This window comes from Homo sapiens, chromosome 4, assembly GCF_000001405.40.
Source record: "Homo sapiens chromosome 4, GRCh38.p14 Primary Assembly".
Classification (NCBI taxonomy): Eukaryota; Metazoa; Chordata; class Mammalia; order Primates; family Hominidae; genus Homo; species Homo sapiens.
The window spans coordinates 24,779,789-25,306,936 of record NC_000004.12 but is presented as its reverse complement, the minus strand read 5'-3'; the positions used below and the strand labels follow the sequence as shown (position 1 = coordinate 25,306,936).

The window sequence follows — 527,148 nt, the reverse complement described above, 5'->3', positions numbered from 1 at the left end:
CAGAGCGACAAAGTCCACATGAAGACAGAGGTGGGCAGAGATTGGAGTTATCTGCCGCAAGCCAAGGTACGCCTGAGGTCTCCAGAAGCTAAAGGCTTCTAGAAGCTTCTAGAGTTCCTCTAGACACTGAGGCAAGAAAGAGGCAAGAGGTGGTTTTAGCTGAAGGTGTGGCTTCCAGCCTCAGCCTGCTCATACAGGAGGCTCTGGGCACTGCAGTATTGCCTTCTTTGAGGCTGGGGCTTTTATACGCCTTTATCAGTCAGTCACAGGCTGTGAGCCTCCCTGTCACAATCCCAGATGTAAGTAGAAGTCCTGCATGGGACTTTAGAGAAGCCCCTTAAAAGAATTGACTAGGTCTATCTCCTTGTTCTTTCCCCTCTCCTCCTCCCTGCAGCATGGATGCAGATCTGAGGACTGAAGCTCTAGCAGCCACCTTGGATCATAAGGTCACCTGGAGATAGAGGCCAAAAAGATAGGAGGACCTGGACTACCTAATTCGGCTTCTTTGACATGAGAATAAACCCTTGTCCAGCCGGGCGTGGTGGCTCACGCCTGTAATCCCAGAACTTTGGGAGGCCAAGGTGGGTGGATCACCTGCCTAGTTAGAAGTTTGAGACCAGCCTAGCCAACATGGTGAAACTCTGTCTCTAATAAAAATACAAAAATTATCTGGGTGTGGTGGCAGGCACCTGTAATCCCAGCTTCTAGGGAGGCTGAGGCAGGAAAATCGCTTGAACCGGGAGGTGGAGTTTGCAGTGAGCCGAGTTTGCACCGTTGCACTCCAGCCTGGGTGACAAAGCAAGACTCCATTTCAAAAAAAAAAAAAAACAACAACAAAAAAGGCTGGGCACAGTGGCTCACACCTGTAATCCCAGCACTTTGTGAGGCTGAGGATCACGAGTTCAGGAGATCGAGACCATCCTGGCTAACACCGTGAAACCCCATCTCTACTAAAAATACAAAAAATTAGCCAGGCGCGGTGGCGGGCGCCTGTAGTCCCAGCTACTTGGGAGGCTGAGGCAGGAGAATGGCGTGAACCCGGGAGGTGGAGCTTGCAGTGAGCTGAGATCGTGCCACTGCACTCCAGCCTGGGCGAAAGAGCGAGACTCCATCTCAAAAAAAAAAGAATAAACCCTTGTCTGTTTAAGTCACTTGTATTTTGTGTTTTCTGTTACGTGCAACCCAGTATAGGCTTGGTTTTTTTTTTTAAGGCCAAAAAAGGTGTGATTTGTAAATAAAATTATATACACTGTATACTCTCCAAATGATTACTTTCCTCCCTTAAAAAGGGAAGAATTATACCACTACACAGTATATCCACGTAACAAAACTGCACTTGTGCCCCCTAAATCTATAAAATTAGAAAAAGAAATATAATATGAAACACATACGTAATTTCAATTTTTTCAGAAGCCACATTTTTAAAAATACAGGTAAAAATTTTTTAAGATACCAATAATGGAAGAATTAGAACTTGGATAATAACTATATTATTTTTTGAAAATTCTACCAATGTGTCTGGTGTTTTAAATACAGAAACCACTTCATCCATGTATAAATTCACAGGAGCTGTGATTGCACTCATCTCAATGAGGCAGTAGGATCAGAGAAGGTTGCCTTGTGGGGCGGTGGTAAAGAATGTTGGCTCTCAAGTCACCTTGTCTTCATTCTTTGTTTTTTGTGTTTTTTTTTTTGTCTTGGTTCTAATCGCAGCTCCACCACTCCTTAGCTTAGGCAAGTTACTTATTCTTTCTGTGCCTCAGTTTCTTACTCTGTAACATAAGGATGATAACCATAGTAGCTACCCTTTTAAGGTACTGTTGGGAGGATTAAGGGTAATAATTCATATAAAGTACTTCCCACAGAGCCTGGAACATAATAAGCAATTAATAAAGTGTAGTCATTATAATGGCTCAGGATTAGAGTTGAGCCAGAATTTGAACTGAAATCTATCCAAGTCTGAGGCTGCTGCTCCTTTTGCGGTCTCAGTAGATGCATTATAATGACCCTTTCTATATGGGATGGAGTGTGCTGCCTGCTCCGTCTCCTCTGTTCCACCTCTCACCGCTGCTTGCTTGGTTAACACCTATTCATCTCCCAGGAGAGGGAAGACTTCTCGGAGCCCCAGGATTGGGTTAGATGCTCCTGGGCTGTGCTCCTGCAGCATCCTGAATGTACACTCCTGGTATGAATTATCACTCCACATTATAATTGCCTAATTGCTGGCTTGCGCTCCCCTCTATGCTGTAAGCCCTTGGACAGCAATGTTGTGTATTTTTCTTATATCAACAGTACTGGCTAGTGGCTCACAGTAATCCCAGTACTTTGGGATGCCGAAGCAGGAAGATTGCTTAAGCCCAGGAGTTCGAGACCAGCCTGGGCAACAAAGTGAGACGTCACTCATCTCTACCAAAAATGAAAAAAAAAAAAAAATTAGCTGGGTGTGGTGATGTGTGCCTGTGGTCCCAGCTACATGGGAGGCTGAAGTGGCAAGGTCACTCGAGCCTAGGAGGTTGAGGCTGCAGTGAGCCGTGTTCATGCCACTCCAGCCTGTGAAACAGAGCAAGATCCTGTCTCAGAAAAAAAAAATTACTGGCACATAATATTTACTATCTATGTATTGATTAAATTACTACTATAATCGGATTTTTTAAATCTGATAATACTTGAGCTGGAAGGGACCACTTAGACTTCTAGTGTTTCTACCAAGGTCACCTGGTGGGATTTTGGAAATGTGTGGAGGTGTTTTTGGCTTTCACAAGAATTGCGGGACAGTTCTGGTATTTGGAGGGCAGCTGGGTGCTAAGTGACCTGTAATGGTTAGGACAGTTCCATCTAACGTCCCACATACTTTTATTGTCTGCACAAACATTTACGTAGATCAAAAAGCTGTTAAAATTACTTCAGCCTAGACTCTAACTTTGATTTACGCTGTACAAAAGCAAATTATTTTTGTACAGTTTTAATATATCTGAATATTTCAGGAACGCAACTACTGTGTATATGAAGGTGAAATGACACTGTGTTTTATCCAGAATGCTCACTATCGTGGAAAAATCACATAGGCAATAGCACCAGGGCCCATGGTATCTGAATTCCCAGTACAATCTGCCTGTATCATCTGCATCTGTAGCCACTACATTCATGATCATTTTGTCTGTCAGCAATTTTTGCATCATAAGCCATTCCAAAGCAAAACAACAATCATTCTCTCCCATGCATCGGTGGGTTTGCTGGGGGTTGGCTGGTTTTGGCTGGGCTCAGCTGGGCAGTCCTGCCTCAAGTGTGGTTAGCTGGGCTTGGCCCCTTGCTTGTGATGGGTCCAGGTCTGTTCTAAGTGTCTCATTGTGGGACCCAGGCAGATGGGGCCGCAGATTCCTGGGAGAGGCTCTTCTCATGACAGTGGCAGAGGCACAAGAAAGCGAGCCTCCCTGCACCACACATTTCAAGCTTGCTTTCAGTCTTGTCTGCTGTTAGCCCAAGCGGCCAAAGCAGGCCCCATCGCCAAGCCCGAAGTCAACAGGTGGAAAAGTAAAAGCACACGCCTGCCATGGAGGCGGAGGGAAGAGAGTAAATATGTTTGAGCAAAAATCTAACCTACCTCGGTGATTTGACCTGATTATCTTAATTTAGCCCTGATCTCAAAATGTCATATACAGGCCGGGTGCAGTGGCTCATGCCTGTAACCCCAGCACTTTGGGAGGCCGAGGCGGGAGGATCATGACGTCAGGAGATCGAGACCATCCTGGCTAACACGGTGAAACCCCTTCTCTACTAAAAATATATATATAAAAAAAAATTAGCCGGGCATTGTGGCGGGCACCTGTAGTCCCAGCTACTCGGGAGTCTGAGGCAGGAGAATGGCGTGAACCCAGGAGGCGGAGCTTGCAGTGAGCCGAGATCGCACCACTGCACTCCAGCCTGGGCGACAGAGCGAGACTCCTTCTCAAAAAAAAAAAAAAAAAAAGTCATATACAAAGAGAAAAAAAAAACCATTTTGCCTTACATATCTCCAGTACTAATGCACTCTGATAAGAAAGTCCATGCCTCTGATGATTTCATTATAACTTAACCACGTGGTCATGACTATTTACATACAAAATACATATAGTCACGTGTCACCTAATAACAGGACTACATGCGGAGAAATGCATTACTAGGCGATTTCATCACTGTGTGAACATCGTAGAATGGACTTACACAAACCTCAGTGGTATAGCCTACTACACACCTAGGCTACAGGCGATAGCCTCTTGCTCCTAGACTACAAACCTGTGCAGCGTGTTACTGTACTGAATATTAAAGGCAACTGGAACCCAGTGGGAAGTATTTGTGTATCTAGGCATATCTAAACATAGAAAAGGCAAAGTAAAAAGTGCCGTAAAAAAGATAAAAAATGCTACACCAGTCTAGGCACTTACCACAAATGGAGCTTGCAGGACTGGAAGTTGCTCTGGGCGAGTGAGTGAGTGAGTGACTGGTGAGTGAATGTGAAGGCCAAGGACGTTACTGTACACTACTGCAGACTTTGTAAATGCTGTACACTTAGGCTATACCAAATTTTACTTTTTAAAAAGTAATTGCATCCCAGCACTTTGGGAGGCTGAGGCGGGAGGACTGCTTTGAGCCCAGGTGTTCAAGGCCAGCCTGGGCAATATGGCGAGACTTCATCTCCACTAAGATTTTTTTTAAAAATTAGCTGGGCATGCCGGCAGGCACTTGTAGTCCCACTGTGGGGGCGGTGGGGTGGGATTGGGGGGTAATGGGGAGGAGGGGTGGGATGAGGTGGGAAGATTGCTTTAGCTCAGGAGGTCAAGGTTGCAGTGAGCTGTGATTGCACCACTGCACCTCAGCCTAAGTGATAGAGCGAGATCTTGTCTCAAAAAAAATGGAAAATAGAAATTGCACCGCAACAGCGCAATGGCTACAATGTCACTAGAGATTTTTCAGCTCTGTAATCTTATGGGGCCACCATCGTATATATGGTCAGTCACTGAGTAAAACATCATTATGCAGTTCATGACTATATTTTATTATAAATAACTGTCCTTTTATTTTTAATATATGTATTTTATTGGAAATTAGGTGTTTAGATAAATTGTATAATTTATTAATTTCATTTCAAGAAAGTCAAGAGGTTTGCCAAGTATTTTTATGAAAAGGGGGCTGTGAAACCATACGTGTGAGACTCGCAGAGGTAATCCAACAGAGTTCAGCATAGCAAGGGGCAGGAGAGCTGAGCCAGAGGGCCTCCCTTGGAGTCCTGCCCTCCCGTTTACAAAGTATGTCACTTCAGGCAAGGTGTTTCATATCCCTGAGGCTTTCTCAAGTGTGCTATGTGGTAATAATATAAAACTCTTCCTGGCTGCAATAAGAATTAAATAAGATCACATGTGTGACATTCAGGACGCTGGCAGGACACAGATGACACATTCAAGTGGGTTAATGGAGGGGCATTTCATAGAGGGACAATTTGCCAGGTTGTGGGCCAAGTTAAAATAAACCACTCAAGAGAACATGCATTATCTTAAGGCTAGGCTATTACAGCAGAGAGCCATTTCTACCCCTAGGTCTACAAGGTCAAAGTGACATGGAAGTTTCTGGAACTTTCATAGAACCCAAAAAGAATAAGTATATGGAAAACGCAGGTCTACAACAGCTGTGGCCTTCGGTAGAGGGCTTCAGCCAACCACGACAAGCCCACCGGGCAGAAGCTGGCGAGATAAATGCTTCAATCTCACTCTCCTCCTTCAGCTTACACATCTTTCTTCTGTGTGTCTCCTATTGGCAAAGAGCAACCAGAAGTGAGAGGTGTCCATAAAAGTGCCATCCATGAAAGTCAGCCTCCCAGAGCACAAGGCAGGAGGGAAGGGTGGAGAGTAGATCTGGAGGAGAAAACAGGAGATGTCCAGTGTAGCATGGACAACAGTTAGCACCCAGTAAAGTGAGATATACCAAGATACGGCCAGGAGTGGTGGCTCACACCTGTAATCCCAGCACTTTGGGAGGCCGAGACGGGTGGATCACAAGGTCAGGAGATTGAGACCATCCTGGCTAACACGGTGAAACCCCGTCTCTACTAAAAAATAGAAAACATTAGCCGGGCGTGGTGGTGGGCGCCTGTAGTCCCAGCTACTCGGGAGTCTGAGGCAGGAGAATGGCGTGAACCCAGGAGGAAGAGCTTGCAGTGAGCCGAGATCATGCCACTGCACTCCAGCCTGGGTGACAGAGCGAGACTCCGTCTCAAAAAAAAAAAAAAAAAAAAAAGATATACCAAGATACGTGTGGTAGCACTGTGAAATAAATAAGCAAGCACACACACAGACATGTACACAGATGATACATATGCATGCACAGGAAATTTAAATAACCTGCCCCAAATTATAAGGAGAACAGCCACTAGAATTGAGTTAATCTCTTCATTCAAAGTCAAAGATTTTTCCACTTCATTCCTGTAAGGATTACATTAAACTTCTGCATAACCATGACAACTTGTCCCGAGCCTCAGACTTTTGAAACTTAAAGGTAATAACATTTGTCCTCAAGACATATTAAGGGGATACTGTCCCACTGAAGGAGCAGGACTTTAGCCAGAAATTCAGGGAATGAAGCATTTCCAACTCCTCACAGACAACATGGATAGCAAGTGTAGCTAGATGATAAATTGCTTAGAAGTCATACTAGTGCAGTTACTTCCCTGGTTTAAACAAGTACTTGGGTTTAAATGCAGTTCCTGGTTACCTTTAAGTACTGCAATTTAAAACAAACACTTGAAGGCTACAGTAGCTTTCTAGATTGTTCCCAAAGCCACACTGAGATCAAAGGCAGTGTTGTTCTCCCAGACTGGCGTTCAGGCAGAAGCACCTGGTTAAACCAGTTCCATCGGCTATGGGATCGGCCCAGCCCAAGATGTTTATACAACTTTCTGACTCTTGGGGGAAGGCAAGTCTACTTGATTTTTCTGCTGCTTCTGTGAGTCTCAGAAGTTTCCGAAGCTTTACCTGTCAGGTAGGAATTGTGTAACCAGAGCTTCTGGGGCAGGCAGCGTTCTGGGAGTCAAAGGAAAAATAAACACATCTCTTCGCTTATAGAGATTAGCGGCTTCTTTTTGATATCACATGCTTTCAATTTCCAGATCTTAAAAAACCCACAAGACAACATGCAAGAGCACCAGCTACTGACTGCCAGGTTAGCATTTCACCCGCTAGACCCAGGCGCCAGGATTCTGAACAAATACATTTGGAAATGCCACTTGGTCTATCCTGGAGTCAGCTTTGGATAAGTCTCTAACTAGGGACCTCAGGTGCCTTTTCCTGTCAAGCCCAGAGTAACCCCTTATATGCCATGGAACAGAAAACTTTAATAGCTTTATGATTCCAAATTTGTCACCGTGCTCCAAGAAAGATGTCATAAAATCTAGAAATTTGCATGCACACATATTCACTTTATGCAATAATCCAAACCCATAAACATGGGTGCATGCCTTATTTCGTCATCTAAAACCAAAGATCCAAAAGTGCCGTGAACACACAGACTCTGCTCAGTGGAGATGAAGACCGCTCATGCCACATTTTTCACAAAACAACCCTCATTTAATCCTTGGTACAAACGTCACGAGCTATTTGCTCATGTCTTTTATACGTGGAGAAAGAGCAGATTTGGGAGATTGCAAGATCTGCTCAAAGACATGAAACTAACAAAGGGCAGAACCAAGATTTAAACTCAGGTCCCTATCCCAAAACCCAAACTCAAAACAGAATGGTACATACTTTCTATCCACTTACTGAAGATAGACAACATTTAGAACATAAAGTAAGTAAGTTTACAGTATTTTTAAGTGACAAAAGTTAAATCGATTGTCATTGCTTAGTGGTAGAATAAAAACTTTAAAGCTTAAGGATTTATTTTCTTGAAGAACTCTTTATATGGCTTCTGAAGTAGGTTAAAAATTAGTAAACAAAATGATGCTGATTAATAATGCAGTTTGCTTAGATAAATGCATTTTTATTATATATTTTTAATGTTCAAGCAATAGGCTCACAATATTTAGGAATCTTCTTATGAGGAACACTGGGTAAAAGCAAAATAGCTCACATTAGTGAATGAGAACTCACAGATTAGAAGTCAAATACCACCTCGTTGCGTGTTATGTATTTTGTTCCCTGGAGATTTTTTCCTTAATTAGTATCAATCATGACAATATTCTTTTGATATTGTGAAAAGATTAGTACGTTTGCTTGATGAAAATCAAAAGAGCATGGTACTGGCATAAAAACAGATGCACAGACCAATGAAACCGGATAGAGAGCCCAGAGAGAAAGCCACACATTTGTGGTCAATGGATTTTTGGCAAAGATGCCAGGAACACACTGTAGGAAAAGGACAGTCTCTTCGATAAATGGCACTGGGAAAACTGGATATCCAATGAAGAAGAATGAAAGTAGACTCTCATCTCACACTATATGCCAAAAAAAACAACTCCAAATGGAGAAAGACTTAAAATACAAGTTCTGAAACTATAAAACTACAGAAGGAAAACATAAGGGAAAAGTTCCATGACACTAGTCAAGGCAATAAGTTTTTGGGTGTGACCCCAAACACACAGGCGACAAAAGCAAAAATAGATAAAAAGGATTCCATCAAACTAAAAAGCTTTTCAGAGCAAAGGAAACAATCAACAGAGCGAAGAGACAACCTGCAGAATGGGAGAATATATTTACAAGCAATTCATCTGATAAGGTATGAATAGCCAAAATATATCAGGAACTCAAATAACTCAATAACAAGTAAACAATCTGATTTTAAAATGGCAAAGGATCTGAATCGACATTTCTGAAAAGAAGACATACGTGGCCAATAGGTGTATGAAAAAATGCTCAACATGACTAATCAACAGAGAAATGCAAATTAGAACCACAAGTGATGGAAAGATGTGGGGAAAAGGGAACCCACGTACACCGTTGGTGAGAATGTAAATTAGTACAGCCACTATGGAAAACAGTATAGGAATTCCTCCAAAACTTAAAAATAGAACTACCATATGATCTAGCAATCCCACTGCTGGGCATATATCTAAAGGAAATGAAATCAGTATGTCAAAGAGATATCTGCACTCCCATGTTAATTGCAGCACTATTCATAATAGCCAAGGTATGGAATCAGCCCGTGTGTCCATCAGTGGAAGATGAATAAAGAAAATGTGGCATAATACACAGTGGAATGCCATTCAGTCTCAAGAAAGAAGAAAATCCTGTCATTTGTGATGTGAGTGAACCTGGAGAACATCATGTTAACTGAAATATGTCAGGCACAAAAAGACAAATACAGCATAATACCACTATATGTGGAATGTAAAAAAATAATTGATCTCATAAAAATGAAGAGAAAAACAGTAGTTAGCAGTGGCTGCGGGTGGGAGGATTGGGGAGATGTTGGTCAAAGGACACAAAATTTCAGTTAGATGGAATAAGTTCAAAAGATCTACTGCACATCTTGTAACTGCAGTTTATATACTATCTTGTTTGGTTTTTGTTTGTTTGTTTCTTTTATTCTGTTTTGAAACAGGGTCTTGCTCTGTCACCCAGGCTGGAGTACGGTGGTGTGATCCTAGCCCACTGCAGCCCCGACCTCCTTGACTCAAGTGATCCTCCCACCTCAGCCTCCTGAGTAGCTGGGACTGTAGGCATGTGCCACTGCGCGCAGCTAACTTTTGTATTTTAAAAAATGTTTTGGAGACGAGGTTTCACCATGTTCCCCAGGCTGGTCTCAAACTCCTGGGCTCAAGCTATCTGCCCATCTGGACTCTTAAAGTGCTAGAATTACAGGTACAAGCCACTACACCCAGCAATACTGTATTGTATCCTTGAAAATTGCTCAGCCAGGCACAGTGGCTCACACCTATGATCCCAGCACTTTGGGAGGCTGGGGTGGGAGGATTACTTGAAGCCAGCAGTTCAAGACCAGTCTGAACAACATAGCAATATCCCATCTTTATTTCTAAAAAGTTAAAAATTAGCTGGGCATGGTGACGTGCACCTGTAGTCGCAGGTACCCAGGAGGCTGAAGTAAAAGTATCCCTTGATCCCAGAAGGTCAAGTTTGTAGTGAACCAGGATCTCACCACTGCACTCCAGCCTGGGCTACAGAGTGAGACCCTGTCTTTGAAAAAAAAAAAAAGAAAAGATGAAAAAGAATATTGCTAAGGGAGTAGATATTAAGTGTTCTCACCAGATACACACACACACACACACACACACACACACACACAAAAGTGAGCTAATGCATATGGTAAAAGCTTAGTGGCTGGGCGCGGTGGCTTATGCCTGTAATCCCAGCACTTTGGGAGGCCAAGGCGGGTGGATCACCTGAGGTCAGGACCAGCCTGACCAATATGCCAAAACCCCATCTCTACTAAAAACACAAAAATTAGCCGGGTGTGGTGGTGCGCACCTGTAATCCCAGCTACTCAGGAGGCTGAAGCAGGAGAATTGTTTGAACCCAGGAGGCAGAGGTTGCAGTGAGCCAAGATCACGCCACTGTACTCTAGCCTGGGCTACAGAGCAAGACTCCATCTCAATAAATAAATAAATAAATAAATAAAACATTTAGCCATTTCACAACATGTACATATACCAAAACATCATATTGTACACCATAAGTATATACAATTTTAACTTGTCAATTAAAAAGAGAAAATCAAAACACCATCATCATTTAAAAAGAGCTGAATAAAAACTCATTGGTGAAGCTGGGACAAGAATTAAGTTTTCAAAGAAGTGCAGGAAAGATCTAACAGTACTACACGGACAAGAATATTTTATGATTGTGAACAGAGTTCCTGCTGCCACAGCTCTCTGGATCCTTTGGGACTTCTTCTCTACCATGATGAATTATTCAATCAAAATTAAAGATCTCTTATCTAACTCCTGATGTAAAGGCGATATTAAGTTTATAGCACCATCAATGAAATACTTTGCCAGAAATATTTAACCTGTACCTATTTAAGCTTTTAGATATCACTTCCAGTTTATAGACTATAGATTACAGGATCAAGTTGAACATCAAGAGGAGATACTTATACAAATCCAGAACCAAGAATATTCCAAATGTTAATGTCAGAGGAAAGCAAAGGAACTGTTCTAGATTAAAAGATAAAACAAGGCCGGGCCCGGTGGCTCATGCCTGTAATCTCAGCACTTTGGAAGGCTGAGGTGGGTGGATCATTTGAGTTCAGGAGTTCGAGACCAGCCTGGCCAACATGGTGAAACCCTATCTCTACTAAAAACACAAAAAAAATTAGCCGGACCTGGTGGCACGTGCCTGTAATCCCAGCTATTCGGCAGGCTGAGGCATGAGAATCGCTTGAACCCAGGAGGCTTGAACCTGGGAGATAGAGGTTGCAGTGAGCTGAGATCACGCCACTGCTCTCCAGCTTCAGCGACAGAGCGAGACTCCATCTCAAAAATAAGAAAAAAAGAAAAAGATAAAATAAAATGCAATGTATAAAACTTCATTGGATCCCAACACACACACACACACACACACAAAAATCTAGCTGTAAAATATATATTTGGTGAATAATTGAAGAAATTTTAATATGGTCTATATAGTGGAGTGGGAATTTTTTGTTAATTTTCTTTTTTTTTTTCTGCTTTTTTTTTTAGACGGAGTCTTGCTCTGTCGCCAGGCTGGAGTGCAGTGGCAGGATCTCTGCTCACTGCAACCTCCGCCTCCCAGGTTCAAGCGATTCTCCTGCCTCAACCTCCAGGGTAGCTGGGACTATAGGCCAGTGCCACCATGCCCAGCTAATTTTTGTATTTTTAGTAGAGACGAGGTTTCACCATGTTGGCCAGGATGGTCTCAATCTCTTGACCTCGTGATCCACCTGCCTCAGCCTTCTGAAGTGCTGGGATTACAGGCGTGAGCCACTGCGTCCAGCGTGTTAATTTTCTTAGTAGAGATGATGTTGTAGTAAGTGGAGAATGACATTCTCTTTCTCTTCCAACATGGCCTTTCCATGAGACTAATTTGGACTTCCTCATAGCACAGTGGGCTCTAGGTAACTAGACTTCACACATGGCTGCTGACTTCCCAGGGTGACAATGGAGGCTCCGTGGTTTCTTAAAGGGTAAGGTTAAAGCAAGCTGCAAGGCCAGCCCAAGTAGAAGGGGAGTGGAGGTAGATCCCACTTCATGATGAATGGAACAACTCATGCTTACAAAAAGGGAAGGAATTGATAGTGGCCATCTTTGGAGACTATCCACTCCCCAGCCCCAAGGACCTGATTAAACATATCAAGAGGTGGAATGAAAGCTTTGCCCTCCACAATACATGAGAAATCCAGACACTGAAAATATGTTTCTATTATAAATAAGAAAAATGTAGAGAGTTCACATTAAAAACAGTCAACAAGCATTTGGTGTATAGAACATTTAAGTTCTTTTCCTTGTATGCAAGGAATTTATCATCTAAGAAGCAAAGGTAGAAATATGCAGGTATAAAACATGTAAGAGCAAGGATTAGGATATTATTCCCTAGAAAATATCTGACTTTAGAGCTATTACCATTTTCAGCTTCCTCTCCCTCACTTTGAACAGTATTTGAAGAGTGAATCCCAGAAATGAAGCTGTATTTTATTGATTTTTGCTCTCCTACCAATGTTTTGAGAATCCGGCACACAATGAGCACCCAATGTTTGTTGAATTCAATGAGTGAATTGTATCTATCATACAAACTGTTATCCATTCAGGACTGAGAATTTTAGGAAATACACAAGGGCTGCAGCAAATTAATATATCTGTCATAATTGAGAAATGAGCTGTTCTGGTTCACAACTCTGTAGAATAGAACCATGAGCCTGGTCATAAGAAAGAACTTGATCTCAGTAGTCAAAATAGGTACTGCAGATCCAGGTTGAAAAGTTCCTACACTTAAGTAAAAGCTTCTCACACTCACTTTAGGAAGGGTTTATAGGTGGGTTGAAGACTCAATAGTTTCAAGATCCTTATCCTATCTCAATCTTCCACTGGGGATATGACTAAGAAGGGGTACTGGCTAATGCATACATAGGTGCTTACAACCTTTATATAATACTTTGGGTGGTGTTATGGCTGAATCATGTCCTCCCCAAATTCATATTTTGAAGCCCTAATCCCCAGTGTGACAGTAATTGGAGATAGGGCCTTTAAAATTAAAGGAGGTCATAAGGGTGGAGCCCTAATTCAATATGACTGGGGTCCTTATAAGAAGAGAAAGAGACAGCAGGGATGTGCATGCAGAGAAAAGACCCCCTGAGGATACGTACAGACGGCAGCTGTCTCCAAGTCCAATTCTACCAACACCTTGATCTTGGACTTCCAGCCTCCAGAACCATGAGAAAATAAATTTCTGTTGTTTAAGCCATGCAGGCTGTGGTATTTTGTTATGGCAGTCCTCACAACCTAATAAAGGTGGCAAACAAAACATTCAGGTAAATGTACTCTCTCATATTATACAAGCTTTTTTAAACAGTAAAATAATTGAAACTTGGAAAATAACAGAATATAAAAACATTTACCTACCACTCAGATTTTAACAAATGTGGACATCTTGTCATATTTGCTTCAGATATTTTTTTAACTTTAAGAAATAAATTTGTTTTTGTTTTTTTTTGAGATGGAGTCTCGCTCTGTTGCCCAGGCTGGAGTGCAGTGGTGCAATCTTGGCTCATTGCCATCTCCACCTCCCAGTTCAAGTGATTCTCCTGTCTTAGCATCCCGAGTATCTGGGATTACAGGCATATGCCACCACACCTGGCCAATTTTTGTATTTTAAGTAGAAACAGGTTTTCACCATGTTGACCAAGCTGGACATTTGTGGGTTTTTTGTTTTGTTTTGTTTTGTTTTTGAGAAGGGGACTTCCTGTGTCACCCAGGCTGGAGTTCAGTGGCACAATTACAGCTCACTGAAACCTCTGCCTCTGCCTCCCAGGCTCAGACGATTCTCCCATATCAGCCTCCTGAGTAGCTCAGGCCACAGGTGCATGCCACCATGCCCAGCTAATTTTTTGTATTTTTGGTAGAAACGGGGTTTCATCATGTTGTCCAGGCTGGTCTTGAACTCCTGGGCTCAAGAGATCTGCCCGCCTCCCTCCCAAAGTGCTGGGATTACAGGCATGAGCCACTGCATATAGCCCAGAAATAAAATTTTATGCTTTTATACTTAAAACTTTATATTTTGGTACCCTTTGGGTCTGCTTCCATACTGTCCTAGCCCAGAGGTAACCACAATTCTGAAGAAGGAGACCATTCCTGTCCACATATTCATATACTTACATATATGCCTATGTCAAAAAGCAACATATAGTACTGCTTTGTATTTACAAAAAGGATACGGTTAAATACTTGTGCAAATTTTTCCTTCAACACTGTGTTGAGGTTTATGTACACAATTTGATACATGTAGCTATAGTTCATTTATTTTCACTGTTCTATAGTCTTCCATAGTATGAGCATACCACAATTTACTTATCCATTTTCCTGCTGTCAGATCTTTAGGTTGTTCTCAATTTTTCAGTGTTATAAACACCACAGCATTGAACAACCTTGCATATGTCTGCTTGCATGCATTAGTACCACAAGGTATTTGCACCTTCAGTTTTACCAGATAATTGCTCTCCAGAATGAGGCTGAGGTAGGTAGATCATTTGAGTTCAGGAGTTTGAGAACAGCCTGGGCAACATGATGAAACCCCGTCTCTATTAAAAATACATAAAACTTAGCCAGGTGTACTGGTGTGTGCCTTTAGCCCTAGCTACTTTGGGGGCTGAGGAAGGAGGATCACTTGAACCTGCGAGGTCGAGGCTTCAGTGAGCCGAGATTGCACCACTGCACTCCAGCTTGGGTGACAAATTGAGACTCTACCTCAAAAAAACAAAAACAAAAACAAACAAACAAACAAACAACAACAAAAAACAACGAAATGACTGTACCAATTTTTCCCAAATCTGATCCATTTGAAATGGTAAATCATTTTTTATTATTGTATGAAGGATAATCCACATACAACGAGCTGTACAATTTGATGGTCTTTCACGAATGTCTTCACTTGTGAAACCAGAACCATGATCAAGATAAAAAATATCTCCAGGGGCCAAGATGGCTGACTAGAAACAGCTGTAGTCTGGGCCTGCCGCTGAGAAGAACAAAAATGGCAACTGAGGTATCCAGGTTCTTTCATTGGGACTGGCTAGGAGGTTGGTGCGACCCATGGAGAGCGGGTAAAAGCAGGGTGGTGACAGCCCACCTGGGAGCCACACGGGGTAAGGGGAGCTCCCACCCGTCTAAACCCAAAGAATGGACTTAGAGGCATGAAGAACAGCAAAAGTGAGACTTTTAATAACAGTCTTGCAAGATTGGGTGTCTGGTGAGCAGGCACATCCACGGCAGTCACAACAGGTAATTTATCTCCTAGCACGCAAGTCCCTCCCCCAGTTCCTCATTGGTTGAGTACTATGGGGTTACAATCTTCCCAGTTGTCGCCTAAGTTTCATTATCCCTCTTATAAGGTTATACCCCGTCCCCTTCTCCACTTCAGTTTTGATTTCGCAATAATGAAACTTTCTTCTCTCTCGTGGGTTGACCCCTCCTCTACATTCTGTTCTCTTATTGTGACCTTCTAGGCGCATGAGCCATGCGGTTTGTCACATTTGCAGACTGGCTGCCATACTTAGATTTATCATGCCTTGAAAATGGACCATTTCAAATATTTTCTCACAGAGAAACCACACTTTTTCTATGGATCTGTGCAACCCGCAGATCAGGAGGTCCCTCTTGTGAGCCCATGCCTTGGGACCTTGGTTCCCAAGCACAGAGCTGTGCAGATTCTCAGTGGCCACTCAGCTGGAGACTGCTGAAGACTACTGAGCTACTGAGTTCCGGGGTGCAGGGAGGCGGGGAGCCATTATCACTGCAGCTGCCTTTGGCCTAAGACAACTGAGCTCCCCGGGGGAGGGGCAGCAGTCATCACTGCAGCTCTAGTCTGTAGTTTGGATCCAGGAGGAATTTTCCACAGTGCAGCACAGTGGCTGTGGCTGATTGTGGCCAGACTGCCTCCTCACTAGGCGGGGCCTCCCTGCGGGAATTTCAGCAATTCCAGCCAGGGGTTTATGGACAAAACTCTAATCTCCCTGGGACGAAGCCCTGTAGGGAGGGATGGTCGCGGTCTCTGTGGATCAGCAGACTTAGTCTTTCCACCAGCTGGCTCTGAGAAGTCCAGGCAGTCCAGATGAGTGGGATTCCCCACAGCACAGTGCACCATCTCCGCTAAGGGGCAGCCAGAGTGCTTCGTTAAGCAGATCCCTGATCCTGTGCCTCCTAATTAGGTGAGACCTCCCAACAGAGGTTGCCAGACACCTTATACAAGACCGTTCCTGCTAGTATTAAGTTGGTGCCCCTCTGGGACAGAGCTCCCAGAGAAAGGAGCAGGCAGCCATCTTTGCTCTTCTGCAGCCTCCACTGGTGACACCTTCAGGTCCAGGAGGGACCCAGGAAAATAGGGTTGGGAGTGGACCCCCAGCAAATCGCAGCAGCCCTATGGAAGAAGGGCCTGACTGTTAAAAGAGAAACAAGCAAACAGAAAACAACAACAACAACAGCATCAACAAAAAAGTCCCCACAAAAACCCCATCCCAAGTTCAGCAGCCTCAAAGATTGAAGCTAGATTAACTCTCAAAGATGAGAATCAACGAAAAATTGCTGAAAACTGAAAAAGCCAGAGTGCCTCTTCTCCTTCAAATGGTTGCAACACCTTTCTACCAAGGGCACAGATTTGGGCAGAGGCTGAGATGGATGAATTTGACAGAAGCAGGCTTCAGAAGGTGGGTAATAACAAACTTCACTGAGCTAAAAGAACATGTTCTAACTCAATGCAAAGAAGCTAAGGAACATGATAAAACAATACAGGAGTTGTTACCAGAATAACCAGTGTAGAGAGGAGCATAAATAACCTGATGGAGCTGAAAAACAACACAAGAACTTCACAATGCAACCACAAATATCAATAGCCGAATAGACCAAGTGGAGGAAAGAATTTCAGAGCTTGAAGACTATCTTGCTGAAATGAGACAGGCAGATGAAATTAGGAAAAAAAAAAAAAAAGAATGAAAAGGAACAAACGAAATCTCTGAGAACTATGGGATTATAGAAAAAGACCAAACCTACAACTGATTGGGGTACCTGAAAGAGACAGGGAGAAGAGAACCAAGTTGGAAAACATACTTTAGGATATCATCCAGGAGAACTTCCCCAACCTAGCAAGACGGGCCAACGTTCCAATTCAGGAAATCCAGAGAATTCCTGTAATATACCCCGTGAGAAGATCAACCCCAAGACACATATTTATTTACCTCCAAGGTCAAAATGAAGGAAAAAATGTTAAGGGCAGCCAAAGAGAAAGGCCAGATCACCTACAGAAAGAAGGCCATCAACCTAACAGTGGACCTCTCAGCAGAAACACTACAAGCCAGAAGAGATTGGGGCTCAATATTCCACATTCTTAAAGGAAAGAATTTCCAACCCAGAATTTCATGTCTGCCCAAATTAAGCTTCCTAAGTGAAAGAGAAAATCCTTTTCAGACAACCAAATCCTGAGGCAATTCATCACCTCCAGGCCTGCCTTGCAAGAGCTCTTGAAGGAAGCACTAAATATGGAAAGGAAAAACCATTAATGGCCACTACAAAAACACACTGAAGTACAAAAACCAATGACACTATGAAGCAACTACATCAGCAAGTATGCAAAATAGCCAGCTAGCATCACGATGACAGGATAAACTTCACACATAACAATATTAACCTTAAATATAAATGGGCTAAATGCCCCAATTAAAAGACACAAAATGTCAAGCTGAATAAAGAGTCAAGACCCATCAGGTCCTGTATTCAAGAGACCCATCTCATGTGCAAAGACACACATAGGCTCAAAATAAAGAGATGAAGGAAAATTTACGAAGCAAATGGAAAGCAGAAAAATGCAAGAATTGCAATCCTGGTTTCTGACACAACAGACTTTAAACTAACAAAGAAAAAAAAATTAAGAAGGGCATTACATAATGGTAAAGGGTTCAATTCAACAAGAAGAGCTAACTATCCTAAATATATATTCACCCAACACAGGAGTACCCAGATTCATAAAACAAGTTCATAGAGACCTACCAAGAGACTTAGACTCCCACACAATAATAGTGGGAGAATTTAACACCCCGCTGTCAATATTAAACAGATCATTGAGACAGAAAATTAACAAAGATACTCAGGACTTGGACTCAGCTGTAGATCAAGTGGACCTGATAGATATCTACAGAACTCTCCACCCAAAACAACAGAATATACATTCTTCTCAGTGCCACATGGCACTTACTCTCAAATCCATGACATAATTGGAAGTAAAACACTCCTCAGCAAATGCATAAGAACTGAAATCATAACAGTCTCTCAGACCATAGCACAATCAAATTAGAACTCAAGATTAAGAAACTCACCCAAAACCACACAACTACATGGAAACTAAACAACCTGCTCCTGAATGTCTACTGGGTAAATAATGAAATTAAGGCAGAAATCAAGAAGTTCTTTGAAACCAAGGATAACAAAAAGACAACGTACCAGAATCTCTGGGATGCAGCTAAAGCAGTGTTAAGAGGGAAAGGTATAGCACTAAATGTCCACAACAAAAAGCTAGAAAGATCTCAAATTGACACTGTAACATCACAACTAAAAGAACTAAAGAACCAAGAGCAAAAAAACCCTAAAGCTAGAAGAAGACAAGAAATAACCAAGATCAGACTGGAACTGAAGGAGATGGAGACATGAAAAATCCTTAAAAAAAATCAACTAATCCAGGAGCTGGTTTTTTGAAAAAATTTATAAAATAGACTACTAGCTAGACTAATAAACAAGAAAAGAGAGGAGAATCAAACAGACACAATAAAAAAATGATAAAGTAGATATCATAACTGATCCCACAGAAATGCAAGCAACCATTAGAGAAAACTATAAACACCTCTATGCAAATAAACTAGAAAATTTAGAAGAAATGGATAAATTCCTGTATATATACACCCTCCCATGACTGAATCAGAAAGAAGTTGAATTCCTGAATAGAACAGTAACAAGTTCTGAAATTGAGGCAGTAAGAAATAGCCAACCAACAAAAAAAAGTCTAGGACCAGATGGATTTACAGCTGAATCCTACCAGAAGTATAAAGAGAAGCTGGTACCATTTCTTCTGAAATTATTCCAAACTATAAAAGGAGACTATCCTCCCTAACTCATTTTATGAGGCCAGCATCATTCTGATACCAAAACCTGGCAGAGATAAAACAAAAAAAGAAACTTCAGGCCAATATTCCTGATGAACATCAATGCAAAAATCATCAATAAAATACTGGCAAACTAAATCCAGCAGCAAATCAAAAAGCTTATCCACCACAATCAAGTCAGCTTCATCCCCAGGATGCAAGGCTGGTTCAATGTATGCAAATCAATAAGCATAATTCATCACATAAACAGAACTAAAAACAAAAACCACAAGATTATCTCAATAGATGCAGAAAAGGCCTTCAGTAAAATTCAGCATCCTTTCATGTTAAAAACTCTCAATAAACTAGGTATTGATGGAACACACCTCAAGATAATAAGAGCCATTTATGACAAACCCACAGCAATATCATACTGAATGGGCAAAAGCTGGAAGCATTCCCCTTGAAAACTGGCATAAGACAAGGATGCTCTCTCTCACCACTCCTATTCAACATAGTATTGGAATTTCTGGTCAGGGCGATCAGGCAAGAGGAAAAAACAGAGGATTCAAATAGGAAGAGAGAAAGTTAAACTGCCTCTGTTTGCAGATGACATGATCCTATACCTAGAAAACCCCATTGTCTTGGCCCAAAAGCTTCTTAAGCTGATAAATAACTTCAGCAAAGTCTCAGGATACAAAATCAATATGCAAAAGTCACAAGCATTCCTGTCCAAAAACCATAGACAAGCAGAGAGCCAAATCATGAATGAACTCCCATTCACAATTGCTACAAAGAGAATAAAATACCTAGGAATACAGCTAACCAGGGAAGTGAAGGACCTCTTCAAGGAGAACAACAAACCACTGCTCAAGGAAGTCAGAGAGGACACAAACAAATGGAGAAATATTCCAAGTTAATGGAGAAGAAGAATCAATATTGTGAAAATGGCCATACTGCCCAAATTAATTCATAGATTCAATGCTATTCCCATTCAACTACCTCAGACCTTCTTCACAGAATTAGAAAAAACTACTTTGAAATTCATATAGAACAACAACAAAAAAAGCCCGTGTAGCAAAAACAATCTTAAGCAAAAAGAACAATACATATTACCCAACTTCAAACTCTACTACAAGGCTACAGTAACCAAAACAGCATGGTACTGGTACAAAAACAGACACATAGGGCAATGAAACAGAATAGAGATCTCAGAAATAAGACTGCACATCTACAACCATCTGATCTTCAACAAACCTGGCAAAAACAAGCAATAAGGAAAGAATTCCCTATTTAATCAATGGTTCTGGGAGAACTGGCTAGCCATATGCAGAAAATTGAAACTGGACCCCTTTCTTACACCTTCTATAAAAATTAACTCAAGATGGATTAAAAACTTAAAGGTAAAACCCCAAACTGTAAAAACCCTAGAAGAAAATCTAGGCAATACCCATTCAGGACATAGGCATGGGCAAAGATTTCATTACAAAAAGGTCAAAAGCAATTGCAACAAAAGCAAAAATTGACAAATGGGATCTAATTAAACTAAAGAGCTTCTGCACAGCAAAAGAAACTATTATTGGTGAGAAAGACAACCTACAGAATGGGAGAAAATTTTTGCAACTACACAAAGGTCTAATATCCATAGTCTAAAAGAACTTAAACAAATACACAAGAAAAAAACAAACAACCCTGTTAAAAAGTAGACAAAGGACATGAACAGACACTTCTCAAAAGAAGACATTTATGCAGCCAACAAACATGAAAAAAAGCTCAACATCACTGACCATTAGATAAATGCAAATCAAAACTACAGTGAGGCTGGGCACAGTGGCTCATGCGTATAATCCCAGCACTTTGGGAGGCCAAAGCAGGTGGATCACTTGAGGTCAGGAGTTCAAGACCAGCCTGGCCAACGTGCTGAAACCTGTCTCTACTAAAAATACAAAAATTAGCCAGGCATGGTGGTGTGTACCTATAGTCCCAGCTACTTGGGAAGCTAAGGCAGCAGAATCGCTTGAACCCAGGAGGCAGAGATTGCAGTGAGGGGAGATCACACCACTGCATTCCAGCTTGGGCAACAGAGTGAGACTCCTTCACTCACACACACAAAAAACTACAATGAGATAACATCTCATGCCAGTCAGAATGGTGATTATTAAAAAGTCAAGAAACAACAGATACTGGTGAGGGTGTGGAGAAATAGGAACACTTTTACACTGTTGGTGGGAATGTAAATTAGTTCAACCATTGTGGAAAACAGCGTGGGGATTCCTCAAAGATCTAGAACCAGAAATACCATTTGACCCAGAAATCCCATTGCCGGGTATATACCCAAGGAATACAAATCATTCTTTTTTTTTTTTTTTTGAGATGGAGTCTCGCTCTGTCGCCCAGGCTGGAGTGCAGTGGCGTGATCTCGGCTCACTGCAACCTCCACCTCATGGGTTCAAGCAGTTCTTCTGCCTCAGCCTCCCTAGTAGCTGGGACTACAGGCGCCCACCACCAAGCCCGGCTAATTTTTTGTATTTTTTTTGGTAGAGAAGGGGTTTCACCTTGTTAGCCAGGATGGTCTCCATCTCCTGACCTCGCAATCCCCCCGCCTCGGCCTCCCAAAGTGCTGGGATTACAGGCGTGAGCTACCGCGCCCGGCCAGAATACAAATCATTCTATTATGAAGACACATGCATATGTATGTTCATTGCAGCACTATTCACAATAACAAAGACATGGAATTATTATTATTATTGTCAACCCGAATGTCCATCAATGATAGACTGGATAAAGAAAATGTGGTAAATGTATACCGTGGAATTCTATGCAACCTTAAAAAGGAATGAAATCATGTCCTTTGCAGGGACATGGATGGAGCTTGAAGCCATTATCCTCAGCAAACTATGCAGGAACAGAAAAACAAATACCACATGTTCTCACTTACAAGTAGAAGCTGAACAGTGAGAACACAGGGACACAGGGAGGGGAACTACACACACTGGGGCCTGTTGCAGGGATGGTATGGGGGAAGGGACAGCATCCGGATAAATAGCTAATGCATATGAGGCTTAATACCTAGGTGATGGGTTGATAGATGGAGCACACCATCATGTCACACGTTTACCTATGTAATAAATCTGCATGTCTTATACATAGATCCTGGATCATAAAATAAAAATATTTCCATCATCTCCCAAAGTTTCCTTATGCCTGCATGCAATCTAACCCTCCTTCAATGTCCATACCCACTTTTTTCTTTAACAATAGATTAGTTTTCATTTTAGAGAATTTTATATAAGTGGAATTCATACAGTATGTTCTGTGTCTGGCTTCTCCAGTTACCGTAATGATTTTGAAATTCATCCATGTCACTGTGTATTAGTAGTTCATATCTTTTTATTGTATGGATATGCTGCATTTTGCTTATCCATTCACCTGTTGGTGGACACCTGGGTTATTTTTAGTTCGGAGTATTACAAAACAGCCTGCTATGAACATTTTCATGTGGACATTTGCTTTTATTTATCTTGGGCAAGTACAAAGATGTGGAATGACCGGATGGTATAAGTGTATGTTTAACTTTACTCATGGTTTTTATTTGCATTTTCCTAATGACTAACAATGTTGAATATCTTTTCATGTGCTTATTGGACATTCATTTCTACATCTTTTTTTGTGAAGTGTCTTTTTAAATCTTTTGGTTCTTAATTGGGAATATTCTTTTATTATTGTTAATTAATTTTTTTGAGACAAAGTCTTGCTCGGTCATCCAGGCTGGAGTACAGTGATATGATCTTAGCTCACTGCAACCTCTGCCTCCCAGATATAAGGGATTCTCATGCCTCAGCCTCCCAAGTAGCTGGGATTACATGCATGTGCCACCAGCCCGGCTAATTCTATTTTTAGTAGAGTTTTGCCATGTTGGCCAGGCTGGTCTTGAGCTCCTGGCCTCAAGTGATTCGTTCGCCTTGGCCTCCCAAAGTGCTGGGATTACAGGCATGAGCCACTGCGCCCGGCCTGGGAATATTCTTGAGTTGTAAGATCACTTCATACATTCTGGAATTCTGGATACAGGTACTTTACTAGATATGTTTGGCAAACATTTTCTCTCAGTTTGTAGCTAGAAATGTCAGTTTCTTAAAAGTGTCTTTTGAAAAGAAGTTTTTAATTTTCATGAAGCCCAAATTCCTTTTTTTTTTTTTTTAATGGTTTATGCCATTTGTAGTCTAAGAAATCTTTGCAAACCCAGAACCATTAGATTTTCTGCTGTTTTCTTCTGAAGTTTAGCTTTTATTAACTCTTTTAAGTCTATGAGGTACAGGTGATGATTCATCTTTGATTTCTTTGCCTATCTCCCTCTACGGCACCATTTGTTGAAATGACTATCCTTTCCCATTGAATTGCCTTGGCACCTTTGTTAAAAAATCAGTTTACCACGTGTTGGGTTTATTTCTGGATTTTCTATTCTGTTTCATTGATCTATGTGTTTATCTATACACCAATGCTACAATGTCTGTAGCTTTATAAGTTTTGAGATCAGGTAGCATAAGTTCTCCAACTTCGTTCTTCTTGTCCAGTTGTTTTGGGCAGAACATTTCCATATACGTTATAGAATTAGCTGTCAATTTTTACAAAAAAAATCAGATAGGATTTTGAGTTGAATCTATAAGTTTGGGAGAATCAATGTCTTAATATTATCAATACCTAAGCATCGTACAGCCTTCCACTTATCAGAATCTTTCATTTTTTCCAGTGCTCTCTTATGGTTTAGTGTAGAGGTCTTGCTCATCTTCATGGGACTTATTTCTAGGAATCCAATGTGTTTTGATGCTGCTATAAATGATCTCTTTTAAAATTTTCAGACTAACGTTGCTCATATGTAAACCTTGCAAAATTCACTTATTAAGGCTAATAGGTTTCTGTAGATATTTTTGAATTTCCAATATGCATAATTATGCCATCTGTAAATAATCACAATTTTATTTCTTCCTTTGACTTCTCTTTCTTGCCTTACTGCACTGGTTAGGCTCTAGAGTATAACACTTGAATAAAAACAGCAAAAGCAGGTGTCCTCATCACATCACTGATCTCAGGGGGAAAGTGCAAAGCCAGAATAATGGTTCCCAAAGATGTCTCTATCTGGGGAATTTAAAAGTTGCAAATGGAATTAAGGTTGTATATCGACCAACCTTAAAAATGGGGCAATTATTCTAGATTATCTGGGAGGGCCCAATGTAATCACAAAGGCCCTTAAAAGTGGAAGAAGAAGGCAGAAGAGTCCGTTTAAGAGCAATGCAATAAGAAAAGGATTCAACGCACTACCTCCAACTTTGAAGATGGAGGAGGAGAAACAGAGCCGAGGAATGTGAGTGGCCTTAAAAAGCTGGAAAGGGTGAGAAAATGGATTCTCCCTGAAGGCTTCCAGAAAGGAATGCAGCCCTACTGGCACCTTGATTTCAGCCCAATGAAACCTGCATCAAGACATCTACCTACGGGCTGTAAGATAATAAATCTGTTGTTTTGAGCCAGTTAAGTTTATTATAACTTATTAGAGCAGCAATAGAGAACGAACACCCAAAGCTTTAGATTTTTCAACACTAAGTACGATGTTTGCTGTTGGGTGGTTGCAGATATGTTGTCTATTTGCACTTGTGTTCCTTCTAGTTTACTTATTTTGTAGAGATGGGGGTCTTCCTATGTTGCCTAGACTGGTCTTGAACTCCTGGGCTCAAGGGATCCTCCTGTCTTGGTCTCCCAAAGTGCTGGGATTACAGGTGTGAGCCACCACACCTGGCCTTATTTTTATTTTTTGAGACAGGTCTATGTCGCCTGAGCTGGAGTGCAGTGGTGTGACCATAGCAGCCTTGAACTCCTGAGCTCAAGTGATCCTCCTGCCTCAGCCTCCTTAGTAGCTGGGACTATGGGCATGCACAACCACACCTAAGTAATTTTTACATTTTTTTTGTAGAGATGGGGGGCTTGCCATGTTGCCCAGGCTGCTCTCCAACTCCTGGCCTCAAGGGATCCTCCCACCTCGGCCTCCCAAAGTGCTGAGATTACAGGCATGAACTACCATGCCCGATCAGAGTTTTTTCAATTTTTTTGTTCTTTCTTAGCTTCCATGGCTTCTTAAATTCCTTCAGCATGTTTTAAAACATTAGATTACTGTTTTCCTTTGCTTTAGAGAGATGTTTCTGGGATATCTTCATTTCTGTGGGTATGTTATGCAGATTGTAAACCTTTTTTTCTTCAAGCATATTGTAAGATGTAGTCTTACATCTTGTAAGATGTTTAAATCAGATGGATTTTTCTATATGTTTCCTCCTGTATTTTTAGAAGATTCCTGTGTAGGAGGTGAGGGTGGGCTAGGACAGTTTCTGAGCTTCGTGGCTCTAGGGCTCTCTCTTCTGTCGTTATTAGAGTATTAGATAAGATGGTTTTGTGTGTTCCTACCTCTTCAGTACTTTCTGAATTCGGTCTCATTCATTTGGTCCCCTCTTCTCTCATTATCTGAACCACTCTCCTTTACCCCTGGGGTCCTTCCCTCGTCTGTGCATGTTCTATTCCCAGTACTTTTTCTTGGTATAGCCCTATGTCCTCTCACTGGTTATTTTTGAAAACTACGAAGACCAGATTGCCTTAGTACCCTCACACCTTTCTGCAGGCCTTTTTGCTAGCTACCAGGTGAATGCTGGGCAGCCTTCTCCTAATTTTGATTGTGGTTTTTGGTTCTACCAATTGAAACTCCCACCGCTATTGGGGATCCTTCTTGTGGGGGCTTGGTACATGGTGGCAAATTCTGGGTTCTTTGGCTCTTAGGACCATCACAAATCCCCCTTCCCTTCTCTCTGCTTGATCCTCCGAAGCTGCTATTGCCACGTGATCTTGTTGGTATTGATTTTATTTATTTTAAGAGATGAGGTCTCACTATGTTGCCCAGGCTAGTCTCAAACTATCCGAGCTCAAGGGATCCTCCCGCCTTGGCCTCCAAAAGTGCTGGAATTACAGGCATGAGCCACCATGCCTGGCCATGTATTGATGGTTTTAACCCAAACTATTCATATTCTGGAATTCAAAAAGATAACCTTTCACCTAGCTTTAGTGAAGAAATGTTACGGTATGCCTCCTATTTAAAAGTGATTGGTATTTTTCTTTTTACATCATAATGTCTGGGATAGGAGAGACGAAGCTAGAGTAACAATTACATTCAAAACTGCAGTGACTCAACATGGAACTTCTTTCTTGCTCATGTCACCATCAAGTGCAGTCAGGAGGCTCTCCTGGTGGCTTTCCCCAGCAGTGCCTCCTGTGCCCTGGCTGCTTCCATTTTGCAAATTCTTCGTTCATAGCTGAATGGAAAGACAAGAGAGTGGTCAATCGTGACAGTTTTACTGCCAGGCCTGGAAGTTGCATATATCACTTGTCTCCACATCTCACTGGCCAGAACTCAGTCACAAGGCCCCAAACTAATTGCATGAGAGACTTGGAAACATAGCACAGCACTAAGAATCTCTGCTACAACTCTGTACAGTTGCCCAAGCAAGTTGGTGAAAGAAGGCAGACTATAAAACCTAGGATGCTGCCTGTCTATTCAAACAGCTGTACAAGGATTTAAGATGTAATTTGATCAAAGAACGTGGCACCGTCATTTTTAAAAAAGGTTTTAATTCCATATAGTACAGTACTTCAATTTTTTTGTTTGTTTGTTTGTTTGTTTGTTTGAGACAGAATCTACTCTGTCACCCAGGCTGGAAGGCAGTGGTGTGATCTCGGCTCACTGCAACCTCCACCCTCCCTCCTGGGTTCAATAATTCTTGTGCCTCAGCCTCTTGAGTAGCTGGGATTACAGGTGTGTGTCACCACGCCTGGGCAATTTTTGTATTTTTAGTAGAGATGGGGTTTTGCCATGTTGGCCAGGCTGGTCTCGAACTCCTGACCTCAGGTGATCTGCCCACCTCGGCTGCCCAAAGTATTTCAAATTTTTGAAAAGTTTTGTGAATCAAATTATCTTCAAGTATGCAAAAACCATGTCTCCACAAACAGTCTTCAATTGCTGACAAATTTTGGGGTGATAAGGTGGTGGCATATTTAATTAAGTACAATTAAGATGTCTTTAATTATAAAGGTTTCAGTTAAATATCTTTTGGAATTATAAAGAATTAGGCTAGGCGTGGTGGCTCACGCCTGTAATCCCACCACTTTGGGAGACCGAGGCAGGCAAATCATTTGAGGTCAGGAGTTCAAGACCAGCCTGGCTAACATAGTGAAACTCCATCTCTACTAAAAATACAAAAATTAGCCGGGCATGGTGGCACACGCCTGTAGTCCCAGCTACTCGGGAGGCTGAGGCAGGAGAATCGCTTGAACCTGGGAGATGAAGGTTGTGGTGAGCTGAGATCATGCCACTGCACTCCAGCTTGGGCAACACAGTGAGACTCCGTCTCAAAAAAAAAAAAAAAAAAAAAGAATTAAACTATACCTTTAATATATGAAGAAAATGATAGTTTGGCATCATTTATAGTAAATGTGTTCATAAACATTCTAAATATTCCAAACACGTACATACAGAAGAACATAATCTTAAGACAATGATTTTTATTACCTTTAGTCTACCACATTTGTCACTATAAATATACTTATTGAAAAAAAACCATACTATTTAAATAAGAATTCAGTTCATGAAAGTTTACAAAATACAACCAATGTACTCTGACTTGTGGTTATATCTTAACTATCTCAACTGTACTTTTCTGGTATGGCCAGACCTTTTGCAAATATTACCATGGTATTTTAATTTTATGATATAAAACAGTAGCAATTTATTAAGTTTTCCATTATAAAAATTAATATGGCAATTCTCAAAATACTGAAAAAACTGTTTTATGAAAGCAGTACCCACATCACTGCAACGTATTTCCTTTCTCTTAGAAAACATCTTCAAAAGGCACATTTTAATTACTAGTGTTTATATCTAAAGATAGTAGTTTGAGTTTTGAATTTCCAGTCAATTTTCCATTATCTCAAAATTGAGCTAATGGAGGGTTGGAAGAGGTAGGAGAACGCAGGTTTCCAATGAACTCCCTCAGGGCAGCAGAATCCTCATTCATCTCGTCCATGAAGACCAAAAGGAAGATATAAGGGAAAAAGGAATGGCAGATCTGTTTTGCATCCTAATTTAACCTTCTACACAAAATACTTCATTAAAAGCAAATAAACAAACACAAGATAGTAAGCTTAGAAAACAAAAGGCCTAGACCACAAATTACCCAGTTAAGCCCAAGTGGTGACATTGGTTTTAAGCCTCAAGAAAATGAAACTTCTGCTTCTGTAAAATCACATCTTCATCAATTGAATTTAAATCACTTAGTGCATTAACAATGTTACAAATTCCAATAATGTCAGACATATGGATGATATTCAAAATAAAGTACAAAAATACATTTCAAAATCAAATATAAATGACTTTATGGTTATCTGCCATGCTCCCCTTTAATTTGGCCTGATAGTCTACATTTGACTGTAATTATAATAACATCTGTAATTTCAAGTACAATAGTACAATCATAATAATTTTGAAGAACGTATGACCTAGGACCCCAAAATGCAATCCAATATACAATTTGGAGTATGGTTTACTTTTTAGTGAAGTTTAATACTAATTGAAGTACTAAATTGAACAAGGCCAGTACTCTGAAGTACTAATCTCAAGTATTTGATCCCATGTAAGAAACAGAAGGGAATTTTTAAGGCAATTTTGGTATTCCAAAATATTGGGGATCTACCTTAATTTTCTATTATTCCCCTCAAGTCTCAATTGAATATTTCCATTTTTTAAAAAAAGGGGAAATTTCTTAGGTTTTTTCCTCACTACAACAAAGTAATTCACCAAAAATATTCTCAAGTACAAAAACCAAAATGGTCCTCTATTACTTAGCCAAGATATAATTTTCTGGTCCCTAATAATGGTCACTTTAGGAGTACTTATTCAAATTCTAAAATAGCAGCTTTTGAAATTAAGGCAACATTGCTTTATTCTTACCTGTTTTTCTATTAGCTAACTATTTTATTAAAGTTCGTAAGAGCAATTTCAGACGTAGGCATCCTCAAAGGCCTTTTGTAATGTAAGAAGAATTAGCATGAACATTCTTCTCAATATTAAAAGTTATTGTATTCTACTTGGAATTCTAGAGTAATTACAGTCATTCCAGCATGTGTAAAATTACCTTTTAAACTAACAACAACATAAAATACAAATTTTCTACAAAAATACAATATAGGAGATATAGCACTTCTTCCCTGAAATAGAAATTTAATATTTGGACAAAAAACTGTAAACTTTTGGTTACATTCAAAATACAACCTTTTAAAGACTTAAATTGAGGTTTTAGCAACTGGAGCTCCTAACAGCAGATTTATATTACTATGATGTTTTAAAAACATGATAATTCTAAACAGTTTGTTTCTCTTACTCTGACATTTACTACCAGGAGGAAAAAAATGGCTTCCTGCAATTGACAGTCTGGGTAAAGGAATTGCTCAGGTGGACAATCCGACCCTGACTTCCACCTTGACTGCGTTCCACAATCACACAAGGTATCTGTACTAGCTGGAAAGGACTCTTCCCGTCTCTCAATGCCTGAGTAAGGTTTAAGATCTGTGGGAAGAAGAGAGATTTTTACCAATTTAAAAAGATAAAAAGCTTCACTTCACTGACATTTTTTAAACCATTTATTCATTATAATTTTTATTTCATCCATTTATGAGCAACAGAGACTGTGAAGATAAGTACCTGTTATAAATATGTATTATATGAATGTATGTTTACACACACACGCGCACACACACACGCGCACACACACACACACACAATTAGCATTAAATAACTTTTGCCAGATGGTAAGTTTAAAATATTCTAGAATATCCTGCCTATGTCCAGGAGCAATGGAATCAAAGAACGGTAAGTGAAGAGGTCTACATACATATTCAATTTAACATAAAAACTCAACAAATACTGGTTTAAACAGTCTGGTTTTAACTAAATACTTGCCTTATCCATTCATTCAACAAATTTATTGTATGCCTACTATGTGCGAGGTTCTGCTGTAAGTGCTAGGGATACAATAGTTAAAAAAACAAGCAAACTTGCTGCCTTCGTAGAGCTTACACTTTAGCAGGGAGAAGAGTCAATAAACATGAATATGTAAATTATGCCATGTATTAGAAGGTGAAATTGCTATGGGAAAGCATGAAGCAGGGCAAATAGGTTAGAGAATTTGGGAAGGCAGTCATTTCAAATAAAGGTACATTTAAGAGTTTACTCTTAAGAAAAATAAAATTAGGGAAAGTAAAATATATTACATATCATGTTCAAAGATACTCTGGGAATTTCTACTTGGGCATGCAAATAAGGTTATGAAACACAATACATAGATTATTCTGGTCTCTGTTCAGGTCAAATAAAATTATAGCAGTTCATCTTCTTTTTTCCCTGCATATTAGGAAAAATGTCCTTTCTTGTATATTTTAGAAATACAGATTTCTCCTTCAGGTATTTGAAAATATCTAATATATACATCCTATGCATTTCACTGGTTCTTGTAAAGACTAGTCAATAGTGATAAGCATAAATGTTTCCACATAAAGCCATACTAATAAATAAACTTCATAATACTTTAAATAGTATAAACTAGATGGTTGGTTGATTGATTGATTGATTGACTGATTGATTGTAGAGATGGGGTCTTGCTATGTTGCCAGGGCTGATCTTGAACTCCTGGCTCATGCAATCCTCCTGCCTTGGCCTCTTAAAGTGCTGAGATTACAGGTGTGAGCCACCACAGCTGGCCAAACTAGATGATTTTAGTTTGTAGAATATTTGGAGCATTTAACACATCAGGAAAATAGATCTTTACTAGTAACAGTGTTATAGGTTATGTTTATGTTTTAGGATCACTTTTAAGTTCTTCCCTTAACATTTTCTTTTTTTTTGTTTTGTTTTGTTTTGTTTTTGAGACAGGGTCTTGCTCTGTCACCCAGGCTGGAGTGCAGAGTGCAATCACAGTGCACTGCAGCCTCTGCCTCCTGGGCTCAAGCGATCCTCCCACCCCAGACTCCAGAGTAGCTGGGCCTAGAGGCACACGCCACCTCAGCTAGTTTTTGTACTTTGTGGAGAGACAGGGTTTCGCTTTGTTGCCCAGACTGGTCTTGAACTCCTAGGCTCGAGAGATCCACCTGTCTCAGCCTCCCAAAGTGCTGGGATTATAGGCATGAGCCACCACACCCAGCCTTCCCTTAAAATTTCCTAAATTGACTACATTTGGATAACAAGAAAAAAAGAATTTATGAAATTTGAGTTTATTATAAGCATTGTTCCTACCATGAATATAAAAGTGTGCACTAGCACAGCTAAGGAAGGAAATGTTTTGGTTAGTTTCCTCTTTGGGTTTTAAGAATTCTATTCTAAAAATGTTAGCCTAAATATACCAATTTAAGTAACAGTTAATATTTTCCTGACTCTAAGAACAGTATGTGACTCTTGCAGAGAATATGGAAAACAGAAACGTTGACCAGGTGTGGTGGCTCATGCCTGTAATCCCAGCACTTTGGGAGGCCAAGGCGGGTGGATCACTTGAGGCCAGGAGTTTGAGACCAGCCTGACCAACATGATGAAACCCCATCTCTACACAAAAATACAAAAAATAAAAATTAGCTGGGTGTGGTGGCACATGCCTGTAATCCCAGCTATCAGGGAGGCTGGGGCACAAGGATCGCTTGAACCTGGGTGGCAGAGGTTGCAGTGAGCTGAGATCGCGCCACTGCATTCCAGCGTGGGTGACAGAGGGAGACTCTGTCTCCAAAAAAAAAAGTATAGGAAAACGGAAGTTGCTCTACAAATTATTAATTTTCAAATAGTTACAGAAATTGCATAAATTATTAAATCCTGAAATTAACCTATTAATATTTCTTCGGGAATTCAGAAGACACTTGATAATCCTGCATTTATTTACTAAGGAAACACTTACTGAGCACTCACGGTGTTGGGGAGAAGAGGGGACCAAATGAGGGAAAAGCCATGTAAGCCCTTAAAGAACTCAAATTCTAGAAGCAGCCACATGAACAAGTAATTGCAATACTTGTGTGTGATGGAAAGGACCTCTGCCCTGACTTTAAAATCTGATCCCCTCTCCCCAACATACCACCTAGTTTTTCATTTCTCAAAGAATAACAAATCTATTACTATCTGTTTAAATCAGAGTGGATTATTTAAAAAAATAGAATGGAGCAAATTCTGCAGGCCAGGGGAGACACTAGACTTCTCCACCCATGCCATAATGACAGCTTGACGGGGATGTGACAGCTGTGGTCCAGGCAGGTGGTATAAACTTGTGGGCTTCTACATACTGACTTTGCTTTCCTTTAGATTAGTTCGCTGGTCTTTAAATTTCCGTGGGCCTGAGAATTACTGCACTATATACATCAAACCACATATATTCTACTTTTTCGTAGATTTTAAGCTATCTCTCTATAGCAATGTACCCCATATGTTGATTTAAAAACCAAATTTCTGAGTAAAATGTGACACCAGCATATTCCCAGGGAGTGCTGCAAAAATCAGAACAGGAGGAGTTTAGGAAGACTGACGTGGATGTTGGAAGAAAAACTGTTTCCTAGATACAGAGGGCAAGGCATCGAGGGGAAAGAATCGCGTGCGCAAGAGCACCACTGGGAAAGGGGAAGGAAGAGCAGTTCAGATTTGCCAAGCCCAGGGAGAGGGGCAAAACGGCAAGAGATAAAGGTAGATGCACTGTTTGGAGCCCGACTGTGTTGTCGACTGTGCTGAAAGCCTGGACTTGAGCCTGTACACATGGACAAATTATAGGAATTTTAAATAACAGAAGACATACTCAGATTTGTTTTTAGAGATTGTTCTTGTTTCAGCGTGGAAGAGGAATGGGAGAAGAGGGAAGGTCAACTTAGAATGTCGGTAAATCCAGAGGAGAGATGATAAGGGCCCCGGGCAGAGGCAATGCCTAAATGTTGCCGATTGGCCAGGCTGGCAGGCGCCCTTATTTCACAGATACATGTTATTAAAGCCCTTTGAGCCAAAGTCATTCCACCTAAAACGTAGACTACTCTGTGGAGGTGTTTTGAGGATAAACAATAATAAGCATCATTAAAGTGTCCAGTAAGGGGTCAAGTACCAGGAGGTACTAAAGGGTTAGTTTCACTTTCTTTAATGTCAATTATTATTGAATCTGTAAATGAGTTTCTGGTATATAAATCTCTGAAGGTAAGTTCATTATGTTTTCAGAAAAAGTTTTAGTTATTATTTCTGCATTTTTTCAGGTCACATGGAAAATATATTTCACATTGCTTATAAGTAAATATATTCTCAGTTTCAGTGTTCCAAATTAGAATATAAGATGAATTTTACCTACCCTGATTATGACCTATTGCTATTTAATATAAAATTCAAAACATTGTTTATCTTTAACGTTCATAAACATTATTACCAGCTCTGAATTAAAAAAAAAAAACTTTCATATTGTTTCAGTCCACATCTTTATGTGAAGAATTAGAGCACGCCATTGATATATGTGTAAAACTAACGGCTTACTACAAACTAGGGCAAAAGACTTGGCTGTAGAAAGCACAAACCATTAAGTTAATAAGCAAAATTGGAAGGGAGAGGGATTTAAATGATATTTATAACTGACAGAAATAACACAAGTATTTTGACTTGAGGAATTTGCTGAAGTAATTATTCTGTTGTTTGGAATATAGGTAAATTTTTTTTTTTTTTTAGAGACAAGGTCTTTCTCTGTTGCCCAGGCTGGAGTGTAGTGGTGTGATCACAGCTCATTACAACCTTGAACTCCTGGGCTCAAGCAATCCACCCACCTTGGCCTCCCAAACTGGGATTACAGGTGTGAGCCAACACGCCTGGCCCAATACCTGATTTTTTAGATCTTTTTTTCCCTTCTTCTTAAGAGATGAGGTCTTGGTCTGTTGCCAAGGCTGCAGTGCAGTGGCTATGCACAGGTGTCATCACAGTGTACTACAGCCTCGAACTCTTGGGCTTAAACAATCCTCCTGCCTCAGCCTCCCAAGTAGCTGGGACAACAGCCATGAGCCACCACACCTGGCCTTAGACCAACTTTTTTTTAAAAAGTAAAAACAGCCAAAACCAGAGAGCTACATAGTCATGTACATGGTCAGGACATATTATCTTTTTTGGCTATCGGAAAGCTCAAAATCAAATTAAAATTAAAAAACAAAACAAAATCAAGTGACAACGTATAATAACCAAAGTATCATCATTTTATTTCTTTCTCTCCTAAGTTGTTGACCCTGTCATCTTCATATTTTATTATATTCATTTTTATAATGCCTTTTTCTTTTGTACATGAGATAAGATATGAGTAAATAAACCTAAAATAGGAGACAGCCACAGACACATCTTTGTAACAGGCCTCAGAACTGGAACACTCCCACACCTTCTTAGACAGGCTTTTTTTTTTTTAAGACAAGGTCTTGCTCTGCTGCCCAGGCTGGAGTGCAGTGGCGCAATCTCAGCTCACTGCAGTCTCCCCCACCTCTGGGGCTCAAGTGATCCTCCTGCCTCAGGCTCCTGGCAGCTGGAACTACAAACACATGCCACCATGCGTGGCTAATTTTTGTATTTTTTTGTAGAGATGGGGTTTCGCCATTTGCCCAGGCTGATCTTGAACTCCTGAGCTCAAGCAATCTGCCCTCCTCTGCCTCTCAAAATGGTGGGATTACAAGCATGAGCCACTGCACTCAGACAGGTATTTTTTAAAAATTTAAATTCCTCAGGTGTTAACTTTAAACCACAATTAAAGCTGACAAAATTATTTAACAGCTTTTATTTACTTCTTTATTTTAAATCAGATTCCTAAAATAAAAATAAACCTTTAGGGATAAGAAAGTTCCAGAAGATGAAGCATATTGATATGTCAAGTCAATTTATTTCAAACACAAAGGTCAAATCAAGGCATATTTATCTATGCCTAAAAATTTAGCTCAAATAAGTTTTGGGATGGCAAAACTCTGCAACATGATTATAATCATTGATCACCTAATCCTTCCATTGATGCCTCAATTACCAGAAAAAGCCTCTTAGTGAGGCTCCTTGGCTGTCATCTCCTCGTCTACTAAGCAAATCTGTACCCTACTGTCCAGCCCAGCCTTCTGCAGTAGTCCTTAACTTTTTTGAGGGATATAAATATTTTTGCTGAGATATAAATCCTATCTTCTCTCACACCCAAAATGCACATATTAACATTTCATACACAATTTCAAGGAGTTCATAGAAGAAACCCAGAATAAGATCTCCTTTTCGAAAACTTCTGTCTCATCACAGCCCTTCTTTAATGCTTAATTTCTAACTGCTCCAATCCTTTCCTTGTGGAATCTACAGTCTGGTGTTTAAGGCCCTCTATACTCTGGCTCCATTCTATTTCTCGAGCCTTCACTTAACTACTTAAAACTCATGACTGCATTAAGCACTGCATAAATGTGATGGAGCAGAGAGATGCGTGAGCTAATAATCTAAAATCACCTGTCCCTTTTCACCGAGCCCTGGCCTTCTCTGCAGAGCAAAACTCCATGACAGCAGAAGCTTGGTTTTGCTTACTGCTTTATCTCCAGTGACTAGTTGCCAGCACTAGTTCTGTCAATAAACATTTGGTGAATGAATGAATGATTCTCTGTGTAATTATATGGACTTGTACTTCTTTGCTACAGGTATTGTGGCAAACAGCTACCTTAAATGTATATTTTAGGAAGAGAATGTTAATTTATAAGACGCTAAAAGACAATGTTTACAGTATAATTTATTTATATTTCAAGCTTTCCTTTTGGAATAGAAATACCATTCATAGAGTCCAAGAAGCAGAAGTCATCTAACAGTGAGCCCAGCCTGCAGTGAGCCCAGCCTGCAGATCCACATCAGCAGACTTAATGCCTTGTACTTCTAACCTTTAACTAAAGGTGAGGAGGGGCTGGGCACGGTGGCACACACCTGTAATCCTAGCACTTTGGGAGGCCAAGGCGGCTGGATCACAAGGTCAGGAGTTCAAGACCAGCCTGGCCGACATGGTGAAATCCCATCTCTACTAAAGATACAAAAAAATTAGCTGGGTGTGGTGATGCACACCTGTAATCCCAACTACTTGGGAGGCTGAGGCAGGAGAATCGCTTGAACCTGGGAGACAGAGGTTGAAGTGAGCTGAGATCGCACCATTGCACTCCAGCCTGGGCGACAGGGCAAGAGTCTGTCTCAAAAAAAGAAAAGAAAAAAAGAAAAAAAACCAAAAAAACAAGAGGAAAGGGGGGTCAGGGAGAGGACTGAGTTACAATTAGTTTTTTCATGTCACAATTGATACTCAATCTTGGTGACATGGTTATTTAGTGACTGCTCTAGCAAAAGCCACATTCCGCGAAAAAAGAAAAAAAGTAATCTATTGACAACAGAACTTGGTACTGAAATGTCTAAGTGAGTGAATCTGAGAGGGAAAAAGGTAGTGATGCCCAAGAAAATAGCTATCAAAATGGGGACAAACAATTCATAGCAGGGGAAACACTGAGCTAAATAAACAGTATACAACAAGGTCAAAAATACCTAAGTTAGGCTGGGCGCGGTGGCTCACGCCTGTGATGCCAGCACTTTGGGAGGCTGAGGCGGGCAGATCACGAGGTCAGGAGATCGAGACCATCCTGGCTAACATGGTGAAACCCCGTCTCTACTAAAAATATAGAAAAAAATCAGCCGGGTGTGGTGGTGGGCGCCTGTAGTCCCAGCTACTCGGGAGGCTGAGGCAGGAGAATGGCATGAACCTGGGAGGCGGAGCTTGCAGTGAGCCGAGATCGTTCCACTGCACTCCAGCCTGGGCTACAGAGCGAGACTCTGTCTCAAAAAAAACAAAAACAAAAAAAACCCACCTAATTTATAAGATAATAGAGGGAAGAAACTATTTGAATCAACTTCATTTCTTTTTTTTTTTTTGAGATGGAGTTTTGCTCTTGTTGCTCAGGCTGGAGTGCAGTGGCGTGATCTCAGCTCACTGCAACCTCTGCCTCCCGAGTTCAAGCGATTCTCCTGCTGCAGCCTCCCAAGTAGCTGTGATTACAGGTGCCCGCCACCACACCCAGCTAATTTTTTTGTATTTTTAGTAGAGATGGGGTTTCACCATGTTGGCCAGGCTGGTCTCGAACTCCTGACCTCAGGTGATTCACCCGCCTTGGCCTCCCAAAGCACTGGGATTACAGGCGTGAGCCACTGCAGTCGGCCGAATCAACTTCATTTCTAATAATCTGGGCTATTTTGGTTCAGCATAAGAGGTAGTATTAAAAATTCCATCTCCAGATCACAGTGGGGAAAACAGTTGACTACTGTTTCAAAGAGATTTTTTTCCTTATGAACAAATAAAAAGGTAACTTACCTGACCCCTCATCACAGACATCTGACTTTCAAAAGTGGCTTTGTCAAATCCTTTGTCAGTCTATTATAGAAAGGAAAAAAACAATTCCCAAAATAAAGACTTTGATATAAATATTTGAAAACAGATGAACTCTTCAACTCAGCAAATAAGGCCATTAAAAAGCTTTCCTAATTGATAAAATAAAACAAAAATAGTATTTTTACCTGAGGTATTTTTGTATACTCCCAGAATGACACGAATAGACTTATTTATTTGGACCTGAACTTGTTCCAGAAAGGATTTAACATGACTTTCCAGCCAATGAATTTAGGCTTTTTAAGAGAACTAAAACATAGCAGGTCACCAAATATGTATTATAATTTATAGAGTCTTCTTGTAAAAATTCAACTTTTGAAGAAAACAGCAAATTAAGTTTTAATGTAGTCTCACTTCAAAGAATGCTCACAGTAAGTATAGCTTTATGAATCTATGCTCCTGTAAATAAAACTGCTAATTCCTCTCTGTCCTGTCAGGTTTTATGGCAAGCAGCAATACAAGAAATAGAAAATTGCAAATCAGCTCTATTAAGCAGTCTCTTCTATTTTAAGATTTCATTTTCTGCAATAATCAAACTAAGCATTAACTTACCTTAAAAAGTTCATAGAGATCTTCACATAAATCTTGCACAAAGTTCATGTCAGAAATATATGGTAGAATCAAATTTCTTATTTCTTCAGAAAAGGGAACTTTTGCTTGAGGAAGCCAAGCCCAGTGAAATGGATCTAATAGAAAAAAGCATTCTCCTAATCAGTGGTAGGAAATGGTTTATTTAGACTTACATTTTTCCCGGTTCTTTCCTACAACTCCTAGGTTCTCCCCAAAAAAGGACAGGATAAGAACTTAATCAGAGTACAACTACCCACTGCAATCCAAATTACTCAGATTTGGACAGTCAATTCAGGTAGTAAACTAGTAATGTCTCTGAGTTTTAGACAGTAAAGAGTAAGAGTTTAGATAATGAATCTATCTCAAATAGCTCTAAATGTACCTCAGTCTATCTGGTTCCTCAGTTCAGAAACTGATGAATACCTATACTTTGTACACAGCCCCAGATTGTTTTTATTATTATATATTTTTAAGATAATGGGTCTCACTGTGTCACCCAGGCTGGAGTGCAGTGGCAAGATTACAGCTCACTGCAGCCTTGAACTTCTGGACTCAAGGGATTCTCCCACTTCAGCTTCAAAAGTAGCTGGAACTACAGATGCATATCACCGCACCCGGGCACAGATTGAATACCACAGCTGAGGTCTGCCTAGCCTCCACAGCTACAAATCATCAGAAATTGACCACTTACTTGTACACAGAAGATGTTCTAAACTTTGAAATCATTAGGAGGTAAATGGGTGAGTCATTTTAAGAGACAAAAGATCCATGACTCTAAGCTATCTCTAATTCTCCCTCAAGAAGACCATTAAATCTAAACTACGCCAGGACTAGAGAGATTTGTACAGGTATAATCTTCTAGAGAGGGTGCATATTCAGATTCCTGCAAGAGTGTAAGGTTTTTGACATGATCATCCACAGAGCTACTGTGAGCATATCCAATGAGAATCCCCAGCTTTGGTGGATCCTACCACTTTGAAAGCCCTGAAGAAGAAATCTGCCTTTGGAGTCATTCCTCCTCAGTCACTCAGGCTAGGGTGCAGTGGCACAATCATAGTTCGCTATAGCCTCAATCTCCTGGGCTCAAGCAATTCTCTCGCCTCAGCCTCCCAAGTAGCTAGGACTACAGGAGTGCGCCTCAGCGCCTGGCTCTCACTTCTTGATCTATCTCATTGCACACAGTAGGAAGGTCACTTTTCATTCTAAAGAAAGCATTTCCCCTGGCTCACATCTCCTTGTAGATATGTCCAATTTTCTTTTTAGTTTTCCCTGAATAATTTCATAGAAGAAAGGCCCTTATTTTTCATCTGCCTCTACATTTAATCCCAACACTCAACTTCTAGTACTACTATCTAAACACTCTCTCCTAAGGCCACCAGTCACCAGACCCAAGGGTCTGTCCAAAGGCTCACTTGCAGTTGTCATGCTACCTAATCTCTCTGTAGCATGTAGCACTGTTTTCTATCATCTCCTTTATGAAATTCTCTCCTCTATGGTGTTGGAGATACCACTCTAAGTTTACCTTCTGTCTTGTAAGCTACTCCTTCTCTCTTTTGCTAGTTTTTCCTCCCCTCTTTCAATGTCACTGTTACCCCTGATTCCACACTTAGTCCTTTCTCTTCTCTATTTATTTAAGCATTCATAAAACATTCACTGAATACTTATGTACCTGGCATTGTGCTAGGCAATAGTGTTTGTTCTCTGTGATTTTCCTCAGTAATAGCAAACACTACCATGACTTCCATCAACAAGATGACAGTTTAAAAGCTATTTCCTCTCTCTCATATCCCAGAAAACCAAAAAAAAGAAAGAAAAAGAAAAAGAAATAAAAACTATATCCCCACTACCAATTCCTTTTCAAGCTCCAACCTTTAATCCCCAACTGCATGTTTGGTAAAATTTCCTAGATGTACCCTTTAAACCCTTTACAAATGCAATTTGCATAAAGGTTCCAAACCATTAGGAGAAAATAATAAAATGGAACCAAGACATTTCAAATCAGTTCAATAAAAGACAGGACAAGCAAAAAAGAACAAATTACAATTCACGTTTAATAGGAAAAAAATAAGAGGGCAGGAAAAGCTTAAGCGTATCAGTAGTTTATTGAGACTTAAACTACAAAGTGCACCTATTAAAAGACTCAGACTGGGTTAAAAAAACAGCTAAGTATTCTTCATAAGTCACATATCTAAAACAAAATGATAAAAGTTAAAAATAAAAGTAGATTAGCTGAGTGTGATGGCGTGTGCCTGTAGTCTCAGCTACTTGAGAGGCTGAGGCAGGAGGATTGCTTGAGCCAGGAGTTTGAGGCTGCAGTAAGCTATGAGCATGCTACTGCAATCCAGCCTAGATGACAGAGGGGGACCTTGTCATTCATTCACACATGCATAAATGTAGAGAATAATACCAGGTATATGCTAACAAAATGAACGGAGGTATAACAATGTTACAGAAAACCAAATAAGAAAAGCAAAGGCCACTGAGGTATACACAAAGTGGGACATATTTCACACTGATTAAAAAAAAAAAAGAAGCCACCAGGAAGATAAACCACTGGACCTCTACACACGTGAAATACAAAGCAAAAAATGCATAGAAATTGAAGAAAAAACTGACAAAATCACAATCACAGTGATCATTAATTTCCTCTGAAAATTAACAGATTAAATAGTCAGAAAATAAGTAAAGGATATGATATGACTAACAACCTTCAGGTTAGCAGACAGAATTTTGTCCTCATTCTTTTCAAATACTATCCTCTAAATAGGCCATATATAGGATCATACAGAAATTACTAACAAATTGCAAAACAGAATTTACACAGGCCATATTCACAGATCACAATGCAATAATGCTGGAAAATAACAATGAACAGTTTCTTAGAAATAGTAATAATGGACAATTAAAATAAGCTGACGTAGAAATTTTAAGATCAAACAAAATACTTCTAAATTATTCCTGTCAAAAAGAAAGTCAGAAAATATGAGTATGTAAAGCAGAGCCATAGAGTACCACCTGTGCAACCCGTGATTTAGCCAAAATGATACCCAGAGGAAAGTATGAGGCCTAATATGCATTTATAGGAAAGCGATATAGCATGAACATAATAGGAGAAAAGAATAATGATGGAAAACATAAATCTATAAAAGAAAAAGCAAACAAACTAAAAGCCTGATCTATAAAATAAAAAGGCAATTATCTGGGGAAAAAGAGCATAAATAATTAAATAAATAGAAGGACCGATGCTTAACAATAGACAAATCTTTGGCAAGCCTAATGAGTAAAAGGCTCACTAATAAATTGAAGGAATTTAAAAGAGACATATCATGGATACAAATTTTTTTTTTTTTTTTTTTTTTTGGTGAGACAGAGATTTACTCTTGTTGCCCAGGCTGGAGTGCAATGGCGCGATCTCGGCTCACAGCATCCTCTGCCTCCCAGGTTCAAGCGATTCTCCTGCCTCGGCCTCCCGAGTAGCTGGGATTACAGGCATGTGTCACCACACCCGGCTAATTTTGTATTTTTAGTAGAGATGGAGTTTCACCATGTTGCCCAGGCTGATCTCAAACTCCTGACCTCAGGTAATCCACCCACCTCAGCCTCCCAAAGTGCTGGGATTACAGGCGTGAGCCACTGCACCCAGCCAGATTTTTTAAACATACTATATATTTTTTATTTTATTTTTGAGACAGGGCCTTACACTCTTGTCACCCAGGCTGGAGTACAGTGGTGCCATCTTGGCTCACTGCAACCTCCACCTCCCAAGCTCAAGTAATCCTCTCACCTCAGTCTCCCAAGTAGCTAGGACTACAGGCATCGGCCACCACACCTGGCTCATTTTTGTATTTTTTGTAGAGATGGGGTTTCGCCATGTTGCCCAGGCTGGTCTTGGACTCCTGAGCTCAAGTGATCTGCTAGCCTCAGCCCCCAAAGTGCTGGGATTACAGGTGTGAGCCACCATGCCTGGCCCATATATTTTAAACACATACAAATATCAGAAAACAACTATAATAAACTCCCATGTTAACTCAATCATTACCAATTTTTTTTTGCAAAACTGGCTTTATTTATCCCTCCTGGTCCACACCACCAATATTTTAAGGCAAATTACAGAAATCATTTCATTTAACTCCCTAAATACTCAATACGCACAGAGGGAATTTTTTTAATTATAAGAGAATTCTAATAAAATGCTATACTCATAAATTTAAAACTCAAGAAATCATGGAAAATTTTAAGCAAAATAAAAGTGCCTAAAACTGGTTCAAGAAGATGTAGAAAACGTAATCATTTACCACAAAAGAGACTGGGAAAGCAATTAAAGCACTACTCCCTAAAAATGAGGTCAGGTGGAGGGCAGGCCTAAATTGTTTTAGAAGTGAATACAACGAAAAACGTAAAATATAGTTCTACCAAATATTAAAATAATTTCAATGTTATATATTTTTTAAAAACTGGAACACTACTAAACTCATTTTCCAAGGATAACACAAAACCTAAAAATCAAAACCAGTCATCCCAGAATAAGCAAAAAATTCATAGCAAGACCCTGTAGTATACATTTGCATCCCTAATGCCTAAAACTGAGCCTTAATGAATAATCATATTTCATCTACTTTTTCCTCCGCTATGGTATCTGTAAATTTTTTTCCCTTCTCATTCTGGAAAAAAGGTAATTATAGACTCTACAGAAGGTTCTAAATACTCACATGCTCTCCATTCATCAGGATGTTTAAAAGGAAATGCTAGACCATTATCAATTGCAGCTATTTTAATAAGGAATTCTTCATCATCAATCCATTTTGATTCCTATAGAGTAGAAAAATGATATGTTGATAAAAGAACCTATATAAATATTCCCAAAGGATAAATTATTTATAATAATTATTGAGGTTTAAGAACATATTCTCTCGGATGAGCCTATAAAAATAATGTTACCAGAAAAAGTACAAATTCACACAGGAATGGAAGAGACTGTCTGAAAAAACAGTGTATTTCCTAACCACTATTTTTTAAAATTTCATATTATACCATTACTCAGTAATGGTTTCAAGTTTTTTCTCTTTAAAAGGCTTGAAAATATTGTGACTTTAAAAAGTGATGTTCTAGATAATTTACTGCTAGATTCATTGCTTAAATGTATGATGTAAAATATTACTAATTTTTTTAAACACCTTAATAATCACCTTATTAAGACCTAGTCTTTCTTAGGGTCCCAAAGAAATAAATCAAACACAAAATGTTTCTAAATGAAACTCCTTCAAAGACCATAATTAAATATAAGATCTAGTAGAAGGAACCTCAAGATATTCTTGAATGTAGGTGTTATTTTTTGGCTGTGTCCCCACCCAAAATCTCATCTTGAATTGTAATCCCCTGTAATCCTTATGTGTCAAGGGTGGGACCAGGTGGAGGTAATCGGATCATGGGGGCAGTTTCTGCCATGCTGTTCTCGTGACAGTGAGTGAGTTCTCATGAGATTTGATGGTTTTGCAAGCGTCTGGCATTTCTCCTACACTCATTCTCCTGCCACCCTGTGAAGAGGTGCCTTCTGCCATGATTGTAAGTTTCCTGAGGCCTCCCCAGCCATGCAGAATTGTGAGTCTCTTTTCTTTATAAATGACCCAGCCTTGGGTATTTCGTCATAGCAGTGTGAGAATGTACTAATACAGTAGGCCGTTCCTAACTTCTGTATTCTTCCATAACAGAAATAAAGATCTCAGGAGAAAGAGGGTTTTCATGTTAAAGAGTATTTCTGCGGAAGGTAATTTATCAAGCTCAACTATCTTTAGAGGTAATTATTGTGAATATCTGTTTTATTTTACCACGGTGGTTCACACGGCTCTGATGTTAACTTCGTATTTTTGGAATTGCTTTACTTAGAAATTAAAACAGAATAAAGTTAAAAGTGTGTGTTTTTTAAAGAAAAAAAAAGGGTATTCTGATTAAAGATAGATGGCCATTACTAAGTGGCCTAGATACAATAACAAAAAGTAAAACAGAAAATTTTTAATTTAAAAGCACTACAGTGAAGGCTGATGTGAGGTACGCCAACTTTATTTCTTTTAGTTTATATCAAATGTCTTACACCTCATTGAAAGTGCACAAAATACTTAGAGCAAAAGAATTTTCAGCAAAATCTAACAGCTCAAGATATACAAATAAAATAATTTGGGGAGCTTATGTTATTTAATTATCTTTAATTTTTTTATTTTTTTGAGACAGGGTCTTGCTCTGTCACCCAAGCTAGAGTGCAGAGGCACAACCACAACTCACTGCAGCATTGACTTCCTGTGCCCAAGCAATCCTCCCACCTCAGCCTCCCGAATAGCTGGGACCACAGGTGCCTGCCACCATGTCCGGCTAATTTATTTCATTTTACTTTTTCTACTATCTTTAAGTCTTTTATCCTTAAGTGGCGCTTTAAAAAGATTTTTTTTTAATTCTTTGTAGACACAGGGTCTCAGACTCCTGGACTCAATCAATCCTCCCACCTTGGCGTCCCAAAGTGCTGTGATTACAGGCATGAGCCACTGTGCCCAGCCCAGGAGCTTATACATATGAGCATTTATGTTTGTATTTTAAGCCCATTTCTGCTACAACTGCCATTTATTATTATTTCTACTATTCTTTCCTATTTACAACTTTATTAAGGTATAATTTATACACAATTAACTTCCTATATTAACAAGTACAATGTGATGAGCCTTGACATATGTGAAACTTCCACGCCAAAGTTTCCTTGTGTCCCTCTGCAGTCCAGCTACTGGTCTGTTTTCTGTCACTAGAAACTAGTTTGCATTTTCTAATTTTTAAATATAAATATACAATATGTTCCCTTTATGTGTAGCTTCTTTCACTCAGCATAATTTTAAGTTTCATCCACGCTATTGTATCGTTTGTTCCTTTTTATTGCTAAGTGCTACGAATATGTATTTTTAAATATCCTTGATAAACATTTAAAAGCACAAACTTTTAAAAATGATGCAACAGCTTTAAGTCATTACTTGAGAACATAAATTATAAATATTGAAGAAATATTTTTAATCACTTAAAACTTTCCCAAATGTACAAACTGTTTTAAACTTGTAAAAGTATTTTATAAAAAAAATCTTATGTAAATATCTAAAACTTCAACTTGGTACTCAAAGTCGATAGCAATTACTCTAAAATCTATAACTCTCATATCAGTGTTGAGGCTCTATGCAGTCTATTATATATGTTAAAACCAGCTTCTTATAAATAGCAAAAGTATTTAATACTTTTTTTAAGTTCAGTGGACAAGATTCACAGGTTAAGCACACATGTTCCATTTATTAGGTAATATTGTATTATCTAATACTGAATGAAAGGACTCAGAAGAAAGTGAATTAGTAAAATACAAACATGGTGAACAAAAATCCCAGAAGCCTTTATTACATAAAAGCAAAATATGGGGATTCCATATATTTCTCAAACTCTAAAAAAGTACTAGGCAGGTATTATTCTTCTATTCTAATATGAAATAAAAAATAAAGCTGCCCAACAATTAATAAAAGAAAAAACAGAACTGGCTGGGTGTGGTGGCACATGACTGTAATCCCAGCACTTTGGGAGGCCAAGGCGGATGGATTGCTTGAGGCCAGAAGTTCGAGACCAGCCTGGCCAACACGGCAAAATCCCACCCCTAAAAAAAAAAAAAAAAAAAAATCAAGAATCAAGAAATGCAACGTAAACAAGTGACAAAAATAAAAAGTGTGAGAAAAACAGAGACAGTAGATTTAAAAACCAAGGATTAAGTGAAAGAAGGAGGAAATGGTGAAGAATAACTTAAAGGAATCTTTTACAGAAATTGAATATATATATATATAATATTCACAAGTTATACACAATTATATACACGTGTGTGTGTGTATGTGTGTGTGTGTGTGTGTGTGTATATATATATATATATATATATATATATATAAAATTGTAAATTTCCTTACCTTATGGTCAATTTCCTTTTCACATTTCTGCTTTTCGTATCTGACTAACCAATTATCATTGCCCCTGTCTTTCAAAACAAACAAGAAAATCTGTTACTTCATTTCTATGGACATCATGGCTTAATATCAATGAGAAAACTCTAGTGATCTCCTGATTTTTGAGACTTTCACTGGTTATCTGTAGCATATTAAAGGTCACAATTTAACACAAAGAAACTAAAAAAAAAAAAACAAACATAAATGTGAGCTAACATTTATTGAATATTTTCTCTGGGCCGACATTGTTTTAAGTGCTTAGTATGTAATAATTCATGTAATCCTCAAAACTACCCTGTGAGGTGATACAATTATTAAATCAAGGTTATTAAAATCAAAGAGCTTTTCTTCACTTTAGGAAGAAAAAGCATTAACCCCCTATTTCTAGGCAAATTTCTAAGCAGGCTCACCTCATGTCAGCATAGAAGTAGTCTAGACTATAAACATATATATGTAAATTAAGAAAGTGAATCTGGAAAATTATTTGATTCGTTTCCAAAAACTAAATAAGAAAACATTTTGAACCAGTGGTTCTCAAACTTCAGAATGCATCAGAATTACCTGGAGGGTACCTTAAAACCCAGCCTGCCAGTACCCACTTGCAATTTCTGTTCCAAAAGGTCCAGCGTAGTGTCTGAGAAGATGCATGTTTAACAAATTCTCACGTAATGCTGACCCTGACAGTCCAGGGACCCACAATGGGGAGCCCCTGCTTTGGATAATCTACATCAAGCTTATCCAACCCGTGGCCTGCAGGCCGCATGCTGCCCAGGATGGCTTTGAATGTGGCCCAACAAAAATTTGTAAACTTTCTTGAAACATTATGAGATTTTTTTTTTATACTTTTTTTTTTTAAGCTCATCAGCTGTCATTAGTGTTACTGTTTTTATGTGTGGCCCAAGACAATTCTTCTTCCAGTGTGGCCCAGGGAAGCCAAAAGACTGGACATCCCTGGTCTACGTCATTGCTCCTTTATAGCACAGGAAAAATTAAGAGTTTAGTGTATTTATAGACTACACTAAGAGTTACATAATGTCAAAATAAGCACCTAACATAATTTATACAATGAAGCCTTAATTACTCACATTATGCAGATAACATTTCCAATATCTGACTTTGCCCTGCCCCTAGGAAATTCCTCCCTAGGGGACAGGAACTGATCTAGGAGCCTGCTATGAGTCAGAATCTATCCCACACAGGATGAATTCTGCCCAGGAGAGTCAATACTACATCTGTTTGCCAAGACAGACAGAGAAAGTGGCTTCAAGACTTCTGCAACAAAAGTTTACCGCTTTGATTTGGATAACAAGAATATAGTTTGAAAATGAACAAGATTTACGTGAACAAATGAGAGAACTTCAATACCTGTATTTCTGATGATGTAATCCAAAATAACTAATCTTTCAAATTGTGACTGAAATTGTTTTCTAATATTCTCAGGCAAAGGGTCAGCTTCAAATTTCCTAAGCCAATATTCAGCCTCCTTGTAACCTTCAACAAATAACTGAAAGGAACCAATCTATAATTTTAAGAACTATAGTTAGAAAAGAAAGTACAAGAACAAGGGGATTAATATTTATATTTCTCAGCAGTACTGTCAAAAAATATGTCATGTAAACACAATAAGAAAACTTAACACTAATTTAGATAAGCCACATTTATCAAGAAAACCATTTTTATACACTAATTTTAAATAATCACATAAAGAATACATAGCAAATAAAAAATGCTTACCCCTAGACTTTCAAGGAGCATAGCAGCTATTTTGGGAAAATTTAAAAAAAGAATAAACACATGTCTTCAAGGTGACACTCTGAAAAAGAATGCCGTTTTTCTAAAAATATTCATTAAGGTGAATTTAATTATGGAGGCCAAATTTTAAACCTATCCTGCTTATTCAGTAACAGTGCAATTTTATCTGAACTTTTCCAGATTCTTTTTATGACATAAAATACAATAAATAATTTTTTTTCATTTTTTTTTTTTAGTTGTTAAGACTCTTTCTTTGAATTCTAAATAAATTATTTTATTTTAAAAATAGGATGAGGCCAGGTGTGGTGGCTCACACCTGTAATCCCAGCACTTTGGGAGGCTGAGGTGGGTGGATCACTTGAGGCCAGGAGTTTGAGACCAGCCTGGCCAACATGGTAAAAACCCTGTCTCTATTTAAAATACAAAAAATTAGCCATGTGTGGTGGCACATGCCTGTAGTCCCAGCTACTCAGAAGGCTGAGGCAGGAGAATCGCTTGAACTCGGGAGGCAGAGGTTACAGTGAGCCAAGATTGCACCACTGCACTCCAACCTAGGCGACACAGCGAGACTGTCTCAAAAAAAAAAAAAAGGACAGATTCCTTAACCACACAGATTAAATACCCAGTCTTAAATTTTAAAGAACAAATCTATTAATCATAATATTGATAGCGGTTTTAAAAAAGTCCTTTCCTTGAAGATATGACCATTTAAGAAGGCATTTTTGTTACTAAGATTACTAGTTAATAGTAAACAATTTGTTGGAGAAGGAAATAAAAATTTAAGTAGCATGTGACAAACAGGTAACAGGTAACCCTAGTTTGCTTCAAAAATACAAACAAATCACCACAAAGAAAATCTGCTTTTTATTCTAACACTTAATGTTTTTGTTGCTGGCATGAAATTTTCATGATTTCCTACAAGTGTTCTTTAAAATACTTATAACTAAGACCTAGTAGTCATAAATATGGAAATAACATCCTCCTTTAGTCACACTTATTTCAGCATGTCTAAGGAAGAACAAGCCTTTTAAAAACTTTCAAACTTCCTGCCCACTTTGAGTAAAATTTATCTTAAAAGTTAGGTTAATGATGAATTCCTACTGAAATTCTTTTTATCTAGATAAATGTAGGGAAGCAAGAAAATCATAAGCCAAATACATTTCTAAAAAATAAGTCTTAAAGCTTTTTCTAGAATGCCTTTCCCATTAACCCTCTCTACCCTTGTTTAGCTGGCTGCTCATCATCCCTCAGGTTTACTTAAAGGTGATAAGAAAAAAGAAAACCTAATGTGTAGTAAGTAAACATAGCTGCTGCCATTTACTTAACCTTTACTATGTACCAAGTCCTTGACATGAATTTCTTAGTTTTCTCCTCACAACAACCTAAGAGGTAGTTTTTGTCATTCTCATTTTATAGAAACTGGAGCTTAGAGTAAGGAACTTGGCCAGGCACAGCGGCTAACACCTGTAATCCCAGCACTTTGGGAGGCCAAAGCGAGAGGATTGCTTCAGCCCAGGAATTCAAGACCAGCCTAGGCAACATGGTGAGACTCTATCTCTACAAAAAAAATTTTTTTTAATTAGTCAGGTGTGGTGGTGTGCACCTGTGGTCCCAGCTACTCAGAAGCCTGAGGCAGGAAGATTATCTGAGCCCACGAGGTCGAGGCTGCAGTAAGCCCTGTTCACAACACTGTACTCCAGCTGGGGCAACAGAGTGAGACCCTCTATCAAAAAAAAAGAAAGAGAAAGAGCAAGTAAAGAACTTACCCGAGGTAAGTTCTGGAATCAGACCTAATCCCAGCAAACTAGCAGAGAGGCTGGGATTAGGTCTGATTCCAGACCTGTGGTTTTACCCATTACTTTATAAGCCTTTCATGCAACCTCTTCCTGGAAACACCTCCCATCCCTCTAAACTGGGTTAGGCATCCATCTATCCTCTTAGAGCTCCCTGAACTTACCGTCATCTCAACAGCTTTATATTACACTAAAATTACCTGTTTACTATAAGCTCCTGGAAGATGAAAAATCTGTGCTATAATATCCACAGCTAATAGCACAATGCCTGGCTCCTAGAGCTCAGGATGTATGTGCCCAAATGCCCTCTAAATACAGCTTATCAGAGAAACTTACCTTAGGAGGGAGTCCTATCCTATGAAACTTTCTACCCACTTTTGGCACTTTTTCTAAAGCATACTTTTTGCCTCTTGATTTTGCACGGTCAATCGCATTATAGTTAAATGTCTCACTGACAAGCCAAACCACCTAGAAACATACAATTCAGAAAAATGGTTAGAATTTGCATTATAGTATCTCTTTTCATATACACCATGAAACTCACTCTAATGATGAAAATTAGCAAAGTTTAATCCTGTAATAAAGGCCCCAGAGAATCTAAAACAGAAAAGCCAGGGAATTTTGCAAAGCCTTGTTAAATGAAGGGCACATATTTCTTTCTGAGAGTGGTATAAAAGCCTTTTAGAGGCCTAAATTTGCCAGTGGTCAAAGTAACAGTATTGAACTGTAGACTTAGGAATAAACATTTTAAGGAAGAAGGCTTCAAGTAAAAATTTAGAAAGGATGCCAGGTTAGCTGGGTGCAGTGGCTCATGCCTGTAATCCCAACACTCTGGGGGGCTGTGGCAGGTAGACTGCTTGAGCTCAGGAGTTTGAGACCAGCCTGGGCAACATGGAGAAATTCCATCTCTACTAAAAATACAAAAGCTGGCTAGGTGTGGTGGTGATGCCTGTATTACAAGCTACTCAGGAGGCTGAGGTGGGAGGATCACCTGAGCCCAGCAGGACAAGGCTGCAGTGAGCCATGATTGCATCCCTATACTCCAGCCTGGGCACGAGACCCTGTCTCAAAAAAAAGAAAAGAACAGAAAGGATGTGGGTGCCAGGCGCATGATGGTATGTGCCTATAGTCCCAGCTACTCAGGAGGCTGAGGTGGGAGGATCACCTGAGCCCAGCAGGATGAGGCTGCACCTGAGCCCAGCAGGATGAGGCTGCAGTGAGCCATGATAAAGAGAAAAGATGTGGGTGCCAGGCACATGATGGTATGTGCCTGTAGTCCCAGCTACTCAGGAGGCTGAGGCAGGAGGACTGCATAAGCAGAGAAATTTAAGGCCAGTCTGGGCAACACAGCAACACCCTGTCTCTTAAAAAAACAAAACAAGAGAAAAGAAAAAAATTTTGTATAAAGGCTGAAAGGACAATACAAGTCTTTAAGCACATTGGTTATCTCTGCCTTCAATAGGATCTCTGGATCCCCTGATATTTTCCTGCCTTCTGAATGCTAGTTCTTTATCCTCTTTTTGTTAGCATCGTCAGATCTCACAGAGACAAGACACATTCCTTTAAGTACTTTGTGGATCTACACTACAATCAATTTACTAGTTACCAGTCACTCATGACTCTTGGACTACTACCAAAAAAGGGGCTCCACTTTAGGTTCTATCATTAGGAATAATTACTGAAATATTCAGATATAAGCAGGTTGTAAATTAAAAGTCCATGGTTAAAAATAAAGTCTGGCTTACCTTTGTTTTAGGTACAATGCTCAGATGAAGCTTGTTGTCCACAAGATAGGCACCCGCTTCGGAAAGGTACCCCTGATTAGGAATCAGGCAGCCTCGGCCAAAGCAGCAAGGGCAGCAGACCTTATGGACATATTTGGTCCATTTTGGATTGAGTTGACCATAAGGCTCTTCTGATTTGGGTTTAAACACACCAATAATTTTCTAGAGCAAAAAAGTAAAAATCTTATTAGACTTTTTACATATATAGATAATCATCCATAAAATGCATTCTAATAAATTGTTCTCTACTGCTTCCTACCACAGATGTAGGCATAAATCCCCAAACTATTAAGAGGATTTATAAACCTCAACTATTAAGAGATTTAGTTCCAATCACATTTTCATATTCATTCTTATTCAACAATCTAAAATCAAGACCAGTTTTCAAACTGTGCTCTGACAAACCCTGGGAAGGTGGGGGCAAGGCTCCAAGACCCCATGCCACTTAACCAGATTAACTCTAATTTCACCTGTTTTATATTGCTGGACTTCCAAGTTAAGAAACAGTTTCACTGGGCCGGGCACGGTGGCTCACACCTGTAATCCAGCACTTTGGGAGGCCGAGGCGGGCGGATCATGAGGTCAGGAGATCGAGACCATCCTGGCTAACATGGTGAAACCCCATCTCTACTAAAAATACAAAAAATTAGCCGGGCGTGGTGGAGGGCACCTGTAGTCTCAGCTACTCAGGAGGCTGAGGCTGGAGAATGGCATGAACCCAGGAGGCAGAGCTTGCAGTGAGCGGAGATCGCACCACTGCACTCCAGCCTGGGTGACAGAGCGAGACTCTGTCTCAAAAAAAAAAAAAAGGAAAGACTTTCACTGATTTTTAAATGTTTCAAAACCACCATTCTAGGTCAAACAGTGTTATTATTCACTATCTATTAAATATCCACATTACATGTTTGCTGTTTACTTTCCCCACATTAATGTACATTCTAATAAGGCAAGGACTTGGTTTGTTAGGGCTGCATTTCCAGTAGTCAGAACAGTATCTGATGAACAGTGGACATCCAAGTATTTGTTAAATTAACTAATCCAATGACAAAAACTACCTCTAAAATACAAATATAATGATAAGATACAGTGTACATCCATGCTGTCAGATTCTCGTACCCTAATTCTTTTCCAGCTATTTTTTCAGGAACCAATTTAAAGTAAACTCTTGGCCAGGCGCTGTGGCTCACACCTGTAATCCCAGCACTTTGGGAGGTGAGCAGATCACTTGAGGTCAGGAGACCAGCCTGGTCAACATGGGGAAATCCCGTCTCTACTCAAAATACAACAATTAGCTCGGCGTGGTGGCGAGCGCCTGTAATCCCGGCTACTCAGGAGGCTGTGGCAGGATAATCGCTTGAACCCGGGAGGTGGAGGTTGCAGTGAGCCGAGACTGTGCTACTGCACTCCAGCCTGGGCGACAGAGTGAGAATCCATCTTAACAAATAAATTGATTAAATTCTCTCGTATTAAAAAATCTTTTTTTGCTCATGAATGTCTAAAAGTCTCTGTACTCTTATTGTTTGATACAATATACTCATATTCAATTTAGAAGCTGAATTATCCTTAGACAAGAACAAATCTTATTATAATTTTAAGTATATAATTGCTTTATAACACAATAAATATAATGCAATAAGGTCTGAGTCACTAGTAAAAAAGTCAACAAGATCAAATTAAGAAATCAAGCTTAGAATAAAGATTGAGAGATTGACAGTACCTTCAAATACATTTTAATCTTAAAAAAGGGACTATGCTTTAAAATCATTTTAAAAATAGAACTTCTATCTTTGCCAAAAAAATTGGGTGAAATTATAAACGTTATTCCCCTGGAGAAAAGAACTGCTCATTATGCATCATTCAGAAAGCTTTTAGAAAAAATAACATATTTTTGAAAAATTCTAGACTAAGTGGAGCAAAGTGCCACATCAACTTCTCTTTTCCACTTTAGAATCATCCTGTGGTTCATTTCACTTTCACATTCCAATACTTTCAAGCTTCAGATTGCTAAGCCTCCTTCCCCTGGTAAAATGCCAGAAAAGGTATTCACATACCTTTGAAAAAAAATCAAGTACTTTGGAAATGACATTAAACAACTTTTGAAGGTTTAACCTTCCACCGTGTTTGGCTATTAAGGTTATAGACTTCCATAAGATAAGGACTTGTGAATATATATACTCAAAAAGGCTACAGCTGAATGTGGGTATTCAATAAATGCTTGAAACCAAGTATAAAATAACAAAATAGCAAACTGTGACTTGAACTGATTAGCTCTGTTTCTAAGCACTAGAGTGCTTTAGTAAAAGCAAAACATTGAGGCTGGGCACAGTGGCTCACACCTGTAATCTCAACACTTTGGGAGCCAAAGCCGAGGTTTGCTTGAGCCCAGGAGTTCAAGACCAGCCAGGGCAATATAGGGAGACCACCGTCTCTACAAATAATTACAAAAATTAGCCCAGTGTGGTGGCACGCAACTATGGTCCCACCTACTTGGGAGGCTGAGATGGGAGGATTGCCTGAGCCCAGGTGGTCAAGGTTACAGTGAGCTATGATTGCACCACTGCACTCCAGCCTGGGTAAGAGAGGGCGACCCCGGGCGTCTCAAAAAACAAACAAAAACTGACCTTTGTTTTGGAAAAGAGGTTACAATCAGACTTAATAGGAAAATATCTTTAGAAACTCACAATGATTTCATATTTAAATTAGTATTTACCAAAGTTTCCATTACATATAATAGGTCTGTGAAATTCTCACCCTCTTAGGATCCTTCACAAAGTAACTTCCACTTGAACCTTGAGAGATTCTTTCTGGAAAAATTCCAACTTCTATTGCTTGCTCTGCTCTCAGCATAATATCGGCAAATTCTGGGTCATCCAAGAATGCATTCATCTCTGAAGTACCAATAGTTACTGCATTAAGAAGAAATACCAGCTATGAGAATGCTCATGATATGGACCTGTAATATCGATTAGCTTGCCGGTATCAGGATATAAGGTACAGAAAAATGTAATCAAGATTTGTATAGACTGCTCTAATCCTCCTTCCCCCCACTGCCTAACAACCCCCACTTCTCTTAAATTTCCAAATAATAACATGGGGGCGGGGGCGGGCACAGTGGCTCACGCCTGTAATCCCAGCACTTTAGGAGGCTGAGGCGAGTGGATCACCTGAGGTCAGGAGAGTTCAAGACCAGCCTGGCCAACATGGCAAAACCCCGTGTCTACTAAAAATACAAAAAATTAGCCAGATGTGGTGGTGGGCACCTGTAATTCCAGCTACTCGGAAGGCTGAGGCAGGAGAATCACTTGAATCTGGGAGGTGGAGGTTGCAGTGAGCAGAGATTGCGCCACTGCACTCCAGCCTGGGCAATAAGAGCGAGACACCGTCCAAATAATAATAATAACAACAACAACAACAACAACATGGGAGGAAGTTAACTGTTCATTAAAAATAATACTAATACCTCTCATTTCTTTGAACTTCGGTCCTGCAATGATTCTATCATCCATCCTACTTCATCCTCTAGTTCCCCAATCATATCTCGGATTTTGTCAATACCAGTAACTGCAACCTCACCACACTTTCAATTTCAAGCACCTCCTGTCTTCCCAGTTCAGTCCCTCTGGCACTCCGAGTCCAAATATTCTTCTGCCCTACTAGAACCTACAAAGGACTGCTCCCCCACGTCACTGGAATTCTCTCCCTTCATGTCCTTGCTTCCCTCCTCCTTGGCCAGCTTAAATTATGCTGGGTCTTCACAAAATCAACTCTTTCTTTCTCCCTTCATCATGGTCACCTGCAAAACTCCCAGTCCTGGTTAAACCCAACTGTCTACCAACTCCATGCCTGCACCAGGGCAGCGGAATTAAAGAAATGCACATGAGCCAATTTCTCTCCTCAAATTCCCAACACCTCCTCTTCCATCCTCTCTCTCAGGAGAGGATCTAGCTTCCTATTTCATTAAGAAATAAGCAGCAATCACAAAATACTACGACCAGCCCCCAGCACTGCATTTATTACCAACTACTTAACTTTGGAATGGCCCAGGTTCCATTCACAGTCCTCTTCTCTCCGTTACCAACACTGGTGACTCCCAAATTTCTAATTCAAGCCTGGACTTCTGCCCTAAACTCGACAACTGTATTCAACATCTCCACTTGGATGCGTAATAGACATCTCAAACTTCACTACCCAAAACTTCATTCTTCACCTTTACGCCTCCCAAAGGCTTCATCCCTACGTTTCCCATATTGCAGTTGCTGGCACCTCCAAATCTTCCAGTTGCTTAGGCCAAAAACCTTATAATCATCCATGATCTCACACGCTTACCCTCTACATCCAATCAGCAGGTTGTATTGGCTCTACCTTAAATAAATACCCAGAATCCAACCACCTCTTGCCATCTCCATTCCTTCCACATGATTCAGGTTACCATCGGCTCTCACCTCGATTATTCTAAGAGCCTCCTAACTGGTCTCCCTCTCTCACCCAGTCCCTCTCTATACCTAACAGAGAAGCTAGTAATACTTTTTCTTTGTAACTTTTAAGTTCAAGGGTACAAGTGCAGGTTACATAGGTAAACTTCTATCTTGGGGGTTTGTTGTACAGATTATTTCATCACCTAGGTATTAAACTGGTAAGAACAGATACTACACTTGATCTTAGCCAAAAGACAGAGAAGCAATCACTCAGGTATTAAGCAATCACCCAGGTAATCACTAGGTATTAAACCTAGTACCCATTAGTTACTGTTCCTGACTCTCCCTCCTCCTACCCTCCACCTTCTGAAAGGCCCTGGTATATGTTGTTCCCCTCTATGTGTCTGTGTGTTCTCATCATTTAGCTCCCACTTATTAGTGAGAACACGTGGTTGTTTGGTTTTCTGTTCCTGTGTTAGTTCACTGAGGCTAATGGCCTCCTGCTCCATTCATGTCCTTGCAAAGGACATGATCTCGTTCTTTTTTATGGCTCTTAAAACATTCTCCCTCTCCCTCTCCCCTCTCCCCTCTCCCTCTTCTTTGCACGGTCTCCCTCTGATGCGGAGCCGAGGTTGGACTGTACTGCCGCCATCTCGGCTCACTGCAACCTCCCTGCCTGATTCTCCCGCCTCAGCCTGCCAAGTGCCTGGGATTGCAGGCGCGCGCTGCCACGCCTGACTGGTTTTCGTATTTTTTGGTGGAGACGGGGTTTCGCCGTGTTGGCCGGGCTGGTCTCCAGTTCCTGACCGTGAGTGATCTGCCAGCCTCGGCCTCCCGAGGTGCCGGGATTGCAAACGGAGTCTCGCTCACTCAGTGCTCAGTGTTGCCCAGGCTGGAGTGCAGTGGCGTGATCTCGGCTCACTACAACCTCCACCTCCCAGCCACTTGCCTTGGCCTCCCAAAGTGCCGAGATTGCAGTCTCTGCCCGACCGCCACCCCGTCTAGGAAGTGAGGAGCGTCTCTGCCTGGCCGCCCATCGTCTGGGATGTGGGGAGGGCCTCTGCCCCGCCGCCCCGTCTGAGATGTGAAGAGTGCCTCTGCCCGGCCGCCACCCCGTCTGGGAACCCAGGAGTGTCTGCCCTGCCGCCACCCCATCTGGGAGGTGAGGAGTGTCTCTGACCGGCCGCCACATCTGAGAAGTGAGGAGCCCCTCCGCCCAGCAGCCGCCCCATCTGGGAAGTGAGGAGCCCCTCCGCCCGGCAGCCGCCCCATCTGGGAAGTGAGGAGCCCCTCCGCCCGGCAGCCACCCCGTCCGGGAGGCGGGGGGCAGCCCCCGCCCGGCCAGCCGCCCCATCCGGGAGGCGGGGGGCAGCCCCCGCCCGGCCAGCCGCCCTGTCCGGGGGGTGGAGGGGCGCCTCTGCCCGGCCACCCCGTCTGGGAAGTGATGAGCCCCTCTGCCTGGCCGCCACCCTGTCTGGGAGGTGTACCCAACAGCTCACTGAGAACAGGCCATGATGACGATGGCGGTTTTGTCGAATAGATAAGGGGGAAATGTGGGGAAAAGAAAGAGAGATCAGATTGTTACTGTGTCTGTGTAGAAAGAAGTAGACATAGGAGACTCCATTTTGTTCTGTACTAAGAAAAATTCTTCTGCCTTGGGATGCTGTTAATCTATAACCTTACCCCCAACCCGGCGCTCTCTGAAACATGTGCTGTGTCCACTAAGGGTTAAATGGATTAAGGGCGGTGCAAGATGTGCTTTGTTAAACAGATGCTTGAAGGCAGCATACTCGTTAAGAGTCATCACCACTCCCTAATCTCAAGTACCCAGAGACACAAACACTGCGGAAGGCGGCAGGGCCCTCTGCCTATAAAACCAGAGACCTTTGTTCACATGTTTATCTGCTGACCTTCCCTCCACTATTGTCCTATGACCCTGCCAAATCCCCCTCTCCGAGAAACACCCAAGAATGATCAATAAATACTAAAAAAATTAAAAAAATAAAAATAAAAATAAAAGATTTTCCTAATTATTAGCTCTGACTCATTTGAGGCTGAATTCTTACTATGCTATCTAAATCAAAATTTTAATGTACATGTTAACAATGCATAATAACAAAAAAACTCAAAACAGAATACAGCTTTTATATTATTGAACTTTATGTACAAAATCATTTGATTTCAAATAAACATTTAATGTAAAAAAAAAAAAACCATACATCATGTCACTCTTTTGGACCAAGCAGTCCATTTATTTCCCATCTCACAATAAGTCCACATCATTATGACCCCCAAGACCCTTACCCAATCTCTAACCTCCACTTTACTTTTCTATTTAGCACTTACCACCTACTCTACTGTGTATTTATTTTGGGTGCTCCAAGAAACCAGGAAACTCCAAGACAAGAGAAACTCCAAAACGAGAACTTATTTCACTGCTGTAACCCCAGAACTTACAGAATTTATTATGTTCCTGGAACATAATAAGCACTTAATAAACACTTGCTGAATGACCTTGCCTTTACCACACCTAAGGGTTATTACTGGTCCTTTAAAATGCAGAAACTAAAAATGGAGAACTAAAAATAAGAGAACTCATTATATAACCTTTTTTATTTAGCACAATTGAAGTATGTATGAAGTAAGTATGTATGAAGTATGTAACTTATCAAGTTTTCATTTCAGATAAATAAATCAAAATAAACTCTTTCTCTCTTGAGGATTAGAACTGTAAACCTAAACCTACCCATCTTTACCATATCTTACTCACTAACCAGAATATTTTCCAGAAAAAAATAGATGTTCACTGGCTGGGGTGCAGTGGCTCACGCCTGTAATCCCAGCATGTTGGGAGACTGAGGCAGGAGGGTCACTTGTGTCCAGGAGTTCAAGACCAGCCTGGGCAACATAGTGAGACCCTATCTCCACAAAAAATAAAAAATTAGCTGGGTATAGTGGCATGTACCTGTAGTCCCAGCTACTCAAGAGGCTAAGGTGGGAGGATCACTTGTGCCCAGGAGTTCAAGGCAGCAGTGAGCCGTGATCATGCCACTGCACTCAGCCTGAGTGTCAGAATAAGACCCTGTCTCAAAAAAAAAAAGAAACTTGAGGTGTTCACAAATTTGGTGCATTGAACCCAGCCTCAGGGCTTTTGGCGCTATTCACCCTTCAGGTCTTGAACTGGATGCCACTTTCTCTAAGTCTTCCCTGGCCCCTACATCTAGGGCATGGCTCCATGCCTCAATGCACAACTTTCCCCATCCAAGCACATATATACAGTCTGTTAGGACCGTTTGTTTGACTGTTTCCTCCATTAGGCTATAAAGCTGTAAGAGGATAGGGCAGGTGAACAGGCATCCATCTAATACAGGTCACTATTGTTTCTCCAAAGCCTTCATTTCCACTGCACCCAGTAGGCACTCAAAATATTTGATGAATGATGCATGTCTGCAATGGATGGAAAACAATGTATTATATGCACTGGTTGAGAAATACTCTCCAACACACCGCCACTCACGGACTTTCAAAAGCTCACTTATGGAAAATGGTCAAAACACATGGAACATCTACTCTGCTAAAACCTTCCTCTAAACTAAACCAGATTATCAGTATGTTGAACCTAGATAAGACAATACAGATAGTGAGAGGTGACAGCATGCTGGCAGCCCTTGCTCACTCACCACACCTCCTTGGCCTAGGTGCCCACTCTGGCCGTGCCTGAGGAGCTCTTCAGCCTGCCACTGCACTGGGGGAGCCCCTTTCTGGGCTGGCGAAGGCCAAAGCCAGCTCCCTCAGCTTGTGGGGAGGTGTGGAGGGACAGGTGCGGGTGGGAACTGGAGCTGCATGCGGCGCTTGCAGGCCAGCGCAAGTTCCAGGTGGGCATGGGCTGGGCAGGCCCCACACTGGGAGCAGCCGGCCTGCCCCGCCAGGCCCCAGGCAGTGAGGGGCTTAGCACCCGCGCCAGCAGCTGCAGAGGGTGCTGCTGGGTCCCCCTGGGCCAGCGCTGCGCTCAATTTCTCGCAGGGCCTTAGCTGCCTCCCCACAGGGCAGGGCTCGGGACCTGCAGCCGGCCATGCCTGAGCCTCCCCCCGCCGCCGTGGGCTCCTGTGCAGCCCGAGCCTCCCCAACAAGCACCACCCTCTGCTCCATGGTGCCTGGTCCCATCAACTGCCCAAGGGCTGAGGAGTGTGGGCACAAGGCGTGGGACTGGCAGGCAGCTCCACCTGTGGCCCCAGTGTGGGATCCACTGGGTGAAGCCAGCTGGGCTCTTGAGTCTAGTGGGGACTTAGAGAACCTTTATGTCTAGCTAAGGGATTGTAAATACACCAATCAGCACTCTGTATCTAGCTCAAGGTTTGTAAATGCACCAATCAGTGCTCTGTATCTAGCTAATCTAGTGGGGACATGGAGAACTTTTGTGTCTAGCTCAGGGATTGTAAACGCACCAATCAGCACCCTGTCAAAACGGACCAATCAGCTCTCTGTAAAACAGACCAATCGGCGCTCTGTAAAATGGACCAATCAGCAGGATGTGGGTGGGGCCAGATAAGGGAACAAAAGCAGGCTGCCCGAACCAGCAGTGGCAACCCACTCAGGTCCCCTTCCACACTGTGGAAGCTTTGTTCTTTCGCTCTTTGCAATAAATCTTGCTGCTGCTCACTCTTTGGGTCCACACTGCCTTTCTGAGCTGTAACACTCACCGCGAAGGTCTGCAGCTTCACTCCTGAAGCCAGCGAGACCACGAACCCACCAGAAGAAAGAAACTCCGAACACATCCGAACATCAGAAGGAACAAACTCCGGACACACTGCGTTTAAGAACTGTAACACTCATTGGGAGGGTCCGTGGCTTCATTCTTGAAGTCAGTGAGACCAAGAACCCACCAATTCCGGACACATTTTGATGACCCAGATGGGACTATCGCCTATTGCCAAGCAGTGAGACTCGCCAAGCAGTGAGACAACTGCCCATTGCTAAACAAAGGGACTATCGCCTATCGCCAAGTGGTGAGACTATCACCGAGCAGTGAGACCATCGCCTATCGCTGAGCAGTGAGACTGTCACCTATCACCAAGCAGTGAGTGCCATCGGACCCCTTTCACTTGCTATTCTGTCCTATTTTTCCTTAGAACGGGGGCTAAATACCGGGCACCTGTCGGCCAGTTAAAAGCGACTAGCATGGCCACTGGACTAAAGACACGGGTCTCAGGCTTTCTGGGAAAGGGCTCTCTAACAACCCCAGACTCTTCAGAGTTGGGAGCGTTGGTTTGCCTAGAACCAGCTTCCACTTTTCCTGTACTTTTGGGCTGAGCCGAGGGTCGACAGAGAGGAAAGCCATGCAGCTCCGCAGGTACCAACAACTTGGTTGACCCTGCGGCCATGAGCGGAACTCTCCAAGGCATGTCACCCAAGCGAGATTTGCCCATCTATCCTATCTATCCTGACCCTTACCCCCTGGGTCCTAGTGCCTGCCAGACAAACTTCCTCTCGCCTCTCTTCTCCGAGGTTAGTCCCGCTTCTAAAAATTGCTACCTGTCTCTGGTGCTCTTCTAGTTTCTCCTATAAAATGACTTCTAGTATAAACTGTTACCTTCTTTAGGCACCCAGGCTCACCAATCAGAAAGACATAATTTTTGCCCGAAGCCCCATCGTAGTGGGGACTACCTGGAACTTTAGGATCCCTCCTCAGACTAATAGGCCTAACAAAAGCTATTCCTGAAGCTAGGATATGGGGAGCCTCAGAAATTGTATCCTTCCTATTCATATAAGTGAGGACAAAAGGTGTCACTCTTCCAACCCTGGAGATCCCTTCCCTCCCTCAGGGTATGGCTCTCCACTTCATTTTTGGGGCATAACATCTTTATAGGACAGGGGTAAAGTCCCAATACTAACAGGAGAATGCTTAGGACTCTTAACAGGTTTTTGAGAATGCGTCGGTAAGGGTCGGTAAGGGTCACTAAGCACAACTATTCCAATCAGCAGGGTCCAGGGACCGTTGCGGGTTCTTGGGCAGGGGTTGTTTCTGCTGCTGCGTCAGTGAGCGCAACTATTCCGATCAGCAGGGTCCAGGGACCGTTGCGGGTTCTTGGGCAGGGGGAGAAACAAAACAAACCAAAACTGCAGGCGGTTTTGTCTTTCAGATGGGAAACACTCAGGCATCAACAGACTCACCCTTGAAATGCATCCTAAGCCATTGGGACCAATTTGACCCATAAACCCTGAAAAAGAGGCGGCTCATTTTTTTCTGCACTATGGCTTGGCCCCAATATTCTCTCTCTGATGGGGAAAAATGGCCACCTGAGGGAAGTATAAATTACAATACTATCTAGCAGCTTGACCTTTTCTGTAAGAGGGAAAGCAAATGAAGTGAAATACCTTATGTCCAAGCTTTCTTTTCATTGAGGGAGAATACACAACTATGCAAAGCTTACAACTTACATCCCACAGGAGGACTTCTCAGCTTACCCCCATATCCTAGCCTCCCTATAGCTCCCCTTCCTATTAATGATAATCCTCCTCTAATCTCCCCTGCCCAGAAGGAAATAAGCAAAAAAATCTCCAAAGGACCACAAACCCCCGGGCTATTGGTTATGTCCCCTTCAAGCTGTAGGGGGAGGGGAATTTGGCCCAACCTGGGTACATGTCCCCTTCTCCCTCTCTGATTTAAAGCAGATCAAGGCAGACCTGGGGAAGTTTTCAGATGATCCTGATAGGTACATAGATGTCCTAAAGGGTCTAGGGCAAACCTTCGACCTTGCTTGGAGAGATGTCATGCTACTCTTAGATCAAATCCTGGCCTTTAATGAGAAGAATGTGACTTTAGATGCAGCCCAAGAGTTTGGAGATACCTGGTGTCTTAGTCAAGTAAATGATAGAATGACAGCCGAAGAAAGGGACAAATTCCCTACCAGTCAGCAAGCCATCCCCAGTATGGATCCCCACTGGGACCTTGACCAGATCATGGGGACTGGAGTCGTAAACATCTGTCGACCTGTGTTCTAGAAAGACTGAGAATTAGAAAAAAGCCCATGAATTATTCAATGATGTCCACCATAACTCAGGGAAAGGAAGAAAATCCTTCTGCCTTCCTCGAGCGGCTACGAGAGGCCTTAAGAAAATATACTCCCCAGTCACCTGAATCACTCGAGGGTCAATTGATTCTAAAAGATAATTATTACCCAATCAGCCACAGATATCAGGAGAAAGCTCCAAAAGCAAGGCCTGGGCCCTGAACAAAATCTAGAGGCATTATTAAACCTGGCAACCTCGGTGTTCTATAATAGGGACCAAAAGGAACGGGCCCAAAAGGAAAAGCAAGATCAGAGAAAGGCCGCAGCCTTAGTCATGGCCCTCAGACAAACAAACCTTGGTGGTTCAGAGAGGACAGAAAATGGAGCAGGCCAATCACCCGGTAGGGCTTGTTATCAGTGTGGTTTACTAGGATGCTTTAAAAAAGATTGTCCAATGAGAAACAAGCTGCCCCCTCATCCATGTCCACTATGCCGAAGCAATCACTGGAAGGTGCACTGCCCCAGAGGACGAAGGTTCCCTGGGTCAGAAGCCCCCAACCAGATGATCCAACAACAGGACTGAGGGTGCCCGGGGCAAGCGCCAGCTCATGTCATCACCCTCACTGAGCCCTGGGTATGTTTAACTATTGAGGGCCAGGAAATTGACTTCATCCTGGACACGGGCGCGGCCTTCTCAGTGTTAATCTCCTGTCCTGGACGACTGTCCTCAAGGTCCACTACCATCTGAGGAATCCTGGGACAGCCTGTAACCAGGTATTTCTCCCACCTCCTCAGTTGTAATTGGGAGACTTTGCTCTTTTCACATGCATTTCTTGTTATGCCTGAAAGTCCCACACCCTTATTAGGGAGGGATATATTAGCCAAGGCTGGAGCTGTTATCTGCATGAATATAGGGAACAAGTTACCCATTTGTTGTCCCCTACTTGAGGAGGGAATCAACCCTGAAGTCTGGGCATTGGAAGGACACTTTCGAAGGGCAAAAAATGCCCAGCCAGTCCAAATCAGGTTAAAAGATCCCACCACTTTTCCTTACCAAAGGCAATATCTGGTAAGGCCTAAAACTCATAAAGGATTACAGAATATTGTTAAACATTTGAAAGCTCAAGGCTTAGTAAGGAAATGCAGCAGTCCCTGCAACACCCCAATTCTGGGAGTACAAAAACTGAATGGTCAGTGGAGACTAGTGCAAGATCTTAGACTCATCAATGAGGCAGTAATTCCTCTATATCCAGTGGTACCCAACCCCAATACCCTGCTCTCTCAAATACCGGAGGAAGCAGAATGGTTCACGGTTCTGGACCTCAAGTATGCCTTCTTCTGTATTCCCCTGCACTCTGACTCCCAGTTCCTCTTTGCCTTTGAGGATCCCACAGACCACAAGTCCCAACTTACGTGGAAGGTCTTGCCCCAGGGGTTTAGGGATAGCCCTCATCTGTTTAGTCAGGCACTGGCCCAAGGTCTAGGCCACTTCTCAAGTCCAGGCACTCTGGTCCTTCAATATGTGGATGATTTACTTTTGGCTGCCAGTTTGGAAGCCTCATGCCAGCAGGCTACTCTAGATCTCTTGAACTTTCTAGCTAATCAAGGGTACAAGGTGTCTAGGTCGAAGGCCCAGCTTTGCCTACAGCAGGTCAAATATCTAGGCCTAATCTTAGCCAGAGGGACCAGGGCCCTCAGCAAGGAACGAATACAGCCTATACTGGCTTATCCTCACCCTAAGACATTAAAACAGTTAAGTGGGTTCCTTGGAATTACCGGCTTTTGCTGACTATGCATCCCTGGATACAGCGAGATAGCCAGGCCCCTCTATACTCTAAACAAGGAAACCCAGAGGGCAAATACTCATCTAGTAGAATGGGAACCAGAGGCAGAAACAGCCTTCAAAACCTTAAAGCAGGCCCTAGTACAAGCTCCAGCTTTAAGCCTTCCCACAGGACAAAACTTCTCTTTATACGTCACAGAGGGAGCCGAGATAGCTCTTGGAGTCCTTACTCAGACTCCTGGGACAACCCCACAACCAGTGGCATACCTAAGTAAGGAAACTGATGTAGTAGCAAAAGGCTGGCCTCACTGTTTAAGTGTAGTTGCAGCAGTGGCCGTCTTGGTGTCAGAAACTATCAAAATCATACAAGGAAAGGATCTCACTGTCTGGACTACTCATGATGTAAATGGCATACTAGGTGCCAAAGGAAGTTTATGGCTATCAGACAACCGCCTACTTAGATACCAGGTGCTACTCCTTGAGGGACCAGTGCTTCAAATACGCACATGCATGGCCCTCAACCCTGCCACTTTTCTCCCAGAGGATGGGGAACCAATCGAGCATGACTGCCAACAAATTATAGTCCAGATTTATGCCACCCAAGATGATCTCTTAGAAGTCCCCTTAACTAATCCTGACCTTAACCTATATACCGATGGAAGTTCATTTGTGGAGAATGGGATACGAAGGGCAGGTTACACCATAGTTAGTGATGTAACCATACTTGAAAGTAAGCCTCTTCCCCCAGGGACCAGTGTCCAGTTAGCAGAACTAGTGGCACTTACCAGAGCCTTAGAACTGGGAAAGGGAAAAAGAATAAATGTGTATACAGATAGCATGTATGCTTATCTAATCCTACATGCCCATGCTGCAATGTGGAAAGAAAGGGAGTTCCTAACCTCCGGGGGAACCCCCACTAAATACCACAAGGAAATTATAGAGTTATTGCATGCAGTGCAAAAAACCCAAGGGGGTGGCAGTCTTACACTGCCAAAGCCATCAAAAAGGGGAAGAAGAGGGGAGAACAGCAGCATAAGTGGCTGGCAGAGGCAGGGAAAGACCAGTAGGAAGGAAAGAGACAGGAAGTCAAAGAAAGAGACAGAGAGGAAGAGACAGAGAGACAGAAACAGAGAGACAAAGAGAAGGAGACAGAGAGAGGAAGAAACAGAGAGTCAAAGAGAAAGTGACAAAGAGAAGGAGTCAGAAAGAAAGAGGGACAGACACAAAGTCAGAGAGTCAGAAAGAGAGGAAGAGACAAAGAAATCAAAGAGAAAGAAAGAGAGATGGAAGTAGTAAAGAAAAACAGCATACCCTATTCCTTTAAAAGCCAGGGTAAATTTCTGTCTACCCAGCCAAGGCATATTCTTGTTATGTGGAACATCGACCAATATCTGCCTCCCCACTAACTGGACTGGCACCTGCACCTTAGTCTTTCTAAGTCCCAACATTACCATTGCCCCAGGAAATCAGACCCTATCAGTACCCCTCAAAGCTCAACTCCATTAGTGCAGAGCCATACAATTAATACCCCTACTTATAGGGTTAGGAATGGCTACTGCTACAGGAACCAGAATAGCCAGTTTATCTACTTCATTATTCTACTACCACACACTCTCAAAGGATTTTTCAGACAGTTTGCAAGAAATAACAAAATCTATCCTTACTCTACAATCCCAAATAGACTCTTTGGCAGCAGTGAATCTCCAAAACCGCCAAGGCCTAGACCTCTTCGCTGCTGAGAAAGGACTCTGCACCTTCTTAGGGGAAGAGTGTTATTTTTACACTAACCAGTACGAGATGCCACCTGGTGTTTACAGGAAAAGGCTTCTGAAATCAGACAATGCCTTTCAAACTCTTATACCAACCTCTGGAGTTGGGCAACATGACTTCTCCCCTTTCTAGGTCCTGTGGCAGCCATCTTGCTGTTACTTGCCTTTGGACCCTGTATTTTTAACCTTCTTGTCAAATTTGTTTCCTCTAGCATCGAGGCCATCAAGCTACAAATGGTCTTACAAATGGAACCCCAAATGAGTTCAACTAACAAATTCTACTGAGGACCCCTGGACCAACCTGCTGGCACTTTTACTGGCCTAGAGAGCTCCCCTCTGGAGGACACTAAAACTGCAGGGCCACTTCATTGCCCCTATCCAGCAGGAAGTAGCTAGAGCAGTCATTGGCCAAATTCCCAACAGCAGTTGGGGTGTCCTGTTTAGAGGGGGGATTGAGAGGTGACAGTGTGCTGGTAGCCCTTGCAGCCCTCGCTCACTCTCGGCGCCTCCTCGGCCTCGGCGCCCACTCTGGCCGCACTTGAGGAGCCCTTCAGCCCGCCACTGCACTGTGGGAGCCCCTTTCTGGACTAGCTGAGGCCAGAGCCAGCTCCCTCAGCTTGTGGGGAGGTGTGGAGGGACAGGTGTGGGCGGGAACTGGGGTTGCGTGTGGCACTTGCGGGCCAGCGCGAGTTCCGGGTGGGCATGGGCTTGGCAGGTTCCGCAGTCGGAGCGGCTGGCCGGCCCCACCGGCCCCGGGCAGTGAAGGGCTTAGCACCTAGGCCAGCAGCTGCAGAGGGTGCTGCTGGGTCCCCCTGGGCCGGCACCGTGCTCGCTTTCTCACTGGGCCTTAGCTGCCTCCCCGTAGGGCAGGGCTCAGGACCTACAGCCGGCCATGCCTGAGCCTCCCCCTGCTGCTGTGGGATCCTGCACAGCCCGAGCCTCCCCAACAAGCGCCACCCCCTGCTCCATGGTGCCCCGTCCCATCGACCACCCAAGGGCTGAGGAGTGTGGGCGCAAGGCACGGGACTGGCAGGCAGCTCCACCTGTGGCCCCAGTGTGGGATCCACTGGGTGAAGCCAGCTGGACTCCTGAGTCTAGTGGGGACTTAGAGAACCTTTATGTCTAGCTAAGGGATTGTAAATACACCAATCAGCACTCTGTATCTAGCTCAAGGTTTGTAAATGCACCAATCAGTGCTCTGTATCTAGCTAATCTAGTGGGGACTTGGAGAACTTTTGTGTCTAGCTCAGGGATTGTAAACGCACCAATCAGCACCCTGTCAAAATGGACCAATCAGCTCTCTGTAAAACAGACCAATCAGTGCTCTGTAAAATGGACCAATCAGCAGGATGTGGGTGGGGCCAGATAAGGGAATAAAAGCAGGCTGCCCGAACCAGCAGTGGCAACCTGCTCAGGTCCCCTTCCACACTGTGGAAGCTTTGTTCTTTCGCTCTTTGCAATAAATCTTGCTGCTGCTCACTCTTTGGGTCCACACTGCCTTTATGAGCTGTAACACTCACCGCAAAGGTCTGCAGCTTCACTCCTGAAGCCAGCGAGACCAGGAACCCACCAGGAGGAATGAACAACTCCAGACGCGCCAGCTTAAGAGCCATAACTCTCACCGTGAAGGTCGCAGCTTCACTCCTGAGCCAGCGAGACCACGAACCCACCAGAAGGAAGAAACTCCGAACACATCCGAACATCAGAAGGAACAAACTCCGAACACACCGCCTTTAAGAACTGTAACACTAACCGCGAGGGTCCATGGCTTCATTCTTGAAGTCAGTGAGACCAAGAACCCACCAATTCCGGACACAATAGCACCAGTAGTTAAAACCATTTCTGCTGAAATGGACTTTAGGGAAGTTATAAGAACTACCTTTATGAAATTAATCACTTTAATCACAGATATTGTTCAGCATACAGCATTCACCAAGAGACTGTGACAGGCTACCCTTTGTCTGTTCTGTTTTGGTTCAAATAACCAGTTTATTTTAACTGTATAGACCACATGATTGTGTTTCTCTCAAGTTAGCTGCTCAGTAATTTCAAAAATCAAATCTGTGGGTTGCCTGCATCAAGCATCTGAGGTACATCTTGTGTAATCTTACTCCAGGCTCCATCTTCTCATCTTTCTTCCTTTTAAATGATTTTCTTATTCTGTTCACATATTTATAAACCACCATGAATCATTAAATGACTTACAAATTCACATTTTCTTTTACTTTGGCAGCTCTTTGTGAATTCTAACACTGTTTTCTAACTGTTAGGCTCTCTAACAGGAGCTAAGCGCTCCTGATTTGTATTAACTGGGACCTTGGAGAAGTCACTTCACTTCTTTGTGCTTTTTCTTTTTTTCTTTTGAGACAGGGTCTTTTTCTGTAACCCAGGCTGGAGTATAGTGGTGCAATTATAGCTCACTGGACTCAGTGTAACCTGAAACTCATGGACTCAAGCAATCCTCCTGCCTCGGTCTCCTGAGTAGCTTGGACTACAGGTGTGCACCAAAGAGGCCTCCCAAAGTGTTAGGATTACAGGCGTAAGCCACCATGCCCAGCCTCTCCCTATACTTTCTTAAAATGAGAACAAGGCCAGGCATGGTGGCCTTGTAATCTCAGTGCTCTGGGAAGCCGAGGCGGGAGGATCATCTGAGGTCAGGAGTTCGAGACCAGCCTGACCAACATGGTGAAACCCCGTTTCTACTAAAAATACAAAATTAGCCAGGCATGTGCCTGTAATCCCAGCTACTTGGGAGGGTGAGGCAGGAGAATCGCTTGAACCTGGGGAGTGGAGGTTGCAGTTAGCCGAGATTACGCCATTACAATCCAGCCTGGGTGACAGGAATGAAACTCTGTTCCCCCACTGCCACCCCTACAGCCACCCACTGCCAAAAACAAAAAAAAAAAACAAAAATAGTACTCACATCACAGGGTTGGTTATGAATTAATATATATGAAGCATACAGAACTATGCCTAGCGCATATTAACTGCTATGTAGGCATTAGCTGTCATTACTACCGAATTCACTGATTAAAATAACTAGAACAAGGAATGCACTAATCCTTCCACTTTGACACTGATCCAACAACACTATGGTTTATGCTGTTTGTAGGCTTTGTTAAATGCCTTGTTGAAGATAACAGACATATGACATTCTTCCACTGGCTAAAGTACATAAACCTCTTGCTTATATAAGTAAGAGTTAAGCATCATAAATGATGTTCATATTAATCTAAAGGCAAGAATTTCTTGGAACTAGTGAGGTAGTTTCATGGAAATCGGATGGTAAAGGACAAATGAAGTTAATGGAGTCATTTAAAAAATAACTAAACTTAAAAAGTATTAAATTACTCAATCATGAACATTTTAGTCTTTAAAAATTTTTTAAACAGTTTTCACAGAAACTATTTTAAAGTCCTATTAAAGGTAAAAACCTCCAAAATAACCACAGACACAATTATTTTATAACACTTGTGGACCCATGGCAAAACGGAAAAGGGGCAGAAGATGAAGAAAGAACCAGGCTTCCTCCTGATTTATTACTTCCTGGATATTTGACTTCGGGCAAACCATTTACCTCTGAAGACCTGAGCTACCAGTCATTACCAGTTTATTAATTCTGAATCCTCATAATGAGAATAATGGCGAATAACAACTAACTTGCTGTGCTGTTGTGAAAATAATTAATTTTTTTTTTGAGACAAAGTCTCACTCTGTCACCCAGGCTGGAGTGCAGTGGAGCCATCTCTGCTCACTGCAACCTACACCTCTCGGGTTCAGAAGCGATTCTCCTGCCTCAGCCTCCCAAGTAGCTGGAATTGCAGGCGCCCGCCACCATGCCTGGCTAATTTTTCTATTTTTAGTAGAGGCAGGGTTTCACCATGTTGGCCAGGCTGGTCTGAAAACTCCTGACCTCAAATGATCCACCCACCTAGGCCTTCCAAAATGCTGGGATTACAGGCATGAGCCATGGCACCCAACAGAGAATAAAATTTATTTATTTATTTATTTATTTATTTATTTATTTATTTATTTATTTATTTTTGAGACAGAGTCTTGCTCTGTCTCAAGACAGAACCAGGCTGGAGTGCAGTGGAGAATAAAATATTTTTTTAAAAAAGATCTTAGCAAATTGTAAACTGTGATACAGGTAAGATATTACCTTTAAAAAAGGTAGGAATTCTAAGAATCCATTTGTATTCTAACACTATACTCTATCCTCACTTTGAATTTTTGTTGTTGTTGTTGTTTATTTTTTATAGAGATGGGGATCTCGCTATGTTGCCCAGGTGGGTCTCGAACTTCCAGCCTCAAGCTATTCTCCTGCCTAGACCTCCCAAAATGCTGGGATGGGATTACAGGCCTGCCATCTCGTTGACCTCTCGCTTTGATTTTTTTCTAGCCTTAATACTGTTTGTTTATAAAACACCTCACTTTCACAGAACAAGTGCATTTTGAAGGCTTTAGGCTCTTTTAAAAACCCAGGTACACAAGGTAGCTTACACAAGGTAAGGGACAGAAAAAGGCAAGCTAGCTATTTTACAGACTAAATTCTAAGTAACATATACCCAAATTGCCAATGTAGCTAGGCAAATGCAGACCCGTTTGTGATCTGGTTTCAGCTTCACGTTGTTTGGTTAAACGTCAATGCATCCATCAGGTAACATTATAACGGGAGCAGACGTTGGTTAAAGCTTAAACAATCAGACAAACTGCTCCCCTTGGGATTCTCTGATTTATTTACTCTAGAATATGCCTGAATGTAGCCTCTAGCTAGAACTTGAGTGACCGATTCTATCCAAAATTCTTTAAACTGTAAAGGACACATTAGTGTACCACTAACAGTACATTTAAAATCTAACAATTCCAAAAAAAACTAAGCAGTGTTAAAGAAACTTCCATTTTCTGTGGTTTTTAAGTTGTCATGTGTGAAGCGATAAACCAACCGGGTGCACAACATCTCATTTAATCCATCCTCACAACCAGCAGGGAGGTGTACCATCGCCTTTTTACAAACAAGTCTGTCTCACCTCTAGCTGAGAGTCTTACAAGTCTCTTGCTATTTCCATCACATTTGTCTAACTCCATTCAACACGCCAGAAAAACTCACTTTATTAATAAATATCCAGGCCTGCACAGCATACCTAAATTTAACCTTCAACATCATTTCAACTGCCCTGTTTCGCCTGAGGTTATCAGTCCGCTTAATAGCGAAAAGAGGTTTTTCGTTTTGGTTTTCTTATGTATTAGAAGTAAATCAAGAAAGAGAAACTAAACTGTAAGAGGGCAGGAACAGACTTTCAACTGCTTTTGCCCCCTGTGGCTAACTTCATAATAACAACATTTAATAGAAAAAGGTTTTGAAACGTGCCCCAGTGGCAACTGGATATTCTGGCTGTCCATCTCTCTCCTGTCATCCACTTTGCAAATTCACCACTCCGGGAACTTTCCTGAGAGTTCAAGGTTCTTAATTCAAAAGTCAAGTCCAAACTTGAGCAAGGACTTACGTCATTTTACAGCGTTAACCTCTCCCCAGTGTCGGTTTCTAGAAGTTTTGACTCACTTTGCGGGGAGGTCTAAAGAATCGGTTTAATGACAACCACTGGCCTTAGGAGAGGGAGCTCCCGGAGAAAGAGCGAGCAAGCTAGGTGCCCGCGGTGCGGCTGCGGCTGGCGCCGGTCCGAGCTCGGGAGCTGCTGCCCAGCGAGCGGGGAAAGCCCGTCCACCTCGGCCAGCGCGCGCGGGAGACAGGACCGAGCCGGGCGACAGGGGCAGCCGCCCGGAGGGGCGCGGGGAGTGGGGCAGGGCCGGGTCGCACCTGAAACCGCGGGGCGGCTCCGGTCCAGCTCGGCGGACGAACTCCGGGAGACCCCCACGTCCCCGGGCGGGAGGGGCAGCTCCTCGTCGCCGGCCTCGCCCTCCTCCCCGGCAGCGTCCAGCAGCCTCACGGCGCTGCCTGGGGCGCCTCTCCGCGGGTGGGCCCAGGCGATCCGCGGTAGCAGCGGCTCCCGCTCCCCATCCTCCTCCTCCTCCGGGCTCCCGCCGTCCGCGGACGCCAACCGGTCGGGCTCGGAGGGATCCTCCATGGACTCCCTCTGCTCCCTCCGCGCTGAGACCAGATCAGAGCAGCCAGGTGCCAGAGACTGGGCTCTGCATGGCGCGGAACGGGAGCGACCGGGTAGAACGGACGCCACCTCACCAGCGCACGGGCACGCTTGGCGCCCGCCCAGCGGTTGTCCCGCCTCGCCGCCGGCCGCGCCCCACCTCGCGCCTCCGCCAGGCACCACCCCCGCGCCTGCGCAGAAGGGTCGTGGCGGCGGCGGCGGCGGCAGCGGGGCACGTGGGAGTGAACAGGGGGCGGGGCTTTTGAGGGGTCAGGTGGGGTGGGGCCGCCACCTGCTTCCGTGAGCGCGGGGAGAAGCTGGGCACAGCTCGCTTTACTCCCAGTGGAGGGCGGGAAGGTGAGTAATTTTCAAAGAGGTGCCCTCCTGCAACCAAAAGCGGCTTCTCCCTGACAGAATTCTCTCTCAGAGTTTACCATAATCTGTAACTATAGATTTAATTGTATGACATTTCTTTCCTCCAGTAGACGTCCAGGAGGGCAGGGACCTTGTCTTTGTTCAGATATTCTTGATAGTGGCAGTTTGTATGTTTTCTTTTTCTGACTAATCTAGCTAGAAGTTTATCAATTTTTAAATCTTTTCAAAATGTCATGTTTTGGTTCCATTGATTTTCTGTTTTCTGGTCCATTGCCTTATTTTGCTCTTTATTGCTCACTTGAGTTTTGATTTCCTCTTCTTTTTCTAGTTGCTTAGAGTAGAAGATGATTGATTCTGGATCTTTCTGCTTTTCCAATGCTAGTATTTTAAGGCTATAAATTGCCCTCTAAGCACTGCTTTAGCTGAATTCTCCTTTTTTTTTTTCTTGGTGGTTGTTATTTTTGAGACAGGGTCTCACTTTGTTATCCAGGCTGGAGTGCAGTGACACAATCATAGCTCACTGCAGTCTCAACCTCCTAAGCTCAAGGGATCTTCTCAGCTTTAAACTGTAGAAGACACAGTAGCTGGAACTGCAGGTGTGCACGACCACATCCTGTTAATTTTTAAATTTAAATTTTTTGTAGAGATGGGATCTCACTGTTGCCCAGATTGGTCTTGAGCTCCTGGTCTCAAGCAGTCGTCCTGCTTCAGCATCCCAAAATTCTGGGATTACAAGCATAAGCCACCTTGCCTGGCCTGCTACTGTGCTTTTGTTTTCCTTCAGCTGAAAATAGTTTTTAATTTCCTTTATGATTTCCTCTTTGACCCTGTAAAGGAAAATAAAAATCTCAGAACCACCCCCCACCCCCAACTTGTTATGTCAAAGGGAGAGTTAAGCCTGGAGACTGAAGTCACTCAACACTACAATGCTTTTCCCAAATGGATAGCTGTTACTTCCCATAGTTGTATTAAAACTTTATATGTTAGCCAGACCCTCCTCAAAATGCAAAAAAAAGCCTTATGCATCTCAGTCTCAGGATGACTGTCCTCAACAAATTAATCATAGTAAATTCTTTACTGGCCCTTAAACCTTTCAAGATGTATATCCTTCCATAAAACAAGGACGTGTCAATTGTATAACTTTAAGTCTGCAACCTAAATCAAACTGGTACAACTAAAGTCTGTTAAATTTCACATGGATAAATTCAGTTACAAGCTTATCTTCCCAGATGCAGAACAAGGATAAGATCAATCATTCCTTCACCTGAGATATCTGTATAATTAACTTCCTTTACTCCATTTTCTTTGAATATTCACCTTATCTTATGCATAGCATAGAGTTACTGGGCACTACCTAAAGTCTAGCAAAAATGTAACCATTTGCTTCACCACCTACAACCCTCTTCCCTGATGCCTTCTCCGCTTTAAAGAAAGAATAGCTGTAATTACAGGTGCCTGCCACCATGCACGGCTAATTTTTGTATTTTTTAGTAGAGATAGGGTTTCACCACATTGGCCAGGCTGGTCTCGAACTCCTGACCTCAGATGATCCACCCGCCTCGGCCTCCCAAAGTGCTGGGATTACAGGTGTGAGGTACTGCACCTGGCCTGTAAATGCCTTTTAATTGGAGTTTGGGGTCCATTTACATTTAATGTAATAATGATGTGGTTGGATTTAGATCTATTATTTTGCAATTTGGGTTTTATTTGCTTTAACCTTTTCGGTTCCTCTGTTCCTCCTTTCCTGCCTTCGTTTGGATTAATTCAATAATTCTGATTATTTCATTTTCATTCCACCATTGACTTTCTGTTATACTTATTTTTTTTCTTTTTTTGAGATGGAGTTTCACTCTTGCTGCCCAGGTAGGAGTGCAGTGGTGCAATCTTGGCTCACTGCAACCTCTGTCTCCTGGGTTCAAGCTATTCTCCTGCCTCAGCCTTCTGAGTAACTGGGACTACAGGCACATGCCACCATGCCCAGCTAATTTTTGTATTTTTAGTAGAGACGAGGTTTCACCATGTTGGCCAAGATGTTCTTGATCTCCTGACCTTGTGATCCACCCACCTGAGCCTCCCAAAGTGCTAGGATTACAGGCATGAGCCACCACGCCTGGCCTCTGTTATACTTCTTTACATTAATTTTTAGTGCTTACACTAGGGTTTTCAATACTCATCCTTAAATTATCTCAGTGTACTAAGAGCCAATATTGTACTATTTGACATAAGAGGTAAGAACTTAGTGTCATTCCATTTATGCCCCATCGTTTATGTTATTGCTGTCATGTATACTAGACCTAAATATTTAAATACAGTGAATAATTTTTGCCTTAATTGCTTTTTTAGAGAAATTACCCACATAGTTACAACTTCCGGTGTTCTTCCTTCCTTTTTGTAGATCAGAGTTTCTATCTAGTATCATTTCCCTTTCCTCTGAAGAATTAAAAACAAATTTTATAATGCAGATTTGCTGATTAATATGGCTTGGCTGTGTCTCCACCAAATCTCATCTTCAATTCCCACGTGTTGTGGGAGGTGGGAGGTGGGAGGTGATTGAGTCATGGGGGCAGATCTTTCCAATACTGTTTTCATGATGGTAAGTGAGTCTCATGAGATCTGATGGTTTGAAAAACAGGAGTTTCCCTGCCCAAGCTCTCCTTGCCCGCTCCCATCCACGTTAGATGTGACTTTCTCCTCTTTGCCTTCCCCCATAATTGCAAGGCCTCCCCAGCCATGTGAAATTGTAAGTCCAGTAAACCTCTTTCTTTTGTAAATTGCCCAGTCTCAGGTATGTCCTCATCTGCAGCATGAAAACAGACTAATACACTGGTGATAAATTTAAGTTTTAATTTATTAGAAATTGTCTTTATTTTACCATCATTTTCAAATGCTATGTCCTCTGGATACAGACTTCTGGGTTGATATTGCTATCCTTACCCATCTAAGTTCAACTGTAAATATGTCATTCTATTGTCCTCTTGCCTTCATTGTTTTTGAATCATAACCCTTCACTTACACACCCGACTTGTGCTATGTCATTTTCTCTAGCTGCCTTTAAGATTTTCTCTGGTTCTTTGGTTCTTTGATTTTCAATAGTTTGACCATGATGTTTTTGGTATGATTTTCTTTACAAATATCTTGCTTAGGTTTTGCTTTACTTCTTGAATCTGTAGATTTATGTTTTCCACAAAATTTGGAGAAATGTCATTCTTTTTTTTTTTAGAAGCAGTTTATTACCTTAAAGCATTTAGCAAACCTAATGTCTGACCTAATTTCAACCAAATGTCTTTATTTTACCAATAATCTTCAAAACTCTTGATTTCCCAAAGCCTACTAAAGTCATGCTGTCACAGGCCATTAGACAGCATGAGCAGGGCAGGAAAGGGCTCTTCTCCCACCCACCAGGAATGTTGGGTGATGGCTCAGCAGTTATCACATTGCCTCTCTAAAAGTCATACATTGGCACCTAGGGTCAGGGAGACGCCATTTCCTGATGGTCCACACCTATTGCACTAAAGTGTTAATTGAATGCAGATGCCAGGGAGATGCAACTTCCCAGGCAAATGCATTAAGAGACAAAACGGCAGAGTATGACCTTTCCGTGGCACTCCATGGGAAAAGGGAAGAAAGCCTTGGGTGGGCATGTGTACAACTTCCTAAACACACTGCATGTGCTCACCTCCCAAGGATAGGGAGGGCACTGTGCATGCGGGCAGCTCACCCTAAGGAAAGAATCATGGGAAAAGAGCCAGCCTATAAAGTCCTAGGATCAAGGTTCAACACTGCACTTGACCTTCACGTGCCCACGTGCCTGCTTGAGTCTCTTCCAAGCATACTTTCATTTCTTTCCTGTTCTAAAGCCTTTTTAAATAAGCTTCCACTCCTGCTCTGAAACTTACCTTGGTCTCTTTTTCTGCCTTATGCCCCTCAGTGGAATTGTTTCTCCTGAGGAGGCAAGGATCGAGGTTGGTGCTGACTAGTGCAGATTCGCTGCTGGTAACTTGGATACCTTCCACCAGTAACAACATCAACTGAAAGGCATTACAGTTTTTATTTTTCTGACAAAATATTTGATTTAAGCACTTGTTATTTTTAAAACATTAATTAGAGCTCTTTCATATATAAACATTACACACATAACACACATATAACTACACAGACAGACAGAAGATCCAGTAGTTGTAGGATTTTTCATTTGCCAGTTTTTGTTTCTTAATTGGATTACTGGCTTCAAGGTGGAGCCCTTGGAGGAACAGGGCTAGGAAAACGTGCAGTTTCTAGGGCCTAATAAGCATACAGAGCTGGAAGGCAAAACAGATCCCCAAAACTTCAGGGTCCCTTTTTCATACTAGATCCTGAATCCCCAAAAAAGAAATGCTACGGAACAAGACAGAGCGTGATTTTACCATGCATTTCATTGCAAAGCAACCCAAAGACAGTTAGCCTGTTCTGTGATCTCAGTCATTATTTCTTCAAATATTTCTTTTCTGCTCTATTCTCTTTTCCTTCTGAGATTTCTATTACATGGATGTTAGACTCTTTGATATTGTTCCAAAGGGCAGTAGAACTCTACCTATGTTTTCATTTTTCTCAATAATTGTTCTCTCTGTTCTTCAGGTTTGGGATAATTTGTCTTTATCTGTTTTAAATTCATCAATCTTTTGACTATTTCCAAAAAGTTGTTAAGCCCACTCAGTTTGTTTTTAATTTCAGACCTGTACTTTTCAGTTCTACAATTTCTATTTAGTTCCTTTTTAGAGCTTCTACTTCTCTGCTGAAATTTTCCATCTGTAACTCATTATGACATATATTTTTAAAGTCCTTGAAAAAAATGTATATATATAACTTTTAAATGTCTCTGCTAATTCTTACATCTGGGTCCTCTTATAGTCAGTTTCTATTTACTGCTTTTTCTCTTGGTTATACGTCAAACTTTCCTGTTTCTTTGCAATATCTGTTAATTTTTTATTGTATACTGAATATTGTGGATAATATATTATAGAGCCTCTAAATTCTGTTATAGTCCTCTCACGAATGCTGATTGTTCTAGAAGGTAAATAACTTGGCTGGAGTCAAACTCCACCTGAAATTTCTGGTCATTTCTTTCAGCAATCCAACTGCTGCTTTTTGCTGAGCTGCTTGAAGCCTCGCCATGTATACACAGTTCAGGAGTCAACCAAGGATTTGGGCAGAGTATATATGCATGTTTTGGAGTTCTCTTCCTCTCTGACTTCTTTGTTTTCAAGACATCTGTCCTCCATTTTTAGCTGTTCTGAGAGTCCCAGAGTCCATTCCCTAACTTCTGAAGCCCTTAAGAAACTGTAGCTTTCTAATTGAGTTCCAGCTGCCTTGCACAGTGAATATTCAGAAGTGCTCTTAGGTGAAAAGGTGTATGAACATAAATCTTACTCATTATATTTCCATGTTTTGAAGAATAGCCATGACTTCCATTCCTATCTGCTTGCTTTTGGTTGCTTTTCAATGTCTTCAAATAATTGTTTTTTGTATTTTGTCCAAAGTTTATCATTTTTGTTATAAGATTAGTTCAATATAGTTTTCTATGGTGTGTTTGATTGGAAATGCATTTTTAGTGAAATGAATAATGCTATATTTTCTCAGTACGTCATCTGTTAGTAGAGAAATATTACTTATAGGTAAATGAGACAAGATTCATCATCAGCTCTATTTGTAGTTTTAGTTTTTACAAATGGAAACACTGAGAAAACCTATTCAAATTAATAGATGGATATGGGAAACATTTTGTAATAGCAATGTCACTCAAGTCTTAGACCTTTTTCCAAGATATATGCTAAAAAAAAAATCAATCACATAATACTCTAGCATCAAACACCTTATGATTTATTATCAGACTCCTTATTTAGGTCCTCCAACATTTGAATTATTCAGTTTCTCAATTTCTGGGGAGTACACCAAAAAGCATTTTAAAAGACTTACCAAATTGTTAATAATTATACTGCAACTCTTTCATTTCAAGCCACCTTTTAACTTGGAGTTGAGAACATAGAAATATTAACATTTCTATAGATCTTTTGCCAATAAAATATTTTTTGTTAAAATGGTTTTATCTTGAAATTTAAGTTTATTTTTGTCAAAGCCCTGGAACTGCTGATTTGGCTCATTCAATGTATGTAAAACATCTAACTTAAAAGTTAATCAGGGCTGGGCATGGTGACTCATGACTATAATCCCAGCTCTTTGGGAGGCCAAGGCCAGAGGATTGCTGGAAGCCGGAGTTTTAAAGACCAGCCTGAGCAACATAGTGAGACCCCAGCTCTACAAAAAAACCCAATATTTAAAAGTTAGCTGGGTATGGTGTCGTACACCTGTAGTCCTAGCTTATGGAGGGACTGAGGTGGGAGGCTTGAGCCCAGGAGTTAGAGGTTACAGTTAACTGTGATCATGCCAGTGCACTCCAGCCTGGGCAAGAGTGAGACCCTGTCTCTAGAAAAAAACAAAAAGTTAATTGGAAAAGCCAGGTTTCATTATCAAATCCATCAGCCAAAGAAGACTTTTTTCAATTCACATAAACATGCTAAAATGTATTATTGTATCGACATCTCGGTTTTAAATTCTAAGGCTCTACCACCTTCAGTATACCTTACTGATACTTTCTTCACTTGGTTCTTATGGGATACTCCGAAAGTACTGGGATTACAGGCAAAGGAATATTTCTTCAACCAGAAAAGAAAGAAAACACTGCTGCTACTTTAGGGAACCTTTGTTAAGGAGGCTTTGCCAACACCTATATTTCAAATACAGCCTTTGTTGGGAGCCTTGGCTTTGTTTACACTTTGGGGCAAAAAGCCATTGGAAGATTCAGAACAGGTGTTCTGATGCCAATTCATGCACTGCTATTCAATTCTGGCACTAACCACCCAGAGTTAGTACAGAACCCACAAGTTAAGCATTTAGTCCTCCACAAGTTTATCCTCATTTCAGATGCCAGCCATGCTTCTGGGGTCCCCTGGCCACCTCCCCTTATGAACAACTAGATACAAATTCAGGCGTCAAACCTGACCCCCTCAGATTTGACAATTTGGTAGAATGATTCATAGAATGCAGCAAAGATCTCAAGGTTCCTGCCTTCATGAAGATTTCGATGAGATGGGATTTACAGACCAATGAACAGGTGATTCCAATACAGTAAGATAAATGCTATGTAGAGGAAGTATGGGCTGCTAAGAGGGCATAGAAGAGGGACCAAGATTTGGGAGGATCGGGAAAGAGAGTTAATACAGACGAAACAAGGGTAGGGGAAGGACTTGACTGAAGTCAAACTCCACCTGAAATTTTGGATCATTTCTTTCAGAAATTCAGCTGTTGCTTTTTGCTGGTCAAATAAATGGTCAGGGTAGGCTTCAAGGGGCAGATGACATGTAAGTGGAGACTTAAAGGATGAGAAAGAGCAGTTTATACAAAAAAAAAAAAAAAAAAGAAGGAAGAGTGCTCCTGGCAGACGGGACCAAAGGCTCTGAAGAGTGCTCCCTGAAGCTCTCTGGTGACCACAGATGGAGGAGTGCCTGTGACCAGAGGGGGGAAGCATAAGCTTCAAGAGGTGGTCCAGGGCCTCACTGTGTTTTATTTCTCAACCTGAAATAATCCAGAGGATTAAAATCCAGTTTTGTTTTTGTTTTTGTTTTTTGAGATGAAGTCTCACTCTTGCCCAGGCTGGAGTGCGGTGGCACAATCTGGGCTCACTGCAACCTCCGCCTCCCAGGTTCAAGTGATTCTCTTGCCTCAGCCTCCCAAGCAGCTGGGATTACAGGCACGAGCCACCACGCCAGGCTAATTTTTGTATATTTAGTAGAGATGGGGTTTCACCATGTTGGCCAGGCTTGTCTTGAACTCCTGGCCTCAAGTGATCTGCCTGCCTTGGCCTCCTAAACTGCTGGGATTACAGGCATGAGCCACTGCACTCAGCCTAGAATCCAGTTTTGAAGAGGTTATTCAAATGCAAAGCTGAGAATAGTCATTCGAGTAACACACACTCCAAGAGATTGGGTCAGTGCTTTCAAGTTAAAAGTTAAGGTCTTGCTTACATAGGCAGGAAACAAAGACATTTAGTAGGATTATAATACTTTCTATAAAAGGCATGTTTATGACCTACAACAATTTCATTAGTTACAGTTTGTTTTCTTTTTCCTATGTCTTGTTTTCATTTCCTTTCCAATTTAAAAGAGAATATTTAATATTCTATCTGAAGACAACCTAATAGTCATGAAGTTTTTATGTGAGAGAAAAAATGGGAAGTTAATTTATAATGAAGATTAACAGTTGATATGATTTGGCTGTGTCCCCACCCAAATCCCATCTGAATTGTAGCTCCCACAATTCCCCTATGTCCTGGGAGGGACCCAGTGGGAGGTAATTGAATCATGGGGGCAAGTCTTTCCCATGCTGTTCTGTGATAATGAATAAGTCTCATGAGATCTGATGGTTTTATAAAGAGGAGTTCTCCTGCACAAGTTCTCCCTCTCTTTGCCTGCCACCATCCATGTAAGACATGACTTTGCTTCTCCTCGCCTTCTGCCATGATTGTGAGGCCTCCTCAGCCATATGAAACTGTGAGTCAATTAAACCTCTTTCCTTTCTAAATTATCCAGGCTCAGGTATGTCTTTATCAGCAGGGTCTTCCCTGGCACCCTTTAGTAATTTACATTTTACAACACAATGTAGGTGAGGAATAAGGCTAATCCACAATCAGAGAAACAAAAGTTATAGCTGCCTAGGTTATAAGTGCCTGTAATGTGACTCAGACCCCATAATCACATTCCTTTAAGGCTCAAAATAATTTAAGCCTCCAACAGTTTAAATTTTCTATTACTTGTTTTCACATCTTTAATACTGTTCTTGTGTCAAGATTTTCAGCCTTTTGGCTACAGATCCTGACCACCCCTCTATCCGCTAGCTAGAACCTATAGGGTGAAGAATGGCACAAAATGATGATGTTAGAGATCTTCGGGATTTACAGAGCTGGAATGTATGGGTCAACAGAGTTTGGATTTAACTGGAAATTCAGTGGGACTTTTTTTTTTTTTTTTTTGAAACAAGGTCTCACTTTGTTGCTCAATCTGGAGTGCAGTGGCACAATCAGAGTTTCTTGCCACCTTAAATTCTTGGGCTCAAGGGATCGTCCCACCTCAGCCTCCTTTGTAGTGAGGCAGGAAATTAAATAAACATAAAATTAAGAAGAGAAAAACAAGCTTTCTATATTAGGCTGACTCATCCCAAAGGCAGTAACAGGCAAAGACTGAACCCAGGCGAAGTCTTGATAACATTCTCAAAGAAGCCAGGGCTCAAAGGGATGTGCTCTGGAGACTCTCCCAGCACTCCCTCAACATAAGGATAAGAAAAAGTGAATTTCTCCCTCAAATCCCACCCCCTTCCGCGTGATTGTACCCTGCTTTGCAAGTGTTATGAGTTTACAGATTTCTGTTTTCTGTAGCTAGTAACTTCAAGTATTCTGTTTTATCTAAGCAGCACAGTGAAGGTTATAAGACACGCCTGAGCAGGCCTGGGCTGTGGCTGTCTGGGTGCCATAGCAAAGTTATGAGATAAACCAGTGCAAGGCTCTTTTGAGCAAGTCTGGATAACAGCCATCTGGGCTGCATAGCAACAGTCACCTGTCACAATTTGATTAACTGCCTTTGTTTTGCCTCTGTATCCTTGCTTTTGTGCCACTATGCTTTATACCACTGTAAGCTTGTTTCAAGCTAGCCCACCGCCTTTTAGAAGTGTGTAAAAAAGTCAAGTGCTGTCTTTGTTCTGGGCCCAGTTTTCGGATGTTAATCTGCTGGTTCTGAGTGCACTCAATAAATCCTCCTATCTCACCCCCACGGTCTCTCTAGTCCTCCTTCATTCCTGCAACAGTAGCTGGGACTCCTGGCATGTGCCACCATGCCGTGCTTTTTTTTTTCTTTTTTTTTTTTTTTTTTTGGTAGAGACTATGTCTCCGTATGTTGCCCAGGCTGGTCTCGAACTCCTGAGCTCAAACAATCTTTCTGTCTCAGCCTCCCAAAGTGGTGGGATTATAGGCATGAACCACCATGTCTGTCCAATTTTAACTTAATTTTAGATCCATATATGTTCATGTAAAATCCCTGGAGCCTAGGAATGTTATCTTATCTGGAAAAAGGATCTCTGCAGATGTTATTAGGTTTAGAATCTTGAGATGAGATCATCTTGGATTAACATGGTATGCCCTAGATCCAATGACAAGTGTCCTTATAAAAGAGAGGTAGAGGGGGATTTGAGACACATAGAAGAGGAGAAGACGCACACAGAGATGGATGTGAAGATGCAGTGCAGATTAGAGCGATATGGCCACAAGCCAAGGAAGCCAAAGAGAGCCAGCAGCCACAGGAAACTCATTACCATAGTCAAACACTTGAAGAGAGTCTTGACATAAGTACAGAAGTGGGGTATTAGGCTACATGGGGGAAGAACATTCCAAACACATGGTTGCCTTTAAATCCCTTGTATATTGGAATGGTGGAGGTTCTACTTCTGCATATATTTTTGCACTGCTTAATTTTTTTAACCAAAAAAAAAAAATCACATCAAAATTATTTATTTATTTATTTTTGAGATAGGGTCTCACTCTGTCACCTAGGTTGGAGTCCACTATCAATCAAAGCTCACTGCAATCTCAATTTCCCAGGCTCAAGAGAGCTTCTCGCCTCAGCCTCGCTAGTAGCTGGGACTACAGAAATGCACCATCATTCCTGGCTTATTTTTTATTTTTTAGAGATGGGATCTCACTATGTTGTCTAGGCTGGTCTCAAACTCTTGGGCTTAAGCAATCCTCCTGCCTTGGCCTCCCAAAGTGCAGGGATTACAGGTGTGAGCTACCATGTCCAGCCTAAAAATAATATTAGTAAAAGGTTTTTATAGCATTGGGGGAAAAAAAGAAATAATAACTACTTAACTATGCTGGAAGTCTTAATTATATGTGGTTGATATTTTTCCTGGGCTCAAGCTATCCTCCCACCTCAGCCTCCTGAGTAGCTGGGACTATTAATGTGCATCATCATATCTGACTAATTTTTTAAAAAAATTTTAAAAACTGTTTTAAAGAGATGGGGGTATTGCTATGTTGCCTAGGCCAGTCTCAAACTCCTGATCTCTAGCAATCTTCCTGCCTCAGCCTCCCACAGTGCTGGGATTACAAACATGCACCACTGTATCTGGACAGATGTGGTTGATTTTTTAAGGCTGTGATTCAACTTGTATACAATCAGTAAGCAGGGAGAGCAGAGAGAACACTAGCCTTTGAGTAAATCTGATAATACCTCCTTGGATGATGTCTTTATTTGCTTTGTTCAGCTAGCTGCAGTGGACTTTTGATCTTAGGAATCTACTGTTGCCTTGCACTTGAAGAAACTGTAGAGGTCCTCTGGATGAGCCTGCCAATCTTTATATCTGCCCTATTTTTAATATTTACATGTATGTGTTGTGATTTAAATACAGATACATTTAGAAAAATCTTAATACCTGGTTTTCTGTCATTTCCAGAATTTATTTTACACTAATACTGGATCTTGCTTTAAGCAGTATCCTTAGGTGCAAATAAAATGCTTGTGAAACAAATGCTGCTTGAATGTAGCAATAATGAAGGCTACAGTTTCTGAGAGCTAGACTCTGTTCTGTGTGCTTTAAGTTTACTAGCATGTACACCCTCACAACAACCCATTTAGACAGGGGTACCTATTTTCCCCTTGATATGATTTAGCTGTGTCCCCACCCAAATCTAATCTTGAATTGTGGTTCCCATAATCCCCATGTGTCATGGGAGGGATCTGGTGGGAGGTAATTTAATCAAGGGGGCAGTTACCCTCATGCTGTTCTTGTGATAGTGAGTGAGTTCTCATGAGATCTGATGGTTTTATAAGGGGCTTTTCCCCCTTTGCTCAGCACTTCTCCTTGCTGCCACCCTGTGAAGAAGGACATGTTTGCTTCCCCTTCCACCATGATTGTAAGTTTCCTGAGGCCTCCCCAGCTATGCTGAACTGTGAGTCAATTAAACCTCTTTCCTTTATAAATTTCCCAGTCTTGGGTATGTCTTTATTAGCAGTGGGAGAATGGACTAATACACCCCTCTTTACAAAGAGAGAAACTAAAGCACATAAAAGTTAAGTAATTTGTCCCCGATCAATCTGATATAAGAGGCAAAGGTAATGTTGCAACACAGATGGTCTGGCTCCATTCTCTTAGCCATTCTAATAGGCAGCTACCCTTCACTTAGGAAACTAGTGGAAGGTTGTTTTTCAATCACAACTCTGATCACTGTCAGTAACTTCTAATGTTATTCCATTGCTCACAAAAAAAAACCCAAAAATCTAAAAATTTACAGTCTAGACTCTAATCTCTAATTTAACCCTATGTTTCACTTATTTCCAACTAAGGCCACCCTAAATGCCCTATTTCCAGAACAAGTTATTTCAGGCCCCTGTGTCTTTGTTCTTGCTCTCAGGATACCTTACCTTCTTCTCCACTTGACTAACATCTACCTAGCCTTTAAATCCTAGTTTAATGTCAATTTCTTTGGAATGCAGTCCCCAGTTTCCTAAGCAGATCTTGTCTCTGTGCTGTGTGCTCTGCAAACTCTTGTTCTGACCTTTAATTGAACACTCTCCCACTGAAGTTTAGTTATCTCCCTATCAGAAGGTGTCTTGAAACTGTGATCCCCTTGTAAAGAGGAATCTGATGTTCTCCTCTCTGTATTTCTCTCTCATTCCCTTCAGTCCCTAAGGGAGTAACCAGAACATATTGTGTGTTTGACAAAAGTTTTGTAACTAAATGAATGAGCAAATGAATAATGAGTAAAATTGTACTTAAAGGAGTTCTGTAAATAAATTTTATTGTGAAAGCCATCCACCTCCAACTTTTCTTTGGTAATGTTGACATTTGCTGGCCAAATATCACCAAGACAAGTTGTGTTGGAAGTGCCCAAGACAACCACAAGGTTGTTCACTAGAAGGACTCACAGGGCTCAGATATAGTCATATTCACATCTATGACTTACTATGGTGAAAGAATACAAAGAAAAGCAGCAAAGGGAAAAGGCACATGAAGCTAAGTCCAGGGAAACCAGGAGTCTTCTCCCATTTGAGTCACACAGGACACTCTTAGTTCCCCACCTACAATTTGTAACAACACATGTGAAATGTTGTCTACCAAGGATGTTCATCACGGACTCAGTACCCAGGGTTTTTATTGCGGATGGTAACGTAGACACACTTTACCTAGCAGGTACCAAAATTCCAGGCCTCCAGAAGCAAGGCAAGTGTTTAGCATAAACCATAAGGTCTGCACAGTTTAGGCACAGTTTGCCATTTTTATCAGGAACGGTGGGAACCCTCCTAAAATCCAAGTTCACAACTCCAGCCAAGGACAACCCTTCCAAGCTGGTCTTTCTAAGGATAGCAGTCTCAGGTCTGCTGTGTTAACTTTTCTTTGCAACACAACATATCAATAAGACCAAGCTGAGTTATTGCTTACCATGGTAAGGAAGACCACCATCTTGTTAAAACTTGGCAGCATCCCAGAGAAGAAAGGGCAAAATCAGAATTCATTGATATTGGGAGTTTTGTTCAGGTAGGTCTTTCAATGTGAGGCCTAGATTAGGATTGAATCAGGATTGGTGGAAACAGCAAGGCAAGGATTTTTGAGACAAGGGATTCAAAGAATTTTAGCACTCAAACTATCTTCATTTTTTTCTTTTCTTTTCTTTTGTTTTAGAGACAGGGTCTCACTATGTTGCCCAGACTGATCTTGAACTCCTGGGCTCAATAAATCCTCCTGCTGTGGCCTCCCAAAGTGCTGAGTTTACAGGCATGAGCCACTGTGCCTGGCCTTCTGATGCTTTTTATTGAAGAGTTGGTAGGTCTTTCAGAAAGTTTCTGTAATGAACATTAAGTGATTTGACTAGAAAAGAGTCTACTAGAATAGTAAAGTTATACCAGTGAAGACAATGAAATAGTAAAGTTAAGTTCATGCAATTAGACATGGGAAACTAGGTAGGTTCTTTTTTCAGCAAATATACATTTTTAAAAAAATCAAACATCTTAATCAGAAAGTACAGTTGACCTTTGAAGAACATGGGTTTGAAATGCGTGAGTTCACTTACATGTGGATTTTTTTCTACCTCTGCCACACGGAGACAGCAAGATCAACCCCTCCTGTTTCTCCTCCTTCTCAGCCAACTCAGTGTGAAGACAAGGAGGATGAAGGTTTTTATGATGATCCACTTACACTTAAGAGATTAGTAAATATATTTTATCTTCCTTATGATTCTTCTAAATAACACTTTCTTTTCTCTAGCTTACTGCATTGTAAGAATACAGTAATATATATAGTATTGAATATACTGAATACAGTAATACATATAAAATACATATACATATAGTATATGATACATAACATACCAAATATTTTCTAATTGACTGTTATCGGTAAGGCTTCTGGTCAACAGTAGGCTGTTAGTTATTTGAGTTTTTGGAGAGTCAAAAATTATACTCAGATTTGCGGCTGTGAGGAAGGCTGGCACCCTTAAACCCCACTTTGTTCAAGGGTCAACTATACATACTTTGCTAGTGAAAGCTGAAGTTAATTTATACCTGAAGTTTCTTTTCTTTTCTTTTCTTTTTTTTGGAGATGGAGTTTCAGTCTTGTTGTCCAGGCTGGAGTGCAATAGCACAATTTTGGCTCACTGCAACTTCCACCTCCCAGGTTCAAGCGATTCTCCTGCCTCAGCCTCCCGAGTAGCTGGGATTACAGGCACCTGCCACTACGCCTAGTTAATTTATACCTGAAGTTTCTAAGAAAAAGGAATACCAGTCAACTCAATGTACTCCCTGGTCATGGGGAAATAAGATTGTTTTCTTCCAGATATTTGATCTCCAATCTACCATCATTATAATCTGGGAATGACCTTCAAGAACAAGGTGAATGTGTTCTTCTGATATGAAAAATGATTTGCAGGAAGAAGCGAAATTACGAACAACAGCACCAAGCATTTACAGAGACCCTACAACACAACAAACACACACTTTACTTATATTGCCTCCATCTTTACCCTCATCTTTCTCAGATGAGGAAGCTGAGATTCAGAGGAGCTAAATAACTCATTCATCTTCCCATAGCTAGTAAACAGAAGAATTGGGATTTGAACCCAGGTGTCTTTAACTCCAGAGCCCATGATTACTTTTCTTTTACATAGTTATATCCCATCAACTCAGAGCACTTTGATTTTCATACATACCCACAGGTGCTGCATTGCTTGGACGATATTCAAAGTGATATGAGTTTTCTCCACCTTCCATTTGTCCTCTGCACAAAAAATTCACCTGTCCTCTGTTTGATTGGCTTATTAATCTATCATACTGTGAGAAAGGTTACCAAAATGCTAAAGCAGAGGATTTTCTTTCCACTGGACTAAACATGTATCTACCACCTATTGTGTATCAGGGACTTTGCCAGGCAAAATCCTGGTCTGTGATGAGAACAGGTTCATGGGATGCGAGGCTATGGTGGTGATTAAAAATGTATGTACTTAATTATAATGCATTGGTATTATACAGCTTGTGCTGTTTTATATTATTTTTAAGAAAGTTTTTAAATTTTATAACTATATAATTATATAATTCAATTTTTGTTTGTTTTTCATTTTAACAGAAAACTAAAATATCCAAGGCTAATTTAATTTCATATGCTGGACAAATTCAGGAACTAGAGTGCAGGAACTGAGGTTTAACAAGTTATATAGGCTGGACACAGTGGCTCACGCCTGTAATTCCAGCACTTTGAGAGGCTGAGGTGGGAGATCACTTGAGCTGAGGAGTTTGAGACCAGCCTGGGCAACAGGGTGAAACCCTGTATCTACAAAGAAAAAAAAAAATTAGCTGGATGCACTGGTGCATACCTGTAGTCCCAGCTACTCGAGGGGCTGAGATGGGAGGATGGCTTGAGTCCAGGGAGGTTGAGGCTGCAGTGAGCTGTGATTGTACCACCGCACTCCAGCCTAGGCAACAGAGTGAGATCCTGTCTCAGAAACAATGTGTACCACTCTGCGGCTGGGCTTGTATGAGAGGAGAGAGTGGGTGATGGCAGTTGCTGAAAAAAAAGAAAAATAAGCCAAATCCCTAAACCTGTGGCAGAGAGAAAGAATGGAGTGAACACATCTGGGCCTGCAGAGAGGCCTGTGGCTCAACCCTTGAAACCTATATTAGTTTCCTAGGGCTGCCATAAAAATTACCACAAACTGAGTGGCTTAAAGCATCAGAAATTTATGCCCTCACAGTTGGAAATCAAGGTGTTGGCAGGACCATGCTCCCTCTGAAGGCTCTGGGGGAAAATCCTTCCTCGCTTGATGTGGTTTGCTCTGTGTCCCCACCCAAATCTCATCTTGAATTGTAATCCCCACATGTAGAGGGAGGGATCTGGTGGGAGGTGAAAGGATCATGGGGGCATTTTCTTCCATGCTGTTCTCATGACAGTGAGTGAGATCTGATGGTTTAAAGTGTTTTACAGTTCCCCCACTCTCTCTCTCCTTCTGCCTGTGAAAAACGTGCTTGCTTCCCCTTTACCTTCCACCATGATTGTAAGTTTCCTGAGGCCTCCCCAGCCATGCAGAATTGTGAATCAATTAAACCTCTTTTCTTGGCCAGGCATGGTGACTCACACCTATAATCCCAGCACTTTGGGAGGCCGAGGTGGGCAGATCACTTGAGGTCAGGAGTTCAAGATCAGTCAGGCCAACATGGTGAAACTGTCTCTACTAAAAATACAAAAAAAAAAATTAGCTGGGCATGGTGATGGGTGCCTGTAACTCCAGCTACTTGGGAGGCTGAGGCGAGAGAATCACTTGAACCTGGAAGATGGAGGTTGCAGTGAGCAAAGATTGCGCCACTGCACTCCAGCCTGGGCAACAGAGCAAGACTCCATCTCCAAAAAAAAAAATCCTCCTTTCTTTATAAATTACACAGTCTCAGGGTGTATCTTTACAGGAGTGTGAGAACAAACTAATACAGAAAATTGGCACCAGGATAGTGGGGTACTGCTATAAAGATAATCTAAAAATGTGGAAGCAACTTTGGAACTGGGTAACCAGCAGAGATTAGAACAGTTTGGAGGACTCAGAAGAAGACAGGAAGATGAGGGATGAGGGAATATTTGGAACTTTCTAGAGATTTGTTGAATGGTTTTGACCAAAATGCTGACAGTGATATGGACAGTGAAGTCCAGGCTGAGGTGGTCTCAGATGGAGATAAAAAACTTGTTGGGAACTGAAGTAAAGGTCACTCTTGCTATGCTTTAGCAAAGAGACTGGTGGCATTTTGCCCTTGCACTAAAGATCTGTGGAAATTTGAACTTGAGAGAGATTATTTAGGGTATCTGGTGGAAGAAATTTCTAAAAAGCAAAAGAGTTCAAGAAGTAACCTGGCTTTTTCTAAAAGCATGCAGAAATGTCATATGTATTCACAAAGAGATGGTTTGAAATTGGAACTTATGTTTGAAAGGGAAGCAGAACATTAAGGTTTGGAAAATTTGCAGCCTGACCTTGTGGTAGGAAAGAAAAACCTATTTTTGGCTGGGTCTGGATGGATCACCTGAGGTCAGGAGTTCGAGACCAGCCTGACCAACACGGAGAAACCCCATCTCTATTAAAAATACAAAACTAGCTGGGCGTGATGGCACATGCCTGTAATCCCAGCTACTTGGGAGGCTGAGGCAGGAGAATCACTTGAATCTGGGAGGTGGAGGTTGCGTGAGCCAAGATCACACCATTGCACTCCAGCCTGGGCAACAAGAGTGAAACTCTCTATCTCCAAAAAAAAAAAAAAAAGAAAAAGAAAAACCCATTTTCTGGGGAAGAATTCAAGCTGGCTGAATAAATTTGCATAAGTAATGAGGAACCAAATGTTAATCTCCAAGACAATGGGGAAAATATCTCCAGGGCATTTCAGACCTCTTAGCAGCAGCCCCTCCCATCACAAACCCAGAGGCCTAGGAAAGAAAAAATAGTTTCACAGGCCAGGCCCAGGGCCCTGCTGCTCTGTGCAGCCTCAGGACTTGGTGCCCTGTGTTCCAGCCACTTCAGCTCCAGCCGTGGCTAAAAGGGGCCAAAGTACAGCTTGAGCCATGGCTTCAGAGGGTCCAAGCCCCAAGCTTTGGCAGTTTCCCCATGGTGTTGGGCCTGCAGGTGCACAGAAGACCAGATTTGAGGTTTGAGAACCTCTGCCTAGATTACAGAGGATGTATGGAAATGCCTGAATGTCTAGGCAAAAGTCTGCTGCAGGAATGGAGCTCTCACGGAGAGCCTCTCCTAGGGCAATGCAGAGGGGAAATGTGAGGTTGGAGCCCCCACAGAGTCCCCATTAGGGCACTGTCAAGTGGAGCTGTGAGAAGAGGGCCACCATCCTTCAGACCCCAGAATGGTAGATCCACTGACATCTTGTATCATGCACCTGGAAAAGCTTCAGGCACTCAATGCCAGCCTGGGGGCTGTACCCTGCAGAGCCACAGGGGCAGAGCTGCCCAAGACTTTGGGAGCCCAGCTCTTGTATCAGCATGCTCTGGGTGTGAGACATGGAGTCAAAAAAGATTATTTTGGAGCTTTAAGATTTAATGAGTGCCCAGCCAGGTTTTGGACTTGTATGGAGCCTGTGGCCCCTTTGTTTTGGCCAATTTCTCCCATTTGGAATGGGAACATTTACCCAATGCCTGTACCTGCATCGTATCTTGGAAGTAGCCAACTTGCTTTTGATTTTACTGGCTGCTAGGGGGAAGGGACTTGCTTTGTGTCAAATTAGACTTTGGACTTGGACTTTTGGGTTAATGCTGGAATGAGTTAAGGCTTTGGGGGACTGTTAGGAAGGCATGATTATGTTTTGAAATGTGAGAAGGACATGAGATTTGGGAGAAGCCAGGGACAGAGTGATATGCTTTGGCTCTGTGTCCCCACCCAAATCTCATCTTGAATTGTTATCCCCACATGTTGAGGGAGAGACCCGGTAAGAGGTGATTGGATTATGGGGACTGTTTCCCCAATGCTGTTCTCATGATACTGAATGAGTTCTCATGAGATATGATGGTTTGAAAGTGTTTGGCAGATCCCTTCTACCTCCTCCTGCCCTGTGAAGAAGGTGCCTGATTCCCCTTCACCTTCCATCATGATTCTAAGTTTCCTGAGGCCTCCCAGCCATGCAGAACTGAGTCAATTAAACCTCCTTTCTTTATAAGTTACCCACTCTCAGGTAGTGTCTTTACAGCAGCATGAGAATGGTCTAATACATTGCCTCTTCCCAGCTTCTGGTGGCTCCCAGTAATCCTTGGTGTTCCCTGGCTTGTAGATAATCCGTCCAATCTCTGCTCTGTTGTTACATGGTCTTCTCTCTGTGTATCTCTGCGTGTCTTCTCCTCTTCTTATAAGGAAATCAGTCATTGGATTTAGCTCCCACCTTAGTACGGTATGACCTCATCTTGAGTAATTACATCTGCACAGACCCTATTTCCAAATAAAGTCAAGTTCTTGGGTTTCCAGGGGACATGAATTTGAGGGGGAAGCTATTCAACCCATTATAAAAACTTAGTGCAGTAACATACACCTGTTATTATCAGATAGACAGTCTCATCAAAAGCCTCAGTGTGTCATTAGTATAACTTTCCTAGAATCTGTGACTATCACAGAAAGAGAACCACTGAGCAAACCTAAGAAGTGGTCACAACAAAGAGTGAGCACAAGAAAAATCACTTCCTGAATGTGACCAGATTTATGCTGTTTCGTGGATGAAAAGACCATGATTCCAAATTCTGACAACAAAAGCTCTTTGTTGAATGGAAATCTTCCATAAAATCTGCCTATGAAGTACTGGATACTGAATGTAGTTCCATGAACTCTGCAGAACATCTTGGATGTGCTCAGAGCTTCATCAGCAGGGTCCGTCCCTTCCCTACTGGGTGTGTGACAGGCCTACTCTGAGACAGGATAGGGAGAGAACAAGGTGTACATGTTTCTAAACATCCCAGACCTAAGAAGATGCACCAGCTACACTAACAACATGACAGTTTTCTTCTGCTAAGCTTTCTTATCAAGCTGGCTTCAGGATAAAAGAAAACTTAATTTGTCCAAGGAAGCTCTGGCTGTGGAAACTGTCACTCTTGGCTTTGAGGAAACACTCCATAGTGGCTGCAGAGTAGTTTCTGCTCCTTGAATTAGACTTTTGGACTCTGACAGAGGTTAAAAACCAACCTTACGTGATGATACTATTTTTAACTTCTAATCTCAGAGTTGGTATTATTGGGCAATGGATTAGATTAGATGCAAAAGAACATCAGAAGTACAGTCATAATCATTCCTGTTTGATAAGAAATTTTCAAATGGCATATTAATCTATTAATTGTCAACATGTACAGAACATTCCTAATGACTTCATCTATATGGATCCATACATTCCTCCACTTTTAACCCTATTGATTCTACTTCTGAAATATCTCTTGAATCATCTGCTTTTCTTTCTCCCTACCACTACCACCATAGTCCAAGCCATCATCATATCTGTCCTGACCACCACAACTGTCTCTCAACTAAATCTCACTTCCACTCTAGTCCTGCAAATAGTTAGGATACCATGGGCAGCAAATGCAGAAATCTTGATTCCAGTTGGTTTAAAGGAAATTTATTATCTCACATAGGAGGAAGGCTAGCAATAGGGCAAGTTTGGGAGCTGGCTGACTCAGCAGTTCATCATTGTCACCAGAGTCCCAGGTTCTTTCTATCTTTTAGCTCATCTATGCTTAGCTTGTCATCTTTAGTCTCAGGCTGCTACCCTCATGGGTGAAAGATGGCTGCAGCTGTTTTCAGCAGCTTCACACCCAGTCATGGCCACATCCAGATGCAGGAAGAGACTGTCTCCTAGTGCGTTCCTATGAATAAGGATACTTTCCCCAGAAGTCTCCCACAATAGATATTCCTCTCAAAGCTCACTGGCCAAAACAGGTTCGCATGCCCACTACTAAACCAATCAATTACTAACAAAGAGAATGAGACCATCTGTACTGACTTGGACCAATCAGGAATTATCCCCAGTGTTGGGAATATGATCCTATTTCTATGAGTTATCTGGAGAAAAGATGGACACCTTAACAAAACTATAATTTTGCCTGTGAGAGCTAAGGGAGGAAAAGATATTGGACAAGCAACTAAAGGTGTCATCAAGACCCTCTGCCACAAATCTCTTTTCTGTTGAGCAAGCTTGTCCAACCTGCAGCCTGCACACATCCCAGAATGCCTTTGAATGCAACCCAACACAAATTCATAAACTTTCTTAAAACATTATTAGGTGTTTTTTGTGGCTTTTATTTTTTTTAGCTCATCAGCTATCATTAGTGTATTTTATATGTGGCCCAAGACAATTCTTCCAATGTGGCCCAGGGAAGCCAAAATATTGGACACCCTTGCTACAGAGCAACCAGAATACTTTTCTCAACTTGCATTTCCAATTATGTTCTTCCTCACCTAAAAACTTCAATGGCTTCCTATGGTACATAGAATGTAATCCTGAAATCCTATTTGGGTTTACAAGGCCTTGTGGGCTCTGCACACTGCTCTCCTCATTAATTATAAGCCACTCCTTCTGGCTTCCTCTCCATCTTAGGGCTTGTGTGTATGCCTGAACTTGGACTGTACAGAAACAGAACCAATAGGATATATTAGGTTGGTGCAAAAGTAATTGCAAAAGCCTCAGTTACTTTTACACCAACCTATAAAAGATTTATTTCAAGGAACTGGCTTATGTGATTGTGGGGGCGGGCAAGTTCAAAATTTGTAGGGCAGGCTGGAAACTCAGGCAGGAGTTGATGCTGCAGTCTTGAGGCAGAATGCCCTCCCTGAGAAACCTGTTTTTGCTCTTTTGGCCTTTCAATAGACTGGATGAGGCCCACCTACATTGTGGAAGGTAATACCCTTTACTTAAAATTAACCGATTGTAGATGCTAACCACATCTACAAAATATCTTCACAGCAACACTCGGATTAGTGTTTGATTAGACTGGACACTATAGACTAATCAAGGTGTGATGCTATTATATATATATATATGTTTTCATCCATGGTTCCTGGCTTACAACTCCCATAGCCATTGTAACAGCCTTGTTATAATGTTGGTTGTGTTAGTATGTTAGGCCTTAGATCAGGCCTCAGAAAACAAAATTTGTCTCTCTGATCTTCTCCTGCCCTCCTTTCACATGCCCCAAGGCAGGATTCTAATCATTCCCCTCCTTCCCCTGTCCTATACTCCCAACTTCATCCGGCCCTATAACCTGGAGGAAGGAATCCTGCCATCATGTAGTTTCCATAATGACCCAAGAGGACTGGTTTTCGAGAACTTCTAGATAGCTAAACACATGAGGGTTCCTAGGGGGTGGGGGTTGCAAGGCATGGAAGCTCCATGCACCTTGACCATACCTCACCCTATTTGTCTCTTCATCTGTATTCTTTGAAAAATCCTTTATGATAAGCTGATAAATGTGTTTCCCTGAATTCTGTGAGCTTTTCCAGCAAACTAATTGAACCCAAAAGGAGGGTTGTGGTAATCCCAAATTGAAGCCAGTCATCAGACATTCCACAGGCCCAGACTTGTTACTGGTGGGGGAGGGGCAGTTTTGGGGACTGAGCCCCCAACCTTGGGATCTGATGCTATCTCTTGGTAGATAGTGCTGGAATTGAATTAGAGGACCCCCAGCTGCTGTCTGCTGCTTGGTGTGTGGGTAAAACTCCCCATATTTGGTCACAGAAATCTTCTGTGTTGATTGTTGTTGTGTTGGTGTGAGAGTAGAGGATGAGCATGGTTTGCAAGATATCCCCCTCAAAAAATATCCCCCTCAAAGCTCACTGGCCAAAACCGGTTCACATGCCCACCACTAAACCCTCAATTACTAATAAAGAGAATGAGACCATCTGTATTGATTTGGACCAATCAGGATTTATCCCCAGAGTTGGGAATATGATCCCATTTCTCTGAGTTACCTGGAGGAGACATGGATACCTTAAAACTATAATTTTGCCTGTAAGAGCTAAGGGAGGAAAAGATATTGGACAAGCAACTAAAGGTGTCACTAATTCTCTGCCACAAATTTGTTTTCCGTAGAGCAAGCTTGTCCAATTGTAAACACAAATTGACACATAAAGCTAATGAAGGAAATAAAAATAGTTCACCAGAAAATATGGCTCCCTGGTATAATGAGTATTTTAAAGTAAAAACCCTTAAAGATCAACAAGCTCTGGAAGAAACTTTCCCCTATCTACGTAAAGATAGGACTGTCCCACCAAGGAGAACAATTGCTCCTGTTCCCTTCCTTGTTATCTTAAGATCCATTACAGGAAAGAAGATCAAGAATGTAACCACACCTGAACAGACCTTATTCAAGGTATTGACTGTCTCAAAGTTTCATATACATTCCAAAGAGAACTATTTACAAGTTAATTTCTGTTCTCCTATCCAGTCATTCTCCCTACAAACCATTTATTGCCCCTCAGTGAAATTCCACTTCTCCCCATCCCATAATCCATTTCACCAGGATCCAGGCCCCTATTCTTTCTGTAAACTCAAGATGGTACATAAGCTTCTGTACCTCACTGGGAGGTTGAGTCTTCATTCTGAAGTCTCCTGTGTTAAATAAATTTGTATGCCTTTTCTCCTATTAATCAATCTGCCTCATGTCAGTTGATTTTTCAGCTAACCTTTAGGCAGCCAAGGGCTTTGGTCCTGTAAACCAAAAATAAAATTCTAAGTACCCCCAACAGGCTGAATGGACCCCTCCTCCTAGTCAAGGGAATTCCAAAGAAACCTGAAAAACTAGTTCAGCCCATGATGGGAAGAGGGGTTGAATACGCCTCATTATACTGTCCTCCCTTTGGAATTCAGGCTCATCTGACCAGCATTAATATTAAAACAGAGATCTTAAGACTGAAAAAACAGACTCTTTTTAGCAATAAGACACCAAATTCCAACCTGACTCTAGTATAGCATCACATCACTGATGGCAGGTCTTGAAAGAAATTAAAGTATTTTACCTCAAAATATATATTTTTTTCTTTTCCTTTCTTTTTTTTTTTTGCTCGTCACCCAGGCTGGAGTGCAATGGCGTGATCTTGGCTCACTGCAACCCCCACCTCCCAGGCTCAAGCGATTGTCCTGCCTCAGCCTCCCAAGTAGCTGGGATTACAGGCGCCTGCCACCATGCCTGGCTAATTTTTGTATTTTTAGTAGAGACAGGGTTTCACCATGTTGCCCAGGCTGGTCTTGAACTCCTGACCTCAGGCAATCTGCCTGCCTCGGCCTCCCAAAGTGCTGGGGATTATAGGTATGAGCAACCGTGCCTGGCCTCTTTTTCTTTTCTTTTTTTGAGGAAAGGTCTCACTCTGTCACTCAGGCTGGAGTGCAGTGGCATAGACCATGGCTCACAGAAGCCTCAACCTCTGGGCTCATATGATCCTCCCACCTCAGCTTCCCAAGTAGCTGGGACTATAGGTGTACGCACTACCATGCCTGGTTAATTTTTGTGTATTTTTTTGTAGAGACAGGGTCTCACCATGTTGCCCAGGCTGGTCTCCAACTCCTGGGCTCAAGCAATCTGCCCAACTCAGCCTCCCAAAGTGCTGGGATTACAGGTGTGAGTCACTGCAACAAGTTCCCAAATATATTTCTTTGACATATTTTGAAACGGCCCTGCAAAGCTGTCTCTTGTGGGGGAAATTTACATCCTGTAGAGACTCCTCTTCCTTTTCCAGGTCTTCTTCTGATCCTGAAGAGATTAGCTGGGAGTCTAGCACCTTTCAAAGGTCTAAGTAGGAAACATTTGCCATCTATTGCCTCTAAGGGCAGCCACTTATGAGACTTCATCTACATAATAATCTTGGTCTCCACAACCCCTTGTCTTAACCCAGACACTCATTTCTGTTTATTACACGTCTTTAGATAATAACTTAACTCTTTCAACTAATTGGCAGTCAGAAAACTTTTGAATCCACATGTGACCTGTAAGCCCCCACTGGAGTTGACCCACCTTTCTGAACTGAACCAATGTATACCTTACATGTAGTGATTGAGGTCTTATGTCTCCTTGAAACATATAAAACCAAGCTGTACCACAACCACCCCGGGCACAGGTTCTCAGGACCTCCTGGGGCTGTGTCATTGGTCATGGTCTCCACATCTGGCTCAGAACAAATCTCTTCAAATATTTTATAGAGTTTGGCTTTTTCATCAACAGCCCCACACTATCACATGGATTCTTCTTCTTTTCTTCTGTCCAGCCAGAAGATACCCAGCCACTCAATGTGGTAGACCAACATTTCCTCATCCAGGTCTTAATGTCCCCTAGGAAGACCTCTGGAAGGGTCTCCTGCCCCATCCAGATTAGGTACCCTCTTTTGGCTCCAAAGAAAACTCTCTACCTCCAACATATGCTAACATTACACAATTTTGTAATAACCTGTTTACCTATCTGTACTGCCAACTACAACATAAGCCAGAAGAACCAAAAAACCATGCTTAGTGCACTGTTATGCTCCCATTAGCCAGCACAGAACTAGTCACATAGTAGACACTCAGTAAATATTTACCAAATGAATGTATCTCATCCAACTCCATTTTCTAGTTGAAGTAATGGTTTAGAGATGATAAGCCCCTTATCCATGACTACATCAAAAATAGTAGTTAAGCTGGGTTAGAACTCGCAACTCCTGCCTGTAAATGTGGGCTCTTCTCCACTTTGCTACTCCTCTTTGTGCTGGAAGGTTAAGAATATCCAGATGTGATGAGGTTTATTTTTTAGAGGTAGGTGAGTGTGTGTGTGTGTGTGTATGTGTGTGTGTGTGTGTTTATGCTCAGCCCTTTTGTATTAAAAAAGAGAGGCACACTCAGGTTCCTGCAAGTAATAGGATTTTTGGGGGGAGTTTCCTTGTTTTCTTTTTAGACACACACGTTAAGGATGATAGAAAGCTCATGTGACAAGAATTGCCATCTAGCCAGGCCCGAAGGAAACCTGACCAGGAACTAGGTTTTCTCCTTGTTCCTGAGCAGCAAAATGTCACCAGTTCCCTGCCATCCTGAGGACTCAGCTCTGCCCTATTGCTTCTGTTCTTGTTGCTGCTATCTACCAGTGACCCACCTTCTGTGCATGCCTTCCTGATGGCTACTGCTTAACAGGAAGATGAGCTTGCACATGCCTTCTCTTTGCAAATTTTTATCATCTCTTATTGCTACCCAACTGATTTTCTCTTCTATATTTTCTAATCCTAATTTCTGACGACGCTACTCTGGTTGGCTCCTTTGGCTACATTCTTTTCTGTTTGGGTATGGTTTTTTTTTTTTTTATGTCTGGCCACTCCATAGGTTAGCCCAAGGGCTGGCTGCTTTTGCAGACAATTAGCTATGATGTGGGAGGACAAAGGCAGGTCATGTGGAATATAACATGTTTTTTCCATGGAGATTGTAGGGGAGGCATTTTTTTCTTTCCTTGTGATTGAGAGTGAGGCAGATAACATCATTGACCTGTCCAATACAGCAAAAAACAAAAAAACACCTCAAACCACAGTTTTTGGATAACAGTCCAATGCATTCTCTCATGGCAAGGTATAGTAGTATCTTTAAAAGGCTCAAATACTTTCATTCCGAGCATGTGTGGGTCCCAATTTTCTTTTTCAGGTTAAGGGGCTGGGGAAAAACCATGCTAGGGGTGGTGTAAAGAAAATGGAAAGTAAAATAACTCAGATTGTAACATTATTTGACTTAGACAATAACAAGAGAATTTAAATGGAGCTAGATCTCAAAGTGATTTCTATGAAAACAGACAACTAAGTTTTATTTTTCTTTCTTTTTTAAAAAAGATTTTAATCTAATCTGATAGAGTAGGAGAAAATAACTCAATGTTCTGAAAATAAATTTCCCAGAGGAGGCCATTAAGGCAGCCCTTTTGTTTCCTGTCATACTCTGAATCAGCTACAAGGACAAACTCTATTTGTTTGAGTACATTAATTTTGCTCAATGGCCTTTCTATAAAATGAGCATCAAATTGATGGGACTGGACCTCAGTAAAGAAGAAGTTCCAATTTTCTCTGGATGGATTGTTCTGGATGTGCAGTGGAAAATTATTATTAACAGCAATTCATGTTTACTATCCAGTGAGAACAAGAGAAAGATGGAGTTTAGAAACACAGCTGTATCTGACTAAGCACTGAGCACCATAGGACAAATTACTAGGGAATGATGAGCTGATCTTTGTCTTCTGTGTGGCTAGTCTACTTGGGCCATATATGGTATGCTGGACCACAGATTTTCTCTGACTGTGTCTTGGTTCAGTAATTTCAGGGAAGCAAGATAGGTTTTTAATATGATCTAGTCATTTGGGTTGTCTTGTTGCAGGTACCATATGGTGCTGATGTGTCGGATGCCTCCATGTGTTGATTTCAATCATTCAACTGGACACATGGTGAGAGGCTGAACAGACATGCTTCCTTCCCTCATGGAGTTTATATTGCAATTGAATCTGGTTCCGAGACCTTCTGATTCTGATTCAGCCTTCTAAGTTCAAACCAAAGCAGAGGTATTCAATGGCTGTTAATTTTCCTTCCCAGGTTAAGGGGTTGGGAGTAAAGCATGCTGAAATAATGTATGAAGAAGGAAATTAAAAGAAGTAAAATAGGCCAGGCACAGGGGCTCATGCTTGTAATCCCAGCACTTCGGGAGGCTGAGTTGGGAGATCACTTAAGGTCAGGAGTTCAAGACCAACCTGGTCAACATGGTGAAACCCCATCTCTACTAAAAATAAAAATATTAGCCGGATGTAGTGGCACACACCTGTGGTCCCAGCTACTCGGGAGGCTGAGGCAGGAGAATCACTTGAACCCTGGAGGCGGAGGTTGCTGTGAGCCAAGATCACGCCACTGCATTGCAGCCTGGGGACAGAGTGAGACTCTGTCTCAAAAAGAAAAAAAGGAAGCAAAATAACTTCATCTTCCTGGGGCTCAGTCAGAACCCAGCAAGTTCCTGCAGACAGTGGGGTATGGAGAGCTGCTATAATTCACATTTCTCGTAAATGTATAAGACTTTGCCATTTGCATTCTATGTGCTAAGCTCATTCCTGATTCTATTTATCTTCTCTTCCATGGAAATAAACAAAGACCTACTCAAACGAGAGCAGGCAAAAGCTCCTTATTTACAGCTTGTTATAGCAAGGGAGTCAGCCACCATCACTTGTATTTGGCAGAGACTCAAAGGCAGGCAGAGGGGTGGGAAAGTTTCATAGTAACAAAAAGGGAAGGCTTCAGGTACACCCTAATGGGAGGCTGTTGGCAGGAGAAGTTGGAGGCAGCTAACCAGAAAGAGGGCATCCTATGTGATTGATTCGGGTATAATATTTGGCTTTCTCTGGTTGGCCTTGAGTTGGAAGCAGGGATTAAAATTAGGGAAGCTGGCAGTTATTAATCAAGTCTTGGCCATTTTGGGCCAATGGCTAGAGGGGTTATTGTTTAGCTTCCTGGGCTGTTGGCTAGAGATAATGGGTTGGTTACTACAGATTGTGGGTCAGGAAGTTCTACTTAAAAAAAAAAAATATATATATATATGTGTGTGTGTGTGTGTGTGTGTGTATGTGTGTGTGTGTGTATATATGTGTGTGTGTGTACATGTATATATATAAAGAGAAAGACAGAGAGGGTCTCACTCTGTCACCCAGGCTGGAATGCAGTAGCTCAATCACAGCTCACTGCAGCCTAGACCTCCTGGGCTCAAGTGGTCCTCCCACCTCAGCATCCCAAGTAGCTGGAACTATAGGTATGCACCACCATGCACAGCCAATTTTTTTGTATTTTTTATAGAGACGGTGTCTCACTATGTTGTCCAGGCTGGTCTCAAACTCTTGGCTCAAGCGATTTGCCCACCTCAGGCTCCCATAGTGCTGTGATTATGGGCATGAGCCACTGTGTCTGGCTTCAGAGTTCTACTTTGGTAGATGGTCTGGCATCTGACTTATCATTTTACCTAGATTGCTTCATGTATTTTAACTTTCAAATCCTTTATCTTACACATATCTATTCATAGCCATCAATTCTGCAACCTCCATAGTACATTTTCTAAAAATTTTTAATTATAAAAAGAATACATGTTCATCAAATTAAAAGTTTTAAAGATAGAGCTAAACAAAAGGAAAAATAATTTCATAAACTCCCACCAACCACATTTCTGCTGACAATTTGCTCTATGTTCTTTCTATGCATATATGTCAATACAATCCCATAGCACTTTGTACATTCGTAACTCTTCTATAAATAGTTGTCGTGTGTGCTTCCTCCCCTCCCCCCATTGGAGATTTGCAGAGATAGAGAGTGTTTTTCATTTAACCCTTACTCTCCAAACCTTACATGGTGTGTTAAACCTGGTAGCATGTTTAATAAGCATTAAGTACAATTGGGAAATAGGGAAATTTCATGTGGTTAAACCCAGCGGATGGATGGATAAATGGATGAATGGACGGATGGATAAATTGTAATACCTTTAACCATTGTCAATTCTATTCCATGTAACTAATGATTTAAACATCAAACTTTTGAATGAACATGTTGTGGCCTCTTGACAGCAATGGAGAAAATTCTGACTTCTGCTCTTAGCTTAGTTATTTCTCACATTTGTCTATGACTGATAGTTAGCCAATTACTAAATAACAGTGTCAATCCCTTTCATCCATACGTGCATTCAACATTTTTATAAAACTGCAATCTCCCTGTCACGAGTAGATAGATCATTTTCATTTTTCAATTATTTGAGCTTCAGTTTAGGACTTTGGTTAATGGTTTTGCAAGACATTGATTGGAGAGGTCCTTTTCTTTCCTGATTAAAAGCATGTATGATGTCGTCTCTCTAGCTATGTTTTATTTGTATCTAGTAATTGTGAATCTAAATATATGACTATGGTGATCTGTCACATACTATATTATGTGAATTTTTCAGGAAGCAAAATAATTCTAAAAAAATCATTTCAGAAGATTGTCATTAGTCAGACTAAGGATAATGGAAGTAAATCTTATGTAAAATAAATTGTTTTCAATAAAACATTATAATAGAAAATCACTGTTGCCAACTCCTATTCAATATTCCTCCTATTATAGTATCTGTGTATCATATCTAGAGAGGAGTTTCTACATAAATTGTTTCTACGGCCATTGTCCTTGGGGCTTAGTCTTTAAAAAACTACAGTTGGTAGTAGCATGGAGGAGAAGAGTACAAAGTCAGCCGTCCTGAGCTCCCCCTCATTCTAGCTCTGTCTCTTACAGGTTTTGTGATCTCGGATATGTTATCTTCTCTGCTGGAGTCTTACTTACCTGTTCTGTAAAATGGGGATCAAATGTTATCTTGTAGAAGATAGTCATTCATTGTTTCATTCAACGTACACTTACTTATGTGTCCAAGCCCTGTGGTAGGCAGAGCTATTGGGTGATAGCACAACTCCATGCACAATATGTTTCTATTGTTTTTTATGCTCTGGGTATGAGTAGGATGGAGGCAGGCAAGGGGCTTCCTCAAATCTTCTGTTGTAGTGAAATTGGCAACTTCAAGATATAAGCCAGTTCCTGGTAACAACATGCTGTAGTTTCAGGTATGAGTATTGGGGCTCAAATCTTTGGTAATTTGATTTTGGGAAACTCTGAACTGTTCCCTTTCAATTCTCTCCTGGGCAAAATGTAAATAATGGTTTCTGCTTCACTTACTGTCCAGAATTCTCTAGGTGGTTATATCTGTTAGCAGTTTACATGCGTTACCAGAATCAAATGAGATCATCAAAAGGCATTATCTCTGCCCATGACCTTTGTAAACTGTAAATATATAATTGGTGATTAAAATTCTTACTTTTTTATTTTTTAACTCAGGTTGGTTTGAGGAAAGCAATGTTTTTCAGTTTTTTGGTTAAACTTTCCCGGAGGAGTTTGAAACTCTTCCCTGCACCTACCTTAGAGTTTATCCACAGCATCGCATGTTTATTGACATCAACTAGGAAGAATTTCAAAAATCCCAAGGTGTCTTGCCCTAAGCAATAATCTCTGGGGGTGCAGCTGTTAAAAAACTCCCCAGGTGATCCGAATGTGCAGCCAGGGCAGAGAAACACAGCCTCAAGAAATGATTTTCCAGTTTAACACCTGAAGTCCAGCCAGAAAAACTCCTAAGCATTACAACTGTTCCAGGTGGGCAGGTAGTGGTTTATCCAACCTCCCTCTCACTTTCAGGAAGGTGGAGGCTGCAGCCATTCTGGGTGCTTGGACAGGTGGATAGAGGATCTGCCTCTGCCATTACAAAATGCCATTGCCAGCATTTAATATTTTCAATAATAGTAATAAAATCACTTTTTATAATTGAAGTGCTTCACAGATTCCAGAGCGCTTTCAAATGCATCAACTCATTGAAATAAATTTACTTCGCCCCCACCAATAAAAAGAAACAAGTGCTTTTTTATAGGAATTTTAGGAAGCATAGAAAAGCTGAAAGAAGACATCAAAAAATCTTCCAAATCCCATTACTTAAAGACAATCATATTTTGTAAATTTTCTTCTAGTTTTTTTAACAAATTAGTTAAAATTTTTATCATAAAATTATGCATGTTTATTGTAAAAAAAAGTTAAATACCGAATTTGTAAAGCAAAAAATGAAAGTCCCTATCCTCCCTCCAACCCCTCACCTATCCTAACTCCTACCCCCACCTTATTAAAGTACACTCTTCAGAGTCAGACGTTGTTAACGGTCTTTGTTTTTCCAATTTAGATGATTTTTTATTTTTTATTTTTCATTTTTTTTAAAGTTTCCATAGGTTATTGAGGAACAGATGGTGTTTGGCTATGTGAGTAAGTTCTTTAGTGGTGATTTGTGAGATTTTGGTGCACCCATCACCCGAGCAGTATACGCTGCACCCTATTTGTAGTCTTTTATCCCTCACCCCCTTTCTACCCTTTCCCCCTGAGTCTTCAAAGTCCATTGTGTCATTCTTATGCCTTTGCATCCTCATAGCTTAGCTCCCACTTATGAGTGAGAACATACAATGTTGGTTTTCTATCCCTGAGTTACTTGACTTAGAATAATAGTCTCCAGTCTCATCCAGGTCACCGTGAATGCCGTTAATTCATTCCTTTTTGTGGCTAAGTAGTAGTCCATCATATATACATACCACAGTTTCTTTATCTGCTCATTGATTGATGGGCATTTGGGTTGGTGCTATGGTTTTGCAATTGCGAATTGTGCTGCTATAAACATGCGTGTGCAAATATCTTTTTCGTATAATGACTTCTTTTCCTCTGATAGATACCCAGTAGTGGGATTGCTGGATCAAATGGTAGTTTTACTTTTAGTTCTTTAAGGAATCTCCACAGTGTTTTCCATAGTGGCTATACTAGTTTACATTCCCACCAGCCATGTAGAAGTGTTCCCTGATCACCACATCCATGCCAACATCTACTATTTTTCGATTTTTAGATTATGGCCATTCTTGCAGGAGTAAAGTGGTATCACATTGTGGTTTTGATTTGCATTTCCCTGATCATTAGTGATGTTGGGCATTTTTTTATGTTTGTTGGCCATTTGTATATCTTCTTTTGGGAATTGTCTATTCATGTCCTTAGCCCACTTTTTGATGGGATCATTTTTTTTTTCTTGCTAATTTGTTTGAGCTCCTTATAGATTCTGGATATTAGTCCTTTGTCAGACATATAGATTGTGAAGGTTTTTTCCCACTCTGTGGGTTGTCTCTTTACTCTGCTGACTGTTCTTTTTGCCATGAGAAAGCTCCTTAGTTTAATTAAGTCCCAGCAATTATCTTTGGTTTTATTGCATTTGCTTTTAGGTTCTTGGTTATGAAATCCTTGCCTAAGCCAATGTCTAGAAGGGTTTTGCCAATGATATCTTCTAGAATTTTTGTAGTTTCAGGTCTTAGATTAAGTCCTTAATCCATCTTGAGTTGATTTTTGTATAAGGTGAGAGATGAGGATCCAGTTTCATTCTCCTGTATGTGGCTAGCCAATTATCCCAGCACCATTTGTTGAAAAGGATGTCCTTTCCCCACTTTATGTTTTTGTTTGCTTTGTCAAAGATCAATTGGCTGTAAGTATTTGGGTTTATTTCTGAGTTCTCTTTTCTGTTCCATTGGTCTATGTGCCTGTTTTTATACCAGTACCATGCTGTTTTGGTGACTATGGCCTTATAGCATAGTTTGAAATCAGGTAATGTGATGCCTCCAGATTTGTTCTTTTTGCTTAGTATTGCTTTGGATATGTGGGCTCTTTTTTGGTTCCATATGAATTTTAGAATTGTTTTCTCTAATTCTGTGAAGAATGATGGTGGTATTTTGATGGGAATTGTGTTGAATTTGTAGATTGCTTTTAGCAGTATGGTCATTTTCACAATATTGATTCTACCTATCCATGAGCTCCTCCTCAACATAGTATTGGAAGTCCTGGCCTGAGCAATCAGACAAGAGAATGAAATACAGGGCATCCAAATTGGTAAAGAAGAAGTCAAACTGTCGCTGTTTGCTGATGATATGATTGTTTACCTAGAAAACCCTAAGGACTCCTCCAGAAAGCTCCTATAACTGATAAAAGAATTCAGGAAAGTTTTCTGGATACAAAATTAATATACACAAATCAGTAGCTCTTCTATACACCAACAGCGACCAAACTGAGAATCAAATCAATAATGCAACCCCTTTTACGATAGCTGCAAAAAAAAAGATACTTAGGAATATACCTAACCAAGGAGGTGAAAGACCTCTACAAGGAAAAGCTACAAAACACAGCTGAAAAAAATCACAGACAACACATACTAATGGTCTTTACATACAAACACTTTCTGGCCTTTCCTTTCTCTGTGCATAAGTTTAAAAAGCTTTGTTTTTCGTGGTTGTATTCTTAAAGTACATGCAACTTTTATTCAGTTTTACCTCAGTGAAAATTATATCATAAGCTTTCTTAAGTATGACTTTTAATGGCTGCTTAATATCCTATTGAATATATGTATTTTAATTTGCTTAATTATGTACTGTTGAATAATTAGTTTTTTTCTAGCTTTTTACTATTATAAAACCTGCAGTAACTGTCTTGCACATACAGCCTTTTCTGTTCTATTTAGGCAAATTCTTTCTTTCTTTCTTTTTTTTGAATAGAGAAAGGGTTCTCACTATGTTGTCCAAGTTGGTCTTGAACTCTTGGCCTCAGATGATTCTCCCACCTTGGCCTCCCAAAGTGCTGGAATTACAGGAGTGAGCCACCGTGCCTGGCCTCTTTCCACAATTTCTCTAGATATAGCCACACTCCGGGAGAGCATTCCTGGGTTGCGTTAATGATTCTTTCCATGACCCTGGGAAGTTGGCTATGCAGGAAGTTGGCTAACACAGAGGAAGGAGCATGGGTTTTGAGGGTCAGACAAACTTATATTCAAATCCTAGCTTTGGCCGAGTGTGATGGCTCACACCTGTAATCCCAGCACTTGGGAAGGCTGAGACAGGTGGATCACTTGAGGTCAAGAGTTCAAGACCAGCTTGGCCAACATGTGAAACCCTATCTCTACCAAAAATACAAAAATTAACTGGGTGTGGTGGTTGCACACCTGAAATCCCAGCTACCTGGGAGGCTGAGGCATGAGAATCGCTTGAAGCTGGGAGGCGAAGGTTGCAGTGAGCTGAAATCACACCACTGCACTCCAGCCTGGGTGACAGAGCAAGACTCTGTCTCAAAAAAGAAAAAAAAAATCCTAACTTTGCCATTGATTAGCTGTGTGACTTTGGAAAATAACTTAACCTCTCTGACTCTCATATTGTGCATTTGTGATACAGAGATAATAATGCCTACTTAATGGTGCTACTATATTATGAAGATTATTTTGTAAAGCACTTATGGAGATAACTTCCCTGAATTAACACAGAGTAAAAGATATTTCCTGTACTTCCTTGAAAACAACAATGTTGTGGGGACCTTTAAAAAAATTGAAGTGTGGCTTATATACTGTAAGGTGCACATGTTTTAAACACATAACTTGACGATTTTTAAGCATATGTCTAAACCCAAGTAACTACAATTCAGATCAAGAAATAGAACATTTTCATCACCCAGAAGATTCCCTTATGCCTCCCACTTCCCCATCAGTAACCATTTTCCTTCTCAGAGGTAAGTGCTGATGTCTACCAAAATGGATTAGTTTTTTGTCTTAAGCTTTATTATTTTTTCTTTTATTTCTTTAAATAAAGTCTCTTATAAATTTATTTCCCCAACAATTTTGTCATTAGGATAGCATTGGCTTTCACCTAGATAACAAGATTTTTCAGCACAAATATAAAGTTTTCTGTAAGTAGCATCCAGTAGTTAGTCCTACGCTGAATCCAAAACCTCTTATTTTGCATGTCATTCTTTCCCAGTCTTCAGTTGCACAGCGGAAGAGGAAAAGGGTGGAAGAGCAGAGGAAGAGAGGGTGCTATTTTATCAGGGACAATGAGAATTCAACATGGCTGGGGAGGCCTCAGGAAACTTACAATCATGGCAGAAGGCGAAGGGGAAGAAAGGCACCTTCTTCACAAGGCTGCAGGAGGGAGAATCATCTTAACCTTTATTTAAAGGAATCAGACAGTATATACTTTTGTGTTTCTGGTATCTTTTGCTCAATAATTATGTCTGTAAGATTTATCCATGCTGTTGTGAGTTTTAATAGTTTGTCCTTTTATATTGTGTCATATTTCAAGCTCTGAACATCCCAACATTTGTTTATCTTTCTGCTATTGATGGACATTTGAGCTGTTTCCAGTTTGGATCTATTATGAACACTTTGGCACATATCTCTAGTGGACACAGAACACTCATTTTTTTTGGTATATATACCTAGGAGTAAAATTGCTGGGTCATGGGGTAGGTGAATATTTAGCTTTGGTAGATATTTCCATTATCGTCTACGAAGACAGATTTTGAAAAGCTAAAGTTGGTCAGGCGCGGTGGCTCACACCTGTAATCCCAGCATTTTGGGAGGCCAAGGCGGGTGGATTACCTGAGGTCAGGAGTTCAAGAGCAGCCTGGCCTAGTTGGTGAAACCCTGTCTCTACTAAAAATATTTTTAAAAATTATCCAGGCATGGTGGTGGGCACCTGTAATCCCAGATATTCGGGAGGCTGAGGTAGGAGAATCGTTTGAACCCGGGAGACGGAGGTTGCAGTTGTGAGCCAAGATCATGCCACTTGCACTCCAGCCTGGGCGACACAGTGAGACTGTCTCAAAAAAAAAAAAAAAAGTCACTTAATTATTTATTCGATAAATGGTAAACGCTACTATGCATCACGTACAGTCCTAAGTCCTGAGTTGGAGAAGTTCCAGGGTTAGTCAATTGAGAGAATCAAAGACATTAGGGACCACTTTTTCTTTTTACCCTCTTTAGAGTGTTTTAGGGCACTGAACTTCATCTCCTCATTCCTACCCTCCTGGTCTTAAGATGGTCTCTGCAGTTTCTCGTATTATATTAATATCATTACAAGATCTCATCCACATACAAAAAGCAGGTGAGGAGAAGGGGAATGGTTCTCCTTGTTTGTGCATTTTATTTTATTTTTTAATAAAAAAAAAAACTTTCTCATAACTCTCCAGCAAGCTTTCCCTCTGGCCCCATTGGCTGGGTTAGGTGATATGCTCATGCCATAGCAGAAAAGTCTGGATGAAGAGTTTCCAATGACTGGGTGTGGTGGCTCATGCCTGTGATAGCAGCACTTTGGGAGGCTGAGGGAGGAGGATTGCTTGAGCCTAGGAGGTCAAGGTTGTAGTGAGCCGAGATAGTGCCACCGCACTCCAGCCTGGGGCAACAAAGCAAGACCCTGTTTCAAAAATTTAAAAAAGTTTCCAGCATTTTCCTTCTTTTTGAGTTTCCAGCATTTTCAACTTCTTTAATGAGAAGCATGTTCAGCCAGCAAAGAAGAAGAAGAAAAATGGTTATAGACAAGCAACCAACAGTATCTGCCATAGCTATTTTATAGCTGTTTAAACTTGGGTAAGTAACTTACTCACTTTCTGGCTTTTCCATCAGAAAAATGGGAACAATAACAATTGCTTTAAAGATCAGGATCAGTATTAAGTGAAAAAAAAAAAACATGTGATGTGATAGGTATCAAATAAATACTAATAGCCTCCCTTTATACTATTCTTACTCCTCTGGTGCTCAACATTTGTGATTTCATCAATTGTCCAAATAAAACACCAGTTGAGAAAACTGAAGAGAAGAAACTAAGAGAATGTATTTAATGTCGTGATGTGTGTATGTAATTTATAAATTATATGGCTGGAGAAATTGCAGTTTATTATTTCAGGATGCAAAATAGACTGGAAATCTGAATCAGTTACAGGAGATGTATTGCAGTTAAATGAATTGTTTTGCTTCACAAATACATGAAAAAATATAGTCGTGTGAAGGATATTGGATACCAAATGGACTTTATTTTTAACTGTTTGTTTTAATAGCTCATGAAAATACGGCGGTGCTTTTATGGCTGCAATGAATTTTAGGAATAGGAGACTTCACTGAAGCTTTCTAGCACTAAATCTTTTTAGTGGAGACCTAAGAGACTTAGTATGCTGGTGTCTCTCCATGCATCCTGGTGGCCAGTTCCTCCTCTGCTCTTATTCATGCTTTTCTAAAAACTGGAGGCTGTGAGGATGGGTGGAAGGGGTGATAATTTCAAGAGCTGGTGCCTAGGAAAGTCGTATCATCCCTCATGAGCTTCATTTGCTTTTCTTAAGTTGATTCTCATTTTTTTTTTTTTTTTTTTTTTTTGAGACAGAGTCTGTCTCTTGTCACCCAGGCTGGAGTGCAGTGGTGCAATTGTGGCTTACTCAGCCTCGACCTCTTAGGCTCAAGAGATCCTCCTGCTTCAGCCTCCTATGTAGCTGGGACTACAGGCCTATGTCATGTTACCTGACTATTTTATTTCTTTTTTGTAGAGACAGCGTCTTGCTATGTTGCTCATGCTAGTCTCAAACTCCTGGCCTCAAGAGATCCTCCTGCCTCAGCCTCCCAAAGGGGTTACAGGTGTGAGCCACCACACCTGGCCAATTCTCATTTCTTAAATACAAGCCTTTTCCTCTTCCTGTGTAGGGTATATGATGGCTTCTTTGGAATTGACTTTAAAAGCGGGAAGATTTGGGAGGCCAAGGCAGGAGGATCACTTGAGCCCAGGAGTTAGAAGTCGTAGTAAGATATGATTGTACCACTGCACTTCAGCCTGGGTGACAGGGTGATACCCTGTAAAAAAAAAAAAAAAAAAAAAAAAAAGATAAAAGAAAAAAGACAGGAAGACTTTGTGGGTATATAAGATTCTTTTATTTTAATATTAGAAATTCAGCTTAACTTCTTATCCATAAAAAGGGAATTGATGGCCAGGCATGGTGGCTCATGCCTGTAATCCCTGCACTTTGGGAGCCTGAGGTGGGTGGATCATGAGATCAGGAGTTCAAGACCAGCCTGGCCAAGATGGTGAAACCCCATCTCTACTAAAAATACAAAAATGAGCTGGGCGTGATGGCAGGTGCCTATAATCCCAGCTACTCAAGAGGCTAAGGCAGAGAATTGCTTGAACCTGGGAGGCGGAGTTTGCAGTGAGCCGAGATGGCACCACTGCACTCCAGCCTGGGCGACAGAGCAAGACTCCATCTCAAAAAAAAAAAAAAAAAAAAAAAAAAAAGGAATTGGTTAGCTCACACAACTGAAAATCTAGGTCATATTTGACTTCAGACGTGGCTAGATCCAGGAGCTCAAAAGTGTCAAAGAATTGGTTTGCCTGTTTCCTGTCTTGCCTGCTTTCCTCTACAGTGGCTTCATTCTCAGACAAGCCAGTCTCTAGAGGTAACAAAATACCTGCCAGTAGTTTGTCCTCTCGGCAAACTCAGAAAAAAAAATACCTTCTTTCTCCAATAGTTCCACAAAAAGGTATCTACTCTGGAGGGCAAGGCTAAGGACAGGGCTGATTCTGAGCCAGAGGGCACCAGTACAGGTAGAGCAGCAGTTTCTAGTTGGCATCGAATTGGGCAGTGCTTATGCTTTATCTCTTGTTAACAATTTTGAAGTAAGAAGTGGCAAATGACTTATCCTTTTGGGCTTTTGGTAACTTTCATTTCATTTCATTCACCTTCATCTTCATTTTTCCCTTACCTCTTTCTTTTGCCCTTCTAAAATATCAGTAAGTGGGTGGGTGAGATTTGATCCTAATTGGGGTAAAATGAGGGTGATATAGTCATAGTGGTGGTGATTGTGCCTTTGGAAAGTGGGGCCTGGTTATACCAGTCCTAGTTTTCCACCACAAATTCCCTTGTCCCCTTTAGTTGTCTTAAAAGAGCATGGACAATAGAGCTAGAGCTCCTGGTCTTAAAATCAGGCATTTCAGCTCTGCCCTTATGAGCTGTGTGACTTTGAGCTATTGCTTAACCTCTCTGTGTCTCTGTTTTTTTACCCGTAAAATGAAGATAGCAACAGGGAATTGTTGAGAGGATTAAACAAATTAATATATATAAAATACTTATGTGATAGACTGGATTTTTAATTACCTATATATAATCAGCTGTGGGAAGAATGTACCTCCCCATCCCATTTGAAGTTAGACTTAGTCTTTCTTTGTAAGGCAGTATCTCACTCTGTCACCCAGGCTGGGGTGCAGTGGCACAATCATAGCTCACTGCAGCCTCAACCATCTGGGATCAAGAGATACTCCCATCTCAGTTCCCTTGAGTAGCTGAGACTACAGGTGCATTGCCACCACACCAGGCTAATTTTTCAATTTTTTGTAGTGATGGGGTCCCACTGTATTGCCCAGGCTGGTCTTCAACTCCTGGCCTCAAGCAATTCACCTACCTCAGCCTCCCAAATTGCTGGGATTACAGGTGTGAGTCACTGTGCCTGGCCTTAGAAATTTCTTAAAGGAAGATTTACAAATGGCCAATAAGCACATGAAGATACTCAACCTCAGTAGCCATTAGAGAAATGCAAACCAAAATCACAGTGAGATACCACATCATACTTACTAGTATAGTTATAATAAAAAAGCCAGCCAGATAGGCCGGGCGCTGTGGCTCATACCTGTAATCCCAGCACTTTGGGAGGCTGAGGCAGGCAGATCATTTGAGGTCAGGAGTTTGAGACCAGCCTGACTAACATGGTGAAACCCCATCTCTACTAAAATACAAAAATTAGCCAGGTGTGGTGGCAGGCATCTGTAATTCCAGCTACTCGGGAGGCTGAGTCAAGAGAATCGCTTGAACCCAGGAGGCAGAGGTTGCAGTGAGCTGAGATCATGCCACTGCACTACAGCCTGGGTGACAGAGTAAGACTCTGTCTCAAAAAAAAAAAAAAAAAGCCAGATAATAACAAGTATTGATCAGTATGTGAAAAAATTAGAACCCTTGGTGCAATGGCTCACACCTATAATCCCTGCACTTTGGGAGACTGAGGTAGGAGGACTGCTTGAACTCAGGAGTTTGAGACCAGCCCAGGCAACATAGTAAGACTCCCATCTTTATATTTAAAAAAAATGAATGAATAATTAAAAAAAACAGAACCCTTATACACTGTTGAGAGGATATAAAATGGTGCAGCTGCTCTGAAAAACTGTTCAACAGTTACTATAAAAACTCTCTGGAAAACTGTGTGGCAGTTACTCTGAAAGTTAAATATAGGTTTACCAAATGACCCATCAATTTCACTCCTAGATATAGACCCAAGACAACTGAAGTGATATAAATTGGTATAATATTTCTGGGATGTAATCCTATTTGACCCATAAATTCTACCTCTGGTAATATATTTTAAGGAAGTATATATTTTCTTTTTTTTTTCCCAGGCTATTCTCAAACTCCTGGGCTCAAGTGATCCTCCTACCTCATCCTCCCAAGTAGTTGGAAGTAAAAGCAGGCACCACTGCACACAGCTCTAATAAAATATATTCAGACAAGAATGCAAAATATATGTATAAGATGTTCATTGACGTATTGTGTAATAAATTTGGAAATAACTTCAAAGATCTATCAATAAGAGATAAGTTATGACACAGTTTGTATTAGGCAGTGGAATACCTAGCACTTATTTAAAAGGATTTCGTTGATAGCTGGGTGTAGTGGCTCACACCTGAAATACCAGCACTTTGGGAGGCCAAGGCAGGTGAATCTCCTGAGCTCAGAAGTTTGAGACCAGCCTGAGCAACATGGCAAAACCCAGTGTCTACCGAAAATACAAAAAATGAGCCGGGCGTGATGGCACACACCTGTGGTCCCAGCTACTTGGGAAGCTGAAGTGGGACGATCTCTTGAGCCTGGAAAGTGGAGGTTGCAAGGAGCTGAGATCACTTCACTGCACTCCAACCTGGGTTACAGAGTGAGACCCTGTCTCAAAAAAAAAAAAAAAAGAAGAAGAAGAAGAAGAAGAAGATAAGGCCAGGAGCAGTGGCTCACACCTGTAATCCCAGCACTTCGGGAGGCTGAGATGGGCAGATCACTTGAGGGTAGGAGTTCGAGACCAGCCTGGCCAATATGGTGAAACCCCATCTCTACTAAAAATACAAAAATTAGCTGGGCATGGTGACTGGTGCCTGTAATCCCAGATACTTAGGAGGCTGAGGTAGGAGGATCACTTGAACCCGGGAGGCAGAGGTTGCAGTGAGCCAAGATCGTGCTACTGCACTCCAGCCTGGGCAACAGAGTGAGACTATGTCTCCAAAAAAAAAAAAAAAAAAAGAGGATTTTGTGTTACTGGGCTGATGATCCTTTTACCCTGTAATATTTATCTTGTTTGGAGATGGAATGAACAGACTAGGACAAACATCTGCTTTTCTTATTCACTCACCTCTGGGCCCAGTTCCTAGAAGATACCACATATTTGAAGCAACAAAGGAGAATGTGCAATGTTTGCAAATTCTTTTTCTACAGTTCCTGGTTGTTGAAGGCTATGTTGAGTTGCTTTCTATGTTTCTATTTGACAGCTGGGGGTGAAAGATGCCCTTCAGTGTCCCAAATGAGAGAAGAGAATTTTAATTGGGAGTGGCCAAGGTTCACAATTTCAGCCTGGAGGAAAGTAAATTAAAGAGGTAAGGGCAGCTCCCACCTTGGAAAGACAATCTCCGCAGGCCTGCAGAAACAGACCTGCAGAATACCAGAGGCCCCTTGTCTACTCCCAGATCACTGAGAGAGTTTCCCTAACTTGAGGCTCAGCAACATTTGGTATCCTACATTTAGGCAGAGGGTTGCAAACAGTAGGGGCAAATGCTTGAACTCTGCTTAGCACTGAGTGGTCTTTGCTGCTTTTGGTCCTGAAATTTCTACCATGTTCCAATGAATCTAAGTACAATCTAGTCTTGGGGTCAGGTGGGGTAGCCAGCCTAAATTTTGGGATTTTTGTTGTTGTTGTTGTTTGTTTGTTTTGAGACAGTTTAGCTCTTGTTGCCCAGGCTGGAGTGCAGTGGCGCGATCTTGGCTCACTGCAACCTCCACCTCCCAGGTTCAAACGATTCTCCTGCCTTGGCCTTCCAAAGTGCTGGGATTACAGGTGTGAGCCACCATGCCCGGCCTTTAATAGTTCTTAAAGTATCTATTTATTGAAAGGAGAGATGTCCATGATGTTAAGTAGAAAACGAAAGCTGACTACGTTAGGGCATAGATATGTTCATATGCTGGACCATGTTCACATGTGTATCAAAACATCACATTGTACATCTGAAATATATGCAATTTTAAAAGCTGAAAAAGAGTATATATTGTGATTTCTATTTTTTATATTAAAAGCATACAAGTTGTTTGTATAGAGAAAACATTCTGATGGACATATATCCAGCATGGTAACAGTGGCTATCACTGGGTGTGTTTTGGAGGCGATCCTTTTTTTCTTTTGTATTATTCACTAGCATTTTATTTCTATTTTGCAATGAGCATGTATTTTATAAACAGTAGAAATAAAACTATTTTTTAAAAGATGCCAATGTGAGAGGGTCAGGTAGATATTATTGGCCTCAATAGGTAGACTTTGGAGCCTGACAGATCAACAGTGACATGCAGCAAAGCACATAACACAGGGTGGTTCCTGATTGCAGGGCAGAGGGCGCTACTTTCTGCCTGACTTTTATCTCTCACCAGACGTTTGTGGTCATGTCTCCTCCTGCATTATATGGAAGTTAAAGGAATGTCAGAACCTGGTCTGCTAAATGGAGGATTGCTATGGGCTGAATTGTATCCTGCCCTTTCAAATTCATATGGTGAAGTCCTAACCTACAGTACTTCAGAATGTGGCCCTATTTGGAGATAGGGGCTTTATAGAGGTGCTTAAGTTAAGATGAGTTTATGAGGGTAGCCCCTAATCCAATCTGACTGGTGTCCTCTAAGGGAAATTTGGATACACAAAGAGATGCCAGGGATTAACCTACCCAGAGGAAAGGCCACGTGAGGACACAGCAAGAAGGTGGCCGTCTGCAAGCCGAGAGAGGCCTCAGAAGAAGCCAAACCTGCTGATACCTTGGACTTCCCAGCCTCCAGATTTGTGAGAAATAAACTACTGTTGTTTTAAGTCACCCAGTCTATGATATTTTGTTATAACAGCCCTAGCAAACTAATACAAGGATATTCATCATTCTATGTTTTTGTGCATTGAAATGCATAAATATTTCAGCCTCAATATTTTCACAGATGCTGTCTTTTTTGTTTTCATTCAGAGTAGCTTTCTTCAACAAATATTTCATAAGAACAACTTCATAATATAAATTGTCTCTATTTATGATTCCACATAATTATGGGCTTCCACAATTTCGTTTTATTCCAGTACAGAACATAAATTTATCTAATTAAAAATAGGTGCTTCAGCAAATGACTTATCCTGCAAGTTGAAATATTCTAAAATGCAATTACAGAATTTCAACATTAATATTGTATACTATTTGAGGGCTTATTGTTTAATTTGTTCAGTACTCACTGTGCTTATGAAAGGATAAATTTCAAGTTTCTCTGTTTGCAAATGATTTTTCCAATAACCGCATTTTGGTATTTCATTTGACAAATACTTTGATTAAAACTTTTTATAAGCATATGAAAACGTGCTCAATTTTATTATTCATCAGAAAAATACCAATTAAAACTCCAATGAGATACCACTACACACTAGAATGGGGAATCGTAAAGATTGACACTACCAAGTGTTGGCAAAGATAAGTTGCAACTGGAATTCTCAGACGTCGCTGGTAGGAACGCAAAATGGTATAGTACCTAGCGGCATGGCATTACATTATAAAGTTAGATTCATTACCACATGATCCAGAAATTCTACTTCCAGATTTCTACCAAGAGAAATAAAAACATATGTCCAACAAAAACATGAACATGATAGTGGGGTGTGGTGGTGGACACCTGTAATCCCAGCTACTCAGGAGGCTGATGCAGGAGAATCGCTTGGACCTAGGAGGTGGAGGTTGCAGTGAGCTGAGATCGCGCCACTACACTCCAGCCTGGGTGACAGAGTGGGACTCCATCTCAGAAAAAAACCCAAAAAACAAAAACCCACAAAACAACGTGTACATGAATGTTTATAGCAGCATTATTCATAACAGTCCCAACTGGAAACAACACAAATGTCCATCACTATTAGATGGATAAACAAAGTGTGATATATTCATACCACAGAAAACTATTCAGCAATACAAAGAAAGGACATAATACAGACAATAACATGGATACATCCTAAAAATATTATGTTAAGAGAAAGAGGTCAATCACAAAAGATTCCATACTATGTGAATCTACTCATGTGAAATTCTCTATCATGTAAAACCATAGGGACAGAGAGAGAATCAATGGTTGCCTGGCGCCAGGGTTAGGGGAGATAAGTGAATATATACAGGTATGAGAAAACTTTCTGGGGTGAAGAATTGCTCCATTTTTTGATTTGGTTAAATGATTAGACACAATAACCAAAATTTACCAACCCGGACGCTTAAAATTAGTATAAATAGGCCGGGCACAGTGGCTCACACCTGTAATCCCAGCACTTTGGGAGGCTGAGGCGGGTGGATCATGAAGTCAGGAGTTCAAGACTAGCCTGGCCAACATGGTGAAACCCCATCTCTACTAAGAATACAAAAATTAGCTGGGCACAGTGGCAGACACTTGTAATCCCACCTACTCGGGAGGCTAAGGCCAGAGAAGGGCTTGAACCGAGGAGGCAGAGGTTGCAGTGAGCCGAGGTCACGCCATTGCACTCTAGCCTAGGCAATACAGTGAGACTCTGTCTCAAAAAAAAATTAGTATAAATATTACCTTGATAAACAAAAAGGAGAAAGCAGTTTCCAACCAATTTTGAACAAATACAACCAAAATTAAGAGGACTAGTTTGTACAAAGTTCAGTACAATGGTTGAATATCTATATTGGTTTATAAAATAGATATTCAAAGGCTTAAACATTTTTAAACATCAGACTGATGACAGGTAGCAGACAGAAAACACATAATGCCATATTGAAGTATGTTTTTATATTCAATGTCAGCATTGTCACAAGATTTTGTAATCTAGTTATTCTGTGCATATGTAAAAATATTTGGCAATTACATTTTTTTTTTTTTGGGACATAGTCTTGCTCTGTTCCCCAGGCCGGAGTGCAATGGCGTGATCTCAGCTCACTGCAACCTCTGCCTCCTGGATTCAAGCGATTCTCCTGCCTCAGCCTCCTGAGTAGTTGGGATTACAGGCAGCTGCCACCACGCCCAGCTAATTTTTCTATTTTTAGTAGAGGCGGGGTTTCACCATGTTGGTCAGGCTGGTCTTGAACTCCTGACCTCAGGTGATCCACCCGCCTTAGCCTCCCAAAGTGCTGGGATTACAGGTGTTAGCCACCGTGCCCAGCCCGGCAATTACAGTTTCTTTTTGATAATTACAAGAATTATTTTTTGAGAGTTTGAATGCAGTTATAAATTATGTGCAGTTATAAATTATCCAAATGCAAGTAAATCTCTTTAGTAAGAACACTACTTTTTTCAAAATTTGTATGTATATTATCACCACAAAAATTCATCAGTTTTCTTTAGCATTGAAATTTTTATTTTTTTAAGCTGGAGTCTTACTCTATCACCCAGGCTGGAGTGCAGTGGCATGATCTCGACTCACTGCAGCCTCCACATCCCAGGTTCAAGCGATTCTCCTGCCTCAGCCTCCTGAGTAGCTGAGATTACAGACACACACCACTACTCTCAGCTATTTTTTTTTTTTTTTTTGTATTTTTAGTAAAGACGGGCAGGCTGGTTTTGAGCTCCTGACCTCAGGGGATCCACCCACCTCGGCCTCCCAAAGTGCAGGGATTACATGCGTGAGCTGCCAGGCCTGGCTTGAAAATTTTAATTTATTATAGAATAACAGTCATAATAATTTCATACATTAAACCTTCAAGAGAATAAACTTCAAAAGCTTTACTTTGATCCTACGCACTGGGTGGAAAAAATTAAATAACTATTGGACTGAACTGGTTTTCTATTTGAAGCTGTTGGCAATGATATACAATTAGCACCACTCAACTGTAAAGTTTTTCTTCATCATGTATACTGCTATCACTTTTTCTATACACACAAGAAAAAATGAGGGAAAACGAGCAAAAATATGAATGTTGTTTGATCTAAAAGTCATGTGTCATACAGTGACAGATAAATCCACCTTTTGCAGCTACACATGTTAATGGTCAACTTTAGGCACAGACTTAAAATAACTTCTAGTTTTAAAAACAGATGCTGATGTTTCTTCAAAAATTTGTATTTATGACCAGGCATGATGGCTCACACCTGTAATCCCTGCACTTTGGGAGGCCAAGGCGGAGTGATCACTTAACTCAGGAGTTTGAGACCAGCCTGAAAAAAAAAGAAAAAAAAAATAGCCAGGCACAGTGGCACACACCTGTGGTCCCAGCTACATGGGAGACTAACGCAGGAGGATCACTTGGGCCTGGGAGGTCAAGGCTGCAGTGAGCTGTGTTCATACCACTGCACTCCAGACTGGGTGACAAGAGTGACACCTTGCCTCAAAACAAAAACAAAAACAAAACCCGAAATACTTTTGTATTTATTCATATTATCAGTGATATAATTACAGCCCTCATGATGATGTAAATGTTGACACGTTATGTGCAAGTATCCTATCATCATTAACTTCCTTAGTTAACAGATACTCATTACTTAATTTTTCATTAAATACACACTTTGTAATTCTCAAAGGGGTCAGGAAAAGGAATGGATTATTGGTCATTCTTCAGAATTAAGGGGAGAGTCGTCTTTGCTAGCTATGCGTCTCATGACTACTAGATGAGATCATGAAAGAAGCCAGAAGTACAATGTGGAGGTCTTCCAAACCCATCCCAGTTTATCCTTTTAGTAAGGTAAAGTTTTAGTGAGGTGAAATGCAAAGATTTTAAGTGTATTCCTCATAGAGTTTTAACAAAGGTATATGCCCATGTAACCCATATTCATATAAAGTGTAGAATGTTCTCGTTACTCCAGAAAGTTCCTTCACTTCCCCTTCCAGTTAATTTCTACCCGTACAGGTGACCTGTGTTTTTGCTTTTGTTTTTTCGAGATAGGGTTTCACTCTGTTCCCAGGCTGGAGTACAGTGGCATGATCTCGGCTCACTGCAATCTCAACCTCCCAAATCTCAGGTGATCCTCCTGCCTTAGCCCCCCAAGTAGCTGGGATTACAGGTGCATGTCACCATGCCCGGCTAGTTTTTGTATTTTTAGTAGAGACAGGGTTTACCCATGTTGCCCAGGCTGGTCTTGAACTCCTGGGCTCAAACGATCCACCTGCCTTGGCTTTCCAAAGTACTGGGATTATAGACATGAGTCACTGTGCCCGGCCTATAGGTGACTCGTGTTCTGATTTCTATTGCCACGCATTTGTTTTGCTTGTTTAAAAACTGTATAAAAATGGAATTATACAATATAAATTCTTGTGAGTTGGGTTTCTTTATCTCAACAATATGAAGTAAGATTCAACTACAATATTGCATGTATCAATACAGTAGTTTGTCCTATTTTCTTTTTCTTTTTTTGAGACAGAGTCTCGCTCTGTCACCCAGGCTGGAGTGCAGTGGCATGATCTCGGCTCACTGCAACCTCCACCTCCCAGGTTCAAGTGATTCTCCTGCCTCAGCCTCCTGAGTAGCTGGGATTACAGGCCCATGCCATCATGGCCAGCTAATTTTTGTATTTTTAGTAGAGACGGGGTTTCACCATGTTGGTCAGGCTGCTCTCGAACTCCTGACCTCATGATCTGCCCGCCTTGGCCTCCCAAAGTGCTAGGATTACAGGCGTAAGTCACTGCACCCAGCCTTTCTTTTTCTTTTTTGACATGGAGTCTCACTCTGTTGCCCAGGCTGCAGTGGCATGATCTCGGCTCACTGCAGCCTCTGCCTCCTGGGTTCAAGCAATTCTCCTGCTTCAGCCCCCCAAGTAGCTGGAATTACAGGCATGCACCACTACACCTGGCTAATTTTTGTATTTTTTTTTCAGTAGAGACGGGGTTTCACTGTGTTGGCCAGGCTGGTCTTGAACTCCTGTCCTCAAGTGATCTGCCCACTTCGGCCTCCCAAAGTGCTGGGATTACAGGCATGAGCCACTGCGCCTGGGCCTCTTTTTCTAATTTTTAAACTGCCGAGTGGTATTCTGTTCCATGCATCTATCACAATTTATTTATCCATTTTCCTACTGATGGATGTTTTTCTTCAGTGGTTAATGCTTTCTGTGTCCTGTCTAAAAAGAGTCATTTTCTTAAAAGTGTTGTTGGATGAGCATAAATTTTAAATTTTGATGGAGTCTAGGGTATCAATTTTTTTTTTTTTACAGTTAGTGCTTTTGTGTTCTTTCTAAGAAATCTTTGCTTATCCCAAGGTTGCAAAGACATTGTTCTATGTTATTTTCTACAAGCATTATAGTTCTAGCTTTTATACTTAGAAGAATGATCTATCTCAAATCACTGTTTATGAGTAATGTGAGGTAAGAATTGGAATGGTTAATTTTTATGTACATTAGGCAACTTTTTTGAGCCTAATTTACCCCCTCTACAAAGTGATTAAAGGCTAACTCAGAGTAGAATTGAATAAAATACATAAGTTATTAATATTAGCATTTAGCACAGAGTAGGTGTAGAGTAATGTAGTTCAGTAAAGATCATCTTATATTTTTGTGGATCTCTTGAATGTCCTACAAATAGTCCTGCCCATTTTGTCGTGGTCCTTTTAATGTGTAACACCCTCAATTAACATGAACACAAGTAATCAAAACTGGCACTTTATGTAAATTCCAATAACTCTTTGAGCAAGTATGATCTTCATTTTGAAGATGATTAAACCGGCTGAGAAAACATAAATAACTTGCCCAAGGAAACAGCTGGTAAGTGGTAAGTGGTATTCCAAATTAGTTCCAAGTTCAAAGCTCACATCATATTTACCACATTCCTTTGATTTTGAGACAGCATCTTACTCTGTCACCCAGGCTAGAGTGCGGTGTGTCATCATAGCTCACTGCAGCCTCAACTGCCTGGGCTCAAGCGATCCTCCCACCTCCACCTCTGGAGTATCTGGGACTACAGGCATGCACCACGACACCTGGCTAATGCCTTTGACCTCTTCATTGGGCCTGACATTCGTGTTAACACGGTCCTTTGGAGTCATCTGGACGTGTTGTGACTAGCACTTAGAGATAACCCTCATTTTCAGCCTGTTTGAAACATTGTTTTCCTGGTGCATCTTCTACCACTATCACGATGCTCTGTCAGCAGTCTGCAAATAAGCCTCGCGTATTTTCCCCGCACCTTAGTCTTCTCCCTTTGGTCACACTCCCCTCTGCTATCCATCCATGATTCACACCCAGGGAAGTACAGCCCTCCAGGGAGGGGGTATTTTGGACCTGCTGCACTTAGTGGACAGGGTTCAGGGATTCTGAACATCATACCGTGCAAGCAGCAGACCCACAAAAGGAGTCCTTCAGCCTAGTAGGCCAATAGTACACCTCCCCCCAATCCCCCCATGTTTGGCTAAATCCTAACTGTCTTTAGGGACCCATTTTCCTCTGTGAGGCTTTCTCTGCCCAGCGAGGCTCCAAGTCATCTCTGCCTCTTGAATGACTATCTGCTAACACCATCTCTGCTGCTCCTATAGAGATTTCAGTCCTATGTTCCCTGGTTTCCTTCTCTTCTGGGTGCCTTCCTGTTGAAACACATTGAATGCACTCTGGCTTCAGAAAGCAAGTCTGCTACTCCCCTATCTAGCACTTCATGAGCACAATGCTTCATTTGCTCAGTCATTCAGTCAAAAAATGATTTAAAAAGGCCTCAATCAGTAGAGCTGTAGGAATTTATTCAGGGGTTGTAGGCAGAGAGACGTGAACAGTGGCCTTTCTACAGAATGAGTATAAATATGTACGCTATTGATGCCTGTGAGAGACCTGGGGGCAGGGACAGATGCAGGGGAAGGCTTCAGCCATGGCTGACCCTTGCCTAGAACTCAAGGCAGCAACAGAGATATGAGAGAGCCGAAACCACCTGTCAGCACTCAATTCTGCACTGGCAGTCCCTGTGATTCATGCACCAGGCCATTAATTCAGTAAGAAGCCGCTCAATGGGCAGATGAACAAAAACAGGAGGCCCTTCTGAGAGTCATAAATTCACTCTCCTAACAGCTTTATATACTTGAAAGTGAAGGGTATTCCAGGAGCATGTGAAAACGACTCAGAGACTCAGTTTCTAACAGAAAACCAGGAAATTCTATTCTACTGCTAACAAATTGAGGACTTACTTTGTCAAGGTGGCTAGGTTGGTACAGAGATGAAAAGCCAGGGCTTAATCTTTCAGGAGTTCAAAAACTGGTAAGAGTTCTCCCATTCTACTTTTTCCTCCTTCACCTCCATATCTAATCCTAAGAACTATTCCCTTAATACCCTTGTATTAGTCCGTTTTCACACTGCTATAAAGAACTTTCCGAGACTGGGTAATTTATAAAGGAAAGAGCTTTAATTGACTCACAGTTTCCTATGGCTGGGGAGGCCTCAGGAAACTTACAATCATGGCAGAAGGGGAAGTAGGCACATCTTACATGGCAACTGGCGAGAGAGGGTGTGTCAGTGCAGGAGAAACTACCATTTATAAAACCATCAGACCTCATGAGAATCCACTCACTATCACAAGCACAGCACGGGGGAAACCCCCCCCCCCCCATAATCCACTCACTACCCACCAGATCTCCCCCTAAACACCCGGGGATTACAATTCAAGATGGGATTTGGGTGAGGACACAAAACCTAACCATATCAACCCTCTCCAGACTCTCTCCTCTTCTTCACCCCTCTGCAGCTGCCAGGCTTTCCTAATGTCTGCATGGATGGTCTCAACACTCCTTACCTGGTTTCTCTCACTACCCCTGCCACATATTCTGTTTCACCATCACACACCGGCAGATTCATGTTTCCAAAAAAGCAATCTGATCCTATCACTCAGTAACTGATATAAAGCCCTTTACTGATGCTCTGTTGTTTTAAGGAGAAAATTCAAACCCCTTACCAAAGCCCTTCCCCTTCATGGCTCTGTTTGCCTATCCGGCCTTTCCTCAATTTAAGTCTCCAGTCCAGACAAAGTGACTCTCTGGCTGGTTCCCAGACATCTCTGCTCCTGCTGCTGCTTCCTCCCACCATGTGTCCCAGTCCCTACTTCTGCTAACTGTGCTTTCAAGATGCAGCCTGGGCGCTATCTCCTCCTCTTCCCACTCTTGGCCCTGAGTGAAGGTTGCCTCCTACGTGTGCTTCCACCACCCCTACCCATTCTCACTTGTCACATGCACCATATTTGACTCCTTGCTCTTCTCTCCTAGGTGACTTTGATTTTTTCAACTGAACTTCAAGAACTAGATCTGATTCATTGTTGACTGCTCAGCATCTAGTAGAGCACCTGGCACCTGCTAGGTACATTATAAGTGTTTGCTGAATGTATTTGAATGAGTGCCTATGCAAGGTCATAATAAATAAGACAAGAATGGCTTATTCAGAGATGACTGTAATGCACATTTATCTCTCCATGGTCCCTGGGTTGCTTCTAATACTGCGCTTGGAAAAGTTGTGATGGATAATTGAATGCCTCATTGTTCTTGAATGATGTATGGGAGTGGTATGATCTTAGAAAAGAGACAAGGTTTGTTATCTTTGGGGAAATCAAAATACACATCTCCAATATAATTCTGTCTCACAAATGATACAAACATTCATGTTCAAAGTAATATACACATCAAAGACCTATAATGTTGTAGGTTGAATACTTTGGTTAAGTACTTGAGTTTAAAACATCATGTTTATCTTATTATTTTTTTAAAATGTTTTTACTTTTCTTTTTTTTAAACAGAGATGGGGTTTCACCATGTTGGCCAGGCTGGTCTTGAACTCCTGGCCTGGGATCTGCCTGCCTTGGCTTCCCAAAGTGCTGGGATTACAGGTGTGAGTCAGTATGCCTGACTGAAACATCATGATTTTATTAAGCGAACTGCCTTGATTTTGAAACAGTTTTACTTATTTGGTGGCTGCAGACATCTTTTGGTATGTGGCTGCCACTCTCTATCTTTGTCTTCACATGACCTTCTCCTCTTCTGCTCTCATAAGGATACGCCATTGGATTTAGGTAATGACCTAGGTAATCCAGAATGATCTCATCTTGTGATACTTAATTACATCCACAAAGACTCTTTTTTCAAATAGAGTCACATTCATAGGCTCTAGAGATTAGGGGTGACCATATTTTTGTGGGGGAGGGGTAGCACAATTCACTCCGTTATCAAAAATACATTTATAAAAGCCATTGGGATGCAATTCCAGGAGTTTTCAATGATCATTTTATCTTACTTATAAATTACTATTTTGAAGTGCTCCAGAGGGGTCTTACTTCCTCAATTTGGAAGGGGCTGCTACTGGATGAGCATTGAGTATTAATACTGCATGGGGACGCCACCTACTGGTTGCTAAGATTCACAACTGGTAGACCTTGGAGGTCACACTGAGAGTAGAATAACATGTATGAGCACAGTTAATAAACTTGATTACATGAAACCACATTTATTATTAGCACATTGAAAATATAGAATGGCTATTCAAATACAGCTCCCTTCCCTCTCTGAGCCTCAGTTTCTTTACCTGCAAAGGTGAAGATTTCCTCACTCATTCCTTCATTTATTAAAACACAATTATTTGGGCATCCATCAGGTGATAGTGGCTGGGGCTGCAATAAGCCTCTTACAGATTATTCCTTTTCATAGGTTTGTTGTATGGATTAAATGTAATAATTCAAATAAAGGGTCTGGTGCAGTAATTATTGTTAACCTTAAATTATATTTGATCCAAATATCTAATTAGAGTGGCCTGCCTTGACACTGGGTCTTACTTGTTGAAGATCTCTAGCTCTATTGTTTTTTCTTTTTTAAAAAACTAAAAACAAATTTTTTTTAGAGACGAAGGCTCACTATATTGCCTAGGCTGTACTTGAACTCCTGGGCACAAGGGATCTTCCTGTCTCAGACTCCCAAGCAGCTGAGACTATAGGTTTCAGCTTTTTCTTTTCTTTTTTTTTTTTTTTGAATACTTGTTAGCTCTTACTCTCTTCTCTTCCCTCTGGCCTGCAGAAGTTACACAGCACCTCATCTAGTTCAGTTAACTCTTTGGATGTGAACCAATTATCGAGTACCATGAATTTCAAAGCAAAAGGAGAGAATGGGTCTGGTAATAACCTTTCCTTTTCCTCCTTCCACCCCATTCTAAATTCCCCTTAGTTAGTGCCATCTAGAAGAGGCCCTTCAATCTGTCAACACTATTTAATATCTTTTACACATTGGATAATATACTAAATGTTGAATATACAAAAACAATGAACTCTAGTCCTTGAGGCGAAGGTCTTCCAAATGCAAGTCCTAAAAATGGACCAGGCAGAACTCAGTGTCTCCAAGAGTGCAAGAAGGATGTTTTTCATTGAATGGTTGAAGCAGTGTTTGGAGAAACACAGATCTCATGATTTTTATAAATTCAAATGCAACACAGAGTCACATGGGCATAGAATTTTCCTGGATGTCTGAATAATCTGCCAACCAGCTTTTTGCCTCCTTCTGTGTTTTTACTTCACCTGGATATCTCCTAACATCCTGAGACGGAAATGTTTCTAAGCTATAAAGAATGTCTTGGAATGTCTTTTTCAAAAGTACATTTTTCAACATTCAAGGAATTTCAAGAAATGTACTATTTGCCTAAGGGTAGATGATTTAAAAGGTCTCTTTTGTGATGCCTTCAAATAAGTTGGTGATTGGAAAGCTGATACATGAGTAGAAGGCATTATTATTCTACATTGATGTTTCAGAGGAGGAAGGCAGTTAGGGGAATATTTTCCTCCCTAACATTTTATCCCTGCTGAAATAAGTCAAAATGCCCAATGTTCTTTGTATTCAAAGGTGACACAGGTACCAGCATGACTGTCAGCTGCTGTCAATCCTTGGCTTTTGGAAGCAATGTCACGGCGCTTTAACTTGCTTTTCAGTTTGCTCAGCATGTCTTTGAAGCATCACCTTTACTCATCTCTTCCAAGGCTCACTGTTAACCACATTGCACTATTTCAGCAGGAAATCAGCTAAATACTTAAAAGCTAGTGGGCCAGCCTCCTTCTTGTTGTGATATAAGCCTGTTTTTCAAAGAGCAGTCCTCAGAGAGACAGCGTCAACATGCCCTGGGTGCATGTGACACTGCAGATTCCTGGACCTTGTCCCCAGACCAACAGATTCAGAAACTCTGGGAAAAGATCAGGAAATGTGCATTTTAAACAAATGCCCCTGGTGATTCCTCTGCAATGATGGTTAAGACCTTTGAGTTGAGGGCTTTTGCAGTCACCAACTATAGTTTTGTTGAGCCTGTGTATTCATTTACACATGGGGACATCAACAGTCTGCAGAAGCCAGTTCCCAGAAATACACCTGAGTATCTGCACAAAAGGGAGGTCTGTTCACATGATTCAAATCTTCCCAGAAGACTCTCTGATCCTTACATATATTATGGCTTATATTTGGAAAATGTCCCGCTTGCAATCAAGTATACCTTTCTAAATGGCTACGTAGATCCTGAATAAAGAGAACACATCAAATTCAAAACGCTAACATATGTTGAAAGAAGAGGAGCTTGAGTAGTGAGAATAGAATTCTAACCTTCAACAGAAAGGGGGAGAATATCCTTAGGTTGGCTGATACACAGGCAAGAACTATTTCTGGTATATGTTGAGAAAATAAAAATAAGTACAACATGTTGAGCATCCTTTTTAAACAGGCAGACGCCCAGCCATGCCCAGGGCAGGTTACACTTCCTTTTCTGGCTGCCTAGATACAGTGCCACTGGCTCAGGGCTCCATTTCCATCTGCATTGATTCTACAACCACAGATAGCACTTCTGCCCGGTAATTAAAATTTTTTTTTTTTTTCTGAGACAGGGTCTTGCTCTGTCACCCAGGCTGGGGTGCAGTGGCGCGATGTCGGCCCACTGCAACCTCCATCTCCTAGGTTCAAGTGATTCTGCCGCCTCAGCCTTCCTAACAGGTGCCCACCAACACACCCAGCTAATTTTTTTGAATTTTTATTAGAGATGGGGTTTCGCCATACTGGCCAGGCTGGTCTCAAACTCCTGACCTCAGGTGATCCGCCCATCTTGTCCTCCCAAAGTACTGGGATTACAGGTGTGAGCCACTGCACCTGGCCAATGTTTTTTTTAACTTTTGATTTTTGAGAAATTTATAGTTTTGCAGGAAATTGCTATCTATATGTATTCCATATACCCTGCACCTAGCTGCCCCAATAGTAACATCTGGCACAACTACAGTACAGGAACAAAGCCAGGAAATTGCTTATTGGTACAATCTACAGAGTGTATTCAGATTTGATCATTTTTATATACTGTGTGTGTGTGTGTGTGTGTGTGTGCAGCTCTGTGCAATTGTATCACATGTATAGATTAATATAGCCACTACACAACTGAGCTACAGAATTGTTCCATTACCACAAGGCTCCCTTCACAGCCATACCTCGCCCCTTCCACCCATCCCTAACCCCAGCAATGGCTAATCTGTTCTTCATCTCTGTGATATTCCACAATTATTTTGAATAGCATTTTAAAGCCTTGAGGCAACTTCCAAACGTGTTGAGCTTCCTGCCTGGACTGTCCAAGTTGTCTCTCTCAAGGTACCAATACTGTTTTGTTAGTGTTCTAGTTACAAAGCTGCATAAATTTTTTAGTGGTCTGACTATAATCCTGATATTCCTGAAAGCAGTCTTTTTAATGTTCGCTTTTGCTGAGTGTGTGTTTTTCAGTAACATCTATTTTGCATCACTGCAGAAATATTTGTACAGTGGCTGAAACAACAGAGGTTCATTTATTTCACTCACAGAAGAGTCAAAGGAAGATGTTCTGTCTGGCAAGCATTTTTTTTTGCAGTATTCTTGTCATAAACTTTCAAACCAGCTGGGTGCAGTGGCTCACACCTGTAATCCCAGCACTTTAGGAGGCTGAAGCGGATGGATTGCTTGAGCTCAGGAGTTCAAGACCAGCCTGGGCAACATGACAAAACCCTGTCTCTACTAAAAATACAAAAAATTAGCCGGGCGTGGTGGCTTGCACCTATAGTCCCAGCTACTTGTGGGGCTGAGGCAGGAGGATGGCTTGAACCCAGGTGGTCGAGGCTTCAGTGAGCCAAGATGATGCCACTGCACTCCAGCCTGGTGACAAAGTGAGACCCTGTCTCAAAAACAAACAAAAAAACCCACAAAAATAAGACATAAACTTTCAAACATGTTCTTTGTTATCATCAACTTTAAACCTAAACCTAATATCACTTTTAAAAATTACACAGTACAATCTGTATTATTTCATTTTAACAGATTACCATCAGTCATCATTAAAGAGCATTTCCAAACCATTTAGATTTTAAGACATTTCTAGATGTGATGATGACTGCATTTTATAGAACGTGTCTGTCTCATTACCACCACCACACATGGCTTTCTCCATTCTTAGAGATTCCTTTTATGCAGAGGCTACTCTCCTGGCTCTCTCCAGCCCATCTCTTACTCCCGTCCTTTCCCCCAACCAGTCCTTTTTTCTTCCTTCTTTTTGGGGAAGGCAGGGTGAGACTGCCCTGGACCACAACTGATAATGGATAAATCTGGCTAATTCTGAATGCTATAGAGGAAGCTCATTTGGCAATGTCTCTTAGCCTTTAACAGTGATAAAGATGATATCTTGGCCTCTATCTGCGTTATCGTTTGTCTTATTTCTTAATTGGTTCAAAATCTGGATGGGGAAAGCAATTTTTATTTACTGGGGTCCACTCAAAGTTCCCAAGAAAACACACACACACACACAAACACACACACACAGTTTTGTGATGATACAATTCAAAGGATAAAGGTGGCTTTTGTTTGTTTTACTAATGCAATGGTAGGGAGCAGGTGGAAACGAAGGGATGTTGAAGCAGCTAAAGAAGTTTTTTAAAAAAATCTAAGCAGAGTGCAAAGAATGACGTGAGTGCTCAATGTGGATTCTGTTTTTAGGATAGGATAGTGCCTCTCAAACTGTGATCACGCCAAAGAAATACCTGGGGATGTTGAAATTCCTATTATGATCACTAGATCTAGAGTGGGGCCCAACTTCCATGTTTCCAATAAGCTCCAGGTGATGCTGATGCCTCCGGTCCACAGACAGCACCTAGAGCTACAAGGCTGTAAGACATCATGAATCACTACCTTTTGCAGGCAGTAATCACTCGTCAACCTATTTATTTATTATTATTTTCTGTGAGGAGGAGGAAGAGAGGAAGGAAGAAGGGAAAAGTAGAGAAAAGGAGAGAAAAAAAGGAAGGGAAAAAGGAAGGGGAGCTCGACCTATTTATCTTGAAGCAAATTTATGCAAATAGTTATTTTGCTCAATCAAATATTTAGAATGCTCCAGTTTCCTAAATGCACATCGATCTGGATAGCATTTCATACCTGCCTATGTCACTCATCTGCCCCCACTTCTCATGCTCACCCCCCAATTTTCAGCAAGCTTTTACTTCTTTCACAACCCATCCCAAAATGTAATGGCTTAAAATGACTACCATTTATTTTGGTCACAGTTCTATGGGTTACAGTTTGAACAGGGCTCAACTGGGCCATTCTATTGGTCTTGACTGGGCTTGCGTGTGAATCTATAGGCAGCTGCAGAGAGCTGGATTGCCATGTCTCTGGCAGTGCCGGCTGTTGACTGGGATGTTGGAGAGGACTGGGCCACGTGTTTCACAGCATCCACCTGGCTAGAGTAGGCTTGTTCACATGGTGACAGAAATGTTCCAAGCGCAGTCAGCCCTCCGTATCCATGCGCTCCGCATCTCTGGTTTTAACCAACTGCAGATAGAAAATACTCAGGAAAAAATTGAGACTGTACTGAACCCATATAGATTTTTCTCTTGTCATTATTTCTTGTCATAATTTAGTATAACAACTATCTACACAGCATTTACATTGTATTAAGTAACATAAGTAATCTAGAAATGATTTGAAGGATACAAAAGGATGCGCATAGGTTATATGGAAACACTGCAGCATTTTATATAAGAGACTAGAGTGTCCACTGATTTTGGGAGGTCCTGGAACCAATCCCCCATGGATACAGAGGGATGACTGCACATCCTTGGGGTCAGCCCAGATGTGCAAGCCCTTTGAATGCCTCTACCTGAATCACATTTGCTACCACCCATCCCGCTGGTCACAGCCAGTTGCATGACCAAGTCCAGAGTGAGACAGGATTGCCTAAGGGCGTGGATGCTGGGAGCAGGAAGCATTCGTGGCTGCTTTTGTAATCAGACTATTTGAGTTGAAAATGGCCTTTAAGACCTGTCACAGAAAGGCCTATCAGGCTTCTTTTTATCACCACACTGTTCCTCCTACACTTTCCTCCTCCTGGAACCCTTTTTCTATCTGTCTTTGGACAGAGCCCTAGTCCACTTTTTTTTTTGAGACAGGGGAGTGCTCTTTTGCCCAGGTTCTGGAGTGCAGTGGCGCGATCATGGCTCACTGCAGCCTTGAACTCCTGGGCTACAGTGATCCTCCTAGCTCAGCCTCCGGAGTAGCTGGGACTACAGGGATGTGTCAACACGCCTGGCTAATCTTTTATTTTTTGTAGAGATGGAGTTTCACTATGTTGCCCAGGCTGGTCTTGAACTCCTGGGCTTAAGTGATTCTCCTGCCTCAGCCTTGCAAAGTGGTGGGTTTACAGATGTGGGCCACCATGCCTGGCCACTATTATTTATTTATGCTAGTTACTTTATATATTTTTAATTCCATGTCAAGTGGGTTTTCTTATTGACTCCTTATAGATCAGGAAAGTGAAGCACAGAAAGGTGAAGTAACTTGTCCAAGATCACACAGCTAGGAAGCTGCATAGCCAAGATTTGAACTCATATCTCTTGAACTCAAGAGGCCGGCCTTTTCAACTAGTCTTATAATTGAAAATAAATGGTTACAAATGACCCACATGCAGATAATGAAGAATTGGCCAGAGAGTGTGTGTTTGCCCACTCGCTTGGACTGCAAATCAGGCTTTAGGGGTAGAAGAAGATCTCAGGGTTCATGGGTTTTTGGGTCTCAGATTTGGACTCAGATCTTTAGGTTCACAAATTTTTCTCAGTTCTCTTAGAGAGAATCAGGCTCTGTTGAACTGAATCATTGTAACCAGTCTCACAAGAAGCTAAAAAAAAAAAAAAAAGACTAGAATGCTAATTTATTAGTGTCTATGGATTTAGAGAAGTAACAACCACACCAGCACAGATGTCAGATGGTTAGAATGACCAATAGGGAAACTAAGTTGAAATAAGAAGGTTGCAGAGTGAGTTTATTTCCTGCCTCCTTGCAAAAAGGATTTGAGTCCATTGCAACGGGAGCTGCTATTTTTAAGGAATACAGTCACCACTGAGGCATGGTGAGTCACTCTCAACTAAAAGGCTGTATCTGCCAAACTGGCAGGAAGACTCATTGAGTCATCAATGCTCTATCTCTCTTGGACAATGCTGGAGAAAGTCTTTTCTCTCAACTCTTCATTTTCAATATTCCATTAAAACATCAGTATCAGGCTTCACTTTATTGGCTTGGGATTGTGAAGTTGCTCTATTGACTCTAATTATTCCCTGCCCAGCATTACAGTTGCAGTTTGTGCAGCTGTCACCAGGGAATGGCAATGCCTCAGGCTTAATTATGTAGGAATGGGGTGATTGGTCAGTCTTTCCATTGATGTAAATAATTCAGGAAAAGTAACACAACCAAGTGAAGTGAATGATGCTTTTTCTAGAAAAAAAAAATTCTCACTTATAAAAATGTGCTACACAGTTGGGATTGTGAAGGAAAAAAATGCGAAAATCTGGTGTAAGAGTCAAGATTGAGGGCAGGAGAAAGAAATGACTCAAGATGTCTTAACTTCCAAGGGATTTAATTCAGGGAATGGCTGTTTACACAATAATTGGAAGGTCTAAGGGTATGGGCTTTAGACTAGGTTTCCAGAAATGACTCCCAGAAAAAAGCAGAACTGACCCACCAGAAGAGCTACTACCTCTGAGGCCACCACTAGGGCTACTGATTTCAACTGTGAGACTGTTCCCGTATCAGGAAGCCACACTAAACAAGCAGCTTGGCTTCAAAATGAGTTTCAAGATGTAACCTTGAAGCAAACTGCAGAAGCCTTCAAAAAAATAAACTCCACATCCCTCTCTTTCTCACCGCATACACTCCCTCCACATTTGTCTAACGGTACGCTAGTATCTAATTATGTGCCTTCTTAGAAGTTCCAGGGGCTAATCTTGAGATGGGCAGACCAAGCCTGGAGACCCAGCTGCAAAATTCCAGAGATTATCTCAAGGTGGCTAGTGAACAACCCAGCCATTGTGGAGATGATGTCAGCCCATGCTCCAGGTAGACTGAGACCCAAGACAGCCACTGGAATGAGACACACAGACATTGTATTCAGTCTAATTCTTGCATGTCTTCCATACCAAGTTTCCCCTTTTTAATCCCTTGCCCCTTGTCTTTCCCCCCAAATTCAAAGTGGTCACTTTGGATGGGAATCCAGCCACTTCCCATTACTAGTTTTGGTTAATAAAGTCACTTTCTTTCCACCAGACCTTGCTCTTGTTGAACTCTGTAGGCAACAAGCAACCGGACCCGCATTTGGTTACAGCGCTGCTCCTCACGCTGCCTCTAGACACGCAGAAGGCTGGAAAATGGATGCAGAAAGGCTGAAAAGCCTCATGTTCCTACTACCTTGTTTGCCAATGACATCAAAGGCTTGTCATGGAACAGGAAGTTGGTCTCCACCAGATCCACCTTCCAAATCTCAGTTGAGTATAATCTAATGGCCAAACTTGATTTGTTTCTGGAATGCTAGTTGGGAGGGAGCCTAGAGAATATAGTTTGTCGTTTTGTAGCCCCTGGTAAGGTTGGTTGGAAGGAGTTGAAGTGAGCCAGTCCACACTCTCCACACATCTAGGATCAAGTGGCCTATTCGCCACCATGGCTACGACTAGCTGTATCAGCTGTGATCATGAACCCTCACATTTGCGAGGGCAGGCAGAGGGAGTCCCTCCCTACCACGTGGTCATTGCCTTCCCTCTTTATTATTAACCCCTTTCATAGAAGAATCAGCTGAAGCCTAGAGGTGTGGGATATTTTGCACAAACCTATGCTGGAGCAACAAGGGGAGCCAGGCTTGGAACTCCATTTGTCTGATTCCAGAGACTGCACTCCCCGCCAGTACTTGATCCTCCCCACAGCCGCCGTCTCTCCAAGTCAAAGGCCCCTGAAGTTCTCCCTCACTCTGTTTCAAGTGGCAAAAGCCCCAGGCTCCAGGCCTGTTCACGGACTCCCGACAGATCTCCTGCAGCTTTTCTCTTGCTCCTGCTTTTACTGGGAATTATAACTATTTCAGCAGTTTTAGTGTTTGAAGGAAGCTTTCTCTACGTATCTTTCCTCCCTCTGGGGACAGGATTGCTTTACTCATCACAGGGAAGGCCTTAAATGACCTTCTGCTACATCCACAGATTTTATTTCATCTCTCTCCATTAGAAATAAAGATGAAGGCAAGACCATGGTTTCTGAGTTCTCTTAGTCTCCACAGAATGTAATTACTACATTTTTTTCTTTTTCTAATCACAGGAGACTTCTCTCAGCAACCTAGTTACTGATTCTATTACTCCCTCACTCTCCACTTCCAACTGCTCTTTGAAGCGGCTTTTTTAGGGAAATTATTCCGCTTCAAGTTGTTTAAGAGGCCTCATTAATGAGGTTGATGACAGTCAGATCCTGCCATGCCTCTTAAGAGACTTGTCGTTTCCTCTACCCTAAACATTGTAAAACATACGCGGATGGAATGGTAAAGCAATGTGGTCATTATTTGCCTATTTGTATCCACCATTAGAAAACGTCTCCTTTTCAATTTAAAATACTCTCAAAATATGAGGTGTCGCCTATTTGTCACTGGTCCCTACTCTCTCTCCTGTCTCCACATCTGGGTTCATTCAGTAACCACCAAAAGAAAAGCAACCCTTGGAATCCATTGTTATCATTTATCCATCCAAAACTGTGAATGCTTACTATGTGCCAGGCACTATGCTAAGTGCTCAGAAGAGTAGGTGAATAAATAGGGTTCCCGTCTTCCAGACGCTTCCAATCCAGATATTATACAAGCGATCAACTCATACAATAATTTAAAGTGGGTGCCAGGTGTGGTGGCTCACGCTTGTAATCCCAGCACTTTGGGAGGCCGAAGCAGGAGTATCACCTGAAGTAGGAGTTCGAGACCAGCCTGACCAACACGGTGAAACCCCATCTCTACTAAGTATACAAAAATTACCCTGGCGTGGTGGCGGACACCTGTAATCCCAACTATTCGGGAGGCTGAGGCAGGAGAATCGCTCGAACCCGGGAGACGGAGATTGCAGCAAGCTGAGATCGTACCACTACCATCCAGCCTGAGTGTCAGAGTAAGACTCTGTCTCAAAAAAAAAAAAAAAAATTAAAGTGAATATATAGGGCTTTTCCTCAAAACTAGGTTCTTACTTAGACAAAATGGAAAGGGAAGGCTTCTCAGAGGAGGTGACATTTACACTGAAGGAAAAGGAAAAAGCTGCCACGCAAAATGAAGAGAACATTTGGGGCAGAAGGCACAGCATGTGGGAAGGTGTGAGGTGGGAAAAGAAAAGGCTGGTGTATTTCCAGTGTGCAAGGAGGTGCACAGGGTGGAAGCCCACTGGCCAGAGGGAGGCTGATCCTTGAAATCAGTGGGGCCAGACCTTGCAGGGCCTTATAGGTCAAGGAAAGGAGTTGCGATCATATGCTCAGTGTGATGGGAACGGTTGAAGGGTTCCAAGCAGGGGAGGAAGGAGATGTCTACTTAAGGAATTCTCACGACTCAGTGAGGAGTGGACTGGAATGAGGGGATGATGGCAAAGAGGATGCAGAGGCCACTGCATTTGTCCAAGGGGAGCAGACAGAAGTCTGGACTAGGTGGTGGGGAGTGGAGAGGGGGAGGTGGGGGACATGAGATTTGCTCTAATGGACTGAGACATTTTAGATTTCCTAATTTCCGATCTTATCATTTGTTTTCTTTAATTTCCTTTAGGTTTATTTTCCATTCTTTTAAAAACTTCCCAGTATATATTTTCCATTATTTTACCAACTCTTGATATTAAAATCTTAACTCATAAATGTTTAGCTTTTTTTTTATTTTCTGTTACATGCTTTTAAAATTATGTTTCCAACAAGCATGATTTTGGCTGCCTCTCATATGTCTTGATGTGTGGTATTTTCATTATCATTCCATTGAAAATATTTTATAATTTTTATTGTAACATTTTCTATGATGTATGGATTATTTAGAATATTGCTTAATTTCTAAATAAGCCTTGTTTTTGTTACTGATTTCTAGCTTAGGTGCATTGTGTCAGAGGATGTACTTTGCATGATTTCACTGCTTTGAAATTTGTTGTGACTTGTTTTATGTTATGAACCAGCATATAGTTTATTCTGGTTCATATTCCCTATGAGCTTGAAAAGAATATTCACTCTGCAGTTATTGAGTACAGTGTTCTAGGAATGTATATTAGGTCAAGTTTGTTAAACATGGTATTTCTATATCTTTACTAATTTTTTCCATTAACATATTCTATCAGTTTCTAAAAGGTGTCATAAAATTTCACTAAGATTGCAGATTTGTCTATTCTTCCTTTTAGATTTTTCATTTTTTGCTTTATGTATTTTGGAACTATATTATTAAGTGTATACAAATTTAGAATTATTATATCTTCTCATACAATAATTGATAATGGTAAATTAAACCTTTTATCATTATGTAGTATTTTTCATGGTTAGTAATGTCATTTATCTTAAAGTCTACTTTGTCTAAAATTAATAATTTATGTTAGCTTTCTTTTTGTTAGTATTTGCATGTAATATCTTTTTCCATTATTTTACCTTCAATTTTCAATATTTCTGTAGCCTTTTGTTTCAGATACATTCCTGGTTAAAACAGTATGTAATAAAATTTTTTTTTTCCCATAGTTTTATTAAAGGCTTTTTTTTTTTTTTTGAGACAACAGTCTTGCTCTTGTCGCCCAGCCTGGAGTGCAATGGCGTGATCTCGGCTCACTGCAACCTCCACCTCCTGGGGTTCAAGTGATTCTCCTGCCCCAGCTTCCCGAGTAGCTGAGATTACAGGCGCCCACCACCACACCTGGATAATTTTTTGTATTTTTAGTAGAGACAGGGTTTCACCATGTGGGCCATGCTGGTCTCGAACTCCTGACCTCACGTGATCCACCTACCTCGGCCTCCCAAAGTGTTGGGATTACAGGTGTGAGCCACCGCACCCGGTCATTTTAAAGAGTATAAGTGATTTTCTAGATTGGTATCATCCTGGGATTTGTATGTTACTTTGTAGAGGACCTTAATATGACAACCCACTGCTCTTCAGGTTATTAATAACCTAGTCTTAATGTTTCTCAGCCTTAGCGTATGTGAAAAACTATAAATTGTAAATTGCTATACACATTTACATGGAAATACAAACATCATCTTGTATATGTAATTGTTTTTGTCTTTGAAAATCTAGTCGGATAATCATTGTCTTCTAATATGGATATTTTGCTTACTTATATTTGGTTTCTATGTATTCAACCTGTTCTGTTTCTTTTCCTTTCTTTCCTTGGTTTATTTTGAGCTGATTATTTTTTACTTTTTCACTTTCCCCCGTGTTTGAAAATTATGCAGTCTTTTAGCATTCCTTGAGTGGTTACCATAGAGACTACAAAATAAATTCTAGATATGCAAAAATCTAATATCAATTGGTTCTTTTACTCCCTTTTCAGATGATACACACCTTTTGGGAACAATACTTCCCAAACCTTAATATGCATATGAATCATAGAGGATTTTGTTAAAATAGAAATTCTGATTCAATGATAGTTCTGAGATTCTGCCTTCTAATAAGCTCTATGAGCCACTCTATGATTAGAAAGCCTTTAGAACACTTTACTTTCTTTACCTCCTCTCTACTTAAATAAATGCCAATAATGTTCTTTCTCCATATTTTAAACCCTACAACACTGTATTGTAATTTTTATATAGATAATGTTAATCTAGATTCACCCACTTATTTATTTATTTAATATATATATATTTTAGATGGAGTCTTGCTCTGTCACCCAGGCTGGAGTGCAGTGGTGCCATCTCAGCTCACTGCAACCTCTGCCTCCCAGGTTCAATCAATTCTCCTGCCCCAGCCTTCCAAGTAGCTGGGACCACAGGCATCCACCACCACACCCAGCTAATTTTTGTATTTTTAGTAGAGATGGGGTTTCACCATGTTGGTCAGAATTGCAGCTTTCGACACAGATAAGAGAGGAAAGCCTTTGCAACCAGATCAAAGGTAAGGCTATATATAGTAAGTCATGAGTTTTGATGGTTCCTATCAAGTTGTATTAAAACCCCAAGGGCTTATCCATATAGTTTATACATGAATAGACCAAAGGGATTTTTGTAGTTAAAGATGACCAGTGAAAGAAGCTGTTGAAGAACTTTCTTCAGGTTGCAGAAAGCCTATTCCAAGTTTGGGTTCCCAGAAGAAAAAGTCTCTTCCTGAGGTCTGAGTCAATTCATAAAAGGATATCACAATCTCAGAAAATTTGTATGCAATATCTAGTTAAACCTAGAAGTCCTATCAACTGTCATTTAGTGAGAGGTCTAAAATAAGTTTGGACAATCTTTTGCCTAATGAGAGAATGTTTTTCCCTCCTTAGACATACCATGTCCTAAATAATGGATTGTACTTTGGAAAACTTGAAATGTTTCTGTTGAAACTTTGTTCCTTTTCTGTTAAGGCTGAGAGCAAGTAAATGGAACACTTTTACAAGTTTTCTTGTTCTCTGAGTAAAATAGATCATCTACATATGATATCAGAACTGAATCACAAGAGAAATTCAGATCTTTTAAGAACTGTTTGAGGAACTGGGAAAAACAGGAGGGGGCTTCAATAAAACCCATGATTGTCCAGGTATATTGTTATCTTCTCCAGGTGAAAGCTAAAAGGTATTTACTGTCCTAGAAGTGGTCTAGAGGCACATCCAAAATAAATCAATCAATAAATAAAAAGGCAGAGCAAAAATACACTACAGTGAAGCAAGTGGTTTCAGGTAGAATTGATGCCAAGATGGTATCTGAGTTAGGTACTACTGGGAAGCAAGGAACAAAAATCTGTTGATTATCCTGAGGTCTTGCAAAATTGATATTCTCACACATTTGGTTTCTTTACTGGCAAGACTAGAGTGTTACAAACGCTAGTGCAGGGTATGAAAAGACCATTAGATATAAGGCCTTCAAATGTACCTTTAAAATCTTCCTTTGCTCTGTCTTCAAGGGATATTGGGCATGATTGGGTAACAGTTTGGTACAACCTATCTTCTCTTCAGTTTCTACTCCAGTTATTTTTTTCTATGTCTGTGGACTTTTAAGGCCACAAAATGTCAGGTACAGTGTGAAGACCTTCATGTGGGGGTATCCATCAAATATAATGGAGGAGGTAAAGGTATATCCACAGTAGGCACAACTTGATTATGAATAGATGAGTCTTCTGGAACTTTAAGAAACAATTCCTCTCTTGCACATTTAATATTATGATTCCATTTGCAAAGAGGAGGCTATTAAATTTACAGGGGCAGTTTCACAGACCAGGAAGGGATGTTTTCACTCAAGGGGTTACAATTAAGGGCTGGGAGATAGAAAAAAATCTGTGGGTTATTTGAGAGACCTACCACTTGTGTGTATGCTTACTCTGAGGAGGAGGCTCAGCAAAGGTGGTGAAGTTTAATGCAGAAAGAGCAGCAGACGTACCTACCAGGAATTGATGAGATTGACCATCTGTGTTCATTGATTTATGCTGCTATGACAGAATATTGGGTAATTTATAAAGAACGCAAACGTATTTCTCATGGTTCTGGAGGCTGGAAAGTCCAAGATCAAGGCGCTGGTATCTGGTGTCTGTTGGGGGCCTTCTTGCTATGGTACTCACATGGCAGAAGGTGGAAGGGCAAGTGGGGGCAAATGTTGTGTCCTCACATGGCAGAAGAGCAAAAAGAATGAACTTACTCCTGCAAGTTCTTTTTATAATTGCATTAATTCATCCCTGAGGTAGAATCCTCATGACCTAAATATCTCCCATTAGTCCCCATCCCCCAACACATTTGCCTTGGGGATTAAGTTTCTAACATATAGATTCTGGGGAACGCATTCAGACTATACCATCATCTATATAGTTAATTCACTTGAGAGATAAGGGCAAGGCAGGATATTGGGAGCATTTTTCTTCTTCTGAGAGCACTCTCATTGATTGGAATTGAGGGATTTTTTTTTTGTCTTGGTTTTTCTTTTATAAGATAGGACAATCTTTTTTTCTGGTTTACAATATCTGTAAGTGTCCTTGCCAAAATGGCTGGTGGGAGGAGGGCCACCTAGCTGTTTGATCTGTAAGACCATAGTTTATTTTGGGCCTTGTGTCATTTTTATTCTAAAGCCCTTTCAAAATGTTCTGACAGGTGTTTAGTTCAGGTAAAGAGCTATTTTCCATTCTAATTTCTACTTTTGAATTAGCCTTCTAGTTTCGGATTTAACTCCATTGACAAAATAAGACGAAAGGGCTGCTGTTACACTGGCACCGTTGTTAACTCCTGAATATTGTCAGGAGGTATATTACAGTCTATCCTGAAAATCTCCTATAGTTTCATCTTGTCTGTGTTTGCATTATTGAATTATGGTACAACAGATTTTTATAGAAAACGTTTGGGATATTGCTTTTAGGAGGCTGTGTTCTACTTTTCAGGGCTTTTTTTTTTTCAGACGCTTAAGTTTATTGGGGAAAAAGCGATCCTTGTAGATCCCTTCTCATGTCAGTCCAATCAGCTTTTCTTTAAATCCAAGATTTAACACCTGAGGATCTGGCCAATATATGTATACATTGATATATTTAGGTTAGGTAACCCTGAATCATATGCATTCAAATGAATCCTAAATTCTTCTATAAATAGTTGCTGGTCTTGTTTGGAAGTAGAGAAATTCTTGATTATTGCTCTTAATTCATCTTGGGTGCAAAGTTTAAATTCTGCAGTTGCCTGCATACCTGGCTTTTGAGGGGAGAGGGATCTTTAGAAGCAATTGACATTTTAGAGTTTTAGGAGAGTTGTTGGGAAAATGCAGGAGTCCTGGACAAGAGGAAGAGAAGGGGGGAGTTGATGGAAGGGAAGAAAGAGAGCTATCAGAAGGCTAAGGGATAAGAGGGACATCTGGATATAGGGAGCCAACGCAAAGGGGAAGATTTACTAGGAAATGAGTCTAGTTTGTTGTTGCTTAAGATGTCAAATTGCTTGTTAGCTTTAGCCAAAGCATCTTTTAGTGGAATAATTCTTGAATCAGAATTTCCTTTGGAGGCCTCTGTGTACCACTAAAAAACTGTTGCCCATCAAACCTAAGAAATCTTAATTCCCTTTCTTTTCTTGCCCATCAAATAAAAAATTTTGTCAAGTCAAGTGTTTCCCAGAGTGGCCACTGAAGGCCCAACTCCTCATTGCTGAAGTTATGCCACTTAGAGAGATAGGCACAAGCATTAGGATTGTAATGAGAGTATGTATAAGAAGCAGAAGTTTTTCCTGGTGGAGAGGATTTAGACTTAGAGCTGGCTACGGTGTTGAAAGTTATGCTCGTGCTTATCCTGTCTCAGTCCCCAGCCTGATTTTTGCCCCTTTTGAACACAGACCGAACAATCTGTGCCCCCTGGCAGGCAGAATATCAGAATGACCTCTTTCTTTGGATCAAAAGCAAGCCCTCAGAACAAAAAATCAAGATGAAGGGAGAACTTCATCCAGTTTTATTGGTGACCCACAACAAAATTTGTCCAAACGGATGTAGTCTGGTGAGAACTGCAAACTCATCGGTCTGTGAAACTGGCTTAAACAACAGGGTTGTAGGGCCCATGGCCATGTTCTACCCTATGATTCTCCTTCTTATGGAAAATAACACTTTTAGATAGCACAATACAAAACAGAAGTACAAAGGACAGCACAAAGGATGAAAAGGAATTGCCTGATTCCACTAAGGATGCAAATAGGAACCAGTAACAAAATCTGAGTACCAAACTTCAAATGAATAGCTTAGGAACTCAAGGCAAACAGGGAGGAGTTCCAAGCCAGCACTGACTTACCATGTTGGCATGGACTTGACAAGCCATAAGCAACAAGGCACGAGGAGCCCCTGTGGGCACCACAACTGGCCAAAGGCTGAGGTCCACCGCCATGGACAGCACAGACCATGTCTCAGTGAAGTCTCCAGGAAAACTGGAAATTCAGAGCGTGCTAGAGAAGGGAGTCAGTCACCATCATTTACATTTGTCAAGAGTCTCAAAGGCAGGCAGGGGAGTGGGAAAGCTTTATAGTGAAAGATTCAGGTACAGGGAAGAATTCAGGTGTGCCGATTGGAGGTGTTGGCAAGGAGAAGCTAGAGGTTGGCTAACTAGAAACAGGGCATCTTATGTAATTTAAGGAGGATATTTAGCTTTCTCTGGTTGGTCTTAAGTTAGAAGCGAGTAATAAAAGAGGGAAGCTGGCAGTCATTGCCCAAGTCTTAACCATTCTTGGCTGATTGCTGCAGAGGTGGTGGTTTGGAAGTCTAGTTGCTAGAGAGGTTGTGGGTGAGAGTTCTGTTATCACATATGATCTGGCCATTGTCCATTTGTATAGTCAGTCTATCTAGGGGAAGATGTCATTGAGCAATTACCTCTCATTTAATCATCATAACTGCCTCTTCCATATCCCCATTTTACAGATAAAGCAAAGCTCAGGAAGTTTGAGTAATGTATTTAAGGTTATACAACTAGTGACCCTAGCAGAATTTAAACCTGTGTGTTCTGGACCTATTTTAAATGATGCTTCATCTTGTAAAGACCATGAGGTTATTCTGATGTTGCCCTATTAAAAATAGTAATTACATACTATTATTAAAAATAGTAATTACATACTATTTTAAAATAGTAGTTACAAACTACTATTTTAAAATAATAATTACATACTATTTTTAATAGATAGCATCATTTAAAATAGGTCCAGAACACACAGGTTTAAATTCTGCTAGTGTCACTCATTGTATAACCTTAAATACATTACTCAAACTTCTTGAGCTTTGCTTTCCTGATCTGTAAAATGGGCATATGGATAAATACTTGTTGGGTGAGTGAATGGATGAAAGTAATTTTAGAATACTTCTCTTGAAATTGCTTCCAAAGCTGGTATCTTTTGAATACCTTTAATGAATGCATATCTTGACAATGACTAACTTTTTGGAAACAGACAAACATTTTTCTGAAGTAAGGTGGTGAATAAGGTAAGAGAAGAAGCTGGCTCAAAAACCTGGCGTGTCCATTCAGTAATGACATTAATTTTGGGATTTTTGCACATTTTGCATGTGATTGACAAAGCAGCTTTGAAGGCTTTTCCAAAGAAGAAGTTGCAAAAATAGTTGCATTTTGAGAATAGGAACACAACTTTCCAAAAGTTTGAAAAATACTCATTTTAGAAAGTATGCTAAATTCTTGTTGTTTTGTGGTTTACCTTTCTGTTTAAAGTAGTTAAATGCTCTATGTCATTCAACAAATATTTATCAAACAGCTATTATGTATTTAGTGCTGTGCTTTGAACACAGATATTGGTATAGCCCTTGTGAACCAGGAGTTCACAGTCTAGTTGAGACAGAAAATTAACAATTGAAATGCAATTCAACAAATACCATAAATAGACTGATTTATATTAATAGCTGGATGCCATGGGAACATGCAGTAGAAACAGTGATGAGCTGGTACATGTTGAACAACTGACTTCTAGGGGAGTGGGTTGGAGTGTAAGGGCCTGATTAGCGGTGTTTACTGATTTCCATGGTGTAAATGCTCCCACCATGGCCAACGTGACATCATCAAAAGAGGAGTTGGAAGATGTGCAGTAGTATAACATTACATTGAATTTCCACCATATAGATAAAATGCATGTAAATAACCTGAAGAGCATAGATAATAGTAAAATGTAAAATAATTAGGAAGTGACAAATTTTGAGTATTTTTACTTTTGCTTGTAATATAATTTTTGAGTGGCTGTATTTGAAAACTAGCTCACAAAATTACTGAACATTTAACAATCAGCTCTTGCAAGTGGGTGTGACTCAGTGCAAATGGACAAACCACCAGGTGAAAGCAATGTCAGGAATTACTGTAGGCTCACATAAGATGAAGATTGTAAGGAAACTGGAGGCAGGGATCTCCAGCAGTGAACCTCTAAGTTGTTGAACTGTTACAGCACTGCCAGGTTCCTATGCCGGCTGTGCAGAAACAGACCAGTATTCCGACAGCAGGCTTGCAGCAGAGAAAGTTTTAATAATCACAAGTTACAAGCCAGGAAACAGGAAGAGTTCTCAAGCTTCAATCCATTTCATCAAGGGGTTCTAGGCAAAGTTTTTTAAGGGGATTTGTGGAGGGTGAGGGGCTGGAAAATTTGGGGTTATCGATTCGTTGGGGTAAGGGAGATGAAATCATTAGGATGTGACAATTGCATTCCTCCATGAATCAGCTTTTTATTGGGCCTTCCAGACAAGTTGGCGTCCTTAGTTTTGTTGGTATGCGGGACCTAAAGAAGCAATGCAAACAGAAAGCTTATCTTCTCATAATGTCTTAGATTTTATCTTCAGAGCAGAAAAAGAATGAAGAGTCTTGTGACAAGGGCCACATTCTCCTGGGGTAGTAAGTAGCAACCAGCTACAAGAAAGTCGGCCACACTGCAAGCTGGCTTAATAACAGCAGCTGTAAGCCTAGTTGGATTTTTTTCCCCTCCTTAATCAATTTTACAAAATGTTCTTGGGGATAGTTTCAGAATGGTCAAACTAATTCATTAATTCAATATCAACTTTTTTTTTAGGCCCTACTTTATTCTGGGCACTGTTTTAGGTGCCCGGGGGAAGGGGGCACCGCAGCAAAAACCGAGGTCCTGCCGTTAGGTTAGAGAGTTTACATTCATGGGTATGGGTGTGTGTGTGTGTGTGTATAAACAAACGTCTGGCATGTCACGTGGTGAGTAGTAAGTGCTATGGCTAAACAGTAGTGTCAAGGGGAAAATGAGTGGGGCACTGCTATTTCCTATGGGGTTGTGAGGCAGTAATAAGTGTGGAAATGTATCAAAGTAAAGATCGAAGGTTCTGGCATCTGACAGTTTGAATAAGGCGGAAGCACAGACCCTGCACAGATCTCAACCATCCAACAGGACTGAAACACAGAACTTGGAAAAACCCACGTACCTGCTTCTTACTCTGCTCGCCCGGTCTGCACAAGTGCAAAATCCTTTCCTGAAGTTTGTGTCAGGAACACCAGGGTTTAACTAGACGAATCAGCCGCAGCGGGGCGGGGCTAATTTCAGTCCTTCCTTTGCCAAAAGTCAGCGAAAAGCGCGGACTCCCTCGCGCATGCTCAAATACGCCAACTTCCTCCTGGAGCGCCATCTGAGAAGGTCTGCGCATGTGCACGAACGAGAAGTGTTTTTTTTGTTTTGTTTTGTTTTGTTTTGTTTTTTGTCCCAAGGCGCTGCCGTACCGTCCAGGCGGCGAGTTGCATTCTGGTTCCGTCGTGTGTCTGGCGTGTGGAGCTAGTGCTCCCGCTTATTCGCCACTGTCGCCACCGCTGTCATGAACCGCGAGAGCTTCGCGGCGGGAGAGCGGCTGGTGTCGCCGGCTTACGTGCGGCAGGGCTGTGAGGCCCGCCGCTCGCATGAGCACCTCATACGGCTGCTTCTGGAGAAGGTACCGAGCTGTCGGTCCCCTCCCCAGCCGCCGCGACCCCGGGGCTCTGGCTCCGCCGGGCGTCCCCGCTGGTGCTGCCTCACCGGCAGCTCTTCGCTGCTTGAGACTAGTCCCAAGTCTGTCTCAGCTTGGCTTGCCCTAGCTGACCGACTGCGGTCTGTGCCTTCTCAGCCTTGCCAAAGCCAGTGAAAGCCAAATGGTGTTGTTAGGAGGGGGTGTTGGGGTCGGGGTTTTGAGTCCCGCTGTTTCTAACTTCGGGATGCGGAAGTGAGGGAAAGTCCCAGTGTACTTTTTTATTCGCGGAAAGGGCAAAGTTCGCACCTCCATCTTTCACCAACCCTCAACGACTCAGAACACATAATGGTGTTTGTAGACTGTATGCTAACTCGAACCACGAGCTTTCCGCGGAACTTCACAGGTCTCCCTCCTGCCAGCGTTCATGTATTTTAATTTCATTAAAAGTTTTGTTGTGTTTTGTTTTTTTGAAACAGAGTCTCGCTCTTTCGCCCAGGCTGGAATGCAGTGTGACGATCTCGGCTCACTGCAGCCTCCGCCTCCCGGGTTCACGCCATTCGCCTGCCTCAGCCTCCCGAGTAGCTGGGACTACAGGCGCCCGCCACCACACCCGGTTAATGTTTGTATTTTTAGTAGAGATGGGGTTTCACCATGTTGGCCAGGCTGATCTCAAACTCCTGACTTCAAGTGATCGGCCATTCTTGGCCTTCCAAAGTGCTCGGATTACAGGCGTGAGTGAGCTACAGCGCGTGGCCAAAATTTCACTGAAGTTTGACAACTACCGCCCTTCTCCACGTCCCACCGCCCCAGTCGTAACGCCCTGGTTTGAAGCATCTTCACTGGGGATGTGTTGTATTGGTTTTCAGTTAGTTTCACTTACGGAAATTTAAATATCTCAGTAAACCTCATTGTATGCATTTATCATCACTTCTCGAAATCTGTAAATAATTGTAATCAAATGTACAAACGTTTTGCCTCTTTGCGGTCTCTATACAGTGGTGAATTTATGCTTGAATTTTAGAAAACAAGCAGCGTGGCAAAATACACGTTAAAAAGAAAAACTGTATTCCTGTAGTATTCTAGAGAACGGTAGTTTTATTAAATATAATCATAAGTTTTTTTTTTTTTTTAAGGGCAAGTGTCCAGAGAATGGCTGGGATGAAAGTACACTTGAACTCTTTTTACATGAACTTGCAATCATGGACAGCAACAATTTCTTAGGCAATTGTGGTGTGGGAGAAAGGGAAGGGAGAGTGGCATCCGCACTGGTTGCTCGTCGTCATTACAGGTATCTTTTTTTAAGTAGTACAGGAGATACATCGTTTATTTATTTTTGGTTCAAAATAATGGCAGCAGTATTTATCTTATTAGATTATCAAATGTCAGTTTGTAAACCACTTCTTCCCTGCTCTAATGGATATGTAAGCCAAATGCAACAGGGAGATGGAAACAATTTTATCTCAGCAGGTGCTTTTCAAAGACAATAGAGTAAAAACTAAGTGGGGGTTACCCTGTCAGGTTCTGGGTGACTAACACAGGCTATACGTTTTCTTAGGAACGGTTACCCTAATAAACATATCTGGTTGTAAGAGTTCAAAATCCATTAAGGTTGTTTATAGCTTTCCATATTTCTTTTCTAACATTTGTAGTGTTTTTTTTTTTTGAATGATTTATAGTTATCAACTTTAAATTTTGTTTTAAACTGTGTTTAAACTGAATCTCATTTTATAAATACCTCTGTTGCAATAGATACAGGGAAAGGTGTATTAGATTATTAAGTGACCTTTTTCTTTTGCATTATTGCAGAAAGCTTTTCATCAATTCTGATAACGATTTAATTGGTAGTTAATTGGTAGTTAATATGATCACTCATTGCTCTGTCCACTAACCTTTCTGTGAAGTGTAAACTCTTTTAAATGAAACTCCTGTCTTCCATGCTTTTACATTATAATGAAAATTTCCTGGGCATCGTAGAATTTGTATTTCAGTAAAAACCACTGCAGTCAAAACTGATGATAATGCCTAACTTGGATGAAAATTTCAGTTAACAGTTTGCTGATAACATGGTTGATAATATATGTAAGAAATGTTTTGTACATGAGATTTCAGTGGTGAGGAAGTACAGCACTAGTATTCTTCGATAATCCTCCTATACCGAATTTCTGATATATTTGACTGTCAATTAGAAATTACTCAAATTACGAAAGGGTTTTTTATTTTAAAGAGTATTGAGAGGTATCTTTAAACAATGTATAATATTGTCTAATTTAAAATGAGATTTGCACACTGATTTTCTAGGAGCATATAGTTCTTTTAAAATTAAGGCAATATTTGAACCATCATTGGAACTTAGCCCAGTGTGGAATTAGGGGAAAAGTAAAGAAAAAAGATAATTTGGCCGGGCACGGTGGCTCACGCCGGTAATCTCAGCACTTTGGGAGGCCAAGGCGGGCGGATCACGAGGTCAGGAGATCCACACCATCCTGGCTAACATGGTGAAACCCCGTCTCTACTAAAAATACAAAAAAATTAGCCGGGCGTGGTGGCGGGCGCCTGTAGTCCCAGCTACACGGGAGGCTGAGGCAGGAGAATGGCGGGAACCTGGGAGGTGGAGCTTGCAATGAGCCGAGATCGCGCCACTGCACTCCAGCCTGGGCGACAGAGCGAGACTCCGTCTCAAAACGAAAAAAAAAAAAAAAAAGATAATTTAATATTTCATGTATTCTAGTTTTCTATTGCTACAGAACAAACCACCCTAAAATTAAGTGGCTTAAAACATTTATTGTTACCTCTCATAGCTTTTTGGATTAACTGGGCTCAGCAGGGTGAGTATTGCTTTGGGTCTGTCATGTAGTTGCAGTCAGATACTGGCTGAGAGTTTAGTCATCTGAAGGTTTGCCTAGCATGAAAATTTCACACAGTTACTTCTGCTAGATTCTTCCTGGCCAAGCAAGTTACTAAATTCAGCCCAGATTCAAGTGGAGAGGAAGTAGACTCCATCTCTTGGTGTGGGAGTAGCATGTGGGCATAGGGAGAAAAAGAATTGATGGTGGCCGTCTTTGGAAACTAGCTATCACAGCATAATTGATGAAATTATTTCAATTTAAGTAGGAGAGTTCCACATCATTAATAGTTTGTGACATATATCTGTAACAGCCAAATATTGCTCCTGGTGTTTTTTTGGTTATTACATTTGCATATTTGTACATTGTATTACTCGGAATGCTGAATGTATTTGTCCAGTTTTTGGCCCATTTTTTGCTTAGGTTCATTCATGGCATTGGACGATCCGGTGATATTTCTGCTGTGCAACCAAAAGCTGCAGGCTCTAGCCTTTTGAACAAAATTACCAATTCTTTGGTCCTGGACATTATAAAGCTGGCTGGTATGTACCGTCTTAATCATAATGCTTTTGGCTGTCTGGACACACACACACACCACTGACTCATTTCATTTATTATTGCCCCTTTCCAAAAAGAGTATGAGTGGCTTTTGAAAAGACTTCTTTTTTTTTTTTTTTTTTTTTTTTTTTTGAGACGGAGTCTAGCTCTGTTGCCCAGGCTGGAATGCAGTGGCGCGATCTCGGCTCACTGCAAGCTCCGTCTCCCGGGTTCACGCCATTCTCCTGCCTCAGCCTCCCGAGCAGCTGGGACTACAGGTGCCCACCGCCACGCCTGGCTAATTTTTTTTTGTATTTTTAGTAGAGACGGGGGTCTCACCGTGTTAGCCAGGATGGTCTCGATCTCCTGACCTCGTGATCCGCCCGCCTTGGCCTCCCAAAATGCTGGGATTACAGGCATGAGCCACCGCGCCCGGCCGAAAAGACTTTTTTTTTTTAAATAAAAAGTCTTTAGAATAAGATAGAAAATCAGAGCCATAAGCCCTGAAGTTGAATTTGGCATTGAGCTTTCCAAGAGCGAGTACAGAAACAGAAGCCCTAGGGCTACGACTCTTACTATTTTATATATGAAATATATTATTTCCTCAAGAAGGATGCTGGGTGCTTAGCGGGATAACAGATTTCTGTTTTGCTTCTTATTTGTAGGTGTCCATACAGTAGCCAACTGCTTTGTAGTTCCTATGGCAACTGGTATGAGTCTAACTCTGTGTTTCTTAACATTACGACACAAAAGACCAAAGGCAAAGTATATTATATGGCCACGAATAGACCAGAAGTCCTGCTTTAAATCCATGATCACTGCAGGTAAGAGAAGTGTCATACATAATGTTTTAAACATCATAATTATGAAATTCAGATTTCTTATATAAAGATAGATAAATGAAAAATAAACTAACTCTCTTCCCTATTGCTTTTTTAAAAGAAAAAATTGTAAAATATATGTAACAAAATTTAATGTTTGTATTACTTTATGCAACTTTTAAGTTTATGGATACCTAAATATCTATGGTTCCATAATTATTATTTGTTGGGGGACCTTTGCGTATATACTAGTTAAGTGTACTGTTTTAATTGAAAATGTGAAAACAATTTTTATGCAAAATTTACAGTATACATTTTGTTTTCATAGGAGGCTTTTGTAGGCTATGAGATGGATCAGTGATCCTTAGGCTACTGAAATTTATTATGTTTTTCTTTAGAGGTAAAACATTAAGTAGATGATTGTGATTTGTTTCACTGAGTGAATTGTATTATTATTTATGTCCATCTCTGAAATAAAATGAACTTTAAAATAAAACAGAAATATCACCAGAGAATGAGTGGACTTATTTTTCTGTGGATTGAAACTGAACTGGATTAAAGTGATCCTTTTTGTCATCAGTGTCTATGTTATTACTTCTATAGATATCTATTTAACATTTGTTTTCCTTACTTTCCAGAATTCATTCTTGTCATATCCAAGTGTTAAATAGACTTATGGTCCTAAAATTGTGTAGTAGTCCCTCACATTATTTTGACCTGCCTTTGACTAATACCAGTACTGAGCCGTGTATTTATTACCAGAGGAAGGTTAATCTACCAAAATAAATATTAAGAGTTCTTGTGTAGAATAGCATGCTTCCTAGAGTTTCAGGATCTTCCCTTATTTTAGTTCACACTAACATTTTGTTTTCTGGTTGGTTTGGTTAGGTTTTGAGCCTGTGGTGATAGAAAATGTTTTGGAAGGTGACGAGCTGCGTACAGACCTGAAAGCAGTGGAGGCTAAAGTCCAGGAACTTGGGCCTGATTGCATTCTGTGTATTCATTCTACTACATCCTGTTTTGCTCCAAGGGTGCCTGATAGGTAAATGATTTGTGAATATTGTCCTTTAGCTGTTTATCAGTCTTTTAAATAAAATATACTAATTCTCAAATATGCTTAAATAACACTTCACAATAAATAGGTGAATGGTCTGTTCTAAGAGAATAGATTGACCTTGTGGAGAAATAGCATTAACAGCTTGGGAAACCAACCATTTGAAATATAACAAGGAAAAACAATTAGTACAGGGTGGGGAGCTCCCTTTATCACCTGAGTCGATGCAGACCGTCTCTGTTTTCTTGCTCTTTGTCCTGTTTCTGATCTCTTAGCATGTTTTTTCTTATTATTTAATAGAAGTTTCTTTTCTAAGCTAAATGTTGGGTTTACTTCTTTTCATTGCTATCAGTATTAATAAATTAAAAAAAAATTAGGATTGTTTACTTTCAAATTTCTGTAATTGGAAGATTAACTCAGATTATACCTTAGGTGTGCATAGTGGTTGTCATTGTCTGCGTTTTGAGAATAATACAAATATTTAAGAAAATAAAAGCAAAAAGGAAAGAAAAAGCAAAGGTTTACTCTTCTAAAGGATAGCCACACATTTTTATTCTGAAAATGTAATAGGCTCATGTCTAGTAATACAGATTTCTGTTTTTGACTACAATTTTTTTTGTTTCATTTTAACATTTTGAATGGAAGTGGTAATAATTTGTAAGCACTATATTGACTTTGGGCTTTTCTTGTAGCATCAAATTATACTTTGGTTTTAATTCATGGAATTACATTATTTGGCAATAATGAATTCTATGTTGGCTTTTGTTATCTTACAGGCAGATTGTAAGAGACAGTTTTTTAACTATGCTCTTAAAAATTTACCTTGCTACATTCATGAGCCTGTGAACTCTATTTTAAGATTACTTTTCATATGCTTTGTGGTTTATTCATTACTTACCAATCAGCTTTCAAATTTGTATTGAAAAATAAGCATTGTTCTTTGTTGATGGTTTTGATAGCTATAAAATTTTTAATGTGATAGAAATCACATTTTGAAAAACAGCATATGGATATTTGTGTTAGTTGGATTATTTATCCTTGTGGATACTTTGCTTTCGTTTCATTTTGACTAACGTCTTTTGAATGTTTACAGTATGCCTGGCACAGTGTTAAGTGTTTTACCTGTATTATCTCCTTTAGAAAAAATTTAATGAAGATTTTTATCAGTCAGAAAAATTCTCATTTGTCACCGTTGTGTAATGAATATTTCTGAGTAAGAGCAAAGTTTAGGAAAAGGGTGATGCACAGTAATGTTTGAATTTCTGACTTTATTAAATTTTAAAACCACATTTTGTTTTTTGTTTTTTTTACATTGGCTTCATTCCTTTTAATTTTTTGGATACAGTATACATTTTGTTTTTATTAGTTAATTAATCAGACAAAAACTATTGTGGAGGAAATTCACTTAAGGGAAATGTTGCAAAAAAGAAGGGTATTATTTCTTCTAACTGATAAACACCTTAAATTGGCTTCTAAGTTAGAAAACAATTTGATACATATGAAAAATATTTTTTCTGCTTCTCCTTTCATTTAATACTTTTTTTTTTTAACACACCCTAACCATTAACAGATTTAGGTAATTCAGATTATTTAAAACTACTCACAAGTTATTTTTTTTCTTTTAAAAATAGAGCTTAATGTTATGGAGCCTTATTTTCAAAGAAATTATTTATTAAGGAATATTTTCATTAGAACACACACATATGAAAGTGCCTTTTATTTTATGAAGAAAATACTTCTGTGTATCCCAGAGGTCTATTTTGTTAAAAACATCATCTGATTAGTTTGAAGTAACAAAAAGGATGTCTATATCAATTTGTAGGGTTTGTGAAAATGAATGATAAAATGAGTTTTTAATTCATAAGACTTCAAGCAAGCAAATTGATAACTTGTTTTTGGTCTGAGGCAAACTGGACAAAAAAAAGAAAACTTGTAACAGATGAACATAATGGTATTCCTACTTACAGTTAAAAATATATTAATGACATCTACTAGAAATAGGACATGTATTATGCGTAAATCGGTAATTCAAACTATATATTTGAAGTATATCCTGTCAAAAAGGACTTTACTTGTATAAAAATGCTTTCAAATTCTTTATACTTTAGAAAGAAAACTTTTAATAATTTTACTAAAACATAGGATTTAGTTTTAGTTTCATAGCATGAAGACATTTCTATTAAAGATGAGCTCAGTCACAAGAAGTATTTGGCTTTGTGAAAGAACATCTATTTATTATGCTGTCACTGAAATTTATTACCTTACTTTGCATAAAGTTAGACTCTCAAATTAGATTAATATGAGAGGTGTAAAATGAAAAAGTAAGAGTAGATAAGGGTGGATTTAAAACCAGTAGCTATTTGGAAGATTCCTCAGTATCCAAGTTGTTGGAAAATGTTAGTTATTTTGGTAATGACACATTTTAATGTTCTGTATTTTTTAATACATTAAAGTCTATTTGAGAATGCATTTTTTATTTTATGAGATGTTTAATGTGAGATTTCTTAAGATTCCAGATATGCTAATTATTTTGCAGATACTAGCTTCAGTATGGTAAGCAACCAAAAGTGGAAAAAAAGAGCATACCATCTTGTGAGGGGTCATTATAAATAATCTTCTGGCTTTCTGTTTAGGGAATTTTTAATTTTAAAATGATTTATCATCTACATAAATTTTTGTATTTTTTTTGTATATTGATAACATTAATTTAAAAGCCTTTTTAGGTTTATTCGAAAGAGCTTGCTATGTATTTCCAAGCTGCTGAATTACATGTCAAAATACTGCAATAGAAATTTCAGTGTTTGTCGTTTTTTTCCTTTGGTGTACATTAAGGATAACTATTAAATTTTTAAAAAACTTTCTGCACTATCATTTATAAAACACAGTGTGAGTATGTCTTTCTATTGAATATTTATGTTTATAGATTAGAAGAACTGGCTGTGATTTGTGCTAATTATGACATTCCACATATAGTTAATAATGCTTATGGAGTGCAGTCTTCAAAGTGTATGCATCTCATTCAGCAGGTAAGAGAGTTTAAAATGATATGTATGTCAAGGAAAAATTCATTTTAACATATTATAGGATTATTACTTTTTCTTACAATCTGATATAGTAAAACAGTTATTTATGACCATCTGCTTCAGGTTGTGTTAGGAACTTACATCTGATAATCTCTCAATAAAAGTCATTATTCTTTGATACTGTGGTGATAATTGGACTGATAGCTTTGGTAGGCTAGAATCAACATAGAAATACTTTAGTAGTTTAGCTTTTAACTTTCTGAGACTGTTTCATTACCTGGATTTTCATTTTTCTAATATACTGGATTATACCATTTAAAAAGATATGATTTAGTCTATATTTAAGGAATTATTGTACCTTATTATCTTAGACTAGAAGTGACTTCATTTATAAACATGCTAGTATATAGCTGTGGAATTGGCAGGTTTTTGTATTTTTTTTTAAGCATCAGCTAGATCCTGGTCATTTGTTTTAGGTTCTAATTTTGAAAATATGTCTTTGTTTCCCATGTGACTTATAATAAGAACTATGGCCTACAAGGCTTTGTGTATTCAGGCCTTTGCTGATTTGCTGATTTCATTTTCTACTGCTTTCCTTTTGCCTGCTGTGCTCCAACCACCCTTGCTGCCTTACTTTTTTTCCATTTTGTCACGTGCCTGCACTTCCAGGCCTTTGCTCTTGCTCATCCCACTTGCTGGATTGCTCTTCTAGAGAGTTGCGTAGCTTTCTTTAGGTCAGTGAGACTTCCTCAGAAACTCTGTCAGTGATTGTTATTATTGACAATCAATAAACCGGTTACTGAACAAAGTGAGTGAATAAATGAAATATTGTGTTTATTTATACATGTATGATACAGGCTATATAGTTTGTGTGCATAATGATGTTAATATACATACTCAGTTTTGACATACATGTCAAACCCTATCTAACACCTCCCCCTTCCTTGCTAGCGTTTTCTAGTTTTTTATTTTTTTGAGATAGGGTCTCACTCTGTTGTCCAGGTTGGAGTTCACTGCAGCCTCAACTTCCCACGCTCAAGTGATCCTCCTACCTCAGCCTCCCGGGTAGCTGGGACCACAGGTGTGTGCCACCACACCCAGCCAACTTTTTGTATTTTTTCTAGAAATGGGGTTTTGTCATGCGGCCCAGACTGGTCTCAAACTCCTAGGCTCAAGCCAGCCTCCCACCTCGGCCCCACAAAGTGCTGGGATTGCAGATGTGAGCCACTGCGCCCAGCCCTTGCTAGCATTTTCTATCCTTCTTTTTGCTTTTTTACCATGTTCATTGATTTTAAGATGCTATGTTCTACATTTTGACATCTGAAATTCTGATGTCTTAATAATCAGTGGTGTCTTACAATGTTAATAGGCAGTGTTTTTTTTTTACGTAGTGACATATAAAATAATGATGTTTCTTAAAATTGATGGCTCCTTGCTATTTTTCTCCAGAACACTTATCACCATTTGATATAATGTTTGTTATTGACAGTGATTAGAATTAAGGTTCTGTTGGGGTAGAACTTTGTTTTGTTCACTGCTGTGCCCTCAGTACTTAAGACAATATCTGGTACGTAATGGACAATTAATAACTGGTTACTGAACAGTCAGTGAATAAATAAAGTATTGTATTTATGCATGTATGGTATGGACTACATAGTTTGTGTGCATAATGATGTTAATATACACATACAGTTTTGACATACATGTGATTTGTGTTATGTGGGCATAAGTTATTCACAGATTACCTGTGTCTTGCTCCAATATGGTAAATGCTCTGAAGCACAATAGATACTATCTAGTACATTTTTTGTCTTTTATATTATTTTTAGTATACTAATATCATCTTTTACATAAATGTGGTTTATATGAAATAGTAATCACTGATTTGCTTAACTTCTTTACTCAACTTTGTATCAGTTAGGATGTCATTGGCAGCAAGTAACAGGCACCCAACTCAAGTTGGCTTAAACCAATAAGGAAATGGATTAATTTATGTAGCAAGTCCAGAGGTGGAGTGGGTTGTAGGCATGGTGTGTTGGGATTTCTTAAAACCTTTAGAGAAAGACTGTTTACCATTTCCTTGGTATTTCTTTTTGCTATTCCTTAACTTTTTAAGGCTTCTTCACTTATTGTAGACTAGGTTATATCTAATTTGTATGGTCATAGAGGAAGGGTGTACAATTTTCTACACTGGAAATCTTGAAAAACATTTTATTTCAGTGATTGATTTTTATTCCTCCTTTCCCTTTCCCTCTTGCTCTTCTTCTGTGTAATTTTTAGCAGCTTCTCTCCTTTTAAAAGTCAAATACCATCAGTATTACTAAAAGTTTAGGAAAATGAGGAAGGAGTAGAAGATCACTCATAATGCTATTACCCTAACAAATACCCTTAACAATTTATGTATTTACTTTTTCTCTTTTTATATGCATATTGTTTTTACATAGTTATATTCATTGTGTACATTTAATTTTTTTAGTGTTATATTTCTGTACCCTTCAGATGCTATAAAGTTTTCATAATGATCATTTTAATGATACAACATATTTTTAAATACTAGAAAATTTGGTGGTGCACCTGAAGAGGTTAAAACTAAGAGAGGCTGGGTGTGGTGGCTCCCCTCTGTAATTCCAGCACTTTGGAAGGCTGAAGCTTGTGGATCACTTGAAGCCAGGAGTTTGAGACCTCCCTGGGCAACAAAGCAAGACTCCATCTCTACAAAACTAAAATTTAAAAAAAAATTCTCTGGGTGTGGTGGTGTGTACTTGTAGTCCCAGCTACTCAGGAGGCTGAGGCAGGAGAATGGCATGAACCCAGGAGGCGGAGCTTGCAGTGAGCCAAGATAGCCCCACTGCACTCAGCCTGGGTGACAGAGCGAGACTCCGCCAAAAAAAAAATAAAAGCTCCAGAATACAATAAGAAAGGTGCTCTTGGAGTTGCACATCCCTAATACTCTGCTTTGTCATTACCTCTCTGCATTTGGGAGGTGGTTTTACTAAAATTTTAACCAAAAAATAAAACTATAAGATGGATGAATAAACTTTTAAATGCAGATATTGTTGCAGATAATGTATTACCTTCTAAAGTTGACATTTGTTAAAAAATTTCTTTGATACCTAATATCTGGGTATATTTATGGAGTGCAAATGATATTTTGATACATGTACAGATTGTGGGATGATTAAGTCAGAGTACTTAGGCTATCCATTATGTGGCATTTATTATATCTTTTTGTGTTGGGAACATTTCACATACTCTCTTCTAGGTATTTTGAAATATACAATACATTGTTGTTAACTATAGTCACTGTACTGTGCTATTGAACGTTAGAACTTATTAAAATGGACATTTCTTTAAAACAAAAAAAGCAAATATATAAACATTCTATTTTTCCCAAATTGGCCTTCACCAAAAGAGGTTGTGGCACTATTGATTTAAATCAAATGAATACTTGAGTCTTGTTGAGTGCAGGTTGCTGTTTCATGACATTCTAAAAAATTAAAGTTAGCCTTAATTCATCTCAATAGTCCTTATTGTTAATATATACCATTTACTACACACTCTCCATGTGTCAGGCATCCTACTAGGCTTTTTTTTTTTTTTTTTTTTTTTTGAGACGGAGTCTCGCTCTGTCGCCCAGGCTGGAGTGCAGTAGCGCGATCTTGGCTCACTGCAAGCTCCGCCTCCCAGGTTCACGCCATTCTCCTGCCTCAGCCTCCCGAGTAGCTGGGACTACAGGCGCCCACCACCATGCCTGGCTAATTTTTTGTATTTTTTAGTAGAGACGGGGTTTCACCGTGTTAGCCAGGGTGGTCTCAATCTCCTGACCTCGTGATCCACCCGCCTTGGCCTCCCAAAGTGCTGGGATTACAGATGTGAGCCACCGTGCCTGGCCCTCTACTAGGCTTTTAAAGTTATCAGCTGAATCCTGACAATTTAAGGTGTACTTCTTATTCCCATTCTGCACATGGGGAAATAAAATAAGTGGGATTAAGTGACTTCCCTAAGGTCCTGTAGCTACAAAATAGCCCATCTAGTTCAGTGCGACTCCAAAGTCCCATTTTTCTGTTAAAAAACAAAGTACTAAAATACTAATACTGTAAGTCTTTTCTTGAGAAAATAATATTGCAATAATCAATCAATGAAGAAAAGTATAAATAAATTTTTTTTATTTTTATTGTTTTAACATTATGTTTTTAACTTTTTTGTTTTTAAGATGAGACCCCAGAATGACTTAAGGCTGAGCATATAGAGTATTCTGTATGCACATAACCCCACCTCCAGGGGAAGTTAGTTTTGAGTAACCTATATTTCTGTTTATATTTACTAAAATGACGAATTTAAGAGATTCATGAATTATGGATGTTAGGATAGATTAATGGAGAGGGATATAGTAGAGTCACAAAAATATGCATATAAGACTGATTATTTTGAGTCACAATGGATTGTAAAGTTCCAAAAGTGTGGGAAGCAGCAACTTTGCCTGTTCAGAATTTGAGAGAAGTAGGTATTACTACTGTTTATTCACAAACCCAATTGTCACTTCATTCAACAAATACTTTCTGGGTTCCTGCTTGTGTACCAGGCACCAGGGTAGGAACTGGAGATGCAATAGTGAATCCAACAAAATCTTTAACCCTCATAGAGCATTCTATTTTTTGTGCGAAAGCAGAGAGTAAACCTTGAGTATGACAAGTCTTGGATAAATGCTCTGGTATTTGGGGAGGATGGATATCATTAGATGGAGTGATCTAGGAAGCACTCTTCAAGAAGTACATGTGAGTGGAGCTCTGAATGATGCAGGAGGAAGCTTTGCAGCTCTCTAGAGAGAGAGATTCCAGTCAGAAGCTAACAGCCAAGACTCTGAGGCAGGAGCGTGCTTGGAATATGTGAGAAATAGCAAGGAGGCCAGTATGGCTGAACCATAATGAACAAGGTGAACAGTGGTTGTAGAGCTTTGAGGTGTGTTAAGGGTTTGGGATTTTGTTTTTGGTATGATCATTGGCCATGGAAGGATTTCAAGCAGGAAAGAGTGACATGCTATGTGGGAAATAGACTGTAGGGAGGCAAGAGTGGAAGGCTGTTGCAGCAACCCATATGAGATTTTTTGGTGGCTTTGGCCAGGGTGGTAGTTGTGAAGGTGGTAATAAATGCTTTTATTCAGATGTATTTTGAGAGTGGATTTTAGAGCATATACTGATGACTTAGATGTAGCTGAAAAAGGGGGTCTTGTACCATTTCTGAGATTGGGTCTGGCCTGTTTGTTTTCTTGCCACAGAATGTGCTGCCTTTTAAATGCTTTCTGTGTTTTAGTGATGGAAGGGTTCTAGCAAAGTCTGGTGCATTGATTCCTCTAGTACTTCTGCTTCCAGTTTAGGTTCCTGTTTCTCTCAGGAGGCCTTGGACAGTACTAAAATGTTAATACAAAGGCAACTCTGACTGTCCACTTATCTTTATATGCTGCTACTTCGCATGTTTTCCAGTTTTTTTTATTCTGTTAGTCTTATATGCATCTCTCTATTTTCCTGTGATATGGTGAGATTTTCTCTGATCATGGTTTATTAGGAAATTAGAAAGAAGAGGAAGAGGAAGGTTAAGATTTGAACAGTTGTATAATGGCCTCCAGAGCAGCTGCTCCTCTTCCCTGCTTCGGCTGCTTCCACCTGTTGCCTGGATCTGGACTCTGAGATTAGGCCAGCTATCTGCTCCTTCTGTTCTCCCTCAGATAGCAAGGTGTGAAAATGAAGGTCAAATATGGTTATAATATTAATAGGAATACAGATTGTGAATACAGATTGAAAATCTGTGGCTACAGATAAAGAAAAAGACTATGTTAGTTGTAATTTAGACAGTATCTCTATTTTTAAGAGGAGAAAATTGAAGCACATTAGACAGAAAGTTGGATGAGGACCGAACTTAGTTTTACATTTCTAGTAGGTAAGTATTCAATTTTTCACCGGAATATTAGATTTTCACTGGAAGTTCATTTGCAGTGGAATGAAATCTAAGTTTATAATATTAGGGAGCATGAGTTATGTAGAAACATTGCTTCTAGAATTGCCAAGAGTATACAAATAAAACTTCCATTAAGTGATGTTAAAAGTAAAACTTTGCATTTGTTTTTTATCTGAGTGCTTAAAATGGTCATACAGGTAGTAGATTGTCCAAGCATTAAAGAGAGGCACATGTATAATTAACTGTTTGGCAACTCGGATGGCTATAGTCCATTAGGTTATGGTGGCCACCCTCGAACTCACAGAGGATGTTTAAAACCACTTAATAGTTATAGGACCCATTGTAGACATTTGTTGTCAAAAAAAGGAGCACAGATGAGAGGCATGGGATGAATCCATTCTTTCTTATCAAATTTTAAGGTGTAAAGCTTTGTTTCATTAAAGTTCCCACCTGAGCTGATACTGAAACCGTGCTTGCCTCACAGAGTTGTTATGAAGATTAAATGATTTATGTGTGAAAGCAGGTTGTAAACTTAAAGTTGCACATATAAGGAGCACCATTAAAAATTTTGGTTTAATACTTAAAAACATTTTCTTGGCACTATTACAAAGAAAATAAAAATAAAATTTTTCAATTGTTTTTTCCATGCATTGTTTTAATGGTGTTTATTTTTATTCTAAGGTAGAGTTGACAAAAATTGTATATATTTACAGTGTACAATTTGATGTTTTGATGCATGTATATATTGTAAAATGGTTAAATCAGGCTAATATATTAATTAACTCAAATAGTTATAATTTTTTGTTGTGGTATTTGTTTGTTAATAGCAGTTGTCTGTTTTCCTAGCAACTAATATGTAATATCATATTGATTCCAGGGGGCTCGAGTTGGTAGAATAGATGCTTTTGTTCAGAGCTTGGACAAAAATTTTATGGTTCCAGTAGGTGGTGCTATAATTGCTGGCTTTAATGATTCATTCATTCAGGAAATCAGCAAGATGTATCCAGGTAAATAAATAAGTTGCTTTTCAGAAAAAGTAGCTAACAAACAAAAATCCATTTGTACATAGGCTATTGTAGTAAATCTTAATTTCCAAAGCTACCCCCCCACCACAGTCTTAATGTAACTTATCCTTCTTATTTCAGGAAGAGCTTCAGCTTCACCTTCTTTAGATGTCCTTATTACTTTATTGTCACTTGGATCAAATGGCTATAAGAAGCTACTAAAAGAAAGAAAGGTAAGCTTTCCCTTTAGGTGTCGAATAACATTCTTGACTAGAACTGTGCTCCAAATCATTGGTGTTTTCTGCCTGTTGGTTTCTTGCACTGGGAGGGAGACATCTAGTATGGTCCGATAGTATTTATTCAGATCTGGAACCACCATAGGTGGTTTCCTATTACTTTTTGTCAGCCTGTCTATCCAGATATTACGAGGAATCTGGGTTAGGTGATTTTGCTTTTATTTATTTACTTTTTAGAAACTCCTGCATTAGGGACTCTTATTCAATAAAATTCAATTCATTTATCACTTAAAGGTACTTAAAGGTAGAAGCTCTTAAAAGACAAATGGATAAGTCATCTTTTTAGTTTTTGGAAACTTGAAAATTGTTTAGGAGTGAGATGTCAGTCACAAGAGGAAGAATCAGGTCAGAAGTTAGCTCTATCTTTTTTTTTTTTTTTTTTTTGAGCGGAGTCTTGGGTTGGAGTGCAATGGCACGATCTTGGCTCACTGCAACCTCCGCCTCCCAGGTTCAAACCATTCTTCTGCCTCAGCCTCCCGAGTAGCTGGGATTACAAGCGCCCGCCACCACACCCGACTAATTTTTTGTATTTTTAGTAGAGACGGGGTTTCACTATGTTGGCTAGGCTGATCTCCAACTCCTGACCTCGTGATCCACCCGCCTCAGCCTCCCAAAGTGCTGGGATTACAGACGTTACCCACCACGCCTGGCCTATTTCTTGTCATTATTGAACGCTGAACTCATTGGTTATATTGGTTATGAAAAGAAGTTACATTTATATTTGAAAACATGACTTTATCTCCAACACAACTAGCTTAATTCAGGACACCTCCAAAAGACAGAGCTTGTATAGCTAGGGCAGGCAGTGTTTTATTCATCTTCTATCTGGGAGAGAGTGAGTCCTCTGGTGCAGTTTTTAAATCTGATAACTTTCTAGCACTTAACAACAATTGTAGTCCCTTATATTTATAATAGTACTTTATATATTCTAAAGCATTTTCATATGTATTATCTCATAGATGATCTCATAGCCTTAGGATGAATACATAACAAGTTTAAAAATCTTGTGCTCTGTTTTACCCCAGTCTTCCTTCCCCTACTAATTCATTCCATGGGATAGTAATTGTTTAATTGTGAGGACATTTCTTAAGATTTATGTGATATAGGAAAAGATGCTCAATGTCATTAGTAATTAGGGAAATGCAAATTTAAAACCACAATGAAATACCACTACACACCTTTTAGAATGGCTAATGTACCGAAATATGCAACAAGATAATGACTCTCAAATGCATTATGCTAAATGAAAGAAGTCAGACTCAAAAGGCTACATATTGTACAGTTTCATTTATATGCCATCCTGGAAAAGGTAAAAAATATAAGGAAAGAAGAAAGATTAATGGTTGCTAAAGGGTAGGGATTGGGGAGGGAACTTTTTAGGGTGATGAAACGTTTCATGTCTTGATAGTGGTAGTGGTTTCATGACTGTATATATTTGTCAAAATTCATAGAAGTGGGCACCTAAAAAACAGACATCCCGAATTTTACTATGTGAGCAAATTGTACCTCAGTAAGTCTGACAATGAATTTTTATACAATAAGAATAAAACTCTGGTTTTATAAACTCCAAATTGTAATCATTCATGGTCGTAGATTGTTGTAGCCAAGAGAAGACTGTGGCAAATCTTTCAAGAAAACAGATCCATATGTCAGATAACAACTCTCTATAGATGAGGAAAACTTGTCATCTGCTTCTATGAGAGTTTAGTTGTTTCAGTGGTTCTTAGCTCTCCTATAACTAGTCGTTTCGTCCTGGAAAAGTTTTAAAGATTTTATTTCCCCATTTGTGAAAGACACAATTGATATCTCAGGCCACTTTTAGTCTTAAAAGACTCTAGAATATTTCTTAAAAGAGTTACTTCCTGGACTTTGGACATAATAATCATGGGAACTGGCCTGTAATTTAGTAATCCAGTATAAGGCATATTGGTAATATAAATTAGACATTTTGTAAATTTGAGTTTTTCTTTTTAACGCAATGGTCTCTTCAGTTTCATGTTACCTCATACCCATTTTTACCCTTATCAAGCTGTCTTGGCTTCCCTCCCTGCATCTGAATAAGCCCACTTAAAATAGCGTAGTCTAAAGTACGGAAATGCAAAGGTAAAGTTGAATGTGGGATAAGATTCGAGTAAACATTTACTGTGTATTTATTGACCACATGTCATGTGTCAGGCATATAGATATATATAGATATAGCAGTCAATACAGTAGATAAAGATACTTGCTCTTGAGGAGCACACATTGCCTATGGGGGAAACCAGCAATAAACAGGCAACATAATATAGAAATTACAAAGTTTGCTTGAAGGTGAAAAGTGCTATGAACAAAAGCAAGAATAAGGAGAATTTGGGATGATGAGGTGGTGGTGGGAACTGATTTTTAAATATAGTGATTAGGGCAGGCCTCATTGAGATGGTGACTTTTTTTTTTTGAGATGGAGTCTCGTTCTGTCACCCAGGCTGCAGTGCAGTGGCGTGATCTTGCCTCACTGCAACCTCTGCCTCCCGGGCTCAAGTTATTCTCCTGCCTCAGCCTCCTGAGTAGCTGGGATTACAGGCACACATCACCATGCCTGGCTATTTTTTGTATTTTTAGTAGAGACGGGGTTTTGCCATGTTGGCCAGGCTGGTCTTGAACTCCTGACCTCATGTGATCCCCCCACCTTGGCCTCCCAGGGTGTTGGGATTACAGGCATGAGCCTCCGTGCCCAGCCCAATACCGTGACATTTGAGTGAACTTGAAGTTTGAGGGAATATACACATATGATGGTGAAGTGCGTTTCAGGCAGAAAGCCAGTATCAGGACTCTAGGCCAGATGTGGACCTTGGGTATTTGAGAAGCAGCAAGGAGGCCAGTGTGGCTGGAGCAAAAAGAGCAAGGAGAACTGTGGGAGTTGAGGTCAGGGTGGTAATGAGGGTGGGGCTGATCACGTGGGGCCTTCTAGGCCACAGTAAGGTCCGTGCCTCATATTCTGAGTGAAATAGGGAGCCACTGGAGGTTTGAATTGAGTAGAATGATCTGACAGGCTTTGAATGCTCACATTGATAATAGATTGGGGGGCAAGGGCAGAAGCTGGATGGATACCTGTTAGGAGCCTTCTATAGTGGTTAAGAAGTGATATTGGCTGGGAGCTAGATGGTGGCAGTGGAGGTAATAAGAAGTGGTTAGAGTCAGGTTTGACCTGAGCAATTGGAAGGATGGAACAGCCATTAGCTATGATGGGGAAGCTGTAGGTTTTGGGGGAAGACTAGGAGTTCAGTTTTGGACAAAATTGAATTTGAATTGACCTTAAGATAGAGTTGCAAAGTAGAGAGTAGGATATACAAGTTTAGGATTAAGAGAGAACTGGGCTGGAAATAAAAATCTGGGAGTTAATTGGCCAAGAGACTAGATGAGATTGCAAGACAGTGAGTGTAAACAGAAAAGAGGTATAAGGACTGAGCTCTGGGCACTACAGCATTAAGAGGTCTGAGAAAAGCAACAAGCAAAGGAGACTTAGAAGGAACATTCAGTGAGGAGGAAGACCAAGAATGGTGTCCTAAGTCATCCCTTGGTATCACTCAGATACCAAAATCTTTAGATGCTCAAGACCCGTATATAAACTGACATAGTATTGTCATATAAATTATGCACATCCTCCTGTATTCCTTAAATCAACTCTAGATTACTTATAATACTGAATACAATATAAATGTTACATAAGTAGTTGTTATACTGTATTGTTTAGGAAATAATGTCAAGAGAAGAACTCTGTGCATATTCAGCACAGATGCAATTTTTTTTTTTTTTCAAATATTTTCAATCCACACTTGGTTGAAGCTGTGGAGGCAGAACTCATGGATATGGAGGACCAACTGTGTATTAAGGAGGAGGGAGTGATTAGCATAGCTGATGGCACTGATAGGTCAAGTAGGGTGAGCATTAAGATTTGACCATTGGTTAGAAAGGTTTCATGTAAAAATCATTCTTAACATAGTCTTTCCATGCAAAGTTTGTGTTTATACAAATACCATATACATCCTTATACATTTATATACATATGAAATAATTACACGTAATACTGAGCACTTACTATGTGGAAGGCACTCTTCTAAGTACATTTTTATGTATACATTTAATCCTTAAAATATTCTTATGAGGTATTGTTATCCTCATTTTCATAGGAAATCGAGAAGTAACATGTATGAGGTGAATTGTGGAATATGGACCGAAATCTAGGCAATTGGGTCTCCTATTCTCTGTCTTAACTTCTAAATTCTACTTTGCCTTTTTAAATATAGAAGATAACCTAGCCTGGTGGATTTATATGGCTGTAAATCTCAAGATATGGGTCTACTGATATCTAAAGGAGACAAAAACAGTGAATAAATCTAGCTACTCTGGCCAAAAAAACTCAGTTATATTTTAGAGAGGATATATGTTGTTTGCTTGTGCAGAATCACTGTCATTGGAGAACTGCTCCTCCCTGACTCCAGGTGGTCCTGCTGAGTCTATCAATTACAGTGTCCCTCCTCTTTCATATGGTGGGCAGATGATCTGGCTAGCCTGGTTCACAGGCATGTGGAGATAATGTCCTTCCAGTAGATTTGATTGATCCTTTAGAGACAGGACCTCTTGCTTTGCAGATAGTAAGCTGTAAGGATATAATCTTACAACTGTCAGCTGCCGTATTTCTAGCCATGCCAAGAGAGACTTCTCAACACTAGGGACTATAAGAAGAAAAACAGAATTAAGTCATTTGAGACTCTATCCAGCCATGCCTGCTTGTGGACTGGGCTGTGAGATGAAGCAGTAAATTCCCATCTCTGTTTTAAACTTTCTAATGCTGATACTTTTGATTCCTTTTATACCCTTAAGCCCTTATATCATTAAGTCCTTCACAATGTTTCCAACATTCATTTCTTTCCATTTCCACTGCTATCACTCCCTAATTTAAGTCCTTACCACATCACACCTCATGGTTACAGTAATTTATTCACACTTCTCCTGTTCCCCCACCTTGGTCTACTCTAATTTGTCACATTGTAGAGCAGTGCCAGGTTAATATTCTAAAGACACAACTTTCAGAGGCCAAGGTGGGCAGATCACGAGGTCAAGAGATTGAGACCATCCTGGCCAAGATGGTGAAACCCTGTCTTTACTAAAAATACAAAAAGTAGCTGGGTGTGGTGGCACACACCTGTAGTCCCAGCTACTTGGGAGGCTGAGGCAGAGAATCACTTGAACCCAGGAGGCGGAAGTTGCAGTGAGCTGAGATTGCACCACTGCACTCCAGCCTGGTGACAGAGTGAGACTCCATCTCAAAAAAAAAAAAAAAAAAAAAGACACAACTTTCTTCAAGTTGTTTTGCTTTGGGTTCTGGTTGCCTACAAGACAAAGTTCAAACTCCTTTAAAAATAGTATTGGCCCCTGCTCATTCATTTATTCATTCAAACAAATATTTATGTGTAGGCCCTAAAGCTAAATCCACAAACAAGACTGACTTAGTTTTTACCTCCATGGAAATTATAGTTTTTGGAGGAAATCTAGATATTAAATAGTTACAAATCTGATGAGAATTATGAAAGGAACGCAAGAGTGTGTGAGAGCATCTATTACCAAACCCAGCTGGGACACCTACCCCAGATCTGGAAGGGTCAGGTAAAATCTCCCTGGAGAAAAGACAGTGCATTTATTCATTGACATTCGTGGTGTGGTCCTAAGGTAATACTGATGGCTAGTACAACTGTGGAACTATGAAAGGGTGTTTTAAGCTGAGTCTAGAAAGCAAAGTACTGTGCAGTTATTTGAGAGTTTATGTTTTGAGTCACTTTATAAAATTAGCTTTCCTTTAGGGTAGATTCAGATTCATTAGATCAGAAGGAGGGCTTAGACAACTGCATTTTTAACAAAATTTTCCTGATGAATTTTGGTGCAGATTCATGTTTGATAGCCCTTGTTTTGGGGCACATAGGTCACTTGTATATATAACAGAAACTTGGAGAGGAAACATACAATGTCATAGCATTTTAACACTTATACATAGGTAGATAATATTTTATGGCATTTGAGATGAAATGCATAAATATCCCAAATATCAAAACTTCGAAATATAACATTAGTTATCTGTGTTTATTTCTGATCTTTTGTAGTCTTTTTTCTTAGATTTTTTTTTCTTTTTTCTTAGCTGCTTTTTGTTTTATATTGAGCACTCCTCAGATTTGGCTAAAATCATAAATTTATTTTATTTATTTATTTAATTTTATTTTTAAATAGAGATAGGGTCTTGCTATGTTGCCTAGGCTGGTCTTGAACTCCTGGACTCAAGCCATTCTCCTGCCTTGGCCTCCCAAAGTGTTGGGATTACAGGCATGAGCCTAAGTTTATTTTTAAACTAAATAAATGGAATATATTATAACTAACAATAAGACCATTATACAAAATTATAAGTCATTTTAAAAGTATACTTTATTATATAGATAGTAACTTTTAAGACTAAAAAAATATTATTTTAGGTTCTGGGGTACATGTACAGGATGTGCAGGTTTGTTACATAGGTAAACGTGTGCCATGGTGGTTTGCTGCACCTGTCAACCCATCACCTAAGTATTAAGCCCAGCACGCATTAGCTATTTTTTCTGATGCTCTCCCTCCCCCTGCACCCCTCTGACAGGCCCCATTGTGTGGTGTTCCCCTCCCTGTGTTTGTGCGTTCTCATTGTTCAGCTCCCACTTAGAGTGAGACGATGCGGTATTTGGTTTTCTGTTCCTGCTTTAGTTTGCTGAGGATAGTCTTCCAGCTCCATCCATGTCCGTGCAAAGGACATGATGTCATTTCTTTTTAAGGCTGCATAGTATTCCATGGTGTAGATGTGCCACATTTTCTTTATCCAGTCTATCATTGATGAGTGTTTGGGTTGATTCCATGTCTTTGCTGTTGTGAATAGTGCTGCATTGAACATACATGTGCATGTATCTTTATAATAGAATAATTTATATTCCTTTGGATATATATCCAGTAATGGGATTGCTGGGTCGAATGGCATTTCTGGTTCTAGATCTTGAGGAATCCCCACACTGTTTTCCAAAATGGTTGAACTAATTTACATTTCCACCAACAGTGTAAAAGTGTTCCTATTTCTCTGCAACCTTGCCAGCATCTGTTGTTTCTTGACTTTTTAATAATCACCATTATGACTGGCATGAGATGGTATCTCATTGTGGTTTTGATTTGCATTTCTCTCATGATCAGTGATGTTGAGCTTTTCTTCATATGTTTGTTGGTTGTATGGATGTCTTCTTTTGAGAAGTGGCTGTTCGTGTCCTTTGCCCACTTTTTTATGGGGTTGTTTGATTTTTTTTCTTGTAAATTTGTTTACGTTCATTGTAGACTGGATATTAGACCTTTGTCAGAAGGGTAAGTTGCAAAAATTTTTTCCCATTCTGCAGGTTGTCAGTTCACTCTGATGATAGTTTCTTTTGCTGTGCAGGAGCTCTTTAGTTTAATTAGATCACATTTGTTAATGTTTGCTTTTGTTGCAATTGCTTTTGACATTTTCATCATGAAATCTTTGCCTGTGCCAGTGTCCTGTATGGTATTGCCTAGATTTTCTTCTAGGGTTTTTATAATTTGGGGGTTTACATTTAAGTCTTTAATCCATCTTGAGTTAATTTTTGTCTAAGGTGTAAGGAAGGGGTTCAGTTTCAAGTTTCTGCATATGGCTAGCCAGTTTTCCCAGCACCATTTATTAAATAGAGAATCCTTTCCCCGTTGCTTGTTTTTGTCAGGTTTGCCAAAGATCAGATGGTTGTAGATGTGTGGTCTTATTTCTGAGTTATCTATTCTGTTTCGTTGGCCTATGTGTCTGTTTTTGTACCAGTACCATGCTGTTTTGGTTACTGTAGCCCTGTAGTATAGTTTGAAGTTGGGTAGCATGATGTCTCCAGCTTTTTTCTTTTTGCTTAGGATTGTCTTGGCTATACAGACTCTTTTTTGGTTCCATGTGAATTTTTAAATAGTTTTTTTCTAATTCTATGAAGAATGTCAACGGTAGTTTGATGAAAATAACATTGACTCTATAAATTTCTTTGGGCAGTGTGGCCATTTTCATGATAGTGGTTCTTCCTATCCATAATATGGAATGTTTTTACATTTGTTTGTGTCCTCTCTAATTTCCTTGAGCAGTGGTTTGTAGTTTCCCTTGAAGAGTTCCTTCACTTCCCTAGTTAGCTGTATTTCTAGGTATTTTATTTTCTTTGCAGTAATTGTGAATGTGAATTGTGAGAGCCAAATCATGAATGATTTGGCTCTCTGCTTGTTTGTTGTTGTATAGGAATGCTTGTGATTTTTGCACATTGATTTTATATTCTGAGACTTTGCTGAAGTTGCTTATCAGCTTAAGAAACTTTTGGGCTGAGACAATGGGGTTTTCTAGCTACAGTATCATGTCATCTGCAACCAGAGACAGTTTGACTTCCTCTCTTCCCATTTGAATACCCTTTATTTCTTTCTCTTGCCTGATTGGCCTGGCCAGAACTTCCAATGGTATGTTGAATAAGAGTGGTGAGAGAGGGCATCCTTGTCTTGAGCTGGTTTTCAAGGGGAATGCTTCCAGCTTTTGCCCATTCAGTATGATATTGGCTGTGGGTTTGTCATAAATGGCTATTATTATTTTGAGATATGTTCCTTCAATACCTAATTTATTGAGAGTTTTTAACATGAAGGAATGTTGAATTTTACCAAAGGTATTTTCTGCATCTATTGAGATAATCATGTGGTTTTTGTCTTTAGTTCTCTTTATCTGATGAATTACATTTATTGATTTGCGTGTGTTGAACCAGCCTTGCATCCTGGGGTTGAAGCCTACTGAGTCATGGTGGATAAGCTTTTTGATGTGCTGCTGGATGTGCTTCTGGTTTGCCAGGAATTTATTCAGGATTTTTGCGTCGATATTCATCAGGGATATTGGCCTGAAGTTTTTTTTTTAAAATTTCTGCCAGGTTTTGATATCAGGATGATGCTGGCCTCATAAAATGAGTTAAGGAGGAGTCCCTCCTTTTCAATTGTTTGGAATAGTTTCAGAAGCTTCTCTTTGTACCTCTGGTAGAATTCAGCTGTAAATCTGTCTGGTCCTGGGCTTTTTTTGGTTGGTAGGCTATTAATTACTGCCTCAATTTCAGAACTTGTTATTGGTCTATTCAGGGACTCAACTTCTTCCTGGTTCAGTCTTGGGAGGGTGTATATACGCAGGAATTTATCCATTTCTTCTACATTTTCTAGTTTATTTTCATAGTGGTGTTTATAGTATTCTCTGATAGTTGTTTGTATTTCTGTGGGTCAGTGGTGATACCCCGTTTATCATTTTTGTTGTGTCTATTTGATTCTTCTCTCTTTTCTTATTAGTCTAGCTAACAATCTACCTATTTTTTATTAATTTTTTAAAAAAACCCACTCCTGGATTCGTTGACTTTTTTTTTTTTTTAACGGTTTTTCGTGTCTCTGTCTCCTTCAGTTCCACTGTGATCTTGGTTGTTTCTTGTCTTCTGCTAGCTTTGGGATTTGTTTGCTCTTGGTTGTCTACTTCTTTTAGTTGATGTTAGAATGTCAATTTGGGATCTTTCTGGCTTTTTGATGTGAGCATTTAGTGCTATAAATTTCCCTTTTAACACTGCTTTAGCTGTATCCCAGAGATTCCAGTATGTTATCTCTTTGTTCTCATTAGTTTCAAAGAACTTCTTTATTTCTGCCTTAATTTCGTTATTTACCCAGGAGTCATTCAGGAACAGGTTGTTCAGTTTCAGTTGTGTGGTTTTGAGTGAGTTTCTTAACCTTGAGTTATAATTTAGTTGTGTTGTGGTCTGAGAGACTGTTATGATTTCAGTTCTTTTGCATTTGCTGAGGGGTGACACTTTTAAGATTTCTATATGCTGCCATTATAATGCCAAATAAGCATGTTATTTAGTATTTCTTGCTTTTGTTCTTGACTTCGAAACCATAAATAAAAATAATAATATGCCATATTTACTACAATAAACTAATGTAAGTCTTGAGTAATTTTGTAGTTAAACTTATTTAATTAGCAAATTAAACTGAGAGTTTGAGTGTACTCTTCTAAAAAATTACTATTATGTGTCTGAAATGAAACTTGGTCCTTAATTATGAGTACTTTGGTAGAATAATGCCCCCTTGGAATTTGCCATCCATCCCTCTATTCTTAGCATCCCTTACTTGATATATAGTAGATGCTCATCATATGTTTGTTGAATGTATGAACACAGGGTATTTAAGAACACCTGGATCAAATGTTGTATAATCATCTCATATTTTATATAGAATAAGTGTCTTTCTGGAAAATTAGTCAGAAAGCAAATTTTATACACACACACACACACACACACACACACACACATTTTTAAAGATATGGGGTCTTGCTATGCTGCTCAGGCTGGGCTTGAACTCCTGAGCTCAAGCAGTCCTCCCACCTCAGCCTCCCAAGTAGCTAAGACTATAGGCATGTACCTCTGTGTCCAGTTGCACATAATATTTTGATACCGATTTCCATTGTGAATTCTATGCACTTTTTTTTTTTTTTTTTTTTTTTTTTTGAGATGGGGTCTCATTCTGTCACCCAGGCTGGAGTGTAGTGTCATGATCATGGCTCACTGCAGCCTTGACCTCTCTGGGTTCAGGTGATCCTCCCACCTCAGCCTCCTGAGTAACTGGTGTCCACAGGTGCATGCCGCCATGCCAGTCTAAATTTTTATTTTTTTTTACTTTTTGTAGAGACAGGGTTTTGCCATGTTGCCCAGTTTGGTCTCGAACTCCTGAGCTCAAGCAATCCTCTTGCCTCAGCCTCCCAGAGTGCTGGGATACAGGCATAAGCTACTGCACCAAGCCTTTTTTTTTTAAGGGAATAATCTACTGTATATTTCTATGTTCTTATAGAAACATTTCTCTAAATATTCAACTATATGGATATAGTCAAAAACTTGTGAAAAGGAATGGAGATTACCTGTTGTATATAACAGGCATTGTACTTCCTGCCTAGCAGAAGCACTTTTCTAGCCTTAAGATTTTGGAATTGTTGATTTTAGGGATTTTGTCATCTTTTTGGAATTTCTGTTATGTCTTGATGTTCTGTCTTGTGACATTTAGGATTTTGACTTTAAGATTTTTGACTACTTGTAGATGATTGATTCCAAAGGCCCATGCATGTGTACATTTTGCTTAGCATGAGTGAAAATCCATCTCCTTTGGAAATGACCTGCAGGAATATGTAGCTCAGCTAGTAAATGAATCCAGCAGGCAGCTCAGTTTCATTGGGACTTTGTTCTTTATTATCACTGGGTAAACACTTTATGGGAGAAATTTTATGTTGGAGTAGTATTCATGAATTGGATGCCTTCATCTCAGATGTCAGGAGGTAACTCTCTTTGTAACATTCAGAACTTTGTTCTTTTCCTTTTATCTAGATATATAGAGTAGAGTAGAATAAACAGGAACAGGACAAGAACAGGATTATAGCTACAGTGTATTATCATGTGTCTGTAGGAGTCCTGCTAGCTAACTTTAGTTTTTTTTAATCCTGAGAACTCTTTTAGGCTAGGGGAAAAATAGGTGGGTGGGGAGCTAACATTTTTATGAATGTCTCTGCTGTATGCCAGGAACTGTGCTAGATTCATTGTACTTATTATTTCCTGTAATACCCAGAGCAAGTGTATGAGGTAGGAATTATCCCCATTTTGCAGATAAAATTGAGGCCCAGAGGAGTTAAGTACTCGCCCAAGTACCACTTATAAGTACCAGAATTGCCATTGAAACCCAGGTCTGTGTGATGCTAAAGTCTGTGCGCTTTCCGTCTTACCACTTTCTTGTCACTGCTTCCAGTCACTCATCCGTTGTTGAGGGAGTGATCACTGGCCCTGTGCTAGGCATTTGAGCCATAAAGATGATGATCTTGTGACCCTCCCACTCTAGTGGAGGTATGTAAAACCCCAAAAGCTCTCTAATGTACTAATTGGTTTTATTTAAAATTCTCTGTATAGAATTTATAAGAGAGAATATCTCTAGGAGTAATTTTCAAAGTATTACGATGCCCATTTGAGAACTCTGTCACTGTAAGTTAAAGTTTGCTTTTTTAACAACTTCATTTAGTAGGCAGGTTTCTCTGTTGAAAAATGTGGATGTCCTCCATAAACCATAATTGCATATATGTAGCATAAATATTGTTTTTTTATTGGATTTGTTGCAGAAATAAGGGCCTCTTTTGTTTAAATGGACTTGCTTTTGAACTGTGAAAATTTAATTGTGATAGTTTATTGGTTCAGCTCTGGAGAAGCTGAGGCAAAGCTATTTTGCTCCAGCCAGAGCTATTTATATACCATCACTGAGAGCTCCTTTTTATATTATTGGTGTTATTGTGTACTAAAAAAAGGAATGTTAGAAGAAAACTTAGAATTTTTTTCATTCTATGCCCTTATTCACCACAATGATATTTTTAGAGGTTATTTCATCTAGCTCTATCTCTTCAGAAAAGGCTTTATCTTTTTCACAGTAGTGGCAGACAAGAACTCAGCTTGAAGCCATTCCTTCTTAAGCTTTCTTTTTTGAAGGGTGAAAGGATCAGAGAGAGTGGAGCTCTGTGTGTGAATTGAGCCTCTTTGCCCTTATCCCCTTCCTGATCAACACATTTGCTTCATTGAGGGGAGAAATAACCATGAATTTAACCCCTTTTAAAAAAGAGGTGAAAATGTAAGACTGTATCTTTTAGTTTGTCTATGCAGAAAGAAAGTCTATGGTCTTAGAAGTTTATCCTCACTTCTGTTTTGCTTCTGGAGAAGATCATTATTCTGTTTAGCTTTCCTTTTAGAAAAGTGCTTTGCTGAACAGGGAAGGCAGGTAATCATTTATTGTTGCAAATATCTGCTGAATTGGATAAGAAGAATAACAGCACTATGGCTGCTCAGTGGCTGGAATTTGTGAGCTAAGAACTGGGGGACAAACTAAGTTTTAAAAGAACATCATACACTTCAGTGTCCTTATAGCAGAGCTAAGTTTGAAAACACTACTAGATTTGCAGCCCTGTAAGTGGAGTAGTTGAATCTCTGCAGAAGCATCTGATTTCAAGCCTACATATGGGGCCTTAACAACTTGAATGCAGATGGGTGTAGCCTCTGAGGCAAGATTCGCCACTTGCTCCTGGATCCTTTTAGGTGGCCACAGTCATAGACAGCAGCATGTCATATTTAGTACTGTTTTCCTCCAATATGGACATCTGTCTGCTTCAATATTTACCTACTCTCGGTCATCCATCCATCCATTCATGTTATCTTTGAAATAGTAGACTACTGGGTATGTTTCTTTTGGTTTATTACCTGCCTTCTGAAACATATTGTAATAATATGTGAGGTTCCATTTTTATTTTATCCTATAACATGAAACAGTATGTTTCCAAAGGTGTGATTACATAAGACCGTTTCACATAAAATTTAGTGAATTATGCACATCTTTGGATTCTGGGAGAGACGGGCTAGATGTCGGATTTCATGACTACAAATCAATTTGCAAAAGGCCATATGAAAGATAATGCTTAATATAATTCAACTTCTCTTCCATTAACATCTTGAACTGTGGTGTAAAGTTTTGTATTTTTATTCTAGAAATATAGCTGACATTAGCATTCAGGTATACAGTTCAGTTTATCTCTAGTGAAAAGTCTCTTAAAATTAAGTTAAATACAGCACAGAGAACATGGAAAATCAATAATATTTCATTTCTTTTAAGTAAGATCTTTCTATATACATTTGCTTGGGTTGCTTATAAATTTCTTTCTTTACAGAAGTATTTTATAATAAATGCCAGTTATAGATTTAACTGTAGCAAAAAATAGTACAGGTTCGGTAGTAGCTTTAATATATCAGGTAAAAAACTGCTTAGCTAAGTATTAGTGTAGGATAGTGGTATAGTCTCCTAAACGATATTTTTAAAATGTAGTAATATTAATAGGAGAGCATTTAGGAGCTTAACATGTGGAATATTATAGAATTCAGCCTATTGTGCTTTAAGATATTTAAAACATATTTGCTTATTGGTTTACTTATAACCCTTTACACAGAGTAAACATATTGTAAATATTTGTTGATGGATGTGAACTTGCTTCAAATTTTTTTAAATCTAATTACTCCCGTACTAGTGATACGAGATTTAATTACTTTAGTGTTATCCTCGTAGTCTAAAAATACTATCCTAATATTACCTACAGTTCAAAAGGAATTCTAGTGGCATTAGCAAGTGATTGATAGAACTGGTAAAAACTAATTTGTTAAAGTATTAGAAGTTGAACATTGGGCAAATTCACTTTTTAATAGCCATGTATGCATCAGTAAGTTTAAAAGCACCCTCCAGGGGTGTTATTTAGGAAACATTTTCTCTTTTTTCAGAAATAGCTAACCTGAGTACAAATTAAGTACTCATCAGGTTCAGCTTATTCACAAATGTGACCACATTGGCATTTAATGTGGCTGCCAAAGTAGATAGAATAATATTTTAAATTGTCTTCACCACTGAAATATGTAAACTGGAGAAAATTTTGCTTCATGAATATATGCTTGAGGATAAATGAAGGATGGATGTGGGTTATGTTGTTGTTAGGCGGTTTGTAGGAGGTAGGGCTCTGTAAAAGGCATTTCCTGCCTGTGAGATTTGTTTCTGCCTATGGGAGGTTGATGAATTTCAGAGTAAATTGGAAAGGCAGAGGCCAGTTAAGACTTTGGTGAATTATATAAGTGAAGAAAAATCAGCATTTAATATCTAAATGAAAATATGTGACTGCTTTAAAAACAAACAGAGCATTTAAATTAGTAACCTAATTACTTTATAGGAGATGAAAATATATGGATGAAACCCAGGAATCCTCCTCTTTATTAACCCTGGTGTGTTACTAAAAAATTATGAGTTGTTCTAATTGCTGGAAAAACTGTTGATTTGTTCCATTTGATTATCTTATTGTTTCACCTTTCGTAGTATGGGAATATTGGGTTAAGAAAGAGGGACCAGGGCCAGGTGTAATCCCAGCACTTTGGGAGGCCGAGGCGGGTGGATCACCTGAGGTCAGGAGTTTGAGACCAGCCTGACCAGCGTGGTGAAACTGGCACAATCTTGGCTCACTGCAACCTCTGCCTCCCAGGCTCAAGTGAATCTCATGCCTCAGCCTCTGAGTAGCTGGGATTACAGGCTCACACCACCATGCCTGGCTAATTTTGTATTTTCAGTAGATAAGGGGTTTCACCATGTTGGCCAGGCTGGTCTCGAACTCCTGACCTCAGGTGATCCACCTGCCTCAGCCTCCCAAAAATGCTGGGATTACAGGCGTGAGCCACCATGCTTGGCCCAGGATATTTTTATATGTCTAAGAAAAGATGCTTTTTTTTTGTTTCTGGAAATGATAATGACATTTGTCTCCTTAAATATTTCTCTATACTTTAAATAACGAAAGAGAAAGGCTTATCACATGTAGCAGTAACATTTATTAATAGCTTCATTAGGTATGGCCATAGTAGATGTTAACTTTTTGAATATAAAAGGAATGAATTTATTTTAGTGATCTAAGATTTTTGTAATTCCAACATTCTGAGAATTAATTTTATGAAGTATCCTAAAATTTAAAAATGATTATTCAAAAATTTTTAGGTGAGAATATAAAATATGTGTACTGGGTTGACAGAAGTGAAAATGTTTGTGGTCTTAAGTAGACTCATTAATAATTCATAAACCTAGTAGGAATTTTCCTCTTAATCTTTACCTAACAAAAGATGGAGTTAGTCATCTGTGTGCTTCAGACATGAAAAAAATTCCTCTGGGACTCAGTGTGGGATGAGAGTATCTTGGCCTTTGAGGTTGGGGAAGTGTCATTTCTTGCTGTCTCTGCTTGGGTACTCTGTTAGCCCCTGGCTGTTTGTTGTATCCTTAGAGTTTATATGTTTTTTCTGTGATTAGAGGAGCTCAGTGCAAATGGGTTTGTTTAGCTGCAGATGTAGTTGGGCAGATACTGATTTCAACACTTTTTAAAGGTCTTGTGAGGAGAAGAAAGTAAAATTTTAGGTCAAATAGTTGCCAACTTCATATTTACCTGTAACTGTTAAACTGCCACTTATATACATGTGACATTTGATACTTGTAAAATACATTTTTATTATATTTTCTACTATTGAATATATTTTATTTTTCAGAGTGGGACAATTTTTAGTTTTAGTTGCCTTTTTTTGTTTTGTTTTTGTTTTTGTTTTTGTTTTTGTTTTTGTTATGTTACCCAGGCTGGTGTTGAACTCCTGGGCTCAAGCTTGGACTATGGGAGTTGCTGTATTCTTTTAATTGAAGTAAGGGAATTGTTCACTTTAATGTTGTGTGATTTAAAGGAAATACATTTATAAACTACCTTTTCCTAAATAACTTGCATACTAAAGTCTGGCACATTTTTCTTGGTGTTGGGGCAACGGTGGTGAAGAAGACAAAGTCCTTGTGGTCAAGGAGTTTTTCCCTTGTAATGGGTAGTAATAGGCAATATTCATTTAAGCAAATACATGAGATAATTTCAGATTGTGGCAAGTATAGTGAAGGAACCAAAATAGGTAATATGCTGGAAGGAGACTGGGATTGGGAAGGAGATTGGCAGAGTTGGAAAGCTACTTTAATAGCAAAGTTAACAAAGGAAGGTGTCTTTAGCATTTGCCAAGAGGGACCACTTGGGGAATGATCTAGGAAATGCAGGGAAAGCAAGCACAAAGGTTTGAACACTAGAATGATTGGAAAGGAGGCTAATGTGACTGGTGTGTAGTGACTAGGGGAAATGATAGTCACTAGGTTGAGTATATTGGCTGGGTCACATTATGTGGGGCCTTAGAGATGAAGAGTGTGGTTTTCTAATAGTTACTGGAGGAAGTCATCAGGGGAGAAGCATGAACTGGTATGCTTTTGAAAGACCTCTCTAGTCTCTGAGTGTAGAACAGATTACAGAAGGGTGGAGAACAGGCAGAAAAATCATTTAGGATCTATTGCTGTGTCCAGGGAAGAGGTTGATGGCTACGAGGACCAGAGTGGTAGGTCTGGAAGTTCTGAGAAGAAGATGGATTTGTGATAGATATGTAATAGTGAAGGGAGAAAATGTGCTGGTTCTTTGCCTTTACTGAAATCCTGTGGCTTCTGATAGTTGTGGCAGCTTTGAATTTCACTGTATTGTGGCAAAGGAGAGAATTGGTCTTAAGGCACATGGATGAGTTAATTTAAAATGTAGACTTCATACCAATCAGATTTTTGTCTTATTAAATCTGGCAGTAGATATTTGATTTGTTTTAAATGTGACATTTTGTTGTTGCAGGAAATGTTTTCATATTTGTCCAACCAAATAAAGAAGTTGTCAGAAGCCTACAATGAAAGACTGTTGCATACACCTCACAATCCCATATCTTTAGGTAATTTCTTTTTTCCTAAAGAAAAACAAATACTTATGATCCACTCTAGGAGGAAGCTGATACTTCTAGAAGGAGAGAAAACTCTTTCTAGTTATAATGATATTTATAAATTCATCACAGTATTTTAATTTGTAAATTGAAAAAGTTTAGTTAGGCTTTTGAAATGCTCTAATGTATTTCTAAGATAAAGCCTATACACTGAGAGAATAAGAATCAATATTAAGTATTATAACAAAAATGCAGAAAATAATACTTAAAGTCCTGTTTCTAACCATAACTCTATTTATAAATAATTAAATCTTTCTCCAGGTCGGGTTTGGTGGCCCACGCCTGTAATCCTAGCACTTTGGGAGGCTGAGGCAGGAGGTCACTTAAGCTCAGGAGCTCAAAACCAGCCTGGACAACATAGTGAAACCTTGTCTCTATTATTTAAACTAAACAAATAAACAAAACTTTCTCCAGTTAACAAAACCCCAACATATCAGAAATTAAATCTTTTCTTATGTTGTTTTTAATGTCATTATTGCTTGTTTTCTTTAGCCTACGGATGTTAGAGAAATTTGTATTTATGATATTTTCATTTGTATATATAAGGACTGTGTTTTTATCATGTAATGTAGGGGCTACTAAAAACAATAATGTGAATGTTGACTTTTATGAACTTAATTATCTTTTAAGCTTCATAATTACCCCCTTTTAAATTGTGAATATATGTAATATAATGTTTCATATTTCACATATATCTGAAGAAAGTAAGGAAGGTGAATCATTTGTAGCTGAAGCCTTTTTTAGGAATGGGCTTCTGTGGAATACCATTTGAACACCAATATATAATAAAAACCACCCCAATTAGTCCTTTGCTGATTTATGATCTATGTAGATGTTATAGAAGGTGATATTGTGTAGCTTGAATTCCGAATCTTCCATGTCCTAGCCTCTGACCTCCTTTTCCCTCACATGCAAAATTGTTAAATGATTGGTTGAGATTGTGAAGCATCTAGCATGGCGAGTCCTTAGTAAATGGTAGCTACGAGTGGTGCTATGTATGCAATCCAGTTTACCCACACAGCCTCAGAATGATCATTTCCATTTCTATATGCAGAATTTGATCTTACTTAGTTTTATATATGTACTGAAATATGTCCCACATCCTCACTTTACAAGTTTTTAAAACTTGGTTGAATTTGAATAAACAGCCACACTGATCATGTTATTGTTCCATCTATTTAGTTGGAAAAATTTACTCTCCTGAAGGCTGATATTGGAAATTCTGTTTCGTATTTGGAGATGTTAATTTACATTAAAATATTTTTGTCTGATATATAAACAAATCCCTAAGATTTATTAAGTACATTAAAGTGAAATTGTGCCACTTGACAATGAATAAAAAGTAATGCCTTCATCATTATTATTGTTATTATTTGAGTGATTTTTATGCCAGTAAACCAAGGCTTATTAGGATACTTTTTTCTTTTTCAGCTATGACACTTAAAACACTAGATGAACACCGTGACAAAGCTGTCACTCAGCTTGGCTCGATGCTTTTTACCAGACAGGTTTCTGGAGCCAGGTAAGTATGTTTAAGATAGATATGGGTTTATTTGTCTTTTCAAACTTAACTCCAGTAAAATACCTTTCCTCAACAATAGTCCCCCAAGTATATCCTGAACTATACCTGCGAATTCATCATGGAGTAAAGAATGATGAGTTAGAGAATCTGTAAGGCTACTGTATGCCCACCTGTGGACTGCTTATGCCTGAAATAGTCACAAAAAGACATGAATCTTGTTTGTTTTCATAGATGTACAGAACCAAAGTTTTATTACCTCTCTACATAGATTTTTTTCTTTATTTCCTTTGTTAGATGATCTTCAGCAAGTCACATTATGGTATTAGAGATAAGCCATCTTCATCACTAAATTGAAGTGAAAGTGTTCTTAAGGAAAAGCCTTCTTCCTAAACTAAAAAAAAAGAGTATGCAATCCTTGCCTATGTAACTGCCTCAGAAAATTTTACTTTTTCCTCTTCTATATACATGGCCTGAAAAATGAATCTGATTTTTCATTTTAGATTTGATGAGGTCAGAGAAAAATGACTTGAAAAGAAATATCTTGCTGTAAATACTTTACATGCTTCTATTAAATAATTTTTCTGTAGCTACCGGAGGATAGAGATTTTATATCACAGGACAACTTTTTAAAAGTAAAATCTTAGATTAATTTACTTTTTACCTTGATGAACTCATCTATATACAATATAGTTTTGACACTTCTAAAATGGTTTTCTTGACATTGCTTTTAGTATTGCCACTATTTGTCTGTGTGTTTAGGTTGAGCCTAATTGACTTCTTTGAAAAAAACAAAAAGCTAAGCGATTAAACTATTAGAAATCTGCTTATATCTAATATGCCAGTGAAATCAAGCTTTAAAAATGCAGGTGCCTTTGCTAAATATTACTGTTTGCTGACTACCACCCCACTATAAACAGTTACATAACTTCTTCTGTATCTGTGCTTTAAAACTATCCATTGTATAGCACTGATCAGATAGTTAGACTTTTAGTTTGTTGATTATTTGAGGTAACACATGACAATTACAGTGGTTTGACTTGCAAATTTCAATATTTCAGTAAAGTGTGTATATATGAAGTCATATTCCAGATTTGGCACAAAACCAAATCATTTTCTTTTTACCTCTTTAAAGAAGATGTAGAGGTGTTTAAGATTCCTAGAGCTTCAGGTAAAGAGAAAAAGATACTGGCAAAAATAAAATCAAAAGAGATTCCTAGAGCTTATAGGTCTTTAATAGAAGTTAAGTAAACGATAATCACGAGGCAGGACTTTTTTATGTAAAAAAGCAGTGTATTATAGAATTTCATTTTAAAGTCGATACAGTCTATTTTTGTAGGCCATGATTTGTGGCTGTTTTAAACTTCGTAATAAGTGGATGTAAGGCTTTGTAACACATATCTTTTGTTTATGGGTGACATTGTGTTACCATTACCAGACATATTAAATTGGTAAATCTTTCTTCTTTCAGGGTTGTGCCTCTTGGGTCCATGCAAACTGTGAGTGGCTATACTTTCAGAGGCTTTATGTCACATACAAATAATTACCCTTGTGCTTACCTCAATGCTGCATCAGCCATCGGAATGAAGATGCAGGATGTGGACCTGTTCATAAAGAGACTTGACAGGTGTTTAAAGGCAGTAAGAAAAGAACGAAGTAAAGAGAGTGATGACAATTATGACAAAACTGAAGATGTGGATATTGAAGAAATGGCTTTAAAACTAGATAATGTACTTCTTGACACATACCAGGATGCTTCTTCATGACATGCGAAGGGTTTCTTCTTGATCATTTGAAAGAAATGATAAGGCTGTAGTACAAGCAAGCAGTTTAAAGATAAGACTTGAGATTTTTGAATTGAGAATTTCATGGGAATATTCAGTCAAGGAGCAGACTTTGGTCTGAACTAGCCATTGATGATTGTTAAGTTTCCCATTCTTAGACTGCATCAATCCTTGTGATCCTTAACAGGTTATAATATACAATTAGCATTTTTCTAATTGTTAGAATATCTGTCAATTAAGCATCATGACTCAGATAATTTTTACTAGTGTAATGACAGTAAAATTACTTCAATTCTCTTTGAAATGTAGAGTGCTTCCTCCTAACCATTCTTTACCGTTTCTGATCACACAGAATTGAGAAAGATCTCTTAGGCCACTAGTTACTAGTTGTTTGTTGAGATGTGTAAGTCACAGTGTGCCTGTAAAATGGGCATTCCCCAAGGAAGCAGAGTCAAGGTATAAACTTTCGTTTTGACTCAAAAGCAGTGGGTCTCAACTGGGGATGATTCGCTTATCTGAACAGCATCTGCAGACATTTTTGGTTGTCACAACTGGTGGGATGCTGTTAACATCTAGAGGATAGAGGCCAGGGTGCTACTCAACATCCTACAATGCATGGGACAACTCCCACAACAAAGAATTATCCAGCCCAAAATGTCATTAGTGCTGAGGTTGAGAAATACTCCTCTAAAGTAGATAAACTCCTTGAGTAAAGAGAAGTTTACCATAGCAACTTTCAGTAGTACTTCAAAGAAGATAGCTGTATAAATGTCATCAAACTATACTATATAGAGAATCTTAAGTGATAACCAGGGTCACGGATTCCAAACATGTCATTATAAATTGTTTTATATGGTGCTCACTGGTGCATTTTTCCTTTTGGATAAGGGAAAACATTATTCCACTTACTGTTTTTGCTTTAAGCAGCCTGCATATATTGGTTAGTTTGTTCAGATGTTGTGCACAGACATCATCAAAATTAGCTAACATGGGTATTTTTGAACATATTTTTGCCAGGAAGATGAAAATCACATAGTATGATAAACAGGTGTATTCCCCTCTACTTGCCCATGTGCTCATTTTTCTGAGTCTGAAATTCCAGACTTACTGGCTTTAACAATAATTTTTGTTGTTAATTTAAGAAATAGACTTACTTAAGACTATTTTAAGAAATAGAGATGTCATAGCCTGAAGATTTACTGAAGCTTCTGAACATGCCACCATGCCAAAGCTATGTTTCTCAAACCCAGCTCTGTGGATCATGTTCCTAAAAGATGCTCATGGGGAGAAAATGTTTACAGACAAATAATTTTGGGAGCTGCCTTTGCAAACCTGCCTGTTGGCATATTGAAGGCTCTAAGAATTCCTTCACTAAATAACCCAGTTTTAATATATCCTTATCCAAAGAGAAACTCATTTTTTTAAAGTGAAATATTTGTTAACAGCCCATTGAACATACTTTTAAAAACACTATGGTAGAGAATGCTGTGTTGCCTTCTGGGCTGCATTTTTCTTATTGATTTGGAATTGTAACCTATGTATGAGAAAGGGATTTTCTGGTATTTTGGTGACGTTGTACATTGTCCCAGACTGTTTGTAAACATGAGGTCAGACATGTGTAAGGTAGACGCCTATGGCCACTGGCTTGACCACCTTGGAAGTCAATGACTATTTTGAGATGAAGTATTTAACTATGAATATCATGAAGGTTATTTAAAAATGTATTTATTTTATCTTTGGGGTTCAAACATTAAAAAAATTTACATAGGTGTAGTAACTCATTTCAAGGGAATAAATGCTGGATTAAAAAGTGTAAATTTTTCATGAGAATTTGGGACTAAATTGCTGAACCAATAAAGCTGAAGAGTTGCAACCTCTAGAGTCAAAAAAGGGATTGAAATGTTGTTGCAAATGTAAATGCTGGCAGTGCAGCTTGCTATACATGTAAGCCAAAATTGTTTTATAGAACAAGTGATCTATATTGTTGTGATCATCATTTAGCTTAAGAAAGGCCAGAGCTGGGAGAGTAGCAAATGTTTTCTCATCTGCAGTGTATCAGCAGTTCTTGGGCTTCAGCTGCTGAATAGATAATAATTCTAATTGAACATAAATTACATGAACTCACATGTGAATGATAGATATGTTACAATATTTCATTCCTGATGCAGAAAATCAGCTGTGGTTTTTATTATTAACCCTTTCTTTTTCAGTGGTTTTGGAATTCTAGCTCTATTCCTCCTGGCTTAAAATTTGAGGGCATAGAATTCACAAGAGTTTTTGAAGAGTTCTGTCTATTCAGGCTTTCCTTTGTCCCCACCCTAGTGTCATTTTCACTCACTCCCATTTCTACACATAAGTATTAAAAAGGATGTATTTATTATAATTCGCTAGTACTGATTGGTAAGCCTCATAATTGGCCTTTGTTATCTTTGTACTGTGACGAAGGCAGTGGATGATACATTACCAATCATTGCCGAAGATAACCTCTTCTATCTTTTTGACCCAACTACCCTTATTAAAACTATCAGGTAAAATATTGGAGTTAGGTTTTTAAAGTCATTGGGCTGTGGCAGTGTGCTTAGAAAAGAAAATGGTGGAACATAGAATATTCTTTTGGTCACTACACAATGTGTTACTTATACATGGCAGGGAAGGGAATTTTAAATCAAACTCGCAGTTTGGTTCTTAGGTCCTCTGCTGATGAATTCTCGCTCTATCAGGGAATGATATGTGACGCCAGCCTTAGGAACCTGGTGTTCAACTGTAAATCTTTCTATTTAGCTTTTTGTATTAGTTGAATGAAGTTATAGAATATGAATTATTGAATACAGTTCTGTTCAGCCAATAGGCACTTGATATACAGAATGGTAAATTTAAATATAAATTAAATTTTTCTAATATTATGATCAGCACTTCACTGTGGTTCTGTGTCTTTAACCACCTCATAATAAGAACTGTTATTGAGGACTGGGCTACAGAATGTGCTTAGACTACATCTATGGCTTCCATAGATTTTAGTAAAATTTAAACAGATAATTTGTGTTTACTGCTGATGTTACTTTAATATTGAATTAGTAGTTCATCCTGAGAGTTATATTTCACAGAGGAAAATAACCAACAGCTGAAAACAACAATAATAAAGCTCTGGTGAGTCTGACTCATACTCGGAGAAAGTTTTTGGAATACATACACATTTGGTGCATATAAGAGTTGGGTTTCCTTTTCCCACTTTCTGAGATGTACTAACCTCTGCCAGACCCTTAAATGATTTTGTTATGTTTTGCATTTTTGAGGCCAACCTTATTTTGTAACTGAAAAAAGTCCAGTTTTGCATACACAGAAATTTGGTCATTTTAGAAGTCTCACAACCTGAATAATTTGATAATAATTGAATATGCTATTAACAGCTTTTTAAGAAAAGGTTCTATTAGTCAGTTTTTTCCTTGTCTGTCATATTATGTTGGTTAATGTCTCTTATGGCCAATCTTAGTAAACAGACCTAACACTCACTGCATCCTTTTGTGCCTTACTTTTTACTTTCCTTTTGCCCTTTTGGTATGTGCGCATGTAAGATGGTAAGTTTAAGGCTAATGAATATATGTTTGTAATTTCCTACTCACTACTCTGCAGTTAAAGCTAAGGCCTTAGGCAAAATCTAGAAATGTTTATATTGTTTTGTTTTTTATCAAGTGGTGTCAACTTGAGAAATACAAAGAAAGGCTATGCTTAACTGTATAACCGTGGGGGATTTTAGCCATGAGAATATGAAGCTGATGTCAGCCTGCTAACCTGTTTTACCAAAAGGAAAAGATGTTTCCAAAAATGTTTTCGGTGTAGACTGTTTAAAGATGAAAATAAATTATATAATTTATTATATGAAATAAATTTTTGATAAGTCACTGACAGTACGTTATTTTACCTAATCATTACGATAGATAAAATCTGAAAGTACAAATAACTGAACTAAATTACTTGCCCATTTTTGATTCAGTCATCAGTATCAGCTTGTCTAGAAATCAGCAAGAAAAGTCATACCTTAATGAGAAGCATGAGTCATGGCTGGGGGCTAAATTAAAACAAAAAAAAAAGGAAAGAGACGATATTCCAGCAATCATTTTGCAAAGGATCTATTGACTGTAGAAAGTACTTAGAAGCATTTAATCTTTTCTAAAAGAAATACTATCTTTTATTTGAAAATAGGTTAATATCACTTTCTCCTTTAGATTTCACATCTAAATTGTGCTATTTGAAGTTTGCAGGTAGTGGTCTTTGATTTGGAATTTGATCTCTGCACTGGTGCTTATTAACCATGTGAGGCCACATATTCAGCCTCTTTGAATCTCAGTCTCATCAAATATAAAATAGATACAACCTTATAGGATTGAAGATTAAATGAGACAATGTATGGTAACGTGATTAACTCGGTATCTATGCATAGAGTACTTACTTTTAATAACTGCTATTATGCTCCGCAAAAAGCTATACTGTCCTAAGTTGTGCTAGATTTAAATTTAAATGTATTCAGTATTATGTAGTTTATTCAGTGGAACTTTTTTTGAGGGGGAGTTATCAATGAATTTTGTCCATTTGCCAGTGGAAATTAAAAGTATGCAGTTGATTTTAGATGACCTTTATTTTTTATTTTCAGGGTTTTTCTATTTTGGCTTTTATGGATTTTCTTTTGTTTTGCATTTTTGAGAATTTTTTTAAACCCATATTTAAAGTGCATTGACTAATTACCTGAAATTTCAGGTCACAACCCAGGAAACATATACAGAATAAGTTCACATCACAATCACTTCCACATTGATTATATTATCTGACCAAAATTTATGGTATAATAGGCAGATCTACAGGCATGCCAGTTGTTCAGTATATTTAGCCCTATTCTTACATGATTTTGTAGTAGAATAGCTGATCATAGCTCCCAAATGGATATCTTTAGCAGACTTCTTTCCTCAACCCTGCACTTGTATGCAACTGCCTAGTCAACATCTTTTGCATGTCTGATAGACATCTCAACCTCCACATGACAAAGGTGATTGATTCCTTGATCTCCCCTGAAAACCTGTGATCTGAACTTCTCTTCAGTTGATTAGGCCAGAAACCTTGGAGTTATCCTCTACTTTTCTCTCTCACATCCTACGCCAAATCCATCAAGAGATCATGCTATATCTATGTACTAATTTATCCAGAATCAAGCCATTTCCCACCTGCTCTGTAACCAGCCAGTTCTGAACTCCCAGTGTTTCTTGTCTGGATTATGACAGTACCCTTGATTCCCCTGGTTCTACCCATGTCCGTTTACACATGGGGCCAACTTGGTTTATGCTGTTCCCAGGGAAAAAAAAAGTAAAACCCACAACCAACCAAACTGCTTTATAGATCCATCCCCATGGAGCCCAGAGCTTCCTAGGTATGTGACGCACACACAGCCAGAGTGATCCTCTGGAAACAGGTCCTGTCGCTTGTCTGTTCAAACTCCTGCAGTAGCTCCCATGTCACTCAGAGAATAAGCCCAAGGCCTTGCTGTGTCCCAAAAGGCCCCACAGCACTGGCCATCATAACCACTCCCCCTTTATCTTTCTGACCCAACTCTTCATCCTTGCCTGCTCCATTCCAGCCAAACTGGCCATCTTGCTGTTCCTCAAACACTCCAGGCATGCTTTGCCTTAGAGCCTTGCCTCAAGCTAGTCCCTCTGCCTGGAAACATCTCTTAACCCAGATGCTTGGCTAACTCACTTCCTTCATACTTTTTACCAAAGTTCTCCCTTTTCAATGAGCTCTACCTTGACTACCCTTTTTAATACGGTAGCTATCTCCCCCTCCCCCTACCCCCGGTTAACATTGTGTAAAAATTGTCTTAAAATTGAGGGTGGGGCCTCAGTTTTAGGGTTTGTAAGAATCATCTGGAGTTGTTAAAATGCAGATTCAAATTCACTAGGTCTGGGGTGGGGCAGCATCTCTAGCAAATCCCTAGGGCGTGCCCACACTGCTGGCCCATGACCACACTGAGGAGCAGAGGTCCAACATAGTTTGTCATCTACATATTTATTATGTTGTACTGTTTGTCTCTCCCTCTCTGGCTATAGCATAAACTCCACTGAAGCAGAATCTTCGTTTTGTTCACTCGTGTATCCCAAGCACCTAAACAGCACCTGGAACATGACAGACACTCAAATATTTATTGCATGAATGATTCAATAGGTATTATTAAGTATTTATATAACTATGTTTGAAATCCCATTGTATCTGATTGAAACTACTCAGTGGTTTTCCATCTCTCCTAGAATAGAGCTCTAAAAATTTTACTTGGGTGGTAGACACAAAGAGGTTCTGTTCAGATCTTGCACGGAAAGACTACCCAGCTGCAAGGAGTGTGCTTAGCTGACAGCCTCCCTACTGTTAGCTCCTTCAAGGTTAGCTCAAGCCTGTCTTTGAGCCAAAGTCATGGCCTTTAGCCAGTTTCTGAGCAAGGCGCAGATATAAGGGCCTAGCCATTTCCACCCAGTGCGGCTCTGGAGCTCCCTGCTGGGCTAGCAGACACTTGGTTGGGTCTGCATCACAGTCCGAGGGCTCCCCCTGCCCTGGCCTGCTTCCCCTCTTTTCTTTTTTAGGTGTTACTCCCCAATAAAACTTTTGCTGTCCTAACTTTGCCTCAGTATGTACCTCCCAGAGAATCCAACCTTTGATACCCGTGGCCAACAGAATGACCTACACCCTTCTGCACACATTTCTACTCATTCTTTTCTCCCTTGCTCTAAACATGTCTACTAAACCCAGTTGCATCCACTTGGTACTACTACAGTGACACCAATCGTCAGTAAGGTTCATTAGCCTCATGAATCTTTTCTGTGTTGGCTATCGCAGATTATGCCATTGTTTTCATCTGGCATCTTTTTTTAGCTATTTTATGATTTTAAATACTAACTACTGTTTTGAGGAATGGTTCATGACTCAATGATTTAGTACACCTTTGATAAGTGGTCCATATGCCGTGAGAAGGTGAATCAGTTGTTCAGTGACCAACCTTCAGGAAGAGGTTTCTCCTGGGCACCACAGTGATCACAAAGTGAGAGGCCAGACTTCAACCCTGGCTCTGCACTTAGTGGCTGAGTGATCTTGCACAAGTTACTTTTGACTCATCAGTAAAATGGGGATAATATCTCACAGGATTGAAATAAAGATCAAATGGAAGAATCTATCATATATAAAGTACTTAGCAAAAAGTCTCGTATATAGCAAGTGGTCTGACAGTAGCTATTATTAAATGAATCTTATTTAAAATTATTAAATGGTGGTTAAAAATAAACTGGAAAAGATCCTCAATAAAATAGCACCAGAAACAGTCTTTGTAAAATGTAGTTGTATTTGTTGGCCTATCTTTATTAAATCCTATTCGTTCTGATAAAGAAAGAAAACTGAGCCTGGAACTCTCTTCAGAGCGCTTGGCTTCAGTGGCCTTTTTGGAGGTGGCCACTCGCTCCCCTTCTCTTTTCTCCTGCCTGACTTGCACTGTTGGATTCATTTCTTTGTCTTAAGGCTTTTTAAGTCCTGTTAAACGCAGATGCCTCAGGAAATAGATAACTGCTATTTATCCTTATTCGTTGGTGACATCTTACTTTGGATGTATTTATCAGATGTTTCCCTAAGAGTGGGCTTTTTGTTAAAAAAAAAAACACACTTTTTATTATAGAAACTTTCAAGCATATACCAAAAAATATGATGACGCCTAGTATCCATTAATCAGCTTTGGCACATACCAAGTCCAGTTTTGTTTCACCTACAGCACCAGCCAGTCCTCCCCTCTATCACTTTAAGCAAATCTCATCATCATTTCTGGGTGTAGCTCACATTTCAATATGGGTCACCAAAGGAAAGGAGTCATTTTTGTTTTTTAAGTCACAATACCATTATCACACCTGAAAAATTTAACAATAATGTCTTGATGTTGTAAAATATGCTGTCGGTTTCATTTCTGTAATGACCTTCCTTTTACCCGTTAGTCAGGATGCAAATAAGATCCTAAGGGTAGATTTTAGTGGAAAAAGGGTAAGAGGAGGGAATCAGGAAGCATTAGGAACCAGTGACAATTACAGAAGTGCAGAGAGGGGAGATTGAAAGTACTTGAGACAGTGTTTTCATTTTGTTTTTTTTTTTAAAACAACTTTCCCCTGGGTTAATAAAACTGGATTTACAGGAGATGTTTATGCCTCCACACAGGCTCCCAAAGGTCTTTCAGGATGCTGGAGAAATTATAATTTGACAAGCTTCAAGTTTTGCTGGTTATCGTGAGAAATGGACTTGAGTCCACATTGGTGTGTAATAATTCACTTTCAATGCCAACTTTCCCAATGTGAGGCTTTAAGTTAGAACCCCAAATAGGATTAGTTCTGTAATATGCTGGTGGTGGGGTGGTAATTGTTGTAGCTATATAGAGCTAACTTTTATTCTAAAATGGATTGAAGACAAAGCAAGCTATGCTGGGTTCCCGCTAGCCAGGCTCAATGAGCCGAGAAGGCAGAGCGCCATCTCAAAACCAGTGTTCAAAGGAAAGGGGGGCAGAGAGGCACCCCCGGGGTGGAGCAGAGGAGCTGACTGTGGTGCTCCTGGTGGAAGAGTCTCTGATGCGCTTCATGGATCACATGAGAGAGATGAAGGAGCTTTCTGGGAGAACTTGGAGCTTCTGACCAGATCAGAAGCTGAGAGAGGTCTATTCCCACTCCTCCTTCCAAAAAACTTGGTCATGGGCAATCAGTGGGGCCTTTACACCACAGTGGCAGAAGATACTTTTAGTTAGAAAACTCTCAGACAAACCAAAACAAACCTTACGTTGGAGACATTAACCTGGAAATGTAAGATCCAGAGTCCCTAGGAATCCATTAGTCTTATGAAATTCCCCATTTTAGCTCTCCCAGGTAATAAAGCAGATTCTGAGAATGGCAACCCAAAACCACACAGCCCCTTCAGGACGGTACTGAGGCAGGTCTCAGGCTGCAGCCAGCCACAGGCCCATGACGGCCAGGGGCAGGTCTGAAGGAGGTAGGGAAACCTTTTGCAAGACAAAAAGTTGATCCAGAAAACGTTTTCCCAGTTTTTGGATCAACTTTTCTTTTTTTCCCCCTATAAATTGCATCGATTTCTTCAGTTTCCAGTGCCTCTCACCACATCCAGTTGATGTGCTGTTCCGTCCTTGCCTGGTGACTCAGACCTTCCTGGGATGGGAGAGGTGGGGGTGGTGGCAAGCAGGAGCATTTGAACAGTAATCCCTGCTAACTTTTCTTGAAGGCCAGTAAAAACACTCATCAATTTTTATCTTCTAATTAAAAGCAAATGATCATTGTCTATTTTCCATTTATTCCCATCTATTTGCAATAAGTGTATTTTGGGCCAACTTGGTTTATGCTGTTCCCAGGGAAAAAAAAGTAAAACCCACAACCAACCAAACTGCTTTATAGATCCATCCCCATGGAGCCCAGAGCTTCCTAGGCATGAAATTGACTGACGCACACAGAGGCAGCAGGTGTGGGGCCACATGCCACTTGCCGCCTTTTTTTTTAGTGTGTGTTTATAATCAGTAAATGGCTGTAGATGTTTAAATGGTTGCCTAATACTGATGGAGAGCGGATGCCATTATAACTTGAACTTGTATTGCCATGCAGATGGTGGAAATAAACATCCAATTCTGCACAGAGTTTTGTTTGTTTCTCACTTTTAAAAGATCAGCTGAGTGTCAGGCATCCATGGTGCCAGCAGGGGGGCTGCGCCTGTGGGTGGGGAGCGATAGGAAAGCTGGGCTGCTGTCGGGTTCAGATTGGCTTTTGTGCTGACAGTCAAAAACAGCAGGTTCCCCTGTAAGTGGGAGGGGGTTCATGGCAGCAGTGGACTCCACCCCGGAGTTACCAGGCAGCAGCTCCAAATACCCCTTCACAAAATCAAAATGTGTCTCCACAAAACTTAGCTCTCGGGCTCTGCTGCCTCTCACCCTTCTCCATCGTAGAAGGATTCCAGCCCTAACCATGCCTGCTGGAACTCTTGCTACACCTTCTTTTCTTTCTCCCTTCTCTTTCTTAAACACCTTGAAAAATGGAGCTGGTTGGACACAGTGGTGACAACATCTGATTCGGTTTCACCCTCCTAGCGTCTCCTGTCTGTCCCTCGAATGCCCATTGGTCTCCTACATTTTGCGGGACCTTAGCAAATATTTCTTGAACAAATGATCAACTGATTTGTTCACACTCTAGAAATAACCAACAGGGTTTAATGATAGCCTAGTCCAGAAATATTTGTTTTAACAGATTTGGAATAATCACAGAAATGAATCTCCGTGAAATTTTGCAAATCAGTGAGCAGAAAAGAGCAGAGTGAATTTGGGGACAGGGAAGTCTTCCTAGTACCTTAAAATTGCCTCATGGAGGAAGCCCACACCTTGGGAAGAAGCCCAAACCTGGGAATGCCCTGCAAGCCATTTCTCTGGGACAGTGACACTGGCCCCAAATGTAAATGTTTTAAGAGATGAATCCATGCTTCAGGGTCAAAGAATATGCTCCATGGGGGAGCAAGGGGCACAGGGTTTATGACAAAGGCCATTCCCAACAGGCTTGGTCTGTTTTATTAATGAATCCTGCAAAAGCAAGGCAAACCCGCCCCCACCTCCTCCAGTTGGCTTCTTTCCTTTATACCAGCCCTCTTTCTCTGAATCATTTCCATTTCTGTAGAGTGCTTTCTGGATTACAAAATGCTTTCATGTACATTATTTTGTTTTCATCTTCTGACAGTTTTAGGAGCCAGGCAGGGCATGATGATTATCCTTATTTTGCAGTTAAGCCCCAGAGAAGTTTGGTGATTTCCATGGCTTGTCTTGTCTGGCGTCATTCTGAGGGTAAGGTCTGGAAACCCTGACGCTCACAGTTCTGATGCCAGCCTTGGAGCTTTCTTGGAACATTAAAACATGGGGTAGGAGCCTTTGCTTTAGAGCGGGGGTGGTCAGCAAACTTTTTCTGTAAAGGGCCAGGCAGTAAATATTTTAGGCTTTGCTGGCCGTACCATTTCTGTTGCAACTACTCGAAAGCAGCAGCAATCTGTAAATGAATGGGCATGGCAGTGTCCCAATAAAACTTTATTTATGGACACTGACATTTGAAATTCATATAATTTTCACGAGTCGTGAAATATTCTTCTTTGGTCCTTTCCCCCCCGCCCCACCAATCCTCTAAAAGTGTAAGAACTATTCTCAGCTCATGGGCCATGCAAAAATAGGCAGCTGGTTGGATCTCACTTGTGGGCTGTGGTTTGCCAACCCTCCTTTAGAGCTGGTTCTGCTGTTTATCAAGTGTGTAATCTTGGATAGGTTCCCTGGATAAACCTCAGTGTCCTCAGCTACAAGACGCGAAAAGTAAGGAGGAGTTCCTCCGTCAGGGACTGGGGGATGCGATGGAGTAACTGTGAAGTGTTTAGCATGATACTTACGTAGATCACTCTTGGGAGTGGGAGGTGTCATGATAAGATGATGCTGAGTCCCTTGAAGTTGTTTGTCCTCCCAAAATATACTGATAGGGGGTGCTTGTCACTGTGTAACAACCTCAGCCTTTTTTGCACTTGGTGCTAGTGAAAAGTTGAGGGAAAATCCAACCATGCCCACAGGACAGAAATACTTTTTTTTTTTTTAAACCAAAGAAAAGCCTTTTTACAAAATAGCAACTCATCAGGGAAAAGAAATGTCCGAACTAAATGAGAGCAGGCTGCACGTTGGACCTGCTGACATGAAGCCAGGGCAAGGTGCTTCCCCACTCTGGCCTGCGTTTCCTCCTCTGCATAAGGAGAATTTTGGATTTGGTCCTCTCCCGGGTCAGTCCACCTCTAACACTCTGTCATGCCAGGTGATAACCAAAATATCTAGATCCAGCATTCATGTCTGCAATGTTCTTGCTTTGCTAGCAAGGCCCCTGCCACCAAGAGGAGATCACACGTTTTCTAGATGTCCTTTTTTACCTCCCCACAGGGTCACTGGGGCTTCCCTGTAGGTGAGGTCCTTGGGCAAGTCTACCTCTCTACACCTCAGTTTCCTCATCTGTGAAATGGGGATAATAACAATGGTCTCAACAGCACGGGGTTGAGGGGAAAACGAAATAGGATGCTAGGTGCAAAGTGCATAGCATGGGACAAGAACTTTGCCAAAGTCAACGAAGAGCTCAGTGTTCTGCATTGGTGCCCGCCTCCATGCTCAGGTCCTCAAGAGACCCGTGACGGTCTTCCCTTGATCTTGGCTTTGGTGTTGGTGATGGCGGTAAGGAATCATCTAGTAGCCAAGTAGGACCTTTTATTCCTGAGGACTAATGAGACTGTGAACTTTGTGAATCCTCCACTCCTAGCAGCCAGAAGACTCAGCCCAGGCCAGAGGTCGTGGTCTGTGGGGCTCTGGTGGTCAGCAGAAGAGGCCAGGATAGAGCGAGACGGACAATGACCACGAGCACAGAAAGCTGCAGAGGAGCAGGATCCAGGTAGGAGCCAGAGTCTGTCCACTCAGCATGTGTGAACCTGGCCTAGATTTGCCCAAATCCAGCTCCCTGCTCTCCCCTTTCAGAAGCAGAAGCTTGTGACTTGGCACCTGTTTCCGGAACCCACTATGGCCCAACCTTCTCAGAAGATTTTGCACCTTGAGCCAAAGAGGATGCAGGGCTCTTGGGACCCAAGAGCCTGAGTAGGGCTTCTGCCCTCCCTCTCCGGCCTGAAGTTTCCCATTCATCAGCTGGAACCTTCACACCTGCCCAGAGGACTGCTGACTCGCACTGACGGTGGCCACAAGGTGACAGCTTGTGTCCTGTGGGGGTAGATGGTGATAACCATCTGGTAACCAAGCAGATGAAGTCCTGGGGTGATGAAATCTTAGGAAGTAAAGAAGATTGGTCTTGTCCTTAGCTATCCTCACTCCTTTGGAGCAAGCCCCCAAAGTCCCTGCCACAGCAGGCCCTGGGCATGGAAGGGATGACTGATGACAGTGTCATTGTCAAGGATGGGTATGCCAAGGATGGAAGAGTGGCTGCTTCTGCCTTGCACCATTCCCCTCTCCTGAGCCAGCCTCCTTCCTACCTTTTGACTCCCTCTCAGGCAGTAGTCACAGCCTTCTAGAGACAAAGCTGGCGCAAATCACAGGTCAGCTGGCCTGCAGGGCAGTGGGAACCCCCAGGGCGTGGGTGGAAAGGGCAGAGGCGGGCTGGACCATTTATCTATCTGTCTGAGAGTTACTGAGCACTGGCCAGAGACTGCTCATTTCTTCTCAATATTTCCTCCTGTCCCTTAGAATCCTGACTTTAACTGGGAATAATGCTGCCCTTCCCGGTGGGAATAACACTGCCCTTCCCAGTGGGATAAGCTTCCTAGCTGATGTAACCATGCATTAAGGTTAGGCCAATGAGATGTAAACTGAATTATTGTATAGAACTGCTAGAAATTTTCGCCAAAAAAAACTGGTATGCCTTTTTATGCCTCTTTGTGCCTTTTTGTTCCTGACACAGAATTCAGATGTGATGGCTGCAGCTTAAGCAGCCATCATGGACCATGAAGTAGACACACTAAACCTGCTGCAGGAGCAAGATGGAAGGAGTCTGGACCTCTGACAATGACAGTTTCACAAAACTTTTCCTGGGGTGTACGCCTCCAGACACCTCTTATTCCTGAGAGGCAGATAAACTGCTCCCTTTTAAAGCCACTGTTGTTTTGAGTTGATCTGTTACACATAGTCAAACCTGATCCAAACTCAAAAATAAAAGAAAAAGCAAAAAAACCTGATCCAAACTGATTCAAGTCCCTGCTGTGTGACAGACACTCTTCGAGGTTGTGGTGACCCAGCAGTGAGGATAGGATGGTCACCAGCACAGTGACCATAGTGCCTGCCCTGTACAGCCACATTCCAGTGGAGAGAAAGCTATATATGAGGAAACAGTAATTTTATGAAATAATTGGTGGCATGAAATAAAACAGGTGATATTGAGTGAGACACAGTTCTGAGACTGTCTCATTTATTAACTAATCTAATCTTCATATCAATTCTGTGAGGTGGTGACAATTATCATACCCATTTTACAGATGAAAAAGGAGGCCCAGTGGGTAGGTAACGCATAAGGACACATGCCAATGAGCAGAGGAAGCAGCATGTGACTCCCAACACTCAGCCTCCAGAGCTCACCCTCCTAGCAGCTTCCCCAACTGCTTCCATAGCAGGGTAGAGAGAGGAACCACTTCCCAGGAACTGTGGCCTGACCAGTGCTGGGCCCTCTAACTGACATCAGTAGTCTTTTTTTTCTTTTTTTTTTTTCTTTTTTTTTGCCCAGTCTGGAGTGCAATGACGCGATCTCAACTCACTGTAACCTCCACCTCCCAGGCTCAAGCGATTCTCCTACCTCAGCCTCCCAAGTAGCTGGGACTACAGGTGCGCGACACCACACCCGGCTAATTTTTGTATTTTCACTAGAGATGGGGTTTCACCATGTTGGCCAGGCTGGTCTCAAACTCCTGACCTCAAATGATCCGCCCACCTCGGCCTCCCAAAGTGCTGGGATTACAAGCGTGAGCCACCGTGCCTGGTCCTATCCAGTAGTCTTTATAACAACGCTATTCCCTTCAGGTGTGACCTTTCAACATGATGATCCTGGGGCGTGAGACTTAGTGGTGGCTGTCCCCAAGAGCACGCCTGGCAAGAGTACCAGCTGGAAACTGCATGAGCTTTCTGGGATGAGGCATGTGGCCTTTCTTCCATTGCCTTTTATTGGTAACAAGTAAGTCACAAAGGCTGGCTCAGTCTCAGGAGGAGGGGACACAGACTCCCGCCTTTCTCAAATAATGTATAGATTTGTTTAGAACCATCACATGAATCAGTGAGATGTGTGCTCAGTGATGGTCACTGGGTGGGGAGGAAGCAGTCGGAACACAGACATGGTAGCTGGAGCTCAAGCAACCATCTTGGACCATGAGGACTCCACGGACAGACACCAGGAGCCAACAGCACTGCACAGACAATAGTGACCATGCACAGTGAGTAGAATCTCAACCTGACACAGGTGAGTCCTAAGAGCTGAGGAGGCCTTGTGTTGCCCTGGGCATCAATACCAGTGGTCAGTGCTGGCTGGGTCTCCTCCCTGTCTATGAGAGCTCTGTGAGCTGCCGACCACGGCAGCAGCTGACTTGGGAAGCACCAAGGGGCTGGTCCAGGGCAGATGTGCCCAGGCAGGTGGAGGTGTCTGCTTGGGGCAGGGCCAGCCCTGGAGCTACACTGGCCCCTAGGTAGGCCAGGTCGAGTGAGCTGGTGTGATCACCAGTGGGTTGCTTCTAACCATTGACATCTTGGAGAGGGAGGTTTTGAAGTCAACTTTGCTTTATAGAAACCGGCCCAATTGCAGGACAGCTTTCTGGAGGGTCCCAAAAGTTGTGGAATTGCCTGAGGTCTGGGGAGTATGGACCAGGGCAGGAGAAACTCAGGGACTTGTTCCAAAAGTCTTCCAATTTCTCCCACAGCCGTCACCCCAACCACCACCTAGGAAACAGGAAACCACTCCCCAAAGAAGAGTCAACAGATGGTTCATGGAACAACAAACATAGGAACACTTGCTATTCAGTAAGGGCCTAGGCTTTTCCTATATTATCCTATGTTATCTCCTTTCACCTTCACAACAGCTCTGCAAGAGAATATCACTATTCACTTTCTACAGAGGAGGAGACTGAAATTCAGAAAGATGAAGTCATGTGCCTAAGATCACATGACAAGTGGCAGAGACAAGCCTGAAAGCCAAACCTACCTGGCCGTGAATCTTGTTTTCTTTTCTCTGCCCTATCCTAACCCTCACCTCTAGATATGGCACTGGGAGTTGGGCTTGGATACGCTCCAGGATCCTTGAGTGACAGCAGAAATATGTCTGCGGCTGCCTCAGGCCATTCAATAGTAAGCTCAGCTGGTTCCAGGACAAATCCTGTAGGAGGGGAGCACTCTCAATGCTTGGAGGCCCCATGGGGGTTCCACCAGACGCTGCCCAGACCATCTGCAGCCAGGACAGCAGAGGCGGGGGCCCAGCAGCTGGGAAAATGACTGTGGAACTATTTCCCAGAAAAGAATAATGGAAAATGGGGCTTATTAGTGGGGAAAAGTGAAGATTATGCAACTAAAGGACTGGATTTTCCATACGAAGGCTTCTCTCCCTGTCTCTCATTCTTCATCTTGCTTTGATTGCGAACAAAGCCCTGTCTTTTTCTAGACTGAGCAAATGGTTTGTCCTCAATGCTTTCTTGGGAACACTTGGCCCAAAACTCACCTTGGATGAGACCTGAGAACACAACAGCAGGGGAAAGGCTCTCGGCCCCGGGCATTTTGCCTTCTTAGACACAAAAAGTGTGAGCAGACTCCATCTTAGCATGGCTTGGGTTGCAGAGGCCCCATAAGAGAACCATGCTCCATGAACATCCTCCTAAGTCCAAAATCCTCTGAAAACCTAAAGTTTAAGAAAATCTGACCCAACTCCAACTACGTGAGGCTCTTTCTAGTCTTTGTTTATCCCACATTGTGTGAATATACATACCTTTTTGCTGCAGAAATGTCAATGTGTGTTTGTGTACAGGAGGCTGCCCTCATGTGGGTACAATGCCCCACAGTACCCTCTTTAAAAACCCCCAGATTTGGAATATGAAAAACACCTGGTCCCAAGAGGATCAGACCAGGAATTGTGAATCCATATCAGAAAAATGCATATTCTTCTTGTCCTTCTCTCATTCTTTCTTTGTCCTTTTTCTCTCTCTTTTCTCTCCCTTTTCACTCCTCCTCTTATTTTTAAAATATTCTGCTTCTTCTTTACCTTCCCTTTCTGCTTTTCATCTTTGTAGTTTTTGTTGTTGTTGTTTTTTGAGACAGAGTCTTGCTGTGTCACTCAGGCTGGGGTGCAGTGTTGCAATCATAGCTCACTGTAACCTTGAACTCCTGGGCTCAAGCAATCCTCCCCACTCAGCCTCCCAAGTAACTGAGACTGTAGATGCATGCCACTACAACTGGCTTATTTTTTTACTTTTTGTACAGATGGGGTCTTGCTTTGTTGCACAGGCTGGTCTTGAACACCTGGTCTCAAGCTATCCTTCCACCTTGGCCTCTCAAAATGTTGGAATTACAGGCATGAGCCACCACGCCTGGCTTCATCTTCGTAGCTCTTTGGCTCTCGTTTTCCTCCTATACACACACGATCGATCCATCCACCTAACAGATGTGTACGGTGGCCCCGGCATGTCGCCTGGCCATGCAGATACAATGGGGAGCCAGTGGGCATCTCCTGACCTTAGTCTGGTCCTGAGGGTGAGTCTAGCTGGGGAGCCAACAAGGAAAGAGACGATCTTCAGGCCATGCGATGGGAGGGAGGATGGGGGAAGCCTAAGGAGCTAAGGCAGGAAACACGTGGAAGGAGCACCTTACCCAGACTCGGGGCAGGATGGAGCCTAACGGGGACCTCGGAGGTGCCTTTATTTCCTCCCAGCCTCACAAGCTTTCCACCAAAGGCACCACAAATAAACACACTAGCATGTTATCCCTGCAGCATACCATCTCAACGCCACGTCCTGGCCTTCTCTTCTGCCAGCGAGCTCCGCCAGTCCCCTTTTCTGTAGGGCCACGGTCAAGGGCTCTGGAAAGGTTTCCCAAAAGAAGGGAATCTAAGAGGAGAGCTGGAGGATTTTGTTAACTGGAATTTTCTTTTTTTCCTCTTTATCATGTGATATTCAGTGTATTAGTTTCCTAGGGCTGTGTAACTAAGTACCACAAACTGGGTGGTATAATCAACAGAAGTGTATTACCTCATAATTCTGGAGGCTGGAAGCCCAGGTCAACGTGTCAGCTGAGCTGGTTCCTTCTGAGGCTGTGAGGCAGCATCTGCTCCATGCCCCTCCCTAGCTCCTGGTGGTTTGCTGGCCGTCTTTGGTGTTCCTTGGTTTGTAGATGCATTGCCCCATCTCTGCCTTCATCTTCCCGTGGTGTTCTCTGTGTAGATCTGTGTTCAAATTTCCCCTTTCTGTAAGGACGCCAGTCTTATTGGATTGGGCCCACTCAACTCTACTGTGACCTCATCTTAATTAATTACATCTGCAATGACCCTATTTCTAAATGAGGTCACATTCTAATGAGCTGGGAGTTAGAGCTTCAACATGTGAATTTGAGGGGACACAATTCAACTTATAATATCAAGTCTTTTCTTGGAGTCACAATGCTTCCAGGGGAGAGTCTTTGGTCCTTACCATCCAGCTCCATTGGATCTGTGGCTCCCAAAAGGACCGACAGGGGATGAGTCAGGAGGCAGACAAGGAGCCGGGTGGGCTTTCCCGCTGCAGAGTGAAGGAGGCAGCAGCCCCGTGACTGATGCTGTCAACCAGGGGGAGGCTGAAGGAGGCAGGGAGGCCAGGTCTGGTAGAGGAAGGCTCGGGTTCCATTAAGGCTGGGGTCAGTCGGGGCGCTAGAGCTATCTCAAAGGGTTTAAAAACAATTGTTTGATGCAAAACACTTGAACAGAAAAGAGAAAATCATGTCCCATAATTCCACCTGCCAATCATGAAGGACTTTGCAAGCTAAGCTCAAAAAAAGTGACAAGGAACAGATCAGTGTAGCATGGTGGTTCAGGACGGGGGTTGCGTGGCCGGCTCTGCCACTTATGAGCTGTGTGACCTTGGAAAAGTTACTCTCTTTGTCCTTCAGTTTTCTCATCTGCACGAGAGGGTAAACAGCTGTACCTACTGCATAGAGTTGTTGCAAGGATTCCTTGTGAGCCTATAAGCAGCAAGTGTTGAAGCCCAGAACAGACTATAACCACACTAAGTCTGCTTTTAGCTTTTTCAGAGAAGCTTACCTTTAAAGCAACTATTTAGGGAACAAGCAAACTGATCCTTCGGACCAGGAGGACAGTGAAAAAATGTCTAGTTCCTTTAAATTAGTACCATCCATGTCCAAAGCTCAGCTAAATTGCACCCCAGGACACTGAAAAACTTGCTGATATGGCCATGGAACTGCTGTGAGTATTCCCTGAGGAACCACGAGGTATGGCAGTGGCATGAGAGAGCCGGCGATGGAAAGAGCTTTTTTAGTTCCCTTTTAAGGAAAAAATGGTAAATTGCAGAAGTTCCAGATGGGAGGGTGTTAATCCCTTATAAAATTGTTAGGCAGTTTGGCACACTGGTAGAAGAAAAGAGTAAAAATCACCCAGGACTCTCATGGGCTCACTGGCTCTTTTGGGATGTGGTTAATATGGATTTGCAAAATGCTCCAGACCAGGTGGACCTTGATCTTGTGAGATGTTATCAGAGACCCTCACATTATCCTTTTGGACAGGAAGGAGAAGTGTGATCTGGCACAGATAGGTCGATTTGTCTTTGGTTGTAGGCAAAGGATGTTGAGTAACAATCAGTTTGAAAGGAAGGTCTTAAGAGTTGAGTCCTGGGTTCAAAGGTCTCCCTGTTGCCTTTTAGAAATGGATAACATCCTTCCCAGCACTGGATCGAATCTCCTCTCCCTCCCCACCCCTCTGAATATAGTTTTAATGTTTTCTTGTTTGTTTGTAGAAACACATTAAAATACTAACAACAAACATAGGATAATTTTGTATTTGCATTTTTTTTCTTAAATTTCACTCCAGTGGTGAAATGTATCATCAAAATTCAAGCCATTTGGTAATCATTTCACATTTCAGGGGATACTGAAGTCCTGAGTCTTGCTGATGAAGAACGAAGCTAGTTGGCCAATAGGCGTTCTTTTCTGCTCATGTTTTTTCACACACAAAACAAAACGAAACAAAACAAAACAAAACAAAACAAAAAACCACCATTTTCATGCTTAATATCAACTATGTGCCCAGCACTGTGTTAGAACCAAGAGACTCAGAATCATAAAATCAGAAGGAACCTGGAGATTTTTGAGAACAAGTGCAAAAGCCGTTTTCCTGATAATACAGGACTTGCAGAAGCATTCTCATGAAAGCTTTTGCTATACAGCCATCCTCAAAAGGTTTGCAAGCTTCCTTACCCTTTGTGCTGGGGTTTTACTTTTGAAATAAAAGCCGATCTCCTGGGAAAGGCCATAAAGACAAAATTGCAGTCCAGGCTTTTTTTTTTTTTTTTTTTTTTTTAAAGCAAGGAAGAATGTTCAGAGAGGAACTCCTGAATGATTATATTCATCCAACCTCTGGGAAAAAAACCAAATAACTCCCTTCCCCTCCTCCAACAACTACAAAACCAACTGGCCCCAGGATGAGGAAGGCTGGCTCGTGCCCTATCTCAGCCAGGCCCTTTCCTGGCCCTTGCTGCGGTGTGTGTGGTGGGCCCAGCTGTGTACACTGTACCCGGCATTTCATGGGGAAATTTGTTCTTGTAAGTGGAGTGGAACAGAACATGGATCATAACCGTGACAAGCCAGGAGCTGACATCCCCCAGAGTTTCCCAAAGCAGCTGCTTTCTGTTCCTTCATAGTACTATAAAGTGTGTTTTCTAAAAATGATAGGCCAAATAAAAAAGAGAGCTTCTCTTCTTCTCATCTAGTCCATTCCTCACCCCTCACTCACTTCCTTTAAGTCAGATCTCAGTTCCATCCATCAGGAGCTGGCCGAGATTGTGTAGGTAATCTAAAGGGAGGTGTTTACTGAAACATGGGGTCGCCCCAAGCTGCTGGGAGTTTGGGAGGTCAGTGTCACATGGTTTTTGTACAAATGCCTGAAACTGCTTTACAGAAATAAGAGCTTCATCCCATGTGATTTGACCAGTGGCTCTTGATCCTGGCTGCCCATTTGTAGTACTTTGGGAGCACTGAAAAAAATCTGGTGTCTGGGCCCCCACCCCAGACCCAGTGACCCAGATCTCTAGGGGTTGGCCTGGATCTCTGTAATTAAAAAAAAAAAAAAATCTTTCCACTCTTTCTTTCCTTCCTTCCTTCCTTCCTTCCTTCCTTCCTTCCTTCCTTCCTTCCTTCCTTCCTTCCTTTCTCTCTTTCTTTTCCTTCCTTCCTTCCTTCTTTCTTTCTCTTTCTTTCGTCTTTCTTTCTGTCTTTCTTTCTTCTTTCTTTTTTGAGGCAGAGTCTCGCTCTGTCACCCAGGCTGGAGTGGAGTGGTGCGATCCGAGCTCACTGCAACCTCCGCCTCCTGGGTTCAAGCAATTCTCCCTCCTCAGCCTCCCCAGGAGCTGGTACTACAGATGTGCACCACCACACCTGGCTAATTTTTGTATTTTCAGTAGAGATGGGATTTCACCTTGTTGCCCAGGCTGGTCTTGAACTCCTGACCTCAGGTGATCCACCCACCTTGGCCTCCCAAAATGCTGGAATTTATAGGCGTAAGTCACCACACCCGGCCTCTTTCCGGGTATTTCTGAACCACTTAGGCAGCAAGAGCTCGGAGTTCAACATCTGAGAGACCTGGGCTTGAAACTTGATTTCACTGCTGACTTGTGAGGGGGCCCTTGAGAATGTTTCTTAAATTTTTTTTTTTGAGGCAGTTTTCTCAGCTATAAAATGAGAGATCATAGTAACTACCTTTGAAGGTTGAAAGGATTAAATACAATGTTAGTGCTTGATACATGGTAAGTGCTTAATAAACATTGGATGTTAAGATGATTATCATGGTTTTGAAGCACTGCCAGGTGCTTGTGGATTTGGACTCATGCTGTCTGTCTCACAGCCTCCTCCCTGTGCTGTGGGCTGGATTCGAAGTAACCAGGACCCATCTTCTCTGTTTCTCTGCTCTGCCCATGAATGTATTGGGCTTCAGTCTCAAACTGAACACAGGACCGTGGCTCCACTCCTATCACCTCTTGTATTCAGGATGAGAGCAGAAGAGTGAAAATACCGCAATAGCCTTGCAGTGTATAATTGGCTCCAGTGGTGTCATTGTTCTTGACCAATCTCCCTGGCAGTGAGCGTGTGAGGCTCTGACTGGCTTAGGACTGCATCACATGGCCCATCTAGAGCCAGTGATGAAGTACAAACTGAAGAGTATGGGCTGGAGATTGGGGAGGGAAACCACAGTTGGGTTTAGTGGATGCTGGGGCAAGCACCGTAATGCTTGCCTCCTACAACCTGGCTCACCCATTATTAGTGATAACTGTGCAAATAAATAAGACCACTTATTACAGGAGTGGGATGGGAAAGAAGATGTTCAAAACCCTGTGCTATAGCTGAGGCTGATATCTAGCTGGTATGCATCAACAGGGTGCATTGGCCTGTGTCTACTCTGTTGGTTGCCATATTGCTTTTTAATTCTTTCAGTATTTCCTCTGCCTATAAGTACAATGACTTCCTGGATGCTCCCTGTACAGATTCTAATCTCTCTTTGTTTATGCTCGTCCGTCTAGCTGGTGTCATGTTCCTCCCTCTATGTGCATGTGCACCCATCCAAATCCTACCTACTCTTCAAGATCCCACTCAAATCCTCCTTTCTCAGAAAGCCCTTTGCTCCCTCACTTCCTCCTCTGACTAAAGGAAATGCATTCAGGTTTCTAGCACTTTCATCTATGTCTTTTATAGCATGCATCACTTTCAATCTTGTACAGTTATTCTAGCACATACCATTGCTTTCACTACAAGCCTATGACCTTCTATAGGGCTAGGTTTATTCAGCTCAGTGCCTTCATTATTGTGATGGTTAATTTTATGTGCAATAGAGACTCGGAAGGGTGAGGAGGTGGAAGAGGGGAGGATGAAGAGAAATTGATGAATGGTTACAATATACATTATTTGGGTGATGCGTACCCTTAAAGCCCTGACTTGGCCACTGTGCAATTTATGCATGTAACAGAATTGCACATGTACCCCATCAATTTGTAAAAATAAAAAGGATAATAAGCAAATAAAATGTTATCTGTCAACTTAGCTGGGCCATGATGCCCAGCTATTTGGCCAAATATTTTTCTGGATGTTTCTGTGAGGGTGTTTTTGGATGAGATGAACATTTAAATCAGTGAACTTTGAATAAAGCAAACTGCCCTCCATAATGTGGGTGGGCCTCATCCAATCAGTTGAAGGCCTGAATAAAACAGAGACTGACCTCCCATGAGCAAGAAGGCACTCTGACAGCAGATGACCTTTGAATTCAACTGCAAATTGGCTCTTCCTGGATCTCCAGCTTTCTGGCCCACCCTCCAAAATGTGGACTTGCCAGCCTCCATAATTTTGTGAGTGAATTCTTAAAATAAACCTCCCCCTTTATATATGCACATCTTATTGGTTCTGTTTCTCTGTAGAATGTTGGTGAACATAGTTACCTAGTGGAGTGCTTGGCAAAAAGTAAGTCTTTGTGGATAAGTGAATGAATGAATAAATGAATAAACAGATCCTTATGGCCCTTGGGTGCTCTGGATCTAAGGAAAAGCCTGCTTTTTTAACTGCAGCTGATGGGATTATGAATGGAAACAGGCTTTATAAAGGGTAGAGCTTCACACAGATGTTTGTGGTTACAATTGTTACTTCTCCCACCACTGTTACTACCTCGATTGTGGCTACTGGTTCTAGAACTTTGGCCACTGCTGGCCTTCAAGTGGTTGGCAGATCTTGCCCTCATGGATAACCTGACACCTTATTCCAAATAACCTCCACCCCACCCTCTTTCCCCAGCTGCCTAATACTGACTTGGTCAACTGGTGTTTAATTTCCTGTCTCCCTCCCCTATCTGGGCCACACCGTTTGAAGTCGTGCCTGAGTTTGTTGGAAGAAAGCCATGAGGAGGGGGCCTTCACTGTTTTCTTTTTCATGAGTAAATCATGCATCCATTGAAGAACTGAATGAATTAGCAGCTAGACAGGGACTTTTTGCTAGTGTGTCTGGTGGTAGGAGAAACCAGTTCTCCAAACTCAGTGTTTTTGTCAAGACATGTTACTGTCGCCACTGAAAAGCCTGTGCTGAATGAGAACAGTTTCTGAAACCAGTAACAAGCCCCAGATGAGAAATTGCCCCAATTTACTGGAAGTCCAAACAGCTTGGCTCCGAGGAGTGGGCTGGCACCACATTTGAAGAACAGCTGTGAGATCAATTTGGGTATGGGTTTATTAGTCATGAGCTGGGTTTGGAAGGGTGTCTATGGGGAGAAGGGTCTTGGACAGGGGACACAAACTACTGTGAATAATCCTGACAGCCACATGTATCACTCGGGAAGATTTCACTGCCTCAGCTGTGCCTCATCAGTTGGCCAGTTCAACGAAGCCTCAGTAGATAAGAAAGAACAACCCAGGCCCAGGGCCAGCTGGCCAAATCCCAGCCTGGCGTTGGGCCCGGGGTTGATGATACATATTGTCAGATGGCAGTCCCAGCCTCTGAGATTCTCACGTTGGAAGACAGAAGCCCAGGAAGGTCATGGAGCACTTGTCAGGTTACAGGAGACCCATGAGTCTTTCTGGGGTACAAGTGTTTCATCTCAGAACACAGCAGGAGGACAGCAGCCACAACAAAGGGACAAACAGTTATCAGATCCCCACCATGTGTCAGCCCCACTCCTAACCTCTGTGAACTGAAATCCTGCAGGGCAAATAGCACGCGAGGCAGTGTGAGGAGTATCAGGATTCCCAAGAGGCTGCTTCATCCTCTGAGGCTGTTAGCATCCTGGTTGGGCTTTGGTGCTGTTTTGCTTTCTCTTTCTTTTCTTTTCTTTTCTTTTCTTTTCTTTTCTTTTCTTTTCTTTCTCTCTTTCTTTCTTTCTTTCTTTCTTTCTTTTCTTTTCTTTCTTTCTTTCTTTTTTCGTTTCTTTCTTTCTCCCTTTTCCTTCTTTCTCCTCTTCTTTCTTTCTCTCTTTCTTTTTTCTCTCCTTCTTTCTTCTTTCTCTCTTTCTCTCACTTTCTCTTCTTTCTTTCTTTCTTTTGCTCGTTCATTCATTTGTTCTGCTTGCAAAGATAATGTTTGCATTCCGGCTCCATGCTGTTGTAGAAAATTCAAAAACAGAAAGGTAGAAGGAGGAATGTGCTGGAAACAAATTATTTGAACATTCTGACATCTAACAGATGACATCTTCGATACCTTTCTCCTATGTATATACTCACGTAGACATTTATATGTAATTTTACATAATGAGAATTTTTGGTTTCCTAATTTGCATTTTTTACTTAGCAATGTCATACAGAGCTTCCTCCAACGATAACTATAGATACACACATCAACTTTTTATATTATTATTATTATTTTGAGACAGAATCTTGCTCTGTCTCCCAGGCTGGAGTGCAGTGGTGTGATCTTGGCTCACTGCAACGTCTGCCTCCTAGGATCCAGCAATTCTCGTGCCTCAGCTCCCCGAGTAGCTGGGATTACAGGCGTATGCCAACACACTCAGCTAAATTTTGTATTTTTAGTAGAGATGGGGTTTCACCATGTTGGCCAGGCTGGCCTTGAACTCGTGACCTCAAGTGATCCACTTGCCTCAGCCTCCCAAAGTGCTGGGATTACAGGCATAAGCCACCATGCCTGGCCCACCTCAACATTTAAAATTTTTAAATTTATTATTATGATGATGTATTTTTTGAGACAGAGTCTTGCTCTGTTGCCCAGGCTAGAGTGCAGTGGCATGATCTTGGGTTCAAGTGATTCTCCTGCCTCAGCCTCCTGAGTAGCTGGGATCACAGGCACCCCTCACCGTGCCCAGCTAATTTTTGTATTTTTAGTAGAGACGGGGTTTCACCATCTTGGCCAGGCTGGTCTCGAGCTCCTGACCTTGTGATCCACCTGCCTCGGCCTCCCAAAGTGCTGGGATTACAGGCATGAGCCACCATGCCTGGCCTATTTATTATTTTTATAGAGACGGTGTCTTGCTATGTTGCCCAGGCTGGTCTTGAACTCCTTGCCTCAAGTGATCCTCCCACCTCAGCCTCCCAAAGTGTTGGGACTGTAGGCGTGAAACTCCAAGCCTGGCTCACATCAACATTTTAAATGATGGCTTAATTTTCTGTTACATGGCTGTGTCAAAATAAATGGACTCAGACACCCATGGATGGACTCTTAGGTTGTTGCCACTTTTTTGCTCTCAGAGACCCCAGCAGAGTGATCCTCTCTGCACCCATCCACTCGCGGACATCCTCCTGCCGTTTCATTTCTACTCCGTGCCTAGTACCTAGCACCTGCCCTGTGTCTGGTAGGTTCTCCATAGATGTTTGGGGAATAACTCAAGCAAACAGCTTCATGTCCTCGTTCTGTTATCTCCTTAGGAAAAGTACCTAGAACTAGAATTTTGGGATCAAAGGGAACAGACATTTTAATTTTGGTCACACATTGCCCCCTTGCCTTCCAGAACAGTCCTGCCCACTTAACGGTCCTCCATACGTTGTCGGAGTTCCTCCTTGCTCCACCGCAACTGGGTCTTCTCCTTTATTTCAATCTCTGCCAATCAAATAGGTTCGATGCTTTATACTTAAAGCTCCATTTATCAATTTGAGTTAAAATTATTCGTCTCCTTTCTTTCTTTTCTTTACCAGCAGCTAGCCCAGAGCCTGAAGTAAGGGAAGTACTTAATAAATATGTAATGCCGTTGCTTAAGAATGTCTGTAAAGCCTGTCACCCTGCTAGGCTCCCAAGGACATGCAGAGAAATATGTCATTGTTTCTGCTGCTGGCCACATGGAGACTTGACGTGTTATCTTACATGGTCGGCGCCCACCTTTGGAAAGAAACAATGCTGTGGGAGGGAGAACACAGGAAAATGAGAGTCCCCCCATGGCGTGGGTTACAGAGGGCGTGTCCTGGGAGCGGACACAGTGTCTAAGGTGGAAAGGAGGAAGCGCGGAGCAGTGAGACCTCCCTCAATGAGGCAGACACTCCCTCACTGCATTTGCGGTTGGCATCCTTGCCTCACCCCTCAGGGAGAGATTCCATGAAGGAGGAAGGGACTCTGTGCAGTGGCCGTGGTTTCTTAACCTACAGCTGAGAACCACCTGCAAGAGAGCCCTGAATGAATACTTACTAAAAATGCATTTTCCTGTCTTCACCACAAAGCAAGTGGATCGGAGCTCCTGAGATTGGGCAGGTCCTGCCACATCCATCAGGAAATTCCTTGACATGGCGAAACTTGGGAGCCATGGCTCGGGGCAACACCTACCTAGTAGATATTAGAGTGAAACAGAGAAGGGGGATTTAGGGTTAGCATCAAAACAAATAACCCGTTAGTCCAGCACCCTCCCTGCCCTTTACACCCTCACATCAGCCCCTCTGTTCTGGTGTCAGGAGGCGAAATCTCTCTCCCTGGTTCTTGTGTAATCTCGCTGTGGGAGAACATTCTTTGGTCTGCGGGATTTAGAGAACTGGCTGAGTGTGGCTGCTGATGTGTCCGTACCCCTGCCGCCGTGGGAATGTTCGTGGCTAAGTTGTCCGTAAAATGCGAAATTCTCTTGGGATTTTTCAGGATTCTCAGGGGAGGACTTCCATTTGCCTACTCAGTGGCCGCAGAGGAGAGCACACTCTTGCTGCTCTGTCTGTCCGAGTGACAGTCCTCTTGCCTGGGACGGGCAACATCGCCCCTGGGGGAGTTGGCCAGGGCAGGCCGTTGGAGGCAGTGGCAGCTGCTGGAACCTTCCCAGGTAGTTGCCTCTAGACCTGAAGAATGGGCCTTCCCAAAGCGTGCACTGTGGAAAATGCAATTTCTGCTTCTTGCCTCCTGCGGCTTCAACGGCTGCAGAGGTAACGCCCGGAAGAGCTATGAACATGTCAGAAAGCAATCGAGGCGACTAAATCCTGGCTGTCACCGCACAGGCGCGCCTAAGTCCCGATCTTGCTTTACCCACGGTCTTGGCTCAGGCCCCCGCTCCTGATGGAGCACGGGATGGGGGGTGCAGGGGGAGCTGTGATTTCCAAGAGGCTGCCAGATGGCGGCGAGAGGCCCGGCGCACACATGTCACGCCGAATGACAGCCTCGGAAATGATGCAGATGGAGCAGGAGCCCTTTAGCCACAGTGGATGGCATTTATGCAATTCATTGAATGCCTAGGCGGGAAGTAATGCTTCCTGATAACCCGCCGGAACCGCTCACTAGAGCTCTGATAGGCCGAGACCAGCGCATTTCCAGCAGCGCAGGGCTGGTGCAGTCAGCATATGGGGGTAATGTGCGTTGGAACCATCATGCCCTGGAACCAGATAATGCAGTTGCTCTTGATGTTGCTGACTTAAGGCCAGATGAGTGGAGGACAGACGAAGAGCAAACGGCTGTGCCCAGGACCGCCCACTCCTCCGGGTTATTTTCTCTGCCACCTCCCACCAAGAGGACACTCTTCCTCTCCTTTAACCAGCGAACCCACCCCCACCTTCAAGAAGCTTTCCCGGATTTACCAAGGGCAAAAGGCCACCTGCCCTTTCCTTAGGATCACTTTTCAAACCAGGTAGTTTCCAGTACTAGAATCTCAGTTGTTTTACCCACTGACTGCGTGGCCTTGGGCAACTCTCCGGGCTGCTGGGGAGATGGAGTGAGGTAATATGCAAAGAATGTAGACCTGGCCGGGCACGGAGGCTCACGCCTGTAATCCCAGCACTTTGGGAGGCTGAGGCGGGCAGATCACGAGGTGAGGAGTTCCAGACCGGCCTAGCCAACATGGTGAAACCCCCTCTTTACTAAAAATACAAAAATTAGCCGGGCGTGATGGTGCAGGCCTGTAATCCCAGCTACTCAGGAGGCTGAGGCAGAATTGCTTGAACCCGGGAGGCAGAGGTTGCAGTGAACCGAGATCGCGCCATGCACTTCAGCCTGGGTGACAGAGCAAGACTCTGTGTCAAAAAAAAAAAAAAAGAATGTAGACCTGTGCCTGGAACAAAGGAAGGCTCATTATTAGAATTATTATACATAATATATAATCCATATGTTATTACACATATTACATATACACATATTATAATATATAATATACATAAAATATGTACATTGTATATATAATTTACCTGTATATATGCAATTTAGTATACCTGCATGCGTGCAATTATATATTGTAATATATAATCCATATGTTATATACACATATTACATATACACATAATATGCATATACATAAAATATGTACATGGTATATATAGTATATCTGTGTATATGTATTTAGTTACATATAAGTTACATATTAAGTTACAAATTAAGAAAAAGAAAATATAAAGGGAATGGAAATCCCTTATTATCTGTATTGGGTCATTTTCGCATTGCTATAAGGCAATACCTGAGACTGGGTAATTTCTAAAGAAAGGGGTTTAACTGGGTCACGGTTCTGCAGGCTGTACAGGGAGCATGATGCTAGGATCTGCTTGCCTTCTGGGAGGCCTCAGGAAACTTACAATCATGGTGGAAGGCGAAGAGGGAGTGGGCATCTCACATGGTGAAAGCAAGAGCAAGGAGGTGGAGGTGCCACACTTTTAAATGACCAGATCTCTGGAGAGTTCACTATCATGAGGACAGCACCATCAAAATTGTGCTAAACCATTCATAAGAAATCCACCTCCATTATCCAATCACCTCCCACCAGGCCCCACCTTCAACAATGGGGATTCCATTTCAGCATGAGATTTGGGCAGGGACACACATCACTGTATCACCTTCCTTCTGTCCCTGGGGGGTGGGGGACAGTGGTTGTGGGAGAAAAATGGCACTAGAGAGAGATTGAACAGGTCACGTAGCTTTTCCATTCCCAGCAGCCATGGCTGGAGTGGGTAGCTCTAGGAATATCCAGACAGGCACAAGTGTACTAGAGCACACAGAGCTTGCACCTTTTCCACTGGGTAGTCAGGACTCAGGGGAGGCTGCAGGCCCCAACGCGGCTCTGGAGCGATGATGAGAAGCAGAGGAGGGAAGGGGAGCTGGCTACCACACAAGCCTGAGGTGGTGCTTTCCAGCTTCCTGCCCTCTTTTGTTTTGAAAAAACCAAGCCCTGAAGGGAGAGAAATTGCTTTTTTTCTAAATTCCTTCATTTCACTATTTAACATAGGCCAGAAAACAGGCAGTCACAGGAAGAAAGGGACACAGGCTGCTGGTTAGACTGTGAATTTTCTAAAGAGCTGGGTTTCTCTTCTGCCTCACAACCCAGGGTACACGTGGAGAGACAGAACTTGGGGGAAGAGAAAGTGAGCCTTCAGCCAGCAGTGTGGAAGCCAAGCCCAGATGGAGAGGCCCAGAAGCCCTGGAGCTCAGGCCTGTCCAGTGGCCTGCATGTGGAGCACCAGGAGGGCCAGGGTTTGTTTCTCACTCTGCTTTCCTGAGCTGCGTGGGTTGGACCCAGAGGTTCCAGCAAACCATGGATAAGGAAACTTGGAAGCAAGCTAAGTGCCAATGCATCTGCCAGGGGCAAGGAAGGCAGTCAAGGCCAGCGGGTAGATGCAGAAGTGTTTTCTCAGCTGCAATCCCACTCCTGATACCCCTTCCCTGCTCTCCATTGAGGAGAGATCTCTGATTTTTCTTTCAGGTAGTAGTAGATAGAGTCCCAGGGGTAGAATGATGATTGACCTAGCCCATCATGGTAATCCCATCCTCCTTTGCTAAGGATTAAATTTACCAGCCTCTCTTGCAGCTAGGTGTGACCATTGTTTTAGTTCGGGCCAATGAGATGTAAAGGAAAGTCTGTTGAGGAAATTTTGAGAAAGAGAGTAAGAGCAAGCCAAGGAAGAAGTTCTGAGAGCCAAGGAAGAAGAGATGCTGACTTTCTGCCTTTGAATGTAGCCATGATGTCTGGAACAAAAGCAGCCATCTTGCTACCATGAGGTAACAAGCATGAGGATGAAAAGACAACCATCCATAGATGGCAGAGTAGGAAGACAGAAGTTGGATCTTTTGCAAGAAGATCTTTTGTTGAGAAACTAAACCAAAGGCTCTAGGCCTTTTCTTGAGTAAATTGTAAATGACCTTATGGTTTAATCCACCAATAGTTGGGTATCTGATACTTGCAGCAGAGTGTATTTTTGTTGATATACTAAGTATTAGGGTTCAGTCAGGAAAATAGAAACTACATCTCTTTTTTATTTTTATTTTTTTGAGACAGAGTTCTGCTCTGTCGCCCAGGCTGGAATGCTGTAGTGCAATCTCGGCTCACTGCAGCCTCCACCTCCAAGGTTCAAGTGATTCTTCTGCCTCAGCCTCCTGAGTAGCTGGGATTACAGTCTCATGCAACCATGCCTGGCTAAATTTTGTATTTTTAGTAGAGAAGGGGTTTCTCCATATTGGCCACGCTGGTCTCAAACTCCTGACCTCAAGTGATCCACCCACCTCGGCCTCCCAAAGTGCTGGGATTATAGGCATGAGCCACCATGCCCGGCCACATCTATTATATTAACAGAGATAGTTTAATACAAGGAATTGGCTGAACTGAGTATTGAAAAGGCAAACTGGGACCACTGAGATCTCAAAGAAGTAGTAGCTGAAGGAAGCAGCTTCCATCCTTAAGACTGGAGAATCAGAAGAGGTCGGGGTTATGAGGACTTAGAGGCATGGAGGAAGTGCCCTGTAAAGCTGGTATCCAGGCTGGCTCTGGAAGGGTGGGAAAAAGCTGGAAACAACTGCTGCTGCAAGGCTGAAGGCTGGTGCTGAGGCTGTGCAGATGGGAACAGGAAGAAAACAGGAGGAAACAAGCTCCTTTTCTCTGCTCCGCTGCCTTCCGGTTTCCCCTGAGAAAAAAAGAACTTTTATCTGAGGAATGCAAGTCCTTTTAAATGATCAAGCCCAGAGAGACAAGACAATGAGACAGCACTCTCATCCTACACTTCACTTTGAGCTATGCATTCATCTCTTGAAACTGCTTACTATTACCACAAGAAGCTGTAAATTAACCCAGTAATGCCACACCAGACACTATAACCCATACCCTGTAGCTTCACAATGTATAGCCAATCCCTAATTAATGTTATTTCTGTAAACCAATGAGGATTCCTGACAGCGTTGTAGCAGCCCACTGCCTCCGTGTCCCCTTCTTTCCTTTAAAAACCTGCTTTTAAGAAAGGCAGAACGAAGCTCATAGGCAAGGTTACTTGGGTCTGAGTCTTCCAGGCAGCTGTCCTCACTTTGGCTTAAGTAAACTCTTTAAATTACACTTCATGCCTCAGCCTCTTCCTTTCAGGCCAACACTCTCAACCAATAGAATGTGGCAGAAGTGACAAGTAGGTAGGCTCCGGAGCCTGGACCTTGGAAGGCCTTGTGCTTCCCTCCTGCCCATCTTGGAATATTGCCCTGACATGGCCCTACCATGAAGAACGAACAGTGAAAGACCATATGGAGAGAGATGCCCAGCCCAGAGAGCCAGAGCCCAGCTGCCTCACCAGCTGCTAGCGGAGTGCAGCTGCATGAGTGAGCCCAGGTGAGTCCAGCAGCCAAACCACCCAGCCAACCGCACGAATTGGGAGAACTAAATGTTAGGGTTTGTTATGCAGCGATAATAGATAACTGACACAATGTACAATGAAGACAAGAGTCAACTAAGGCAGAGCACCCAGCAACAGGACTTGATGGTGCTAGGGCAGATAGGAGGGGAAGCAGGGGAGGAAGAAGGGGCAGGGACAGGTGAGAAGGAAGGGCCTGGGTCTCTCTTCTGACCTTTTATTATTATGACTATTACTTTTGAGACAGGTCTCTCTCTGTCTCCCAGGCTGGAGTGCAGTGCTTCGATCAGAGCTCACTGCAGCCTCAAACTCCCAGGCTCAAGTGATCCTCCCACCTCAGCCTCCTGATAGCTGGGACCATAGGCACGCACCACCACACCTGGCTAATTTTTAAATTTTTTTGTAGAAATGAGGTCTCAGTATGTTGCCCAGCCTGGCCTCAAAGTCCTGGACTCAAGTGATCCTCCCACCTCAGCCTCTCAAAATGCTGAGATTACAGACATAACCCGTGGCACCTGGCCCTGACCTCTTATTATTGAGGCTCAATGAAACCACAGCTGTTAGTTGGTTTCTTTGAGCAACAAACCCATGACAATGTGGCTCCAAAGCATAGTCCAGTCCTGCTCCTTGGAATGCTGTTCCCTGGCTCCTCATCTAATTTTATGCACCCTAATCCTCAGCTTCTATTGTCGTGTCCTTAAAGCAGTCCTTCCTGACCCTCAGTCAGGACCCTCTATATGCTCTCTGAAGGCACACTGAGTTTTCCTACAGAGCACTCATCTAAATTTATAATTATTTATTGTTGTATTTCAAAGGATCCAGGCCCACAAAACCAAAAGAGCTGATGCGTCAAGACCCTATGAGACATGATGAGTAATAGCAGTAATAGCAGAACTTCCCAGTCCCTCACCCTCCGTATGAATTTCTTTAGATCATTGGTTCTCCAAAGGTGGTCTGGAAATCAACATCACTTGGCATCATCTGAGAACTTGTTAGGAATATACATTCCTGGGCCCTAATCCCAGTGATACTGAATCAGAAACTCTGGGGATGGAGCTCAAGCAGTCTAGGATCTGTCCTGGTGATTTTGATGATACTAAAATTTCAGAACGACTAAGCTAGACATCAGGGAGAAAGGTGAGTTGCGGAAAAGCAAGGAATGAGATGAGATCCTGAGACAAGATAGCCCTATGCCAGGTCCCTCCCTGCCTGGTGTGCCCAGAGGAGGAGGGTGGTGTCAGAAATGCCCAGGAGGTTTGGAGGGGATTGGTCTGAATACACAAGGATCTATGCCCAGTTTCCCAAAGAGATCTCAGATGAGGCATGACTGCATGCTGGACCCACAAAGCCACCCCCTGGCCCACTGTCAACAGGGCTTTGGGACATGTCAGGGAAGACCACTTAAGTTCCTCCCGAGGATCATTCAGACGGCCAAGCCAGAAAGGCCCAGATCTCTGCCCTCATATTTTGCATGTTATTATTATTATTATTTGAGATAAGTCCTCACTCTGTCATCCAGGCTGGAGTGCAATGGTGCAATTATAGCTCACTACAACCTCTAACTCCAGGGCTCAAGCGATCCTCCAGCCTTAGCCTCCCAAATAGTTGGGACTACAGGCACAAGCTGCCACACCTGGCTAATTTTTTAAAGTTTTTGTAGAAATGAGGTCTCACTGTGCTGCTCAGTCTGGTTTCTAATTCTTGGGCTCAAGCGATCCTCCCACCTCAGCCTCCCAAAGTGCTGGGATTACAGGTGTGAGCCCCAGTGACTGGCTGCCTGTTATATTGAACAAAACTGAATTATGGGGGAACCCCATAAGGTGTTTTTCCTGGTCAAACTTCAGGCAAATTGGGAGCTGCTCAGCAAATCTTGAAGACCTATGGTCCAGGGAGATATCCACTGATACCCTGAATTCATCTTCCAATTCCTGGGCACAATAATAAAATCTGCTATTGACTGGCCTGACAGGCACTTTTCCTGCATTTTATCATTTAATCCTCACTATGCCTCAGTGAGGGAGGGACTACGATATCCCCATTTAACAGATGAGGAAACTGAGCTTCAGCGGTGTTAGGTAACTTCCCCAGACCCATTCAGCCCGGATGCGGCAGGGCCAGGACTTGACCCCACGCCTATCTCTCCCCAGGGTCTGCACTGACAGCCTGCCTGTTCCACTGCCGGCCTCATTATTTTTTGGAAACACATTTCACACTTTTCTTAAAGAAGTAGCAAAATGAGCATCTCGGCAGAGAAATACACAGTGCGCTGCGCTGGCTCAGGAGGTGGAGAGAGGGTCAGAGGCTTCCCCTGCAGCTGGTAGGCTCAGCTGTGGACTCCGAAGATGATATTCATTCTCTCTCTCTCTCTGTCTCTGTCTCTCTCTCTCTCTCTCTCTCTCTCTCTCTGTAGTCATCCTTTGCTCCAAGCACCAAGGCTGAAGAGCATAAACAGCAGGCAATGCATCTCCCCGAGTTTATTTACTAAAACAACATTTTTTATTACCAGGACATGTTCAGAGCGAAAATATGACAGCCCACATTTTATGTCGCCATTGATCTTTAATCCGAGCCTGCCTCGAGGTTTCCTATAAAATCAGGGCTTCCTGGTCCCAAATGTGATTCCCGCACCCGAATGAATGACGGCCGGGGCTGCTCTTTTCTCATCTGAAAAGGCTGAAATTGCTTTGTGTAAATGGGGAGAAAATGCTGATATTTGGATTCTATAAATATCTCGCCTCCTGAGCGAGCAGCGCCGGGTTTCATCTGTGCGGTCTCCTTGGAGTGTTTGGGGCCTTATCACTTGTATCCAGGGTGCGGCATACAAATGAGCCCCCGCCCCGCGCGGGTTTGGAACATTTGGGCGCATCTGCGGTTCCTGAGCGGGGATGCTGCGGAGCGAAGCAGGACGTGGCCCACGAGAGCGGCGGGGGCTAGAGATGAGCACGAACCTCGCTTTAGGGGAGAGAGCCGCGCACAGCCCCTGCCCCCCACTTCCATTTGCAGCCGGCGCCTGCCTGCGTGGGAGAAGCTTCTATCTATAGCGCGCTATTTTTAGCTCCATCATCTGAGGAACCTGACAGCCAGTTAATGACTGGGACCCATCGCGGCGTGTCTGCCGCGCTGTGGCATTCGCACGCCAGGAGCAGATGTGCTGAGGCTCAAGGTTGTTGCATCTGAAAGTGCCCTTCCTTCCCTGGGAGGTGGGGCTGTTTGAGCAGGCCTGTATCAGGGGGCGTCGCCCCCCACTTTCTGACAGTCCTCATAGAGCAAGGAGGGGGCATCTTACTCATTTCTGCTGCAGTGAATGTCTTCTTCCTGATGCACGCCCTGGCCCCCCTTCCTAGACAGCGCAACCTGGAGAGATGGAGGGGACAGGGAAGGCTGGGTGGCAGCTCTGAGCGATGACAAAGGACTCCTATTGTATCTTGGGGAGATCGGAAACCTGGGAAGATCAGGGCACAGGCACCCTAGTTAAGAAGCTGTAATTTTTCCCCAAGGAAGGAAAATTCTGTGTTTCAGAGATTTAATGCCTTTCAGAGAGGCTGTACTCTGTGTTGGGCTGAACCCCTGATTTTATAGATCAGGTATTCTCAGAGAGGCCCAGCGACCTGCCCAGGCCCACAAGGACTGACTCCCTGCTCCACGCCCTCTGCACCTGCTGAACCCAGGGCCAAGTTACAAGTCAAGGGGCTGGTTATACTCAGTGAATGATCCCAGGGATGTGTTCGGTGTTTGTGCACTCATTCATTCTTTCACTCCTCCTACATACTTGGACCTGGGGTGGGCTGACTGGCTGAGTACCAGGAAATCAGACCCAGAGCAAGGGGTGACATGGAAAAGCCAGTGTCACGGTCCCTGCTGGGAAACCTGGGAGAAAGTCTTGGGTTGACAGTTAACATCACAGATGTGCCTGGGGAGAGGCCCTCTGTCAGGCCTCCTGGATAACATCAACAGCCGACATATGCAGCAGGTAGCGCGTGCCAGGGCACCGTCCTGAGCGTGTTACAAGGATCAGCTTAGAGTCCTCACTGCAACCCCTAAAGTTGGTATGCTGTTATCACCCGCATTTTGCAGGGGGAAAAAGAGAGGCCAGAGAGGATAGTGACTTGTTTGAAGTTGCCCAGCTGGTGAGTGGAGGGTCTGCGATTGAAACTGGGGCCACCTGGCTCCCTGTTCACCCCCTTAACCATTCTTCTGTACTGCATCCAGGTCAGGGCTATCTGACTTGCCTCACTCAGCCCAGCCCTGCTTGAACTTCCAAACAGGCTCCCTCACTCTCAGGTTCCCCTAGAACAGCACTGTCCAGTCACAGCACTCTCTATGATGGTGGAAATGTTTTGTATCTGCACTGTACAAAGGGTAGTCACGAGCCACGTGCAGCTACTGACTGTTTGAAATGTGGCCACTATGACCGAGAAACTATTTTACTTAATTTCAATGTCAATAACCACATGTGGCTAGGGACTAGCACTTGAACAGTGCAGCTTTAGAAGGCCGGCTGCACACTTTAGTCAACTAGGGAGATTTGAAAGATAATTATGCTAGGACCTATTCTCAGAGATTCTGATTTTGGTTGTCTGGGGTAGACCAGGGCATCATTATTTTAAAAGGGCTCCAGTTGATTCAATGTACAATGAAGTGTTGAGAATCACAGGGCTCCATGAGATCCCAAGTCCCGCTAGCCTTGTCTGCCCTGTAGTAAGCCACCCTCTGTTCATACTGTGGCGGATACTGTAAGTGACTCATTCAACACTGCTCCTATTCCTTTTATCCCTCACCTTCCTCTACTACAGAGGCTAGAAAGCTAAATACTTCATATCTCTAATGGCCATGCAGCTGGAAATGCCCCTGTAACACTGCTCTGGCCAAAGAAACCTAAGCAGAATTCTGCTGGCTGTGTCCCATCAGCCACCTTCTTCCTGCCTAAGATGAAACCAGGTATCTAGTGTTGTGGCAGCCATGAGGGAAGACTGGAAGAGTTGCAGTCAGTTTGCCTTGATATCATGCTAAAGACACAAACCCAGCAACTGCCTGCTTCTAGACATTTTGTTTTGGAAAACAATAACAACCTATTTCCTTAAGTCATTCTAGTTATATTTTCTGTTTCTTACATTCTGAAGCATTTCTAGCACAGCCATCTTTATTATCCTTGGCCTTGAGATTGTTCTAAAGACCAAACATGTTAATGTATGGGAAACCACTTTGCAAACTGTAAAGCACTCAGTGAATGGACAGTGTTTGGAATTGGTCTGGAAACACTGCCAATCTCTGCTTTATGTAATGAATCTAAAAGCAAGAGCATGAAGGCCGTACTATTTCAGGGTGAGCTGGGGAGCATTTCCAGGAGGATTTTGGTGAAGGGAGATGCAGAGTCCTGGGAATAAGATGATCAACTTGTCCTAGTTTGGCCAAGACGTTCCCAGTTTTAGCACTGAAAGTTCTGTGTCCCAGGAAACTCCTGTGTCCTAGGAAACTCCTGTGTCCTTGGAAAACCGGGATAGTTAGCCACCCTGTCTGGAGCATGCAGCACAGAGATCTACCAGCCACTGCAAAACATCTGCTTTTGGAGCAGGTTGCTAACTCACCCCAAAAGGCCTGGCCACTTCTTACTGGGAAATCTATCAGCTGATGCACTGTGAGCCAGAACTTACTCTACTCAGCATTTCAGCTGTGGTTGCTGGTCATGAATTAGTGGCGCTTTGAAATGTTCACACACTTCCTTCAAAGCCTCCATTTCTTTTTTTCTCTAAGTAGGAGGAAGTGTGTGGGAATCTGCCACTCCTGGGGAGCAGGGCTGGCCCGTGGGCTAAGTGCCCAACTGTCTTGCGCAGTGCCCTGCCCAGAGCCAGCCTCCAAAACACACGCTGCTTGGTGGAAAGGCACCAGGCTGGTCTTTGGCTCCAGTCCTGTTCCCCATCCCCAAGGTGCTGCATCTGCCTCTGGGTCACCCCCCACCCCTGCCTCTCCTCAATTTCATTCTAGCCGGAATGACTCCTTGGCAGTAATTATGCTCACCCCTTTCATCTGAATGGCATGTTTCCGTTTGCAAAAGAATCTCATGCCTATTATCTCTTTTGATTCTTCCAATAGTCCTGGGAGGTGCTTATTAGTCACTTTATCCTCGCTGCTGAGGAGGTTGAGGTGGGAGGATCGCCTGAGCTCAGGAGGTGGAGGCTGCAGTGAGCCCAGATTGCACCACTGCACTCCAGCCTGGGCGACAGAGCAAGACCCTGTATCAAAAAAAAAAAAAAAAAAAAAAAAAAAAGACTAAAAGCCCTTTAATAATAATAATAACTAACAGCCATGTGCCCAGCACTGTCCTAAGCATCTGTTGATTCTTCTGGTCCTTGAAGTCTGTGCTATTTTTCACTTCCATCCACAGATGAGGAAACCAAGGCACAGGGAGGCTAAATAACTTATTTATTGTCTCACAGCTAGTGAGCTGGGATTATAAATCCAGGCTGCCAGCTCCAGAAGGCATGTTTCCAGCCATGCACTGTCCTGCCTCCATAGACATCCTGCTGAAGAATTCCAGGAGCTGGCAGCACAGGGTAGTTGGAGGGCCTGTGTGGATCCTGCATGCCGTCTGTGCTGTTCCCATCAAGTATGAATTTATTTTAAAATACCATGCTTCCTGAAATGACCATGATGCCCTGGCAGGATTTGGGGGGTGTGTTAATTTCCTGATGCTGCTATAACAAATTGCCACAAACTTGGGAGCTTAATACAGATTTAGCTTCCGGTGCAGGAGGTCAGAAGTCCTAACTGGGTCTAATTAGGCTAACATCAAGGTATTGGCGGGGCTGTATTCCTTCTGGAGGTGCTAGAGGAGAGGCATCCTTTGCCCTTCCAGCTTCCAGCGGCTGGCTGCTTTCCTTGGCTGTAGCCTCTTCATTGTCAAAGTTGGCAGCATCTTCCAGTCTACGACTCTGACCTCCTCTTGGTAAGGATCCTTGTGATTAGGCTCACCTGGATAATTCGGGATCATCTTCCCCTCTCAAGATGCTTGACTTGGGTTAGTCGCGGTGGCTCATGCCTGTAATCCCAGCACTTTGGGAGGCTGAAGCAGGCGGATCACAAGGTCAGGAGTTTGAGACCAGTCTGGCCAACATGGTGAAACCCCGCCTCTACTAAAAAATACAAAAATGAGCCAGGCACGGTGCCACGTGCCTGTAATCCCAGCTACTTGGGAGGCTGAGGCAGGAGAATAGCTTGAACCCAGGAGGTGGAGGTTGCAGACAGCTGAGATCGAGCCATTGCACTCCAGCCTGGGCAATAGAGCGAGACTCCATCTAAAAAAAAGATGTTTGACTTCATCACATCTGCTAAGTTCCTTTTGTCATGTAAGGTAACATATTCATAAGTTTTGGGAATTAGGACATGGGCATCTTTGGGAATGCCTTACTCTACTTACTGTAAGGTTGAGGCAGAGTTTGAATCCCAGCTCTACCATGTGATGCCTCTGTGCCTCAGTTTCCTCCTCTGTAAAATGGGGGATGATGAAGCTGCTGGACATACCTCCCTCTGAAGATTGTGAAGGTCAAAGGGGATGATACATGTTCAAGTGCTTTGCAAAGTTCTATGAATGTATAACTCCTTATTATTGAATAAAATAGTACTCAAAGAGAAAGACTGCTTCAGGCCAGCCCAGGACCAGTTAGAAATACTTGCCTTCTGCAGCCCAGAAAACTCAGCTCCAAGGTTACCCACTATAACTTTTGCTTCCATTGCCAGACCTGAAATGTGAAATAACTGCTCTCTGGCCATTTCGCTCAGTGAGTCTCTTCTTTTTGACCAGAATCAAAGTCAAAGTCATGGAAGAGTCCTTTCTCATGTGGGGCTGCATCAACTGAACACTCCTCCTAAGGGAGGAGACCACCCCTCATATTGTCTTATGCCCAATTTCTGCCTCCAAAGAAAGAAGAAGTAAAAACTAAAAGGTAGAAATGGAATCCACAGGCAGATTGCCCAGTACCACACCCTGGGCCTGGTAGTTAAAAATCAACCCCTGACCTAACTGCTTGTGTTATCCATAGATTCCAGACATTGTATGGAAAAGCATTGTGAAAATCCCTGTCCTGTTCTGTTCCATTCTGATTACCGGCGCATGCAGCCCCCAGTCACGTACCTCCTGCTTGCTCAATTGATCACGACCCTCTCATGTGGACCCCCTTAGAGTTGTAAGCCCTTAAGAGGGACAGGAATTGCTCACTCGGAGAGCTCGGGTTTTGAGACGAGTCTTGCCAACGCTCCCAGCTGAATAAAGCCCTTCCTTCTTTAACTCGGTGTCTGAGGGGTTTTGTCTGCAGCTCGTTCTGCTACATTCCCACTTCTGTGAAGATTTAACTTCATGTGGGAACATCTGCTCAACGTGCTCCTCATGCCCTTCCCCTCCTCGCAGTCCTGTGTTCTGGGGCAGAGTGAGGAACAGCAGCGGATGCAGAATGAAGTCCATGCATCTTCTCTTTCAAGGGGCTGGCACTCCAATGGGGTGAGGCTCTCTTGAGGGGTCACCGGGGAAGGCATCCAGCATGACATGGCATGTTGCACCACAAATAACCAAAAGTACTTTTCTCAGTCCTTTCCACAAAATATCTCACTGAATCCTCAGAATAACCCTAGGAGGTAGTTATGGTCATTTTCCCCATGTTGCAGATGAGAAAACTAAGGCTCAGAGAGGTTTAACTGCTTGCCTGAGGTTACACAGCTAGTAAGTAGCAATACAGGTGTCTAGAGGCTGTCACCATTACCCTTTACCACCGCTGTGGTCTCGTCTTTCTTTCTTTTCCCAACTCAGGGACATTTACATTTTAACAAGACTCATAGGCCTTAACAACTACATAATAATTATGAAAAAAAGAATATAATGATGGAAATATTAATAATGCATGAGACCAAAGAGGAGAGCTATAAAAGTTCAGAGAAGATTCATAGGTAGAAGGAAACTGAGAGAAGATACTGCCGTGGGCTTTGCAGGGGGTGAACTGTGTGGTGCAGGAGAGGTAAGCCACCTGCGGCCAAGGCTTCTCCAGGCCAAAGCCGTGAAGTTAGGCAGGTTTGGGGGCAGTTAAGAATCCTGTTAGATTGGAGTGGAGAATTTGTAGCCTATGTCGGAAAGTGAGGTTAGTCCCACTCATTCATTCAACAAACATTTACGGAATGCCTTCTGCAGGCCTGTTCTCCTTGGTACTGGGGAGTTAACAATGAAAGGACAGATGACCCCAAGCTCCTGGAACTTCCACTGCATTGAAAGAGACAGATAAGGACATACTAATGAGAACTTATCAGGGAGTTAAGTGCTGAGAAGAAAATAACACAAAGTCAACGGCCGGGTGTCAGAAGAAGCAATCCACTGTGAGTTCTGAGCGTCCCTGCTCTTGATTGCTGGGTATGCCAGGAATGCCAAACCATTCTGCTTTTACCTGGGCTATTTCTCAGGGTTGTGTTTGCAACAGGCAATCTTGTTTCCCACCAGACAAAGAGCAGGTTTGTTTACTGCTCACTTTCCCAGGATCAATGTTCTTTGCGTGTGATGGAAATCACCTGTAATGTGTGCCGTCTCCCTGGGCCTGCCTCTGTCACCCCCACAGGACTTGGGACGCATTGAGACCCAAGCTAACATCATGGTCTCTACTTGCTCTGCTGTGACTAATAGAAGTTCCTTTGACTCTGACCCAAAAGTCTCATATCTTCTGCCAGCATCCATAAAACAGTAGCAGGCTAACTTTTGTTTCCTTTTGAGATGGAGTCTCTCTCTATAACCCCGCCTCAGCCTCCTGAATAGCTAGGACTACAGGCGTGTGCCACCACACCCAGCTAATTTTTGTATTTTTTGGTAGAAACAGGGTTTCACCATGTTGGCCAGGCTGGTCCCAAACTCCTGACCTCAAGTGATCCACCTGCCTCAGCCTCCCAAAGTGCTGGGATTATAGGTGTGAGTCACTGGACTCGGCCAGGCTAACTTATTAGCTTGCAAGTAGGGAATGTCTCAGACTCTTCCCAGACCCTGAGAGAATGATGGTGGTAGAGTAAGGACAGGAGACAGGTGTCTTAAGGTGATCTAACTTTGATCTCAAGGGGCAAGGAAACACCACCTGACCTCAAAGTCACATGTCAAAGATCTAGGAGGTAAAAAAGAACAGTAACATTATCATGTTAGTTTGTTTTTATGTCACTATAAAGGAATATCCAGGACTGAGTAATTTATAAAGAAAAGAGGCTTAATTGGCTCAGGTTCTGCAGGCTGTACAGGAAGCATGGTACTGGCATCTGCTCCTGGTGAGGCCTCAGGGAGCTTACAATCACGGCAGAATGTGAAGGGGGAGCAGGCTTATCACAGAGTGGTAGTGGGAGTAAGAGAGAGAGGGAGGAGGTGCCACACTCTTACACAACCAGATCTCATGTGAACTAACTGAGCGAGAACTCACTCATTACCAAGAGGAGGGCACCAATCCATTCATGAGGGACCCTCCTCCATGGCCCAAACACCTCCCACCAGGCTCCACCTCCAATATTAGGAATCACATTTTAACATGCGATTTACAGGAGACAAATATCCAAACCATATCAATTACTAATTAGGTGATTCAGGAAATTTCATCTGGTGACTGCAGGGCAGGTGGGAGCATTGTTAGGCTTTTCAACATAAGAAGAGAGTGAATGTGATGGCAATGTGTTATGCTGTCTGTAATTTCATTTAAAATATTTTAACAGAAATAGTGTAATATCCAGTGTGTGTGGGTTCACTTTAATCTATTCTTTAGAGACAGTTAACATTTTAAGTGTTCTAATCACAACACTGCAAGGGTGGTTTGTTAGCATTTAATAACTTCAAGCCAGACGTCTAACCTGAGGTGGCTACCACAAGATTTCAGTTACTATTTTTAAATTTCAGATCAATGTCAGAGGCTTTGTTAGCTAACATAATAGGTGCTAGAAGTTATTTTTGTTATTGGTGAAATAAGGAGCATTCAAGATTGGCTTAATGTATTATAGCAGGACCCCTGCTCTTGAAGAACTGAATTTAAGAATCCAAGGAGCCCAATCTTGGCTGCATATTGTAATCACCTGATGGGAAGCTTTAAAAAATATCAATGTAGTATCTGGGCTCTACTTACAGAGACTGACTTAATCGGCAGACTTGGCGCAGGCCAATGTAATGGTGTGTTGCTGGTGTGCACCCTGGGAATTGGGATTTTTAAAGCTGCAGTGTGATTCTAATGCATGGCAAAGTTTGAGAAGCATTGCAACAGCTCACACTTCAGTCTGTCTCTTAGGAGCTATGTGACCTTGAGTAAGTTCTTTAACCTCTCTGAGCCTGTCTCCTAATCTGTAAGATGGGTGTGATAATATGCCTACCCCATCTGCTGATCATGAGGAATTCATGAATTATTCCATGATGAGTGCTTAGAATAGTGTCTGGCAAGCAGGAAGTTATCAATTAAGTGTTAGCCATTACTACGTTATTCTTATTCAACTATTTTTACTTTGATCTTTGGAAAATTTCCCCAGGCATGATTATGGTGTCTAGCTGCTATCTTGGAGAATTCATGTTCCTAGTCCGCTGTAACTAATTGGCTGAAACCTGCCACTGGAATATTTGCCCTAAATGAACCTTTCATATGAGATGCTGTTGGAACTCCTAAAAAGAGAGAGGGTGCCAGAACTTGATCTTGCTTCCAGAACAAGTTGTAGGCAGGAACTGTTTTAGTGTCAGTTTGCTAATCAATGTCTGTGTGGGCAGCAGGAATCTGTATGAAACTTGCTTTCAATAAAACTGAGAAGGAGGTTTGTGGAGTAGTGATCTTTGACCCATCTCTACCTCTGGTTCAGATGTTCTTATTTTTTTTAGGGCCTTGGACCCTTTAAGAGTCTGGTAATGCCTCTGGATCCCTTTGCAAAATAATGGTTCCAAATGCATAAAATAAAATACTTATTACTACAGAGGAAACCAATTATATTACAGTTATCAAATTATTAAAAACAAATTTATTATATAATTATATATGTACTTCCTTGTTAGTATCTTAAAGAATGAAGTCAATTGTAATGTGATATGAAAAAAATATGTGATTTCTATTAGCGACAGTAGAAATCACTTGTGACAAAGCCACAAGAATTTTTATACTACTGTGGTTTCTTGTCTCATTTGTAACGAAAGGCAATGCTAAATTTCAGTTAAACATTAATGAAAATAAAGATGTTATCTTTTTCCCCATCTGTGTTCACAACTTTCTTGAATTTCATGATTCTTGGGATAAACACCCTTGATTGGAGGCTACCAATAGCTGCCCAGCTAATTATTGGGTATGACCAAATGGGCTTAGACAAGACTGCAATACAATGGAAATACAATGAAAATATAATACAATGCCATAATTGGACTAATTGAACTTACAGTCCAATTACAGAGCCAGAAGGAGAAACTTTTCAATTATTATTGCTGTAATAAAACTCCAAAACTTAGTGGCTTAGAACAATGGTTTACATTTCCTCATGATTCTGTAGATCAGGACTCTGGCCAGGTGATATAATTTGGCTGTGTCCCCACCACAATCTCATCTTGAATTCCCACATGTCTTGGGAGGGACCCGGTGGAAAATCATTGAATCGTGGGGGAGGCTTCTCCCAAGCCTTTCTCGTGGTAGTAAGTCTCACAAGATCTGATGGTTTGATAAGGAGAAATCCTTCTCTTTGGTGCTCATTCTCTCTTTGCCTGCTGCAATTCGAGTAAGATGTGACTTGCTCCTCCTTACCTTCCGCCATGATTGTGAAGCTTCCCCAGCCACGTGGAACTGTAAGTCCAATTAATCCTCTTTCTTTTGTAAATTGCCCAGCCTATGGTATGTCTTCACAAGCAGCATGAAAACAGACTAATACACCAGGGCTCAGCAGGGTGATTTTCTGTTGGTCTCCCTTGGGTTTCTCACGCATCTGAATTCACTTGGGAGCTTGGCTAGATCTGAAACTGCTCTTCCTCCAAGGCCTCTCTTCATATAACCTCTGACCTTGAAGTCATCTAGCCTGGACTTCCTTAAAGCATGGCACCTGTGCTCCAGAGAGATAGTAGCATCTGCCCATCCTCTTCAGGCCCAGGCTTGGAAGTCCTACAGAATAGCCTCCACAACCTACTGGTGAAAAACAAGCCATAGGCCAGTCAGATCTCAGGGGAGGGCACACAGACTCATCTCTTGAACTGAGGAAGGGCACAAAAGCCCAGGGAGGGGAGAAATTATTGGAAGCTGTCTCTGGATTCTTTCCACCATGGCAACCTGTCAGATTGGAGACTGCTCAGACACGGGGGTGAGTCAAAGCTGCCACTGAGATGTTCTGCTTCAGGACTTGCTGTTTTTGCTCACACGTCAGATTTCCTCTTCCAGAGCTCCTGATCGGTTCTCACGGAACCATCAAAAACTATTCCTGAGGCTTGCGAAGCATTCATCTCAATGAAAAAAAAAGTGCCAATTTTATTAATACTCATTAACAGACTTCATTATGCAGTGTGTCCTATAATGTCAATACCATAGGTTGCTGTTGCTTTAGCAATGAGAATTAAATACACACTTTCCCTTTCATTACCTCAGCATGTCTGACTATTGCTGATATCTAAACAGAATACACTCCTCCTTTTGGAGAGCCTTGCCTGGGTGCGACCCCAGCCACAGCCTGAATCAGCCTCCCCCACTGGGTTTCTGTAACCCTACGCTTGCCCGTGTACTTTCAACAGCTTCATTTTTTTCCTTATTTCTTTTCTTTTCTTTTTTCCTTCCTTCCTTCCTGCCTTCTTTCCTTCCTTCCTTCCTCTCTCTCTCTTCCTTTTTCTTTTTCTTCAGTTTTATTGAGATATACACATACCATACATCACCTTTCATTTCTAGCAGCACTGGCCTGGAATAATCTTATATATGCCATTCCTACTGGTTCTCACTTTGGATTCATCTGGGGAACGTAAAAAAAATTGCCACCTGGGCTGGGCATGGTGGCTCATGCCTGTAATCCTAGCACTTTGGGAGGCTGAGGCAGGAGAATCGCTTGAACCCAGAAGGCGGAGGTTGCATTGAGCTGAGATCCCACCACTGCACTCCAGCCCGGGTAACAGAGCAAGGCTCCATCTCAAAAAACAAACAAACAAACAAACAAACAAACAAAAAAACATTGCTACCTGACTTCCACCCTTGGAGATTCTGATTTCATGTGTCTGGGTGCACAGAAGCTTTTTAGAGCTTCTAGGTAATCCTAATGTGAGCTGGGCTTGAGAATCCCATCCCAGGCTGTGGTGTCCTTGAGGGCAGGGGGCTGTCTTACTGGCACACAGTTGGTACTTAATAAAACATGAACAAGTGAATGAATGATGAATGGCCCTGCCTTCCTTCTTAGGGAACTGAACCTTATGCTCCCAGCTGCTGGAAAAGGCATTGAGCCAGTTTTTGTTTGTCCTTGCGGCTGCCAGAAGGCCTTTTTTTGTCTTTTCCTCCTCAAGAGGCTAGCAGAACTTGGAAACTTGGAGTCTTGAGAGTATGTATTTTGTTACCTTTGGGGCAGATGGAAGAGGTCCCTGTTCCTGAAAGCTTACTTAGGAGCCTGAGGGCTGGAAGGAGGTTGGGGGAGACTAGGAGGTGTTGGGAGGTGCTGGAAGGAGGTTGGGGGACACTGAGAGCGGTTGGGAGGGGGCTGGAAGGTTGGGGGAGGCTGGGAGGGGTTGGGAGAGGCTGGGAAGGGGTTGGGGACACTCTGAGGGTTCACAGTATCCACAGAGTATCACACTTATTCAGCACTTCCTTTGTGCTGAGCACTGTGCCAAGGATTTGATATGAACTCATTTATTTTTCAATCTGACCCTATGAGGAGGACACAATTGTTTTCATTTTATAGATAAGAAAATGGAAGCACTGAGCGGTTAAGTGGGTGACCTCAAAGTTGCAAGAACTGCAAGGGAGGTTCCCAAAGGCTGGAAGTCTATGGGTTTGGGAGAGTGGCAGGAGGTGGCACAGCCTGCAACTCAGTTCTGAGGCTCCATTTGCCTGGGAGCTCCCAGAAGGGGATTCACTGAGCATGGACTCTGGGAGCTTCCCACGTGGGGCAGGGTGCAGGAGGTCCCCAGGCTCCTTCTGGCAGAAGGCTCGGACAATGGGCTCATCGGCCCTGTCCAGTGAGAGTCGGGCACCAAAGGACTGTTTGGACATGCTGTTTGTTACCTATAAACTCCTGCCTCCCTCCACTCAACCCTGAAAAAGATTCTTCCCAAGCAAAGGACCCTGGTGGGTGGTGGCTTGACTCGCATTTAATTTTACATATAATAAATAAAGTGAATATGGTGCCAGAATAAAACTCACACAATGTCTGGGGCCACAGGATTCTGGTAATTTTGCTTCTGGGCCTCTCCTCCCACTCTGACCAAGTTCTAGGTCATGCCATCCCTGGGCAGGCTCTTGGAGCTCCATCCCAGCCTCCACCAGCTGCTGCTCCAGCGGCCTTGATGCCCCCAACAGTTCAAGTGGCCTCTTGCCTCAGCCTGTCTGAATTGGGTTTGTTTAAGGAAATTAAGAACCAGACTTGGTTTAACTCAGGCTGGTTCCAACTCGTTATTACCCCACAGTCTTAAGCTTCAAGCCAGCCTGAACAAATTCCTGCAAGCCGCCGTGGGGAGAGAGCCACCCCCTCCTGTAAAAACAGCCCTGTCACACTTCATGGCAGGTGCATGCTAGGCAGAGATCTGTATTTGATTATTCATATTCTCTTTTGGTTTTGCTTGATAGGATTTAGAATGATCTGAGGGAAGGAAAGGAATGTGTCAAGAGAAGAGAGGTGACGGGCGGATGCGGGCTAAGGGGGGGACACTTTAACAGAGGGGAAAGAGGTAGCTCCTTCCTCACTTTTGACAGAGTTAGGGATCTCAGTGGAGCAGGCTACAAAATACAAATCATATCATTCCTGTGAGAAAACGGCAAGTTTGTCCTCACATTAGGAAGTCATAGTAACAAGAAATGTTCACACTAACAAGTACTGAGTACTAAGTACTTAATCTGTGTGCCAGGAACTGCACCATTTCCCACGAATTATCCGCTCTCTTTGCCCTCATTGTACATATGAGAAGACAGAGAGGTTATGCAGTGTGCGCAAGACCACTCAGTGAACGGGCGGCTGAGATGGGTCTCCAGCCTGCATCTGTCTGAAGCTCCCGGCTCTTAGCAGCTCTGCAGAGACGCAGCCGGGAAGAAGCCAGAACAGACTGCAGTCAGCGGTTCTCAGCCCTGGAGATGCAGTCACATCAGCTGGGGAGCCTTTAAAACAGCACTGGGCCCAGGCGCCTCCCGGAGAGCCTGACTGAATGGAACTGGGCTGCGGCCTGGGCATCGGTTTGTTTCTAAAGCTCCCCAGGTGAATCTGATGTGCAGTCAGGGCTGTGAACCATGGCTGGATGGGTTGGAGCTGAAAGTAAGTCCTGAGGTGACCTGGGCAGAGGTAAGACTCTGAGACTAGGGAGCCTGGGAGAAGGAAGACAAGAATCACAATTTCTTTCTTCTTCCTTCCTTTTAATGATAAGTGACACTGCATTCAAGATAAACTTGAAGAACTTTAAATACCAAGTTTCCCTAAAGCACAGAGAGCAAACCATCTGAAACTTCTTTAATTTCATCAGTAGCTCAGGCCCAGAACCAGCCAGACTGCCGTCTGACACAAATGCCACTAGAGAGCCGTCATCCTGTCCCTGGGCCAGGTTAACCCATATCTGGAGTTAATCCAGACCTAATTTTATATATATATATATATATATATATATATATATATATATATATATACTTTTTTAATTTTTAAAATCTTGGTAAAATATACGTAACATAAAATTTACCACTTTAATCATTTTTACCTATACAGCTTGGTGGCATTAACTCTATATGCAATGTTGTGCAGCCATCCCCATTGATATGGTTTGACTCTGTGTCCCCACCCAAATCTCATCTTAAATTGTAATCCACATAATCCCCACGTGTTGAGGGAGGGACCTGGTGGGAGGTGATTGGATCATGAGCCGGTTTCCCCCATGCTGTTCTCGTGATAGTGAGTGAGTTCTCAAGAGATCTGATGGTTTTCTAAGGCAGTTTTTCTTGCTCTTGCTCACTCTTCTGTCTCCTGCCACCATGTGAGAAGGCCTAAGCTTGCATCCCCTTTGCCTTCCCCCATGATTGTAAGTTTCCTGAGGCTTCCCCAGCCATGCAGAACTGTGAGTCAATTAAACCTCTTTCCTTTATAAATTACCCAGTATCGGGTATTTCTTTATAGCAGTGTGAAAATGCACTAATACACCCACTATTCATTTTCAGAACCTTTTCATCTTGCAAAACTGAGACTCTGTGCCCATTCAACAATAACTCCCCATTCCTCCCTCCTGCTAGCCCCTGGCAACCAGCATTCTACTTTCTGTCTCTGAATCTGACTGCAACCCAGACCTCATTTTATGACAGATTAGTTATTCCTATAACAGCTCAAATAAAATCAAATAATTATAACTACCCTCGATTAAGCAGTTAATTACAGAGCAACTATCTCAGTAGGTGCTATCGCAACCTCCACTGAACAGATGACCATGCAGTGTGGCAGAGACAATTCTATGTGCTCACACTGGAAGACCACCTTTTCTAGCCTCTATGCAGGGTAGGTGGGGCCATACTACTAGGTTCTAGCCAATAGAAAATAGGCAGAAGTGATGAATATCATTTCCAAGCCTGGCTGTAACCCCCTGTGCTATCTCCCACACTCTTTCACCCTTCTGCAGCAACCTAAGAGGCTACATATTTAAGGTGGCAGTGTTAAAACATGAGAAGAATCTGAATCTTGAGTCCCTGCTTGGACAGAGCCATCAAGAATTGGTGTCCAACCTGCATCAAACTGGGGCATGAACAAGAAATCAAATTGAGATATTGTGCAATTTTATTACTGCAGCAAAGCCTATCCTACCCTAATATAGAGAGACCCAATGACTTACTGTATTAGTTCATTTTCACACTGCTGATAAAGACATACCTGAGACTGGGTAATTTATGAAGAAAAAGGTTTAATGGACTCACAGTTCCACGTGGCTGGGGAAGCCTTACAATCATGGCAGAAGGTGAAAGGCACATCTCACATGGTGGCAGACAAGAGAAGAGAACTTGTTCAGGGAAACTGCTTTCTAAAACCATCAGATGTTGTGAGACTTATTCACTACCATGAGTATAGCACAGGATAGACCCATCCCCATGATTCAGTTACCTCCCACTGGGTCCTTCCCACATATATGGGAATTGTGGGAGTTACAATTCAAGATGAGATTTGGGTGGGACACAGCCAAACCATATCACTTTTTATAGCTAATAGCCACTGGAGTCAGTATTCAACCCCACTTCTCTCTGATACCCTATTTGGTGGCCTTGGCATTACACTCTGCTGCTATTGTGTTGTCCACATTGCTCTCAAAGTATCTATTTGAGGTTAAATATATGGCCTTAAAAAACTGCTTACTTCTGTACAAAAAGCTAGGCATTTTCATATGTCCCTCTCTCCACACCAAACTACCCTCTGTACATCTTGCTATTCCCCAAAAGAAAAATAAAACAAGCTTCTTTTGCTGAGCTCCATCCCTCCAGTTGACAAAAATCCCAGGAGCCTCTGGTCCTCAAGTCAGGCAGACATTTAAACCTATTCTTCTTTAAGAGATGCTTCACCAGCAATTTATTTCCTGTCACAGCCTGTGTTTTCTGCCTATGAAGGATGATATTTTGTTCACCTTTGGTGCCTTTACCCCATCGTATTCTGCAGTAAATGTCCCCAAACAATGCTTGCACTATCCATTAGGAAAGGCTGTCTCGACTGGCTGTCACCCAGCAAGGCTGCTTCTCCCAGTCTTTGGTCTAAACATAATGTCATTTCTTCTTAGCACATCACCCACTACTATCTCCTGTTTTTAAAAAAGTGTTTCAACAGAATGTTTCTTCTCTATTCTATATCAAAATCTGTTTCATCACAACAAGCCGAGAGCTTGATAACCTTTTTAAAACTTTGAAGAGGAAAGTGTAGAAAAATGACCCAGAGATAGAACATACATCTGGGAACTTAGAAAAGTGAAGTTGGATGTAGAGCAACAACAAGAGTGAAAAGAAAATGTTAGAAAACTTTCCACATTATGAACCTCACAGAACAGAGAGGTAAATATTTTTTACTCAAGCATTGAAATAGAGTACGGTGGCCAGATTTAGCAACTAAAATACCAGATGCCTAGTTGCATTTGAATTTCAGATCAGCAGTGAATCATTTTTTTGTATGTCTCATGCAATATTGGGGTATATTTGTACGAAAACAGTATTTGTTATTTATCTGAAATGTAAATGTAACTGGGCACCATGCATTTTGTCTGGCAGTGCTAAGGGAGGGCACAGGCTCAGGCTCAAACTCTGGTTCTGTCCCTTATCAGCTGGGGACAGCTTGGATCGAATACTTAACGTCTCTGTGCCTCAGTTTCCTCATCTCCACAATGGGGATAGTGAAAGGGCTATTGGGAGACTCAACTGGGAGATGCAAGTAAAGACTGTGCACTGCACCTGGTACACAGTAAGTGTTCAATAAATATACAAAAGCTGGTGGATGGCTAAGGGGAAACCAAGCCTGTCAGCATTCGCCAAGGGCCTCTTCCATGTTTGGTGCCATGTTGTGTCTGTTTTGTATCTGAGTCCCTCTGTGACTTTGGGCAAGGTGTTAATCTCTCTGAGCTTTACTCTCCTTATCTGTAAAAAGGAGCTGATACCATCTACTCTTAGAATTTCTGGAAGCATTAGTAAACGTACACAACAGGACGACTTAATTCAAATCACCCTTCCTGTGGGTTAAGCATTGCCCCTCTGCAGAGTCTGTCCTTCTGGAGCCCTGAAGTGACCCAAGGTGCCTGGAGCCTCACCAAGGAGATGAAGTTGGAGGAAGGCCTGGAAGAGCCAGAAGAGAAAATGGCACCCTAAAGAAAAGGGGGAACAGAAGAAACCGCTTTCCTTGCACTTTGCCTGTGTGGGAGGAGCTGAATTTCTGTTTTAGTGAGAGGTCCCCGCTGAGAAGCTTCCTTCTATGTTCTCTCCACACCTCCTCCTTTCTGATTTGCTGGTGTCATTTTTTTTTTTTGTTTTTTTTTTTGAGACGGAGTCTGGCTCTATCACCCAGGTTAAAGTGCAGTGGTGCAATCTCGGCTCACTGCAACCTCGGCTGCCTGGTTTCAAGCGATTCTCCTGCCTCAGCCTCCCAGGTAGCTGGGATTACAGGCACCCACCACCACACCTGGTTAATTTTTGTATTTTTAGTAGAGACAGAGTTTCACCATGTTGCCCAGGCTGATCTCAAACTCCTGACCTCAGGTGATCCTCCCACCTCAGCGTCTCAAAGTCCTGGCATTACAGGTGTGAGCCACTGCACCCAACAGATTTGCTGTGTCTGAAATTCCTTTCCTATAAGACCCTGATTCTAACCCAATTTGATCCTTTAAATATTTGTTGAGCACGTACCACATACAATGGGACAGCAGGTGGTGGGAGAGACATATCTAAAATTTAAACGGGATCAGTCTTAGGCTAGAGAGAAAAGCTTTGATGGTAGAATTTTAGGAACTTGGAGAGGCATTTCTGAAAGCAAGAGATTTCCAAGGACTCCTGAAATTATACTATCTAATTCTTCCGTGCATCAGACAAGTTTTGAGCACCTATTACATGCCTGTCACTGTACTGGGGACTGAACAGGTAGATGAGTGAGATCCAGTTCCAGCCTTGCAGTTGCTCTGGTCCACTGAGCAATGTGTTAAATACAATGTGGCAGGTGCTATGATGAGCATAAGAACAGGGCACCGTGGGGACACAGAGTAGGGAAGGTCAACCAGGACCTGTGGGGGCAGGGAAGGCTTCCCGGAGGAGGTGATATTTGACTCCAGTCTTGAAGGAGGAGTGGGTGTTAAAGAAGGGGAAGAAACAAAGGCAAGAAGCCTTTCAGGCAGAAAATACAGCACCTGCAAAGGCCTGCATCACCTATATAAGACCCACCTAATAATAATAAAACACCACCTGCTGGGCGCTGTGGCTCACACCTGTAATCCCAGCACTTCGGGAGGCCGAGGCGGGTGGATTACGAGGTAAGGAGATTGTGACCATCCTGGCTAACATGGTGAAACCCCGTCTCTACTAAAAATACAAAAAATTAGCTGGCCACGGTGGCACGCCTGTAGTCCCAGCTACTCAGGAGGCTGAGGCAGAAGAATTGCTTGAACCCAGGAGGTGGAGGTTGCAGTGAGCTGAGATAGCACCACTGAACACCAGCCTGAGTGACAGAGTGAGACTCTGTCTCAAAAAACAAAAAACAAAAAAAAAAAACCACCACCAAAAATAGCAGTAGCCAATGTTTCCTGAGTGCTTACTGTAAGGTAAGGTATGGTATTAGGTCATTTAACCCTCATAATAGGTGGTAATTTTCCTGTTCTCCCAATGAGGAAACTGAGTAATAGGTTGGGTAATTCACCCAAATTCACACAGCCAGTTAGCAACAGCTCAGCATTGTACTTGGCCTTTCCAATTCCCAAAGCGAAACTCCCAAAGCCTCTTCCCTAAATCCTTCACATTCTTATTTGGAGTCGTGAAGTGAGAGCTCAGCATTCTTTGGTCGTCTTTCTACGTATTTGCTATTTTCTCTTTGATGAGAAAATTGGGGTCCATCTGAGGATCCTGATAAAAACCACTTAGCCTGTGTGTGCATCAGATTCCCTGGGCTTCCTTTCTGCCCTCTCTCTGGCCAGTATTCCAGCCATCTATCTTCACAAAGCACTGAATCAGAGAAAAGTAATGTGAAAAACAAAATCGATGGCTGGATGTCACCCCCAGGTCTTTAATGAAATTGCAGTGATGCTTGACTTGTCATGGCCTCCCTGCTTCCCGGCCTGGCTCCCGAAGCCCTCAGTGTCCCTATTGATTCCTAGGCCGCTGCAGATGGGAGCTGGTTGTGAGGAGTTGCTGAAGTCCTGTTAATCCACCTTCCATTGTGGGTTGATTTTTTATTTGTTGAATTTCTTTATCTAATTTCCCTAGTTGCTCCATTTAGAAATAAATAATATCGTCAAGTTAAAAAAGAAAAGGACCCTGTGGGTCTTGAATTCATTTCCTCTCTAGCTGTGTGCCAGATTGGAGGTAGCTGACCCTGCAGGCTGTACTTCCCAGGCTCCAGTGCGGTTGACCCGGCTGGGTTTGACCAGTGGGAGGCCAAGGTGGGAGCCAGAAGGGTGGAAAGAAGGCAGAAGCCAGGATATGTCCAACCCCTTTCAGGCCCCAGCATGCCCAGCAGTGGCTGCATATTCTCTGTGGCATCTTCCTCCAAGGGTCAACCTTGACCCTGTAGGGGGGACCCTGGCCCTGGGCTTTGGTAACATCACCTCCTCCTCTGTCCCTCCAGCCTAAGAGCTGACTCACTGTCTCCCATTTGGCTTCTCAGCTCTTTCGTCAACTGGGCAAACAAGGCCCTTTGTTACATTCCTTCTGTTTTAAATACTTAGAGTGGTTTCTGTTTACCTGGTTGGAGTTTAACTGATACAGAAAGGGAAGCTAATTTGCTAAGGGTAAGCAAAGACATGTGGGATGCAGCCCAGTCTATAAAACTATTAGCAATCCTATCCAGTATGACTTGGCTTAATTCAATTCAACTCAACAACTCAATTTAACTCAATTCAAATTAATACAGGCTCACTGAGCACCTACTTTGAGAAATGCACTCTACTAGATAATAGGGATACAAAATAAAGAAGTAAAAGAAATCCCCTCAAGGAGTTGACTAGGCGTCTAGTGGCGTAGTCAAGAGAATGAAGAGTGAAGGTATTCTGCACAGTGGATCGTAATAAAGGGCATTGTTAGCCCATCTCTGGGGTGGGATACCTCATTAGACTGGAGGTTAAGGAGCTTCTAAGGAGGCAACTCTCAAATGGGAAGGTGTGGCATAAAGACTGCCAGCTAAGGAGAAAAACCCCATCGTGTAGGGAGTAGACGGATAATTATGAGGCTTGAGAAACCTAATTCCAGAAAGTATAACACTTAACACCCCAGCCTCCAGCCTCTAAAATCCATCCAAGCAGATGGACAGATGGAGCAGAAGAATTAGCCTAGGAATTAGAATTAGCTTAGGACAAGATTTTTGTTTAGTAAAAATAATAAAAGGTAAAGAAAATATTACAAATAAATAGTATTATGACAACTATTGAATTATTGGGGAAAAATATAGATTTTGCCACAATTATTGATTGAAGAGTTTAGTCCTCCCCCCAATAAATTATAAACTCTAGAAAACACTGTAGATTAAAGTTTATTGGATTTGGGGATGGAGGAGGACATGCTAAAGCATGGAATATATTATAAGGAGAAAAAAGAGTTTTATATATTAAACTCCATAAGCAACATTAAAATGGAACGGAAACAAACTAGGATTAAAAGTTTGTGAAAAATATGGCAAAGGATTTATATCCTTACTATAGAAAGAATTTTTATAAACAAAAATAAGTCTAATGGCAAATATAAGCTAATGATAAAAATATACAATTCATATGAAATATATACATAAAAATTTTAACCAACTAGTAATTAGAGATATGCAAATTTTAAAAAATAAGACTTTTTGCCAATGAAATTGACAAAGTGTATTTTGTTTTCCAAATAATACTCCACACTGGGGAGCGTGGTGTGAGAAGAGAGCCCTTATCATTGCTAGTGGGAGTATCAATTATTACATTTCTGGAAAACAATTTTGTGATGTGTATCAACAACCTTAAAAATTTTTATGACTTTTTTCACCTCTATAATATAGAGGTGCTCTCCAGTGTAAATAAGCAGATATGCAACCATCTCAGTATTCCTTATAATGGAAGATTGAACACAATGTGTCATAGGCAGCTCTGTGGTGTAACCGAGAATCTCAGTATCTCATGTCATAGAATATTATAATGTGATAATTATAATGCAACAAATGCAAAGGAATGTGAACAGCCAGATGAGAAAGGAATCATTCTGCCTGGAGGTAGCAAGGAAGTCCTAGCAGAGAGGGTGATATTTAAAATGGGTCCTGAAAGATGAATAGGAGTTTACCAGGCAGGGTAAAGGAAGGGCCAGGCAGAAAGAAGAGCCTATGTTCATGTGAAGAGGCCTGAAAGGTACATTTAAGGAGCAATAAGAAGTTTAGTGTGGCATGAGCTGACTTAGGTCATACTGTTGGGAGAGAGAGGGAAGGTAAAAGAGGGAAGTCAATGGGTTTCAGAAGGATTTTGATGCCATCCTGAGAATTAGATAATAGCTAGTGTATTAGTCCATTTTCATGCTGCTGGTAAAGACATACCTGAAACTGGGTAGTTTATAAGGAAAAAGTGGTTTGATGGAGTCACAGTTCCATGTGGCTGGGGAGGCCTCACAATCATGGTGGAAGGCAAAAGGCGCGTCTTACATGGTGACAGACAAAACAGCATGAGAGCCAAGTGAAAGGGGTTTCCCCTTATAAAACTAGCAGATCTCATGAGACTTATTCACTGCCATGAGAACAGTATGGGAAAGCACCCCCAGCATTCAATTATCTCCCACTGGCTCCCTCCCACAACATGTAGAAATTATGGGAGCTATAATTCAAGACGAGATTTGGGTGGGGACACAGCCAAACCATATCAGGCAGTCAACTGAAGTTTACAACCAGAATTGTGGGAGGATTCATTTTGCTTCAGGAGGTTCGTGAGGCATCCTGGAGGCGGGGTGACAATTAAGAGACTCTGGTGAGAGACCACCCAAGACTCGCTGAGATTTGACCCAAGGCACAGGTTGGGGAGGAATTACAGAGATATGATTGGCAGGACTGCCACAATGAGAACAAAGACATAATTCCTGGATTTGCAACTTTTTGAGACAAATGGGAACAAATAATTACAATACAGTTGCCACATGCAATCAAGAATGCAAGAGGTACCAAGGAGAAAGGTGGTAAATATAGGATTTGGGAAGTTATTGCCTCAAACATTAGGAATTCCAGAAGAATACCATCACATCTCCTGTCAGCCTTAGCCTGTGAAAACAAAACTCATTTTCCCTGGGAGGTATCTGGGGAGCACAGTCTACTCCTGAGGACCTGAAGGTAGGTTAGCACACAGTTCACATCAGTTTCTAGCATCTACTGGTTCCAGCCTTTTCTCAGTCAGTTTCCTCCCCCATCCCGCCCCATAGTGGAAGTGCGGGAAATGAAAGTTCATGAAATGCTACTATTGAATTTGCTACAGATGATAGAGGCCAGCTGGTGGCTGATATGGTTTGGCTGTGTCTCCACCTAAATCTCATCTTGAATTACAGCTCCCATAATTCCCACATATTGTAGGAGGGACCCAGTGGGAGATAATTGAATCATGGAGGTGGTTTCCCCCATACTATTCTCAAGTAGTGAATAAGTCTCATGAGATCTGATGATTTTGTAAGCGGTTTCTCCTTTCGCTTAGCTCTCATTTTCTCTCTGCCTGCTGCCGTGCAAGACATGCCTTTCACCTTCCGTCATGATTATGAGTCCTCCCTAGCCACATGGAACTGTGAGTCCATTACACCTCTTTTGCTGGATAAATTACCCAGTCTTGGGTATGTCTTTATCAGCAGCGTGAAAATGGGCTAATACAGTGGCCAAACTCAAAGTATGGGTTTTCTGTGAGTATCTACAATAGCCCCTCCCCTAAATGGATGGATAATTGCAGACACTAACAGTTGGCTGTGCAGACACACACGTAGCACTCTATCCTACCCACCCTGCATACATTTTTGCCTTTCTTTAATGGGTGACTATTTGCCAAAGCTGATGTGAATGCCCATGGAGATTCCATATTTTACTGTGACATTGTTATTTAAATAACAAGATAAAAGGAGAGGGTTGGGGGTTGACTCACGAGGCTGCAAGCTGTATCCGGTAATAAGGCCCTTGGTTTATAGGTTAATTCTCCCATCGACTGAAGAGGCTGCCTTCTCAAGCATGTCAGAGAGGAGAATTTATTACCCGTGGCACTGCTGTCATTGGGAATGCAGGTAAATAACTGCATTGCAAATGTGGTGTGAAGGGGGCACTTCTGAAGTTGGCAGGCAGCAGCAGGGTGTGGAGGGAAGCTCAAGGCCTAGGAGACAGGGAAGGGGAAAGACCACCCAGTTTATGTGTTTGGACATTTCCTTCTGGGGACACTGTCCTGGTCACCTGGGGAGTCCAGTTATTCAGCCTCTGTCAAGCCTGGGAAAGAGAGCTGGTTGCACATTTTGGAGCCTGTTTCCAAACAGCACTGTCTTTATTACTGAAGGCTTTAAATGAATGATAGCCTGGTGTCAATGGGGTTTAAAATGCCAAGCATGTGACCGTTTAGTAAAAGCTTGCAATTAACCTTCATGACCCCTATTATCGCTTGTTTTTTTTCAAAATTAGGTGCCAACCTCAGATGAAGTTTTGACCCTACATTATAGACTCATGATCTGTGGTGACCATTAACATTCCAGGCAATGCTTGGGAAATGTCTTTTCCTCACTGTACTCCATCCACTGTCTCACCTTAAATACTCGATCTTTGGGTCCACTCACTGCAGCTTCCTTTTATGGGCTCCCCACAATTTTTTAGAGTAAATACTAAATGATTGTAATGATACAAGAAAATGCAGAGCCTCAAACAAGATTTAAATTTATTTCTCTCTCACAGAACACTTCAGATGTAGGTGGATGCTCCAGGTTGGGTGGTCTGGTCTATTGAGACCTGGGGACTGGGTCACTTCTATCCTGATGTCAACCTTCTTCTAGCACACATGTTCTGTAAAGGGCCAGAGAGCAAATATTTTCAGCTCTGTGGGCCTCATGGATTCTATTGTGATTATTCAGCTCTACCTTTGTAGCCCAAAGCATCCAGGGACTATACAGATGCAAATAGACACAGCCATGTGCCAATAAAACTTTATTTACAAAAGCAGTTGGTGGTGGTCAGCAGGGTGCAGTGGCTCATGTCTGTAATCCCAGCACTTTGGGAGGCTGAAGTGGGTGGATCACTTGAGCCCAGGAGTTCAAGACCAGCCTGGGCAATATGGTGAAACCCTGTCTGTACAAAAAATATGAAAATTAACCTGGTGTGGTGGCGCACACCTGTAGTTCCAGTTACTTGGGAGGCTGAGGCAGGAGGATGGCTTGAGCCCGGGAGGTAGAGGCTACAGTGAGCTGTGATTGCACCATTGCACTCCAGCCTGGGTGACACAGTGAGACCTTGTCTCAAACAAACAAAATGCTTTACATCACGGGGTCCTAAAAAAAATTTTTTTTTTAAATAGCAGGTGGTGGACAGGATCTGACCTGTGAGCTGTAGTTTGCTGATCCCTGCTCTAGAGCCACACTGTTCAATAGACATAAAATGCAAACCACACATATAATTTTAAATTTTCTACTAACCACATTAAAAAAGTCTAATAAAACATGTGAAATTAATTTTAATAAGATTTTATTTAATGAAATATATCTAATGTTTTATCATTTTGGCTCATAATCAATATAAAAATGTTTTACTTTTTTTTTTTGGTACTGAGTTTCTGAAATCCAGTGTGTATTATACACTTACAGTGCACTTCAATTTGGGCGGGCCACATTTTAAGTGCTTGGGAGCCACATGTTCCAATTGTGGCCAGTGGTGACCATATTAGGCAGCACAGTCCTAGAGAGTTGCTCTTCTTTTGCATGGTTAAAACTGGCTTATTAGAGTCAAGACTCCAAATTCATGTACATCACTTTTCCTGACTTAATACTGGTGAGAATCCAGTCACACAGGCACAACCTTCTGCAAAGGACATTGGGAAATGTATTCTCTGGCTGGGTAGCCCTGTGCTCTGCTAAAATTTGGTGGGCACAGTTCTGTCACTAAGGAATAAGGGCAGGAAAGGTGTTGGTAGACAGAAAGTTTTGCCATACCATCTAAATTTTATTAATTTTCAACAGTCTTCTCTCTGATTCTAAAGTCACAGTCTGGCCTGAGGCTGATCCTGAAAGGCAGTCTGTTGGAATGGAAGAGATGAGAGGTTCCTGTCTGTCTTTCTTGACACCTCCCATCCCTCTACCATTCTTCTGCTCCATTCCCTGCATCTGTGTTAGTTACCAGGGCTCTGCCACGACATTACCTCAAACATGGTGGCTTAAAGCAACAGAAATTTATTCTCTCACAGTTTTGGAGCCCAGAAGTCCAAAATCAAAGTGCCAGCAATGCCACACTTCCTCCAAAGATCTCGGGGAAATTGCTTCCTTGCCTTTTCTGGCTCCTGGTGACTCATGGTCTTTGCTGGCTTATAGACCCATTACTCCAATCTCTGCCTCTGTCTTCACATCATCTTCTCCTCTGTGTCTCTCTGTGTACTCTTCTCTTCCTTTAAGGATGCTGTCGTTGGCTTTAGGACCCATCTTAAATCCAGAATAATTTCAGCTCAAGATTCTTAAGTAATTACACCTGCAAAGACCCTATTTCTAAACAAGGTTGTGTTGAGGGGGGCATGAATTTGGGGAGACACTGTTGGACCCATTACACTATCTTTTCAAGACTCTGAACCACAGCCAGCCGTTTTCCAACTGCCCTCCCACCACAGCCCTGAATTTCTGCTGCATGAAGCCCTTTACATGTAGGATACCAAGAGCCAGGAAAGACTTTAGCTGTCAAGGGGTAAGACTGGCAAAGCTGACCTTCTTCTCCGTCTCCAAGTCCTGTTGATTCTGTCTTCTGTCTCTTCATTTTGTCCGGCTCTCTCTACCTCCACTCCACCATCCTTGTTCCTATCTTGCTTGGACTATTGCAGCAGTTTTAACTGGCCAACCTGCAGCTTCTTGCCTCCCTACCATCCATTTTCTACACAGAGCCTAGAGCGATCTTTTTGAAATTCAAACCTGTTGACGATGTTACCTTTTTGCTGCTAAGCTGCACTGTCTCCCTATTGATCTCAGAATCATAGCAACTATATACGGCACTGCATGCCAAGCACCATTAGAAAAATTTTACACAAACCACTATGAATTAATGTAATTGTCCCATGAATATCCTAATATTTCATATAAGCAAAATTAAGTAGCCTAGCTATTAAGTGATGGAGCTGGGACTTGAACCCAGAGAGACAGGCTTCAGTGTCTGTATTCTTACCTGACACTCTGTAATTGGCCGGTGGCCTCTGAAACCTGCCATGCTCCCCCACCACCTTGTCAGCTTCCTTACTTCTGCACTGAGGACCTTGCCTGCTTGTACTTACTTGTACCCTTCTTGGTCCTACCCACCACAGGGCCTTTGCACACACACTGCCCTCTGCTGAGCATGCTCTTCCTTCCTTTCTAAGCAACAGTAACTTCTCACTTTCAGACATTGGTTCAGGGATGCCATCCATGAGCTCCTCAAGTAAGTCAAAGTCCTGAGAGAGGCTTTCAGAGCACTCAGAACTTCTTCTGTGCAGCACAGGCCTCAATTCTACCTCCTATTGGTTTGGATGATGATTTGATAATGTCCCTGCCTCCCCTCTCTCCACTTCCTCCAACTCAAGTGTAAACTCCATGAGGACGGTGTGTTTTGCTCTCTGCTGTCCCTCCAGGACCTGACATAGGCTCTGACTCACAATATTCCCAGAATAAGGAAATGGATGAAGGGGATGTTGATGAATCGATAACTTGATTTTCAAAACAGTCCTTACTGATGCAGTTACAGAAAAGCTAACAAGGGGAGAACAGAACTAAAACTGTGGTTTTGTTGCACAGAGTTCTGGTTGTCATTCTCAGTGTGATCTGCCATCGTCGGCACCTGGTGCATGGAGCAGAGAACAAGCAGGCTCTGCAGAGGAGAGAGCCTAGATCCTGGGACCAGAAGACCTTGACATGTACAGCCCATTCTCAGGGCTGATGTCTGTCATATTTCTGTGAATTTCAGATGCTCTTTTGTCTCCTTCAAATTTTAACGTACTTGAAAGCAAAATTCATCTTATAACAGAGCCATACACTTAATGAAGTGCATTTTTTGTTGGTCCCTGTGAAGCAGTTATGAAATCAATGGTGAGTACCACAATCAATGGTATTTGGGAATCAAGGAAATTCTATCTGTGGCCCTGGGTAAATTCTTTGCCTTTCTGAGTCCTAATTCCCTTATCTATAAAAGGGCAGGGTTGTTGTAAATATTGGAGATGTATGTAATGGCCTTAGTACAGTGACTTGTAGCTTTAATTCATCGATGGAAAGTCTATTATGCGTTTCATAAAATATGTGTCAGATTAGTGTTTTGTTAGACTAATCCATATACTTGCATGGTCAGTCCTATATTTGGCTACTCAATTTTAGAGAAGAAATGAGAGAGAAGATTTTGAGGGCTCTGTCTTCTTTACATTTTAATTAATTCTGTCTAAAACCTCTTGCTCATATCTGTAAGCCACCAGCACAGCCAGGGGAGGGAGGCACCCTCTAACTCATCACAAGGGTGCGCTCTTAAGGCTCAATTTCGTTCACTCCTCCATTTTCTAAAGAATCTGCAAACATTCTACGTAGAACTTTGTTTCACCCTTACGTTGAAAATGATATGGAATTTGACTCATCTACAAAGCACGTCACTTTTTATTTTATTTTTTAACTCAGGGCAATTACTTGTTCTATTTCTGCATCTAATGCTCTTCCCAGTTTATTCTTGGTGACTGTTAGTCAGCGCAGCTATATTTCAGTAAAAGATTCTATTTGCTCCCAACCAGTAACGGGAGTATGGGGTATAATCTCAGTAAAGTCATCTGGAGTCTTCATTTACGTCACTGTTTGCTTTTCATCGACTTAAGCCAGGACATGAGCAATGATATAAATTAAGCCTTCAGATGATTCTGTGGAAAATTATGGCTCTATGAAGGACCTCCCTTTACCCTTAAAAATATCACAGGCCCAAGAGCTGTCTTAATCACATTTAACTTGGCAGACTAATGTGTACTAAGAATAAACTAGAAAACATACATTCCGATTAAAAACAGAAGAAGCAATTGCTGAATTAGGGCAGAGAAAGAGTATAAAATGGATTGATGACACCTTCCAAGTAAAGAGGTCTGAATCCCTTTTCTGATGATTGGGGGAGTCCGCCATGGTGAGAGAGTTCAAAGCAGACCTTTCCCACTGACTAACTTTTGTGGATGTTGGCAAATATTTTTCCTCTTTATTTATGCTACTGTGATAAGGTTTTCTATTATTGGCTGTGGAACATATTTCTTGTCTTTTAACAGTTGATTTAACATTTGGAAAAAGCAAAAAACATCGAGCGCTAAGCTGGGTGAATGATGTTGGTGATGAAGTAGAGTAGTGGAGTGTGTATATGTGTGTGTGTGTGTGTGTGTGTGTGTATGCAAAAGAGAGAGAGAGACAGAATTTTCCCAATTGATTATAGTGGGTTGAATGATGCCCCCTCCCCTCACCCAAAAAAGATATATCTATGTCTTCATCTGTGGAATCTGTGAATGTAGCTTTGTGGCAGGCTAGGTCTCACTAACGCAGACCTCCATAACAACTGTTTCAGCACTGACTGAGTGGTTAAGTTAAATATTAAAGCTGAGAGAGCCAGTGCCCTTATACAAAGGCAGGAAGGTAACAAAAGCCCACCAAGAGTTTTGCCCAGGGCTTTCCTGGGCCTTGAAGCATGACAAGATAATAAAGGAATTCTTAACAGGAATTCTTAATCTGTTTAGAATTAAACAAGTTTTATTGGGGGTCTGAAGAAACTCCCCTGGCCTCCACGAATAAGTTTATTGGGGGTCTGAAGGAACTCCCCAAACCTCCATGATTTAGCAGGAGACAAGATAAGGGAATCACCCCAGCATCTGGACCCATTTAGATTAAGTAAATTTACTGAGGCTCCAGAGGAAGGTCTTCAGGACTCAGATCTTAGTTATAGATTAGAAGAAGTTCATCACTTATGTCTTTAGATGAATGCACACTTACACCTAGACATATAGCTTAGAAGGTATATAAGCTCCAGAAAACTTTGTAATTTTGAGTTGGTCTGGTGATATTTTCCAGGCCTTCCCCCTGTAACCTGTTACAGAAATAAAAACTCCCTCCTTTCCCAGCTAATCTGCATCTCATTATTGGGCCACAAGAATAAGCAGGCCGACCCTCGGTTTGGTCCAGGAACAACCTTATTTGGAAAAAGAGTCTTTGCAGATGTACTTAAGTTAAAGATACTGAGAAGAGATCATCCTGGGTTAGCCTGGTGGGCCTTAAATCCAATGACGAGGGTCTTTACAAGAGAAAGGCAGAGGGAGATTTGAGACAGCAAAGAGGAAAAGGTCGTGTGAAGACAGAAGCAGAGACTGTGAAGCAGCTATATTGTCTGGGGTATATACCCTGGGGTTCATCGTTGCACACCAGGAAAATTTAGGACACAGACACACACAAGGAGTTTTGGAGCAGAGATTTAATAGGCAGGAGAGAAAGTGGTGTCAGAGCAGAAAAAGAGTGGCTAGGCGGTGAATGCACCAGATTTTATAGTTAGGTTTGAAGAGGCAGTGTTTGATTTACATAGGGTTCACAGATTGGTTTGATCAGGCATGACGTTTAGCTCGAGGGGAAGGCTGATCGCCCCACCCTAATCTTATTATGCAAATAGGCTTTCCAGTTCATCAGTGCCATCTTGTCTGCTCCCTACCATACACGTGGCTGGCAGAGAAGGGAAGATGGAGTCGCCATCTTGAAGATGTCTAGTTCCTAGTTCCTGCTGGCATTCACCTGCGCAGGATCCCAACTTGCTTGCTTATGTCTGCAGTTCGACTTTACAGGCTGCTCTTTGTTAGAAAATGATTTGGGGCTGCTTTTCATTAAAAAGAAAAGCCTTACTGAGGACTCCCATACCCTTACTATCTGCCTAAGTGATTTCTTCTTAACGCCTATATCAATTGGAGTGATGCAGCCACAAGCCAAGGAATGTTTGGAACCACCAGAAGCCCGAAGAGGCAGCGAAGGGTTCTCTCTCAGAGCCTTCAGAGGGATCACGGCCTTGTGGACACCTTGATTTTGGACTTTTGGCCTCCAGACTGACAGAGTAAATTTCTCTCATTTTAAGCCACCATGTTTCTATATTTTGGGGTATAGAAAAATATTGCTCTTCTATAAAGAGAATATAGAGAACATAGAAAATTTTTCTTCTATAAATAAAAATATGGCTTTTCTATAAAGTTAATACATTGGTTTTCTCTTCTGGCTTGAAAACTTGGTTTTAAGATAATTCCCAAAGAGAAAAAAATTTCAGAACTAATTTTAGTGATAGTGTTATTGAAATGTGTCTATTTCTCTCTAAAGTCTACTTAAAATAATTTGTCACCCACATAGTCCATGAGGGTCCAACTAGGAAAATAGAAACCCTTCAGGTATTTATAGGGAAGGAGTTGAATGCAGGAATTTATTATACCAGTGATAGAGGAACTGAGAAGGGTGAACCCGGAAAATCTGAGACAGGTCTCAGTTAATTTAGAAAGTTTATTTTGCCAAGGTTAAGGACACACACCCTTGATACAGCCTCGGGAGGTCCTGACAACATATGGCAAAGGTGGTTGGGGCACAGCTTGGCTTTATACATTTTAGGGAGACATGAGACATCAGTCGATACATGTAAGATGTACATATTTGTTCAGTCAGGAAAGGTGGGACAGCTCAAAGTGGAAAGGGGGCTTCCAGGTCACAGGTAGATAAGAGATACAAGGTTGCATTCTTTTGAGTTTATCTCAGTGAGCAGAGGGATGACTGAAAAGAACAGACGCAGATTTGCCTTAGGCAGTTCCCAGCTTGACTTTTTGGACTTTTTGAGGCCCCAAGATCTATTTTCCTTTCACAGAAGGCAAAAGGAGACAGAGAGGTAACCCAGAGATTAGCAGCCCCAGGAAGCCATGAGCACCCTAGGGAGGTGCCCGAGGATCCCTACAGGAAGCTGGAACCTTGGTGGGCTTCTGTGGGAAGTAGCAGGAGCCGAGGGTACGAGGGTACGCTATCTGAGGCAGAGAGGGAAGAGCAATACTCCAGCCCCTCCCCTCCTCACCCTCTTGTCCCACCCCAGTCCGTCTCGTCGGCTGAACCCAGCCAGCAGCTTCCTGAGGAACTGCCTTGAGGAGACAGGGCAAAGGAAGGGCAAGTGGTGGACTGAGGACAGCCTGCCCAGGACCTAGAGCCTCTCCCGAGAACACATTCTGAAAAGGCTGCTCTGGATGGTGGGATGGCATGCTCCTTCTCTCCCAGAAGACTTGGCAGTGTTTCTCTCTGTTTTGTGTTTCCCTTTCTGTGGCAGACAGGGTAATGGCTCCCTGAAGATGGCCATGTCCTTGTCCATGGAACCTGTGAATGTATTTTCTTATTGGCAAAAGGGACTTTCCTGATGGGATTAAGTGAAGGATTTTGAGATGGGCTTGGTGGGGGGGGATTATCCTGGTTATCTGGGTGGGTCCAATGGAATCACAAGGGGCCTTACAAGAGGGAGGTAGGAGGGCCAGAGATTGAAAAGGACAGGTGACTCAGAAGCGCAGGTTGAGCGAGGCGCTCAGAAGATGGAGAATGGGGCCAGAAGCCCAGGAATGTGGGGGGTCTCTAGAAGCTGAGAAAGGTAAGGACTTGGAAGCTCCTCTAGAACCTCTAGAAAGGGACACAGCCCTGCTGACACCTTAACCCAGTGACACTGGTTGCAGGCTCCTGGCCTCCAGAACTATAAGAGAATACATTTATGTTGGTTTGAGCCAGTAAATTTGTGGTAATTTCTTATAGCAGCAATTAAAAAAAAAAAACGAACATACTTCCCACTTCAAATAGTAGGAGAAAACATCCAACGTTGTTATCTCTCCAGCTGACCGACTGTGCATGTGCACTCACCTTTCCTGTTCATTCATTCCCCAGTGCACCTCTTTAACAGGAGAGTTCCCAGTAAAGTCATATGGCCAAGGAAATAATGGCTGTGATTTCACGCACTCTGAAGAATTACAAGCCATACTATTTTGTAGTAAATGACATTACAATTACTTTGTGTAAAAGTTTGATAATGGTGTTTAATCCAATCCATGCATTCAACAGGTAATCACGCTGGGCTCTGACAAATGACCTTTTTCAACATTTAGGCATAATCGCTTTACTCTGGTGAGCATTACTTTGGTGATATTTATTAAAGCTATAAAATGTCTTATGCTATTACTTGAGTGTCTTCGTTAAATGAAGCAGGCTTGATTCAGATAAATTAAGTGGGAAAGGATATTTTCTAAAATAATAGCTCACGCTTTTGCAATGGTTTTTACAATCTAATTAATGGCACAGCCCCACGGCGGCGACATTACTTTCCTTTTTCTCCATTCTGGGGGCAGGGAAAGAGAAAGAGAAGGCAAAAAAATGAGGAGCCAGATTCCTTTCACACCAAATGATAAAAGACTAATAATAACAATCTAATCATGTAATTTAATGACACAGAATCTATGTTAAGAGAGCGAGTTTGCATACGCTTTTCATTTAGTTCTCACGACCTAATGAAAGAGGCGTGATTAGCAATATTTTGCAGCTAACGCAGTTTAGTCTTGGCAGGTGAAGTTTATCCAGGTGCTAAGCATTCTAGCTGGCGCTCTTAAAGCTAATATTTTAAATACCACATTCAGTTGTTGCTGTGGCTGCTGTTGTTTCCAGCTTGGCTTTCTGTCATTTGGATACCGAAGAACACCTCAAATCAATCCTAATTTATACGTGGTATGCATTTGTTAAATATTTATCACTCTCATGTCTGAATAAATGAATAAAAATTGTCCACTCATCCACTGCACACCTCCAGGCAAGTTCCCTGCTAATTCTTTGCCTGAGCAATGTGTTGCAAAGAGGCAAAACATCTAGTTTGGAAAAGAATGAACGGCTTGAGCTCATTCATTCATTCATTCAGTCCTTCATTGAACACACATCACTGAGGACTTACCAGGAGCCAGACTGTGCTGGTCAGTGGGAGTCACACGTATAGAAAACACAGTACTTCTTTTAGGGGTGTCCAGTGGCCTCTCTATAGTGCCAGGAACCTCAGCCCACTGTGATAGCTTAAATAATACCCTAGACTCACAGAGCCTAGTACTGAAAGGGACCTTGGAGTGAATCCTCATATGAAGGAGGCTACAGCTGACCAGCTGAACTTATGAGTCCCATAGGCCTGGGATCAAATCCTGGGTCTGCTACTTACTAGCTGGACGTCATTTACTGCAGATGCTCACTTGGGGACAATATCAGTACATATTCTGGAGGATTGGGGTGAAGTTTAAATGAAATGACATAAAGTGATTAACTCAGGATCTGTCCAGAGTCAGCACCTGATAAATATTTAACCTGTATTTCACTATCTCTACCATGCTTTTGGTCTGAATGCATTCCCTTCTGTGATTACTGTCTTGCATGTTTAATGTTTGTGCATCGTATCTACTTGTCTATATTGTAGGTGCCTTCAAAACTGGTGAATATACTATGATGTTGAGACTGAATACTTTTTGAAACTATTTAGTATACAGATTCTAGCTCACAAAACTCCTAGCACCATGGCAAGTCCAAGCCCCCATCACATCTTATCAGGTGCCTTCTGTAGCCTCACCTTCTTGCTCCCTGTCTTGCTTGCTAGAGTCTGTCTTCTATGCCAGCATGTCCTTTGGAAACAGCGTAGCCAATCTTGCCTTTCAGTGGCTTTCCATTGCAGTGAAAATGAAACTCGAACTTCTTACCATGCCCTGTGAGGCCCCTGCTGCCTTCTCTGATATCCAGCCTGTCAATTTCCTCTTAGATCTCTCTCTCTCTGGCCACCTCAGCCTCCTTTCTGCTCCTTGAACACACCAAGCCCTTTCCTGCCCCAGGGCCTTTCTGCCTTCTGTTTCCTCTCTGCAGGGTGACCTTCCCAACCTTCCCGTGATGTGCCACCTCCACTCCTCAAAGACAGCACTCTCTGCCTCCTCTCTAAACCCTCATCCTGTGGCATCTCCTTCATGACACTCCTCCCCATGTATTTACTTGTTTAATGTCATCTCCTACACTGGAAGGGAATCTTTTAGAACATTGGTGTCAGGCAAAGTGGCTCATGCCTGTAATCCCACCACTTTGGGAGGCCAAGATGGGAGGATGACTTGAGGCCAGGATTTTGAGACCAGCCTGGGCAACAAAGCATAACCCCATCTCTACAAAAAGATAGAAAAATTAGCTGGGCATGGTGGTGTGCACCTGTAGTCCTGGCTACTCAGGAGGCTGAAGCAGGAGGGTCGCTTGAACCCAGAAGTTCAGGACTTCAGTGAACTATAATGGCACCACTGCACTCCAGCCTGGATGACAGAGCAAGACCCTATCTCGAGAAAATAAAAACAAATTTTTTTGATTTTCCAAAAGAACATTGGCTGCATCATTCACTGCTGCACCCCTGGGGCCCAGAATAAAGCCTGGCACATATTAGGTCCTCAATAAATATCTGCTGAATGAATCCTACACAACAGTGGTTTTTCCCAATTTGAGGTTTGAGGAAACATATTCCTATGATTCAGTAACATTATTCATATCTAATTGTTTAATCGTACATGCGTGAGCTATGACTATTTATCAACAACAATGAAAAGCTAAAAGTTAATGACTGATCCCCCCTCCCACAGACCAGTGGTCCTGTGAACTGCACTGGACAGAGCAGCAAGAAGACATCCGTTTATGCCCCATATTCCCAGCATGCCAGTGGGGAAAAAACATCCTTGAGTCCTGGGATTGCCTGTGGAGAGACTAGGCAGTTAAACGAAACCAGGAAGAATGTCAGGCAAATGAAATCTTAACCCAGAATGGGCAGGGTCTGTAACTTTATAAAAAGGTACAGTGTGTGTCACATTCAACAGGCATGAGGATGTGGCTTCAAGTCTGCCATGTGTTTCTGGGACACCTGAAGATGACTTGAGGGGAAAATGAAGCTCTGCAGTAGGTTCTTAGCACTGATTGTCGGTTTTGGAAACAGATGTATCTGGAACTTTGATTCAGTGGCTGATGTAGAAACATTAGGCTTGGTGGCTCACACCTGCAATCCCAGCACTTTGAAAGGCTGAGGCGAGAGGATTGCTTGAGTCCAGGAGTTCAAGTCCAGCCTAGGCAACATAGTGAGAGCTCATCTCTACAAAATAAGAAAAAATTAGCTGAGCATGGTGGTGTGCACCTCTACTCCCAGCTACTTAGGAAGCTTAGGCGGGAAGATCACTTGGGCCCAGGAGTTGGAAGCTGCAGTGAGCCATGATCACACCACTGCACTTCAGCCTGGACAACAGAATGAGACCCTGTCTCCAATAAATAAATAAACGAAATAAAATACAAGATGCAAGGTAGCTCATGCATTTCCCATGTGAAAGCTGGTTTTGGGGTGGGAAAAAAGTCATACTGTTTTATATCTAAAGCACATATATCCATATGCATTTCATGGGAGGGGTGATTAGGAAAAAAATATCTAAGTGATACCTAGAATTCACCTAACAACAACCCCTAAGAGGTTAAGACTATTTTGATCACTTTATAGATGAGGAAACTGATTCTTGGATAGATTAAAAGCATGCACTCAAGTTCACCCAACTGCAAGTCTGGGAGCAGGGACTATAAGCTCCAAAGTACCATATGGTTCCAAAAGGTTTTTTTCATAAAAACCTTAGTAGGTGCTTAGGCTCACTCATTGCTGCTGGAATACCTTGCTCACAGAGTGTTAAGCAAAACTGGGAGCTGAGTGTTCTTCCAACTTCCTGTCAGGAGGATTTCCAACATGCCAAGGGTCCCAGATCCCCCCACTGGAAACATATCTGAGACCTCCCGTTATGTCATTAAGTGTCCTCCTATGAGGACCTGAGGTGATGAGGCCCAGAGGAACTAGACCAATATAACAAAGCACCAAAGGGAGATTGAAAGGAAAACAAGACAGAAATGAAAGAACGCAACCATCAGGCTTCCTAACACAGGTGTCTGGGCCCATGAAGGATAATGAATCCCAGATCTGCCCTGATGCACTGCATGACCTGGACAAGTTACTTGACCTCTCTGAGCCTCAGTTCCCTCATGTGGGAGAAGGGTATGAGAACTAGTGAGATACTCTATAAGAATGGCCTCCCAGCCTCTGCTAGAGAAGATGTTAATATCTAGTCTGTAAGAATGGCCTCCCAGCCTCTGCTAGAGAAGATGCTAATATCTAGTTGTATTAGTCCGTTTTCATGCTGCTGATAAAGACATACCCGAGACTGGGAAGAAAAAGAGGCTTAATTGGACTTACAGTTCCACATGGCTGGGGAGGCCTCAGAATCATGGCAGGAGGTGAAGGGCTCTTCTTACATCACAGCAGCAAGAGAGAACGAGGAAGAAGCAAAAGCGGAAACCCCTGATAAACCCAGCAGATCTCATGAGACGTATTCACTACCATAAGAATGGCACAGGAAAGATGGCCCTCATTATTCAATTACCTCCCCCTGTGTCCCTCCCATAACACATGGGAATTCTGGGAGATACAATTCAAGTTGAGATTTGGGTAGGGACATAGCCAAACTATATCACCAGTCTATATGAATGCCCACCCCCCCACCACAGCCTCTGCTAGAGAAGATGCTAATATCTAGTCTATAAGAATGATCCCCCACCACAGCCTCTGCTAGAGAAGATGCTAATATCTAGTCTATAAGAATGCCCCCAGCCACAGCCTCTGCTAGAGAAGATGCTAATATCTCCATGCCTGCTCTGCCATACTTTGAAATAAATGTGTTTTTTTTCCCCAAGAGTTATTCCACTTCATTCCAATGTTTGGTATATACCAAAATGACTCACTGAGTGAGGGGAAAAAACCCACTGAGCCCCAGTGTAAACACAAAGGACCATTGGTGACCACAAAACCACTAGTTGGGTAAAGAACAAATCCAGGGAGAATGATAAAATCATGCAAAACATTACACTGTTTCCAACACTCATAAATACTTTAAGAGCCTCTATTTACATACAATTGGCACGATAATTTCTAATTATCCTTCCCCACTCATTAAAGCACTTCTCTTAAGAGCCTTTCTTCAGCTACCTTTTTTAGTTATTTATACCCCATATACTTGAACATAATTAAGTTCTACTTTTTAACATACAGGAAATAAAAAAAACTCCCTGTTACTGATGTTGAGTGTTTTTGGTGTTGTCATTCACCACCTGGATTTGCTATTTTCTCACCTCTCCCTTTGCTCGGTTCTTACATCCCCTATGCTTAGGAGGCAGTGGGGATGGGTAGAAATGCCCACTCCTGGTGGAGTCAGAAGGAAATGGAGGTGAATCCTACTGTTGCCCCTTCCTGGCTAGGTGAACTTGGAAACTTAAACTCTTTGAGCCTTGGTTTTCTTATCTGTGGAACAGAAAAAGTGATTCCTGATGTGAGAATTAAATAAGATCTTGTTTGCTGTAATAATTAGCATTCTTGATAGCAGGTAGCAGAAAGCTCAGCTTAAATTGACAAAAAAAAATAGTATTAGTTTATGAAGCACAAATAATTCAGGGATATATGATGCCAGTCACTCTGTTAGAGTAGGCAGATAGATAGACATAAGCAGGAAAGGCAGCCCTGGAAACCTTGCTCCACTAACAGCCAAAAACACAACAGCCGCATCTGGACTTACTGTTAGGCTTAATCTGGCCCTAACCAGGACTTATCTGACCCTAACAGGAGAGAGTTTAGTAGGGACTTTCCCTAGTAGCAAGCATGTGCAATTTGATTTGGCTTGCCCCTAAAGTAACCTTTCCTCATTATAATAGTAAAAAACATGCCCCTGGGTGGAGATTTAATATACTCATGAGACACATGGGGTATATACTAGTATGTACACCACAGAGCACGCACACCCAGAAGACCACTCTAAACATGCTTACTAGTAACACCCGTTCACACCCCTTTCATGAATAATCATGTAAGACCCCCATAAAGAAAGCCTCCTTCATGCCCATTGGAGCTGTCTCATGCTCTTGAGCAGACTGCTCTGACCCAGCTTTCAGAGAGTACTGTCCCTTTAAATAAACTCTGCTACTGTGTAACTCTTGCCGCATGTGTCTCTTGGCTGAATTCATTCCTCCAAGAGGACAAAAACAGAGAACCCCCACTTCGCAGTAAGAACTCCACTGATAATGTCAGCAAAGGATGCCCCTCACAAATGAGGTGGGACAGAAAGGAGGACTGTGACAGGCCTTGGTTATGTGAGGCTTCCCCACTTATTACATATTCCTTTGGGCCTGAAGACTCACTATGTGCCCACCCTCCGTGAATATCGAGGAAAAATGGTTCTTTCGGTACTTAATTCAGTTGTTGGAAAAATTTAAAGTGTGTTTTGAAAAATTTCGATATGCGATTCTACTTTTTCAACTTTTATTTTAGATTCAGGTACATGTGCAGGTTGGTTACCTGAGTATATTGTGTGATGCTGAGGTTTGGAATATGAATGATCCCATCACCCAGGTACTGAGCATAGTATACCCAATAAGTAATTTTTCAACCCTTGCCCCTCGGCCTCCCTGCCCACTCTAGCTGTCCCCAGTGTCTATTGTTTCCATTTTTGTGTCCATGATCACCCAGCATTTAGCTCTCACTTATGATCACCAAATAGCTCTCATGCGGTATTTGGTTTTCTGTTCTTGCATTAATTCACTTAGGATGAGGGCCTCCAGGTGCATCCATGTTGTGGCAAAGGATATGATTTTATTCTTTTTTATGGCTGCATAGTTTTCCATGGTGTGTATGTACCATAGTTTCTGTATACAGTCCACTCTTGATGGGCACATAGGCTGATTCCATGTCTTTGCTATTGTGAATGATGCTGCAATGAACATGCAAGTACATGTGTCTTTTTGGTAGAATGATTTTTTTTCTTTTAGCTATATCCCCGTTAATGTGACTGCTGGGTCAAATGGTGGTTTTGTTTTAAGTTATTTGATAAATCTCAAAACTGCTTTCCACAGTGGCAGAACTTATTTACATTCCCAGCAATAGTGTCACAAAAATCCTCAACAAAATACTAGCAAACTGAATCCAACAGCACATCAAAAAGTTACCACAATCAAGTAGGCTTCACTTCTAGGATGCAAGGTTGGTTCAACATATGCAAATCAATAAATGTAATTCACTACATAAACAGGATTAAAAGCTATATGATCATCTCAACAGACATGGAAATCTTTCAATAAAATCCAACATCCCTTTGTGATAAAAACCCTCAAGAAACTAGGCATCAAAGGAACGTAATTCAAAATAATAAGAGCCATCTCTGAAGAAACCACAGCCAACATCATACTGAACAGGCAAAAACTGAAAGCATTCCCCTTGAGAACTGTAACAAGACAAGGATGTCCACTCTCACCACTCCAATTCAACAGAGTATTGGAAGTGCTAGCCAGAGAAATTGGCAAGATAAAGAAATAAAAGCCATCCAAATAGGAAAAGAAGAAGTCAAACTATCTTTCTACATGGATGACATAATTCTATACCTAGAAAACCCTAAAGATCCTGCCAAAAGGCTCCTGGAACTGATAAATGACTTTAGTAAAGTTTTAGGGTACAAAAATAAATGTACAAAACCAGTAGCATTTCTAGACAACAATAATATTTAAGCTGAGAACTAAATCAATAATGCAATTCTGTTTACAATTGTCACTAAACATGAAATACCTAGGAATACATTTAACCAAACAGGTGAAAGATCTCTATGAGGAAAACTACAAAACACTGCTAAAAGAAATCACAGGTGACAAAAACAAATGGACAAATATTCCATGCTCATGGATTTGGAAGAATCAATACTGTTAAAATGGCCATACTGCCCAAAGCGATCTACAGATTCAAGGCTATTCCTATCAAACTACCAATGTTATTTTTTACAGAACTAGAAAAAACTATTCTAAAATTCATATGAAAGAAAAAGCCCAAATAGTCAAAGCAATCCTAAACAAAAAGAACAAAGCCGAGGTCATCATGCTACCCGACTTCAAGATATACTATAAGGGTACAGTAACCAAAATAGCATGGTACTGGTACCAAAACAGACATGTAGACTGATGGAACAAAACAGAGAACCCAGAAATAAAGCTATACACCTACAGCCATCTGATCTTTGAAAAAGTTGACAAAAATTGGCAATGGAAAATGACTCCCTATTCAATAAATAGTGTGGGATAGCAGGCTAGCCATATGCAGAAGAATGAAACTAAACCCCTACCTTTCACCATATACAAAAATTAATTCAAGATGAGATGCAAAGGTATAAGAATGATATAATGGACTCTGGGGACTCGGGGGAAAGTGTGGGAGGGCGGTCAGGGGTAAAAGACTACATATTGGGAACAGTGTATACTGTTCGCTTTATGGGTGCACAAAAATCTCAGAAGTCACCACTAATGAACTTATTCATGTAACCAAAAACTACCTATACTCTAAAAACTATTGAAATAAAAAAATTAACTCAAGATGGATTAAAGAATTAAATGTAAAACCCCAAACTGTAACAATACTAGAAGAAAACAGGAAGCATCATTCTAGACATTGGACATTGGCCTTGGGAGACATTGACTAAGTCCTCAAAAGCAATTGCAACAAAAACAAAAATTAACAAGTGGGACCTAATTAAACTAAAGAGCTTCTGCACAGCAAAAGAAACTATCAACACAGTAAACAGACAACCTCTAGAATGGGAGAAAATATTTGCAAAGTATCTGACAAAGGTCCAACATCCGGAATTTATAAGGAACTTAAACAATTGAATAAACACAAAACAAATAACCCCCCATTAAAAATGGGCAAAATATATGAACAGATACTCCTCAAAAGAAGAAACACAAGCAGTTAACAAACAAAAAAATGCTTCACATCGCTAATTATTAGAGAAATATAATGAGATACTATGTCACATAAGTCAGAATGTCTATTATTAAAAAAGTCAGCAGGGTATGGTGGTTCATGCCTATAATCCCAGCACTTTGGTAAGCTGAGGTTTGAGGATCACTTCAGCCCAGGAGATTGACACCAGCCTGGGAAAGATGGCAATACCTCATTTCCACAAAAAAAAAAAAAAAAAAAAAAATTAACTAGCTGGGTGCAGTGGCACACACCTGTAGTCTCAGCCACTTGGGAGGCTGAGGTGGAAGGATCCCTTGAGCCCAGGAATTCAAGGTAGCAGTGAACTATGATTGCGCCACTGCACTCCAGCTTGGGCTGGGCGGCAAAGCAAGACCCTGTCTCAAAAAAAAAAAAAAAAAAGTCAAAAACCAACAGATGCTGGCAAGGCTGCAGAGAAAATGGAAATTTTATGAACTGCAAATACAGATAACGTATTTTTGATGAAAATTTAGTGTTATAAGTATAAACTATTATAAGTAAGAAATGTGCCACTATATATTATACTGTATGTATAAAATTCACCATTGTATTTCAAAGTCTTAGTACAAGGAAAAGTGAAATATTTCAATAATTTTAATACTGATTACATAATAAAATGTGGAATATCTCGATGTTTGGGTTGAATTGTGTCCTCCCAAAATTTATATGTTGAAGTCCTAACCCCCAGTACATCAAAATGTGACTGTATTTGGAAATAGAGTCTTTGCAGATGTAATTCAGTAAGATAAAGTCATACTGGAGTAGGATGGGTTCCCACTGTAATAGGACTGCTGTGCTTTTTAAAGAATGCCCAGTGAAGAGAAAGAGACACATACAGACAGAGACCATGTGGAGACACAGGGAGAACACCATTTACAAGCCAAAGAATGATGAAGGCTGCCAGCAAGCCACCAGAAGCTAGGGAGAGGCATGGAACAGATTCTCCCTCATAGCCCTCAGAAGGAAACAACACCACTTGGATCTTGATCTTGGACTTCTAGCCTCCAGAACTGCAGGAGAATACTTTTTTGTTTGTTTGTTTAAGTCACTTAGTTGGTGGTACTTTTTTATGGCAGCCCTAGCAAACTAATGCACTTGGGTTAAATAAAATGTATTACTAAAGCGAATTTCACCTTTTCTTTTTTTACTTTTAAAAAATGTAGTTAATAGGTTTAAAATTTTATATGTAGCTTGCACTTTTTTTCTATACAATAGCACTTTTCTAGGGGAAAAGTACAGATACTATAAGCACCGAAGACAAGGAGACCTGGCCTACTTAGGGAATTCAGGAAAATCTTCTCCCAAAGACATGAGATTTAAATGGAGATTTGTGTGGTGTGTGTGTGTGTGTGTGTGTGTGTGTGTGTGTGTGTGTGTGTGTAACAGACTCTCGTTCTGTCGCCCAGGCTGGAGTGCAGTGGTGCAATCTCGGCTCACTGCAACCTCCACCTCCCTGGTTCAAGCAATTCCCCTGCCTCAGCCTCCCGAGTAGCTGGGATTACAGGCGCCCGCCACCACACCCGGATAATTTTTTTGTATTTTTAGTAGAGACGGGGTTTCACCATGTTGGCCAGACTGACCTCGAACTCCTAACCTCAGGCAATCCACCCGCCTCAGTCTCCCAAAGTGCTGGGATTACAGGCATAAGTCACCGCGCCTGGCCTAGATGGAGATCTTGAGATTCATTAGGGTTTAAGTGATGGAATAAGGTGAGTGAGATGTGGAAGGGCAAAGAGCTCCAGGCAGAGGAAAGGGTTTGTACAAAGACACAGGCAGGAAAGAGCATGGCCCTTGCCTGAACTCCTGTTTGCCCACAACAGCTGGCCAAAAGTTGTCTTTCAACTGCTAGTGGGTGCTAACTACTCCCTGCAATCCCACCCCTGACCGCTCAGGGGCGCTGTAGCACAAAACCGCGGCACGCAGTTGTAAAGAAGACTCAAAGACAACAGCTTCTGGGGAACATCGTGTATAATTGAAAGCTTAGAGTAAATAATCTAATTATTTACAGCTGTAAATAATTCAGGCACACTTGGAAGATAAGATGAGCCTATTACCAAATTGAACAATTTCAAGTTACTAAAACACTCCCTAGGCATCACTCAAACGACACATCTCCAGTTTACCCCCATTAGCCAGTGGTGGCTGTGACTTTCAGGGTGTTCTTTTCATGCTAGGCAATAGGACCAGTTTTTACTGGGTTATCAGAGACAACAACTCCAACAACCCTGCAAGAATTTACCATGGTACCCACAGGATTCCAATCTTCGTGCCCAGAAGAGGAATACCCCCTCCACCCTAACACAGGGTGTGAACCCAGTGCTCTGAGCTGAGAGCGTGGATGAGGCTGTGCTCAAGAAGATGACAGAATGAAAGCAAGGACAGAGAGAAGGAGATTCGTGTATTCATTTCCAAGTTAAGCCCTGCTGCCTTAAATATATCTGGTTTCTTAACTGGGAAGGAAATTTCCTCTACACTTTGAAAAATGGAAATGCATTGGTTAGCACGAGAAGAACATCTTTGAGGCAATCTATTTTTGAATGCAATCTAATTCCTCTCTACCCCCGTGCTCCATTGAAAATTTGAACCATTGGAAGTCTCTATTGCACAATGTTTTCATTCATTCATTCATTTATTCACTTAACCCATTTGTGGAGCCCAGAGAGGTTAGTGGTTAAGGTTACAGAGACAATTAGTGACAGAGTCTATCGTTTTTGTCTGAAGCCTCATTCCCTATAATGAAAGCAGGATTTTTTTCTCTGTGTAAGAGACAGGGTCTTGCTATTTTGCCCAGTCTGGTCTTGAACTACCAGGCTTCAGGCAATCCTTTCGCCTCAGCCTCCCAGCTAGCTGGGACTACATGTGTGCTCCACCATGCTCAGCTAAGGAAGCAGAATTTAAGAAGCCAAACTTCAAACTATGACAGGAATAATCTTGACCTAGACCAGATTTCTGAATGACTCCAGGGGCTTGGAGACCTTTTGGTCCTCCCTGATTTCCCTTTGTATGGCTTGTCCTTTTCATTAATGCTTATCCCAGGTGCTCCAAAATCCAATGCTGTCTAGGAAACTTCCACACTGTGGGGATGCTGGGATGAACATGGGTCCTTTCTTTATTCTTTCATTTATTCATCTAATGAATATTTGAGAGACTCTGCTGCACCAGGGACTGGGCTGAGCCAGGAAACCATAAGAGTGAACCAGGCATCATGGGCTCTGCCCTTGGGCTTCTTCAGGAACATGCAGTTTCAATGCCATCCACTCATCCACTCGTTCTGCAGTAGGAGCTTTTCTAGGCCTTTGGGATTGAGCAGAGAACAAGACAGGCAAGGTCTCTGCCTCTGTAGAAGTCACATTCTAATGAGGCAAACAAACATTAAACAAATGTGTGAGCAAGCAATATGTACTACGTTGAGTAGTGGGAACTGCTTACAAAGAAAAAGCTACGTGCACAGATGGAAGGTGATGGAGGTCCCATTTTAGATGAGGTGGGCAGGGAAGGCTTTGCTAAAAATGGGACCTTTTAGAAAAGATCTGAATAAAGCCAGGGTAAGCTGTTGCTGAGTGAAGATGAATAATGGGCTCTTATTCCTGCCAAGGGCGAAATTAACAATGGAAGAATCTTGTGGGGTCTCGGTCCCTGCAGCACCTGAGTGGGGGTCTTCCTGGCATCCCCCTGTCTGCTCCCCCTGGCCTAATGATGTTGTGTCTGAAGTTGCTCAATGTCCTCTTCTGCTGACGGCAGTGCAGCCAGGGGACTGTAGAGATCCAGCTGGAATAGTCAAAGTCAGAGTGACAGGAAGGAGGCTCGCCACACGAGATCGCATCCCTCCTGCCTCCTGAGAGTTCTTCATCCGTTGAGGAGAGAGGAGTGTTATTTCCCAGAACTGCGTGATCAGAACCTAATTATCCTTGGAGCCATGAGTTTGAGCAGTGGGATTCCTGTCACCTGGCACTGGGAAATGGGTCAGCTGCCAGTACAGAATGTGCTGCTCTTTTGAAGTGGGCAGCCTTGCCAGGCATGTGCCACAGGGCTGGTCCACTCAACTTTGGTACAGGAACACTTGGAGACAACTCAACACACCTATGCTCAGCACCTTATTATAAAAGAAACCATGGACACCTAATTTCCTACACAGAGAACAGTGATCTTGTCCTATTACTTACTCCCCCAAAGGCACCTGCCCTCACCAAACCCAGTGGGCCCCTCTAAGTCCTCCACCTTCTCAGTCCCAGCACATGACAGCACTGGAGGCTGTTTCCGTGTCACTCCCCTCTTTGCATCAGGACAATGCCCATCTTCTTTCAGCTTCTACCTTCTGGCCCCTTCTCCCCCAAAGCCCACAAGCATTATAACATGCAAAGCTCTGGGCTCATGAGGTCTGGAGCTCCCACATGGAGACGTGAGACACAGAGATGTTCAGTCGATTTATCCAAAGCCCAGCACTTGGTCCAGGGCAGAACCAAGCCCCAGGCTCTTCCCTCTACTCAAGGGCACCTCCATCCTCTATTCTGCCCTTTGCTTTCTCTTTCACTGGATTTGGTCTTCTCTGCAGCTTCTTAAGGGGTGCAAAGTAAGGGAAGTTCCATCCTCAGCCTGTTCCTTCTCAGCCAGGGCACCCTTGCTCCATGAAAACTCAACAGATTTGATTCAAGTCAGCAGCCTGTGAAAGGCCAGAGCCCTGCCCATGATTTCTGCAAATTTTCCGTGATTAGGTTCTCAGGGTTCCTCTGCCTGGGCCCCTGTTCCAGGTACACAGTCTCTGTTTCACCCAGTGTGGGGCCTGAAATGAAGGCTGCTTTGCTGACTTTCACAATAAAAGTCATATTATTATTCGTTCAGATCATGTGTGCTTTTGGTAGTTTTTCCAAAGGCTAGGGAGTCAAGAGAAAGAACTTATAGCTAGCAGAGCCTTCCTTGTCTCTCTCCATCTTTGCTCTGCTCTCTCTCTTCCTATTTCTCCAGCCCATTTGCACCCCCAGCAAAACAGATTCTGCTCTTCTGCTACAAGACAGCATTGACATCTCACGCCCGTGGTATTTTTCCAAAGAGACCCACTGCTCTCCTTGAGTGAATAAACAGGTCTCCACCTCTAAAACTAGCAATGATCTCTCCCTCTCTCTCTCCAGAACTCCTTTCTAACTGCAACCTCTTGTCTGCATTTTAAATTCAAATTTCCAGCTGGCCTCTGGGCATGTCCACCTAAATGTTCCACAGACCACCCAGGGGTGACTGACCACTCTTCTCCACTCCAGAACATCTCCTTCTCTTCATCCTCATCCTGCTGTGTGTCCTCCCTGGCTAATGGTGGTGTCGGCCTCACATCCACCCATGTTAGCAGATCGTGTAAGGCTGGGAATAGGTTTTCAAGTTACATCATCTGACTTTGAAAACTGAATCTTCCACTGCCTGTGCAACCTTAGGCAAATTACTTCATCTCTCTGAGCCTGAGAACCTTTACCTATACATTGGGAATACTAATACTGATATGGTTTGACTGTGTCCCCACCCAAATCTTATCTCAAAGTGTAGCTCCCATAATTCCCTCATGTTGTAAGAGGGACCCAGTGGGAGATAATTGAATCACGGGGTTGGTTTCTCTCATACTGTTGTTGAGGTAGTGAATAAGTCTCACGAGATCTGATGGTTTTATAAGGGGAACCCCTTTCACTTGGCTCTCATTTTCTTCTCTTGTCTGCCGCCACGTGAGATGTGCCTTTCACCTTCTGCCATGATTGTGAGGCCTTCCCAGCCACGTTGAACTGTGAATCCATTAAACCTCTTTCTTTTGTAAATTGCCCGGTCTCAGGTATGTCTTTATCAGCAGTGTGAAAATGGACTAATACAAATACCTCCTGGGCAGAACTGTTTCAAGTCTTAGGTAGGATAAACTCACACAAAGTGTGTGGCACATAATAGGCACTAGAAAAGTGTTAGCTATTATTTTTGCTGTCATTAATCAGTGGCTTTGCTCATTCCATTCCATGCAAAATGTCTCTCTCCTGGTATCTGTCTACTTAGGTCCTACCCATTCTTCATGGCCCAGCTCCAATGTTAACGATCCTGGAAAGCCAATTTGACCTTGCAAATTAGAAGCAATCACTACCTCTTCTATACATTTATAGTCCTCTGCATTATCAACCCCTGTGAGGCAGTTAATTTATAAGGAAAATGGGCTGACACAGTGGCTCACCCCTGTAATCCCAGCACTTTGGGAGGCTGAGGCAGGAGGATTGCTTGAGGCCAGGAAGTTGAGGCTGCAGTGAGCTATGATTGTGCTGCTGCACTCCAGTCTGGGCAACAGAGCAAAACCCTATCTCACAAAAACAAAAAAAAAAACAAAAAAAAAAAAGCAAGAAAGAAAGAGAGAGAAGGAAAGGAAGGAAGAAAGGAAGAAGAAAAAAAGAAAGGAAGAAAAAAGAAAAAGAAAGAGAAAGGAAGGAAGGAAGGAAGAAAGGAAGGAGAAAAAGAGAAAAATTACTGCTAAAAGTCTCTTGGGTCCAGCCAGAAAGACCTGAAGTTTTTCTGTGACTTTTACTGAGTTTCTCTCAGTTTTTGTCAACTAATCAAGCCCAAATGTCTTTCTTTTCCACAGCAATTGTCCCAAGCTTTCTTGGATTTCTTCAGTTATTTTCACATCGTATTTATATCTGTTGTGGAAGTGTAAGCCCTCGGAGAGGAGGTTATAAGCCTCAGGAATATTTGTAGCTTCAACCCTTACTCAGGGTTTGCCATTTTCAAGGAACTCAATAGATATAGATTGAAAATGCTCAATAGATGTTTATTGAATTAGCTAGTGAAGTAGGAAAGAATAAATTTCAATAAGAAGCAGTTTTGAACTCCTGTTAAGCAGTGAATTTCTAGGGAGAAATCACTGTAAATATTCTTTTGGCTCCAGAAAGTCCTGGACATATGTAACAGCTTTGACTGAGATCCTCTGAACTCATGTCCCCTGATCAAGCCCAAATGTCCTTCTCACCATTTGTAGCAGACCTGGAGAATCGCAGCTCAGATCTCTTCATGAAAGGACTGGCTGCCCAGGGGCTGAGAGCGTGCTTAGCTCACCGTCTCCAGCTATTAGCCCCTCTGGATTCTCCTCAGCATGCAGGGAGCAAGGGAACCCTGGTCCTGTAACTAAGCAAGGCCACGGTACAAGGGCCCAGCCTCTTCCCCTGGATGTGGGACTCCTCCCGCAAGCAATCTCTGCTTCGGAGCTCACTGCTGGGCTGGTAGGGACTTTATCCAGTCTGCGGTGCTACTCCTCTTTCTCTTTTAACAGTGTTACTTCCTAATGAGGGTTTTGCACTGTCAATACCAGCTCAGCCTCTCCTTTCCAAAGATCCCAAAGAGCACACCTCTGCAAACCAGTGTCTCCAGGGAGCTTGGAAAGACCCGGGAGGAAGACTGACCTCATTTTCCAGGAGCAGTGCTCATTTACAGCAGGTGAAGAAACATAGAATACTGAGCTGATCTGACAGCATCAGTCGTATGGCCATCAGACACCTTGTCCAGTGGCCTGGGCTGCCCATACAGCAGAAGGACACCCAGAGTCCTTTGATTTTGCTGGGGGAATCCAGCTATAATTACATTTTCCAAAATATGATACTGTAGTAAAATGGATCAAAGAGAATGCTGTTCTCATGGCAAACTTCTTGATTTCCCAAATGAGTCTAAACATGGCATTATTGATGAATCCTGTTATTTTTCTCAGAGGATAAAAGATAAAAATAAATTGGGCTGTCTTGGATTGTACTCTCCAGGAAGCTGCCATGGCTCATACTAGAGTGGGGACGAATGTGTAAGAGGCTGGGCAGGTTTTCCAGCTGGACTTTTGCTGGTCTGGAGGCTCCAGGATTATCCCTGATATCCAAGGGTGACTATGTCTTTTCTACTCTCTGCCCTTGTCAACGTCCAGTGATTCTCTCTTGGCTCTTGGGAAAGCTTGACTCTTGCCAGGTCTAATTTGGATCAAGGAGGAATTTGCAGACGGCTTCCATTCTCCATGCCCCCTTTTGCACTCAGCTGGTGCCTCAAGGGATATTTGGACAGGTTCATCACGGAATTCATGTGTGTCTGCAAGTCATCAAGCCTCTGACCCTGGATGTGGGACTCCTCTGAGGGCCTGAAGAATGGTCATATTCAATATTGCTTTTGAATGATATTCCAACATCAAAGAGATGCCTTCAAATAATTTGGAGTTAGCTGGTGGAAGGAATGATAAGGCTTCTGCCTTCTAGAACTTTGTGGAAAGCGTTGATATTCTTTTTCCCTCTTCAATATTCTCCAATAGCTTTGTTGATAGAATAGGACAACTCCATCTACTATAGTCGATGACATGATCACATTGGCTGCCTGATCACATAACCTATCCAAGCCTCAGTTTCTTCCTCTGAAAAATTCTGTTCTGGGTTATGTGAGCTGCAATGGAGATAATAGAGATGAAAAGACCTTGTAACCTAGAAAACTGCTAGATGAACATCAGATAATATTATTGTAAACTTAAGGGCTACTTGACTTCTCCTTCCAGGGAAGGTAAATATCCCAACATAGGGATGCTGGAGGTAAGAACTCTCCCAGAAGTTTATGTATAGCAGAAGGCAACCCTTTGTCTGACATGAGCTAAGACAGTCTGCTGGGGACAGACTTGGGATTTACAACTGTCCTCTCCTTGAAATGACTGCTCCTGTGTGTCAGCATTTGGGCCAACAGACACACCCCCTTGCCCTTCCTTAAGTGATAGATCACCCACTCTCCCACCAAATTAGCAGTCTTCAGGAGCCACATAAATTCTAGGCTCCAATGTCCTTGTAACAATCGAGAACAAAGAGTCATGAGGTTTATTTAACGGTTGGAGATTTATCTCAGCACAGTGGCGGGTCTGGCCTTGTCCTGGTGGAAGGGCAGTGGTGATAGAGTATTGCTAGAGTCTCCCCCAACTTGTCCTTGGGCTGGGCTCCCAAGACACTGCCTAATGGCCTGGGGGCTGCTAATCCCAGAGTGCAAGAGGTACACCTGGAATTGTTGCATGTGCGGGGCAGGCTGAAGGCAGCAAGAGTCGCCTTGTTCACCAGTGGACTCCCACAGTCTAGCACGGCGCCTGTCCATGGGAGCTGCTCAGGAAATGCTTGCTGAACAATTAAACTAAGCTCCCCAGCTTTCAGAGAAATTCACGGGTACTGTCTCTTGGGACTGTGGAAAGTGTTGGAGAAAAACTAAAACATTTCTGAGGTTCTAGGAGACAGTTTTGACATAGAAGAGTTTTATTTTCTTGGTACATTTTAAGCTTCTTGAGGAGACTATCTCTATCTTCTCTTATTTACCTATATCTATCTGTCTGTCTACTGTCTGTCTATCATCTATCTATCTATCTATCTATCTATCTATCTATCTATCTATCTATCTATCTATCTATCATCTAGCTACCTAATCTATCTGTCCATCCATCCATGTCCATACCCATATCTTATCCATATCCATATCTACATCTATAGTGATTTGTGGCTCTCAATAAACACGCAGAGACCAACTAGCTAACCATTTAGTTAACTAATTTGTACTGCTTATAAGAATGTTCACATTTTTCAACTGACTTCACCCTTCAAGCAATCCAAGCTGATGTGCATTGTCCTCTCCCATTTGCAGAAGAGGAAATCAAGGCCTTAGAACTGGTGAAACTGAGATTCAAATCACGCCATGCAACAACACAGGCCATGCTCCTCCACTGCACCACCTTCTTGGTTGGTGAGCTTTGGAAAGGGAGGCATGGGAGTGAGTTCTGAAGATGAGCTATGCCTGCTTGTCTTCTGAGCAACTCTTCCTATAAGATGTAGGTGAAGCGAAGAGGAGAGACCCACAGCCAGGCCCGTAGGTAGCAGTGGAATCTTTTGTCCATGTTCTGATTTTGGGAACTCTGAAATTCCCTCCATGGTGATTAGTTTAAGTCTGAGAGCTACGTTCAAACACAAACATCCCTGGGAAGTCTAACCCAATAAGCAAGCAGTCATGGGGTTAAATGTGGATGCATTTCGGACACTTTTCCCAGAAGACATTGTGATGTGAGCTAGGGTGGGTTGAACAGAGGGCATCAGATCACAGAGTAACTCAGATGCTAAAGAACAGAAAAATTATAAATCCCAAATATATTTAATTTAGCCTTGATTAAAATTAGGTTGAGACCAGAGGCCACAGTCTTGAATAGCAAAAATCTTGAGAGGATATAAGACCTTTCAGAATGCAAAGCGTTGGATTAACCATGGTTTGTGGATAAGAGAAGAGCTTAGAGGATATTTACAGACCCCTTATTATAAATTTAAGTTAAATCTCTGCTTATTCCACAACTCGTTCGTCTAACGTAGAATTTCTGCTAAGTCTGTTTGCTAAGAAGAGCAAAGAGATTTCCCATAAAGTTATTATGTTACTTGTAAACTTGAGACTGAAAGTTTGTTATATAGAAAACTGTGCTTGTCTTAGGGGGTTGACTTTACTCACAGACTCACTCTCTGTGACCTCACAGATGTACTTCTCATCCACTCAACCCAACTAAAAGACTGGGCACATTCTCCTAGAACTAGGAACACAGATAAAGGCATTCTGTCTTGTAAACATAAAGTGTAAAAGAAAAAAGCATAATAAAAGATTCTGATTAACTTTTTTGCACAGTGCAGAATTGCAGAATAAGTAAAAGAAAACAATGATGAAGATAAAAGCATGTAGTAATAAAACAGAAAACCAAGATAGAATACAGAAAAGCAACAAAGGCATAACTTGACTCCTGGAGAAAACTAATAAAATCAACAAAACTCTGACAGTATTGATCAAGAAAAAAAGAGATGACATAAAGGGGAGAGGAGCAGAATTTCAAAACCCCCTTAACAAAGAGGATGGAAAGAACATTATGAAATTGGGGAGAGAGAGAAAAAGCCCTGTCAAGGGGTTTTGTTAGCCCTGGTTGTTCCAGTTGGGTGGTGTGTTTATCTCTAAACCACTCAGTGTGGCTGGGAGAATGGAATATTCTGGAATGCTCTAGTCTAGATGACGTGTATACTTCTGGGAGATGAAGGTATTCATCAAGTGAGCCACACAGACTGAACACTGAGGAGGAGTGATTCTCTCCAAAGCAAAGTCATGCCCTGTTGTCATGAGAAGGGGAAGCTGGTACAGGGTAACAAAAATCCCACAGGCACATTACACTGGTGATGGGGAGGAGGTAACAAAGGTCACCAGAAACCAATGCCAGGGTCCTGAGGGCCTTTGGGCTGATTTAGGAATCTGAGTAAGATATCCAAAGGTAGCTCTTCAAGAACATGATGCAATCTAAGAGGCCAATCAGGGATAGGTTCCGAATGAGTTCCAGACTTGTGACACCCACTGAGTTTATGAAGAAAACAAATGGTGGGAAGCCAGAAACAGGATCTACATTTGGTCAGCAGCCAACCACAAGAATAGCCTATTGGGGTGATGTGGTCAAGAAGGGATTGACATACTCCATGATTTTAAAAAAATGGACAAGAACTTTTTTCTTTTTCACCCCAAGGAATCTAATTTGTAGCCATTCAAGCCAAGTACCCTTGAGGTTTGGATGAATAATTTTGCTTTAGTTGTTACAGCAAGCATCAGAGTTGGAAGTATTAGACATTAGTGGAGGCTTTCCAAAGCTTCTATCTCTGGTGAGAAGACCAGGTAGGGTGTGGAGATAAAGTTAGCTTGGAAAACGGGGAGTAGGAGAAGAGAGGGAGGATAAGCAGCCTGATGAGGTATCTGAGATTCTTACAAGATTCACAGTTTGGTGTAGAGTTTACAGCCTATTTTTGGTCTTAAAATGGAATCCCCAAACTGTGATATTCTTAGTCACATTCTTCTGTAAGATTTCTATTGCTTCTTACTGACTGCACCTGAGAGATATCGTCCCTCTAATGTCTGTATTTCTGAAATATCATTCATTCATTCAATCAACCAATGTTACATTGAGGGCTTATCAAGAGAGAATCAAGGATTAGCCTATGGTCTGAAGATTTCCCATCCACCTCCACCCATCTCCCCCTTCCCATCCTGACTGGCCTTCTAGCTGACAGCTCAACATCTGCACATGGATGCCTCATGGACATTTAAAACTCAACATTCCCAAGACCAATCTCTTAATACTTCTCTTCCAGCCAAACCCTTTCCTCTTCTAGGCTTTCTCATCTTAAGAAATGGCACCTCCATCCACCCACTGGCTCCAGGCAAAACCTGGGAGGCATTCTTACCATTTCTTTCCACCTCCCTCCTAAATTAAACCAGCAGCTAGTCTTGCTGATCCTTCCTGTGCGGTGGCTCACACCTGTAATCCCAGCACTTTGGGAGGCCAAGGCGGGCAGATCACGAGGTCAGGAGATCGAGACCATCCTGGCTAACACGGTGAAACCCCGTGTCTACTAAAAATACAAAAAAAATTAGCCAGGCATGGTGGCGGGTGCCTGTAGTCCCAGCTACTTGGGAGGCTGAGGCAGGAGAATGGCGTGAACCTGGGAGGTGGAGCTTACAGTGAGCCGAGATAGCGCCACTGCAGTCCAGCCTGGGTGAAAGAGCGAGACTCCGTCTCAAAAAAAAAAAAAAGATACATCTTGAGTCCACCTCCACTCTTCTCTGCCACCAGTCAAGTCCCAGTTGCCATCATCTCTCACCAGGACTAGTTCAGTGGAACTAGTTCTCATTCTCTACTCAGCAGTCAGAAATAACTGCTGTGAAGTAGAAAGGATAGCAGGCTGCTTCTCTGACTGACGTCTTTCAATGGCCTCTGGCATTTAGAACAACATGCAGGCTCTTTGCCTTTGCCTTGGTCTACAAGGTCCTGCATGATTTAGTTTCTTTCTACCTTTCAGACCTCATTTCATCTCTTCCTCTCCCTTATTCTCCATGCTGTGGCCACACTGGCCTGCATTCAGAGCCTTACATGCACTCAGCATGTTCTGGTCCAGGTGACTTCACACATCCCATGCTTTCTGCCTGCTTCGCCCCTCCCTTAGCCTCTGCTTACTGCCCGCAGCCCTCCTGCACTTGCCTGCCCTTCCTCATCTCAAAGCACTCAGCTAAGGTCTCAGACAGGCTTTCATCATCTTGATATGGTTTGGCTGTGTCCCCACCCAAATCTCATCTTTAATTGTAGCTCCCATAATTCCCACATGTTGTGGGAGGGACCTGGTGGGAGATTATTGAATCAGCAGCGTGGTGGTTTCCCCCATAGTGTTCTCGTGTTAGTGAATAAGTCTCACAAGATCTGATGATTTTGTAAGGAGAAACCCCTTTTGCTTGGCTCTCATTTTCTCTTGTCTGCCACCATGTAAGACATGCCTTTCACCTTCCACCATGATTTTGAAGCCTCCCCATGAGGCCATGTGGAACTATGAGTCCATCAAACCTCTTTTTCTTTATAAATTAACCAGTCTCCAGTATGTCTTTATCAGCAGCATGAAAATGGACTAATACACACCTAAATTAGGTCTCCCCTATTCTCTTCCTTCATAGGCTCTATCAAAATTTGCAATTGCATACTCATGTATGCATTCTTTTAATTTAATATCTGTCTGCAATGAAAGTGGGGATCATGTCTGTCTTGGTCATTGTTTTATTATTGATGCCCAGCACATAGTAGGTTCTCAGTTAATACTGACAGAATTAACTGACAAGTAGCTGAACATGAGGGTACATGAACACATGAATGAATGCCATTTTGAGCTGCCAACACATGGAGTCATATAAAGTAGAACCGGTTTGAGACTTTAGAGAAGGCCACTCAAGCCTACGCCATTTCAGCCACTGTAGGAACGTGTGTTATTCATGTCATAAAGACATAGCTTGAGTAAGTTTACGTCTCAACAAGGATTTTTACAAAGATTTTTCAAAAACTCTTGCTATTTCCTGAAACAGATTGTGTCTCTCTGATTGTCTATTAAGTTTTTTTTTAAACTGCTGAGGAACTTGGAACCACACCAAAGTAATCTGCATTTCCATTTTTATATTTTAATTTATAAACTGCGCCTTATAATTTACAAGCACTCACTTACTTAGTGTCTCTAGCAGAGCCGAAACAAATACTAACTCTGCCAGCTATGCTACTCTGGCCTACTTTCTGCACCATTCCTATCAGGAACTTTTTAGTTTTTTGGGGTGGAGAGGGTGGGCTGGAGCTAGCTCTAGCTGTTGGAAGTTAAGGTTAGGAACAATGATGATATGTCACATTTATTTAGGAAAGGGTGCAGAAGGGCTCTTTATCCCCATTTTATAGATGAAAAAATAGAAGCTAGAGATGGGAATAACATGACCAAGAAGGTTTGCTTGTGATTGATGAACCTGACTTACAATCTGCATCTCTGGAATTCCTCATGCCAAGGGTCTTTCCAGAACACTAAGCCAGGCTCTCTCAACCTTGGCTCTAGCAACATTTTGACCTGGATCATTCTTGCTGAGTACTGCAAGATGTTTAGTAGCGTCCCCAGCCTCTACACATTAGACGCCAGGGGCACCCACCCCAAATATCTCCACACATGGCCAAGTGTCCCCTGAATTACCCGCAATTGAGAACCACAACACAAGACAGTGACTCTGATTACAATGGAAGGACAGAAGTCAGGAAAACCCATCTCCCTCCATAGTCCTCTCTCCGTCACTTACCTACAATCTAGTCACATAGAACTCTGCTCAAACGCCCAGTGCCTCCTTTGTGGTATTAAATGCTTTACTTTCTTGATCTCATTTAACCCCCAAATGTGGTTACAACAACCTCTTGTTTACAGGTGAAGAAATGGAGGTTTAGAAAGATCACAGCTTGCACAGCAGTAAGTGGCAGGCTGGGATTACACAATTACACATCAGTAAGTGGTAGGCTGGGATGCAAACCCCAACCTGTCTAGTCCTGAGGCCAGCATTTAGCTATGCCACCCTGCCCCCAGGCTCTCACTCAGAGGTGAGAAATAGATTTTCTTTTCCTGGGTCAGCAGGGAGTGCTCTGTTTGAGAAGCCTCCGTTCCTCTGCTCTATAAAGCAGTAGCCCATCCCTCTTAAGGGAAACATCTTTCAGGTGCACAGCACACACATCCACGATTGTGGGTCTGCATGTCTGTCGCCCTCCCAGGCTGTGGTCTGTGTCCTCAGCCCCTAACACTGGGGCTTGCTGAGTAAAGTATTTGTAAATGCATGCCCACACAGCAGCGAGGGTTAGACACAGCAGCCAGTTGTGGAGTATGATCTCCCTGGCCATGTCCTGTGTGATCTTGGACAAGATAAAAACTTCTCTGAGCTCAATGTTCCCATCCATAAAATGGGAGGACCCATTTCTCAGGACAGATGCAAGAATTAAATGATGATAAATGCAGGCTGGTTTGTACTGATGCCAGGTGCTTTTTACATAGTCACCAGCAGGGAATGTCTAACTCCCTCCATGAAGTTGCCTACGCAAAGCTCTCTTTCAATTCCTGAACCTCTTTTGGTCAGTCTGTGACCCCCTTGTAGCCAGTGGAGTTGCTCTTTTAGGGTTGTCTGTCCAGCTAGACTTTTAGCTCCCTGAGGACAGGAGCTGTTCCTTTGTTCCCTCCCACAGCAGCCAGCCTGATACCGTCCTCATGGATCTTGTCAATGGATCACCAACAATAATTGCTGAAGAAGCAATAGTATGATTCCTACTTTTGCATTCGATACTGACTTTTCTGAGTAGGTTTTAGCATCTGGCATGCTTTTCCTTGGTTTGCAGCTCGACAGTCGTGCTGTGATTCCCTTCTCCCAGCAGTTCAGGTTATTAGCCATTACTTTGTTTCCGCTTTGGTCATTTTCTTTGATTTCCTCAGCCGCACATTACCTGTGTTAAGATTTCCGCTCATTGCTTCAAACTTAAGGAGTTGAAGAGGGGCTCAGGAGGGCCCAGTTAAGGTAGCCCTTCAAGGCTCCGAGCCCCATCCTGCCCAGCCAGGAGCTGCTGGACCATCAGCCAGTCAGGATGCTTTCTGGGCGTCAGCAGCCTCATCAATAAATTAAGGATATAAGTAGGACCTGCCTCAAAAGGTTAGAAGATTAAAAGTACAGTGGCTAGAATGTATCACACCCTCAATCTCTACAAACCCTCCTCTGACTGGGGCGGGTGGGGTGACCCGTGGGCAGCTGAGCGAGGGGAAACTTTCCCGGGCTTTCCAGCTCTTTAGCAGGCAGCAGGCAGGGCCCAGAGCGCCGGGCGTGCAGGCTGCAGCGGCTTTGCTTCCCCACGTTCCTCCCATGGGAGGACTGGCTGGCTTCAGTAACCCCTGGTGCTGTGGGAGCGAGAGCCAGACCTCACTGCCCCACCGCAGAAGACAAGCAAAGCCATCCTCGCTGACCCTACCGGCAGCATGCACTTCAAAATTAATAAAGGCTGCTCCAAAGTCTCTCCTCTTCAAAGCACCCAGGGCTGCCTCCCTCCCCAGTAATCAAGCCGGTTCTCCACACTCCCCGCTCCGACTTTATTGATTTGCCTGAAAGGAACCCAGTGCCCTCCCCAGATTATACCCCTGGAGGTATTGCAGGCATCGGATCCTCCACCGCTCAGTCAGGCCCCGACGGGGGTCTCCGCCAGGCTTGGCCCCTCCCCCAAGGTCACCCAACTTTTCCCTCTGTCCCCGCGCCCGGCCCGGGGCGAGAGGGGGTGGCGAGGTGGGGGCCGGGTGGGGCGCCACGGGGCCGGCGCTGGCCCCCTCCCCCGCGGGGCGGGCCCCGCCATGCATTATTCATTGGCCAGAGCCGGGCTGCGGGCGCGAGTGCTGATGTCAGGCAGGCGCGAGTGCGGCGGGCGCAGCGGCGGCGGCCGCCCAGCAGCCCGGGCTCGGGTGGGGGGGCGCCGAGTGGGGGTGGCGGCCAGCATGCTGCTCGGCTGCGGCTCGGCCTCCCACACCCGCGGCTCCCTAGTCCTCGCCAGCAGCGGCGGCGGCAGAGCAGCGAGCGGCGCCCGCGTCTGCAGCGGCGCCGGGTCCGAGCGCGCGGCGCGGCGGTGGGGGTCGGGGCCCGGGCGGGGAGCGGGGACCGGGCATGGCGCTGCGGAGAGGCGGCTGCGGAGCGCTCGGGCTGCTGCTGCTGCTGCTGGGCGCCGCGTGCCTGATACCGCGGAGCGCGCAGGTGAGGCGGCTGGCGCGCTGCCCCGCCACTTGCAGCTGTACCAAGGAGTCTATCATCTGCGTGGGCTCTTCCTGGGTGCCCAGGATCGTGCCGGGCGACATCAGCTCCCTGTGAGTGGGACCCCTCCAGCCCCCATCCCGTCCCGCCCCACCCTGCGTCCGCCGCCGCGAGGGAGTTGCCTCTGGCGCCGGGCCAGCGCGACCCTGACCCACTCCCCAGGCCCCTTCTTTGCCTTTGTGTGGGGGACGTGGGTGGAGTGTTGGCCCCCGGGGAGGACGGTGAGGACCTGAGCCCCAGAATCTGGGAACCCAGACAGGTTCCTGTGGCAGCGTTTCTCAGAGTGTGGCCCACGGGCCACCTGCATCAGACTCACCTGGGGAAGCTTGTGCCAATGCAGAATCCAGCTGCTCTGAAGCAGTCTTTGGAGTGGAGTCCTGGAGTGTGCGTTTGACGTCCCCGGGAGACTCAAGGGTGCATTAAAGTTTGAGAGGGCGTGTGCGTGTGTGTGTGTGTGTTTGCGGGTTGGAGTTGTGTGTGTAGGGGCGTGCATAGGAGCAGCTGAACACGACCTGACTGAGTGCAAACTGGGCAGGGTGAGGCCTCACTGCCCCACATCAGGTCTGGGGCGAATGTTCACCCCGTGGCCTCCTCCCGACTTCTCCACATTGCAGGTTGCAAAAAGTCGAGGTCAAGGCATGCAGGCTCTGGGAGGGGAGGGGCCGCCCCCCGTGGCCTAGAAGAGGGGTAACAGAAGGCTGGGCAGAGGTTTGGGGCATGTTGGGCGCCTAGCCCAGTGGCCAAGTGCTTTGAAGTCAGCCTTCTTGCCCTGAGGTCAGGAGGGCTTCTTGCCCCCTTTCTCCATCACACAGTTGTGTTGGCTGCTTTTTCAGCAGGAGGAACTGACAGGAAAGGGCTTCACATTAGGTATCCACCTGCCGAGAGGTGCTTTCATCCTGCCCTCACCTGGCCACTCAAGCCAAATGACCAGCTCTCACAAGGGCGGTGGAAGGGGCTGTTGGGCTGTATCTTTACTGCTAGGACATGTTTCCTGCTAAGACCACTCTCTTGTTCCAGGCCAAGATGCCTGGGTGCCCAGTCAGTGGTGGAGGCAGGGAATCCCCGGGGTGACGTTGCTTGTGCTCAAGATACTTTCTTGTGTCCAGTGCTTCCCAGCCTCCCACCCAAGGCAAATTGTAGGGGCCTGGACCCAGGAGTGAGGGGGTTCCCATTTGCATTTATAGAAAGTCAGAAGAGTTTGGCTGGTGGGAACAGAGGACCTTTTTGATTCTTAATATTGCTAAGTCGGGTGACATGGAGGATTCCAGAAATTAGAGTTCCCCTTATTAAATCCTTCAGACCAGCAGCTGCTTAAGTGATCTGCATGCCAACTGAAAGGAATTCTGAAATAATGTATTCAGATCCTGCTGTGGCCAGAAAGGATGGGGGCCTGGGGGCAGAAATAAAGCCAAGCATCTTGCCTCCTGGTTGACCGTTTTATCTGGCAGATGGTACTGCCTCTCCCCACACAGGGGAGTTCAGGTGTCTGTGAGTTTTTCCCCAGGGCTTTCATGTTGCATTTAATCAGGAGTGCTCTGTCTTTCAGAGATGGGGTCCCAAGAGGAATGCTTAATCCTACCCCAGCATTTCATAGGCCAACACAACGCTGTGTCTACACAAACAGAATCATGGGCAGAGGTGAAGCGATTATCCATTTTCAGGCAAGGACCTCCTGTAGTTAAGAAAAGGAAGTGAAGGGATTGATTTAAACTGACCGAGATAATGTCTGTGGAAGGAGCTGATGGTAAAGGTTTCTGTTATTCAGACTAGTCTTCATATTGATCTGATTCATTGGGAAGTGGCTTGTCTCTTCTTATTCCTACCCCGGGGAAGATCCTGGGCAACTGTGCTATGCCTCACTCCTGAGAGTCAGGGTTTGAAGTACAGGTGGAGGCAGAGTTTGATTACCCACCCTGCATGGCACTTCCTAAAAGAAACCTAGGCCTACTTTTGTTCATCTTTTGCCCGTAGGAGCCTGGTAAATGGGACGTTTTCAGAAATCAAGGACCGAATGTTTTCCCATCTGCCTTCTCTGCAGCTGCTGTGAGTATGGGAAGTTCCCTCTGCACAATGGGGGGCCCTGAGGTGCCATCCTTGGAGGGCCGTCTCTGCCTCTTTGGTATCAGCCCTTCCTAAAGTACCCCAGCTCCGTGAGGAGACCGTGGCTGCCTCTTGGTGTTAATTTACCCTGTGATGTCCCCAGCAAAGCACTGAGGCTCCCTGCTCAGCTCTTTCCTTAGTTCGATACCTGTTTTCTTCAGAGACTTTATTGTAGATCCCAACACCCAGATCTAGTAAATGGGGAGGTAATTGCATTGACTCATGACCTGAAAGTCACCTAAATGCACTGTTTCCCAAACACCTCAGTTTAAAAGAAAACTTCATTTTAAAATCTTAATGTTACTCTGGAAATAGGAGTGTTTCTAGTTTGCTGAGAACTTAAACCAGTCAGGCAGCATCCTATGAACTTACGTGCGTAATTTTATTTCATCATCACTTCATCGGTATGATGAAGGCATGCTTATGATCCCATTTGATAGATAAGGAAACTGAGGTTCAGGGAACTTAACTAACTTGTCCCAAATCAGAGCCAGATTCTAGTCCAGGGCCAAAAGCCCACACTCCTAACTATTCCTCATCCCATCTCCTCTCTGTGAGCAATGCTCAAGTCCCTGTGGTGATGCTCATGTTGTGCCCTGTAACCCAGGCTGGGTAATGTGTGCTGATGAAAACAAATGTCCAAAAAGTAGTTTTCAAAAGCAATCCAGTGACAGGCAAAGTAAGAGTACACACCTCATTCTCTTGATCTGTGTTGGTTTCTTAAATTTGAGATGAGACTGAAATTAAAACAAGCAATGTGCTATAGAAAAATTTGGATAAATGGAATATAGGAGAGCACTATTCATCCTCAATAAACATACTCTTGATACTTTTGTTCTTGAAATCTTATATGCCTACTTTTAACATTACACTTAACATTTTAAAATCTGAGGCCTCTTAGAAATTGCAGTGCTATTAAAATATACTTTTCATATAATAGAAATACAATTTTAGGTATTCTTTTGCCAGTAGACTTGGGTGATGACTCAAATAGAAAACTACGTAGTAACAGTCTCCTGAAAGTTTCTTAAACAAACTTTTTTTTTTTTTTTTTTAACTATTGTTATGGGTCCAGCTGCATGACTTTGGTCAAGTCACTTAGCTTCTCTGGGCTTTTATTTTCGTAAAAATAGATTTGGATTAGATCTTTTTAGATCTCTAATTTTATGATTGCTTGTGTACCATAAAGCATTCACTGGCTGTTTAGTCGTGCTGAGCATTATAATGTTTTAAAGTCACAGCTATCAGATCATATTTACTGAGACACACAGGGAAGAAAGGAGTAGAGTTCTGGAGAGGACAAGAAAATCTGGTCAAAAGGAATCCACTTGCCATCGTCTCTAAGAGCAGGCTGTGAGAATCAGGTTTTTGACAACAAAATGTGGTCTCCTTAGGCTAAGAAGAGCTCATGTTTGCCCACAGATCAAAACGTAGCAAAGGAAAGAGAAATGGCTTTACCATGTGACTCAAGTTTTACATCTCTCCATTGGAATCTGTCTCTTACTTTCAGATTGCTGAATTCTAACTCATTCACGATCATCCGGGATGATGCTTTTGCTGGACTTTTTCATCTTGAATACCTGTAAGTTTTGTGCTTTGTCTATTTGCTGAACATTCGGTATCTTGGTAGAATTTCTGGATTGGTTTCTGTGCTGGAACAGCATCTCTGCAAGGGTTTAGGGGTGGAGAAACTGGAGAACACCCCATTCTCTTTTCAGCACTGACCTTTTATAGTTTACTTGCTTACAAACATGCTGGGGAAGGAGGAGGCTGGAGACAAAGAGGGAGAGACAAAACAAAGAAGGAGAGATAGTCATTCATTCTCTGCTGACATTTAATTTGTCATGTAGTAAGCACAATTGGAAGTTGCGTTGGATATTTTTACCTCTCATAAATAGGCATGGATTTGCTGACCAGCCAGAAATAGAGCTGCGGGGTTCTGAGGGTTACTTATTTTTAAGAAAGCCTCCCTATTTGGGGGGTACAACTTCATGTTGTTCACTCACTGTTCTACATCTCTTTTGCAGTATCTCCTATGAATTGCTACTGAGGGTCTAATTTTATTTTATTTTTTTCCTTAAAAAAAGGTCATTTTTCCCTTTTTTGATGTGCAGATTTCTCCCCTCGCAATGAGCTTTGCCCTTGTTCTGATTTCTGCCTTTTCTTCCTTTCATGTCTTTTTTCCCCTTTAAGTTCTTTCATCCTTGTCTTTGGTAACTTTGTAATAATGTTAATCCTGCTATCAGATGGGATAGCCTCACTTAGCATTCAGAGGGATTTTTAAAGCCTTGTCTCATTTTCTTGTCTGAGTTCAACAGGTAGGTATTGGAATTCTAGACACATCCTAGATATAAGAAAGCTCTCTGCTGACTTTGTGTCTTGAGAAAAGATGTTCCTGGAGGAATTCTTTCTCCAGAGTATACATAATATGTGTATTCGCATAATACTCTGATATTATCATATACATAGTATGGAAAGTGTAGCAGGACTGCAATGCTAAATCTGACTAAGGTCTATCAAAGCACATACATAGCCAATGGAGGTAGCAGTTGTAAAGCTATGAGTTTTCTCTTACGATAGTTCATCTTATGGTCAAGGTTATTGGAGAGGAAGTTAGCTCATCAGTTTATGCTGAAGTCTATTACTGAAAAGACATCTCAGTTTTAAAAACCATCAGTGAGTTCTCAGTGCAAGAATCAAGAACTAATTCGTTGATGATGTTGTGTTTCAAAGCCCCAACCATGGAGCATCTCATCAAAGACCCTCTTATATTTGACTTAATATAATGCTGTAACTAAAATTTAGTTCTCCCTGAGCCTAGAGAATAGTCGTAGTGAATTCACATCAATTATTTCCCACAAAGACCTTAAAGCATGGCCAGTGGTATTATTGCAAGATCCCATGTGCCAACCCTGTGGGGTTTTAGTACAGAGAAAGAAGTTTGGTTCCTACTCAACTTCATTATACTTCCTACTTCCTAGTAGCTTAGAGAGCTTGAGCTTTTCCTGCCTTGTCACCCATTTGCTTGGTGACTAGATGGTGTAGGACACGATAAACTCAAGGTTGCTGAAAACCAAGCTTGATAGAACTCTCCCCCAGCAAAAAACTTTAATGTGGAGATGTAAAACAAGAGAACCCTCTCAAGGGACAGTGACATTAACAGAAGTATGAATAGCCAGGCACCGTGAAATGTGGGATTGAGTAGGGAAAATGTCTGGAAGTGCTCCAGTCTTGCAGAGATATGAGAATTTCTTGCCTTTGTATAGTGCTTTCTTCTTTATTTCTCCCCAGGATGTTTTTACCCATGTTGCCAGCTCAGAATTCTTTGGAGACTTCCATGCCACTTCTGGAAGGAGTGCAGACCACACACTCCCGTGCACGCATTTTTGCATACATCCTGCTACCACATGGAATTTGGTGTAGCTGACCTAGTCTTCAGAGATCAATTCTTATAATTCAGGAATACTTTTAGATTTTATTCTGAAAGCTTACCAACATAGTTTTTTTGGGATACTAAGGAGAGAAAATTCATTTTAATTATACAACTTTTCCTCTTAGGTTCATTGAAGGGAACAAAATAGAAACCATTTCAAGAAATGCCTTTCGTGGCCTCCGTGACCTGACTCACCTGTAAGTCCTATGAAAAGTATTGTAAGTCCTCTAATATGTGGAGTAAGATTGGTTTCCTGGAGCCTCTCTGTTTCTTGGCTGTAACTGTCCCTGAAGGAAATGAATTTCTAGATTACTCAAGAGGTTTCTATGTTGTCAGTCAGACACTGGCTCATTGTGAGTACACACATACTTGTCTTTATTATCATCTCTATCAACCTGAATTGCAGTTATAGGCCACATGACTGTGTGGGAATTAAGGAGCATCCTGGGGTGTGAGGAACTTGTGTTGCTTGATGGTGGAGATGGGAAGAAATTTTTTTTTTTGAGACGGAGTCTCACTCTGTCATCCAGGCTGGAGTGCAGTGGCATGATCTCGGCTCACTGCAGCCTCCGCCTCCTGGGTTCAAGCCATTATCATGCCTCAGCCTCCCGAGTAGCTGGGATTACAGGTACACACCACTATGCCTGACTAATTTTTGTATTTTTAGTAGAGACGGGGCCTCACTATGTTGGCCAGGCTGGTCTCGAACTCCTGATCTCAAGTGATCCACCTGCCTCGGCCTCCCAAAGTGCTGGGATTACAGGCGTGAGCCACCGCACCCAGCCAGGAAGGAAATCATTGTGGGTCTTATACCTGCTTGGCACCAGGCACAGGGCTGGGTGCTTAGTGAGCCTTCTCTTCTTCATCTTTCATAATAATCTGTGAGTCCCCATTTTACAGATTTTGGAACCAAGGCTTAGATGACTAGGTGGAATGTTGGATCAGAATTAGGACAAAGTGGAATAGAGACATTTTCATGGTTCCTCTCATTTGAATGCAAATCACTTTTTGTTTTATATTGGATTAATCTGTGGTTTCAACTAAGCTCTCTGCTTCTTTAAGAGCTTTCTGGAGATAAAATTAAAGAAATTGATTTGAAACTGGCATATAAAAATGAAGCAAGTACACACACTTAGCAAATGTATAAAATTTATAAAACTAGAAAAAATAGTGGCTGTGTTTATGAAAATGTAAAAATGCTCATTATCTTGGTAGGAGTAATTCGTTAGCCAGGAACCAGGTCCCATTTGCATGATAGATATTTTGAGTTTGAGTAAGATAACATGTCTCATCTCTGTAGTCAGCCTGCCTGCCATAAAGACAGTTGGGAAAATTGGAGGGTTTTGACTGGAAGTGTTGGGCAGGGATGGTAGTACCTTCAGCATGTGTAACCCTGACTGGTACAGTGTGGACATAGTCATCTAATGAGGAAACCATTCACATCAAGCCCCGATATTGGCAAAGGGGGTTGTCAATAGGCCAAGCAAACACTTGATTCTGGAACGCCCACAAGTAGAGGCTCTGCCTAAGTTAAAGCCTATCGGGTAAGGAGATGAGGGAGCAGACATGGGAGGCCGAAACATCTGTGTCAGCATAGTTGATACCGGACAATGTCCTAGGTCTTCATTTCTTCCTATAAAAGCCTTTATTGTTTTTCAGATTCAACCTAAGTGTCAAATCCCCAAATTCCTGTAGAGACTACAATTGTGGGCTTGGAGTCGTATAGGCTTGGATAGGCTTGGGTTTAAATCTCAAGGCCATGATTTATTAATATTGTTTAACTGTCTAAGATCAATTTCCTCCTCCTTAAAATAGGGATAACTATACTGATTTCATAGGATTGCTGTACATAAAAGGTTAATGCTTGCTTGAAAAGCATCTAGTCCATTACCCATGGTAAATGCTCAAGGCATAATTGGCATCATCATCATCATCATCATCATCATCAACATCAACATAATTCCTTCCCTCCATGCATTAAGTCCCAACTTCCTCCATGGCCTGTCAAGTATCTTTGGCAGTTTGGGTGGCCAGACAGAGTCTACTAAGGAGACAGCTGTGGGTGTCTGAAGAGGAACAGCTGTGGCCAGATGAGTCTGGTTCCCAGAAGTCAGGAATTAGGGCTTTATATTTGAGCAAAAGCTCTGGGCAGATTATAAACCTAAGGCAAAGCCCATGTGACGGGCTGAGTTAGCCCAGATGGCAACTTTCATTTGCTCAGATGGCTGTGGTTCTTCCATCAGCAGGAGGGTGTGAACAAGCAGGTATCATGCGCGGGTATTTGCATATCTTTGTGCAGGTGTACAAAGTGTCCTCGGGTGCATGGACTTATATACATGAGTGTACATAACTGTGTTCCTGTGTGCATGCTTATGCATTTGTTTCATTTGTTATCATGTGTACATGTGTACAAGAGGCACCTCCTTTTCTGTGGTATTATGCACAGAGAACACAAACACAGAGGGAGCGAGGGAGTCCTGCCTGCACTTGGGTCCAGCGAGCATGGAATGCGTTAGAGAAGAACTAGCTCATCCTAGTGAGTAGGACCACCCCGCGGTCAAGCCTACAAGTCAAGCCTCTCCTCAGCTCTCTAACCTCATTTCTCTGAGTGTCTTCAGAACATCAAGCTTTCGGCGCTCCCCCACCCCATCCCACTGCTTTTCCTCACATCCTTTCCCTTGCCCGGGATGCTGTTTCTTCTGCCCTTGCTCTCTCTCATCTGCCTTTTCTTTCAAAGTCCAGATTGAGTTCTATCTCCCCAGTTAAGCCATTCTCCATCTTCCTCTTCCCTCCTGCCATTGGCTTCATGCAGCCAGCACTTTACTGTCTACAGTGGCCATACTGGTTGGTGCTGTTGCCTGGGTGTTCGTTTTATCTCCCAGCACGTTGGAAGCTCCTGCAGGGCAGGACTTTTAGTGATCTTCCCTTAGCTCTGTTCTTCCCCCAGTGTCTAGCACAGGGCTAAGCCAGCAGGACATACTTCCTGATTTGCTAATGGATGGATGGCTTCTTAATGGAGTTAGATTTCCCATATGTGCTCTACTTCTGGACAAGTCAGGTGGCTTTGTTTTTTTTTTTTTTTTTTTGAGATGGAATCTCTCTCTGCTACCTAGGCTGGAGTGCAGTGGTGCAATCTTGGCTCACTGCAACCTCAGCCTTGCGAGTTCAAGCGATTCTCCTGCCTCAGCCTCTTGAGTAGCTGGGACTACAGGCGTGTGCCACCATGCCTGGCTAATTTTTTGTATTTTTAGTAGAGACAGCGTTTCACCGTGTTAGCCAGGATGGTCTCAATCTCCTGACCTCATGATCCACCCACCTCGGCCTCCCAAAGTGTTGGGATTATAGGTGTGAGCCACCGCGCCCGGCCAGGCGACTTTTAAAGTTGACTCCTCTAGGCAGGAGATGCATTTAGTAATTCAAGCATTTAATATACTGTGTAAAGAATGAATCAATTCACCTCCCTCCCCTTCTAAAAACCTCTAAGAAAAGAGAAGATACCAGGTCTCTAAAGTTCACCCCCGTGCTTACGGAAGTTCCTATTTGGAATTTGCTTGTTGAAGTTAAGCAGCTGATTTTTATCTTTCATGAACTTTTGCAATGCTTACAGACTCACATGCATAGGAAAAGAGACATAGATCAGGTTTCAAAGCATTGAAGGACCTGTGCCAATCTGTAACTAAAATCTAGAACATTTGTTTCCAGCAGTCCCATGAAGCCCAAGGGACAGGGAACTGTTAAATAGTTTTAGAAATAAAGTAAGTGCCATGATTTGTAGACAAAATGAAGTGGAAAGGCAGGTGTTAAGCACTTAGTGTGAGTGGGATAAATAATCCATCTAAATAATTCTGCTTTCTGAAATCTAAATTGAACACTTGGAACGTTGCTAAACTCTCTGCTTTTTTTTTTTTTGGCTTTGACCATTCTGTATATACTTATCATATCAATACAGTAACTTTCAATTAGCTGAAGTTTTTAGCTAATAATGTTAATTAGCTAAAACATTGTTGTACTTTACTTTCCAGAAAAAGTGACCATCGACCAGGAAAGAAAATCAAAATGAACACCCCCCTTTTAAAAATTTCCAAAATCTCTTTCAGAGTAGCTTTAGTCTGATTACATATTCAGCCTATTTTCCAACACAGTTAAAAATGTACAAATACCTCATTTAGAAAAGAAAGGTAAAAGAGTACATGAAATTTTATTTAAATCCATTTGTGGTCACCTAGATAGGAAGGGGCATAATTCAGAAACTGTGGGTCTCCCCATATTAACTTGGTGTCCTGAAGCAAGAATATTTGGGCTCCAAGCTTTCTACTATGTCCAGCTAACCGACTCTAGGTAGGAAGAGTCATTTCTTTAATTCATCCTTCTGGGATGGGTCATTATGATGATACAGAAGATGCATTTCATAGATATCTTAAATTGGTTGGGGCTGAATTGCTTACATGTTAGTCGTTTATGTGTTTTGCTGTTTGCATTCATATGTGTAAAAGAAAACAAAAGTAGGCATCAGTTTCTTGGCTGACTCACATTAGAGTGCAGTGCCTGGGGAAATCACAAACTCAGTGTACATCATTTCAACACTCCACGTCTTTCTACATCAACAGCCCTGCACCGTGGACATTCATCTTCACAGGATGATGACAGGGCACTGCAAAATCCTGAATCATCGGAGAAAGAGTTGATGCTGTGCATTCTACTCTATTTCCTGGAGGTGGGGTGTGGACTAAGACGTCTTAGAATGATCTTTAACACCAAGAGCAAAAATGCAAAATGGTTTTGGGTCAACCTTTATTAATGTGAAAATGAAATTGATCATAGTCAATCATTCCCTACACATTCTGATCGGTTGAGATTTTATTATGTTATTCTTAAAGGTTAGAGCTGAGTCTCTTTATGTAAAGGAGTATTGACTGAGTCCTTTCTTAGAATCACGAGTAATAGAATTCACTTAGATGGACCATTAGGGAACTTCTTGGGACAAGACTGTAAATCTTCTTTTATCACTCACACTTTGGTGCTTAATACATCAATTCAGCAAAGATATACTGAGTACCTGCTGTGTGCCAGGCACTGTTCTAGGAACTGGGGATACAGCAGTGGACAGACAGACAATAATCTCTGTCCTCATGTGGCTTATGTAGAGGGGGAATACACAGCCAGTAAACAAATAGTTAATTAAAATATGTAGTGTACCAAATGATGGTGGTACAGGGAAGGGAGATGTGCAGAGGCCTGAGAAGTGGTGATACTTGAGGACAGACCCAAAGGAGGCAATGGAATTCCAAATGGATAGCTGGGGAAAGAACATTCCAGGCAGATGACCAAGTTCAGAGGCCTGGAGGGTAGGAGCATGCCTCACCTGTTGGAGGAATAGCAAGGAGGCCAGTGTGGCTAGATCAGAGATCCACTGAGTAGTTGGAAACCGATGAGATGGGGTCTCCTAGGTAAGCAAGAGTGGAGGTAGCCAGGCAATAAAGGGTCTTGCATGCCACCGAAGGAACTTTGGCTTTGATTCCAGGAAACATGGGAAGCCATCTGAGGTTGAGCAAATATACATAAAGAGCTTAAAAAGTGCTTTTTGTAAAAAAAAAAAGAAAGAAAATGTATATTATAATCCAGCATCTCTTATGTTATATTTGCATAACTAAGCTCATTTCTCTATCTCAGTATTGATGACCAAAGCCGTGCTATAAGTCAACAGCTTTATCTGAAGGGAGTTGAGAGTGACAGGGCATGAGATAATAATCACATTGCAATGTGACTTTCTTGTTCTAGTTCTTTGGCCAATAACCACATAAAAGCACTACCAAGGGATGTCTTCAGTGATTTAGACTCTCTGATTGAACTGTAAGTAATGAAATTTAGTTTATGTGTGTTTGTCATTGTGCCCCAGTTAATCATGTCTTTCAATCCCCTCTCGCCTTTCTTTTATGCATTTCTTTTATGCTGTGGTTAAAAATCTATAACAAAGTAGTGCATCCTGGGAAATAGCATACAGTTTGTATTGTGTTGGATTTTGCCATTTTATACTTAGCACCATGAGGCCAATGGTAAATCACACTTGCTGGGTGGGAGATCACCTCCCTGAGATGGCACGTTCACCTGCTTTATCTTCTATCATTGCTTCTTACTGGATGTATTTTTTTTTTTTTTAGATGTAGTCTTGCTCTGTTGCCCAGGCTAGAGTGAAATGGTATGATCTCCACTCATTACAACCTCTGCGTCCTGGGTTCAAGTGATTCTCCTGCCTCAGCCTCCTGAGTAGCTGGGACTACAGGCGCACACCACTACCCCCAGCTAATTTTTGTATTTTTAGTAGAGACGGGGTTTCACCATGTTGGCCAGGCTAGTCTCGAACTCCTAACCTCAGGTGATCTGCCTACCTTGGCCTCCCAAAGTGCTAGAATTACAGGCATGAGCCACCGTGCCTGGCCTACTGGACGTAGTTTTAACAAGAGCTTGAAGTTTCAATTGTGTTTGTGAAAACTGTCTTCCTACAATATCCTCTTTGTTTATGAGAACCTCTGTTGGGGGCTGCTCTTCTATCATATGTCTCCCATTTCTGGCATGGCGTGGAGACGAGAGCATTTGGAGAGATGATATGTCCTCGCTGAGAGCTCTCTGGACATTATACAGTTATTCAGTTAAATTCCCAGGTGCTGAGGAGTATTAAATAAAGTCAATGATAGATACAAGAAACAGGAGATATTAATTATAAAAGTTTTTAAACTCCATTTTTAGGGGGTTTTAAATATATCAGGATGTTAATAATTCTGGAGTTTCGTGTTACTACCAAAACATGTCAGACACATCTATTTCTCTTTGTATGTGTTTGTGTTTTATTTTGATTTTTAGAGATTTGAGGGGTAATAAATTTGAATGTGACTGCAAAGCCAAGTGGCTATACCTGTGGTTGAAGATGACAAATTCCACCGTTTCTGATGTGCTGTGTATTGGTCCACCAGAGTATCAGGAAAAGAAGCTAAATGACGTGACCAGCTTTGACTATGAATGCACAACTACAGGTATTCAGAGCCTATCTCATCAGACACGGATATTTAGAATAATCTCTTTGTCTTTCTTTTACACTGTCAACAGAGACTGGGGAAAAGTGAATATAGAACTGTTTATCAAAATTGTTTTAGAGAAATTTTAAACATTCTAAAGAAATGAATCGATGTGGTAAGGAAAATATCTCAAAAGTTTGGGAGAATTTTTGTTAACTGCCCTGGCTTTATTTTTGCTTCTTTACGAAATTCAAATTTCTGTAAGTGTTTCATTTTCTTAAGTCAAAGTATAAACTTGTGGGTTTGGCAGGAGAACATTTTCAAATCAATCTAGGTTTCATAGAAGGCCACTGCAGGGAGGCTTAGATTACTCGGTTGAGACTGTTCTTTTGCTTTAGGAAGATGTTCATTGGACATTTAACTAACAAACATCAGAATTTTTTTTTTTTTTTTTTTTTTTTTTTTGAGGCAGAGTCTTACTCTGTCGCCCAGGCTGGAGTGTAGTGGCGTGATCTCAACTCACTGCAATCTCCACCTCCTGGGTTCAAGCGATTCTCCTGCCTCAGCCTCCTGAGCAGCTGACATTACAGGTGTGCACCACCACACCCGGCTAATTTTTGTATTTTTAGTAGAGACGGGGTTTCACCATGTTGGCCAGGATGGTCTCGATCTCCTGATCTCATCATCCGCCCACCTTGGCCTCCCAAAGTGCTGGGATTACAGGTATGAACCACTGCGCCTGGCCCAAACACCAGACTTTTAAACCCACAAATGACTTTCAGAGTCCCATGTAAGAAGAGATAACTAGGTAAATTATAACCAATGGCAAAATAGAAAATAAAAGTTAACAACTAGTTATCAAAAGGAAACAGCTCATATCGAGGGAAAAATGTAAAGAAAGCTTGATTTTGTTTTCCAGGGCCTGCCACAAACTTTCAGTTTATACATTTTTCAGGTTATAAGATAAAACCAAAATACTAACTGCCTCCACTGTCACAACATGGGGCCAAAGGTATTGGTGAGTATCTCCATTGGAAAGGCTTAGGTGGGGTTTCTACAGCTTCTAAAGCCAGAGAGAGGAGGATCAGGCCGCTGTATGAAACCTGCTTACCCAATTTATAAAAATAAACATTCAGGCTGAGAGCTGATATCTACAAAGCCTCAAGTCATGTCAGGAGAAGCAGCAGGAATGAGAAACAGAAAATAGTTACAGAAACTCAAAAGACACCAAAACTCCAAGAACAAAATATCATATTTAGGCCAGTCCCCGCTACCACCTTCCAACAAATAAACAAAAACCCAGAAAGTAAAGATCATTTCTAGGTATCTTTGTTTGTAAATAAGGGACCCTGCAAGTTCTATTCTTTTCTGATAGACAACCTGCAATCTCACAGAAATGACTTTTCCTTTCATCATCAAATAGGGGCTTACTCAGCTGTGTAATTGACAGGTGCCCCACAGTCAGCTGAGGCCACTACGAGGTTAGTTTATTGTATTTTAGGGCCAGGACAATAAATCAGAGGTCGTAGTCGATAACATTTGCACCAAAAGGTGGCATTCAAGACTATTTGGCGTTAAATGCTAAATTTAATTAAATTGAATAAACCAAAGCTAAACTAAAGCTCACTGAGACTTCTCACTACCTTTTCTCCATTTTCTCTGCAGAGGTCTCGAAACACCAAGGTGAAATTTGCAGATTTTCCCTTGTTCTCTTCACACCTGGCCATAGCGTGGAGAAACTTTGCTAATCTCTGATGGAAGTAATGGGCTATAGGGCCGTGGGAATAGGAAATAATTTCTACAAGAAAACATATTTTCTGAGCTTAGGGCCCTGAGGATAGTTATAAAAGTGATCCAGGCTCTGAGAATTGTTATTGGAATGGTGGTAGCTTGGAACTGAGGTAACCTGTCCTCATCCCAACATGGAGTAGCAAGAGGCCTTAACACATTTTAGAGCCTTCTCTGTCTCATGCAGTATTTGTCTTCATGAACAAGCTTCCTACTAAACTTTAGAAAGTCAGCGCTAGGCTTTCTGGTGAGAGGGAGATGATAATTCTGGCTTTGTGCTATGGTTTTATCCCTTTAAGACTCACAAACAGAGATGAGGCTCTTGCTGACAGTTTCTTCCATCGGGAAAAAAATGGTACAACAAAGTTGTGATCCACCCCCAAACATAGGCCCCGCTGTGTAAGAACTAGGTCAACAAATTTTGAGTGTTCGGGGTTCATGTCTTCTGTTCAGATCAAACCTTAGCCTCTGTTGCTTCGTTAAAAGCTAGATGGGGAGTAGGGGCGTGGGGTCGGGGGAACAAATGAGGATGGAGGGAAAATGGAAAGCCAAAGGTCGAGAGTTCATGGTACAGTGATCGTATTCTTGCCAAAGGTTTAGAAAGAAGCACATTTTCTGAATATGATTGTTTTCCTTTTCAACTCAGATTATCGGAAAAGGGGTGAGTTTTCTCCTGTTTCACTGTTTTTTCCCAGAGAGAGGAAGGTACTGTTACCATTCTATTCCTTGGCCAAGGGGTGTAATTCATATCACAAAGCCACCATTGGGCTGTTTCAGGTCTTTACATTAATCAGCTCTTGAACCCTCCCCTTCAAGTCTATTTTTAACCACCTCAAAAGTCCCTGTTACCTACCGATGATTCCCTGTGTTAGGTGGGTAATTCACTAAATTCCTTAGAGGAAGTGAATTTTGCATTCTAATTGTCCTGTTAGCTTCCCCTTTTCAGGGCTGATGAAAATGCACAGAGAAATAATGCATTAATGTGCAGTTTCTCTCCCAGAAGGATCGGCGTCATGTATAATTTATTTTCTGCAAGTGCTATAAATAGCTATGTAAAAATCTGTTGATTCCACTGGGAGAAAGGCCTAAATTGTAAGAGTCCCACTGACATCATGAACTTAATCCAGTGTGAATGGAAGTGGCAGTTCTTTTTGCAGAGTGCCATTAATATTTTAACACTAGTAAATTGATGTCACATCAATATGTGTATTTCTGAGATCTTTCCACAAGAATGTGCTTTTGCTGTTTGTGAGAAGTAAATTTAATTGGGGGTGGGAGAAGATATTTAAATTCCTCTGGTCCTCTGATACCCACAAATATATATGCATCAATCATTTTCTTTTCATTCTCTCTCTCTCTCTCTCTTTTTTTTTTTTTTTTTTTTTTTTGAGACAAGGTCTTGCTCTGTCATCCAGGCTAGAGTGCAGTGGCACAATCATAGCTCACTGCAACCTCAGACTCCTGGGCTCAATCGATCCTTCCACCTCAGCCTCCAGAGCAGCTGGGACTACAGGCATGCACCATCATGCCCAGCTAATTTTTCTTAATTTTTAGTAAAGAGAAGGTCTTGCTATGTTAGCTAGTCTGGTCTCAAACTCCTGGCCTCAAGCAGTCCTGCCTTGGCCTCCCAAGCTGCCAGGATTACAGGCACAAGCCATCTTGCCTATCTTGCCTGGCCCTGTTCTTCTTTTTTCCTTCTCTTCCTCTTCTTCCTCCTTCTCCTTCCTTTTTTTTGGCGGGGGCGGGGGTGGGTTCTTCTATTAAGAGTTACATTTATAATTCAAATGATTTAACAATCTGTGTCATGCCAGATAATCAGTATGTAGGAAATATTATGAAACCACTATATGGGGAAAATAGATTAAAACAGGGCCACGACAGGCTAGATTTGTAAAATGCTCTGCACTGTGACAACTCCTTTTCATCCTGGGATTCTTCAATAAAAACAGAAACTTTCTAGTCTACACTTTAAACAGCCTGCCTTTTTAAGCAAATGCTCATGTTTCTGAGAATTCAGAGTGCAGTAGGGAGGCTAATGGGAGGGAGGAGGTGAGTGAGTTATGGGCGTCACGGGAGTGCTTAGAACTTTTGGCAGACTCGGAGTAGTCGAATGCAACCGGAGATGTAGGAGAGGAGTTTATAGCCATCTTGGTTGTAATTAAAAGAAAGCAGCTGTATTCTCCAAATCTTTTTATATCCCCAGAAAAGGGAGCACATGATGACTGCTGCCATTTCCCCTTTCTCTGTCTACATGTGAACACAGAAACCAGCAAAGTCTTGTGCAGTGAACACACGCTTTCTGGCTTCTACACTGTTGGCACTGCTAGTGCCAACAGGAGTGAACAGAGGTTCACTTTTTTCTGTTTATTTATCTTTGACCAAGCAACTATTATTTTGGTGGTGGGAGGGGATTGAGGGAGAGCCATGACTCTTCCCTAAGTCTTCAAGTAGGCAACTGAATACTATCATTGTTGCATATGTCAACTACTGAGTGATCACCATAGCACTGCAATATATACTTACATGTACCTTGCATTTAGTCTTTATGGCAACCTCATGAAATAGACACCACCTTCATTTTACAGGTGAAAAAAGAACCTCAGGCTCAATTGTCTTGCCAAAGGTCATGTAACTAAAAGTGCTTCTTTCAGTGCCGTCATGGGATCCCAGTGCCTTAGCCCTACTAAATATGGACTGTCTACTTGCTTTTGAAATAATCGTGAATCAGAAGCCCTTCACCAGGATGTTCTGCTCTGGACTTGGGGATGGGAAGGTACCCCGTCCACTAGAGCCACTTGTCCACACTCTCCCTCAGTCACCTCCTGCCTGTTGGGCTGCAGAGGCAGCCTCTTTTCTCCTCCTTCTCCCCACATCTTCATATACCACTCAGCCTCCGTCCCCTCCCCTGTAGTCTTTAGAGTGGGCTGAGAAGCAAGGCCAGCCGCCTCACAGTGGTTTAGCCAACAAGGATTCAGTAAGCACCTACTCTGCCCCCAGAATGAAGGGAGGGGCACCTCTAAAAGGTAACATGTATTGAGCACTCACTTCGTGCTAGGCTAAGTGGGTAGAAACCATAATACCCCTAAGACCATAGCAGAGGGTTTGGTTTGGTTTCCAATGTTCAGTGTACCATTTGGGGAGTGTACCATTCATTCTGAACGTGCAGTGGGGTTGTCTGCTGACAGGTAATCCCGAGCTAGGGTTTATAAGAACTGGAGATAAAGGGTCAGGTAAGTTTGAGAAGCACCATATCAAACAAAAAACAGACTTCTTCCCTTCAGGGGCTGTTCTGAGAGAGCTGGAAGTACAGCATTTTCCAAACTCACTGGACCGCAGCCCCCGCTTGTCACAGAGTGATTTGCACGGCAGTTTTGAGAATGTTGCTGTGCAGCGTCCTGTCCGTCTTACCACTTTGAAAGCCAAGTCTCACCAAATATGTTTAAAACTCTGAGATCCTTTAGCCAAACTCGGGAAGCTGTTTCTCCACAGGAAGCTGTACTAGAAACTGTGCATTCTGTCTGATAATCCTGCGCAAGCCAGGACTCTTTCTGGAATGTCCCAGAGTAAAATACGCTGTGATGTTTGTGTTGCATCTCTCCTATCCTCCTCCTCCTCCCCAGTCCTTTTCAGAGCTGATGTGATGATGGAACGGTGATGGTGGTTGATAATCCCTACAGGAGATTTTATGAACGCTTTTCTTTTTAAACACCCATCCCCAGATTTTGTTGTTCATCAGACTTTACCCTACCAGTCGGTTTCAGTGGATACGTTCAACTCCAAGAACGATGTGTACGTGGCCATCGCGCAGCCCAGCATGGAGAACTGCATGGTGCTGGAGTGGGACCACATTGAAATGAATTTCCGGAGCTATGACAACATTACAGGTGTGTTGTGGCTTTGATCAGATGTGTTGAACTAATTTCAGCATTGCGGCAAGCCCGCGGGAGGAGGAATGTCCTCTGTATTGAGGGAGAGCTCGGCTCTCTAACCTGGTTAGAGCTGGGGAACACGTCCCAGCCTTCCCTCTGGGTCTCTCCAGTTTTTGTCTTGGTGTGGTCCATTACTGAGAGAGTGGAAACCTCAGGTAGTGATCCTGCTTATTATTGATGATCATTTACGGGTTGCATGTGGTGGGAGGCATTTTCTAGTAGTGGTGAGAAGTCACACTGAGAATCCCTTGTCCTGAGCAGTATGGGAGCCCAAGTCTGCACCAGCTTTGTAGCAGCTAAATGATGCTTTGACTTTCATTAAGCTGATTGTTAACCAATATGCTAACAAACACACACACACACATACCCTATAGTTTGTTCCTAGTGCCCTTTGCTAAGTCCTAGTGATCACTGCTTTCTTTTAGTAAGTACATACGAAATAAGAATAAATGGATCCCTAAATTAGGCATTTGGGATATGAATTAGTTAACGCTTCTTTCAGTGCCGTCATGGGATCCCAGTGCCTTAGCCCTACTGAATGTGGACTGTCTACTTGCTTTTGAAATAACCTTTGAAAGACTCCTCATTTATCAACGTGCAATCTGATAACAATACTGTGTAAACAGTGCCACAAAGGTCTAATTATCACCCCAGGAGAGGGTTTCCTTTAGAGGTTCCTGATGTGGCCTTAGAGCAGCGTTTTACTGTTGTAGCAAGAAGCATATTCAGGTAGAATTTCTGGGTTGGGAGGCTCCTAAGAGTCTCCCAAGCACCAAGTGGCTTCCCAGCAGGTACAGGGATGTGGGGAGGCAGGGAGAGCTGCTAATGAGCCTTATCTCACAGTGTATCTCGGTGTGAGATGTACAACGGATGCTCCGAGGATGCCATTTCAGATGAGCTGGCCACCGTCGGGCCATCTGGCCTCCCCGTGCTGAGCTCACCTTCCGGAGAGTAACGCTCTTGGAAGTGCAGACTCAGCACAGAGTAGCACAGGTGAACCTGCTGTGGAAGCCAAGAACAAGGGAGATGAGGAAGTGAGTCCATGTCCACGTGGTTTTGTGCTTCCCCCTTTGTCCTGACATGGAAGATAGGGGAGGGGAGGATGAGCTGGTCTCTCTGCCTTTTCTCCTCCTCTCTGGTAGGAGATGGGAACAGAGTGAAGCTTTGCTGTTTTCTGTTTTTTGGTTTTTTTGATTTTTTTTTTTTTTGAGACAGGCTCTTACTCTGTCACCCAGGCTGGAGTGCAGTGATGTAATCTTGCCTCATTGCAACCTGGAACTCCTGGGCTCAAGGGATCCTCCTGCCCCAGCCTCCCAAGTAGCTGGGACTACAGGCACACACCACTGCACCCAGCTAATTTTTTGTTTTTTGTAGAGACAGGGTCTCACTATGATGCCCAGGCTGGTCTCAAACTCTTGAGCTCAAGGGATCCTCCTGCCTTGGCCTCCCAAAGTGCTGGGATTATAGGCTTGAGCCACTATGCCTGGCTGAGCTTTGCTCTTGAACAAGTTCCAATGCCGATGTTGGCCGTGAGCCTGTGAGGCACCAGGGCCTAGTTTATCCCATTGGAAGCTCATAACAGCTCTTGGAGTTACACCTGCCCATAGGTTAGAGGACAAAAGCTCTCTTCTTTAGAGAGAGGAGGCATACATACTAGAAAGAGCTCAGGTTTTGAAAACTGATGCACACGGATTATACTCCCAACTCTGCCGTGGTCTAGGAAGAATGTGTGCCTTTGAAGCTTGGTTCTCTCATCTGGGAAATGGGGAGTGGATGTGCCTCATGTGGATGCTATGAGGATTGAGTGCACAGAGCGGGCGCTTCTCAAAGCTGCCATCCTTTTCACAACCTTACAAATGATGAGGTCAAGGTTTAGGCATGTCCAGTCACCCACTGTTTATTCAGGGCTGAGCCCAGGGTTTCTCATGGTTGTACCCCACTGGTTTTCTCTCCCAGGTTGACCTTGGTAGGACAGCCCTGTCTTTTCTTTTTTCTTTTCTTTTCTTTTTTGAGATGGAGTCTCGCTCTGTTGCCTAGGCTAGAGTGCAGTGGCGCAGTCTCGGCTCACTGCAACCTCTGCCTCCCGGGTTCAAGCAATTCTCCTGCCTCAGCCTCCTGAGTAGTTGGAACTACAGGCACCTGCTACCGCACCCGGCTAATTTTTTAATTTTTAGTAGAGACGGGGTTTCACTATGTTGGCCAGGCTGGTCTTGAACTCCTGCCCTTCTGATATACTGCAGCTGGTGGCATTCTTAAATTTATTCATTCATTCTCAAAGATTTCTTGAACGCTTACTCTGAGCCAGGCATGTTCTTGATGCTGGGGAAACGGCAGTGAATAAACTAGATAAAACTCTGGCCAGGCGTGTTGACTCATGCCTGTTATCCCAGCAGTTTGGGAGGCCGAGGCAGGTGGATCACGAGGTCAGGAGTTTGAGACCAACCTGGCCAGTATGATGAAACCCCGTCTCTACTAAAAATACAAAAATTAGCTGGGCGTGGTGGCATGCACCTGTAGTCCCAGCTACTCAGGAGGCTGAGGCAGAAGAATTGCTTGAACCCGGGAGGCGGAGGTTGCAGTGAGCCAAGATCGTGCCACTGCACTCCAGCCTGGGTGACAGAGTGAGACTCCATCTCAAAAAAACAAAACAAAACAAAAAAACCTCTGCCCTCAGGAGTTCCCATTCTAATGGGAGAAAGAGACAATAAGAAAGAATATTCGTATTGTAATAATTATTGTAAAAATAATTGTAGTATTTAAAAAAACACATCAGACAGAAATGTGCTAAGGAGGGGAAATAAAGTGAAGAAGGAAGATGTGGAGTACTGTGTGTGGGAAGATTTGAAGGCTTGGGTAGAGGGTCCAGGAGAGGCCTCATCAAGAAGGTGCTACTTGAATAAGACCTGTGGGATTGGAGGGATTGGTTCGCATGGAGAGGGGGGAAGAGCATTCCAGGCAAAGGGAGCAGCAAGTCCAAAGGTAGAGGCAGGAGAGCATCTTTCCTGTTTGAAGAACATCCAGGGGGATGGTTTGGCATGAGCCAAATGAGCCAGCGGGGAGTTGCAGTTGATGAGTCCAAAGTCAGAAAGGCTGATCATGGAGTCTCACAGGTCCTAGGAAGGACTTGGCTTTTCCTCTGAATGTCCTACAAAGCCATGGAGGGTTTTGTGCAGAGGCAGGAGGATGCAGGTACCTGGCTAAGAGGCTGGATTGTGTCCAGCTACCGGGTCAAACATAGTCTTTTAGAGTGAGAGCACAAAGGTCGAAGCACAGTGGCTAGCTAAGAGGCTATGGCAAGAATCCGGAACCCAGGCAAGCGAGTATGGCCTGGACCAAACGGAGGCCACAGAGCTGGTGGGGAGGAAGTCAGTGCGATCCGAGTGGGTGTGGCTGGGGCCAGAGCCCTGCTGGACCTTGTTAGTTTCCAAAGATTCCTCAGCCCCTCAGTCTCCAAGTCTGAATCATCCCACAGCTTGGCGGCATGACATGAAGCCCACCCGGCTCCTCTTTTTACCACCAAGCCTAAGAAATGAGTTCCAACATCAGACTGGCTTTTGATCTTCCTGGCTCCAGCCCTTACTAGCTGGTGGCCACGGCCAAGTGATTTAATGTGCATGAGCCCCTTTCATCTGTAAAGTGGAGATTTTAGGAATTTCCACTTTATCTGTAAAATGGGATCAGCATTGTATTGGACTCAGGGAAATACTATAAGGATTTTTTTTTTTTTTTTTTTTTTGAGACAGAGTCTCACTCTTGTCACCCAGGCTGGAGTGCGGTGGTGTGATCTCAGCTCACTGCAACCTCCACCTCCCAGATTCAAGTGATTTTCTGGCCTCAGCCTCCCGAGTATCTGGGATTACAGGCACACACCACCATGCCTGGATAATTTTTGTATTTTTAGTAGAGACGGGGTTTCACCATGTTGGCCTTGGAGTTCTTGAACTCCTGACCTCAGGTGATTCACCCACCTCGGCCTCCCAAAGTGTTAGGATTACAGGTGTGAGACAACGTGCCTGGCCAATACTATAAGGATTTAATGGGGGTAAAATAGGAGCAACCCTCCTTTTCCACCCACAGACTCTACCTTTTTGATTTCCATTAAAACTGCTCCACAACTTGCATGAACGTAGGGAATGCAGAGACCAGCAGACTTCCCTGAAGGAGGTAGAAGGTGGTGCTACAGAAGGAAGGGGGATCACTTCATGGAGGGAGGAGAGGAGCTGTCTCTCGGTTGCTGGCATTGAGCCTGGCATGAGGGAAAGCCCTATAGCACACGTGGGTAGGCAAGGACACTGCCCTAGGTGCTACTTGCTTCAAGAAGAACAAGGTAAATGTGGACCATTCTCCCTCCCTGTGCTGTGCACACCTCATTTGACATCTTGTTTGGCCATGGGGTGGTCCCCAAGTTGACAAGGGCAGGACAGGATTTTCTCAATCCATGCACTTCCTCCTTTGCAGGCCTGGTGACCATGTTGCCAAAGGGATGGCTCCAGCTGTCCATGTGCACCAGGGGAGAGAGAGAAACCCATGGTCATGTTCACCCTGAGGTTCACTTCCCCTTGTTCTCTCTACGTCTCATCTTGGCTTTCTCAATTTTGGTTTATTTTGTTCGCCTTTTGATTTCTGCAGGCTAAGTATGTTCCAACCTATAATCCCTCTTCCTACACACACACACACACACACACACACACACACACACACACACACACACTGATCTGTCTGCTACTGACAACTCCATGGCTAACCTGGACAGAGTGTGTTACAGAGCCGGGAAAGGAATTCCTTCTGTTTCACGCGGTCCTTTGGCTGTGACAGGCAGACCTCTAGGACACTTCTAGGGGGTGGTAGCCTCCATAGCCAGGTGCTCAAGAAGGGGACGAGGAGCCTGCCCTCTCAATTAGTGCTGGCAGGGTGGAAATCAATGCCGCTTTTGAAGAGCAGCTTGGCAGTTAAAACCCAAAAGCTTAAAAATGTGCACAACATTTGCCCCAGCAATTCTTACACTTGAGAACACTGCCAGATGGTATCAAAACGTTATTTAACAATATTTTAAAGGAAACGTTATTTTACAATAAGGAAAAGCTAGAAATAATTGCAATGTCCAACAGTAGAGCATTAATTAAGTAAAATATGGTGCATCCATGCAATGGGATACTGTGTAGTGTCAATATCAAGTTGTTGAAGAATCATCCACATGAGGAAATGTTCACAGCATGGGCGCCAAGTGAAAAAAAAGTAGATTATAAAATATCTATGGATAACGTAAACCCCAGTTTTTTAAAAAAAGAATACTTGAATATGTGCACAGATTAAAAATTAAATAATATATCAAGATATTAAGTGTTATTTCACATTTATAGTACAACTGGTTTGTATTTTCTTCTTTGTGCTTTTTGATTCTTTGGTATCAGAGTATAGACTGAGGCCAAATTATCTGAATTTAAATCTCAGTCTCTACCACATACTAGCTATGTGACTTTTAATAAATTACTTAACTTCTCTGTGCCTCGGTTTTACCCTTTATAAAATGGGGATGATGATGATGCTAAGAATAGTATATGCCTCATATAGTTGTTATAACGATTAAATAAGTAAATGCATGTAAAGTGCTTAGAATAGTGCCTGGTCATACCTACACACTTCTTAAGTTTTACCTCTTAGTATTTTCAAAATTTGCTCTGGTAAACATTTAACACACATATCCTCAGGGAAAAACAATGCAATAATTAGTTTTAAACAAGGAAAAGGGATTAGGTCCTTGCAGGAAGACCAGAATGGTGAAAGAGAAAAGTAAATGCCACTCTGAAAACCACCCAGTGTCAGCCCCCAGAGCCAATCCTTAGGATAGAAATGGAATCATCCTTAGAATTTGGGATTCTGGCCAAATTCACTTTGGTCCAAATTACCTAGAAAATTAAAGGAAAGAAATAACCTTTAATGGAGTGATCTAGATGGAGGATCAGTGGTCTCGTAGGTGGTCCTTTGCTTAGTGGTTGGTCTTCTGGAATGGGGAGGTCTGGGGGGCATCTGGGTGCAGGGTGATAAGGGATGGTGGGAGGTGAGCCAGAGGGGAGAGTCACCACGGAAAATGGTCCCCTGCCTCTGCAAAGTCTTAGTTTTATGACGTCTGAGCTAGATCATTCAGACTATTGCTCCTTCTTTAGATACTTATGCATGCCCACTATGGGCAAGCACTAAGGGGCAAGGTCTTGTGATTATAGTGACAATTGCTTCAATTGTTCAATAATGATAGCCACTAATGAGCAATCACCCGCTAGGTGCCAGTGCTCCATGCTAAAAACGCTTGCCATGAATGATCTCATTTCATCCTTATAGTCACTTGTAAGATCAGTGCTGGCAGCATCTTCAGTCTCATTTTACGAATGAGGAACTTGAGCACAGAGAGTTGGGTTAACCAGCACAGGGTCAGAAAGCTTACAAGGTGCGGGGCTGGGCTTTGAACCCTAGGCCACCTGGTCTGTGTCATAAGGTTTAATCCTACTCTTTCTGCCTCCACTTGGCTTCCTTTAGCTCTGGAAATCAAAAGAGCCCAAATGTCTTCAAGAACACTCAGAAATCTTTTTCTCCTGCCTCTGAGACCTCACTCCTGCCTTTTTATCATCCCTTACCCCCCGCAACCCCCCACCACCCCAGGAGAAGCCTGTTTAACTGCCTCCTTCTGCCATATGGAGTCAGGAAATACTTTTTTTTTTTCAAGGATACACATTTTTTAAACTGACAAATTAAAATTGTATCTATTTATTTGTGTATAAAATGTTGTTTTGAAATATGTATACATTGTGGAATGGCTAAATCAAGCTAATTAATGTAGCTTTATTTAAAAACATGATGATAATTCCCTTGGTGCGTTAGTGAGTTTCCTGAATTGTATGCCTGCCTCTGAGGACTCCAGAGGCCCTGAAGACCTCACTCAGCCATTTCTACGGAAGCACATTTTTAAACAACTTAAAAAAATTGTTTTAATTGTGGCAACATACACATAGCACAAAATGTACTGTCTTAACCATGTTTTAGTATACTGGTCAGTGGCATTAGGTACATTCACAGTGTTGTACAACTAACGTCCAAACGCTTTTCATCTTGAAAAACTGAAACTCTGTGCCATTAAATGACAACTCCTCATTTGCCCCATCCCACAGCCCCTGAAAACCACTCTTTGCCTTTCTGTCTCTATGCATCTGACTGCTCTAGGTACCTCATATAAGTGGAATCATATAGTATTCGTCTTTTTGTGACTGGCTATTTCACTTAGCCTAATGCCCTCAAAGTCCATCCATGTTGTAGCATATGTCAGAATTTTCCTCCTTTTAGGGCTGAATAATATTCCATTTTATGTATATGCCACATTTTGTCTATCTATTTGTCCATTGAAGCAACTTGGGTTGCTTCCACCTTTCGGCTATTGTGAAGGATGATGTTATAGGTGTCTTAGTCTGTTTGGGCTGCTGCAACAGAATACCGTAGACTGAGTGGCTTATAAGCAACAGAAATTTATTTCTCATAGTTCTGGGCCTGGGAAGTCCAAGATCAAGACATTGGCAGATTTGGTATGTGGCAAGAACCCACTGCATAGCTGGCCACCTCTTTGCTGTGTCTATGTGGTGAAAGGGCAGAGGGAGTTGGAAGGCACTAATCCCATTCCTGAGGACTCTGCTCCCATGACCTAATCACCTCCCAAAGGCCCCACCACCAAATACCATCACATTGGAGATGAGGTTTCATCATATGCATTTGGAGAGAGCACAAACATTTGGTCTATAGCATTAGGTGTACAGATATCTCTTTGAGTCACTGCTTTCAATTATTTTGGGTATATACAAAGAAGTGGAATTGCTGGCTCATAGGGTAATTCCATGTTTAATTTTTCAAGGAACCACCATACTGTTTTCCATAGTGGCTGTGCCATTTCACACTCCCACCAGCAGTGTATAAGAGTACAAGCGGAGATGCGTTTTTAGCTGTAGTTGCACTAATGTCCTCTCCTTTATTTTGGAGCACAGGTCAGTCCATCGTGGGCTGTAAGGCCATTCTCATCGATGATCAGGTCTTTGTGGTGGTAGCCCAGCTCTTCGGTGGCTCTCACATTTACAAATACGACGAGAGTTGGACCAAATTTGTCAAATTCCAAGACATAGAGGTCTCTCGCATTTCCAAGCCCAATGACATCGAGCTGTTTCAGATCGACGACGAGACGTTCTTTGTCATCGCAGACAGCTCAAAGGCTGGTCTGTCCACAGTTTATAAATGGAACAGCAAAGGATTCTATTCTTACCAGTCACTGCACGAGTGGTTCAGGGACACGGATGCGGAGTTTGTTGATATCGATGGAAAATCGCATCTCATCCTGTCCAGCCGCTCCCAGGTCCCCATCATCCTCCAGTGGAATAAAAGCTCTAAGAAGTTTGTCCCCCATGGTGACATCCCCAACATGGAGGACGTACTGGCTGTGAAGAGCTTCCGAATGCAAAATACCCTCTACCTTTCCCTTACCCGCTTCATCGGGGACTCCCGGGTCATGAGGTGGAACAGTAAGCAGTTTGTGGAGATCCAAGCTCTTCCATCCCGGGGGGCCATGACCCTGCAGCCCTTTTCTTTTAAAGATAATCACTACCTGGCCCTGGGGAGTGACTATACATTCTCTCAGATATACCAGTGGGATAAAGAGAAGCAGCTATTCAAAAAGTTTAAGGAGATTTACGTGCAGGCGCCTCGTTCATTCACAGCTGTCTCCACCGACAGGAGAGATTTCTTTTTTGCATCCAGTTTCAAAGGGAAAACAAAGATTTTTGAACATATAATTGTTGACTTAAGTTTGTGAAGGTGTGGTGGGTGAAACTAAGAGAAATGTAGCATTAGCTCTCACAAAAGAGGACCAAGAAAAATCAACAAACAAATCAAAGCCAGGCTCAGAGCTCTGAAATTAAAAAGCACTGAAATAGTTAGATGTTTTCAAACTTTTAGAACTCACATTTTAATCAGGGATTGCATTTATTGGCTAACTGCATGACATGCCCATTCTACCATTTAAAAAAAAATCTTAAAGCCTGTAATTTCTGAGAAAAGAGTACAGCATTTACTCTTATCATCTAGAAATGTAATATGCTTCCCCCCCGCTTTTTGATGAGGAAGAAGACAATTGGATAAGATGGGACAGCACTTATAATGAAATAAAAAAAAACTTTGAGCCCCTCTCATTCCACTTTAGCAATCTTTTTGGTAAGAACTCTTAAAGCCAAAAGTCTGCTGAAAAGATTTGCTGATTATTAGTTTAAAAATCTTGTAACACTCAGCAGTGCTATTTTGAGTCATCCCAGTTTCCTGAAAGTAATGCCCAGTCTTCCTGAATCCTCCTTAATAGCAGAACCTTGGTGATTTTGTTGGCTCATATGAATGCTTGTCATGGATATGTTAACAATTTAGTGTTTGACATTGCTTCCTCTGCCACAAAGACAATACTCTGGTGACACATGTCTAGACCCAGCACAGGCTGTAGGCCCAGGAGTGACTCAAAGGAGTTTTTCCCTCTTTCTTACGGTTCAAAGGTGACCCTGGTGGTGGCCAGAGCAGTAATGCTTGTTTGATGCTCTTCATGGCTCATCTGCTTCTCAGAACCCACCCGTTGAGTTTGTGGGTAACCAGCAGGCAGGCCAAAGACTGGTGCTTTTCATTTCATCCTTTAGAGGGATGAAACAGTTATTTCCGTCTGATGAGCATTCGGTAGAATTTTTGAAGTGAGATTTTATGAAGTCAAAGGGGACTTTACACAGATCTCGACCTGCTTTGAAACCTAGAGGTGGCCCTTTGATTTGTGCGTGTCCTTGCCCTCTGGACAACTTAATATTTCAAGTAATCGAATACCAACTTCCCTGCCAGCCCACCTGCCTTCCGCCCCGCTTGTGTAACAGTCCTGTTTTGTTGAGTTGCTGCTATTGCACTGCCAGTGCAGCCCACACCAAATCACAACCCAAGATACTCAGATAGGAAGACTCCTTCCTCTCCCAGTACTTTACCAAAGGAACCCCCGCCAGGACCCACATGGGGCCACGTGTTGGCAGTGGAATCAGCCTGTGCAGGCTGGGGATCTCAGGCTGATCAGTAGGGGCCAGCTTTGGAGCCAGCCAAGCTGAATCCCACACTCCAGGTCTGTGCTCAAGAGACCAGATGGTGTATTTCCAAATGGGCCTCTCTGGTATGGGCAATAGGCAAGCTCCTGGGGTCTGGTTATGTGGAAGATTCTTAGTGGATGTTCCGCCTGGTTAGCTGGTTCTCTTCAGAGAATATAAAGTGAATGCCTTTAGGGGTAGCTCTGAAAGAGAAACCCAACAACTTCATTCCTAGCCATGAAAGTAGCACGATCATATTGTACTGTATTGTTATTGTAAAATGACTATTTGCCATGTCATGAGTAGGTAGATGTTTTGCCACAAATATGAATGTGTTTGTTGTTTCCTGACTTTAAGCAATGAAGATTGAGACAATAAATAGCACTCAGAGAATGAAGCATTGATGTTACATCAGCACTCTTGGGTACATTCTGGGACTGTAGGCTGAGGCTTCTAGCCTCAGAAACCACGGATTTTAATGAACGAACTCACCCACGCATAGTAGTGTTGTTACTTGAAACTTCTGCAAAATACCAAGCAAACAGGAGAAAAGTGGTTTGTTTTCATTTTTAAGTGCAAATTACTTTTCTTCTGCACTTTTTTTTCCCTCTTGGTTTCTTTGAACAGGCTACAAATGCCCAGGTCCCCCCATTGGAGGCTGAAAGGGAAAGAGCTTTGCCATTCCTCCAGTCCTAAAGATGGCAAGCTATTCTTTCTGTTGCATGGAACCACTCAGATAAACCTGGGCAGAAAAATGGGTACTTGGCAAACTGTAGGAGATATTTAGACAGTCCCAGCAACTATGCCAGATCAAAGTGATGTTCCCAATTCCAGCCACCTGTAGAGATGGCAAGGTGGCATCTTTTCACAGTGTTGCTACTGCAGAGAGGTATCACATTCCCAGCTGCCCCTCTGAGGGTAAATGAGCGACTGACCCCCTGCACTCACTATTCTGCTCACATTGCCAGATTCTGGGAAACCAGGAAACACAGGATGCTGGGCTTAGGATGGGGAGAGCTGTTGAGTCCAGATGGGGAATTAGGAGGTGAAAGAACGATCTAAACAGGTGATGGGTGGGGTGTGAGAAGGGGGTGACCCACTCAACTGCAATCAGGTTTTCCTTTTTTATAATGTTATTTTATACAAGACTAAAGCCTGTAGTCTACAGAGCGCCTGTGCTGTGGAAGGAGATATTTGTTCTGGCCAACTTACTAAAGGAGCATAGATGTTCTTGGCACGGGGTGGTGATATCTTTGCTTCATTAATCTTACTGCTCCATCCCAAGAATCCCTGAAGTTTTAAACAACTTCTGCAAGAAGCATTCTTCCAGTAATAATGTAAAACAAAAAACCAACCAAGCAACAGCAAAAATGCAAAGCAGAGAAATATGTGGACCGTCCCCAGTGGAGATCAGCTTGAAGGAGGGGGTGGATCTTTCTTCTACTTTCCCTCCCATCACCCACTGGGTGGTCGTCTGCTCAGCTTATTTCTTCTTTATGAACTTTGTGGCGAGGCTCCTGGACTGATCCCTCTGTGCGGCCATGTGGCTTTAAGGCCTTTCCTTAAAGGGGGCTTGTCCCCATACTCCATGGGGTCGGGAATGGGTCTATTATCAAGACTCTAAAAATAACTCTTAGACATGAAGAGCACTGTGTTATTGGACAGTGGATGATAAGGCCACCTTACATTTAGCAAAGCTTTATATTTTTCCAATGCACATTAGTACTCACCTCATTTGTTCATAAATAGCTCTGAAGTTTATTGCAGGGCAGGTATTATTCTAATTTCAGAGAGAAGGAAATAGACATGAAAACTATATGAATTGCCTGCCATGGTTATCCAATAGGGACTGGCAAAGCAATAACTTTCCCTCTGATCAGCAGACATTGTATTTTCTTTCTAAGACACCCTGCTATACTCTCCCAGAGAAAGACTTTCATTTCTAGCATGATTTTGAATTTGGCAGCACCTTGAGATAAAGTAAAAAGTGCAATAAAATATGCATAGCCAGAAGAAAAATCATACTGAATAGACACCATTCAATCAACTGGTCCATTTAACAATTAACAAACATGCAATTGCATGCCCCACTCTTTTTACATTCAAGGCCCCACTCTTGAAAGTGGTCCAGAAATTTTGGATAGTTTTCTGTTGTACTAAGGAGGATATCTAGCTGGTCTGGTTGTTTCTCCCCCTGCATAGCTATGGGGAGGATGTTGAGGTTGAGACACATCTGGTTCTTGTCACATTGTCCACCAGATAAACAAGAAGAGATCTGTGAAGGAAAAATTCAAAACCTGAATGCACGAGTGGTGATGAATTGCTCTCGGCCGTCATCAGCCTTCAGGAAGCACACTGGAAATGGCAGAGTTGCATTTTTTCTTCCCCATGGAGTGAGAGTCTGTGTATTTTTAGGAAAGAAATCAGCATGGGATGCCAGAGGTTTGGCGGTCAGGAGTGCTCATGATGGAAATTTCTCTGGCCTGGGGTATAATGAAGGTGAGATGAAGATCTGCAGGAGGGGAGTCTATTTGCATGCCACCTAAAGAAAACCTCTTAAGCTGGCTTCCTGATTCTTCTGCAGAGGTATCAGCCTCTCCTTCGCAGCTGCGGAAGGAAGTTCTTTAATTAGGCAGCGGCCAAAGATTCTGTTCAACAGCTTCCTGGAGTGGAATACAATAATCTAGTTGTATGCAATGATGCAATTAGAAAGTGGTCCGGATTTGGGTGGCAATGGAAGGGGAATGGCAAAGTGGGGCAGATGGCTCTGGAGGAAACTTGGGAAAGTAAAAACAAACTGAAAGAAAAGGAAAAAAGGATGATGATTTCTTTTGCCTCAGCCAGGCAAGCAGAGGGTAGAATGACCAGGAAGATTAACAACATCTCAATTATTAATGAAGAGAGCCAACTGTAATGCTCATTCAAATAAGAAGCATATTGTAAAGCTACTGAGATCGAAACCAAGTTATTATTATCCTTACTGTATTCCATTGCTTGTATCAAAATCTACTTTTTTTCTAGTAGGAAACTATGCATTCCCTATCAGTCCCTTTGATTATCAGGAATGTATAAGAATTGTGATAAAATAGGCCAATATGCTATTTGGTACCATTTGTATGTATTTTAAGTGCATAACCTAGGTAAAATAAGAATAGTTTCTATGTGTAAAGAAGCAAGTTTTACAGTATGCAGACTACAGTGGATGTATTTTAGGCTGTATACATATTTAGCTCTTTTTGGTAAATAGGGTATACAAACTATATGCCTCTTAATTCAATATATTCGGTAAGCCTATGAATAAAAAGTGGTTCATGCCTAATATGGTTTTGATCTCTGGTCTGCTTAATATGAATATGGCCACTTGAGTCACAGATTTGCAGGGACACCCATGGGCCACTGAGGGACAGCAGTATCTTTGTAGCTCACTCTCTGTTTAGATGGAAGGTAACCACCACAAGGGTCTTTTGCTTCTTCTACTTGGAAACTAAAAAATCACCCAAAAGTCACTAAAAATTCACTGAAGAGCTTCATGGTTACACTCTGCCTGATCTGTGGAATTATAATCCTGACAGATTGACAAAGAACTCTAGGAATATTTGGATATCTTCCAACTCTACAAGGTAAGGAGGAAGTGAGATTGCAAGACTTCGTTGATTGGGTTGAACCATCATGAACTCCTGAGGACAGAGCTTTTGTTTTCTGCATGTCTGGGAGCTAACCTGACCCACAGTAGGCATGCAGTGTTTGCCACGTATATCTTCATCTAAGACCCATCTGGTTTTGTTGGACAAATGAAGGCTCAGAAACCAAATCACATATGACTGTGTACTTATTGTGTGTCAAGTACTTCCATATGCTATCGGGCTTCTGAAAATCTTCAAGAACAGAGTTCTTGCCCTCAAGAGACTTAAAATCTAGTTAAGAGGGAAAATAGTAAGTGCATGATGCTATAGTCAACAATACAAGGTTTAGATAAAATTTTGCATCACAGTCCAAGCACGGTGGCTCAAACCTGTGATCCCAGCAATTTGATAAGCCAAGGTGGGAGGATCACTTGAGCCCAGGAGTTGGAGACCAGCTTGGGCCACAAAGTGAGACTCCATTTCTACAAAAAATAAAAAATAGCTGGGTGTGGTGGCACGCACCTCTAGTCCCAGCTACTCAGGAGGCTGAGGCAGGAGGATCCCTTGAGCCCAGGAGTTTGAGGCTGCAGTGAGCTCTGATCATGTCACTGCACTCCAACCTGGGTGTCAGAGTGAGACTACCATCTCTTAAAAAAAAATGTTCTGCATCACAAAACAGCGTGTGACTAATTGTGCAATGAATGAAGCAGTTAGGTGCAATAACCAAAGATCTCATCACCTTGTCTCTATTCCACTGGTTTGAAGCAGGGCACAGTTTGTGTCCTCAAAGAGAGGAGATTATACAAGAAAATGACTCAGGGGTGCAAGAAGTCACCTTAAGGTCTGTTCACCACAGGCGTCAACCAAACAGTATGAATGCCTACCTGCTCAGAATCGATACTAACCATAAGCAACCATCCACCTGGACCCAAGGCATTCCAGTGGAATATGAGTGTGAATACAGATAATAAATTCATATGAGGAAAGGTTATGTCAGGTCAGGAGAAGTACCCTTTTAATCATTTTGGAGAGAATGGCCTAGTTTCTTTTCATTGTTGTTTTACCATTAAATCATTGTTTTGTGTTTGTAGAGAAATACAGAAAAGAACTAAATTTTTTCAAACCTGCAAGTCAGAAACTCATTAAAGCAGAGACTAATCCTAATATCTCAGTGCATTTCATCTTGGAACTAAAGTGCTCTATATAAATTGCCCAAAGCCAACCATGTACCCATTAGCAAGGCAAGTACACTTATTTTCTCTGTGTCTCAGAGACTAAATTGAGGGCTGAGAAGAATTGGAGGCATAAGTAATGTGTCACTTTCATTGATCTCCTGTCCTTGCAACTGGTTTCTGTACCTGCTTCCCAGACAGGACAACACTTTCCTAACCAGGGTCTAATTGGCACAAATGATTTTTTTTCTGACAAATTGGCAGCAAAGCTGAGATGGAAGGCCTTGGACAAACCTTACCCTCTTGGCCTCTGCTCCAGGCAGCCTCTTGTGGAATGTGAGTTTCTCCCACTCCTGCCTTTAGCCAGACAGCAAACCAAAGCAACACAGGGGAAAAGAGGCCAGCAGTCATGGAAAGGCTACCCCAGAATCTCCAGCACCTGCTGGAATCTCTATGTGGGCCCCAAAGAGCATGCTCCTGCACACACCTCTGGGTGTCTACCCCAGAAATCCACACAAAGAGATAAAATCCAGCTAAGTTTTCTTCCTCTTCCAAGAAACAATTGTTGTGGAAGGAGAAATAAGTCTAGATCTCTGTGCCTTACCTCACACCATCCATCACCCACAGAAATGATGCAGGGTCCTGATGAGCACCTCCAGTTTTGGAGCTAAGAGATTTAAGGTGGTGCGGCCAGCCCATCAGTTCTGCCACCTCCCTGTTTGGTTCCAAGGTGGTGTGGGCTGCAGAGCCTATGGAAGTAGGGTTGGGACCTCAGAGGAAGTGACACTTTTGATGCTTGTCCCGGGCCCCAGCTCAACTCTCTGCTCACCGTGGTGTGACTCTCTCCTCGTCTCCTGCTTTTATTTCTCTTAACCTGTCAAAGAATTCAGGACACATTGTCACTTACAAATATTTTTATTTCTAGTTTACATCATTTTCCTGCCTCTTTGGATTATAGCGTCTTGGCTTATAAATCATATGGAAATCCAAATAAACTTTTTGCTTGAGTCTTTCTCACTAATTTTGACTACCTACTATGTGAACAGTGCTGTATACAAAAGTCTTAAGAAAGATACAAAAGCGTTCAAGAATCTTTTAAAATAGCGTTTTCTTGCCAGTTTGCATAGGGTGGGAATTCACAGGGAGTGTGAATGTAACCTGAATAAATAATATGACCCATGTGATCCAGTCTCTCCACAGTGTAATACTTAATGAAACAGCCTCCAAACCAAATAGTCATACTATTAATTCTGATCTTTACGGTACCCCTGAAAGAAGAGGAAAGCCTGTTCATAACCATCCAAACGCTGCCTCTGAAATCAAGTCTCCCACAAGCCTCTTGCTCTTTCACTGCCCACTTCAGTGCCAATCTCTTTTCTCCACTCTTCCGCAAAGCTCACCTTTACATCACCATTTCATCCACTGGCCAGCTCTCTTCCATATTTATCCATATCAGTTTTCCTGGGCAGACAATAGAGAGAAAGGAGCTCTAAATGTTCCAACAATCATGTATTTTATTCTTGCTGTTGTAAATTCAATAGGTTTTAATATTCTTCTGCTCTGCTTCTGTCTTTCTGCACCATGTGACCTGCAGTGGTTTTGAAATATACTTGCAAATTATTTGGTGCCCCTCCCTTCAAGAGGTGGAGCCTGGTTTCCCTCCCGTGGAGTATGAGCTTTGCTTAGGGACTTGCTTCTAAGGAGTAGAATGTGGCAAAAGTGTTGGTGTATGACGTCCCAGAATAGGTCTTGGACTGCTCACTTGGAGGGAGGCCAGCCACCATGCTCTGAACATACTCAAGCAGCCTGTTGAGGGGCCCATGTGGGAGACATTGAGTTCTTCTGCCAGCAGTCTGCACCATGGGAGTGAACCAACTTGGAGGTGGATCTGTCAGCCCCAGTCAAGCCTTCAGATGATCACAGACCTGGCCAATGTCTTGACTGCAACTTCCTGAGAAACTTACACCACTCCTGGATTCCTGATTCATGGAAACTATGTGAGACAATAAGCATTTGTTGTTTTAAGCTGCTGTGTTTTGGAGTAATTTGTTTTGCAGTAATGAGTAACTAACACACCACCATTTTTATTGGCTTATAGGAATGAGGTTGCTGCCAAATGGGTCTATTAATTTAAGAAAGAACCAACACATCCACATACCACACTATGACGTGTCACCACACACACATACACACTGTTTAAGAGAGAGACGTCATTTCCACAACACACATACTGTTTAAGGGAGAGAAGTCATTTCCACAAATAATTTGTGCACCCAGGTGAGTAAACAGTTGTACTGAAATTAAAAAGAAGAAACGATCAATTTAGCTAAAAAATCCAGGGAGATTTCTTGAAGGCATTTCAGCAGAGTCTTGACTGGGAATTGAATGTTGAAGAGGAATGTAGTCACTTTAACTTCCTTAACCATGGCCGAGAAGACTTCTTAGTGACAATAAGGTCTCCTAAGCTGCGTTTGGTGGGTTGTGGCCTGACCCCGAGGGAGATGACGATGCTCTGAAGACTATCCATGATATCTCAGAGACATCTTTGTCACCTCTTGGGGTTTGGGATGGCCCTGTCACAAGCCCCGATTCTCTGCCTGAGTACTGCAGCCCTTGAGAAGTAGGGAATATGCCAGAATAGCACCCTTTATGACTGATAAGGGTTACATTGGAGACCACAGCTTATTATCTGCATGTAGATGGGTTTCCTAACACCGACCCCCGAAACACACATTTCGACATACCTGGTCACATATTTGCAGTGTGGAGGAGCAGATGAACATTTGCACTTGGCAGGCAGACCAGAGGGAGAGAGTGAGATTGGTTTTAGCGTGTTCAGTTTCTGGTCCTAATTCACCTCATTGCACCTATAGCACCTCACTGGGACTGGAGAGTGAGGCCTGCAGACTTGTGCCAGGAGTACTGTGCTCCCGGACTCCCTCCACAGGGAAGGAAACATCAGGAGTAGGAATCAAGCCTTTTCTCTAATGTCAACTATTCAGGACAAGGCAACCCTTCTTATCCTTGAGTGCATCTGGGGAGCTCGGGCTCCCTGTTCCCTAACTCTGTCTGCAAGTTATGCACAGAGACCAGGACAATATATTTTTAACCACTTGGAAAAGATCTTTCTGGTATGAAACAGACCAGAAAAAGGAAATTTGGCAGCACCAAGAGAGGATCTTTCTGTAGTGCAGGTGATGAGAAAGGACTTGATGTTGTTCAGCAAAGCTCTGTTCTCTGCACACTCCCTTTTAGGTTTTTTATTTGCTGTTTTGTCAGCTTTTCACATTGAATAGCACTAACTATAGCGAAATATAATGTCATTCTGGGGTCCTGAAAAAGGAAGCAGGTCAACTTTACATTTCTTTCATTAACATAGAAAGTCAGGAGAATTTTCTGGTATTTCATATTTTCAGCAAAGTGGAGTATCTGCTCTACTTACTAAAAATGACACTCCAACCCCCCATTTCCATCTGCATTTACGTTCTGCACATATTGCTGAAGTAGCTTTTTCTTCCTTATGTTTACTGCCAATGCATTTGCATTTTCTGTCGCAATAAATAACCCAGTAAAACCCTCCGATGGTAGGTTCTAGCCTGGCTCTTTCTAAGCATGGAATCATAGACAATGATTTATAGTCATGCTGGCCCAGAGGATGGAAAAAAATGGACATTTGTAAAGGAAAAATAAGTGAGTTCAAACAAACGCTAGCTGAGCTGTGAGAAAATTAAAGATGTGAAATTAACATGAAATTTTCTATGACCATTAAAGTCATGGGTTGGGGTGGGAGGCAAGGCAGGAGGAAGCTCTCATTCCAGAGGCTGTGTCTGTGGGGGTCACCACTGTTTTCCCAGCATGCCTAGTCCCAAAGTGTACCTCAATTAATATTTTCTAAAAGGATGCTGATTAAATGACTGGTTGACATTTGCAGGGTACCAGGCACCAGGCAGAGTGTTACATACCTTAACTCATTTATTCTCAGGACTCTTCACAAAGCAGCCACTTTCATATCCCCATTTTACAGATGTGGAAATGGAGGCACAAAGAGGTTGAGAGCTTCCCCGGGTCACACAGCTGAAGAGTGGCAAAGCCAGGAAAACAGGGCCCAGAGTGGTTAGGCAACTCCCTCAAGTTTGCACAGCCAATAAGACCTGAAACAGAGAAAACAATAATCATATCTAACCCTTCTTTAGCCCTAGCCCAGTGCCAGGTGCTATTCTAAAGGCTTTATAGCTATTATCTCAGTTGGTCCTCACAAATTCTGTGAGGCAGGTCCAATCATTATCCCCATTTTACAAATGAATCAACAGAGGCACAGAGAAGTTAAGGAACTTGTCTGGAGTCACACAGCCAGCAGGAAGAGGAGCTTGGGTTTAAACCCAGGAAACTCTGGCACCAGAAGCTGTGCCCTTATCCACTGGGCTACCCTCCATTTTTAATCCATAAATATGCAAAAAGCCTCAGCATTGTAAGTGCCAAGTGCTGATCCAGATGTGTTTGACTCTAGAGCCCATGTTTTGTTCTGTAATCCCATTTCAAGGAGAGCATGTGGATGTGGCAGTGGGGTGAGGGGTGAGGGGACACAAGAGGGTGAGGGGGTCTATTTTGCTGCGTGGGTCATATGAGAAGCTGGATAGGCCATTCTTCATGAAGGGCTGTCTAATCCCAGCCTTTTTCTTTTCTTTTTGAGACAGAGTTTCGCTCTTGTTGCCCAAGCTGGAGTGCAATGGCACGATCTTGGCTCACTGCAACCTCCGCCTCCTGAGTTCAAGCGATTCTCCAGCTATTTTTTTTTTATTTTTTATTTTTTTTTATTTTTAGTAGAGATGGGGTTTCACTATGTTGGCCAGGCTGGTCTCAAACTCCTGACCTCAGGCAATCTACCCGCCTCAGCCCCCCAAAGTGCTGGGATTACAGGTGTGAGCCACCGCACCTGGCTCTAAGCCCAGCCTTTTCTGCTGACCACCCACTTACCCGTGAGTAGCCAGTAGTCACTGATGTGGAGCCCTCTTGTGTGCCACCAGCCAGCCACCCTCTCTGGAGCTTAGGACATGGTGGGGGGCGGTGGGACAAGGCCTGAGTCTGGGAATAGTTTAGGGGGCTTGAAATCCTTTGGAGCCTCTTACTCCAACCCCCTTGTGTTCTAGGTAGGAAGTGGAGACCCAGAGATGACGTGTCTTGCCTAAGGGAGGGAGAGCTAGCACTTTCCTGTGTGTGCTTTGTTTTCACAGTGGAAGATGATGAACATGGTACCACCTTGGAATCTGCAGCTTGAATCTTCTGAGTCTCAAGTAATCAAGATTGTAAAAGCCCATGACCTTGTGATTTACAGAAGCACAACTAGGAGACCTGTGAGGCTGTGGCTTCTTGAACGGGGATGGGCTAGCGCGTTTGAACACCTCCATCTCCCCTTGGGGGTCCTGTTCTCTACACAGTAGAAACGGTAAAGTGAGAGCTGTGCACCTTATGAAGGTGACACAAAGGTTGAGTTTATGGCAGACTCTGTGTTCATTGCTATACCTGCACTTTCCTGCACTTATGCCTGTAATCCCAGCACTTTGCGAGGCTGAGGCGGGCAGATCACGAGGTCAAGAGATGGAGACTATCCTTGTCAACATGGTGAAACCCTGTCTCTACTAAAAATACAAAAATTAGCTGGGTGTGCTGGTGCCCAGCTATATGTTATGCACTGTGCCAAGCAGTGAGTATTCAGTGTTTAACAAAAAGGACACAGTTCCTTCTCATGTGAAGCTATTTACCGTGATACTAAGACATTAAGTGGTTCCTCAAAGCCTTTGGTCATATCTAAATGTGACTGGCCTATATAGTGATCTGTAAGTTTTTAAAGGGTCAACTTTTGATAAGCCAAACAAAGTCATAAACTTTCTCAGCAAAAAAATTAAAAATGTATTTGCATTTAAAGATATATCTACAGTCTGACCACATCCACTCTGGCCCAAGTCACCATGGTTTCCCACCTTGATTATTGTTGTGGCCGCCACACTAGGGCCCCTGCTGCCTCCCTGACTCCTCCTTGTCTGTTTTCCACTTAGTGGCTGGAGGCATCCTGTTAAAGTGTGAGTCAGATCAGGCGGTTCAGGAAAAGTCAGGGCTTCCCATCATTCATAGAGCAAGAGCCAAATTTCTACAATAGCTTACAAGAACATAAACTACTCTTTCTGTCTTTGTTTCTCTGACACAACACACACACACACACACACACACACACATCCTTTCTGACCTCATCTCCTAAACTATTTCCTCTGCTTGCTTGGCTCTAGCCACTCCAGCCTTGTCCTTGCTATTCCTTGAATGTTCCTTAGGCATAGAAGAGCGAAAGACAGAAAGAACCTGGATCCCGAATGACCACATGGAGCAGAGCTGCCCCACCAATCCGGATGGTCACCTTTAGACTGTTAAAAGGAGAGAGAAATATATGTCTGTCTTTTTTTTGAGATGGAGTCTTGCTGTGTCACCCAGGCTGGAGTGCAGTGGTGCAATATCTTGGTTCGCTACAACCTCTGCCTCCTGGGTTCAAGTGATTCTCCTGCCTCAGCCTCCCAAATAGCTGGGACTGCAGGCACGTGCCACCACGCCCAGCTAATTTTTTTATTTTTAGTAGAGATGGGGTTTCACCATGTTGACCAGGATGGTCTCCATCTTTTGACCTCATGATCCATCTGACTTGGCCTCCCAAAGTGCTGGGATTACAGGTGTAAGCCACCACACCTGGCCACTTCTGTCTTATTTAAGGCAATATATTTTGGGATCTCTTTGTCATTGTGTAGTCTATATTCAACCCAAAGGATGGCAAACAAAGGCTCTTGAGCCAAATCTGTCTCTCCGTATGCTTTGTAAATAAAGTTTTATTGGAATTCAGTATTGCACATCCACTTATCTATCATCTGTGGCTGCTTTTGTGCTTCAGTGGCAGAGTTGAGCAGGTACAATAGAGATTCTAGGACTCCAAGGCCTAAAATATTTATTCTCTAGCTTTTCATAGAAAATATTTGCTGGCTTCTCTTCTAAACGATATAAATCTGTTATTATTATTTTTCATGTGAAGAAAATGAAGCCCTGAAAGGCTAAGTAAGCAAGAGTCAAACAGCAAGTGAGTAGCTCAGCTGGGTTCAAACCCAGAACTGTCAGACTTTCCTATTCAGAGCAAATAGTGTCTTAGATATACCAGACTAGGAAATGAAGTCAAGCCATACATTTACTCACACTCCACTCAAACATGCAAAAAAGTAAGCTTCTGTATTTTTTGTCTAACTGACCTAATTTTTTTCTGGACCCCCTAGCACTGGATAGTAAGTAAACCAGGCATAGACCAACCCAGTAATGTCAATCTAATCTAACAATTTCAGTAGTCCTATTAGACCATTCAGGCTGTTTTGAGTTAAATAGTCAGTTTTTCAGATTTCCACCATCTTCAGCTTCTCTTGCAAGAGAACTTTTAGGGTCCTTGTGGCAGTGGGGATAGGGTGGGATGGGGAAGGGTTTTTACGTGCGTATAGTATCTTCTGGACACACTCCGTCTTCTGCCCTGTTCTGATTTGGTCTCCGACCTCAGGACCACTGAGGTCTGGTTGATCCTATCTAATCTTGCTGAGTAACTTTGGCCAGGAACTTCTCATCTGAAAAGTGGGGATCATAATAGTGCTTACCTCCCAAGGCTAATTCAAAAATTAAATATGAGATAATAAATGGAAAGCACTTAGACAAGCCTGACATTTAATAAGTATTCAATATGGGTCAATATCATTGTTGTTGGCCAGGACCCATCACTGGATCTTGGCCATTTGCTCTCGTCGTAGGAAATGACTGAGTGGACTCTGTCCCCTGGCAGGACGCTCTGCCAACCCTTTCAGCCCCTCCAGGTCTCCTCAGCAGGGCATGTAAATGAGATCCTATGCAGCCAAAAGTGCTGCGTCTGCCATAGTCATTGCCCCTACATTGTGTCATGTTGAAAGGGGCTGCTTAGTGGGCTTATCCTGGACATTCTGCACATCCATCTGGGACTCACAGGGAAGCATGTCTCTGGCTCTGCAGAGTTTCTGGCCCTCCCCTTCCCTCTGGAACACACCCCCCACATCCAGAGCCTTGGCCATTCTTTCTCTGCTTTCTCAGCCTGGCTCCTCTTCCTCTCACAATCTCTTGGACTGGAAGGAATAGACTTCTCATTTCCTTGTCATACCATGGCTTCTTTCTCCTCTGTCTCATAGTAAAACTCTACGATCTAGGCAGCCAGGCTCTAATGTAGTAATGAGAGGAAGGGAGTTTAGAAAATCCTCTGTTGACAGTGCCCAGCTATCAAGACCATTGTCTTGTTAAAGAGGTCAAGGAAGGCAGCCTAGAGACTCCAGCTGGTTAATGGCCTCTTTCTTCTGGGTAGAACTTGCCCTTTTCTTCCCTGGGGCAACTGGGAATGATTATCCCCACTGGAGAAGCATTCTGGCAGATCCACTAGGTGGGGATGTTGTAGAAGGGAACTGAGTAGCAGATGTCTGGCCTAAATGTCCTCCAAGGTCCTTCCTAGCTGAGGGCACATGAGCCAGTGTTATGACTTATGGAGAGCCAAGGGTGCTTCTGGCTTTCTAGCCTGGGGACAGGACTCTGAACTCTGGTTTTTCTATTACCCCCAGGAATACTGCAGGTCCAGTCTAGGGGCTTCTAAGTGCAGGTACAGCCCTGAGAAGTGGCTGAATGCCCCTGTTTCAGGGCCTACTTCACAAGGTGCTGAGATACACACTTTCAGTTGGCTAGTCATGCTTATGCTTTCCCAGGTTGGAACCTGGAAACAGCCAGCAGGTGCAAAGGTGGGGTGAAGAAAAATCTATACAAATAAATAAATGTTTCTATCTATTAGGGCATCATGTAAAAATGCCCAAATGAACAGTCATCAAACATGGAGGGAATGTTAGAAAAAGCCTGTTTTACATTCTGTGCTGGTATTGTGCACTTTGGGGGCTCCTCAAAGGGACAGGCAGAGGCAGACATCCTTCAGAGAGGTTCTGAAGCCCATGTGAAGACCAGTTGGAGGAAACATGCCAAGTTGATTAAGCTGATGTAGATGCAGAAAGCCAGCTGCAGTTTCAAATATGAGCTACAAATTAAAATTCAATTATGCAGGTGTCACAGGCTGTATTTTCCAAATTTGGCCCCAGCAACACCTCCCATCCCAGTGCTTAAATCTGGGTGGGCTTGTGGCTCATTTGTAACCAATAAGATGCAACAAAAGTGGTGCTATGACTTCCTAAGCTGGGTTATTACAGATGAATTAGGTCTTTTTGTGGCATGACAAATGACCACAAACTTAGTGGCTCACCAAAACATTAGTATATCACACTCTCTGTGGGTCAGAAATCTGGGTATAGCTTAGCTGCATTCTCTGCTCAGGATCTCCCAAGGACAGAATCCAGGTGTGGTCTTGGCTGTGTTCTTATCTGAAGGCTCAACTAGGGAAGAAGCCATTTTCATGTTCCCTCAGGTTTTGGCCGGAATTTATTTCCTTATGACTGTGGAATTTGTGGCAGCTGATTTCTTCAAGACAAGTGTATTATTTTTCTAGGGCTTCCATAACAAAATGTCACAGTTTTGGGGTGGCTTAAACAACAGACATTTATTTTCTCACAGTTCCAGAGGCTAGAAATCTGAGATCAAAGTGTTGGCAGATTCAGTTCTTTTGTAAGCCTGTCTCCCTGGCTTACAGATGGGTGTTTTCTCGCTATGTCCTCACATGGTCTTTCCTCTGTGTGCACACATCCCTGGTGTCTCTCCATCTTCTTTGTTATAAGGACACCAATCAGATTGGATTAAGATCCACTCTGACAGTCTCCTTTTAACATAATCACCACTTTTAAAGTCCTATCTCCAAACACAGTCATATTCTGAGGTACTGGAGGTTAGGTCTTCAACATATGAATTTGGTGGTGGTGGCGGAGCAATCCAGCCCATAATAGCAAGCAATGGAGACAGAGAGAGAGAGAGAGAGAGAGAGAGAGAGAGAGAGAGATTGAATTTCTGCTGCTTGGATTCTTTCACTACAGGGAAGATCTAGATCTTCTTTTGAGGCCATATGATTAGCTCAGGCCCGTTCAGGATTATCTCCCTTTTGATTAACTCACATTAACTGATTAGGGGCCTTAATTACACCTGTGATCCCCTTACACCACTGCCATATCACATACACATAATCACAAGTGTGACATCCCATTCCCTTGCCATATTTGATTGGTTAGAATCGAGTCACAGTTCCTGCCAACCTCAAGGTGAGGCAGTTATATAGAGTGCAGATTCTAAGGGGAGAAATCATGGGGGCCTCCCTAGGGAGTGTCTACCACAAAAGGTGTTGCAACCTCAGTTTTCTTTCCTGGAGCACTCGCCTGGAGCTCTGTGCTACCCATGTCAGTGGTCTTACTGTCCTGAGGCCTCTGTGATGTGAGGAAGCCCAACGTAGCCCATACAGAGACCTCAAGGAGGGGCCCTGAGACTAAATGAAGAGAGAGGGAGATTCCTGGGCAGCCTCTACTGCTCCAGCTATGGTCTGACCATGGAGCCTGAGAGACTTAAAGCCAACCTGCCAAGGTCTTCCCAAATTACTGGCCAATAGAAACAATGAGAGCTAATGAAATAACTATGGTTTTAAGCCACTGCTTTTTGGGGTCATTCATTATGCAGCAATAGTAACCAGAACAGCAGGCATTCCAAGTGGGACGTCACTCCTTGTATTGATAACTCTATGGGACGAGCATCATAGGGAATTTACTTAGCAGCCTCTCCTGCCTCCTACCACCCATATTCCCTAACCCCTTACTTGTTTATTTTTCTCCACTGCTCTTACCTCTCCCTGGCATACTATATGTTTAGTTGCTTGTTTGCTTACTGTCTGTTCCCCATCACCACCACCTCCCAAAATGTAAACTCTACAATGGAGAATTCTGCCTCTTTTTTCATCACCTGGCAGGTGTGGCTCCTCAGTAAAAACTTTAGTATTTCAGCTGTTGGTGGCCGGGCTAACAGCTGGAGGGAGGCCAGAACAAGATAACAAGTGTCCTGAAAAGGTCAGAAGATCAGAAAATCATATAGAAGGCCGGGCGCGGTGGCTCACGCCTGTAATCCCAGCACTTTGGGAGGCCGAGGCGGGCGGATCACGAGGTCAGGAGATCGAGACCATCCCGGCTAACACGGTGAAACCCCGTCTCTACTAAAAATACAAAAAATTAGCCGGGCGAGGTGGCAGGTGCCTGTAGTCCCAGCTACTCGGGAGGCTGAGGCAGGAGAATGGCGTGAACCCCAGGGGGTGGAGCCTGCAGTGAGCCGAGATCTCGCCACTGCACTCCAGCCTGGGCGACAGCGAGACTCCGTCTCAAAAAAAAAAAAAAAAAAAAAAGAAAATCATATAGAAATCAATCTGGAAGGGTCCTTAGAGAGCGTACAGTTCAATGCCACACCATCCTTGAGAAAATGGATGCCTAGAAAAAAAGGACTCAAATGATACAGGAGGCTAATGGTAGAGCTGGTTACTCCAACCAGGTCCTCTGACCCTCCTTCTAGGGTTCTTGCCACGAAGTCACTTTCATAGGGATTCCATGCAAAGGGGTCAGTGTCTTTGATTGCTCCCTTGGTTTTCTGGTAGAGTTCTGCTGGGACGTTTTAATTATTTTTAAGATTATTTCCTTTTCATTTATCTATCAAAATTCAATTATGGCATTACATTGTGTGGAGGTAGGTTATGTCATATTGTAAATGTATTTCATTTCAGAAGATTAGGGGGTCATCTTAGCCTGGGATCCCAGGAAAGCAGGGCCTTATGCAAAGGCTTTGTTGCATGGGGTTGACTATTGGAGAGGAGGATCCACGGGAGCTGGAGTGAGAAACAGGAGGAGGAACAAGTTGGCCTGTGCTACAGGGGCTGCTGCCTCAGCATCCCACTGGGATCTTCTAAGTGGCTGTATTTGATGTATTTCGGAGCTGCAGGCAAGGGGATGAAAAGGGAAGCATTTATCCATTAGTGTTCATCCCCCACTGGCCAGGGGTGGCCTTGCAGGCATTTACTTTCCCCCTTTTCTGGGTTAGGCAGGCTCTAGGGGTGCCCCATATGACAGCATCAGGATGCATGTTCACCCAAGACAGGAGGACAGAGGTGTGTGGTGAATCCCAGTAAATATGTCCAGTTGCACCTGCACAAAGCTGGTCAAAGTCAGCCTGGAACTGGTCACTGCAGTAGTGGCTGGAATAAGAGGTGAGGCCCAGAAGATTTTAAGGAGTATTCAGGAAAGGTCTGTCTAATCCCCAAACCTCACAGTGCAGACAAGTGTCAGTGCTTTAGAAGGAACCGTCTGGGAGCTTCTGCTATGAGCCTGTGGCGTTTCTGGCTAATCACATGACCTGGATTTCTCACCTTAGAATCCTGTAGGAAATTCCATCTGCAGCATCAAAGTTACAGGGGAAGTTCAAATGCCTTTATATTTGGAAAGAACTGAAACAAAAATCTCACTTCTGGGAATTCTTGGCTCCTTAAGGTCTCCCACTTCCTGATGCTGCAGCGGGTGTCCAATTTGTCCTCACATGGGCCCTGAGTACATGGAGGTTAGTAAAGGGGGTGCAGGGAGCTTAGCCTGCCAGGGAGGATGCTGTGAGAAAATTAGCTGCGCTGACATGGAACAGCCATCATTCACTGAAAACATACTAGTTTCAGACACTTGGCAAAGCACATAAAAGACATTTTCTCATTTACTTCTCACTGCAAATATTTGTGATAAATAGTATTCTCAATTTATAGAGAAGCAAGACTGGCTACATAACTTACATGTCCTGGGACAAAATGAAAATGCAGGGCTCCTTGTTAAAAATTATTACAAATTTTAAGATGGTAGCAGCAAAGCATGAAACTAAGTAGGGAACATTGCCAAGTGGGGGAGACCCTAAGTGTCTGCACAGTTCACAGACTCTTTAACCCTGGAGAGGAGGAAACCAAAGCTCAGAGACCTTAAGTAACCTCCCTAAGATCACACACAGCGGGTAAGTATTAGTGCCACGATTTGAATCCAGGTGGTCTCACTTCTACATAAACATTCTTGGGCTGAAGCAGAGGGGTGTGCTGGGAAGTACACTCCATCCAGAGGCAGATGACTGGCATTCCAGCAACTCCTCACTCGTTGTGTTTCCCTACCCAGGTTTGGTCTACCCAGATTCCTCGCAAGCAACTTGAATTCAAAAAGTGATTGTCAATACACCCTGTAAACCCAGCACTGCAGCAGCCTCCAGAGACAGAGGTAAGTGGGGATAATAAGAGTTGTCTTGCATTTTGCCAATGGCACAGATTACAATGCCCTTCCAACGTAAGGAAGTGCCTGATCTCAGAGCAGTGTTTCCTGCTGAGAAGTTAAGGATTCATGTGTCTTTTCCTGGGGAATAGGATTTTAATAAGACACTGTTGAGGAGCAGGGCCTTTACTAACTCCCAGCTGCAGCCATTAGTGCTCTAGGTTGCAGGCAATTGATGCTGGCTTGGGCTGGCTAAGCAGACAAGGAGTTTATTAAAAGGCTATTGGGGCTAAACACTAGATCCTCTTCTCCAGTTTCTCGGAATCGAATACTGACTGGCAGAGCCTCATGCCATGAGGGACTTGGCCATTGGTGGTTTCTGAGTTCTGCCATGTGGAGGCCCAACTCTTAACGTCAGAATTTCCCCAAACTTAGCTAAGATGCTCAAATGCTTGAGACAGACTGAAAAGCAAAAACATCCAGTGCATTGACTTCAAAACGAAACCATAATGATCAGTGAGGCTCATGTTCAACTCTTGTAACAGAAATCCGACTACTGTGGCCTAACCAAACGAGGTGTTTATTCTGCTCACATAATGAAGAGTCCTACTTAAGGAACTAGACTCCTCCCTCCTTTCACCATTCCTATAATATGACTGTCAACCTCATGGTCCCAAAGAGGCTGCTCTACCTTCAGACATTGTGTCTGCTTTCCAAGCAGCAAAAGGAGGGAAGGGCAAAGGGCAAAAGGCACATGTCAGCCAAGTCTTTTTCTCATGTTAACAACAGCTTCCCCAGATGGCCCACCCAGTTGACTTCCATTTATGCTTTTTGACAAAAACTAGGTTACATGGGATCTAAGGAGCAGAGTATTTGAACACAAGACCATCACAAATACAATCAGGATTTTGCTAGTATAGAAGAAACAGAAACGAATATTGGCTGGGCTGGCCGAGCAGTGTCCCCCACAGTCACTCTGACACCATTTTGGCTCAAAAGCCCTTGCCAGCATCCCACTGTCCATTCCAGCACTGTCTAATAAAAATAGAACACAAACCACAAATGCAAGCTCTGGCTGTCCTTTAACATTCTCTAGTAGCCACATCAAAAAAGCAACAAGAGGCAGGGTGCAGTGGCTCACGCCTGTAATCCCAGCACTTTGGGAGGCCAAGGCAGGTGGATCACCTGAGGTCAGGAGTTCAAGACCAGCCTGGCCAACATGGGGAAACCCCCATCTCTACAAAAATACAAAAATTAGCCAGGCATGATGGCAGGTGCCTGTAATCCCAGCTCTCAGGAGGCTGAGGCAGGAGAATCGCTTGAACCTGGGAGGCAGAGGTTGCAGTAAGCTGAGATCACGCCACTGCACTCCAGCCTGGGCAACAGAGTGAGACTCCCTCTCAAAAAAAAAAAAAAGAAAAAAGAAAAAAGCAACAAGAATCAGGTGAAATGAATTTAAATACCTCATTTACTCTAATCTATCCAAAATATTATCATCTCATCATGTAATCAATCTTTTAAAATATTAATACGATTTTTTTCATGCCAAATCTTCAAAATCCAGTGTTTGTTTTTTTTCCACTTGCAGCACACTCCAATTCAGACTAACTTCATTTCAAGCCATTCATAGCCACCCGTGGCCAGTAGCTTCCATATTGGAGAGTACATATCTATACTTAGGCAATTGGTTCTCAGCTGGGTGTTTTTAAAAGTGCAGGGGAGTTGGGCTGCCTTTCGTTAGCAGAGATGATGAGGGTCTTGAGAGACCTTTGGTAATCACACAAGGCTTAGGACAGTCCCACTGACAATGAAGAATTGTTCTGCCTGAATGCTGATAATGCTTCTATTGAAAACCGCTGCTTTCATACATGCAAAGAGCTTAGAACAGTGCCTGGCTCACAATAAGCCCTGAATGCAAGATTATTATTATTATCGTTACTATGCAGTCAGGTCCAGACTTCATCTCCTAGCATATGAACGCTCCATAGTCTTACCCCAGTGCTTTTACCAAGAAACCACACACACACACACACACACACACACACACACACACACACACATACCCATAATAATACATATGGGCATATGGGTAGTTTCTATATCTTCTATGCCTATTATGTTTGTGCATGTGTGTGTACAGTGCCTGAGTGTATGTGTGTGTGTGTGAATATCTATCTATCTATCTATCTATCTATATATATATATATATATATATATCTTGGGGTCTTCATATATCTCATTTCATTGCTCTGCAAATCTACCTTGAGAATAGGAGAGTGTATTAGTCCATTTTTACACTGCTGATAAAGACGTACCCAAGACTGGGCAATTTACAAAAAAAGAGGTTTAATGGACTCACAATTCCATGTGGCTGGAGAGGCCTCACAATCATGGTGGGAGGTGAAAGGCACGTCTTATATGGCAGCAGACAAGAGAACTTGTGTTGGGAAACTCCCCTTTATAAAACCATCAGATCTTGTGAGACCTGTCCGCTATCATGAGAACAGCACACGAAAGACCTGCTCCCCTGATTCAATTATCTCCCACCAGGTCCCTCGCACAACACGTGGGAATCATAGGAGCTACAGTTCAAGATGAGATTTGAGTGGGGACACAGCCAAACCATATCAGAGAGTAACTATAATTAGTTCTGTTGTACAGATAAGAAAACTAAGGCCAGAGAAGTTAAGCTGCTTGCTTAAGTTCACACAGCAACTGAGGAAGAGCTACAATTTCAACCTTCTTTGCTAGAGATTAGAGTTTACTATCCATAAATCTGGAAGCCCTAGCAATACCAATGTTATAGGTATCATGACTGAAGCCAGCCCATCTTCCACTGCCAAAGACCTGCCAAGCTCTTCCTTGGGGGACACACCAGAAGAACAATTCTCCCTGTGCTTGGGCCCGAGGCTCACCATACGGTTTCACTCCTGTCCTAGAAATGAGCTTGGAGCCGGTGACAAAGAGAAACATCCCAGTGCAATTTCAGTCTCAACAATGACAACTGATGATGCACAATAGTGGGATCTGGCCTGTAATCAGTTTCAAGCTATACTTAGCCATTTAAGCGTCCATTCTGCTCACTCCAGAGAGTGTGCGGGAGAGTCACACACCCCTCAGCTTCAGCTTCTGGCTCATCACCGCAGAGCACCATGCGGAAAAAGGACCCCTTTGTGATAGCACCGTAAATTACAGCCCAGGCAATCTGGAGTCTCAGCTAGAGTGGATTCTTCTGTCTCCTAAAAGAAAAATCTGTTTTAGGCTTAATTACAGTCTGTCATTACCTGCAATCTTATAATGACCCAAAGTCCCTGGAAAATGATAATAATAATTAAAAAAAAAGAGAGAGAGAGAGAGAGAATCGATTCAAATATGAATGGAAAAAGCCAGACAAATGCAGGGCAGGGAAGTGCTGGTAGCATTCTTCAGAAACAACTGTGCCATGAGGATCAGAGCTTTACAATGGTAAATACTTATTCTGGCTCCGTTGTCAATTTACCAGGCCCAAGGGCTCAGTGTTAACTTTACTCACTTTCTGAATCTTTAATCTCGTTGCTGTAGAATTCACCTTATAAAATGCAGGAGCAGCTCCCAAGATAAATTGATGCTGAAAATCAGACGACTGAGATTTAATAGGACAATGCTTCTCAGATCCCGCGAGGACGCATTGAACATACGAAAAGTGTTCAGTGATTGCTCTTAGTATGTTAGTAAGGAGATGCTGAGGTTTATCAGAAGACGCCTTTTAAATCAAGTTTTCTTTGTCAGTTTTCACGGACAGGACTTTCAGGTGCAGCCGACCATTGGGAGCTCCCTCTTGTGGCCATATCAGGAATGGAAATGTATCTCTTCCCACCACCCGACTTAAACCTCCAAAAGCAAAACTGAGGCCAACTGACTCAAGCTGGTGAATCCGCGATTGCGTACTAGAGAAGGGGGCCTTAGGGAAGTCTCAAAATGCTACGCTTAAATTTTCCTGGAGTCCAGATGTCCTTCTGAATCCACTAAACCTTGTGAAGCGATGTGAACGTCAGGTAAAAATCCTTTCTTTTCCTGTTTAACTGCCTCGTTATTTATGGACACAATTACTTTATATTATATACAGATTATATAAAATAACTCGTTGATTATTTTTAATTTATTGCTTGTGAGAATTCCCTGTGCATCAAAGAAGCCTTTTAAGCCGATTTTGCTTCCACAACAAGATTCTCGGGTGGATTCAGTTTACCGGAATTAACATCGACGCATTGACGTGACATTCAGTTGGGAACATGGAGCTGACTGTGTTTAGAGAGAGCTGAGCAAGTTCCCTAGGCAGGTTCCTTTTACTGTAATGGTCCCTGGGTCACAATGAGAACTTGGCCACCATCCCATGCAACTCCTCCTTTTCTTTCCGTTGCACTCTGGTTTCAGGAAGGAAATGATGACATGACTTACCCATCAGCCCTGTTTCCTGATTTTGAAACCACAGGGAATCTGCTCAATTGTAGGAACCAGGTTAGGAAAAGACTGAGTTAGAAATCATTACATTGTGAATAACAGAAAACTCAAACCAGTTTAAATAGCATATGGAATATATAGGGGCAGGTAATGACAAGTCTAGAGGTAGGCTTCAAGTAAGGCTTGATCCAGTAGATCAGGACTATTGCCAAGGACCCCACTTCTCTCCATGTCTTCTCTCTTTCTTCTAAGGTATAGCAGACCCTGTCTGTGCTCTGACCATTTCCCTGCAGCCTATCCTGAAGATCACTTGCAGACATTTCCTGTATACTTCAAAGATTGCCTGCATCTTTCTGTCTGAGGGCATTCCCTGTTCCTGGTGGTGTACACCCAAGCTGGAAATACCAGAAAGTTAACACCCCAAGATTGACCCTCAATACTAAGGAATAAAAGTTAGTTAATAAATATCCCAGGTTCCTTACACAGGGACAGTAAGGAGATATGCTGCACAGTATTTCTCAAGGTATTTCCCAAGACACTGAATCCATGTCCCCCATGGTGGCCTCATTAATTCACCCTTTACTGGCTTCCATTTGTTCCCTGTCTCACTTCCCTGCTCTCTCAAAGTGTTCCCTGCAATTCCTGTGCCCCCAAACCATTTGCATGCAGTCCTTCTCAGGGTCTCCTTTTCGGGGTAACTCAGGGTAAGAACAAAGTGCACCGCTTCCAGAAGGGAGCCATGAGTGTTGGACAACCAGCCACAGATGTCATCCTATTGAGAAATCCTAAAGACACGCCCAGGTCAGAGAAGCCAGCAGACTTCCCTTCTGGATATGGGGCATTTTACCAAAGGAAACCAGTGAGTCCGAGTAGATCTGAATCTGTGGCAAAATTGCCAGCATTTCAGCTGTGAAAAGCACACAGGATGCTAAAACCATCTCATTCTCTGGTGGGCGGTGGGTGGCGAATGGTGGGAGGAATGATGGGGAAAGGGAAGACTGTTCATTTTATTCACAGGGAAAATTAGAGACAACAACCATGGAGAATGGGTTCCAAATGCCATCCTACCCCCATCCTTGTCTCTTCATCTGAGGTTTTTCTGATTTTTCTGACTCCTCCAGAATTCACTGACCTCCCACGCCAACAACGAACCATCCCTCACAATTTAGACAAGTGCTGCCAACAGAAATAGAATGTGAACCACATATGCAAACCACCACATGCAACTTACAATTTCCTGGTGTCTACATTAAATGAGGGGAAAGAAACAGATGAAATTAACTTTAACAATGTACTTTATTTAACTCAGTAGATCACAAATATCCTTTCGATATGAAATTAATATAAAAATTATTAATAGGATATTTATATTATTTAAAAAAATCAAGTCTGTGAAAGCTGATGTGTGTTTTACACTTACAGCACATTTCAGCTCAGACTAGCCACATTTTACATGCTCAGTAACAGCAGGTAGTTAGTAGCTACTGTGTTGGACAGCACAGATTTATTTATTCATGTATTTATTTATTTTTGAGACAGGGTCTTGCCCTGTCACTGAGGCTGGAGTTAGTGGTGCAAATATAGGTCAGTGCAGCCCCAAAGTCTTGGGTTCAAGCAATCCTTCTGCCTCGGTTTCCTGAGTAGCTGGGACTAAAGGTGTGCACCATCAAGTCCAGTTAATTTTTTATTTTTGTAGAGATGGGATTGTGGTTATGTTACCCAGGCTGGACTTGAACTCCTGACCTCAAGCAATCCTCCTACCTTGGCCTATTAAACTGCTGGGATTACAGGCATGAGCCACTGTGCCCAGCCAGGTAGCATAGATTTATAGCATACCTTGTTACTATGTGTGTATTGAGCTTTTGAATTTCAAAATGCTTTCACATGCATATTATCATCTGGTCAATATTCCTAACAGGCAGACCTATGTGGTATTATCATCCCTGTATTGGTAATGCCTTAGGGGAGGTTAAGCTATTTTATCCTCTTTAGGGGTAGCAGGGCTGGGACTAGAGCTGGACTCCAGTGCTGGGCGCCTTCTACCACACCTTAGGTATTTCATTTGGGTCCACGACATCATCTTTTTTATCATCTTCAACATCTGGTATTAGCTAGACAGGCTTGTTGATTCACAGATAATATTAATTAGGATTTGTTTGGCCACAAATGACAGAGACTTGATTCAAACTGGCTTAACTATAAATAACAGAGGTGTTGGGGAGTGAAATGTTAGTTTGTAAAATGAATGCACGTGGTTTCAGGAATGGCTGGATCAAGGGAGAAATGGATATTTCCTGACGCATGGCTCTGCTTTTGTCTGTGCTTAGTAGATCTTAGGCAGCATCTCCACACAAGATAGCTAAGAGGATCTCCAACCTGCCAGCTTGGAGTCCTCGATGGAAAAAGAATACCTCTTTCCCAAAGCTCCAGCCAATGTCCTGGGGAAGGAGCTCATTGATGGGGCTTGGGTCCATGCCCATCCATGAACCAGTCATTGTACATCGTCACTAAGTCCCATGTCCACCCCAGCAACCATGAAAGCAACACAGTATCAAGGGTGGTCCCCCAAAGAAAGGGGAAATAATGGATCCCGGGCAAGCAGAAACCACAGATGTCTTCCCTGCCAATCCTGCATGCCTGTCTTTGGATTTTGTAATTAGAAATGAGGTTTGTTTGTTTGTTTTTTCCTGATCAGGTCCATCCTTTAATCAAGCCTGGATAGGCATCCTGGGAAGCGCAGAGCCTGTGTTCTAGTGTGGTCCATGCACACTCCTCTAGCGGCCAGATGTTCTCCACAATCGCACATAGCTTCCAAATCCCCGCTTGGCTCCAGAGCTGGAGTCCATTGCACACACCTGACAACACTTCTGGGAACATCCTTCAGAAAGGACACTATACCAGCGCAGGCCAGATGATGGCACACTTTTTGTTTTTTGTTTTTTTGAGAGGGAGTCAGTCTCGCTCTGTTGCCCAGATGGCTGGAGTGCAGTGGCACGATCTCGGCTCACTGCAATCTCTGCCTCCTGGGTTCAAGCAATTCTCCTGCCTCAGCCTCCTGAGTAGCTGGGACTACAGGCATGCACCACCATGCCCAGCTAATTTTTGTATTTTTGGTAGAGATGGAGTGTCACCATGTTGGCCAGGCTGGTCTCAAACTCCTGACCTCAGGCGATTCGCCAGCCTCAGCCTCCCAAAGTGCTGAGATTACAGACATGAGCCACCGCACCCAGCCTGATGACACACTTTGGATAAATGTCCTGGTGATACCTCTATACCCATTTCCACCTTCTCCAGCCCTTCACCCTGACACAGGCCTGGTTCCAGGGCCACACAGTGCCCAAGCAAGGAGGATACCTGCAGATGGCCTCAAGTGGGGGACTCTGCCTGTGCTCCATGTTGCTTTCCTTGATAAATGGACCCTGGAATTACTCTAAGGGGCCCAGATAGATTAGTAAGGATCTCTTTGAGCTCCACGTACTCTTAAAAAGAATTAAACTCATTTAAGGAAAAAGGTAATTATTGGCTCAAATAACTGAAAAATCTAAAGTAGGCACAGCTAAACACGGGGCTCAAATGATTGCCACCAAATCTTTCCTCTCTTTTCCACTTCCCTCCCTTCCCCCCTCCCTCTCCTTCCCTCCCTTCCCCTCTTTTCCCTCTCCCTTCTCCTTCTTTTTCCTGTCCCCTCTCCTCCTCTACCCTCCTTTTCTCTTCTTTTCTCTTCCTTGTATGCATGGACCACACTGGAACACAGACTTTGCCCTTCCCAGGACCCCCAACCAGGCTTGAGTTAAATGATGGGCCTGATCAGAAAAAAAAACTCATTTCTAATTACAAAATTCAAAGACAGATGCGGGATTGGCAGAGAAGACATCTGTGGTTTCTGCTTGCCTGGGACCCGTTACTTCTCCTTTCTTTGGGGGACCACCCTTGACACTGTGTTTACTTTCATGGTTGCAGGGGTGGACACGGGACTTAGTGATAGTGCACAGTGACTGGTTCAGGGATGGGCATGGACCCAAGCCCCATCAATGAGCTCCTTCCCCAGGACGTATGCTTCCTCTCTCCTCCCCTTCCCTCTCCTCTCTTCCCCTCCCCTCTCCTCTCCTTTCATCTTTTCTCTCCTTCCCTTCCCTATCCTACTTTTCCTTCCTTTCCCTCTCCTGTCCCCTCTCCTCCCCGCTTTCTTCTCTTCCCCTCCCCTCCCTCTCCTGTCCCCCTCCTCCCCCTTCCTTCTCCTTCCCTCCCCTCTTACATTCTCTCCCCTCCCCTCAAGATCCCCTCCTCTTCTCTGCCTTCTCCTCCCCTCCCCTCCCTCTCCTTCCCCCTTCTCCTTTTGTCTTGCCTCCCTTCTTTTCCCTTTCTCTCCTATCTTCTGTTTTGTCTTCCTCCCTTCCCTTCCTGTTTTAGTCTGTTTTGTGCTGCTATAACAGAATAGTTATCATAGAATACCTGAGATTGGGTAATTAATAAAGAACAGAAATTTATTTCTCATAGCTATGGAGGCTGGAAAGTCCAAGATCAAGGTGCTGGCATCTCATGAGGGGCGTCTTGCTGCAACCTCACATGGCATAAGGCAAGAGAGCAAGCTAGTGCAATGCTGCGCAAAGCCTATTTTATAAGACCTTTAATCCCATTAACAAAGAAGGAAACCTCACAGCCTCATCACCTCTTACAGGCACCACCTCTTCCTACTATCACATTGGCATCATCTGAATTTTGGAGGGGACACATTCAAACTATAGCATTTCCCTTCCCTCCCCTTCCTTCCCCCAACCCCCTTTCAACCCCTCTTTCACTCCCTCTCCTGGTTCTATTCTCTTCTGCTCACCTTTTTCCCAGTCTCTCCAGAAAAAGCACCAGGATGGGGTGGCTGAAATGGAGATCTTCAGAATCAGGGAGACCCTGAGTCCCACAGAATTGGATCATCCGAGGCCATGCAGTTGAGTGGGAAGATGTGATTCAGCAGACATTGATTGAGCACTTACTGAATGCAGACTGGTGTGGGGGGTGTAGAGATGAATAGGACATGTCTTCCCTTTAAGAAGCTCAAAGACTAGTGAGAAGGAAAAAAGAAAGCCATATTGGTTGAGAAATTCTTATGTGCTAGGGAATTACATTATGAAATCCTCATGACAGAGTCACCCAGAAAGATGCAGAAAGGTCCGGTGATTTCTGGGTGCTGCAGCAGAGCTGGGAGTTGACATCAGGGCTTCTTGGCTGCAAGGTGGTTACTCTGTCCTCTAGAGCCACACATTTGCCACTTGAAAAACGACATCTCCTGGAATTGCTGAAAAAGCAAAGAAGTATGGGTTTCCTCTGCAGAATTCAGGGATTTCACCCCTCTAGGGTTCTGACTCAGGGCGGGGGCAAATTCACGTGGGAGTGCGGGATGCGGAACTGATGCCTCCCGAGTCTCTCCTAAGCTTGTGAGTCTCAAACCACAGATGGCTGATTGGTGGGGAAAGCAGCCGGCACCTGCGGGTCACCTTCCGCCCTGGGGAGCAAACTGTCAAAAGGAGCTGTGCCCGAGGCTGACCTAGTTAGACAGTGGGCCGCACACAGGCGCTCTCCTTTGCAGGATTTGTTCCAGGCGTTTGTTTATTTGCGCACCACTTTATTTGCCACTAAAAATACTCTTCCGAAGCAGAGGCGCAACTGACCGTGACTCTTGCGAAACAGCCGAGTGCACAAGCACTGAAGGGCTCCCTCTCGGGCTTCCCGGGCTCGGGGACTGCAAGGGGAACAGAGCAAGGCCTACTTGCCTTAAGGCAGGCAGCTCTGTTCACTTCCATAACCCCAAACCCAATCCCTCCATGAGGCACTTGCTGGTTAAGAAGCAGCTCTCAGCCTGCCTGGTGGACTGTGGATAACGTTGCACAGAACTCCTCAGTTGTAACCAACAAAACTCAGTTCAGACCGGGTTAATCATACACTCACACACACGTATTGTCTCAATGAGCAAAAATTCCAGAGACTGCTGTAGGCACAGCTGGATCCAGTACCGATGGATGGCTGGAATCTGGTCTAACTCTGGCCTTTTTCAGTTCTTTTTATCCTCTGGGTTGGCCTCACTCTCAAGCATGTTTTCTCCTCACAATGTCAAGATAGCTGCCAGTAGCCTCAGGCATGCTTAATCACAGCTCCAAGTGCAAACAAAAGGGGACTTCTTTTTCTCCAGACTTTTTTTAAATGCACTTTATTGAGGTACAGTTGATATACAGTAAACTCCATATACTTAAAGTGTACAATTGGATAAGTTTTGACATATGTGTACACCCATGGGACCACCACCATGTCGACACAAAGAGTCAGACTCCATAAAATTTTTAAACAGGTTTATTCTGAGCCAAATATGAGTGACTAAGGCCTGAGGCACAGTCCCAAGAGGTGCTGAGAATATGTGCCCAAGGTGGTTGGGTTACAGCTTGGTTTTTATATGTGTTAGGGAGACATAAGACTTCAGTCAATACATGTGAGGTATATATTGGTTTGGTCTGAAAAGGTGGGACAACTTGAAGGGGAGGGTTACAGGTCATAGGGGGATTCCAAGATCTTCTGATTGGCAATTGATTAAAAGAATTAAGTTATTATCTAAAGACCTGGAATCAATAGAAGAGTGTCTAGGTCAAGATGAGGGGTTGTGGAAACCAAGGTTCTTGTTACATAGATGAAGCTTCATGGGTGCCCACCCTTACAGGCAAAAGATGGTGAATGTTTCCTGCTCAAACCCTTAAAAAGTGCTAGACCCTCAGTTAGTCCCTTCAGGATTGGGAGGGTCTGGAAGGGGAAATATCTAGTTAACAGAGATTCGTTACAGATGCAATTCCACCACAAAAACAAAGTTGCAGGCTATTTCAAAGTGTGACAAATAAACATACTTTGGGGTAAAATGTTTTGATTTCCTTCTTTATCTGTCATGTGATGTTATGCCAGGGTCAGATTGGAAAGTCAGTCAGTTAGACAGGTTTAAATAAAATGTCTCTGATGAGATTTTACAGTTTGTAGTGTGTGACTCCCCAGGCCTCTTAGGAATTTGGGCAAGAGAGGAAAAAAGGCTGGGCGTGGTGGCTCGTGTCTGTAATTCTAGCATTTGGGAGGCCGAGGGGAGCGGCTTGCTTTAGCTCAGGGGTTTGAGACTAGACTGGGCAACACGGAAAAACCCCATCTCTACAAAAAATGCAAAAATTATCTGGGCGTGGTAGTGCGTGCCTGTAGTCCCAGCTACTTGGGAGGCTGAGGTGGGAGGATGGCTTGAGCAAGGGAGGTTGAGGCTGCAGTGAGCTGAGATGGCACCACTGCACTCCAGCCTGGGTGACAGAGAGCCTTGTCTCAAAAAAGAAAAGAAAAGAAAAGAAAAGAAAAGAAAAGAAAAAGGTCAGAATTTAGTCCTCAACCACAATCAACACAGCAAACAAGTTCATGATAGCCAGGGTTTTCCTGTGTCCCTTTGTCATCCTTCCCTCTGTCTGTGAAAATAGTCAAACTCTGTGGAATGTTTGAAGAGATTTATTCTGAGTGAAAATGAGTGACCAGTCCTCCATAGATTCTGAGAATGTGCCCAAGGTGGTTGGGCCACAACTTGGTTTTATATATTTTAGGGAGACATAAGGGACCGATTGATATGTGTAAGATGTACCTTGGTTGGTTCTGGAAAGGTGGGACAACTGGAAGTGAGAGCTTCCAAGTCATGAAGATTTAAAGATTTTTTGATCAGCAACTGGTTGACTTATTTTCAATAGAAAGAAATGTCTGGATTATGATAAGGGGTTGTGGAGACCAAGGTTTTATTATGCAGATGAAGCCTCTAGGTAGTATGTTTCAAAGATAATAGATTGTAAATGTTTCTTATCAGACTTAAAGAGTCTGTTCTATCAGTAGTTCTAAAAGAGAGGATGGTATAATGAGGCATATCTGGCCCCCTCTTCCCATCATGGGCTGAACTAGTTTGTTTTTCAGGTTAACTTTAGAATGTCCTTGCCAAGAGGAAGGGAGTTGGTGGGTGAGTGGCAGATAGCTGGGAAAACATTCGAGGAATCATAGACAGCTTCTACATGGCTGTACTCTCTCCCTGGGCAGGAGCGAGCCGAACGTACAGCATTAGCAGGGTAATTATACCTTTTGCAGACAATAGTGGCTCCAAGCCAAGCACAAGCTCATGTGGGTGACCACCTAACGTGCCTCATGTGGCAAGGTTGCATAATGTGCAGGGTTGTGCACCTGCACTCCTAACCTGCTGAATCATGCTGCACTGGAAGCCTGCCTTGGCTTACTCCTGACTAAAGTGCAGTCATCTCCCTCATACTCCACCTCCCAGGCCGAGGGCGTCCCCCGGGCAAGGACACAAGCCCATAGGGCAGAGCCCTGAATTCATAACCCACAACAACAACACAGAGAGCAACAACTCACTACTAGGATCCCAGCTATGCTACTTATGACTATTAGGACCCAGCATAGGCCAGAGCCTAGAGATGCCCACCAACTCTGTAGGGGGTCGTCAGTAAGGGTCTTGACCACCTTAATCTCCCATGAGACCCTTTGCAGGGCTGCTGTTATATTCTGCCAATTGTCAGGGATAAAGGTACAACATTGTGTTCCTAAAAGGGCACAGGTGCCTCCTTGGGCAGCAGTTATTATGTCAAAGGCCATTCAGTTTTGCAACACCACCTTTCTCATCTGATCAACCTCATCCATAACAGGATGAGGGCCACTCGGGTGTAATTCAGAGCCCTGGTGGTGTGCTCTGCAAGAGCAGTAACTTGTGCTTCTACAGTTTTGACACCCACTCCAGGGATAGTCATTGCCAAGGGGTAGGACCACCAGGGGGCTCATTGCACTCACAAAACCCAAGAGAGTAGTGCCTCCCAGGTATGTGGGAGTCTGGGCAACATGGGGAGAACAGTGCCAGGTACATGAGGCCACCCCCAGGTACAACATCCAGTCCAGTCCACTGGTTGGTAAGGCCACCCTGTGTCACTACAGACCCATAGACTGCCAGGGGGCACAAAATCCATTAGGGCGTGATGTTGGTGGGGCTTCTTGTTCCACCACCTTGTCACTATACCTTTGGTGTAGTGACATGTGTTATGTTCACACAAGCCATGACGGGTACCCACTCCTCAGTGGTGTTACCCCAGTGTTTCTCAGTGCACCATGATGCCTGGGCTGGAGGTACTACACGTCCCCCCAGTAGCCAGCCCCACCCATCATAAATGCTACAGGCTAGCCAGGGGGTGGGTGCACCTTGGGTCTTGAGGTGTCCTTTGTCCAAAATTTGCTGCATTGCGTTCCAGGCATCAGCCACAGGTGTCCAAGTCTCCAGCCATGTGCAGTTGTCTGCAGATGCTGAATGTATGTGCCGAGGCCAGCCATCCACAGCTGTTGCTGGAAAGGTGGTGCAGATCCAACAGCTGGAAACACCGGTCATCTCAGTGTAGGTGTGGGCTGAGTCCACAATGCAGTTGGAGCATGTTAACCTATGACGGAAATGACTGAGTAGGCACAGATACTGATGGAGGTAAAGCACGTCCCTCAGGCAAAATATAGGCTAACCTTTCATCCCTGGATAACAGTGCAGCCACCAAGGGTTTTTGCCATGGGCAAAACCACACCTCAGCTCCCCACGGTTCCTTTGAGTCCTGTATCTGTGCCAAAGTCATGGGGAGCTCATAATAGGTGGCACAGACAGTACATATGTCCCCCAGAGGAGAGTTCTTTCCCTGGCCTTTCCCCTATGAACAGTCAACTGCAGGGGCCATGTATTGAACACCGAAGGAGTGAAATGCAAGTCACACTGTAGGCCCTCCCCCAAGGGAGCTACAATGGCCAACCACTGGCTGTGCAGGCTTGGAGGGTACAGGGCCACAGCCAGGTTTTCTGTTCCACTGCTTTCAGGGGAGCTGGAGCAGCCACCAGCAGGTTACCATTCGTCCCCATACCTGGTCGAAGGAGGTCATCCTTGGAATGTATCTGCAACTGAGTGGGGGCAGTGCCCTGGTGTAACAAAGCCTCCACTGGGGTCTGGCTGCCTTTCTGTGGCCGTTCGTTCAAGGTTAGGAGCACCAGGTCCAGCTTGGAACTCCAGCCCTGCAAAGACAGGGGTGTGACATATGAGGGTAACCCATTATTCAAGAGTTCATTATATCGCTCAATTATACTCGGGGCTTGTAGGATGTATGGCACATGGAATCCCCACTTTATGTCCATTTGTTGTGCCCATTATTGTACCTGTTTTCCAGTGAAATGTGTTCCCCTATCACTCTCAATGGCCAGAAGGCAACCATACAGGCCACATAAATGTTGCAGGGCCCAGATGGTGTTCTGTTGGTTGGCCACCCTGCAAGGGTAGATGAACAACAGGCCTGTGTCCACAGCTGTTAGCGCATGCATATACCCTTGTGACTTCAGCAGTGGCTGGATTTAGTCTACTTACCACCTGGTCAAGGGCACTCACCCTATCGTTACTTGTGTAACACTGGGCAGCTGCCTCTGTTTAGGGTATGCCTGAGCACATGCCAGGCATTTCTAACAAGCCTCCCAAATGTCTTGCATGGGCAGGGACAGGCTCAAATGCTTATTGATCTGTCTCATCAGTTTACCCCTCGCATGTCCCAGTTTCTGGTGTAGCCACAAGGTCATATCTCATGTAGGTGCCAGCTCTAACTATTGGACCTTCACCAGGGCATCTACCTCATCATTGCCAGTGGTGGCCAAAGGAATATGGCCTGACACGTGATAAATAGTTATCTCTTTCTGATGACCTATTTCCCAGAGGTTGTACCACATGGATTGCCCCCAAATGGGTTGGTGGCCAACTAGCCACTTCTGTATTTTCCAGGTAGTTAACCACAAGGTTAAGCCCCAATAGACAACCCAGCTATCGGTGCAGATTACCATAGGTGTCACCTCCTTGGTGATCACCATCCATACTGCCCAATAGGCTATTCTGTCCACACCTGGTTTCAAACCGTATGGTGTTAGTACTAGGCTGGACTGCAACAGCAGTCTAGGCAGCAGTAACACCTTGGCTAGACCCATCTTTGTACCATGACCCACTGGGAATGAGGGGACCCAATTCCTTAAATGGCGAAGGCTCAGGGTCTAGGGGTGCCTCGGGCCCCATGGCCTTATCTTGCATTAGGACTACAGGTCCCAAGACCTCTTACAACTCTGTTGCTAAGGGACTTGTACTCAGCGTACTCTGCTGCTCCAAGTAGGTACCCCACTTTGCCAAAGTGGATGTCTGCAATGTCCCAGTCTGGGAATTTGTTACCCGTGAATGCATCCATTCCTGCTATTGGGTAAGTCGTCTGCACAATGACTGCAGCCCATCCTGTCACACTCTCACAAGCCTCAAGGACGGCATATACAGGTGCTAGCTGTTTCTCTTTCAAGGAATACTGGAGCTCAGCTCCCTTCCATAGTTGGGACCAAAAGCCTCCTAGCATTTTCAAGCACCCCGTGCACTGCCACAGGCCTCAACCAAAATCATCTGTGGTCACATGCACATCCAGCTCAAATGGGAGCCCCTGGTCAACGACCTGTAGGGCTCATGCCTGTTGAATAGCCCGTTTGGCTGCCAGGAAGGCAGTCTCAGCTGCATCATCCCAATCCCAGATAACTCCCTTCTTTGTTAACCAATACAGTGGTTTTATCATCTGGGCTAAATGGGGCACAAATGACTGTCAGTAACCCAGGAGGCCCAAAAAAGTTTGCAGCTGCTTCACCATGGTGGGCCTGGGATATGCCTGAATCTTATCAATGATAGCCTCTGGGATGGCCTTTGTCTTACCTGACCAAGTAACTCCCAAGAATTTGGTAGATAATCCAGGCCCTTGGACCTTGGATTCATTGACAGCCCAACCACATGCTGCCAAATGTTGCTGCAAGAGGGGCGCCGCCACTTCTAAATCTGCAAGAGAATCAGAGGTTAACATAATATCATCAATATAATGGAATAGCTAGACCCCTTCTGGACATTGCCAGGTGACTAAGTCTGTGGCAACTAGATCATGACATATGGTGGGGCTATGCACATAGCCCTGCAGCAACACTGTAGAAGTCCATCGTTGCCCATCCCACATGAAGGTGAACTGTTCCTGGCTCTCTGGACTGATGTCTGTGGAGAAAAATGCGTTGGCCAAGTCCACTACATAGTGGTACTGTCCCAGTTCTGTCATCAAATTGGCTATCAAATCCATGATTGATGGTACAGCTGCATGCGAAGGGGGTGTTACTTTATTCAGTTCCTGATAGTCCACCGTCATCTGCCAAGTTCCATCAGGCTTTCTAACTGCCCACACCAGAGAATTGTAGGTGCTGTGGGTGCCACACATTTTCTGCACCTCCTCCAGCTTTTTAATTGTCTCAGTTATCTCTGTATACCCACCCAGCAAATGGTATTGATGGGTGGAAGTAACCCATCGTGGTTGTGGCAGGACCTGAGGCTGGTGATGCATATGTCCGTCACATGCACTCAGTCCGAATTCCCTGGCCATGGCTTGTAATGCCAGGCCATGCAAAATATCCACCTCCAGAATGTATTTTGGTATGGGAGAGACATACACAGTATATAAACAGGCAGCCAAACAGCCGATGTCAGGGTGCTGAGATACAGGTTTCACTTTCACTGACCGTCCTCCATAACTGTCAATGAAAGCAGGTTTTCCCAGAAACTTATCTGGGTTCCCATAAATGAGGCTGCAATCTGCACCAGTATCCACCAGCATCAGCACCCACCGCACATTGGTGGGGGACCAGTGGATTGCTAATTCCACATGTGGCCTCCAGTCGCCCAGTGTTTCCCCAAAGCTAGGCACTTTGGCCAGTTCCCTAATCAAACAGAAAAGGCTCTACATTTCTACCTGGCTGCAGCAAGTTGTCTTTGAACTGAAGTGCCTGGGCAGGACCAGGTCATGCAGCAATGTCCTTCTCCCCCTTGGGCATTTTCTGAAATTGCTGCTCCAGAGACAACTGTCTCCACAAATTTAAGAGAATTTCATTGAACTGCTTACCGATTTTCTCTTGGTCAACCCTGACAAAAATCAAATCTATCCACATCTGTGAGTGTGTCACTTGTTGGGGCCCTCCTTTCTCCTGTCAGGGGGCCACTGTGGGTGGAGCATCTTCCCCTTCTTTACATCCCAGACCCCTCAGTCCCACTGACAGACTTCTGCTTGCCCAAGAGCCACCATAGCAGTGGTCACTTCATGTATGTGGTGCCCTATATATGGGGTAAGGACAACAGCTAGGGAGCCAAAGGCACTTGGGGACACAGAACCCCACATGAGATCCCTTCTGTGGGAGGTGACACGTTCATCATCTGGCCCCTGGGTATTCAGGTCAAACATAGCCTGCCGCATACCCATTTCCTGGATGACTTGCACCAATTTGGCATATGACTGCCATTTACTCATGATTTTGGGTATTTCACCAGTGTCGTTCCACACAGTCTATATAGCTGCCCATAGCCACTCAACCAGGGTGTGGTCACGTTGCCCTTGTGCCAACCACGTACTCACCTGCAACAGCTCGGGATCCTGTTTGTGATGCCAATTGTTAGGTTCCAACTGAGGTCCGAGGGGAGTCGGTGGGCAAGTGGTGGGTAGCTGGAAAAACACTTGAGGAATCGTAGACAGTTTTGACATGGCTTTACTCTCTCTCTGGCTGTAATTGAGCCATATGTACAGTATTAGCAGGGTAATTATAAATTTACAGATAATAGTGGCTCCAAGCCAAGCATGAGCTTACGTGGGTGATCACCTAATGCACCTCACATGGCATGGTTACATAACGTGCGGGGTTTTGCGCCTGCACTCCAAACCTGCTGAGTCATGCTGTGTCAGAAGGCCGCTTCGGCCTACTCCTGACTAGAGCGCAGCTTTTCAGGGAGGTAGTCCTGGATTACTTTCAGTTAATTGGCCCTTGTTTTTCGAGTTTCTCAAGGTAGAAGCTGAAGTCACTGATTTGAGATCTTCTTTCTTCTTGTCTAAAGTACGTGTTTAGTGTTACAAATTTTTCCCTAATTATTGCTTTAGGAATATCTCAAATTCTTATATGTTCTGTTTTCAGTTATATTCAGTTCAAAATACTTTCTAATTTAATTGTTAATTTTGATCCATGTTATTTACAAGTGTGTTATTTAGTTTGAAACATTGGGGAATTTTCCAGAGATTTTTCTGTCGTTAACTTCAAATTTAATTCCACTGTGGTCAGAGAACATATTTGGCATGACTTGAATCTTTTTATAGATTTTTAGTAGTTGTTCTAGGTATTACAATATATATGTAGCTTATCACAGTCTGCTGCTATAGGTGTTTTCCCATCTGAGAGTAGAAAATTTACTTGCATTTAGGTCTCTTTATCCTCTCCACTTAAAAAAAAATTGTGCTATGTTTTTCTCTACGTACACTAATTAACACATAAAATGTTATAATTCTTGCTTCAACCATCAAATATAATTTAAGAAATTCATAAGAAGTAATCTATTGCTTCTAATATAGTACCATGTTTTATTTATCCCCAATTTTATCCATTCCAAATTCCAATGTTTTTTCCCTTCTGAAGTTCAAAACTGTCTTCTATTATCATTTTCTTTCTGCTTAGAGAACTTCCTTTTACCATTTTTAAGGACAGTCAGGAAGAAATTCTTTTATCTGAAAATGTTTTAATTTTTCCTTTATTCCTTAAGGATTTTTTCATCAGACAAAATTTGCAGTCTTTTTTTCCAGACTTGAAGCAAGTACAGTTCTTTCTGACTTCCATGATTTCAGATGAGAAACCTACTGTCTTTGAATTGGTGTTCTATTAGTATTGTGTCATTTATCTTTAGCTGTCTTCAAGATTTTAAAATTTGTCTTTGGCTTTCAGAAGAATAATTATGATGTGTTTTGGCATGAATTTCTTTGGGTTTATTGTATTTGGGATTCCCTTAGCTTCATGAATGTGTAAGTTCATGTCTTTTGCTAAATTCGGGGAGTTTTCAGCCATTAGTATTTCAAACATTTTTTCAATTCCACTTTCACTATTCTCTCCTTCTGGGTCTCTTGGTGATATAAATAACAATTCTTTAGTTATTGTCCCACAGGTCAATATTGCTTTAGGGGTATCTCAAATTCTGATAAGTTGTGTTTTCAGTTTCATTCAGTTCAAAATATTTTCTAACTTAATTGACCCATGTTATTTAGAAGTATGTTATTTAGTTTCAAATATTGAGGAATTTTCTACAGATTTTTCTGTCATTCGTTTCAAATTTAATTTTACAGTAGCCAGGAACACAGTTGGTTCTGTTCATTTTTGTCAGTTTATTTTTTGTCCGTTGTTTGGACAGGGTAAATTCTGTTCCTAGGTTCATTGATTCTATCCTGTCATCTCCATTCTACTACTGAGGCCATACAGTGGACTTTTTATTTTGGTTATTGTATTTTTTAATTCTGTAATTTCCATTTGGCTCTTTTTTTTTTTTTTTTTTTAGATAGGGTCTCACTCTGTTGCCCAGGCTAGAGTACAGTAGTGTGATCACTTCTCATGCCAGCCTCCACCTCCTGGGCTCAACCGATCCTCCCATCTCACTTCTGAGTAGCTGGAACTACAGACATATGCCACCACAACTAGCTGATTTTAAAAATTTTTCGTAGAGATAGAATCTCACTATATTTCCCAGGCTGGCCTTGAACTCCTAGGCTCAAGCCATCCTCCTGCCTTGGCCTCCCAAAGTGCTTGGGATCCTCCTACCTTGGCCTCCCAAAGTGCTAGGATTATAGGCATGAGCCACTGTGCCTGGCTTGGCTCTGTTTTATAAATCATTTCTTTGCTGAAATGTTATATTCTTTACTTGTTTCAAGATAAACTGTAATTGCTTGTTAAAGCATTTTCATGACGAATGCCTTAAAATCTTTGCCAGATAACTCCAACATCTCATTCATTTCAGTATTGGTATCTATTGTCTTTTATTGAGATATAAATTGATGACTAGGTAAGTATGCATGCAACTCCCTGCTGGGCTTCACTAACACCTTCCCAGAAAAAGTGAGACATTGACTTGTACCACCTTGTTGCCATTGAGTGAGTGGGAACATAAACTCAGATCCCCATTGGGTCCACTGACTCCAGGGGAGAGAGGAAGTAGAGTGTCAACTACCTTGCTTTGCACCACCTTGTTTATGTTGGGTGAGGGTGGAGGCTCACCTCCTTGTGTGGTTCTGCTGACACTGAGAGTGTGTGTGTGAATCCTAGTGGCGACTACCCAAACTGCCTTGTTAAGTTTCATTGCTGCTGGATGGGGGTGGAGGCTCTGTTCACCCATAAATGCTGCTGCCACTACCCTGGCTTTGGTGATTGAAAAACGACCTACTTTGGCCAGGTGGGGAGTGGAGGATCAACTCTCTGTTCAGTCTTACTGACCTACCTTGGCAGAGAAATTGGTGTTCCTACTCCCACCAGGCAGAAGATGGTAAATTAGATCCACACTTGGCCTTGCTAACACCACCCAGCAGAAGAATTAAAAAGTGCTTCCTGCTTCTCTGAGGTGGAAGATCAACTCCCTGCTTGATTGTGGGTGTTTTTGTATTGATATTTGGCTGGAGTAATGAAAGTATTGCCACAAGGTTTTCAGGTGTTAGTCCACCTCTTTCTCAATTTTTTGGCTAAGGAGAGCATGCTTTTCTTTTTCTTTTTCTTTTTTTTTTAAGTTTTTATAGGTATACAACTGATAAATTCATAAATTTTCTTTTTTTTCACTTTACAAAGATTTTATTTATTTTTAATTTATTTTATTTTTTTATTATACTTTAAGTTTTAGGGTACATGTACACAACATGCAGGTTTGTTGCATATGTATACATGTGCCATGTTGGTGTGCTGCACCCACTAACTCGTCACTTAACATTAGGTATATCTCCTAATGCTATCCCTCCCCCCTCCTCCCACCCCACAACAGGCCCCGGTGTGTGATGTTCCCCTTCCTGTGTCCATGTGTTCTCATTATTCAATTCCCACCTATGAGTGAGAACATGAGGTGCTTGGTTTTTTGTCCTTGTGATAGTTTGCTGAGAATGATGGTTTCCAGCTTCATCCATGTCCCTACAAAGGACATGAACTCATCATTTTTTATGGCTGCATAGTATTCCATGGTGTATATGTGCCACATTTTCTTAATCCAGGTATAGCGGATAGTCCGCTGGGTATAGTCCTTTGGGTATATACCCAGTAATGGGATGGCTAGGTCAAATGGTATTTCTAGTTGTAGATCCCTGAGGAATCGCCACACTGACTTCCACAATGGTTGAACTAGTTTACAGTCCCACCAACAGTGTAAAAGTGTTCCTATTTCTCCACATCCTCTCCAGCACCTGTTGTTTCCTGACGTTTTAATGATCGCCATTCTAACTGGTGTGAGATGGTATCTCATTGCGGTTTTGATTTGCATTTCTCTGATGGCCAGTGATGATGAGCATTTTTTCATGGGTCTTTTGGCTGCATGGATGTCTTCTTTTGAGAAGTGTCTGTTCATATCCTTTGCCCACTTTTTGATGGGGTTGTTTGTTTTTTTCTTGTAAATTTGTTTGAGTTCATTGTAGATTCTGGATATTAGCCCTTTGTCAGATGAGTAGATTGCAAAAATTTTCTCCCATTCTGTAGGTTGCCTGTTCACTCTGATGGTGGTTTCTTTTGCTGTGCAGAAGCTCTTTAGTTGAATTAGATCCCATTTGTCAATTTTGGCTTTTGTTGCCATTGCTTTTGGTGTTTTAGACATGAAGTCCCTGCCCATGCCTATGTCCTGAATGGTATTGCCTAGGTTTTCTTCTAGGGTTTTTATGGTTTTAGGTCTAACATTTAAGTCTTTAATCCATCTTGAATTAATTTTTATATAAGGTGTAAGGAAGGGATCCAGTTTCAGCTTTCTACATATGGCTAGCCAGTTTTCCCAGCACCATATATTAAATAGGGAATCCTTTCCTCATTTCTTGTTTTTGTCAGGTTTGTCAAAGATCAGATAGTTGTAGATATGCAGCATTATTTCTGAGGGCTCTGTTCTGTTCCATTGGTCTGTATCTCTGTTTTGGTACCAGTACCATGTTGTTTTGGTTACTGTAGCCTTGTAGTGCAGCTTGAAGTCAGGTAGCATGATGCCTCCAGCTTTGTTATTTTGGCTTAGGATTGACTTGGCAATGTGGGCTCTTTTTTGGGTCCATATGAAGTTTAAAGTAGTTTTTTCCAATTCTGTGAAGAAAGTCATTGGTAGCTTGATGGGGATGGCATTGAATCTATAAATTACCTTGGGCAGTATGGCCATTTTCACGATATTGATTCTTCCTACCCATGAGCGGAGCATGCTTTTCTTAAAGGTATTTTATTTTTTTGTCAGTGTCCATTTGTGGTTCTGGTTGGAGGCGTCTGGAGCACCCTGTTCAGAATATATGGAGGAAACTCACCACCACCATGTCATTCCTCAAGTCCTGTGATCCTAGGCTATCCACCTTCTTCTTTCTGTCCTTCAGCATCTTCCAATGAACTAGAATCCTTTAAAATGTATTAAAATTTGGTTTCAAGGACCAAAATACGGTCTAGTTTGGTACATGTTCTGCATGCATTTGAGAAGAATGTGTATTCTATTGCTGTTCAGATCTATGTTGGGTGACCAACTATTCTACTTTGCCTAGGATTCTTTTGGTTTTAGCACTGAAAAGTCTACCTTCTGGGAAACTCTCTTGTCTCATGCAGACTTGGATAATTGGTAATTCTAGTCTAAAAATTTCAATTTGGTCAAATTGGTTTTACTGCTGTTCAAACCTATTACATCTCTACTGATTTTCTGTTTATTCTACCAATTACTGAGTGAAGAGTGTTGATATTTCCAGCTGTAATTTTGGATTTGTCTATTTCTCCTTGCAATCCCATCAGTTTTTGTTTTATGTATTTTTAAGCTCTGTTATTCGAAGCTTAAACATTTAGGATTTTTATATCCTTTTGGCTAATTGACCCTTTTCATAATGAAATAGCCATTTTATCCCTGTTAATATTCTTTGCTCTAAAATACATTTTATGTGATATTCGTATAGTCACTCCACCTTTAAAAAATTATTGTTAACATGGCATACATTTTCCCATCCCTTTACTTTTATTACATTTGTGTCTATATTAAATGTACTTCTTTTGTAGGCAGAATATAATAGTATCATGATTTTTAATCCAATCCAACAATCTGATTTTATTTGGGATATATAGAACATTTGCATTTAATGTGATTATTGATATGCTATTTGTTTCTGTCTTCTTTGGGACTGAGTATTTTCTGTGATTTCAATAGAATTATATTTTCTATAACCCAATAGAACTTCTAAAACAACAAAACAAAGATTTATAGCTAACAATTAACAATTGTTAGATAACAATATAATAAAGAATTATATTATCTTTTTTGTTTTAGGAGTTATATTAGAGTTATAGTGTATATGGTTGACTTATACAAGCTATCTTCAAGTGACATTATATCACCTTACGTATAGCAAGAGAAAATCTTCACAGTAGTATACTTCCCTTCCTGGCCTACATGCTATTGTATATATCTTACTTTTACATATGTTATAAACTCCACAATTCATTGTGATTATTTTGTTTGAAATATTATCTATTAAAAGATATAAAGAGGAAAATAACATATTTACCTATGTAGTTAATGTTTCTGATGCTCCTCATTCCTTTTTGAAGACCCATATTTCCATCCGGTATCATTTTCCTTCTGCCTGAAGGACTTCCTTTAATATTTGTTGTAGTGCAGGTCTACTGGTGGTGAATTCTTTCAGCTTCTGTGTGTCTGAAAACATCTTTATTTTGCATTTGTTTTTAAATGGTATTTTTGCTTGGGATAGAATTCTAGACTGATAGGTTTCTTCCAGTTCTTTAAAGATGTCCCATTGTCTTCTCACTTGCATTTTTTTCTGATGAAAAAGCTGTTGTCATCTCTGTCTTTAGTCCTCTGTCCATAACATGTATAAAAACGTCTTACTCTCTGGCTGCTTTTAGGATTTTCTCTTTAACCCTGATTTTGATCAATTTGATTATGCTATGCCTTGGTATGGGTTTCTTCATGTTTCTTGTGCTTCTTAAGCTTTTTGGGTCTGCAGGTTTATAATTCAAATTTTTGCCATCGTTTATTCAAATTTTTTTTTTCTGTGCTGCTTCCTCCTCTCCTTTGGGAACTCCAACTAGGTTGGTATCCAGTCAAAGGTTACCAAACACGCCAAGTAACAGGGAAACAACACAACTCATATCAAGGAGAATAATCAATCAGTAGAGACCAACCCAGAACTGAGTTAGATGTTAGGGTTGGCAGATAAACACAGTTGTCCCACAGGTCACTGATATTCTTTATATTAAAAAAACTTTTTTTGACCGGGCGCAGTGGCTCACGCCTGTAATCCCAGCACTTTGGGAGGCTGAGGCGGATGGATCACAAGGTCAGGAGATTGTGACCATCCTGGCTAACATGGTGAAACACCATCTCCACTAAAAATACAAAAAAATTAGCTGGCCGTGGTGGCACACGCCTGTAGTCCCAGCTACTCAGGAGGCTGAGGCAGGAGAATTGCTTGAACCCGGGAGGCGGAGCTTGCAGTGAGCCAAGATCGCGCCACTGCAGTCCAGCCTGGGCGACAGAGCTGTGGCTCTGCCTGCGTGATCTCGGCTTACTGCAACCTCCACATGCCGGATTCAAGTGATTCTCGTGCCTCAGCGCCTCAGCCTCATGAGTAGCTGAGATTACAGGTGTGTGCCACCACACCTGGCTATAATTTTAGTAGAGGCAGGTTTTCGCCATGTTGGCCAGGCAGGTCTCAAACTCCTGACCTCAAGGGATCTGCCCGCCTCAGTCTCCCGAAGTGCTGGGACTACAGGTTAGAGCCACCGCACCTGGCTTTTTTTTCTTCTCTGTTTTTCATTTTGGATACTTTCTATAGCTATGCCTTGATCTTCACTAATTCTGCAATATCGAATCATCCATGAATTGCATATAGTGCATTTTTTTTTACCTCAAGTATTATAGTTTTAATCTCTGGAAGTTAGAGTTGAGTCTTTTAAGATATCTTACAACATATGAAAATGATTATAATGACTTTTAACGTCCTTGTCAACTGTCAGATCTGGATGGTGGAATAGTTGATAGAATTAGTGGATCTCAATGTTATGTGCCCATCTCTTTTGTTGTAAAGTGGGTCTTTGGTCTGAAGAAATGTAATGTAGGATCCCAATGTTAGCAATCAGACACTTTGTGAGCTTTAGATAGTGGTGCTTCAGATAGGTAGTCTGAGGCACTGCAGGCAGAAAGGCAAACCATCTAGAAGAAACAATCCTGATCATGATAAAGCACTGCCGTTTCCAAAGGAAAGTCTTCTGGTATAATCAATTTGCTTCAATGTGGCTAGTTGGACTCTTCAAGGTACGCTACCATATGCAGGGCTAAGTATTCGTCTCTACTGTTGGCAAATCACATATCAGCAGCATTAGTAGGTCAATGAGCCCTGGTGAGAAAGAACCTATGCCATTGAGTCATAAAGAGCTTCTATATCTGCCACTGTGACTACTTCATTCATGAACCTATTGCATAAAAACTGGGATGACCAAGGACAGACATTTCCTGATGTCTACTGGCTGAGGCACCAGCCCCTTTGGTTGTTTAATGTCTCTTTTGCACCAGATACTCTCTGGTGAACTTGGGTGTACTATATGAAGATACTATACTTGATGTCTACTCTCAGGAGTCCACCCACATCCTTCCTAGACCTTCCCATTCCGAATCTTCCAATCTTGCTTCTTCCCATTCCCTTATTAACTATGTAAGTCAGGAGTCAGCAAACTTTTTCTGTAAAGGACCAGATAGTAAATATTTTTGCTTTTGTAAGCAATCCAGTTTCTGTTGCAACTCTGCCATTCTTGCAAATGCAGCCACAAACAATATGGAGATGCACAGACATGGTTATGTTCTCATAAAACTTTATTTATAAAAATAGGCATTGGCCTGGATTTTGCCTATGGATCAGAGTTTGCTAACCCGTGATGTAAGCATTGCTCATTGCTTATGAATACATGTATTCCGTTGACTTAAATTTCTTATTGCTCCATGGAAAATAGACAACCAGGTACACTGGCCCCAGTCTTTTAGGGCTGTACCTGAATGGGATTGTACTATGGTGGTGGTCCCTTTTAGGCCAACACCTTCATATCAAGTCAATAAATCAGTAGGCTGAGTTTGGGCTTAATACTCCTCCTTCAGCTAGTTGTAGAGAACCTCTCATAAAGTTATACATGTGAGCTTAAAGAGGAGAGTCAATGAAACACTGGTAGATTACATGAGGATCTGTGCTACTGGTTTGGGGAGATGACTTATGCCCTCTAACCCCAGAGGTACCATTTCTATCTAACAATGGAAGGTCCCTGGATGTGCCTGATTTTGTTGCTTGGTGGATTTAACAGTTCTCAGGTTATAAAAGACAGCTCTGGCCACATGATACTTCATGGTCAGATAGTTTCTACCAGAGCCCAGTTGTATGCCAGGAGCTGTGTTTTGAGTAGAGTTCTCTGCCATAGATTTCATGGCTTTATTCCATAATTCTAGGGATTTGAGCTCCAATGTTGGAGCCAGAGATTCCACACAGTATCTTTTTGTGATGTGCTTAGTACCATGGGATTTCTTGGTCACATAGCTCAAATAGCAGGGATGCTTATACTGTAGCCTAGGCCTAGTACAGAGCTCTTTCATGCTCTGGGCCCCATTCAAGCTAAAAGCCTCAGGTCAGCTGATAAATTAGATTGTATACACTTTCTCAAGTGTGAATGAAGTATGCTACTTCCAGAACCCAAAGAGACCCGCCAAGTTTCTGCTTCCTTCTTAGTGGTAGGCGATTCAAAATACAATAAATTTATTTGTTTATTTATTTACTTTGGATGAAATGTCATGGCCTGCCTCAGGCCACTGAACACCTATAAATTTAATCAATGTGGCAGACCCCTGATCCTTCGTAGGGTTTATTTCCCATCTCCTAGAGTGTCCTACTGTGGCATCCATAGTACTTCTCGCTCACTGGGCCCAATTGCTATGATATCATCGATATAATAGGCATGGAGGGCCCCAGGTAAGGTATGTGTGTGGGTGCATACTGGGGAGAGCTGAGGTAGTGGATCACTAAAGTAATTTATATTAATAGCCCGAAATTACCTAGGTCTGGTTTAGCTCTCGCAGGAATGGCAATATAGTAATTCAGAAGTTTAGGCTGGAGAAGAGTCAGAAGGTTGTCAGCAGCCTTTAAATGAACAAGATAGCTTTAGAAGTCACTTTGAAAGTCTTTACATATGTTAATAGAGGGTCACTGAGAGGGTGAGTTGGAACTATCAGGCCTGGGGCAAGTTCAGAGAAATCCTTGTTATGGGGTTAGTTTGTGTAGTTTGTGTTAACTAGGTTTGCTGTCATCTCACAAGAACTTTGTCCTCTAAGGCAGCAAAAGGAGAAATGACTCAGCATACACCCAGTTAATTTGGGAGATGATACATGAAAACCTTGAGGCCTATATTTTTGCCTCTCAGTAGTCTAACAATTGGGCTCCAATTATTTCAGAACCACCGCTAGAGTCTAATATATGCGTTAAACTTTCTGCCATCTCCTTAGATGAAGATTCAAGCAAAGATTGTGTTCCTCTATTTGGGGTTGTAGGAAGGGTGTGAATAAAGTGTTACTCAACTGAAGTCTCTATAAGAATTTTCTTCAAACTTTTTATTGTGGTAAAACACAAAACATAAACTTTACCATGTAACCTTAAGAGTACAGTTCAGTGGCATTAAATACATTCATAATATTTTTTAATACCATTGCCACCATATCTCCATCACTCTTTTCATCTTGAAAAACTGAAACTCTATTACCATTGAACAGCAACTTTCCATTTCTTCCTCCCCTGGATTCTGGCAACCACCCTTCTACTTTCTGTCTCTATAATTTTGACTGCTCTAAGTACCTCATATAAGTAGAATCATACAATATTTGTTTTTGTTTTTGTTTTTTGTGACTGGCTTATTTTACTTAAAATAATATTCTCAAGGTTCATCCATGTTGTAGTATGTGTCAGTGTTTCTTTCTTTATTAAGGCTGAATAATATTTCATTGTATGTACATATCACATTTTTCTAACTCATTCTTTTGTTGATGGATACTTGGGTTATTTCCTCATTGCTATGGTTTTAATGTGTCCTCTCCAAAATTCACGTGTTGTCAATGTGATAGTATTAAGAGTTAGGGTCTACAAGAAGTGACTAGGCCTTGAGGGTTCCTTCTTCATTAATGGAACTAAGGCTCTATGAAAGAGGCTACTCAAATGCAGAATATGAGTAGTTTGCCCTTTTTGCCCTTCTGCCTTCTGCTGTGTGAGGAGAGAAGGTTCCTCCCCTCTGGAAGGATGCAGTGAGAAGGCCCTCACCAGACACCAAATGCTAGTGCCTTGATCCTGGACCTCCCAGTCTCCAGAACCAAGGGAAAAATAAACTTTTCTTCTCCATAAATCACCAAGTCTCAGATATTCTGTTATAGAAACACAAATGGAGTAAGACAAAAGTTGGTACCAGAAGCAGGGTGTTGCTATAACAAATACCAGCAGCAAGGCATCTGAGATACTGTATATCTTAACTACTTATAATAAAATGTAGAGAAATTATTTAATTTATAATTAAAAGGGAAGCAGAATGTAGAAATTTTAAAAATTCTCAGTTTAACCATGTAAATAATTAAAAAGCATGTTTAGGGGAGAAAACCAAGAGTATGACCAAGCAACCATTTGATAAGATCAGTATGAATAGAAAGCACCCAGGTGCTATTCATCAAGACAGTGGGAGAATGACACTGAAGGCATTTTGGAGCTCTTCAGTGCTGCCATGCTTATCACAGGCCCAGAGTGCTAGGACCTTGGGGACAGAACTGTTTCTAGGGAGGGGGCCTCAGGACTCACTGCTCAGGGCCATCTTGAATCTCTGCTCCCTGCATTCCAATGCAGTACTCCTTGCATTAGAAAAAATCCAGCTGTGGCTCAAGTGGGCCTAGGTGCAGCTCAAGCCACCACTCAGGAAAGCACAAGTGGTGAACTTTGGTGGCATCCACATGGTGCTAATGCTGCAGGCATGCAGAGTGTACAAGCTGTGGAGTTATGGCTACCTCCACATGGATTTAAAAGGATATCTTGGATAGTCTCAGAGCCCAGGCAGAGACCTACCACGGAGGCAGAGCTTACAGAGAGCCCTCACTAGCACAAAACATAGTGGAGTCTTGGGGGCAGGGCCATCCCTGAGACCTCAGAACTGTAGAACCACCAGCATGCAGCACCTGCCTGGAAAATCTGCAAGCATATGACTTCAATGCATGAAGCCTGGGCTGTACCCAGCAAAGCCATGGGGGCAGGGCTGTCTTGAAGCTGTCTATGGGTCTTTTCTAAGTTTATCCTACTTGGAGCTTGTTGAGCTTCTTGGATGTTTATATTAATGTCTTTCATAAAATTTGGGAAGTTTTCAGCCATTATTTCTTCAAATATTCTCTTGGTCCCTTTCTCTCTCTTCTCCTTCTGGGACCTCCACAATGTGTCCTATAGGTTCTTTAGGCTTTGTTCACTTTTTTTTTTCCATCTTTTTTCTTTCTGTTCCTCAGACTAATAATTTTCATCATCCTAAATTAAAGTTCACTGATTCTTTCTTCTGCCTGCTCAAATCTCTCTTTGAATGTTTCTAGTGAGCCTTTTGTTTCAGTTATTATACTTTTCAGTACCATAATTTCTTTTGGTTTCTTTTTAGCTTTTCTCTCTTCTTGATATTTCCCTTTTGTTCAGACATCATTTTCTTGACTTTCTCCACATCTTCCTTTAGTTCTTTGAGAATCTTTAAGGCAGTTGTTTTAAAGTCTTTGGCAAGTAGAGCTGGCATCAGGTCTTTTTCAGGGACAGTTTCTGCTGATTATTATTTTTTCCTCTGAATAGGCCATACTTTGCATGCTTTGAAGTATTTTTGTTGAAAACTAGACATTTGTATATAATAATCCGGTACTACTAGAAATCAGATCATCTTGCTTCTCTAGAGTTTGCTGTTTGCCAAGGATCAGGTTGAGGTATAAACTTGAGGTCTTTTGGGGTCTTTTCTGAGCATGTGCCTTTTCCTGGCTATGCGCAGTCACTTTCTAATTTTGCTAGTACAGGCAGTTGTTTTTGAATGCCTTAGTCTTTAATGTTTGGGTCTCAAAAGGCAGAAAAGACAAAAATGAAGCAGGGGGAGCCCTTTTAATCTCCTGGAAGTCATTTCAGCTGGAGAGGGAGGGACTTGTAACAATGCACATGTTCCTGGAGGAAGCTGCACACAGCTTGCAAGAGCCAGGGTGGGCAAAAAGGGCCCCATCCTCCAAAATCAGGAATCTGTGTTCTGATCACTGATTGCTACTCCAGTGGAGCCCCCAGCCAGATGCTAGAGAAGTGGTATCCCTTCAATTCTCAGATGTCATCCACTTGCCAGTCTTCTCTGGACCCAATAGACAGTGGGCAACAATTGGAGGGGGGCAAGTTCTGTTACTGGGGGAATGAGCACTTTATTGGAGGGTCAGGTTGCTCTCACAGAGCAGCCCAGTATTGTCAGTCACATTCCACTGGCATCACAATCACCTTCTAACAGATGTTCTCAAACCTAGACTTCTCATAAAAAATCTCTTCCGAAAAGACAGATACTCTATGATTCCACTTACATGAGGTGTCTGAAGTAGCCAAATTTATAGAAACAGAAAGTAGAATGGTGGTTGCCAGGGGATGGGGAAGATGGGGGGAAAGGTGAGTTATTTAAGGGGTACAGAGTTTCAGTTTTGCAAGATAAAAAGAGTTCCGATGACGGATGGTGGTGGTGGTTGCACAACGTGAATGTACTTAATATCAATGAATTGCACACTTAAAAATGGTTAAGAGGGTAAATTTTTTGTTATGTGTCTTTTACCACTATATATATATATATATATATATATATATATATATATATTTTTTTTTTTTTTTTTTTTTTTTTTTTTTTTGAGATGGAGTTTTGATCTTTCGCCCAGGCTGGAGTGCAGTAGTGTGATCTTGGCTCACTGCAACCTCTGCCCAGCCCCCTGGTTCAAGCAATTCTCCTGTCTCAGACTCCTGAATAGCTGGGATTACAGGCACCTGCAACCATGCCTGGATAATTGTTGTATTTTTAGTAGAGATGGGGTTTCACCATGTTGGCCAGACTGGTCTTGAACTCCCGACCTCAAGTGATCCTCCTGCCTTGGCATCCCAAAATGCTGGGATTACAGGGATGAGCCACCTTACCCAGCCAAAAAATATGTTTTAAAAAGTAACTTAAATTTCGCCTACTTCAGAACTGAAATGGCTCCAAACCATTAATAATAGAATACACATATGTATAAACAAAGCCGAAGGTTTGAGGCGTGCACGTTAGCACACACTGCACACAGATGTGTACACGTATGCTTCACCATGCTTCCAGAGGAGTGGGGTTGTGAGTGCCCTAAAGCCTAATTGAGAGAAATTGTTGGGGACTTTATGTGAAATGATGAGAAAGAGGATGATCTGAGAAGGGAACAGTTTAACTGAAGCAAAGGCAATGAGCACCCAACAAAAAGAGGACTCTCCTTTCAAAATTGAGAAAGGAAAAGGTCTCGTCCTTCACAGAAACTCCTTTTCTTCTAAGACCAAAGGTGCCCCATTAATATACAGCACTTACCTCTGCGGAGTTTCAGAGGGTGCATCTGCAGTGTGGGCTTTAGTGAAGATTTGGATTATTAACATGCAAATTAATAATAATAATTCCTGCCCCTCGAATTGCACTTCTTTCTGAAAGGCCTCAAAGAGCTTTACTGTTTACCATTCCACACAAAATGCTGCTTTCTCTAATAACACTGTGAGGTATAAATGGCCACAAAACAGATATAAAAAGGAAACAATTTAAATACAGTCACTATCACAGGTGCATTTGGGATGGGAAATGTATTTGGTCGGATAAATTGTTATCAGTCAGCTTTTCCCTTCTTTTCTGCTTTTTTTAAGCCACCAGAAAAACCCAGAGTAAGTTACCATGAAAAGCTATAATAATGCTAATTTTGTTCCCATTTCCTGGCTTTTTCCACTAGACTTGAGGCTTTTTAATATGACTTTAAAATTATTTTTCCCATTAATAATAGCCTCTCTTTTGTGCTCTGCTCTTTTGAAGTTGTATTATTATTTACCTCTATGACTGACTATGGCATATTTGCTGTTTAAAATCGACTCCTAATGCATGAAAGCACATTCCCAAGGGCCACGCTGTCCACCCTGAAGTTTAAAAGCTTCCAAAAATGAGAGGGGATGCATGATTCTGAATGGAAACATTCGGGGCAGCTTGCCCTGAAGGCTCCTTGGGTGTAGGCAGATCTGGACTGTGGAATGAATTTAAATGAGGAGGCATGCATGGGATCTGTCACTTGCTGCCTGCAGCCCGGGTGACAGCCTGGGCACCCACGGAACCCACACATGTGGTGATCACCCACTGCAGGTAGCGATTTCCTGTGTATCCCTGCCTGAGGCCCCCTTCCCCACTCCCCCAGCTTGACAACACCTGCTTTTTAACCTAAAGGGGTCCCCAAAGATACATAGATGCTGAGCTATGATGTTGAGGGAATCTGTTTCCCAAATGCTAGATTTGAGGAACACAGGGAGCAGCCAGTCAAGACATGAGAAGACTTAATTCTCATTAAGTCAACTTCCTGTGGCCACGTTGGCCAGGTCCTGCTTATTAGAGGTTCTGAATGGTGGCTACACAGGCCCCAGACCCCTGAATTGGGAAAGAAGTTTGTTTCCTTAGTAAACATAGCTTGTATGGTGGGGAAAAAATGTGTTTATTGAATACGTGAATGAATGAGTAAATGAAAAATAAAGGAACTTGTTATTACCCTCCACTGCCACCCTAAGGGGTAAGTACGATAATTATCCCCATTTCATAGATGAGAACACTGAGGATTGGAGAAGGTCTAAGTGCTTGCCAAGATTATGGAGCTGGCTCATGGCAGGGTTTAGATTTAAATCTTTGTCTTACTCCAAAGGCTGGGATTCTCCACTCCCCTTCCAATGTTCTGCTCATTCCCAGCAGCCATATTCCCACCCCCGAGTCCACTCGATTTGGGGTCCATACTGAAATGAAAATAGTAAAGTGATGTTGAGTAATAACAACTAACATTTGCATTGCGCTTACTCTGTGTCAGGCACTGTGCTAAGTGCTTTGCAGATACTAATTAAATACATTTTCACAACCCACCTATGAGGTTGGATTAGAATCACCCTTCACAGATGAGAAGGCTGAAAACAAAAATAGTATTACTTGGCAGCAAGTGGCAAAGACTGGATTCAGCCCTGGGCAGTTTGGCTCCAGAGTTCATGCTCACAGCCTTTGCATTCTCACTGTGATATAGACAGGGGCTCTGGCATACTCTCTCTGCCACCTCATGAGGCTGAGGAATGTCAAGGCTGTCCTTACCAGTTTCTACCAGGACAACAATTTCTCTCTTGAGTTTCCAGGTCAGGGGTGACCCCTGCAGAGATGGCTGTTACACACAGATGGTTTCAGCCATGTGCCTCTGGTATGAGCCAAACTCTCTGATCCTTGGCATAACCTATGACCTCTGTCGCCATCCTTCTCTTCACGGCCACCTCTGCTGTCCCCTCTGTGCACCTGCAGGTTCCTAAAGCAACCACCCACCTTAGTCACAGGCCCCGGGGAGTCCACGGATGAATCCCTGACAACATCTTGGGGAAAGATCCCACTGGTCTTATTCTCCTGCCTGCCACTTCCTTCCCACGCAGGGAATTAGATCCTAACTCCACAATGCACTGTTCTTGCTGTTTTCTCTCAGGTTGACAGAGCCCGAGTCCTGCTTTCCTGGCCTCAGTGCTGCTGTGGATGAGAAATATCTCAGGGCCCTTTCTTTCTGGCTCTGAGGTTTTCGTAGTTGGCTTGTGTGTTTGCAAATGTGTGTAAGCCCCTTGAGACTAGGAATTCTATCTTATTTACCCCTTAACCTCAGAACCTAGCACAGCATCTGGGTCAGTAGAGGTGCTCCACTGGTGTTAGCTGAATGAGTGAATAAACAAATATAGGAGCTCAATATATTTGAATAATGACAGATGAGGGAGTCCCCCCACCACCCCCCCTCCCTGCCACCACTACCTCTCTACAGCTGACAATTTGGAAGGAATCTCAGAAGCTGGAAGTGTCTTTCTGCACAGGATCAGGTCCCTGTAAACGCATGAGGGTGGGGCATACTGTGTGCACGGAAGCCCCAGCTACATTCAGGGCAGAGCCTCTCTGGTCTGTTTTACCTAAGAAGTCTCCGAGTGCATCTGTCCCAGCAGGAAAGAGATGCCACATTTCTGTGGGGTCTTGAGAAGAGTTTAATGAAGAGGTTATTTCCAACAGAATGGACAGTGTTCCAGGAAACCCCAAAGGCATGATGAAGCCCTGGAGGCTAACAACAGCCGTTGCTACCCTTGTCTGAATGGGCAGGATTAGGGGATTCTATTAGTCTGTTTTCACACTGCTGATAAAGACATACCAGAGACTGGGTAATTTATAAAAGAAAGAGGTTTAGTTGACTCACAGTTTCACGTGGCTGGGGAGGCCTCAAAATCATGGCGGAAGATGAACGAAGATCAGAGGTACATCTTACATAGTGGATGGCAAAGAGAGAGTTTGTGCAGGGAAATTCCCCTTTATAAAACCATCAGATCTCATGAGATTTATTCACTATCACAAGAACAGCACAAGAAAGACCCACCCTCATTATTCAATTACCTCCCACCAGGTCCCTCCCATAATATGTGGGAATTATGGGAACTACAATTCAAGATTTGGGTGGGGACACAGCCAAACCATATCACGGATGATTCTGGAACCCAGAGAGAGGAAAAGAGAGATATGGTGGAAGGAGGACACTGGGCAGGAGCACTGCCACTGCCAACCAGTGGCCTGGGAGGGAGGGAGTTGTAGGTGTCAACATCCTGCCCTCTATCTTATTTCATCCTCCAATCTTCTATGGGCACCTCCTGCTGGCTAAACCTGAGTGGAAGCTGGCCGGCAAGGGAGTTTAATAATGCAGTCCTCAGCATTGTGGAGCAAGAGCAGGGTGAGAATGCTGGAGCATGGGTCTGCAGAGGCAAAGTGAAAATCCAGCAGAGTAGGATGAATCCATGAGCAAAAAGCCTCCTACTATTAAAAAGACAAAGATAACCAACATTGTGAAAGCCGTTATTCTGCATCAACCTTTTTATTTCACAAGGGTGGAGATTGAGGTAGAAAACAAGGACTCAAGTTGATCCATTTGTAAACCTAGAACCCTTGTCACCTGATGGCAAATCCCTAATTTGTCCTCGAGAACATCCTTTGAACTTTCTCTCTTGGATGTACTTCAGAGTCACACGCTTCTCTAAGGACAGCTATTTGCAACCACTTTCTGATTTTTCAGGATAGGTTTCTTAAATCACCTGCCGTAGCCCACTGCCTGCCACTCCTACGCCTGTGAATTTACAGTTCCAGTTAAAGTAACGTCCATGAACAGGGAGGGAACGAAGGCTCTCCCTATCCCTTCAAGCCCCCAAATTGATTTGGCACTCGAAGTCACTGTTATATTTTATACTGAGTCTTCTGAATCAGTTCATTGAATTTTAGCTGTAGCTATATAAAATCCTCTCCAGTGAAATTATTTGGCCATATTGCGGATGGCTCTGCCATAATCCATCAATGCCACTAACTATCTGCAATAAAAAAAAAAATCCTCCTTCTTTTTTCATTGTAATGAATTTTCTAAACTCAGATTGAATCTTGGAAGGTAATTTACTGGCTTTTTAATTTTTAAAAGGTAGCATTTTGTATTTTTTATATGAAGCCCACAAGATGAGTGGTGGCAAATTTTGAATATTTCCTATTCTGAGAAATGTTGTTGAGGATGAGGTGATTCAGGCAACCCTGGCTTGGATTTCATGGAAGAGGAGGATAGACGTGGGGAGGACTTCATGGGAGTCCAGTTTGACATAGACATCTGTGACTTTTTGTAGGTTAGGAGGGAGGAGTTCTCTACATGTATTAGTCCGTTCTCACACTGCAAATAAAGACATACCTGAGACTGGGTAATTTATAAAGAAAAGAGGTTTAATTGACTCACAGTTCAGCATGGCTGGGGAAGCCTCAGGAAACCTACAGTCATGGCAGAAGGGGAAGAAAACATGTCCTTCCTCACATGGCGGCAGCAAGCAAAAAGAGGAAAAGCCCCTTATAAAACCATCAGATCTCATGAGAACTCACTCACTATCATGAGAACAGCATGAGGGTAACCACCCCCATGACTAAATTACCTCTCACCCTGTCCCTCCCATGACATGTGGGGATTATGGGAACAAAAATTTGAGATGAGATTTGGGTGGGGACACAGCCAAACCATATCACTAAGCAAAAAGCAAGGATGAAAATTCAGCTGAGATTCTTTCAATGCATTAGTAAATTAATAAAGGGGGAAAATTAACATAATTTATCCAAAGATTGCAAAAATATTATTACTGTCCTGCACAGGAACCTGTTTTCCTGGGCAGAGAGGAAGCTATTGAAATCGACTTTAGGAAAGCATTGTAAAGTGGCTTGGGTGGAGGAAGCAGATGGCATTACAAAGAGGAAATAATTCACAGTTCGGAGAGGAAAATCTATGAGTACATATGAATATGCGGGCACCACAAGTAATTGTGTATTAAAAACCTAAGTCTTAAACTCTAAAAGTGCATCTGTAGTTAACATAAATAAGATTTTTCAGGCAAATCTTTAGACTAATCACAAAGCTGGCCTTAATATTAACTTGCCCACTAGGATGGCAGAGATGAAGCTCCTACCCACGCTAGGATAAAGTGGTCATATATTCACTGTGGACTCCTTAGACTGCCATTTAACATATATTCCTTTCTCAAAGGAACATCCTTTAGTTAATCAACATTTTATTTTCTCACTAGCTATGCAACTGCGTTTTAACCAATGGAAAGTCAATCAAAAAGATTTTAAAAAATATCTTTACCAAGTACCCGCCATTTGTTGCAATGTTTGCATTACTTTTATAATTAGGAAAAAAACCAAGATATTTTAATTGAAAAGTGTTATGTTTGAATGATTCAAAAATCAAAGTAAATAAGTTCTCATTCCTCTTTAACCCAGCTAAGTACAGACCACTTCAAGGACACATATGAAGACAAGAGATTTGCAAGCAACAGAAATGGACTCAGTAATTTTACAAAAAGGGATTTATTGGAAGGATACTGGGGACTCACAAAATCTCAAGGAGGCTGGAGAACTGGCCTGAAAGTGGATAGGATTCAGGCTAGGCAATTGAACCATGACACCTGTCCACAGTGATGCCTGGTCACAGCACTGGGAAGAAGAAATGCTGTATGTTTGAGTCTGCGTCTCTTGCTAACAACCTAAAGTCCCAGAAGAGAGAGTGATTGGTCAAGCAAGGGTGGTGTGTCTATCTTTGACTGTTAAGTATGTTTTTCAAGAATACTTATCACCCAAATTCTTCTATTTTTGCCTATGGAGAGGTACTTGGCCTTCTTTCCTTTTTTCCTGGAACAATGGTTCTCAAGCTGTGATGCCCAGACCAACAGCATCAGCATCACTTGATATATTAGTTTGTTAGGGCTGCCAGGCATGGTGGCTCATAGCTGTAATCCTGGCATTTTGGAGGCCCAGGTGGGTGGATCACTTGAGGTCAGGAGTTCAAGACCAGTCTGGCCAACATGGTGAAACCCCATCTCTACTAAAAATACAAAAATTAGCAGGGCGTGGTGGCAGGCCCTTGTAATCCCAGCTACTTGGGAGGCTGAGGCAGGAGAATCGCTTGAACCTGGGAGGCGGAGGTTGCAGTAAGCTGAGATTGCACCACTGAACTCCAGCCTGGCTGATAGAACAAGACTTCAACTAAAAAAAAAAAAAAAAGTTAGGGCATATAACAAATTATCATAAACAGAGTGGCTTAAAACAACAGACATTTACGTTCTCACAGTTCTGGAGTCCAGACGCCTGAAATCAAGGTGTCAGGAGGGCCATGCTCCCTTTGAAGGCTCTGACGGGGACTCCTTTCTTGCCTCTTCCTAGTTCCTAGAGTTGCTAGCAATTCATTGGTTTTCCTTAGCTTAGAGATGCATCGCTCCAATCTCTGCCTCTGTTACCACATACATGGCACCTCCTTATGTGTCTCTGGATCTGTGTGTCTCTTCTCCTCTCTTTATAAGGACATCAGTCATACTGGATTTAGGGCCAGTGTGACCTCATCTTCACCAGTTACATCTGCAAAACCTCTGTTTCCAAATAAGGTCACTTTTGGAGATTCCTGGTGGACATCGATTTGGGTTTGAGGGGGTGGGATGCTATTCAACTCAGTACACCTGGGTAGTGCAAATTCTCAGCCCCCACCCTAGACCTACTGGGTCAACAAGCCTGGGAGTGGAGCCCAGCAAACTGTGATTCAATAAGCCCATTCGGGGATTTGGAACCCTCTAAAGCATGAGGACAAATGTCCTAGAAGGGGCTGCACAGGCATCTTCCAACTTCAGTATTCAGTTCTCATATAAAACATGCAGGTATTTTTCCATTTAAGGAGAAAGGAGGGTTTGTGGGAGTAGGGGCTGGACTCTGAAGCAGAAATGAACCTGCACCTGAGCTCTGATGACCTTACCAGTGGTCGTGAGCTCCCTTAGACTTATAGTTGCCAAAAATAACTACCATCATCACCATCCTTTCAAACCATACATGACAGAAAACAAGTCATTGCATAAAAGCTCTCAAAATTTATTTTATTTTATTTTACTTTAAGTTCTGGGATACATGTGCTGAACGTGCAGGTTTGTTACATACGTATACATGTGCCATGGTGGTTTGCTGTACCTATCAACCCATCATCTAGGTTTTAGCTCTGCATGCATTAGGTATTTGTCCTAATGCTCTCCCTCCCCTTGCCTCCCACCCCACCTTCAGAATTTATTTATTTATTTTTTAAGTCTTTTTTTTTTAAATTATACTTTAAGTTTTAGGATACATGTGCACAACGTGCAGGTTTGTTACATATGTATACATGTGCCATGTTGGTGTGCTGCACCCATTAACTCGTCACTTAGCATTAGGTATATCTCCTAATGCTATCCCTCCCCCATCCCCCCACCCCACAACAGTTCCCAGTGTGTGATGTTCCCCTTCCTGTGTCCATGCGTTCTCATTGTTCAATTCCCACCTATAAGTGAGAACATGCGGTGTTTGGTTTTTAGTCCTTGCGATAGTTTGCTGAGAATGATAGTTTCCAGCTTCATCCATGTCCCTACAAAGGACATGAACTCATCATTTTTATGGCTGCATAGTATTCCATGGTGTTTATGTGCCACATTTTCTTAATCCAGTCTATCATTGTTGGACATTTGGGTTGGTTCCAAGTCTTTGTTATTGTGAATAGTGCCGCAATAAACATACGTGTGCATGTGTCTTTATAGCAGCATGATTTATAATCCTTTGGGTATATACCCAGTAATGGGATGGCTGGGTCAAATAGTATTTGTAGTTCTAGATCCCTGAGGAATCGCCACACTGACTTCCACAATGGTTGAACTAGTTTACAGTCCCGCCAACAGTGTAAAAGTGTTCCTATTTCTCCACATCCTCTCCAGCACCTGTTTCCTGACTTTTTAATGATCACCATTCTAACTGGTATCTCATTGTGGTTTTGATTTGCATTTCTCTGATGGCCAGTGATGATGAGCATTGTTTCATGTGTTTTTTGGCGACATAAATGTCTTCTTTTGAGAAGTGTCTGTTCATATCCTTTGCCCACTTTTTGATGGGGTTGTTTTTTTCTTGTAAATTTGTTTGAGTTCATTGTAGATTCTGGATATTAGCCCTGTGTCAGATGAGTAGATTGCAAAAATTTTCTCCCATTCTGTAGGTTGCCTGTTCACTCTGATGGTGGTTTCTTTTGCTGTGCAGAAGCTCTTTAGTTGCATTAGATCCCATTTGTCAATTTTGGCTTTTGTTGCCATTGCTTTTGGTGTTTTAGACATGAAGTCCCTGCCCATGCCTATGTCCTGAATGGTATTGCCTAGGTTTTCTTCTAGGGTTTTTATGGTTTTAGGTCTAACATTTAAGTCTTTAATCCATCTTGAATTGATTTTTGTATAAGGTATAAGGAAGGGATCCAGTTTCAGCTTTCTACATATGGCTAGCCAGTTTTCCCAGCACCATTTATTAAATAGGGAATCCTTTCCCCATTGCTTGTTTTTCTCAGGTTTGTCAAGGATCAGATAGTTGTAGATATGCGGCATTATTTCTGTAGATATGCGGCATTATTTCTGAGGGCTCTGTTCTGTTCCATCGGTCTTTATCTCTTGGTACCAGTACCATGCTGTTTTGGTTACCGTAGCCTTGTAGTATAGTTTGAAGTCAGGTATCGTGATGCCTCCAGCTTTGTTCTTTTGGCTTAGGATTGACTTGGCGATGCGGGCTCTTTTTTGGTTCCATATGAACTTTAAAGTAGTTTTTTCCAATTCTGTGAAGAAAGTCATTGGTAGCTTGATGGGGATGGCATTGAATCTATAAATTACCTTGGGCAGTATGGCCATTTTCACGATATTGATTCTTCCTACCCATGAGCATGGAATGTTCTTCCATTTGTTTGTATCCTCTTTTATTTCATTGAGCAGTGGTTTGTAGTTCTCCTTGAAGAGTTCCCTCACATCCCTTGTAAGTTGGATTCCTAGGCATTTTATTCTCTTTGAAGCAATTGTGAATGGGAGTTCACTCATGATTTGGCTCTCTGTTTGTCTGTTATTGGTGTATAAGAATGCTTTTGATTTTTGCACATTGATTTTGTATCCTGAGCCTTTGCTGAAGTTGCTTATCAGCTTAAGGAGATTTTGGGCTGAGATGATGGGGTTTTCTAGATATACAATCATGTCATCTGCAAACAGGGACAATTCGACTTCCTATTTTCCTAATTGAATGCCCTTTATTTCCTTTTCCTGCCTGATTGCTCTGGTTAGAACTTCCAACACTATGTTGAATAGGAGTGGTGAGAGAGGGCATCCCTGTCTTGTGCCAGTTTTCAAAGGAAATGCTTCCAGATTTTGTCCATTCAGTATGATATTGGCTGTGGGTTTGTCATAGATAGCTCTTATTATTTTGAGATACGTCTCATCAATACCTAATTTATTGAGAGTTTTTAGCATGAAGGGTTGTTGAATTTTGTCAAAGGCCTTTTGTGCATCTATTGAGATAATCATGTGGTTTTTGTCTTTGGTTCTGTTTATATGCTGGATTATGTTTATTGATTTTTGTATGTTGAACCAGCCTTGCATCCCAGGGATGAAGCCCACTTGATCATGGTGGATAAGCTTTTTGATGTGTTGCTGGATTTGGTTTGCCAGTATTTTATTGAGGATTTTTGCATCAATGTTCATCAAGGATATTGGTCTAAAATTCTCTTTTTTTGTTGTATCTCTGCCAGGCTTTGGTATCAGGATGATGCTGGCCTCATAAAATGAGTTAGGGAGCATTCCCTCTTTTTCTATTGATTGGAATAGTTTCAGAAGGAATGGTACCAGCTCCTACTTGTACCTCTGGTAGAATTCGGCTGTGAATCCATCTGGTCCTGGACTTTTTTTGGTTGGTAAGCTATTAATTATTGCCTCAATTTCAGAGCCTGTTATTGGTCTATTCAGAGATTCAACTTCTTCCTGGTTTAGTCTTGGGAGAGTGCATGTGTCAAGGAATTTATCCATTTCTTCTAGATTTTCTAGTTTATTTGTGTAGAGGTGTTTATAGTATTCTCTGATGGTAGTTTGTATTTCTGTGGGTCAGTGGTGATATCCCCTTTGTCATTTTTTATTGCGTCTATTTGATTCTTCTCTCTTTTCTTCTTTATTAGTCTTGCTAGTGGCCTATCAATTTTGTTGATCTTTTCAAAAAACCAGCTCCTGGATTCATTGATTTTTTGAAGGGTTTTTTGTGTCTCGATTTCCTTCAGTTCTGCTCTGATCTTAGTTATTTCTTGCCTTCTGCTAGCTTTTGAATGTGTTTGCTCTTGCTTCCCTAGTTCTTTTAATTGTGATGTTAGGGTGTCAATTTTAGATCTTTCCTGCTTTCTCTTGTGGGCATTTAGTGCTATAAATTTCCCTCTACACACTGCTTTGAATGTGTCCCAGAGATTCTGGTATGTTGTGTCTTTGTTCTCGTCGGTTTCAAAGAACATCTTTATTTCTGCCTTCATTTCGTTATGTACCCAGTAGTCATTCAGGAGCAGGTTGTTCAGTTTCCATGTAGTTGAGCAGTTTTGAGTGAGTTTCTTAATCCTGAGTTCTAGTTTGATTGCACTGTGGTCTGAGAGACAGTTTGTTATAATTTCTTTTCTTTTACATTTGCTGAGGAGTGTTTTACTTCCAACTATGTGGTCAAATTTGGAATAGGTGTGGTGTGGTGCTGAAAAGAATGTATATTCTGTTGATTTTGGGTGGAGAGTTCTGTAGATGTCTATTAGGTCTGCTTGGTGCAGAGCTGAGTTCAATTCCTGGATATCCGTCTTAACTTTCTGTCTCATTGACCTGTCTAATGTTGACAGTGGGGTGTTAAAGTCTCCCATTATTATTATGTGGGAGTCTAAGTCTCTTTGTAGGTCACTAAGGACTTGCTTTATGAATCTGGGTGCTCCTGTATTGGGTACATATATATTTAGGATAGTTAGTTCTTCTCGTTGAATTGATCCCTTTACCATTATGTCATGGCCTTCTTTGTCTCTTTTGATCTTTGTTGGTTTAAAGTCTGTTTTATCTGAGACTAGAATTACAACCCCTGCCTTTTTTTGTTTTCCATTTGCTTGGTAGATCTTCCTCCATCCTTTTATTTTGAGCCTATGTGTGTCTCTGCATGTGAGATGGGTTTCCTGAATATAGCACACTGATGGGTCTTGACTCTTTATCCAATTTGCCAGTCTGTGCCTTTTAATTAGAGCATTTAGCCCATTTACATTTAAGGTTAATATTGTTATGTGTGAATTTGATCCTGTCATTATGATGTTAGCTGGTTATTTTGCTCGTTAGTTGATGCTGTTTCTTCCTAGCCTTGATGGTCTTTACAATTTGGCATGTTTTTGCAGTGGCTGGTACCAGTTGTTCCTTTCCATGTTTAGTGCTTCCTTCAGGAGCTCTTTTAGGGCAGGCCTGGTGGTGACAAAATCTCTCAGCATTTGCTTGTCTGTAAAGTATTTTATTTCTCCTTCACTTATGAAGCTTAGTTTGGCTGGATATGAAATTCTGGGTTGAAAATTCTTTTCTTTAAGAATGTTGAATATTGGCCCCCACTCTCTTCTGGCTTGTAGAGTTTCTGCCAAGAGATCAGCTGTTAGTCTGATGGGCTTCCTTTTGTGGGTAACCCAACCTTTCTTTCTGGCTGCCCTTAACATTTTTTCCCTCATTTCAACTTTGGTGAATCTGACAATTATGTGTCTTGGAGTTGCTCTTCTCGAGGAGTATCTTTGTGGCATTCTCTGTATTTCCTGAATTTGAATGTTGGCCTGCCTTGCTGGATTGGGGAAGTTCTCCTGGATAATATCCTGCAAAGTGTTTTCCAACTTGGTTCCATTCTCCCCGTCACTTTCAGGTACGCCAATGAGACGTAGATTTGGTCTTTTCACATAGTCCCATATTTCTTGGAGGCTTTGTTTGTTTCTTTTTATTCTTTTTTCTCTAAACTTCTCTTCACGCATCGTTTCATTCATTTCATCTTCCATCGCTGATACCCTTTCTTCCACTTGATCGCATCGGTTACTGAGGCTTGTGCGTTCGTCGCGTAGTTCTCGTGCTGTGGTTTTCAGTTCCATCAGGTCCTTTAAGGACTTCTGTGCATTAGTTATTCTAGTTATCCATTCGTCTATTTTTTTTTCAACGTTTTTAACTTCTTTGCCATTGGTTTGAACTTCCTCCTTTAGCTCAGAGTAGTTTGATCTTCTGAAGCCTTTCTCTCTCAACTCGTCAAAGTCATTCTCCATCCAGCTTTGTTCCGTTGCTGGTGAGGAGCTGCGTTCCTTTGGAGGAGGAGAGGCACTCTGATTTTTAGAGTTTCCAGTTTTTCTGCTCTGTTTTTTCCGCATCTTTGTGGTTTTTATCTACCTTTGGTCTTTGATGATGGTGACGTACAGATGGGTTTTTGGTGTGGATGTCCTTTCTGTTTGTTAGTTTTCCTTCTAACAGTCAGGACCCTCAGCTGCAGGTCTGTTGGAGTTTACTGGAGGTACACTCCAGACCCTGTTTGCCTGGGTATCAGCAGCAGTGGCTGCAGAACAGCAGATATTGGTGAACCGCAAATGCTGCTGCCTGATCGTTCCTCTGGAAGTTTTGTCTCAGAGGAGTACCCAGCCGTGTGAGGTGTCAGTCCGCCCCTACTGGGGGGTGCCTCCCAGTTAGGCTACTCAGGGGTCAGGGACCCACTTGAGGAGGCAGTCTGCCCGTTCTCAGATCTCAAGCTGCATGCTGGGAGAAACACTACTCTCTTCAAAGCTGTCAGACAGGGACATTTAAGACTGCAGAGGTTATTGCTGTCTTTTGTTTGTCTGTGCCCTGCCCCCAGAGGTGGAGCCTACAGAGGCAGGCAGTCCTCCTTGAGCTGTGGTGGGCTCCACCCAGTTCAAGCTTCCCGGCCGCTTTGTTTACCTACTCAAGCCTGAGCAATGGCGGGCGCCCCTCACCCAGCCTCGCTGATGCCTTGCAGTTTGATCTCAGACTGCTGTGCTAACAATGAGTGAGGCTCCGTGGGCGTAGGACCCTCCGAGCCATGTGCGGGATATAATCTCCTGGTGTGCCATTTGTTAAGCCTGTTGGAAGAGCGTAGTGTTAGGGTGGGAGTGACCCAATTTTCCAGGTGCTGTCTGTCACCCCTTTCTTTGACTAGGAAAGGGAATTCCCTGACCCCTTGCACTTCCTGGGTGAAGTGATTCCTCGCCCTGCTTCGGCTCACGCCCAGTGCACTGCACCCCCTGTCCTGCACCCACTGCGCTCCCCAGTGAGATGAACCCGGTACCTCAGTTGGAAATGCAGAAATCACCTGTCTTCTGCATCGCTTACGCTGGGAGCTGTAGACTGGAGCTGTTCCTATTCGGCTATCTTGGCTCCATCCCCCCAGAATTTATTTATTGGAGTCAAATGATGATATGTCTACCTTGCCAATAGATTTAATTACTTTAAATTTTTTCAGTTCTTAATGCTGTTTCTTTTCTCCCCAGGGAAATTAAGGCTTTTCTTAATAGCCAAAGGAAAAAAAATAATATTCCTCTTTTAGGATTTCTAACCTCAGACTCCTCCTGATCAGGGCTCTCTGTCGTTTCTCTTTAATGCCTGTAATTGATGCATGACACAGATTCATTCTTAGGGTCTGGCTGAAATGAATTTACAGTATTTGGAGATCTTGGTTCTGATGAACTATGGTAATTTCACCCTGATTAAACTACTCCACCCATCAACAGAGAAGAAATTTCAAGCATATGCTCTGTGCTCCAATACTGTGTTATGTATTTTTAGAGAGGAATAGGAAGGCACATACAGAAATATCAAATAGCCCCCTACACAACCATTCTGCACCCCCAGCCCACCACCAACATATCATCCATAAGGAGCAGCACAGCATTTAGGAAAAAGTGTGAATTTGGTGTCAGAAGACAGATGTATTGCCAACCTCCCTCTTCAGTTCTAGAACAGCAGGGACATTTACTCCTCACCGACTTCCATGTGCTTTTCTGTATGTCCCTGAACCCCTTACAGTTAGGAGGAGTCACATGGCTAACTCTGGCCAATAGGTGTGAATAGAAGTGATGCACATCACTTACAAGCCAGAGCATTAAAGGGACAGGGTGTAACGCTCCAGCTTTTCTCCTCCTCTTCCTCAGCAAGCTTTGAAGCCATCAACTATGGCAATACAACCAGTACGATCTTTAACAGCCTGAATCTCTGAGTGACCACATGGCACAGAGCCTCATGCTTAACTACAAAGACTAAGCAAAAACCAAATCTTTTTTAGCTAGGCCTTTGAGATATGGGTTTTTAATATGTCACTGCAGCATAACCTATTTGTTAAGCCACTGAAATGTGGGTTTTTAATATGCTATTGCAGCATAGCCTAGTCTATCGTGACTAATAGAGCTGCTTATCTAAATTTGGTCAATAGGTTATTCTCCCAAGACTTGGAGTCTTGAGTGAGCACCTCAATTCATGAATAAATGCTTGGAAGACATTCGTCATGACCACAGTTTGCTCATCAGACTATTTATGCTACAAAAGGAATACCACTGTACCTCCTTCCACCCCTCCTGAGTTCCATTTATTCCTGTCTCTTTCCCAGCCAAGTTCTCCAGATTTTTATCAATTCTGTGGTTTTCTTGATAACCTTCTAATAAATTTACCTTTGCTTAATTTAGGCCAAGGTCTGCTTCTGTTGGCCTTGGTAGGACTCTCTTCTCCTTCGCCTTGGCGCCACCAATGATGGGATGTAAAAGAGGTCCACTTGTGCCCCTGAAGAGATTTACCATTCTTCAGCCATGGGCACGGCCCACTGCACCACCAAAAATTACCTCGGAAACCAGGCCCAAAAAGGAGTCTGTAATTAAAACTGATTTTACCTCTCCCCTAAGAGACCTTCGGGACTGATCTCACTACCTCCAACACCACAAAAGCTTGCCAGCCTCTCAGGCCATTCTTTGCTGATTCGATTCCCATGCAGCTCTGGGCATCTCCTAATGTGAGTCAAGCTGCCAACCTTTCCCACTCTCAGGTTCTTCCAGTGAGCCTCTAAAACTCCCATTCCACCAGTGGTAACATCCCCACTGCCCTAATGGGGGACTGTGGAGGTTGATCAATGGGAACAAAGAGATAGACAGGAGGGACACATTTTGGTGTCCTGTTATATACTAGAGTAACTATAGAAAATAACAATGTACTATATATTTCAAGAAAGCGGAAAGAGGAGATTTTGAATGTTGTTACCACAAAGAAATTATAAATATTTAAAGTGATAGATATGGTAACGACCTTGATTTGATCATGATACTATATATACATGCATTGAAACATTACATTATATCCCATAAACATGGACAATTATGTCAATTACACATTTAAAAAATAAATTTAAAATATTTAAAGAAAATAAATCCTGATTTTCCCTAGAACATATATTTGATGATATATATATAATATAATGATTGATATATTTCAATCATTATAAAAATATGTGGCAATATTGCCCATCTTAAAAAGAAAACCTCAAAAAGCAAAACTGAAAACCTCCCTTATTCATACCCCCCACTGACCCTACTGACCAATTTCTCCCCTGCCTTTTTAAGCGAAAGTCTTGGAAAGAGTTGTGTATATTAGCTGCCTCTACTTTCTCATCAGTTCTTTTTTCCCTACTACTCCACTGAACTTGCTCTTGTCAAGGTTGCCCAAGACTTCTGGAACCAATGAGCACTTCTCATCTGAGTTGACTAATATCAGCAGCTTGGGTGAGCATTGCCTCTTTCTTGACACATCCACTTTCCATGGCCTCCTGGACATCATTCTCTTTCTTGTTACTTCTGCTTACTCACTGACCACCTCTTTTTTGTCTCTTTGCTGGTCTCTCCTATGCCTGATCTCTAAAAATTGAGAGTTCTAGGTTCCGTTCAGTTTCATGGTTTTAAATACCAGCTATATATAGATGACTCGCAAATATATAACTTTGGTTCTCCCTCTCCCCTAAACTTTAGACTCATATATTCATTGTGTCTAGTCTTTTCTGACTGCTATAACAAAATACCATTTACTGGGTGATTTATAAGCAACAGAAATTTATTTCTCACAGTTCTGGGGACTGGAAATCCACAGGCAATGCCCTGCAGATTTGGTGTCTGGTAAGGGCTTGCTCTCTGGTTCATAGATGGTGCCTTCACACTCGGTCCTCACGTGATGGAAGGGGCAAGGGAGCTTTCTGGGGTCTCTTTTATAAGGGCACGAATCCCACTCATGAGGGTTCTGCTGTCATGACCTAATAATGTCCCAAAGTCCTCACCTCCTTATACCTTCATATTGGGGGTTAGGTTTTAACATAAATTTAAGGGAGACACAAGCATTCAGATCGCAGTATACTGCCGAACTAAAATCTCTATTTTGATTTCTAATAGTCCCCTTGAATTATTTAAAATATAAATCTTTACTTTTACTACCCCTTACCCCAAATTTGCTCTTCTTGTGTCTTTTCCATTCCAGAAAATGGTACCATGATTAACACGGTTGTCTAGTCCTAAGATATTGAAGTAAGTTTGAATTATGCGCTTTCTTTCACTTCTACATCCAATCTATCTGCAAGCATTGCTGTGTCTAACTTAAAAATACTTCCAGAATCTGATAAATTCTTGCATCTCCGTTGCTACTTCTCTGGTCTAAGCCACCATCATCTCTCATCAGGATGATTGATGGAGCCTGCTATCTGGTCTCCCTCATCCCACCTATCCTCCTTCTTTCCTCTAATCCATTTTCTACATGGAAGCCAGTGGGATCCTTCGGATATATAAGCCATTTCATGTTACTCTTCTATGAGAGGTTCTCATCACATTTGTAATAAAATATAAAGATCTGATCATGACCTTCAAGTCTCATGATAATCTGACTACCTCTCTGTCTCCATCAACTGTTTACTTATCGTATTCTCAGTCGACTTTCTTCAGCCACATCCCATATCTTTGTTCTCTTTGACCTTCTTATTAATCCTCAAAGACACTAAGTGTTTCTATCTCAAGGCCTTTGTCCTCATGGTTCCCTCTGTCTAGAGTGTGCATCTAGACCATCTTTGCTGTGGCTCAACCACTCACTTCATTCAGGTGCCTGTTCAAATGTCATTTCCTGAGATTACAATATCTAACATGGTCCACTACTCCCAGTCACTCTTTGTAATAGATAACTAATTCTGCCATTAGAAAGTGGAGTCCATATCTCCACCCTTGAGTCTGGGCCAGTTTTGTGGCCTGCTTTGACCAAGAGAATGCAGAAGAGGTAGCAGTGTGCCAATCTGTATTCTGTTTTCATGTTGCTAATACCTACCCAAGACTGAGTAATTTGTAAAGAAAAATAGATTTAATTAACTTACAGTTCCACATGGCTGGGGAGGCCTCACAACACTGGTGGAAAGCAAAGGAGGAGCAAAGGCATCTCACATGGCAGCAGGCAAGAGACAGAAGGAGAGCCAAGCAAAAGGGGAAACCCTTTATAAAACTATCACATTTCATGAGACTTATTCACTACCATGAGAACAGTATGGGGGAAACAACCCCCATGGTTCAATTACCTCCCACTGGGTCTCTCCCACAACATGTGGGAATTATAGGAGCTACAATTCAAGATGAGGTTTGGGTGGGGACACAGCCAAATGATATCACAGTCCTAGGATTAGCCTTTAAGAGGCTTGGCACATTCCACTTTGGTCTTCTTTGGAAAGGCCAGCTGTCATGCTGCAAAGAAGATCAAGCTAGACTACTGAATGGTGAGAATGACACCATGGAGGGTGACAGCATACACATGAAGGAGCCCTGAGGCATCAAACATATGAATAACTTATTGGACCTTTCAGCATCGTTGGCAACAGAATGCCAACAAGTGGTTGACTCCAACTGGTGTCACATGGAGCAGAAGAACCATCCAGCTGAGCCCTCCCCAAATTTCTAACCCACAATCCTGAAAAATTAATGTCATTGTTCAAAGCCATTACATTTTGGGATAGTTTGTTACATGGCAATTGATAACTGAAATATTCTCTAACTCTTCATTCTGTTTATTTTTCTTCATAGCAATTATCTCAATAAGAAATTACACAATTACTCATTTATTTGTCTACAGCTTATTATCTGTCTCTCCCTCCAGAATATGAACTCTAGGAGGAAAAGGACTTTGTCTTGTTCACCACAGTATTCCCAGTGCTTGGAACAATGCCTGGCCTATTTCAGGACTTAATAAATATTTCTTGAATAAAATAAATACTAAGAACCCTAACATAAGCCTTAACTTTCCACAAAAAATTATACTCATCTTCATAGACACATTTTTTTCTTTAATCTCAACATCCAATTACTTTTGCCTTTTAAATCAAAGTTCTCTATCAGTTTGCTAGAAAAACTTACCAGGCATTTGTTTTTTTAAATCCAGAAAATACTTTGGTTCAAGATCTGCAGTACATTTTAAGATGACTTGGGCGTTATTACCATTCACTGAATAATCCTGTGGGTAGGTTAATGACAAAGTACCACTTAGTATCCTATCTTCCCAGGATAGATTTCTAGTGCCACCCAGCCCCTCCCATTTAAGTACATACAAGTCCTCACTTTTAGGATAGCACATGCAAGCAGGGGCTGATAGTTCCTTATTAATTCCTGAGATCCCACCAATTTTTCCATCAGGGCAACACAAGAACAGCCCCCTCTTTGTTAGTCATAGAAGAAGATCATTTTCTGTTTTTTTTCCTGCCTGACTCACTGGCCCTCACCATGCATAAGACATCAGACACTGCCACATTGGGAATGCCTTTCTCTGAAATAGGTTTGCTGTGATTTCTTTCATGCCTGGTTGGAACACAGAGTCATAATTAGAACAAGGCTCCTCTCCCAGATCATTGCTCTGATGGCTCTAAATTGGTTCGCACAGCTCCATTTTCTTTCTAAATGAATAGGACCTTTGCTTTTCTGATTGTGGACATGTGAGATTGATCACCAGGTCCCTGACACTTCCCTCTGACTAATGTTTTCCCTGGTGTTTTCAGGTATTCTGCCCTATTCATTTCACTTTGGAAGCCAGTGCTGGGTTGCAATTTAATTTTTCTAAATTTAGTCTGTAGAAGGCTCATGACCAATGGGAGGGGATTACAGCTTACCAGGAATCCACATTTAAAGAAAAGGAAAGTCGTCTCTGGGGATCTGGATTTATTTACAGAGTTTGAGGACTCAAAAGAAGACCAAATAGACTTAGCAGCCACACTTCCTTACTTCAATTTAACAGTCTCTTAAGCACAAAATCAAACACAATATAAATAAAGTGGCTTGACTCTTTCCTGAGTGTCTTACCTTAACTTCTCCTGTCTTCTGTCTTGCTGTCCCCTAGGTGTTCCCAAAGTCCCCATTCTATCTTCTGTGAAGACCTCTAGCTTTTAAAGGAGAAATAATCACATCTCCTAAAGTGATTCCTGGTACAGCTGGAGCAATCTGGCAGTGCTGAAACTTAAATTACTAAAAGATCAGATCTGTTGAAGATTTTCATTAGAAAAGGTACTAATTGTATGCAGTGTCTTTTGGAAAACCTGTTAGGTGCCTAAAACTGTACTTGGCATTATGACAAATACAGAAACAAATCAATTTTATATTTTAGTCTTTGCTAACAAGGAAGTTAAAAATAGAAGCCACAATATAATATAATAGTTTAGAGCAAGCACTGTGGAACTAAACTGGCTGTGCTAGAATCCTGTTAGAACACTTACACTTTCTGTGTCTCGGTTTTCTCACCTGTAAGCCTTTCTGTGCCTCAGTTTTCTCACCTGTAAGTTGGACACAAAAAGTGTAGCTACTTCATAGGGTTACTATGAGGATTTAAATGAGTTAATAAATATAAACAGAAGAGTGTCTGACATAGTAAGTGATTTTTATTTTATATAGACATGGATATGGATTATGCATATATATATATATATATATATACATACTCTCCATACAATATAAGGGAGGAACATATTACAGTGCTGCCAGAATTCAGAGGCAGGAGACATTGTTTGTAGCCAGAGGAAACCAGGAAGGCTTTCTGGAAGATGCATAAGTGGCAAAGACAATAATGCTCATAAAAATATGCACTGCATAACCTCCACCTGCTTGATCCCCAGTGCTTTTGCAATTAGGGTCATGTGACTAGTTCTAGCCAATTCGATGTGTATAAAAGTGCTGGCTCATTTGGCCTCTCTTCTCTTCTGCTGCAGTGAATGAGAAGGTCACTAACCCCAGGTGTTGCAGCTAAAGATGTTAGAAAGCCCATCAGCCTGGGTACCTGAGTGGTGGTGTAGAGCAGAGACACATCCCCCCACCCAAACACACACACCTCACAATGGATATGTAGTAGGAGCAAAATATAAACCTATCATGTGCTAAGGCACTGGGAGTTTAGGCTTAATTTTGCTCTGTGGCATAGCCTTGCCTGTACTGAGATATATATATATATATATATATTTTAAAATAAATAAACATATATAAATACACATATACATACACAGATACATATGCATATTATACAATATATACAAATATTTTATAATACATTATGTATGTATACATATACATATATATATATACACACATATACATATATATGATGATCATGGTGGAACAGCCTAAAAAAATAGAAATGGGACAAAGTACAGCATATTGAACACATATTTGATTAGAAAGAAAAGCTAGGGTTACATCACTGTAGGCTTTAAATTCCAGACAAAAGAGTTTAGACTTTATTCCACGAGGCAAGAGGAAACCATTAAGTATGTGTTACCTGGAATAATTACACCAAGCAGGTAGTACCAGTGAGAATCCTTTGAAGAGCAAGAGCCTTCTATAATTTTAGGTATGAGTTTGTGCCAGAGGGTCCCTCCCTTCTCTAGCTCAGAACACCAGAAGTTTGTTTTATAAGTTAGTATCAAAAAAAGTTAAATTTTATGATCTCTAAAACAGAAATTTTTTATCATGATTTCTAACTTATCTCTATAAACTCTCCCTGTCTAGAGTAGCAGGAACCCTCTTGTTTGCTGTTGAAACTGGAATAATATCTCAGTATGACAACTTCTAGGAAGAACAACCAAAACCTTTTCTGCTTCCCCTCATTGAGGGGGCAGGGAGTTGGGGAGTGGCTGAGTGAGAACATTTCTGGAAATGGGAGTGGTCTTTAAATACCCTACAACAAAAATTAAAATTTTAAAGTGGACATATTTGTGCCCAAAGTAGAAAAAAATCATTTGCCTAAGAAAACCAAGAATCGTAGTTTTTGTACTTTTTCAGCAATAGTAAAGCCTATTTATTACACTGGTTAAGGTAATCCTAGCTGCTGTAATCATTCTGTTTATGTAATCACATAAACCCAAAATTGTGCAATGGCTGAAACATGGGACACATTTATTTCTTACACAGAATCCCAAAATGGTGCTTCTGAATGGTAGGTGGCTTCCCTCCATGTGATGACTCAGGGATGCAAGCTCTTTCAGTCTCCTGGCTCTGCCAGCTCCTAGCTGTGGTTTCCAAGGTCACCATGCTTACCTGTACCAAGCTGGCAGAGGGGAAAGGAAATGGAAGGTCATGCATGGAGATTTAATGCAGGTTTAAAAGTGGCACACATCATTTCTGTTCACTTTCCACTCACCCAGTTACAGGGTCTCCTCCAGCTGAAAAACAGGCAAGTAAATGTCATTTGTCTGTATGTCCAGGAAAAAGAGGAAAGGTGTAAAAGTGTTTGGAGAATCATAGCAGGCTTTGATAAACACTTTTCTTGTCAACACATTCTTGTCTATTAAAAGAATGATAGTAAACTTCTAGTTTCTTGTTCTTTCCATAGACATTTGTTGAGCACCTGCATTCAAAGTGCATGCTTGTTGGTTGATGGGGGGAGAGGCAGAGAGTCAGAGAGACGGTCTAAAGTTCATAATCAGGTAGGGAAAAAATATTATATAAGCAATAAAATATAAAGCAGAAAATGACAAGAGCTCCCAAAGAGGCTCAGATAAGACTTTTCAGGAGTTCAGAAGCAGGGCTAGCTGGAAGATTCTGCGATGTGAGTGGGTGTTCTAGGCAAAACATAAGCAGAGGCACAGAGGGAGGAAATCAGGAGGTCTTTAGGACAGAAAGTCAGAGATTCACTTGGACTGCGGTGAAGGGTGTAAGAAGAGGAGAGACAGAGTTTACGTTGGAAAAGGGTGTTGAGGTCTGATCTTTCAAACTCTCCATAATCACACATGATGTGCATTTCTGAGAGAGGCTATTCAATCACCTATCTCCACAGTTTCTATTTTTTCCCATCTACTTTTCATTAAGCAGGTACCCTGCCCCCTTTCCACTTCAAATAATTATAAAGATGATTATGGAAATGATAGCGGTGGTGGCGCTAAGGATTAGGAGGGAGAAGAGATTTTGTAAAATTTTCTCATCTACCCAGAAATCTTTCTGCCTCTGAGAAGAATCCTGGAGACCATGATTCATGAGCCGCTGAGAGCCGATTCCCACTCCCTGGGAGCCCACATGAGAAAAAGTGCTGCAGACGACGGGCTGTTTTTGAGAATCAGCAGAGCAGGGCTGCTTGGCAATCAGTTTAGGAAACACAGAAGTCATAAACCAGCACATTTAGGCCAGCTTGGAATGGGACCAAGCATCTTCACCAGACCATGGGATGGCAAAACCCTGGTGTAGAGGCTAGATTTCCATACCTTGGCCTTTCATAAAAGAACCAGTGGATAAAAGCTCTCTGCAAAAAGGGCACTGATTCTTTGTTTAAATTAGGCGGACACATAGCTCAATGCATGACACTGTAGCAACCTGGCAGATGAAGTTTAGCAATAATGCAAGATCATTTCAGTTGACCATAAATGTCACCTGAAAAGGGGAAGTGTGCTGCCCCGCCTGTCACATGAAGTTCACCCCATTCCTCTTGTTCTTTGCCTTCCTGACCTTCTGGACTCATTTCAGCTTTTGGACACATTAGGGAGTGACAGGAAGACACCTCTGCCCTGTGAAGACCATGACAGCACCTGTGTCAGTTTCCTAGGGTTGCTGTAACAAATTACCATGAACTCAGTGGCTGAAAACAACAGAAATTTATCTTTCACAGTTCTGGAAGAGCATTCCAAGCAGGGGATCCCTGAGGTGGGAAAGGGCCAGGTGAGTGTGATTGGAGCAAAGAAAGCAAGAACAAGAGTAGTAGGAGCTGAGAGGGGATTCTTGGATCACCCAGTCATGGTTAGATTCATATATTGACAATGAGAAGGAGTCAGTGATTTCATGAAGAAAATGAAAAATACTGGTGGTCCATGTTAAGCCTTCGACTTTTATGCATACCATCCATTCTGTTGGAATTCCTAGGCATCCTTCAGGAAAAGCTTGTGCCCACTTTCCCTCACAATGCCCTACCCTCTCCTCCCCTTCGCCATCTTCTCCTTCCTGGGCACCTGCATCATCAACACATAGTATTAATCTTAACCTCTTTTATGCTATCACAGTCCAATGTACGTGTCTCTAGAAAAATACCGAGCATGTTGCTTTGCACACAGTAATCCCTGAATAGTGTTTTCCTTCTTTATCTCTTAAAATCCTTACCACAATTTCAAGAATTTTCACTGCAAATCAAATTTGAACTGAGTTTTTAGGGAAGTCCAAGTTTATATGCAAAGACATAAAGATGTAATAGAATCCTTTCAAAGAACTCTCTTGCTAATGCTCAATCACAGCGAACAATGTATTGCCTGACATTTTCAGATTCCCAGACCAGACATAGAATGTGATAGAGGGAGGAAAAGGGGTGAGCCATTTTATAGAGGTTTTTTTGGTTCTATCCTTCTTCTAGACTCTATTCATGGGGCAAAAGGAAGAAATTCACTTAGATTTCATGGATGTGCACAGGTATAGGTACGCTGAGTTTTTTTTCAAGCCAAGCATATATATATCCCCTGTAAAGATCTAAGGAACTCTTAAAGGACTCCAGGGTGATACAGGAAAGAATGTATGTGTGTGTGTGTGCATGAGTGTAGAGAGAACCAGAGTTGGTGTATGTTGGAGATGGAGGAGGAGGTGGTAGATCAAGTTAATATAAGGAAGTTTAATAGGCATTTGACTGCTTAGCCAAATATACGAGTAGTTCCTAGAAAACTACATCATTATACGGGAAGGGGGTTGTTTGTAAGTGGAATACTTCAGGCTAGGAGAAGGTTTCAGCACCTGCTTTAATCAACGTTACAACTATTTTTATGAAGATTTACATTTACAGAAGTTTGAGTCGTGTTCTTGAGTTCTTTGCTTATAGTTTGGAATTTTTCCATGTTTTTGGATGCAAATAAACGCAGCTGTTTGCTCTGCAAGAGCTATGGAAAACATATATTTATGCTGCATTTGTAATACAGAGAATGTTCAATTGAGACTGAATTTGGCATCTTGCCTTACGTTTCAACTTTTCTTTTTAATAACGTAAGATCTTTCATTCATGCAAATGATGCTATTGACTCATCAGCATGGTATAGTGAAAGAACAGGGGTCTGGCCATAAACACAACTGAGTTTCAGTTCTGCTTCGTCAGTAATGACCTTCCTGGATGTGGGAAATTATATTTTCGAAAGATGGCTGCAAGAACCTCACATCTCATGTACTCCTTTACAATATGACCTTGATATTCTCTCATCAAGAGAAGTCTGTGTTCTCTTCCCTCAAATCCAGACAAGCTTGGGACTTCCTTGTAACCTATGGGATGTAGCAGAAGTGACCATGCCTGACTTCGGAGGCTGGGGGTCTTAAGGGCAATGCCACTTCTGCTTAGTCCACTGCAACATTCACACTAGGAGCCGTGCTGCCTGTAAGGAGTGTGACTGTCCTGAGGCTGCCATGCTGCGAGGAAGCTAAGTGGCATGGAGTGGCCCCGTGTAGGTGCTCCAGTTAACAGTCCTCGTCTTCAAGTTCTCCCAGCCCAGGTGCCAGACATGCGATTGAAGAAACCTTCAGACGATCCACAGTCCCAAGCAGGGAATCACTCCCAACCTTCAAGCGTTTCCAGCTGAGACCCTAAACAGGGCAGAGACAAGCTTTCCCTGTTACGCCATTTCTGAATTCCTGACCGACATAATCTGTGAGAATAATAAAATGGTTATTCTGTGTTACCAAGTTTGGAAGCAATAGGAACAGAATCAGCAGCAATAGAAACAGAAACATTGAAACAGAAATTTGGAAGCTGGAAGTGGGAGGCATTTGTAACAGAAAACAGAAACATGTAGTATTAGCACTGGGACACTCCGCAGTGGGTTCTGGAAGCCCCTGAGGGAAGGTAGGACAAGCTGGAAGGGCCTCAAGGGGAATGTTGATGAGACTTTAAAGGAAACTGAGGAATATGTTATCTGGAAACCCAGGAAAGGGAGGTCCTTGTTATGCAGTGGAAGAAAGTTTAGCAAAACTGTTTCCTGTGATAATGCATAAAATGGAAAGCATATTTATTAAACTTGATTTCAGGCAAAGCATTGAGGGTGCTGACTAACTTCTTTCTGTTCCCTATAACAAAATGGGAGGAATGAGACAAACTCAAGAATGAATTCCTTTTTTTCTTTTTTTTCGAGATGGAGTTTCATTCCTGTTGCCCAGGCTGGAGTGCAAAGGCACCATCTTGGGTCACTGTAATCTCCACCTCCCGGGTTCAAGCGATTCTCCTGCCACAGCCTCCCGAGTAGCTGGGATTACAGGCGCACACCATAATGCCTGGCTAATTTTTTGTATTTTTTTTAGTAGAGACAGGGTTTCACCATGGCCAGGCTGGTCTTGAACTCCTGACCTTAGGTGATCTGCCCGTCTCAGCCTCCCAGAGTGCTGGGATTACAGGTGTGAGCCACCATGCCCGGCCAAGAATGAATTCTTAAGCCTTCAAGCCTAATTGGAAGGATAGATAAGGTCTCAGAATAGTCATCTTAGCCAGGAAAGTGTCCCAAATTAATAAATAGGCTCTGGGAAAATATGAATTCAGAATGGGACTGTAAGATCCCTTGTTTAAGCCTCAGAAATATCTTACATGCTACTTCAGAGAAGCTTCCAGGAACATAAAAGTCCTTCTTTAAGAATCTATAGTGTTTGTCTTGTAGACCTTCTTTGTTAAACAATAAGACTTCAAAGAATCTTGAGGGCACTGTCCCACAACAGTGACACAAAGACCCAAGATAGAGAAGGACCTGACTCAAAGAGATTTGTAAGTGTGATTTTTGTCTATAAAGTTGATTATGCATTGATACAAAGTAAAACAAAATAAAACGAAACAAAACACCGCAAAGTTTTTTTAAAAGGAAGCATGTTAGCTTTGATGGACAGGAACAGAGACAGTACGAGATGAAAAGAATTCTTTTGACCCTACCCCACCCCCAGTCTTTTAAAGGCAAGAACCAGGCTAAAAAGGCTATTCAATTGCATACTGAAGTATTTCTTATGGAAAATGAAGGATAACTCAGAGGGCTGAACCAAGAGCCATGAAGAAAAACTCCCAAAGAGTATGACTGAGTCCTAAGCTGTCCCCACATTTCAGAATTGCTATGGACAAGTGACCACCAATGCCTTTCATTTTCCCTGCTTTTGAACAGGAATGTCTACAGCAGTTATCCAATGCCTGTTCTACTGTGGCATGCTGCTGGCATAAGGGACAGAGAACTAATCTCTTTAGTTCATAGATCTACAGAACAAGAGGAAGATTGACCCAAAAAACTGTACCTAAGGAGCCTCAACTACACTTGGACAAGATGTAGTTGAGATTCTGGACTTATAACTGATGTAGTAACAGGACAAAACTTTGGGTGTCTTCGAAGAAAGGTTATTCATTTTGTATATGAGATGGGTATTGTAGCCAGTGGATGTGGCCACTGTGGTAGATTGCATTTTCCAAAGGTGACTGCAACAATTTCTTCCATCCCACAAGCTTCTTTAAAATGAAACCTTGATACTCATCCATACTCAAGAGGTGGCATCTGGACAAGTTTTTGACTCACTCATAACCAAAAAATAATGTGGTGGAAATGATGTTGAATGACTTCCAAGAATAGATGATGAAAGGCAGTATAGTTTCCACTTTGTTAATTAGAATAGTCATTCTTGCAACTCCATGGCGCCATGAGAAAAATCCACTACCCTGAAGCAGCTGTGCTATGAGGAAGAAACACCACATGGAGAGACCACATGTAAGGCATTTTAGCTGACAGTCCTAGTCTTTGGGTCCTCCCAAAGTAGGTGTCAGGCATGCAAAAGAATGAGCCTTCAGATAAGTCCAGCCTCCAGCCACTGAGTCACACTCTGAATCTTCTCAGCTGAGGCCTCATGCTTCATGGAGCAGAGCCAGCTGACCCTACTGTGGCCTTTCTGCATTCTTGAGCATGGAATCCATGAACATAACGTGACGTTTCACACCACTAAACTTGGGATGGTTTGTTATGCAGCAATAGTATCTAAAGTCATGGACCTCATTTGGTTTTCACATGTGTAAGATGAAGAGTTTGGATTAAGTGACTTCCAAGATCCTTTTTTTTTTTTTTCAGCTATAAAGACTTGAATATCTGATCTCATCACTTTATGGCTTAAGATCTTTTGGGTCAGAGTGGTGCTACTCTTTCTTGGCAAATGGCTACCCAGCTAGAGAATACATTTCCCTGCTTCCTTTGCAGTGGTGTGTAGCCATATGTCTGTTCTCACTAATGGAATATGAGTGGAAGTGACATATGCTACTTTCGTGTCACTTGCTTAGAAGGATATTGCCTGGACCTCTTCCCTTCCCACATGCTAAAACACACTTGAGCTGCAACCCAGCTTCAAACCTGCATCTGAGGGCAGTATCCGAGGTGAAGAGAGAATCACAGTTTGTAAGGAATCTAGGGCTCAGAGTGGCCTTGGGTAGCAGGGCTGCCCTGGCAACCTGTCTTGTGAAGGAGAAATCAAATTCTTTCTTAGTCAAGCCACTGTATATTTGGGTGTCTTTGTTACTGAAGCTTAGCTTTAATCCTAATACACACTTCAAAGGTTCCCAGCACTTGTGTGATAAATTCTAACTTCCTTAACACATGACTAAGGCTCTGCTCCTCCCTCCAGTCTGATCTCTTGTCACTCTCTTCCCTCCTCTCTATTTTCTGGTCACACTAATCTTCATTCAAGTTCTTTTGTTTTCACCTGTTCTCTCTGCCCCTGTGCTACTCCTTCTCAGCCTATCTTGGCTACCTAACTTTTATACATCCTTCAGGCCTTGCTTTCAATGACCCTTCACTTAGATTCCCTATTAGATCTCTCAAAGAAAACCTTTTTTTTCTTTCACAGCATTTATCATCTTGGTGATTAAATAATTTTTGCATAATCATTTGATATCTGCTTCCCCACTATACTATAGACATCATGTGGATAAAGTTTATGTCCTTCTTGTCTTTCCGACTAGTCCTAGTACTTAAACAGTGCCTGGCATAGCAGGAACTCAACATAGTAGGAACTCAGAAAGTATTTGTTGAATGTTATTTAATGAACTTGTAAGATAGCTGACCAAGGTTTGCAGTTTAGGCTTGTGGCCACAGAAGTAAGCAAAATATTAACCTGTCCCTGTGAGTATCAGCCTGTGACCTTGTCCCCATAGTTATTATGCTCACAAATCAGCTGAGCTCACCCCACCAGACTGTGACCCTCCTGAGCTTGTTCCCTATAGACCATCTTGAGTGTCATCAGGGGCGCTTCTGATAATAGACTCTCTCTCTTTAAAAAATTGGTTTATGGATGAAAAAGTCCCAAGTATATAGGATGCTGAGTTTAGCAGAATCTGTATGTAAATTGGTATTTTGCTGGTGATCAATCTTGTGCTAAAAATGGAAAATCAATAAAAAAAAAAGAAAATCTAAGGGGAAAAATAAATTGTAGACATTTTTGGTCCAATGATTTTCCAAGTTCGAGGACACGGCATCTGAGACCAAGGTTACTGTGTGTTTCAAAGGGGTACGCAAGAAAACCAGACAACCATCTCACACACTTGGAATATAGCAGAAGCCCCCAGCGAGAGAAAAGTTCCAAAGGCAATACCTTCCTATAGCACTCACTGGGGAAAGCCTTTGTAGTATCTCCTTGAACTAAGAAGGGATTCATCATTTGAGAATAGTAGTTCCAGGATCTCGCCAGCTGCAGAGTTCACTAAACTGCTGAAGGGACAGGAGCTGACTCACATACCAGCCACTGATTGTATGAACATCAGTGAGCTTCAGGACGTTGGAGAAGCATGAAAAAGAATAAAAATGAGTCCAAAATGCCCCATCTTGCAGCCTTCAACTAGGTATCAAAATGATCTGGCACAATAGAAAGATGTGGATTGCATGGAGGAAGGGCAAATATTACTGAGTGAGTGCCAATTCAAACTGCTTTGACTGAAGTTGGTGGGGTGAGGGGAAGTCTTGGAATGGTGATGCATTCACTGGGACCTAGTGGACCTACACAAAGTGAACATTCTCTAGATGACTTATGTAAATGCCTAATTAACTTTGTTATAACGGGGTGGGGGATGTCTCATCGAAAAGAAAGTTGCTGTAAGGGCTGGATTGTGCCCTCCTCCCAAATTCATATGCTGAAATAGGGTCATTGCAGATGTAATTAGTTAAGATGAAATACTGGAGTTGGGTGGGTCTCTTATGCAATATGACAGGTGTCCTTATAAAAAGGGGAAATTTAGACACAGAGACAGATATGCATAAAGGAAAGATGATGTGAAGAGACACAGACCGAAAGCATCTGGAACAGATCCTTCTCTCAAAGCCCTTGGAAGGGACCAACCCTGCCGATGCCTTGAATGCAGATTTCTAGTCTCCAGAACTTTGAGACAATAAAGTTCTGCTATTTAAACACCCCCATCTGTGGTCCTTTGTCAGCCCTAGGAAACTGACACTGTAACGCAGCACAAGAGCGGGGAATAGGGGGTGCGGATTTTGGAGGCAGTGTAGCCCTGGACCCACCCCTTACTAGCTATGTGAATTTCATCAAATCTTTAAAAAAACTCTTTAAACTCCTCAGCTTTCTTTTCCTTCACATACGTGGGTAATTAGGATTCCAGATATTCAACAGCCCATGAAATGCAGGCCAGAGGCTGCCATTCCCACATGTGGGCGCTGGCGGGTGATGGCAGGTACATTAGTTCTGAAAGACCCTGTCCAGTCTTTCTTGGATGGCTAGGTGGGCACCAAACATTTACATGCTGAGGTACCAGCACCACCTGCACCAGGGCTTTGCCTACCTCTTTAAGGTCTTGTCAACTTGATCCAGGAATGCAAGCCATTGTAGGAGAGCCATAGAGAGCTCTCAGTCATGAGGGAGGCTCCTGGGCCATGCCCACTGGGTCTCTCCTGGATGGGGGTGTTGAATGGGGGAGAGAAGTACATATAGGGTTCATTCAAGGGACACAGAATAGTGATAATTTACCAATCTGTATGGAAGTATTTTGATATTTCAGTGACCAATAGGGCCTTCCAGGTTTTTACCTTCTGAGTATCAGGCCTGGGATCATCACAGATAATTATACAGTGTTGTAAAGATTAGATGCAGGGACATGTCACCTGCTTAGAAAAGTGCCTGGTGTATGGCAAGTCCTCATTAAATGCTATTTATAGTATTGATGAGAAGACTAGTACCTAAATTGAGCTCAACAAACATTTATTAAGCACCTACTATGTGCCAGGCACTGTAGGCGCAATCCCTGCTCTCAAGGAGTTTATTTTTAGCAAAGTTGAAACACTCTTTTCTACTCCCCTGCTTTTCCTGATGAAGGGAAACTGAGGCACTTTCAGGGTCTCAGTACCTGTTGCTGCCAGTCCCACCTTCTTTTCCATGCTAGATGTTCTCATACATTCCTCAGTGACAATTTCTTTAGGAACTCTCCTATGCCATGGTTTGGCTTAAGTGACCCCTGAACTGGTAGGTTCTAAAAAAAAATACAGGTATTGAGGCCTAAATTTAATTGATTTAGTTTCCATTAAGATAAACAATGTCAGGCTTGGTTAATACTTGTGTAATATATATTTTTTCCAAACAGGACATAGAAGAATAATTCGTGGTAAAAATCAGAATTGCTGCTATGGCAGCTTGTCTCCAAAGATGGAGGTCATCAAATCCTTCCCTTCCTATACAGACATGGCTCCATTCTATGACCATCTAGAGGTGGAGTCTATTCATCCACCCCTCTGCATCTGGGCTGACCTGGTTTTCAATGCTTTGACCAATAGGATATGGTGGAAGTGACTCTATGCCAGTTCCAGGGCTAGACTTTAAGAGGACTGGTAACTTCTGTTTCCTCTCCCTTGGAACATTAGCTCTTGGGAAGCTCCTACTGGGAACCAAGCTGTCATGTTGTGAGAAGCTCCCTTGGTAAGCTGCCATGTTGTAGGGAGCCCAGCATGAAAAGACATGAGGCGGGGCTTCACTTGACAGCCTCAGCTAAGCTCCCAGCCAATGGCCAGCCATGTGAGTGGGCTGTCTTGGATGTCCAGTGTAGTTGAGCCTTCAGATAACCACAGCTGTGGCCATCATTTACATTCACCCAGGAAACTCCACATGAAAACCACCCAGCAGAGCCCAGTCACAAAACCAGAAGAGATGGTAATAAACCAATGTTTAAGCCACAGGTTTTGGGTAGCTTGTTGTATAGCAATAGACAACCAGAATTCTGCTCTTCATGAACTTCAAATACCTTCAACTCCTAAGCACTGTGAGGGAGCCAGGACATGGGAATCGAAAGTTCCAGGCTGTAGCCACAGCCTTTTTCTTAATATACTTTGTGACCTTGGGCACATTGCTTTATCTCTCTGGGCCTCTATATCTTCTCTTGTATAGCAAGGGGTCCAGATCTCTGATTCTTAATATTTCTATGTGCTAAGTTACTGCAATCTTTCTTGGATAATAATAACAGCACCTTCACTAACATTTTATACAAAGTCCTCACCCAAATGTAAAATTAATTTCATAGAGTCACAGGCCTTCAAGATCATCTGGCCCAATCCGCCCATGGTGGAGGTGACAACACTAATTCACAGAAAGGTTAAGGTGTTATGCTTGCTGTTCCAACCCACTGCTCCCTTTTTAAATGTTTTGTCCAATTACTACTTCCTTCACCTTGGAGAGGGTCATTGCTCCTTGTTTTCCTATATTGAGATTTGGTGAGTATAATCACCCATTCATGCTTTCCACATCTTGGTAGTCTTCAATCCTGCCCCTCCCAGAGCTTTCCAAATAGACCTGGTTTTCCTTTCAGTTCCCACCCCCTGCCCGCCAAGGTTGTTATTGTTGTTTAACAGTAAAATATACATAACATGAAATTTACCATTTTAACCATTTTTATGTGTACCCAATGGACCTAGTTTTACGGTTCATTTCCAGTTGCTGAAAAGGCTTTTTGTGTCTCACATCACAGCTAGAGTCCAATTCTGTGGTGTCTCTCTGTGTTTCTGCAGTATTAAGCTTCTTGGGAACATGGCTATCTACTCCAAAAGCCTTGAGGACAGAGGTCTGTGTCCTGGTTGTCATCCTCACAGCCTAGTTCAGCATATAAGAGAAGCTCAAGAAAGGCTTATTGAGTTAATGGCCCAGTATGTTAAAGGAGACCCTGCTAAGCCTCTCTTACGGCACCTTAAGATTGTTTTTCCTGTATCGTGGAAACAAATGGGGCTAGTAAGTGGCAACCATTGTGTCATATGTGGATATAGAAGGGGCATCCATGTACCTCTTTCCCAAAGGTAAGCTGCTTGGTGCAATAGCAGGGGACATGATATGTTGGCAAACACCCTTGTTGACAGTGTCTATCTAGAAATCATGTTTACTTGCCATTTGAGTTTCTGTTAGAGAACAAAGAGAAATTTGACTGAATGAGGACAAAGCAATGTAATGAATGTCACCAAGGGCTGGCAATTTCTGCCCTACTGATATAATAAAAGCGATCAGATCACTCCCACTTTGAAACAGTTGCCCCAATACACTGACACACCATGGCTGTGAGCTGCAGATCAACTCCTCTTTTCTACCCTCAGACCAAGGGAGCCCCAGCAACTCAGGAACCCAGAAAGTTTTGGACAAAGAAAGGAATTGCAGCTTTGGCCAAAGGCAGGAACCAGTGCTGGAAAAATCTGTCTCTAACAGGAATGGAGGAACAGTAAAACTCTTTAGTCTGGCTTTGCACCTTAGAGTCGTGAATCTCCTGTTTCGATGCAATTGTAAGATGCAGAGCAAGGCCTGGCCCAGGGAGGCAATTCTCCTACTGTGAATGGTTTGATGTGCTGTCTTGGTCACAGCCAGGCTAGAGAGGTTGCTACCAACTGGGAGAGGGGCACGTCATTAGATAAATGCCATGACCTGGTATGGGGGTGGAGATGGATAAAAATCAACATCCGATGTTCTGAAGGACAGCCTAATGGACAATAAATATTTTACCAGCACTGGCCATTTATATGAAATGCCACCTTTTCACCTTCTCGATCAAATTGTTTTCTTTGTTTTTTTTCCCCATCCCCAAGCCCCATTATTCTTCTACAGTACAGAAGAAAAATCATTTCTGTCATTTCACTAGCAATTTCTGTGTACACAGTAGGTCCTTGATCATGTTTATTCTCTTCTTTTTTCTCCTTTTCCACCCATATCCACTGGCTAAAGATTGTCCCCCACCCTAAGACAAAAATTAGATAGGAGGGCAATGTAGGTGATCCTATTTTAGACATTCATCAGATTTTTTTTTTCATAAGGCTTCCAGAACGACAGGGTCAGTCCCTCTTCTGGCCTGCAGGAGAGGCCAGTGACCCCCAAGTCAGACGTTTCTATTTTCAGCTCCCCAAGTCCAGGGTGCAGTAACCTCCACCTCGCCAAGGGCCATGCTGCTAACCCGTCAGCAGCACGGGCCCTGCTGCCTCTCTGCGTTTCCATTTCCATAAATTTACATCAAATTTGTGCTGAATCATATCCCCCCCACGCAGAAGAAATGAAATACATTATCAATAAGTACAACAAATTTGAATAATCTGAGAGCAGATGACTTTTCCTGTCTCTTTTCCATTTAACTCCTTCCGTGGGCTGCATCTCGATCCACTTTCCCCACCAGCCTGTGGTTGGGTTTCTCCCCACCCCACCGACGCCCACGGTTTTCCGCTCTCCTCCCATGGTTCTTTATCTTTAGGCCTCTCCTCCGGCACCCCAGGCCCTGTCTCTCCCTCTGTCTCTCAGCTCCTTTCTGGTCATCCTCCTTTCTCCTGACATCTTAGTCCCCCTTCTGGGAACCCCTCCAACAGCCAAGGAGTGGCCTTTCCACCTCTGCTCCTCCCCACCTCTTGTCTCCCACAACGCCCAAGCCAATCACGCTCAAGCCTGTGCCCCCTTAGGATGACAACTGCGGGTCCCCGGCCTGCCAGGCCGTCATCAGCCCCACTCAGCCACTGTGAGCGCGGCAGTTCAGCAGGGAGTGCAACTTCCTTCCACCCCCTGCTGCCTGGCTGATTGGCAGCCAGCGGGGCTGGAGGGGAGCAGCTCGTGCTGACTGTTTGCCGCTGGGCAGGGAGGGCTTGGCAGGGGTGGCCGTGAGAGGACCTGGGAGCTCAGGGGTCTAAGAGACACAGAGGATTCCCTGAGTCAGGAACCCGGCCAGAATCCCCCATCTGCCCCTCTGGTATCTGGCTGCTGGCCCTCTGTAGGGAAATGATGGATGAGGTCCTTCCCAGAGAACCTCTAGGTAGGGGGAGGAGAGAGAAGCTTATCTTCTACAGAATTGAGGCCAGTGGTTCAGGGGACCTCAGGTCTCAGGCCTCTGCAGGAGGCCTGGCTGTGGCACTCACCAGGACCTGCAGTCTCCTGATCCTGGTTAAAACCAAGAGCAAATGAAGTAGTTTAGCAGCCAGGCTATAGGGGCTCCTGGCAGGACCTGTCAAAATGGCCCTCCTGGCTCATATAGAGCTAATTAATAAATATATGTACACACACACACACACACACACACACACACACACACACCATTATAAACCACAGTCATTATGAATCATTTTCTGCCCAGATTGAGTTTCTTAATTGAGGCAGGAGAAAAGTCACTGGGGAAAAAAAATGGCCATGAATATTGCCCCAACTATATAGTTCAGAGAGAAGCCCGGCCAAAATCTCTACTGGAGATTTGCTTAGTTTCCTTTAATGAGAACTCCAACAGCCCGAATTTTGCTTGGGCAGCCAGAATTTGAACTGAAATACTGTCTGGAGAAGTCACATCAAAAGCTTTAGGGCTTTCCCGCGTGTCTGGGGCTGCCGAGACCTGGCCAGAGTCTTCATGCAAGTAAGTATAGAACCCATAATGAGAGCTTAGGTTGCTAACAATAAGTTCAAATCATCCTTTCTTTCCCAATCTCTCCAGAGATTTTTTGTTTGTTTGTTTTCATCAGTCTGTGCTGGCTCAAGTTTTTAGATTAAGCTATTTTGGAGTTTCCATGTCTAAAACCCTCTCAAACTTTTAAAAGTGAAAAGCATCACTCAAAAGCAACTAAGTACTTTCTTCTAACACTATAGGTGCACATAAATAAATCAATAAAACTGGTCCCGGGGCTATGAATATATATGGAAAAATTAGGTCCCTAGAGATCAGTTTTCAGAAAGCCAAGGGGATGTGAAAATAGAGGCTAAAGCAAACGTCTCAATACTTTGTAACAGGGTGGCACATTTAAGACAAGGGCACCAGGTTTTAAAATGATCCTGTGCAAATGGACTGTCGGATGGGACATTTAATGTACTGCTTTTATCAGGGATAAAGATAGTTGGTGTATGGGTTTATTTCTTCTTTGAAAAAAGTTAACCACAATATAATTAGCTCTCTTTTTTGTCAGTCTGGGCTGCTGTTGATGAGGTGTCTAGAGGCCTTCTGGTATAGGTGCCTAAAAGCTTAAACTGCATTTAATTATTATTATTACTCAATGTCAGGCTACATAAATGAAAAGAGATAAAAAAGAATTGCTTGCAGCTACATTGCCTTGGTTTGTGATTTCATCACATCTCACAAGCGAAGCAGGTTTGAGCTGGCACTTGGGGCATGAAACCTCTAAGGAAAACCCAGGCAGCTAGAGATGCTGTTTCAACCGAGTTGAAAGTCTCCCCACATGCTGGGGAGGGTAGAGGCTTGCCACACTTTGATTTTGCTCCCCAGCTTTATTTTTAAATACCGTAATAACTGTCTGACTTATTTCGGAGAAGGAAAGCAAATAGGGGAAATGGAGTCACAGGGAGAGTGGTCTTAAAGGCACATAGTCTGGAATGCGAAGATTTCTTGGCTCCCAACGCTCATTGATTGTCTGTCCTGCTGCCTGAAATACCAGTGAGGGCGCCAAAGGAGCAGTGGTATATCATGAAGGGCTCAGCTAACTGTGGAAACTGGAATGGGCTTTCCCACCTGAATGCAGGCAGAGAGCAAGGTGCAGACAAGGAGGCTTGAAAGGCAGATGGACCAAGTTCTGCCCACTTTTCCTACAGTCTATTTATCCACAGGTCAGGATGAAAACAGATGGTTTGCCAGAGGGCAATATATTGGCAGACAGTACCTTGCTTTTTAGGCATGAGACGTCAGGCTTAGGAACAAGTGCTTGGCACTGAGTTAATTAACTCTAGACATTCAGCTCAAGGATGACCTTCTTTCTAGCTCCTTAGATTAAAAAGATAATGAGTTAGGCAGCCCAGAATGGTCAGAAGACCAGAAGCTTTAGCTGCATTCTAGCCCCACCTTTTTTTCTGCTGTTCTCTAGCACCTTAGTTTGCAAGCCCCCTAGGACAGGGACCATGGTGTGCAATGTTATTGAACTTCCCCAGGATGAGTGCTGCAGTTGTATACAACAGGCAGAAAACCAATGTGCTGACTAGTATACTGGTTCCTTTTCTTAGCTCCTGGCCAGCCAGTCCGTTGTAAAATTTTCTTTAGATTATGATGCCAGGGACTATTGCTTTTTGAAGGGCTGCCAGGGAGAGTTCAAGCCATTCAGGCCCTTCATCAGTTGTGTCACCATCCATTTCAGTTACCTGTTGATACCTAGCAAATCGCCCTAAAACTTAGTGGCTTAAACTACAACTACTTATTTAGTATGTGATGCTGTGAGTCAGCTAGTTGAGCAAGGCTCAGCTGGATGGTTCTTCGGCTGGTCTCAGCTGGGCTCACTCATGTGCTTGTCATCAGCTGTGCGGGTGGGGGTGGGGGGGCGTGGAGGGGGCGGCAGGCAATGGCCTCACTCACACATCTGGTGATGGTTGACTGTTGGTTGGGAATCCTACCTTAACCAGCAAGCTATTCGGAGCTTATTTACATGGTTTCCAAGAGCAGAAGCAAGAGTTAAATCCTAATGCACAATTGCTTTAAAAGCCTTTTTTTTTCTTTTTTTTTTTTTTTTTTTCTGGTAACACATGTACAAACGTTGCTTTGGTCAAAGCAAGTTACATGACTGAGCACAGAGTGAAAGAGACAGTGGCAGGGCAAGGGACAAAGAAGGGGAATGATTGCTGCCATTTTGCAAACAGTCTATCATGTGCAAAACAAGGCCAAGAACAAACTTTCAAGGTGATACTTCATTCTTAGATTTCCAAGATGCTAGAGCCAGAAGTCCTAGTTGAGTCCCTGTTTCTCCACGTTTCAGGCCTCAGTTTCCCCATCTAATAAATGAGGATAACATCCATTTCACAGGGTTGATCCAGGATCAACAGGGGCTAAAAATTATAAATAAATGTTGGTAATGATGCTTCCACAACTGTACAATGGGTTCACAACTTCTCAACCTACTTGCTCATCTCCACACACAGCGTTTCTGCGAGTACAGAGGGCTCACTATTGATAGTGGTCCAAGAGGGGATTTTAGGTGTCACAGGAACAGCACCTTGAATACGATTGACTTATGTGTGTGATTCACCTTCCCTCTGTCATTCTCTTTCAGTCTTTCCTCTTAGGAGAAGTCTCAGCTTAATGCCAATGCCTTCCCCTTTTGCTAATTATTTTATTTTTTGTAAAGAGGGGGTGTGTCACTTTGTGGCCGAGGCTGCTCTTGAACTCCTGTCCTCAAGGGATCCTCCTGCCTCAGCCTCCCAAGGTGCTGGGATTACAGGCATGAGCCATGGAATGCCACCAGTGCCAATTTGTCTTTGACACCTCTCTCAACCCATGCTAACCATCTCCCTCAGAGTTTTTGGCCCTATTTAGAATTGAATAATGCTTTATTTTCAATTTTTACATTTGCTTTCTATTAATGACAAATGATACGTTAAAAAATATATAAGCAAGCACTAATAGTTTAAAAAACAATGCTAAGTATATAATAAAACGTGGTTCATTCATTCTTGCGTTCAACAAATATTCGTCCAATAAATATATGTAGAGCATCTCCTATGGGCCAGGATCTTGCCAAAGGCACATCTGCGAACCAAGGAAACCCCTGCCCTCGGGGAGCTTGCATTCTAGGCGTGGGAGTCGTGATGGTGGTCGGAGAAGGACTGGATTTGGGGATTTGCTTCTTGCGGGGGACACAGGCCTGCCCGTGGGGCCCGCCTCCCGCGCGGAGAGCGCTGAGGGGTCCGGAGTGACCTGTAGGCTGAGACCCTGGCTTCCCCTTGCCTAGAGGCCGGGCAGGAGGCGCGGAGCCCGAGGTCGCGGGGCTGAGGGCGCGGGGCGGGCCCGGCGGGGCTCGGCTGCGGCCCGGGCTGTGTCTGCGGCCCCGGCGGCCGCGCCCCTCCTCCCTTTCCCTCCGGCGGAGGCTGACGTGGAGTCAACAGCGCTGGCGGCCGCGAGAGGCGGCGGCGCAGCGGCTCGGAGGCGCCGGGCCCTCTCGGGGCCGCGCGGGGCCCGGGCGGCGGCGGCGACGCGACGTCGCGAGGAGGAGGAGGCGGCGGGGGTCCAGGAGGCCGGCCAGCGCATGGAGGAGGAGGCCATGAACGGCGACCGGACTGAGAGCGACTGGCAGGGGCTGGTGAGCGAGGTGAGGCCGCGGCGCCGGCCAGGCGGGATGGGCCGGGCCGAGCGGCCGCCAGCCCCGGGCCCGCGCCCCCAGAGAGGCCGAGCTGGGAGGGACGAGAGGGGGGCGCGCACTCCAAGTGGCCGCGGCTGCCGCACCCGCGCGACCCCGCCAGGTGCGCCGCTCCTCCTGCACTTTCGGGTCTGCGCGGGCGCCACTTTCTTCCGCGCCATCTGGTGTCAGCCTTTGGGGAGGGGCCTTCCCCCCAAGGCAGGGGTTGGCCCTGGATTGGAGGCTGAAGCCCTGGGATCCGGGAGCAGAAGGTGCCAAGCCCCACCTGCCTGCCCGCTCGCCACTGTTGTGGAGCCAAACAATTGGACGCCTGGGACTGAAACGGGAAGGTGGTGCCATGGGGGAGAATCCGAGCCCTGGGGTGGAACCTGGGCCAGGTGGAATTACCTGCGGCGGTGGTTCGAGTTGGGGGAGTTCGGGGGTCCGCTGCAGCCGTTCACTCATTCACTTGCTCAATTCAATCAACACGTGTTTACTGCAGGCCTACCATGTGTAAGGTGGGGAGGGGCATTTATCGAAAAAGTGAAACACAGGTGCAGAAGTGATTCGATTTGTGGAAGCACAGAACACCGTGTCCCCCTGCCCTGCGACTCTTTTGTCATAAACATACCCTGGGGGTCCACTTTCAGGATCCTATGCTGTTTGCTCTTCAGTTCCCCCTAAGAGTTTGCCGGCCTGCCGGGAGAAGCTGCCGGCCTCTCCAGGTGAGAGGGAATGCGGATTTCTCCCTCTCACCTGGAGGCAACCAGGTAAGTTGCCCTGGTTTGCCACCATTTGTGGGGGCAATTCCTGGTGTTACTTACCCATGCCGGGGAATTTCTCCCTTCTGAGAACCAAGCTCCAGCCAAGGCCAACTTGGGGCTTCCTTTTCTTTAATCCTGTGCACACAATGCAGAGTGTATCGGTTTGCTCTTTTCCTTTCCTTGTGGGTTATGGGAAGGGAAACCCTCTACTCCCTCACTCCTTTCATCGTTTTCTGGGTCTCCAGGTCAGTCTGATAATAGTGCTTCATGCCCAGTGTGTGCAGAGCGTTGTGTTTCTGAAGAGGAATGACATGCGGTAGCTCCTGCCCTAGTTTAGTTTGCTCAGCATTGGTCTAGTAGTTGAAAGCTCTCCTAACTGTCTGGTGTTATGATCCATTGTATTGCAGCCTGGCTCCATCTTCTCAAACTGTCAGGCTTTATGTTAAGGGGCAGATCCTCTGGGGACCTTGTTTCTGGTCCCATCAAGAATCATACTTAGTAGTCAAGGAGGCTGGAGGTAGTTCTCCTTAGAAGTCCAGTGTTAGGCCCTTAAATAGCAGCAGAATCTTCACTACTCCAACAATTGCATATCAGGTGCCTGTTAGGAGTCAGTACATTGTGAGGTGCTTGGGATTCAGTGGTGAATAAGACAAAGAACTCCCCTACCCTCAAAGAACTCCTGGGGGTTTCATGATATAGTCTGGGAGGAAGGTCATACCGTAGACAGTGAGAGTGAACTAAAGGATGGAAAGGCTTCAAGTGCTAAATGGCATGGGGTGCCCCTCAGTTGGCTGGGCTTAACCTTCACCTTGCCCTGACCACATTATTGTAACAATAGGCTTCCTCACTAGGCCGTGTGCTTTGTTTGGTTCTTTATTCCAGGGCCTATACACAGAGCTCTGTATGCAGCAGGTGCTCGAAAAATGCTTGTTGAATAAGTCAGTGAATCCTGAAGTAGGTCCTTCAGGAGTTTTCCTGCCCATCCCAGCAGAGTTTCTCCAGAGTAATACCTCCTTAACTTCACAAACATGAGGTGGGCACGTAGCCAGGGGCCATGGGGGAGGTGAAAATGGGTCTAACTTACTTCCCACCTTAATAATAACTAATGACTATTTTTTGAGTGCATCCTTCATATTAAGCATTTTACATGGCCTCATATTCACAATGACATAAGGTAGGAATTCTTTCTTATTTTACAGATAAGGAAACAGTGGCTCAGACAGGCTAAGGAACTTGCACAGAGCCTCACATCTGGTAAGTGGAAGAGGCAGGATTTGAATCCTGGTCTGTCTGACTCATTGCTTGAGCCTTGCTTGTCTGAGCCTTGCTAGGCCACACTTGCTATTTTAATCATTGCTCATCTGTCTGTATCTTCTGCTAGATGGCAGGCTTCCCAAGGAAGGAGACCATGTCTGATTCAACTTTGAGTCCGCAGCAAATGGCTTGGTGTTTCTTAGAGTATGGCCTACAGATCACCTGCATCAGAGTCATTTTGGGTGCCTGTGAAAAATTCAAGTTTATGGGTCTCTCCCAAATTTACTGTAGTGAGTTGAATTATGTATCCTGCTCCCCCCACCTCCCCACCATAGCTGCATCCGAGACCTAACCCCAGTAGCTGCAAATGTGACTTTATTTGGAAATAGGGCCTTTGCAGATATGATCAAGTTAAGGATCTTTAGATGAGATCACCCTGGATTTAGGGTAGGTCCTAAATCTAATGACTGATACCTTAGAAGAGAAAGGACAGAGATTTAAGCCACAGACACACAAGGGAGCAGGCTATGGGAAGACGGAGATGCATGAAAGGAAGACCATGTGAAGACAAAGGTAGAGATTGGAGTGATGCAGCCACATGGCAAGGCATGCCAGAGGTCGCTGGCAGCTCCCAGAAGCTGGAAGAGGCAGATTCTCCCTCAAAGTCCCCAGAAAAAAACAACTGTTGACACCTTGCTTTTGGACTTCCGGCCTCTATAACTGTGAGTGAATACACTCCTGTTGTTTTAAGCCACCCCGTTTATGATCATTTGTTACAGCAATGTATTAGTCCGTTTTCATGCTGCTTATAAAGACATACCTGAGACTGGGTGATTTACAAAAGAAAGAGAGATTTCATGGGCCTGCTGTTCCACATGACTGGGGAGGCCTCACAATCATGCTGGAAGGCAAGGAGGAGCAAGTAACATCTTACATGGATGGCAGCAGGCAAGGAGGAGCAAGTAACATCTTACATGGATGGCAGCAGGCAAAGAGAGAGAGCTTCTGCAGGAGAACTCCTCTTTATAAAACCATCAGATCTCGTGAGACTTATTCACTATCACGAGAACATTATGGAGGAAACTAGCCCCATGATTCAATTATCTCCCACCAGGTCCCTCCCACAACATGTGGGAGTTATGGGAATGCAATTCAAGGTGAGATTTGAGTGGGGACACAGAGCCAAACCATATCAAGCAGCCACAAGAAACTAATACACCTACTGCTGAAAAGTGCCTGGGGTTGCAGCCCCCTGATCTGCCTTTCTTACAAGCTGAGCTGCCCAGGTAATTCCCCTGCCCAGTCAAGTTTGGCTGGCAGGGGTTCCATGGGTGTGACTGGGTCTGGTACCAGACAGGTAAGATTCAGGGAAGAGTGTGCTCAGCAGCTGTGGTGTTACGAAATGGTTTGGGGACCTGGCAGAAGGACCTGTGGAAGACATCACTGCACAGCTAATCTGGACTACATGGGATTTTCGTGGGCTTGCATTTATTTCTGCAGAAGTCCTGGGTGCTGTCTCCCACCCTGGATCCCCTCTCCATCACCTGCCCAGAGCCCCGTCCTCTCTTTCAATCAGTTGCTTCCTCCACTTGCCTCTAGGAAGCAGTTTTCATTTAAAACAATCCTACAGAGGTCAGTTTTATTTTCATATATTTGGTATAATAAGCTGAAATTACAGCCTTCTTTCAGGCCTGGAAGTAAACACACCCATGCGTGTGAAAGAAGCATGACCAGGGTTCTGTTTTGGAAATTAAATGTCTGGGGAGGGGCAGATATTCTTATCGCCACCTGAGGTGAGCTTTCAAGATTGGAGACATCTCAAAGTACAGGTATGCAGGCAATCAATAACTTTTTATTTCCAAGATAAAAATCCTGGTCATCGCTCAGCCCACCACTCTATGATAAACTATACATAATTCCATTTCACTATTTGAATTTTGGTTAATTAGATAGCAATCAATCTCCTATTCCTTGAGCATGTTGTATGCAGGGGCCAGGAGGCAGAAGACAGTTAACCATGGGCCTCCGCCCAAAGTAGAGACTGATTTTTGGTTTTTGTCGTTGTTGTTTTAGAGATGAGGTCTCACTCTGTTGCCCATGCTGGAGTACAGTGGTGCGATCATGGCTCACTTCAGCCTCCATCTCCTGGGCCCAAGGGATTCTCCTGCTTCAGCCTCCTGAGTAGCTGGAGTTACAGGCACGTGCCACCATGCCCAGCCAATTTTTTTTTTTTTTTTTTTGTAGAGATAGAGTCTTGCTATGTTGCCCAGGCTGATCTTGAGCTCCTGGCTTCAAGGAATCCTGCCTCAGCCTCCCAAAGTGATGGGATTATAGGCATGAGCCACCGTGCCTGGCCTAGCCACTGATATTTGGAAAGGAGAGGTTGAGTAGGTATAGAGTCCAGCTCTGTGGTTAAGGTAAAGACCCAGCTTTGGGTTTCAGTTGTTGACTTAGACTCTGAAGATAATAAGAGACCTGGGGGGAAGTCTTGGCCCTGCCTTTCTCTTGGTACAAAAGATCAAAAACCCAAACCAAAGTGGATCAGCTTAGAGGCAATTTACTGGCTGATGTTGTAGGTTGTACTGTGTCCCCAAAACGATGTGTTCAAGTCCTAACACCCTCCCCTCAACTGCCACCACACAAACACCTGTGAATGTGACCTTATTTGGAAGTAGGGTCTTTGCAGATATAATCAAGTTATGATGAGGTCATCTTGGGTGGGCTCTAATCCAATGACCTGGTGTCCTTATCAGAAGAGGCAAATTTGGGCACAGAGATGCACAAAGAGAAGACAATGTGAAGACACAGACGGAAGAAGGCATGTGACAACAGAGGCAGAAACTGGAGTCATGCAGCTACAAGCCAAGGAAAGCCAAAGATTGCTGGTGACCACCGGAAACTAGGACGAGGCAAGGAAGAATCCTCCCTGAGAGCCTCACTGGGGAACACAGTCCTGCCAACACCTTAATTTTGGACTTCAAACCTCCAGGACTGTGCAACAGTTGAATTCTGTTGTTTTAAGTCCCCCAGTTTGTGATAATTTGTTATGGCAGCCCTTGGAAGTGACTATAACCAACATGACTAGTAATTCCATGCTAGGGCTGGCTTTTGGCTGATTCACCACTCAGACAGTTTCTCTCCATCTTTGAGTCTGCTTGCTGCCTGGCTTTAGTCTAAGCCTCCCATCCTTTCAAGTTCAAGTCCAGAGGGGAAGACAGACCCTTCTCTAGCAGATCCTGTGAAACCCTGGGATGCTCCATTTAAATCCACTTAGATCACTCACCTAAACTGCAAGAAATCGCTCAGGCAGGTAGTGATCTGATTGTTTTAGGCCTGGAGTTGTGTTCAGAGCCCTGCTGCATGACACGTGGACTGTGAGTGGAGCTAGGGTAGATCCCCAAGTAAAATTGGGGGGCTTCTTTTCGAAGAGGGAGAATGGATGTTGAGGGAATGACTGCACCATGTAACTTCTCTGACCCTCATTTTTCTCGTCTTTAAATAGGGTAGTAAAAGTACCTACCTCATAGGTGATCCTAATTGTGAGGATCAAATGAAATAATAATGCTTATGAGTGCATAGGCCTCTGCCGGGCAAGGCAGCAGTGGAACAGTGAGCATGAACCTCACGACAGAAACTCTGGTGTGTGAAAACTATAATTTGCTATAATGCCTTAATTTTGATTACAAGTTTTTGTTGTTTGAGTAGTGGAAATGTAATCTGCATATGAAGCCACACCACTCCCTTTCCCTGAATTTGTATTTAAATTCTAAGGGACTTAACGAAATACTAAGACTAAGGCTAAGTCATTGGCTGGGGTGCTGGGGTGGGCTGTTTTTGTCTACCCACACTCTCCTAATTTAGTCTAGTATCTTGCCCTTGGTCACTCTAGGTCACTGTTGTGTCCTCCCTCATCCCCCCTCAGGTGTCCTCTGGCCCTCTGGCTGTCTGCACCACATCCATGCTACTTTTGGATGAATGAAGAACAAATTGATGAACTGCTTTTCACTGTTCTGGGCATGGTGAACTTTGCTGTCTTGCCCAAGGTGGGGCAAGTTTTATTCATTTTTAAAATTTGGCCGGGCACGGTGGCCCATGTCTATAATCCCAGGACTTTGGGAGGCTGAGGCAGGCGTATCACCCGAGATCAGGAGTTCAAGACCAGCCCGGCCAACATGGCAAAACCTCGTCTCTACTAAAAATGCAAAAATCAGCTGGGCGTAGTGGATGTGCCTGTAATCCCAGCTACTCGGGAGGCCGAGACAGAATTGCTTGAACCCAGGAAGCAGTGGTTGCAGTGAGCCAAGATCGTGCCACTGCACTCCTGCCTGGGTGACAAGAGTGAAACTCTGTCTCAAATAAAGTAAAATAAAATAAAATAAAATAAAATAAAATAAAATAAAATAAAATTTGTTCCGCTGCCCCTGAGTTACTCTAGGGCTAATTATTATGCTGCCCTCAAATCACCCTGGGGCTATGGGAAACTTTGGGAAACTGTTGCACACACAGCATGTCACAACACCAAGGCTGGGTCCAGGGAATTGGGGATTAGTTTTCACTTCCTAAGAAATAAAGGTGTATTTGTTAGGGTAAAGTCTAAGCCACTGTAAGAAAGATGCCTGCCTCCAAAATAGAGTGGTTTAAATAAGGTAAGACATTTGTGTCTCTTTCTTGTGAGTGTGGTGGTTCAGGCATGGAGGGCAGCCCTGCTCCTTGAGTCATCTAAGAATTCAGATTTCTTTTATCTTGTTGCTCCACGATTAGGGTATGGTCCTCATCTGTGTGGCTGAAGCTTCTTGCTGCCACATTTGTGTCCCAGCCCATGGGAATGGGGAAAGAGAGAAGGGGCAAGTCCAGGGCAAGGGGCTTTTCTTTAATTAGGGATGAGTGGAGAATTGTACATATCACATCTGCTCACCTCCCATTGGTCTGAGCATAGTCATACGGCCACTCCTAGTTGTAAGAGAGGCTGTGAATGTAGTCTGTAGCAGAATGTGCCCATGTTTAATTTGGGAGGGTCCCATTAAGAAATAAGAGTAGGCTGGGCACCATGGCTCACGCCTGTAATGCCAGCATTTTGGGAGGCCAAGGCAGGTGGATCACCTGAGGTCAGGAGTTTGAGACCAGCTTGGCCAACATGGCAAAACCCAGTCTCTACTAAAAATACAAAAATTAGCTGGGCGTGGTGGCACGCGCTTGTAGTCCCAGCTACCCAGGAGGCTGAGGCAGGAGAATCACTTGAACCCAGTAGGTGGAGGTTGTAGTGGGCAGAGATCACGCCACTGAACTCCAGCCTGGGCAACAAAAGCAAAACTCCATCACACACACACACACACACACACACACACACACACACACACGCACGCACGCAAAAAGAAAGAAGACTATATAGGACATGAAAAAGATAAGTTATCAAGAAAAAAATGAGTAGGTTGACATATCAAAGTTAAAAAGTTATTCTCTTTGGCGGACTCTGTTAAAACAATAAAGAGTCACAGACTGGGAGAAAATATGTGCACAACACACATCTAGTATCCAGAATATAAAAGGAACTCTCACTACTCAGTAAGAAGAAAGGCCGGGTGCGGTGGCTCACTCCTGTAATCCCAGCACTTTGGGAGGCCACGGCGGTGGATCATGAGGTCAGGAGTTCAAGACCAGCCTGACCAACATGGTGAAACCCTGTCTCTACTAAAAATACAAAAATTAGGCAGGCATGGTGGTGTGCACCTGTAATCCCAGCTACTCAGGAGGCCGAGGCAGGAGAATCGCTTGAACCTGGGAGGCGGAGGTTGCAGTGAGCTGAGATGGCACCAGTGCACTCCAGCCTGGGCGACAGAGTGCGACTCCATCTCAAAACAAACAAACAAATGAAAGAACAAAAACAAAGAAACAATCTGAATTTTTAAATGGACAAAAGGATTAAATAAACCCTGCACTGAAGAAGAGGGATGGCAAATAAGCAATGAGTAGAGGCTCAGCATCCTTAGTCATTAGGGAACTGTAAATGGAAATCACAGTGAGATACCACAACATACCTATTAGAATGGAAAAGCAACAAGTTACAAAACTCATCAGCTAAGGGCTGACAGGGACGCAGAGCAACTAGAAGTCTCATACATTGCTGGAGGAACTGTAAAGTAGTAAAGTCACTTCTGAAAAGGTTTGCAGTTTCTTATAAAGTCAAACACACACTTAACTAAACAACCCAGCAATCCTTCTCCTAGGTAGGATTGAAGAGAAATGAGGACACATGTCCACACCTGTCTACACATCTATGTATGTAACTCAAGCAGTATACAACCGAATAACTTTCTTTTTTAAAAAATTATTTTAGCAGCAAACGTACTGCTCCTTGTGGAGCAGGGCTACCCCATAGGCAGTGTGCCCAGAGCAGCCACAACCAGATAACTCATTTAGGGGAAGTGGGTTACAGGGTACATGGTATAGGGTAAAAGCTGATAGTTTTAACATCTGTGATGAGTGACTATTTTGTACTCATGAATTAATGCTGTCTTCTATCTTTTTAAGAACACCTTTATTAAGGTAGAATTAATATATTAAAATGTGCACATATTTTAGGTATACAATTTGAGAGTTTGGATGTGTGCATACACTGGTGTAACCATCACCACAATCAAGGTATACATGAAATTTTTGAAAAGTAAAAATTAAGGCTAGGCACGGTGGCTCACGCCTGTAATCGCAGCACTTTGGGAGGCTGAGGCGGGCGGATCACCTGAGGTCAGGAGTTCGAGACCAGCCTGGCCAACATGGTGAAACCCAGTCTCTACTAAAAATACAAAATCAGCTGGGCATAGAGGCACACGCCTGTAATCCCAGTTACCCAGGAGACTGAGGCAGGAGAATCGCTTGAACCCAGGAGGCAGAGGTTGCAGTGAGCCCAGACCGTGCCACTGCAGCCCAGCCTGGGCAACAAGAGCGAAACTCTGTTTCAAAAAAAAAAAAAAAAAGCTAAAAATTAAAAAGACAGAAAACTGATCAATGATTACCAGAGCCTGAAGGTACAGTGAGGAAATTGGCTGCAGAGAAACATGAGGGAATCTTTTGGATTTATGGATGTATTCTATGTCTCGATTGTGATGATGGTTACATGACTGTGTAAGCTTGTTGAGATTCATGGAACACTTACACCTAAAAGGGATGAAATTTTCTCCAAATTATACCTCAGTAAACTCAGTATTTTTCAAAAGGAGGTGAATGGTTATTCAAAACAGTTAGCTATTGCTACAGAGAGCTTTACTCCTTGCCTCTCTAATTCCCGAGCCCATCAGGTTTCCATCAAAACTAGCTGTGTCCCCCAAATTTCAGCGCCAAGTCCTTGCTCTGCCCTCTCAACCCCAGGCTGATTGGGCCAAGCTCAGTGTTCCTTCTTGGAGACTGACTACCAAGCTCTCATTTGCACTCTGATTCTGCCCTTTTCTCAACTTGGAAGATCCTTTCTAGTCTTTTGAGGAGTTATGGTCGAGGGCGCCACTGGAGAGACTCAACTGTGCCCTTATATCTTCAGGAGCAGGCCCTGAAAATGGAAAAGCCAGTCAGTTGTTACCTGTGTTCTGCTGGGCTATGCCTTTCTTAGACGTAAAGGCAGAATGTCTGGCTTCTTAAAAAGGGGGAGAGATATATGGGGGAGAATTAGGGTAAGGGTTGCAGGAAATGGAAGCAAGGTGGGAAGATAGGCTGTCAGTTAATATTTTAAAATACTCTTTTTTTTTTTTTTTTTTTTTTTGAGTTAGACTCTCACTCTGTTGCCCAGGCTGGAGTGTAATGGCACAGTCTCGGCTCACTGCAACCTCTGCTTCCTGGGCTCAAGTGATTCTCCAGCCTCAGCCTCCTGAATAGCTGAGACTACAGGCATGAGCCACCATTTCCTGGCTAATTTTTCTATTTTTTGGAGAGACAGAGCTTTGCCTTCTTGTCCAGGCCAGTCTCATATTCTTGAGCTCAAAGCTATCCATCAGTCTCAGCCTCCCAAACTGCTGGGATTCAAGGTGTGAGCCACCACTCCTGGCTTAAAATATTCATTCTTATTAGCTGTTGTTATTAGATGAAAACACCATGCACAATAGCGAACAATAGATCTTAGACACTAATGTAGGCAGTTGGTGAGGCTTGATGGAGTGGGGAAAAGCTTCTTAGAAGTTGAACTTTAACTGAGCCCCTTCCCTTTGGTTGAAGACAGCAAGGGAGATCATGAGAAGGCATGAGCACTGGGCCAAGTTGGTGGCCTTTGCGGAGATGCTCCAGATAAAGGCAGAAATCACTGGGTTGAAGTACAGCAGGCAATGAGATTGGATAACCAGGGAGGACCAGATGGTGAATGACTTCAAAAGCCAGGCAGCAGGATGTGTCCTGATGTAGCTGGTAATGGGGAGGCACTGAATGCTTTTTTTAACTGGAGTACAAATTGATGAAAATACTTGGGGTAGGTTGGTTTCCACTGAATTCAACAGTTACTGAGTCTGTATTGTCTGCAAGGTACTATGCCAGGCCGTGATGATATAAAAACTAATTTGGTGACCCTGCCAGGAATCAGGGAAGGACAGGTTAGGAAGAGATACCAGTAATCTAGCCTTTTCTGCCACCATCAACATTCTCAATTATTTCCATTGCACCTAAGTCCTACCACTTATCGTGTAGTTTTCAACCTAACCCTTGACTTACCTGTCTCTCCACTGGACCCAAAAGATCTTGAAATCTTTGAGAGTAGGGACCATATGTAACCTTAGCACTTAGCCCTGTACTTTGCCCATTGCAGGTGCTCAATACGTGTAGAATATATGAATGCTTGGATGTTTGAATGAATGAGGTGTTAAGGGGTTACAGCATTGATGGGAATAGAGAAAAGGGGATGGCTATGGGAAACATTCTAAAGGAAGACCCCTACAGCAAGTTACGGCTAGCAGGATTGGAGAGATGGAATAGAATGAGTCCAAGATGGCCCTTGCTGCATGGCTGGAGGGTGGTGGTACTGGAAGTGACAGGAGGTTAGGAGATATGAGTTTGGTGAGAAGAGCATGGGTTCTGTTCAGAACTGTGCATCATTCAGAGTTTCCTGGGAGTACTTGAGCTCTTGGGAAGGAAGATTAGTGCTTACTGGGAACATTTTCGATGAGCAGCTATCTTCATAGTGGCAGGCTAATTTCAGAGTAAGTTTATTAAAATTAGTGTGTGGGGGAAAGTGAGCTCAACTGCTATTTTTAACTGATGGGATTCATGTTCTCTCCTGTGCGGGGAAATTCGCATATGTGCTCCTAAAATTGACAATTTCTACACTTATTATGTTAAAAAAATTAATATAGTGAGTTTCACGTTGAATAAAATACATTGGCTGAAGATGAGAAGAGGACTTTGGCCAGTCCCTGAATGAAAATGACCAGAGTGAATGACATTTACTACTCACTGCCTGGTTTTCCACCAGTAAAACCATACTGGGGCTTTAGTACCTCCTGGCAGAGAAGTTGCTTAAGTTGAGAGTCTGCACCTCTCTCTGGCCCATCTGGCAAAGTGGTGGAGACCTGGTTCCCAAAGAACACAAACCTTTGGTTGATTTTTACTTTGAAGTCTTTCCACTTTCACCTCTTCTGGTCCACTCTCTTCATTATCTGAAGCTATTTTATTGCAACAAACATCCTAATACTGTTCAGGGTATCATATTTTCTTCAAGTCAGTTTATCCTCTGTACAGCTAGCCAATTAAACCACCTTTAAGAAAAAACATTTTTCATGATGTCCTCTTACTCGGAAACCTTCAGTGGTGGCTCCCCATCACCTGGTGTTCGAGCCTCTTCATGCTGACCTTGACCTATCTTTCTGCCTGTCTCACTGCTCCCCACATACGCTGGCTGCTTCAGCCAAAATGATCTGCCATGCATTCTGGCTCCCACCTTTATCTCACACCCTGACCTCATCCAGGTGGGCCTCCCCCTTCTTCTCTGTCCACAGCCTTCACCAGTCCTTTAAGGTGGGGTGGAACCCCACATCCCTCCTAAAATCCTCCATGATGCCAATCTTGAAGTGAGCTCTTCGTCCTGTTGCCTTATTTGGCTTGGCTTAAACTGTGATCCTTTCACACTCACATGCTACCTAAGAAAGAGAGGAGCTGTATCTCTGTGTAGATATTAACTCCTGTATAAGTTGACAAGCTCCTTAGAGAAAGGACTGTGGCCACCTGTGTTGGGGCAGGAGACAGGAATTCTGGAATGATGATGTATCATGCAGTGGCTCAGGTAGTGCAGGACCTGAGGCAGGGCACTGATACAGAGTACAGAACCAACCTGGTTCTGGCCCATTTGCAGAGCCTCTACTGTGATCTCACATCCTCATTTAGGGAAAGTAGCTCATGGATGTGCCTGCCCACGTATAGCTCTATTCATGGCAGGCACAAAGGTGGGGGTCAGTGATGTCAGGAGAGAGCCACCATTGTAGTGGGTTGGCTGGTTGATGTGAAGGAGGAGTGAAGGACAGCCCTCATATGTCAGTGGGACAGGATGTCTAGCAGAGGAGAAGGTCAGCATTCAATGTGCCAGTTACATAGTGAGCATTACTATGTGCAAAGCCTTCTGCATGTGACAATTGCCTTCAAGGAGTTACAGTGCAGTGGTGATAGAGAATGGGGATGAGGACACTATGCTGTGATATGCATTGTGATAAGCGTTCTTCAGGTTAAGGGGAGGCTAATTTAGATTGGAGGATTGAGGAGGGTTCTTAATGGAGGTGGCACCTGGGCCAGGAAGGTTGGGCAGAATTTCAGCAAATGGAGATGTCAAGGAAGGGTGTTCTAGACAGAAGGAATAGAGATGGCAAAGGTACAGACATAGCAAAATGCAAGACTTGTTGGGGAAATCTCAGATCATCTGGTCTCTGGTGGGGACACATAGTGGAGCATCAGGTGTTGGTTAGGCAGACCTCGAATGCCCTGTTAACTGTATAGAGGGTGCTAGGGTCCCAAGTACCCAAGTATGGCATTCATTCTGGAACCAAACAATGGCACAATAGTCTCCTTTGAGTAGAAGTTGCTTGGATGCATTGGGGAGGGAACCGATCTGTCAGGAGTGTATGTGAGGGACTGGACAGGGATGGGGCTTGGGGAGAGCACAGGAGCCTGTCTGTGTCAGTGTCTGTCTGTCCCTTTGCCCTTATCCACTTTCGACTCACTTGGGTCTCCCGTTCACAGCTTCACTGCCCCTGATAATGCTCTTGCCAAGGCTGCCTAAGACCAGCCTCCTAACTGCCACACCCAGTGGTCTTTCTTTAGGACTCGATCCTGGCTGTGCAGCCTCTGATACTCTCCTCTTCTTTTCCTACATGCTGGGCTTCTGCATCCCTCCATGTGGCTACTGGCCATGTCCCCAGGAACTAAACACCTTACTCAGTGTGCCCTAAGTGGAACTCATGCTCCTTCTGTATACACTTTCCTATCTCTCTTTCCTGCTTCCATCCCGCCTCAATGGTATCACTGTGAAGTCTACCTTGATTCTTCTTCCCAACTTACACCTCCCAACCCGATTCTAATTCTTATTCATTAAGATCCATCTTTCTGGCTTTGGAACAAGTCCTTAAATAGGGCATCCGTGTCACCATTCCCACTCTTTCACTGTGGCCAGATTCTCAACCCCTCTCCCTGGAATATCTTCTAGGAAGATCTTTCCTCCATGCAGTTGCTAGAGTCATCATCTAAGCATTGAAATGATTTTACCACTCTACTGCTGAGAGCTCTCTGATGGCTTTCTAGGGACTGCAGAATGAAAGCCATGTGCCTCAGTTGGCCTCCAAGGGCCCTTCCCACTCCACACCTCTGGTAACTCCTGTAACCCTTATTTCCACCACCTCCCCTACCCTTCATAGTACTCCTGACTCTGGCCAGATCATTCCATGCCCTATAACATCTCTAAGACTTGCTTATGTCCAAAGGTGACCTCCTACTCATATGTTAAAGCCCAGCTCAAATGTCACAGACTCCCCTTGGGTCTCCCACTTCTCTTGGGCCCCAAGAGGTTGGGCAATGAGTGGTACATTGCATTTGGGAAGATGGTATGGGGGATTGTTGGCAGGGTAACTCGGTTCCTGAGGATGGGGGTCCTCAGAATGGTGGGTGGTCACCAATGTCTAGCACAATGCTAGGCACAGGATAGACACTTAGCAGTAGCTTGTAGAAGGGAGGGAATAAGAAGGAAAGACAATTACCTTGTCATTTCCAGGATTCTCTTTGAAGCCAACCCTGCTGGTGTGCCCCACTTCTAGTCTCTCCTCCAGACCAGTCATGGCCCTAAGAGAGCTGGGAGTGTCTGAAGTGCCCCAGAACATGCCCAATGTCCCGGCCAGCTTCCCGGCTCAAGTTGCAATGGGTTTTGTAAGTCACCAAGCTCCAGAAATATGTAGCTACCTGGTTTTGAGCAAATCTCCTGACTTCTCCAATACCTCATTTTCTCTGGACTTTGTACAGTGAGGATGACAGTACCTACCTGTGTCTCTCGGTTAAGATGATGATAAAGTGAGATGATGTATGTGAAAGTGTGTTTTAAATCCCCCAACCCTCTCCAGGTGAGGCGATGCTCCTATCCTTGCCTGGGCTTTGGGAAAACCCTTCCCCGGGGCTTCAGAGATGCTCCTGCAGAGGGAGGTGATGTGTCAGCTGCTGACTGTCAACATGATGCCATGGAAAAATCATATTGATGGGGCGCAGATTGCTGTGCCTGCTTGCTCTGCCATCTGCAGACCCCACGACCAAGGCAGTATTGGAGGTGGCAGGGATGGGACTCTCTCTCACTAGCCAGTTCCAATTTGCTTTCTAATTTGCTCCAACCTGGTGAGTGCTGCTGGGGTCAATCTGTAACCTTTTCTTCCTTCCCAACATTCTCTGGCTTTGCCAGACTTTGCAGCATGCATGCAGGCTGCTCAGTCAAGCCTGGGCAGCTGCCATTTCTGCGGCCTCTTCTGAGAACCTCCTAGTTACCTTCTGACTTCGTACGCCTCTTATTGTGCCCAAGTCCGAACTCATGCCCAAATCCAAACTCGTGCCCAAATTGTTCTGCCCCTCTTCATTCATACCCCTCTCTGGCCTTCAGAGCATCTGCTGGCTGCTCTCCTTTGCTGATTTGCTGGGGTTTGAGTAAGCCTTTTATTAAGCTGTTTTCAGTGCTTAGGGAAGAAGACTGCAATTGCTCACAAAGAACTCATAGCAACCTCTCTCTGGGATTTTTGCAGGCCTCCTCAGCACCCTCCCTACCTCCTGTGTCTCCTTGTACCTTTCCATTTCATTAATTACTGCCTGATCAAGTCTCTGGAAGCAAAACTCTGACTGTGACCCTTCCTCACTCACAGACCTCCATAGCTCCCGTCAGCTCTCATGTTGGCCCAAACTCTGCTGTCATTTAAGGCCTTTCTTACTTTCATCCAAACCAAACTTTCCAGACTTATTTTGACTTTCTCCTTTTCACACATCCTGCACTCCTGGAAAACAACCACTTCTATTTCTGTCTGAAGCGCATGCTGCCACACACCCAGCCTTTGATCAGGCCGTGCCTTCTGCCTGGAACTCTTGTTCTCTTCCTTTTTCTTACTTCTCTCTCAAGGTTCAGTCACAGCTCTCTTGCCCCCAGACTAAAAGCCCTCCTCCCCTTCTGTGATCTCACAACATCTAGCCATGCCTCTCTGACCGCGTGTCTCCCTGGCCGCCATGGGTTGGATTTACATGTGTTTGTGCCTTGCCTGCAGCTTGGAGTTGCTCTAGTGAAGGAACTGACCAATTCATCTTTGAATCTCTCACTGTGACCAGCACAGTGTCCTGCATATAGTGGAAAAATCTAAAAGAGATGACAAACCTCATGGTTTCTCAGTTAATACTTAAATTGAAAAACTACTGAATTAACACGAGGACGTTGATTTTTTTTTTCTTTTGGTCCAAACAACATTCTCATCTGTTTCTTTCCCCAAAGTCCCTTTGTATCCATTTTTATCCCACAGACATGACTTTCAAAATATAGACTGTGATCTTTTCAAGGTAGTAAGTCAAATCACCTTTTAATAAGCTCTAAGGGATTTATGAACTTACTGTAAGTCAATTCCTTCCTCCCTCCCTTCTTTACCTTCCTTCCTTCCAAACTGGAATTTTATTATCTCAGATATATTGCTTGAAAAAAGCCAGGCAGAGGCTGTGGGTGGGAAATCATTTGGTTATAAAGAGCTACTTTCTGTAATGGGATCTGACCTGTATTATAGCGTGTCTGAACATACACCAGGCTTTAACTCTCTTCTGCTCTAGAATTCAAGCTTGCTCCAAAGGTTATTTGCTACCCACGGTTGACTCTCATGCAATTTCTTTGGCCCCTATGGTCTTCTCATTAAGAAAAATAATGATAAAAATAATTCTTTACATTCGTCTTTCTTCAACTGGTATTTACAAGGATTTACTGTGTCTCAGGCACTCTGCCAAAAGTTGGGGTATACAGTCCACCAGGATGTAGTCACCTTACCCCCCATTTCCTTATGGAACCCTCATAACAAGCTTGTGGATTAGACTGAGCAGGTGGTAATGACCTCATTATATAAACAAAGACATGGTAATTCAGAGTGTTCGTGAAATGCTCAGAAGTTCAGCATCCTTCTTTATGGTCACTCAGCAAGAAGCAAGCAAGAGGAGCTCGGTTTTAACTTCCTGTTGGATGTTTTTCCCTCTGGACCCCAGGTTTGTGCTGGGAACCCTGGATTCAGGCGCCCTGCATGCTCACTTCCAGACAAGAGGCGGCAGCCCTTGCATGCTGCAAGACCGCTTTCCTCATCTCTGCTTCTGCTAACCTGATCTAAACCCAAGAATGTGAGCTGAAAAGGAGACTTTTGGGGTCTGGTTCTAGATTCCTGCCCAGACTTCAGTATAGGCTGGAAATTGAGCAACAGTGGGCTAAGGAGTCCTCAAGAGTGGGGTCAGGTCATCCTGAAGGGATGGTCTCATAGCCCCTCTGTTGTGGGAGCCTGAAGACAGGTGCACCAGGTGACCCAGTCCTGTCTGAGCAGAGGCTCCAAGAAAGTGAGATAATCTAGTAACACCTCAGACTCACCACCCCACCCCATGCCCATTGTAAAGAATTTCCTCAGGCAGCCATGAGGGACATGCCCCAGACTGCCTGAGCCTGTGAATGAGGAAAGGTTTGAGAAGAAAGTGAATGACTGAAGGTGTTATCTAGAGATGAGAAATGCCTTGGGTAACAGTGGATTTTAACTTTAAACACCGAGCAATGTAAATTCACTGCACCCTCCAAATTTAGAAAATACAGATACATATAAAAGAAAAAAAGCCACCTACAATTTGACTACCCAGAGCTGACTGCTGTAATCTTCCATGTTTCCATGCCCTAATTTCTAAAAATGAATTTATAGTGTATGCTGTTTTACTATTTGTATCGAGGCTAACACGTAGACAGCAGAGGCACACATTTTAAGTGTACAGCTCAGTGCATTTTTACATGTGCACATACCTGTGTAACCACCACCCAGAGCAAGTTCTAGAGCATCCCCAGCTCCCCAGAAGGCTTCCTATGCCCTTCTGAGCCAAGATATCCCTCCTGCCTCACCCAGAGGTAACCATTATTCTGACTTCCAGTATCATATGCTGTTTTTATAACGTGTTCTTATTCCTAGTCAGCACTACTTATTCATAAGTAGTGGATAGTTGCCACGTCATTAACTCATCATCATCACCATCATGGTCGTCATCGTCGTCGTCATCATCATCATCATCGCCAGAGCGGCCACTTGGGATTCTGAGGTATTGACAAACCATGCCTGCATGGGACTTTAAGCCTATGTTTTATAAATACCTGCTGTATTTTTCCCCACTATCAGAAAGCCTAAATGGCTGGCATGAGGGGTTCTGTTTGGTTCTAGCACAGGCTGCAGGGGTGTCAGCGACTTTGAGATTTTTTTTCTTCAAGGCCTGCTTGTGCCTTCTGTGACTTGCTTAGTTTTTTTGAATATACATGTGTTATGCTAAACATCCTAATAACCATTGCTGTGTATGTTCGAAAGGGCATCTCACATCCTAACACACGTTGTGAGATGCCCTTTCGAACATACTTTTGCTCTGGTGTTTACAGGAGAACAAATACTAAGGTGCTTGTTTGTCCCATTCCTCAACTTCTTCTTAAAGAGGAGAGAAACTCACTGGACAATTTAAGCACCTGGGTTTAGAGAGAGGTTCTTTTAAGATGACATTGGCAAGGAAGGAAAATGACTATTTTGATTGCTGGAATTTGTGAAGACACCAACAAGGAGGAGAAAAGCTCCACCCGTCTCCCAGAAATACCCTCCCACTCAGTGCTGAACAGCTGAGTCTTGATTATGTAGGCATTAACAGTGCACACTTGGAAACCTGCCTCTCTTCACCCTCTCTCAGTTTAGGTTTTGATTATTTTACTACCACTATCACTACAACCACTATGCTGATTGCTACCACTACTCTTATTATTATTACTAATGGCAATAAAATTATATTAAGTTTCCATTTGCAGTGTGCCAGCCACCACATGAAGATTTTTTAATGTAATTTTCAATTCAGGAACCTATATGAAGGAAAAAGGAAACATTCATTGAGCACTTTTTAATGCTTTGAGTCCTGTGCTGGATGCTTGACATATGACTTTCAGTACAGCTAAAAGATAAGTAGACATCAGGGAATATGCAAGGAAAGCCAGAGCTGGGATTTGAACTCCAGGTTTCTCTGATTCTGAAGTCTGTGTTGTTCCTATTCTAACACAGCCTCACAAAATGAGTGAATGAAGGAATGAATGAGTGAATGAGTGGACCAACCAACCTGGTACACTGAAGCACTAATTTTTAAGAAGTCTGGATTTTAGCCTGGGCGTGGTGGCTCATACCTGTAATCTCAGCACTTTGGGAGGCCGAGGCGGGCGGATCACCTGAGGTCAGGAGTTTGAGACCAGCCTGGCCAATTGTCTCTACTAAAAATACAAAAATTAGCTGGGCATGGTGGTGGGTGCCTATAATCCCAGCTACTAAGGGAGGCTGAGGCAGGAGAATTGCTTGAACCCAGGAGGCAGAGGTTGCAGTGAGTTGAGATTGCCCCGTTCCACTCCAGCCTGATTGACAGAGTGAGACTTCATCTCAAAAAAAAAAAAAAAAAAAAAGTCTGTATTTTAGATTGTGCTAGAAGGGAAACATTCTCTTACTTAAAACCCTAACTACATAATGCCCTGATGTACTGCTTACTTACTTTTGTGTCTCAGATAGCCAATGTCATCTGTCAGTGGTGACACAGAGTTCTGATTGTGAAGTGGATTACAAGTCTTACAATATTGGGTGTCCAATTTCCTCATACCACATATTTGGGTATGTTGGTATTTTATTTAGGATTAATTTTAATGAAATACCAGAATTAATAATTGCTTAAATAATATTGAACTTTATATTTTTCTGAAGTGCAATACATTTGGAGGTAGGCATTTTAGGGCTGGCATGCTGGCTTACAATCTGTTAGAGACCTAGCCACCTTTCATTTTTCTGGTTCATCATTCCATGTGTGAGGCTTTCCACTTTGCAGACCACTATGTGGCAAGAAGGAGGAAGACATAGGCAAGAGTGAACCTGCTATGGTTTGAATGTCCCCTTCACAACTTACATGGAAACTTAATTGCCATCGTGACAGTGTTACTAAATGGCACATTCAAGAGGTCATTAGGTCAGGAAGGCTCTGCCCTCATGAAAGGATTTAATGTCATTATCATGGTAGTAGGTTTGTTAATGAGGGCGATCAGCCCCCTTTTCTCTCTGTCTGGAGTGCTTACTCACTATGGGATGCCTTCCCTCATTTGTGTCATGATGTAGCAAGAAAGTCATTGGCAGATGCTGGTGTCATGCTTCTGGACTTCCTAGCCTACAGAACTGTGAGAAATAAATTTATTTTCTTAATAAATTGCCCTGTCTCTGGTATTCTGTAATAGCAACAAAAAATGGACAAAGACAGTGCCCCTCCCTTAAAGGAAATGTTTCAGAAGTCTGAAACATTGGAAAGGAAATGTTTCAGACACTGTTGCTTCCATCTCACTGGACAGTATTTTATATAGGGGATCCTCATAGTACCTACCTCAGAGGGCCTCCTTGTGAGGATCAAATGAGCTAATGTGAAAAACTGCCCAGAACAGTGCCTGCCATCAGTGTTTTGGCTGACGCTTCTATGGTCATACCTGAAATCTGAGCCCATCAGGCTTCGTAGGTCTTTCCCAAGGACTTATTTTAACTACTATAGTCTTTGTACCCTTCCACTTAAGTGGACAGCAACCAGTGCTGATGTTATCCAGGAAGATGATGATTGTGGATGATGATGATGAATATAAGCTGTAAGTAAATGGCAGCTGCATGCCAGTTACTGGGCTAAAAGCCTTCTTTTCATTATCTCATTTAATCCTTTGACAAACCTATAGTACCATGAAGTAGGTACTATCATAGTCCTTATTTTACAGATAAAAGATCTTAGGCTCAGCAAGCAATGGATTTCCTTGCCCAAGATCCTTCAGCTAGAAGTGGTAGGGCAGGAGTTGGAATCCAGAGGGGACTCTGACTCACACCCCGGGTCTTACTTGGGAGTATCCACTGCCTTCTATCTTTTTAAGTCTCTCTGCCTCTGAATTTCATCTCCTTTTGGAATGGTCAGCCTGGACATATATTTAACAATCCATTTTGACGCTACTATTTATGATGATCCTGATGACTACTGAATTTTCTTTTGACCTTTTTTTCTTTTTTGAGACAGGGTCTCACTCTCTCCCCCAGGCTGGAATGCAGTGGCATGATCATGGCTCATTGCAGCCTCAACTTCCTGGGCTCAAGGGATCCTCCCACCTCAGCCTCCCAAGTAGCTGGGACTACAGATGTACGCCACCACACCCAGCTAATTTAAAAAAAAATTGTAGAGAAGGAGTTTCACTATGCTGCCAAAGCCTGTCTCAAACTCCTGGGCTCAAGCAATCCTCCTGCCTTGGCCTCCTAAAGTGCTGGGATTACAGGCATGAGCCACTGTGCCTGGCAAATTTTCTTTGTTGAAAGCGAGATGCCCAAACCTCGAGCTTACCTGAATTAGTGATGTCTATGTGCACTTCTCCAAAGGAGTTTTTAATTTAGTATTAGATCTTGTAGATGCACACGCAAAAGAGTAAACCGAACAACCCATTTTATCGTCATTTAAATGTTCTCCTGATAAATAGTGATGACAGAGGTGATGATGGTGGTGGTCAAATGTTCTGTTAAGGAGAGCAAGTCAAATCATGCCCATCATTGGCTTGCAGTCCACTGGTGATCTGCAGCCAGTGAAGATTTTGCCATTTTCCCAGAAAGCCATAATTAATTTGGGTCACCCATGGGAGCCTTTTGCTAGCATAATCAGCCCATCACAGTTATCAGCCAGAGAAACAGACCTGGATGGAGTCCCCACCTTGAGCAGTGTTTACAATTTAGTTTGTCCTCTGAAAACATCAGTGATTTGAATCACGAGGATTATACACCCACCAATGTCCCAGAATAAATCTCCGCCTGACTTTTTGCTGGGGGGGCTGAGTTCTAAACTGACAGTTCTTGTTAAGGATAGTTTCTCACTAATCAGTAGTATCTGGAGTTTATGGAAAGAAAATAAAATCGACAAAGATGAAGTGCAGGAGCAAATTAACAGTGCTCAGGAAAATATGAGCAAGGCGCAGTGAGAGGGAGAAAACAGCTCCCAGCCACAGGGCTCGGCTGGGGAGGCCTGCATGCTGCAGGCGGAAATTCAGGGCCCAAGTGGCCCTTTAGCGATGACTCTGAGCTTCTCATCCAGAGAGAAAGACTGTGTTGATCATGATTGGTTGAAATCTCAGCAGATGGTGGTAAGAGCTCTATTTACTTGGATAATTAAAGTAGTAATGGATTTGCACGGCTGATTTCAAGATCTCAAGTCTGCAGATGACTGCCTTTTGGGGCAGACTGGGATGGAACACCTCCTTGCTTTAGAGTATGTGCACCTGACTCAAGTATCAGAGAGCTGGGAGCCAGGGACTGTTCTCAGACATGCTCCATCTTGAGTTGAAGCTTCATCTTGAACACACTGGCCCTCTTATGGGACTGTTCATCCCAGAAGGGGAATCATATTTTTCAGAAGGCAAGATCTGCCAACACATTTAGGAATGGAGATTGTTTTCTGTCTTCAAATGGGACAGACTCAGTTCTTTTGATTACTGTGATAATAAGATTGGTGTCTTTAGAGTTTATTGAGTGCTTTTTCTCACGTAAGTAATTCTATAGAATCCTTCCAACTCTCCTTTGGGTGAATGGGGTGCTGTGGCAGAAAGGGCATGGGACAGGCTTGGGTTCAAATCCCACCTTTGCCTCTTACAAGCTTCATAATTTTTTTTTCCAAAAAACTCTTAGAGCCTTAGTTTCTTCGCCTGTAAAGGGGGGTAATGATGTTTACATTTTGGGGTTGTGATGAGGATTAGTGATTAATGTATGTGAAATGCTGAATCATCTGTTAGGACTGAGTAGGCTTCAAAATGCTGCTGGCTGTTCATATCATTATAGAAAAGAAAACTGAAGCACAGAGTGGGGGAGTGGCTTCTTGTGGTCCCTGTGGTAGGAGATGGTGGCAAACCCCACATCATGTCACTCTAAAGCCCAGGTGCCGCATTGCTTCTATTAATGATGCTTTCCTGTCTGTATCTCCTGAGTTTCCCTTTTGTTAAAGAACGGTCAAGGAATCAATTCTAGTTCTGCAAATGCCACCCTGTAACCCTCTCAATACCTCATCTATAAAGTGGAAGCACGATTACAGGTCCCCTTTGCCTCCCAGGGTTCGGGAACAGGTCTAAGAAGTTAAGAGCTGATAATATGCAAAGGTGCAGTGGGCCTCATTAGTAATAGGGGTGTTAGGGTATTTTTTAGGATTTCTACTGAGACAGATAAAATGAACCACAGCAGTTTTACAGCTTTTAAAGTCAGTCTGACCAAAATATTGTACATGCTTTGCTGACTTCTTACTGCTACACAGCCCACAAGGAAAGCCCTCTGCAACCGAATTGAATTATTATTCTATAATGAAGTAACCAGTGAATCTATCGTTACATTCCATATGTGACAGTTATATGTCATAATGTGTAATTGCAATATGTGAGGGTTGGTGATGCAAGCTGCCTGTCACCTGTATCCAGCAGACCTCAGGCCCCTGGCAACCTGGATGGCAAAGAGAGGGTTTCAGATGCATGCGTAATTTTAGTGCTTCATCCTGAACATATACACAATCTCTGAAACAAACCAGAACTGCAAGGCGTACCGGCAGCATCTCGGCCTGAGACAAGGTTGGATCAGCCTAGCACTGGGGACAGAGCAAATTCACTCTAGGTAAGCCATGATTTTTAGAAATAGATGCTATCTTCAACAAGTGAGAGGTGGTTTCCTAGCCCGTTTATGGCCAATGAGAAAGAAAGCCAATCTTTTTTCCATGTGTTTCCTCCTCATCTTTATAGGCTTGCAAAGGACAGGGGCATAGTTAGTGGAGAATGCAGAGACTGAGATGGTGAGAGGGAGGAAAGGAGAAATAAGAGAAGTGAAAGGATTGAAATAGATATTCAGGCAAACCTTCGTTATTCAAAACTTCGGTTAGCCAAGACTGTCAGTGAATTTCACATACCCCCCAGCTACTGTAGTTCACATTATAAACTCTTCCCATTACCTGAAATCTCACTTAAATTTCAGCACATCCCCTGGGGCATTCAAATAATCAAAGTTTGCCTGTCAAAAGTAATACCGGAGAGGGGGAAAACGGCATGGTGAGTCTGAGAAAGATAGATCATAAAAAAAAAAAAGTCATCTTAGAGAATGGCATTAGAATCATTAAGCTACCAATTTGAAATTGCTGAAATGTTATCTAAAAATTACAGAGGTGAATACAGATTTAGAAAAGGCTGTGGAAATGCCCAGGGAGTCTTGCAATTGGAGGATGGACTATAGGCGTGGGCAGGAAAGGCTCACACCCAAGGTGCGAGGGTGTTAATGTTGCAGGGCTTAGGGATTGCCGCAGGCTGGAGGACTTCAGCAAGATGAATATCAGCATGTGGCCAGCCCCACAGGCATTGTACTCCATAGATAACCAAACCCATGTCTGGAGAGGTTAAATATACATGTATCTCCAAGTGGAGGTTCTGAATGTCTATCTAGGGTTGGTGAATCTGCAGGACTTTTAAGAATGAAGGTGCTGAAAGGAGTGTATACCCCTGTGATGGCAGGGAAGTGGTCCTTTTAAGCAATAAAAATGAGGTCAACATACAAATGTCATTTTGATGATTCTATAGGAACTGTCCTGCATCCTCTCCTTACACACTGAGTTTGTGTAACTGGATTTTTTTTTTCTGCAAAGCATGATGCTAAATGAGATTTAGACATTTAGGCCTAATAATAAATTGATGGCTATCTGACTAAAATATGTAAATCTATCTATCTATATATCTATGTATATATTCAGCTTGGTGGGAACTGAAACTTATTTCTTAAATATGTATTCAGCACACACTGTGGGCCAGGAGCTGTGCCTGGCTCTGGAGATGCAAAGATGAATAAGATGGGCCCTGGCTGCAAAGAGGCCTTAGTCAGACAAGTGGGCAGGTGGGCAGGTGCTGCGATACAGGGTGTGTGAGTGCTACTCTAAGTGTACCCACAGTGCCACGTGGCTCTCACTCTGCCTGGGGGAGTGGCAGAAGCTTCCCAGACAGGGACTCAGGAGCAGGGTGCAGGACAGTGTAGAAAAAGAGAGAGGTGAAGAAGCTTGAGTGTGGGGGCAGCAGTAGGTGGGCTGAACAGGAACATGGAGGGCGGGAGTAGAAGAGCTGATGATGAAGTTGGAGAGGTGGGTTGCAGCCAGATGCTGAAAGGCTCCTGTTTGCAAATCTCCTTAACATCAGAGATTTTTTTTTTTTTAAAGAAGAGTGGCAAGCCCTAATTTACATTCTCCAAAGGGACTGGTACCTGGACTAGACAAGTAGGGAAACCAGAAGGCTGCTGTGATGGTCCCTGCCAGAGATCACAGGGCAGAGCAAAACAGAGGTTCCAGGCATGGAGGGGTGGCTTGTTGGAGGCGGGGAAGGGAGGTTGATTGTTGAATGCTGTTCACCTGGAGCCATTTGTTGGGTGGGAAGTGAGGTATTGCTGGATGGGGGATGGAGAAGAGGGGAAGGCAAGGGCAGTTATGAGTGAGTAGGTGGTGATCAGGGGAGGAGGTACCTCTACAGAAAGAATGAGTCTGCAGCTGAGAAGTTTCTAAATTATTCCTGAACATGAACTCTTTGGCCATGTCTGTTTATCATCTGCTGAGAACTCTGTCTGGATTAGCAGGCATGCCCTTGCGGTGGCTAATGAGAGCTAGACTGATCCCATTAGTAAAAATCGCGAAGGACCAGGAGTCTTTGGCAAGAAGTGACTGCACCCCATCCCCGCCCCCCACCCCACCCCCACTACACCCCAGCTACCTTCATCTCTCAGCAGCAGCTATCTGGCTATAAAGCCACCCAAATAGTAATGTAGTATGTCAGATAGCCATTTAATTATTATGATCTTTTGATCTTTGTTGTAGCAATTATGATTTGCTTTAGGGCAGATAAAAGCCCCTCAATGGCCAATGGTTTGGGCTTTTAGGATGATGAGCACATGATGAGCACAAACTACCCTCATGGTGTTTGTGTGTGGGCATGAATTAACATCGACAAATGAGTTGTAAGCTCTGCTTTAAAAATGTAATTGAAATGCAATTGCAGAGAAATATATTTTTGAGAGAATAATAAAAATATTTTATGATATCTAGTATTCACACCCAAAACTAGGCATATTTTACTGAGCTTATTCCATTCGTGTGTCACTGATTACCTAGTGTATTTGGTGTTAGTATACACCAGCTGTCTTCCTTTCTTCAGCTGGTAGGTGTGTACCAAGGGCAGCCACGTGAGCCTCGCCCTGAGTGTTCCTGGAGCTCCTATGCACTCCTGTGTTTCTGTGTATGATTAATAGAGACTTAGAGGTTAAAGTAAAAGGATTATTATTGAATGATCACCATTTATTTTTCAATCTTTATTCAAAAAACACAAGAAGGGGAGCTTTAGCAAGGTTGAGAAATAAACTCAGTAGCATGGATCCTCCCCAGGTTGGTGCAATGCACATTTGTTGTTTTCTCACTTCCCAGCATTCATTTCTTTTTCTCAATAGCACTTCCAAGTGGAGGGTATTACCACTGGATACAGTCTGTGTACATTAATAACTGTGGACAGATGCCCAGGCAAAGACTCCTCATGATCTGCTTTAGGCTGTTGGAGACTCCTTGAACAGAGAGGCAAAGAGACTGAAATGTAACAGAGTCCAGACTGAAATGTCACAGAGTCCAGTTCATCCCATTTGTCAGCCTCTGACAACCTTTCCTGCAACAAGACCTGGTGGTTGGTGGTTCCTGGTTCCTATCTCCATTGCCCAGATTTGCCTTGCTGCCCACCTGTGTCTGAGTCTAGCTCTGCATTCTCTTGCCAAGTCTATAAGGGCCAGTATCCTTCCAATATATTCCTTTGTTAGAATGTCAGTTACTATTGCTTACACCAAAGAATCCTAATTGATATACCCAGGTAACAGTCTGGCTCTGCCACTTACTACCTTTGTGATGAAGGATAAATTTACCTCTTTGAGGTTCTATGTCCTTCTCTGTAAAATGGGACTAATCTTACAACCTATTTCATAGTGGCCATATAGATTAAATATGATGTTTCAAGTAGAACATTTAGCAGTTTGGAAAATAGTAATGCTCACTAGATAGTGGCTGCTACTGTTACTGTTATAATCAAATGAAGGTCTTCTTATTATTCCTAAGAATGCATGGCACATAGTAGATATTCAAAAAAATACTAATTTCATTTCTCTGTCCCCTCTTCTGAAAACAAACTGAAACCTTCCTGAGCTGGGAAGGAGAGAGAATGTCAGCAGTCCCTACTCTACACATGAACTTGACCAGCAGAATTTTGTCTTGACTGAAGAGCAAAAGTGGAGGCATTAGGAGGATAAAGTGTTTGTCTCTTGGCCCCTCCTAGTGACCAGAAAGTGGGATATTTCCCTGTTTTTCCTTGCTCAACTTGGCCCTTTGGAGTGTGTTTGGGCAGCCATGTGACCCACTCGCCCACTGATGTGATTCCGGCACCAGCCGTCACGGCGGAGGCTGAAACCACGCATGAGTCTGGTTGCCTGGGTAGCACCCTGTCTAACAATACTGCATTAGACACCGTGATCACAGACTGCGTTAAGAAACAGCAAAGCCAGTGTGTTCTCTGTAGGCCTGACAGCTCAGATCAAACTGCAGGATCCAAAGGTGTGTCTGCAGAGTGGATCCTGAACCACAATCACTTTCTCTTCTCTTCTCAAGCTTGGCAGCAAATTCCACCCACACTGTACTGTCCAATATAATTTACACCACAGGATGTCAGGATGAAAGTTTCTTTCTAAGATGATTCTTAATGACACTCCCCCATTCAAAGCCCCTCGGAGCTCCTGACTGCTGGAAGAATACAATCTGAACTCCTCAGCACCACATCCGGGCCCTTTCTGACCTGGCCACCCGTCTGTCTTTCTGGCTTTATCTGGGCACAGCTTGTACTCCCACCCTCCACCACAGCCAGCCCAGGGCGTCGCTCACTGTTCTGAACACACATCTTCTGGCCTCTCACCTTTGTGCTTTGCTATGGCTGTTTCCCAGCCAGGAGTAACATTTTCCCTGTCACTGCCACTTGTCACAGCTCCGTCTATCCCCAACCAAGATGTATCCCTCTACCCCTCCCTCCCGATCGATTTCAAATACCACATTGTCCTCCAACTCCTTGAGCACCTTCTTTGCTAAGCTGTGTCACTCTCTCCTCCATGATAACAATAGTAGTAATGATCATTAACATGCATACAACACACTGTTTTAAATGTTTTACATATACTAACTCTTAATTCTCATACCAACCCTCCGAAGATGCTGTAAATATCTTCATTTAAAAATGGAGAAACTGAGGCACAGAGAGGCTAGGTAATTGATCATGTCGCTAGTGAGTGACAAAGCCAAGATTTGAATTCAGGCATTTTCAGCTCCTCCTGCCGTGTTCCCAACCATTAGTCTAAACTGCTTTTCTTTCTTTTCTGGGAGTTTTGTGTCTCTTTTAAAGTGTTTAGTGTACTGTAGTTAGCCACTATTAGTGAATGATAATCAGCTACTTATTACCATCTATTAGCTATACCCATGCATTGCTTAATGACAGGGATATGTCCTGAGAAATGCTTTGTTATGCAATTTCATCATTGTGCGACTGTACTAGAGTGTACTGACACAAACCTACATGGTATAGTCCGCTGCATCCCGAGGCTACATGGTATGGCTTGTTACTTCTGGGCTACAAACCTGTACAGCATATGCCTGTACTGAATACTCTAGGCAATTGTAACACAGTGGTAAATGTTTGTGTATTTAAACATATCTAAATATAGAAAAGGTGCAGTGAAAATATGGCCACATAATCTTACGGGACCACCGTTGTACATGCCGTTTGTTGTTGACACTGTCAATCTATAGGTGGCCTCTTAGACCTAAGCATTCCCTGTGGAATTCAACTTAGGGCCCCAGGAGAGCTGCCTGTCTCCCAAACAGGACCTGGAAATGAGTTACAATGTATTCTCTGAGCTATGCGGTTACCTCTAGGAGTGTCTTGTTGAAAATACGGTTTTGCTCAACACAGGTAATGTGTTGAACCACTTATAACTAATTTGGTGCCAATGTAGAATAGTAAAAAGAACCTGGAATGTGTAATGGAAAGTTCTGGTTTGAGCTGACAGTTGTTAGTTACGTGTCTCTAGGAAAGACACTAACCTCTCTGAATCTCAGCTATTTTGCCCATAAAATGGGGAAAGCGGTTCTTGTCCCACCTGTCAGAGTGTTGACTGTCAAATGGGAACGTGTCTGCAAAAGTGTTCTGGATGCTTTAAATGCTGTAAAAATCATGTGTTCAATCTTTTTTAAGTTTATAAAGCCTTTAACATAGCACATTTCCTTTCAGGCTCACAATAACCTCAATGTAGGGGGCAGCAGGCGGTGGGCAGAGCAGGGATTAAATCCTCAGAGCTGTGACTCAATTCCAGAGAACAAGTGAATGATTTCCAAGACATAATGGTCTCTATTCAGATGCCTTTTACACCTACTCACTCTCAAAATTCACATCAAACATAATCTCTCAAGCTTTCCTCCCTGCCCCACCCCCACCCACCTGTGCCTCTCTTCGTTCCTTTCACCAAGTATTTGTTGAATGAATGGGTAAGTGTCCAGAGTGGCTTATTAGAGAACAGTAGTTTTCAGACTTTTAAAATGGCGGCTTGTAAGAAGTATGTGCAAATAGGCATATGTGTGTGTTTATTCCTATAGACTTTTCAAATAGAAAAGCTTCAGGAAACAATAATTACCCTTACTGCAGGGGATACACCCTGATATTTTCTGCTCTGTTCTGTACCTTTAAAAAAAAAAAAAAGAAAAGAAAACAAGGGTTGCAACTAATATATCATGACCCACAATTTGGAAAACACTGTCATGGAATATGCTGGAAGTCAGGAGCCTTGTTCTTTGCAACTGGGCAGGTCACTTGGGTTATCCGTGAGGTTTATCCCAGCTCCAGCATTCAGTGCTGACTCTAAAGGATAAGGAAGTTAGGAGGCTGGGGGGACAGGCACGTAAGCATATGGAAGCTTGAAGATTTACTGCATTTAATGCATTTTTAGTTTTTCTTGGCCTATGTGAGGAAGTAGAAATCTAATGAATGCTTAGCTATTTGGGCAATTACTGTTGGAGAAAGGTTTGATTTTAGTCACACATTCATCATCGAGACTGTAGAGATTTGTAAGGGTGAGTTTCCAATAAAAAATTCCATATCTAAAGTCCTTGGAGCCCATATGTGTTTCTCATGCAGGAGTTTTGGGAATCTGAAATGAAATGCAGTACACACACTGTATATTATATGTCATCCCTGGCAGAGTCTCAGGCAGCAGCCAGGGATCAAACACACTGATTTTTCTTCAGCAAATACATGAATATTCACACTCCATGGATAAAGGCCATAGACACCCTCTCATCAGCTTAGGTCACTGACGAGATAGGAACACATTTTCAGTTTTCAGAACCTTCAGGATTCCAGATAGCAGGAAATAACGTTTTGTTATCCAGGTATCATGCCTTTCTTTCCTTTTCAAAATTCAACGATATCATTTATCCCATGAGGGTCCCAATACTTAGCTCAGTGTCCAGTACATAGAAGGCACCCAGAAAATATTTGACTGAATAATGAGGCCAACTATAGCTTACAGAAAACTCCTGTTGCGATCAAACTGCTTTTGAGAAAAGAACCTTCTAGTTCCTTTCTGAGGCCCTTTAGTTTGTCCCATTTCTTAGAAGTGAATGGAAACCTTACTGTTTCCACTTGGCTCCCTCATAAAGAGGAGAGAGTAGTGAGGCTTGTGGATTTTTAAACTTTTTTTTTCCATCTTCCTTCAGGCTTTGCATCTGAGGAAATAAGTGGCAGACCCACTAGTTTTAGAAAAAGTTGTTTGAATCAATAAAACCTTTATTACTATTTGTTCTAGGTCCAGAAAAGTAGCCAAATTCAAATTGTCTCTTTTTTTGTTTCCTTGTACTAGGAATACCAACTAGATGTGGTAACCAACTCCATGAATATTCTGATTTTTGGGGGTGGGGCACAGAATGTTTAGTTTTTCAGGAGCTGGGGTTCCACAGGCTTGGCTCTGTAATGAGCTGGGTTCCAATTCTGGCTTCGCAATCCCTTGGCACATTATGCAAACACTTTCATTTAAGCCTCACTTCCTCATTTATAAAATGCAGATGATAGCACAGTAACTTCATTGCATTGTCCTGAGGATTAAAGGAGATTATACAGGTAAAGCATGTGTTACAAAACCTTGCTTTTTGTCATCAATAGCACTACTAATAGAGATCACATGAACCCTCGTCCTCAGTGTGGTGACTCAGTGGACACACAGCCCAGGGGCAAGTATAACTTTTCTCCCCCCCAGACAGTCCCATTCTTTGATGCAGACCATATGAGTCAGGATGGGTTGAGTTATGCTTCAGTAACAAACCCTCAAATCTCAGTACTTTGACACACCAATAATTTTTTTCTGGATCACACAAAGTTCTCTGTGGACCCGAATGGCTCTCCAGGCAGTTGTCTGCTGTGCTTGCCCCTCCAAGCTCTGTTATCCTGTGGCAACCCTATAGCAACCTGTGCTTCCACCATTGTTGCTGCAGGGAAGGAGAAAGCCCAGCAATTCTCACCTCCCCTCTCAAGTGCCTTCCTTCTGAAGCAACTCACATCCCTTCCAATCCCATTTTATCGGGCAAAGCAGGGTCCATGTTTCTGCTTTACCCAAAAGCAATGGGGATGGACCGTCCTGCCACATGCCTGGAAGGAAAGGAGAACTAGAAATATTAGCAAGAGCCATGAATATTGACCCAATAGACGTTTGGCCTTTTCTCACTCTATGATAAATTGCTGCTACAAACGCAGCTTCAGTCCCAGCACCCTGTCCCACCAAGTGACTGTCCAGAGATTCTGGAAATACTCTGGCCACAGACAGTCTTTGGAAATCATCGAGCCAGCTCTGTCTTAGACAAGGCAGAGAAAGCAAGTTTTGGGTGCTCAAAGTGAGTCGTACCTTCTGGACTGGAGCCCTTACCCCGTGCTTTCTCCTGCACTTTTTACATCCAGTGATATTCGACAGTGGTGTTGAAATCGTGGGTTCCTCAAGGTGGTGAGTGCCCTGGGAACCCCCTCATCTTCCAGGTGTGGAAACGAGTCCTGGGGAGTGTGCGTTCTTTTGGTCCTTTTGTATTATGGCTTTCCCAAGGTACCTGCAGTTCATGATGAGCCCATTGCTGGATCTGCTATCTATAGTTACTGATCTTCCTCTGGGAGCCTAAATAGCCTGAGCACAGTGACTTAGCTTGTCTGGTTTTCCATTCTAATTTGGGTTCCTTCTAATGCCCCAGCCTTATATTTGCTGGTTATTCAAAGCTGCCCACTAAGAAGGATCTTCATGACCTTTTTCTCTCTAGTTTTTTGTTGTTTGTTTCCAATCACAGGGATAAAAAATGGGACATTTTAACAGCTGTCATTACAGGGAATACACTTTTACTTTTTTAGAATGAGGCCAAGAAATTTCACCTCATTCTCCAACACTCCCTTCTCCCCACTTCCTAGAGTTTTCTATTGTTGTTTTGATGAGACATGCATATACAGTCATGTGTCACTTAATGACGGGGTTGCTTTCTGAGAAGTGTGCCGCTAGGCGATTTCGTCATTGTGTGAACATCATAGAGTGTACTTACACAAACCTAGATGGCACAGCGTACTGCATGCCTAGCGTATGTGGTACAGCCTGTTGCTCCTAGGCTACAAATGTATGCAGCACGTTACTGTACTGAATACAAGGCAATTGTAACACAATGATACATATTTGTGTATCTAAACGTATCTAAACATAGAAAAGGTACCACCACCTTTCTATGGTAGGACCACTATCATATATGCAGTCTGCCATTGACTAAAGTGTTGTTATGTACTACATGACTGTATAAGATTTTTGGCTAGAGGCAGTAAAATGTAGTCCATGTTTGTACTTGTTTAGAATCCCAAAAGCTACAAAAGATGGCACAGACACTCACCGGAATGGCTCTGAGACTGTTCCTTGCTTCTGAACTTGTGGGCTATCTGTGGCCTCTCAGTCCCTCCAGACCATTTTAGTTGGTTCTAACTTTTGAGACTGTGCAGCTTGAGGCTTCCAGAGCTTGAGTTTTTAAAGTATGGGCTGGATAAGAATCATCTGGACCATGGGCTAAGAATGCAGATTCCTGAGCCAGGCACCAGAGATTCTGATTTAGTGGGCCTAGGCTGGAGCCCAGGAGTCTGCATTTTAACAAGCATCCCAGGTGATAGCAGTGTTTTCTTTTTCTTTTCTTTTTCTTTCTTTTTTTTTTTTTTGAGATGGAGTCTTATGCTGTCACCCAGGCTGCAGTGCAGTGGCATGATCTTGGCTCACTGCAACCTCCGCCTCCCGAGTTCAAGCGATTATCCTGCCTCAGCCTCCCAAGTAGCTGGGATTACAGGCGCCTGCCACCATGCCCAGCTAATTTTTTTTTTTTTTTTTTGAGACAAGAGTTTCGCTCTTTTTGCCCAGCTGGTGTGCAATGGTGCGATCTCGGCTCACTGCAGCCTCTGCCTCCCGGGTTCAAGTGATTCTCCTGCCTCAGCTTCCTCAGTAGCTGGGACTACAGGCACATGCCACCATGCCTGGCTAATTTTGTATTTTTAGTAGAGAGGGGGTTTTGCCATCTTGTCCAGGCTAGTCTTGAACTCCTGAGACCTCAGGTGTTCTGCCCACCTCGGCCTCCCAAAGTGCTGGGATTACAGGCATGAGCCACCGTGCCTGGCAGAGAGCAGTGTTTTCTAGGGTTCCTTATAGATGCCAAAGACTTGTGCCAGGGTATGGCAGAACTACAGGGAAGATGTCTCACCTTCAGCCAGAGCTCTGCTTCGAGCTACTTTACAAATGAGGCTTCAGCCTAAGGTTTGTCCTGCTGATAAAAATAAATAACATGGCGTAAAATTATTGGGACCTACAGAGCTTCTGCTCTTCAAATCCCGGGCCAGTGGGTCTCAGCAGAGGCCTCTGTGCCTGTTTTCTACCAGGTATCTCAGACCCAGAAGCAAGGGAGGCGTTTTACTGCCCTTCACAGCTTTCATGGCCCTATTTGGACCGTGCCTTGTGAGTGAAATGGCTTTTCTCTTGGACCCTAACAGAGAGCTGTTCAAGGTCAAGGAACTTGAATTTCCACTTTGACAGTCAGCAGCGGCCCTTACCTGTTACCCTTCAATAGGCGGGATGTTCCCGCGGAGCTTACCTACTGCAGCTTCCAATGTCTTCATGCATGAGGATTTTTGTCCCCTAAGTCGGAAGGCACGAGTGTCTTTGGGGCCTCAGGTTTGAATCTGATAAATTGAAGGGATAAAGGTGACTGTCTTTGGGTCACCGATACTCACAGTGCTGACAACCAAGGGTGCTGATTACGGGAAAAGAACTGGAGGAACAAGGGCAGATGTGTTAAATTGTGTGTAAATGGTATTTTTCCTGTGAAATCTCAATACGCCCCTGAGGACACTGCAGTTTGGGTTTCTGAGCCACTCTCCTCTGATATTTACTCATTGGGGATTTTACTCTTGAGAAATCACTGTGGCAACAGAACCATTTTGCCTCCATGAAGACGATGTCAACGTCTCAAAATCCAGGACATTTTAAGGCAGGATTCCAACCTCATTACTGCCAGGAATAAAATTCATCCAAGGTGGAAGTGTCCTTTTTTAGAACTCAAATCCGTCTCAGAATGCCTTTTCTTTCCCCTTTGTTTTTGAAGCTAAGCAATTACTTTCTTTTTTTTTTTTTTTTTTTTTTAGGAAAAAAAATTGTGCAAATGCACAAAACTCTCTTTTTCTCCCTTTCATTTATTTGAAATTGAACTTAACAAAGTCAGTTCCTAGCAAGCACTATATATGAGTAATGCTTTTTGTCCATAAAAGAGCATTGACTCCAGTGGAATGGGAGTGCTGATTCTCGCTCTGCTTTGTGTGAGCGTCCATAATGACAAAGTACTCATGTCAGAGTGTATAATGAAACTATAAATTGTTTTCATGAATGCTCTGAATTTGGTCTTTTACAGGGCAAATTCCAAAGGTATTTAGTGCCACATTTCACATATGTGAATAATACTAGACGGTGCAATATATCCAGTAAAAAGTGAAGAGTCCTGTTCGGGCCCATGCTGGCCAGTATGGTGGGTCAGACTTAGGTGAGGGTGGTTCGTGGTGCAGGAGAGTGAGCAGAGGGAAGGATGAAGAAATCTCATAACTCTGAGGCAAGAATTCCAACCAGGTGTACTCAACTTGTTTGGGAGAATTCAAAATGTGGCTAAAATACTTAGCTCCTAAGATTGGTCTCTGGATGGGGAGTGCCTGCATTTGAATCATAGGAAAAGTTAAACGCATCAGGGCCATGTTAGTGGATGAATTTGCAAGTGAGAAAATAGCTGCTGGGTTTGGTGGGCAGGTGCAATCTATTGTGGTAATTTATGGTTCAATTATTTTTAATAACTTTTTGGGCATTTTTTTTTTACAATAAAAACTACATGGGCCAGGCATGGTGGCTCACACCTGTAATCCCACTACTTTGTAAGGCCAAGGTGGGCAGATCACCTGAGGTCAGGAATTCAAGACCAGCCTGGCCAACAGAGCCTGACCATCTCTACTAAAAATACAAAAATTAGCCGGGCATGGTGGTACGCGTCTGTATTCCCAGCTACTTGGGAAGCTAAGGTGAAAGAATTACTTGAACCCGGGAGGTGGAGGTTGCAGTAAGCCGAGATCACATCACTGCACTCCAGCCTGGATGACAGAGCAAGACTCCGTCTCAAAAAACAAACAAACAAACAAACAAACAGACAAAAAACCATATAGGTTTACTCTGGAAACTTAGAAAACACAGAAAAGCATCAAGAAAAATTTTGAAACCTGGGTAAATAATTTTACTACCAAGAGTTTATCGTTAGTAACATTTTAATAAAATTTTTATTAAATATCTTAATAAAATTTTACATAATCTTATCTGGATATATAAATCCTTTTTAAACAAAATTGGAGTCCAGCTGTCTACCTGTTTACCCATTTATGCAACTTTTTAAAACGTTCTGCTTTTTAACTTACTTGTCCAAGGTTTAGGTTCTGTCATGAGGGCACTGCATGTTAGCGCTGTAGAAGCCTGAAGTACATGTCATTTGCTGAAAAATGTCTCTCTCGGCACATGAGCTCTAAAAATGAGAATGGCAAAAATTCCCCACAGGGTGTGTGAAGTACGGTGTGTGTTTAATGGAGGCCCATGGATGTTTTTGACCCATTGCCTGGATTTGTTTGCTTTGCAGTACCTGGTGTGTAAGAGGAAGCTGGAGAGTAAGAAGGAAGCCCTGCTGATCCTCTCCAAGGAGCTGGACACCTGTCAACAGGAAAGGGACCAGTACAAACTCATGGCCAATCAGCTCCGGGAGCGCCACCAGTCACTGAAGAAGAAGTACCGAGAGCTGATTGTAAGTGTTAGGCTGCCCTGTTCAGCGACTTTCCTGTTCCCTGAATTAAGATATAAAGAGATTTTCACATGCTGTTTCTTTAGAAATGGTTAAATGCAAACAGTTCAAAGTGGAAAAATTTAGAAGTAAAAGTCACCACCTCTATTTCCTCAACAACCCAGTCCCACTCACAAGTTAATCTCTCTCTCTCTCTCTGTGTGTGTGTGTGTGTGTGTGTGTGTGTGTGTGTGTGTGTGTGTGTGTACGTGTGTATGTATATGCTTCTTGCTCTGGCATCTGTGAACATATTCATGTGTGTTTGCAGTAGGCTCCTGGCTTATCCAAGGGAGACAAGTTTCAAGATCCCCAGTGGATGCCTGAAACCACAGATAGTAGGAAACCCTACATATACTGTTGTTTTTTTGATCTCATAGCCAAACCAGCTCCTAAGTGACTAGCGAGTGCACCACGTAGGCATCGTGGATACCCTGGATGAAGGGGTGATTCACATCCCAGGTGGGATGGAGGGGAATGGTGCAAGATTTCATCACACGACTCAGAACAGCATGCAATTCAAAATTTATAAATTATTTATTGTTGAAATTTTCTATTTAACATGTTTGGACCATGGTTGATCTCAGGTACCTGAAACTGAGGACAGGTGGGGACTACTGTATGTGTGACTGTTTACTTGTTAATTTAATTATATAGAGTTCTTTAAAAAGAGGATTCATAAGTCTACAGTAATACAGAGGCCACTAGCTACAGGTGGCTACTTAGTTTTAAATTAATTAGAATTAAGTAAAATAGGAGACTCTATTGCTCAGTCTCAATGTCACATTTCATGGGCTCATGTGACTGATGGCTACTGTATTGGACAGTGTATACAGACAGCATTGCCATCCTTGCAGAGAGTTACATTAAGCCAAATGCAGTGACACACCTGTAATCCCAATTACTTTGAGAGGTTGAGATGAGAGGATTGCTTGAGCCCAGGAGTTTGAGACCAAGCTGAGCAACATAGAGAGAACCCTTCTCAAAAAAAAAAAAAAATTCATGGAGAAATAAAATAAATTCCAAATTTATTTTTAAAAATAATAAAACATGCTGTTTTCCCTCAGCACTTTATTTTGGACATCTTTCTAGGCCTACAGATCTAACTCATCCAGATTTGAATCATCCAGATTTCTAGGCATACAGATTTAACTCAGTCTTTTTTTTTTTTTTGAGACGGATTCTCGCTCTGTGGCCCAGGCTGGAGTGCAGTGGCGGGATCTTGGCTCACTGCAAGCTCCGCCTCCCAGGTTCATGCCCTTCTCCTGCCTCAGCCTCCCGAGTAGCTGGGACTACAGGCGCCTGCCACCATGCTCGGCTAATTTTTTGTATTTTTAGTAGAGACGGGGTTTCACCTTAGTAGAGATGGGGTTTCACCTTGTTAGCCAGGATGGTCTCAATCTCCTGACCTCGTGATCTGCCCGCCTCGCCCTCCCAAGGTGCTGGGATTACAGGCATGAGCCACCGTGCCCAGCCTTTAACTCAGTCTTTTAAACAGTTGCATGGTAATACACGGTGTGGACATATCCATAATTTTTGTAACCTTTCTCGTATCCTGCGCTTTTTTATTTTCTCTAGGTTTTTATATGGCAAAACGTTTAAGATGCAAATGATACTGAAATGGAGAATGCCAACTGCATAATGCTAGTTTTCATTCTTGCTGCTTTTGAGGCGATCTCTTTTTTAAGTGGGACACTATTACTGACATTTAACTATCTGTGCTGGCATTATTAAACTGCCCTGGAGTAGAAATAGAATAGAATAGATTCCTCAGGTTAAAATCGTGTTGACTTATATGTGGACAGCATCAGATATTAGAGTGCTCATTTAATGAGCATTCACTTATTCACCTGAGATATTTGTATTCCCTGATGTGGCACAAAAGGGAGAGGAATCGGATCCTTTTTTTGTGTGTGTGTGTGAGACAGAGTCTCACTCTGTTGCCCAGGCTGGAGTGCAGTGGTGCAATCTCTGCTCGCTGCAACCTCTGCCTCCTGGGTACAAGCAATTCTCCTGCCTCAGCCTCCCTAGTAGCTGGGATTACAGGCACCCGCCGCCACATCTGGCTAATTTTTGTATTTTTTTAGTAAAGACATGTTTCAGCATGTTGGCCCAGCTGGTCTTGAACTCCTGGCCTCAAGTGACCTGCCCACCTTGGCCTCCCAAAGTGCTGAGATTACAGGCCTGAGCCACCACGCCTGGCCAGAATCCTTTTAAGGCAAAAAAACAAAAAAAAACAAAACAAAAAAAAAAAAAAACAAATCTAATAGGACTAGAAGTTCTCAATGTCTTCTTAACTTTGAGCAAATACTGTCCCTCCCAACACTGATTGTTCTGCCCACAGAGAAAACTCTCTCTTTCTCTGTCTCTCTCTTTCTCTCTCTTTTCCTCTCTCTCTATATGTGTATGTGTGTCCCCATCACTGTTCCTTTGGTTCTAACTATTTAAAAGAGGAACTCAAACCAAATGAAATATTATTTCAGTTTAGGCTGTGATCAAAAAGAATTTTGACAAATCCAGTTTTTGTGTTCAAACAATTTTAGGAAATATATAGATTTGGTCCTAATGGGAACTGATTCCCTAGAGGTTTTTCCAAAATAACTCTGGTTCAGTTTGTAGTTATTTTTTTAAAGTATATTTGAGCTTGCTTCAGCACATTACTGGCTGCAGGGTGGGGAGGGTGGGGAGAGTCTACATTTAGGTTCATAATTTAGTTCAACTTCTTGTTTCTAAGTACATCTATTTTTCTAAAAGAGTAAAATGCAGCATTTGTTTCTTTGTAGGATGGAGATCCATCACTTCCTCCTGAAAAAAGGAAACAGGTAAGACTTATTTCTGATCTCAGATTTTTTTATTGATACCTAGCAGCAATTGGGAGGATCAGGGAATCTCAAAATGTAGAGAACTTCCTTTAATTTCCTGGAATTCTTTCTGTTATTGGGAGGAGTAGGTAGAGATTCCAACTGCAAAGAGAAATTCGGAGTGGAGTGAAGGAAACCCAGTGAAGTCTGGTTGGGGGAGGTACACCAGTTGACTGCATTCCCTTTCATGTTGGGAATCCTGATGGGAGATAGAGTTGAGGGCACATGGTTACAGGACTTGAGCTACCTACTGTTCAGTGGGCACGTGCTGTGGGCATATAACATTTGTTGGGTGCATACTGTTCTGTGGGTGCATACTGTTCAGTGGATATATACTGTTTAGTGGGTGCATACCATTCAGTGGACACATACCACTTGGTAGGTGCATATCATTCTGTGGCTGTATACTCTCCTATGGGTACATACCATTTGGTGGGTGCATACTGTTCTGTGGGTGCATACCATTCTGTGGGTGCATACTGTTCTGTGGGTACATACCATTCTGTGGATGCATACCATTCAGTGGGTGCATACCATTTGTTGGGTGCATACCATTCTGTGGGTGCCTGCTGTTCTGTGGGTGCACACCATTTGGTGGGTGCATACCATTTGGTGGGTGCATACCACTTGGTGGGTGCATACTGTTCAGTGGGTGCATACCATTCTGCGGGTGCATACCATTCAGTGGGTCATACTGTTCTATGGGTGCATACTGTTCAGTGGTTACATACTGTTCAGTGGGTGCATACCATTCAATGGACACATACCACTTGGTAGGTGCCTATCATTCTGTGGCTGTATAGTCTTCTATGGGTGCATACCATTTGGTGAGTGCATACTGTTCTGTGGGTGCATACCATTCTGTGGGTGCATACCATTCTGTGGGTGCCTGCTGTTCTGTGGGTGCTTACCATTTGGCGGGTGCATGCTGTTTTGTGGGTACATACCATTTAGTGGGTGCATACTGTTCAGTGGGTTCATACCATTCTGTGGGTGCATACCATTCAGTGGGTCATACTGTTTTCTGGGTGCATACTGTTCAGTGGGTACATACCATTCTGCAGGTGCATACCATTCAGTGGGTGCATGTCATTCTATGGGTGCATGCTCTTCTGTGGGTGCATACCATTTGGTGGGTGCATACCATTCTGTGGGTGCATAATATTCAGGGGGTGATAGATACCATTTGGCGGGTAAATGCCATTCCGTGGGTACATAATGTTTAGTGGGTGTATACCATTTGGTAGGTACATAATATTTGGTGGCTGCATGCCATTCTGTGGGTGCATACTGTTCTGTTTAGGTTCTGCCACTTCACACTCTTAAAAGCCATCTTCCATTAAAATTCACATGCCTTTACTTTCTTTTCTCCTGCACGGTGGCCAACACTGTTTATTGACCAAACCAATGGTTTTACATGCACATTTTTATCATCAAATCCTTATATATATGTGGATCTGCTTCTTAACTCTCTGTTCTGTTCCTTTGAGCTCCCTGAAAAGTCCTGTGGCTCTACCACATTATTCTTATTGTTTTGCTTTATAATACTTCTAATATCTTTTTGGGCTAACCTTCTTCACTTTGCTCTTCCTTTTCAGAGGTTTCTTATATGTTACTTTTCTCAGATAAAACCTAGAAACATTTCATCAAGTTCTTCTCCGATCCTTCTCACACAAATCCTATTGGTATTTTGATAGGGGTTTTGTTAAATTTATAGATTAACTTGGTGTCTCTCTCTCTCATAGATAGATATGTTCTGTGGCTTTATAATAAAAAAAATTTACATTGACTAAGGAGAATCTGATGAATTCCAGTAAGTCTGTTAAGCTGCATTCTTACAGCTCTAAAAATACAAGTTCAATGACATAAACATTGGCTTTGTAGCATTTAAAATGGCATTAAGTTTCTGTCCCTTTAGGATTGAGAGTGTGGTGGTGGGAGCTTGGGCTCTGCAGCCTTTCTGCCTGGGTTGGAACCACTGAGTCACTCTCTCTTATACATGTATTTATGAGAGAGAGAGAGAGAGAATGAGAGAGCAAGCTATTTTCATATATAACTTTGTTAGAACTTTCCTTAACTTTATAGTTGTTCTGTACTGACATGCCCTAAATGACGGCTTTTTATGGACTTGAAGGGAGTCCAGATGATGGTGATGTTAATGCTGTGTGTTTCCCGTTATAGGGAAGCCTCTGTGCCTGAGCAGGACTTTGAAATGGGTGGATGCAGATAGCAACCCAGGAATGATTTGCTCTCTTCCCAGCTGTCGTGGCTAACCCAGCATCCTGCTTGTGCTCATTGATGCTGTACCAGCACCACATGTAAATTCCTTGATTCCATGGGGTCATTGCCTTGAGACTTTTTTATGCTGGTGAACAGTTTGCCCAACACACACACATTTATCCTCAGAGACCAACTCAGTCCTATGGTTACCCATTCATTCATTCATTCATTCAGCACGCTTACTTATACGCTCCCTTCCTTTCTTACAGGATTATTTTATAATGCTCCAGGTTTGATCTAAAGTCACATTTTTCTGTGATGCTCATTGACTTTTTTTCTAAACAAAATGTAGAAATTTATCTTTTTTTTTTTTTTTTTTGAGGGAGTCTCACTCTGTCCCTCAGGCTGGAGTGCGGTGGCGCTATCTCAGCTCACTGCAAGCTGTGCCTCCTGGGTTCATGACATTCTCCTGCCTTAGCCCCCCGAGTTGCTGGGACTACAGGCACCCGCCACCATGCCCGGCTAATTTTTTGTATTTTTAGTAGAGATGGGGTTTCACCGTGTTAGCCAGGATGGGGAAATTTATCTTTAATGTTTAAAAATTGGAGTTCTTAATCTTGAATTGCCAGGTGTTTTGGGTTTTGAGGTTTTGGAGGTTATAAGCAGCACCTTTGCTGCTATTTTAGAGTTAGTTAGTATTCATGAAGGAGTTTTATAGTTTTAGGGGAATTCACATTCCACAACTTTATAATAAAAAATTTATATCAACTGAAGAGAATCTGATCAATCCCAGTAAGTCTGTTAAGCTGCATTCTTACAGCTCTAAAAATATAAGTTCAACGTCCTAAACATTGGCTTTGTAGCTTTTCATACGGCATTAAGTTTCTGTCCCTTTAGGACTGAGTGTAGTGGTGGAAGCTTGGGCTCTGCAGCCTCCCTGCCTGGGTTGGAACCAGTGATTGCTGCACGAGATAGGATGCTTCAGGGTGCAAGTGACAAATTCTAAACTGCTTGAACAATAAACGAATTAATTACCTTACATAGCGAGAAGTTCAGAGGTAATGTGGGCTTTAAGTACTTGATGGTTTATGGCTTCATGAAGTTGTCATGTACTCATTCTCTCCACTGTGCCAAATTTAGCAAGTAAAAATACAGGGCACCCGGTACATTTGAATTTCAGATAGGAATGTAGAAAATTGTATTGTTTTTTAAGTACAAAAGTGTGTGCCATGTGATTTTGGGGATAGGCTTATATTAAATTATTATTCATTATTAATCTAAAATTCAAATGTAACTGGACATTCTGTAGTTTACCTGACAACTCTACCACTTTGCCGACTTAAGCACATCAGCTTCCTCTTACATTTAGTATCAGCTTCCTTCTGTGTCTGGTTCCCCTCAAGAGAAGCAGAAAATGCAGCCATGGAAAATAAGTCCTCCTTTCCAGTCTGGCTGGGCCAGTGTAGGACTTGCTCCCATTCCTGGTCTAATAGCACGCACCAGGGGGCTGCTATACACTCATCGACTTTGATTCATCACTTGGGATGGAAGAGCTGTTAGGAGTTAGCAGTGATGTCCACTAAACTAATTGTGAGGCTTTGGGAAGGCTCCTTTGAGTGTCTTGAGTCTCAATGTTCTCATCCATAAAATGGGGATAAATATGTACCCACTGCATAGTGTAGCTGTCAGGATCAAATGAGACAATGCAAGTAGAGGCCTCAGTATGGTGCCTGGCGTAAGGTGAGCATCCATCAATGTGCAGTGCCTGGCACAAGGTGAGCATCCATCAATGTTTCTCGCCTGCTGCTCCTCCTTGTCATCTCTTTTTTAAACAATTGTATGTTAGCAGGTTGATTCTGTCCAGCACAGCTCTTGGCTGTCAACAGGACACACTGCCCTTGTTGGGACCCTTTTGGTTGCAGTTGCCACTCAAAGTAGCTTGCTCCAAAGACAGGTTCCAGCTCATAGATTATGGGAAGAGTTGGTTGAGCAGCCCTCGTGGGAGACAGAAGTGCAGCTGGGCCCCAGGAATAGCCACAGCAGGGCCCAGGAGCCCAGGCCTCTCCTCAGCTCTCATCTCCTTTTCTGCGCCTGCTTCCTCCTCAGAAGCGGAAGCGTGACTGCCAACTGCAGCTGGGATGGAGCCCCTACACCTTTGGCCGCTGGAAGAAGGCTGCTCCCAAGTTCCAGGCTCAGGCCAATGGCCTGTTTCAGGGTCAGATGGGCATGATCAGGCATGCCACTGATGAAAGGCAGCTCCTCCCACCACCATGTAGAGGGGTGCGGGGTAGACAGTGTCATAGCCATCTGCCTTACATGCCTTCTTAAAACAGTCGCAGGAGGACAGATCATAGCAATCGCAGCCGGTGTCATTGAGTGCTCACTCTTACCAAGTGCCGGCTGCTGTGCTGGACATTTTGCTGTAGATGACCTCATTTAACTCTCACATAGCCGTGTGCGGTAGATACTATTCTTGTTATTGCCATCTGATAAAGGAGAAAATTAAAGCATATAGAGCTCAAGGAAACTACCCAAGGAAGTAACATAACGAACTGGTGATGGAGCCAGAGCTTTGACCCTCTGCAGTCCACTCAGAGCTCACGCTGGTAACTACCATGACTCAGGGAGCACCCATGGGTGTGTCCGTAAGTATCTGGACAGGAGGGGCACGGGGTGAAAAAAGGCAGACCCAGATCCCTGAGCTTGGAACTTGCATTGTAGCAAAAGTGACCGTCCCTTCATCTTACCCAGGACCATTTCCATTGACACCTCTTGTCTTGGGATCATTTCTATTAGTGCCCCCTTTCACTCCCCAAGGTGTCTGGGTTTGGACCAATAATATAGTTATTGTACTAGAGATGCTACGAACAGACAACATACAAAGTAATTAAAATATATAGGTTGTTAAATGGTAATCAGTGCTAAGGAGAGAAACATATAGTCCAAAATTAGGGAGGGAATTCTGACTTATTAATGGGTAAACAAGTGGGGAAATAGCTCTAGGAGTTGGAAAAAAGAAGACTCTTGTCCCTTAAACATATTTTACATTTTTATTTACTGTTAGTTTATTTAAGCATGTGATTGGTTTTAGGGTAGGTGGTAAGGTGTCCTCTTCATAGTTCAGCATGGGGAGGAAAATGCAGCATTAAATTTTTTAGGGGCTGGTTGTCTTGAAACTTTCCGTTTAGCCAGAAGCAGAAAGCTTTGGTTTACATGGGCAAGTATGGAAAGGGAGAGGCACAATTACTTTCTAAACTGCGTCACCAGCAGGAAGGGGATCGAGGCACACACCCTGAGATGGGGTCTCCTGTGTTATGCTAAATATTTATACCAAAGGCAGAACAGCAGGGGAAGTATTTACCTCTCCAGCTGCAAAGCAAAGATACCTTGTATAAGCGGAAGGCACTGGAACAAGAACCAGCTGCCGAGTTAACAGGTGGAGTTAACAGATGTGACCAGAGGTCACGAGATGTATGTATAGGAAAAGGAGAAGACACCACAATGTGCGTATTATTGCCCACTGGCCTTGAAGCTGTGACTTTCGTTTCTTGACCCAGAAGGTTGAATTTCTGTGATCTGAGCTTACTGGGCTCTTCTCCTGTTTGTTTCAGAAGGAAAGATTGCAATGATCGCCCCTTGTTGGATTTTCTCCTTGATTCAGTTCCGTTTCTCTGGACCAGTGGTTCTTATTCTCTTGTGAATCAGTGATACCTTTGAGGATCTGTTGAAAGCCATGGGCCTTTGCTGTAGAACATGCCTGCAAAAAAATTTGCATTCAATTTCATGGAGTCACAGACCTACAGCCATTCTATAGATCCTTGGTGTTCCATGGACCACATTTAAGAGCCGCTGCTCTAAATGTATTGATGGTTCTTCTCAAGTATAGATAGAAAACAATACCACATTCTTAGTCTTTGAAACACTTTGTATTTTTCAGAGACCATGCATATATGCATGCCTGCATGTAATCTCCCAGCATTCTTCTGAGGTCACACTGGGAGGTATGTCTTTCATAAAGGCACAGGGCAGCATCACAGTTAGCAATAAATAAAAAGAACTTAGATTCTGGCATTTAATTGCATGGATTCAAGTTTAACCTTTCCACTTGCTGACTGGGCAAACTGTGTCACCTTTCAAGACTCAATTTCCTCCTGTTCATAGTGGACATGATATTGAGATGTGTTTGTAAAGCTCTTATGAGGCACTGATGTGGCGGTGTTTGTGATGCTCATTGTCTGTTAGTTGGAGAGTGCTCAATGAATACTGGATATTTTTAATTTTTCCTGTGACTTATCCAAGGACACATAGCAGGTTAATGGAGGAGGCTTAGATTCCAGACCCCTCTAGCTTGTAGTTCGGTGCTGTAGTTCAGGCTTTTTGTTCTATATTCGATTCTTAGACTGTTTGAGCTGGGAAAAACCGTAGTCAACATTCAGTCCAGCCCATTTTGGAAGTCTAAAGATTAAGTGTCTTGTTCAAAGCTCTCTGCTTAGGAGTGGTAGAGAACCAGAAATTGAGCTAGGAATTTTTACCTGCTAAGCCAGTCTTCTTTCCTGTAGCAATCAATATATATGCACGTGTGTGTGTGTGTGTGTGTGGGTGTGTGTGTGTGTATATTTTTTTTTTTTTTTTGCTTTTTGGGTCTTCGCGTTAAAGGACAGATGAGAACTTTTACATTTGTAGTTCTAGAAATGTAGTTGTTGAGGCTTTCTTTTGGAACTCAGAATCCTTTTTAAAACAACGAATTTCCGATGGCAAATCATCCGTTAAAGAAGCTGTGAAGAAATTGAGACAACAGTGATTGCACTAATAGCTTCTCGTGGGATATTGAAATGAAAATTTCTTCTTGTGACTTCAGGCAGAAGTGTACACAGAGCGCCCCTTTGCACTGCAGTGAGAGATCACCAAAAGATCTCCAATGACCCTTTAAATATTTTTCTTTTGCTAAACAAGCAGTTCCTGCAAAGCAGACAAAGGGGCAATTAAATTATCTCGGGTTAATTTTCTTATAAGATGGGATTCTTTGAGGTCACAGAGGTACATTTTCCCGGTGAAAACTCCTTGAATAAACAGTCAAACACATCTTTAAGATCTTTGTCTTTTCCTATTTTGATTTCAAGCAGACGTACCACGAAAGGTATCTCTCATGGTCCAGGAGGGAGCTGTTGCCTTCTTGCTTCTAAAAAGTGATGGCTTATTTAGACAGTGACACGCACCAAGATGACAACCCTGGAAAAATCAGAGCATAGAGTGGCCCTTTGTGGGATGGGAAGGAACCTTTCATTTCCATAAAAAGTCTCCTTGGTCAAGCTTATTTTAGTCTCCTGTGACTGCAAATCACAGTGACTTTGTATATATGTCCTGGTTTGTTGCTCAGAACCTAAAACTTCCTTCAAAGATCTCAAGTGCTTTGAGATGTTTCTTTTTATATCACTTTGAATGGTATGATTTTTTCATTACACCAGGGAAACTAGGAAGAAATCCCAGGTCCTGTCCCTAGGAGCACTCCCAAATCATAACAACAGCAACTTTATTGTGAGGACTAATGCACCTTCCCATAAGCCCTTTCAATCCTTGAAACCATTTTGTAAGGAAGGTGGAAGCACCCCCCGATTTATAGATGAGGAAATTTAGGCTCAATGAGTCTAAAGAACTTGGGAGCTATTAATGGAGTCACTAAGTGGCAGATGCAGAATCATAATGGCCAAGATGAAGCAAACATTTATTTAAATAGCAACCTCCCAAGCCTATTCAAAAGCATTTGCCTGTGGGGCCTGGAAATGCATTCATTCACAAGTGTGTATTTTGAGATTACGAGGTGGCAGTAGGCTGCTAAGGTCTCCTTGCACAGCCAAAAAATATGTACGAATAAGCTCTCGGGTGGTTGTTCTTTTTGTAACTAAGAAAGCTGTCGCTATAGCAAAGGTCATCACTTTGGCAGTTGCTGTGAATAGGGGGCCCTTGCTAAGCAAAGCAAGTTTCACTCTATTACTGTTAACACAGGAGTCACCATCAGACCAAAGCAGCAGAGTAGAAATTGCAATTAAATTTGCTGTCAATCACACCTCTCAAGAACCCCTGATGTTTCATCAAACATTTTTTAAATGTATTCTTGCTTAATCTAGTACTTTCCTATATTGAAGGTATGGATTTAAGGGTCTCAGAGTATCAAACTTTTTAATACCATGTAAAAATCTGGTCTCTTTTTCTCATTCTCTTTTTCCTTACTTTTCTTGAGAAAGTGCCTAGGTCAAGGGCTTGCATGTCTGTCTGCGTGTCTGTCTCTCTCTTGTTTTCTTCTAATTTTTGAGTTCCAGTTCTGATTTATATGTCTTCAGATTGAGAGGTATGTTACCAGACTTTCTGGAATACATCATTTTTATATTATGGTGTAGAATAACTTTTCCATGGCGAGGTTACATATACAGTCATTCCTCAGTATACAGAGGGGATTGGTTCCAGGAACCCCGTGTACACCAAAATTCTCACATACTCAAGTTCCCCAGTCAGCCCTGCAGAACCTGTGAATACAAGAAGTTGGGCCTCCATATCCATGGGTTTTACATTCTGTGAATACTGTATTTTTGATCTGTATTTGGTTGAAAAAAATGCACACATAAGTGGATCTGTGTGGTTCAAGCCTGTGTTGTTCAAGGATCAACTGTATTTAGTAAATTCTGAAGATTTGGGATGACTTTGTAACTGTCCAGTAGGTTCATTTTGCTCACTGCCTAGATAGAGCCAATTTATCAAGACAAGGAAATTGCAATAGAGAAAGAGTTTAATTCACGCAGGGCCAGCTGAACGGGAGACCGGAGTTTTTTTATCACTCAAATCAGTCTCCTTGAAAATTTGAAGACTAGGGGTTTTCAAGGATAATTTGGCAGGTAGGGGGCCAGGGAGTGGGGAGTGCTGTTGGATCTGAGATGAAATCACAGGGAGTCGAAGCCGTCTTCTTGGGCTGAGTTGGTTCCTGGGTGAGGGTCACAGGACCAGTTGGTTAGTCCCAGTGAGGTTATCCAGTTGTCAGAAATGTGAAAACCTAGAAAGACATCTCAAAAGGCCAATCTTAGTTTCTACAATAGTGGCATTATTAGCAGGAATAATTAGGGAAACTGCAAATCTTGTGATCTCTGGAATAATGGCTGGTGATTATTTAATGATACCTAACCTTTCAGTAGAATTCAGGCCCCTCTCTTCCTTCTAACTTGGTGGATTTTCATTAGTTTTACAAGAGCAGTTTAATTTTTGAGAAGGGCTATTATTTAAACAATAAACTAAATTTCTCCCAAAGTTAGCCCGGCCCACGCCGGGTGTTAGAAATACCAAAATAGTTAGAAATAGATAATCGGTCCCATGAAGAAAAGTCAGCACCGAGACAAAAGATCTCTCAGCAAGGCACTCTTTACTTTCTGCAGAAAGGGTGCCCCTCGCAGATGGAACAATGGCGAGAGCACACCTGAACAAATGAAAAGCAGATATATTTGTCCCTTATGCATTTGGGTCATCCTTACCGCTGTGTCCTGCATCCATTGGCTGGAGCTGAACCTCACAATCTTAAACTGATACCTGATTTGCTAATAGCCTAAAACTTTCCTAAATAGGTAAGTGCAGGGAAGAACAAAGAAGGAAAGGAAGTTGCTTATGAAAGGTTTAAGGAAGCAATAACATTTCCAAATAAGGAAGGGGCATAACCTATGAGCAAAGACTAGGCTGGGCCTGTCCAGACATGCCTGGGCTAAAGTGTAAGAACTAATAGTTGATAGGAGGCTTTAGAGTAAGGAGCTATTATTCCTAGTGTCTACTATTTTATTTTTAAACCAAGATGAGCTTTGAAGAGGAACTTTTCTACTTTCTGCACTGGGGAATGAGTGAAGACAGCCAGCCTGTGAGGTTAGAAGCCATGTCAGATTTCTCTTACTGTCATAATTTTGCAAAGGCAGTTTCAACTTGCAGGATTGTTCCTGAAATATTGGCCTTTTCCTCTACTGGCTACTGGTCTGAAATATTTAAGGACACAGGTGAAAACATGTGGCCTACCTCTTTGATTCCTATTTCCAGTGTCTGGAATAGCACACGGTTAAAAGGTTTTTCTTAAACTTTTTTGTTTTTGTTTTGTTTTGTGTTTTTGAGGTGACGTCTTGCTCTGTCGCCCAGGCTGGAGTGCAGTGGTGTGATCTCGGCTCACTGCAGCCTCCACCTCTGGGTTCAAGCAATTCTTCTGCCTCAGCCTCCTGAGTAGCTGGGACTACGGGTGCATACCGCCACGCCCGGCTAATTTTTATATTTTTAATAGAGATGGGGTTTTGCCATGTTGGTCAGGCTGGTCTCAAACTCCTGACCTCAGGTGATCCTCCCGCCTCAGCCCCCCAAAGTGCTGGGATTACAGGCCTGAGCCATTGCCCCCAGCCTCTCTTAAACTTTTATCACTTTGTTTTTTGTTTTGTCTGTGGGAGAAATAAAGGTTTTCCTTTCTCCTGTTAGGTTCAGTGACGGGCCTGCAAACTTAAATGACAAAAGACAAAAGCATACAATTTTATTAACATTTTACATGCAATGGGAATTCACAGAAAAAAATAAAACTCAGGAAGCAGTTAGACTCAGGGGCTTATATGCCATTTTAACAAAGGAAAGGGGATTTGGGCTTTGAGTGATGACGAATTGTGGGAAAGCAACCAGGAAATATATGGGAGAAATTAATGAAAGATAAGGGTTATTTTGGTAAGATTTGTTTATGAAGAATATTGTGTCAGGTTTGAATCAGCCTAGTTATGTTAACTCCAACAGGGCCCAAGAGGTTTCACAATGAATCAGTGACCAATTAAATGTTTTCAAATTCACGATTTATTGTGAGGCTTTCACACACCAGCAATCATGTAAGTATATTCAGCGCATAGGCAGTGATGAGAGAGAAGGGGACAAACCACAGCGAGTAGCCAGGGAGACCCACACACCCACAGACAAACTAGAGAGGGCCAGAATTTTCTAAAAATGCTGACCAGCAGGGGATTAACTGCTCTTTTTGGGCAGAACTTCTGGCCGCCACGGCTGGTATCCAGAGGCGGCCTCAAAGTTACCACAGACAGAAGTTCTACAGATGCTTCTCCATGGTCAGTTGCTTTGCTGTTTTTATGGCCCTCCACGGAGTGTGCACACTTACTATCTCAGCTGCCATGTGACTTCAATTTCTCGTCAGGTCTTAGGGTGCCTAGCCACAGCAGGTATTATCACCTCAGACCATTATGCATATGTTTATCACTTTGAGGGGTCAACAGTTTCACTGTCACTTGTCATCAGTGACTTCATTTTGAGACAATTAGCATCACAAAACATTATTATCTATCAAGATTCATCTTGGTGCCGACTGTCTCTGGTGATAGGAGTCTCTCTCTTCTTCCTGGTACTGAAGTGGGTGACACCATCTCAAAGGGAAATGTATGTCTGCTTTTAGACAGAAAAGGGAGTGTAGAGAACTCTTCTTCCTGCGTTTGTTGATTCTCAGTTGCCTTCAGCTCAAAAGATTCCTGATGCCAAAGTGGCATCATTTAGGGTGGTGTATCCTGATTCCCTTCATGTCCATCTTCCCATTTCTTATTACAGCGAGAGAAATGGTATAGAATGGAAACTTTTCTCCCAAATCTGAAAGATTTAGGGCTGTCAGATTTGACCACTGTCAAATATTCGATCATTGAAAATAGGTTCCCTTAACATCATGGTCATTGCCAAATATGATCCATGGTTACACAGATGCTCCTCAGCTTACAAGGGGGTTACATTTTTTTTTTAATTTCAGTAGTTTAGGGGGAACAAGTTGTGTTTGGTTACATGAGTAAGTTCTTCAGTGGTGATTTCTTAGATTTTGGTGCACCCATCACCTGAGCAGTGTGCACTGTACCCAATATGTAGTCTTTTATTCTTCACCTGCATCCCGCCCTTCCCTTCGAGTCCCCAGAGTCCATTGTTTCATTCTTATGCCTTTGTGTCCTCATAGCTTAACTCCCACATATCAGTGAGAACTTAAAATGTTTGTTTTTTCATTCCTGAGTTACTTCATTTAGAATAATAGTCTCCAACTCCATCCAGATTGCTGAAAATGCCATTATTTTGTTCCTCTTTATGGCTGAGCAGTACTCCATGGTGTGTGTGTGTGTGTGTGTGCATATATATATATCACATATTATTTATTCGCTCATTGATTGATGGGCATTTGGGCTAGTTCTATATTTTTGCAATTGTGAATTGTGCTGCTACAAACATGCATGTGCAAGTGTGTTTTTCATATAGTGACTTCTTTTCCTTTGAGTAGATACCCAATAGTGGGATTGCTGGATCAAATGGAAGATGTACTTTTAGATCTTTAAGGAATCTCCATACTGTTTTCCATAGTGGTTATAATAGTTTACATTCCCACCAGCAGTGTAAAAGTGTTCCCTTTTTACCACATCCATGCCAACATCTATTATTTTTTGATTTTTAAATTATGGCCTTACAGGAGTAATAACACCTTATAGGAGTAAGGTGTTATTGCATTGTGATTTTGATTTGCATTTTCCTGATAATTAGTGATGTTGAGCATTTTTTCATATGTTTGTCGGCCATTTATATATCTTCTTTTGAGAATTGTCTCTTCATGTTCTTATCTACCTTTTCTAATGGGAATATTTGTTTTTTTCTTGCAGATTTGCTTGAGTTCCTTGTAGATTCTGGATATTAGTCCTTTGTTGGATGCATAGTTTGCAAAGATTTTTCTCCCACTCTGTGGGTTGTCTGTTTACTCTGCTGATAATTTCTTTTGCTCTGCAGAAGCTTTTTAGTTTAATTAAGTCCCATCTATTTATCTTTGTTTTTGTTGCATATGCTTTTGTATTCCTGGTCATGATGTATTTGCCTAAGCCAATGTCTAGAAGGGTTTTTCTGATGCTATCTTATAGAATTTTTGTGGTTTCAGGTCTTAGATTTAAGTCCTTCATCCATCTTGAGTTGGCTTTTGTATAAGGTGAGAGATGAGGATCCAATTTCATTCCTCTACGTGCGCCTTTCCAATTATCACAGCACCGTTTGTTGAATAGGGTGTCCTTTCCGTACCTTATGTTTTTGTTTTCTTTGTTGAAGATCAGTTAGCTGTAAGTATTTGACTTTATTTCTGGCTTCTCTATTCTGCTCCATTGATCTATGTTGCTGTTTTTGTGTCAGTACCATGCTGTTTTGGTGACTATGGCCTAATGGTATAGTTTGAAGTCAGGTAGTGTGATGCCTCCAGAGTTGTCCTTTTTGCTTAGTTTTGCTTTGGCTATGCGGGCTCTTTTTTGGTTCCATATGAATGTTAGGATTGTCTTTTCTAGTTCTGTGAAGAATGATGATGGTACTTTAATGGGAATTGTGTTGAATTTATAGATTGCTTTTGGCAGTATGGTCATTTTCACAATAGTGATTCTACCTATCTAAAAGCACGGGGTGTGTTTCTATTTGGTTGTGTTGTCTTTGATTTCTTTCAGTAGTACTTTGTAGTTTTCCTTATAGAGGTCTTTCATCTCCTTGGTTCGGCATATTTCAAAGTACTTTATTTTTTTGCAGTTTGTAAAAGGGTTGAGTTCTTGATTTGATTCTCAGCTTGACCACTGTTGGTATATAGCAGTGCTACTGATTTGTGTACATTGATTTTGTATCCTGAAACTTTACTGAATTCATGTATAAGATCTAGGAGCTTTTTGGAGGAGTCTTTAGGGTTTTCTAGGTATATGATCATATCATCAGCAAACAGCAACAGTTTGACTTCCTCCTTACTGATTTGGATGCCTTTTATTTCTTTCTCTTGTCTGATTGCTCTTGCTAGGACTTCCAGTACTATGTTAAATAGAAGTGGTGAAAGTGAGTATCTTTGTCTTGTTCCAGTTCTCAGGGGGAATGCTTTCAACTTTTCCCTGTTCAGCATAATGTTGGCTGTGGGTTTGTTATAGATAGCTTTTATTACCTTAAGGTATGTCCCTTCCATGCAGATTTTGCTGAGGGTTTTAATCATAAAGGGATGCTCAAGGGGGTTACATTCTGATAAACCCATCATAAATTGAAAACATTAAAAGTTGAAAATGCGTTTAGTACATCCACCCTACATCATAGCTTAGCTTAGCCTAGCCTACCTCAAATATGCTCAGAACACTTATATTAGTGTACGGTTGGGCAAAATCATCTAATATAAGACCTATTTTATAAAGTGTAATTTATTCCATACCGTACTGAAACCAAAAAACAGAATGGCTATGTACTCAAACTACAGTTTCTACTGTATGCCTATCTTTTTCACACCATTGTAAAGTTGAAAGATCATAAGTTGAAGCATCATTAAATCAGGGACTGTCCGTATTTTAAAATCTCCCATTGGTTCTTATAAGTTTAAAAAACATGTCACATCTGTAGTGTAAACCATTCTGACATATTTTGCGGCATTTGTAGGGGAATTGGAACGGTGATAGAGGCAAGAGCTAGAGTTCAGAGTGCAGCAGGGCTTAAAGAAATGCTGCAAGATAGCTGCCCTCTCCCATGTGGCTAACCTACCTCGGTGAGGATTCCTGCAAACAGTTGGGAAGAGGTTGGGGGTGAGATCCGACAGCTCTATCAATTTCCTGGTCTTTGCCTTCACAACAGCTGTCAGTATTTGTAGTCATCATCCCTGTCCAGAGAGAATTTCCAGGGCCTCCCAGTTCCCACACCCAGGGCTGGCTTTGGTGAATTGCTTCTGCAGGCATCATTTATAATTGGGGATTGAGTTGTTCCTTGACAAAGGAAGGTGTTTCAGAATGGAAAGCTGTCATATCCTTTCGGCCTTGAATCTCTCCGCTATGTTTTCATCAAATCTCTCTTCCCTCCCTTTCCCATCACAATTTTAATAAACTCCTAGCTAGAAAGAGTGACTTAAATATATGGATTCTACACGTATCCCACTATATTCAACATTCCACTATTATCAGAGCAAAAATGTCAACCTTTAATGTTGGCTCTCGCTTGATCTGAATATTTAAAAGAGGCTTCTTTTTAAACCGTTTTATGTTTTGCTATTTATGCTGCCTCTTGCCCCAAGAGATTTAGAGGAAAGAATCTCTTGGTTTTGTTTTCCTTCCCTGTGAAACCCAGTCTTAGGCAGGCTGCCACTTTTCCCTGACATTTCCTTTACATAGTGCTGTTATTCTAAACTGATGGTCACAGAGTCCTTCTCAGTAACAGTTAGACAAAGTGCTCTGCATAGCTGATAAATTATAAGCAGGCACCGTGTGTTAGCTTGATGGATTGTTATAGTGAATGTGTGTGAGTCATGGGTGTTATTTTTGGTCAAAAGAATCCTGTGAACTTTTCTCCTCTATTTTGAGCACTTTGAAATGTACTACTTTCTTTTTTTTTTGCTGTTCTTTAAGGTGTATGTCAAGGAATTAGGCACCATATCAGAATAGTCATTTTCTAGTTTTCAAAGTTATTGTTTTGGAGTTGAGGAGGTGGAGGGACTGAATAGAAAAGAATTGTATGTTGACAAGGAATCTAGCCTGTTAAAGGTAAAAGAAAATTACAGTCACCTGCTTTGAAGCAGTGGTGCCACCCCCACCCCACTGTACTCCAGGGGCCAAGTTTAAAGCTGGGGTAGATTTACAGTGAACTCACTTGGAGGATTGCGATTTTAATAAACCACTGTTTTGCAGCTAATGTAGAAATGCTGGCTCTTAGTAGATTTCTTTTCAGCCAGGCTCCAGAGTAAATAATTTTCAATAATCACATCACTAGGTCTCTAAATAACTGTTTCCTAAAGCAGCCCTGCCCTCCGTCCTGGCCATCACTGGAATTATTGACTGATTTTTATAAAGTGTCTTCTTTACTCTAGTTTCCATATCCCTAGGAAAACCATTTGAGCTCAGTGCTTTTTAAAGTGAGGCCCAAGGACCAGGGCCAGGCTGCAACCTAATTGTTTCTGGTCCATGACAAGATACATACAGAAATTGAGAGTAAGTGTTCAGAAACTTTTATAGCAATTTGACAGCATGGTTTTATGTCTGTTGAATCTAATGATACACACTTGGGGTTTTATCTTCTTGTCTTCTTAAATTTATTTGCCTAGTAACTCATTTTTATTAGATTTTACAAAAGTATTGATCTAGTATGGATTGAGAAAAGAGAACTCTTTTCCCACCAACAGATTGAGTTGTACTGGTTTACCCATACAGTAGCTACCAATGTAGCCACTGCAGTTACATTGGTCAGTGAATGTCAGGGTCTTCCTGCCCACCAGAGACTAAGGAAATATTGATTTAAAAAGGGAAGCTTAGGGAGGTTGGAGATTTTTTTCCCTTGTCTTTTTTTACGTTTTCATTGTTGCCCTTACAGACATTTCTTTGGACCTCTCTTCCGCTAAATGAAGGTTTAGGTGAATTTTGCTGCATCTTCTCCAGATGGGGATGCTGAGATTCACCTGAATGTGCAGTTGGCAGCCAGCTCCCAGACCGAGCAAGCGCTGGGCTGCTCCTCCCGCTGCTCCCCAGGGACAGTCACTGCTGCCCAATGGCCTGGCCCTCCATCTGGTAGGGAGGGATTATGTTTGCTGCCAGGGAAAAGGATCAATGAGCTAATGTCTGGGGAATGTTCTGGAGTTCCGTGGAGGAAAGGCAGAGGCCGCCCACATGTGACACCTTGAGCTAAGGAAGGAGAGCTGTGGATGGAGAGGGGGAACCAGGAAACGAAAATCAAGAATTGAGTCATCTCTCGACTTCGCTGTAGTCCTTGTGGTCAGCCTGCTCTTGTGGCCTTGAGCTGCGCTTTCAAATGGAAGTTTTGAGATGTGATGGGGTGAGGGAGAGAGGGAAGCCTGTTTGCCTTTTCCCCTGTCTGGGACTTTTTCTCCAAGATATCTACAAGGCTCTCTCTCTCCTTTTTCAAGTCTTGATGTAAATGTGGCCTTCTCAGTGAAACCTTCTGCGGCCCTTTCTTCCAACACATTCTATTCCCTTTGCCTGCTTTATTTTTCTCTGCAGCATGTTATCATCTAGCACACGGATTCATTATATATTCTATTGTAATATAATGTAGTTAATGTAATGTCACCCATTCGATGTCAGTTTCTAAGGGCAAGGGTTTTGTCTGTATTGTTTGCTGCTGTATCTCCAGGTCTAAAACAGTGCCAGGCAGATGCCAGGTGCCCAATAAATATTTGTCAGATAAATGAATGAACAAATAATCAACAATAAAGGGGCAGGATTGCAAAGGAGTCAGCTGTGTCCAAGGAGAGGCCTTCGCTGCATTTACACAGCTCTGTTCACTGAGCGTTGGAGTAGCAACCACGGAGTGGGCACAGTTGAGGGAGGTAACCCACCTTTAGTGAGCCCACACATGATGCCAGGCACTGTGGTAGGCATTCTTTGTTCATTATTTAAAGATCAAATAACTATGTGTTGCTAGCTCTGTCTTACAGATGGGAGACCCAAGAGATTAAGAAACTCCTGTCATGTCACCCAACCCAGGAAGTGGCATGATCAGAATGCAGCCTCTTCTCTCTGATTCCTCCCATTTAGGGAAATTTCCAAAGGCAGTCATTTGTTCACAGTGTCTCATGTTTCTTTGCTTTCCTACCTACAAAATAGGTTTTGATTTTCCTCATCCATCACTAAATTTTTGTCTTAGGAGAACAGAAATCTGGGAAAATTAGAACTCAAATATTACAAGATGGGAGCTTTGCAAATAGGGGGCTGAAAAATTCGATGGAGTTACTGAGTAATGTTCTCAAATAAGTGAGTAGAGATCAGGGCTTGATTAAATCCAGCCAAAGGGGATGAATGTTTTTCTTTTTTTTCTTTTTTCTTCCTTTTTTTTTTTTGAGACAGAGTCTCTCTTTGTTGCCCAGGCTGGAGTTCAGTGGCATGATCTCAGCTCACTGAAACCTCCACCATCTCCACCATCCCAGTTCAAGGGATTCTCCCACCTCAGCCTCCACTGTAGCTGGGACTATAGGCATGTGCTACTATGCCTGGCTAATTTCTGTATTTTTTAGTAGAGACAGAGTTTCACCATGTTGGCTAGGCTGGTCTTGAACTCCTGACCTCAGGTGATCCACCCGTGTCGGCCTCCCGAAGGGCTGGGATTACAGGTGTGAGCCACGGCAGCTAGCCAGGGATGAATGATTTTCTATGCAAGTCTCCATGCCAGGCATTGGTTTCAGTCTTGGTACACTCTTATTATTCCTGATCTCTCCTAGGGAGAGTGCAACCTCCACACTCAGCTTATTGCCTCTTATTTTAAAAATAGTTATGGAGCATCTACTAGGTGCTTGGGAGAGGTCAGTAGAGACAACGAAGTTCCTTGCCCTTCATGGAACTTATGTTTTAGTAAGGAGAGGGAGACAAGGAGTCAACAGTAAGCAATGAACCATGAAGTAAATGATAACAGATGGCAAGTGCTCCAGAAAAAAAGGTAAGGTAGCACCGGGGAAGGTTTCAGTATTAAATCGATCGGTTAAGATGGACCCTGTTGAGACGGTGACCTTTGAGCAAGACTGAAGGAGGTGAGGAAGTGAACCAAGAGGCTCTCTGGAGGGAGAGCATTCTAAACAGAGAGAATAGGGCCCTGGCACTGAAATAGGATCATGCCTGGTCTGTGTGGGGGACCACAGGGAGGTGAGCATGAGGTGGGGAGACCTAGTAGGTAAGACAACAGGATATCCCAACAAATGGGATACGGGAGGTCAGCCAACATGTAATCGTTATCTTCTTTTCCCTTTAATTCTGTTTTTAGTACCCACCATAGTTACATATTCCCCAAAGTATTAGCATTGAAGTCTTTGGAAATTTAGCCATTCCAGTCGGGTTAGTTCCCTAACCTCTCTGGATTTGGGTTTCTTCAGCTGCAGCAGGAAGGGATTCTTTCATATTAAGATCATCTCTAATATCCCTCGTTTGACTCTCCTTGAATGATCCCCCCTTCCAGGAGGCCTGTTTGGATTGCTTACTTGCTTCCTTCCCTCCTTTCTTCATTTATTCATTATGAGCTTTTAAAACACTTGTCGGTACCTGAGCACTGTCTGGAACAACGCACATGGAAGCAGAGGAAGCAGAAAGCAGAGTCTCTGCCTTTCAGTAGTTTGCAGTCTCTTCCTGCTAAGGTTCAGTAAGAATGTGATAAGTCAGGTGAGAATTAGGGCAAGTCCATTAGCAAAGTAAGAATAGTATGGGAGAACAAGAAGCCATGTGAGCGAGGACTGTGAGTAAAAGACTGGAATAGGTAGCTAGATGGGCGGCCAGGAATCCCAGGTTCAGGAAATGTGGGTAAGGGGTGAGGATATGGTAAAAGGTGTCTGCATGCTCTGGGGAAAGGGACCATGAGGCTGTGAGATGGAGCCACACCAAAAGGGGAGGCTGGCTGATGGACTGGCCATGGAGACCGGAGGGACCTGGATCCCAACAGGAGGCAAATCTTAAGGAAAGGATGATGTCATGAAGATGGGAATGAAGGGCGATTATCCTGGCTATTTAGTACTATGTGAGGTAGAATAAGGAAATAAAGAAGGGGAAAACCAGCCCAGGAAACTGTTGCATTTCTTCTGGATCCTGATTTCAGAGATTGTTGCTCGTCACTGACTTCTTCTCTGGCCGCCCCCTAGAATTGTAATCAAAATTCTAGGCATTGAGGTCACACACGAAAGCTCATGAGACAACATATATTTGAAGAATAAGAAGCTATCCAAACAAGAAAATGAAACTTTTTCTATGTTGTTGGCCTGGCCCAAATTTTACAATTGAACTCTATGTCCTTTTTCCAGATTTTTAGTGATAAATTCTCTCTCTCTCTCTTTTTTTTTTTTTTTTTTTGAAATGGAGTCTTGCTCTGTCACCCAGGCTGGAGTGCAGTGGCACAATCTCAGCTTACTGCAACCTCCGCCTCCCGGGCTCAAGCAATTCTCCTGCCTCAGCCTCACAATTTTTTTTTGTTTAAGGCAAATAAGACTGACTCTTCCATTGCTTGTTCAAGTACCCTCTGTGAGCCATTCTGTAAACAAAGAATATCTCCAAATTGAGGTTCATGGCCAACTTCATTTTCCTGCGTGCCATTGTAGTGGTGTGATTCACACACTGGCTGCATTCATATATGTGTTTACTATAACGGGCTTTGTGTGGTTCAACTGGGGTTAGACACCAGCATCCACAAGCCCAATGAAGCCCTGCATTCATCCACTCCTCCATTTCTGATTGTATTTCATAATGTGTTGATATTTCTAGGCTAATCTTGCACAACTATTGAGAGATTCTCAGGACCGAAATAAACATCTGGGAGAAGAAATTAAAGAACTTCAGCAAAGGCTTGGAGAAGTCCAGGGCGACAACAAGGTACTGTGAGTATTTACAGGGAAGAAGCTCTGCTGCAACATTGTGCGTTCGAGGTTTATATATTGCACATCGGAAAAATGTAATGCAGCATTTGTTGAAAAGTTTGTTATAGATTTTTAAATTTATAATGAAAATTCGCAGTTTAGCGTATCTTACCTTTTTACATTCCCTTTGTGTGTGTGCATGCATGTATATGTGTGTTTCTCAGTGGCTCTAAAATATTGCCACAACCCATTGTGGAAGTTTCATTATGTTCAACTTAGTGGTGAATAACACTGTGGTTGAGGGCAAAATAAAACCCAAATGTTATACTTTCGCCCTTATATACAAATAATGGATTTGTGGCTCAGATGATTTGGAATTATTCACATTCGGTTTTGAATTTTAAGTAGTCATCCTACTAATTATGTTCTCATAACCAATTTATTTTATTGCTAAATTTGGCAATTTGTATGGAACATTGCTCAAAATCCACTGCTTGGTATTAATCAAACTCCCCTGTTGGCAACGTTAATTATAAAATATGAACTCATAAACTCCCAACTAAATGTGTGCACTCTCTCTCCCAGCTGAAGCTATGAACAAAAGTACAACTGAGAAAGGAAAGAAAAACTACCCAAGTTTAATTCTGTCCTCCCAAATCATTTCCTGTTTTGCCAAGATTGATTCATTTCCAACTCCTTGCCAGAGGTGGCTTTTGCAACAGAGATGGCTTTGAAAGTGGACTCAAGAAGACTATAGTGTGTGTGTGTGTGTGTGTGTGTGTGTGTGTGTGTGTGTGTGTATGGTGTGTTGGAGGGGAGCAGTTCTTGGGGAAATGTTTTTAGATGTTACCAAATTGCTTGACAAATGATGGTGACTTTCATCATTGCTGGGAGTTGTTGGTTATTAGAAGGAGCCATTATGAAAAATGCTCACTCTTTAAAATATGCATAGAATTGCCTGGGTCATCCAGAGAGCTCTTCCATAATAAGACTTCAGAGAGGATGCTGCATACTGCTGGCTTGAGAGTCCTGACTTGAGGGCATATAAACATCTAGTAAGCCTTCCTTACACAGCTTCTTCTCCACTTAACTGGCCTTAAATTTTTTTAACCTCTTGGATTTAACATAAATTTGAAAACTTAGGCTTTACTATTCCTAGTCATGAAATAGAAGGTGGGAAAGAATGTCCAGGAAAGGCTCTGATTAACACTGGACAAGCTAATCCAGCCGCTCGTGGTTTTATTCATCATTAAAAGGATTTAAACTCCGTAACCTAGGTGTTTGGTCAATAATTAAAGGACAGACCTTCTTACTCACTTCCTCAAGTGATAGCAGGAGGGCAAGATTTTCTAGAGAATAAAACAAAATGTATGCAATAGTTTTCTTTAAGCCCATGAAAATACTAGAGGAGTTTATAAACCCATGAAATACTGAAACATATTTAAGATGTGACTTTTGGATCTGTGACTCTTCTTGACTGACTGATAACATATTTTTTCTATTTTATTTCTTTTTTTTTCCTGAGCTGCTCCTCCCCTCAACTTTCCTAAATATGCTCCTGTCTCATCTTTTGGTCACTTTCAATTCTTTTGCCTTTTAGGTATGAGAATTTTAGGAATTGACGTTTGCAACTGACAGTTCATGGAAACAAAGAGAGAGCAGCCAGGCGTGGTGGCACGCGCTTGTAGTCCCAGCTACTCAGGAGGCTGAGGCCGGAGGATTGTTTGAGCCCAGAAGGTTGAGGCTACAGAGAACCATGATCATGCCAGTGCACTCTAGCATGGATGACAGAATGAGACCCCATCTCTTTCAAAAAGAAAGAAAAGAAAAGGAGGGCATGTGTGTGAGTGTGTTAGTGTGTGTGAGAGAGCATGTTTATGTGTGTAACACTGAGCACAGGTGGTCACAGTCTGAACTTTCTGATCTGCATGCTCTCTGAGTCTTTATTCCAGTACCTGGGCACATTTATCAAACTTTGTCTTCTCACCTTAGGTTTAGAATTTAGTGACTGCTATTCATGGCCTGTAAAGAAATTTGCCTGCCAAAAGGGGCAGGGGAAGATGTTCTATTGTTCAGCAAACCTCCCCATTTCAGTATCTGGCCTCTCTCCCTAAAAAAAAAAAAGTCTAACTGCAGTAAGCCCCAGAGATTCCATTTATTCTCATTTGCCTCTAAAGTTACAGGGCTGGTTTATTTTCAGGCTCATGTGAGTCATGATCATCCTTCCCCCAACCCCCACCAGAGGCCAGATTACTCATTCCATAATGGCACCAGGCTTTCTTGAGAACCTCAGAAGCCCCCGTTCCCAGGTAACTGTGACTGTGTGGTAGAGAATGAGTTAAACCTTCAATTTTTTTTGAATTAATTATGGCACTTTCTACTCCAACTCTTCCATCACTTTCTGCATTCAGTTCTACCTCCTGGTGCCTAGGCCTCCATGATCATGGTGTGCTAGGCCCCCATGATCTGACCCCTACTCATTTCTGCAGCCACATCCTTGCTCCTGGTCACCCTTACTTGAGCCCTGGAGCACTAATTTCAGCCCCTTTGCTGTGCTACACTGCCTGTGGCCACAGGACCTTTGTGCCTGCTGTTTGCTCAATCTGGAATACTCTTCCCCTTTACTTCCCCTGCAAGCTCTGCTCCTCTCCCAGGTCATAAGTCAAATGCAGCCTTCTCCAGCTCTTAGGTGTCAGTCCTGTGCAACCTGCAATGTCCTGCTCTGCCCCTCTGCTTCTCACTTGCGTGGCACCGACAGCCCCAAGGGGAAGCTCTTTGAGGGCCGAATTTCCATCTGTATCCTATAAATTAGCATTCTTAGTTCTTGATAGGTAGGTATTATATAATCTCTATTGAAGGAATGGAATGGAATAAATGAATGAATGAAATGAATGAATAAAGGGAACAAAAAGAAGAGCAAAATGATTCAAGGAAGAGTAAGAGAAAAAGAAAAAAAAAGTATGCAAGAAATAAACAGACCAACTACCATCTGGTTGTCATCAGTACTTTGTGGAGTAAGAAGTAGTTTAGAAATTTGGAGAAAGGAACCAGAAAAGCAAACTGTCCCAACAGAGGGGGGACTAACCCCAGATACATGTATTTGAGAAGCTTCTGTGGAGAGAGCAGAGGGTCAGTTGCTGAGCCTTGGGGGACAAGGGATAAGTGTCCTGCTCCTTGACTGGTTGAAGTCTGTTAAATTCAAGAATACTTAATAATTGCTGTTTTTGGACGCCTAACTCTGAGGCCAAACAGCAGGGCTGATGGCGTCATTTTATGAGTGACTGTTAAAGTGGAAGATTTTTATCTCTGAGTTGCCATTTTAACTGATGACCCTTATCTATATTTTGGGAAGCCCAGATTCTAGATGTTAAGTACGTTTGAAAAACAAGGTGATAGGAAATTACTTGCCTTGGATATTTTAGGGTAGACTAATTTTTCCATTTGTTCAGCTAGAGCCTTGTAACCCTATGGGCCATAAAGCATTTCCAAATAGCCTCCTGAAAGATTTGTTGCCACCCTGGCTTCCAAGCAGCTTAGCTCTCACATGGGGCAGGGGGCAGCGTTCTTGTGCCAACATGGGCGTCCTGTGATGGGGGGAGCCTGTGTGATTGATTACCTCCTGCTATCTCTGTCCAGTGCGCAGGAATTTCTTAGGCTCCCAAACTAACACAAACTTCCAAGCCAAACCAGATGAGAGATGTGAAAAGGGAAACCTACTGGATACCATCCCCTTCCTTAAAAATTACAGTTCTTAAAGATTAACAAGGTTAGAGGAGCCCTCTGGGAAAAGGAGGGCTCACAAAGCCACGCATTACCCTCGAAAAGCTTTGCACGTTGCCCAGGGCTCTCAGAGTGTCAGTCTATAAGGAATGAGGAAAGACTCAGGCAGTGCTGGGGCCACAGAGACAGTGGCAGCTCCCCTTGGTCTGCCGCAGAGGTTGGCCTGCTTCCTCTTCTGGGCGTTAAGAAAAGAGTGGATTCAGGGAAAGGGGATCAGGAGGAAAAAAGGGGTCTCGGAGAATTTAAGGATTAGTAGGTCAAACAGCAGAACTAGCAGAGGACATTGGAATCACAAAGACAGCAGTCCTTTCTTATCTGGGGGATACTTCCCAAGACCCCCAGTGGATGCCTGAAACCTGGGTTAGTGCAGCTCTCGGTTGCCATCAATCAGAGCCCATTTCTCTTCATGTCTTCTACCTACGAATGTAATGCCTTTTCCATCTTCACTGAGCACTTATGCACTGTGGCTGTAGCTTTTGTAGTTTGAGGTGCGGCAGCAAAACTAGCACAGATTTCTCTTTCCTTCTTGACAATTTCATGGATAGAAGATTGGTTCTTATTGCAGATCTTAGCAACCTCAGCATATGATTTTTTTTTTCCTTAAGTCGAGAACTTTCACCTTTTCACTTAAAAGAAGCAGTATGTGGCTTCTCTTTGGCATGTCCAAGTTGCCAGCATCACTGCTCTTGTGTTTGGGGTCATTATTTATTGTATTTATTTATTTATTTATTTATTTATTTGAGATGGAGTCTCACTCTGTCACCAGGCTGGAGCACAGTGGTGCAATCTCAGCTCACTGCAACCTCCGCCTCCCGGGTTCAAGCGATTCTCCTGCCTCAGCCTCCTGAGTAGCTGGGACTACAGGCACGCGCCACCACGCCCAGCTAATTTTTGTAGTTTTAGTAGAGACGGAGATTTACCATGTTAGCCAGGATGGTCTCGATCTCTTGACCTCATGATCCACCCACCTCGGCATCCCAAAGTGCTGGGATTACAGATGTTAGCACCGTGCCTGGCCGAGGCATTATTAAGTAAAATAAGGGTTCCTTAAACACAAGCACTGCAATACTGTGACAGTTGACCTGATACCTGAAATGGCTACTCAGTGACTAAGGGGTGGGTAGCGTAGACAGCATGGACCCTGGACAAAGGAAGGATTTGTATCTCTCCAGCAGGGCCAGGTGGGACAGACTGGGACACGAGATTTCATCATGCTACTCAGAATGGCATACGATATAAATCTTATGAATTTTTTATTTCTGGGATTTTCCATTTAATATTTCCAGACCACGGTTGACCTCAGGTAACTGATACCAAGGATTAGGGGGACTACTATACCCTGAGGTGTGCTCCTGAACCAGCTATTTGAAAGAAGCCTGACTTGTAACATTTTGCCAATGTCTGTGTGATAAATACTGGTACCATGACAAATGTCAGGTTACCAAAGTGAAGTCACTGAACTTGGAAATATTTGGACTCTAGGAAAAGATAGCTCCAGCCTGTCTCTGTGAAGTGGAGCAGTGTAGTGCAGCCCAAGAGGTCCACCTTTTAAGATTGTCAGACCCAGGTTTATGTTCTCGTTCTGCCAGTTATTGTCTGTGGCCTTTGGCAAGTCAGTTTTCTCTCCAGGCCTCAGTTTCCTCATCTGTAAAGTGGCAATAATAATGCCTCTCATCGAATTGTTTAATCATTTATTCACCACATCATTTAGTCCCCACATAATTGGGGACTTCCTACATGCTAATTAACTTTCTAGCATCTGAGGACACATCAAAGCAGCTGAGGACACATCAAAGGATAAGAAAGACAGGGTACTAGCTCCCATGGTACTGATATTCTAGTTGGGGAGTAGATAATAAGAAAATAAAATACGTAAGTAATTTCATCAGACAGTGCTTAGTCTGAGAAGAAAAGAGAACAGGACAATGAGATTTAATGATTTAGGGATGGACTTGCATGCAATATCGTTTGTAAAGGGTGTTGCATGGTGCATACCACCTAGCAAGCACTTAACAGAGGGTAAGTGTTGCTGTTGTCTTTAGCATAACATGCGCCCATATTGACTTAGAATCCACTTGTGCAAGAATTCCACCAGAAATCTTAAGATCTTCCTCTCTATTGATCAGCTATTTCCAGTGAACTAGATGTGTCCCCCCAAGTAGAGACAATGATCCTGGTGAGACACCTGGCATGTGGCAGATGGATCCCCAAAAGTCAGCCCTCCTGATCACCAGCCTCGACTTCGCCAGCATCAAGCATTATTGCTTTGGTGCCAAGCTCCTGGGAACTTTCTTGCATTTTGTGTGCTCCTTGTGGAATAAGCACCTAATAGGATATGCCAGAAGCGGCAATTCATGTTCCCACTGGGACAGATGGCAGTTGGTCTTCTTGTCTGTTTACTTTAAAGATTATGGTACTTTCATGCAGAGGACCAATAATACAGTGCGATGTATTCAAAAGCAAGGAAGTTTGCGGTAGGCAAATGCTCCTACCAATGTCACACATTTACACTTCCTGGGCCCCTGCTGGCAAATTTAAATTTAGCTGTTGTGATATTGCATAAACACAGGGTTTTGCCCTTAATAATGAGCTTTATGTTATACCAGCTGAAGGTCTTTAGGTACCTCTGTTTTATCTGTCATTGGTGCCGTGAAATGATAGAGACCTTCTGTGAACATACCTCTATTGACGTGGGACTTTTGGATGAATTTGGTGAGCAAACCAATTAAGATACAGCTACAGGCCAATAAAGACAGACCAATGAGTGTGCAAGTGACTAATTAAGGTACACTTCGTTAAAAAGGAGTGCTCAGCTGTGGATGTTTGTCATGGTCCAGGATGAGGGATCAGAGAGCTCTTTGGAAGCTGTTTCACTTTATGCTTCAAAAGGAGCAGAGAGATGTCCTAGCCTGCAAGAAACTGAAGTAAAGATGGCACTCTAATGAAAAGCTCTCGCCTTGGGGCACTATAGAAATTAATTATGAGGAATTACAATGAGTGAGAAGGGCCCTTCACCGCACCCCACCTCCCTGCCCTATCATGTCTTGCTCTACCTGGGATCTTGATTATGAACTATAGGCAATGCTCAGCGAGTCCAGCAAGCGGCCAGTCTAGTTCAGCAGTGTCTAATGTTTTATTCATAAGTGAATTGGATACACTTGGTCTTCCGATACCTCATTTGAGCCTGTCATGGCTTACATGAGCTCATAGTCTGGGTAGACCACGTGACCAAAACAGCATGGTTTTCAGATATTCATCCCATAGACTGTGGACATAATTACACTTCCTAGTGGAGAACTGATTCTGAAAGATATCTCTGCCCAAGACTTATTTTATCATACACCATATCCAAATTACACACTAAAATGAAAATAAATCAGAGCTTCTTTAAAACTGCTTGATGGGACACTAAAGATTTTGGCTCTGGGAGCAACATGTGCTGAACTATCTGACAGTGATTCAGGGGCTTCTTAGCTGTGTAATCTTGGGACAATTGCTTGACTTCTTCGTGCCTTAGTTGTTCTCATCTGTACAATGGGGATAGCAGTAGTACTTGCCTCATGGAGGCTGGTTCGGTCAATTCATTTCAACATGTATTTGTTGAGGACAGACTGGTCTAGGGCTAACAGCAAACAATATCAATGAGTCCCTGCTCCCATGGGAGTTTCGTTCTAGTGGAGGCAGATGGACAGTAAGCAAATAAATCATATTTCACAGATTCCAAGATGCACAGTTTTTCACATTTGGACATCTCTGGTACAGTCGGTATTGTGTAGTTACGACTGGCACTTTTTATTCTTTTTAGAGGTGCACAGTGGTGGCTCTTAAAGTTGATGGAGTCTTATATTTGATGAACTGCGGTATAATATGTCAGGAGGTGATACGTGCTAAGTAAAAAACTAAAGCAGGATAAGGGGCTAGAGAGTGCAGCCCAGGTGGGGCAGGGATGCTGTTTGTATCAGGTGGTCAGGGAAGGCCCTCTGCGCATGTGCGTGACACAGAGCCCTGAAGGAAGTGTGGTGGGAAGGGTCAGATATAGGGACATGGGGTGTGAAGTCCAAAGACCCTGTGAGGGGAGCGAGCTTAGGGTGTCAGGGGCTTGGTGCGGGAAGGCATGCCGTTTGCCTTTTGTGAGGATTAAATAAAGAAAGTTCTATAAAGCACTTGACATAGAGCACATTCTCCAGGGGAGCTGCTGTGCAGGTATTGTTGCCACGGTTGTGAAGAGAGGCAACGCAGCATAGACTTCAGAGCCCTGAACTGCCGGGCTCAATTCCTGACTGCCATTTATAAGATTTGTGACATAGGCAAGTTCCTCCACTTCTCTATGTCTCAGCTTCTCATGTGCAAATAAGGATAGCAACAATACCTGCCAAGGGTGCTTGGTGGACTTAAATGGGTGAATGGGGATCAGCACCTAGGATAGTGCATGGCATGGCACATTAGTGCTAAGTGTTACCTGGCCAAAAGCTTTGGGCCCAGGGCACTGTGGGCCACTGATTTTTATTTTTATTTTATTTTATTTTATTTTATTTTGAGATGGAGTCTCGCCCTGTCATCCAGGCTGGAGTGCAGTATGTGATCTCGGCTCACTGCAACCTCCGCCTCCCGGGTTCAAGCAATTCAACTGCCTCAGCCTCCTGCGTAGCTGGGACTACAGGTGTGCACCACCATGCCCAGTTAGTTTTTGTATTTTTAGTTGAGACGGAGTTTCACCATGTTGACCAGGCTGTCCTCGAACTCCTGACCTCAAGTGATCCACCTGTCTCAGCCTCCCAAAGTGCTGGGATTACAGGTGTCAGCCACCATGCCTGGCCCGGCCCATTGATTTGTACATGGTTCCCAGTGGGCCACAGTGCCCTCAACCTGAAGCTTTTGGCCAGTTAACACTGGCCTCAGAGCCATGTGCCAACCTCTCAGGGGGTTCTCGCTACTGTAAAGAGGAGATGACAATGTCTGCCTCTGAGAGTTGTGGGGAGCACAGAATGAAGGCTTCCTATTTAATAGATCTAAGAAGCATTTGAGGACGGGCTATGGTTAGCCAGACACGGTTGTGGAGGACAAGGTGTTTCAGTGCATATGACAAGCAAGGTTCATGCCATGATGGAGCTGAAGTGGGGTAGACACAAGCAGATGAACGCGATTATTTCTGGTAAGTATGATGAAGACAGAGAGGCAGGGCAGTGTGGATTGAGAGTGGCTTGGGGATGAATGCCTCTAGTGATAATGTGCAGAGAAGGCTTCTCAGAGAGGGGAGATTTGATCTGACCTGAATGAGACAAAAGAAGCGGGTTCTGGACAGACCTGTGAGTGGGCTCTTCCAAAGGCAGAGGAAGTGCAAAGGCCCAGGGACAGACATGAGAGTGGCATGTTTCGGACAAGGGAGGGAAGCCGGCATGGCTGGAGCACAGACATAGGGGGATGGTTAGAAATGGGGTCAGGAGGCAGGTAGGAGCAGGTCATATTGTGCCTCTTCAGCCCTAGTAGAGGCTCTATGCGGATCTCAGTGCTGTGAAGTGCCACTTGGGGGTATCTGTCAGTGGTCTAAGGAAAGCTGCTAGCACACTGCTCGCTTGGACTGCATTGGGAGCTTGTTAACTGGGAGACATCCGTATACACACTATTGAGTGTGTGCGTGTTGATCTCCAGGGTAGGAGGATGAAAACTACTGTTTTGATTTGCTTTGTTTTAAGTGACAAATTATTTTGTTTGAAACTAAAACTGGAATGTCATATAAATCTAGGAATTTGGACTCTGGTGTACACAATAGGTGGCCCACTTGGAGCCTTTTTAATCTCTCATGTCCAGTTTTTTTGAAGGTATTTGCAAAAGGTCAGGGGGCATTTGGAGAGGATGTGGAGGAAACTAACAGGAAAAGTAAAGAAATAATAGGCAGGGTCTTGTTTTTGAGTTGCCCAGTACAGTGCCACTCCGGATGAATGTTTAATAAATGCCTTTTGGTGCTGACCTCTCCCCAGGTGTGCTATCTGCAGCAGTACACGGGGACTGGGGGCAAGAAAGGGCTAGCATCCACTTCCTGTTAATGATTCTTTCATCTGACCCTCTCGATAGCTCTGGCAAATTGACAGCTACTGTGTAAGAATTGTAACTATACCAACTGTAACTGGGGATTGCACTTTGAAAGCTCATGAAGTTACATGGACAGTGATCATTGCATTGTATCTTCCTATTGTGGTAAAGTGATCTCCACAGATGGAATTGTGCAGTGCACAGCCTGGGCAGCCATACATGGCTGTCCTGTCTGCAAGATAGATTTTATCCATTTTTTTTTTTTAAACAAGTCACATGTAGCCCACCAGGGTTAGAAGCTTGCCAAGGGCACATAGCTAGGATTAGCAGAAGCTGGATCTGAACGGAGATGACACCCGGAAAATAGCTGCTCCTGCAACTGGCTGCCTCTCACTGTTGGGTAAAACAGATTCAGGTAAATGAAAATAGGATGAGGTAGAGAATGTTGAGGACTGTGAGAGACGAAGGCTAAGAAGAGATCAAGGAAGGAGCAAGTCATTCTGACTTGGGAGGCCTGGACAGGCTTCATGGAGGACAGACTGAGCAGGCCCTTGGCAGAGTTGGGGGCAGGACACCCAGAAGCCGTTTTACCACTTTGTTTTGCAGCCATGTCCCTCAGCCACTTCCCAGCTGCAGCTGCACCTCATCCGCAAGCTGACGACTCACACCCATAATTCATTCATAAACATTTATTTCTATCTAAATCAGCAACTGAATGCGTCTATTGGTGGCGGCGCGGGTGCTGTGCAAGGCACTGATCCACTTTGTGGGTTGGCACAGGGAGGCTGGCTGTGCAGTTTTGATGGCCCTGTTTGAGGAAATTAAGTGTCCTGAGCGGTTGCTTCATAGCCATTTTCCAAGGTGGAAAATCAACATCATTTGCCTGCACTACATAGATAAGGTTGGCTCGGGAGCTCTGCTTTCTCCAGCTTAGAAGAAAGGTGGGACTTCCCTCGTGGGCTTCTGTGTGGGGAAACATACATGGAGGAGGAGGAGGATGATAATTACAATAATCACAAGAGTCCCTAACATTTATTATTTACTTATTAAACACATTATATGCTCCAGGGCCTGTGCTAAGTATCAAAGAGAAGTCCCATCTTTTCTTACTTAGGGTTAGGTTCTGAAGTCAGCATGTAAGAGGCAGAAACTTGTATGTAGCCAGAATTCCCCCTGATGGTCCTTTGAAATTGTCCAAAACTTGCATGGTGTATGTATGCTTTGGAATAGCGGTATTATGTAAAAATAGAATAGTGTGACTTTGCATAAATATATTATCAGTCACTGTCACCCCTCACTCTCCAGCAGGGATATTGAGCATAGGAATTGGGAGAATCACCCAATGTTTTGGTTTATTTCTCTCTCATCCTCTCTTTCCTCCTCTTTTTAATCCCCAGACTCATATATATGACTATTTGAACTCCCCTGAGTTCAGTGTTCATTTAACTCAACCCCACTCTCTCACTTCATGCCTACACTTTTACTGCTGTGTTTTTGCAGAGAAGGATACTGAGACTCCAAGAAGTTCAGACAAGTCCTGAGGTTGCACAGCTCACAGACTGTGGGGCCAGGATGCAGGCCCTAGGTGGGCCAACTCCAGTGCACACCAGCTGTCAGCTCGGAAGGCAGGAGCCTTCTCCCTGGGGCTCTGCCATCTCCTCTGCGGTGACGTCCTTAGACCCCCTCAGCTGACTGCACTTAAGCTTCAGACACAACTAATGATCCAGCTATTACCAACTTGGGCCTCACTTTTAAAAATAAGTGTTTCAACCAGTCCAGCCCTGAGATTTAACAGCCGATATTGTATGCACATTAAACACCAAATGATTGTTAACATATTTATTGAAGCTTAACAGGCATCCAATATATAAAAGATGACTCTTATATGGCTGTCAGACCTCAATAAACATGTTTAATAATTAATTGGCATTAAGCAAACATAATTGTGCAATTCTAAATTAAGTGCTCAGTGAAGCATATTGGGAATGGAAAACCACAGTGTTTTATAACTTAAAGTTCAGGCTGTCAGTATGGCTTTTTATAGACCAAGAAAAATACCCTGCTTTTGAAGACACGACCTGAGCCTCCTGTTGGCCTCATACTGAAAGGCAGGAGTTTTCTTGTTCCTAGACCCTCAGATCTGATAGACATTGTTTTGTTTGGCTTGTCGTTTGCCTTCCTGTGTATCCACTTTTGGAGTTCTGATGTCCCAAGCCAAGAGTTGTGTGATGTGATAGAGTTTTTGCATATCAGCTTTCAGTGGAATGACCAGTTTTGCTACAAATTTGTTCTGTGAAGTCACTGCCAACTACTGGATTAGTGAATACTGAACCATTGCTCCTAGAAGAAATGCAGGGTTAGGTTCCTGGAAGCCTCTGGTCACAACATTTTTGTCAACTGATCAATCATAACCTTGTTTTATGTGTGTCTCTGTTTAACATCACCTTATTTGACATATACAGTTAATTCATGAACATTGAACTGAGTTCAACAGCACTGTCACTCATGCCTGGAGGAAGTTTCTCTAACACTCATATTGTCTCCATAAGGCACTTCACAGCCTTCTTGCACTGATAACACTAAGTGCAAGCACTTCCAGCACTTTGGCACTATGCGTGGGGGCCACATGAAACAGCAAAGTCACCAGTGAAAAGCACAAAAATGTGACAAATGTGGGACGCTCACTAGATCATGAAAAGGACATTTGTTTACAATCCAAGGGCTGAAACAAGAAGGCAGAATGTGGCCTTGTTTGACCTCCGTGGGAACGTGTGTGTCGGGTGACTGTAATTTTTTGCCACTCTCTGCATGTCTGACAATGACCATGAAAGCACTGCAAATATTGATTTTGGGGTTAAAAATAAATTTCAGCAAGTAGGCAGATTCACAAATACAGAATCCATGGATAATGAGGATCGCTTATAACCAGATTCCAGCAAGTGCAGCCATCTGCACATCTAAGCGTCCTGCATCTTCTGCCTGCCTTTGCACGGTCTGTTCCACCTGCCTGGGACACTGTCCACCCAGTCCCAATGGTGCTTTTGCTCTTGGTAGGGACACAGTAAATATTTGTTGAGTTCAACTGAGTAGTTTTCAAATAAGGACCCAAAGTAAGTGTCATTTGAAAATGCACTTTACTTTTCTTTAGTCATCATTTCTTTCAAAGTTCCTTGCTGTTATTTATTATTTCAATTTAGTTAATATTCTCCCTTGGCTTAAATTAACTTCCTATCTCTCACCTGCCCATAAATCCTTCAGAGACTCTGAAAATTAAGCCATTTTCTCGACTGGCAACGAATCCCTTAAGATTCATGCAGGAACAAGGAAGAGATTGTCCCCCACGGGCACTCCTGGCTGGGTCGGATCTGTGTGACAGTGAAAAACTGTCCCCAGGATCCCATTCATATATGAAACCCATCCACATCTGCCCTACGGGGAGGTGTGGAATCAGACTTAAAACCTCCATAAAAGAAACACTGGAAAGTGCTGCCATAACTTTTGAAAGTCACTCTTCAGTGGCAATCCTTGGAGTTGTGATGGGCAGATAGGGGATGCTCTGAGACCACTGGGGCCTTCTTGGGCCTCTCACACAGTTTCCATTGCAGCCCCACCTGGAAGGTTTGGAGCTGCAGGTGGGTCTTGGCTCTGGAGTCCAGGAAAGCTATGGGTTCTTCAGGGATCTTTTGGAAAATTATGTTTTGGAAGACTGCAATTTTATTCCTGAGGATATTAAAACATAAATAAAGGCATATTATGAAATTCATGCAGTGAATGAAGATTTTAAAAGTTAGAAAGTAAAGGCCGGGCACGGTGGCTTATGCCTGTAATCCCAGCACTTTGGGAGGCTGAGGCAGGCGGATCACAAGGTCAGGAGATCGAGACCATCCTGGCTAACATGGTGAAACCCCGTCTCTACTAAAAATACAAAAAATTAACTGGGCATGGTGGTGGGCGCCTGTAGTCCCAGCTACTCGGGAGGCTGAGGCAGGAGGATGGCGTGAACCCAGGAGGCGGAGCTTACAGTGAGCCAAGATCGTGCCACTGCACTCCAGCCTGGGCGACAGAGCGAGACTCCGTCTCAAAAAAAAAAAAAAAGTTAGAAAGTAAAAAGCAGATAGCAGCAGTCTCACCATCACCGAAATACACACATTTTTAATATTTGGGTGCATTTGGTCATTTTCTCTCTTTCTCTCTCTCTCTTTCTCTCTCTCTCTCTGTGTGTGTGTGTGTGTGTGTGTGTGTGTGTGTGAGAGAGAGAGAGAGAGAGAGAGAGAGAGTTCTTAGTATAATTTTAGTCATACTGCATAGAAACGTTAGTATTCTTTTTTCCCCCACTTAACATGGCATCATAGACTTGTTATCTGGTGTTACCTAGTTCACATAAGCCTCATTTCAGACAGCTGCAAATTAGCCACTTGGTTGGTTGCACTGTAGTTTGCTAAACATTCCACTATTGTTAGACATTGTTTCTAGTTGGTTTTTTTTTGTTTTTTTTTTTTAAACTCTTTAAATAACAGTGCAATCTATTTTTTCATTTTTTCCTAAAGTTAGCAGTCTGGGATTATTCTTAGCCCAGATTTTCAAAAGTAGAGTTACTGGATCATTGGGTAGGGACACTTTTAAGGCTCTTGATAATGTCACCTCATTGTTACGAGTGTGGGAGAGTTCCCATCTCAGCAGATCTTCCAGCATTGGGTTATCATTTTTGAATCTTCGCTAAATTTTAATGGGAACCAGAGTTTGTTTCCTCCCAGTGGCAGTGCTCCACCAGACATCCAGCCTAGAGTGCCCAGGCCTTAAACAGTGTGTGCATGTGTACACTAACTACAATCTATATTTTTAATTTTTTAAAAAATGGATGATACTGGCAAGTAATTGTTTTGTGCTTTCTCCAGTATTTCTTGAAAGTATCTTATCTTCCAAAAGTTTCTTAGTGTCCTTTGGTTTTTATTTGGATCTGTTTATTCTCTGTGCCTTTTTCTTTTTCTACCAATGGAAAATGCAGCTCTTGAGGATGACGATTGCCAAACAAAGGCTCGGAGACGAAGCAATCGGCGTGCGACACTTTGCAGCCCATGAGCGTGAAGACTTGGTGCAGCAGCTAGAGCGAGCTAAGGAACAGGTTCTCACTAACATCTATTCAGAGTGGGGGATGCATTTGCACAGCTGGACACAACACAAACAAGAGTGGACTGTGCCCCTCGTTTCTCAGAGTATGGGGTGCCTGGGATGCACGTTGAATGCTTTTACTTCCTCAGCACTGCACTAGGGTCCCAAGCTGACTCTTGGGTTTCTGGCCTCCAGCAGGCAGGTCTGCTCCCTGCTATTGGGTACCATTGTTCTGAACACAACAAGAAACGTTCCTCCTAGCCAGGATAGACAGGGAGAGAACAACACGTGACAAACTGGCCTTACTTTGCAAGTTTCTGCTAAAATGCTGAGCAGTGCCTCTTAGGCAAAATCTCAACAAGTGCAGAGCCCTAGTTAGGTAACAACTAAGAGAGCCTAAAGTTCATTTTCTTCCTCTTACTAACTGAAGAGCAGAACAAGATTTCTGGGTCTAGAGTGGATTTGAAAAAGTATGGATTTGTAAGACACTGGCAGCTGCAGGGCATCCTGAAGTTGGCGAGGGTTCAGTTCTGGTTTTCTAAGCTGCTGCACCTCTCCTGTCTTAAATATAATGAATGTCTGGCAGGAAGTCATCCCTCGCTTTTAGCTGTTATTGTATTTCAGTGTGTGGCGCTTATGGCTTTAGGGCATGCGGGTAGTGTTAATAAACTCTCTAAAAATCAGTCAACCAAGTGGGAGGCTCCATCTCTGGCCATAAAGCTGGAGCCTGAGGAACATCTTGAGTAAGGGCTCTCCCTGTGGTTTTAGATTGAGTCTCTGGAGCACGACCTGCAGGCTTCTGTGGACGAGCTTCAGGATGTTAAAGAAGAACGGTCTTCCTACCAGGACAAAGTGGAGAGGCTCAACCAGGAGCTGAACCATATCCTGAGTGGGCACGAGAACCGCATCATTGACGTGGACGCCCTGTGTATGGAGAACAGGCAAGTGGCCAGGCCCAGGCCTGTGCGTGGGAGGAAGGCTGGCTCTGCACAGGCCTGCAGGCTGGGAGTTATTTGCAGCCCTATTTATTTTGGAGAAAATTGCCTTACAAGTGAAAAGAAACTCACTCCCCCGAAATGATGACATCAATGCCATGTATTAGTTGCAAAAGTGAAAAAGGAAAGCAGCCCACACCTACACAGTGCACACATCTCCCTTCTCTTTCCCTACACCTTCCTTGGTAGGTTGAGAAGGGCGAGGAACCCATGAGAGTTGCTTGTTATTGCCATCAAGGAGAAAGAAAAGAATAAGAAAATGAATTGAGAAATTCCCTTAGCCGTTTCTTTTCCCTGAGGCAAATTTCAGTGTGTGTGTGTCTAACTTAATGTTATGTCTGGTGTCGCCTCTTCCTGCCTCTCTTCCCAGTGGAATCATCTTAATGAGAATTATGTGAAAACTGTGTTGATATCCCTTAGGGAATCTCTGCGAGGGCTGTTTTAAAGTGGGTTGTCTGTGATTTGGGCATGTTTGACCTTGATTGCATTCATTTAAGGAAAGGTCACAAAGATGCACATGTTTCTCCTCTCTGGTGAGCAGGCAAGGTGTTATGTGTAAAAGATAGCTCTTCTGGCAAGTGGTTTTTGTTTTTTCCCCTTATACTTCAGTGTGTGTTTTTTATTTAGCCCTTAAACACCTCCTAGTTTTATGTATTCTTTTTCAGGTACCTTCAAGAGAGATTAAAGCAACTCCATGAAGAGGTCAACCTCTTGAAATCAAACATTGCCAAATACAAGGTAGCAAAATCATGATGACAGTGATGGTGATTGACTATTGTGCATCTAAACGTCATTCTATTTTAATTCCCTTCTATGTGCCAAAGATATTTTAGTACTTGCCTGCCCTCCCAGATAGAGTCTAATAAGAGCTTTAACTGGGGTAACCAGTACAAATTAAAATCCCAAACAACAAACAAAACCAAAGCAGCTTTTCGCAAGAGCTCCTTCTGTGGCTGTTATCTGAGCAAGGCATGCCCACTCAGGATGTGTTAGCGCCTGGTATAGCCTCTCCACTAGAATCTGGACTTGCATATTGCATAGCCTTGGTCCATTTGCAATTAGGTTTCTTACCCGTTTTCTCTATAACATGTTCACTCATCAGATGCTATTTCTGTCGTAATCACCCATAAGAAAATGGTTTCCGAGTGATGAAGAAACAAAGATTGGGAAGGCACAGTCTAAACCATCATGTTCATGTCACCCTGCAAGGACAGAATGTTTAAATTCTCCCCACTGTTAGTTAGTCTAATTCCAGCACCATTAGTTTGATAATATCTATTTCTGCAGATGTTAGTTGTAAGTGTTATAATTAGAAAAATCTCCTGGGTTTCTCTGCTTGGAAAGTAGATTGATTTCTCTTCCTGAGGGTGAAGTTTTACAGCCGTCTAGATGCTTGGAAGAACCTTATTTTCCTGGCTTTTGACATTAGCATTTGTTCTCACAAGTCTCCGTGCTGTTCTTCCTTTCCATTTTGTGGGAGCCACACATTATACCAGTCTATCTATATGCATTCAGCCAAAGAAGGATATAGCTCTTAAAGTTGTATAATTAATACATAATTTTTAAAAATGTGTGGATGCATTCATTTAACAACATTTATTCAGTTCTATGTGCCAAGCACTGGCTAGATGCTACATATCAATTTTAATGTAAGTCTGTTCTAGGAATGACATGTAGGTGGCACATATGTACTTCCTTAATCTGTATCCACGGCAGACATCACTAATTGATCATGGCTCTCTTTTCTTCCAGAAATCACCATTGGTGCATGGAAATAAACCTAGTCACCATCTCATGTCTATTCAGAAGGAATTTTCATTACTAGTGACTTCACATGTTAGGCTGCATTCTTGTTTCAGATTTGATTTAATTTAACATGTATTAAGTGCTTTTTGTATACAGGGGACTGTAATTGCTATCATTCTGCCATGCACCACCTTTATTTAAAAACAAACAAACAAACTTCTTACCAGGCCGTAAAAATTATAACTCTTGGGCGTAGACTTGGAATTCTAAATATTAGGCTAGCACTTGGAGTTTGCAAGGGGTTCTTGTGGGCCGATGAGAGAAGGCATCTGCTAGGTACTTTTCCATTGTTGGCTTTTCTGACGGGTTTTTATTCTCTCCCAATCCTGTTTTAGAATGCTCTGGAGAGACGGAAAAACTCGAAGGGCCAGGGTAAATCCAGCAGCAGTGCTCTGACAGGAGTCCTGTCTGCAAAGCAAGGTAGGATATCATGCTCCAGGAGAGACCGCTCATGAGCGTAAAATACTAGAGCTGCAAGCCCACATCCCATCCAGGCTGCTGCTTTTGTGGTCTGGGAACTGAGGCGATCCATAGAACAGTGGCTCCCCGACTTCCACGTGCATCAGAGTTGCCGGGAGGGCCTGTTAAAACACAGATTACTGGTTCCACTCCAGAGTTTCTGATTCAGTAGGTCTGGAGTACGACTTGAAAATTATGTATTTCTAAAAAGTTCCCAGGTGATACTGACGCTGGATTAGGGACCCCACTTTGGGAAGCACTGCATTCGAGGTTTTTCTAATCACTAGACCCCATTTGGGCATATTCCCCTAGACTGTGTTCTCCTTTCCAGAATGTTCCCCGTTTCCTAATCACCAATTCAGCATCTCCAAGGGTGCGTTTTGACCTCCTTGAATTTCTTCTTTTCCCGGCCTCTACGATCAGAAAAGTCTCCTAGCTGCTGAAATCATTTTCTCACATAACATGTGCCTTTTTCGAAGAAGCTTTTATTGATTGCAATTTTTTTCCTCCTTCTTGTCGATTCCAATGAAAAATAATGATCTTCCAGGAACAGTCCAGGGGAATAAATAGCAGCACGCTGGCTTCTGACACTTAATATTCAGAATTCAATGCTAAACATAAGTCTCGAGTCGAATATGCTCAGCTGGCCCACTTTTTGGTTGTTGATAGTGCAGACCAGCAACTATCATATGGCAGTCTTAATCAGCACTACAGTGGCTTAAAAAAAAAGTGCTGAGTCTCCAGCCTACATAACAACCAAGGCTCTTTTCCAAGCAACTTCTTTTTTCCACTCAACCAGAAAAGAACACCCTAGAATTGTTTTTCAAAAGAAAACTACAATACTCTATAAAAATGTGAAGTAGCCCATCTAAGTTTAGCTCTGGATACCATATATAGCAAACCATCTTTGAATGTTGATACCCAGTGTTATCACTGATGTGGGGAATGCCAGCCACACTCAAACACTGTGGCAGAACCATAAATCTGGCACAGCCTTTCTAGAAAACCTATGATGAAAAGCATTCTATCAACAATCTGTTGGTATTAGTAAACAAAATCTATGACTCTCTGACAACCTGCTATGAAAAGCCTTAAACTGGCCCCCTTTGAACCAACAAAAAACAATTACAGACATATGCAAACATTTTGCTACAAAACAGTTCTTCATACATTACTTATAATAAAAAATATTGAAAACACAATAAATGTCCAGCAGTAGTTAAATAATTCTACATGAAAACACAGTAAATGTCCAGCAGTGTTAAATAATTCTATATCTTTTTTTTTGAGACAGTCTCACTCTGTTGCCCAGGCTGGAGTGCAGTGGCGTGATCGTGGTTCACTGCAACCCCTGCCTCCCAGATTCAAGCGATTCTCCTGCCTCAGCTTCCTGAGTAGCTGGGACTACAGGCGTGTGCTACCATGCCCAGCTAATTTTTGTGTTGTTAGTAGAGACGGGGTTCCACTGTGTTGGCCAGGCTGAGCTCAAACTCCTGACCTCAGGTGATCTGCCCGCCTTGGCTTCCCAGAGTACTAGGATTATAGGCATGAGCCACCACACCTGGCCAAATAATTCTGTATCTATACACAGACTACAAAGCAGCCATCCAATTTTATGTTTTAAGGGATATTAATGATGAATAATATTGTTAAGTGAAAAAAGCCGGGTTTTTTTTTTCATTTTTGAAAATAAAATAAAATTGTGAGATTTATACTGTTTCCTTTTTTTTTTAATGTCTGGTAGGAATATCAGTGGTTGTTGTCCTTTTATTTAACTCTTAGTTTATCTTCCTTTGAAGAGTGCTTTTAAAAAACCCAAAGCAGACTTGAAGAACAGCCACTCGGTGTCAGAAAGGACACATACGCAGGAGCACCTGAGTGACCCTAGGGTAGAAAAAGACGGCGGGAGAAGCAGCAGAAGTTGCAGATGTAGAATGGGGCCATGCTGTGGATGGGGCTGATGGCTTCTGAGAGCAATTTAAGCCATTTCAAGCCCAGCCAAGCATAACTGGGAAAACATAGTTGTAACAGCATCACATGTGAAAAAGTCACAGATGTTTTAATAGATAGTATTGTCATATTATTCATTAATAGTGTTTTATTGCCAAAGAAGCTAAGGAAATCTTACAATCTATTTGCAGAAGTATGGAATTTGGGATAAAGGAGATGATAGTCCTACTATATGCTAAGCTAGTATACCACACTGTAATATTCCTTTATATATTTGTAAGTGACATGCAGACAAATTAGGAATTTTTTGAAAGTGTACACTTTGGAAACCAGAAAAAAAAATAATTTTCTATCAGAGCCATCCATAGATGACTAGAGACTTGTTAAAGACTCATCCAGGGCAGGATATATGCACAAGGGGCAGGTCTCTCTCATATGGGTCTCAGTCCTTCAATGACATGGAACTGTGTGTGTTGTTTGGCTTTCATTTTGAACTTGGCCGTGAATGGGATTTGGCAGTTTGTGGAGTAACAAATATCCAAGAACAGCTAGTTTTTGCATAATGTACTCTTTCCCAATATTTAGATATTTGCAGTCTGCTCTATACCTTTTTGCCCTATCTTTGTGCCACCTTGCTATTGTTTGCTTAATGTTTTTCTTTAAGTCGATTTTAAAGTGACTCATTTTACTTGACCTTATCCTAAGTGGTAGCACCTGTGAAATCATTGGTTTTGTTATGCCATACATAACCTTTTCTATAATACCTTCAAACAAATGCATAGCTACTAAAATACAAAATATATTTTGCACTTTAAATAATCTCCTAAATTATCTTACCACCTGCCAGGGGTATCACACAGTGGGAAACTGACGTAAAGCAAGGTGCTTGGAGCTAGGAGTGATTGTCATTTGCATGGCTGTGTGACCTTCAGCCAATGTTCTTAACCCATCTGTGCCTTGCTTTGTCCATGAAATGGAAAAAAATCAATATTTCATAGAGTTTCTTTTCCCTCAATTTTAAGACTTTATGCGTTAGTCATTATGAAAGTGTTTAAAATAGTAGACAAATGCAAATATTATTATCTTCTTAAAAATTGCTGATGAAAGTCCTGAGAACTTCCTCCTTTCTGTTTAGTTCTCACACTGGATTTTACTTTGTTTTGTTGACACTTGAGGTGGACTCTCAATACAACATAGTAGCATTTTGAAGCTGGGGACATATCATTATCCAAGAAGGATTGACATTGGTTTGCATTCCAGCGTTTCAGAAGAATGACGACTGAGTTATACATTTTGTATCCTATCTAGTTCAGGATCTGCTATCTGAGGATCATGGATGCAGCCTCCCAGCTACTCCGCAGTCCATTTCTGACCTGAAATCTCTGGCAACAGCCCTGTTGGAAACAATCCACGAGAAAAACATGGTCATTCAGCACCAGAGGCAAACCAACAAGTAGGTGGCCAAACTCTTGTGTTGGGGGGTGGGCGCGAAGGAAGTGGGACGAGGCTACCAGAAGTGAATGTCAACCAGCTGGAACGACGGACCTGCAGGGAAGGTGAGACCCCTCAAATCAAGAAGGAAACTTATTAAACTAGAATGGTGCTTCTGCTTTATATCAGCATCTTGGCTATCAGCTGGAGCCAAGCAAGGAAAGGGTACCAGCCATACTGAATGCTTACTCTGAGCTACACACTGAGTAGTATGTATTTCATGGATGAGTTCCATAAAATAATCGCCTGGGTGACTTGACCCACCTCTCCTCCAGCTCTTCTTTTAGGGGAGAAACTGCCTCAGTGCCATTTAAAACTCCCAGCATGACTTTGAGGGTCTTTTAATGGCAGAAATCACCCAAGCATCAACTTCCACAGGCTGCGGGGCCTAGAAAAGAATCTCATGTCACTCTTCCAGATCCACAAAAAAGATGGTGAAAAGGAAGGGTAATTAAAATGGAATGTCTTATCTGGTTTTTATAGCATGTTGACTATGTTGTGTAAAACCAAGCAGGTTAACGTAGCCATTAGAGATGACAGAGGTAATATCAAGAGTGTTCAGAGAATGGTGAATAAACAATAAATTAAAGTAGCAAATACTACACATGGGGTTGGCTTTGTGGGCATGCAACCTGTGCTCAGAAGGACCCCACATTAGGTCTGATCTTCCACTGTCACCATCTTGGAATTCTTAGTCATTGTTTTAACAAGAGGGTCCCACATTTTTATTTTGCACTGGACCCTGCAATTTATGTAGCTGGTCCTGCTTGCAAGACAGACGTACACCTGGAACCAAAATGCAAGTGTGAGAGAACTGAGCGGGGCCTGGAAAGCTAGGCTTCAAGTGACAAAGGGAGGGACCAGAGAATCCGGGGCCTGACGAACGCAGGGGCATGGGAGAGAGGCAAGTGGAAAATGATTGAAAGTATTATAAAAACAAAATAGAAAAAGAGAAGCTGGAGTGAAGGGAAGATTGCACCAGAGATGAAGATGTATGTGGAAGAAAGCGGAGAGCAGCAAAGGGAAGCAGGGCAATCTCGAAGGGATGACACGGGTAATTTATTGACAGGAGAAGGTTTAAATGTTCTTGAAAAGTGAAATCTTAACCAAGGAATGAAAAGTCAGATGCTGAAATGCAGTTGCTTCTCAGGGGAGGAAGAAGGAATGGGCATCCCCTGCAGCACGAAATGTCCTCCATGAGCTGGCTTCGTCCTTCCCTCTCTACAGAACACCTCATCTTTCAAGCCTTCTCACATCTTCTAAACCCTGGTCCATTCTCAGCAGGTCACCACAGTTCCTCATTCACTGAGAAAGTGGGGCTTCTCACCATGAGCCTCTCAACTTGCGGCTGCCCTGAAACCAGTCTCCCCATGTTCTGCTCACTCCTGTCTCCAGGAAGTACACCAGCTGCCATCTTGTTGGTCCATGGGATCTTTCCTCTTCTGGGCCTCTGCTCCCCTGGGACCTCCTGTCTCACCCTCTTCAACCTCCTCCCTTCTTCTGGCTTTTGCCTCTTTGCCCTGAACTCCCAAAGCCTTTCCTAAACCCTGCTGCCTTCCCAAAAATACCACCCAGCCTGGAATGTTTTTGAAGAAGGCCTCCTCTCCTTCCTCAACAGCCACCCTGTCTAAATGTATTCCGGGAGGTCACTTATGTTGGAATTGCTTGGGTGCAGCGGCTGGGGGGTGGGGACACTTGTTTATAAATGCAGAATCAAAGATTTGTGGGAGGGAAGGTTAGGATTCTGGATTTCAGTAAGTCCCGGGTGAGTCCATGCACAGGAAAGAAAGATAACCTTGGCTTTAATGCCTCCCAAGACCTCTTCCTACATTTCCCACGGTATTCTTTCTTTGCAGGTCACCAGTATCCCCAAACTCCACCTTTGAGTCTCTTCCTTCTTTAATTTCTTCACATTGAGATTTTCATCTTGAAATCCAAGTAAGATGGATTTCAAGGGGGAAACTCCAGCCTTCTCCACTGTCTCATTTCCTTTTCCCACCTCTCCCCTGACCCCCACCCCAGACCCACTCCATCTTTTTTCTCCATCTTCTGTGCTTTTTCCCCTACCTGGGAGACCTCATTCCCTGTCTCTGTCTTTGCTTCTCATTCTCTGCAGACTCTTCTCAGATCTCTTGTACCCACCACCCCATCAAGAGCAAGACCAAGACCCACATTTCCAACTTCTGGTTGATGGTTTCTCCAGATATCCTTTCAGCTCCTCAAATTCCATCAGTCAACATCCATCCTAGTATGTTTCAAAAATGGTTATGCCCTTTGACCATCACTTCTTCCTTGGGGAGACCGTCCCACAGCTCCATCCTCAGACCCCAGTCCTACCTCCCCCGCCTAACCCACCTGCCAGCTACAGTTCTGAGCATGACACTAGCCTTCTCTGCAAAGCAGACTGAGTCCCCATTGCCTGCCAAAGACAGCATCCACAGGCTGTCGGCCTGACATGCCTCTGCAGAGGATCCCAGCCTCCTCTGACAGATTGATTCACTAATGTGTTCCTAACCATACCCACTGCAAACACACCCATGCCCCAGGTTCACAGCACTCCCTCCCTCCATTGTGAAAGACTGACATTTTCATTTGACCATGTTTATTTTTGTTTCTATGTACTTTTTCATGTTTATTTTTTAATAATTTTTGAGCCATCCTCTGGGTTTTTTGTTTGTTTGTTTGTTTTGACGGGGTCTTGCTATGTCTCCCAGGCTGGAGTGCAGTGGCACAGTCTTGGATCACTACAACCTCCACCTCCCGGGTTCAAGTGATTCATGTGCCTCAGCCTCCCTTGTAGCTGGGACCACAGGTGCATGCCACCACGCCTGACTAATTTTTTGTATTTTTTTAGTAGAGATAGGGTTTTACCATATTGCCCAGGCTGGTCTCAAACTCTTGACCTGAAGTCATCCGCCCACCTCGACCTCCCAAAGTGCTGAGATTACAGGCATGAGCCACCATGCCTGGCCTCTGTGGTTTTAATTTAATATTAATTTAAGGTTAAATAACAATGTCTTTCCAAACTACTCCCAGCTACCTTAATCCCCTTCCTGGAAGAAACGTCCATTCCTCATTTCTTATATATCCTTCCAAAGGATGCATAGACAGTATAAGCAAATGCACAATATATTTATGTATATACACATACTCATATATTTACATAGATATACTGTCTTTTTTTTTTTTTTACAAACGGTAACTGGTATTCATTTTTTAAAAAGGTTTCTTTTTTCATTATTCTGCATCTTGATTTTTCCCCCTGTAATAATGGATCTTGGAGATTGCTTCGCATCAGTACATAAGTTGCCTAATGTGCCATCTTTAATACTTAGGGGGTCCTCTGTTTCATACTTTTAATAAATGTTTTATTTGGGGGCATGTAAAGAAACTAATTATACTACAAATGGAATGAGGGCTGAGAATAGAATGTGACTTTGGTCTATGTGTGTTCTCCCCCTTGATTTAGCCTTGTGTAACTGAAATAATAAAATAGCTTTTGGAATGCACTGGAAACTACCCTGGTCTCTGTGTGCATGACCCAATTGCAATCTTAGAAAAAAATAATAATTAATTAATTTTAAAAAGAAAAGAAATGGCTTTATTTTGCTGGAGCGTTATACATAGCAGTAAAGGTGTTCCTTCCTGGCAGCGTATGCTCCTATGCTGGTTTTCCACTGCCTGACAGTTACCACCCTTGAGAGGCTCCAACGGAAGCCATCTCGAAGAATTGATGAAGAAACCTAGGACTTTACATCTTGAGCAACATTCAATTAATAGGCAATTTGCTTGAGCTACTTCTTGCCAGCAAGTTGGCAGTTGCCTGGTGATCGAGAAAGAACGGATATGAGGTTCATTTATCTTTCAAACCGGGTGGCAAAGCATTCGTGGACGAGGTGGTTGTTCAAGGGCCATTTCACTGTGCACCACATTTCGTTCTCCAGACCTTCCCCCCAGGCCCATGCCTTACCATGGCGGGGAGGTGGTGGTGAATATATGAGGACATATTGGCCTTTTGCTATCCTTCCTGCTATGCCTGAAACCGTTTCCTCTTCTCTTTCCCTGGCCAATGGTAAATGAGCTTGGAAATTCAGCATCTTGGGGAGCAGCAGCAAGAGGGTGTATGGATCAGAGCAGAGACGTGAAAGGAGGCCACCTGGGGTAGAAGCAAGCAGGGGCGTCTTCAGGCATGTAGAGACACAGTTACCTGCTTCCCCTTTAGAGCCAGGCTTTCCTTAAAGACCTTCACTCTGGTATTCCTGCTGTCTGTGTTGTCCAGAGAGCGAGCACGGTAGTGCAGTTCCTGTGTGAGTTCTGTCTTCACAGACTCCTCATCACAGACTCCTTTGATGATGTCATTACTATCTAAAACCACTGCAGGGAAGCCATCTGGAGACTGGGCATCCTGAGAGATTTTCCTAGACTACTAGGTAGATACATGCTGAAATCTCCCCCAAAGCAACCCATAACTAAATAAAAACTTTAAAACTTTAAAATCTCCCTCATCCTGCAAAAACAAAAAACAAAAAAACCCCAAACCTCTCTCAAGTTTGAGTTTGCCTCGAGCTACTGCTGTTTATCTCCTTCTCTTCCCTGCTAAGCTACTTGAAGAGCCGGCTATATTCACTTCTCCCAGAGTCTGCTTCTGTCTCAGCCCAGTCCCTTGGACTCTGAATTTCATCCCCTCTACTGTCCTGAAACATCCTTCCTTCAAGGGTCAGGCACATCTTCTAAGTTGCCTCTTCTCAACTCCCATCCTGTGTGACCACTTTCTAGAATAAGACAATATTGACCAACCCCTTCTCATCTGCACCCCTCTCAACTTGGCTTCCAAGGTGGCACATTGTCCTGGCTCTCCTCTGCCTCTTCCACGGTTCCTTCTGACTTCGCATCCTCTGGTGGTGAGCTGCTGGCTCTGCTCCCCCAGCCTGCACTCTCAGATCTTTGCCTTTCTTCCTGCATCCGTTGTGTCTGCACAGATCTCCCACAGGCATCTCAAGCTCATCTCCCTCCTCATTGCCCCATTCCTGTAGCACCCCTGCATCCCCACTGGCTTGGTTTGGACCATATCAACGCCACCTGGACGATGCCCTTCTAACTGATCTTTCTGCTTCTACTCACACTCCTTCCACTCCATTCTCAACTAGGCATGAAGAATACTTTGCCTAAACTTCCTCATCCTGCTTCCTTGCTTAAAACCCTTCACTGGGCTGGGCACGGTGGCTCACACCTGTAATCCTAGCACTTTGGGATGCTGAGGTGGGCAGGTTGCCTGAGCTCAGGAGTTAGAACCAGCCTGGGCAACATGGTGAAACCCCGTCTCTACTAAAATACAAAAAAAAAAATTAGCCAGGCGTGGCAGCAGACACCTGTAGTCCCAGCTACTCGGGAGGCTGAGGCAGGAGAATTGCTTGAACCCAGGAGGCAGAGGTTGCCGTGAGCTGAGATCATGCCACTGCACTCCAGCCTGAGCAACAGAGTAAGACTACGTCTCTTAAAAAACAAAACAAAACAACAACAAAAAACCTCTTCACTCTTTCCCCATTGCCAATACAGAAAAGTCTGAATGTTCTCAATATGGCAGGTAGGTCATTCATGGTCTGGGTTCCTACTGGTCTCTGTAGATTCGTCTTCCACTTAGCTCTTCATTTCTGCTCTACAGTTTTAATAAGCATGTGTGTGTTTTTTTTTTTTTGAGACGGAGTCTTGCTCTGTCGCCCAGGTCGGAGTGCAGTGGCGCTATCTCGGCTCACTACAAGCTCTGCCTCCTGGGTTCACGCCATTCTCCTGCCTCAGCCTCCCGAGTAGCTGGGACTACAGGCGCCTGCCACCACACCCAGCTAATTTTTTGTATTTTTAGTAGAGACGGGGTTTCACCATGTTAGCCAGGATGGTCTCGATCTCCTGACCTCGTGATCCGCCTGCCTCGTCCTCCCAAAGTGCTGGGATTACAGGCGTGAACCCCCATGCCCGGCCTGTATTTTCAAGCCTGTGTTTTTGCCTGGCCCCTCTGCTCGCCAGCTGTGTAAGCCTGGGTGAGTTAAGTGACCTTTCTGAGTCTCAGTTTTCTCACCTACAAAATAAGGCTAACAAGAGCTGACGCATCAGTTGTTGCAGGACACCAAGGGAGCATCTGTGCATGCCTAGTATAGAGCAAGTGATTAATAAATGCCAGCTGTTATTAAAGCCTTCCACTGCACCGTCCATGTATGTTTTTGTGTGTATGCATCGGTCTGTCTCCCACCAGACGTTTAGTCTCTCAAATGCAGGGACAGGGTCTCCTTCTCCTCATTATCCCCTGCAGCCTGTAGCATAGTGCTTTACAGAGCTGGATCTCAGGAACTGTTTGTTGAATTGGTCAAACTAAATTTAACGGACTCGGCTCCTGCTCTTCTCTCCACCTATCCGTGCTGCTGGCTGCTAAAATGTAAATAGCCCCTCTTCTCTCCCTGGGCTGCGTCATACCAGGTTCAGTGGGCTCCCTGCCACGTTCTTTCAGTGTGAAGCTAACAGAGATCCTCTTTGCCATTTGAAGCATTGTGGCTTGTATTTTGCAAAGCAACTGCGGGCACATCCATGTTTCAACATGAACAGTTTTTAAGGAGCACTTCAGGCAGACATGAGAAAGAATGTGACAAGGTTGGTTTTAAAGTGCCATTATGGGGTATTGGTTAAGAGCATGTGCTTCAGAAGCAAGTCCAGGCTTACATTCCGATACAGCCTCACCACCAGCTGAGTCTTGCCTATGGTTTTGGTCAAGTTAACTAACTTCTGTTCCTCAGCTTCCTAATGGGAAGAGGGGAGTATGGTGGATGAGATTGCTGGGGGCTGGGGAAAGACAGAACTTTGAGATAAACTGTGCATGCTTGGGCAAGTTGCTTAACCTCTCTGTTTCTTACAGTCCACATGTAAAAGGAGGATAACAATACCATGTACACCACAGGGTTTTTGCCAAGTTAGATGAGATAACACAAATGAGGCGAGTGTTCAGCATGGCCTCTGATGTGTATTACGGACTCCGGAAAGATTAGTTGACTGTTTGTGTTAACAGTAATGCAGTTGCTATTGTTGTTGGTGGTACTATTGTTATTATTTCTACTGTCATAACTTCTACTGAGTCCATTTTACTACCTCCAGCCCTGCATCAGATGCTGATAAGTGTCAAGTCAGAGAAGAAAGCACTGACAAACTTAGGCAGGGGCCCTGAAAGTAGATTGCTGGGGACACCAGGAAATTCACTTCGTTCCATTTCTGAGAGAGATGGCTGTGTTATCCCGAAACATCAGAAAAAATATAACCCAATATCTCTTCAGCACACCTTCGAATGCTGCTCAGACGGCATCCCTCCACCTCCACGGAAGAGTTAAGCCTTATCTTTTGTTTCCAAGAAGCAGCCACCTACAGATGATCTGATCTCGTTAAGAAACAGGCATCAACTTGAACAGTTGTGATTGCATCTCAAACTCATCAGCTGGTGAAAAGGGAGCTTGGATCAGAAGGTCTGAGCAAAATATGGAAAGCGAGATTACAAAGGATAGTGTCTATTGAAGGGTCAGGGACATGAAAGCAAAAGAGACCCAACAAATGGAATGAAAATGGAAAGTAATTGATAAAGACTGCATAATTTTAAGACTTAGGGAAAAGAAGAAAAGAAAAGCTCTAAGTACCTAGATGGAAGAAAACCACATAGAGTAATTCCAGAGTTTTCTGTGAACTCAAAGGGAATATTAATTAAGATGGTACAAGTCAATTCAGGTAAAACAAGGATAAATCCACAGCCATATATATGTGTAGAAATATACATATTCATGCCTCTGTGTGTATGTGGGTGTGTGTAGCTATCTCTGGAATATAAAGAGAGATAGGAGAATAATTCTAGTGTTCTGATTTATCTTGCTGAAAGGAATTGAAACTTTGCTATTAAGGTGATTTCCACATAATTTTAGCACAGCAGTGCCAAGAAAATCCCCCAAATAAAATAAAGACTGGTTTTTCAATTTCCAGCCCAATGGAAAGTGATTCAAGTTTTAGAGGACTATTAAATTATTTCCCAACTATATTATTTTATAGAGTGATGTGGGAGTATGTATGCCCACATGTCTATCCATGCATGTAGTGAAAGTTTGGCTTCCAAGTAAACAGTATGGTCTTTTCAAATACACACTTTCTAGAACTTGTATATCTTAGTGACTCAGAATGGTCACCTTGGAGAACAATGTAATTATTCTAATGATTCTGCAATTACTGAAAACTCTTTTGAAATATCTCTTTTCATTCTTCCCATAGCTAATTATGAGTCATGAAAAAAGAAAGGCATTTATTTAATCAAATATATTTATCAAATACTTCCCATGTATCAGGCATTGTGCTAAATATCAAGAATGTGGACATCAGTAAGACATGGGTCTAAGAAGGCTGATGGTATTATGTATTGACTTAAAACAACATTACCAAGCATGTCCATCCATCTTATTTTTTAGACCTGGTTATTTCCAAAAATCAGATCCACCCTCCAAGAATCAAGATGTGATATTATTAAGGGTATTCAAAATTTATTGTCATCTTTGCAGTGAGCATTTCTCAAATAGAAATTCCATCAAATGATTTGGGCAGCGGTGGAGTCATCATTTAGCTTCCCAGGAAAACTACCTTTTGGGAGAGGACTCACTTTCATGGCATTTTAGTATTGTTTTTAATCATTCACTGTACTTTCTATTTGTATATGCACTTTCAATAGAGCACATATTATTTACACACACATACATACAAATACTCCATTTTTTGCATATATCATAAATCTCAACACTTTTCTACTAGGGCACCAGTGGGATTCCCAGGGCTGGGGGCTGACAGGATGCTCAGTAATTGATTGTCATTTTCTCCCCTTTTTTCAGAATCCTAGGGAATCGGGTGGCTGAGCTGGAAAAAAAATTAAGAACTCTGGAAGTTTCTGGTTTGTGGAGTCTTCCAGGTAAACAGAACCTCATGAAAACAATTTTCCTTTTTTTTTTTTCTTTTTTTTAAGAAATGAAGCTCCCACGTAATTTACAAGAGTCTTCTACCTCTTTAATGTCCTTTTATTCTACCTTATTTAAAGTAGATCATTGCTGAAAAAATCTACAAGTGTTCTAAATTTAGAAACTACATGGCAGGGTGGGGGTAGAATCAGAAAAATGCAGTAAATATTCAGGGTTTCATCTGTGGAACTATGAAGTTTAGCAAACCTGAATTCTGAAATTGTCACTGTGTCTGTATTTTTTTTTAACTTTTGTGAATGTAGTGAATTGTTTCTTTTCTTTTAATCTGTAGATATCCTATAAAGATCCATTCAATTTGTTCAATTTCATTATCAGCCCTAAAAGTTAATATGAGAACTTAATAAAGATTTGTGCAATTTAATCACCAGTCCTAAAATTGAATCTAAGAACATACAAAGATTTGTCCAATTTAATCACCAGTACTAAAAATAAAGATAAAAACCAACAATTGTTCTAACCCAAAATGTACTCCACCACCTCCTTCTCTTCCCTTCCCCCATCCCGTTTTTACTTAGCCTGAGAATCTGAATTTCCTGTGATTTTTTTTCCAGTTGTACACTGTGTTTGGAAGCTCTGGTATTCTACTTTAATTAGCTGTATTTACCCCACTTGTCTTGGTAAAATACTCCTTTTGTGATACCCCAGCCAGCCATTCCCCATTGACTTTTTACTCTTCAGAAACTTGTATTTACCATTTCCACCATCTCCCCTTTCCCTGGAAACCATGTTGTACCTATAGTTTTATTTACTGCACAAACCAGTCTCCTTCATCCTTGAATCATATGGATGCTTCCCTGGAATGGACGATAAGTAAAAGTCAGCACAGTGAGGCAGGTGGACAACAACACATTTTCTGAAATGTAAACTTGAATCGCTGCCTTAGGTTGCCTGGATGTGTGTTTCATAAATTGGAATTTTTAGCAGTGATTCCTTGAACTTGTTGTCAAAAGACCTGACAGAACTAATAACTGCCAGGTACAGTCCTGGGGATTTGAATGATCCATGTCTGCACAAGAATCTTTTGATGCTGTTAAAACCTCATCTTCTAGGAAGGCCTTTCTTTTATTGCATTGAATTTCAACACAGTTCGGCAAATTGATCGTGTATTTGTACAGTGAGATTGCCATTTCCATGCATGAACGGGGGTTTTTATTTTTTTTTTTCTCAAATGAGTTGGTGAAATTTCTCCCTGTTTCATTTCTACAGTTTATATTAAAAGATGGAAGTTACTCGAGTGAACAAATGCCGAGAATTTTCTATGGTTTTGTTTGGTCTAGGTGCAACTTCAAATGGCTATTATGCAATAACAATTATTTCCTTTTTTTCTTTTTGCTGCCTGAAGGCCTGAGCTACAATGTTTCAGTAGGATTTGGGAGTATGTTCTGTTTAAAATATCCGTTTTTGTGGCTAATATCAGCAGTGTATTATGTCATCCCTGCATGTAAATAAGTAGAAATGCATTATCTACCTTTCCTTGAACTTCTCTGATTAGAATAGTCAATTGAAATAGAGAATTCAATTAGTACAAAACAAATATTAAAGGATGACATTAGCTTTGGGGACCTGGCTGAATGAATTTTATGCTGTGGCCCTGTTTGTTCTTATCTCTGGTCTCCACATAGATACAAAGTGGGAGGACAGGAAAGAGTGGCAGCTCCCCAGATCTGATACAGTTTATGTCATGGCAATAGCACTGACCTCCTGCAGTGATGAAGGATGTTATGATGAAGAATCATGTTATGATGTTTTCAGACCATGGTGAAAGTAAAAGGAAAAAGAGCCTCTTCTAGTATAAATCAGATCAGTCTGTTCTGTCTGCTCATTGTTTTTTGTGTCTCCATTTAAACTACTGAATGGTGAAATAAGACACAATACATTATTTTTCTCCTCCTCATCCTCCTCCTCCTCCTCTTCCTCTTCTTTCTTTCCCAAAGTAGGAGTCAAATCACAGTGTTTAGCCAACTCTCCAGTTGCAGAGTTCCAGTGACATCAAAGAATTGCCAACTCTCTCTCATTTACCAACACCTGGGAAGAATCAATGTCTCTTTCAGTTATCAGCCCATCGATGTGTTGGTACCCTTTTGAGCACTGACTTTGTGAATTCAGTTCTGTACCAGGCATTCTAGACATGCTTATCACCCCCTCCAAGAATCTGCGGTCCACTTAGGGAAGCAAGATGAATATACATCAAGCAGTGAGAGGAAAGAAAAAAATGGCCTATAATTCAATACTAAATTAGTGATAAGGATTTTGTGTGTGTGTGTGTGCAAGGGTTAGGGCTAGGGTGGTGCAATAGTGTAAGGAAGTATGGAGCATGTCAGCAGTCGTAGCAGGCTTCCCTTCAATGGTAGTGTCTGTGGGTAGCCAGCCCTGTGCCGATTAAGTGTGTGGGACTAAATGCAACCCAACTCCACTGATGATATAAGACATCCATTTTCCTCTTTTCTGCAACAGGGGGCAAGGACACCATACTGTTCAGCGACCCCACTCTTCCTAGTGGACAGAGGTCGAGATCCCCACTGCTGAAGTTTGTCGAGCAGCCCACTGAGAACAAAGCAGATCCCAAGGATGGTAAGCACGCCTCGATTTCTCCATCTTTACCTGGACTGTGCCTGCCACAGAGGAGTGGCTCAATGGACATCGGTCTCTTCCCCTTCCCCTTTGTGCTGCTGCTTTGGCATCATTGGGACATTCCTCAGATTTCCTCTTGTTGCTTATGTGGGTTCATCTTGTTGGGAGGTTTTAAATGCAGCATGCAGGCCCCTGCTCTCTAGGCATGGTGGCAGAGAGGTTAAGAGTGAGGACCCTGTGCCAGGTGCAGTGGCTCACACCTGTAATCCTAGCACTTTGGGAGGTGGATGTGGGTGTTTCACCTGAGCTCAGGAGTTCAAGACCAGCCTGGCCAACATGGTGAAAACCCGTCTCTACTAAAAATACAAAAATTAGCCGGGTGTGGTGGGGCGTGCCTGTAGTCCCAGCTACTCAGGAGGCTGAGGCAGGAGAATCACTTGAACTGGGAGGCAGAGGTTGCAGTGAGCCAAGATTGTGCCACCACACTCCAGCCTGGGGAATACAGCAAGACTCCGTCTCAAAAAATAAATAAAGAGTGAGGACCCTGGAGTTGGACAACCTGGGTTCGTGGCCAGGTCCACATCACATTGGCTATGAGAACTTGGGCTGGAGACTTCAGCCTCAGTTTCCTTTCCTTTAAAACAGTGACATGATCATGTCTACCTCAGGGAAATCTTGGCACATTGCCTGGTATATGGGAAGTCTGCGAAGCAGTAGAATAGAGAGAAAAGCTCCTGCTTTACCAGATAGACAGTTCTGGAGGCAGGGTGTTCTGGAAGGGATCAAAGACCCATATAGAGACCCAGATAAGCCAACAGGTTTGAGAACCTGATCTCTTCCCATGTGGGAGTCTTGTCTTCCCAACAAACTTCATGTCTTTTGAAGTTTTGCTTATCTTGTTCTGCCACCCCTAGTGTAGCAGCCAGCTTCTGAGAATGCACCAAATGTTCCCTACCCCTTGGTATTCATGCCCCCGTGTAACCGTCTTCCATGTTGTATCAGGATCAGTCTGTTTGATTAGTAGAATACAGAAGTGAGGGTATGTGACTTCTACAGCAAGGTCATAAAAGACATGAGACTTGTCCCTTGTGCTCTCTCTCGGGTTGTTTACTCTGGAGGAAGCTGACAACCATATCATGAGGACGCTCAAGCAGCTATCCACGCTGTTCATGTGGTGTGGAGCTGAGGCCTCCAGCCATCAGCCACTGGAGTGAGCCATCCTGGAAGGTGATTCTCCAGCCCTAGTCAAGCCTTCAGATGCCAACAGCCCTGGTCAGCTTTTCATGGGCGCCTCATGAGAGACCGTTAGCCAGAACCACCCAGCTCAACTGTTTTCAGACTTCTGAGTTAAGCTGCTAGGTTTGATGTAATTCGTTACACAGCAATAGATAAACAATATACATCCATATTTCCATCTTCTCTTGCTCAGACTCATGCCTTTAATCATTACCTCCATAAAAATACACTCAAAGTGTTTTTCCCCCACAAGGTTCCATCTGCAGAGTTACACCCACATTTCCCAGAGCCCCAACTTCCCTTGCCCTGAATACTCTGTGGACTTCTCAAGCATGACATCACCAACTCTTCCTGCTTTCTTCCTTCTTTTTTTGTCACCCTCTCAGCTTCTCAGGCTCAAAACCTTGGAGCCATCAACCACTGTCAACCTTCCATCTCCATCTACATGTGGCCTTTCACTCAACTCTTTCTGCAGAGTTTTTACACCTTGGGACCTATCACTTCTGGCATGGTTCAGGCCCTCATTTTTTTGTCAGGAGGGCTTCTCCTGGTTTTCCATCCTCCTTGACTCTCCTTGCTTTATTCCCATCTTCATCCTGCTACCATAGAATAAAGTTTTTGGAGTACCGTTTCATCACATTTGTGCCATGCTCAAAAATCCAAAGTGGCTCTCCACTGTCTTGCACTTAACATCTCAACTCTGCAGCCTGGCCTAGCCTACCTTTCCAACCTCATGATTGTCTGCCCTAAAAACTGTGCCCTCAGCTAAATGGACTAACCAGCTGTATCAGTTAGCTATTATTGGGTAACAAACCAACTCAAAATTTAGAACTTAAAGCAACAACTATGTATTGTTTTTCATGAGTCTTTGGGTCAGATGGGTGGTTCTGCTAATCTAAGCTAGGCTCTGCAAGCTCTCTCTTGCATACGGATGAGGGAGCCTTGCTGAGCTGAGCTTAGATTAGCAGAACCGGAACCGCCCATCTGACCCAAAGACTCGTGAAAAATAATGCATAGTTGTTGCTTTAAATCACTCATAATAGTGCATGGAGTGGTAAGAAGACCACTTCTTATCACTGGGTAAGAAGACCCAGATGAGCCAACAGGTTTGAGAGCCTGATCATAGGACCATAATACTGCATGGAGTGGTAGAAGCCAGGACATATCTGGGATTTGAACAGAAAGGTTACCCCCCAGGTACCTGTGGGGAGAATTTCAAGAGAGAGACCCTGACTTTAATTGGTTCCACACCAGCCAGAAAGCAAGGCTGGGTCTTTGCAGCCAGCCTCATGTGGCTGCTTGTAAGGCTGGCCTGGAACACCATGGCCCCCTGTGTGGTTTGGAGCATGTCTTGGCTGGTGGTTTTGCCATGCCAGGATCCAATGTCCACATGGAGATCCAAAGCCTTCTGTCTGTTCTAGGCTTGCTGAGCCTCGGGGTGGACCTGGGCCTGCTAACCTGAAACGGAGCATGAGCCTGGCTTGATTTTCACAAGGGCGTTGTAAGTCGTGGACTGATTCAAAATGATAGCTTCCAGAGTTGCATCATTAGCTCTCATTGTTCCTACCCCGTCCTCTGACAGCGCTGGGTGGGAATAAGGAAGTGTTTACGCCGTGGCTGTCAGCGTCCGGGATGGCCTCATCACTGTCGCATCTGTGATCAATTCCAACTGAAAGCAGCGCGCGCTTGGGAGGACAAAGCCTATCAGAGAGCAACTAACAAAGGAAGATGAATCGCCTTTTCGGGCCAGTGGCAGTGGGGAGCGGGGGACACGTTTTTGGGTGATTAGCAATTTTTTTAACAAAGAGATACTGTTTCTTTATCTTTTAGAGGAAATATTTTTTTCTTTCCACACTATTTGTGTCATAATGCGTTTGTAGCCGTTGATTGCATCCTCATCATTGATATGTGTATCATTATTAATAATAAGTGTTAATGATAATTGTTTGCTAAAACACTGAATAATTACTATTATTTTTAATATTTTCCCACTCTTGGCTGGTTCAGAAATCTTTTATAGAAATAGCAATGCTATGTGTCTATCCTTAAAAATAAAACACCCACAGCTTAGGAGTTAAGATTCTAGAATCTTTAAAGGAGGATTTTGCTCCCACAGCAAGTAACCAGAGGTCCCAGTGATAGCTCAACGCTTGTGACATTTTTAGTAACCTTTTTTTGTCTCCTGATAATGACTTGAGTATAATTTTGGGGTATCTTTTGGATTTAAAAAAAAAGTCTAAGGGTGGCTCATACTTGTAATCCCAGCACTTTGGGAGGCTGAGGTGAGAGGATCGCTTGAGGCCAGGAATTTGAGACCAGCCTGGGCAACAATAGTGAGACCCCATTTCTAAAAAAGAAAATTAAAACATTAGCTGCACATGGTGGCACATGCCTGTAGTCCCAGATACTCGGAAGGCTGAGGCGGAAGGATCCCTTGAACCCAGGAGGTTGTGGCTGCTGTGAGCTGTGATCGCGGCACTGCACTCCAGCCTGGGACAGTGTGAGATCCTGTCTCAAAGAAAAAAAAATTAAATTAAAAATTTAAATTTAAATTTGAAAAAAATGGGAGAGTGGGTTGGTAAATCCTGCTGTTGACTTACAGTCCTGTCCTAGACCCTGGCTCCTGTAGCTCTGTGGTCCTGAGGCTCTGAAAATCTAGCCTTTCTCAGAAAAAGTAAACAGAGTAGGATTACAGCCTGAGTTCATTCCTCTTATCGTGGCTGTGTTTTAATCTCTAATGAGGACAGCAGTGTTGGCCCCACACGCACCCCCCTGCACCCACTGCTTAAAAAGTTAAAAAGTTCTCCCTGCTAATCTCAGAGGTTTCCCATATTAAAAGAGACTCATACCTTTGGACATGAGCAGAATGTCATCTAACGAAATGGCACAAGGCAAAATACCAGCAACTGAAAGTCCCCTGTGTAATTTAGACCACCCTCACTGAGGTGTAAATTAAGGTAGAGAAGATTAACCTGACCTACAGTAAAAACACACCACAGATGGTTTAGGGGTTAGGTTGTTACGAGTAAGGTTAATTAATTTTTCAGGGGGACTAGAATATACTATTAAGTGTCCTGGAAGAAGTAATTTCATAAGAGTAATTTCCAGAAGGAGTGTACTCGTCTCACGTTGGTGAAAAATTTAGCTGCTGAAAGTACCGTAATTTACTCCTTTTAAATAAAGCCTCCCCACCATGCTGGAAACCTGCTCATTTTGACCCGCTGTTTCTCATGTCCCCTGTACAACCACTATAAAAATTTTCATCTGTGAGTATGAAAATTATGTGATTGCTTCCCTGAGCTACCTTAGATGCAGATAAATGTTTGTGCAAGTCAGAAATCTTTATCTTTCCTTTTCAAAAGTACCATTTTAAGAACTTTTAGAGTAGCAACCTGAATACAACCTTAAATGAATACCATAAATTCAAGGATTGCTTTCATATATTAACGAATGGTATTTAAAGAGATGTACTAATATATTCATGGATTCATGCATTCATGTATATCGTTCATATATTCAAACATTTAATAAGCTATTTATTATTAAGTCCCCACTATGGAACAAGGTTAAAAAATTAATCAGGCAAGTTTCTACATTTAAGGTAGGAATATTACTTCTGGCCAGATTTAATCACATAGGCATCATGAAAGTTGTGGAGGTGGAGCTGACTCTTGAAGTTCATCCCTGGGACATACAAGAGAGAATGATAGTCATGGAGGAATCAACTTTCTAAGTATAGGTGCTGGGGACAGGGGTGGATGACATGAAGGGGCTCAGTGTGGCTGGAGTAGAGGGAATAAGGAGAGGAGTTGGTTTGCCAGGTAGAAATGTAGATGGATGTTGAGTCGTGGAAGGCCTTGAATGCCAGGTTATGAGCTTAGGCTTTGCTGCCGAGACACTGGCAGCCTTTCAATGATGTATAGCTGGGGAAAGACATGGTGAGATTTGTGCTTCAAGCCTGCAGTGCTGCTCAAACTGAAGTGTGCACCCACATCACCCAGGATCTTATTGAAGTAAAGATTCAGAACCAGTAATTCTGGAGTAGGGCCTGAGACCCTGCATGTTTAATAAGTCCCCAGGTGATGCTGCCACTGCTGGTCCATGAACCACACTTTGGGTAGCGAAGCTTTAGGGACGGTTTCTGTCTCCCAGCAGGTTGGATTAGTGTAGGAGGAGACTAGAATCAAAGGAACCTATTAGAAACCAACATACCTCATCCTGGCTAAACAGATCTGAATAGTTGTTTTTTTCAAAATCAAGGCTTGATTTATTCACACATCTATACATTTGCGCATCAAGAACTAACACATACCTTATCCTGGCTGAACAGATCTGAAGAGCTATTTTTTTAAAAAGCAAGGCTTGCTTTATTACATTCATGTATTTCATTGTGAGCACAAGTAATGGTCTCCTTTGCAGATACAATGCTTACTGAGGCCAGTGAATTCTTAGGAGAATAAACATAGTTGTCTGTGACTAAATGCAGGCTTCAGAAATCATAAAGTAGATTTGGTCAAAATTCTGTCCCTGGAATTTGTCTATGGTCATCAAAAAGGCTAAAGGAAATGGAAACTTATTTTGAATGTGAAAAGCAAATTTATATCAGGAGAATTAGAGCTATAGGGTGTGGCAACAGTAGCCAAGACCCACCTTACTCAGCTGAAACCCACAGTCCTCTTCCCTGTTGATACTGATGTTTGTTATCACATCGCTGCTTCTGTCTATGATCATTTTCTCTTCCTTGTGCTCCACCCTTCGTCTTGGTAGTTTCATTTTAGTCTTAAAGTCCCTCTGATTTCACTCTTTCATTTCTTCTAGAGCTTCTCAGAGTTTTTACCAATGTTCAGTCATTTTAAAACTTTTAAACATTTGATTAAGTAAATAAATGCTCAGAAGTTTATTCAATTATGTAATTAAGAAATGCTCAACACCACATACCATGCATATCAATCAATACTTTTATATCGTATCAATACTTTTATGTTGTATTAAAATTAGAATGGATCACAGATGTAGGAACATTGTTACACGTTGCAGAAATTCTAAGCTCCATTTTAATTCAAACTTGTTAGATTATATTTCCTTTTTAGGTTTTATATATATATATATATATATATATATATATATATATATTCCCCAAGCTGAACCTTGGGGATATATGCCTCAGCAATTTATCTAGAAACCTTAGAAATCCAAGCCATGTTTGGTATTGGGCAAGGAGAAGAGTGGGCAGATGCAAGGAACATTTCTGAATGTCTTAGTCAGTTCAGGCTGCTGTAACAGACTACCATAGACTGAGTGTTTTCAACAAGAAGCAGACATTTATTTCTCTTAGTTCCAGAGGCTGGGAAGTCCAAGATCAAGGTGCTAAGAGATTCTGTGACTCAGGAGGGCCTTCTTCCTGTTTTGCAGATGGTGGCCTTCTTGCTGTATTGCCATCCTCAAATGGCAGAGAAAGAGGGGGTTCTGGTCCCTTCCTCTTCATATAAGGGTACAAATCCCATTATGAGGGACCCATTTCATGACTCATCTAACCCTGAGTACCTCCCAAAGGCCTCACCTCCAAATACCATCACACTGGGGATTAGGGCCTCAATATGAATGTGGGGAGGACACAAGCATTCAGTCTACAGCACTGAGGGTGATATGGTTTGGCTGTGTCCTCACCCAACTCTCACCTTAAATGGTAATCATCTCCACATGTCAAGGGTGGGGCCAGGTGGAGATAATTGAATCATGGGGGTGGTTTCCCCCATACTGTTCTCTTGGTAGCGAATAAGTCTCACAAAATCTGATGGTTTCATAAATGAGAGTTCCTCTGCACACTTTCTCTTGCCTGCTGCCATATAAGATGTTCCTTTGCTCTTCTTTCGTCTTCTACCATGATTGTGAGGCCTCCCCAGCCATGTGGAACTGTGAGTCCATTAAACCTGTTTCCTTTATAAATTACCCAGTCTTGGGTATGTCTTTATTGGCAGCATGAAAACAGACTAATACAGAGGGACAAAGACAGGACTTGGCATTGACTGGTCTTCAAGGTCTTAAGCCCATGTGACTACGAAGCATTACCGAAACTGCAAACAGGAGGGACTCTATGGGGGAAAACTGTCTTCTGGAAAGTGCCAGCAGATTTTCCAGGTAGAGGATCCTATTGGCAGCCAGAAACGTGGGTCTGTATCTTCTACAAGAAGCGAGCAGAGCCATCGATATAGATCTGGGAGCTGTACTCAGAGGCAGGAATTAAGGTCATGTGATAGCTAATGAGTGAGAATGAATGAAGAGAAACAGATGGCAGATCACTGGGGGAAGTGCCCTCAGAGGGGCCAGAAGGAAATATCAGAATCAACAAAGGGAACTGGGAAGGCATATGTAGGAGGTTGAATATTGGCCCTCAAAGATTTCAGGTCCAATTCCCTGAAACCTGTAAATGTTACCTTATATGGCAAAATGACTTTGCCGATATGATTGATTTATGGATCTTGAGATTAGGAGATTATCCTGGATTATCCAGGTGGGCCAAAAATGCAATATCATGTATCCTTTCAAGAGGGAGGCAAGAGAGAGATTGTGCACACACAGAAAAAAAGGCAGTGTGACCATGGCAGCAGAGATTGGAAGGATGCAGCCACAAACCAAGGAATCCTGGCAGCCATCAGAAGCTGGGAGAGGCGGAAAATGGATTCTGCCCCAGAGCCTCCAAGGGAGCACAACCCTGGTTTTGGCCCAGTGAAATTTTTTTTTTTTTTTTTTGAGTCGGAGTCTCACTCTGTAGCCCAGGCTGGAGTGCATTGACACAATCTCAGCTCACTGCAACCTCTGCCTCCCGGGTTCAATTGATTCTCCTGCCTCAGCTTCCTGAGTAGCTGGGATTACAGGCACGCGCTACCACACTTGGCTAATTTTTGTATTTTTAGTAGAGACAGGGTTTCGCCATGTTGGCCAGAATGGTCTTGAACTCCTGACCTCAGGTGATCCGCCCGCCTCAGCTTCCCAAAGTGCTGGGATTAGAGGCATGAGCCACTGTGCCTGGCCCCAGTGAAATTTTTTTGGACTTCTGATTCCAGAGCTATAAGGGAATGAATGTGTTTTGTTTTAAGCCACTACGTTTGTGGTTGTTACAGGAGCCATAGGGAACGAATACAGCATGCTCACAGAACTAGATTGAAGGAGAGACTACAGGGAGAAACAGCTTGCGAGGAGCATGTGGCCAATGGGAAAGTATGCTACAGGGTGGGGAGGGGGATGTAGACCTCACAAGCAGGGGGGACGCAGGATAGACTGAAGGATCGAAGATATGAATCAGCTCTGGGAAGTGAAAGCAGTGGATATGGGTTCCTAGCTCTACAGATCAGTGTAGCAAAGGAAAGATGAGGTGATATTGGATGGTAGAATCTTGGAGGTTGCATATCTTGTTTTATAAAATAGGAATACAGCACATGTTAAAAAATATAAATAGCACAGAAAAGTGGAAAATTAAGCTTAAAGTCTTCCTCCACCCTTGCTTCTTGCTGTGGTCCTCAGTCTGCTTTCCAGAGACAACCTACAATTTTTAGTGCATATTATCAGAAAGAATCTCGCAACTTGGCAAGTAAATCTGTATACATAATCCCCTGTTGATGAGCACTTGGAGTTTTCCAGACTTCTGTTTTTAAAAACAGTGTTGTAGTGAGTATCTAAGAACAATGTGTCTTGAAATATCTGGCCTATAAAAGAGTCTTACTAATTTTTATTTTCTTTATTAATGTATGATTGTACCTGTTTCCCTGCATCCTTCTCAACACTGAGCTTTGTCAAACCTTTTCATTTTTGTCATTCTGATAGAGGAAAAACTACATTTCATTGGGACTTAGATTTCTGCAATTTTGAGTGATGGTGTGAATCGTTTAATATGTCTGCTCTCAATTTCTATCTCTTTTTCTGTTTCTGGCTTGCCCATTTTCATTCAACATTTACATACCTGTTGGAAATTGTGGTGCATTCAAATGAACAAATTCTGTACTCATAAACATGGGTAAATCTCACAAACATCATGGGAAGCGAAAGGAACCAGCACAGTAAGATTCCTGGATATAAAGTTCAAGGACCAGGCAGATCTCATTTCAGCATTTTAAATAGGCTAATGGTTATCCCTGGCAGCAGAAAAGGGACTGGAAAGGGGGTCCAGGAGTCCTGGACTTGGAAGTGTTTGCAGGGGTTGGTAATATTTTGTTTCTCATCCTGGTTATATGGGTGAGTTCACTTTGTGAAAATTCATTGAGCTGGATACATAAGTTCTGTGCACTTCTCTTTGTGTATATTATACTTCCATTTATAAAAGAAAGGGAACTATTTTTTAAATATTTTTGAATGCTTAGAATGTGTCAGACACTGGATGAGTCAGATGAGGCTCCTGTTCTCATGGACTTAAATTTAGAATGAGATAAACACGTCAAATGTTTAGTGCAGTGCCTAGTGTGGAAAAGCACCCAATAAGCGTTAGCTGGGAGGATTTATTTAACAGAGGGGAGAAACTGATCAGTGCATGTGGAGACCTAATGGGTGCGTGACATGGCTGGGAGGACACGTGTGATGAAACTGTGTGAAATGAGGCTGCAGAGTGAAACAGGAGCACATCAGCAGGACCTTGTAAGGGCCTAAGCGAAAGGAAATTTATCCTGAAAGTGACAAGGCTCCAGCAGAAGGTTTTAAGCAGGAAAATGGCATGGCCAGATGATGCTCAACATCCTTTCTAACCTGCTGCAGTTCTCCAGCTCCCCAAGTTCCAACTTACAGCCTGAAAACATACCTGCGCATATATGATAGCAAGCCCCACTACAGCAGGGTTCTGCTGTGGTTCCATTCAGGGGTACCAGAAAGTGTTCCTGGGGGCCCCTCATTCCTGGTCCAGGACATGTGTCCAGGCTAAACCCAGTCCCACTGTGGCTCTGTCATACCTTTCTTCACTGTTTAGCCTGAGGGCTGGGAAGAGATTGGCTTCTGGGGAAACTCAGTGTCTGTTATTGAATGCACATGCCCGGGTACTAAGAGCTGGCTCCGCCATGCTGCTCCCCACTCATGCAGAGCAAGCATTGCTGGTTAGGTCCAGAAGGGGCATCAGAGAGTCCTATCCTGATCACAAAGCAAGTGAGTAGGGAAATGAGGGCTGGATGTCAGCACTTTAAGGGCTCCCCCTTCTCTCCCATGTCCTTCCTGTTGCAGTGCTAGAATTTCCATCCTATAGAGAAGGGGTTTAGGGACAACAACTCAACAGGGGAGGGAGCTTGAAGGTGTATTTGCATATAATTTATTTGATATTGAGGAACACTAGGTGTCCGCATTAAGGAATGAGATGCTGATGGAGAATCGTGGAGAAGGGGTGGCACTAAATCCTTCCCGAACTATCCTTCTTCTTCCCACCCTCAATGCAGCCGGAACCTTTTTTCATTACTAACAAGCCCTGGCTCTCAGCTGCAGAACCAACAAAACCTTTGTCCTCAATTTAAATATTTAATGGGCACAAGGAGCGGCCATTAGAGAATGGAACAGAAGCTAACCAGGTGCCTGGAAAGGATGGATTATGACATGGCCCAAGTGCTCCCTTGCCCTCTGTTAATAATGCAGGAATCACTAGAATGCATGCTCGCTGGTTTCACCTGGGTCCTGTGTTCCCCTTTGGCTCCATTGCCCTGCACAGGGAGCCAAAAAAGTCTTGCTCCTTTTTCAGAGGCCCTGTGCTGGTAGGCTGGGCAGGAGGTTGGCAGAAGAGGGGCGGTGAGGGCTGATTTGCTGCCAGAGGTTTAATGTTGTCCTCGTTCTGTTTTCAGGGGAGGCTCAGAAGCAAGAAGAAGATGAAAGTTGTGCCGCTGCTGAGGCGTTGACAGCGCCTGAGGATGCTGGGAGGCCCGCTGTCAACTCCCCAGCAAATCAGAGCCGCGGGAACCAATGCAAGCTCTTTCATCCTTCATTACCCCAGTTACCTTCTGAGGAAGAAGTAAACAGCCTTGGGAGGGAAATAATTAAACTGACAAAGGAACAGGCAGCTGCAGAACTGGAAGAGGTCAGAAGAGAGAGTCCCATAGAAGGTCAGAGGAGTGAGACGGGGCCAGCCCCGCCAGGCCTGGCCATCCAGGGGGAGCTCCCTAAATCTCACCTGGACTCCTTCGAGGCCAGCCGGCCAGCAGCCAAAGCTTCCACACCGGAAGACGGCAAAGGGATCCCAGAGGGCGGAGGCATGAGGAGCACCGTGAAAACCTGAAGGGGAGAGGGATCTGACACAATGACACATTGAAAGCCCCAGAGAGGGTCAAGAATGAAGCATCGGAATGGTGCGCTCACGTCGCCTTCTCCTGAAATACCTCCGAGTCTGCAAGTGAGAAAACGCACTGATCCTGTTGCAAACTGTGAATATTCTGATGATGCCAGTACAGTTTGATTTATTAAATGTAGGTCCTCAAGCTTCTCAGTGTCATCTCTTTTCTGCCAGAGAGTGCTACTGTGAACAGGGCCAGGCCCAGGAATCGTGTCCACCATATGGCTGGTTTTCAGCATCCGTCTTTCTGTCAGCTTTTGTTTTATCAGAGATAAGATGTTTTTGTATTAGCATTTAATGTTGTCAATCAAAATTATGGGAAGAGCTAGAAACTGATGGGGTTTTTAATCAGGTCCCCATCTTGGTCAAGGTTAGGCAGCTGGAGAGGAAGGTATAATTGAGCAAAACGTGTCCAGAGGACCCATGGCTGCACCCCATCAAGTCAGGGCCCAGGAGGACTGCCTGGCATGGGTGTGCTTGGCATTGTGCCCACAGCACTGCTGTCGTGGTACAGACTGGCAGTTGGAAGGGGCCTTAAGCCGGCTGAGAAGTTTGGGCTTCTGGGTTGAAATCCACAGCCCCGGTTGAGGCCTGTGTGCTGAGTGCCAGAGCTGGAGTTTTCTAGCTTGTAAATCTGGAGAATTAACTGATCTGAAGTGACTGGGAGGGGTGAGCATAAAAGCCGGGGAACAGGACTCCCAGTGGTGGTCTGGTTTTTTTTGTGAGATGAGATGAGAGCTACCACCTGGAAATGCTCATTCTCTGCATTCAGCCTGTCTCACATACAGGATTGTATGGCCATTTCAGGTTTGGGAAAGATCTACCTGCTGGGAGCCAGTCTAGTTTCCTGCACCACCTGGAACTTCCAAACCCTTCACTCCTTCAACAGAATGTTGAGGCTGCCTCATTTGTGCCACCAAGTACGGGAATCTTAAAGACAGAAACAGAGCTCATGACCTTTTATGGGAAAGAGAGAGGAAAACAAAACAACTTCACAACAGCATGGCAAGGGGGGATGTGGAACCAAGGACATGATACAGGGATGGGAAAGGAGGGCATGCTCAATTCTAGCTGGTTCTTTCCTTTCAGATAAAAATGAGCTTTTCTAGTTGGCATCCGGCACTGCAGAAAACTAAAAGTCATCCAGCCATAGCTTTTTCCTTCCCTGGAAAGCCTGAGACTAGATCCCAAAGCTCAGAATGCCTCTGAGAACCAGAATCACTCCTTTGAGAGGCGCTCCTTGCAGGAAAAAGAGAGGCTCCCAGAGTGGTAGCCTCTCAGTGAAAATGCATCCTAAAAATTCAATGTTTATACCAGGCTCATGACACTAAGATGTGACATCTGGACACGAGGGGTCAGCCACGTGGATACATCCCTCCCAGATTGCATCTCCAGGAATCACTCTGCTAGCAGAATGGGCGCCCCATCCCTTACTATGCTGCTCCTCCTCAAAGTGCAGCCCAGAAGGACCCAGGCCTTTGATGCACATTGGGTGGGTCTCCCACTACTTTAGTTGAAATGGGAGCATGCTGGAGTCGGCGTTCTGTTGCTTCTGGTGAGAAGGACATCCCATTGACCCCTGGCCACCAGGTCCAGTATTCCATCCTTCCTTCTGTCCCAGCCTATCGCCCTCCCCACCAGGCCCACCCCCACAACTTCTCCTCAAGGGAGGTTGCTCCCGCAGCTGGAGGGCTTGCACAGACCAGCAGTCACAGAAATCATTCTTCCTGCTGTACTGGGCCTTAACTGCCTGCAAATGTCCAGCACTACTGCATAGGATGCCAGAGCCACCGAAGGAAAACACAGCCAAGTTTAATAATAATAAAAGGAAAAATCTCAGCCTGCAGAACTCTGGTTTTGACCCACCATCGGCCAGATGCACATCTTCAGGGCCTGTTGAGCACCTTCTGAAAAGCAGGGCTCGTAATAGACTCCAGCACATTCCATCAGAGTCAGGAAAACTGCAGTGAGTCCCAGAGAATCTAGGGTGCAGGGCAGGGAGCAGGAGTCATAAGGAGTGATAACCTAAACTGTGTGTAGTCAGCGGGGAGGGTCTTATGTTATCAGGTGAAATGAGAGCCAGTAAGTTAGTTGATCCTGTCACAGATATAACCCTGATAACACCCCATAGATACGCGACACGTGTGTCCTGCCCCTGCTTTCCCCATCCAACATGGTTCTTCTGTTCCACAGACATTAAAGGGGCTTTCTGCAATTACTTACAGCTGTCTTTTGTCTTTTTTAGGATCAAAGTTTAAGGTTGTGGCATTCTGTCCCCTACTTCACTAGATAACCCTGCATCAGTCATGGTCCTCTCAGCTTCAAGCCACACTTAACAGAAACTTAAGCGGTAGGGAAATGAATTATGTTGTATAACAGGAACTTCGAAAGTAAGGCATTCCAGGGCTATACATTCAAGAAAGTTGTCAAGGTTCTAGGTTTCCATCTTCCTGCTCTTCCTGCTGTGTCAGCTGCTTTCTCATGATAACGAGGTGGCTGCAACAGCTCCAGATAACACCTGTTCAAAGGCAGAAGGAAGTTTCTTCCCACATACGTGTGTGTGTGTGTTTCAAGAGCGAGAAACCCAGTTCCTATCACATTTTATTGGTCAGAATGATCACCTGGGGCTTGTGGTCGCATGAGACCTTGTCACATGATGATGTCACATGGCAATGTCTTAACCATTTCTTAGCAAGGGAGATGGTATTACCATGATCTGTTTAGGTTCACCAAGATTCACCCTTAAGAACTGAAGAAGGGCCCTGTCGCTAGACATTCAGACTCTAAAAGGCTGAACACCAAAACAGAATCATATCTTGGGATGTGTAAGAGAGTTGGGAATAGACAACCAATGGTGCTGTCTCTGAACCCCATGTCTTTTTGTTGCTGCATAAAAAGCCAGAAAATCATGTTTCCGATGAGTTTGGAGTTAAGGGGAGGGGCTATGGTTGTTTGCTCAGAAAAAAGCCATCTCATCCCCCCTCCCTGGCATCTTTCTGATCTGTCCTGTTCTGTAGGTGGAATGTTCCCACCTTTGTTTGCCTGTTCAGACGTGTTTGTCCTTCCATTATTTTTCCGGCTGGATTGCCAGCAGAATGCAGAGCAGCCTGGAGAAATGAAACAGAGCTGACAGGTCTCTTAATGAAAGCTTGTTTGCACACTCTGCCTCTCCTGTGATCGCTCTGTGCCTGAGAGCCTCTAGGTGTGGATTTTTACATGAGCGTTTGTCTTTCTTTTGATTAAGGCCTGTAGAAGTGGATTGGTTTTTGTAAACCAGGCATTTCTCATCCCTCACTCTTGCTCTTCCTCCTTCCACACCTTCTCTGCCCACCTTCTTCTCCCCTCCCCGTTCCTTCTCTTGCTCCCACAGCTATTCCCAAAGCCTCTCTAGCTGGGAGGCTCCTGATGGCCTCAGCTCAATGCCGGCTGGACCCTCCCAGCTTTTGGCAATCTTAAGCAAGCTAAATTAGTTTGCCCATCGTTGCTCCTCTTCTGTGACCTCCCTCCCAAACATGCACCACCATCACGATGCAAAGTGCTAGAAAAGGGCTCTGCTATCAATTATTCACATGTTGGAGTAAATTTTTTGATGTGTTATTCCTACCGGGAGCCTTTGCACCCCGGTTCACGATATGGCATGAAAAGTTCTGTCTCCTCTTTAAGGAATGACAAAGACCAGCTGCTTACTCACTGAGGTGATCTTCTCTGTCTCTTTAAAATTACAGCATGCCTTTGCCCCTGTTGGTTTTCACTCCAAAAAAATGGGGTGCCCTCTTGGCTTTGTTGTTTTCCCACAGCCTTGTGGATGACTTGGTACCCTACTTCTTTTTTTTTTTTTTTTTTTTTTTGAGAGTCTCACTCTGTCACCCAGGGTGGAGTGCAGTGGCATGATCTCGGCTCACTGCAACCTCCACTTCCCGAGTTCAAGCGATTCTCCTGCCTCAGCCTCCCGAGTAACTGGGACTACAGGCATGCACCACCATGCCTGGCTAATTTTTGTATTTTTAGTAGAGACGGGGTTTCACTATGTTGACCAGGCTGGTCTCAAACTCCCAACCTCGTGATCTGCCTTCCTCGGCCTCCCAAAGTGCTGGGATTGCAGGCGTGAGCCACTGCGCCCGGCCTGTACCCTCCTTCTTTTTGAAAAAGAGAGTACCTTCTTCCTCTGCTTTCATTCTGAAGCCTCCATTTAAAACACTCCTCCTCCTTAGCAATAGTGAGGGTCCCTTCAGACTAGATAGGATGTCAAAAGGCCAAAGCATTGCCCCCAACACACTCCTTTAATGTAGTCCCTTCTTTCCAGGTGTCTTCCTGAAGAGAGAAAAATTTGTAGATCAGAGAGATGCAATTGGGAGCTCCGTAGTGAATCTAGTTAGAAATGAGTAGCAGAAAAAATAGGAAAGACCCGTCTCTCAATATTATGGTTGCTTCCCAAAACAAAACCAGTTGATACAGCATGAAGGCAATTTAAAATGATAGATATGGACATGCTGCCTTACATTTCATATCACCTCTTTACTAAATGAGAATTTTTTGGATGCATAGGGAAAGTTTGCATAATATTGAAAAGTTTGACTTTCTGGAATCTATGTGAGCTCAGGAATATATTTGGGGATCTTAGCAGAGGCCAGTGGTAGCCTATTAAATCTAAAACAATTGGCTTTGTTTTTAAAACCAGCTGCTATTTTGTAGTTTCATTTAAAGAAAAAGTACCTTCTATTCATTTGCAGAAGTTGCTTTATTGGATTCTATGGTCATTGTATATCATAACTATATCTTTTTTGTTACCTGAAATAAACATGTGGCAATTTTCCTGATAGAGATGATGAATTATCTTTATTGTTTGCTTCATATTCCACCCTCACCACCGGGCAAGCGGAGGCTGAGCATGACTTCTGCCATATTGCAGCAACTTATCAGTTGCAATCTGTCACCTAAAACTATTTGATCATATGGTAGTCATGAAAAATATGGAGAATGTAAAGATTTTATGCATTCAGTCAAAAAAAGGCAGATCTAAAATCAGTTGGTTTATTTCCTGCAGTCTTTCAAGTTGACCAAAGCACTCACTGATTTGCTCTATTTTCTTACGTTTTTAGTATTTCTGTATATATGCACTAAAAAGCCCCACTCAGAAAAAAAAAATCAGTGCAATTCTGAGAAAAAGCTTATCCTAAACATCTAAAGATAGCATTTCTAATTATTGTCTACATTGTGTTTAAACTGTGCAAACTTGAGCATTATTCTCACTTTACCAGCTGTGTCTAGGTAGAGTCATTACATCAAACGCTTCTAATTTTACAAAAAGAAATCAAAACAAGCGTGTGTTTCAGTCCCCGTGACAAATGCAAACCCTGTGAGTCAAATAGGCAAACTGATTAGCAAGCTGGCTGGGAAGTCAAAACAGCAAATATAAGGAGATTAACAAAATAGATCTGTAAGATGAGAGGAGTAAAAATAGACTCCAGGGGCCAAGTGGGGTCCGGTGGGTGGCTTTGGTGGCACACATATGGTTCTGTGCCAGGAACCAGATGTCTGCCTTTATGGCCCACAATCTTCCCTTCATTCTAGGTTCCCTCCCCACAAGAGATGGGATCGCAGAGTTCATGTCATTCAGTCTCTCAATGGATGCAGAAATCCTTCTCGGGAACCTCAGAGGTAGCAACTGTCCTTCATTTGAATCCTGGTTGCATGATGCTCACTGCCTTACAAGGCAGCTCCATCTATTTATTAGTAGGTAGCTGTTTTTTGGATCTTAGCCATTGTTATTAATTAGATACTTACCAGGTCCTTATTTGTTGTGCATGCTATGCTGTGCACCTCTCGTGAATAACACTTGATTTAATCTTCAAAACAATCTGGTATGATGATCTTATTTTACCTATGCTCAGAGAGGTTAAGTGACTTGTTCGGGTCACACAGTTTCTGAGTGTGGCAGAGCTGGGGTTCAAATGGGCCTTTCTACCTGAGTCTGACCTGTTAACCATCATGCTATATGCATATCTTTGCCCTTACAATGAACTGTAAATTGTCTGCCTATTATTTCCTCTTTTTTTTTTTTTCTTGTTTGCTTTTTGCTTTTTTGTTTTGGGGTTTTTTGTTTTGTTTCGTTTTGGTTTTTTGGCTCTGGAGGCCCATGGGATAGTTTATCCATCCCATTCCCAAAACAGAAATAGAGTGAGTCGGCCAGGGTGCCTCTTCAGCCCCCATCTACGGGGTCAAGGGTTGTGAAGAGCAAAACTAAGAACACAATGCAATTGACAAGAAGTGTCAGCCTCCTTCTGAAAAAAAAGGTCCACACCTCCCTTGATGGTCCTGAATTCACCATAACCGAGGCAGCAGAGTAGACGATGGGTGTTTGGCACCCATCCTCTCCATCCTGTGTCCCCGTGTAATAGCTGCCTTGTTGCAACTTGTAATTAGGGGGATATTTGAGATCAGGATCAGGAGATTTAGAGACACTGTTTGCTCATCCCCTTTCAGTGTCGATGAGTACAGTTCAAGTTAGTATTCAAACCAGTGAGAACCAACTGGTGGAGCAAAATCACCAGGCAATAGCCTTTCTCTTCAGTTGTCACTTGGGCTCAAGGAAAGATTTTAAAATAAGTTAGTCCTAGTTAGAGGTAAAAATAACCCCTGGAGACAGGTTTCTGGCTGCGGTTCAGTTGGACGCACTGCCTAGCTAGTCTGGGAGAAATGGAAGCTGCCTCCCAGTAACCAGGGTGGAAAAGTCACAGCTAGGAAGTGAGGCTACCCTGGGAGGCTAAAAAGTTATTGCAAGTACGTTTATTCCATGAATGAAGGTGTATACACAAGACTGTTCTAGCCTGGGTATAGATTATAAGTTTCAAAAGAAAGCTGAACTCCCAACAAGCCTTCATCAAAATCAACTGCCTTTCCATCCCACTGCCTCCGTTTGCCTCTGGTTTTGGTCCTGCCAAATGCTAACAACGTCACATTCCAACCCTACTCTTCTGTGCCTAGGCAAGATGCAGTCACCTGGCTTCCCTGGCACTGTCTCTGATATCTGGGAAATGGACCTAAGGCTGTACTCGGAGGCAGATGTGACAAGCTACCAGCCCAGGTGAGATGGAAGGCCTCTTCCCCTCTCAGGCCAGAGGGTCCAGTGCCAGAATCATCCCGACGCTTGTCGCAAATTCACTTTCTCTTCTCCCTTTGGATTCCACAGCTCTGGGATGTAGCCCAGGAAGCTGTATTTTTTTTTTTTAACTTCCCTGAGTGATTCTGGTGATCTTCCTCTTGGAGCCACACTGAAGGGCAAGACAAGCAGTGGCTGAACGTTGTTGCCAGCAGGGTTAGGGAGGTGGGGGCAGAGGATAAGGAGAAGTCCTGTAGGGATTTGGGAAGCATGTTTGCCACTCCCAAAAAAAAGAAAAAAAAGGAAAACGAAAACAAAACAAAAAAAAGCTCAGCTTGGGAGAGAAGCCTAAAACAAACAAACAAAAAAGTAACCAAGACCTCGACGCAGTACTGAATTGCTGAATTTTTAATCTGTAACACAAAGGTTGCCAAACATTCCCCCAAAGGAGCAGCTCTCAGTGGGGTGGCGGTGGATGCGAAACAGCTGAAGACGCGGGGCAGTTGGCCTGGCTTCCGTTGCACGGGCTGGCTTCCCGCGGGAGCGGTGGTGGGTGGGGAGGGGTGGGGGGACTCGAGGCAACCCCCCAGAGCGGCCTCTGAGCGCCTAGGAGGAACCTGAAGGCGGGAAGGGGGAAGATCGTCAGGTCAAAGGCGGGAGTCTCAGGGCTTATGGGGTGGGGAAGGAGGGTCTGGGTGGAAAGGTACCTCAGGGAGCCTAGGAGGCTGTCAGCGTGAGCGGGGTGTTTCGGTACAAATGGAGGCCTTCAGACCTACTGAGTGGGGGGCTCCGAGGGTTGGGGCGGTCCTCAGGATGGAAGGATGGTGGGTCTCGGTATAGGGAGACCTCTGGGTGGAGAGGGCTGCGGGGAGACTTCAGCAAAGGCGAAGGTGAGACCTCAGAGTGGAGGGTGTCTGTTGGAGCAGAGGAGAAGCTCAAAGGCAGAGGGGGGCCTCGGGGGTCCCTGGCCGCCGCCGGGTGGGGGCCGCGCTCAGGCGGCCTTGCACTCGCTCTCGCGCCGCCGCTTCTTGCGCTCTGAGTGCTCCCGCGCCTGGCGCTCCCAGAGCCCGGGCCCGCACACGCCCACCACGCAGCAGGCCAGCCGCCGGCCCGCGTTCCCGTTCTCCACGCTGGCCTGGTTGCCGCCGCGGCCCAGGTCGTCCTCGCCAGCGTGGACGACCACGGCCCGGCCCACGATGGAGTGCGGGCCCGCGAGCGAGGCGGCCAGGCCGGCGCGGTACCTCCAGAGGCTGCCGTCGCGGACCGCGAAGTTGCCGAAGTCGCCCGGGTGCTGCGGGTGCGGCACGGCCAGCGGGTTGTAGTGGGGCCCGGTGGACTCGCAGCCCTGGCTCAGGTCCCCGAACTGGTGCACGTGGATGGCGCGGCTGGAGCTGTTCGGCTCGGTCGGGAAGCCCTCCAGGGCGAAGAAGGCGTCGAGCTTGGCGCGGGGCGCAAGCTGCCGGAAGAGGACGACGCCGGTCACCCGGGGCTGCGCGGCGTCCAGCGTGGCCGACGGCTGCACCTGGCAGGCGGCGTGGAGCGCGCCGTCGTCGTCCCGCCGCTGCATGACCTCCTGCCAGATCTCCGTGACCTTGGCGTACATGTCTCGGATCCACTCCGCCGAGTCAGAGTTGGGCTCCGCCGAGTCCTCGCCCGTCCAGGCGTCCGAGGCACCGGCTGCCAGGAGCAGGCAGGAACACAGTAGCGCCAGCATGGCTGGAGTCGGGCACCTGCGGGACGCCCCCGCGGAGGTGGGGGCAGAGTGAGGCTTAGTCACGTGAAACATAGAATCTCAGGGACCCCATTATCGCAGAACCAACCCCCCAGTCCCCAGTGGGCTTCCTGGCCCAGTGGGCATGACTTCATGTGGCAAACGTTTGTCTAGGGCCTGCTGTGTGCCGGGCACTGTGTTAGGTGCTGTGGCTGTAAAGATGGGTGAGACCCAATCTGAAGAAACCCACAGGGATCTGAGTCACAAATGATCATCGTCCTCTCCAGTCCCATCTCTATAGCGTGGAGGGGGTCTCAGGGAGCGTGAGGGGTGTCTCATGGCCCTTCCAGACCACCTCCCTCATCTCCCCACCTGGTCTCCTGTTACCCTCTTCCTCCATCCTCCCCCACAGACATCCCTAAGGCTTCTGTCCCTGCCTTCTGGGGCTTTGCATGTGCTACGCCTTCTCCCTGAAGTGCCTTCTCCCTGTTCTCTGCTACACTCAGTAGACTTGGAGCTTCTTGAAGACAGAAACTCAGTTTTATTCATCGGTATCCCCAGCACCTGGGCCCACACCTGGCAAAAGGAAACATATAATATGGATTTTGCATAAGGAGTTCAGTGAGGGACAGACTTGGCATCCAATCATTCCAGCACAATCCTGTGATTGAAGATGGGGCCTGTGCTGGAGAAGGACAGAGGAGGCAGTACCCATCTCCCTAGGAGCCTCAGGGAAGGCTTCTCAGAGGTGGTGACTTTTGAACTGGGTTCCACAAGATGGGTAGGAGTTTTCCAGCCAAGTTGGGTAGGAAGGCCATCTCAGCAGGCAGTGCAGTGGAAGTTTTTAAGAAGAAAAGTGGGTGATGAGATAGTCTTTAGTTCCTTAAGTCCTACTGGTAAAAGGATATGGGTTGGACTTTGGGATGAAGAGGAAAGGGGAGGAAGAATGGGAGTAGCCTAGGGAGAGACAGAGAAGCAGAAATAGAGACAGTGAGATGAGTTAGGGGGCGTTGTAGTAACCCAAGCAGGAAATGAAGGCTTTTACCAAAGTGCAGGTGGTGCACACAGAGGAGGCATGGGTTTAAGAGACACACCGGGCAGCACTGGCAGGATGGAAGATGAAGGCACAGTGCAGATGACCAGGGTTCCCAGCAGGAGAGACTGAGTGGAGGGAGGGTGGGACCTGTTCTGGAAAAGCAGGGAGAGAGGATTAGTTCAGCTGGAGTCTCCTGAGGGTGAGACGCTGGCGGGTGCCCAGGTGGGAAGACAGGTGGGCAGACAGTCGGAAACTTGGGTCTGGCACTTAGAAGAGGAGATGAAGCTGGCAGGGGTTCTCAGTGTTGACTGCACATCAGATGTCTGGTTTTTAAAAATCAGATGCCCAGGCCCCACCCCAAGAGATTTTGATTCTGTGAGAAAGAAAGGAGAGAAGAAAGACAGAGAGAGAGGAAGGAAGGGAAAGAAAGAGGAAAGAAAGAAAAGAAAAGAAAGAAGACACCTCTATCAAAGATTCTGGGGCCCAGCTAGGAATTATAAAGTCAGGTACAGATTTGAATCCCAATTCCAACCTATACTAACTGTGACTTCACGGGGTTACTGATGCTTAGCTTCAAGTTCCTTACCTGTAGAATAAGGCCAGCCATGCCACCGAGGTATTTCCAGAGGGATTGATGCTGCCTCCAAAGAATTGCTTTGAAGGTCAACTGCATTTCCAGCACCAAACTAGGTGCCATTTAAAAAACTCCAAGATTGGGTAGATATGCTTTATATAACCATTTCAGAAAGGCAATTTAGTGTGGTTATTAAAGGGATGGATTCCAGAACTCACCTCATGAATCTAAAGCCTGACTCTGCCACTTAGTCTAAGGGTTAGCTGTTACTATTTTTATTGCTGAGTAGCAGAGTAATTGCTGGACTGCAGACTGTACACTGTCTCATCCCCTGTGAACCTCAGTTTTCTCATCTGTAAATAGGGATACTAATACAGACTTACCTTAGAGGCTTGCTGCGAGGCTTAAAAGAGATGATTAGAATTGCTAAAACTTATCGAACACAGGCGCCAGACACTATTATAAGTACTGTGCGTGGGTTAATTCCCTGCATCCTCACAAGAACATTATTCAGTGTTATCCCCATTCTAAAGTGTAGGAAACTGAGGCACAGAGAGGCGTGTGTCCCGCCCAAGGTGACATGTTCACTAAGGAGCTGAAGGCAGGATTTGAAAGTGTGTGTCTGCTCCAAGCCCAAGGTTTAGGCACCACACTGCACATCTCTCATCTAGGGCACTTAGCACAGAGCCCAGTACATAGAAAGTTCCCAGTAAATGGCAGCTCTTAGCTATCAGAGAGAGCTGCTGGTAGAGATTTTAAGGACCATTAGCTAAGAGATGCTATGGACACTGTGAGAGGAGGTCCCCTTGAAAGGCTCCAAGAAGGAGGATCCAGAAAGAGGGAGAAGCAGAGAAAGTGATGTTGAAGGACTCACCTAAATGACATGGCCCAATGTGGTACTACTACCCCAAAGCCCCAGGGAGTAGGCAGGAAAGTGGGGTAACTCTCCTGCCAGACCTGGACATGAAGTTCCCCATCATCAAAGACACCTTCCTCCTAAGACAGCCCTGCCACTCAGAAGGGCTCTGCTGCTTAGAAAGTTCTCCCTAAAAGCACAGAGCAAAACCAGATTGTTTTGGGTGTGTCAGTGAGCTTTCTTTTTCAAGAATCCTTGGGAAATAAACATTTTAAGGAGATGTTTTTCTCTGAAACCAAAAGAAGAGCCAGGCATGGTGGCTTATGCCTGTAATCCCACCCCTTTGGGAGGATGAGACAGGAGAATCATTTGAGTACAAGAGTATGAGACCAACCTGGTAGAGACCCCCATCTCTAGCAAAAAAAAAAAAAAAAAATAGCTGGGTGTGGTGGCATGTGCCTGTAGTCCCAGTTACTCAGGAGGTTGAGGTAGGAGGATCGCTTGAGCCCGGGAGGTAGAGGCTGTAGTGAGCCGTGATAGTGATCGTGCCACTACATTCCAGCCTGGGTGCTGGGTGACAGAATGAGACCATGTCTCAAAAAAAAAAAAAAAAAAAAAAAAAAGAGAAGAAGGAGGAGGAGGAGGAAAAGGGGGAAAGAAAATTCTCCCTCAAACCCAGGTAAACTCTGACTTCTTGTTTCTTAAGCCTTTGACACCTCTTCCCCTCGGGACCAACTTGATTCTTCTCCCACAGCCTCTTGCTCAGTTTGAGCTGTGAATGACCAAGTGCCTTTTTAAGGGCCTCCTTTGTACGTGGATCTGGAAGGGAGGACGGTGTTATCAGAGAAAGAGGACAGTGTTATCAGAGAAAGAGGACAGGGGCCCTTATCCTGAACCAAATAGAGGCACCAAGCCTTTATCTCCTTCCTGGGTCTGTATCTGGGAAGAACCTGCCCCTCTTGAGCCTTGGGTGTGTTTCATCCCTCAGCTGTCTCCTAGAAGGAGCTCTTGCTGGGAGCCTGAGCTGGCCAGGGCCTCTCTGCTTTCCTAAGGAGGTGGCTTTTTAGAGTACCTGCTGTCCCATAAGTGGCTCCCGACACCAAAGCCATGCAACATCTAGAAAGGCCCCCTTTCTCGTCACTCCAGATTCCTTTTCCTAACACTAAAATCCTCTTGGACTGGTCTTTGCAGATCCACAGGAGGAACGGTTTCTTCCTCCCCTCCTTGCCTTCCTCCCCGCTCACTCCACCTCCCCACTAACCCCTCAGAGCAGCCAGGGAAAGTACATTTCCTTCCCAAGAAGATGATCCAATTTGTTCCCAAGAAGAGGCCCGTTGCCCCAACCCAGCTTCAGACTCAATAAGCACACTCCGAGAAGAACAAAATGAACCTCAACTTAGCACCCACCTTTCCAGCTCCTCCAAGAGAGCTTTCTCTCCTGAAAAGAGAGCTGCACCCAGCCAGCCCAGGAACGCAGGCTGTCCCTGGAGCCTGGGCTGTTAGCGCGAGTGCAGGAGGCCAGCCCAGAGGAGTGGTCAGCGTGAGGGAGCCAGTCATTGGGCCAGTTCAGGGAGGAAAAGCAGGCCAGACCTCCCCGGGTTGTAGAATTGCTTCGCCTCCACCTCCTCCCGCTCTGTCCCCACCTCCTCTGCCCCTCCCATTTTTGGGTTTTCGGGCCAAGGATTCCATTCCGCGACTTCACCGGCTTGTAGCCAGTGACCTTCAGCACACAGCAGGGGAATAAAAATGAGAAAGAAAATCGCCTGTTTGGAGAGGTGTACAATGACCTCTTTATTGAGAGGCCCTTTGCTTTTCTGTAAGTCAATAACTTATTGACTTATTTTTGCTGCATGGAAATGGGCACCTTGCAAATGTGCGTGGCATTTGCTCCAGAGCTGTGCTGTCATACCTATGAGAGCAGAGCAGCGGGTGGGTCGTGATGACACACTCAGGCTGCAGAGTCCCAGCCTTGTCACTTCCTATCTGTGTACGCCTGAAGCAGCTGCACCACTCCCTGCACCTCCTTTTCATCATCTGTAAAATGGGGGTGTGAGGCTGTCCACCCCGCACGCCCACCGTGAAGATCCAATGAGATCATTACTCGCCCAGTGACAACACAGTGGCTGGCACTAGCCGCACTCATAAGTAATCATCATTGTCATTGTCGTTACCGTTATTATTAAAGAGATGAAGGAGTCTTTTTAAAAAATGTGTTGTCTGGGAGAACTAGGAGTGTTTCCCTCCCGACGTCTGTCCTTTTTTTGCTGCCATGAACTTTTCTCAATCATAGCAGCCCTTTCCAAAAATAGAAGCTCTTCTTTCCCAGAAAAGCCCATGTGGGAAAAACCAGGCAGCCTGCTTGCTGGCCTGCCCGTCCTCCTGCATTCCTGCAACAAATGTTTATTGGGTGCTCATCCATTCCAGTCACCATGCTGTATGCCGGGCACCCACAGCTGCATGAGTCACCTTGGGGGTTCATACTCTGGGGACGGAGACAACAACGTCAGTAAATGCATCCAGTACAGAGTGGGGAGCGCAGCGACGAAGAATGAACAGGGCCTCGTGAGGTCCCAAACACCCGTTTCGGTGGCAGGAAAGCTTATAAAAAATCTAAATCTCTGGATCCCACCCCAGGATGGGTGACTTAGTTACCAGCAGGAGCTTCCTAGAATCATCTTGGAAAAACTCAAACTAATGATCTTTATCCAGGGACAGGCATTCTGCGAGATAAGAGGGAGACTTCCCAGAACTGAGACTCCAGCCCTTCCACCCTACCGTCCTTCCTTCTGGCCCGCTGAGAACTCAGGCACCAGTAGCTCAGTCTTGCACCTCTGCATTCTGTTGGTAGGCGTAGTTATCCTCAACTAATGAGTTTTCAGAGTTCCCCATGCCACCCACCACCCCACCCCCACCCTGCAACAGTCTAGTTCCTTATTGTGAATCTTTCTTCCCATTTTTAAAACATTTATATTTTCATTCAGTTCTTGAAATCCTAATTATATACATTCATAGCTACTATTTTAAATGGCACTTGCTTCACTTGGCCTAATTTTATTTCGTTTAAGGTCCAAGAAAGCACGTCTCCGTTCTGGTATTCTAGGACTTGTGCTAAAGCCTAGATTTACTTTCATTTTGATGGCATTCTAGAGGAAATCTGCCTTTTTCTCGCCACCGCCCCCAACCTCCCCACCATGGCAACATTCATTCCCTCTTCCTTTGGTAACAACATCCCAATTTCCTTTCTGAGAAACCACTATACTTTCAGTCCAGCAGGTGGTGTTGACTTCATCTCCTGCTCCAGAGGTAGCTTGTGGCTTAGGTATGATAAATCGTACTATTGCACTGGTTCAGGGATGATCCACCTTCAGAGCCAATGAGATGCAATGCCACTTTTCACTGGGACTGTTGAAAGAGATGCATCCTCTCTTTCTTACTGGACTTGAAACTGGAGAAAAAAGGCTGGAGTTATTGCAGCCATCATGCTCCACTAAGGGAGAAGCTGTCTGAGGATAAGGCCAATGCAGAAGGCTGTGGAATAAAAGTAGAGTGAGAGCTCAGTGCAGTGGTATACGCATGTGTAGTCCCAGCTACTAGGAAGGCTAAGGCAGGAAGGTTGCTTGAGCCCAGGAATTCAAGGCTATAGTGTGCTATGATCACTTCTGTGAATATTCCACTGCACTCCAGCCTGGGCAATGTAGCAAGACCCTGTCTCTAAAAAAAAAAAATGGTAGAGTGAAATCTGAACCCACTGGCATGGGTTCAGATGCTCTATTTTCATTATATGAGTCGATACATTCTCATTTTGCTTAAGGTGTTTAGGTTGAGTTTTCTGAAGTTGCAGCTGAACACTTTATGAAGCACTTTCTCATATAGTATCGTATTTAATGCTTGCAATACTTTTTGTGGGGTGGATATTAATTTGGCAACTTTGTTTATAAGAAAATAAAGTCCAGTAAGAAAAGGTAATGGACCCCAGGTTGGAGAGGTAGAAAATGGCAAAGTCAAGATTCAACCCTAGGACTTTGATTCCTAAGCTTGGATTCTTAATCATTATGCTTTACTACCACCTAACCTAATGAGAAGATGAAAACAAAGTTAGAAACAAGTAACAGAGGAGTCAGAGGAGTTCACATTTCACAGTGATCTCTGTAACATCAGTGACTGCCATGCAAGCGAGACATTGAACAATTGACCTCTTATTCTTTTCACATTTGTTAATGTATAATACACTGGAAAGTCAAATGAGCATTGTCAAGCACCAGTTTTAGGAAGTGCGTTGAAAAGCACTCTTCCCACGTGGAAGAGCTCTCTGCTAGAGAACTTTGTACATTTCGTACAGGAATGCCAGTTGTAAATAGCTTCCTTTTCATGTGTACAGAAAACTGATAGACTTAAATTCCACCAGGAAATAGAGTGGTTACCCTGAGAAAATTTTTGAAAACAATTAAGGTTTCAGGTTAACCTCCCTAGAAAGCCAGGTTTTGTGTGATCACTATTTACCCAACCAGATTACTTCAAACACATCTGAAAAACTAACAGTATGTTTCGCCTGCCCAGGGTTCTCCCAGAAGCCCCCCGGGGAATTAAAGTAAAACCAGGGAACTGCATAGTACAATCTTGAATCTTATAATTTTATCTAGAAACATCTGGTTAACAGGAAAAAGTGGATCCTCACTGGCAGGGTGCGCAGGAAGAAAAGAAGCATCATTCTTATTATGAATAGGAATAAAATAATGGGCCAGACACAGTGGCTCACACCTGCAATCGCAGCAATTTGGGAGGCTGAAGCAGGAAGATTACTTGAGGCAAGACCAGCCTAGGCACCATGCGAGACCCCCATCTCTACAAAACATTTTAAAAAATCAACCAGGTGTGGTGGCACATGCTTGTGGTCCAAACTACTGAGGAGGCTGAGGTGGGAGGATAGCTTGAGCTCAGGAGGTTGAGGTGGCCGTAAGCTATGATTGTACCACTGCGCTCCAGCCTGGGTGACAGAGCAAAACCCTGTCTCAAATAAAGGAAAGAAAATAATCACGTCTAATATTTACTAAGAGCCTCTGCTGTACCAGGAATGGGCACCCTTCATGTGCACCTCTTCATTTGTATTATTAGTGCTGTTCCTCAGTGAAGAGGGGACATTGCATGCTGTTCTATGCCCCATTCTGGCACGTTTGCTTTCACTGTCGACATGTCAACCCTCCTCTTTAAATGTTGGCACAATGTGTATGAAGGAGAAGGTAATGAACACCAGTAAGAACCAGTAATTTTTCAACTAATTACACATGAGGCCACATGAAGAGAATAACCAATAGCAGAATACAGAAGAAATGCCTTTCCTGATCCGAAGGTGAGTGTGTGTAAAATATTCACTTAGGAAAACACCAGAGTTAAATCCCTCCACACTGAGTTCTTCATGAACTCTGACTCTCCCTCCAGTTCTACTCCCTGCCCCATGCCTGTGAGAAAACTTGGGCCAATTCTGGTTTGCCAGAGGGAAACAAGATAGCCTGGCTCAGGCACACCCAGGGATGCCGATAATAATAATAATAAAAGAGCAGTGTCATAACTTAAAAGCAAATCCAATTTAATGCTTATTTCCTCAAAATAATGTCATGGTACACTCTACTTGGGGGAAAAAAAGGAGACTTTTCCAGCTTATTTTCTAATTATATTTATTTACCAAACATTCAGTGGGCTCAACAGCCATATGTGCCCCAGTTCTTACTCTCTCCTTCCCAAGAAGCCAAAAAGCTTGACATTTGCTTTCCCAGAATCCCTTTCATCTGGCATTGGTCATGTGACCCAGCACATAGTCCATGAGACATAACCTGATGTGCCTTTGGGAAAAGCTTTTTCTTTCTTTATAAAAGGCAGAAATGGCTAGTGTTTTTCCCTTTCCTTTGCCTAAAATGTGGGTGTGATGTCTGGCAACATGGTAGCTACTTTGGATCCATGCAATGACAAGAATGAGAACATAAGGCCAACATGCCCAGGATGGTAAAAGGGAAAGATGGAAAGAACCTTGGTCCTCAAAGACCTCACTGAACACCTTAACCAACACCTGCACAGCTCTAATCTTCTTGTAATAGAAGAAAATCAGCCTCAACACATTCTACTATTAGTGGGTTTCTGTTACTAGCAGCCAAATTTATGCCTAGCTGATGCAATTATGTGTCAGACCCTATACTGGGCACCATGACTATGAAGATATGGAAATCACAGCCTTAATTCAAGGGGCTCATAGTCTATTTGGAGAGACATATGTGCAAGGGACCACAGAATCTTCCCAGTGTCATACTCTTATTTTGCAGGTGGAAACCAAGATCTAATTGATTATTCCAGTGTCATCCCCATTAGATGTAGAGGAAGAATTTGAAGCCTTCAGGCTGCTGACCTTCAATCTCACCAGTTCCAAGGCTCCATTGACCATCTCTTCACCTGTCCCCCTGCTTACCCCGTCACACACACACCCTGCAATTTCACCATGAGAAAGAAGTACTCTCCCCACTCTGAAAGCCAGCTTGGCCCAGCCCCTTTCCTCCATACTCCCAGAATGAACAAACTAATAGAAAAGATGGGCGGAAGTTCTCCAAGGAGCTGTGTAAAATGCACAGACATTGCCATTGCCACATGTAGAAAACAGAATCTGAGGACAGAGGTGAGACAGACTACTCTTGGAATTTTAGAAAATTGATGTTAGAAGGAAATGTAGAGGGAAGAGAGATCCTCTTGACTCAGAGTTTATTTTAGAAAAATAATTAGGAATTCTAAATGCTGACAGGGCTGACAGGATTCAAAAAGAGGCCTCAGATCCAAGGCCTAGGGAAGAAAATAGGGCAGCCGCCATGTGTCTCACTCAGAAATGAATCCAGAATGGTTCTGGCCAATCTTCAGGGATGATTTTAAATGAAGTGGGTCATAGCTTCCATCATAGTCCCCAAACCACCATCACTCACCAGGGTCACCTAAAGAGGAGCAGCTACAGGAGAACCAGCATCTGGAAGATTAGAAGATTCTGTGTTATAGCTGTAGTAGTATATTTTGAATTTCACTTCACAGAATATTGGAGCAATCATACAAAGCAGCCCACCTCCTCATAGTGTTCCTGGGTCATGGCCCAGCTGTGCAGACTCCATCTTGCCCTTCTAGAGAAAACAGAGGGAATGCGGTTGAGTCTTAAGACATCCTCTGCACAGTGGGGATGTACTACAGATTTAGCATCCTTCCATTTAAAAGCTCCAAAATCTAAAATTTTTTGAGCACCAACATGAGACAATGACACCTTTGCTTTCTGATGGTTCAATGTATATAAACTTTGTTTCATGCACAAAATTATTTTTTAAATTGTATAAAATTAGCTTCATGCTATGTGTTTTAAATATACACAAAGCACAAATAAATTTCACATTTAGACTTGTGTTCCATTCCCAAGATATCTCATTATGTATGTGAAAATATCCCCAAATCTGAAAAAATCCAAAATCCGAAACAATTCTGGTCCCAAGCATTTTGGGTAAGGGATACTCAACCTGTACGAGCTGTTGGCAGCCTTAGCCTGGGACCAAGGCATGAACTTCTAGAATATCTCTCCCAACTTCTGTCCACTTTAGCAGAAGAAACTTATCATACTGGCCATTCTCCCCCAAACTGTTACACCAAAGCAGGAATTTATAGCTCATTGGCCAAGCCATTGCAGAAAAGATGGAATCTAACTACTGACTCAACTACGTGATTTCACTTAGGAAGACAAGTTTTAATAGATCAGAACATTCCTCTGGTTGGGCACTAGTGACCAAAATGAAGTTATCTTTTCATTCGTGAATATATTCATCATTTAAACACAAGTATAGATTTGCAACCTCTTTAAAAATGTATTTTCAGAGAGAGAACAGCAATTTCTATAAGAAAATGACTATGCATAGGCTGAATCTATCATCTCCTTTTTACATTCTTTCCCTCAAAGCTAGAAAATCTCAAATTTACTACCACAGGAATTAAAAACTCAGTGCCTTTGGAGGCCATACAGGTCACATAATGAGTAAAGTTGGCTGGATATAGATCTCTTATTTGTTGATGTGATTTGGATATTTGTTCCCTCCAAATCTCATGTTGCAATGTCATCCCCAGTGTTGGAGGTGGGTCTGGTGGGAGGTGTTTGGATCATGAGGGTGAATCCCTCATGAATGGCTTAGCACAATTCCCTTGGTGATGAGTGAGTTCATGCAAGATCTGGTTATTTAAAAGTGTGTGACCCCTCACCTATCTCTCTCTTCCTCTCATCATGTGACATGTTGCTCCTACTTTCATTTCTGCCAAAAGTTCCCTGAGACCTCACCAGAAGCCAAGCAGATGCCAGCACCATGCTTCCTGTACAGCCTGCAAAAAGATGAACCAATTAAACCTCTTTTCTTTATTAATTACCCAGCTTCAAGTATTTCTTTATCGCAATGCAAAAATGGTCTAATACATTTGTCTTTAAACTCACAAACTGCTTATCTACATTTTATCTTTCTATTTTAGTGGAGATACTAACCTGAAAAATATTTCTCTTCCATGAGAAGAAACAGCAGTTCATTGAAAAATGGCAACTCAGCCATTCTCAGATTGGATAAAAAAACAAAACCCAGCTATTTGCTGCTTCTCAGAGATGCATGTCAAATATAAAGACACAGACAGACTGGCAGTAAAAGCATGAAAAGAAGATTTACCATGGAAACAGTAAGCAGAAGAAGGGCATAGTTATATTAACATCAGCCAAAAATTGACATCAAAACAAAAGCTACTGCTGTAGATAGTCACAGCAATTGGACAGTTCACAATGACAAAAGGTACATTTATCAAGAAAACATAATAATCCTAAATTTTATCTATCCAACAACAAAACTCCAGAATGAATGAAACAAAACTTTTAAAAACTAAGGCCGAGGTGGGCGGATCACGAGGTCAGATCGAGGTCATCCTGGCTAACACGGTGAAACACCGTCTCTACTAAAAACACAAAAAATTAGCCAGGCGTGGTGGCAGGTGCCTGTAGTCCCAGCTACTGGGGAGGCTGAGGCAGGAGAATGGTGTGAACCCAGGAGGCGGAGCTTGCAGTGAGCTGAGATCACGCCACTGCACTCCAGCCTGGGCGACAGATTGAGACTCTGTCTCAAAAAAAAAAAAAAAAAAAAATTTAAAAACTAAAGACAGAAATAAACAAATTCACAGTCATAACTGGACACTTTTAACATGCCTTCTCATTAATTGATAGAAGAAATAGACAAGACAATTAGTTATTTGAACAACATTATTAACTGACATAACTGAACTTGTATTTTCCCAGTGGTTCCATAATAAATATTATTTTCAAATTTACATGGAATGTTTACCAAGATAGATCATATCTTAGGCCAAAAATAAGTTTTTATTAAATTTAAAGAGGTTAAAACATTTCAGAGTATGTTATATGAGTACAATGAAGCTAAAATACAAATCAAGGAGATATGTATAAAATCCTCAAATATTTAAAAATTAAATAATTCATTTCTCAATAACTTATGAGCCAAAGAATAAACCACAGGGATATTAGAAAATATTACACATGAATTGTAATGAAAACAACATATCAAGCTATAGAGGATGGAGCCAAAGCAGTTCTTAGAGGAAAACACATAACTTTCAATGCATATATTAGAAAAGTACAAAGGTTGAAACATTAAGAAGCTAAAGAAAGGAGCAAATTAACCCAATGTAAGTAGAAGGAAATAAGTAATAAAGAACATAAATTTATAAAATAGAAAACGGATAAACAATAGAGAAAAAATTTAAAAATGAAATGTGGATTATTTGTAAAGATTAATAAAGTTGATAAAGTTCTAGCAAGACTAATAAAAAAGAAATCAAAATTACCAATATGAGAAATAAAAGAGGGTACATTATTTCATATCCTGTAGCTATCAAAAGGATAAGTCTTGTGAACAAATTTATGCTAATAAGGTCAATAACTGAGATGCAATGGGAAAATCTTTGAAAAACACAACTTACAGAATTTACACAAGAAAAACAGGGTGCATTGTCCCATGTATATTTAAAAAATTTATTTTGTTATTTAAAACATCCTTCCCACAAAAGAAAGTCTAGGCCAGATGGGTTTGCTGGTGAATTCTATAAAATGCTTATAAAATATTTAAGAAATAAGTAATACCAAATTTACACAAACTTTTCTAGAAAATAGAGAAGGGTAACGTTCTTCTAAATTTCTCTTCTGAGACTAACATAACCATGAAATTAAAAGCCTGACAAATAAGTATCTCTAATGAACATAAATAAAAAATTCCTGAACAAAATTTTAACAAAACAAATTCAGAAAATATACAATATGGAAAATATATTGTGACCAATTAGAGTTTACCGCAGAAATGCAAGTTTGGTTTAACATTTGAAAGTTAGTTTATATAATTAACCACATTAACAGAATGCAGTGAAAAAAAATCACATGATCATCTGGATAGATGAAGGAAAAGTAGTTCACAAAATCTAACCCCGTTCATGATAAAAAAAAAAGAAACTCTTAGCAAACTAATAATAAAAGGCAACTTCCTCAGTTTGATTAAAGGCAGTTATGAAAAACCTACAAGTAGCAGGCAACTTAATGGAGAAATATTGAATGTTTTCCATCTAAGATTGAGAACAAGGTAAGGATATCTGCTCTCCTCATCTCTAGTCAATATTGTACTGGAAATCCTAGCCAGTGTAATAGGATAAGAAAAAATAACAATAAAAAGCCTGGAGGCCAGGCGTTGTGGCTCATGCCTGTAATCCCAGCAGTTTGGGAGGCCGAGGTGGGTAGATCACCTGAGGCAGGAGTTCGAGACTAGCCTGGCCAGCATGGTGAAACCCCATCTCTACTAAAAATACAAAAAAATTTAGCCAGGCATGGTGGCTGTAATCCCAGCTACTGGGGAGGCTAAGGCAAGATAATTGCTTGAACTCACGAGGCAGAGGTTGCAGTGAGCTGAGATCATGCCACTGCACTCCAGCCTGAGCAACAGAGCAGGACTCCATCTCAAAATAAATAAATAAATAAATAAATAAATAAATAAATAAATAAATAGCATGGATATTGAGGGGCATATGTAAACTTTATGCAAACATGAATGTCTACATAGAAAAGTCTGGGCCAAGTGCAATGGTACATGCCTGTAATCTCAACACTTTGGGAGGCTGAGGTGGGCAGACTGCTTGAGCTCAGGAGTTTGAGAGCAGCCTGGGGAACAGTGGTGAAACGCTGTCTCTATAAAAAATAAAAAAATTAGCCGGGCATGGTGTTGTGCACCTGTAGTCCCAGGTATTCTGGAGGCTGAGGTGGGAGGATAGCTTGAGCCTGGGGGGAGTCAAGGCTGTGGTAAGCTGTGATCATGTCACTGCATTCCAGCCTGGGTGACAGAGTGAGACCCTGTCTCAACAAGAAAGAAAGAAGAGAAAATAAAAGAAAAGAAAAGAAAAGAAAAAAGGAAGGAGAGAGAAAGAAAAGAAAAGAGAAAAGAAAAGAAAATTCTAAGGATATTTTTTAAACACTACTGGAAATAATCAGGGAATTTACCAGGGTCACAAGATACAAAGTCGGTAAATAAAAGTAAATTGGGTTTCTAGATACTAGCAACAAACAATTTGAAAATGAAATAATTACCATTGATAAGAACACCAAAATGAATGAAATATTTAGTAATAAATTCAGAAAAAAGATTTTTAAAATTCTACACTTAAAATGTGCAAGATATACAAAAACACAAAATGTTTCTGAGAGATATTAAAGCAGATCTAAACAAATCGAAAGATATGCCATATTTGTGGATTAGAAGACTCAGTATTAAGATGTCAGTTACCTCAAATTTAACACAATGCCAATCATAATCCCAGCAGGCTTTTGTGTAGAAATTGAAAAGATTATTCTGCAGTGTGTGTGGAAAAGTAAATGACCTAGAACTGCTAAAACAATTTTGAAATACATACACACAGTTAGAAGACTGGCACTACCTGACTTTAAGACCTATTATAAAAATTTAATAATCAACTCGGTGTGGTATTGGCATGAGGACAGACATATCGATCAATGGAACAAAATAGAAAATTCAAAAATAGACCTATACATACATGGTCAATTGACTTTTGCAAACAGTGCCAAGGTAATTTAATGGGGCAAAGGGTAGACTATTCAACAAATGGTACTGGAACAACTGCATATCAATATGGAAGTAAAACGAACTTCTACCTTTATCTTAAACACATAAAAAAACTTTTTCAAAATGGAGCACAAACCTAAGTGTAAAAGTGAAACTGTAAAACTTCTGGGATGTAAATATTGCTTACTGGAACACCAAAAGCATAAACCATACAAGAAAAAATTAACAAACTGGACTTCATCACTAGTAAGAATGTTTGCTCTTCAAAAGAAACATTTAAGAAACTGAAAAGACAAATCACAGATTGGGAGAAAATATTCCTAATACACATAACTTTCAAAGGACTTGTATCTAGACTATATAAAGAACTCTTATAACTCAATAAGAAGAAAGACAATCCAGTTGAAAAACTGGATGAACATTTTTAACCAATGTTTCACAAAAGAAGATATACAGATAACCAATAAGCATATTCATTGGTTATCAGGAAAATGCAAAACAAAACCACAGTTTAACATTGCTCTATGTCAATTTGCTTGGCTAAAAATAAAAACACTGACAATGGCAATGTGGGCAAGGATATGGAGTGACTAGAACTTTCATACATTAATAGTGAGACTGTGAAATGCTACAACTACTTGGAAAAACTCTTTAGAAGTTTTTTATAGGCTTAAACATGCCTTTAACATATGATTCAATATTTTCATTCCTAGAAAAATGAAAATGCATGTCCACAGACATATACATGAAAATATATAAGAGCATTATTCATAATGGGTCCACTGGGAACATTGCAAATATCCATCAGCAGGTGAACAGATATATTATTTGCGTTATATTTCCACAATGGAACACTATTCAGAAATAAGATGGAATAAACTGCTGGTACATAGACCTTGCCTAGAAAGGATTTGAACTTGAGGTGATCCTCACACCAAGGATGTTTGGGGACAGTGAGGCTTCAAACATGAAGGAATCTCAGAAATATTAGTCTAAGTGAAAGCAGCAAGATGCAGATTAGTATATACCGTGTGATTCCATTCATATGAACTTCTAGAATAGGTAACCTAATCCTATTGTCATGGAAATCGGAAAAATGGCTTCCTGGGATGGAGGTAGAGGAACACTGAGAGAGGCAGAGGCAGAGAAAAAGAGAGAGAGAAAAAGAGAGAGAGAGAAAGAGAGAGAGTGTGTGTTTGTGTGTGTGTGCATGTGTGTGTGTGCGTGTGTGCATGTGTGTGTGTGCCTGCATGCATGTGTGTTGGAATTAGCTGCAAAGGGGCATGAGAAATCTCTCTGGAGTGATGGAAGTGTTCTATATCTTGAATGTGGGATGCTTACATGAGTGTTTACATGTCAAAGAGCATGCATTTTATTGCTTGTAAATTATCCCTTAATAAATTTGAAAAGCACAGACATCTTGTAAGCATTAGCAAAGTAAGAAAGCTGGCAACTCTTGGGCTCACCTCGTTGGTGTGAGGATGACCTCAAGTTCAAATCCTTTCTAGGCAAGGTCATCCAAATTAAATTTTGTATTATGTTGTTGGTCCTTCAGATTTAGTCTTGCAAAGTTTGAGGTCAGAACTCTAATGAGTAAGCATTGGAGAGTAAAAAGAGAAAGCTTTCTTATTCATTAGTGGGACAGTTGTCCTGTTGAGACCCTCCTCTGACGTCTCTTGGGAGAGCACTGCTCCTGACCTCAGGCTAACTAAATTGACAGTTTCTACACAGCACTGATCCACTCCAAGCCTCACTGTCCTCACATGTAAAAACAAGGTAGGATTTTGTGAGGATTTTTTTGACAATTAAATGAGATAATTATGTAAGGAAACCAACTAGGTGCTTGGCATGTAGCAATCATTGAATTCTGTAATTGCATTACCTGTTTTTTGAGGAGTAAACCTTTTGAGGTTTTTTTGAGGTCCTTCATTTTATAAATTGGACTGGAGAACACAAAGGTATCAGGGTGGAAGTGGAAAGACTTGTGAATGTAGAATCAATTTCTTTATATTGTCATGGATTTCTGTTTCTTCTTTTTAGGACTCAAGATACTGGTACCTTTGTTTTTGTGTTAGCTAGATCTCCTTAAGTTTCAAGTGACAGAAATGCAATTCATGCCAATTTCAGCAAGAGGGAATTTTACTGGCTCATATGACTGAAAAATCCAGGATCTTCTATTTTCATAGCTCTAAAACTTCTAATAGTTCCAACAAAATTGCCCAATTGAATCTCATGGAACCTACGTGAGTCCTGTTTCCATATCTGAACCCATAACTATGTTGATGAGGATGGAATACAGTTTTCATCATAGGCTTACTCTGTCAGCCAGAAGTAGGGTCAGCACCACCAGAACAGCATGGGGAGAGAGGGAAAGACACTGTTTCCCAAAGAAAAATACAAGTGCTGCTCTGTTTTGTCCTAGTTTTGTATGTTTGACAAGTCGTTTCTCTGGCACTACAGATTGTTCTCCCTGTGTTTGCAATACCATGGTGGATTATGCACAAGCAGCTTAGTGTTCTGGGGGGAAATTCACTCCTGTGAAATTGCCTACGCATCACATGATCCTGCTATGCAGTTTTCACATCTATTCCCAGTGAGGCACCCGTTCTAAAAAAAGAACGTTAGCTCCACAAAGGAGGGGAAAGAAGCTATTCCTACTAAGAATCTATGACTTGGTCTTGTTGTTAAACAGACTTTGGAATCTCTTTTTTTCCATTTACACAGAGTTTGAGTTCATTTCCGCACCACCCTTTTGTACACTGAAGGTGCCTTAGGAGGAAGAGAAGGATGGAATTGTTTGTTTTTCCAAGTATTCAGTTTTTACAAGCAGGCTAGTTGGTCACTTGGAACACTTTAATTTCTTCCTGTTATGAGACCAGTCAAATTGGATGAATGAATTAGACCATTCATTTAGAAGCCATAAATGCCAACTGAATGGAAAGAAACTAAACTCCCCTTTTCCAAATGGCAGTCAGAAAGTGTCCAAACCAATGCTGATGGTAAGCTGGCATCATCCTCACCATCATTTTGTGTTTTGGGACTTTGCACATTTTGCAAAGTGTTTATGTAACATGTGGGTAGTAGACACTGATGGTTTCCTGTGATAATTGATCCCTGCTTTTCTTTTCTATCAGGTATCTGTTTTGTTCAGGTATAGAACTCTACTAAAATGCAGGGAGTCACCAACAAAGTTCCTGATTAATCTTGTTCGATCAGCACATGGTATTCCCTGAGGATGGCCAAGAAGTGAGATGAAATGATCTGGGTCCTTGAGGCCCTGATGGCTCTGCATCTGCATCTTTTTTAACCTCTGGACTTCCCACTCTGTGACTCTGTTGTGTAAGTTAGTGCAAGCCAAGACTTTCTTTTACTTGCAGCCCATACTAATACAGTGTGCCCGTCATCATCATCATCCATCCATTCATTTATTCATTCAATCTAACATTTCCAAATTCAGTCAAAGTACAGTCTTGTCAACAATACCTCCAGCACTTTAGCTTTGCTAGTGCCAAGGCTACAAAGCAGGTCTATGTAAATATTCCTGTAAATACTCTGTGAGGAATTGGCCTTTAGTCAGGCAATGTGCAATAAAGAAGGCATATTCCTTCCCCCTTCCAGACACTGGAACCAAGAGAGTAGTTTTCAATTGGATCAACCCAAGACTATCTGCCAGGAATGCTTTTGGCTACAAATAAGGAAAGTATGACAAAAAACCTTGCTGGAACACTCAGGCATTTGTTGCATGGAACAAAAAGTCCAGAGCTGGTAGGGTGGCTCCGTGATACCTGCAGGGCTTGCGATTTTCCCATCTTTGCTTGCCATCATTGTCAGTGTTCAGGCTTCTGACCTCATGAATGTTGCCTCAAGGCTGCAAGGTGGCTTATACACCTCCAGATATGGCACCTCACTTCAGGCAGGAAGAAAGAAAAGGGAAGTAGAAACACCCTCTTTCCCAGACAATTTCAGTTTATGTCTCATGGTCAGAAATGTGTCACAGGCATCCCTAGGGTCACAGGAGTCTGGCAGAGTAAATGTTCTTTCATTGAACGTTTTGCTACCCTAGCAAAATCAAATTTTCCTTACTATGAAGGAGGGAAGGATTTTATTGGCTAGGCAGCCAACAATACCTGCCACACTGGTTCAGATATTTACCTTTAGTTCTTTAAGGAACTACGGACATTATTTAATTTGGGATTTTATAAAGAAAGCAAGAAAATTAGTTGGGAAGGACCAAACTCATTCCATGGAATTAACTGCTTACAGTTAACTTGAGCATGAATAAAGAGGCTCCAAACTACAAGCAATGACAATAATAAGGTCTCATATAATCCTTATCTAGAGCAAGTGATGTAACTCATAACTGGGTTCAGCACAGGAAAATGTTTCTGCCTGGATCTTCATCTCCCATCGTCTTGGTTCTGAGCCATTCACAGATCTTCGGGTCCCAAAATGATTTCCAGTTGTTTCCCTCTAGCAGAGCTGGTGGATAAATTGTACTCTCTCTGCCCATCATCATCATCCATCCATCCATTTATTCATTCAATCCGACGTTTCTAAATTCGGTCAAAGTACAGTCTTGTCAACAATACTTCTAGCACTTTAACTTTGCTGGTGCCAAGGCTATAGAGCAGGTCTATGTAAATGTTCCTTCAATGTGGTCTCAAAATGCTTTGTTTTTCTTTCTCTCCTTCAGGGCTGCACAGATACTTTATGTTGCTCTCTGTTATGAGCAAGCTGTGAGCTTCACTACAAAAGTAGAAGCAGTTTTGTTATCTGCCCTGATTTTTGACAGAAATGCAAAGCTTTCTGCTTGAAAAAAAGTATCTTTTTCAGAGCCATCACTCACTCTCTAAAACTTAGGGAGATACTCAGTGCAGCATAATCAAGCAATGACTCTCATCCGTCCCCCAACCAGCACCACTAGCCCACAAGCACAGGGTTTTGCTGTTTAACTCCGTGGTGGAGAATAGGTGGAGTTCCTGTTTTTACACAGAGAGAAAACAAGAGCAAGAAAGTAATGGAAAAATTTAATATTTTTCCCTTGGCTTGCACAAGGAAGTTAGGAGTCTCATCTCTGAGAATCACAGTGAATATGATAATTTTTCT

At 42.6% G+C, this 527,148-nt stretch overlaps 5 protein-coding genes, 6 long non-coding RNA genes and 1 pseudogene across 42 annotated transcripts, besides 27 other annotated features; 5 read left to right on the top strand and 7 right to left on the bottom strand.

Annotated features, from left to right (window-relative positions):
* Positions 1 to 5,011: 5,011 nt before the first annotated feature.
* On the bottom strand, positions 5,012 to 13,657 carry LOC124900685 (uncharacterized). Its single transcript, XR_007058088.1, has 2 exons — positions 13,303 to 13,657; positions 5,012 to 5,781 (listed from the first exon to the last, which is right to left on the bottom strand). It is a non-coding gene; the product is annotated as an uncharacterized LOC124900685 (long non-coding RNA).
* On the bottom strand, positions 27,733 to 72,904 carry PI4K2B (phosphatidylinositol 4-kinase type 2 beta). Of its 5 annotated transcripts, none has more exons than NR_144633.2 (10): positions 72,506 to 72,904; positions 54,462 to 54,616; positions 51,672 to 51,872; positions 50,263 to 50,394; positions 47,747 to 47,915; positions 46,346 to 46,413; positions 43,088 to 43,187; positions 38,361 to 38,494; positions 37,734 to 37,793; positions 27,733 to 29,923 (listed from the first exon to the last, which is right to left on the bottom strand). NR_144633.2 is itself a non-coding variant. In NM_018323.4 (10 exons), the coding sequence occupies exons 1-10, from the start codon at positions 72,771 to 72,773 to the stop codon at positions 29,750 to 29,752; spliced, it is 1,446 nt and encodes a 481-aa protein (NP_060793.2). In that variant the 5' UTR covers positions 72,774 to 72,904; the 3' UTR covers positions 27,733 to 29,749. The 5 variants fall into 5 exon arrangements, 3 of the variants coding, with proteins under 3 accessions (NP_060793.2, XP_005248231.1, XP_005248232.1); NM_018323.4 differs by having other exon boundaries at positions 47,747 to 47,900; XM_005248174.3 differs by having other exon boundaries at positions 47,747 to 47,885.
* On the bottom strand, positions 56,298 to 56,392 carry LOC124900916 (uncharacterized; annotated as a pseudogene).
* Positions 72,015 to 72,144: an enhancer, noted in NCBI's record as "active region_21372". NCBI's record gives its function as "activates an Ori minimal core promoter by ATAC-STARR-seq in GM12878 lymphoblastoid cells {active_cell/tissue: GM12878}" and the evidence as "EXISTENCE:reporter gene assay evidence [ECO:0000049][PMID:35858748]".
* Positions 72,015 to 73,114: a biological region, named in NCBI's record as "H3K27ac hESC enhancers GRCh37_chr4:25235481-25235982 and GRCh37_chr4:25235983-25236482".
* Positions 72,077 to 72,576: an enhancer, noted in NCBI's record as "H3K27ac hESC enhancer chr4:25235983-25236482 (GRCh37/hg19 assembly coordinates)". NCBI's record gives its function as "activates a minimal SCP1, AML or CMV promoter by ChIP-STARR-seq in naive H9 embryonic stem cells {active_cell/tissue: H9 hESC(naive)}" and the evidence as "EXISTENCE:reporter gene assay evidence [ECO:0000049][PMID:30033119]".
* Positions 72,365 to 72,424: a silencer, noted in NCBI's record as "silent region_15322". NCBI's record gives its function as "represses an Ori minimal core promoter by ATAC-STARR-seq in GM12878 lymphoblastoid cells {active_cell/tissue: GM12878}" and the evidence as "EXISTENCE:reporter gene assay evidence [ECO:0000049][PMID:35858748]".
* Positions 72,465 to 72,704: a silencer, noted in NCBI's record as "silent region_15321". NCBI's record gives its function as "represses an Ori minimal core promoter by ATAC-STARR-seq in GM12878 lymphoblastoid cells {active_cell/tissue: GM12878}" and the evidence as "EXISTENCE:reporter gene assay evidence [ECO:0000049][PMID:35858748]".
* Positions 72,577 to 73,078: an enhancer, noted in NCBI's record as "H3K27ac hESC enhancer chr4:25235481-25235982 (GRCh37/hg19 assembly coordinates)". NCBI's record gives its function as "activates a minimal SCP1, AML or CMV promoter by ChIP-STARR-seq in naive H9 embryonic stem cells {active_cell/tissue: H9 hESC(naive)}" and the evidence as "EXISTENCE:reporter gene assay evidence [ECO:0000049][PMID:30033119]".
* Positions 72,805 to 73,114: a silencer, noted in NCBI's record as "silent region_15320". NCBI's record gives its function as "represses an Ori minimal core promoter by ATAC-STARR-seq in GM12878 lymphoblastoid cells {active_cell/tissue: GM12878}" and the evidence as "EXISTENCE:reporter gene assay evidence [ECO:0000049][PMID:35858748]".
* LOC105374535 (uncharacterized) lies at positions 73,072 to 116,786 on the top strand. 7 transcript variants are annotated; one of them, XR_001741626.2, is made up of 5 exons: positions 73,078 to 73,148; positions 100,610 to 100,790; positions 110,122 to 110,239; positions 115,209 to 115,313; positions 116,602 to 116,786. It is a non-coding gene; the product is annotated as an uncharacterized LOC105374535 (long non-coding RNA). The 7 variants fall into 7 exon arrangements; XR_007058085.1 differs by having other exon boundaries at positions 100,610 to 109,757; XR_925490.3 differs by lacking the exon at positions 100,610 to 100,790 and having other exon boundaries at positions 73,072 to 73,148.
* SEPSECS-DT (SEPSECS divergent transcript) lies at positions 108,431 to 146,265 on the bottom strand. Its single transcript, NR_037934.1, has 2 exons — positions 146,184 to 146,265; positions 108,431 to 109,469 (listed from the first exon to the last, which is right to left on the bottom strand). It is a non-coding gene; the product is annotated as an SEPSECS divergent transcript (long non-coding RNA).
* Positions 126,102 to 126,171: an enhancer, noted in NCBI's record as "active region_21371". NCBI's record gives its function as "activates an Ori minimal core promoter by ATAC-STARR-seq in GM12878 lymphoblastoid cells {active_cell/tissue: GM12878}" and the evidence as "EXISTENCE:reporter gene assay evidence [ECO:0000049][PMID:35858748]".
* Positions 146,225 to 146,524: an enhancer, noted in NCBI's record as "active region_21370". NCBI's record gives its function as "activates an Ori minimal core promoter by ATAC-STARR-seq in GM12878 lymphoblastoid cells {active_cell/tissue: GM12878}" and the evidence as "EXISTENCE:reporter gene assay evidence [ECO:0000049][PMID:35858748]".
* On the top strand, positions 146,355 to 186,923 carry SEPSECS (Sep (O-phosphoserine) tRNA:Sec (selenocysteine) tRNA synthase). 6 transcript variants are annotated; one of them, XM_011513846.3, is made up of 12 exons: positions 146,488 to 146,681; positions 147,173 to 147,309; positions 147,830 to 147,984; positions 149,963 to 150,081; positions 150,742 to 150,900; positions 151,786 to 151,939; positions 154,875 to 154,977; positions 161,804 to 161,933; positions 162,072 to 162,163; positions 179,580 to 179,673; positions 181,153 to 181,243; positions 182,712 to 186,923. In XM_011513846.3, exons 2-12 carry the CDS (start codon positions 147,199 to 147,201, stop codon positions 183,004 to 183,006), a joined length of 1,503 nt encoding a protein of 500 aa, XP_011512148.1. In that variant the 5' UTR covers positions 146,488 to 146,681; positions 147,173 to 147,198; the 3' UTR covers positions 183,007 to 186,923. The 6 variants fall into 6 exon arrangements, with proteins under 6 accessions (XP_047271718.1, XP_011512148.1, NP_001397643.1 ...); NM_001410714.1 differs by having other exon boundaries at positions 147,173 to 147,427; XM_047415762.1 differs by lacking the exons at positions 146,488 to 146,681; positions 147,173 to 147,309 and adding an exon at positions 146,355 to 146,392.
* Positions 146,635 to 146,804: a silencer, noted in NCBI's record as "silent region_15319". NCBI's record gives its function as "represses an Ori minimal core promoter by ATAC-STARR-seq in GM12878 lymphoblastoid cells {active_cell/tissue: GM12878}" and the evidence as "EXISTENCE:reporter gene assay evidence [ECO:0000049][PMID:35858748]".
* Positions 174,331 to 174,857: an enhancer, noted in NCBI's record as "OCT4-NANOG-H3K27ac hESC enhancer chr4:25133702-25134228 (GRCh37/hg19 assembly coordinates)". NCBI's record gives its function as "activates a minimal SCP1, AML or CMV promoter by ChIP-STARR-seq in primed H9 embryonic stem cells {active_cell/tissue: H9 hESC(primed)}" and the evidence as "EXISTENCE:reporter gene assay evidence [ECO:0000049][PMID:30033119]".
* Positions 174,858 to 175,384: an enhancer, noted in NCBI's record as "OCT4-NANOG-H3K27ac hESC enhancer chr4:25133175-25133701 (GRCh37/hg19 assembly coordinates)". NCBI's record gives its function as "activates a minimal SCP1, AML or CMV promoter by ChIP-STARR-seq in primed H9 embryonic stem cells {active_cell/tissue: H9 hESC(primed)}" and the evidence as "EXISTENCE:reporter gene assay evidence [ECO:0000049][PMID:30033119]".
* Positions 194,126 to 199,803, top strand: LOC105374534 (uncharacterized). 2 transcript variants are annotated; one of them, XR_925488.2, is made up of 4 exons: positions 194,126 to 195,524; positions 195,608 to 195,829; positions 197,648 to 198,634; positions 198,870 to 199,803. It is a non-coding gene; the product is annotated as an uncharacterized LOC105374534 (long non-coding RNA). The 2 variants fall into 2 exon arrangements; XR_007058087.1 differs by lacking the exons at positions 197,648 to 198,634; positions 198,870 to 199,803 and having other exon boundaries at positions 195,608 to 197,020.
* Positions 218,290 to 218,833: an enhancer, noted in NCBI's record as "H3K27ac-H3K4me1 hESC enhancer chr4:25089726-25090269 (GRCh37/hg19 assembly coordinates)". NCBI's record gives its function as "activates a minimal SCP1, AML or CMV promoter by ChIP-STARR-seq in primed H9 embryonic stem cells {active_cell/tissue: H9 hESC(primed)}" and the evidence as "EXISTENCE:reporter gene assay evidence [ECO:0000049][PMID:30033119]".
* Positions 220,682 to 221,182: an enhancer, noted in NCBI's record as "H3K4me1 hESC enhancer chr4:25087377-25087877 (GRCh37/hg19 assembly coordinates)". NCBI's record gives its function as "activates a minimal SCP1, AML or CMV promoter by ChIP-STARR-seq in naive H9 embryonic stem cells {active_cell/tissue: H9 hESC(naive)}" and the evidence as "EXISTENCE:reporter gene assay evidence [ECO:0000049][PMID:30033119]".
* Positions 221,183 to 221,683: an enhancer, noted in NCBI's record as "H3K4me1 hESC enhancer chr4:25086876-25087376 (GRCh37/hg19 assembly coordinates)". NCBI's record gives its function as "activates a minimal SCP1, AML or CMV promoter by ChIP-STARR-seq in naive H9 embryonic stem cells {active_cell/tissue: H9 hESC(naive)}" and the evidence as "EXISTENCE:reporter gene assay evidence [ECO:0000049][PMID:30033119]".
* Positions 265,979 to 276,829, bottom strand: LOC124900684 (uncharacterized). The gene is made up of 2 exons (XR_007058083.1): positions 276,704 to 276,829; positions 265,979 to 267,636 (listed from the first exon to the last, which is right to left on the bottom strand). It is a non-coding gene; the product is annotated as an uncharacterized LOC124900684 (long non-coding RNA).
* LGI2 (leucine rich repeat LGI family member 2) lies at positions 275,991 to 314,856 on the top strand. Of its 3 annotated transcripts, none has more exons than XM_017008356.2 (8): positions 275,991 to 276,440; positions 278,359 to 278,430; positions 279,998 to 280,069; positions 282,046 to 282,117; positions 287,699 to 287,770; positions 288,779 to 288,948; positions 294,438 to 294,602; positions 314,798 to 314,856. In XM_017008356.2, exons 1-8 carry the CDS (start codon positions 276,244 to 276,246, stop codon positions 314,839 to 314,841), a joined length of 864 nt encoding a protein of 287 aa, XP_016863845.1. In that variant the 5' UTR covers positions 275,991 to 276,243; the 3' UTR covers positions 314,842 to 314,856. The 3 variants fall into 3 exon arrangements, with proteins under 3 accessions (XP_016863845.1, NP_060646.2, XP_011512152.1); NM_018176.4 differs by lacking the exon at positions 314,798 to 314,856 and adding an exon at positions 302,669 to 308,090; XM_011513850.3 differs by lacking the exon at positions 314,798 to 314,856 and adding an exon at positions 299,106 to 300,152.
* Positions 280,034 to 332,737, bottom strand: LOC102723675 (uncharacterized). Of its 6 annotated transcripts, XR_007058082.1 has the most exons (6): positions 326,367 to 327,119; positions 313,529 to 313,717; positions 310,967 to 311,027; positions 310,396 to 310,440; positions 282,116 to 282,207; positions 280,034 to 280,257 (listed from the first exon to the last, which is right to left on the bottom strand). It is a non-coding gene; the product is annotated as an uncharacterized LOC102723675 (long non-coding RNA). The 6 variants fall into 6 exon arrangements; XR_001741623.3 differs by lacking the exons at positions 280,034 to 280,257; positions 282,116 to 282,207 and adding an exon at positions 325,948 to 326,073 and having other exon boundaries at positions 306,506 to 310,440; XR_001741620.3 differs by lacking the exons at positions 280,034 to 280,257; positions 282,116 to 282,207 and having other exon boundaries at positions 306,506 to 310,440.
* Positions 326,733 to 503,423, top strand: CCDC149 (coiled-coil domain containing 149). 8 transcript variants are annotated; one of them, XM_011513906.4, is made up of 15 exons: positions 393,895 to 394,120; positions 396,111 to 396,165; positions 411,819 to 411,945; positions 430,240 to 430,401; positions 433,218 to 433,256; positions 453,758 to 453,865; positions 468,665 to 468,781; positions 469,537 to 469,709; positions 470,429 to 470,501; positions 471,905 to 471,989; positions 475,287 to 475,431; positions 484,364 to 484,440; positions 485,850 to 485,882; positions 486,962 to 487,078; positions 498,118 to 503,423. In XM_011513906.4, exons 3-15 carry the CDS (start codon positions 411,883 to 411,885, stop codon positions 498,546 to 498,548), a joined length of 1,623 nt encoding a protein of 540 aa, XP_011512208.1. In that variant the 5' UTR covers positions 393,895 to 394,120; positions 396,111 to 396,165; positions 411,819 to 411,882; the 3' UTR covers positions 498,549 to 503,423. The 8 variants fall into 8 exon arrangements, with proteins under 8 accessions (NP_775734.2, XP_011512210.1, XP_011512208.1 ...); XM_011513907.4 differs by lacking the exon at positions 411,819 to 411,945; XM_017008827.3 differs by lacking the exon at positions 485,850 to 485,882.
* Positions 340,418 to 341,617: an enhancer, noted in NCBI's record as "MED14-independent group 3 enhancer chr4:24966942-24968141 (GRCh37/hg19 assembly coordinates)". NCBI's record gives its function as "activates an origin of replication core promoter dependent on BRD2, BRD4, P300/CBP and CDK7 cofactors, and independent of MED14, by STARR-seq in HCT116 cells {active_cell/tissue: HCT116}" and the evidence as "EXISTENCE:reporter gene assay evidence [ECO:0000049][PMID:35650434]".
* Positions 388,960 to 389,528: an enhancer, noted in NCBI's record as "H3K4me1 hESC enhancer chr4:24919031-24919599 (GRCh37/hg19 assembly coordinates)". NCBI's record gives its function as "activates a minimal SCP1, AML or CMV promoter by ChIP-STARR-seq in naive H9 embryonic stem cells {active_cell/tissue: H9 hESC(naive)}" and the evidence as "EXISTENCE:reporter gene assay evidence [ECO:0000049][PMID:30033119]".
* Positions 389,529 to 390,098: an enhancer, noted in NCBI's record as "H3K4me1 hESC enhancer chr4:24918461-24919030 (GRCh37/hg19 assembly coordinates)". NCBI's record gives its function as "activates a minimal SCP1, AML or CMV promoter by ChIP-STARR-seq in naive H9 embryonic stem cells {active_cell/tissue: H9 hESC(naive)}" and the evidence as "EXISTENCE:reporter gene assay evidence [ECO:0000049][PMID:30033119]".
* Positions 437,156 to 438,291: an enhancer, noted in NCBI's record as "H3K27ac-H3K4me1 hESC enhancer chr4:24870836-24871403 (GRCh37/hg19 assembly coordinates)". NCBI's record gives its function as "activates a minimal SCP1, AML or CMV promoter by ChIP-STARR-seq in primed H9 embryonic stem cells {active_cell/tissue: H9 hESC(primed)}" and the evidence as "EXISTENCE:reporter gene assay evidence [ECO:0000049][PMID:30033119]".
* Positions 437,156 to 438,402: a biological region, named in NCBI's record as "MED14-independent group 3 enhancer GRCh37_chr4:24870157-24871356".
* Positions 437,203 to 438,402: an enhancer, noted in NCBI's record as "MED14-independent group 3 enhancer chr4:24870157-24871356 (GRCh37/hg19 assembly coordinates)". NCBI's record gives its function as "activates an origin of replication core promoter dependent on BRD2, BRD4, P300/CBP and CDK7 cofactors, and independent of MED14, by STARR-seq in HCT116 cells {active_cell/tissue: HCT116}" and the evidence as "EXISTENCE:reporter gene assay evidence [ECO:0000049][PMID:35650434]".
* Positions 437,724 to 438,292: an enhancer, noted in NCBI's record as "H3K27ac-H3K4me1 hESC enhancer chr4:24870267-24870835 (GRCh37/hg19 assembly coordinates)". NCBI's record gives its function as "activates a minimal SCP1, AML or CMV promoter by ChIP-STARR-seq in naive and primed H9 embryonic stem cells {active_cell/tissue: H9 hESC(naive and primed)}" and the evidence as "EXISTENCE:reporter gene assay evidence [ECO:0000049][PMID:30033119]".
* Positions 442,537 to 443,736: an enhancer, noted in NCBI's record as "MED14-independent group 3 enhancer chr4:24864823-24866022 (GRCh37/hg19 assembly coordinates)". NCBI's record gives its function as "activates an origin of replication core promoter dependent on BRD2, BRD4, P300/CBP and CDK7 cofactors, and independent of MED14, by STARR-seq in HCT116 cells {active_cell/tissue: HCT116}" and the evidence as "EXISTENCE:reporter gene assay evidence [ECO:0000049][PMID:35650434]".
* Positions 449,504 to 450,004: an enhancer, noted in NCBI's record as "H3K4me1 hESC enhancer chr4:24858555-24859055 (GRCh37/hg19 assembly coordinates)". NCBI's record gives its function as "activates a minimal SCP1, AML or CMV promoter by ChIP-STARR-seq in primed H9 embryonic stem cells {active_cell/tissue: H9 hESC(primed)}" and the evidence as "EXISTENCE:reporter gene assay evidence [ECO:0000049][PMID:30033119]".
* Positions 450,005 to 450,505: an enhancer, noted in NCBI's record as "H3K4me1 hESC enhancer chr4:24858054-24858554 (GRCh37/hg19 assembly coordinates)". NCBI's record gives its function as "activates a minimal SCP1, AML or CMV promoter by ChIP-STARR-seq in primed H9 embryonic stem cells {active_cell/tissue: H9 hESC(primed)}" and the evidence as "EXISTENCE:reporter gene assay evidence [ECO:0000049][PMID:30033119]".
* Positions 497,614 to 498,194: an enhancer, noted in NCBI's record as "H3K4me1 hESC enhancer chr4:24810365-24810945 (GRCh37/hg19 assembly coordinates)". NCBI's record gives its function as "activates a minimal SCP1, AML or CMV promoter by ChIP-STARR-seq in naive H9 embryonic stem cells {active_cell/tissue: H9 hESC(naive)}" and the evidence as "EXISTENCE:reporter gene assay evidence [ECO:0000049][PMID:30033119]".
* SOD3 (superoxide dismutase 3) lies at positions 506,095 to 511,364 on the bottom strand. 2 transcript variants are annotated; one of them, XR_427488.2, is made up of 3 exons: positions 511,286 to 511,364; positions 506,409 to 507,431; positions 506,095 to 506,318 (listed from the first exon to the last, which is right to left on the bottom strand). XR_427488.2 is itself a non-coding variant. In NM_003102.4 (2 exons), the coding sequence occupies exon 2, from the start codon at positions 507,413 to 507,415 to the stop codon at positions 506,693 to 506,695; it is 723 nt and encodes a 240-aa protein (NP_003093.2). In that variant the 5' UTR covers positions 507,416 to 507,431; positions 511,286 to 511,364; the 3' UTR covers positions 506,095 to 506,692. The 2 variants fall into 2 exon arrangements, 1 of the variants encoding a protein (NP_003093.2); NM_003102.4 differs by having other exon boundaries at positions 506,095 to 507,431.
* Positions 506,712 to 507,212: an enhancer, noted in NCBI's record as "H3K27ac-H3K4me1 hESC enhancer chr4:24801347-24801847 (GRCh37/hg19 assembly coordinates)". NCBI's record gives its function as "activates a minimal SCP1, AML or CMV promoter by ChIP-STARR-seq in naive H9 embryonic stem cells {active_cell/tissue: H9 hESC(naive)}" and the evidence as "EXISTENCE:reporter gene assay evidence [ECO:0000049][PMID:30033119]".

What these genes read in the sequence shown, in the direction of transcription:
- PI4K2B (NM_018323.4), bottom strand. Translation starts at nt 72,773, where the DNA reads ATGGAGGATCCCTCCGAGCCCGACCGGTTGGCGTCCGCGGACGGCGGG. An exon ending in TTACATCATCAGAAATACAG is followed by an intron (nt 46,414 to 47,746) that starts GTATTGAAGTTC and finishes TTGTTTTGAAAG; the next exon opens with ACAGGGGCAATGATAATTGG. An exon ending in TCCTGATGAATGGAGAGCAT is followed by an intron (nt 38,495 to 43,087) that starts GTGAGTATTTAG and finishes TTTTTCTATTAG; the next exon opens with ATCCATTTCACTGGGCTTGG.
- SEPSECS (NM_001410714.1), top strand. Translation starts at nt 146,568, where the DNA reads ATGAACCGCGAGAGCTTCGCGGCGGGAGAGCGGCTGGTGTCGCCGGCT. An exon ending in GTTGCTCGTCGTCATTACAG is followed by an intron (nt 147,985 to 149,962) that starts GTATCTTTTTTT and finishes TTTTTTGCTTAG; the next exon opens with GTTCATTCATGGCATTGGAC. An exon ending in GGACATTATAAAGCTGGCTG is followed by an intron (nt 150,082 to 150,741) that starts GTATGTACCGTC and finishes TCTTATTTGTAG; the next exon opens with GTGTCCATACAGTAGCCAAC.
- LGI2 (NM_018176.4), top strand. Translation starts at nt 276,244, where the DNA reads ATGGCGCTGCGGAGAGGCGGCTGCGGAGCGCTCGGGCTGCTGCTGCTG. An exon ending in TTAGACTCTCTGATTGAACT is followed by an intron (nt 287,771 to 288,778) that starts GTAAGTAATGAA and finishes TTTGATTTTTAG; the next exon opens with AGATTTGAGGGGTAATAAAT. An exon ending in CTATGAATGCACAACTACAG is followed by an intron (nt 288,949 to 294,437) that starts GTATTCAGAGCC and finishes ACCCATCCCCAG; the next exon opens with ATTTTGTTGTTCATCAGACT.
- CCDC149 (XM_011513906.4), top strand. Translation starts at nt 411,883, where the DNA reads ATGGTCGTCATCGTCGTCGTCATCATCATCATCATCGCCAGAGCGGCC. An exon ending in TAGAGCGAGCTAAGGAACAG is followed by an intron (nt 468,782 to 469,536) that starts GTTCTCACTAAC and finishes CTGTGGTTTTAG; the next exon opens with ATTGAGTCTCTGGAGCACGA. An exon ending in GCCCTGTGTATGGAGAACAG is followed by an intron (nt 469,710 to 470,428) that starts GCAAGTGGCCAG and finishes ATTCTTTTTCAG; the next exon opens with GTACCTTCAAGAGAGATTAA.
- SOD3 (NM_003102.4), bottom strand. Translation starts at nt 507,415, where the DNA reads ATGCTGGCGCTACTGTGTTCCTGCCTGCTCCTGGCAGCCGGTGCCTCG.